At 53.5% G+C, this 445443-nt stretch overlaps 125 protein-coding genes across 125 annotated transcripts; 56 read left to right on the forward strand and 69 right to left on the reverse strand.

Annotated features, from left to right (window-relative positions):
• Positions 1-3942: 3942 nt before the first annotated feature.
• TRIREDRAFT_47635 (stress response regulator) lies at positions 3943-6215 on the forward strand (the record flags this gene model as incomplete). Its single annotated transcript, XM_006964813.1, has 7 exons — positions 3943-4002; positions 4077-4093; positions 4150-4222; positions 4290-4430; positions 4542-5414; positions 5518-5716; positions 5775-6215. 7 exons carry the CDS (start codon positions 3943-3945, stop codon positions 6179-6181), a joined length of 1770 nt encoding a protein of 589 aa, XP_006964875.1. The 3' UTR covers positions 6182-6215.
• Positions 6216-9651: 3436 nt separating this feature from the next.
• TRIREDRAFT_121573 (DNA primase, small subunit) lies at positions 9652-11201 on the forward strand (the record flags this gene model as incomplete). The annotated part of the gene is made up of 4 exons (XM_006964862.1): positions 9652-9704; positions 9796-9981; positions 10046-10492; positions 10551-11201. The coding sequence occupies 4 exons, from the start codon at positions 9652-9654 to the stop codon at positions 11179-11181; spliced, it is 1317 nt and encodes a 438-aa protein (XP_006964924.1). The 3' UTR covers positions 11182-11201.
• Positions 11202-11342: 141 nt separating this feature from the next.
• Positions 11343-12521, reverse strand: TRIREDRAFT_60855 (uncharacterized protein; the record flags this gene model as incomplete). The annotated part of the gene is made up of 1 exon (XM_006965022.1): positions 11343-12521. The coding sequence occupies one exon, from the start codon at positions 12519-12521 to the stop codon at positions 11343-11345; it is 1179 nt and encodes a 392-aa protein (XP_006965084.1).
• Positions 12522-13165: 644 nt separating this feature from the next.
• On the forward strand, positions 13166-14019 carry TRIREDRAFT_106834 (uncharacterized protein; the record flags this gene model as incomplete). Its single annotated transcript, XM_006964863.1, has 4 exons — positions 13166-13334; positions 13448-13567; positions 13645-13833; positions 13916-14019. 4 exons carry the CDS (start codon positions 13166-13168, stop codon positions 14017-14019), a joined length of 582 nt encoding a protein of 193 aa, XP_006964925.1.
• Positions 14020-14782: 763 nt separating this feature from the next.
• TRIREDRAFT_61042 (DNA mismatch repair protein) lies at positions 14783-17625 on the reverse strand (the record flags this gene model as incomplete). Its single annotated transcript, XM_006965023.1, has 2 exons — positions 14783-17416; positions 17491-17625. Coding segments are annotated over 2 exons (2769 nt in total), but the record flags the coding sequence as incomplete, so codon positions are not given.
• Positions 17626-18521: 896 nt separating this feature from the next.
• TRIREDRAFT_61222 (uncharacterized protein) lies at positions 18522-19347 on the forward strand (the record flags this gene model as incomplete). The annotated part of the gene is made up of 2 exons (XM_006964864.1): positions 18522-18645; positions 18701-19347. The coding sequence occupies 2 exons, from the start codon at positions 18522-18524 to the stop codon at positions 19345-19347; spliced, it is 771 nt and encodes a 256-aa protein (XP_006964926.1).
• A 50-nt stretch (positions 19348-19397) lies between these two features.
• On the reverse strand, positions 19398-21341 carry TRIREDRAFT_61066 (GMC oxidoreductase; the record flags this gene model as incomplete). Its single annotated transcript, XM_006965024.1, has 3 exons — positions 19398-20236; positions 20306-20874; positions 20953-21341. The coding sequence occupies 3 exons, from the start codon at positions 21339-21341 to the stop codon at positions 19398-19400; spliced, it is 1797 nt and encodes a 598-aa protein (XP_006965086.1).
• An 834-nt stretch (positions 21342-22175) lies between these two features.
• TRIREDRAFT_77473 (DNA photolyase) lies at positions 22176-24120 on the forward strand (the record flags this gene model as incomplete). The annotated part of the gene is made up of 2 exons (XM_006964865.1): positions 22176-22345; positions 22404-24120. The coding sequence occupies 2 exons, from the start codon at positions 22176-22178 to the stop codon at positions 24118-24120; spliced, it is 1887 nt and encodes a 628-aa protein (XP_006964927.1).
• Positions 24121-24351: 231 nt separating this feature from the next.
• On the reverse strand, positions 24352-27039 carry TRIREDRAFT_60791 (uncharacterized protein; the record flags this gene model as incomplete). Its single annotated transcript, XM_006965025.1, has 11 exons — positions 24352-24484; positions 24550-24791; positions 24855-24945; positions 24990-25071; positions 25142-25251; positions 25306-26150; positions 26203-26265; positions 26315-26369; positions 26421-26529; positions 26596-26650; positions 26707-27039. The coding sequence occupies 11 exons, from the start codon at positions 27037-27039 to the stop codon at positions 24352-24354; spliced, it is 2118 nt and encodes a 705-aa protein (XP_006965087.1).
• Positions 27040-31031: 3992 nt separating this feature from the next.
• Positions 31032-31597, forward strand: TRIREDRAFT_77476 (uncharacterized protein). The gene has a single exon (XM_006964866.1). It carries the CDS (start codon positions 31047-31049, stop codon positions 31428-31430), a length of 384 nt encoding a protein of 127 aa, XP_006964928.1. The 5' UTR covers positions 31032-31046; the 3' UTR covers positions 31431-31597.
• Positions 31598-34070: 2473 nt separating this feature from the next.
• Positions 34071-36464, reverse strand: TRIREDRAFT_77478 (kinesin-like protein; the record flags this gene model as incomplete). Its single annotated transcript, XM_006965026.1, has 3 exons — positions 34071-34832; positions 34998-36154; positions 36254-36464. 3 exons carry the CDS (start codon positions 36462-36464, stop codon positions 34071-34073), a joined length of 2130 nt encoding a protein of 709 aa, XP_006965088.1.
• A 517-nt stretch (positions 36465-36981) lies between these two features.
• Positions 36982-38248, forward strand: TRIREDRAFT_61122 (uncharacterized protein; the record flags this gene model as incomplete). Its single annotated transcript, XM_006964867.1, has 3 exons — positions 36982-37150; positions 37219-37337; positions 37406-38248. The coding sequence occupies 3 exons, from the start codon at positions 36982-36984 to the stop codon at positions 38246-38248; spliced, it is 1131 nt and encodes a 376-aa protein (XP_006964929.1).
• A 1222-nt stretch (positions 38249-39470) lies between these two features.
• TRIREDRAFT_60889 (uncharacterized protein) lies at positions 39471-40903 on the forward strand (the record flags this gene model as incomplete). Its single annotated transcript, XM_006964868.1, has 2 exons — positions 39471-39854; positions 39902-40903. The coding sequence occupies 2 exons, from the start codon at positions 39471-39473 to the stop codon at positions 40901-40903; spliced, it is 1386 nt and encodes a 461-aa protein (XP_006964930.1).
• A 1950-nt stretch (positions 40904-42853) lies between these two features.
• Positions 42854-44076, forward strand: TRIREDRAFT_121579 (uncharacterized protein). The gene has a single exon (XM_006964869.1). It carries the CDS (start codon positions 42941-42943, stop codon positions 43817-43819), a length of 879 nt encoding a protein of 292 aa, XP_006964931.1. The 5' UTR covers positions 42854-42940; the 3' UTR covers positions 43820-44076.
• Positions 44077-44169: 93 nt separating this feature from the next.
• On the reverse strand, positions 44170-47202 carry TRIREDRAFT_77481 (uncharacterized protein). Its single transcript, XM_006965027.1, has 3 exons — positions 45352-47202; positions 45086-45290; positions 44170-45023 (listed from the first exon to the last, which is right to left on the reverse strand). Exons 1-3 carry the CDS (start codon positions 46891-46893, stop codon positions 44332-44334), a joined length of 2439 nt encoding a protein of 812 aa, XP_006965089.1. The 5' UTR covers positions 46894-47202; the 3' UTR covers positions 44170-44331.
• A 2609-nt stretch (positions 47203-49811) lies between these two features.
• TRIREDRAFT_60773 (uncharacterized protein) lies at positions 49812-50473 on the forward strand (the record flags this gene model as incomplete). The annotated part of the gene is made up of 3 exons (XM_006964870.1): positions 49812-50000; positions 50108-50248; positions 50327-50473. 3 exons carry the CDS (start codon positions 49812-49814, stop codon positions 50471-50473), a joined length of 477 nt encoding a protein of 158 aa, XP_006964932.1.
• Positions 50474-51007: 534 nt separating this feature from the next.
• On the forward strand, positions 51008-53234 carry TRIREDRAFT_77485 (uncharacterized protein). Its single transcript, XM_006964871.1, has 4 exons — positions 51008-51102; positions 51200-51366; positions 51513-51834; positions 51974-53234. The coding sequence occupies exons 1-4, from the start codon at positions 51057-51059 to the stop codon at positions 53107-53109; spliced, it is 1671 nt and encodes a 556-aa protein (XP_006964933.1). The 5' UTR covers positions 51008-51056; the 3' UTR covers positions 53110-53234.
• Positions 53235-54870: 1636 nt separating this feature from the next.
• TRIREDRAFT_61081 (uncharacterized protein) lies at positions 54871-55932 on the reverse strand (the record flags this gene model as incomplete). The annotated part of the gene is made up of 1 exon (XM_006965028.1): positions 54871-55932. A coding segment is annotated over one exon (1062 nt), but the record flags the coding sequence as incomplete, so codon positions are not given.
• A 2056-nt stretch (positions 55933-57988) lies between these two features.
• TRIREDRAFT_121582 (uncharacterized protein) lies at positions 57989-59645 on the reverse strand. The gene is made up of 3 exons (XM_006965029.1): positions 59607-59645; positions 58563-59508; positions 57989-58498 (listed from the first exon to the last, which is right to left on the reverse strand). The coding sequence occupies exons 1-3, from the start codon at positions 59635-59637 to the stop codon at positions 58051-58053; spliced, it is 1425 nt and encodes a 474-aa protein (XP_006965091.1). The 5' UTR covers positions 59638-59645; the 3' UTR covers positions 57989-58050.
• Positions 59646-60173: 528 nt separating this feature from the next.
• On the reverse strand, positions 60174-62152 carry TRIREDRAFT_60796 (uncharacterized protein; the record flags this gene model as incomplete). The annotated part of the gene is made up of 2 exons (XM_006965030.1): positions 60174-61120; positions 61279-62152. Coding segments are annotated over 2 exons (1821 nt in total), but the record flags the coding sequence as incomplete, so codon positions are not given.
• Positions 62153-65983: 3831 nt separating this feature from the next.
• Positions 65984-67805, forward strand: TRIREDRAFT_121584 (uncharacterized protein; the record flags this gene model as incomplete). Its single annotated transcript, XM_006964872.1, has 1 exon — positions 65984-67805. One exon carries the CDS (start codon positions 65984-65986, stop codon positions 67472-67474), a length of 1491 nt encoding a protein of 496 aa, XP_006964934.1. The 3' UTR covers positions 67475-67805.
• A 4781-nt stretch (positions 67806-72586) lies between these two features.
• TRIREDRAFT_22191 (uncharacterized protein) lies at positions 72587-74672 on the forward strand. The gene is made up of 6 exons (XM_006964775.1): positions 72587-72673; positions 72734-72828; positions 72894-72915; positions 72994-73230; positions 73300-74299; positions 74374-74672. The coding sequence occupies exons 1-6, from the start codon at positions 72632-72634 to the stop codon at positions 74616-74618; spliced, it is 1641 nt and encodes a 546-aa protein (XP_006964837.1). The 5' UTR covers positions 72587-72631; the 3' UTR covers positions 74619-74672.
• A 286-nt stretch (positions 74673-74958) lies between these two features.
• On the forward strand, positions 74959-76319 carry TRIREDRAFT_60780 (uncharacterized protein; the record flags this gene model as incomplete). The annotated part of the gene is made up of 2 exons (XM_006964873.1): positions 74959-75075; positions 75192-76319. 2 exons carry the CDS (start codon positions 74959-74961, stop codon positions 76317-76319), a joined length of 1245 nt encoding a protein of 414 aa, XP_006964935.1.
• Positions 76320-76540: 221 nt separating this feature from the next.
• TRIREDRAFT_77495 (uncharacterized protein) lies at positions 76541-77840 on the reverse strand. The gene is made up of 2 exons (XM_006965031.1): positions 77628-77840; positions 76541-77344 (listed from the first exon to the last, which is right to left on the reverse strand). Exons 1-2 carry the CDS (start codon positions 77789-77791, stop codon positions 76810-76812), a joined length of 699 nt encoding a protein of 232 aa, XP_006965093.1. The 5' UTR covers positions 77792-77840; the 3' UTR covers positions 76541-76809.
• Positions 77841-78311: 471 nt separating this feature from the next.
• On the forward strand, positions 78312-81079 carry TRIREDRAFT_60873 (uncharacterized protein; the record flags this gene model as incomplete). The annotated part of the gene is made up of 3 exons (XM_006964874.1): positions 78312-78959; positions 79013-79375; positions 79445-81079. 3 exons carry the CDS (start codon positions 78312-78314, stop codon positions 81077-81079), a joined length of 2646 nt encoding a protein of 881 aa, XP_006964936.1.
• Positions 81080-82393: 1314 nt separating this feature from the next.
• Positions 82394-84982, forward strand: TRIREDRAFT_121588 (adaptor protein (AP-1) complex beta-adaptin large subunit; the record flags this gene model as incomplete). The annotated part of the gene is made up of 5 exons (XM_006964875.1): positions 82394-82623; positions 82728-83365; positions 83444-84012; positions 84064-84240; positions 84295-84982. 5 exons carry the CDS (start codon positions 82394-82396, stop codon positions 84886-84888), a joined length of 2208 nt encoding a protein of 735 aa, XP_006964937.1. The 3' UTR covers positions 84889-84982.
• Positions 84983-85414: 432 nt separating this feature from the next.
• Positions 85415-85903, reverse strand: TRIREDRAFT_61190 (uncharacterized protein; the record flags this gene model as incomplete). Its single annotated transcript, XM_006965032.1, has 2 exons — positions 85415-85671; positions 85819-85903. 2 exons carry the CDS (start codon positions 85901-85903, stop codon positions 85415-85417), a joined length of 342 nt encoding a protein of 113 aa, XP_006965094.1.
• A 686-nt stretch (positions 85904-86589) lies between these two features.
• Positions 86590-87707, forward strand: TRIREDRAFT_47670 (uncharacterized protein). Its single transcript, XM_006964814.1, has 3 exons — positions 86590-86630; positions 86728-86897; positions 86980-87707. The coding sequence occupies exons 1-3, from the start codon at positions 86620-86622 to the stop codon at positions 87645-87647; spliced, it is 849 nt and encodes a 282-aa protein (XP_006964876.1). The 5' UTR covers positions 86590-86619; the 3' UTR covers positions 87648-87707.
• Positions 87708-87710: 3 nt separating this feature from the next.
• On the reverse strand, positions 87711-88759 carry TRIREDRAFT_77505 (uncharacterized protein; the record flags this gene model as incomplete). Its single annotated transcript, XM_006965033.1, has 2 exons — positions 87711-88160; positions 88256-88759. The coding sequence occupies 2 exons, from the start codon at positions 88757-88759 to the stop codon at positions 87711-87713; spliced, it is 954 nt and encodes a 317-aa protein (XP_006965095.1).
• A 417-nt stretch (positions 88760-89176) lies between these two features.
• Positions 89177-89833, forward strand: TRIREDRAFT_32543 (uncharacterized protein; the record flags this gene model as incomplete). The annotated part of the gene is made up of 2 exons (XM_006964795.1): positions 89177-89519; positions 89559-89833. Coding segments are annotated over 2 exons (618 nt in total), but the record flags the coding sequence as incomplete, so codon positions are not given.
• A 302-nt stretch (positions 89834-90135) lies between these two features.
• TRIREDRAFT_3707 (uncharacterized protein) lies at positions 90136-94466 on the reverse strand (the record flags this gene model as incomplete). Its single annotated transcript, XM_006964749.1, has 2 exons — positions 90136-94282; positions 94351-94466. 2 exons carry the CDS (start codon positions 94464-94466, stop codon positions 90136-90138), a joined length of 4263 nt encoding a protein of 1420 aa, XP_006964811.1.
• Positions 94467-96419: 1953 nt separating this feature from the next.
• TRIREDRAFT_26160 (uncharacterized protein) lies at positions 96420-98730 on the forward strand (the record flags this gene model as incomplete). The annotated part of the gene is made up of 11 exons (XM_006964785.1): positions 96420-96705; positions 96775-97071; positions 97128-97221; positions 97277-97508; positions 97566-97782; positions 97838-97870; positions 97913-97984; positions 98040-98216; positions 98267-98283; positions 98411-98475; positions 98535-98730. Coding segments are annotated over 11 exons (1686 nt in total), but the record flags the coding sequence as incomplete, so codon positions are not given.
• Positions 98731-99810: 1080 nt separating this feature from the next.
• On the forward strand, positions 99811-102143 carry TRIREDRAFT_77506 (glycoside hydrolase family 5; the record flags this gene model as incomplete). The annotated part of the gene is made up of 2 exons (XM_006964876.1): positions 99811-101978; positions 102063-102143. Exons 1-2 carry the CDS (start codon positions 99831-99833, stop codon positions 102141-102143), a joined length of 2229 nt encoding a protein of 742 aa, XP_006964938.1. The 5' UTR covers positions 99811-99830.
• Positions 102144-102778: 635 nt separating this feature from the next.
• TRIREDRAFT_61227 (uncharacterized protein) lies at positions 102779-104885 on the forward strand (the record flags this gene model as incomplete). The annotated part of the gene is made up of 7 exons (XM_006964877.1): positions 102779-102886; positions 102951-103036; positions 103102-103404; positions 103473-103683; positions 103747-103935; positions 104019-104255; positions 104370-104885. The coding sequence occupies 7 exons, from the start codon at positions 102779-102781 to the stop codon at positions 104883-104885; spliced, it is 1650 nt and encodes a 549-aa protein (XP_006964939.1).
• Positions 104886-107596: 2711 nt separating this feature from the next.
• On the forward strand, positions 107597-109653 carry TRIREDRAFT_121593 (uncharacterized protein; the record flags this gene model as incomplete). Its single annotated transcript, XM_006964878.1, has 2 exons — positions 107597-108961; positions 109018-109653. 2 exons carry the CDS (start codon positions 107597-107599, stop codon positions 109549-109551), a joined length of 1899 nt encoding a protein of 632 aa, XP_006964940.1. The 3' UTR covers positions 109552-109653.
• Positions 109654-110456: 803 nt separating this feature from the next.
• Positions 110457-111620, forward strand: TRIREDRAFT_106868 (uncharacterized protein; the record flags this gene model as incomplete). Its single annotated transcript, XM_006964879.1, has 3 exons — positions 110457-110687; positions 110757-111151; positions 111236-111620. The coding sequence occupies 3 exons, from the start codon at positions 110457-110459 to the stop codon at positions 111618-111620; spliced, it is 1011 nt and encodes a 336-aa protein (XP_006964941.1).
• Positions 111621-111806: 186 nt separating this feature from the next.
• Positions 111807-115941, reverse strand: TRIREDRAFT_106869 (uncharacterized protein; the record flags this gene model as incomplete). The annotated part of the gene is made up of 3 exons (XM_006965034.1): positions 111807-111993; positions 112113-114052; positions 114118-115941. 3 exons carry the CDS (start codon positions 115939-115941, stop codon positions 111807-111809), a joined length of 3951 nt encoding a protein of 1316 aa, XP_006965096.1.
• A 2740-nt stretch (positions 115942-118681) lies between these two features.
• TRIREDRAFT_60825 (uncharacterized protein) lies at positions 118682-120356 on the forward strand (the record flags this gene model as incomplete). Its single annotated transcript, XM_006964880.1, has 3 exons — positions 118682-119786; positions 119858-120121; positions 120199-120356. The coding sequence occupies 3 exons, from the start codon at positions 118682-118684 to the stop codon at positions 120354-120356; spliced, it is 1527 nt and encodes a 508-aa protein (XP_006964942.1).
• Positions 120357-120612: 256 nt separating this feature from the next.
• On the reverse strand, positions 120613-121556 carry TRIREDRAFT_121594 (uncharacterized protein; the record flags this gene model as incomplete). The annotated part of the gene is made up of 1 exon (XM_006965035.1): positions 120613-121556. The coding sequence occupies exon 1, from the start codon at positions 121510-121512 to the stop codon at positions 120613-120615; it is 900 nt and encodes a 299-aa protein (XP_006965097.1). The 5' UTR covers positions 121513-121556.
• A 2712-nt stretch (positions 121557-124268) lies between these two features.
• On the forward strand, positions 124269-125017 carry TRIREDRAFT_61219 (uncharacterized protein; the record flags this gene model as incomplete). Its single annotated transcript, XM_006964881.1, has 3 exons — positions 124269-124301; positions 124378-124800; positions 124862-125017. 3 exons carry the CDS (start codon positions 124269-124271, stop codon positions 125015-125017), a joined length of 612 nt encoding a protein of 203 aa, XP_006964943.1.
• Positions 125018-125307: 290 nt separating this feature from the next.
• TRIREDRAFT_60698 (uncharacterized protein) lies at positions 125308-126066 on the reverse strand (the record flags this gene model as incomplete). Its single annotated transcript, XM_006965036.1, has 2 exons — positions 125308-125956; positions 126002-126066. Coding segments are annotated over 2 exons (714 nt in total), but the record flags the coding sequence as incomplete, so codon positions are not given.
• A 738-nt stretch (positions 126067-126804) lies between these two features.
• On the forward strand, positions 126805-128790 carry TRIREDRAFT_106874 (uncharacterized protein; the record flags this gene model as incomplete). The annotated part of the gene is made up of 2 exons (XM_006964882.1): positions 126805-128596; positions 128663-128790. 2 exons carry the CDS (start codon positions 126805-126807, stop codon positions 128788-128790), a joined length of 1920 nt encoding a protein of 639 aa, XP_006964944.1.
• Positions 128791-129056: 266 nt separating this feature from the next.
• Positions 129057-129540, reverse strand: TRIREDRAFT_60743 (uncharacterized protein; the record flags this gene model as incomplete). Its single annotated transcript, XM_006965037.1, has 3 exons — positions 129057-129218; positions 129320-129388; positions 129493-129540. The coding sequence occupies 3 exons, from the start codon at positions 129538-129540 to the stop codon at positions 129057-129059; spliced, it is 279 nt and encodes a 92-aa protein (XP_006965099.1).
• A 1714-nt stretch (positions 129541-131254) lies between these two features.
• Positions 131255-132675, forward strand: TRIREDRAFT_77512 (uncharacterized protein; the record flags this gene model as incomplete). Its single annotated transcript, XM_006964883.1, has 1 exon — positions 131255-132675. The coding sequence occupies exon 1, from the start codon at positions 131299-131301 to the stop codon at positions 132673-132675; it is 1377 nt and encodes a 458-aa protein (XP_006964945.1). The 5' UTR covers positions 131255-131298.
• Positions 132676-132855: 180 nt separating this feature from the next.
• Positions 132856-134746, reverse strand: TRIREDRAFT_106877 (uncharacterized protein; the record flags this gene model as incomplete). The annotated part of the gene is made up of 1 exon (XM_006965038.1): positions 132856-134746. A coding segment is annotated over one exon (1891 nt), but the record flags the coding sequence as incomplete, so codon positions are not given.
• A 629-nt stretch (positions 134747-135375) lies between these two features.
• TRIREDRAFT_121597 (uncharacterized protein) lies at positions 135376-136229 on the reverse strand (the record flags this gene model as incomplete). Its single annotated transcript, XM_006965039.1, has 1 exon — positions 135376-136229. The coding sequence occupies one exon, from the start codon at positions 136227-136229 to the stop codon at positions 135492-135494; it is 738 nt and encodes a 245-aa protein (XP_006965101.1). The 3' UTR covers positions 135376-135491.
• Positions 136230-141698: 5469 nt separating this feature from the next.
• On the forward strand, positions 141699-142497 carry TRIREDRAFT_106879 (uncharacterized protein; the record flags this gene model as incomplete). The annotated part of the gene is made up of 3 exons (XM_006964884.1): positions 141699-142007; positions 142075-142203; positions 142273-142497. 3 exons carry the CDS (start codon positions 141699-141701, stop codon positions 142495-142497), a joined length of 663 nt encoding a protein of 220 aa, XP_006964946.1.
• Positions 142498-147361: 4864 nt separating this feature from the next.
• Positions 147362-149399, forward strand: TRIREDRAFT_77513 (uncharacterized protein; the record flags this gene model as incomplete). Its single annotated transcript, XM_006964885.1, has 2 exons — positions 147362-149089; positions 149172-149399. The coding sequence occupies 2 exons, from the start codon at positions 147362-147364 to the stop codon at positions 149397-149399; spliced, it is 1956 nt and encodes a 651-aa protein (XP_006964947.1).
• Positions 149400-150546: 1147 nt separating this feature from the next.
• cel1b (glycoside hydrolase family 1) lies at positions 150547-152277 on the reverse strand (the record flags this gene model as incomplete). Its single annotated transcript, XM_006964776.1, has 4 exons — positions 150547-150683; positions 150814-151310; positions 151374-151660; positions 151744-152277. 4 exons carry the CDS (start codon positions 152275-152277, stop codon positions 150547-150549), a joined length of 1455 nt encoding a protein of 484 aa, XP_006964838.1.
• A 1236-nt stretch (positions 152278-153513) lies between these two features.
• Positions 153514-155332, forward strand: TRIREDRAFT_77517 (uncharacterized protein; the record flags this gene model as incomplete). Its single annotated transcript, XM_006964886.1, has 2 exons — positions 153514-153666; positions 153738-155332. 2 exons carry the CDS (start codon positions 153514-153516, stop codon positions 155148-155150), a joined length of 1566 nt encoding a protein of 521 aa, XP_006964948.1. The 3' UTR covers positions 155151-155332.
• A 1834-nt stretch (positions 155333-157166) lies between these two features.
• TRIREDRAFT_60945 (uncharacterized protein) lies at positions 157167-159087 on the forward strand (the record flags this gene model as incomplete). Its single annotated transcript, XM_006964887.1, has 5 exons — positions 157167-157590; positions 157667-157913; positions 157989-158195; positions 158258-158640; positions 158705-159087. The coding sequence occupies 5 exons, from the start codon at positions 157167-157169 to the stop codon at positions 159085-159087; spliced, it is 1644 nt and encodes a 547-aa protein (XP_006964949.1).
• Positions 159088-159635: 548 nt separating this feature from the next.
• TRIREDRAFT_106885 (uncharacterized protein) lies at positions 159636-160844 on the forward strand (the record flags this gene model as incomplete). The annotated part of the gene is made up of 1 exon (XM_006964888.1): positions 159636-160844. The coding sequence occupies one exon, from the start codon at positions 159636-159638 to the stop codon at positions 160842-160844; it is 1209 nt and encodes a 402-aa protein (XP_006964950.1).
• Positions 160845-161221: 377 nt separating this feature from the next.
• Positions 161222-163974, forward strand: TRIREDRAFT_121602 (N-terminal binuclear Zn cluster-containing/DNA binding domain-containing protein; the record flags this gene model as incomplete). Its single annotated transcript, XM_006964889.1, has 7 exons — positions 161222-161442; positions 161522-162397; positions 162466-162532; positions 162607-162793; positions 162916-163102; positions 163254-163358; positions 163429-163974. Coding segments are annotated over exons 1-7 (2151 nt in total), but the record flags the coding sequence as incomplete, so codon positions are not given.
• A 192-nt stretch (positions 163975-164166) lies between these two features.
• TRIREDRAFT_61374 (uncharacterized protein) lies at positions 164167-165791 on the reverse strand (the record flags this gene model as incomplete). The annotated part of the gene is made up of 3 exons (XM_006965040.1): positions 164167-165425; positions 165519-165581; positions 165647-165791. The coding sequence occupies 3 exons, from the start codon at positions 165789-165791 to the stop codon at positions 164167-164169; spliced, it is 1467 nt and encodes a 488-aa protein (XP_006965102.1).
• A 2939-nt stretch (positions 165792-168730) lies between these two features.
• TRIREDRAFT_3716 (uncharacterized protein) lies at positions 168731-169495 on the forward strand (the record flags this gene model as incomplete). Its single annotated transcript, XM_006964750.1, has 3 exons — positions 168731-168892; positions 168974-169131; positions 169429-169495. The coding sequence occupies 3 exons, from the start codon at positions 168731-168733 to the stop codon at positions 169493-169495; spliced, it is 387 nt and encodes a 128-aa protein (XP_006964812.1).
• Positions 169496-169868: 373 nt separating this feature from the next.
• On the reverse strand, positions 169869-170864 carry TRIREDRAFT_3717 (uncharacterized protein; the record flags this gene model as incomplete). The annotated part of the gene is made up of 1 exon (XM_006964751.1): positions 169869-170864. The coding sequence occupies one exon, from the start codon at positions 170862-170864 to the stop codon at positions 169869-169871; it is 996 nt and encodes a 331-aa protein (XP_006964813.1).
• Positions 170865-172175: 1311 nt separating this feature from the next.
• TRIREDRAFT_3718 (uncharacterized protein) lies at positions 172176-173959 on the reverse strand (the record flags this gene model as incomplete). The annotated part of the gene is made up of 3 exons (XM_006964752.1): positions 172176-173300; positions 173423-173557; positions 173765-173959. 3 exons carry the CDS (start codon positions 173957-173959, stop codon positions 172176-172178), a joined length of 1455 nt encoding a protein of 484 aa, XP_006964814.1.
• An 842-nt stretch (positions 173960-174801) lies between these two features.
• Positions 174802-176814, reverse strand: TRIREDRAFT_61278 (uncharacterized protein; the record flags this gene model as incomplete). The annotated part of the gene is made up of 6 exons (XM_006965041.1): positions 174802-175090; positions 175334-175619; positions 175681-175860; positions 175928-176346; positions 176473-176513; positions 176572-176814. 6 exons carry the CDS (start codon positions 176812-176814, stop codon positions 174802-174804), a joined length of 1458 nt encoding a protein of 485 aa, XP_006965103.1.
• A 1254-nt stretch (positions 176815-178068) lies between these two features.
• Positions 178069-180262, reverse strand: TRIREDRAFT_61322 (uncharacterized protein; the record flags this gene model as incomplete). The annotated part of the gene is made up of 3 exons (XM_006965042.1): positions 178069-178356; positions 178418-179135; positions 179229-180262. Coding segments are annotated over 3 exons (2040 nt in total), but the record flags the coding sequence as incomplete, so codon positions are not given.
• A 783-nt stretch (positions 180263-181045) lies between these two features.
• Positions 181046-182274, reverse strand: TRIREDRAFT_3719 (uncharacterized protein; the record flags this gene model as incomplete). Its single annotated transcript, XM_006964753.1, has 3 exons — positions 181046-181141; positions 181216-181563; positions 181678-182274. The coding sequence occupies 3 exons, from the start codon at positions 182272-182274 to the stop codon at positions 181046-181048; spliced, it is 1041 nt and encodes a 346-aa protein (XP_006964815.1).
• A 2289-nt stretch (positions 182275-184563) lies between these two features.
• TRIREDRAFT_61284 (uncharacterized protein) lies at positions 184564-185621 on the forward strand (the record flags this gene model as incomplete). The annotated part of the gene is made up of 2 exons (XM_006964890.1): positions 184564-185283; positions 185382-185621. Coding segments are annotated over 2 exons (960 nt in total), but the record flags the coding sequence as incomplete, so codon positions are not given.
• Positions 185622-186900: 1279 nt separating this feature from the next.
• On the forward strand, positions 186901-187941 carry TRIREDRAFT_106895 (uncharacterized protein; the record flags this gene model as incomplete). Its single annotated transcript, XM_006964891.1, has 2 exons — positions 186901-187017; positions 187564-187941. The coding sequence occupies 2 exons, from the start codon at positions 186901-186903 to the stop codon at positions 187939-187941; spliced, it is 495 nt and encodes a 164-aa protein (XP_006964953.1).
• A 504-nt stretch (positions 187942-188445) lies between these two features.
• Positions 188446-189625, reverse strand: TRIREDRAFT_121605 (uncharacterized protein; the record flags this gene model as incomplete). Its single annotated transcript, XM_006965043.1, has 1 exon — positions 188446-189625. A coding segment is annotated over one exon (345 nt), but the record flags the coding sequence as incomplete, so codon positions are not given.
• Positions 189626-190800: 1175 nt separating this feature from the next.
• On the forward strand, positions 190801-192313 carry TRIREDRAFT_106897 (uncharacterized protein; the record flags this gene model as incomplete). Its single annotated transcript, XM_006964892.1, has 8 exons — positions 190801-190846; positions 191010-191078; positions 191341-191467; positions 191831-191851; positions 192045-192053; positions 192107-192120; positions 192256-192272; positions 192305-192313. The coding sequence occupies 8 exons, from the start codon at positions 190801-190803 to the stop codon at positions 192311-192313; spliced, it is 312 nt and encodes a 103-aa protein (XP_006964954.1).
• A 9696-nt stretch (positions 192314-202009) lies between these two features.
• On the reverse strand, positions 202010-203974 carry TRIREDRAFT_121606 (uncharacterized protein; the record flags this gene model as incomplete). Its single annotated transcript, XM_006965044.1, has 3 exons — positions 203674-203974; positions 202341-203601; positions 202010-202278 (listed from the first exon to the last, which is right to left on the reverse strand). The coding sequence occupies exons 1-3, from the start codon at positions 203842-203844 to the stop codon at positions 202010-202012; spliced, it is 1701 nt and encodes a 566-aa protein (XP_006965106.1). The 5' UTR covers positions 203845-203974.
• A 1009-nt stretch (positions 203975-204983) lies between these two features.
• On the reverse strand, positions 204984-205463 carry TRIREDRAFT_22201 (uncharacterized protein; the record flags this gene model as incomplete). Its single annotated transcript, XM_006964777.1, has 3 exons — positions 204984-205063; positions 205138-205335; positions 205403-205463. The coding sequence occupies 3 exons, from the start codon at positions 205461-205463 to the stop codon at positions 204984-204986; spliced, it is 339 nt and encodes a 112-aa protein (XP_006964839.1).
• A 186-nt stretch (positions 205464-205649) lies between these two features.
• TRIREDRAFT_106900 (uncharacterized protein) lies at positions 205650-205970 on the reverse strand (the record flags this gene model as incomplete). The annotated part of the gene is made up of 1 exon (XM_006965045.1): positions 205650-205970. A coding segment is annotated over one exon (321 nt), but the record flags the coding sequence as incomplete, so codon positions are not given.
• A 1978-nt stretch (positions 205971-207948) lies between these two features.
• Positions 207949-209664, forward strand: TRIREDRAFT_121608 (uncharacterized protein; the record flags this gene model as incomplete). Its single annotated transcript, XM_006964893.1, has 3 exons — positions 207949-208034; positions 208148-208275; positions 208373-209664. 3 exons carry the CDS (start codon positions 207949-207951, stop codon positions 209662-209664), a joined length of 1506 nt encoding a protein of 501 aa, XP_006964955.1.
• Positions 209665-210080: 416 nt separating this feature from the next.
• On the reverse strand, positions 210081-212489 carry TRIREDRAFT_60981 (uncharacterized protein; the record flags this gene model as incomplete). Its single annotated transcript, XM_006965046.1, has 4 exons — positions 210081-210811; positions 210879-211165; positions 211244-211845; positions 211980-212489. The coding sequence occupies 4 exons, from the start codon at positions 212487-212489 to the stop codon at positions 210081-210083; spliced, it is 2130 nt and encodes a 709-aa protein (XP_006965108.1).
• Positions 212490-215060: 2571 nt separating this feature from the next.
• Positions 215061-215861, reverse strand: TRIREDRAFT_61229 (uncharacterized protein; the record flags this gene model as incomplete). The annotated part of the gene is made up of 1 exon (XM_006965047.1): positions 215061-215861. The coding sequence occupies one exon, from the start codon at positions 215859-215861 to the stop codon at positions 215061-215063; it is 801 nt and encodes a 266-aa protein (XP_006965109.1).
• Positions 215862-216363: 502 nt separating this feature from the next.
• TRIREDRAFT_121610 (phosphatidylinositol 3-kinase-like protein) lies at positions 216364-224175 on the forward strand (the record flags this gene model as incomplete). The annotated part of the gene is made up of 5 exons (XM_006964894.1): positions 216364-216612; positions 216698-216765; positions 216828-219049; positions 219148-223644; positions 223732-224175. Exons 1-5 carry the CDS (start codon positions 216548-216550, stop codon positions 224173-224175), a joined length of 7296 nt encoding a protein of 2431 aa, XP_006964956.1. The 5' UTR covers positions 216364-216547.
• Positions 224176-227042: 2867 nt separating this feature from the next.
• Positions 227043-227765, reverse strand: TRIREDRAFT_32293 (uncharacterized protein; the record flags this gene model as incomplete). Its single annotated transcript, XM_006964794.2, has 1 exon — positions 227043-227765. A coding segment is annotated over one exon (723 nt), but the record flags the coding sequence as incomplete, so codon positions are not given.
• Positions 227766-230418: 2653 nt separating this feature from the next.
• Positions 230419-232379, reverse strand: TRIREDRAFT_77539 (uncharacterized protein; the record flags this gene model as incomplete). The annotated part of the gene is made up of 3 exons (XM_006965048.1): positions 230419-231071; positions 231204-232148; positions 232289-232379. The coding sequence occupies 3 exons, from the start codon at positions 232377-232379 to the stop codon at positions 230419-230421; spliced, it is 1689 nt and encodes a 562-aa protein (XP_006965110.1).
• A 601-nt stretch (positions 232380-232980) lies between these two features.
• TRIREDRAFT_30478 (uncharacterized protein) lies at positions 232981-234054 on the forward strand (the record flags this gene model as incomplete). The annotated part of the gene is made up of 1 exon (XM_006964792.2): positions 232981-234054. A coding segment is annotated over one exon (1074 nt), but the record flags the coding sequence as incomplete, so codon positions are not given.
• Positions 234055-234549: 495 nt separating this feature from the next.
• TRIREDRAFT_60951 (uncharacterized protein) lies at positions 234550-237146 on the reverse strand (the record flags this gene model as incomplete). Its single annotated transcript, XM_006965049.1, has 3 exons — positions 234550-234690; positions 234751-236712; positions 236769-237146. 3 exons carry the CDS (start codon positions 237144-237146, stop codon positions 234550-234552), a joined length of 2481 nt encoding a protein of 826 aa, XP_006965111.1.
• Positions 237147-243897: 6751 nt separating this feature from the next.
• On the forward strand, positions 243898-245858 carry TRIREDRAFT_60887 (uncharacterized protein; the record flags this gene model as incomplete). Its single annotated transcript, XM_006964895.1, has 5 exons — positions 243898-244229; positions 244294-244575; positions 244648-245131; positions 245520-245558; positions 245643-245858. 5 exons carry the CDS (start codon positions 243898-243900, stop codon positions 245856-245858), a joined length of 1353 nt encoding a protein of 450 aa, XP_006964957.1.
• Positions 245859-246745: 887 nt separating this feature from the next.
• TRIREDRAFT_77541 (actin-like protein) lies at positions 246746-248233 on the reverse strand (the record flags this gene model as incomplete). The annotated part of the gene is made up of 2 exons (XM_006965050.1): positions 246746-247707; positions 247786-248233. 2 exons carry the CDS (start codon positions 248231-248233, stop codon positions 246746-246748), a joined length of 1410 nt encoding a protein of 469 aa, XP_006965112.1.
• A 1119-nt stretch (positions 248234-249352) lies between these two features.
• Positions 249353-252072, reverse strand: TRIREDRAFT_60751 (non-ribosomal peptide synthetase; the record flags this gene model as incomplete). The annotated part of the gene is made up of 2 exons (XM_006965051.1): positions 249353-251677; positions 251770-252072. Coding segments are annotated over 2 exons (2628 nt in total), but the record flags the coding sequence as incomplete, so codon positions are not given.
• A 1711-nt stretch (positions 252073-253783) lies between these two features.
• Positions 253784-255892, forward strand: TRIREDRAFT_73344 (uncharacterized protein; the record flags this gene model as incomplete). Its single annotated transcript, XM_006964896.2, has 5 exons — positions 253784-253993; positions 254067-255262; positions 255332-255434; positions 255502-255546; positions 255815-255892. 5 exons carry the CDS (start codon positions 253784-253786, stop codon positions 255890-255892), a joined length of 1632 nt encoding a protein of 543 aa, XP_006964958.1.
• A 327-nt stretch (positions 255893-256219) lies between these two features.
• On the forward strand, positions 256220-257213 carry TRIREDRAFT_60638 (uncharacterized protein; the record flags this gene model as incomplete). Its single annotated transcript, XM_006964897.1, has 3 exons — positions 256220-256382; positions 256465-256764; positions 256924-257213. The coding sequence occupies 3 exons, from the start codon at positions 256220-256222 to the stop codon at positions 257211-257213; spliced, it is 753 nt and encodes a 250-aa protein (XP_006964959.1).
• A 175-nt stretch (positions 257214-257388) lies between these two features.
• Positions 257389-258802, reverse strand: TRIREDRAFT_38749 (uncharacterized protein; the record flags this gene model as incomplete). Its single annotated transcript, XM_006964802.1, has 2 exons — positions 257389-258277; positions 258420-258802. Coding segments are annotated over 2 exons (1272 nt in total), but the record flags the coding sequence as incomplete, so codon positions are not given.
• Positions 258803-259859: 1057 nt separating this feature from the next.
• On the reverse strand, positions 259860-261029 carry TRIREDRAFT_60890 (uncharacterized protein; the record flags this gene model as incomplete). Its single annotated transcript, XM_006965052.1, has 1 exon — positions 259860-261029. One exon carries the CDS (start codon positions 261027-261029, stop codon positions 259860-259862), a length of 1170 nt encoding a protein of 389 aa, XP_006965114.1.
• A 3013-nt stretch (positions 261030-264042) lies between these two features.
• TRIREDRAFT_60784 (uncharacterized protein) lies at positions 264043-265857 on the reverse strand (the record flags this gene model as incomplete). The annotated part of the gene is made up of 2 exons (XM_006965053.1): positions 264043-265483; positions 265583-265857. The coding sequence occupies 2 exons, from the start codon at positions 265855-265857 to the stop codon at positions 264043-264045; spliced, it is 1716 nt and encodes a 571-aa protein (XP_006965115.1).
• A 5998-nt stretch (positions 265858-271855) lies between these two features.
• TRIREDRAFT_61354 (uncharacterized protein) lies at positions 271856-273344 on the forward strand (the record flags this gene model as incomplete). The annotated part of the gene is made up of 8 exons (XM_006964898.1): positions 271856-272003; positions 272103-272128; positions 272233-272269; positions 272337-272407; positions 272481-272503; positions 272572-272728; positions 272825-272925; positions 273032-273344. Coding segments are annotated over 8 exons (876 nt in total), but the record flags the coding sequence as incomplete, so codon positions are not given.
• A 1012-nt stretch (positions 273345-274356) lies between these two features.
• On the reverse strand, positions 274357-276614 carry TRIREDRAFT_47710 (uncharacterized protein). Its single transcript, XM_006964815.1, has 2 exons — positions 275970-276614; positions 274357-275898 (listed from the first exon to the last, which is right to left on the reverse strand). The coding sequence occupies exons 1-2, from the start codon at positions 276462-276464 to the stop codon at positions 274729-274731; spliced, it is 1665 nt and encodes a 554-aa protein (XP_006964877.1). The 5' UTR covers positions 276465-276614; the 3' UTR covers positions 274357-274728.
• Positions 276615-285297: 8683 nt separating this feature from the next.
• TRIREDRAFT_29142 (uncharacterized protein) lies at positions 285298-286407 on the reverse strand (the record flags this gene model as incomplete). The annotated part of the gene is made up of 1 exon (XM_006964790.1): positions 285298-286407. A coding segment is annotated over one exon (1110 nt), but the record flags the coding sequence as incomplete, so codon positions are not given.
• A 1580-nt stretch (positions 286408-287987) lies between these two features.
• Positions 287988-289738, forward strand: TRIREDRAFT_77547 (glycosyltransferase family 1; the record flags this gene model as incomplete). Its single annotated transcript, XM_006964899.1, has 3 exons — positions 287988-288648; positions 288724-289344; positions 289462-289738. The coding sequence occupies exons 1-3, from the start codon at positions 288008-288010 to the stop codon at positions 289736-289738; spliced, it is 1539 nt and encodes a 512-aa protein (XP_006964961.1). The 5' UTR covers positions 287988-288007.
• A 2271-nt stretch (positions 289739-292009) lies between these two features.
• TRIREDRAFT_35777 (uncharacterized protein) lies at positions 292010-294430 on the forward strand (the record flags this gene model as incomplete). The annotated part of the gene is made up of 5 exons (XM_006964799.1): positions 292010-292111; positions 292183-292599; positions 292670-292769; positions 292828-293390; positions 293447-294430. Coding segments are annotated over 5 exons (2166 nt in total), but the record flags the coding sequence as incomplete, so codon positions are not given.
• A 6510-nt stretch (positions 294431-300940) lies between these two features.
• Positions 300941-301594, reverse strand: TRIREDRAFT_41149 (uncharacterized protein; the record flags this gene model as incomplete). The annotated part of the gene is made up of 1 exon (XM_006964805.1): positions 300941-301594. A coding segment is annotated over one exon (654 nt), but the record flags the coding sequence as incomplete, so codon positions are not given.
• A 1616-nt stretch (positions 301595-303210) lies between these two features.
• TRIREDRAFT_77552 (uncharacterized protein) lies at positions 303211-305172 on the forward strand. Its single transcript, XM_006964900.1, has 4 exons — positions 303211-303762; positions 303835-304067; positions 304123-304701; positions 304757-305172. Exons 1-4 carry the CDS (start codon positions 303242-303244, stop codon positions 305155-305157), a joined length of 1734 nt encoding a protein of 577 aa, XP_006964962.1. The 5' UTR covers positions 303211-303241; the 3' UTR covers positions 305158-305172.
• A 3131-nt stretch (positions 305173-308303) lies between these two features.
• TRIREDRAFT_106928 (uncharacterized protein) lies at positions 308304-311453 on the forward strand (the record flags this gene model as incomplete). The annotated part of the gene is made up of 1 exon (XM_006964901.1): positions 308304-311453. The coding sequence occupies one exon, from the start codon at positions 308304-308306 to the stop codon at positions 311451-311453; it is 3150 nt and encodes a 1049-aa protein (XP_006964963.1).
• Positions 311454-311846: 393 nt separating this feature from the next.
• On the reverse strand, positions 311847-313578 carry nmt1 (thiamine biosynthesis transporter). The gene is made up of 5 exons (XM_006965054.1): positions 313484-313578; positions 313172-313227; positions 313010-313112; positions 312886-312954; positions 311847-312827 (listed from the first exon to the last, which is right to left on the reverse strand). Exons 2-5 carry the CDS (start codon positions 313204-313206, stop codon positions 312006-312008), a joined length of 1029 nt encoding a protein of 342 aa, XP_006965116.1. The 5' UTR covers positions 313207-313227; positions 313484-313578; the 3' UTR covers positions 311847-312005.
• Positions 313579-314421: 843 nt separating this feature from the next.
• Positions 314422-316115, reverse strand: TRIREDRAFT_60752 (uncharacterized protein; the record flags this gene model as incomplete). Its single annotated transcript, XM_006965055.1, has 2 exons — positions 314422-315566; positions 315635-316115. The coding sequence occupies 2 exons, from the start codon at positions 316113-316115 to the stop codon at positions 314422-314424; spliced, it is 1626 nt and encodes a 541-aa protein (XP_006965117.1).
• Positions 316116-317435: 1320 nt separating this feature from the next.
• On the reverse strand, positions 317436-318841 carry TRIREDRAFT_77557 (glycosyltransferase; the record flags this gene model as incomplete). The annotated part of the gene is made up of 1 exon (XM_006965056.1): positions 317436-318841. Exon 1 carries the CDS (start codon positions 318705-318707, stop codon positions 317436-317438), a length of 1272 nt encoding a protein of 423 aa, XP_006965118.1. The 5' UTR covers positions 318708-318841.
• Positions 318842-322610: 3769 nt separating this feature from the next.
• TRIREDRAFT_22210 (uncharacterized protein) lies at positions 322611-324044 on the forward strand (the record flags this gene model as incomplete). The annotated part of the gene is made up of 3 exons (XM_006964778.1): positions 322611-323316; positions 323379-323660; positions 323734-324044. The coding sequence occupies exons 1-3, from the start codon at positions 322650-322652 to the stop codon at positions 324042-324044; spliced, it is 1260 nt and encodes a 419-aa protein (XP_006964840.1). The 5' UTR covers positions 322611-322649.
• Positions 324045-324636: 592 nt separating this feature from the next.
• Positions 324637-326073, forward strand: TRIREDRAFT_61055 (uncharacterized protein; the record flags this gene model as incomplete). Its single annotated transcript, XM_006964902.1, has 2 exons — positions 324637-324957; positions 325042-326073. 2 exons carry the CDS (start codon positions 324637-324639, stop codon positions 326071-326073), a joined length of 1353 nt encoding a protein of 450 aa, XP_006964964.1.
• Positions 326074-328701: 2628 nt separating this feature from the next.
• TRIREDRAFT_106936 (uncharacterized protein) lies at positions 328702-331204 on the forward strand (the record flags this gene model as incomplete). Its single annotated transcript, XM_006964903.1, has 6 exons — positions 328702-329165; positions 329238-329537; positions 329595-329824; positions 329882-329946; positions 330003-330124; positions 330184-331204. The coding sequence occupies 6 exons, from the start codon at positions 328702-328704 to the stop codon at positions 331202-331204; spliced, it is 2202 nt and encodes a 733-aa protein (XP_006964965.1).
• Positions 331205-331525: 321 nt separating this feature from the next.
• On the reverse strand, positions 331526-334102 carry TRIREDRAFT_60635 (glycoside hydrolase family 92; the record flags this gene model as incomplete). Its single annotated transcript, XM_006965057.1, has 3 exons — positions 331526-332093; positions 332144-332242; positions 332310-334102. 3 exons carry the CDS (start codon positions 334100-334102, stop codon positions 331526-331528), a joined length of 2460 nt encoding a protein of 819 aa, XP_006965119.1.
• Positions 334103-335350: 1248 nt separating this feature from the next.
• Positions 335351-337106, reverse strand: TRIREDRAFT_61114 (amino acid transporter; the record flags this gene model as incomplete). Its single annotated transcript, XM_006965058.1, has 5 exons — positions 335351-335730; positions 335795-335941; positions 336020-336268; positions 336329-336888; positions 336943-337106. Coding segments are annotated over 5 exons (1500 nt in total), but the record flags the coding sequence as incomplete, so codon positions are not given.
• A 9263-nt stretch (positions 337107-346369) lies between these two features.
• TRIREDRAFT_106939 (uncharacterized protein) lies at positions 346370-348624 on the reverse strand (the record flags this gene model as incomplete). The annotated part of the gene is made up of 3 exons (XM_006965059.1): positions 346370-348048; positions 348193-348471; positions 348531-348624. The coding sequence occupies 3 exons, from the start codon at positions 348622-348624 to the stop codon at positions 346370-346372; spliced, it is 2052 nt and encodes a 683-aa protein (XP_006965121.1).
• A 1073-nt stretch (positions 348625-349697) lies between these two features.
• Positions 349698-351267, reverse strand: TRIREDRAFT_60665 (uncharacterized protein; the record flags this gene model as incomplete). The annotated part of the gene is made up of 2 exons (XM_006965060.1): positions 349698-351086; positions 351181-351267. Coding segments are annotated over 2 exons (1476 nt in total), but the record flags the coding sequence as incomplete, so codon positions are not given.
• Positions 351268-351799: 532 nt separating this feature from the next.
• Positions 351800-352977, reverse strand: TRIREDRAFT_60739 (uncharacterized protein; the record flags this gene model as incomplete). Its single annotated transcript, XM_006965061.1, has 4 exons — positions 351800-352088; positions 352168-352484; positions 352550-352832; positions 352895-352977. The coding sequence occupies 4 exons, from the start codon at positions 352975-352977 to the stop codon at positions 351800-351802; spliced, it is 972 nt and encodes a 323-aa protein (XP_006965123.1).
• Positions 352978-354061: 1084 nt separating this feature from the next.
• TRIREDRAFT_60835 (NAD-dependent aldehyde dehydrogenase) lies at positions 354062-355767 on the reverse strand (the record flags this gene model as incomplete). Its single annotated transcript, XM_006965062.1, has 3 exons — positions 354062-355508; positions 355589-355630; positions 355706-355767. 3 exons carry the CDS (start codon positions 355765-355767, stop codon positions 354062-354064), a joined length of 1551 nt encoding a protein of 516 aa, XP_006965124.1.
• Positions 355768-356401: 634 nt separating this feature from the next.
• Positions 356402-358070, reverse strand: TRIREDRAFT_61293 (uncharacterized protein; the record flags this gene model as incomplete). Its single annotated transcript, XM_006965063.1, has 2 exons — positions 356402-357781; positions 357849-358070. The coding sequence occupies 2 exons, from the start codon at positions 358068-358070 to the stop codon at positions 356402-356404; spliced, it is 1602 nt and encodes a 533-aa protein (XP_006965125.1).
• Positions 358071-359683: 1613 nt separating this feature from the next.
• On the reverse strand, positions 359684-361345 carry TRIREDRAFT_3739 (glycoside hydrolase family 43; the record flags this gene model as incomplete). Its single annotated transcript, XM_006964754.1, has 1 exon — positions 359684-361345. One exon carries the CDS (start codon positions 361343-361345, stop codon positions 359684-359686), a length of 1662 nt encoding a protein of 553 aa, XP_006964816.1.
• Positions 361346-362022: 677 nt separating this feature from the next.
• TRIREDRAFT_60987 (uncharacterized protein) lies at positions 362023-366856 on the reverse strand (the record flags this gene model as incomplete). The annotated part of the gene is made up of 14 exons (XM_006965064.1): positions 362023-362680; positions 362738-362818; positions 362887-363505; positions 363570-363634; positions 363696-363746; positions 363797-363868; positions 363921-364119; positions 364187-364417; positions 364473-364635; positions 364695-365389; positions 365461-365694; positions 365763-366042; positions 366118-366313; positions 366417-366856. Coding segments are annotated over 14 exons (3984 nt in total), but the record flags the coding sequence as incomplete, so codon positions are not given.
• Positions 366857-368071: 1215 nt separating this feature from the next.
• TRIREDRAFT_47733 (uncharacterized protein) lies at positions 368072-368979 on the reverse strand (the record flags this gene model as incomplete). Its single annotated transcript, XM_006964816.1, has 1 exon — positions 368072-368979. A coding segment is annotated over exon 1 (603 nt), but the record flags the coding sequence as incomplete, so codon positions are not given.
• Positions 368980-369952: 973 nt separating this feature from the next.
• Positions 369953-370394, reverse strand: TRIREDRAFT_106947 (uncharacterized protein; the record flags this gene model as incomplete). Its single annotated transcript, XM_006965065.1, has 2 exons — positions 369953-370270; positions 370317-370394. The coding sequence occupies 2 exons, from the start codon at positions 370392-370394 to the stop codon at positions 369953-369955; spliced, it is 396 nt and encodes a 131-aa protein (XP_006965127.1).
• Positions 370395-371203: 809 nt separating this feature from the next.
• TRIREDRAFT_3741 (uncharacterized protein) lies at positions 371204-371614 on the reverse strand (the record flags this gene model as incomplete). Its single annotated transcript, XM_006964755.1, has 1 exon — positions 371204-371614. The coding sequence occupies one exon, from the start codon at positions 371612-371614 to the stop codon at positions 371204-371206; it is 411 nt and encodes a 136-aa protein (XP_006964817.1).
• A 921-nt stretch (positions 371615-372535) lies between these two features.
• Positions 372536-373325, forward strand: TRIREDRAFT_61382 (integral Golgi membrane transport protein; the record flags this gene model as incomplete). Its single annotated transcript, XM_006964904.1, has 2 exons — positions 372536-372786; positions 372902-373325. The coding sequence occupies 2 exons, from the start codon at positions 372536-372538 to the stop codon at positions 373323-373325; spliced, it is 675 nt and encodes a 224-aa protein (XP_006964966.1).
• A 1305-nt stretch (positions 373326-374630) lies between these two features.
• Positions 374631-375741, reverse strand: TRIREDRAFT_106951 (uncharacterized protein; the record flags this gene model as incomplete). The annotated part of the gene is made up of 1 exon (XM_006965066.1): positions 374631-375741. A coding segment is annotated over one exon (1111 nt), but the record flags the coding sequence as incomplete, so codon positions are not given.
• Positions 375742-378738: 2997 nt separating this feature from the next.
• On the reverse strand, positions 378739-378903 carry TRIREDRAFT_34402 (uncharacterized protein; the record flags this gene model as incomplete). The annotated part of the gene is made up of 1 exon (XM_006964797.1): positions 378739-378903. A coding segment is annotated over one exon (165 nt), but the record flags the coding sequence as incomplete, so codon positions are not given.
• Positions 378904-383477: 4574 nt separating this feature from the next.
• TRIREDRAFT_77570 (uncharacterized protein) lies at positions 383478-386738 on the forward strand (the record flags this gene model as incomplete). Its single annotated transcript, XM_006964905.1, has 3 exons — positions 383478-384860; positions 384916-386574; positions 386652-386738. The coding sequence occupies 3 exons, from the start codon at positions 383478-383480 to the stop codon at positions 386736-386738; spliced, it is 3129 nt and encodes a 1042-aa protein (XP_006964967.1).
• Positions 386739-390893: 4155 nt separating this feature from the next.
• TRIREDRAFT_60756 (uncharacterized protein) lies at positions 390894-391913 on the reverse strand (the record flags this gene model as incomplete). Its single annotated transcript, XM_006965067.1, has 1 exon — positions 390894-391913. The coding sequence occupies one exon, from the start codon at positions 391911-391913 to the stop codon at positions 390894-390896; it is 1020 nt and encodes a 339-aa protein (XP_006965129.1).
• Positions 391914-395016: 3103 nt separating this feature from the next.
• Positions 395017-396830, forward strand: TRIREDRAFT_61239 (uncharacterized protein; the record flags this gene model as incomplete). The annotated part of the gene is made up of 4 exons (XM_006964906.1): positions 395017-395297; positions 395359-395422; positions 395567-395629; positions 395685-396830. The coding sequence occupies 4 exons, from the start codon at positions 395017-395019 to the stop codon at positions 396828-396830; spliced, it is 1554 nt and encodes a 517-aa protein (XP_006964968.1).
• Positions 396831-410803: 13973 nt separating this feature from the next.
• TRIREDRAFT_61223 (uncharacterized protein) lies at positions 410804-412183 on the forward strand (the record flags this gene model as incomplete). Its single annotated transcript, XM_006964907.1, has 1 exon — positions 410804-412183. One exon carries the CDS (start codon positions 410804-410806, stop codon positions 412181-412183), a length of 1380 nt encoding a protein of 459 aa, XP_006964969.1.
• A 2462-nt stretch (positions 412184-414645) lies between these two features.
• Positions 414646-416433, reverse strand: TRIREDRAFT_106958 (uncharacterized protein; the record flags this gene model as incomplete). Its single annotated transcript, XM_006965068.1, has 2 exons — positions 414646-416008; positions 416111-416433. The coding sequence occupies 2 exons, from the start codon at positions 416431-416433 to the stop codon at positions 414646-414648; spliced, it is 1686 nt and encodes a 561-aa protein (XP_006965130.1).
• Positions 416434-416626: 193 nt separating this feature from the next.
• Positions 416627-417508, reverse strand: TRIREDRAFT_32027 (uncharacterized protein; the record flags this gene model as incomplete). The annotated part of the gene is made up of 2 exons (XM_006964793.1): positions 416627-417008; positions 417123-417508. Coding segments are annotated over 2 exons (768 nt in total), but the record flags the coding sequence as incomplete, so codon positions are not given.
• Positions 417509-417863: 355 nt separating this feature from the next.
• On the reverse strand, positions 417864-419224 carry TRIREDRAFT_106960 (uncharacterized protein; the record flags this gene model as incomplete). Its single annotated transcript, XM_006965069.1, has 5 exons — positions 417864-417981; positions 418048-418069; positions 418204-418459; positions 418512-418557; positions 418818-419224. The coding sequence occupies 5 exons, from the start codon at positions 419222-419224 to the stop codon at positions 417864-417866; spliced, it is 849 nt and encodes a 282-aa protein (XP_006965131.1).
• Positions 419225-420802: 1578 nt separating this feature from the next.
• On the forward strand, positions 420803-423838 carry TRIREDRAFT_61000 (uncharacterized protein; the record flags this gene model as incomplete). The annotated part of the gene is made up of 2 exons (XM_006964908.1): positions 420803-420948; positions 421096-423838. 2 exons carry the CDS (start codon positions 420803-420805, stop codon positions 423836-423838), a joined length of 2889 nt encoding a protein of 962 aa, XP_006964970.1.
• A 723-nt stretch (positions 423839-424561) lies between these two features.
• On the reverse strand, positions 424562-426339 carry TRIREDRAFT_106962 (uncharacterized protein; the record flags this gene model as incomplete). Its single annotated transcript, XM_006965070.1, has 3 exons — positions 424562-426019; positions 426099-426177; positions 426296-426339. The coding sequence occupies 3 exons, from the start codon at positions 426337-426339 to the stop codon at positions 424562-424564; spliced, it is 1581 nt and encodes a 526-aa protein (XP_006965132.1).
• Positions 426340-427556: 1217 nt separating this feature from the next.
• On the reverse strand, positions 427557-429682 carry TRIREDRAFT_121629 (uncharacterized protein). Its single transcript, XM_006965071.1, has 3 exons — positions 429444-429682; positions 428338-429354; positions 427557-428193 (listed from the first exon to the last, which is right to left on the reverse strand). The coding sequence occupies exons 1-3, from the start codon at positions 429556-429558 to the stop codon at positions 427700-427702; spliced, it is 1626 nt and encodes a 541-aa protein (XP_006965133.1). The 5' UTR covers positions 429559-429682; the 3' UTR covers positions 427557-427699.
• Positions 429683-431243: 1561 nt separating this feature from the next.
• On the reverse strand, positions 431244-432635 carry TRIREDRAFT_61039 (Rad27p/FEN-1 endonuclease-like protein; the record flags this gene model as incomplete). The annotated part of the gene is made up of 3 exons (XM_006965072.1): positions 431244-431765; positions 431864-432430; positions 432537-432635. The coding sequence occupies 3 exons, from the start codon at positions 432633-432635 to the stop codon at positions 431244-431246; spliced, it is 1188 nt and encodes a 395-aa protein (XP_006965134.1).
• A 1201-nt stretch (positions 432636-433836) lies between these two features.
• On the reverse strand, positions 433837-436133 carry TRIREDRAFT_121630 (uncharacterized protein; the record flags this gene model as incomplete). The annotated part of the gene is made up of 2 exons (XM_006965073.1): positions 433837-436003; positions 436078-436133. 2 exons carry the CDS (start codon positions 436131-436133, stop codon positions 433873-433875), a joined length of 2187 nt encoding a protein of 728 aa, XP_006965135.1. The 3' UTR covers positions 433837-433872.
• A 1606-nt stretch (positions 436134-437739) lies between these two features.
• TRIREDRAFT_77577 (uncharacterized protein) lies at positions 437740-439255 on the reverse strand (the record flags this gene model as incomplete). The annotated part of the gene is made up of 1 exon (XM_006965074.1): positions 437740-439255. Exon 1 carries the CDS (start codon positions 438670-438672, stop codon positions 437740-437742), a length of 933 nt encoding a protein of 310 aa, XP_006965136.1. The 5' UTR covers positions 438673-439255.
• Positions 439256-445443: the final 6188 nt, after the last annotated feature.

Consider the following 445443-nt stretch of genomic DNA (forward strand, 5'->3'; position numbering starts at 1 on the left):
ACTACCAACATCTGACGTTACCTTGTCATTTTGAGCCCGAAAGACGTGCATTGCTGGTAACCTAGTACGAGTACAGTGCTGATCTGCATTATGCGGGGGAGAAAGGATTCGGCAGAGGAGCGTCAAAGTCAGATTCCAATCGGGTCTCAGCTACCTAATTATAGGACGAGAAAATGGGAGAGAGTCTGCAAAATACCATGTTCAGGATGAAAAGGAGCACAACAAGGAGTAGGTATTCTCCGTCCATCTCGGCAGGTAAGACAGCCCGGACTAGGAGCTGAGACTCAACGGGATCCTGTTCCGACTGACATCGGGGTCAAGGTATGGCAAGGCAATAGTACTACTGTTCCTTTTTGCTGCTCGTATGATAACCATGAGAGTGAGACATGGAATTCCTCCCTTGCGTCTTCTCGCTCCATTTCCAGCAAGGCACAATGCAGACACAGCCCGCATGCCACTCAACCGTCTCTGCCCGTGTAGGTGAAGGCCCAGCTTCTGTGTCTCATGACTGATTCACGTATTTTTAGAGACTCCTCATCACAGTCCCGATGATATCTATAGGTACCTACGTTCATACCTACCTCTTTGTACGCGCACATAGAACCCAAGCCTCGAGAACACCCCCGTTCGCACTCGCACAAAGCAGAGAATGATCCCTGAGAGGCAATCTTGCGGAAAGCCGGTCCGGCTGAGCCTAACTCGAATCCCACCCTGACGGATGCTGGACCCGATCAGCTCTGGTAGTAGTATCAGAAGAAGAAGAAGAAGAAGAAGAAGAAGGGAAGATGTAGCGGTACCGAAGACGGGGATGGCCTGCCACGACATGCATGTACTCCTACCTACCTACTTGGCGCATATGCTTACAGACCTGAGCTGCAAGGGAGAAAATCCCACCTTCTTGTGTGTTTTTTTTTACTCTTTTGCCCAGATTGGTTTTCAGCTTCTCCTGTCTATACTATTTTCTCATGTCTGCAGCTTATTGCATTGGCCAGATATCCATCCACCCCCTCGTCCCTTGCTTCGTCGTGCTCTAGACCGCGTACCGACGCGACGGAGCCCAATAACATCTCGACCCTGAGGCGGCAGAAGAACACCGAGAGGCGGAGCCGTGCTGCAGCCCCATCTCAAAGCACAAATGCGGGCGAGTGCCGCCAGAATTCACGGACTGCTGCTGCTGCTGCTGCTGCTGCTGCTGCTGCTGCTGCAAGGGAGATGTGACGGGACCTCGAACAGTCGAGATGAGGAGCTCTCTCCAATAGTATGCCACTGGGATGACAGCTTGCAAAATGTGCTAATTGCAGCGGGCTCGTCCTGAGGATTCTATTCGTCGCCTGATGTTGAGTTTGAGCTGCCTCTGGCGCTGCGTGACAAAGGCGCGAGGGTCTCGACTTTAGTAAATCGGCCTGTGAAGAGCAACAAGAAAGAAAGAGGGAAAAAAAAAAAAAAAAAAAAAAAAAAAAAAAAAAAGAAAAATGTTGTTGCCCAGCAGAGTCCCGTCTGCCGTGTTTTCTTAGGCTAGGTACCTTTAGCTCCTTCTCCCACATGGTATGCGAGGGATCAATGTTGTCGTGGGCATCTTGTCTTATTAGCAACGCAGAACGACAGCTCTATAGAGAGTAAAGAAATTGATAGTATCTCAAGCACTCGACATCCATAGTTGCTTAACGCGATAGGTGTTCAAAGAGCCCGGAACCCAAAGAAAAAAAAGGAAAAAAAAAAAAAAAATAGGCAAAGAGGACAAGGACCCATGACAGAGCCCCTTGTACTTGCATGCATGGATCAAAATACAAGCTTTTTGGCCCCCCCCTAGCTTAGCACCAGAAGTTGAAGGCAGATGGTAGCAAAGAGGGCGAAAATCAACACCGCCGCCTATCCCATACAAACTACCTAGGTACTAGACCGGGAGTGGCTGTTTAGCAGAAGACTCTACTCTTTCTACTCTCCACTACTGGTGTTGCTATATCAGTCTACCTAGTCTTAGGACAAGCTGCTAGTACTATTATAATCTTGCTGTAAATGAACTAGAGAAGCAATATCAAACGGGGTTCAGAACCTGTATGTATGTCTAATAAACTTGAGGTGCTGGATAACCACTCCCTGGATATAGCTATACTGGCTGACCGGCGGTGTTGTCTCTCACCCTGTTGGGCATCTCCTCAATACCTTAGGTATCATGTATTAATAGGAACCTGGAATCTACTACCTTATACAGGGAGCAATACTCGCATGGCATTGTCCAGGTGGCTGAGCTGTCAAGATTGAGGGGCAACATTGATAACAAGTCAAGGTACGATACAGCTCCATCATCGATGGTATATGCAACACACTCGCGGACATCTCTTGGAGCGGCTGCCTTGCCTCCATGTTCTCAAGGGTTACCTCGCACTTGCATTGAATGCTTCCCGACTGAGGACGCCGACTACAAGCAGCGCTGAGTTTATATCGGACATGACCCTTTTCCATAGCTGTGAATAGAAAAGTAGGTAATAGCTGCACTCGTAGTCCGCGAACCACACGCTCGTACCTACTTTACACGTACCTCAACCGCCCTCCGTGTGAACCAGCAATGCGCCACACGGCTCTAGCGCCCAGCGATCCAAGGACTGGCCCCTTCCAAGATCCCCCTAGGAAGAAACCGAGGCTTGGAAGGGCAAGGCCGTCCATGTACCGTGCACTAGGTACAGTAGGGGAGCGCCACGCGGATCTGGGCTAAACACAAGACGGCAACGAGCAGCAAAAATCTGGCAAGAAACCAGATTGCCATGTTGGCTCCCCTTTGCTAACTTGCTAGCATGCCCATACCATCTCGTCCTTGTCTCGGGGTGGTTCTTCTCATTATTCTCCCCCCTTCTTGTGGATACGCTTGTGAATTTTTTTTTCTTCTGGAATGATTCTGGTAGTGAGGCAAAGACGGGGTTCGTCAAGATGGCACCCTGCTTTCAGCGTTCCAGAATGGTAGTCGAGTGTGTTTTTTGTTGGGCCATGATTGATTCGTGTTCCAAGTTTTCCTTCCTTTTTTCCGTTTCTCTCTGCTTTCCCCCCTCTTGCCTATACCCTCTCATTGGACAGGCTCAATTGGATGGGTGATTCGACAAGCCTCGTCTGCTTCCCCTGCCCGCATGAATAGCCGCATGAAGGATTGAGGTGACCTTGACCTGGTGTATCGATACCTCAGCCCGAGTCCATCGCCCTCATCCGCGAGTACAGGTACCCCAAACCCCCAACCAGCTCGGGTCGCCTGCAGCTTCAGTGCTTCAGTGCGTCTTCTGCAGCGCCCAGCCCCTCTGAACCACCCACCTGATCTTCCCTGGCGCCCACTAACAGCGCTGTACCTACCGACCAGACCTTAGTCGAGGCCCACCCGCTCTCCCATCTTCGGACCATCCATTCGTCCATCCAGAGACGGAGCTGGGCTAAATCGTCCAAACCTCGATCCAGCCTTTCGACGAGATTCGCTCGCATCTGCCCTTCTCGCTCGCCCTGTCCCCGTCCTTTGAAAGCGCCCAGGTTCCCCCAGCGCTCCCTCGCCAGACTCTCTGCGACATCTTTTGCCCGGCTTGCAGACAGATTGGCTGCCCGTGCTCCTGCCAACCCGGCGCACTGCCTCCGTGTCCGGGGCGCCTTTTCGACTTGCGCTTCTGCCGTCGCTCCGGTCCGCTCAGCCAGGCCAGGCCAGCCTAAGCCCGGCTGCCACCACACAATCACCTACTCCCAATCGACACAGATCGAGGCAATCAGCGAATATCGACGGAGACGGAGATTGAGGACGGCCAAGTACAGGGGAGGGGGCATCTTGTCGACGCCCATTTCCGAGCGAGGTCCTGCTGCCTCTGCGACTGCGGCTCGTCGCCTCTGGGCCGCGGCTGAGCCTCGATTGGAGGCGCGTCGCTTCCTCGCATAGTTTCCTCTTCATCTCCCTCCCGACTCCCAGATTGGCCCAAAATGTCTGGCACGGAGGCTTCCGCTGCTCAAGGCGGCGGGGGAAACAATGCCAGCGAATTCGTGAGTAGGACCGCTCTCTGCTCTCTGCTTCAACTACGTCTTACACTCAAGTGCTGATCCAACCATGATGTCAGGTCCGCAAGCTGTTCCGGTAACTGACGATGCGAACCCCAAACGCTCTACAAATGGAACTAACAGTTGCCGTAGCATGCTGGAAGACCCATCGCATCAGGACGTGGCTCGATGGGGGAAAGACGGCGACTCGTTTGTCGTCGTCGAGGTGAGCATTCATGACTGCTGCCACTGTGTTATAGGAGCACTTGCATTGACCCTCAATCTCCAACCAGGGCGAAAAGTTTACCAGGTCCATCCTACCAAAGCATTTCAAGCACAGTAACATGTCCAGCTTCATTCGACAGCTGAACAAGTATGATTTTCACAAAGTGAAGCCATCCGGCGATGGCGATTCCACCTCTCCCAACGGCAACGTAAGTCTGCTTGGCATATGTAGTCTCTCTGAATTGGAGAGCAAGCCATGGCCGTTTGCTTTTTTCTCTGTCGTGGGGCGCGTGAGCTGATGGTCGGGACTTGACGTGCAGGTCCTAGAGTTCAAACATCCCTACTTTCGCGTCGATAGCAAAGATGACCTGGACAACATCCGCCGAAAAGCGCCTGCCACGCGGAAGCCTCAGGTCGCAGAGGACTTCACGACGAGCCAGCATGTCAGCGTCATCTCCGAGCAGCTGACGGCCACACAGCAGCAAGTGCAGCAGCTGCAAGAGCTGTTTGCCGACGTTTCGCAGACTAACAGGCTCCTCGTCAACGAGGTCCTCACCCTGCAGAAAATGCTGAATGCCCAGAAGCAGGCGCAGCACGAGATGCTCAACTACCTCTCTCCTTACAACCATAGCCGGAACAGCGGGATGATGGGCCACTCGATGAACTCGAATGGTGGCATGTCGACCTCGGACGGAGACGAAGCTGTGCCGGAGCTCAGAAGGGCGCGAGAGCTGCTATCCAGTGTCGCGCCCGACACCGTAGCCGATCGTGAGCTTGAGCGCCTGCACGACATTTACGAATCCCCTGCCGACTCGGCAACCATGGTAACGCCCGTATCGATGCCCATGATGCATGACCCCATGAATGATATAAGCCGATATCCCGTATATCCTGTAGGGCAGACCGTCGGCATCGACCCTTTCCACTCGGATCACATCAACAAGATCCCGTACGCCATGCCGAACGAGGGCAGTTCGGGCTCCCTGGACCACCACCACCAGCAGCAGCACACGGCGCAACCGGGAGCACCCAACCAGATGAATAGCGCGTCTGGCCCTGCGGAATCGATGGACAAGCCTGCGTCCTTGTGGGGACCCAAGAAGCCAGTTGTGTTCCTCGTAGAAGACGACGGGACGTGCGCCAAGATTGGCATCAAGTTCCTCAAATCCATGGGCTGTGAAGTCGAACATGCCGTAAGTAGACCGAATCCCCAGCAGAGGAATAGAACGTGGGGACGCTGCGCAGCGTGTGGTCCGCGTTGCATATCAGTCGGGTGTTAGCGGCTAACAACTGCAGATTAACGGAGTGGAAGCCTACAACAGGATCAACGCTGTTGGTCGCGATCACTTTGACCTCATCTTCATGGACATCATCATGCCTAGGTTAGACGGTGTGTCGGCTACCATGTATATCCGCCAGCATTGCCCGACCACGCCCATTATCGCGATGACATCGAATATTCGACCGGACGAGGTGAATGGTTATTTCGAGCACGGTAAGGCATTCGGATATGTGGCGTGTAATCGTTGGGTTCTGAGCTGACCGTCACGCAGGGATGAATGGAGTGTTGGCCAAGCCGTTCACAAAGGAGGGCATGCTCAAGTCTGTCAAAACAAACTTGCAACATCTGTTGAAGAACCCACCCAACCAGTCGGACAACGGGCATGGATCGGGATTTCTCATGAATGTTCCCTACCTGAGCACGACGGGCAATCCCATCAAGTTCGAGTCGCCAACTCCACCCACAGGAGCCAGTGGTTCGAACTGGCCATCAGGCCACATGTCGCAGAACGGAGTTGACCAGGGCTTTGGACTCATGGACGGGAGCAGTCAGTACAACATGACGCAGAGTAGAGGCGCGTACTCGACGATGGATGCTTCCTCGGGCCGTTTATCCGATCACGATAGCCCGCCGGAGAAGCGCCAGCGCCTGAACAACTCGCAACGAAATTATGGTTGATGCCAAGGCTGACGACCATTCTTGTGCATAGAAGTGCTTGTTGGATGGCCGTCTTGTTCTTCCTTGAATTTTTCTTACCTTTTACCGCTTCTCCGGTTCTAGTCTTCCAATTTTCTCTTTTCTTTCGGTTCCAGGTTTCCGTTGTCGGATTTTTGGCTCATTCATTGCATGAAAATCTTGTCACGCGGCGTTATGAGTTGTCGTAAAGCAAAGGGAGGGTTTTTCTACCCCACGTCCGTTCTTGAAGACGGGTCTCATCTGTTGACTTGGGATTTCTGGTTGGAAGGATGATTTCGCATACGGGCTGGATATCTGTCGGGGCAATATATGGCCAATTCCGGAAAGAATAGGAAACACTTCTGTCTTGTCTTGTTTTGAAACAAACGAATATCAGAGTGGACACGAGGTATGCTTGGGAGGACATGGGTTCATGAAAATCGGCTGGAAGTATCAGTGTCCCTCCTGTGGTGAAGCGGTGCCAAGGGCTATCGTAGTCGTGGAGCATGGAAAGCCCGAATTGGCGACTGTCTATGACTCGGAGCCAGTTAATGATAAGATTGTCCGCATGCAAAATATCTCCCGGAAGCTTACTTTTTCGAGATGCCATCGTTGGCTATTTGAGAGGTGAAGTCCCCAAGTGCGACCGGAAGAGACCAAGCTGAAGCAGCCATGGGGAACGAGATCCATTATAATGATCAGTGAGGTCGCCGCAATAACGAAATCAGGTGCGGAGAATCGCGGGCTCAAAGGGTCGGTATGACAAACCGGAGGCCGTCCAAGCTTTTTAAAGACTGGTAATCAAGCAGCCAACCTTCTTCCTCTGCACCGGCTCTTTCTGTCCGTACCCCCTGTTGTGTGGGAGAATGGTATGGACCGAGCGAGATCCGATGTGCACATCTTCAGTAGCGACGTCACTTGACAGACGAGAGAAGCCGGGGGAAGAGTAGAGGACGTCGAATTGAGCTGGGGTTGAGCGAGGTCTCGTTTAGCGCGGCGGAGCAGCATGTCCGGGAGGGCTGTCTAACAAGTAGGATGTATGTAGGTAGTTTATGCGGAACCCACGATGTAAGATGGAGCGGGCACCGACGTCACCTATGGGAGTATAGGGATGCATGAGACAAGGGAAGAGGGCTGGTAGAATGGCGGAAGAAAAGAAAATATAGGCAGGTACCTTAGAAGTGTAGGTAGAAGAAGAAGAGTAAGGTACCTTATCTTAGGGGAAGAAGAATGGGTGAGATGGGAAGACATTGAGGGAGAAAAGAGGAAAGAGAAGGGAGAAGAGAGAAGCGAAGGGCCAAGGAACAGCTCATGCCTTTTGGGGGCAACGAGGTTTATTTGGTACCTGTCTGTAGCCGTTGGATCCGTCCATGGGGTCCCCGATGATGCATGCCGCGGCCTGAGAGCGGTTCTATCGGGGTCTGGACCGCGAGGGAAACAATGGAGATGGGGAAAGAGATTCTGAGCGCTTTCCCGGAGGGCAATTGGATGCTGTTTGCTATCAAATTTTGGGAAGGCGGGGAGGAGGGAGTTGATGACGGTAATTGTTTGCTCTCTCCTTGCAGTGGAACTTGCATTAATGGGTGTTTGCAGTGGCTTTTCCGTCCTGTGCGGCTGTAAGACGTAGGTAATACCCATCCATGTAAGATAAAGCGTACCTCTATGGGAGAGGATCATGATTTGGTAAGATTGATGCAGTTGACAGTTCGACTGTTCTGGGAGATGGATTGTCAATGGGATTTATGTGGCAATTTGATCAGCCGATCTGGAAAAATCAAAATGAAACAAGGAAAGAGAGAGAGAGGATAGAAGAAACGGAAGGAGAAAGCTGTGCCTTCACAACTGTATTGTTTGCTGGCAGGCACCAATGTGAAATCTATCAGGGTGCTTGCTTTCGCACTATTGCTGCCGCATGCTGCTAATGTACTATTACGACAGGTGCTACACTACTAGGTAATTTTGAACAGCAGGAATCAGCCTGCATGTGCCTACTACCTAGCAGCCGGAGGGGGGTTTTTGGTGACCGTGACAGACTCGTAACGTCTAATGTAAGCGCTTTATCAGTGATTTTTTCCCTTATTCATTGACTTTTGCCCTTACAGAAGGGCTTACAGATGCTGTATAGGTCACCAAAAACCACCCTTGGGCTGCTAGGTAGTAGGTAAGGTACGTGTATTTAGTCAGAGCCAAGGGGGCGAGCTCTTGGTCCATCCGAATCGCGAAAGCGATGCAGCAATCAATGCCGTGGCATGGCAATCTGATGCCAAAAGCCAGCCAGTCTGAGCTTTGCGTTGAAGCTACTAACCTGACCTCGCCTAAGTGAACTGGGTGTTACTGTTACTGCTACTGTACGAAGCAGAGACTGCGCCTTGTCAGTCAGCCATGACCAGACGGCGGAAAGGCGTGTAAGTGATACAGTCGGGAGGCGGGTTTGGGGCTGGTAGCACTGACACGAGCGATACGAGGACATTCTTTCTTTTCCTTGTTTCTTTGTGTTTAGATCAACCGTTACTCTGTTCGTTGACGATGAAGAGACAAAAGTGCTACGCAGCCAATAAACTCGATAGCTGACCGGCTCGATACACACGACTGGCTATTGGATGGCAATACGGACAGATTATCTCAGTGGAGAGGGTGATGACAGATGGACTGCTTGCCAAGAGGAATAGTTTGCGACTTGGAACTTTCTAGGCCCTGTATTCTGCGTTTGTCGATGCATGAAGCCGGGAGGAGGATCCTTACCGGGTTGGGTGGCGGGCTTTGCGGTGCGTCTGATTCGGAGACAATCCAAGGATTATTGCCAGCTGAGATGGGCGCGGCATGAGATTGGAACCGGAGAGTTTGTACGAGTAATATATTGCTTTGATTGTGGTGTTGCGATAGAGGCGGTTTCTGTGTATCGGGGCAAAGAGGCACTACCATGGAAATAGTCGGAGACGTGAAGTTGCTATTTTGGTGTCCGAGGCTGGACGCTGGTTGGCGAGAACAGGCGGAGCCGGAGGAGCTTCAGTGCCGCTGCAAAGCTCGGTTGAGCTGAGACCGTTTGAAGTGCTTGGGCGTACCGTCCGACACGGTATCTGCACGGTACACCCGCTGCAGCTGTCAGAGTGGCATTTTCACTTTACGCGTCGAGACGCGTTTCCCGATTTCGTGCCAGCATCTCCCCGCGCAAGTCCAGGGCACTCATCGTGTGCCAAATCCAGGCGCCAAATCAGCCAGTATCCAAGCAATTGGACTCAAATCCTTTCTTTGAAGCGAAATACAGGGAAGACGACGACCGATGCCGCATTCCCTTTCACCCACAAAGGACGAGCAAATGGACGGCGAGGCGGAAGTCCCCAGCAACGCTGCTCCAGCAGACACAGCCGCAGCCGTGGAGGATGTCGACATCGACATGAACGAGGTCGAGGCGCCTTCTGCGGGCCAGGCCGAGCAATCAAAAAAGGAGATCAAGCTCGACGAGCTTTTCGCAGATGACGACTCCGACGACGAGTTTCCGAGCTCAGTACCCGTTAAGCGCGAGGCTGTGAGCTCACCGGCTCGGGCAGCATCCCCTTCGTATGTGCTCGCCTTTGTGTGATCGAGGCTGTCTAAGCTGACCTTGTGTGCGTGCTCAGAGCCATGCCAGCTTCGGATCCAGAGGTCATGCGCAGCTTTTACCAGCGGCTCTTCCCTTGGCGACAGCTCTTCCAATGGCTGAACCACAGCCCAACGCCGTCGAATGACTTTGGCAATCGCGAATTTGCCTTTACTTTGCAAAACGACGCATATTTGCGTTACCAGTCCTTTGCAACAGCCGATCTGTAAGCCGGACCCTGGTCAAGCACAAAGTCGTCAAGGAATGGCCAATTACTGACGATGCGTTAGGCTACGGAAAGACGTCCTCCGTCTTATGCCCTCCCGTTTCGAAATCGGCCCCGTTTACACGACGAACCCTCGAGACCGCAAGACGCTGCGCAACTCATCTGCCTTTAAGCCGCTGTCGAAAGAGCTGTGCTTTGATATCGATTTGACCGACTACGACGACATCCGAACGTGCTGCGACAAGGCCACAATCTGCAACAAGTGCTGGCAGTTCATGACCATGGCCATCAAGGTCGTTGATGTGGCATTGCGAGATGACTTTGGCTTCAAACACATCATGTGGGTGTACTCTGGACGAAGAGGAGCCCACGCCTGGGTATGCGACAAGAAGGCTCGGTCGTTGGACGACCAGAAGCGCAGGGCTATCGCGAATTATCTGGAAGTGATCAGGGGCGGCTCTCAGAGTGGCAAAAAGGTCAATGTTAAGAGGCCGCTGCACCCTCACCTCAGGTACGTGGAAATTGTTTTGACTCAGCATGTTGTGGCGAGCTGCTCACAAGGGTTTCAGCCGGAGTCTCGATATTCTCAAGACGCACTTCCAGGAGGACGTACTGGCCGTCCAGGATCCTTGGGCAACGGATGAACAAGCCCAGAAGCTGCTGCAACTTCTTCCCGACCGCAATCTCAACGAATCATTACGCCGCAAGTGGGAGGCCGCTCCTGGGCGGTCATCGACATCCAAATGGGCTGACATTGACGCCGTTGCCAAGACCGGTGCAAGCAAGCATCTGGACTCGAAAGCACTACTCGAAGCCAAGCAGGACATTGTACTGGAATACACCTATCCTCGCCTCGATATCGAAGTCAGCAAGAAGCTGAACCATTTGCTCAAGAGCCCCTTTGTCGTGCATCCAGGCACAGGGCGCGTCTGTGTGCCCATTGATACCAAGGCCTTGGAAGACTTTGACCCTCTTGGCGTGCCCACGGTACAGAGCTTGCTTGCGGAAATCGATAGCTGGAAGGGCGCAGAGGACGGTGAAGATGGTGACGACAAATCCCACGTCAAGATTGCGGACTGGGAAAAGACCAGCCTCAAGCCGTATGTCGAGCAATTCCGGTCATTTGTGTCCGGGATTCTCAAGGACGAAGGGACGGCAAGAGTGAAGAGAGAGCGAGAGGATGATTCAATGGAATTCTGAAAAGCGTGTCATGAGGGAGAATCAGGGTTCCGTTGGTGACGCACAGGGCCATCAAACGGAATTGCATATAAAGGGGAGTATATATATTTTCTGCAACAGGCATTGGGTATGGATCTTGCTTGGTATTACTCCTGACGCTGCATGCAGCCGGTTCGCCTTTTCTATGATGTCTCTTCTACCTGTTCGGCTTTGTTTGCATCTCCAACATCTGTCGCTGCCTCTGCTTGGGGGGGATCTTGTGCTTTACTTTCTGACGCCTCGGCCTCTCCGGCCTCCTTTTCCTCTTCATCCTGCTCCTCCTCCTCGGCCTCACTCGCCTCGGCTTCACCTTCGCCAGCATCTTCGCCAGCCTCCTCGCCTCTCAACCGGCCGCCCTTCCTCTTCGGAATGACGCTCAAGAAAGCCTGCCCCCAGTCGCCGCACTCCAGCCACTTGAGCATAATCTCCACAACGTGGTTCGTCGCTAGGACCTGCCGGCTCTGCATCACCATGAACTGGCCAATTGGCAGCTTGGCCGTTCGAATGCCCTTTTCCCGCGCGCGACGATAGCAGAGGCCCTTTTCGCGATTCTTGTCGACCAGCCCGCCAACAATGTAGCATGTGTTGGGTTCTAACCGCTCAAGCGTGTACGGAGAGTCTGAAGACAGATACACAACGTCCTTGTTGGCCTCATCCAGAGGAGGCTCGGGATCGGGAAGAGGGAAAGGATCAGTCTCGTCACGCGTCCACGCCGGCTTTTCGTCGAGACTGCGCTGCAGCGACTCAATCATCTCGCCTCCACTCCCATCAGCGGCATTCATCTTCTCGCGAACCTTGGCCGCACAACTCAAGAAGTCGCCGTCATCAAACCAGATGCCCTTCCACTTCTTATGCTGCGCACCCAGCACCTCGTTGAATCTCTTGGCAATCCCCTTGTTGAAGCCCGCGACCCAGAGATGCGCGCGGTACCGCGCCTGCTTGTTGTCCGAGTACGCGCGCGTGACCTGGCTCGACAGCGACACGCGCTCCTTGTCCATCATATACTCCTCAAAGTCGCAGTCAATGACGATGCCCACGGGGACGAGCGTCGACGGCGTCTTCTTCTTCTGCAGGTCCTGGGGGTCGACGCCCTGGGCGATGAGGGCGGCGCGCTCCGAGCGGGCGCGCGTCTTGCGCTCGTGGCGCTTCTCCTTGCGGCGCTTGCGGCGGTCATCCTTGCCGGCTTCCCATTCTTCCTGCTTGCGGAGGCGCTTGAGGGCGTTTTTGGACATGGGCGGATTTGCTGGGGCTGTTGTGGGCGCGCTGGAGGAGGTGATGGTGGTGGTGGTGGCTATCTGCGCCTCTTCTTGGGGAGTGCCCATTGGTTCTGAGGGAGGTTGTTGCGCTTCTGCTTCCAGGGAGCTCATTTTCTTGCGGATTCGGTGATGTTGTGAGGTTATGGACGTGTTTCCAGATGAGCTCTTGTAGCAAGAGTATACGAGAAGACTAGAGGCCTCGGATTGGAGCTTCGCGAATCTGAACTTGACTGCTGCTGGTCTTGTTCGTGTGAGAACAAGCTGAGGGATTCTCATGCAGTGACGAGTCACAGAAGCTTTGTAGACGCGATATCTGAAAGTTTCAGAGTGTAGAGGGACAATCGATCAGACAAGAGAAATTATCGGCATTCACAATGGGCCAAGGAGTGCCTTTAGCCGTCTTATATCGTCAAAAATTTGACATCTTATACAACTTTTGGTATGAAGCAATCTTTTGCACCTCCAGCCTCTTGGTGGGTTGGTGGGGCCTTGAAAGTATCTACGTACCGATAATGCGGGACATTGCCCGCCAGCAACTCCCGTCCAATCAGACCAGCCCAATTGATGACACCAGTCCAATCACGTGATACGTATCCCGGAGGCATCAAGGCCGCAAGAATAGTGTCAAAACAAGCTCCTCCTCCTTCTTCCCAGTTCCCATCACCAACCCCGGCGAGCCACCCAAGCCCGCAATTCCCGCACGAACCGCCATGGCGAAGCCGTACGTGCCGCACGACGTCCTCGACGAGACGGCCAAGACCTCGCTGGTCGGCCTGGGCAGCGGCTTCTTCATCGCCGCCATCCAGAATGCCCTGTCCAAGCGCAATGTGGGCGCCATGAGCGTCTTTACGCGGGGAGCTCCCATTATCGGCATCTGCGGTATGGCTTGAATATTTCTCTTGTCCCAATTGGGCTGGAACCGCCCTCTTTGGAGGGCGGTGATGATGGGGACTCGTGTGTTCTTTAGCTGACGGTGGGTTTGTGTTGTCTAGCTGCTGGTCCCGGTGCCTATGCTTTCTTCTCCCGAACGATGATGAACCTGCGTGAGAAGGAGGATGCTTGGGCCGCTGCCTTTGGAGGATTCATGTGCGGTAGTGTCCTCGGACTTCCCTGTAAGGGATCCCCTTCTGAACTTCTATCCGGTTCTCGGCAATAGCGGACGTTAACCTCTTCTCTTGCTCTTACACAGTCAAGCGCATGCCCATTGTGATGGCCCTTGGTGCCTTTGTCGGTACCGCTCAGGGCCTGTTCCACGTTGCTGGTGGACGCCTGGACAGCTTCTACAAGGAGGAGGATGAGTTTGAGCGCAGAGAGACGGTCCGACGGACGACCCGGTTGCCCGTTGAGCAGACAGTTGCCGAGATTGGCGAGGGACGAGGTAAGTTTTGCACTTGTTTGAGGTCCCTTATAGTTCAAGCTATGGGATCTCTGCTTCTCAGCGAGCTAACACTGCGACACAGGCATTCGTCCTCCTGGCTACGAGGAGCGGAGACGACAGCTGATTAAGGAAAAGTACGGCTTCGAGGTCAACCCCGTGAGCGCCACTGTTGAGGGCAGCCAGTGAATCACGGGGAAGAGTTCCGAGAAGAAAGAATGAAAAAAAGTATCAAAAGTCAAAGAATCAAAACCAGCCAGCTGCCAACGATTTGAGGTGAGTCCACGGCAGCTTGTACATATATTTTTTTTGCATCTCGTTCCAGTGCGGAAGAGATGCGGTGCTAGATAATCGGATTTTTCGTTTCTGTTGTTCGTTCCATTTGTTGCGTCTGCGTCACAACCACCGTTGCTGTCTGCATGTGGCTTGACGAGATGTTCTCATGAAAAGGTACGTTTCTCTTTTCCTTTCTATCTAAATCCCTATTTATTCTGCGTTTTGAATTATTATCCATTTCCATGATGAAATCTCTTCAGAGGCTGTTTATGATATCGATGATTAATTATCACCATATCTACATTGTTATTGTCTGATGGAATCTCTCTTATACATCTCTTTTTCATTCATCTGCTACTTGTCCCGAATAGCAGGCTGACATATCAGATCGACAGGCTCTGGAAATCAACAACAAGTTCACCCAAAGTAGACTCGACGAGGCTTGCATTTTTCCAATTCAGATATAGGCATATTTTCATGCTATGTACCCATGTTTCTGATGTATATCCCGTACCATGAACAATGAAAGGGTTCGTGCCCAATAAATACCGTCATTCCCAACTCCAGACGCTGTTAAATGCGAGACCACTACACTAAATGTCGTTTCTTTCTTTGTTTAAGCAAAGATATCGCTTTTGATTGCTTGCTCCCGTATCGTGTCCCATATGAGTCCCCTTCAGAGCGCCTTGACAGATTGAAAGAACGGATTGGCAAGCAGCTTCTCATCCGCGGCCACCAACTCCTTCAGCTTGGCCACCTGCTCCTCCTTGCTCACAAGCCCCCCGTTCCTCACCGCGTCCTTCCACTCGACGAGCACCTTCTTGAGCATGGCGCTCCCCTGCTCGACGTCCTCGGTGCTGTAGCTCACGCCGAGGTCCTCGTGCTTGGTCGTAAAGTCCTCGAGCTCGTCCGCCTTGCGCTTGGCCATGCGGACGACCTTGTCCGGGAAGCGCACGAGCTCGGCGACGTGGATGCCGAAGCTCTGGTCGCAGATGCCGGGCTCGACCTTGTACAGCAGCGTCACCTCGCGCTTGGCGTTGACGTCGTCGCCGCCGCTGTTGGTGCCGCTGATGTGCGCCGTGACGTGCATGTTCTTGACCTGCGGGTACTGGTCGGCCAGGGCGGTGAGCTCGTGGAAGTGCGTTGCGAACATGGCGAAGCAGCCAATTTCCTTGACAATGTGCTCGGATATGGCCCAGGCCAGGCCGAAGCCGTCGTAGGTCGAGGTGCCGCGGCCGAGCTCGTCGATGATGATGAGCGACTCGGCCGTGGCGGACTTGAGGATGTTGGCCGTTTCGAGCATCTCCGCCATGAAGGTCGAGACGCCCTTGAGCTGCGAATCCGAAGCGCCGACGCGGGCGAGGATGGAGTCAAAGATGGTGAGCTCGGCCTCGGAGCAGGGCACGAAAGAGCCGACCTGGGCCATGAGGGCAATGACGCCCGCTTGGCGAATGTAGGTCGATTTGCCGCCCATGTTGGGTCCGGTGATGATGAGGAACGAGGACTTGTCCCGCGTGAGCTCCACGTCGTTGGTGATGAACTGGACGTCGTCCTGGAGCTCCATGCAGGGGTGGCGAGCCGCGGTGAGCTTGGTCTGGCCTTCACCGCGGGGATGAATCTTGGGTCGGACGTAGGCTTCAGGGGCGTGCACCGCGGCGTGGGAGAGCGAGACGATGACGTCTAGGTGAGCCAGCACGCCGGCAAGGCGCTCCAGGACTGGGCAATACGAGGACGCTACCTGGACGACCTCGTTCACCAGGCTGCTCTGGGTGCGGTTGTAGTTCTGCGAGAGCTGGTCGTGCTCACGGCGGTAGGCCTGCAGCTGCTTTGTGGTAAAGTAGACGCCGTTCTTCTGGGTTGAGCATTCCAGATACTTTGACTTGCCACGGATGCAGCCAGCCTCTTGCCGTGTCAGACGCATGCACACACCATGAACCTTGTGATTTGCTTCGAGAAAGATCTTCTTGTCGGCCTCTTGGTCGAGGTCGCGTGCGGCGTTGTTGAACTCTTGCCTGATATCGCGATCGAGCTGATCAAGCTTCTTACGGATGATTCGCAAGCTCTGATCGTACTCTGGCTTGATGATGTACTCGTGCCGGTCCAGGGCATCGAGGTCCACGGTCTGCTCCACCATCTCCTGGAGTTTGCCGAGACTATCGGACAGCTCGCGGAGCTTGTTGGTGTAAGCATCGTCCAGGGGATCTTTATACGCCTCGTCCATGACTCCCTCCAAGGTGCCGATGAAGCCCGGCAGGCGGATGACAACCTGATAGGCGCGGACGACATCCTCCAGGTTGGCTTTACCGCGTTGGAACTTCTTCGACAGGCGGTACAGGTCGGGGACAGATCTTAGGTGCTCTTCCTGCATGGTCTGCCGAAGCTCGGTGTCGGTGAAGAAAGCCTCAACGAGCTGTTGCCTCTTTTCAATCTCATCCTTGCTCATCAACGGCTGCTTCAGCCACTGCGCCAAAAGACGGCTGCCCACGGGGGTCTTGCAGTGGTTGAGCACGCCGTAGATGCTCATCGTCTTGGAGCCGTCTCGCGGGCCCGGCATGAGATTGAGGGCTTTGAGAGCGGCAGCGTCGAGCTTCATGTAGTGAGCCAAGTCGTGCTGATAGAGCTGATATTGGCCAAAGTTGGAGGCATCCTGTAGGGCGCCGATGTACTTGATCAGGCATGCTGCCGAGCCCATGGCCAGCTTAAGGTCCGTCTGGGGCAGCATGGCAACTGACTTTTCGTCCTTCAACAGGCGAGCCAGGTCTTGTTCGATATCCTTGATGCCAAAGTCACCAGCAGGGCGCTCGGCCAGAGCGACACCACAGTTGTTGATGATTTGTCTAATCTTTGCCAATTCAGGGTCCTTTTCCTTCTCTCTGTCGCCCTTCTCGTACTGAATAAGGCACTCTCGGACACCCAGCTGGATGATGAGAGACTCCAGGTTCGAGTAGAGGTCATTGTCGAGGAACTCACTGACACCAAGCTCTCGAACGCTGGCGTCAGCAAAGCAGACACCGACGGCCCGTGCCTCGGAAGCCTTTGCGGATATCTTGATAGCCATGATCATGGGTGCCGAGTCGATCTGGCCACCAAGCTCGTCTTCCACATCTTGCAGGTTTCCCGGGGATGCCTGCTTGACGCACTTCCAATTCATGCGACCGCTCGGACTCTGCCAGATCTCGACTCTCTTGCCCAGCTTGAAGAGGGCCTCGCGGAGGAACTGCCGAAAGACGGTGGTGGATATCGTGACGGAGGGGAGACCCGTGTGGTCATTCTTGCCGAGTTGTCGGACAACGGACGTCGTTTTGTAGACCTGGATGCGTTGGGTTGCGTTAGAAGAGGCGCGAACTGGTCAGGGCAGGTTGACGAGAACGACGGATGTCGTACTGTTTTGGCAATGAACATGGCATCGCTTCCGTGGGCGGTGTACCAGTCGCCTCTGTCGAATATCCGCACGGCATCGTCGCCGATGTCTGGGAGAGACTTGAAGAAGCGGATGAAGCCGCCCTCGTCGTCGACCTGTGCTCAATGTCAGCTTTGGAACTCGGCCCAGCTTGGATCCAGACATGCCTTGAGCTCGGGTCTTGAGGCCATGATGTGTGAGTGATGGAGGATGATCCGTAAAGAGACAGTTCCAAACCCTCTTTTTTCTCTAGCCGAAAGGACAAGAGTAACCAGAGTCGAATCAAGTCATGGAGGCGCTGCGGATGAAAGCCTGCAAAATTCCCTGTCGCGTGTCTTGGAGGGGAGACGCGTCTAAATGCTGCAATCAATTAAAAAGCCCAAGTCGAGGTGACGCGAAGTGCGGGATTAGGTAATCGCCTCTTGCCTCGGTCAAGGACCAGCTCCAGGTGAAGCATCTGCTGTTGCTCTCGAACATGCATCAGCTGGTTTGTGCCATCCTTTTCGGCTGTCAGTGTTGGCATATTCTTTCTAGCAGTGCTGCTAGGTATATGCTATCGTCCGGTGTATAAATATCGGTCAATTCGCTCTGCGTGGGTTCTCGAATCTGCGCAATTCTGGAAAGCTGCTGCCACCACATCCCAAGCGTCACACAGCTCGACTGCACCCTGATGACCAGGTGAACTACCGGGATACGTATACCGATTGCTCGTTACTCGATCATTCAACATGGATAATCATGTGGCTGCAAATGTGCTTGGAACAGCGGGTGCTGTAAGTGTCCCTCTCACGCCTTACTACCTAGACTGAGACATTCATCAGAGAATCAAGGGTCTATCTCGGAACTGAGCTAAGGATGTGGTCAATAATAGGTCTGCTGGTCTGTACAGGTAGAGAGCCATTCGATATCCCGTGAAGAAATGGATCAGACCTCCATACTAACGCAAAGACAGCTTATCCCCCAGATCATCATCAACTACCGTCGCCATGACACCACCGGCCTGCAGCCCTCGATGATGATGCTGTGGGCTTGTGCAGGTGTTCCGCTTGGGGTGTACAACATCACCAAGAACTTCAACGTTGCCCTGCGCATCCAGCCCCAGATTCTGACGTTTCTGAGCCTGGTTACCTGGGCTCAGTGTCGCTATTACGACAAGGCAAGCCCATGGCCCCATTACCTATTCTTGTTATCAAGCCATGACATCAATCACTAACACGGGGCTCAAACAACAGAAGTGGCCCGTTTCTCGCTGTCTTTTGGTAGCCACTCCCATCGCTCTTCTCATGGCCGCTACACAGGCTGCCCTCATCTTTGCTCTCCGAGCAGCTCATTCCTCGCATCTCACGTGGCCGGACACCCTCATGGCAGTTCTCTCAGCTGCTCTCCTCGCTGCTGGCGTGCTCAGACACTACTGGGATATCTACGTCCATCGATCAGTCCGCGGGATCTCATTCATCTTCGTGGGAATCGATGCCGGCGGCGATCTATTCTCCCTCATCTCAGTCTTCTTCCAGCCGGAACTGGACGTCCTCGGCATGGTGATATACGGGACTGAGTTGGTCCTCTGGATAGGCGTGTTCGCTTGTGGCGGATATTTCAACCTTCTCCCCTGGATCAAGCAGCATTTCGAGACGCCATCGCAATCAGAGCTTCACGAGGGTCGCAGTTCCCATGAGTTATCTGCAAATCCCAGTTCCAGGTCACCCCGCGCCATCTCCCTTCGGAACATTCCGTCGTCCACGTCCGTCTTCAGAACGCCCTCAAGTGAGTTGGCGGTTGCACGAGCTAGAACTGGCTTTCATGACACCGCAGATGAGAGCGTCACAGTATCACCGAGATGAGCCGAATATTGCCGCCACTTCTTGTGCGCTGTATGCTAAGCAGATTTGTATCACTGCTGCCTGGCTGCATCCTGAAGAATCATATCGGCCGCCTTCTCCGCAATGGCATACACCGTCGCCTGTATATGCGCTCCTATTTGCAGCGGCATGATGCTGGCATCTACTACTCGCAGGCTCTCGACGCCAAGAACCTTCAGCCTCTCATCTACGACTCCTCCTCGAACTCCCGCGTGGCCGCCCAAGGCGCATGTGCCAACAGCATGCATCGCCATACCGGTGTGGTCAACGATCCATTTCCTCATGGCTTCGTCGTCACCATAAAAGCTGGCCGGGGGGTGAACAAGTTGTTTCACAATGCTGCTCATATGTGGCGCAAGGAGGATCTCCCGAGCAAAGCGGGTTGACTCCAACATGACCTCGAGGTCGAGTTCGCCCGTGGGCCCCTGATAAAACCCGGGATCGATGACTGGATCCTCCCTCTGAGAGGGGGCTGGCTGAATGTGAACTGAGCCAACGGAGAAAGAATACTGCAGAATCTGGTACAGCGTGGCGAGTTTCCTTCCACTCTCCGCCAAGCGCCCAGCGCCGAGCTTGAAGATGTATTCTATCTGACCACGTTTATCGGTGCATCTCAGGCGCTCCTCTAGGATGGCCTTCTTCTCTGCAGAGAATTCGGTCAAGGCTTGGACTCGAGAACACAACTTGTCCAACGTATCTTGCGGAATGTATCTGGCAAGAGGCACAAAGGCATAGTGTCCAAAAACGTGGGCAAGGCTGCCGGTTTTGTCCCGGGCAAACTGTTCACGAGCTGCAGCCGCAAAATCTGCGTCAAGGAAGAGATCGTCGCTGTTCTCAAGCCCTGGATCATGTTCCACGATGGCATGGATTGCTGTGTATCTACATTAGCACGACAACCCTGATTGATCTGCCGACTGGTAGAGTGGAAACAGGCACGTACCCTTGTGCTCCTGCAAGTTTTCTCCCACCATAGGACTTTCGACTTTGACGGCAATGCCGGCGCGAGACAGAATCTCAGGGTTGCCTACGCCGGAAAGCTCTAGGATCTGCGGAGACTTGATAGTTCCAGCGGATAGGATGACTTCCCGCGATGCTGAGACGACGTATTCCTGGTTTCCGTGTATGAATCGGACTCCAGAGGCTACATATCCATCGCTGGTCTTGTCGAGAACAATGTCCTGGACTGTGGCCTGGGTCATTATGTGAAGGTCGGACCCGGCCAAGGCGCAGTAGTTGGTGGCAAAGGACCGGGTCATTGTGCGCGGATCAATGTTGTTGATGTTTGTCCACACCCCGGCAATCGATCCAGCGGCATGAGCCGAGTTTGTCTTGACGCCTAGCGAGTTGAGCGTGTTGGACCAGAGGCGATGTCTCGGTGGGATATGAGTAGTATATGAGATGTGGATGGGGCCCGAATAGCCAAAGGAGTCGGGATCGTATCGAATGTCCTCTTCGGCTTGAACAGCAGGGCTAGGCGGGTGGAACGTTTCTGACTTTTTGAAATAAGGTCTATGAGGCAGAGGGTCCCAAGATGGAACCAAGATCAATATCCTCCGTCACCGCAACTCAAGTTCAAGAAGGGCTTACAGCAAGTCATCCCATCCCCATCCAGGGTTGCCCAGCACCTCCCACGCATCATAATCCTCTCTGCTGGCTCGGCACCAAGTCATGAAGTTGATGGCGCTTGATCCTCCAAGGGCCTTTCCCCGCGGGCACATGAGCGTCTTCCCTCCAACTTCAGCCAGTGGTGCCGATCTGAACTTCCAGTCGATCTCGCTACCCAACGACTTCCCGAAATAGCCGGGGATATCGACGTCTTCGCGGCCATTTACCGGTCCTCCAGCCTCGATGACTCCAACAGTGAACCGTCCGTCTTGGGCTAGACGAGATGCGACAACCAGGCCAGCGGTTCCGCCTCCGATGACGAGGAAGTCAAAGGACTGGCGGGTGAAGTCTTCGATGGAGACGATTTGCATGTTGGTAGGGAGTCTGATGGACTACGAATGGGAGTATGAATGCGAATGAGATGTAAATGGTATTGCTTGTCGATTCTCAATGCATCATTCTCAAAGTACGACTTATATACATGTTGTTGCGACTTAGTGCTGACTTGGACACAGCAACAGATCAATAGTCTGGTCCAATATCACGGACTTTGGGCCAAGACGCAGCAGCAATCAAACTAAGTCCGTACCGTGTCCCGTACCAAACGTTCATATATCCGGCCGTTAGCCAAAGGTTCCAAAAGAGATCCCCCTTCTCATCTGCTAGGCTGTGATCATTACGCAGATGTCTCACTACGGCATTGCGAGCTCAGTCGATGATTGGCTTGTAGACGCAGACTCGAAGATCCAGTGAGGTTGGATCTTACAAGCTTCAACTTTAAAATTGCTAGCTAGCGATTGGGTTGGTTGAGAAGCTTGTCAGACACACTTGCAGCTGATTGACGGTCTCTCGGTAGTTGAGCTGGGCTGTTCCTATCAGAAACTGCGGTTGCTTAACCTCGCACCGCATATTGACGACTTTTGATGGCTTCCTTCAGCTTTACTGCGTGAAAAGGTTCAGATGTTGGTCTTTTGCAGCTTCACACTCACCCACGTCTCCCTTACATCAATACAGCCTCATTCGCCCGATCGAGACTTTTCAGCCTCCTCCATAGCATCGCGCTCGGAACACAATCATGACATCATGGACAACGCCTCAACAAAGTCACTCCTCATCAGGACTCTTATATATAAATCGACATGAGATGATCATTTCACAATACTATTGTACCAGCTTGATACCTTACATACAAGACTTCCAGCGCAATGACCAAGCCGCGTGTGATTTACTGGTTCAGGACAGACCTTCGTCTGCACGACTCTCCCGCCCTTCAAGCGGCGCTGGATCTCGAACCCGAGGCTCTTTGGCCAATCTGGACATGGGATCCTCATTATGTGTACAAAGCCAGAGTGGGAGTCAATCGGTTCCAATTTCTGTACGGCTCCCTCGGACGAACTCATGAGACCAGTCAACTGACATCCCAATGTTAACAGGCTGGACTGTCAAAACGACCTCTCGCAGTCAATCACGAAGCTGAACAAGAAATCCAAGCTCTTCGTTCTGCGTGAAGGACCGCAAACACTCTTTCCCAAGCTCTTCGAAGCCTGGAAGCCCACTCATCTGGTGTTTGAAAAGGACACGGACACATACGCCCGAACCAGAGACGAGGCCGTCGTCAAAGCAGCCAAAGAAGCAGGCGTCGAGGTCATCACCCGCTCCGGCCGCACCCTCTGGGACAGCGACGAAATCGTCGCGCACCACGACGGGAAGCCCACCATGACCATCGCCGCGCTGCAGGCCGCAGGGAAGAAGATTGGCCCGGTCGCGAAGCCGATCCCGGCGCCCAAGAGTCTGCCCGATCCGGGAGACATGCCCGTGGATTTCGAGCAGCATCGTCCGGACCCGAAGCCCGACATCAACGAAAGCCACAAGACGAGGGAAGACACGGCGTACAAGCACATTTCCGGCCCCAACGGCGACTTCGCCATCGAGACGCTCGAGGAGCTCGGCTTCGCGCCCGCCACGACGCCCATCCGCGGCGGCGAGACGCTCGCTCTTGAGCGCCTCGACGAGCTCATCAAGGACAAGACGTACATTGCGACCTTCAAGAAGCCAAAGACCAGCCCCGCGCAGTTCGACCCGCCGGCCACGACGCTGCTCTCCCCCTTCTTCCACTTTGGCGCCCTCTCCGTCCGCCTCTTCTACCACCGCGTCCAAGAGGTCATCGACTCCTTCGGCCCGGGCGCCTCCTCGCCCCCGGAGAGCCTCATCGGCCAGGTCCTCTTCCGCGACATGTACTTCGCCGCCCAGGCCGCCCTCGGCGCGTCCTTTGCCCAGACGGCCACCAACCCCTACTGCCGCTTCGTCCCCTGGCACCTCCCCTCCAAGCGCGACCCGCACACGGGCCTCACCACGGGCGACCACCACATCGACAGCGACCAGGCCGAGACCTGGTTCCGCCGCTGGAAGGCCGGCACAACCGGCTTCCCCTGGATCGACGCCCTCATGCGCCAGCTCCGCCACGACGGCTGGATCCACCACCTCGGCCGCCACAGCGTCGCCTGCTTCCTCACCCGCGGCGGCTGCTACGTCGACTGGGAGCGCGGCGCAGAGGTCTTTGAGGAGCTCCTCCTCGACCACGAGCCCGCCTGCAACATTGGCAACTGGCAGTGGCTCTCCTGCGTTGCCTTCTTCGCCCAGTACTACCGCGTCTACAGCCCCGTCTCCTTTGGCCAGAAGTGGGATCGCGACGGCGCCCTCATCCGCCGCTGGGTCCCCGAGCTGCGCAACGTAAAGCCAAAGTACATCTACGAGCCCTGGAAGATGCCGCTGCCCGACCAAAAGGCCGCCGGCGTCAGGATCACCGGCGACGGGCTCGAGGAGCAGCACGACGAGGGCACTTATCCGAAGCCCATGTTTGACTTTTCCGAGCGCCGAGGCATCTGTATCGGCGCCATGAAGAACGCATATTCCGTGGGACTTCATGGCAACGATGAACAGGTGCTGGACGGCAGCTGGCGAAGCTTGTTCCCGTCTCCACATGAGGCCGAGGTCATGGGAGAGTACGAAAGCGACTTTGGCGAAAATGCGGATAACAATGAAGACGGAGATCACATAGAGAAACAGAACGGAGAAGGTGCTGGACACAAGCGCGGCGCAGAGACAAACGGGGTCAAAGCCAAGTCTAAGAAGCAGAAGACACAAGAATAGCCTGGCTTCAGAGTATAACATGTAATTAGAGAACACTCGAAGATATTAGACAAGGACATGTTCATTCACCATCATTATCTTGCCAGGCTTGTTAAAAAGATGGTCCAAGTTTACCTACAATCCATTACCTCCGCAGAAATAGGCTTAACCTCTCTCAACGTCTTCCAAAGATGGCCCAAAAATGACTATGTAACATCTAGTCAGTGACAAATCGGCTGTCTCATTGCCATATCAACCTCGATGTATGGTGGCATTCGTGCCGTTATATGGCAAGACTTGAATGTTTCGAACAGGCATGCGCATAATGTCCCAGTGATCCGAGATGTTTGGATTGCCGTAGGGGCGCAAAGCCGCAAATCGCAGGCTGCATCACTCGAGTTAGTTGACCCAGGATTCTCAGAGGCTCATTCATCTGGATGTAAGTCTCACGTGTAATTGCCTGGCGCAATATGGCTTCCGTTCGCCAGCTTGCCAAACCACCAATGCTTCGCATAGCCACGGGGAACTCTCATCATGGGAAATGCCGCCGTTTGCTCCTTGTCCATGCGGCTTGGATCGTAATACCAAAAGGTATCGGCATCTCGCATCGTGGCCGCCGCACCAACGTAGCCTGATACCCCGACAATGGGAGGATACTCCCAATGGGGCTCAGTCCAATATGCAGTGTATATCTAGGAAAAATTGATCAGCATAGGCCAATCGCCAAGGTCAAGGCATACAGAGGGAATACTGACATCCCAACGGAGGTGGAAACATGGATAATCGAGGCGTGCAGACAATTCCATGAAATCGAACCGGTTTCTGTCTGCATTGAATGACCAGCTGCTTCACGTTAGATAGATTAACTATGCCGGCCCAGGCTCACTCACGTCCAGTTGCCGCCCCAGTCTGTGATGAAAGGGTCGCCCAAGAACATGGTATCAAACGCCTTCTCTGTATCGTATGCGGCCCCTGCGAAGTGCAAAATGCATCAATTAAGCTGAGATATCCATTTCATATTGATAACCGGGTCTGGACATACCTCCATAGGGAATTGAGAGATCTTCACCGTTGCTCCCTCTTATCCAAACTTTACCACCGAACAGTGGGAGGTAATCATCATTAACAGTTTGAGGAAGTCCAAAGAAGAACCTATCAAGTTATTAGCCAAATAAGCGTGCCGACTTAGCCAAGGGACAATATTACTCGACTTCTCGCGTCTCCCCTGGTGCCAGTGCAACATCCTCGGGCAACTTGACCGGCGGTACAATGTGCATTGGCTCCAGGTTGTAGGCGGTTTTGATACCGTAGTGAGGATCCAAGATCTCCACTCCAGCTTGGGGTTCAATCTCGAAAGAATACACGGCTGTTCGATTGCCTGCATTCGTGATGTTGGCAGTCCATTTCGGCCGAAACTGAATGGAATCCGACAAAGAGAAAGGCTCGAAATATAACTGAGTGGTATAGTCCAGAACCTTGAGAGCATTCACCAGGCCAGTCCCAACCTGAAAGGGAGGCGCTCTGAATTCGAAGTTGATGTTGTCGGCAGCCCACCCAAGACTGACTCCGCTGGAAACAATGCGGTTGGCAAGCATTTTTGCAAATCCGGGGCCATGGAATTCCCGACCGCCATGCTTTGAGATGTAAAGAGCAGCAATTCCTGCGATATACGGCGCGGCCATGGACGTTCCGCTCATCAAGTCGTAGTCGTTGTCCAGCACGGTGCTGATGATGTCAAAGCCTGGGGCACCAACATCAGGTTTGAGGAGCAACTCGTTGGTAGGCCCCCATGACGTGAAAATGGCGGGAATGGGTGCCGCGGTGGGATCGGACGTGCTAATACTTGGGTCCCCCGTAACGTTGATGGCAGCTATAGACAAGACATTGTGGCCGTTGGCGCCGCTGCTTGAGTAGAATGGCCCAGTGTTGCCTTCATTGCCCGCTGAGATGGTAACAACAACGCCCTTGTCGGCGATTCTGCTCGCAACCAGAGCCCAGGGGTCGTCGGCAAATCCGTCAGGTCTACCAATGCTGGCCGTAATGACGTCGGCCTGTTACGCTTGTTAGGTTACAGGACGTTAAGGGAAGTACACGAATGCTCACTCCAGCGCCATATGCATCGCAAAATGCCTGAATGAGCACGTCCTCGTCTGTGTCCCAGGGGTCCTAGATCCGTATCAGCAGATATGCTTTCCTGAGTGTACGGTAGCCTTACATCTGCAAACACCTTGAACGAAAGAAGTCGAGCGTCAGGAGCAACTCCAATAAGCCTACAGCAGATTAGTGCCGAAGGAGGAAGGGATACAACTTCGGTATATTACCATTCATTCTCTGCAGCAATGATCCCAGCAACATGGGTTCCATGGCCATGAAAGTCCATCGGATCCTGATCCGGGTCCTTGGGGAACCGCTTCTCATTGTGAGAGTTCCCTTCGATTCCATGTCAGCTGTCACGCCACAACTCCCCATGGTTAGGGCCGGACTTACAATCAGTACCAACGAGATCATAGCCTCCAGCAATCTTGCAGCCTGGACCAAAGCAGCCGCCAAGCTAGAGAGAAAACTTAGCATCAAGGGATCGGTATATCGTGAAGAAAGACCACTGACCGCTCGGTGCGTATAGTCAATGCCGGTATCGATAATGGCAATAGTCGCGCCTTTGCCCCGAATGCCTTGAGTATGGAGTTGGTCGACGCCGGTCCATTGATGCACAGAGTAATTGTGGCTCTTGAAGTCCAGTGCAGCCTTGACTCGTCGAATACCAGACGCCATTGGGACAGTCTTCATGGGCCAAACATTGGCCACGCCGTGGACTCTGCTGAGCGTGTCGACGTTGTCAATGTCAGTCTCGACGACAACTCCATTGAAAATGTCACCGCAGTCGAACTGCCTGAAGTACGTGCTATTGGCCGAAGCTGGCGAAGAAAATTGGCGTGTCATATAACCAATGCTGCTCTGTAATCACCCGAGTCAATGAAAGCAATTGAAGTCCAGGTATCACGAAAACGTACTCTCTCAACCTCGACGATGTACCTGTTCGTCGCGGCATTGACATTCTTCGCAGGTGTATCTGTCCCTCTTTTCTGCCCGGAGTGTAGCGAGAGGACACCTCTGACGACAAGGCCGAGGCTCCAGACAATGGAAGCCCGCATCGTGGATTGAGGCACTCGTCCAAACCGGAGCCTCTGAGATGGAGTCAGTGCAGATTGTCGACTCGGTGTAAGTTCGATGGGCACGAGTGTTCAACGTCCCTCCGCGGACGACCTCCAGAATGTCTGATCCAGTCTCGAGAGCGTCGAGTGTCGAGTGAGCTCAGAATCTGAGGGGGTCACGAGAGCGTTGCAAAGAGCACACAAGGCGCACATAGCCACCGTCACGAGGTCCCTTTTCAATCCCTCCCCATGAGCGATCTCGGCATCTCGAGTATAAGCATGAGCGACAAACTTTCGTTTAGTCGAGGCGACTCGGGAGCTGTGATCTCGTCCTTCCTCACGGGTTACGACATGCTACCTATCCGTACTTGTATTGCAGGATACCTACTGTTGTATGAAGTAGGTAGGGGATATTGTTTTCCACCTTAGGTAGGTACCTAAGCGATGGAAGCCCGGATAGAAAGCTGCCGGGTTCGTAGGGTAGGCACATTGCAACAGCTGCGCTTTCCCGCAGCGATAGGATGGGACGATCACGTCACATAAGGCACCTACCCAGGAGCACTTGCCAATGCCCATTCAGAAAGACGTCATATGGAGGTCCGCTCCTTCCTTGCTGTGCATCTGAAACGCGAATACCGGATTACGGACAACTGATAGGTGATAACGGATAACGGCAAGATACAGATGTTGCCTCCCATCTGCCGAGACATTGTGAAGGAGCATCACCGCTCACGGAGCAGAGGCTGTGATGCACGATGCTGCCGTCGAATTCAACGTACCAGGAACAGTCGAGATGCCGAATCCGCACAAACAAGCAGACAGCAGTCAGAGGCCGAGTCAGCATCGACTATCAGAGAGCATCTATCTATCGCGTGGGTTTGCGTCGATCTTTCATCTCACGGCACAAGGAACCTGAACCCTCAAGTCTCAAGCCCGACAGGCAACGCAGATCTCTCCCTACATGACCTGTGTCGTGCTGCACATCAGCTCCATTCCACTGCCTGTGAGGCGACCACAGTCATCTCAGGCATGGCATTGATCTTCCATCCAGGTAGTTGTACAATACACGCAAGAATGGACGAGCAATGGGTCGCGACCTGAACAAGCTCTGAGTTAACATGAGAATTAAAGATTCGAACTATTGACGTGACTCCACACCCGTGCGCCATTCAGAGTGTGCCTGTGCCACGGAAAAGTGGTGCTTGTGAGGCGCGCAGATGGTTGGGAGATGAGGATCGTTGGAGCATCTGTGCTCGGGAGCTTCCGACAAGGCGGCGAACATTCGCTAGATGGCATCCGGATTGACCAATCCTGACGGAGGAGACCTTGTTGCAGCAAACACGAGGCACTTGCAACTCCAGAGTGGCTCGGCGCAAGAAGCTGCTCCGCACACAGCAATGACATTGTGTCATTGCAATGTTGACGGCATCAGCTCTTCATGCCATCAGGCCCTTCATCTGAAGCATGAGGCCGCTATGAAGACAGGGGGCCAGGGTGAGGTTCCTAGCCTCCCCAAAACCGTCAAGATCGCGCCTCGCTTCTGGAAGGAATCCACGTGGGAGCTGGTGCTAGGAACCCATGCATGTCACCTGCGAGTCCTGACTTGCCCGCGACCCAAAAAGGGGAGATTGAACCGGACGTCGCAAATCGAGGCCTCCCCAGGAAGGAAAAGAGTGTGTCCGTGGCCATTCATCTGCTCGACTGCGACTACTGAGGAGAGGACTTTGTGAGTTGTTTGAAGAAGACTTCACGTTGGGAGATTGATGAATTTGCGCTATTCCAGCACTACAGAAATAAGAGGCGTCCGCCATGCAGCTTCAAGACGCTACCGCAAGTAGCCCGATCAGCTAATATCAGGTACGAGTCCATTTACTTACGCTTGAGCCTCTGGAAGAGACAGGGTTGTGGAAATACGAGTACGGTCTCGTGGCGCTGCTGGTCATATGTAGCTCTGGGAGCTTGAGTGGGTGAGTGTTCAGATACTGTTTCTTGGTACGTGCGTGTGGACATGCAGCTCGCTCCGTACTCCGGCGCCCGATGATGATGATGATGATGATGGTAATGAGTAGACAGTTCAACTATTCATCCATGACGGCGGAAGGGCAACCAAGCGCAGTTGTCTAGCACCGTCAAGCACCGGTGCGACCAATTTCGATGGCTTGTCTGCCAATATCGCTTAATAACGCTGCTGGTCTCGAGACACTTGCCCGATCCTGGCCAGGACTGAGGCATCGGAGCCGGCCATTATTGGCGCATCCACCTCCAGAGGACAGCGACTCCAATCACCCACAACGGCGCGATGTGGCCGCGGCACTCGGGCCATGATGGAGCCCCTGCGCTAGAGAGCCCGCAATACGGAGCGAGGCGTTTCACCAGGGGAAGACAAGAGACAAGAGGCAAACGAGCGCCGAAGACACACAGAGAGGCCTTATCGGAGTTTCAGGGCATCGCGTTGGACGGAGCTCCAGGTACTGTATTTCCAGCTTCATCTTACCGACCTACCTACTGGAGGCACCCAAATTACTAACACGATATACCTTGCTGTGTTCGAGATACGAGTATCGGCCACTGACTGGAAGTGCAGTCGCAATCACCCCTCCACAGCAGCTAGCATCACAGGACGCCTTTTCTCGACATTTGCCTCCTCCTTTTCCTGACGCTCCAACACTGGCACTATTCGCTCAAGCGCCCACATCGCACGGCGTTCATCCGCCTAGTCCTGCATAAGGGTGCATGCCCTCGGCCTTGTTCCTCCAAGGCACATCTGCTAGACACGCCAACAGCTCCAGTAAATGGACGCCTTTTCACGGCGACGTGGGATCCCCTGCGGCTCATTCAGGCCGCTGGAGACGAAGTGCCTTAGCGCCGCTGGCGCCCGGGTATCGATACCTGCTTCCCGTCTGCCAACCGCTCGCGCTGCCCATTGCCCCAACGGTCTTCGTCCGTACCTGATACTGCTTGCTGCTGATGGGCCCCTGACCCCCAGCCTTTTTGGTGGCGTTGCGTTGCAGCGTTGCCATGCGTCTCTGGGTCTGCCGGGTACTCAGTACGCGTGCTCGCACAGGTCAGGAACAGGCCCGGAGTAGCTGCACTTTGCTCCAGTCCCAGGGCCTCTCGATAAACCGCTCCTGCGGTACGGGCGTTGTCCACCACCAGAAGTCATCTCCGCTTATAAACCTCGTACCTCATACCTCGTACCTGCTGATCCATATACTCTGGGGCCTTCCCCCCGGCCCGCCTAGGTATGCCAGGATCTTTGCAAAAGACCTTCCTCTCTCCTCTTCTTCTCTGCAGTTCAACTTGAACTTCTTCTCATCCCATCTCTTTTTTTTTAAACCTCTCTATTCCTCATCCAGCAACAGGCCCCCTGTAGCTGCAGCTTCCCAACCTCTTGTCACTCTTTCTATTTCGCTTCTACCTCCCACATTGTCTCCAACTGTACTAATACACGGGCGTTCCCAATCGAGTCCCCTGCCAGACGTACCATTTCCCTCTTTTCCCTCTTACCTTTTTCCCTTCTTACCTTGAGGCTGCTTCTGTCCTGACGTTCCTCCTCCTACCAACATCACCTGATTCTAACGCACAATTTCTTGTCTCCGGAAACAATTGGAACACCATTTCTGGAGAGCTTCCATCTGACAAACCCTAACGCCGCCTTCTTACATCTGCACCAACGCGAAACGAGCAACAAAGAGACAACCGCATTAAGATCGATATACGCCTCGGCTGCCAACAGCAAACCACCGCCAACAAACAATCATCTCCCCTCTCGGTTACATACGTCGTGACGCAAACATGGGCCAGAGCATCTTTGAGCGTATCCAGGCCAAGCTGGAGCTCTTCCGCCTTGAGCAACGCTACACCCGTCGCCGTAACCGTCGATCCACCTTCGTGTCCAATGCCGTCTATGTCGACGGCGAGTACGTCTACCAGACTCCCAACAGCACTGGCTCCTCGGCAGAGTCCAGCGCATCTCGCAACGACGCACTGCATGGGGACCGTGCCTCGCCTATTCCTCGGTCTCCCTCGTACTCCACGACGCCCGAGCCCCAGACTCCCACCATGGAGACGTTGCCTGAGCGCAAGAAGCTGAACCGCTTCAGCTCAATGCCCGGCTTTGGAGGATCTCGAGTAGACCAGCAGAGGACAGTCCAGCGCCGAACGAGCATGATTCGGTAAAGCGCCTCCAAATGGCCCTACAAGCATAAGAAACCGAAAAAAAAGCCAGTTTTGTTCATTTTGGATGGTGTACGGTTTGGATTACAAGACGACGGGAAGCGGATGATACCATATCGGGGAGCTGCTCTTGGTTACGACCTTACCACGGCAACCCGACCTACATGTACGGAACTACACCGCGCGTCGTTCTCACGACTTTGAAAGGAGCATACTCTTGTCTCACGCTCGTTCTTTTCCCGAAGCTCTTCTCCTGCTTCACCCTGGCGTGCCAGTGGTCTAACCGCGGGCGTTGCTGTCTGCCCGGAAAGATTCCCGGGGCGCCACTTCATTGCTACGCTTGAGCATCTTCTATTTTCCCTTTGACACATTTTATCTACTCGTTTTTAGTTTACGGAGCTGGGCGCAGCACATGTCATGCCTGCTATGACTCTATGGGTTGAACATATATTTCCTCAATACAGTCTTGTACATAGACGCCAGAATCATGAGATGCATTGCTTTTTCAAGAGCGTTGGCCTGCCTGCCTGCCTGCCTGCTTGTGTCAGACTGACTACCTCTACCCTCGGTGAAACCTGTGTTTCTCGCCTCTCACCTCTTTGAAACAGCAACGGCTCTTCCGGGCCTGCAACGGTGCGCATGTTCACATGATGACTCAGTTTCAATGCGAATGTGTTTATTTTTAATCCGGATGTTCCGTGCCCAGAGCCTCTCGTATAAGCCAGATCTATTACTGGAAATTCCCTCTCCCCCACTCGCGATCATTATTACTGTGCATACTTAGGTACTCGCAGGAAACAGGTAAGACGATGGATGGATGGCAAAAATACAGCAATCATCGCCGGCGTCTCTTGATGTTCCCCATACAATTGGTCGGATAACTGAAGCCGCTGCGTCATGCGCGTTACGTATGTGCCGCTGCCACCTCGTGCGCGCAATGACATGGGAGCCAGTAGCCGCCCAGCGCCATTCAAGCCCGTTCTTACACCGAAAAAGGTGCGTTTTGGGGGGATCTCATAAGTGGGAATAGCAGGAAAAGCCCTTCGGAAACGAGGATTTGGCTGTTGTGCTTGGCTTTGTTTGGACGCCACATGATCCGACACCCACACAGACACATACATGCACATGCATACACGGGCAACTCGTAATACTTAGTTGGCTTAATAGGTAACATATAATAGGATAAGTTCCTAGGAACGAACATACGGATACAGTAGAGATGGAAGACGATGGAAGTGGGGTGATTGGGCGGTTTGTGTTGTTTATCGGAGGATGATCCGATTTAGCCGCCCTTTGGATGTCGGACATGCAGAGAGGATGGATGATTCGGGTTGAAACGCCCGGATGTGTGTGTGTGTGTGGGTGGGTGAGGGAGCGCCATGTTTGAGAGGGAGTGTGTTGGGAGGGGAATGATTGGATCTGATGCCGTGTGAAGACCAGCTGAGACTGGCATATATGCTAGATACGAAAAAAATGTTGAGTTGTGAGTTCTGACAGCCAAAAATGGGGGACAGAAATAAAAGGGCAAAAAATGGCAAAAAAAGATGGTGCCCCTGCCAGGAATCGAACCTGGATCTACAGTGAACCGTGTGATCCACAAACTGTTGTACTGACCGTTATACTACAGAAGCTCTTAGATAAGCTGATGGGAGATTGTGGATGCAATTGAGATACATAAGGGCTTGATCTACCTACGCTAACCTTGATGCATGCTTTTCTTTTCTTTGTCTCTGTGAAGCTAAAGTAACATGTACGGCAGCCCGTCATGTGGAAGATTTGCATCAATGTAGAGCCCGATAATTCAGGTGTATATTATGTCTTTTTCGTGAGCTTTTGCTGAAATTTCTTTTCTTTACTGTATTTAGGTGCTATGAAGTTGAGGTCTATGCCTTTAGTCTTTGATCTAGAAGTGGGCATCACCTTGTGCAGATGAATCTCAAGAATTTAACAAATGTCATCATTCTGAACAGCAAAACTAGACTCGGCACTGCTTCGTACACATCTGTGTTATCTACCTACTCTATATGACGAAACCTAGATCAATACCTAGTGCCTGCACCAAACCTGATCGAGGTCAACAAAGGCAAAAACCAAAACCAAAACCAAAACCAAAACCAAAATGACTGCTCAATCTTCCACAATCACGCATATGTATCTAAAGCCCAGCAAGACAGGACAACAGAGCAAAACACTGTTCCAAGACCCAATACCACAGACTGCGATTTTATCAAAGCGAGATTAAGAGTCAGTGACGCCACACCACCAGTCACACACAAGTAGAGAAAGGCGTCACCGTCATGACCCAACATAATAGTACCTAAGACAAGACAGACAACGCGAGAAACAGAGGCAAGGCAACAATTGAGGATACTAGATGCTGCATGACAAGCCATGCAAGGAGAGGAATCAATTGTTGAATGTTTCGCTCGCTCTAGATGCGTCTCCAGGCCAAGGAGCAACGTATATGAAAGCGCAGATATGCGCGTCCTCGCCCAGACAAAGAAAACAATTCCAAACGCCATTCAATGCTTGTGCGGCCGCTCTCTTCAGGCAGTCGCCCGAGATCTGGTATCCAAGTGCATGGAAACACATGCACACCCTTTATACAAAAGGAATAGGAAAAAAAAAACGACGTCCACGGTTCTATGCCTCCGCTACCAGTCCCTCGTATGCTCGGTCCACGATTCGCCCACCCATGCCGGGAATCGTCCGCAGCTGGGAGAGCTTCTCAATCTCGCCACCGCCCTCGCTGTTCGCATGCTCCAGATAATTAACCAGGTCTTGTGCCTTCTTCACGCCGAATCCTACGAGGCCCCGGATCTGGGTCGCATCACGCGAGTTGACCACGTCGAGGAGTTTCTGCGTACGCGGTGTGTTGTCGTCATCGTCGTCCTCCGCAAGAATCGTCTGGGGCGCTCTCCTAGCCTTGAGCTTGGTCGCCTTGATCTTGGGCGTAGGAGCCTCGCATTCTTCCTCGCCATCAGCCTCGGCATCATCGAGGCCTGCATCGCTGACAGTCTTGCGCCTCGGCTTACGCTCCCTCTTTCTCTCTTTCCTCTCGGGGGATGTGCCCCCTGATGCTTCCAAGCGTGCTTTGAGGCGTTCAATCTTGCCCAGCAGCTTTGGCTGGTTCGGGAAATATGGCAGGGCCATCTCATAGGCTTTGAGAGCGGCAAAGAGATCCCCCCGCTCCTTGTGATGCCTTGCTGCCAGCAGATGCCGCAAGCCCTCGGCCTTGGCGTCCTCCCTCCATTCTTCGTTTTCGATCCGTCGCTCCAGCGCTTCTAGCCGTCTCTGGACTGCATCACTGGCTTCGGGTGAAGATTGGGTCCGCCGAATCGATTCCTCGGCTGCCTCTCTTGCAGCTAGTATCTCGCTGACTTTCTTCTCCACCAGGGCTTCAATCTCTGCCGCTGTCACGGTAATTGCATTTTGCGATGTCGCTGGGATCAGCGAGTGCCTCGATGGCTTCGTGGCTTCTGATGATTGCGGTGACTGTGGGGGTTGTTTTGCTTGCGGCAGTGAAGTCCGATGTCTCTTGGTAGCGTCTGGTTGTGGAAGCTGCGTTACTTGCGGCGCTGAAGCCTGTTGTTGAAGGATTGGCCGAGCGAGCTTGCTGGGCCGAGAAGCAGTCTCGTGATGGTCGGATGATCGCTTCAGCGAAGAGCGCCGGGTCTGGGAGGATGAGCGAGGCTGGCCGGCGCCTATGGAAGGGCGCGCAATGGCAGACGCCTTGGCTCCGTCAGTGTACACGCTGAACGCCTTGACGGGCTTGGCTGCGTCGGCTGCCTTTGCCGCAGCGTTTCCGCTGGCGGCAATCTGAGTGTTCACGGCATTGGCCAGAGGCTTCAACGGCTGCCGCTGTGCAGCTTGAGCCGAGTTCGTCCTAGGAACCTGCTTGAACACAACCTCATTCTCAATTTCGCGAACTTCAATGCGCTTGGCTCGAGAGCTGACGTTCAAACTGCTGAGGGTGTCGAGGTGGTAGTTGCGAAGCGGTGACAAGTTGAGAATCATCACCGTGATGCCGTTGTTCTGGCCCAGCGATAGGATTCGAGTCATCTTGGACTCTCGGTACGGTATCCTTTTAGCACCTTGGGAGATGGCGTCGATGCACTGGCTGAGCACAAACAGGCTCTTGTTGATAGCCGCCGACTCCACCATGCGTTCCTTGCCGTTGTCTGTCCGGCGATTGTCCTCTGAGCCGGCGAGATCGATGGCGGATGCCGTGCTTTCGCGAACCATGTTGCCGGTTGTCTGGGTTAGCTTCACCCGCAAGATGGCGTGGCTCCGACTGCTGTGAGCGTTGAGCTTGGTGGCCGCCGTTACGCGGTTATTGTTGGCCTCGATGTACAGCTTCTCAAAGTCCTTGAGGTCCTCGCAAGCCCGCTCGGTCAAGCCTACAACAACCGTCTTTCCGTTGGCCTCTGCTCGGAGGGGCAGCCCCGTAGGCGTCCGCTTCTCGGGAGGTTCCATCAGGTCGTACACCTTGTCGTTGTAGATCTCATAGTAGGACAGCGCCACGTCCACCGTCGTTTCTCCGTCCGTCTCCTTCATGATCTTCTTTCCTCGGCGGAAGATGCCGCTCAGCAGTCGCGGGATGACACCTCGTTCGGCCAGCTTCATGCCTCCTCGCATCGTGTGCGTCTTTCCCGTGCCCGTGACTCCATAGGCGAAGATGGTAACGTCGAGGCCCTGAAACAGTGACTTGATATGCGGTGCCACTGCTCAGGTTAACACAACTAGTCCCGTACGACGCGTTAGGTGCGGAGAATGGCGGAGAAGAAGTCAAGACAAAGGGGACGAGAATAAAAGACGGTTCCCACCTTCAGCAGTAAAGAGCGTCTCTTGCGTCGTCTCTGAGCCGTAGACGCCATTGAAGGTGAATGAAAACTCTTCGGCCTCGTTGCGCGGGTTCGGGATCTTGACAATGGTTGGCGGCTTGTCGGGCTCGACGCTGTCGGTGCGGACAATGATGTCCTTCTCCAGCTCCTGGGCCAGCAGAGGCCGCAGCCTGGCGACGACGCGAACCGACATTGGCGGTCAATTGAGGATCAGGGCGAAGACGAGCAAGAGGCAGCAGCTGCCGTCGACTGGCGATGGGAATTTGGGGCTCCTAGGCCTGCTTAGTGAGCATCCGGTCGATGTTCGTCCTCGGGGCGTGAGATTGGATTTTAATTAATCGATATTTGGCGTGCTGTCTCACGGGGCTGGGCTGGGGGGAAGCGCAAGCAAGGGTTGGCTCGAGAGGTCTGGAGCACGGGGAGGACGGATCGGTACATGCAGGGGGCTTGAGGGGAATCTCCGTGTAAAAGGTACCTTTTGTGTCTTGTGAGCGTCCAAGCGTTGGCACGGCAACGAGCACGTGCAGCCAGCGAATAGCCGGGAAAGACCGCAGAGAAAGAGCCTTCCTGACGCAGTTGGAAGTTTACGGCGAGAATTGCCGGGATTTTAGCGTCCAGACAGATTGAAACTTCAAGCTCACCTGCACCAAAACTCGATCGAAGCTCGAAGCTCGCTGGACAGGCTCGCCAGAGCTCGACAAACCGGCGCAATGACAGGCCCTTCGCCGCTGCTTCGGACGGCGCGCGTCCTGCGCAGCCAGAGACCGGCGCAGTTTGTCTGCTGGCAGTGCCGCAGCATCCAGATCAGCGCAACGCCCAGCACGACGACCGGCGCGGCAGATGCTTTTGGCGCAATCGACAGCCTGAGGGACACGGCCGGTACGAGGAGCTCGTTCTGTTGGGCACGATGAGTGAATGCTTGGGCTGACAGGCTGGTGACGGGACAGATGCCCGATTCGAAGTCATTGGCTCGCCGTATTCGCTACTCTCGGTCTCATTATCCGCATCACAGCGGCTCTATACACGGCGTGGGACGCTGGTTGCCGTGGCGGGGAACCCAGACAATGTGAGAGAGCGCTGACGATGTAACGACAGCCATAGAACTGGAATGTTAATCTGTGGTGGCTTTTGCAGGCACAATCGACCCTTTCACTACTAAACCCTCTCTCGCGGGCACCGTTTGGCGTGCCGTTCATCTACCAGCGCATCTCAGCCACCTCGCCGATCACGGCGCTCATCTCGACCAAGTCCCCCACCACGACGTTTACGATCCTACACCTGGACGGCACGACGGACTGGATGGTGACCCAGCGCAATGCTCTGCTGGCTTGGACGGGCCACACGCTGTCTCTCTCGTCGCGGATCCGGAGGAGGCTCTCGATGGCGCATTGGGGCAGCACATTCGTCACTGGGCGTGGGCTGGTCGCTCTCTCAGCGCCTGGGCAGATCTACCAACTGCATCTCTCCGAGGGCGAAGAGTTTGTCGCCCATCCCGGTAGCGTCGTCGCCTACTCTGTGACGAAACACCAGCCGTTGCCGTTCCGCTTCAAGAGCTCCAGCCTACGACTCCAGATCCCGTCCCTCACGTCCTGGATCCCCGAAACAGAGTTCATGACAAAGGTCCGGGAGTCGCAAGTCTACAAATACCTTGCTCGGACCCTCTACACCATCCGGACAATGACTCGCCGGACCATCTGGGGTGACCGACTGTTTCTGCATTTCAAGGGCCCGAGCACCATCATCATGTCCAGCCGAGGCGTGCGCGTGGTCGACAGTCTCACCAACGAGCAGGTCAACGAGATCGCCGACGCACAAGCCGGAACATTGGCATCTGCGCTGGAACTGGCCAACAAGCCCCAAGACGCACAGCCTGTGCCAGCTGATGAGGTTGCTCCGGGTATCGTCGTGGAACCAACAAGCAAGGATGGAAAAGTAACATTTGAAGATAAGAAGAAGTTGAAAGAGTTTATCCAATGATGTAAAATCAGGATGTCCGAAAGGAAAAAGGATGTCATGGATAGAGAAGAAGAAAGACAAAAAAACTGCCTGCGAATCAAGCAAGCGTGATGTATATTATCTGAGTCGACGAAGCTACGCGGATTATCAACCCCCGTAAGACTCACACTAGAATTCTGGCTGCGGAAAGCGGCATTCGGGGATTTTTCAATGGGCTTCGAGAGGTTGCGACTGCGGACCTTGTCGCGGTCCATGCATTTGGTGAGACAGTCGGTCTGACGACGGGCTTGAATTTTGGGTCCTTGCTTTGGCCGTGATGCCGAATAGTCTCTTACACAGGTGCTAGTGGAAATCTCGAGATCCTGAAGCAGCAGAAGCGAATCCATGATGAAGGCTGAATTGGGGCTCAGCTACCATCATCAGCCCTGATGGTACCTAGGTATATGAACGATGACCCAAGGAGGGGGGAGCGTTGATGAGTAGCAACAATTCAAGCATCATCTCTCGTTCATCGTCACGACGTTGGTGAAGCCGTTGCAGTAGTACATCTTTACTCCAGAGTCCGTGCCCATACAGAACTTGCCTAGTATCTTGTTCCGCTCCCACCTATCACGTCAAATCCCTCGCCTTCATCTGAGCCGTGCTCTCAGCTCGTGGCATAAAGGGGACTGACAATGGAGCAGCAATTTCTATTGTAGACAAAACGACCCGCGTATTGTCGTTGCAGGAGCACGGTTTTCTTTTCGTCGTTTCTTTTTTATTCCTTCTTCGTTGCACCTTTTCCGATGCTGTTGGGCGCGCCAGCTGGACTAACACGGGGAAGTCTCATTGTAGTATATTGGAGTCGACGGATAACGCGAAACGTTCGGATGATGGTTGGAGGAGAGAGAAGACAACGGCTTCATCGGACGATGCCGATTGTTAGTCCAGGTACGGGCGAGATTCAGGGGTGGGTACTTTCGATTGTGTGATTGTCGAATCGACGGATGCTGGAAGTCCTTCCGCGGGAGGAGGAGGAGGTCATTGAGCCGAGTGTTGTCAGTGTTGGTGATGGACGTCAGAGGATGTCACAGAGTGCTGATATACCGCCGGGCTCTTCGTAATTTGGTTCGCCCTCGATTGTATATGCCATCGAGTCTGCTCCGTCGGCCATATCCCCCCCCTTTTCTCTCTCTATGGGAGATCAGAGTAGAGCAGAGCAGTTCTTCAGCATCACCACATGACGGCCATCACACAACACACAATGCCGTCCTCCATCTCATCGACTTCCACAGTCGGGGTAAACGACTTTCTCGAATCCAAGGAAGACCTCGTCTTCTACCCCGACGAAGGCAAAACCTCGACCGAATCAACAAGAGACAAGAACACCTCGCTCCGGATCATCGACGTCGAAGCAGGTGAAAAGACTGCCCCTGCTCCCGCAGACGATTACCCCGATGGAGGACTGGAAGCCTGGCTCGCTGTGCTGGGGGGATGGTGTGCCATGTTTTGCACTTTTGGAATGATTAACTGCGTGGGTGTCTTTGAGCAGTATTATGTGAATGGGCCGTTGAAGCAGTATGATGAGAGTGCCGTGAGCTGGATTCCCTCGGTGCTCGTCTTTTTGATGATCTTTTGCGGTTCAATCGTAAGTACAAAAACTCATCTCTCAAGGCCGGACTGACAGTATTTCAGTTTGGCCTCTTATACGACAACTACGGACCGCGCTGGCTCCTCATCGGAGGCTCCATCACCTACATCTTCGGCCTCACAATGATCTCCCTTTCCAGGGAATACTACCAATTCTTCCTCGCCCAGTCCATCCTCTCGTCCATTGGCTCCAGCGCCGTCTTCAACGCCTGCATGTCCTCCATCGTCAGCTGGTTCCTCAAGAACCGCGCCGCCGCGTACGGCATCATGACCTCGGGCTCCTCCGTCGGGGGCGTCGTCCTGCCCATCATGATGAACAAGCTGATTCTCAGAATCGGGTTCCCCTGGATGATGCGCACCGTGGCGCTGATCTTTTCCGTGCTCTTGGCCGTATCGTGTTTGACGGTCAAGTCGAGGCTGCCGCCGCGTCCGCGCAGGTTCGTGCTCGGGGAGTATGTGAACAATCTCAAGGACGGCCGGTTGATGGCTACCGCCGTTGCGGCGTTCTTCTTCGTCATGGGCATGTTTCTGCCCTTCAACTATGTGGTCCTCCAGGCTCAACAGGCGGGCTTCTCGCCGGCTCTGATGCCGTACCTGCTGCCCGTCCTCAACGCCGCAGGGACCCTGGGACGCATCGTGCCGGGCCTTGCAGCGGATAGGATCGGCAGGTTCAACGTCGTGGTTATTATTACTTTCTTATCATCAGTCTTCTGCTTGGCCGTCTGGCTTCCCGTGAAGAACATGGCGGGCATCATCAGCTTCGTCGCCCTATTTGGCTTCTCCTCCGGGGGCGTCATATCTCTCGGGCCGACGCTCGTTGCCCAGATCTCGGATATGAGCCAGATTGGCACGAGAGTTGGGACGGTGTTTGCGTTGCAGTCGTTTGGGGCACTGGTAGGCAGTCCGATTGGCGGTGCCATTGTGGCTGCTCAGCGTGGTGAGTATGTGGGTTTGCAGGTGTTTTGCGGTTGTGCCATGATGATGGGATGCTTGACGTTTCTGCTGGCGAGGGCCATGCAGGCTGGCTTGAGATTGGTCAAGGTTTGATTTGATGAGTTTGATGAGCTCAGGAACAATGATGATGATGATGATGGATGGATTGGCATTTTGCCAGTGGCAAGGTTGGCATTTTCTATATATGAGGCGTTGGAAGCGGTGGATTTTATACTTTGGACGTATGTGAACATTGTTTATCTAGGTAGGTACCAGTATTCTTTTATATGCTATAGATTTGGTAGACAGAGATCTCTTCAATGTATTTTCTGAAATATTGCTTGATTGGGACATTCTCGTGTCGTCAGCTCTCCTCTCCAAAGCCAAGTTGTCAGGTACCAACACATACTGCGTGTCCCGAAGATATACTACACAGAAACGTCTCTCCGCTGCAGAATTGATATCTGGTATGTCCAAGTTTCTCAAGTGAGAAGGTTCTGTACTGCTTCTCCCAGAATTTCCCCAGGCAGCCATCGTGATGGCATTCTGATGAAGGTACATCTCCAATTCGTGTAATATATATTGTTGTACCTGTATTTTTACTCCGAAGCTCGTTCCTCCCCGAGTCCATTGTTGGGCGAATGAACCTCCTTGTGCATGTGTACTGTGGATTTCTGAGCGGGAAGGTGACAGCGGCCAGTTGCTCTTGCTGCCGTCTCTACGGAAACTTTCTTCTCCTTCAGGTATAAATCCATTCACAACTCTCTCCCATTCTTCATTTCTTCCTCTTCAAGCCCCTCCTCTTCTTCCATGACATCAAGCCTGATGAGAGCACAATCTACTCCATACTGTGAAGCCGTGAAGCCGGGCCTGCCCATATCAACCACTCTTCTCAAGACGAGTCAAACGCTCTTCTCCAAGCTGCAAATCAACCTCTCGCCTCCTGTGCCTCCCCAGCAACAACAATGGTCTTCGCCATGGACCAGATCGCCAACGTCGCGGTTCCGCTTGTAGCACTTCTCTATCCTGTGCTACCACCACGCGCAGCCCACCTCTAGGGAACGTTTGTCCGAAGGATGCATCTGCGTCGGCATGGGTTGACGAGAAGTGAGGACAGCGATGTACCGAGGTCTGCGATAAAGGAGAAAGGCCAACGGGTTGTGAATCATTGATGGGAATTATTCAACTCTACAGCAGATCCATGGATCAATAAGGTAAAAACATACTGGTTCACCTGTCCTTTTCCTGTTCGTCTCCTGACGCTCTTCTCTGACACATCATGACATGTAGTTGCACACAACGCCGCTCCAACAAGCTGCGACGTGCAGGGATCCGACTCTGTGGAGCATGTCGGGTGGCGGCACACACAGGCCAGCCAGAGGGGTTCTTGGGAGGCTGATTGATGGCTTGGCGTGCATCCATACTGCCGGGGCGGGATGAGATAGTATGCACATACTATGAGGCGAGTCTCTCCATGGCCTCACTTGACCTCAGTCCGTCTTGTCAGCTAACAGGTCGCATAGTTGGAGATGAAATTTGCATAGAGCTATAATACGACTAAAATGCTTCCATCTTGAACTCTGCCATCAACGAGACTCATGGCAAACGGACGCCTTTGATCCATCCCGTACATATAACCCACACATACTCATACGGAGTGCCCGCCATCATCCCGAATACACCGCCACATCTCGACAGAGCAAATGGAGGGGGCCTCTCCCTCGGGGCTGCTTGTCGATCATTTATTTGCTGGGAATCTCGGGCCAAGCCAGTCGGGTCGAATCTGGACATGAGAATCGCATGGTGCTCCTTGCAGCAGAAGGGGCTGCATTCCTGCCGCCTCCCGATGCCGCAACATCATAGGCCGCCAATCCCCCATTTGCGGGCATACGTGGCAATGTGATATTGGGGGCTGTGTTCCCCGTGCTATAAGCCACTCTTGTCAACGCAGGGGAGTGGAGATGGATGGGCCAGCTATTAGTACTACTGGAGCTTGCTCGTGTAGCACGACATATAAGTGTCGTTCGCCTTACAAAAGCTCGCCTCGTCCCGCCTCTGGTTTTCTAGAACTCGACAACTCAAACGTCAATCTTCCTCGTTCTTTCATCACGAACAGTCCTTTCGACTCTATAACCACTCCTCGAACTCATCATGAGCGGCTACGGCTACCAGGGAGGCGACTATGGTCACCAGGGCGGTGACTACGGCCAGCACAACAACCAATATCCTCCTCAACACAACCAGCAGTACCCCCCTCAACACAACGACCAGTACCCTCCTCAGCACAATAACCAGTACCCTCCCCAGCAGGGCCATCAGTATCCCCCTCAGCAGGGCCATCAGTATCCCCCTCAGCAGGGCCACGCCGGCGGCTCCGCCAGTGCCTACTACGAGGGCGCCTCGACCGAGCAGCAGCAGTACCACACGCTATACCAGCAGCCGCCGCCGCCATACCCCAGCGACGGCCCGGGCTACGGCGCCGCGCCGCAGGAGGGCGAGCGAGGCCTGATGGGTGCCCTGGCCGGAGGTGCGGCGGGAGCCTTTGGCGGTGCCAAGCTGGGCGGCCAGGCGACGGGCCACGCGAAGACGAGCGGCGTCGTCGGTGCCATTGTCGGCGCGATTGCCGGGTCGAAGCTGCAGGACGGCGTGTCTGACTGGCGGCACGAGCGCAAGGAGGAGAAGCACGAGGCGCACATGTACGAGGAGGAGCACAAGAAGGACAAGAAGCACAAGAAGGAGAAGAAGCACAAGGACGAGCATCGCAGCCGCTCCCGCTCTAGCAGCAGCAGCAGCTCCAGCAGCTCCAGCAGCGGCTCGTCCAAGCACCATCACCGCCGTCACTCGCGCTCGCGGTCTGGATCCAGGTCGCGCGGCCACGGCGGCACGGTCACCGTGCAGGCTGGCGATACGCTGCGGGGCATTGCGGCGCGGTATGGGACTTCGTTTGAGGAGATTGCGAGGCATAACGGGATCCAGAACCCGGACATGATTTACCCGGGGCAGGTCCTGCGGGTTCCTGGGTGGCACTGAGTGATTGGCATGTCGGGGGGAAGAAGATTAGAGGAGATGAGGTAACATGGCATGGATGATTACGACAGAGACGAGATTGAATGGAAAGATATCCCAACGGGAATAAATACACGATCTAGATTCTAGGTGCCGACTTGTCAGTGCGTTTCTGATTGCAAGGACCGCTCAAGCAACAGGAAAACCATGGGTAAGGAATCATGCCAAGGCAAGTCGGGGTTTACAGGTCATTGATTCCTATACGAGCAGATTCGTCTTTCAGTATCTTGGTCAAAGAAAGATACGCTGTCCAGATTGTGTTTCATCATCCCATACAAACAATTAAATCAATCCTGATAGTGACGATCCAAGTTGAGACAAACCGAGAACATCCACTTTGAAAATACCAGTATGTATCAAAATGGCACGACCACCGCCATTAGTAGGTCTAAGAAGATATATAAACATTTGTCATTCTTGAAACTCCGTCTTATCCATTTTCTTTCCCACGCCCACTGGCCTCTCTCTCTCTCTCTCTATTTGTGCTTGTTCCACAGACCATCGCGCTTCCACGTCCACTTTGTCAAATACTCTGGATCCATGCCCTTCTCAAACGCCTCGTTTCGGGCTTCAATCTGGGCATTCAGCATGGCCTGGCGAGCAGCCGCGCCCTTGTTGTGCAGATGCGGCATGCGGTCAATGGCATCAATGGCCAGGCTGAAACGATCCGTCTGGTTGCGAATGGCCAGCTCCAGAGGCGTGTCGATGTTGCCCTTTTCCTTGTAGCCGCGGACGTGGATGTTCTGGCTTCCCGGCCGCTTGTACGTCAGGCGGTGCACCATCCAGGGGTAGCTGTGGAAGTTGAAGATGATGGGCGTGTCTGCCGTGAACAGGCTGATCCACTCGTTGTCGCTGAGGCCGTGGGGGTGCTCGCTTGGGTGGATCAGCTTGAACAGGTCCACGACGTTGACGTAGCGGATCTTGAGCTCTGGGAAGTGCTGGAGCAGCAGGTCAATGGCTGCCAGTGTCTCGTGAGTGCTAATGTCACCGCACGAAGCCATGACGAGATCGGGCTCCTGTCCGATGTCGGTGCAGAACCTTGGCCAGATGCCGATGCCCTTTGTGCAGTGAGCCACGGCGGCGTCCATGTCGAGGTACTGAAGGTGCTCCTGCTTATCAGACACGACGACGTTGACGTAATTCGAGGACCGGAGACAGTGGTCCATGACTACATGAGACGTTAGTTAGCATTGAATTCACCTTTACGAGGGAGGTGAAAGGCATGCTTACCAGAAAGCAGGCAGTTTCCATCGGGAGGAAGGTAGATGCGGACAACTTCTGGGCTCTTGTTGGCAACAACATCCAGGAACCCGGGGTCTTGGTGAGTGAAGCCGTTGTGGTCTTGTCTCCAGACGACGGATGTCAAGAGAATGTTGAGAGAGGCGACCCTGACACGCCATTCCACCTCGAAACACTTTTCCAACCACTTGCAGTGCTGTGAAATGCGTTAGTGGTAAATCACATGTGAAGACTGTGATGGTTGCTACTAAACTCACCTGGTTGACCATGGAGTCGATGATGTGGATAAAGGGTTCGTAACTGTTCAGCAAGCCGTGACGGCCACTGAGAATGTAGCCCTCCAGCCATCCCTCACAGGTGTGCTCTGAAAGCATTTCCATAACCCGGCCGGCTGGGGCAAGGTTGCCGCCGTTCTCGTCCTCCTCAAAGTACTCGCCCATCCAAACCTTCTTGCCCGCTTGGTACACAGCAGACAGTTTGTTTGACTCTGTCTCGTCGGGGCCAAAGAGGCGGAAGTTGTGGGGGTTTGCAGCAACAACATCTCGCAGGAAAACTCCCAGCTTCTGCATGCTAGCATCCATGACAGCGCCAGGGTGCTCAACGGCAACACCGTACTTCTTGAAGTCGGGCATCTGCAGGGGCTTTCTGAGGATACCGCCGTTGGTGACGGGATTGGCACTCATGCGGCGGTTGCCTGTCGGGGGCAGCGAGGTCAAGGAGGCAATGGGCTTTCCGCTCTCGTCAAAGAGCCTGTCGGGCTCGTAGCTGCGCATCCAGTTCTCGAGGAGTTTGAGGTGCTCGGGGTTTGTGGAAGGGTCGGTGATGGGGACCTGATGCGCTCTCCAGAAGCCTCCGAGGTAGTTGCCGTCCACCTTGCGGGGCGCAGTCCAGCCCTTTGGCGTTCGCAGGACGATCATAGGCCACAATGGCCGGACGGCCTTTCCGGTCTCGCGGGCCTCTTTCTGGTAGCGCCTGATTTCGTTGACGCAGTGCTCGAGGGTGGCAGCCATGGCCTGGTGCATGGTGTCGATGTCATCTCCCTCGACAAAGTAAGGAGTCCATCCATAGCCGTGGAAGAGGGCCTTGAGCTCCTCGTGCGAGACTCTGGCCAGGATCGTGGGGTTGTTGATCTTGTATCCGTTGAGATGAAGCACGGGAAGAACAGCGCCGTCGGTGATGGGGTTGAGGAACTTGTTGCTGTGCCAAGCAGTGGCCAGGGGTCCGGTTTCTGCCTCACCATCACCCACCATGGTCAAGGCGATGAGGTTGGGGTAGTCATAGACAGAGCCAAAGGCATGTGAAAGGGAGTATCCCAGCTCCCCTCCTTCGTGGATGGAGCCTGGAGTTTCGGGGGTTGCGTGAGATCCAACACCGCCGGGGAAAGAAAAGTACTTGAAGAATCGTTGGAGACCCTGGACATCCTGTGACTTGTCGGGGTAGACTTCTGAGTAGACGCCCTCGAGGTAGGATTGCGAAAGGACGGCCGGAGCACCGTGGCCGGGGCCGGAGACGAAGTAGGCATCCAAATCGTACTTCTTGATGAGACGGTTGAAGTGCATATATGTGAAGATTTGGCCGGGAGCGGAACCAAAGTGGCCGAGCAGACGAGCCTTCAAGTGCTCCTTCTTGAGGGGCTCGCGAAGGAGGGGGTTCTCCCTCAGGTAGATCATGCCCAAGGCCAGGTAGCAGCTGGCCTTGAAGTAGTCATTGTACTGCTTGATCTCGTCGTCGGACAGGGGATTGCCCTTGATTGTTGAGCGGGCCACGCCGAACGCCCGAATGGACTGGACGTCGGCCATTGCTGTATGGGTAGGTTGAAGGAACGGAAAAAAGTTGTGTATAGCAAGATGGGAGTTGTCCTGGGACACAAGGGCAAAGAGTATCACCGATACGAACTTCGTGCCTCTTCCGTTTATATATAAAAGACCGAGCGGAGGCTAAGCTGACAGCGTCCGCCGACGCGGAAGTTGTCAAAGGCCGGAGCTAGGAGGATCTGCAGACAATGCGATGGCTTCACACCTGCGTGAAGCCCTTGGTGGATGCTCCGACTGCCGTCTTAGAGTAAGACTGACGAGGCTCTTTTGCCCGAAGTCGACGAAGCTTGCGGCGAAGCGACAGGCAGGCAGAGACGGATTCAGCCTAGCTGTCGGCAAAACGAAGACGGCAAGGGCACGATGAAGCCAGCAAAGACGGCGTGCAGAGAGAGAAGAGGGTCGATGGTGATATCAGGCGATGTTGCCATCGAACGAGAGCTCGCCAGGGATCAATGCAGGCTGCAGACAAGAAGCCAGAGCCGGGGCCGGACCCGACCCGACCCTCTGAGTCTGAAGGAACGCGGCATCTCGGAATCCATGACGTCCTGCGGGATCCTGCGAGATTGGCGACGCTGATTCGACGGGACGCGGGCTGGATAGAGTTCTGGTGCGCGGACGAGGTTGGCTGATGCTGCAGCTGGGCGCACCCTCGCATCACCGTCTGGCGTGATCCGTACGTCACCCCTCGGACCACCGCGCCCAGAAAAGGCCCGCGAGCGCGCCAGAAGCTGCAGCTTGCAGCGCCCTAGCACAGCTGCTACTGTAGGTGACCAGCGGCGGGGGCGGGGCTTGGGACAGCTGGAGGCGAGGGCTTACAGGGGGGGGTTTTGACTAGGTAGGTAGAGGTTGCTGATGCTTCGCTAGCATGTGGCAGGCCGGTCGAGGTGTGAATCTGTTAGGGTGGCATCGGCGATGGCCACCACCGTCAATCTATAGTAGCAACTGCAAGTGTTTGGCAAACAATATAGTCTGGACACCACGATACGAAGGGGTACGCAGTAATAGCATACCGTTTAACCGGCTCAATTCACATGTGAAGCCGGCCCGGTGGCAGCTGCTACTAGTATTACCTACCCAGGAGCTAGTATCCTCTTGACAGCTTCGCCAATACGAGCAGCCCATCAAGTGCCTCAGCATCGCCAGCGAAACAGAGGCGGCCTCCGTTGCACGTTACATCCAGATCACCCTTGATGTTGGCTGACACCAAACAGTCACTACAGTACTACAGACAGAATTCCACTCGAATCCTCCAAGCCGAGGCCGGCGACGCCACACCCAAGCCGCCAAGGAGGTGTAGCTTCAAGATAGGTAGGTAGGCATTCCTGTCCCAGAGCTGTCGCGGACTATCTCTGTGTTACCTACCTAGACTATAGTAAAAAGACAAAAAGGCAAATGCTAGCTTTCATATCTCTCCCCGTTCCCACTGCTAACTCCTGCGTGGCGTCTCTGTTGCTTCCAAGCCTTTTTTCCCCCCCAATCCAATTGTCCTCTCACAGAGACGCTGGCTCATCGTGTTTCGCTCATTTGTCCACGGCTTGTCCAACCGGCCGCGGGCAGACGCACAGATGCTACACAAATGCTACTTCCTGACGTAACGATGCTCATCACGAGGACAGCTGCCTGTGCCATGGCAAAACTCACCATTCGAGGGGGGGAAGCTTGATAAAGGCTTGATAGGGGCGATATAAGGCCCCCTCCCTCACTCTTCTGTTTCATTTCTGACGATGGTCATCGATTGTTTCTCTCAAACAGCCACGTTTTGACGCATTCGCAACAAGCCACCAATTCGATCGGAAAAGTATCCAGCGAGGGACAGAAAGCGCACGCATACTATCTACCTACCTATCTAGTATCCAGTTCGTGCCTTGTCTTGAAAGCATCAATCACTGGCAATTTCGCCGAGCGCAAAGATGCCGCAGCATCGGCCAGAGACGCCACAGCCAGAGTCGCCTCGTCCCAGCGAGCCCGACACCACCGAGGGCGACGGCACTGCGGATTACTGAGGAGGGGGGCATATCAAGCCAAATTCTTGGATGACGGCGCCGATGCTCGGGATGCGATTGATGACAATGAGTGAGTTTAGGCTGAACGTATAGCCGGCTTCGACTTTTGCTGATTGCAAAATAGATGGTGGTGGAACGATCTCTGAGTGACAATAGCATACTCTCACAGACGATGTACTGATGAACGGCGATGGCGATGAAGCCATCCATGGGTCTCTTTTCTTCCTACTCTACTGCCGACGATACGATGCGCCGACCGACCTGTTCGAAGCAGGATGCGCTTGTGGCGATTTTGTCCAGAATGAACAAGCAATGGAATTGAGCAAGCGATGTATTATTATTGAATTTGATTCTTAGATTAAGCAATTCAAATTAATTCGAACCGTCTTCTTGGCGTACTCTTCTACGTTTTGTGATTGAGCTGGCGAGGGCTGTTTGATTCAACCAGTGCAGGGTAATTAATTATGTGCTGGACAACGGGCAAGGAGACGAAACGTCCATCAAGCTCGGCAATGACACACAAGGTCCGTTGTTTCCAATGTCAATGTATGTTTTGAAGGATCAGGTTGATATTGATATCCGTCGCGATCCATATTATTGTTATTTTACTACCATTTTTCTCTCGGAGATTGTCGAGTAGACTCCCAACATCATCCCAGCTTGTCGCGAGCGAGGCTGTACAAAGTACCTCAAGACGTCATCGCTCAACGTGCACCTTCGGAGCTCGGCATCTCAGCTCTGGTATATGCCAACGCTGAGCATTGCGATAACTCGGGCTTCTTCAACCCCAGCGTCCAGCGCTTGAACTTATCCTGAAACTGCCTTAAACGGACTGCCTCGATTCATATCATTCTGGACAAGTCAAGCCCTCGCTTTCCAGCGAATAATACATCCAACAAGATGGACCCCTCCGTGCAGCAGCCGTCAGACAGCCAAGCTGCCGGAGTACCGCAAGGCCTCACGCCGGAACTCGTCGCATTTGCCAGCCAAATGTACGACTCGGCTAGAAAGGGAGACATCGCAGTGTTTGAACAAGCACTTCCAGCCGGCCTGCCTCCCAATCTGACTAACGAAAAGGGAGACACTTTGGTGAGGCTAAACCAAGAAAGCATCAATTGCCAGACGCCGCCCCTCCCCCCCTTTGATATCTCTCTACTTGTGCCTCCTCGACTTACACACGTCTGTTTGGTTTCAAGCTCATGCTCGCCGCATATCACGGACACGCAGATCTCGTCAGGCTGCTGATACAGCACGGCGCCGACTCGAATCGGCTCAACGATAGAGGGCAGAGTCCTCTTGCTGGGGCCGTGTTTAAGAAGGAGGATGCCGTTATTGAGGTGTGTGTGCATTTTCCACCTCTTCCCCCTCAACATAAACCAATATGCTGTTTTACTGACACGAAAATTATGTATAAGGCCCTTTTAGAAGGCGGTGCAGACCCCGAGTACGGCAGCCCGACGGCCATGGAGTGCGTCTCCATGTTTAAGCAGGAAGACGCTTGGAAGGCCAAGTTTGAAGCTGCACCCGGGAGAGGAAAGGCACAACCGCCGCGTCCACAGTAAAGTTGCTCAAACTGTCTTTTTTATCAACGTACCTATGTACCTAATTCTAATAGCTAGTGCTGTGTGTGATATATATTGGTGGCGAATGCTCAGTGCTGCAATGTTGAAGCTAGTATCTTATCTGATGCATCCTTGTTGATACCCAAACTCCCAGCTGCTGCATTATTACACTTGAACGTTAATCATCCATGGTCAGTGTAAATTCAGGCATTCAACGTCCTGTCCATGGCGGGGTTGTAGACGCTTCTAGTGCCCGCCCCAAAGGGGTTGGAGGGGCTCAATGCCATGGAAGTTCTACAGTTGCTATAACACCTGTAGTCAACCACTGAAAAGTCCCTGAGAACCTAAGCCAGGTGGTCCGTGCGTCCCCAAGCCCATCGTCAAGGCTGCAACAATTTTCCGGAGCTCCAACAAGCAGCTTCGCAGGCCCGACGAAAAGACGTCCGCCGCTGCCCCCCCCCTTTTACAATCCGCTCCCAAGCAAACAGCCACCACCGTTTCAGCCTCGCTCTCGTCGGAAGCGATCTCTCTTTTCCTCATTCTCTTGGGCCCCTGATTTTCACACGCAACAGACACCGCCAAGATGTCGTTTGGAGGCCAGACCCCGACCATCATCGTCCTGAAAGAAGGTCCGATATTTTACCCCTCCGCCCACCGCTGCCAACTCGTGATAATCGAGACAAGAAGCTGACCGAGAGCATCTTTGCAACCTTTCTCTTTTTTCAGGCACCGACACCTCGCAGGGCAAAGGCCAGATCGTCTCCAACATCAATGCCTGTCTGGCCGTCCAGGCCACCATCAAGTCGACGCTGGGCCCCTATGGCGGCGACCTGCTGATGGTCGACCAGAATGGCAAGCAGACGATTACAAATGACGGCGCGACGGTCATGAAGGTACGGACGAGAAACCATCACACCACTGATATCCAGAAACACACATACACACACACACATACCTCATACCTCATACATCTACACCTCTTTCTACCACCTACACATGACAGAAGAGACATGCCAACTAAACATGCCATCGATGACAGCTCCTCGACATCGTCCACCCCGCCGCCCGCATCCTCGTCGACATCGCACGGTCACAAGACGCAGAGGTCGGCGACGGCACCACCTCCGTCGTCGTCCTCGCCGGAGAGATCCTCAAGGAGGTCAAGGAGCACGTCGAACAGGGTGTCAGCTCACAGATCATCATCAAGGGCCTGAGGAGGGCGGTCCAGATGGCCGTCAACAAGATCAAGGAGATTGCCGTCAGCACCGAGGACGGCAGCCAGCGCGATACCCTGAGCAAGCTCGCCGCCACCGCCATGACGAGCAAGCTGATTAAGCGAAACACTGAGTTCTTCACAAAGAGTAGGGACTGACTACCTCCTCCCCCATTCTCCCCCCCGAGGCTATACATGACCCGTGGATGATGGAATACCAGATGGGGATGGATGATGACAAGTGTTTCATAACAAGAAAAAAAAAGCTAACAATCGTGTGTTCGCAGTGGTGGTTGACGCCGTCCTATCCCTCGACCAAGACGATCTCAACGAGAAATTGATTGGCATCAAGAAGATCCCCGGCGGCTCCCTGACCGAGTCACGCTTCGTCAACGGCGTCGCCTTCAAGAAGACGTTTGCCTACGCCGGATTCGAGCAGCAGCCCAAGTCGTTCCAGAAGCCCAAGATTGTGTGCCTCAACGTCGAGCTGGAGCTCAAGGCGGAAAAGGACAACGCCGAGGTCCGCGTCGAGCAGGTGTCGAAATACCAGGCCATTGTCGACGCCGAGTGGCAGATCATCTACCAGAAGCTCGAGGCCATCTCCAAGACGGGCGCCAAGGTGGTGCTCAGCAAGCTGCCCATTGGCGACCTGGCCACGCAGTACTTTGCCGACCGCGACGTCTTCTGCGCCGGCCGCGTCGCCTCCGAGGACATGGAGCGCGTCACCCAGGCCACCGGCGCCGTCGTCCAGTCGACGTGCTCCGACATCTTGCCCGAGCACCTCGGCACCTGCGAGCACTTTGAGGAGCGCCAGATCGGCGGCGAGCGCTACAACTTCTTCGAGGGCTGCCCCGAGGCCAAGACGTGCACCCTGGTGCTGCGCGGCGGCGCCGAGCAGTTCATCGCCGAGGTCGAGCGGTCGCTGCACGACGCCATCATGATCGTCAAGCGCGCCGTCAAGAACAAGACCATTGTCGGCGGCGGCGGCGCCGTCGAGATGGAGGTCTCGGCCTACCTGCACCAGTTCGCCGACAAGAACATCCCGCACAAGCAGCAGGCCATCATCAAGTCCTTTGCAAAGGCCCTCGAGATCATCCCGCGCCAGCTGTGCGACAACGCCGGCTTCGACGCCACCGACATTCTCAACAAGCTCCGCGTCGAGCACCGCAAGGGCAACACCTGGGCCGGCGTCGACTTCGCCAACGAGGGCACCGCCGACATGCTCGAGCGCTTCGTCTGGGAGCCCGCCCTCATCAAGGTCAACGCCCTCCAGGCCGCCACCGAGGCCGCCTGCCTCATCCTCGGCGTCGACGAGACCATCCGGAACGAGGAGAGCGCCCAGCCCCAGGCGCCGGGGCAGCTCCCGCCCGGAGCGGCGCAGAGGGCGCTCAGAGGCAGAGGACGGGGCATGCCTCGACGGTAGATTAGGGGAAAGGGGGAATGGAATTGAATAAGGTGGGTTGAGCGGGGAAGGAGGGGGGATTGAAGCATTTGACAAAACCAAAAGAATCAAGGAAGAAAAATGAATTGGGAGGTTTTGAGGATCTGTAAGATACCTAGAAATGGCCTCTGCTATCTACTAGAGAACTTGACATGAACTTTTTTTTCCGACGACTCTGATTGCATCGCCATGTAGTTTCAGGGGCTACTTTTCATTTCCAGATAAACCTTTGTGGCCAAAATCAAGAGATGGTAGTGTGCGTCTGATACAGCACGGTCTTCATGTATAAAGAGGAATGTAATTTTTTTTTTTTTTGTTTCTTTTTGATTGCTTGCAATGTGACAAAATCTATATGGCCAAGTCTATCAATCAATTCCCTCCTCCTAGAATCCCCGCGTTCGCACCAAACTACATCAGAATAAGTATATACAACGCGCACAACTTTCATTTCATTTCATCGCATCGCCATGATAATTCAATGCCATCGTCATCCATCATCATCGTCATCGTTTCAACTCGCTCCCAACACTCCCTTGTAAAACAGGTTCGACAGTCGTTTTTGAATTCTTTTTTTTTTTTGCCAACTCCGAAAGCAAACGACAAACTCCCCCAACTCTCAGCGATGCAATATGAGTCGATAAAAAGTAACACTTACCCCAGAAACAGCAAGCTGAAATTGCAAAGAACAAGATGCGAGTTATGACTTGGAATTGGGGAAGAGACGGACAATGAGACAGGGGCTTAGCCAGCAGGACCGCCAAAGTTGACGTCGTACATCCCCCTACCATCTCTGTGTCCTATCCTCCTCATCACCTGCGGTCCCCCGCCGAGCCCATCGACCATGGCATCCTCATCCATGATGTGATCAGCCTGTCCGACGACAGCGTCATCGTCGTCGTCGACGGCATCATGTTCAATGAGCATCTCCAAATCCGTATCCACAGACGGCGCAACGGAGTCATCAGGTTGCGTGGGAACATCTTCCGTGGCGCTAAGTAAAGCCTGGAAATCAGAATGAGGATGGTAATGCTCAAAGGCCATGTCATGATGCGCCTGCGGGTGATGAGGATGGTGATTTATAATCTGCGGGTCGATAGGCTGATAGACGTGCGCCTCGTGCTGGTTCGGCTGGTCCTGCAGCATGGGGTTGTGGTGGTGGTGCGGCGCATGGTGGACGCCCGGGTGGTGAAGCGGAGACTGCTGCTGCTGCTGTTGCTGTTGCTGTTGTTGCTGCTGCTGCTGATGATGGTGATGCAGTGCCGCCTGCAGGTGGTGATGATGGTGGTGCGCTTCGGGGGGCAGGCCGTGGTGGTGATGCTGCTGCTGCTGCTGAGGGTGTTGCGGCTGCTGCGGGTGATGATGCAGCACCTGCGCGGGCTGAAACGTCTGCGATGGCGGGATGACAGAGATGTCGCTCGGGTTGGCGTACGCGCCGGGACTCGGGCTCGAGCTCGGCGACAGGGATAGCATAGACTCGTGGCTCTGCAGCGCCAGGATCCGGCCCGTGGTCCCCATGCTCGGCGGCATCGTGTGGTTCCGGGGCGGGCCGTTGCTCGGCAGGATGGGCGTTGGCGTGGGCGTCGTTGTCGCCACAGGGGTAGCGGCGGTCATCATCGAAACCGGCACCGGAGCCGGAGCCGGCGTTGGCGCCGACGAAGGAGAGGAAGAAGCAGTGGTGGTTGTGGCGGCGGCGGCGGCAGCAGCAACAGCGGAAGACGACGCACCGGCTGCCGCCTTCTTGGTGCCACCCGGATTGGGCGTCTTGCCGAGTTCCTTGCACTCGGGACAGGCGCGTATGACGTCGCTGACGGTCTCCTTGATGCGGCTCCAGTGGTACTTCTCGGCGATGGTGGCCGTGGTCTTGTTGATGCCGCCGTGATGCATAACGTGGACGCTGCGCGCAATCTCGTACTGCCGCTGCGGGTCCGAGATGACCTCCTTATCCTTGAGCATGAGCTTGTCGCCATCGAGCAGCTTGTAGTGCGTGGCGGCGCTACGCAGGCGGCTCTTCTCGGCGCGGTCGGCGCCGTTGGGGTACTTGCCGTACTTGAGGTAGTACTTGATCTTGTCGAAGCGCTCCTCAATCACCAGCTCCTCCGCTATCTCCTCGCCGCCGGGGGCCAGGTCGCGGCCATAGATGATTGCGTCGATGAAGCGGCCCGGGTAGCTCTTGAGGCTGCCGCAGCCCTTGACGCGGCCGATGCGCTTGAAGCCCAGGGCGTCCCAGATTTTGCACGACGCTACGTTGGTCTCGTAGACGAGGTTGAAGACGCTGTACGTATAGCCCAGCCGCGGCGCCCAGTCAATGTAGGCCTCGCCCATCAACCGGCCGGCGCCGCGGTTGCGGGACGCGTCGGTGACAAGGAAGCCGCCGTTGCAGACGTGGCTGCTGCGGCCCGGGTAGTTGGGTCGGATGTAGAAGCTGCCCAGGCACTCCTTGGCCCAGTCGGCGCCATCAGGCACCTTGTCGGCGCTCTCAATGTGCCCCAGCAGCATGACGGCGCCAAAGTTCTGGAACCAGAAGTCGGCAAAGGCGTCGGTGGTAAAGGCGTCCATCAAGGGGTACGTGTCGCCGCCGTCAATCTCCTTGTTGATCTGCGCGCACAGGTACGCCGCCAGCGATGCGGGCACCTGGTGCCGCGACGCCAGCGGCACAATCGTCGCCACCGTCTGCCGGTCTCTTAGTGTCACCCGACGAGGCACGATGTCCGGCGGCAGCACCGGGTTGTTCGGGTCCGGGAACGGAGGCTGGCCGGAGACCCGATGGATTGTGGGGCCGGTCGGGTCATCGACGGCGGCCGGCATCGTTTTCGGGAAGGCTGAGCCGGATGATGGTGACCGACGGGTTTAAAAAGAGAGAGGGAGCAGTAGCGTGTGCGTCGGCCTTATTTTAGGATATAAGGGAAAAAAGGGGGGTGGAGAGAAAAGAAAAGCTGTTGGTCACCCAGAGATGCTCTGTGCATTTGCCCGGATTTGATAATCAGCCACGAGGCCCGCTGAAACAACTCCAAAAAGCCCGTCGAGGGAATCGTGGCCCTCTTTCACCACCATGGGCTACGTCATTTGAAGCGAGGGGGGGACGAGACGAAGGTGGGAAATGGAGAAGAAGAGAAGAGGAAGTTGGGGCGAAGGGGGGGAGGGAAAAAGGGGACCAATTGGGGATGAGGTGGTGTGGAATAGATCATTGTCGCCGGGCAAAAGGGGGGATCAGAAGAGAAGGACGAATGAAGTGAAGAAAAAGCACATACCATGGAGGTTCAGGTGGCCGAGGATGCCTTGAAGGAACGACACCCTCCAAAACGGGAAACAATCCGGAAATATTCCTCTGCAGCAGGCAAGACAGAAACGCCAAACCGAACAAATCAACTGCAGGAAACCAGTACCTAATCTCCCCCGATAGACTGGCCCAGCCAAAGTGCCGTGCAGACAAGCAACCCCCCTACAGGCTGCAGGGCGGGAAGACAAAGGAAAGCGCAGAAAGGTGAGGTAAGGTAGGGTAACCTTGAAGGAGAGAAGAAAAGGCGGCTAGGGGTTTTTTTCGTGGTCCTGTCAGAAAGTGACGTCCCGCCAGCGCATCTGTAGCGCGGCAAAGGGGGAGAAAAATATGCAGCCCCAGCAACAGGTCCCAAAAAAAAGAATGAGGAATAAAAAAAATAAACCAAAGAAAAAAAAGAAAACCGAACAAAAGAGCAAAAGATTCAGTCTCCTTCAGCTCAGATCTGCCTCTTCTGCGTTCTTGCCTCGTCTTCAGCTTCTTCCTCCCGTTGCCGTCATACCCCCAAGAAGCTTAATGAAATTTGCCGATAAGGAGCTTCCCAATAGGCTGCTCGATTCTCTGAAGTGGCGGCTTCAGCTTCCTGTGTGCGTCTCTCGCTATTTTTTTGCGCCTGGGTTCGGTTGGTAGCAAAAAAAAGGTCTTCGTGCTGAAAAGTTCGTCGTGCGACGTTCTGCTCGGACCAAAAGAGGTTCTTAAGCGGGAGGCGCTTTGCTGGTGTGGCGTGACTTTTGGCGAGACTTGAGGTTTGCGTTGTGTGTGGGCGGGTAAAAAGGTATTCGTCGGTACCTTGTCATGGGCATTCGGAAGGACGGTTTCTCCGCTGCTTCGAGTGCCGCGCTTGGCCAAATGCCTTGGGCTTGTAGGTTAAGCTGGCGAGCAGATGTGAGAAAAAGAAGGGGCACAACTTGAGTGAACGGAGACAAAAAGAAGGGTGAAATGAAAGAGTTCTTACCAAGTCTCCAGATGGATGGAATGGTGTTTCTATGCTCATACTCAATCGCATTATGGATGCAATGTCCTCGACTGCTTGTTCCGGGCTTGACTGATAACGACGACTGGCAATGACAGCCGAGATGTAGAAGAGCAACATCACCGCAAGTCGGAAACACCTCCTGATCAGATCCATAAAGGACCAGTTGTAACGCCGTCGATATTCCGGAGAGTGACAAATAGGCAGGTCGGAAGCCAGGTAGACGCATATATTGGGTTTGAAGCTGCGGAAGATGATGCGTAACAGGATCGGAGGAGCAGGATGCAGAGAGAGATGGCCAAAGATGAGATGATGATACAAGACCAAAGAGATCATTGCGCAAATGATAGTGCGATGGAGAGACAGAAAAGGTAGAGGATGAAAAGAAAGAAGAAGGGAAGATGGAGAATGTAGGAGAGCAATTGATAGCGAGGCGATTCCCGGATTTGGGGAAACAACCTATGGGCTGCACCTGCCAACCGCCAAGCGTACTGGCCGACCGCAAGCACCTGTCCAGCAGCCTTGCGGTACCTTCCCGAATAGCATTCTTCTCATTCCATCATGCATATACATCTATTATACAGGTTCATATGACGCCTCTCTTCCCCGTTTCCCATCATCTAGTACTTTATACTACCTAGTTGCACTTATATGCCTCCAGATAGGTGTAGGTATCCTATGAACTTCCCTTCACGGCCTTCTCAATCTCAGCAGCGCTCTCCTGCACACCCCTCAGCTGCGCCTCGATGCTGCCCAGCATCACACCCATCGTCCACTCCGACGACGCCGCCTGCTCCGCCGACGCCTCTGGCTCTGCCGCGACTGTCTGGCCCAACATGTTGACCAGGTCGTCTTCGGAAACCTCCTGCTGCTGCTCCCCCAGATACTGAGACCTCAGCAGCTTCATCTCTTCATCGGTGAAGCCCTGGATGTTGGACTGCATCTGGCCCATGACCTCCTTTCGCTTGGTGACGGCGGCCTGGACTTCCTTCCTCATGTGGCGGCTGAGCTCTGGTGAGGTCTCCCATGAGATTTCGCCTCTAGCGGCATCTTGGAGCCGTCGCTTCTGACCAGCTTCTCCGGCTCGACCAAGGACTCCCGCAACCAGAGCCATTGAACGAAGACTATGGTGACGTTGGCGTAAGCAAGTGAATCCGACAGCAATAGGATCCGGGATCAATAACTCACCTGTCGTCGTTTGCTGGAATCGTGTACGTAACCCATGATGGATCGGCGTTTGTATCAATCACTCCAATCGTAGGAATGTTCTTCAACCCGCACTCATACAGCAGCGTGTAGTTCTCCAGCGGGTTAAGGCACACCACCAGGTCAGGCATCAGCGGCCTCGCCGTCCCCTTGAACATGTCGAACCCGTCAAGCTCCCTGTCCAAATGGTCCACCACCCTCGTGCCCTGCATCCTCAGAATGACATCTCGATTTGTGATTGCGCCAGGGGTCCACTTGGTAAACAGGTGGTACGCACCCGCCAGCTCAGATGCCTTGGTGACAATCTCCATCTGCCCCTTCCGGGTGCCGACAAAGAGAATGATGCCACCCCGATACGCCACCTCCTCGACGACCCTCGCCGCCCGTCGCAGATGCGCCGCCGTCGTCTCCAGCGAGATGATGTGAATCCCCTGCCTCACACCGTAGATATACCGCGAGTTGGCCGGGTTCCATAGCGACGTGTTGTGCCCCATGTGCGTCTGCGACGCCATCAGCAGCTCCAGCGTAATATCCTCCGGCCGCGGCGGGTTGCTGATAATCTCCGTGGGCACGTAGCGCTTCTCGACGTCCGAGCCAAGGCTTCTCGTGTTGCGCTGAATCCGCAGGAATTCGGCATACTGCTGCGCGGGCGTCAGGGTTTGGCTGCCCTTCTGGTGAGGCCTTGTCCATGCGACGCCGTGGTGCTCCTGCGACGAGTTGGCTCCGAGCGTCATGATGACTTCCTCGACAATCTTCTGCTTCTTCTTCGCCGAAGAGACAATCTTGAGTGGTGCGGGGGCGGCCTGCGGAGACGGCCATGCCTGGGACTGTCCATTCGAGGTCGTAGCCGCTGCTGTCGTCGTCTTCAGGTCGGTCGAGAGTTGCCGCAGAGCGGCTCTGGGCAGAGGAGATGAGAGTGCGCGGCGGCCTAGGAAGAACTCATGAGCATACATTTTCCCGCGCCCCTCACATCCCTCTGTCTTGGTTCTATCGTCCTTGACTCCCTCGGACCTCAATTGGACTTACCATGCCGCACAGCAGCGCTCTGGACATTCATGACGGCTCGAATCGTTGCGCTGCTGCTGCCGTCCGACCTTCAATGCTCTGCCGGCGTCCAAAATTTGGATCACGCCGCTATCAATGAAACCTCCACGGCGGCGCACATTTTCCGGTTCCGCTCCGGGTTTTGCTGTGGTACTCGTAATACCGTATGTACCTAGGTATTCCTCTATGAGCTGCTACTACTAACCCCACCAACCCGCCATGAAACTGCCCACCAACGCAATTAACCCCACGTCGTGGCTTGTGATTTACACGCCCATTTTGCATCGCCAATTCTTCCATATCAGGGCGCCAGGAAGCATAGAATCATGACACTGATGATGCACAAATACTCAATCTGGCATTTCATCAACAATGACGTACTAAAGAAAGAAATACAGCAATAAAAACGAATAGAGAGAAAGGGAAAACCCTGATTCTATGACGATCTGTCTCTGGTCGAGAAGTCTACAGTTACCAATGCCAACCAACTTTTCTTCATAAGGTCATCATGAAACAAAACCCCACTCAAAGGGGATACATTGCTTTCTTTTACCGGCTAGTCGCTCTGGCAATAGTAAAAACACCAATAATAACCACCGCAAGGGTGACAATGGCTCCGGGCAGCAGCAGGTCGTTGGGCACGCCGGCAATGAGCTGTTCCTGGTGGACAACCGTCCTCGACCTCCGCGTCCGGCGCGCAGGCCGCTCCTCCTCCTCCTCAGATTCCTCTTCTTCGCTCTCGGACTCTTCCTCCTCATAGGTGGTCCTCCGTCGCTCGCGAAGACCGGTAGATGACGAAGCGGGAGTGGGTAGGGCGTCCACTGACGGCGTGGTGGGTGGCTTCTCCGAGTCGTGAACGAAGAGGTCGACCTTTTCGAGATGCGCCTGGCGGGCCAGGAGGATGGCCTCGAGGAGATCGTTGTCCGTGGTGATGGACACGGTGTCACCCTCGTTGTCCATGTAGCTGAGGGCAAAGCCACCGCCTTCAATCCTGCCCTCGTAAACCTCCGGCATGCCTCCGATGCTCTCCACCTCGTGTCCCAGCTTGGATGCGACGGCATGCACAAACGCCTCGATGCCCTGCGAGGCAACCACTTGTAGCCGGTGCACACGTCCCGAAGGCGCTTTGAACTTGAAGGCGAACGGAACATCGGCAGTCGTCACGTCGGGAGCAACGGACCGAGGGGGCGAGTCCATTCCTATATGGGATGCGGAATCGTTGGGCGCGACGCTGTCTCCAAGACGGTTCGCCTCGGGCGACATCATACGAGACCCGAGATGGTGGTGGTGGTGGCTGTGGCTGCCGTCGCCAGACAGCATCGACTCCGTCTCGTGGTCGATGGAGAGCCAGAACTTGTTCCACGCCGGACCCTCACCGTTGTCGCTCGACATGGTGTTGATTTGCTCCAGCGTGGCATAAGTCAGCTTGAGCACGTCCACCATGCCCACAATCTCGCCGCCGTCGTTCATGACGGGAAGGTTGAGATAATGGCCATCTGAAACATGGTTGTTAGGCACACGCTTGAACATGATTTTGCGGTTCCTGGGCACGGAAAGGGAAAATACGAAAACAAAATGCAAGCCATGAAGAAGGGCTAGGATGAGAGCACTGAATCTGAGGCCGGATTGGGGAGAAGCTTGTAGAAATGCTTACCATGCATCTTTCGCAGGGCGGCCTGAATGGTCATGTCCATTGGGGCAAAATCGGGGTGAGGGGTCATGACACGCACGACGCTGCAATTGGCCGGGTCGAGGCCTGGAGCAATGACACGGAGAACGACGTCCTTGCTGGTAAAAATGCCCGTAATGGCGCCCTGGTCCTGCACCAGCACCGCCGTGGTGTGGTTCTCCTTCATCATGGCCGCAGCCTCCTTGACCGAGGTCCGGACGCTGACCGTCGTCGGTGGGATGCCGTTCAAGACAGACTCGAGGGTGGGCCCCGACATTTTGGACCGGAGAGCCTCGACGTACTGGATAATCTGCTGCGGCTGGCTGGCGCCCAGCTCCGACTGCACGCCCTCGAGGGCGTCGTACAGCTTCCGCGAGGACGAGTATGCGCGCTCCAGCTTCTCCATGGCGTCGTAGAAGCACTTTGTAATGTCCAGCACACCCGAGATGTCCTGGTTCTCGTCCATGACGGGCAGGTGGCGGAAGCCCTTGCGGACCATCAGGTCCAGCGCATCCGTCGCGCTGGTGTCGGTCCGGGCACAGAGGGGGTTCTTGGTCATGATCTCGGCGATGGTGACGTTGGCGGCCTTGAGCCCGGCGCCAACCACGCGGAAGGCGAGATCCTTGGCCGTGAAGATGCCGGCAATGCGGTCCTCGTCGTCGGTGACCAGCACGCAGTCCTCCCTCTTCGCAGCCATCAGCTGAGCGGCCTCGGAAACGGTGGTGGCCGGCTTGATCTGGAGGGCCTGGCTCGGCTTGAGGGCAAGCACAGTCCCGGGAGGGGCCCTGCGAATCTGTCGTGACCGGCCCGTGAGAGTCTTCTTCTTGGAGAGATCGTTCTCCATTTTCCTGCGAATCGCCTACATGATGCGCGCGTTAGCTAGGAGAACGCCCAACTGCGACCGACGGGTTGTTGAGCAGCTCTTCTCCCCCCCTCCCCTCCCCTCCACCTTCTTCCCATCTCTCCACAAGGCTCGAGGGCAAAGCTACAGCAGAGACGGCTCAACGTACCTCATCGCGCTTGGACTGCTTCTGCCTGCTCGCGCTCAGACTGGCCGAGCTCTGCTCGCTGGGCTGCTGGGGCTCGAGGACGGGACGAGGGATGCCGGACGTTGCGATGGCCGGGCCGGCATTGTTGAACGGGGTGGTGCTCCGAGGCTGGTTCCGGCTCGGGGCGTTCCCTCTGGAGGCGTTTACCATCGACATGGCTGCGGTCCGCGACTCGGCGTCAATGAGATTGCTGGCGAAAGAGAACCAAGAAAACAAGGGTGCGTCGTCGTCGTCGTCGTCGCTGGACAGAGAAAGCAATAGAAAAAAAAGAAGGCGAAAACGGACTTGGATTTCCCTGGAAGCAGATTTTCCCGAGTCAGGCAGAGAGCAGCCAATGACAGGCGAGGGAGGGATTTTCAAGGGTGACGAAATGAAGTCGAAAGGTCGGGCGGTCACCAGATATCGAGCCCTGGCCAGGCCGTTGACCCCTGCACCCTTGAAGTGCTATTTTTTTGGGGCATTTCCTACTGGCTCAGGCAGCAGGACGAACCACCTCAGGTGCAGGCGACCTACCTGTAGGTAGTCTTGACCGTTTGGGTTGGCGCGCCCGGTGACTCGTGCTGGCCAGCAGCGCAGCTTACAGGCGGCTTTGGGGGGTCTGTAGCGCCTGTAGCGCCCGAAGCAGGCCGCCGTCAATGGGCAACCTCAATGGAACCCGGAAACTCCCATCGTGGGCCACTGCATGTGGAGGAGGGACTTGGTGCACGAGCACGCGCAGCAGTAGGCCGGCCTACATGTAGGCAGTGCTGCAGGTGCTCAACAACATGGAAGCTGCTCAGGGAGGTCGGATCGGCTGTAGGAGGATGGAGTCGCCGTAGATGAGTCTACCTGTTGCTTGGAGACTGCGCATCTGTACCTAGGTGTTCAGTACCTTGCATACCTAGGTAAGGTATGCTTTACAGATCGTGCGAGTGATCTGCCAGGTTCCTCAAGTTATCTCCTACCTATGACCCTGCGTGCCAACAGATGCAGAGAGCACCTCACACCACCTCACACCAGCTCACTCCAATCTTGCTCTAAGCTTTCACACTCTCTAGTAAAACGACTACCTTACATAAGGAAGAAATAGGTTGTTACCTGGCAATCCACAGACTTGGGATGAACAGTTGCCCCCATGATCAACAGGTACACTAGGTGGATATACGTCAAGCACGTGTTTCGTAGCACCAGACGTAGATACCATATTGCAGCAGCTCATCAGAGAGACGACGGTTGCTCATCGTCATCAGAATGTGGGACTTGAATACTACTACTATCCGATCAAACCAAGGCAACAGACCGCATGATGCCGTGCCTCGTCATGTGAGTCCAGTGTGTTGCGTACATGCATGATTCATGTTGCCTCTCAGCTCCCGCAACTCATGATACTATTAGCACAACTACTACTACTATAATAATACCTTAGCCAGCTTACATATCTTATGCGAGCTCTGTCAATCACAAGTTGCCTGATGCGTCCCGCCGCGAGTTCTTGGAACCCATGTCGACTTGCTGCCTCGCGAATGAGATACATCATTTCCCGAATCCTGAGAAGCACGCACTTTAAACCAGCTTGAAAAGCCTTGTGGAGTCCACTCATGCCTTCTTTTTCTTCGGTGACGATGTCATGCCTCAAGCTTCTCGAGCTAGACCTTGCTCCGGGACCAGGATACTCCATATTTTCTCATGCAGCTCGATGCAGCAACATGGGAGCCATCAATGCTTGACATGTCGCAGCAGCAGCGGCAGTAGCAGTAGCAGTAGCACTCTTGACTTAGTATCTGCAATTTGTACCTATGCCTGTAGTGCTACTACAAGCATGATTGTTCACGCTGCCAACTTACAGTACATGTTGGTGACCAAGAGTGGACAAGCCCTCAAGAACTGTGACTGCATGCGCACTCCCTTCTCCCTCTCATATCTCCACCACCACCACTACTACTACAATCTCGCACATGTAGCAAGCAAGCAACATAGCAAGCAGTCCCATGAGCCGGCGGCAGTGGCTTCACAGTGGCGTGTTCCAGCCATGCAGCCACTCGCTCCCGTCCCGCGCGGCATGGCTTTTGCCTTTGCTACGGATGTTTTCTGCGCCATATCCCCCAACCAACGACATCCAATCCCTCCAATTAATCTAGTCAAAAGTCGTCCATTGTCTGTTGACAGCTTCAAACCAGCCGCCAAGACAAACCGCTCAGCCCTCCTACTGGCCCCCCGTCAACACGCATCATCATGTTTACAAATTTTCCCGCTCTCTCTCTCTCTCTCTCTTCTCACTCTCCCTACCCATGTCCCTTCGACTGAGCACCGCCCACTTAGATTGTTAGGCGCTTCCTCTGACCATGTTATTTATTTTTTCTGTTATTGTGCTGATAATCAGCTCTCCCCCCCCCCCCCCCCCCCCCCCCCCCCCCCGAGACGAAATTACTCGCCGGGCAATTTCCGCTTTTGGACACATCACACACCTTTTTGACCGTATGGTGACGTCGATAAATATTACTAGAAGGAGCAGTAGTCGCGGTAGATGTTTATGACAAGGGGGGGGGGGAGAGAGAGCAGCAGGGGATGGAAGATCCAATCGCTGCCGAATCTGCGTTGCCATGGCGCGCGCGTCAGCTGCAATCTAGTCGTTGCAGGGCCTTGTTCTTCACGTACTGTAGTAGTAGGTCGAAAACAATAAGCTGTTGCATGTTTTTATTATTATCGCCGATAGAGAACGGAGACGCCGGGGTGTGTCGGATACCTAGGTAGGTAGTCAATTGTCCTGAGGCAATAGTGTCGTCTAGTAGGTACAGTAGGCGGCTACCTTTGCATCTGATACGTTCGGCGAGAAGGGAAACAACAGCGCAGAGGGCTCTTGGGGCTCTCTTCTTCACGGGGGAAAACAATTGGCTGACAGAGTGCTGGCGTCCTTCGTCCGTGTGCAGCTGCTTCAAGGGATGCATTGGCAGAAGAAACACAGACGCAGACACTCTACCTGCCTAGTGTAGGTGAGGGTGAGATATCAATCTCGGAGTGAGACATGGTTTCACTCAGTTGTCCTGCCAAGGGTGTCAATCCGTCTCGCGTTGCCCTACGAATACTAGTACTATGCCACAAGTGCTGCCTCAGCATGCACGGCGCTCAGTGAGCATGCGGATATGCTGATCTGCAGTGTGGTGTTGATCGCTTCATTAGAGTACATAACGTCTTCATCACATGCCTCACCTCGAGAACCCGGGTTTGGCTAGGAGCTTGTACATACATATGAACGTGCTTGTACAGAGTGCATCGAGAGCTCCGCAAGCTTCGGCAGCATCAGCATGCGAAGCCAGTAGCAGGCCGACAGCTCATCCGTCCTCACGGGCAATGCCCAATTGCGGATCTCTCCCAGAACCAGCACCCTCTTTGTTCCTGGCCGCCGTCTCGAGACATCGCCCGGGGCTGTTTTAAGCTGCCACATCAAGGCCGATAGGCGCGGGCTTATTAGTGGGACGTTTGCGCGCAGGTCCGTTGCCCTGGCGACCACATCCATCCCCAGACATGGGCTCCTGGACCATTACTGCAGCTCGGCCGGCCCTTGGAAACTTGGATCCGGAAATTCCCAATTCAATCCCCAATCCATTCTTCACCCAGCTTCGCCGTCTGTCAAGTCAATAGAGCAGCATCTCGCCTCTGGTATCATGTTTGATGAAGCGCGCCAGCAAGCCGAGCCGAGCCTCTCAGCTGCTGCCGGCACATCCTGCCCCAGCGCCTTTGCAAGCGACAAGCCCTTGAGCGCCGTACCCATGCAGACATCGCCCTATATGAACATGAGCAGCATGAAGTATGAATCAGCTAAGTTACCGGGGCGCATTGAGAGTGTTACTGCTGATGATTGGATGCTTCACCCAATGACAAAGCTAGAAGGACCGCAGATGAGGTCGCCCGCTGCCAGCGGCGGATATGCGGCTCAGTCGTCGCAACCTCGGCTTCAGCACGGCTACGGCGCGCAGGATTCTCCTGCCGATCGCCCTCATCGCCATCGCCGCACCGAGTCTGCAGCCAGCATTGCCAGCGCGGCCAGCATCGCCGATATCAACATCGATGAGACGCGAACCGAGACGGGCGTCACAGTCGAGGAGATTGCGCAGTATATCCAGGGACCCGAGACGACAGACGGCAAATGGACCTGCCTGTTTGAGGACTGCGGAAAGCAGTTTGGACGCAAAGAAAACATCAAGTCCCATGTCCAGACCCATCTCAACGACCGCCAGTACCAGTGCCCGGCCTGCATGAAGTGCTTTGTACGGCAGCACGACCTCAAGAGGCACGCCAAGATTCACACCGGCATCAAGCCATACCCTTGCGACTGCGGCAACAAATTCGCGCGGCATGATGCCCTCACAAGACATCGCCAACGCGGCATGTGCGTGGGCGCCTTTGACGGCATCGTGAGGAAGACGGTGAAGCGCGGGCGACCCAAGAAGAACCGCCCAGAGATGGACGCGCGTCTCGAGAAATCGTCCAGGACCAGGAAGAAGAACATGTCCATCAGCTCCATCTCTTCCTTTTCAGGCTATTCGGACATCTCCAACACCAACTCCCCGAACTATGAGCTCGACGTGCTGAACGAGGTGCTGGATGTGGAAATCGACGGCGAAACCGAGCCGCTGCGCTCAATCTCATCGGCGCCGATGCCCAGTCTGCCCAATCAAACAGTCAACGGCAGCCTCAGCAACCCCAGCAACCCCAGCAACCACAACATTGTCGCATCTCCCTCGGAAGCCAGCGTCAGCTCATATGTGTCTCCGGAAGCAATCATGGACAGGGCCTCACATCCTTCTTCTCCTGGCAAGAGCACACCGGGCCACTACAACACGCCGCCCGGCCTCTCTCAGTCATCGTCATCGCCGCCGTCCTCGCACTTCTTCGAGCTGGATCCAGCCACATCGACAGCGACAGAGGACGTTGTCAGTTACTCTTCCGGCGGCGTGATGATGAACATGTCGACCATGGCCGCCCCCCTGCCCTTGAGCATCGGCGAGCAGGAGGACGATCTACTGCGCCAGTTCACCAACGATGACAGCTTCATTCCGCTGGATCGCGACCAGAGCCTGATGATGATGCCCAAATTCGACGAGTTCAATGGTGTAGCCGTCGGCATGCTCAACGACAACGGCTACTTCTTCTGATGGGATAGCGCATGCGTCAGAGTCTTTTGCGCTGGCGACTCAATTCGAATTTGTCTTATACCTGCCGAATCGACTTTACGATGACGCCTTAATATGGAACCGGGTCTATTGATCGGGATAATGTTTCTTTCTTTTGTCATTTTTCCTTGGGTTATAGGACTTCTGTTGGACATCTCCTCGGCCTCGGACTGTTGTGTACATCACAGCAAGGCCATGGTGGAAACCTGCTGTCAGTTTCTTGTACAATACGGGGAGGAAAGGGATTGGGGATAAAAGGGATCGATTGTTGTTTATTCTTTCATTTGTCTGGAAATGCAGTCATGTTACAAACGCCTTTGATGTTTGGAAACGAGCCTCGCCGACGGGCATCCCACACCGGACCCGGCCTGGCAGTTTATTGTTGTTTCGGAGTTTCGAGGATATCGCCTGGACGCACTGAAGTACGAATGAGAGCCGGATATTGATGGAATGCCATTGCTTTGCCTGCTGCCTGTGATGTTTCGTCTACGCCGTCAAGCCTCAGTGCCGCCGTTTGGTATGAAACAAAGGGTATGAAACGTCTGATCGGCCGGTATTGCGAGAAGAGCTTTGGACAAGATATGCGCAGATCTGGATGTGACATGCGTGCGCTGGGACGTGGTCATGATGTTGTACCGTCGTGGTGAGTAAATTGAGAGTAGGTATTGATGTTTGGTCCAAGTCTTTCCCCCTCCCTCTCGTGTGGCTTGCCCTGATTTTTCTGCCGGCGGTGTGATGAAAGTGACGTCTTGCAACATGGCAGGCGCGGCCCTTTTTGAGCCGCTGCCTTCATCACGCAACTTGATCTCTGTTCCCTCAACAACTAAGTTTCTCCTCCTCATCCATAGGCAGGTATGTTTCGTTCTTCTGTCTACCTTATCCATTTCGCAGACATCACCAAACAACATTTGTCGTGGCCGTTGGCACTGCGAACTGTCCAGCTGCTCTGCACCGCACTTTGTATTCGTCTTCAGCTCAAGTATACCCCTATTCAGTCCATTCGATACGCCTCGTCAAGTGGAAATGCTGACCCCGACTGTCCTGCACCGATTCCGCTGGTTCCATGCCTTTGGAAACGCACCTGCGATCAACTTGGCTCGAAGCATTCCTCATGGCCAGGATGCCAGCGTCTTGTCACTTGGCTGTGGTGATTTGAGCAGCATTCTGTATACCTCCTACGTCCAGCAAGGGCTGCGTGAGTTTCCTCTGTCTTTACATGGCAAATGCGCGCCGGCTGATGATGCCTTCCTGTTTCAGCTGGTAGGAAGCTCGACTTCACATGCTGCAATGACGATGAAAATATCACCGGTGAGTCCTATCAACATCGGGCCATTCAGGCCGTATAGACTCCAGGTCGCTGATACCGGCCGCTCGTTAGCACGAAATCTGGTCATCTTGACCATGATATTGGCTGGAGAAGAAGGCGCCTCTTATCAAGCACTATGGGACGTGTATTACCACATGTATTTGGATGAACAGACGACAGAGCTCGTCATCCGCCATGTCCGGACCATGATTCCCATGCTGGAATCGCTTGAAACCTTCAATAATGGCCTATATGGGTCTATCATGCAGATCTGCGATGAAGATACCCTGTGTGATGTCCGAAGGGTTCTTCAGCGCATCCTCGACGCAGCACATGAAGAAAGCAGAGACGATCAAGCAATCAAACTGGCAAGGATGCTGAAGAGACGGGCATAGGAGCCTTCTCTTGATCTAGCGGCCGTACGAGCAGCTTCGCCCCTTGCTTTGGCCCGCTCGTGTGCAGGGCCTCCGCATTCCCACGACTATTGGAACGGAGTGATCGCGATGATCAACGGAAAAGACCACAGAACGCCAAACCCTCTGTTAGATGGCCTAGTTTCCGACTGGAAGATTCTTCATAGCGGGAGTGATCCCGTACTCAGCTTCCATCTCGCCTCTGCGTTTACCAGTCTGACCGCAAACTCTCCTCTGAGGCACGATGAGGATGACGAGGAACACAGAGTCGTGGCAGCTGCACGGTCCCAATTCATTGCATGGACTCGCGCTTTTAGGGGCGTAAAAGACGGCATGTGTGTCCGCTTCGTCGTTTCGGACCCATTCGCACTCAGTCATACCCTCCAGTATGCTGGTGCGACTGGCCAGCTGTCGGCAAATTGGTACAGACGTCAATGGGACTCGAAAGTCCTCCGCTTGGACGAGGCATTATATGGACAAGATGGTAGTGCGCCGACCAGCTTTGACGCCATCAACACGTCCAACTTGTCGGAAGACTTTGGACTCCTCAATGTCCTTTTATCCGCGGGGCCATTGCTCAAGGCAAAACCCTGGGCAACCTTGTTGACCGAGGATCATGTGGAAAACCACAGCCCCGAGAAGCATCGTCTCAGAGAGCCATTGCACGGCTCATCATCCACAATGTCTCTTTTGCTGGGTCTCGTACCCTTACAATGCTGGACGAATGCGCAAGCGGACTCACCCCTCCGCGAAATGGTTACTCTAACAGTCCCCCCTCAGCTAGCCCCGTCCCGGTTTCCCGTTTGCTTGTCATGGAAACGCGATGACCAGCTTGGGGACTACAACGTGGAGCGATCTCAGATACATATGAACGGTAAAGAGGTCATCGAATTGTTGTTTCGGATGTATCTTGACATGTTTGAAGCCGAGACGGAGAAAGGTCTCGCCAGCCAGTCCAAAAACAAGCCTCAAAACCAGCCTTGTTTCCATCGCGGAAGCTTTATGGCCATGCTAAAACTCATACAGAGTCGAGTCAAGACTGACTGGAATGCAGTGATTGACGGCCTGCTGAGGAGGATAGAGGTGGAACGAACTCTGTCTATGGCTGGAAGGCAGGCACAGGATCTCCGTTTGCAGCTTGCGCTTTTCAACATCCGTACCTCTATTGGGGTGACGGGTGTATTGAAGGTGCCCAATACTGGTCTCCTAAGTCGATGGAAACATGTCCCGCCCGAGGTCGCCATCACTCTGGTAGTGCCTCGAGATGCACTCCGCGATTTCTTCCCCGAACCACACCCGACATGGCCCGTTCCGACCGTGGTAGGTACGCTGAAGTCTAGCAGCATCATATCAAAAAGGAGATGCAACGTCTTTGACGATGTTCACATTGTGTTTGGTCGAGTGACGGCAATAGGCAACCTTGCTTCAGGAGATGCCAGCGTTCGCATAGAACAAGATGAACTCTGCTGGTCGGGAACATCGCCCTTGGTAGCCACCTTCTTGGTGCCAACATCTGCGTTGGCTGGACAGCCCGTGACAGACGTGGTTGGACTGGATTTGAGTACGGCTTCTCCAAATACCACGTTCTTCACCGAAATGCTAGGCATGTGTCATCGAACGATGTACGAAACCACCGTGTCAAACACCACGAGCGTTTTCATAACTAAATTGATGCCTGGAACCACTGCACACAAGGTAACGAGTGGTGGGGTGAGGCCATTGAGAGACGAGGTAACCGGAGTGGACAATGAGGCCCGGATGAAATTGATGGCCGAGCTTGGCTCAGACAAGAGAGATATTACAACTTTGAGCGCGCTCATCCAGGTGTCCTCCGAGAGCTTCAAGAACGATTCGCAGAACAAGCCACCTTTTGAACTGTATCAGAACAACCCCTTCTCTATCAGCGTCATCATAGGAAAGCAGAAGTTCATCTGCCCGTTCAGATACCCAGTGCCTCTGTCGAGCATTGCCAGCAAGACTGGCTTGAGTGGCGTCGGCCGCACGTCTGTATACATCAAGGTGGTTGCCCCTCTGGTAGATCCGAGGCAAAGCAGCGTCCTGAAAGATTGGCTTTCGCTTACCACGATCACTCCTGGCGGTCTCCCTGTTGCTGTTAACATGCCGCACCTCAGTCTCGATGCTCTTCCTGTTATTGAACTGAGCCAACCTCAGCGCCTGGCATGGTTGACGACGCTGACGTCCCTGCAGTGGCCTCGACACGACCAAAGGGAATCTACGGAAGACGTGCGTGCCAAATTCAAAGGTACCCTGTCCGCCATGTTTAAGGCGTGCTCTGGCACACTGAAAAGCCAGGCAGGCATGTTTTCACTCAATGGACGGCGACGCGGAGATATTCAGGCCTTGATCTTGGTGTCGGCCTTGCGGTTGGATGGAGACACTGCATCGGTGGTGTTGGATGCCGCCATCTTACCGCTTACATCTCGTTATTTGGCATCTGGTGACTCTGATGATTTCCTGAAGGGATTGGAATTGCTGGACCCCTTAACGCTGCAAGTGGATGACGAAGAGATGGCTCTTTAGAAGAAGACTATCCCGTCCTTCATCGAGCGATGCCGCACTTGGAATCATCTTCCGAGCTGTGAGTACACGAAGCAAGAGGCCACTGTACCACTATGCCTTGAGCCAGGACAGTCGTGGTTCTGCTCATGCGGTAATGGTCGGATGCCGGATGACTTTATCGCGGTGCCCTTATGGAAGTTGGCCGCAAAGCACGCGGTACGGATTGCAATCAGCCCCGTGTACTGTGCTCCCCTTTTCGAACCGGCTGCCAATGTGGAATTGGAGACGAGCGATTCAGTCAGGATGGCATAATGACGAGATGGTAATCGCGCACAGAAGGCTTAGCTGGTCGGCTACAACAGTGAATATTTTGTTAGGCTTATGCTTGAGGTGTCTTGGTTTGTGTGCTTGAGTGTCTAATACTGAGGTATGGAGGAAAAGGGGGCGGATGACGGGGGGCAGTCGAGGTGGTACAGATGTTTGGTGGGGAACTGGTTGGAATCGAGCATCAGCCGTGAAAGCTACTCCAGGCACCCAATATCCAAGTTTTACTGATCCTGAAGCTCAATGCGAAATCTTTGCTATTCTCTGTAATTCAGGCATGAAGGCTGCTCTTGCGCAGGGGCCCATTGTGTGTACGGTAGAGGTAGGTAGGTAGGTTAGGTACTACTAGGTAGTAGATTGTGAAGGTCGAGGCACTGAGGGGAGTACGTACCTTTCTGACACAGCATCCCCCTCCACACCGCCTTTGTGCAGCGCGGCAGAAAAAAGAACCCAGCCCACCTCTTCTGACTGCGGGTCGGCGCCAGGCAGAGGGAAGCTTGTCGAAAGCACGACACTTGCCCGACACGAAGCCCACGAGATTGATAATCGACCCGGCAAGCTCAGAGCCATCACAGAATGTCAGCGGCACAACTTCTCAACCCAAAGGCCGAGTCCCGAGTGCGTCTCCCTGCTGTCCGTCGGTCCTGCGTGAGCTGTTGGCGTCTAACCGGGTAACAGAGGAGGGGTGAAGCTCTGAGGGTCAACATCAGTGCCGGCGAGGGCCTGCAAGATGTGCTCAAGTCCAACCTCGGCCCGCGAGGCACGATCAAGATGTAAGGACAGGATGGAAAGCTGCATGAGTGTATCTTGCGAGTGCTAATCAACTGGCAATGTCCAGGCTCGTCGACGGCGCGGGACAGGTACGCGAATGCCCAACCATGTACCCCTCAATGGCCGGAACCCCCTATTTCTAACCACACCTCCCTCGCTCGACACAGATCAAACTGACCAAGGACGGAAACGTGCTGCTGAGGGAAATGCAAATCCAAAACCCGACCGCTGTCATGATTGCCCGAGCGGCGACTGCGCAGGACGACATCTGCGGCGACGGCACGACGTCGGTGGTGCTGCTGGTGGGCGAGCTGTTGAAGCAGGCAGACCGATACATCTCGGAGGGACTGCACCCACGCATCATCACCGACGGCTTCGAGATTGCCAAGGCTGAGGCTCTCAAGGTAATAATAGGACAAGGCTCCTTGGATGCATGTGCTTGCCTTGGCTGACTATCCCCCCTTTGCTATTAGTTCCTCGACTCCTTCAAGCTGGCCAAGGAGGTCGATCGCGAACTGCTGCTCAACGTTGCCCGAACATCCCTCGCCACGAAGCTCAACCCCACACTGGCTGCGAAGCTGACCCCCGATATCGTCGATGCCGTGCTGTCCATCTACCAGGCCCCGGCCAAGCCCGACCTGCACATGGTGGAGATTATGAAGATGCAGCATCGCACTGCCTCAGACACGCAGCTCATTCGAGGACTGGCGTTGGACCACGGCGCCAGGCATCCCGACATGCCCAAGCGACTGGAGAACTGCTACATCCTGACAATGAACGTCAGCTTGGAGTACGAGAAGACGGAGATCAACTCTGGCTTCTTCTACTCCAGCGCCGAGCAGCGAGACAAGCTTGTCGAGAGTGAGCGCCGGTTCATTGATGCCAAGCTCAAGAAGATTGTGGAGCTGAAGAAGCAGGTGTGCGGTGACGACGGCAAGAAGAGCTTCGTCATCATCAACCAGAAGGGCATCGATCCTCTTTCCCTCGACGTCCTGGCCAAGAACGGCATCCTGGCGCTGCGGAGAGCGAAGCGGAGGAACATGGAGAGACTGCAGCTCATCTGCGGCGGCACTGCCCAGAACACCGTGGACGATCTGACGCCCGAGGTCCTCGGCTGGGCCGGCCTTGTCTACGAGCAGACTCTGGGCGAGGAGAAGTACACCTTCATCGAGGAGGTCAAGGACCCCAAGTCTGTCACCATCTTGATCAAGGGACCCAACCAGCACACCATTGCCCAGGTCACGGATGCCGTCCGAGATGGCCTGAGGAGTGTCTACAACATGATTGTCGACAAGAGTGTTGTCCCTGGCGCCGGTGCTTTCCAGGTTGCTTGCGCTGCCCACCTCAAGAGCGATGCCTTTGCGAAGACTGTCAAGGGCAAGGCCAAGTGGGGCGTGGAGGCGTTTGCTGACGCCCTGCTCATTATTCCCAAGACCCTTGCTGCCAATGCTGGTCACGATGTTCAGGATGCTCGTAAGTTTTGCACTAAGAAGAAGAAGAAGACCTTTCGTTGGAGATGCATAGGTAGCTAACACAAGACAACACAGTTGCCGCCCTGCAAGACGAGCACGCTGAAGGCCAGACTGTTGGTCTGAACCTGGAGACCGGAGAGCCGATGGATCCCGAGCTGGAGGGTGTCTTTGACTCCTTCAGGGTGCTGAGAAACTGCATTGCCTCAAGCTCAGGCATTGCGTCCAACCTGCTGCTCTGCGACGAGCTGCTCAAGGCTCGACAGATGGGCAGAGCTGCTGGGCCGGGCCCGGGCATGGACGGCCCTGAGGATCACATGTAAATACGTGAATCTGTTGTTTAGACTTGTAGTAGACAAAAATCATTCCGCAACATGCTCAGACATTGGACTGACAGCTTTCTACCTAATTCTGCATATCAATTTTACCATCTACCGTGTCTTGTAACGACAGCCTGGTCCGTGATAGGTAAGTAGGTATGCAAGATATACAGGTAGTACGTAGGTAGTGAATGCGGTGGATGATGCTTGGACCCGTCAAGGGACCAGCCGATAAGCCCCGCAGCCAAAAATATTATCTCTCCCACCTACTTACAAAAAAAATCTTGACCCCACCATCGACGACTTACATACAGCAATCTCTCAACCCATCACTTTTGCGACAATGGCCGACTACGCCTCAGACTCGTCAGACGGCGAATTTACAGAGACAAATGTCCTTCTGGGATATGCCTCTAAGGAGGCCGAAGAGGACACGATAAGCAAACTGGGAGGCACTCCGGTAAGTCAACTTATCGCCCTTTGTGCTCTTCAATGTATTCTTCACGGGCGATGATTTGCGCCTCGAAGACTCCTGAGAACATGGTATGCTAATTTCGTGCTTGATGATGCTTGTAGGACTGGCTCGACGCAGACAAACCTCCCTCGGCGGCGCTGGCGAGATGCAAAGTCTGCAAAGACCTCATGGCGCTGCTCCTGCAGCTCAACGGCGAGCTCCCCGAGAAATTCCCCTCCCACGAGCGGCGGCTGTACGTGTTCGCCTGCCGCAGGGCGACGTGCCGGAGAAAGGCTGGCAGCGTTCGCGCGCTGCGAGGCGTGAGGGCGTGGAAAGACAGTGCTGAGACGACGACTGAGGGCGAGAAGAAGCAGAAGAAGCCTGAGGCGAAGAGCGAGCCGGAGGAGAAGAAGAAGAAGGAGGAGGATGGACCTGGTCTTGGGGAGTCGCTGTTTGGGGCGAAGCCTTTGGGACAAGCAGGCGGGAACCCGTTTTCGAGCGGCGCGAATCCTTTCAGTTCGGGGTCGAGCAATCCTTTCAGCACCTCTTCGTCCAACCCATTCTCGAGCCAGCCTGCCAAGCCTGCTGCCCCAGCTGAGAAGCCCGCTGCTACTTCTGCCTCGGCAGCTTCAGCGAGCCTGTCCAAGACATTTGCCGAAACACTTGCCCTCAACACTACGCCCGCGGGCCCTCCTCCTCCTCCCGAGCCGTGGCCCGAAAAGTCGGCTCAGCCAACTCCTTACCCGACACTCTACCTCGCCGACGCCGACTACGAGACGCTGGATCCCACATCGACCACCAAGCTGCCAGCCAACGTGACCATTGCCGACGCGGACGCCCCGGAACCCTCCGCGCTCGACCGCGAGGCCTTTGAATCCGCAATGGACGCCACCTTCCAGAAGTTCGCCGACAGAATGGCCCAGAACCCGGAGCAGTGCATCCGCTACGAGTTTGGCGGCAGCCCGTTGCTGTACTCCAAGTCGGACGAGGTGGGCGAGCTGCTGACGAAGCGGACGATGCCCGGGTGCCCGAATTGCGGCGGCCGGAGGACGTTTGAGGTGCAGCTCACGCCGAACGCGATTACGGAGCTCGAGGAAGGGGATTTGAGCCTGGACGGGATGGAGTGGGGGACGATTATCGTGGGGGTTTGCGAGAGGGATTGTTTGCCGAGGCATGTGGGTGTTGAGGAGGCGGGTTATCTGGAGGAGTGGGCGGGTGTGCAGTGGGAGGAGCTGTCCAAGGGCAAATAATGATGGAATGGTGAGGATTGGGTAGCCCCCGACGAAGTTTTTATGATAACAAAAAGCCTGCATTATCGCGAATAGAACATGATGATTGATATGCTCATATGTACGATGGGAATAGAACATGATAGATGAGACGTTCATATGTACGATGAGTCCTGAGCTACCTATATAGTCGTATATATCGGACTGAAACCTGCATCGCTTTCCTCCAAAACGAACAGTTTCAAAGGGTTCATTTTATTCCTATTAAACGCCTGAGCTTTTTTTCGGGGCCCCCGCACCCAATGCCAGTAAATCTTTTGAAAGAAAATTTCATTCCGCATCACGGGGTTTTCCGTCGACATTATCCATCTTGTCAAAAGAGCTCTGCTCCCTGTATAAGCAAATACTTTGGTGAATCAACGCCTTCCCCCTTCATGACTCTATCGTTTGTCATGTTGTTCGTTTCATGTCTACCCTCTCTCTCTCTCTCGTGTTCCTTGTAAGCAACCCTTTATACAGTCTCTTCCCACGCCCGTCGGATCACTCGCGCAAACTGATCGACGTTGACATCCTCGCGAATCTCCGACTTCTTGGCCTCGTTATCCGGGTTCGAGGGGATCTTGACAGTGCCGTCATCCTCAATCGTCCAGCCGGCAACCTCGGTGATGAACTTGCGCGTCTTGTCCTCGTTGACGCCGAGCCAGGAAACGAGGTGGCTGAGCTGGATCTCGCGGAAGGCCTGGGCGACGAGCGAGGCGATGCGCTCGCGGACGAGGTCCTCGAAGCCAGAGATGTCGGCGATGAGGTCGGCGCAGAGGTCGTCGCCGTCGAGGTCGGCCCAGAAGTCGGCGTACTGGGCGCCCTGGAGCTGGGAGTTGAGGGAGCGCAGCTTGGTGATTGCCTCGTGGAGCTCGCCGGAGGAGGCGGCGGACGGGTTGATGAGGTGCAGGGCGAGGGTGAACTGGGACGAGGGGAAGTTGGTCATGGCCTTGACGAGGATGTTGGTGACGACTTCGTCCTTCATGCGGTCGGGGTTGAGCTGGTAGCTAGAGTTTTTGGCGCAAGTTGCTTGATTAGCACTGCTGTGGTTTGGATGCGCTGAATATATGAGGATATGGCAAAGGAAAGCAGAATGATTTGTCTTTCGTTCTTTTTCTTTTCAGACACCACTAAAGTTGACTTCAAGCGACAAGGGCTGTTTAGACCCCCGTCTCAGGTAATAGGAAACGTTTACAAAAACGGTCATCATATAGGTAACAAGAACGCGGCACCACCAAAGACACAGGGGTATTTTCTCCCCCGAGATATTCCCCGAACAAGTCCACTCACAGCTTCAACAGCGTCCGGTTCGCATTGCAGTCGCTAAACTTCTGCTCGCACTGCTCCTGCAGGTAGGTCTCGAGGGTGCCGACGGCCTCGGGGTTGTAGCGCTCGAGGCCATTGATCACGGCGGTGATGTAGTCGGGCCGTTCCGCGGGGTCTTCGCCGTTCATCTTGGTGCTGTGGTGTATATTTGAGGAAGAAGAGGAAATAAGGAGGAGGAGGAGGAGGAGAAGGAAGAGAGAGAGAAAGAAAAAGGTATTGTTGGGCCTGGTGTGATTGAGAGGGGGAATGAATAGTTTGGACGTTTGAAGTTCGAGATGGTGGGGCTGAAGGGGAAAGATTTCGCATAATTGCGGGTTGCTGGTTGTGCGGCATTGAGGGGCCCAAAGGGGCTTAGCGCAGGACAGACGACGGGGTCTGGGAGGCTTGAGGCGCGGTCACGTGCGCTCGTGTTGGAGTGCGTCATGGACGACGTGAGGAATGAGTCCGGAGCACTGACAGCTGCACTATTGCTTGGATATGACGCGTTTTCCCGGCAATCATGGGATGAAGTTGCTTCTCAGATGATGGTTTTGTCCTTATGAGCCGTTCTTCTTGACGCTGATAAGTGGGAGATGCCCTAGAGGATGCTTGCTTGCTGGAGAATGATACGAATGACATACATATACGGCACATACCTAGGTAGACATCATGTCGAGTCCGGCCAAGGCGAGGAAGCTCAACAGTGGCAAGAAGCAGCCGGCAGCTCAGTCCAAGGGACTTGAGTACTTCTTTTCCAAGCAGAAACAGCCCGAATCGCCAAATCCATCAACTGGCGAGGATGGCGCGCCGAGCAGCTCTTCCGCTCTGCTCTCAGACGAGGAACTGGCACGCAAGCTACAGGCAGAATGGAATCAAGAGGTAGCAAGTCACCGCCAGACTCCCTCTGAAGGCCAAAGCTCAACGCCCAAGGACTCAGACGTCGGAGCCATCTCAAAGACGGAAGACGGCGACTCCACGCCTGCTTCTGTCAGCAACCCGGAGCCACCAACTGCCGATGCAGCTCTGAGGAAGCAAGACAACAGGAAGACGCTGTCTCTGCAATCTACCGGGATGGTTGATGACGCAGTCACAAACTCCATTCCTCTTGACGAGTCTCCTCTCACCTTTGAACCGTCAAAGTACGTAAAACTACTACAAGAGTGCTGGGCTGCCGAAAAGGGCGACGCTACATATGCTCTCCTTACCAGATGCTTTGTCCTTGTTAGCGCAACGACAAGCCGCATCAAGATTGTTGATACCCTTGTGAACTGCCTGCGAATCTTGATCGAAGGCGATCCCTCTAGCCTCTTACCAGCGGTACGTGCTCGACATCACCACTAGGTAGTATCCCGCAGTGCTCATCATCCTAGGTCTGGCTTGCCACAAACTCCATATCGCCTCCATACATTTCCATGGAGCTTGGGCTCGGTGGCTCTGCCATATCCAAGGCACTTCGCCAAGTCTGCGGCCTTGATAACCGGTCTCTCAAGGCCATCTATGACAAGTACGGGGACCCGGGCGATGTTGCTTTCGAAGCCAAGAAGAAACAGAGCTTCACGTTGAGAAAACCAAAGCCGCTCACCATCAAGGGTGTCTATCAGGCCTTGGTTAAGATTGCCACTACACATGGGCAGGGAAGTGGCGAGGCCAAGCAGCGGATCGTCGATCGGCTATTGCAAGATGCGCGAGGAGGAGAGGAAAGCCGGTTTATTGTTCGAACGGTCTCGCAATATGTGTGTTGAAATCAACCCTTCCTCTCCCCCGCTTTTGGTAACTGACCTCACAACTAATGCTATATTTAGCTTCGCATTGGTGCCGTGAAGACTACTATGCTTATCGCGTTGTCAAGGGCGTTCCTGCTGTCCAAGGCCCCTGGCTCTGAATACAGCACAAAGGATGTCGGGGAACTGCGTAAGCTGAAGAAGGAAGAGTTGGCAGACGTATGGGGCAAGGCGGAAGAGATTGTCAAAGCCAGCTTTGCGAGACACCCCAACTACAACGACCTCATCCCTGCACTCCTCGAGATTGGGGTATGCGAGGAGCTGCTTCTGCGATGCGGCTTGACTCTCCACATTCCACTGCGTCCCATGTTGGGGAGCATAACCAGAGACCTCTCAGAGATGCTGACGAAGCTCCAGGGGAGAGACTTTGCATGCGAGTTCAAGTATGACGGGCAGCGCGCACAAGTCCACTGCGACGACAAAGGCAAAGTGTCCATCTTCTCCAGACATTTGGAGCTCATGACGGAAAAGTACCCCGACCTGGTGGACCTTGTGCCCAAGATTAGAGGAGAGGGCATCGGAAGCTTCATCATGGAGGGAGAAGTGGTGGCTCTTGATCGAGAGACGGGCGAGCTGAAGAATTTCCAGACATTGACGAATCGTGCGCGAAAGGATGTGGCGATTGGAGACATCAAAATCGACGTGTGTCTTTTCGCGTTTGACCTCATGTACCTCAACGGGCAATCTCTCTTGAACCGACCCTTTCGAGAACGGCGAGAGCTTCTTCGATCGCTCTTCACCGAGGTGCCGCATCACTTTACCTGGGTCAAGAGCCTGGATGCTACGTCTGGAGACTCCGAAGCAGTTCTTGACTTCTTCAAGTCGGCGTTGGAGAACAAATGCGAAGGCATCATGGTAAAGATCTTGGACAACATACCCGACCCACCTTTGGCGGAGGCGGCGGAGGGCGATGTTGAGCAGCCGCAGCCCCTGGAAGACACGGAGAAACTGTCACTACCAAAGACTCGATCAAAGGGCAAGGCGAAGCCGAAAACTTCTGCAAAGGCCGACGGTGAAGAGAAAGCAACAAAATCTCGAAGGAAGCCGCTCTTAGCGACTTACGAACCAGATAAGCGGCTTGATTCCTGGCTCAAGGTGAAGAAGGACTATAACTCGAGTTTCGACACATTGGACATGATTCCCGTTGCTGGATGGCATGGGCAGGGCCGAAAGGCCAAGTGGTGGTCTCCCATCCTGATGGCGGTGCGGAACGAGGAAAGCGGTATGCTCGAGGTGGTGTGCAAATGCATCTCGGGCTTTACAGACTCATTCTACAAGGCGAACAAGGCGTTTTATGACGACGGCGAAGAGAGCGGAGAGCCCAAAAACACCAAGCTGCAGAAGCCGAGTTTTATAGAATACCACGGTCCGGCTCCGGATGTTTGGTTCGAGCCGCAGGAGGTGTGGGAAATGGCGTTTGCGGACATTACGCTCAGCCCGGTGTATACGGCTGCCATTGGGCTTGTGAGCGACGAGCGAGGCCTGAGTTTGCGGTTTCCGCGGTTTTTGAAGAAGAGAGACGACAAGAGCATTGAAGAAGCCAGTACGAATGAGTTTCTTGCTAATCTATGGAGGAAGCAGGAAGCTAAGGCGGCGTCAACGGCAAAGGATGAGGTTGAGGTGGAGGATGCTGCAGATGTTGAGGAAGAGGATTGAATCCAGATAGATATAGCGGTTTTCATGAGTCGTAATGATAGTGATAAGGCCGGCTTGAGCAATAGTCTTGAATCAACTTGTGGTTATATGCCATGATGCTTCATTTCCTAGCATTCAGTCTTTGTGCAATCAGGCTAAAGACGGCCACGGAACCCATGAAGAGAACAGCATGATAGAACTGGCATCGATCAGATACAACCCATTGAGCAATGGCTTGTGAGGGTACATACGGCTTTTCGGGAGATGTTCCTCTCTTCATCTTCTGTCCGGGCCTCGATGAACAGCCTCCTGAGGTTGGGAAAGCTTGCCTGCGACATGTTGACTTAGCAGACAAGAAGCGCTCGTAGAACCATTGCTTGATGATTGCTGTTTGGCGTGGGATAGATTACCATGTCGGCGCAACAAAAGGAGGGAAGAGTAGAGAGAAGGCTTAGAGGCGTGGAGAGGTGAGAAGAATAAGAAGAGGCGAGCTAAAGAATTAAGTTTATGGCGTCGTCGATGGCTGTGGTTTTTGGCCTGGAGAAAGAGGAGGTCCGTGCGGGTGGGATTGGAGTGGCTTTGGTCCTGTTTCTGAATGGAGTTGATGAGTGGCGTTTTTCAGTGTCCTCTATATGACGATTGTGATATAGTTGGACGTGATGGCTGGGAACTGTTGATATCGTGTGAGTCGGAGGTTGGATGACTAAGTGCAGAAAGTGAGGCTCGTGAAGGTCCTAAAATGGAAGCGCTGCAGGTGGATGTGGATCGTGCTCTATGTGTGATACTATACCTACTTGACTTGCTCTTTAGCAATGAGTATTGCATTGAATCTATACTGAGAGAACAGGCAGCATCTTGCGAGTTCTATGAGGTGTCTGATAAAAAAACAATACATTACTTATAGACATACCACTGCCGACAACTTCATCTCCATATCCTCTGTTCCGTCTAACTGATTCGCTCGCTGTTGGATGATGACTCAGCGTCGGTTGGCCTACGGTACATGTAGGGAGGCTGTCGAGCAACCAAACCCGCCTGCTAAGCTCATGCCTGGCCTGTACTGTATGAATCCGCAACATAAGCTGCAACTCTTCAACCCCTCGACAGCCTGACTCGCCATTCCAGAGGCCACGACACGCAGCCGTTGCTGGAGGCTCTGCCGCTAGCGATTTCCTCGACAGCCTCTGCTATTCCTTCTCGGCTGTCCTTCCAACACCGCTGTTGTCGACTACACTCGCAGACGCCTTCGAACACCCGAGACAGCGTCACCCCCAGACACGGGACCAACACCTTCGTGCCCCTCCTCCTCCTCCTCCTCCCACCAACTCCTCGACGATGGCGGTGAATCGCATCCGGGGCGCCTTTGCCGCGCCTCGGAAGGGAGAGACATTCGAGCTGCGGGCCGGCCTGGTGTCGCAGTATGCCTACGAGCGGAAGGAGTCCATCCAGAAGACCATCATGGCCATGACGCTGGGCAAGGACGTGTCCGCCCTGTTCCCAGACGTCTTGAAGAACATTGCCACGTCCGACCTGGACCAGAAGAAGCTGGTCTACCTCTACCTCATGTATGTGGCTGCAGACAATGGCCGACCATGATCACACACACGGAGCGAAGGACGAGATACTGCCTGACGTGGCGATGCGGTGCTAACGTGGAGTGTGACCCCAGGAACTACGCAAAGACACACCCAGACCTCTGCATTCTCGCCGTCAACACGTTCGTGCAAGACTCGGAAGACCCGAACCCGCTGGTGCGAGCGCTGGCCATCCGCACAATGGGCTGCATCCGGGTGGACAAGATGGTCGACTACATGGAGGAGCCGCTGCGGAAGACGCTGCGGGACGAGTCGCCGTACGTGCGCAAGACGGCCGCCATCTGCGTGGCCAAGCTGTTCGACCTGAACCCGGCCATGTGCATCGAGAACGGCTTCATCGAGACGCTGCAGGAGATGATTGGCGACCCGAACCCCATGGTGGTCGCAAACTCGGTCCAGGCGCTGGCCGAGATTAGCGAGACGGCGCCCGAGACGCGGGCGCTGCTGGTGACGCCCCCGGTGCTCAAGAAGCTGCTTATGGCCATGAACGAATGCACCGAATGGGGTAGAATCACCATTCTGACCGTGCTGGCAGACTACGCTGCCACCGACGTCAAGGAGTCGGAGCACATCTGCGAGAGGGTCATTCCGCAGTTCCAGCACGTCAACCCTAGCGTGGTCCTGGCTGCTGTCAAGGTGGTCTTTATTCATATGAAGTCGATTAACCCGGAGCTCGTGCGGTCATATCTTAAGAAGATGGCGCCTCCACTCGGTGCGTTCCGATCATGTCCCCGATTTGACATCTGAGAAGACATGACGTGACTATGCTAACACTGCAGCTTGTATACAGTCACACTGGTTGCTTCTGCCCCCGAGGTCCAATACGTCGCTCTCAGAAACATTGATCTGCTCCTTCAAGCCAAGCCCGACATCCTGAGCAAAGAGTTAAGAGTCTTCTTTTGCAAATACAACGACCCGCCGTACGTCAAGATGCAAAAGCTGGAAATCATGGTCAGGATAGCAAACGAAAAGAACTACGAGCAGCTCCTGTCTGAGCTCAAGGAATACGCCCTGGAAGTGGACATGGACTTTGTGCGCCGAGCCATCAAGGCCATCGGCCAGGTGGCCATCAAGATTGAGGAGGCCAGTGGCAAGTGCGTGCAGGCGCTGGAAGATCTTCTCGCTACCAAGGTCAACTACGTGGTGCAAGAGGTTGTCGTGGTCATCAAAGATATCCTGCGAAAGTACCCCGGTTACGAGGGCGTGATCCCCTCGCTCTGCAACTACATTGACGAGCTCGACGAGGCCAATGCTCGTGGATCCCTCATCTGGATTGTGGGAGAGTACGCCGAGAAGATTAGCAACGCTGAGGAGATTCTGGAGGGTTTTGTAGACACCTTTTTGGAGGAGTTCACTCAGGTATGTGGAGAGCTGTGGAAAAGTCGGGGATTTTGGCTAATCGAACTGCAGACACAACTCCAGATCCTTACAGCTGTTGTTAAGCTGTTTTTGAAGAAGCCGAGTGGCGCGCAGGGCCTGGTTCAGAAGGTGCTGCAGGAGGCAACAACCAACAACGACAACCCCGATATCCGCGACAGAGCATACGTCTACTGGCGATTGTTATCGGGAGATTTGGAGGTGGCCAAGGTAGGAGTCGTTGGCGTCCTTTGATGAGAGCTGCGCATACTGACGGATCTCAAGAACATTGTCCTGTCACAGAAGCCGACCATTTCAACAACAATGACAAGCCTGCCGACTGCGCTACTGGAGCAGCTGCTGTCGGAGCTGTCAACTCTGGCGTCGGTATACCACAAGCCCCCGGAAGCCTTTGTCGGCAAGGGCCGGTTCGGTGCCGACGAGATCCAGCGAGCCGCCATCCAGGAGCAGCGCCAGAACGCCGCGGAAAACCCCATCGCCGCATCCGTGGCTGCCGCCGCCGCCAATGGCTCCTCGTCGGTCTCGCAAAACAACATTGAGAACCTGCTGGACATTGACTTTGACGGCGCAGCACCGGCCTCTCAGGAGCAGAACAGCGCGGCGGGAACACCTGACCGGGTGTCGAGCCCGGCCACGGGTGGCATGGCCGACATGATGAGCATGTTTGATGCGCCTCCGGCTGGCAGCTCTGGAGGTGCTCCGTCCGGCGGCATGAACGACTTGATGAACGGATTTGAGGGGCTCAACTTTGGGGCCACGAGTACAAATCAGCCGTTGCCGGCGGCGATGCAGCTGCACAATGCGCAAGGCGGCTCTCAGCCGAAGAAGGATAGCGATGATCTTTTGGGTTTGTTGTAAATGTTGGAGGAGCGTATATGCATGCAAGCAGCAAGCCAGAAGGGGAGAAGAATCGACAAGAGAGACTGGAGGAGGAGGCAAGGGAGGGGGGGGGTTCTTGGGAGGCTGGAAAATATAGTTAATAAGTGATGCATAGGTATTTGATGTCCTGTGAGATATATACATGTTATGAAGATATAATTTGAGTTGTCTATACCCTTTTAGACTTTTTTCGAGTTGATGCCAGCAGCATCGGCTTCGGCTCGTAAGCGTTTCCACTCGTCGTATCTCTTTTGTTTGATATCCGTCTTGGCACGCCTTGCGGTGTGGTTCTTGTCTCTGCGTCCGGTTTGTTTGCATATCGTCCCTTGGCCACTCCAAACCCAGCCCCAATCCCGCCCAAACTCGGTCTTCTCCTCTTTGTCCCCTGCCCGAGATGGTTCTTGCTCCTCTCTTCTGTCTGTGTATCACCACCCACTGACCTCAGCAACTCCCCCCCCGGGGAGGTTATGTTGTATCATCAAGCCAATTGTTTTTGCTTTGTTTTTTACCCCCTCGTCCCCTCAACGTGCCCCTCCACGGTGCCCTCCATCGACGGGCCGACGGCATCGGCGCCGCCCGCCGGCGTGCTGCCGCCGCCTTCGGCCTCCCACTCCTGCGGCGTCTGGCATTTTGCGGTCCAGGCGTGGATGGCGGCGATTTCGTCCTTGAGGGCCGTGTTGACGAGGCGGTGCCGCTTGAGGGCCTTGAGGTCTTGGAACTGGGGGGATACGATGAGGGCTGTGAAGGCTTGGCCGCAGCCTCCTGTTTGACCCGGGAAGAAAACACACATAGGTTAGCGACTTTTGGAGGAGGAGTGTGTGCGTTGAGAGAGGAAGGGGGGGGGGGGGGTTTGTAGAGGGAGTGATTTGGTTTTGGGAGGAGGAGTTGTGGATAATGAGGGCGGTTTACCGGACATGTCTGTGACTTGGACGTGGATTGCGCCGAGGCGCTGGGTGATTGCCTCGCGGAGGGAGGCTTCCGTTATTGAAGCCATTTGAATGGTGGCTATACAGAGGTGCTCTCTGTTTGTTTAGGAGCCCTGTGTAAGAGAAGACGGGCGGGTTTCGCAAGAAGTAGTATGACAAATGTGATGTTAAAAGAATGATGGAAGGTCGATCTGATTGATTGATTGATTGATTGATTAGATAGATCGTGGGGGCGGGACACACACACACACAGTGCTTAATCACACAGTTTTGGTGCGTGTGTATGCACGGTATGAGCTCATTGGGGGAATGGGGATTGGTGGAGAGGTTGGAAGAAGAAGAAGAAAGCTTGGCTTTTAGCTTGAGGCTGAACTGCATAACTCAGATCAAGATCGAACTTATCTACTACTTTATTTTACCATCAGTTTGATTCTGTATAAGGTAGTTGACCAATCTGCTTTTGTCTGCGTTTTGCCCTAGGCAGATTGACATGCTACTGGCAAGACGTCTGCTAGATAGAGGTCTTCTTCTTCCGTCGGCACGCAGAGCAGCAGCAGCAGCAGCAGCAGCAGCGTCTTTGCGTCCTGGGTCTTCGCGCCCGATTCGCGGTCCTCCTCCCCTCCCTCTTCGCCCTCCATCGCGACAGGGCATTTCTACGACGAGCCAACGGCTCAGCGACGACGACAAGAGCACCAGCGATATGGCTGAATACCTGGATGGCGTGGGCGCTTGGGGCGCGTGGCAGGTCGAGCCGTCCAAGTTTACGCAGCTCGTCGTCGACTCTATGCGGTCGCTGTACGTTGTTGTGCCCTTCACTCGCTCGCATCTTGGGCGCAAGCATCACACATCGATTGCTTTCGATTCTGGCTGACTAAAGTCTTGCGAAATACAGTTACCCTGAAGAACTCGCCGATCGGAAATGGGACAATGTCGGACTGCTCGTTGGCAATTCCGAGAGCGACGCCAAGAAGCTGCAGCCAGTCGTCATGGTGACAAACGACCTCACCTTTCAGGTCGCCGTCGATGCCATCGGCCAGGGCGTCAGTGTCATTGTCAGCTACCGTGGGTGATTTATTCATTGGCACACATCTTACACCTCCTCATCGCTTGCATTCTGACCATGTCGTCCCACCCCTTTTTCCAGATCCCTTCATCTTCTCCGGCTTCAAGTCCGTGACAAACGACGACCCCCAGCAAGCCACGCTCCTGCAGCTGGCCAAGGCCGGCATCGCCGTCTACTGCCCGCACACAGCCGTCGACGCGGCTCCCGAGGGCCTCAACACATGGCTCGCCAACATCGTCGCAGGCCCGCACAAGAACACCCAGTCGGTCGCCATCCCGTGCGCCTCGGCTCCTGAATCCCACTCGCCGGCCGGTTACGGCACCATCGGGCGCTTCACCAACGGCGCTGCCGTGCCGTTGGCCGAGATCATCAAGCGATTAGCTCTCAAGCTGGGCGGGCTGAAACACATCATGATCGCCTCTCCCGTGGGCGCCGACATCAGGACCACAATGGTGCGCAGCTTTGGTGTCTGCGCGGGAAGCGGGTATGACGTTCTCAAGTCGGCCGACGTGGACCTGCTCGTCACGGGCGAGACGAGCCATCACTCTGCCCTGAGGGCCATCCAGCAGGGCAGGACGCTTATCCAAGTGTTCCACAGCAACTCGGAGAGAGGCTACCTGCGAGAGGTGCTGAGGCCCAGTCTGGAGAAGCTGCTCAGGGAGGCCCAGCCGGACGCAGAGGTGATTTTGAGCGAGTACGACTCCGATCCGTTTAAGATACTGGACGTGAGTACCTTGCAGGAGGACTGAGGGCGATACGCGGCCTCAGGCGGACGCCGACTCGTTGCATATATACGAACGGGGCCGGGGCGGTCATTGCTTCATGGCATGCGGTGTCGGTGAGGCCAATGCGCCGTATCGCCCGTTCCTCGCGGCTTCAGGTGCCGGTGACCTGCTTCGCGTCAGGGCAATGGCTGCGTCGCCTTGGTCGATGCACGCCTGCACGTCGTCTCCGCCCAGTCCCTTTTGTTTCCAGACCTCCAGCAGCTTCCTGGGCATCTCCCACTGTCTCCTCGCCTCTTCATATCTCCCCTCCTTGACAAGAGCCTGCAGCCGCTCCGGTGTCGCCAGCACCTCAATTGCCAGCTGCCTGGTGCGTTGGCGTCGCTGTTGCGCTTCCCGGGCTTTGCCCTCGTCTGAATCTGGAGCGGGAACTGATTTCCGCAAAGACTCCTGTATGGCGGAAGCCTGGCTGTAGATGTGCGCAATGGCCGGATCGAGCGTCGTGGCCATGGGGTTCAAGGGGTCCATATTTGCTCGCATCTAGAGAGAGAGAAAAAAATCAAAGAGAGCATCACGATTAGCAGCTGTAAACCATTCGTGTCACCGATTCCAGGCACGTGTCAGAGCTTCCCTACTTTGCGAATCGTCTCCGTCGCGGTAATGAGCTTGCTGTAGTTGTCGTACACAAGGGCCTTCTTCTCCGCATCCAGAGCTCTGACTTCGCCCAGCACCCTCGTATACAGCTTCAGCAGCTCCTGCAAGCTGCTCTCCGCCACAATCTTTTGTAGGTAGTCATCGAGGTTGAAGTCCGGCGCGTCAATCTCGCTCGCGGGGACCTCTGAGTCGGGCACCTCGACGATGCGCGGCGTCGATGGCGTCGAGGCGGACGTGGCGGCGGCGGCGGCGCGGAGGTTGTAGTATTCGCGGAGAGCGGCGCGGTTGTTGGAGCGCTTGGAGGAGCCTGTTGTTGTTGCTGCTGCTGTTGCTGATGTTGTTGAGGGCTGGGAGGCGGAGAGCACGGGGGAGGTGACTGCGGAGCGGGAGACGTCGAACGAGGGCCGGGCGGAGGATGTCGGTGTGCCGGAGGGGGTGCGGCGGAGGGGCGCGGGGGGGTTGCGGGGGGAGGAGATGGTGGACATGGTGATGGGTTGTGGTGATGGGTTGAGGATGGGAGGATGAGGGTTGGAGATGGGGAGGGTGTAATGAGATGGTGACAGCTTGAGATATGGGGCTGGGCTGAGCTGACAGCCTTGTGAGGTGAGGCTACAGGGGGCCTGGGGGGGTTTCGGAGCTGCGGCCGCTAAATTACAGTGCCCCTGGTCCCCTGAGCTTATCGCTGTTTATCGCCAGTAGTGGGCAGGCTACAGTACGTCATTTCTGCCGACAAGATTGAAGAAAAGAGAGCTCGATACAAGCTTCAACTTCAACGTCAGATGAAATCGCCAGCACAAATGGACCTCATATCCCAACTCCGCCACTCCATCCTCTCCCTCTCCCTCCCTCCGCCTTCCCAAACCCTCCTGACAACCCTCACGACATCCCGCTCGCCGCCTCCCCCGATCCAGTCCCTCGTCGCCACGGCAAAGGCCCGCCTGCTCGCCTCCGACCTGACGAGCACGTCCCTCGTCGACTCTTCTTCTATAGCGACGTTTCCGCCCGACATTGATTCGGCAAACGTGGCGGAGACGAAACTGACGCAGAACATTCACGTGCAGGTCTTGGATGTGGAGAATCTGAGTGCGAGTCGGTGGGAGCAGGTTGAGGAGCTGGAGGCCATTGAGAGGGGGGAGAGGACGAGGGGGAGGCAGGTGATACGGGTTACGGCTGAGGAGGAGGAGGATGAGTCTAATGAGGCTGATGGCTCTTCTACTACGACACAAGCTTCTTCTTCCACTACTCGTGCTGCTACTGCTGCTGCTACTGGTGGTGGTGGAGGAGGTGGTGGTGGTAGCGGGACGTCTTCGGGGGGAGCCAACGCCGTTCATCGATTGGTCCTGCAGGATAGACGGGGGAAACGAGTGTACGCGGTCGAGCTGAAGCGCATCAATGGCATTGCGGTTGGCAAGACGCTCATCGGGGAGAAGATGATGCTGAGGGCGGGCGCGGTGGTGGCCCGGGGCACGGTGCTGCTGGCGCCGGAGACGTGTGTGTTGCTGGGGGGCAAGGTAGATGCGTGGCATGAGGCTTGGGCCGAGGGGAGGCTGGCGAGGTTGAGGGAGAGTGTGGGCGCGGACCGGCCGAGGTGATTGATGGTGGTTCTGGGGGTGAGTTTGTGAGGTGTGTCGTGATACCCCCCCTTTTTGCGTTGGCATTTTCATGTGTGTACTTTAGTTGTCTTTTCGTTGTATTCTACCTAGACGTCCCGATACACTCTTCGTCATGGAATAGAGAGACGGACACGGTAAGTCTTTTGTATGCTCGTAACATTTCTTTGATATCTCTTTATCATCGTCAGTGACCTCCTCCGTCTCCATACACAGGTCATGAAGTCTTTCTCAACATATCTATCCTACCCTCACATGCCCTCAACGCTAATTTCCAAAGCACTCCAACCAGCTCCCTCCCAAGGAGCCAAGAATGCCGCTCTCTGCGCATCCGCAACTCTGCCCGTGCCGGCATACGCCTTGGCCAAGTCATGCGCTTCCAGCGTCCCCCGCGGCGGAATGCCCCTGGCCGCCACCATGAGCGACACCTCGGCCGGATAGTCGCCGTCTTCTCCCGCTGTTTCAGCAAGGGATGACCAGCCGTGTGGGAGGTAAGGATAGAGCATAATGTCCGTCTGCACCTGCGAAATCATGTCCTGCTGTGTCTTGCCTTCGCCGAGGGCGGCCACGGCTCGCAGGACTTGGCCGATGCGGGACTGCTCTTTGGCCGTCACCTTGTCGTTTGTTCGCAGCCCTTGGAGCTCTTCGACTACGGCTTCCAGGCTTGCCTCGTCCTGGTCCAACAGGGCGATGACGCCCAGGAGCAGCACGCTCTGTACGTGATCGGGCTGCTTCTCAATGACCTCAAACAGGGCATTGCGCGCCCGTTCTCTTGCGGCTTCGGTGCCCTGGGCCCATAGGACCTGAGCGAGCAAGCATGTCGCGTCAGGATTGTTGTCGGACTCTTCCAACGCTGACTCGAAGCACTTCTCTGCATCGTCATACGCCTTGAGATAGTACTGCGCAAGCCCAACGGTCAAGTGCGCCGACAGCCGGGCCTTCTTGCGCTGGTCACTCGTCAGCTCGCTCTCGCTCTCGTCGCCGCTCAATCCTAGCGCCATCTCGCCGCACTCGACGGCCTGCTCGTACGATCCAGAGGCGAGGTATGCCCGCGCAAGGTCTGTCCGAGCCAGCGTGAACCTGGCGAGGTCATCAGCGGACTCGGTCTTTTCGTAGTTGGCCTCGAGCTTCTCGCAAATCCTCTCCAGAGTGGCGACGGCGCGGGAACTTTCGCCCGTGCGCTCTTGCAGGAGGGTTCCGAGGTGCACAAAGGTCAAATCATCGGGCCGCAGGCTCTGCACCTGGTTCACGGCAAAGAGCGGCTGGATCAGCGACGCCACGTTCAGATTGAGCGGTGCCGTCAAGATGTGATCAAAAAGCGAAGACGAGTAATGACGGCGTGCAGGCAGCGATGACGATTCCGAAATCTCCATGGCGTGTGTAAAGAGGCTCCTGGCCTCCTTGGCCTCGCCGAGCAAGAGTGCCACAAAGCCCTGGCCGAGCCAGGCATGCGCATAATCCGGGTCGTTTGACTGGGCCCTCGTAAAGGCTTCGTTGGCGAGCTTCAAGTCTCCTGACAGCAATGCCAATGTCCCCAAGTTCGTCCAAGTCACTGGACTACGCTCGTTCAAGTGCAGACTTCTGACAAAGGCGTGCTGGGCAATGGCAGGGTTGATTTCGCTCGTCACCACTCCTAGGGAGTTCCAGAAATCCGCATTGCTGGCCTCTAGTTCAATGGATCGCTTGAAAGCTCTTACAGCAGCCCTTAGGTAGGGGCTCGGCTTCTTCCGTAGCTGTGATGGCAGGCATGTATGAGCCCGATATTCGGCCCATCCCAGGTTATAGTACGCAACGGCCTGTGCGTGAATATCGCCGCTCGATACGTGGATGGCCTGCTTGTAGCTCAAGATCGTTGCGTGTATGCATGCCGCAATCTCAAGGCTGAAATGCTCGTTTGTCTCGACTTTTTGATAGACGACATCGGTGCCAACCTTGTCAACATTGGCGAGGATATCAAAAGCCTCTTGTGGCCGAGACTCCAGCAGCGGCTTGATGGAGTCGAGAGGAAAGTCTGCCGTTCGGCTCTGAACCGTACTGAATATAGAGCAAGCCTCGGCGATGCTCTTCCAGAAGTTGAAGGTTTCCAGAACGCTGCCACTTCTCTTTGTGGCAAAGTCAATGGCATCCATGGCTAGATGAACCGCCTTCCCAAACAGGCCTCTATCCACGCTCGTGACGGCATTGTCCACCATAGTCTGCATCAACGCGAGAATCACTCCTTCCTCTTCGGCATGGGTCTCCAGAACCGTCTGATAGAGTGTGATAGCCTCATCAAACTCGCCCAGTTCCCGCTTGATGTTAGCAAGCATGTAGTTGGTAAACCAAGTGTCTGCAGACACGTCCACCTTGGACTCCTCCTCCAACTTCTTGGCATTGAGGATGGCCTTGGTCGCTGCAATGTAGCGTCCAGAGCTGTGGTAGCTCTCGCCGAGTCCAACCCAGGAGTGGTAGTCATTCGGGGAGATTCTGAGGGCGGCTTGAAACGACACAATGGACCTGTGGAAGTCTTGCTTGTTCAGTTCCGCAACACCAAGGGCCGCAAATGGCCAGCTGATACCCTTCCGCTTAGACCCCGGCGGAGGCTTCACCTTGCCCGAGTCGATGATGCGCTGAGCAACCAGCTCCACTCGATCCCAGTCGCCATCGTCTGCAAAGGAGCGGGCCAACCGTTCGGCCGCAGTCACTTCCGACGACGACAGCTCCAGAGCTTTTGTGAAGCACCGCCTCGACCGCTTCTTGTCCGATGCGTAGTCGGCGTAGAAGATGCCCAGGCTGGTGTACGTCGGGGCATGGTTCAGCGAGTTGTTCAGCGCCTTGAGCCAGTAAGCATAGGCACACTCGCCCTTCTTCCGCTTCCGAGACTGGCGGTCCGTCTCCAGGTTCCAGATGCACATTCCGATGCGGTACTGGGTGTCGGCCAACAGCTCTTTGGCCGCTTCCCCTTGCTTTTCCAACGGCTCCACACACTCCTGCAACTCTCCTAGAGCGGTTTGCCAATCTCCCCTAAGCGCCTTGACCCAGGCAGCCTCGGATTTGACACGCAGATTTGAACGGTCTCGGGCCAATGCGCGCGTGAGGAAGTCAATCGCCTCTTCGTAGTCCTCCTCCTCCTCAAAGATCAGGCCTACGCCAATCATGGCAGGCGTTGACGTTGCATCATGCTCCAAAACTTTGTCAAACAGACGTTTGGCCTCTTGGTGGTGTCTCGGTGACTGATAGTAGATGAGCGCGGTCGCAAGAGAGATGGAATACGCATCTTCCGTGTTCTGGTATGACATGCCAATCCTTTGCTTTTCCTTGGCAAGGAAAGGCATGGCCTTGCGCATCAACTCCACCGTGGACTCGTACTCCCCGGATCGCAGTAAGTATTCCCCCACGAGTCTGTAGCCAAAGACGGATTCCGAGGTTGAGATGCCGTCAGTCATCATGATTAGCCGATCTTCCTCGGTCAGGGGGACCACAAAGGTTGGCGCGCCACCGTCCTCCTCGTCGCTATCCTCCGATGTCTCATTATCGGGGGAGGCGGCCGTTTTGGGTTCTGGCGGCGGTGATGGGAAAGGAGAAAAGTGGCTTGTCAAAAACCCGGTGATGATCTTGTACAAATCGGTTTCCGGGAAGAAGCTGCAGTAGTTCCTCAGCAGATCCACGTCGTAGTCACGAATCTCCTTCTTATCCTGCCAGTTGATGGCAATTTCCCAGGCCAATCGGAAGGGGTGCTTGATGATGACCATGTCGTTCGCCAATCCGAGAACCTTTTGCTGTTCAGCTGTCTTTTGCGGCCCCGCAGGCGCCACGGCGACATGGTCGTAGCAGTACTGGATCAACTTTTCCTCGTAGTTTCTCCTCGCATCATCGTCAGTCGTCCAGTTGATGAGTTGCCGGTAAAAGTGCTCTAGGTTGCTCTTTTGGTAGACCTCGCGCTTCACCTCCAGGGTGACGTCGGTCAACGTTGCGCCCAGCCTCGTCCGCCGCTCTCCAATGAGCGTGTTGATGGTCTTCTTCTCATACGCCTCGAGGATGAGAACGATGCTTTCGTACGTCTTGGCGGGGTGCGGGAAGCGGCCCTCGAGTATCGGAAACAAGGGGCTCTCAGGGAGCCTGATGCGCAAGGCATCGGCGTACTGTAACTGATCTCCATGGGCTCGGGCAAAGTCGACAAACTTGTCAACAACATCTTGGCACTTGTACATGTCTTCCGCCTTGTGAAAGACTTGGGCCAGGCTGACCGCGGCTCGGTGATACTCCTGCAGCTTCTTGGCACCTTGCTTCTCATACAGCTTGATGAGGCCCTGCCAAGCCGGTGCGTCTTCAGGACGCAGCTTGGCTGCTGCTTCGTAGATGGCCTCAGCCTCATCCAGTTTGTTCTTCTGATCCAACGCGAAACCCAGGAAGATATGCCTGCAACACCAGGTCAGCTTTCTGCACATGACGAGTTGCACCTGAGATGCATCCAACAACCAACATACGCCTGGTAATGCTTAGGGTCCTTTTTCAACAACTCCCGGGCTTTCTGAATGGCATCATCATAGTTCTTCTCGCGCACGGCATCATTGATGCTTTTGAGAGCTGCCTTGGTAGACATGCTGCCTGATGCCCCGGGGAAACCCTACAGCGAGAGGGAGCGTGCGGAGAGCACCGTAAACGTCGAAGGTAGAACAGAATGGAGGAGGAAAACGCTCTGGGAAAGGATTCTATGTCATGATAGACTGAGCCCTCTTTCATCAGCAGACAAGATACCTTATCTTGAAGCAAGGCTGACGTATCTGGTGGATCTCGAGCGAATGACTGGTGATGGACGATGCGGGCCTGAGCTTCAGTGAGGCAAGCGACCCATGAGCTGTGCTAGCAGTCAACGCGCTGGGCCGAAGATTTTCCGAGTACTGAGGACTCGCAGATGACGCCAAAGACTCAACTTGAAAGTCACCATGAATCAACACCTCATTTTCAGCTACTATTCGCACAATCGTCCAACGGCTTCGCGAGATCTGTCGATCTAATATGATCCATAGTCTTCAACGAGATGTCAATCTACATAATTGGGCAAATTGCGTTTTGAGAAGAGGCTGCTGACGGGGCAGCAGTTCAGATGCCGGAACAGCAAAGACCCCTCCTAGCAGGATCGCCAGCAGCAGCGTCAATGACGAAGGAAACAACATGAGGACCACAGCTGTCAAAATGCAAACTGTTTGGGTTTCTCATGCAACGAGCCACTCAAAAGACGTCGGGGCACCTTTCATGTCGATGAACAACTCCTAACAAAAGACAGCAGACGGCGCGTGATGCTTTCATCCTCCACGCCCTCTCGGCGCTACTACAGAGACAACAACTGTCTCCATGGACTACGAGCAGAACTGTTGCCACCCAGACAACACGAGAGCAACGTGTTACCGGATTCGGCAGCTCGTCGTGACAGATCAACTAGCCAGGGCCAACCGTTGCTCTACCACGTCTCGATGACATTCGATAAGTGGGCTGCACAAACAACGTAAAGCAGACAAACGATTACATGTAACATGCGGGTGACTTGCCTCGTGGTCATCCTGGTGCAAATCCCCAACCTCTAGAGGTTCTTCCTATTGCTTCGACTAACAGTCCATGGTCCTCGTGGTCCGCCAATGAAATGAGATTCATGGCGAGTCTGAAGGCTGTCCATTTACACAACCATCACACTTCATGGTCCCAGGCCCGAAGGCGTCTGCACAATCTCAGAGGGAGAGCACTGGGACACTCCAGCTTTCGTCCAAGCTCGGTACTCTTTTTTCCCCCCAACCAACAAAGCTTTACCCCAGTTTCATTCCACAGTCCAAGTGCCGCAGCCTCGTCTCTTCTATGTCGTTCTTTGAACAAGCTTCTTCTTCCACGGACAGCCACAGCCTGACCGGATACTGAAGCATCGAATTGCATCAGACCTGGACTCGAACAGCCCATTGTCCCTTTTTCCTTGGCAGTGACCTTTGTACATAGACATCACAATTCTTTTTTCTTTCTTCCCTCTATAAAAATAGAATCGTGAAATATCGGTGCCTGGCATCGCGAGCATGCGGCAATGCTTCGTACGGCAACTGTAATCAAACCACGATCAGTCAAGAATGTGATGCTGAGATAGGGATCCCTCTTCCGACGCCTCTCTATGCATACGAGTAGATATGTGATGCATCAAACAGGCGGTGTTGAGGCTGTTAGGAATGCAGCCATATGAGGCGCCCGGTATACATGGTGCCTCGAGCGTCTCGCAGTTGCCGGCACTTTTGCCCGCTATATGGACTGATGCGCAGTTTTTCCTTTTTTTAATGGTATAATATCGTCTATGTCGGCTTCATAATTTCTTTTTCTTTCTTACAAACCATTGATGACCATTTCTTATCCCTGGCCTTGGTGATGGCTTCAACAGGACGGATAACGCGGACGTCAACCCGCAACGAGGCTCACAGCCGCGGCAGACGGGCCAACGGCAATGGCAATGTCGTCATTGAAAACGCTCTAGGTATGATTGCAAGCAAAGTGAGTGAGAGATGGGCAGAAGCTGACGGAACCAGCACACCTTACGGATGAAGAACTGGAAAGGGATGTTCAGTCCTTTGTCGAGAATCACCTGCCGTCTGTCAGATACGAGGATCTCCTGCGTGCTGCTCGAGTTGCAAAAGACATTCGTGTATATGATGAAGTTGCAAGACAGAAAGGGTACAACTTTGAGTCCACTCTGCCGGTGCAACTGACGAAAGAAGAGAAATATGCCTTGCGTCGAGAGAGAGATGTCCCCTTTAGTGAGAAGGGCATGCGGATTGTCATTCTCACGGTTTCCATTGCCGCCTTGTTGCAAGGTAAGATGCTTACATACAATCTCTTCCACCCTCTCTCCGTCTAATTCTGACACTCTTCACTCGTAACAGGCTTTGTTCAGTCCTCCTTCAACGGCGCTTCGCTGTATAGAGAGGAATGGGGGCTTCGCCGGGATCTCGGACCCGATGACACGAGCGCCGACAACTGGAAGCTCGGGGCTGCCAACGCAGCGCCCTTCTTCTTTGCCGCGCTCATCGGATGTCCCCTTGCGCTGCCCATCAATTACTGGTTTGGCAGACGGGGCGGCATCTGTGTTGCTGCGCTCCTGATCTTCGCCAGTTCCTTGGGTGCGGCATATGCAAGGACGTGGTATCATCTACTCGGGATTCGGGCTATTAATGGCGTCGGTATGTCTTGACAACAGATGCATCTTCTTCATGGACAAAACGCTGATTTGGTGTAGGAATGGGCATCAAGGCCGTCAGCACGCCGATTCTTGCCGGAGAGACTGCTGTTGGGTTTTGGCGAGGCTCTGCCATCCTGGCCTGGCAATTGTGGTACGTGATATTCGTCGGCCTCTTACTGATGTGGTTCAGTAACTTACGATGAAAGGGTGGCATTTGGCATCATGCTTGGCTTCGCCTTCAACCTCGTCTTTACAAAGGCGCAGTCGAGCTTGACAACGCTCTCCCTCATCAACGCCGCACCGATGGTCCCCAGCTTCTTCCTCTTCATGATCACACTGTTCCTCTGTCCAGAGTCACCGCGATATCATCTTACAAGAGGCCCCAACTACAATGTCCAAAAGGCCTTCATCAGTATGGTGAAGCTTCGAAACACAGAGGTGCGTCGTCCCTTTTGTTATCACTGAACAGGTCACTTACAGCTAACATGATGATAGTTGCAAGCATTGCGAGACATGTACCTCATCTACAAGTCGCTCGAACAGGAATCAATGGCCTTGGGTAACCTGGACGCGCATGCGTTTCGATCACCGGGGTTTGTGTGGGTTATCCGGGACTTTTTCAGACAGTACGCGCAGCTGTTTCAACAGAGGCGTCTGTATAACGCTGTCATTTCAACGTCAACCGTCAATCTGGCCCAGCAACTCTGCGGAAGTAAGTCAACCCTTCTAACACATCTTCTGTATGACACCTCCTGACACTCTTGCAGTTAATGTTCTCGCGTTCTATTCGGGTAAGCCCGGTATCAACACGGAGTAACAGGTCCTGAGCTCATGGAATCTAGGATACCTCTTCAACGGCGCCGGCAGTGATGTGCACTCCAAAGTCATTCCAATGGCATACAGTCTGGGCTTCGGTAAGTATACCCTCTGTCTTCGCTGTTCCTTGACAAGGTACTAACCGCTCGACAGGCGCCATCAACTTTCTGTGTGCCCTGCCAGCTGTGAGGAGCATCGACACACTGGGTCGGCGAAAATGGCTGTTGGCCACTCTGCCATTCATGGCGCTCTTCATGTTTGGTGCCGCCCTGGCCTTTACGATCGAGCCCCGAAATATCAGAGTCGGTGTTGCTGCCTTTTTCCTTTTCAGTGAGTGAAGCGTCCAATTGTTTCCTCATGAGAAACCGTCTGACACCCAGCCAGTCTTTGCTGCCGTGTACTCGCCCGGCCTGGGGCCGATTCCCTTTACGCTTGCGTCAGAAAGCTTTCCTCTGTCTCATAGAGAAGCGGTAGGTCATCCATGACAAGCCTTCAGTCTCTTGCTAGTCTAACGGCGTTGTCAGGGCACCGCTTGGGCTATTTCAATCAACCTGGGCTTTGCCGGCCTCTTGTCCATCGTCTTTCCAAGGTATGACTGTATCCGATGCTCCCAACATCATCGGCTGCCCCTGGCTAACAACTGCAAAGCATCAACTCGGGCCTCACAGAAACCGGCGCCCTGGGCCTCTTCTCCGGCCTCAACGTCGTCGCTCTAGTCATGGTCTTCCTGCTTGTGGAGGAGACAAAGCGTCGCACCCTCGAAGAGCTGGACCACATCTTCGCCGTGTCCAAGAGGAAGTTTATGCGCTTCCAGCTGTTTGAGTATCTGCCATGGCTGGTCCGATACTACATCTTTGGAAGCAAGAAGCCTCGGCCGGAGCTGTATGAGGATCTCATCTGGGGTCCATCAGAAGGCGAAGACCTTGCCACGTTCAGAGCGGTTGATCTGGTTGGATATTACAGTGAGCCGTCTGTTCCGGAGCCGGTGGAACTGGCACACTCTCGCTCCCGAGATGTTCCTCAGGCCGGGGATCAGTATGGATCAGTTCGATCCAAAGAGCTGGGGGCTAAAGTCGCAGCAGACCCCGGCGATGATTCGGAGATGCAGGCGACAAACAATGACGGGCCGGTGAGTATCCGTTACTGAAGTGAGATTTGTATGATGAAGGAATGAGCGTGATGGGAAACGATTCGATTTTGACAGATGTGAGACATGGCCTCTGCCACACGTATAATGGTAATAGCAGACTGGGAGTAGTAGGTGAAGGTAATGGATGGTAGGTAATACGTGGGTTTGGTTGGGCTTCTTGTTTGAGCTTTGTATAATATCGTAATTGGGATATGGAGGCTGTCGTTCTTGATCGTTACATGTACCTTGTCATCATTATCAGCTACCCTGCATTTTTAGGAATGACGAATTCGCCGCAGATGATGGATCCCGATCGTCTGAGACAAACCTGACTTCAAATGTGGTGATGTTACGGCCTGGGTTAATGTTGATGTTTACATCTGCTCACACGAGGTCCCTTGATCCTCCGAAATTCCGGCATACCACATACATACTTTCGTATTCGCACTCGCTGTCGCCACCCGGATCTGCCGAGTTTGGAGAAATCGGGGAAACGAACGAGATCAAGGAGTGAGATCGAGTCAAGCGTCTCCCGCTGTGGGGAAACAGCCCAGGTGCACCGCTTAGCCGGCTTCAGGTGCTGAGACCGCTGTCCGCCAGAGGAGTCGGGCGCTGAAACCGCTGAACTGGTGACATCCATGCATCCATCTCTCAGCTGGAGGTAGTCGGTCAGGTAGTAGCGAGACGGACCATCTGCATTGATCCTCCGTCATCACTCCTCTACCCTCCTCCCCCTTCCATCTCCTGGCCGCATACTTGACCGAGACGGTTCAATCAGCCCCCATCCAGCTCGGTTCTGCTGCCAGGCGAGAAGCATGGCGTCCTTCCGCCTCACCATCGAAGACGGCCAGTTCCGCGATGCCCACGGCCGCCAGGTCGTTCTTCGCGGCATCAACGTCGCCGGAGACACGAAGCTGCCCAGCGAACCCAACCAGCCCTCGCACGTCGGTGACGACTTCTTCGACGGCGACAATGTGACGTTTCACCAGCGGCCGTTCACCAAGGAAGACGCCCCGATTCACTTTGCGAGGATCAAGCGGTTCGGTTTCAACACGATTCGATATCTGTTTACATGGGAGGCTCTGGAAGCAGCTGGGCCGGGCATCTACGATGAGGAATACATCCAGCACACCATCGAGGTCCTGAGGATTGCCAAGTCGTATGGCTTCTATGTCTTCATGGATCCTCACCAGGACGTCTGGTCCAGGTTCACCGGCGGTTCTGGAGCTCCGATGTGGACGATCTATGCCTGTGGGCTGAATCCCCAGAGCTTTGCTGCCACCGAGGCGGCCATCGTGCACAACACATACCCCGATCCCGACAACTTCCCCAAGATGATCTGGTCGACCAACTACTACCGACTCGCTGCGGGCACCATCTTCACTTTCTTCTTTGCCGGCAGGGATTTTGCCCCGAAATGCATCATCGACGGCGTCAATATCCAGGATTACCTGCAGGACCACTTCATCAACGCCTGTGCCCATCTAGCGAAGCGCATCCACGAGGCGGGGGATCTCGAAAACGAAGTCGTCATTGGCTGGGAGAGCATGAACGAGCCAAACAGAGGCATGACTGGCTATGCTGACCTGACCGTCATCCCCAAGGAACACCCTCTCAAGAAGGGCACGTGCCCCACCATGTGGCAGACGTTCCTCACAGGCATGGGCCGAGCTTGCGAGATTGATACCTGGGAAATGGGTGGTCTCGGCCCCTACAAGACAGGGACGAAGCTTGTGGACCCCCACGGCGAGATTGCTTGGCTGCCTGAAGACTACGACGACTCGAGGTATGGGTGGAAGCGCGATGCTGGGTGGAAGCTGGGCGAATGTGTCTGGGCCCAACACGGCGTGTGGGACATCGCAACAGATACCCTCTTGAAGAAGGATTACTTTGCAAAGAACCCCAACACTGGCAAGAAGATTGACTATCCAGAGTTCACAAACACCTACTTTATGGACTTTTGGAGGAAGACGATCAAGGCTTGCCGCAGCCACCATAAGGATTGCATCATGCTTATGCAGTATCCGACCCTGGAGCTCCCGCCCCAGATTAAGGGCACAGAAGACGATGACCCAAAGCTGGCCTTTACGCCTCACTTCTACGACGGCATTACCCTCATGACGAAGCATTGGAACAGCACTTGGAACGTCGACGTCGTCGGCGTGCTGCGCGGCAAGTACTGGCACCCTGCTTTTGCCATTCGAGTCGGCGAGACGGCTATTCGAAACTGCTTGCGGGATCAGCTGGCAACCCTCCGACAAGAAGGCCTTGATAGGATGGGCAATCATCCTTGCCTGATGACAGAGTTTGGCATCCCATATGACATGGATGACAAGAAAGCATACAAGACGGGAGACTATTCGAGCCAGTCTGCAGCACTGGATGCCAACTATTTTGCGGCGGAGGGATCAGGCATGGAAGGGTACTGTCTATGGGTGTACTCCACAACCAACGATCACGAGAGGGGGGACCAGTGGAACGGGGAGGATTTATCCATCATCTCGGTGGATGATAAGCTCCCCGAGACGTCAGCCATCATGAGTGAGCCTGCGTTGGACCAATCAACGACGAGTCTCGTGAAGAACGGCACCACTGTCGCTACTGCGGAAGCTCTGGATGATGCAGGCGTCAACCCTGGAAATCTACAGCGCACACTCACGAACCCATCCATCAGCTCTGCCCCCTCTGACAAGGACCCCGAGCTGGCGAATACCCCGGGCTACCGTGCCGCAGAGGCCTTTATTCGCCCAACACCAACAGTTGTGGCGGGGAAACTTGTCTCTTCGGGCTTTGATCTACGTAAATGCACGTTTAACATCAAGGTTTCAGCCCCCCAAGCAGCAGCTGACGATACACCGACGGTCATATTCCTTCCAGAGTACCACTTTCCGAAGTCAGAGTGTGAGGTTACCGTTTCGGATGGCAGATGGGAGATTAGCCTCGATAACAGCGAGGGAACACTCGTCCAGATCCTACGCTGGTGGCATCCCGAGGGAGAACAGACACTGACAGCCAAAGGCGTGGTACGAAAGTACAATCTCCCCGAGGGCACATCTGACGAAGCAGGCTACTTGGAGCAGTGCCAGGCAGGATACGGCCTGAACATGGGAAGCTGCTGTGTCATGTGAATTCTGTTGATGACCGGCTGTCGAAGCGACGAATTTCGTGAACGCATTGAGTTTGTGGCGCACATTATCAGACACGTTGGGCAGGCGTGCATGACAAGGAGTTAGGGTTTCTTTTCTGTTTGTTCTGATTCATGTCCGTCTGGCCGGGTTGCATACATGGCCCTGGGTATCGTACCTAGGCATGTTAGCACGACGAGGATCCACGCATGTCTAGGTAGGCATACAGGACTATTTCATCCATTACCTATTCATATCATATCAGCCGTCTATCATTGGGCTTGGGATGAGCGGATCGGCGACAGGACTGACGAATGATGAGAGGTCCAAAGCAAATCCCCTCTGGTCTGGTCTGGGATTATTCGATCCAAGCGCTGACACAAACGCTAGCTTCCGATCCGTGTTGACGTGCATAGAGTGAGGCGATATCCAACATGCACCTTGATGGACCATTCCTGGCCACCTTGATGGCCTCGGATCGGATGCCTTGGTGACATTGTGCCGTTCGTGACTTTGTGAAGTGCCTATAAAATGGAATTTTGAGAGTGTGCAAACTTTTTCTAAATCACAAACTTCATTTTGTTGATTTCTGTGTCATTAAGTTGCTTTTCAACCTCAAAAAGGGCTGCTTCATCACAATGGCACCACTAAGACGAACAACAAGGTCGAAGGCCAAGAAGGCAAACAAGACGAACATCTTGGTGCCGTCTAAGCCGGTGCCCGTGACGCTCTTGTCCGGCTTCCTCGTGAGTTTGCTGTCCTTTTATCCCTGTTCTGGTTGGTTTGTCCTGACTGAGGTTGGGAATACAGGGTTCAGGCAAGACGACTCTGTTGCAGCACATCCTGCGAAGTAACCATGGACTTCGCATTGCCGTTGTGGTGAATGACATTGGAGCGTATGTATTTGTTGATTCTTCCACTGCTGTTGAAGTATGAGGACAGTTGTACTGAGGTTCTGTAGCATCAATGTCGATGCCTCTCTCATCAAGCAGACCCATCAACTTACAAAGACGAATGAAAAAGTCATTGCGCTGCAAAATGGATGCATCTGCTGCACCCTCAGAGGAGATCTGCTCGAGGAGCTCGTGCGGATCTCCCAGCTCCAGCAGTTTGACTACATCATCATCGAGAGCAGCGGCATCAGCGAGCCGGAGCAGGTTGCCGAGACGTTTGATGCGCGCCTTGCGGATCAGATGAGTCTCATGACTGAAGGCGATGGCATGGCTGGCCTTGACGAAGACATGGTCAAGGTCTTGATGAAACTGTAAGCTTCAAATGACGTTGTCGCTGCTATTTTTGGGTGCTCAAATCAAGGGGCTAACTCTTGTGTAGGAAAAAGGCTGGCGGGCTGCAGAAGTTTGCTCGCCTAGATACGACGGTCACGGTCATTGATGCCTTTACGATGATGCATGACTTCGATACCGTGGATCTGCTGTCTGCTCGGAGGGACGATGTTACCCCCGAGGATGAGCGGACGGTCTCGGATCTCATGGTTGACCAGATTGAGTTTGCGGATGTGATTATCCTCAACAAGATTGACATGGTAAGTTGACTTGAGTGGATAGGTATTGACTGAGTAGAGGCTAACGGCTGGTGATAAATCAAGGTCAATGACGAGACCAAGACTCGAGTGATTGACCTTGTCAAGAAGCTGAACCACCGGGCCAAGATCCTTGAGGCCAAGTACAGCAAGGTGGACGTCAAGGAGCTGGTTAACACGGGGCTTTTTGACCTCGAAAGGGCGCAGTCTGGGTATGGCTGGTTGCAGGACTTGCATGCCATGACTGTGCGAGAGGTATGTGCCTTCTACATCTTATCTACCCTCACGACGTAAAAGCTATGGCGTGGCAAAGGCTGACAAAGGTCTTGTGAATACAGGTGAATGGCCGCAATGTGGTGACTCCCAAGCCGGAGACGGAGGAGTACAACGTGCAGAACTTTATCTATTCTCGACTGCGGCCTTTTCATCCCAAACGGCTCTGGGCACTCATCTATGACAAGTTTATCTTGCAAATGGAACAGCCTGATGAGGATGATGACGATGGAGAAGAAGATGAAGAAGAAGAAGATGGAGAAGAGGATGCTGAAATGGTCGACTACCCAGACGTCGAAAGTGTTGGCTCGTCCGCAGGAGACAAGACCAGCGCATCGTCCCCTGCTCATCCCCCCTCGACTCCCGCAACCGCGGCGTCTCCCAATCATGAAGACGACAAAGTAGAAGAAGACGAGGACATGGAGGAGGACGGCATGACGCCGCCCGAAAACGACGTGATCCTGGCCAACAAGCGCGCCCACCCGACCTTTGCGCGGCTCTTCCGCTCCAAGGGCGAAATCTTCATGGCGACGCGCCCCCACCGCTGCGGCGAGTGGTCTCAGGCCGGCGCGATGCTGACCCTCACCGGCGGCCGGTCCTGGTTCTGCACGCTGCAGCCGGAGGAGTACACGACGGGCAACGAGGAGGTGGACAAGATGGTGAAGCACGACATTGCCAAGGGCGGCGAGTGGGGGGACCGGCGGCAGGAACTGGTGTTCATCGGGGAGGGGCTTGATCACAAGGCGCTCGAGGGCTTGCTTGATGAGTGTCTGCTCACGGATGAGGAGTATGAGGCTTGGAAGGGGGTGATGAGGAAGGAAGGGTTGAAGGAGGAGGAGAGGAGGGAGTTGCTGGAGGAGTTGTTTGAGGATGGGTTTCCCGATTGGCCGGGGGATGATGAGGAGGATGGGCATGAGGGACATGGTCATTGATTTGTGCTTTGAATGGTGTTGATTTGTGTGTGTAGCATAAAAGTTTAGAGGGGATGAGTTATGACGATGCTAAATTCATCGATTTGAGCCACAGTTTGCTTGATGCGTTTGCTTCGAGTGTCATTGATGATCGAGACTCTTGCTGTTTGACTCATGCATGCAGGTTCCCACCGATTGCTTGATACTCTTGGGGGAGCGTGTTCTGCCTCTCTAGTGGTTGCTTGATAACTTGGTTGTCACTCGATATTCTTGGGTGTTTCTATAAATGCACTGTTTGTTCAACTTCTTGATGTTCTCATTCATCGTCTCGGTGTCTGCCTGTCATGATAGTGTTTGCTCACGAGTTTTGGTGTTTGCCCGATATTCTTGGGTGTTTGACTCCTGAAATAGGACCTCTATTGAGTTGCCACAACACAAGACAAACCAGACACATTCTACAAAAGACTCGGCCTCGAGTACGTAGTGCTCTGGATATATAAGACTCGGAAATCCTCCTTCAAATGAGTCTCTTCTCTCTTCATCCTCACCCACACAACAAGCAATACAGTCTCCTCTTCTCACTACCAAACCGCAACCATCAAGTCGTTTTGTTTCTTCTCTCGACAACTTTCGAACAAAGATTCAACTCAGCACTGCAACGTTTGCAAAACAAAGCAACACTCGTCTTCACCATGGCTGGCATCATCACCGGAACTGCAACCAACGAGGCCTCGTGCCCTGGAACATGGTGTGGCTGTGGTCGCCGCAGGCCCTCGATCATGGAGCCTCTCGTCGATCAGGCGGCCTCGTGCAGTTATTGCGGCTGCGGCTGCGGCCGATAAGTCCTCTACGACAATGGCATTGTCGCACAGGTATGAATAGCATCAGAGTTTCTCCCCTCTGGAGAGCTGTCGTTGCAGGACTGTTGAGTCGCTGATTGTTTGAGATTATTATACAGATATTTCTCTGGCTCTTGGGTTCTAGCAAGAGCATCATGTCATTCAACAATTGATTGAGGCATCCAATCAACATGACGATGCATTTCGATATATTTTTCACAAATCATTCGGCAATTACAATGCCTCTCTCTTTTCATTCTGCTGGGGATACCTACTGCCTACCTACCTGCCGCAGGACATCACGACAATTCAGCTTGAGTCGGGTAGTAGCTCGTATCACGATTTCACAATAAACATCTTATTTGACACTCAAAAACATTTGATCTTGCCTTGACCTTGTGCATGACGTGTAACGGTGAAATAATACCCGCATTATCTGCGTGTGAGGCCCGACCTACCTATGATATCCATACCATTGCCAATATATGCAGCCCCTGCGAAAAAAACTTCCCCGGATCTGTCAGCTGCGGTAATATGGAGCTTGGGAGCTTGTTCTGCGTTGTCGACAAAGGGAGGACTGGGGATCCCTGTGCAGGTGAAAAGTCTCCTTGGAGTGCCCCGTATACCTGACTTTGGATCTGTTATAACAACCTGTGGTCTATGAGCTTCTTGTGATGTGATATAATATAATAGCACTGCCTCGCCAGCTCAATTATGGAGAGCTGCAAGACATCGAGTTGAGTGACATTTACAGCTACCGGCTTCATGTACATCAGGTACGGAGAATCAGGCACCGCTGCAGACGTCAAGACAAGGTACAGGTACAGGTACTGACCCGTGGAGGGCATTTCTGAATCTGGAGCAGGTCCGAAGTATCCAGTACCCCTTTTGGCTGCGTCATCCCACCGCAGATCAAGTAGCGGCTACGACCAAACTCCCACCGGATTTGCATGTGAAATCCAGCAACCCGGAGTCTCACGTGGCCAGACGCCGTCATCTGTTCTGCCAGCAGGTGCCCTGCCCTCGGCTCCTGCCAGAACAGCATCAACAACTGGGGGGGATGAATGCAGCCAGCTGACCCTTTTTTTTAATTCTATTATGTGTTAATCATCGCCAACTCCAATTCTTCCTTCTCTTCTGCTTCCTCTTCTTCTTGCTTCTCTCTCTCTTCTCGAAGCCATTTCCCGCTCTTGTTTCTGGCGCAGCTTCATGTGAATCCAACAAGCAAAAGTCGCCTATTTGCAGCCTAAAGCCCTGCGGCTCAACCAATGACGTTTTGGGCTGGCGGAGACGACGGAACCGAACCGCTGCCTTAGATGGCTGCCATTGTGAGTTGCTTCCCCTGGTTCATGTTTGCGCATTGCTTCTGCTTTGATACCCCGTATCCCGTGTGTTTGCTTTGCGCTCTCCCTGCGAGTCTTCAGCTTGATCATCCTTTGCTGCCCACGTCCATCACACCTTGAACACACGCGACCATCTGATAGCGTTTTCCATTGCGCGTTTGCCGGTTTCGAGAACAAGGACGACGACGCCCTGCTATTGGATCGACGTTGCCCGCAAGCGCACACAGGGCTTGGGGCTTGGTAGGGTGATGTCATGTAGACACGCACCTCGGCCCTGCGTTGGCTCGTCGTCGTGCTCGTCTCTCGTCAGCCTTTCCCCGACGCCACGATCCGAGCTCAGGCCAGATGCCTCCGTCTCGTTACGTCGTCCATCTACCGCTGTTGCTCCTGCACACACAACTCTGCCATCACCCCCTTGACCGGCCCGCGTGCTAGTGCTTGCGCTGGCTGTTGATGCGCCGCCTGCAGCGACATCTCTGCTGACCATCTGCCCTCCGCGGCGCGCCTCGAACCGCAGGATCTTCCGTGGATCTCACAGCTCGGCCGGCCAATGTCTTCCCGCGACGACTCGTCCCTCGGCGCGTCGCCGCCAGCCTTCGACTCGAGCACGACGCTCGGCGCTGCTCCTCCCCCGACTTACGCCGCCTTCTCCCCCGTCACGCTCTCGGCCACGACGCCCTCGAGGAACAGTCGTCGATCGACCGTCCTTGTTCACCAGAAGAGCCCGCTGCTCCTTGCCACCCCTCCCCAGATCACGCGCGCGCTCGCATATAGCCATCCTTTCCTACTCCCCCTCAATACCTTTGTCGGGCTGCTCACATGGAGCACGGGCGACCCCTGGCAGAGCTTCCTCCTGCTGTGCTCCTTTTGGGCCATCGTCCTCTATGGCGACGTGGTGCTCATGCGAGCCGGCCCCATCGTCGTCTCCATGGGGCTAATAGCGGGCATGTACGGACGGCGATATAGTCCCTTGAGCAGCAGTGGTTGGACGGAGCCTGCACAAGTAACGAAAGATGCTGCCTCCTCCAAGAAGGCTGCGGCCAATGGGGGCGCCAGTCTGCAGGAGACGCCCAACGGGAAGCAGTCTGGCCACGCCCGGGCCAAGTCTGAAATCACAAGCACCAAACACCAGAAGACACTGGACGAAATCGTCGATACCCTCAAGGAGTTTACCGGCAGATGTAACGTTCTCATGGATCCTCTTCTCGAGATGACCGACTTTCTGAGCACCCAGCGAACTCCGACTAGCGCAACGACGAGACCAGCACTCACAGCCATGTTTATGCGGCTTCTCATCATGACGCCCTTTTGGATTGTCCTGACCATGTCACCGTTTAGGATCATTACGACTCGACGGGTTGTGCTACTGGCAGGAACAATCATGCTAACATGGCATGCGAGGGTGATGCGGGTTACGAGGACCATCATCTGGAGGAGCAAAGCCGTCCGCAAGCTTGCTTCGGCCATTACCGGTCTCCATTTCGATAGCCCGCCCAAGTCGCATCCTCCCAGGGAGGAGACGGATGTAAATGAATCGCAGATGAGCAAGGCGTCTTTCTTGGGCTCCTCTAGCTTGCAAGTGAATCGACGACGAAACGGAGCCGCTAACGGCGGTAAGAGCGCCGGTGTCAAGTTTACTTTCATCATCTACGAGAACCAGCGACGGTGGATCGGCCTGGGGTGGACGTCCAACCTCTTTGCATACGAACGGCCTGCATGGACAGACGAGCACAACAATCCGGTGCCACCGCGAGATGAGTTTGAGCTCCCCGAAGTCGAGGATGGAAGCCGGATGAGGTGGCGATGGGTTGAGGGAAGCCGATGGCGGGTGGATGGCGTACCGGAGCCCGAGGATGGCACGGTAGATTACGACGGCCCCGAGGGCAAGAATGGATGGATATACTATGACAACAAGGTAATTGACCCTCTCCTGACTTGACGCTTAGCCGCGAGCTAATACGGATCTATCAGTGGCAAAATGGTCGTCGGGGACTTGACGGCTGGGGCCGGTGGACGCGGCGCAGGAAATGGTATCGCGATGCCGAACTGGTGGAGGTGGACGAGTCTCAGCTTGCTCACGAGCTGGACGCGACCGAGTCTACTCCTACGCCGCACACAACATCATACTCGACCGCCAACGAGAAGATGCGGGCCGAACCCCCGGATCCCACACCAGACGAGGACCAAGACCAGGTCTCGGATGCCTTGAGCGCCAAGGCCGCAGATGACACGGCCTCTCTGCATTCGACGTCGTCACGATTCTGGCCGACGCTGAGGAGGCGAACTACTGACCGTTCCGGGGATAGTCTCCGCCTGGACAGTCAACGACAAGAGAAGCGACGAAGCGGCAGCCAGAGGCCGAGGAGAACGAGCGACGTGGCTAGCGACATTGCCGGAGAGGACGACAGTTCACTCAACCTTGCCGTCGCGCTTGAGCTGCAGAAGCAGGGCAAAGAGGGCGGAGAGTGGGGGATTGGAGATGAAGCACGCATGAGTCTGGAGTGATTTGGAAGCAAGTTTTCGGGGCTGCCCTCGCATTCACTTGTGGCATGCCTGCCTCGACCATGGCTGGAGTATTCGTCTTGAAATTTCTTGTAACAACACCATATATTATCGTAGTATGTAGCATTGATTAGCAAGTTGATTGGCATTGGCGGGAGTCATGGTGGGCATTGGGATATATCATGAATTATTATTGCTGTATAAAGATGGCCATGCTATAGCGCTTTGCAGTTGGATGTTGCTGAGGGGGTTGCAGCGAGAGAAGACTTGCCCTGTGCTGAAGGACCATAGGGGCAAGTTGGTGATGCGTCACCTCGAGCCAGCTGGCAGTCGAAATCTACAGCTGGCGCGGGAGTCCCATGCCTTGACCAAACGGAATCCGTTTGCACCGCTGCGATTTTTCACCTTTGTTCTCATTCTCTTCTTCTCCATACAACATCACTCTCTTTTCTTTTTCTTCTTCCCCCCCAACAAATACTTCCCTTTGCGTTCCAAGAAGAGATTTGTTCTTCAGTCAGCTCGTCTTCCTGTCGGGTCTCGCCCCCCTGCATCGAATAGCTCTCGTTCAACTCTAGCCATATACGCGATCAGAGGCCTGAAAAAGGAGAGGCTTTCACAGCGTGAATGCGAGATTAGGTGTCCCGATGAACAAAGACATGCCTCAACTCTCGGACATTGAAGAAGGTTCCTCGAGCAGCAGCAGCACCATCGAAGCAGACGAGGACCAGTCTCGACAAAGGACAAGGGGCAATGACGAACAAGAAGAAGTTGCCAGAAGACTAAATTCCCAGCGTCCTTCTCCAGGAGACCGCACTCTTCTTCATTCCATTGGAAAGGCCCAGGGCCTCAAACTACGTCAAGCTTCTCATGTCCAGCAGGTTGAGCATCAAAGTGTACCGGCTTCAACAATGACTGTCTTTTCGCCTGCTCTGCCACCACCACCACCACCACCACTGTCTTCATCATCACCATCGGCATCTTCGTCGTCGTCCTCGCGAACGATTACGCCGCCGCATACTTCCCTTCCAAACCATCGCGTGTCGTCGTCGGGAACGGTGCAGATTGTTTCTCCTGGAGCGGCGTCCTCTGTGGCGGCGGTGTTTCCTTCTGGGGGCTGGTCGTCGCCTCTGGGGAGGATGGTGAGTGAGGGGACGGTCGGTTCGGAGACGTCTTCGACGGCGAATGTTACTGCGTATTATGATTACCAGGCTCAGCAGCGACAGAGGCAGAATTATCAGCAGTATGTCCTTGGGGGAGGAGGAGGACGAGGAGGACGAGGAGGGGGTGCTCCGGTTGCGGGGGGAGGAGGGATGCCGTTTTGGTGGATGGATGGGTCGACGGCGGATTTGCCTCGACATGGTGATGGGGATGGAGTTGGGGGAGCTGGCGAGAGGGCGGGTTTGATGCTGGGTGGTGGTGGTGCTGCTGCTGCTGTAGGGGGAGAGATTCAGCGGAGTGATGCGAGGTGGCTTGTTCATGCGGTTGTGCATGGGGTTGTGCTGGCGATGCAGAGCGGTGTTGCGGCGGGTGTGTTGACGGTGTTTGCGTGGATGGGCATGTGGATGGACGACGATGGCGGCTTCGGCGGTGCTTCTGGTGGAATGTGAGTGACGACGACGACTCTTGTGATATGCCCTTTGTTGAGATTTACTCGGATGCTGATGAAGTATTACCTTGCCTACCTTAGACTACGCAGCATGCCCTCCCTGACGACAACCTCCGTCCTCATCCTCTGCTTCACCACCCTCGCCTTTCACGAAATCCATCTCCTCTCTCCGGTCGTGCTGCTCTATCTGCAAGCGGCTATCCTTGCACTCGCCACCGTTGCCGCGACGAGCATGTGGATGAAGTGCGTTCAGGAGGAGAACGGCATGGTCAAGTGCGTCTTGATGAGCTGCGGGATGTTGCTTTGGGTGACGTGTGGGATTGCGTTTCTCAGGGCGGCGGTGGTGTGGAAGGTGACGAGCTTGGGCGAGGCTGAAGGCGAAGGCGAAGGTGGAGGTGGAGGGGAGGAGGGAGAGGGGAGTGGCGAGGAGGTTCAGGGGTATGCGACTTTTTTTCCGGGGAGGTGAATCTGGATGATGGGGGGGACAGATATACCCAGTTGCAGAGACTATTCAGAGCAGCATTGACTCGTCTGGATGAAGAAACAGTAGCATTTCCAGAGCAGTTCTCAAGGGCGACATTAAACCACTAGCAAACAGCAACACGAGGCCATGCTTGTCCATCCTTGGCCCCCCCCCCCCCCTTTTTATACTTCAGTACTCGGGAAACACTTCTCCCATCTTGAGCCCCAAGTTATCTTCATTAGCAAGCCTCCTCATCACATCCGCCAAGTCATCGCAGTACCCGTCGACCTGCTCCGCGTTCAGCTGCGCCGTGTCCCACGAAGCGATGAACAGGAGATTCTCCCTATCCACCATAAAGGCGCTCCAAAACAGTCCACTATAGAACAACACAAGGGGCATATGTCAGTTCCGTTTTCACCATCATCAAGCTCATAAGAAGGAAAAAAAAACCTGGAGGGATATATATCAAAAGCTCACCAATCTGGCCAGTCATACCGAGCCACAGGCTCCAGACTCTCGTAATCGCTGCGGAACCCCCTCGACGCAGCAACGCCCATGCTCACGTCCCACACAAACGACTGCCTGAAAGACGCATCCATGGCGACGCTGCCCTCCTCGCGGAGCTCCTGCACGACCTTTTCCCAGGAAACGTGCTCGTGCCTGCGGATCTGCTCTTGCTCACGCACCATGCGCTGCATCAGGTCCTCGAGCGTCTCCTCGCGGTTGGCTTCGTACATGTTGAGGATCCATTCGACGGTAGGCCCGTCGATGCTCATGGCCGGCTGGAGGGCATCAGACACCCAGTCGGGCACAAACGGCCACGAGCGAGCGCTTTCCCACGAGTTGAAGATGGCGACGGGGGACTTTGTCTGGAGGACGTTGAAGAGGATGAGGGCGCACTTTGTGAAGAGGACCGGCTCGAGGCGGTATACCTCGCGGAGCTTGGCCAGGGCGGGCAAGCGGACGATTCGGCTGCGGCGAGGGAAGCGGAACTCCTCTGCCCTGTCTTGCCAGTCCCCGTCCCATATCTGGTCCCTGACGGCGTCACGCTCGGCCGTGAAGAAGGAGCCTGCGTCGCTTGCAATCATCATCCCTGGGGAGAGCTGCCTCGGCCAGAGCGCGGCCTTGTAGCGAGAAATGCCTCGCAGTCGCTGGACGTGGAACGAGACGGCCCTCTGCGCCGGCAGGCTGTCCTGATACTCGGAGAACAAGTCTGCAAAGAGGCGGTACGACGTCTGCAGAGGGATGATGGTGTCGTTGTCGTGGATCAGGCGGTCCAGGTCCCGATGCCAGGGCAGGAGAGTCAAGGCGTCGGCGATCGAGTGGCTGTACGTCAGGCTGAGGAGCTTCTGCCCCGTCTCCTTGACCTTGACGATGACGGCGCCGAACATGTACACGAGCGAGTGGCTCTCGGCGGAACTGTCCTCGTAAATGTCCCTCGCCTGCTCCTCGGTTGCGGCCTCGGCTTCGCGGACCAGCTTCTGGAAGAAGACCTGGCTGTGCCGCACGACGATATGGTAGAGCGCCCCCTGAGTTCCCAGGAGGACGGTTCGGAGAAGGGGTCTGAATGCGAGCCATTGGAACAGGCCGTCGTATATCTGCGCGATGGAGGCGTCGTGGATGCGGAAGACGACTCTGATCCGGTAGGATTGGGGTCGTTGGCCGACGATGGTGCGGTACATGGAGCCCCTGACGGGGATGACATCTTGGATGTCGGATCCATCCAGGCCGACCCTTGCGGCTTGTTCTCGGGCGGCCGAGAGTATCTCGTCAGCAGAGGTGTTTGAGAAGCTCGGGTATTGCTGTTGACGCTGTCTCGAGTCGAAGAAGCGGTCCCGTGGATAGACAGAATTCAAGTCATCGTCTGCTCTCGGATGGAATTGCGGGATGCTCTCCCTCCTGCTCATTTCCGCGTCTGCCCCAGGGCGCGAGGAGTCTCTCGTAGCCAACAGTCGAGCCTGGGCCTCAATCGTAGCACACCGGCTCAGGTCCTGGAGATAGAGGCGCTTCCCTAGCCCTCGAAGGATGGCATCGCAGTACCGAAGCAGCGTGATGCTGTCGGCCAGCGAGAAGAAGTCGTCTGCCTTGCCGGGACGGACTCCCACCAGCTGGTCCCATATTTCCCCCAGCTGCTCTTCCAGCAGCAAGAGTTGGTCTCTCCTGTTGCGAATCGGAGACGTCTTGGCTTGGTCTGATGTTTGTCTCTTTTTGGTGACAATGTCGGCGAGCATTGCCCTCTTGGGCTTTCCGATGGCAGTGGTTGGGACGCTGTCGAGGCCCAGATCTTCGAGGGTGTAGACGGCATCGAGTGCGTAGTGAGGGCCCAGCAGCCTTGATCTCGCCATGATGCTTGACTTGGATGCTTTTTGCGTGAGCTTGACCACGGCGACTGGGATCTGGCCTGCAATCTCGTCCGGCACTCCCACGACAAATGCCTGATATCCGCCTATTAGACTGGGAGTCACCTCGACGCATTTCGAGGAAAGGAGACAACTCTTACCTGTAAAAGGCCTGGAATGTCTGATAGAGCAGACTCAATCTTCAGGGGGTCAATGTTTTCTCCTCCCCGGATAATCAGGTCGTTGTATCGCCCAAGGATATAGACAACCCCCTTTTCATCTATCATGGCCTGGTCCCCCGTTCTCAACCACCGTCCGGCCTCATCATCGTAAAACCTGCCATCATCACCATCACCATCCTCATCCTCATCCTCATCCTCACCAAAGTAGTTGCGTATCACCGAAGTCCCCGAGATGTGCAGCTCTCCCACCTCCATCCTCCTAAGCACCTCCCGACTCCCCCAGCGACAAACCCGCACCGCCGCCCCCGGCAGCACCTTTCCCACGCCCGCATGATACCCATCCACCAGCATCTCATCCCGCCTCGACCAGCTCACAATGGGCGCCCCCTCGCTCATCCCATACGCCTGAATGGCGTCCCGAGCCCCCAACCCCCCTTCCCTACAGAGCCGGATGTGCTCCGCCCCAATCATGGTCCCCGAGACGGACACAATCGACAGGCTCAGCGCGCCGGGGCTCGGAAACGCCGCGTGGGACAGCAGCGCCCTGACGAGCGTGGGCGTGGCCGACATGACGGTGCACTTCTCGTCGACCAGGGCCCTGAGCGTGGCGTCGATGTGGAAGGACGGCGAGGCGAAGACGACGACGCCGCCGTGGCGCCAGGCCCGCAGCGCGTTGTTGATGGCGAAGACGTGGCACACGGGCGTGTGAACCAGCCAGCGGTCGACAAAGTCCGGGTCGGCGTTGGCGTCGTAGTTGCTCGTCTGAGACACCAGGTTGCGGTTCGTGTGCGGGCATCCCTTGGGGCGGCCGGTGGTGCCGCTGGTGAAGACGACGAGGGCGGGACGGTCGTGGGCGTGGTTGTCACTGCCGCTGTTGCTGCCGCTGGCCCGGGGCGGTCCTTGTTGATCGTCGGTTGTGTCTGTGTCTGTGTATGTGTCTGTGTCACCCTGAGCCTCCTCCTCCTCCACCTCCTTCTCCTTCTCCTCCTCCTTCTTCTCCTCCTCCTCCTTCAGGTCCAGCCCCTGAGAAGGCGAGATCGACGCATCTCCACCCCCGTCCATGAGCTGCCCAAAGCTGATCCAGCCCTCGACCGCCCCCTGGCCGCAGAAGACGCGCAGAAGAGGCCGTGGAAGCTCGAGCCCGGCAAGGTCCGCGTCCAGACGCAGCGCGGCCTCGGCATCCTGGACGACCAGCACCCGCGGCGCCGCGGCCTCGAGCATCAGCGGCACGTCGTCGTCCGTGACACGAGGATCCAGGGGTATGAAGACGGCCCCGATCCTGACGCAGGCCCAGAGCAAAAAGCCCCATTCCGCGCAGTTCCAGAGCACGGCGGCGACGTGCATGCCGCGGTGCCCAGCAGCAGGCCCTTGCTTGCTGTTGTTGTTGTTGTTGTTTCCAGGACCAGGACCAGGACCAGGCCCTTGCTGGGTGTTGACGACGCCCCCCAGCATCTTCTCCAGATTGTCAGCCAGCCGCTCAGCGCCGCGCCGGAGGTTTCCGTACGAGCATCTGAGACATTCCGATCCCGCAGTCGAGGTGGAGGGTACAGATGCAGATGCAGGTGCGGGTACATCGTCGTCGCCGTCGCCGTCGTCGTCGTCCTCCTCCTCCTTCTTCTCCTTGTCGTCTTCCAATACGAGGATGGCGTCTGCAGGCTGCCAGAGCGAGACGATGGCTTCTCGGTCGGGGTGGGCGGCGGCAGAGGCTGCAAAGAGGTCCCATAGATTCTGATCGAGGTCCGTAAGGGGGTCCCCGTGGATCTCTGCAAGAGCGGTGGCTGCTTTGTCTTCTTGAGGGGCCATCTTGTCTCTTTCTGAGTTGTTGTAAATCTTGATCCTGTCACTGTGCTTCTCAACCTCGAGGGTTCTTCTTAGTCTCAGTGGTAAGAACTCTGATTGTTGAAAAGGGGTAAGAAAATAATCAGTCCTCAGTGCTTTTAGTAAGAAACACCGATGGGAGCAACAAGATGTTATAGTCCGGCATGAGGCTCTTCTTCATCCGACGCCGAGTATATAAATCATGCTCCTGTGACCTCGCCTCGTGTTCTCCAGCATATCACATCACGTCTCTTCCCCCCTATCTCCCGCATCTTTCTCTCACTAAACACAGCCCAGCACAGCGCCTTCTAAGCCCCGTCATCCACCCATCGCTCACCCCGGTTCCGTAGAACAAAACTCATCTTCCTTCAAGCCATTTTCTTGTGCGCCAAAACAACACACACGCACACACGCACGACACGCGAAGCCCAAGTTTCACATCATCCCAGTTGTCCTGCAGGCCTAAAGCACGTCCGATCACCCGTGCAGCTGTTGGTTGAAACCCAGTCGTTTCCCTCCTCCTTGTGTCACCAAAACGACCCAGCGTCCCTCCCCAATAACGTGGCCAGGAAAACGCCACCTCGCCCTGCCAGCGAGCCAGATAGAAGGAAACTCCATTTCTCTGGTTCGTGTCTTGTCACACCATCAATATTGCTCTGTGTGTGTGAGAGAGAGAGAGAGTTAGAGAGAGTTATCCGACAGGCGGCGTACACGTATGTTTCCCCCCATCCAAGACATAGGACTCGGATCCAAAACACGGCGTGCTGCTGAATCTCTCACGGGAAGCCGGATAGGGGCACAGGGGGACAAGGGGGGATACGGCATTGCTTCGCACAAGGTAGGAAATAAGCTCTCGAGCAGCATCAGGAATTTGTTGGTCCGGAGTTACACACATCTAAGACGTTGTCTGAGACCTTTGGAGGCCCATCTGAAAGGCACAAAGAGTCTAGACGGACGATGCTGACGTGCTTTGCCGCTCGATGGCAAAGTCATTGTTCGCTTGGTGTCCAATCTATTTCATTGGATAACCGTCACTGCCAGGATCTTCCATGCAAGTCGTCGTCGCCCGGCTTGCTTGCCTTTTGGTGTGTGTGTGTGTGTGTGTGTGTGCTCGGACGCGACGACTTCAAAGAGACTCATGACATCAATAAAGGTTGCGCCAGGTATCTTCGGTATTAGCAACATGGTCACTTGAACAGGCCTCAGGGAGGAGCCAAGAGAATTCGTCCACTCTCTCTCCAGTCAATCAGGATCAAGGGGACCAAGAGGCTCCCTCCACACATCTTGACCACGTTGGTCGGCTGAGAACATGCGCCGTGTCACTTCCTCCTTTCGTCATCGTCCACCTTCTTCAGGAGCAGTGACATGGAAGCCACGAGAACACGTCGGGCAGAGTAACGAAACCCATTCCACGCCAAATCCTTGGATCCCTTTGATCTGCGAATACGACGTGTGTGCCATGTCATTGAGAAAGCCGCCAGCCCAGATTCAGCTGGTCCCAAGGCCGCTGTCTCGAGTGCTTGCATATCCGCAATGCCCTCCAAGCATGAGTTACTCAAGAATGCCGTTGCCCATTGGCTCGAGGCGTGCTGCAGCTAACCCTCGCCGGCGCGGTATTTCCCGGTCAGGAAAGGGGAAAGGGGCCTCTTGTTTTCTTTGCCCAAAGCGTGTCGGATGTCTGCCTTTGTCCTCTCCTCCACACAATTCAATGTTTCTGCGTCGGGGCTACGCCAAGAAGGCACTTGTCCGATCGGCGGTTGAGCCATCGTAGAAGCACGATCCTGTACGGTTGCGAGACATACAGCTGTCAGCGTTGCTTCCCATCCTATGTAAGATGCTGGAGGCAGCAGGGCATGTGGGCGTGTTGGTGTGTGACCGCATGTTGCCAAGGGGAGGCCGCGGTGAAGGATGGAGAGAATCACCATGGCCTCGACCATCCTCGAGCACGTTCATGATCTACAGAAAAGCCGATTCGTCACTTAACAGAGTCTTTACCTCCTGAGAAGAAGGAGAAGAAGGAGAAGCAGAAGCAGAAGAACTCCATCACGAGACTGGCCAAAAGCTCATCAGGAGAAAGCGTCTCTCTCCTGTGATGCCAAAAGTTCTATTATTATACGCTCCCTTCGTAATCAGAAACCAACAGCCAACCCTCTTCCAGTCAATGAGAGCTTCCATCAGGCCCCGGCCGCTGCGCCCAAGAGTTGCACAGCAGAGAAGAGGAACACAAAGGAGCAGAAACTATCGATATTATTCGGTCCTATGGAAGCAAGGCATGTTAAATAGATTGACCCTGTGAAACGCCCTCCCCCCCCTTGCCCAGAAGTGATGTGACGTTCATGAAATGGCTTTATGGCAGGCCCCCCCCTGCCCTCCCTCTGCCTTGGATCTGGCATTGTCTTGTCCGCATGATGCGAGGCGTGTGCCGCCCATAGGTCGGCCTGTACGTATTCGTTTCCATGCATCCTCATGCAGAATTGCGTGTACCTGCAGGCATGAGGCATGTATATATGCCAGACAGTCAAATCAGTCAATGACCTGGACGTGTCACCAGGCGTCCCCCTGACCTGGAGAACTGGGGAGGCTTCATTGGGCTGGGCGATGGAATAAGAGTTGTCATGGCTTTTCTCTCTCCTTGCTGTTGATACCTATTCTGAAACTTCCCCTGCCATAGCAAATCTGATACCATTTACTCCCTTTGTCAATGACCGTGGGCAGCTTATGAGCCATGTCTCCTACTGTTGAGAGCCAATACTTGATACTCTACTTCGTCATTCCTCTTCTCCCCATCTCTTACATACTTTGCAGTATATACTCCCAAGTCCAACAGTACCGCGTTTCACGCACAAGGGGGTGCAAGGATGCCCAATCCAAGGCCCCCGTCAAGGACCCCTTTATCGGACTCGATTTCATATGGGACTGCCTGTTTGCAAAGCCCGTCGAAAAGTATCTCGATTCGACATACAGAACCTTTCAGCAACTGGGCAATACATATATCTGCAGACGATGGACATGGGAGGCCGTGTACACGTGCGACAGCCGCAACATCAAGCACGTCCTCGCCACGGGCTTTGACGACTTCAAGCTCCCCCGTCTGCGAGTCAACGCCATGACGGGTATGCTAGGAAGCGGCATCTTTACGCTCAACGGACACTCGTGGTCTCACGCTCGCGGCGTCCTGCGGCCGTGCTTTGCGAAGCAGAACAAGGAGTCCATTGTCGCCATGCTGGAGAGGCACTTCCAGGCTCTGCTCGGGAGAATCCCAACAGAAGCCGGGACGACCATCGACCTGCAGCCGCTCTTCTTCTGGCTTACCATGGACTTTGCGACGGACTTCCTCATGGGCCACTCCACGCATGTGCTCAATCGAGCCTCGAGCCATGCCAAAGAGAAGCAGTTTGTCAATGACTACTTGACGTGCTCGACGGAGATTGTGCGCAAGATGCAGCTCGGTCCGCTCCAAATGTTCTCCATCAACTTTGCCGCCATGAGAGCGCGGAGTCGTGTCTTTCAGTACATTGACAACTTCATCAGCGCATCTCTGGACAGCGGAAAGGGGGACGACGAGTCCTTGAACACGGCCTGCAATGTGCTTCAGGGGCTCGCAGCCGTGGCAACGGATCGGAAGCAGCTCCGCGACCAAATCCTCCACATCTTGGTTGCGAGCCGCGATACGACGGCTTGCTTGCTGAGTAACTTGTTCTTTGTCCTGGCGAGAAAGCCACACATTTACAACAAGTTGAGGCGAGAGGTTACTTCCATTGCGGGGGTTGAGCCCGCGACAAGCATGCAGCTGAACAACATGGAGTATCTGAAATGGTGTGTCCAGGAGTGTAAGTCAACCTCTGCAACTTCAACCGTTTATTTGATCTGTTCTTGTTCTCTGATTGACCCCTAAACAAAGCGTTGCGACTCCATCCCGTAATCCCGACAAATGCTCGCGAGGCCTCCAAAGACACCGTCCTCCCATATGGCGGCGGCGAAGACGGGAACTCGCCTCTCCTCATCAAGAAGGGCAACCTCGTCATGTACAACATATACGCCATGCACCGCGACGCTCACGTCTTCGGCCCCGATCCCGAAGAGTTCGTGCCCGAGAGGTGGAACGGGTTGAGACCGGGTTGGGGGTATCTGCCCTTCAATGGCGGACCGAGAATCTGTATTGGCCGTAAGCAAGTCCCCAAATCCTAGACCTGTTTGTTAGGTAGAGGACTTTGAATACGTACTGACTCTTCCCGCTTATAGAGAAGTTTGCTCTCTTGGAGACGCATTATCTGGTGTCGAGGATGGTGCAGACGTTTGAGACGATGAGGGCGAGTGACGACGATGCGGAGTGGGTTGAGCTTTATGCTCTGGCGACGACGTGTAAAGATGGAGTGCATGTCAGTCTTACAAGGGCTTAGGAGGTGTTGGCGATGTCGTGACTTCTTCTTCTCCTGCTACTAGGGAATCACGGCGTTTACTTTACTCATATTGTAATACTGAATAAGAAATTAAAGTTGATTGAGATCCTTGTCTAGTCTCAACACGTATGAGTATATAACCAGCCATAGAACCAGACATTTTTAGGGTATCAAGATAGATCAGTGGTAATCAAATACCCAGTCCAATGAACGCCGTCCGTATATCCAAATCATCATACAATACCATACCCCAGTCTCAATAAGTCATCATCCTAAACAACCAAGCAGCATCAACCCGGAGATTCGATAAGAGTCTATTCCGTAGCCGAACCTCGACCTCAAGCACACGCTCCACATCGCCCGAGGCCGCAGGATCAACCTTGGCCCACAGGACCAGCGTCTGCTCTTTGCCGCCGCTGCGTCTACTATCCAGGAAGATATACCGGGGCAGTCTAGTCGCTCCTTTATAGGCCGTCCACTTCATCCGAACAGACCACATGTTGTCGTCCGAGCGCAGCTTCTGAAAGTGTTCGGCCTTGAAGCCGTCAGACCACAGCGCTCCCTGCGGCAGGCCACCGAGTTCGGCGCAGAAGACGCGTCTGGCATCCCACGACAAGGAGCTCCAGCAGAGCTTGGCGAAGACGCACTGCTTCTCCATGAGCAGCAGCGCCGCGTCCAGCTGCGCCAACATGTCGTCGTGGCGCTTGGCGACTTTCCAGGCGACACCCTCCCACTTGTCCGCGACGGCGACGGCGTCCTTCCAGGGCTCAAGTCTTATTCTTGACTCCTGGACCTTGAGCGCGAGCATGTCGATGGCTGTCTGCTCAGCCTCGCCCGCCAGACCCGCCATCAGGTCCTGCAGCTCCTTGGATGCAGTGACGGTGTCCATGAGGGCACGCTGGTTGCCCTCCCGGGTCGCCTCCACCACCTCGCTGCGGAGTTGTTCGAGACCCTTGAGTCCGCAGTCAAACTGTTCTTCAAGGGTCTCGCAGTCGTCAAAGTCCCAGACGAGGGACTGGTCACTGAAGACCTCGATTTGGTTGGGGGACAGGAAATTCTGGATCCTGTCCCTGGTCGTGCCGCCCGCCCCGATGACTGGGGCATCCGTGGTGGCGGCAGAAGCGTTCGCGTCCGTGTCCATCTTTATGGTGTCCATTGTCGAGTGTATATATATATGTATATATAGATATTGATATCAGACATGAATATCAAGGTCGTAGGTTGCTCAACAATGGTTGAAGTAGGAAATGATGGAGACGGATGTGTAGGAATTGAATGGGCTGAGAGATGGAAGGGGGAGAAGGGGGCTTTATATAGCAATGGGGGAAGCTTTCCTGGGCAGACCACTCTTTGCTGAAGAACCTTACATACACGGGGATCTATATTTAAGTCTTTCGCTCAACACTCAACAAACTGAAGCTTAAAATAAGGCTGACTGGTTTCATGAGCTTCCACGAAGCTTATTTGGAGCCTGTGCGGCGAGTACGATAAGGACACACAAAGGGTGGCGCGGTCCAACAATCTCATCTGCAGAGATTGTTGCCAGAGTCTATAAAGGAGCGTAAATGGGAGTGAGGTGAGTGTTCTTCCACCGCTGTGAAAGGTACGATGTACATTTTTAAGCAGGGTTCAAATGACAGTGATGCTCAGTCTCCGAGCCTATTGCAGAGAACTGGCGATGATTCTCGAACTTGTAAAGTCTGTTAAGTTCTCTCCTCAATCCAAGATTGCTTTGAGATGGCGTAAATATTGTTGGGATTAAGACTCGAGGCCCATCGACAAGAAAGGAGTAGACAGGACGAACAAGGTTGAAGACAAGGTTGAGGCCGGGTTTGGGCCGGCAAACGCGCCTCCTTGCCGCACTATACCTATGGGACATCCTTGCCTCTGAGGTTGTATTCGTGTATTCTATAGCTCTCTGGAGTGATAAACTGCCATGGCGATGAGACCCTTGAACCCTGATCCGTCCATTCTCGACTGTTCCTGCGGACGAGGGTCAGGGATATCGAGGAGGAATCTGTACTGGCATTTTACGTCCGGGTCTGTAGTTGGCCCTTGGGATTGTTTTTGCGCGAGAAAAGGGGCGTTTACCATAAGCTATCTTGTTCAATACTTGTAGGGTTTTGCTTCATGGCTTGCGAAGGCTAACTGAAATGTGACCGAGTAGGTGGTATTTCAATTGAGTTTGTTGGGTGCAGATACTCATCTTCCCTGACGAGACTCAACTGCTGGTTGTTGGCAATAAGTGTGCTGATATGGCGGGTATCTGGGCTGAATCGCCTGGTTAATTGGGCTTGATCTGAGAGAGTTGTAGCAAGTTACCTCTACCTTCTCCTTTGTTCCTTACTTGACATTTCTGCTCTTCTTGTGCCAATGATTGTTTGGTTGAGGCTGAACAACTATGGGGGATATTCTAGTATTCGCTTGTTGTCCTGTACGCAGTCTTCAATACACTTACAAGGTTTGCCCTCATGCCAACCCTTGGTATTTTCCTGCGACTGGTCAGGTTTTAATCAGGCGAGGACACGCATCACAGCATCTATCCCACTTTCTCATACTCATATACTGTACCACATTGAGGTAGTTTCATATATCTAGGAAACTTCAAAGGTGGATGTCGTAAATTGAAATCATACACTCTCGTCCTTATGCTACTTATAAGTCATGATTATCGATCTTCAGATGTAAGTCATTGCTTTAAACAAGGCTAGCCAAGTAAATTAATCAGAGAGCCCGGCAGTCAAACGATTTTATTTGATTATTGTTCGTTGAATGGCAATATTCACTACCCAAACCACTTTACCAAGTGGTTCGCAGAAAAACAGGGAACAAAGCAAATATGAGCCTACATGAAAAACCAACAATGCGCACACAAGTCCGACGTTGACCACCACCCTCTACACCTAAACGATGCTCGTATTAGCATAATGTATGCGTATAATTACTCTGCACTCCCGTCATCTTTGCAAAGTGCCTGCTTAGATAGGTACCCATTTTATGGCAGCGAACGTATGGATGAAGCTATTCCCATTAAAGACGAAGCTGTCAGTGATGCTCGACCTCGGCAAAGCAAAGACGGCCATTCTGGAATCGGCTAGATCGCAAGGTACTTGAGGTTGTGATTGAGTCACGCCTCAGCTTTGTTCCTTGGATGGATTCTGCCTACAGCCCGGGATGTACTTTGCTTGTCTCAGAAGTACTTAGATAGGTAGTTCATGAGGCTCTGTTCACAACAATCAAGCCTATCGTATCGTATCGTATCGTATCGTATCGTATCGTATCTCGGTAGGCATCTGGTGACATTGTATACGATTTCCATGTTAACCATCGTATGACCAACGGCGACGTGTGTGTCTAAGATACAGACTCGTCAGTACTTCACTGCTCTCACGATCCAGGCAGAGCCGATTTAGAGATCATCGTCTAACCGAAAAGAGTATGCCTGATGCGCCCTTGCTCTATAAGTGAGACGTGAAGCTGTTCGTTTAATCACAGACAATGACGCAGCATCAGTGGTGGGGGAAGAGGCGCTTATTTGGGCTGACCCAGAAAAAAAAAAAAAAAAAAAAAAAGGTTTCGAGCCATCGGAAGCCGCCGAGAGAGAGTGAGAAGGTGCAAAGAGGAATTGTGTGTGCGTGTGTGTGTGAGCGAGAGACGGGACTTATTTTGCGCTTCCTCCTCTTTTCTTTCTATTCCCTTCTTCTTCTCCTCTTCTCTTCCTCTTGGGCATTCTGCGCATCATCTCGAGCTCCCGTGGTCGCCGACCTCGTCAACAGCATCTCTTTTACTTGTCATTCTTACACCATTCCAACGTTACAAGCCATTTCTTTACAGCTATTCCTTCGTGATACCCCTCGTTAAAGTCGAAACCAAGACGACACAAAAAAAATCTCTATTCAAAACTCAGTCAAGATGGTTGAGAAGCTCTACGTTACCTACAACGACGTACGCCGCATCTTCCACACACACACACACGGGCAACAAGTCCACCCCCCCAAGTCACTAACACCAGCAAATCCAGGTCCACAAGCTGTGCCAGCAGGCCGCGACCAAGATCCTCGATGAGTTCAAGCCGCAGCTCATAATCGCCATCGGCGGCGGCGGCTACGTGCCCGCGCGCATCCTCCGCTCGTTCCTCAAGCAGCCCGGCTCGCCCAACATCCCCATCCAGGCCATCGGCCTCTCGCTGTACGAGTCCCTGGGCGGCGACAGCCAGGTCGAGGAGATTGGCACAAAGGTCACCCGCACCCAGTGGCTCGACCTCAGCGCCCTGGGCGAGATGGCGAACCTGGTCGGCAAGCGCGTGCTCATTGTCGACGAGGTCGACGACACCCGGACGACGCTCGAGTACGCCGTCAAGGAGCTTGAGAAGGACGTCGAGCTTGCGCGCCAGAGGCTGGGTCCCGATGCGCCCAAGGCCGAGTTTAGCATCTTTGTTCTCCACGTATGTCCATGACCTCTGTTCTCTCCTGGAAAAGCGACGGTTTTGCTGACTCTGTATCCAGAACAAGGACAAGCCCAAGAAGGGCCAGCTGCCCGAGGACATGATCAAGAACCGCTACCTGGCTGCCGTCACCTGCGGCGACGAATGGATCAACTACCCCTGGGAGGCCATTGACATTGACGAGCACGACCGCCTTGCCGCCCAGAAGAAGTTGTAATGCTCGCACCACCTTGTCATTTAAGCCTGCAAATCTGTAAAAGCTAGAACTAGAAGAGGAAAAAAAAAAACAATGTAATGAAAACATGACAAATCATACAAACACAAACTACCATTGATATCTCCTCGCCCTGTTCTAAATCTGTTCTCTGCCGTCTATTGTAATGCTACAAAATGGAGTCTATATAATCTGATGCCTTATCAGGGAAGTGCTCGATTCTGGCAGTACGCTGCTGCTCCCAAAACGCCACCCGTGGAGCTCTATATCGAATTTTATTCTTTCATCAGGTCTCAACCGCCCATTGTCCCTTCTCTCTGGTGCCGCTCCTTTAACCGCTTCTCCTGCTTCATGAACTCGCGGATGCCAACGGGGACCTTCTTCAACGCCTCCTCGTCCCACAAATCTTTCGAAATGTTGGCCGTCCAAGCCGTCTCCGACCCGCCTCCGTCAGCATCCATGGTGCCGCTCCTAGCCCTCAGCCTCGCATTCGCCTCAGCCTTCTTCGCCGTCCACTCCTCGAGGTCCTCCCTGTAGCGATCCCACACGCAGTTGACGCACCCGCTCATGCAGCAGTTGTCGGGCTCTTCCGGGCGCGGAGGTATCAGCACGCCGGCAACGTATGTGGATTTCGCCTTCTTGAGGGCAAGGCGGTCGGCTTCTTCGGCGGGACCGAGGAGGCGGGAGCCGAAGATGACGCGGGCTCTTGATTCGGGGGATGTCGACGGCGGCTGTTGCGTGGAAAAGGTCTTTGCGGGACTTTTGTCTTGGGCTTTCTTTTGATCGGCTGGGCTGGGGCTGGGGCTGTGGCTGGATGTCTTCTTTGGCGGTTTGGCAGGCGTGTAGGCGGTGGGGTGGTCGTGGATTGTTTCGTAGTAGGATCCTAGGGGTGTTTTTTGCGGCCACTGGTCGTCTTGAGGTGTTGTTGTTGTGGAGGTAGATCTGGTGAGGCTGGCGAAACATCGTCGACAGCAGTTTGCCTGTGACAGAGCTGTGCTGCGCCGCACGGGGCCTAGCCGCGATATGGCGTTCCTTGAGAGCGACATTGCGATTTCTTGTTTCTGTTTAGCTGCTTGGAAGATTCATGATGCGAAAGAATGCGATGCGATGCGATGCGCAAGGGCGATTTATGATAGTATACAAGTAATAGGTGCACAGAAGCGCGCGCGGAAAGAGATCGGATGAACGAGGAACTGGCCCGGAATTCGCACTTCGGCTTCGCAAGAGCTTTTGTGGGGTGGCAAGTCGGACGTCATCGGCGAAACCGGCAGTTCAGACGAGAAGGAAGCTCTCAGCTGCACGTGATGGTTTCTTGACTTTGACCTCAACTTCAGCTCGCAAGTCTGTGGTATTTTCAGGAGAAGTAAATAGATGGAAACATGCACGGGTAAATCTAAAAGAATTTCAAATAAGAGATATCACTTGACGCAATGAATCTACAACCATTGAAGCACTGACTGAGAGCCCTCCATGTTGTTCCCGTCCTTCACTGTCTAGGACATACATAGTACTACTACTAGGTAGTACTTATGCGCCGCATCCAAAGTGCTACCGCCTACCGCTTTGGTCCAAGCCCGCCTTGTCTAGCTGCAGCTTGCTGTGACGCGCTCCGTTCGGTCTCAAAACACCAAAATCACACATCCCGCACCGTCAAAGCTGTCCATCCTCAGCAGTCGCCAATCCTGCACAGCTCCCGTGTCTCTTTTTCTTACGTTCCGTTATTGTCGCAGTATAGTTTCCTTTTTTTCCGGATGGTTTCCCCGTACAAATCTCTCTGAGATTTTTCCACAATGGACGGGCCCGCGTCAAAGAGACGCCGGGTCTCGCCTCGCACTTCCTCCATGAACATTGGCAGCTCCAGCAGCGACGACGCGATACTGTCGTCCCAGCACTCTCCCATTCCTGCAGCGAGTCGCCCTCCCAAATCCAGGCAGACGAGGGCTGGAGGAGCGCGCAGCCAGCCGCATTCGCTAGACGAAGAACAATCTGCGCCGCCGCCAACGACCGACGGATCAGCACGAGAAGCTGTCGACGAAGCTACCGACGCGCCTACAGCAGCAGCGAATGCGTCGGCGCGAGGGAACGATGAGGCTGCGCAGAGCCTTGGGTCACTGCCATCGTCGGGACCAGCCGAGGGGAGCTCGGTTGGGTTGCCCATTAGATCGCCTTTCAAGCCGAGGCCACGACCTTTACCCCCGCCCGCGCCCGAAGGAGACGACGAGGCAGATTCGTTCTTGGGGAGGAGACAGCGGAGATCGCCAAATACTGGCCGGCCCATCGCCTTCCCAGAACCTGAGCTGCCGCCTTCTGTCCCCGATTCCGCCTCCTTCAAGCCCCCGAAAGGCATACACAGCAGTCCATCGCGATGGAGAGACAAACCGAGGCCGAAGAAAAGCTCGCCTTTGAAGCCGTCAAATGCAAGCCAGCCTCCCAGAAAGCCCGGCAGCAAACCCGTACTGCCAATGCATAGCTTTACGCTTCCTCCCGGGGAGACCGATAGCCCCTCGGAAGAGCGTCCTCTGCACGATAAGGCCCACCCGGCTCGACAAGTCAGCGCGTTTGACCCGAATGGAGCCAAGAAGAAGCAAATTGAGGCTCTCGACGAAGAAATTGCAAGGTTGAAGCAGGACCTGCAGATAGTTAGCAAGGAGAACGATCGGATACGGCTGATGCAGTCATCCGGCCGCATCCTGAGCTTTGCAGATGAAGAAGAGGTGTTCGACGTGGTGCGGCGGCACCTCATCGAGTCAGAGGCAAAACCCCTGCCGCCACCATCGCAGCAGTTGTTGAAAGCGGCATTAAATCCCTCGGCCCTGTTACCATTTGGAAGGACAATGCCGGTCGTCGCCACGACAGACGATCAGGTCAACGTCGCAGACATCAAGTCTCACCATCCCGTAAAGATGACGGCAGAAGAAGAGTTGCCATACCTACAACTGTTTAGCCCATTTGAGGTCACTTCAACAATGGCCGTCTTGCATGCGGATGGAGACCAACCCCTACGACAGCGACGTGTCATGACTTTCCGATCAAAAGATGCACCGGGGCTCTTCACATCCAAGGTTGAGATGATGGTCAATGCCACTAATTCGAGCATCATGGAGCTCAAGATACAATCGCTGGAGCCCGCGGCCAGGACCGAGCTGGGGCCGTTCGTCACCAGAATATGCGAGGGCGACTGCAACAGGAGCATGCAGCGCAACATAGGCATTCTGTCATGGGCTATGGGAGAATGGTACCAGTCGGCAGTTCACAGAGCGCAGCTCTGGTCCAAGCTGGACCGGGAGCTGGCTTCCAAGGGCGAGTTCTTGCAGGCCGTCGCGGAGGCGCGGAGAAAAAAGCCATTGCGAAGGACGGCCGAGGAGATGGAAGGTGAAACGAAGAAGCAGCTGGCTCCCGCCTTGTCGTTCAAGAAGGCTGAGCTGGTTCACTTCATGGGCCAGCAAGCTTTCGAGTTCAACATACCCTCCAAAACAGGGTCGGAGGCGACGTCGTCTGTTCGGCTGGAGTGGAAGATTGACTTTGATTGGATTGGGGAGGCACAGAACAAGGTGACTGTCATGATTGGTGTTCCGGGAAAGTGTAAGTACTGCCGGTGTAGCCCCCTTTTCTACCTCGGAATGTGATGCTAACAGGATCTGCGTACAGGGCGCAAGGCTGACCAGCGCGGCGTGCTGGGAAAGCTTCCGAAGCTGTTCGAAGATCTTGTAGAGGGAGGGCAGGACCCGTCTCTCGCTGTCAAGACGATTGTAGCGTTGGTTGTAGGAGAACAGTAACTGGGCATCGCTGCTACGTCCCATGTCAAGGGAGGCTCTTGTGCTGGCCTCAGCGAAACATACATCACCTCAATCCAAACCAGGCGCTTGACTTGGTGCTACAATCCATTATCAAGGGCCAGAATTCAATCGTAGATGCGAACAAGCGACACAAAGACTACGTGTATTGATCCCACAGTGATATTGCACACCATTATTTTTTCCATGCTGTTTTTTGTCCCTCTCCCAATTGCGCCACGGTATAGATCACCTCCGCCACGAAACATCTAGTCCACGTCAACGCCCAGCTTACTCAGATCGACCTTGGCCATTTCAATCTCCGCCATCAGCTCCTTGTGCGCATCCGGAACATCGTTGAACGTGAAGACGCCCCAGCCGAGGCGGAAGAGCAGGAACGCGCCGAAGGAGATGAGAGCCCAAAAGGGAAGCTGTAGATTTTGTTTTGCGCTCGGTCAGTCTGCCGTATCGCGCTGAAGAAAGGGCCACCCCTCAAGGCGGCAGTTATGAAGGGAAGAGGATTAGAACGTACGACTGGGACGATTTCTTGCTGGACGAGGGGAGGAAGAGGGATGAGCTCTAGGAAGAGAGCAAAGTAGAGCTGTATTGAATCATCGAGCGATTAGCGACGTCTTGTTCTCATGCGATTGCGGCCGGTAGCCATGACATGTGCAAGATATGGCGAGATGGGATGGGTTTTCGTACGGAAGAGACCAAGAGGCCAATGGAAATTGTCTGTTGCGCGCGCGTCATGCTGACGGAGTTGTATTTCGAGGGATCGTATTGAAGGAGAGAATGTGTGTGTAGATGACTTGAGATGTGTATTTAAAAGAAAAAAGGAGCGTGGTGTTGCGTATCGCACAGATTTGGTCGTGAGGGCCTGGAGTTGCAGTTGCAAGTTTGGAAGGTTTCCGCGATCTTTAACCAGCCAGGTGGCGCCTCAAGCAGCTGAGTTTAGTAGTAGTAGTAGCTTTATCAGGGGAGAGAGAGGCTGTGGCAACGCGTTTGCGTGTGTGTGTGTGTGGCATTGGGAGGGGGTGACTAAGCAGAGGGGACGGGCAAGTGTGGACGTTTATGATGGGAAGCTGCGATGATGATGGATTGATTTCTCCACTTTTGTTTGTGTGTGTGTGTGTGCGCTCTTGCCCGGACTGCGACTTGAACTTGGACTTGTTTCCATCACGGTACTGATTTTATAAGGTATCAGACATCATTTCTCCACGATGCCATCTTACCCAGGTAGGCGTGAGCTTGGGCATTTTTTCTATGGATTGACACTCGCATCTTGCGGAACGATGCCGCTCTTGATGCTCTACCGAGGATGACATGGGTCACGCACTGGTCGTACAGCTCAAGCAAGCAGGCAGATACTAGTATCAGTTTGCCCTTCACTGACCCCGAACCGCAGAGATGCTTCCATCCAGGACAGTCATTCCGCAGCCCGGCTTCATCAAGCCCAACAAGGATCAACAAAGATCAAGAACGCCGACGCATATCCTCGAGTGAAAGTCGCTTCAGCCAACACCTCGCCCGTGCTAACAGCACCATGAAGCTCCCGCCGGTGACCCTGGTCTTCAGCTATCCTCTCGCAGGCGTGGCGTCCAGTCACGGCTCCCTTCGGTGATGGCCCGCATCAGTGCAGGTTCCATCCGAGATGAGATTGGCCCTCGGGAGCGGGTTCGCCTGGCAAGCTGGCCGCTGGCTGATGGGCAATTGGCCTCTCCACGGCCGTCCTAATCGCCGGTCCGTCCATCCAAGGCCCGGGCGCTAATGCAAGCTTTTGCGAGGTGCCGGCCGGTTGGTGATGCTCTGCTCTGCGGGCTACTGGTTCGTGCTGCTGTTGCTACTGCTTCAACTCCTTCTCTGTACTTTATGCCACAAGTACGCGTGCTTGTGCGAGAGGAGCCGCAGCATCAGGGTAGCACTGCTGTCCGGTGCCAACCTGCGCGGGCATGGGCCTTTGCATTGATGAGGCAAGGAGCTGCCCCCTTGTGAGACAGCTTGATTCCCGATACGGCGTACAGACCAATTGACGGCAGACGACGGCGGGGGGAGTGTCTCACTCTGCAGCTCACAATTCGCTGAACAAATTGACCTGCGGCAGAGGCAAACCCATTTCGACATCCGATGCTTGCTCCTGAGATGAGCGTGCAGACTTAGCGGCTGCTGCATGGATGAGCTGGCACCGCGAGCAAGCAATGAGCACGAAGCATTTGCTATTCGTGATCGGTAGAGCGTGGCCAAGCAGTGAATGTCTCACTACAGATCCAGGTAGCCCAACCAGCCAATGCTACGCTTCATCGGCGGACGACATCGGGATCACTACATTAGTACTTGTTTGTCCATGTATTACGTCCATTTGACTTACAAGGAGCAGCCGGACGACGCCTCCCTGACTTTGTTTTCCCTCTCTTCGTCCTCATCTTCCCATACTCTGCTCCTTGACCTACTACTATATTTACACCTCACTGCTTCTCACACACGCACTCTTCATATATCGCCTTATTCATCATGACGACCCCGATTCCAAAGCCGCCTGGCGTCCCCCTGCTTGGCAACATCTTTGACGTGAAGCCCGGCAACACATGGGACTCATTACGCAAGCTCGCAGAAAAGTACGGCGAAATCTTTCAGATTAAAGTCCTTGGCCAAACCATTGTCTTCGTTGCCAGCGCAGCCCTGGCCGAGGAGCTCTGCGATGAGAAGCGATTCCGCAAGTATGTCGGCGGGCCCGTTGTCGAGATCCGCGCGGCAGTCCACGACTCGCTCTTCACTGCATATGATCACGAGCCAAGCTGGGGCGTTGCTCACCGAATCATCTATCCCAAGCTCAGCCCCGAAGCTATGAAGCTCCACTTTGGAGAAATGCGGGATCTGGCGACGGAGCTGTTCAACACCTGGAGAGGCCTCGGTGACAAGAATACCATTTCGCCCTTGGAGCAGCTCAACAGACTCAATCTCGAGGCCACCACCTATGTCTTGTATGGCAAGCGGCTCAATACACTCATCGGCCCTCCCCACCCGGAGCTTCAGGCAATGGAAGACTCGACTTCTGAGGCGATGAAGCGCCCTACCCGGCCAGGCGTGCTCAACTCGCTGTTGTACGGCCGCAAGTTCAAGTCGTCCATCAAGGTCATGAGAGACTATGCCGCAGATCTGGTCAAGTACCGCCAGGAGAACCCGACAGACAGGCAGGATGTATTGGCCGCCATAATGAACACGCCCGACCCTGAGACAGGCAAGAAGTTGACTGACTCACAAGTCATTGACGAGATTGTCACAATGCCCATTGGCAGCAGCACGGCGCCTTGCTTGCTAGTGTGGGCAATCTATTTCCTTCTGAAGAACCCGGAGACGATTGTCAAGGCCCGCGAAGAGCTGGACCGGGTTCTCGGCGACCGAGAATTTGAGCTGGAGCACCTGGAGCAACTAGAGTACGTCCAAGGGATTGTGCGCGAGTCGCTCCGCCTGTCCTCCGCGGCGCCAGGATTCAACATTGAGCCGCTGCCCAAGGAGGGCGACAAGAGCCCCGTGCTGCTGGGTGGAGGCAAGTACCAGGTCGCTCACAACCAGGCCATGATCATTGTTCTGCACGGCGTGAACCGGGATCCAGCCGTGTTCGACGACCCGCTGGCATTCAAGCCCGAGCGCATGGTTGGCGAGGCCTTTGAGAACCTGCCTGCTGCAGCCAAGAAGTGGTTCGGGAATGGCAAGAGAGTGTGTATCGGCAGATACTATGCTCTGCAGTGGAGCCTGGTGGTGCTGGCCAAGATGATTCGGGAGTTTGATTTCGAGATGGCGGATCCAGAGTATGAGCTGGCGCTGGATGGATGGTTCAACATTCGGCCGATTGACTTTTACGTCAAGGTGAAGCCAAGGGCGACTTAGGTGGAGAGATGTGTGTCTGGAAATTTACTTCACGTCGTTTTCCTCATGGCGAGATGATGGTATGTAATAAGGGCGATAGTTTGGTTTCGGCCTGAAATGGAATACTATCGCTTTGCTTTGACTGATATATAGATTCTGTGCTCCATCTCCTCCGCCTTCTTCAGGTCGACACACTCTTACCTGCACGCACGGGGATCGCCTTGAAGGGATCCAGCCCCTTCCTCAGCACCGTGATCAGCTCCTGCAACCTCCCATCCACCCTCTCATCTAACTTGGCACACGCCTCCTCCGGCGTCATCTTTCCGTGCTCGCACATGCCCTCCACAAAGTCGACAATCTTCTTGCGCACACCGACGTAGTTGCTGGCGTACTTGATGTCGCCCACACTCCCCGTGCGCCAACACGTGCCGTACTCCTTTTCCAGGCTCTCGATGCAGCGGAACGGCTTGCCAGTGCCGACGATGCCGCCGCCGTCGCCGTCGACCTTGTACTCGTTCCAGACGGACAGGACGGTGCGGCCCCTGCGGCGGAAGGTGAATTTGCCGGCGTACTGGGGGCCCGAGTTGGTGCGCTTGAGGGTGGTGCGGCGAGGGGTTGAGTAGCGGGGTTTGGAGGAGGGGGCTGCTGGTGATGGTGATGCTGCTGTTGTTTCTGGTGGTGTTGGTCGTGACGGTGGTGGTTGTTGTGACGCCGGAGATGTTGTTGCTGCTGTTTCTCTGGGTGTCCTTGGTCTTGTTGTCCTTTTTGGTGTTGACGATGATTGACCTGTTTGTTTCGTCATTCCTGCGGAACGCGATCCCTTTGTGGATTCGGTCCTCCGGACACCCCTTGAAGTAGGCGAAGCCGAGCCCTCTGGAGCCCAGGACGCGCCCGAGGCCGTGCTCAGGGATGAAGATTCAGACGAACACGATGGCGAACCAGGCATGTACTCGGCGTCCTCCACGTCCACATCTTTATCTGAGCCTGAATCCGAATCCAAATCCGGCTCGACATGTGCTCGCCGCGGAGGACTCTCCATTTGCGGCGGCGGCGACGCAATGCCATGTTGTCGACGAAGCAAGGCCCTAAGCCGCGGTGCGCCGTCAAGTATCCTGAGGCCCTCATCATCATCGTCATCGTCGTCGTCGTCATCCCCATCGTTATTGTGAGCTCTACCATCTCCCGTCCCACTGCCACCACTGCCTTGCTGAGGGGCAGTCTCTTCGTCCGAGCGTGGCCTCGGAAACCCCGGCTTGGCAGGCCTGTCTGCGCTTTGTTGTCGAAGGGCCAAGGGCGCTGTCGTGCCGGGCCTCCTCCTTCTTCTGGCAACCCCCAGGCCGGTGCTTCGTATGGGCTGTCTTTCGCCGATGGGGGTGGGGGGAACGTCCATGTTGAGAGGGCTTGTCGCTGCCACGGCTTCGTCGCCACCTCTTTCTTCCATGACTTCGTCTTCACCTTCACCTACACCTACACCATCATCACCCTCTCCCTTCCACAACCTCCCCATCACACTTCCCAACAACCCCTCATGCACATCCAACCTCTCCCCCACCCTCTCCAACCCTTCCAGCCTCTCCATCAAAAACCTCATCTCCGCTCTAAGGTCATTCACGCTCGAAGCATATTGCTCATGCATGTTCACAAACACAGCCATCACCTCCCTCGGGACACACTCAAGCCACTTTGCCACCACATCAGATCCACCACCACCACCAACCCTCCTCCTCCTCCTGCTGCTATTTTTCCCCTTAACCTTGTCACTTTCAGGCTTCTTGATCCCGCTGGGACTACTCTTCTTCTTCTTCATCATCTTGGGTATAGGGCCGTTTCCTCGGAGGGTAGACGGAATTTGGTTTCTAGCCGGTCCGGTGCGTAGACGGGGTCCTTGAGGACGGGATGATGCCGTGCCGCCGCTGGGTGGAGCCGCGTCTCGAGGAACTCGTTTCGGGGCCGGACGCGGAGAGCCGGTCTGGAAGGCGGACGGATCCGGTCGGTGTCTATGAGTGATCACTGGGGGGCTCGAGGAGTTTGGAGTGCCTTGGGGATATGTGTCGGTGAGCTGATGAGCTCTTTGCTTCTGTGGTTGGCCCATGGCTGCAATGTGCCATTGCTTGTATATCGTTCAAAGGAAATGTCGCATCGTAGTGGACGGGCGGCTGGTTGCGCATTCCAACATCTTAGAGTTTCCGCATCCTTTTCCATGAGGGACACAACATCTATTTAGCTTCATTGGACGATACCGATTCATGTTGGATTCGAAATGAAATGTGCTTTGATTGCTTCCTATCTAAAGCCGGAATTGAGCAACAAAGAGCCGGGCTTGAGTTGACATCACGGACCTCTCGCAGGCCCCTCGCCGCCCCGGTCCTTTTGTTGCATTCCAGTCTCAAGGGCCATGCTCCTTTATTCTATCCACCAGCTCTATGGTATAATGGTCATTCATCTCATCCACATCGTTGGGCGCCGCACTGTTCAACCTGGTCGAGTGCAACCAGTCCCTCCGCTCAAGAAAGGGTATGCCCAAAACATGAAAGAAAAGGGGGGAGACGAAGGGCTCAAGGGAAAAGCCTCGAATCAATCTTCATACTCCCCGTGTCTCTGCGAGTTTAAAACAAAGTAAGGTGTAAAAGGCAAGAAAATGCAATCGCTCTCCTGGTATATGCGCATGCTTGGTATCTCATCTCGTGCAGACCCACACGAGAACCTGAAAGACGGTGAAGGAAAAAGAAAATAAAAAAGCAATCGGGTATATAACGCCGAGTAAATGTAATGATGTGTTGCGCCGGAATGCAGATGAAGAAAATGATCCAAAATGGGGTATCAGAAGATGAGAATGGCTAAACGGCAACGCTTTTGCGGTGGATGCGGATGGAGAACCGGCTCTTGCGCGACGAAGAGGTGTTGCAGGTAGACACACACTTCTCCTCCGGTTCGTCCTCCAGGTCTAGCCTGTAACGACGAACACTGCCGGTGTCATCGTCAAAGGCAACGTGCCTGTTCTTGCCGGCAAAGCAATCTGGGAGAAGATTCTTTCGGATCCAGCCCTTGACACCCTTGCCTGCAGCATCAATGGCGGCGTACTCCAGTCGACGGGTTCGGTCACTGGTCCAGTAATGTGTCGTCTGGGGCGGCACAAAGACATTCTGGGCTTCCTGGCTTGTTTCCGTGACTTCGGCAAGTTCAGGGGCCTGGAACGGGTAGTATACCGTTGGAAAAGTGGCATCGACAGTCCGCGGCAGGTACGAGATGGATGTTTGAGTGGTGGCGGGCCGGCGGATCGGGGGGCGCATACGGGCTCGCAGAGACTGAGCTGATGCGGTGCCGTACTTGGACATTCCCGACATACGCCGTGACAAAGGCTTGGGCCGAATGTAAGTCGCCGACGTACGTGGCGAGGAAGCATGCGACTCGTAACCAGAATCCTTTCGCTGAACCCTGACAATCGTGGGAGACTGCTCTCTCGGGGACCTAGGAGACCGAACGGGCTGGCGTCCGCGTGAGGTGGGAGAAGGCGAAGAAAGAGGGTCTTTCCAGCTGCGTTGGGAGGTTATGGATGTCCTTCGTGAGGAAGCCATGTTGGTAGAGACTCGACACGGTTGCGTCCAGCGCGATGTAAGTGATGGGTATGTTGGACAGTACCCATACAAGTGATCAACAGAAGTTGGTTTTGAAGGGAGTCGTCACGGCCAGCTCGAAGACGCCAAGCTATCAAAGGATGGAGTATTCTGGAGGTAAGATATCGACTGTATCCAGATAGGATGAAGAAAGTATTTATCTGCAAGGCGGGAGAATAGGTCACCAGCAAGTCATGGACTTGTATATGCGCTCGTGAGATTACGAGCGGCTCCAAATATCAAAAGACGAAAATGATGTGTGGTCTGGGTTACCGGCCGCAAGGAACCACACAGGAGGACCGTCAGGCAAGAGTTATAAAACACAGCTCTCGCGGAGGCGCCCGTTTCTCTCGAATCGAAGAGGGCGACAAGCGGGATTGCGACTGGCGACGGCAGAGACTTCGATTGGTCCGGTTTATGGCGTCCGATGCAGGGCCCACGCCAGGCGGGGACAAGAGAGAAAAAATAAAAAAGCCAAGGGGCATTCAGTAGGGATCCGCTGCTGGTGAGCCGATCCTTGCCCGAGTATATGCAGGGCCGGGGATGGTTGAAGCCGGCTGTGGAGTTTGGGGCCGACGGGGTCGAATCACCAGTCAGCGGTGAGCAGCAGCTTGCACGACCACGGCAGCAGGGGTCGGTTGGCGATGACGAGATTCCGACTGATTTGATGGGCGACTATCTTTCTGCCATGTACAGTACTGTGATGTGTTGCCTATGGGCGGCAACGTATTTCGCTCCCTCCTGTGTCTTCTCTTGTTCTCGTCTCCTTCAGCGAGAACAGCGGCGATGGACTACAGACGAACGCCTACAGGCGGTTGAGGCCCGAGAAAACCGGCTTATCAGAAGAGAGCAAAGGTTCCTGGTGAGTCAACCCAGCGTCGTCAAGAGGGCGTCGATGTGCTTGTTGAGAAAGCAACCAGTCTCGTAATGAGTATTAGACGGCTGTGGTCAAGGGCGCTCTGTGCAGAGACGGCGTCGCGTGGCTAATCGCCTGGACCCAAAACCCAATGTCCAGGATGGTTTGGCGGTTGGCAAGGGCCCATCGCCAGGCAGCGGAAGCTGAGGTCCAGTCCGTTAAATAGGTGCCAAGTGGAGAGCTGCGCAGGCTCCTCTCGCTTCTTGGTCCCTCTTGAACGCTTAAACCACCAACAGAGTGGGTTGACGACGAGGATTGGCAAGGGGCTACAAGGGCGCTATTGCAGAGCCAAGTCCGACAAGGACCTTCTGCAGAGCGTCTTGCGTCGCCAATGGGGGGACGATAGGTGGATGATATAACACTTGCAGGTCGTACTGGGTGCGGATCAGGTATGATGATGCACGTATCTGCAAGAGCAGGTCAAGCTGTCGAATGGCAGAATCACAGCCGAGGGATTATCAGTGAAAGATGTCGAAGCCGTGCATGTGCCCGCCAGTGCAAACAGAGTACCAGTAACCTGTCATGTGCACGGATCAGCATCGCGAGATCGTCATGACATCGCCTGCGTCCAAGTTTAGGTGGTCCATACTGAAAGTGCATACCTTGGCCATTTGGTCTGTCCAAGGCCCAGCCTGTGCACATGCCACCCTCGCCAGCAAATCACGGCACAGTCTTGCGCTTTTGCGGTCGGTTCTGCGTGGCTTTTCGGGCGTTCGACCGACGAGAGCGTTCCAAACGTGCCGCTGTCTGTTCTTGGTACCTTGCTTGCTGCAGGCCAGGTGGAGGCTGTGCAACACCATGCCAGGATGCAGACGCACTGATAGGCTGCAGCCTTCTCTTACAGGAAGGGACTCGCACATATGCAGACGCAGTGTGTGCAGCATTTGCAAAAGCTTGTCGGTAGCGTCGAGAGGGAGGGGGTCATGCGCAGCGAGCCACAAGCAGGGCGAGTCAAGACAGAATGTGGTCGGCTACAGCGTCATGGTTGGACGGCGGCATCCGATGTCGCTGGAGGTGACGCCTCGCCAGCGTCGCCATTGGCCACGGGTAAAAAGAAGGTTGCGGGATTGAACTTGGCTTCTGGTGATCATCAGGCTGCTTTTCTTCTAGCCCAGCGCTGTGGCGGCTTCTGTAGCCGTAGCCGATGGTGGCCACGAGGGAACTGAAGCAGGTTGAGGGAACAAGACCACCACCATTATCTCCGGGGGGGCGAGAGGAGTGGGTGTCTCGAACGGGACAAAATTCGGCTCTTGGAGGTGCGCTGAAACTTGGAAGCGTCTGGATTGGGTTCTGTGCTCTGGTTTGGCATTGCGCATGTTGTCTGGCGGGCAGCGCTGGGTGCGAGGCCTTCTGTTACGATACATAGCAAGCAATAATACTTACCTTGGATGAACGTGCCAGAGCTGTCTTCTCAGCCGTGCCAGCATCATGAGGCAGAGGCGCCTCAGCTGAGAATGCTAGACTGTGCACGGAGCAGCCGTTAGTGCGCGCTTGTCTTGTACTTTGTTTAGATTGAAGCTCGAGAATCACACGCATCAGGCACAATTACAAGGAGCAGACGGACGAGACAAAAGAACCAGCACGAGCCAGCCGATCGATTTTTCACATGCCATGAGAAACAGCGACAGTCACAGTTTCCTTCCCGGATGGTCTCAGGCACAGCAACTCGCATTGCAGCTCTTGCCATTGGCGCCAGCAGGTGCAACAGCAGGTGCAACAGCTGCAGTTGCACAAGTGACAGCCCAACATCCAAAGGCAAGCGAGAGGCAAGCTGGACAGACCTCGTGACTGCCACAGCAGGAAGCGGTGAAACTGAGACAAGCAGCAGCCACGCCCAACCAGGATGGTCTCGGCCACGATGGTGCCTTCTTCGCTCTCTCACCCGCTCCTTCTTTGTTGTTCTGTCTCCTCTCATTGTCTCCAGGCTGCATTCTGAGGAAGGCGCGGGGTGATACTGTACGAGTACGATACGTCGGTATAAGATTGCATGTGAAAGTGCAATTGCATACATGTACATTGGTCCTCATTCGGGCTTCTCCGTACGGGGCAGAAGATGGAAGTTGGGGTTTGACAACAGACTGACCACATGCAGTATTTTCCGCGAACAACTCCAACCTGACTTCATGGACACACTCGTCATGAACAATTCTGTTTCCCGGCGACTGAGTCAGTGGTCCCTGTACTGGCCCTAGAGCTTCTGCCAAGCTGCCAACCGCGTGCGCTCCCTACAAGCAAGCTGCAGTGCCTGCCAGGCAATGTATCTTCGCACCTAATCATGGCGCCAGGGTACTTCCGCTTTCTCTTCCTCCACCTCCTGCGACCTGGATGACTTGCCTTGCCTAGGGACGCTTTTCCCCTGGCCTTGCTTGAACCTTGCATCATCCAGCCCCGGACCAGAACATGGGACAAGGGCACAAAAAACGCTGCCGGAGCAGGAGCAGGAGCAGGAGCAGGGTTCCCTCAGCGTCCCATCATGCAAGGGACGAGCGCGACGCCAGCTTCCCTGTGGCCTTGATCATTGGCATCCGCTGGCAATCTCGTCAAGCAAGATCCCCAATTCTAGGGGCCCAATTTCCTCCTATCCAGAACATTCGGTCGGCCTTCTAGACGAAATGCAATCGAGCGGAAAGGAGCCAGAGGATTGGGACGGTCAATCGCAATCGCAATCTTCTCCTTGCCCAGCAGGTGTAAGATGGCGTGCCGCTCCCGGCGGGGGTTCTCGTTCGCTACCAAACTCCAATAGACAGTCCCGGTCACGGCCAGAGGGCGACATGGACAAGCATCGCGTATCCTGCCTAGACGAGTGCTAGCACCATGCACAATCAATCGCAGGCTCGGCTTCAGTCCCGATTGTTCCGCAAGAGGCCTCTGGAAAGTTTTTGACTCGGCAATTACCTGCTGGAGCTGCCGTCGTTGTTCTCTCTGCAACGAGTACGGAGTGCAGCTATCCTCTTCGAACCCTTGGTATTGGATCCGCGCGGTCCGGCGGCTCACGCCGCTTGCGCTGCTGGCCAATTGCTTTCCCCAGATTCCTTTGGCTCCAATGGACAGCGGCTGCTAAGACTAACTCATTGGCGCCTCTAAGCGCCTTTGGACGTCTTTTCTTCGAAGCATTCTAGACGCCTTGTATTCAGTGCCTGGACAGGTTCGGCGCCAATCCGGCTACTCGTGCCTTCGGACATGGGGGGGGACGAAACCAACTGTGCTTCCCTGTCAGATCCCCATGGCAGTCAACCAGGGGGCGTTATTTCGGCATGTTCTGATTCTGTTGAGCCCCTCTTCACGTCGTGCAGAATTTGATGCCTGTCATTATCTGCGGGTCTCCCGACTCCTTCATCTTTTCTTTTCGCGGGGGATGGGAGAAAGGGGGCTTCCACGGAGGATCATCCGAGGATCGAGATCTACTCTGCGTGGGCTGCCGCTCTCGAGCTTCTACGACGCTGAGAGGAGCCCGAACCTGCTGAAGTTCATCACAACATTGTCTGCCGTGGTCGACGCCTATTAAGAAGGAGATAGGTAGCATGACGGTTGACGTTGTATGCCAGAAGCTTCAGATGTCACTCCAACGACCACATTTTCCATCAATCCAGAGAAAGGATGTGTATTCCTGGCCTCTGTGAATATGTGGTCCTGTAAAGAGGCTCTATTCGCTTCCTTTCGGTGGAAAGGTCGGCCTGAGAGACCGCGGCAGACGCAACACAAATCTTGATCTGGCCCAGATCCTCTTAATCGAGGCTGGATTCTCACGAGCCCGATTTCATCATTGAGCCTCTCAAATTGATGATAGATACTGCATATAACAATGCAAGGAGCTTTCACTCACCGCCGCCGCATCAAAACTGACAGAAAACAATGTTTCAGAGCGGGAGTTGCCGCTCTTTCGACTCTCCCTCAAGGAGAAGGGAAGATATTGCGGTCATTTGGGCGGGCCGCAACATGAAACCAACAACATTCCAGATGGCTTCGGATGGCCTCGGATGGCCTAAGACACGATGGAATGGAAACAAATGGCACCATGACGCTATGTGAAGTGTTATTGGCTATTCGCCTACCCAGGGAGTATTCATGATCTAGAGCCAGCTAAAATTAGGCAATAGAGTCTCAAGCTCGTTAGAGACTCTCCGGTTTATGTCAAATGTGAAGCTAGCTTTGAGCCAAGTAGCAACCATGGAACGAGTCTCGCAGTCTCCAGACTTTGCCTGTCGATTAGTACTGCCGTCAAGTAGGTGTTGAAGCCATTAGCCGTTGCTCTCCTCGGAGCACCCCCTTTGTGTCTTGGAAACGTCAGTCTATAGGAATGGACCGCCATACCGAATGTCTCAACGCAGAGTCTCTGAGTCCGAGGATATGGCTGTGGCGGTCTATCGTCACCATGGGCACTGTATCCCTTGAGCCTCACACGACGCAGTTCAGTGGGATATAAAAGACAAGTCAAGATCCATACCGACATTCTCGTCTCGTCAGGCCCGGTTCATATCTCTCAATTCTCACAATTCCATCCCCGAGCCGTCAAGATGCAGTTCAAGCTTCTCTCCGTCTTCGCCGCCGCTCTGACGGTCCAGAGCGCCTATGGCATGTCCTCGTCTCAGCAAGGCAAGGCCATTCAGCAGAGCGAGCAGAGCCAGCAGGTTCACCAGCTCGAGCAGCTTGCCCAAGACATCCAGACTCAGCAGGCAGCGGAGATTCACCAGCTCGACATTGGCGGTGCTGGCCTCAACGCTACCGCCGTCACAGCCACGCTGAACAGCGTCAGCGATGCGCTCGCCGTTGCTGGAAACTCCGTCAGCAACATCACTTCCACCACTCTTGCTCAGCAATTCCCCGTAAGTTTACTCTGGCGGCCGCGCGTAGTACTAGTAGTAGAGCAATACTGATGAAATGAGCCTCCAGAACATAGTCAACACCCTGAGCACTTTGGCTGGTAGCCTCGTTACCAACGCTGGCAACCTCGTCACCACCCCCGTCACATCGACCTTTAACCAGACCGACCAGCTCAACATTTACAACACCTTCATCAACGTGCGTATCTCTTGACTTGGCATACCCAATAGAAAGCCGTCAAAGAATCCCTCTGACAGTCATATACAGCTCACCAAGGCCAACGATCAATTCATCAAGACCTTCCTCGGCCCCACCGGCATTGTTAGCAACTCCCTCCTCCGCGGCCCCATCGGCATCGTTCTCAACCTGATTGAGCGGACCATTGTGAACCTGGCCGGTGCTACCATTGCCCGTATCCCGGCTTATGCCGATCAGGCCCAGGCCCAACTGAGCAACATCCACGCCGACCTGGCCCTGACCATCAGGACCTAAGCTTCTACTTGTCTTACCATCTGGCAATTGGGGGAGTAAAGCTACGCATGAATAGTATCGTGGAGAATTTGGGTGGTCGGGAGCAGGAAATGCCCCTGGTTGAGACGTGATGAAGAGATGTGTGGTTGGATCGAACTTTGCCAGCAGATCTCTTTTGTCATTATCCGAGATAGGGTCATGTCACCTATGAATGAACCACGTTTGAATGCACAAAAAAAAAAGGAGAATTGGATCGATAAAGAAACAGAAATCCTGCGAAAAAGAAACAAAAAAGAAACTGCCCACTATCAGAGTCGAACTGATCACCTTGTCATGTCAAGTAGTTTACTAGTGACACGCTATACCGCTTAGCCAAGCGGGCTTCTAGATGAGAATCAGGGCCGCTATACAGGACTATACAGCTTTTGTCATGTCTCCACAATGAACATTCTCCATCTCTCCCGTCTTTGATGCCCTAGACGAAGTATAAGAGACGTTGAATGGAAGCTCACCATCACTCTGTCTAGGTAGGTATCTACCTCTCTTTCTTGCCTTTTTCATTGGCGTAGCTGGATCATGGATCACTGTACCACGCCAAGACATATACATGTAGTCAGACATGTCATGTATTACACCCCATCTCGACAAATTAAGAGAGATATGAAAATTCACAAAGAGATTCGATATAAGCGGGAATGTCCCAAGTACTAGGTAATTGACGTGACATATTGATAGAGCGAGAAGACTCAGGGCGTTGGCTGTCTCTAGGCATATAGGTAAGTGTTTACATGTACTCACGGTTCGAGCCTGCGCTTTACGGACTGCTTGAGCGGCAGTTCATAGAAATGTGCCGGGGTAACATTCCGTTAAATACTCTCAGAAGATTGTATTACAGAAATTGTCTTGAGATGAAAGCAACCATGCTGGAGACAAGACGCGAGTGGCCGAGTTTCATGGTTCTGCTAGGGATGCGGCTGTTGCTGTTTTGTGGTCGCGATGGGTGTCTGGCCATGATTGGGGATGAGTGCTACCCTGTAAACGACCAACCCCCTTGGTAATGCATCCTAATTTACGCGCATTCAAAGGAAGATCTGGCCTCAAGCTACCCGCTTGATTACAGTGACCAAGAAGCAGGAGATGTCCAACCAGAATGTGGTAATCGTGCTGGTTCTGAGCAATTCGACTACTGTAAGTCAGGGGATTGGACGTCTGGGAAAAATCACACCTCTGCAGATTTACAACACGGCTCATGTCTTCACGCTGATTGGCAATATGATCCTACAAGTCACCCGCAGTGTATCACTGCAGGCAAGAACGCGCCTTCACGCTCTTGCACAATCTGTGTTTGCAGATGCCATCTGTTTCCATCTCGTTGGTCGCATGTTTTCACTGTGCCACCAAGCCGTCGAGGTGGGCAAACCTGCTTCATGCAAACATATCAAACGTTCGTTGTTCGTCAAATTCAACTCGGCAGGTCGTACGAGACTAGCCGAGAGTCTCAGTGGGAAGAGGAGCATTCTCGGCAAATAAGTCGGAGAATACATGCTTGCCATGTGCGAAAGCGAACGTACAGCGCTCGTCAACAGCGGACTTGGCGAGAAAAGGTATGATGCTCCCACAATGTCGAGATGTGTTTTGCTTCGTTTCTCAGTCGAGAGTAGTGTTCAATGAGGGCAGCTCTTTATTGCGCTGCGCGCGCCATGTGCCGCGGGTTCTCGAGGAAAAAGTGCTCCGCGACCAGGAAACTTCCTAGAAGGTAACCGGTGAAAGCAAGCTTGTAACGACTCACAATGTTCATCTTGTGATACGGCATGCCAGGACCCGTGAGTAGCTGTGCGACGATACTCGACACCCTACCCACAAATAGAGTAGCACTCCCGTTTGCTGTATGTCTTCGTCACAGTGTCATCCCTCTTGTGCAGGTAAATAGCAATTGGCGTACGAGTACCTAGGTATTACTGGTAGTAAGCGTATACATATGTTGACAGTGACCGTGGAGCTGCTCCGCTCTCCGCTCCCGGGGTATTGAGTCTTCCCCAGACTGCTGATCGCTCGGCATCTCGATGTGGACAATTGCTGAGGAGTCGGCTGTCTTGAAGACTGCGGAGGCCCATCATGACCTGCTCGATCGAGTATAGGTGCCGTTGGAGAGACTCGGAGAGGATAGGTGTGGGTATCCGCCAAAAACACAGCTGAGCAAAAGAGCTGGTCGACTCGCGTCTGGAATCATCTAAATCAGGACCGCACAGCTGCTTCTGCTCTCACTCGTGACTCAAGGCTCGAAACCCCGCGAGACTAGCATCTGAGCCATTGCAGCGGATATTCTCCTCCCGCTCCTCTCGCAATATCGAAGACGGTATGCTGACAGGGGCGAGTTCGAGTGGGGGGCGAGGGTATGCGGTAGGACAGAAGGTCGCGTGGGTGCAGCCAACGAACCATGGACGAGACGAATGCTCGCATCCATGTCGACTGCCTCGTTACTATGACCTTCTATGTACGTTTTCTGCGCCTCGGGCTCCGTAGTCCATGTAACCGTGTGCGTCCCTCGACCGCGAAAGGTGACGAGAGGCGAATCCTGGATCTTGTGGCACAGTTTGAGCAAGAGATAACTTGGACTTACTGCCTGGCTTTCGTACGTTCTCCGGACCTCCATGATGTCGTGGCGTCTCTGACACACGCCAAACACGCTGCTCTTGGCCGTTTTCATTCACCAGGTATGTATTATCGGAGTTGCTGAGATCATCGCATCGCAGAGGCAATCGAGTGGCGAAAGCCGCAAGGAGGTGCCGGCGCTGGTTTTATTCGCAGCCAAAGTCGCAGCGCCGGCTATTGACGACGATGGCGAGGAGCCGAGACAGCCACAGCCGGCGGCTGGAGTCGAAGCGAACTGCTGGCCTCTCCCTGAGCCTCCATTGGCTTCGTCATGGCTGTCCATCAACGTTCTCAGGCTATATTCTCGTGCTGGCCCTCGCATTCAGGACCTCGGCTGGCGTTGGTCCATGGGCCGATGTGACACGACACATGCAGCTTCACCAATATTATCCAGCTTCTCAATATGAGTCCCTCGAGCACACTGACGGTTGAAAATCTCATATCGAGCATCAAAAGCTAGGGACCTACCCGTCTGAGGTCGCATCCTGCGATGGGTTCCATCCCATGTCCATAGCCGCCAGGTACCAGCAGATAGCGCCCGCAGCCACGCGTGGTGAGCCGACTACCGCAGGGTACACGGCGCGCGGACAGGGTTGCCATGCAAACCCCGCATTCGCATGTCGAGGAAATTGCCCATTAGGAAGCTATTGCGGCCATTAGCAGGGCGGGCGATGGATGGTCGGATGGATGGGAAAAAGGGAAAAGGGAAAGGCGAGGTGGGAGAAGGGGAAAAGGGGAAAAGGGGGTCGAGAGCGCCTTGTGATTCGACTGGTGAGTGGTGATTGATGAATGAGTCGCTGCGGCAGAGTCGGTCATGGTTCATGAGGGCTGGTTCTCGAACGCAAGACTCGCCTGAGCGCAGCGCCTGGGATCCGTCTGCGTCCGTGAGGGCAGCGCGATGAAGCGTAGCATTGCATCCAGCCCGTCCCCCGTTCCGACCCCATGCCCGTTTCCCCAGGCTTTTCTGGGGGGGAGGCTAGTGGCAGCCGCGGAGGTTTTCTTTCCATCCCATACCTAAGGTAAGGTCTGGTAGAAAGATGGATGGAATGAGTGTAGGTACGAGTACGGCACAGGATGGGATGGCCTCGCAGCCTTGCCTTAGCTAATCGGCCGAGCCCCATGCGGAGAAACGGCTCCTCCTGCTCCCCCAGAGAAATAAAAGTGGAGGGGCCAAACAGACAACAAAAATGCAAGCCTCTGCCCACTTTTCCTCCCTGTATTTGACCGTTGATAAATCCCCGTCTCGCCTCGAGCCTCCGGAAGACGCGACTCTGCCTGCGTTTCTCCGATCCCCAAGGCCACGGGCACAGGCACAGGCACAGGCCCTTACAGCGATCGGCAGCCCCCAGAGCCATGGCCACAGCGGCCGCGGCAGCAGCTGGCGGCGCGGCGGTTGCTGCGGGTGCAGACACAGGTGCGTTGAGTCCCGTCCCGTCCGCTCGCGTTCCCTCCCAGCTGCCAGCCCGCGTGGGTGGCACTGGAACGCAGTGCAGCGCAATCAGTGCAGTGCGGCCCCCCCAACTAACGCTGCCCCCCGTGGCTCCTCGGCCACACAGGCGCTGCAGGCTCCAGCTCTACAGGCCCTCCAGGCCTTCCAGGGCTTCCAGGCACCCGGACAGGCTCCGTGGCGATGGGCTCAGCAGCTCCGGCCCAGGGCTCTGTAGCTGCAGCTGCAGGCGGCCCTCCAGCTGCTGGCGCTGGCGCTGGCGCTGTCCACGCCCTCACCACCTCGCCCGAGTCTGCCTCGGCCTCGCAGCCCGGCTCGCCAACCGCCTCAACCACGCCGCCGCAGAACTCACTCGTGTCGGCTGCAACCTCGTTCCACCACCATCCCAGAGGCCGTCTGGTGAGCAGAGCCTGCGACCGCTGCCGCCGGCGCAAGGCCAAGGTCAGTCTAGCCCCTTTGCTGTTGCTTGCATCTCTGTTGTCATTGCTCCTCCTCCTGCTGCTGCTGATGCTGCTGCTCCTCCTCCTCCTCCTCCTCCCCGTCTCCTGGTCCCTGGTCCCTGCTCTTCATATGTCCTTACTGCCCGTGTCTCCTCTCCCCGTTCCCGTTCCCCCTCCTCCCGTCCTCTTCTCCTGCGTGTCTGTCATGCGTACAAAGCATACATACAATACATCAGCATACATGGCAAGCGTTGTGTTGTGTTGAGAGTTGTGTGTATTGTATTGCACTGCCTTCACAACTCGTTCATACTGCTGCAGCCTCACCCCAACACCGACCTCGTCTTCCATGCTGCGCTACTCCCCCGTCTTACACCTGGATACTCTCTCCTTGCCACCACTGACCAATGCTCTTCCCCGCCCAAAGTGCGAGTACCTCAGCGCTGTCGATAGCTGCACGCACTGCCGCGATGCCCACGTGCAGTGCACTTTCGACCTGCCCCTGGCGCGACGCGGCCCCAAAGCGAGGAAGAAGAGCGACCAGCCCGGCCAGCCGCCTCCTGATCCGAGCTCGCTCTCCACCGCGGCTCGACCCGGCCAGATGCCGCCGCCGCTGACCTTCTCCGGCCCCGCAGTAGCCGCGCTGCAGCCCTTCGCCTCGTCGTCGCTGTCGCCCGACGCGGCCTGGGAGCCCGTCGAGCCGCTCAGCATTGACAACGGCCTGCCCCGGCAGCCGCTGGGCGACCTGCCCGGCCTCTCCACCATCCAGAACATCTCGACGCGCCAGCGATGGATACACCTGGCCAACGCCATGACGCTGCGCAACACGACGCTAGAGCGCGTCTCGAAGCGATGTATCGACCTCTTCTTCGACTACCTCTACCCCCTCACCCCCCTGGTGTACGAGCCGGCCCTCCGGGACGTGCTCGCATACATCTTCTCCCAGCCCTTGCCTGGCGTCAACCAACCATCGCCGCTGTCACAGCTCACGCCAGACCCGACCACCGGCACCACCCCCCTCAACGCTGCCGAGTCGTGGGCCGGCTTTGGCCAGCCCAGCGGCTCGCGAACCGTCGGCAGCAGGCTGGCTCCCTGGGCCGACTCGACCTTCACCCTGGTCACGGCCGTCTGCGCAGAGGCAGCATTCATGCTACCCAAGGACATTTTCCCCGAAGGAGAATCCGTCTCTGAGATCTTGCTCGAAGCCTCTCGGGACTGCCTGCACCAGCACCTCGAGGCCGACCTGGAGAATCCGACGGCCAACTCGATTGCCATTCGCTACTTCCACTCCAACTGCCTCCACGCTGCGGGGAAGCCCAAGTACTCGTGGCACATATTTGGCGAGGCCATCCGCCTGGCGCAGGTCATGCAGCTGCACGAGGAGGCTGCCCTCGAGGGGCTCGTCCCCATCGAGGCAGAGTTCCGCCGTCGCTGCTTTTGGATCCTGTACTTGGGCGACAAGTCAGCCGCTATACTCAACAATCGGCCCATCACCATCCACAAGTACTGCTTCGACGCCGGCATCACCACGCTATACCCGTCGGGTATCGAGGACGAGTTCCTGAGCACGGCGTCCGAGCCGCCCCGGAAGAGCTTCATATCCGGCTTCAACGCAAATGTGCGGCTCTGGCAGTCCGCGGCTGATTTGCTGCTGGAAATCCGCGTGCTGCAAGATCAGATGATGCAGCACTTTCGAGGGACCATGCCCCCGAACCATGTGCTGCCCTCCGCCGACAGGCAGCATCTCGATTCTCTCTATGTCCGCTTCATCACCTGCTTGGACGATCTCCCGCCGTACCTCCAGTCGTGCACTCTGGCGATGGCAGCGATGGCAGAAGGCAACGGGTCTGCCGAGTCCAAGCAGTACGTGATACAGTGCATCAACCTGCAGGTGACGTTTCACTGTCTGCGCATGGTAATTACGCAGAAATTCGAAGACCTCTCTTATTTTGCTCCTGGCGTTGAGCAGGCTGATCTCAGAAAGTCGGAGATTGTGCGAGACATGCTGAGGGTGATGAACGAGGCGCCCTTTTGGGGCCTGCAGGCCAATGGCGAGCCAAACGTGAGTCGTTTCCTTGTCTCTTCTCTTTTCTGCACACCCTTTTCTTCGACGACCCCCCCTCTCTCTTTATATCCCTGCGGATATGTATATCATCAAGCCTCGGCACTTGTTGCTAATCTGTCCTGATTATGTTGTCTGGATGCTGCAGGTTGAAAAGATTCGCCTTATCGGAGCTAGTTTGCTGGCCATCATCCATCGCAACCAGGATTCACCCTTGGCTACGCGAGCCAGGAGCGACTTTTCCGTGCTTTTGGATATTCTCACGCGGCTGGACTCGAAGGCGTCGGACCAACTGAGGAATACGTCCACTACCGTTGTTGGCTAAATGTGTGTTGGAACAACAAAAAATGTCAAAGTCGGTGTAAATATGGCCAGGATCTTTGTGTTATTCCCCCTTCAGCGTTGCTGGGTATTTCCCCTTTGTTTACTCTTTTCTGTTTTTTCCAGCACTTGTTTTTCCAGCAGTGGGGGGAACAAAAGGCGTTTCTTTCCCCTATGCCAGGGGTTGTCCGATTTAGCATTTGAGTGTACATCTTCCCTACATTACTAGGTACTTAATGAGCTTATGGAGATCTCCCGTCATTCCGGATATTCATCACGTTGGTGTATATATCCGTGGTTGGCTTTGAAACCTGGAGTTGGGTTGCAATGCAGTGACGCCTTTTGCGAAGGACCAAAATAAGCGAAGGATGAAGTCTGAATAGGATACGAACTGGCTACCTATGGGTGAGCATGAAATGAAGCGGTCGGGGAAATGGCGGAGAAACGCTCGACGTAACGCTGTTGGTTTTCTCCGTTTCGTGCAATGTTGCTCGCATAACCTACCTTGTTTCTATTCTTATATATAGGCTTGAATCGAAGGTCCGAGTGTATATATATATATATGCTTGAATATTGAAGTGTGAGTAAGGTATATACTTAGGTATATGCTTGACTCGAATGTGTGAGTGAGTGTTGGTATATTGTCTTTCTTAAGGAAAGTCATATGTAAGTATGTATGAATAACATGTTTTAAAAAAGCGTATATACAGGTAAGACGATGAGACTCTCTGTGGCCTCTTCGCCTGGTAGTGAATGGCTGATGTAGATAACATAGCAATGTGAACATGAGGCTAAACATGGGGCTTTGATGCCGTTGATGGCTGGCTTGCTTGCTTGCTTGCGTGCTTGCTTGCTTGAACTTGTGCTAGTATCTGTTGCCAATGAGCGAAGGGCCAGATAGGTACACATAGACAGGCAGACAGACAGACAGAAAGAGACAAAAAAAAAAAAGGCAAGTAAACAGACGCATAAGACGTGATAAGAGGCAGAATTCGACAGAGAGGGGCCAAGGGCAAGGAGCATGGGGTCATGAGAAGAAGCGGGGGGTATAGAGGGAATATGAGAGGTAGAGAGAGAGGGACAAGGGGAGGGAGGGAAAAAGAGAGAGGAAGATGCATAGAGGCTGAATGCAAGAAGAAATTTCCCTTTCTTTATGCCGCCACTTTAACCCTCTGCCGGGCCGCAAACATGTCCTTGAGGACCAGGGCAGACTTCTTGGGCGTGCGCTTGAGGGTGGTGTAGTCTGTGAACGTGACGCCGAATCTGGGTCCGTAGCCATCTGACCATTCTAGTTTGGTGGGAAAAAAAAATGTAAGGTTAGTTTTGAGGTTGTATTAGGCGAAAAGAGAGGGTCCGGGGTCTGAGAGAACGGGTTGCCAGAGAAGGGAGGGGAGAGTGAGAGCTTATGGATGACTTACCCAAGTTATCGAGCAACGCCCACGCAAAGTACCCCTTGACGACGACGCCGTCCTGGGTAATGGCCTTGGAAATCGAGTCCAAGTGCGAGTCAAAGTAGCGGATGCGGAAGGGGTCGTTGACGGCCTCCTCGCACGTCATGTTCTCCTCTCCAGGGCACGGGCATCCGTTCTCGGTGATGTAGATGGGCTTGCCGTACAGGCCGTACACCCGGGCGAGATGCTTCCGGAACATGTCCGGGCAGGAGCGCAGCCAGGCGAGGCCGCTCTCCTCGCCAACGGGGCTGCCGTCCTTATTCTCCTGGTGCTCATGGATGGCGCCGAGATAGTCCGTCTCGGGGACGGGACCGTCTAGGTGGCGCGCGAACTGGGATGTGTAGTAATTCATGCCGTAGAAGTCGGTCTCTCCGGCATTGAGGATGGCAAAGTCCGCGGGAGTGAGGGCTGGAAGCCTCTCGCCCAGCTGCTTCTTCATGCTCTCTGGATAGTCCTTCTTCAAGCTATTGGGGCATGAGTGTCAGTTTCAGTTACAGTTCAGATCCGGCCGTGAATGGCAGACTCACAAGATGGGATTGGCAAACCAGCCAATGTGAAATTCCATCCGTCGCTCAGCAGCCTCCTTGTCCCGAGGCTCATTGCTGTCCCAGGGCTCATAGTAGTCGCCGTTGAGCGAGATGCCGATCTGGCCCTTTTGCGAGGGGCGAAAGTCCCTGCTGTAGACGGCCACGGCGCGGGCATGGCTCATGATCTGGGCCTTTCCAGCGAGCCACGGCTCAGTGGCAGTGTTGCCCTCGGTGGAGTGCTTGTTAATGCTGCTCCTGCCCGGGGCGTTGCTGCCGGTGGCATATCCCTGGACTTGGATTAGTATCATGGTGTACTCGAGAGTGAGATGAAGAAGGGTTGCCGGAGACGAAGCACTGCTAAAAGACTCACATAGATGGCCTGAATCCAGGGTTCGTTGATGGTGATCCAGTTCTGGACTCGGTCCCCAAAACGTTCAAAGCACAACCTCGCATACCGCTCAAAGTCCAGCTGGACCTCTTCCACGTTGAGCCAGCCTCCATAGCGATCGTGAAGCGCCTGAGGCAGATCCCAGTGGTACAAAGTCACCCAAGGCGTGATACCCCGCCTCAACAGGGCGTCAATCAGTTTGCTGTAAAACTCAATTCCCTCCTCGTTGACGGGATCCAGCCTGCCGCCGAGGGGAATGATCCGCGACCACGACAAGGAGAAGCGGTAGGCCTTTGCGCCGTACTTGGTCAAGAGATCAAAGTCCTCATCGTAGCGGTGGTAGTGATCGCAAGCCACATCGCCGTTGGCGCCGTTGGTGCGCGATGGCTCCAGGTGGCAGTACGTGTCCCAGATGGACGGGCCGCGGCCACCTTCTTTGACGGCGCCTTCGATCTGGTAGGCGGCCGTTGCGAAGCCCCATTCAAAGTCGTTGGGCAGAGCTAGCGACTCGGGCATTTTGAGCTATCTGGGTTGATTTCTCTGTACTGCTGCTGCTGCTGCTGGTTGCGACCTGGCTGATCCCTCTCCTTTTCTCGTCAAGCTGACAGAGTTTGCTGGAGGTGCGTACAGAGTACGAAGTATGTGTCCTGCCTCGCCCAGGGACGGTAGGAATCAGGGATAATAGCTCAACTCAGGCTAATCAGGCACAGGTGACAACAGCCCGTTCTCGAAACGGACCGACCCCGATGAGGCTCTCTCGTCGTGCCAGGGGGAACGGCTTTATACCCACACGTGAGAGCCCAGGCGGTTGCCTTGGTCCTCGCCTCTCGCTGCTTGTCTCTCCGCCTGCTTGTCTCCTCCGCTCATTGCCGTGTGGAGCCCATTTACTCCGTCGAGAAACGGTTCGAGTCGTGGGGACTGTACGTAAGGAGGAGTCGACAAGTTGCTGGATGGATCCTCGTCCCTTGTGGTCTCTGGTCCCGCTCATCCGTCAACTGTGCGCCTGTTCCCTGCCCAGACATGCATCTTGCGCCTACCTTATCTCGAGGTGCTTCAGAGCCAATCCGCCCTCCCCAGAGATGCAGCAGATTCGCCCCCAGGGTCCCCGATACCCCGTGGCCGTGATACGGGGAGCCCTAATGGGGAAATAAGGACGGGCGTCGTGCGCCATCGAGAAGCCGGCGAGGATCCGTGATTGGCTGCGCGTGCTTAGCCGGCGTCTGTCGAATTATCCGCCCTTCTTCGAAGCCTCGCAGCTGGTAGCGCTGGCCGCTGATTTCTCCGATTCGCCGGCTGAGATCAAAAATTCGATCGGTTGCCCCCCCGTGGGGAAGAGGACGCCCCCTGGTTGCCTGGCTGCGCGATTACCTAATTTCTGTTGCATGCCTAGCCTGATCTCAATCTCCAGGTACGTGTGTACTTGAGCTGTCGATCGTCTTGATCCGTGATGCCTTCAAGATGCTCGAGATATGCGATGAAATGATGGATTTGATTCTGTTGTTGAAGTTGTTTGAACAAATGGCGACCGTCCACTGCTGGCCTGTGGCTGCTGCGCCCTGACCGAGAATGGATTGCCCAGTGACTAAGCAACCGCCGACCGGCGCAATTTTTTTGCGCTCGGTGAACCTTCTTTTGCGTGCGTGGCGTGACAAGCAGCAGATGAGCTGAAGAAGGGCCCTTGATGCGTTCCAAACTCTGGCCCTCTACAACTCCTGTCGCAGCTCCTGGAAGAGGCGATTCCGACAATGTACGATGGCTCCCTCTGCGGCGCGCACAGCTGACGGCATCTCGTCGCCAATCGAGCTGGCGCGGGTACCCCCGTTTTGGCGGCGCAAGAATGGCATCCTGCTGTACTTTCTGCTCACGTCTTCGCTGCTTGCCAGCGCTGCGTTGGGAATTGACGGGGTGAGTCTTGTTTTGTGATTGGTCTTGATCTTCATACGCATAACCAGGCTAACGGGCAGCAACAACTGTAGTCGATGACCAATGGCATGCAAGTTCTCCCGACGTGGCAGGACCAGTTCGGACACCCCCAAGGCGCAACCCTTGGCTTCTTCGGCGCATCGAGTGCCATTGGCGGCGTGATTCCCTTTATATTCCTCGGCTGGATCAGCGACAGATGCGGCCGCCGCGTCCCGACCGCCCTGGGCTCGGTTGTCATCATCGCCGGCGTCCTGATCGAGTTCTTTGCCACCTCGCTGGCCATGTATATCGGAGGCAAGATTGTGCTTGGGGTTGGGTCCTCGCTGATTCAGATGGGCGCGCCGGTTCTGGTGACGGAGCTGAGCCATCCCAAGGAGCGCGTGCAAATCACCACGTTTTACAATACGTCCATTGTGCTAGGATACGTGATTGGCGCATGGGCGACCTATGGATGCTTTCGCATCCCTGGATCATGGTCATGGAAACTACCGACGCTTATCCAAATCATCCCTTCGGCGTATCAGCTCAGCCTCATATTCTTCTGTCCCGAATCGCCTCGGTGGCTCATTGCCAAGGGCCGGATGAGAGAAGCGCGCGAGATATTGGTCAAATATCATGGCGAATGCGATCCAAACTCCGAAATCGTCAACCTTGAATGCCTCGAGATTCGGCAGGTCCTCGCAAAGGAAGCGGGCCAGAACATGACTTGGGTGGACTTTTTCTCATCGATACCAAATCTCAAGAGGATATCTCTCTGCTTTGCCACGGCCGTCTTCAGCCAAAGCTCGGGTAACCTGCTCGTGTCAAACTATCTCACGCAAATCCTCAAAGACACCGGCGTCAAGTCCGAAAAGGACATAACCCTCGTCAACGGCATGGTGACGCTCTGGCAGTACATGGTGGCGCTCGCCGTCACGGCCTGCATCAACAAGTTTCGACGGCGCACCTTCTTCCTCATCGGCTCTGGAGGTGTTTCGCTCACATTCATTGCCTGGACGATTGGCGCTCAGCAATATCTCCAGCACGGTTCTCTCGCTGCTGGCCGGCTCGTCCTCGCCTGCATCTTCATCTTCCAGGCCTTTTACACAATGGCCTGGACCAACTTGGTGGTGACCTATCCACTGGAGCTGGTCACGTATCAGATGCGGGCCAAGACGTGGGCCTTTGTCCTGCTGACCGTGCAGGTGGCCACCATTTTTGGCAACTATGTGAACCCGATTGCGCTGCAAAACATTGGGTGGAAGTTTTACATTTACTATTGCATCTGGGTGGCGTTCATCTTTGTCATTGTGTACTTTTTCTTCGTCGAGACGTCGGGGCCGACGCTGGAGGAGCTGGCGTATCTGTTTGACGGGAAAGAGAGGAAGAAGCAGCTTACCATCGAGATCCAGCAACGAGACGACGAAGAGCTTCGCACGCAAACCGAGTCCCTAGGAGCAAAGTCGGTTTCCGGTTCATCTGTATAACGAAATGACAGACTGGGGCCGCCGGTCTGCATATTGAGGATGAGCAAGATGTTGATACTACATATGTATATAGAATGGGCTTATAGACGGGGCATGGCGTTGACTTGAATTCGGACAAATGGACATAGAATACCTAGATACCTCGGTCATTCGACTTGATTAATACACTTCTGGAATACCTCACTCCATAATAATAGAAGCCCAGAAGAAGCAATCCAATGCCGGTGGACTTATTAGGTAACTCTCCCCGGAGCTTGTCTCGTCTCACTAACAGGGGTAAAACAGGCAGCAGCCGATCAACCCTCGCCATCTCCACCAGGAGAATTAGGTGAAGAGAAGGCTCTGGACGAGAGGGTCAAGCGAGTAAGGTGGACAGAGAGGATTCAACCACGTTCAGGAACAACAAGAAAAATGGCTCAAACGTGGCACGAACCGGTTCTTTGGCTCCGTGACAATGGAAGAAGGATGCAAGTCGCCCAAGACGGACAGCCGGACCGCGATCCGCTTCAAGGAATTGATTGACTCGCTGGGTTGGTTCTAGTTGGACCGGGTGCCGTGACGGACTCCCGAAATGTGACGCTATTCCAAGGTGCGAAGTACTACTCCAGCGTTCGGGCTAGAACCGGCACTTTCTGCAGCAAAATTTTCCATGCATGGGGGTCACACCTCTTGTGTCTCTGTGTGCCTTTGGCACGGATACTAAATCACTAGCATTGGCACGGTTTTGGTGATCATATTTTCTCCGTGTGCTTCATCTGCCGTTGAGCTAGGGAGAAGTAGTCCGGGAGATGAAGTGGAGATGAAATTTTGTCGAGAGGTGCGAATGATATCATGGGTGTTTTCAGCTACGAGTGTCATGATTCAGGATCGGGCCTTTGGAGAAGAGAGTGAGGAGACTGGGGCTTTGTATGGGGTATGGGGTACTGGCTGTATGTAGTAGTACTAGTAGTATTACCCCGTCCTTGTTGATGGCCATCTGAGGAAGGGCCACGACGACGACGACGACGACAATAAGTCGTGCATGATGAGGGTGAGATATTTCGAGGTTGATGCGAATGATATTGCTGTTGTATCTTCTAGAAGCAAGTGGCGTCTGGGCTAGGCCTGAGAGGGTGTTATTGCAGATAAGGAGCTCGTGGTGATGGTGTGGTCCGGCTGGTGTTGGCCCTTTATAAGGCCGAGCGACAGCTACGCCATTAACAAATCACAGCCTCTCAAGCATGAGGAATCCCTGCGACTTCGGCAGCCAGGATGTCATAAACGAGGACAAAACTCGCCGGACAACCAAGTCCGCTTATGAGCAACTTTCGGAGCAAGTTCACATTGTTGAAGACTGGTACAGTACTTGTATGCAATACCTGGAATGGCATGACGGCGGCGGTCGTCTCCCCATCTGAAAAGACTTGATGTGGGAAGTACTTGTAGTACGCGGAATTGCCCCGACCCCTCCAACTTTGATCGACATGGGGAGAGACATTTTCTTCTTCTTTTGCCCCTCCACTGCTCCATTCCGATGGGCATGAACGGTTGGGGGAGACGAGGAGAAGCTTCTGCGTTATGCTCACTGGCCCATGGGGTCTGCCCGTCATGGTGGTATTTGGCTGAAAGCGGAGGCAATGTGGGACGTGTAAGTGGCCTTTGTTTGCGGCGATGATACTGTACGGACGCCGGGGCATTTTCATATGGAGATATAGATATATGTATATATATATAGGACACAGTCTCGGCGTGTGTGTGAGAGACCTTGTGATGGGATTGGCGGTTTGTGTTCCCTTGTAATGCATATCGGGCATCTGTGCTCCTCAAGGCTGTGTCTCACTTGTCGGAGGAAACCCTTTTCTCTTCTCATCCACCACACTGAGAAGTTGTACATGGTCTAATAAAAACAACGACGACGACGACGACGACGACGACAACAACAACAACAACAACAACAACAACACCAACACCACCAACAACAATCACAGCAACACCAACAATAACAACACCGTCACCATGTCAGACGACGGCAAGGAAATGACCGAGACCAAGTCTCGCATAGACCCTTCCTCCCCCGACGCCGCCTCCGTCGACGCCCTCATCGCCTCCATGGAGGACGAGCTCGCGGCCGCGGGCGGTCTCGAGACGGGCTTCTTCCAGGTGCAGTTCAGCGACCCCCGGCACTTTACGTGGCTGCTCGTCGCCTTTGCCAGCATGGGCGGCCTGCTCTCGGGCCTGGACCAGAGCCTGATCTCGGGCGCAAACCTGTTCTTGCCAAAGGACCTGCACTTGAGCGCCAGGCAGAACAGCCTTGTCAACGCGGGCATGCCGCTGGGGGCCGTCGGGGGCGCGTTGCTGCTGTCGCCGGCGAATGAGTACGGGGGGAGGAAGTGGGCGATTCTTCTGTCGATTCTGCTGTACACTGTGGGTGCTGCGCTGGAAGCAGGATCCATCAACTTTGGTAATATGCTGTCCTATATACGTGCGGCTTATTTGTGCTGGGAACCAAAAAGTCTGCTAACATTTGATGGCTCTAGGGATGATTGTCTCTGGGCGTGTTATTCTCGGTCTTGGTGTTGGGCTGGAGGGCGGCACGGTCCCGGTCTACGTGGCTGAGACGGTCGAGCGTCGAATTCGAGGCAACCTCGTCTCGCTGTATCAGTTCAACATTGCGCTTGGAGAAGTCCTCGGGTATGCCGTGGCAGCCATCTTCCTCAAGGTCCCCGGCAACTGGCGCTACATCCTGGGCTCATCGCTGTTGTTCTCGACCATCATGTTTGCTGGGTAAGCCTACATACCTACACCTGCTTCCAATGTAAGACTTTCATGTGATAAAACTAATAATGCCCCTTCGAACAGCATGCTGTTTCTGCCTGAAAGCCCTCGGTGGCTCATGCACAAGAACAGAAGACTGGACTCGTACAAAGTCTGGAAGCGCATCCGCGGCACAGAGTCTCCCGAGTCCCGAGAAGAGTTCTACATCATGGCCAACTCCGTGCAGCACGAGAACGTTGCCGTTACCGAAGGGGCAAAGAACCAGCGTTTCCCCTGGATGGATTTCTTCACGTAAGTGGTGGCAACTTTGCGTCTTTCCTGCGTGCTCCATCGCTAACACGAGAGAAAAAAAGCGTCCCTCGTGCCCGTCGAGCTCTCGTCTACGCCAACATCATGATCCTCCTTGGACAGCTGACGGGTGTCAATGCCATCATGTACTACATGTCCGTGCTGATGAACCAGATTGGCTTTGACGACGAAAAGGCCACTTACATGTCCCTTGTCGGAGGCGGATCCCTGCTCATCGGCACGATCCCAGCCATTTTCCTCATGGAAACCTGTGGCAGACGGTTTTGGGCCATTACGATGCTTCCGGGCTTCTTCATTGGCTTGATAATGATTGGAGTGGCTTATCTGATTCCCCCGGAGAGCAACTTGCCCGCGGCAGAGGGTCTGTATCTCAGCGGCCTCATCGTCTACATGATGTTCTTTGGGTCCTATGCCTGTTTAACATGGGGTATGTCGCACTATCCCACCATTCATTTGTTACGCTCGCTGGCTTACTGACGCTTTCTTTCCAGTTGTCCCATCAGAAGTATATCCCACCTATCTCCGCAGCTACGGCATGACCACGTCCGACGCCCTCCTCTTCCTCGCCTCCTTCATCGTCACGTACAACTTCACCGCCATGGAAGACGCCATGACGCGCACCGGCCTGACGCTCGGCTTCTACGGCGGCATCGCCTTTGTCGGCGAGATATACCAGATCTTGTTCATGCCCGAGACCAAGGACAAGACGCTCGAGGAAATCGACGCCGTGTTTTCACGGCCGACTGGGGACATTGTGCGGGAGAATTGGGCTGGCGTGAAGGAGACGGTGGCGGATCTGTGTAGTGGGCGGTTCAAGAAGGTGTTTGAGGGGCAGATGCAGAGGAGGAAGAGTCTTGCTGAGCCCATTGCTTGATGATGGACCAGCTGGTGGGTAGGAGGATGGGGGGTGTTGTTTGTGCCTGTGTGCTCGAGATGATGTCAGTACGATAGGTTTGGGCATGAATCAAATTGAACAACCTTGACAATTGCTTGACTGAATATGACCATTGTGAGAGTTGTATGAGTTGACGCTTTGATAGATATCAATTCATCTATATCTACATGTACCTACTACGTATACGCGCTTGATTTGACGTCACAGTCCATTCGGCTATATGGGACATCTCGACTCCACCAGAAGCTGTCCAATTAACCGAGAATCAACACCATGACCATCTCGAGATGTTGTGACGATGCATGTCCTGGCTGAATCAACAATATATTCAAGTCAATCTTCGCTACGACAGGAGCGTTCCAAGAAGGAAGATACATATACCAGATAGTGTTAGATTTACACAAACTCACGCCATGTCTCGTCTTCTCAACCGCCAGCCATGGCAGCCAACCGCTTCTTATAAGCGAATATGCCACATAATGGCATCAGGTCACAGAAGCTTCTCCTGCAGCGCACATCGCCGCATCATGGACACGACAGGCTTCACCGAAACCCAGCTCACCGTCCGCCAAGCCGTCAGCCAAGTCTGCTCCCGCTTCCCCAACACCTACTGGCAACGCCTCGACCAAGACGAGCAAGACCCGGCAGACTTCCACGCGGCCCTCGCCCGCGACGGCTGGCTGGGCATCGCCCTCCCGGAATCCCTCGGCGGCTCCGGCCTGGGCATCTCCGAGGCGACCGTCATGATGCAGACGATTGCCGAGTCAGGGGCCGGCATGGCGGGCGCGCAGGCCGTCCACGCAAACGTCTACGCCACGCAACCGCTGGCCAAGTTCGGCACGCAGGAGCAGCTGCGGGAGACGATCCCGGGCATCATCTCGGGGCGGTGGCGGACGTGCTTCGGGGTCACGGAGCCAAACGCCGGGCTGGACACGCTGCGGCTGGCGACGACGGCGAGGCGCGAGGGCGACGAGTATGTCGTCTCGGGGCAGAAGATTTGGACGACGTGTGGCCAGGTGGCGTCCAAGATGATGCTGCTGGCGCGGACGACGGCGTACGAGGAGGCGCAGAGGCCGAGTCAGGGGCTGAGCTTGTTCTGCATCGACTTGGATCGCTCGCAGCCGGGGCTGGCGATGCGCAAGATCCGCAAGATGGGCGGCCGGGCGGTGGATGCCAACGAGGTCTTCTTTGACGGCTACCGCATCCCCTCCAGCGCGCTCATTGGCGAGGAGGGCAGAGGCTTCGAGATTGTGCTGCACGGCATGAACGCCGAGCGATGCCTCCTGGCCGGCGAGGCTCTGGGGCTGGGCTACGCGGCCCTCGCCAGAGCGGCATCGTACGCCCGCGAGAGGATCGTCTTCCAGCGGCCCATTGGCATGAACCAGGGCGTCGCGCACCCCCTGGCCGACGCCTACATGCACCTTGAGGCAGCCAAGCTGGCGACGTACCACGCGGCGAGGCTCTACGACGACGGCGCCAGCAAGACGGACGTTGGCGGCATCACGCAAAAGGCCATTGGCGTGGCAGCCAACAGCGCAAAGTATCTCGCGGCCGAGGCGGCGTTTGCGGCGTGCGAGAGGGCTGTTTTGACGCATGGGGGGATGGGATATGCGGCCGAGTACGACGTCGAGAGGTGGTTCAGGGAGTGTCTGGTGCCGCGGATTGCACCGGTGAGCAGGGAGATGATCTTGAACTACGTGGGAGAGAAGGCGCTGGGGCTGCCAAAGAGTTACTGAGTTGAGGTTGAAGATGCTTGTGATGACATATGGTGAGAGTTCAATTGCAAGTGAGGGAGGTGGTGCTGTAGACGAGTCGATGGCTTATAAGTGAGTCGATGAACATGATGAGAATTGCAGATGCACCTGAACTGCTAAGCTCTCAACTATAATAAGTACCATCAATCCTCAAAAATGAACAATCTGATGATAGAGGATGGATAAAATAGAAGTAGAGATGAGGCACTCAAAGGGCGTCCTCATGTCATAATCAATGCTGCAGCAATCGAAGCCGGAGGCAAAGCCCCCCCACCACATGTCCGTAGTCCGAACCGGAGCCTCTTTGTTTGTCATCTCAGCATCAACACCATCTCAGCACCAGATTTGGTCTTTCAAGCCCTCCGAGTTCTCAGCATCGTGTCGTCTCGCCGCAAATGAAGGCGTCCAAAACAGCATCGCCAGCGCCAGGCGACGGCGACGGCAAGAAGTCGCGGGCCAAGCACGCCTGTCGCGAGTGCAACACGCGCCGAGTTCGCTGCGACGTCATGGAGAAGCAGCCGTGCTCCAACTGCCGAGCCGCCGGGGCGAGCTGCCAGGTGCTGCCGTCGCGCAGGGGGCGGTAAGAACTGTTGTGATGATCGTAAGACTCATTAACTGAATATGAATGAGGCTGACCCGGCCGGTCTCTTGTCCTCTAGATACCCTCGCAGGTCCCGGCGGCTGCTGCAGCAGGTGCGCAGTGAGAGCGTCACGCAGGCCTCGAGCGACACCGGCCAGTCCACGCCGCTCGACTCCGTCTCTCACGCAACTGCGGTATCATCTCACCAGATGGCCTCGTCGGACACGCAGGACCAAGTGCCGGACCACCAGCCAGGCCATCTCCCGGCTGCCTCTTCCCCGTCCTCTCCCACCCCCACGGCCACCCCCGGAACCCGCTTCTTCGGCGAGTCCAGCTTCCTCACCCTCGTTCCCGGCGAGGACGAGGGCACCTCTACCCAGTCCAACGCCCCAGGCGACAGCGGCAGAAACAGCCAAAAGCCGCGATTCACGTTTCCCATGCCGCCAACGCCCCAGTCAACCTCACAGACGGCCCAAGGCGGCACCCACGGCCTCAGCACCGGCCTGATGCGCTACCTCGCCGACGAAGGCGCCCTGACGCTGCCCGACCTCGAGAGCTGCCTGCCCGCGCTGCAGGCGTACTTTGCCTGGTTCCATCCCAGCTACCCCATCCTCGACCGGGCGCAGATCGCCCGCCGCCTGGCCTCGGCCACGTCCTTCTCCAGCGTCGACATGTCGCGGATGCTGCTGCAGGCGATGCTCCTGATTGGGGCGACATACTGCGACGCGGCGACGATCCGGGCCATGGGCTTCCAGGACCGGTCGCAGGCCAAGACGGCGTTTTACACGCGCGCGCGGCTGCTGTTCCATGCCGACTGGGAAAAGGACGAGACGGTGCTCATCCAGTCGCTGTTTCTCATGAGCTTCTGGAGGGGCGCGCCGGCGGATGTGCGCGATGTGCGGTATTGGCTGGGGGTGGTGATTACGCTTGCCGAGTCGTATGGCTTGCATCGCTCGTGCGTCTCCTGTTTCTTTGAATCTCGTGGCGGTGGTGGTGGCTGTGATGTTGACGTTGTGTTCCCAGGTCTCGATCCATGTCCAAGGATTCGTATACAGCTTGCATGAGACGGAGAATATGGTGGTCCATTTATGTAAGTGCCGTCTCTTCTTGATGCACTTTGCTGCCCGGTATTCATTTAGACTCACAAAAACTCCGTCAATGTAGGTGAGAGAACGACAGGCATCTGCATCTCTAGGCCTTCCCAGCAGAATCAGAGACGAAGACTGCGACATTGAACCTCTTACGCCGATGGACCTGGAGTCGGAAGCAAGCCCCGTCGACTCGTCGTTTGGCTCGTGCCAACCAGAGCACGTCACATATGCAATCAAGATGGTGGAAATTGCCAAGCTACGTAAGATATTCACATGTCTACTTGAATCTCCACCCTCTTCCGAATTCTGTCACTTATCCCCTCCCCCTTTCCGATGTAGTATATCTTCGCTGCTGTTTGGTACTCGTTGACATTTGTATTAGTCGGCAGGATCATCGACCTCCACTTCGTCCCAGGCCACGCCTCCCTCAAATCAACCTCCTCAGACACTGTCCACGACCTCAACGCCTCTCTCGAAGCCTGGATGGCCAGCCTCCCCGAAGACATGAAGTACTCTCCAGATCACGGCACGGATTCCGTCTGGGCGTGTCTCCTCCACCTCGCATACAAGTAAGCGTCCAGCCCTTGAATTACTCTACTAATTTCCCGAGAGAAGAAACAATTTCCTCACTTGCATGTCCTTTGACTAATTACAACACCAAAACTCAAACATGTGAACGAGCACATAAAGCCATCTCAAAATCTTGATACACAGGAATAGCTTCCTCCGGCTCGAATCTACCACTCCAGGGTCCCAGGTCGTGATCAAGGCCGCGTGCCGCATCAGCCGCATCGCCGAAGACATGTCGACGCAAGGGACCCTCCGGTACGGACAAATGCATCTGTAGGCTTGGACCTCTTTCTCTTTCGCTCATAGTCTTCTGACAAAGGAACAGTATCACGAGCATCTTCTCCGCGCTCTGCATCCACACCATCACCATCCGCCGCGGCTCAGGGCTCACCAGACGCCTCGCCGAACACCGCGCCGAGACGTGTCTCCTCTGCCTAAAAGAGGTGCAAAAGTACTGGCGCATCAATATCAATGTTCTGGACTTCTTCCTGCAGTATCTAGACCGCTCCATCGCCGCGCGATTGCACGGCATGCAGTCCGATGCTCCGCCTCCTCCGAGCCGAGGAGCCGGAAGAGAAGCAAAAGCAAACGACGCGAAATCCAATACCGTAGTTGACGCAGTCCCTTTGGACGCTAATTCAAGCTCCATGTCATATCCTCGCGTCGAATATGACGCGGCAGCGGCACCAGCACTGGACCTCTCCATTCCCAATCTCGGGCCGGGACATTATCTTGCGCAGGAAGAGTTTCGAGAGCAGTACCTCGGCCTTGTTAGTCAGGGTGACGACGTGCTGGGTGATTGGGACCTGTTACTGCAGGGCGAGGACTTTTCGCAGACAGGGAGTGGATTCAATGTGTTGGAAAGGTCATTGTAAGTCTTTGAATGATTGAAGATTTTGAGATTCATCATCCAGTTAGGTACATTACTCGCTACTCTCGATATACAGGTTATAGATTTCAAATAAAAGATTCATCATACTCGTCTCAGGCTGCCCAAATAGAGGCAATTCAACAAAACATTGAAAACACAAGAACAAAAAACAAAAAGCCAAAAAAAAAAACTCTACAAGAACCACCTAAACTCAGGGGAGCTAGGACCGTCCCTCAGACGCGAAGTAGGAATATCCCGAGGATCAATCTTGACTCCCGAGCGACGATCACGCCTCCTGTTGTCCCAAATCATAAACGTGCCCATGCACAACGTGATCAGGGCGCCCGCCGCGCCAAAGCAGGCAGTCGTGATAAGCGCAGGCTCGTATCGGGGCGCGTCCTGGGTGCGGAAGATGTTGCTCGACACGAGGCCCATGACGTTGGCCAGGGGCACGCCGACGGAGGTGAGAGTGATACGGCGGCCCTCGTGGGCAATGTTGTTGTTGTACCAGGTGGAGAGCAGGACGGAGGGCGCCGAGGTGCCCCAGCACATCATAAAGGTGGCAAAGTAAGCGACGTGCAGCTGCTTGGTGACGTCGTCGATGGCGGCGTAGATGATGAAGCCGGTGAAGGTGAAGACGTAGCCGAGGACGATGAAGGGGAAGCGCAGGCGGGTGTAGTCGGAGCAGAAGGCGAGGACGAGCAGCATGACGGCGCCGGTGACGTTGGGGGCGACGGTGTAGAGGTTGGTCTTGACGGTCGAGTACTGCAGGCGGGCGATGATCTGGGGCAGGAACAGCGAGACGGACTGGATGGGGACGCCGAGGCAGATTTCGATGAGCAGGAAGCCGTAGGCCCAGGGGTAGGTGAAGATCTTGAGGGCGTCGCGGAAGTTGAACTTTTCGGCCACGTCGGACGACGAGTCGACCTGGATGCGGTGGAAGGCCAGGGAGCGCTCGTCCTCGGTGAGGAACTTTGCCTCGGAGGCGCTGCGCGGGAGGTAAAAGTAGGCGAAGATGGCAAAGAGAAAGGTGACGCCGCCCTCGATGATGAAGAGGTAGCGCCAGACAAAGATCCTGCTGCTCTTGATGTGGAAGACGCCAAAGGCGAGGAGGCCCGAGAAGGCGTTTGCAATGTTGGACGCGGCGTAGAAGATGGCCAGGCGGCGGGCCAGCTCGCCGCGGCGGTAAAAGGTGGTGAGGTAGTAGATGACGGTCGGGAAGAAGGCGGACTCGGCCATGCCGAGGAACCAGCGGACGGCGAAGATGCCGCTGAAGTTTTGCGTGGCGGCGGTGCAGAGCGTCATGGTGCCAAAGGTGAGCATCATGAGCGGCAGGGCGCGCGAGGCGCCGAACTTTTTGGCCAGCATGGCAAAGGGGGGCGCGAAGACGACATAGGGGACGAAGAAGATGGAGATGACGAGGTTGTACTGGTTGGACTTGAAGTGGAGGTCTGTGGTTTTTTTTGTGTTTGTTTAGAATGGAGATGTTCTGCTGATGATGGTCGCAATAGGGGGGAGAGAAAGAGAGGGAGGGGGCAACATACCGTCGCTGAGGCCCTTTGTCTGGGCGTTACCTAGGTTTCCCTTGTCGAGGGCGTTGAAGAGGTCTATAGATCAACTTGTCAGAAGCTGGTTCTGTGTGACTTTTGTCAACACGTAACAAGTGACTTACACATGATGGCCAGCACGGGCAGGATGCGAATGTCAAACTTGAAGCACAAGGCTCGCTCGGCGGGATGGTCGACGACACGCGCCGTCTCCTCCACGAAGCCCTCCTTCTGGCTCTCGATCTTGTCGAGGTGGTCGTTGGTGCCCATGTCCTTGGACACGCCGCTGTCGACGATTTGAGGAGCAGCCATGGCGACGACCTGCGTGTGCTTTCACTTGCACAAGTGATAGAGGCGAGAAAAAGCAAAAAGGGGGGGGGGGGGGGGGGGGGAAGCGAGGTCGAGGTGCGTTGGATGAAAGTTGGGGGAAAGCCAGCTGGAAGTCCTTTTATATACCAAGGTCAGAGCTTTGTCTTGGCTCGATGCACACCGACCTGCCAGGCTAAGTAAAGAGTCGTGCCGTATCGGTTGGGACACACCCAGAGGCTGATGTGGCTGACAGGCAAGGCAACCCAGAAGAAATGATAATGTTGGCAGCAGCAGCAGCAGCAGCAGCCCCAGGATCCTCGGGAGACAGGCGACGGGTTTCCCTGGTAGATGGGACACGAGGCAAGCAGGGGGGGGCGGTGTTTGCTGGAGGGGGGAAAAGGAGGGAAGCTGCCGCTTCTTATGACGGGGGAGGAAATGTAACTCTGGATACTAGCAAAGACGAAGCAGATGCAGCTGGTTAGTTATACGTGTTTCTCGCTTGATGTAAAGATAGGTAGGTAGGTAGATAGATAGGCGATCCGTCCAGCCGGTCATCAGGGGTGGAGATGGAAAGAAGGGAAACCAACGGCCCATTCCAGCCGCGTTGAGGAAGTGACCTCTTCTCTGCATATGCCCTCTTGAAAGAGAGAGTGAGAGAGAGAATCCCAAGTGACCCCCCTTCACCACACGGCCCCCCAACCAAACAAACGGAATTCTCGAACAACACGACTTACAATAGAAGTAGAACCTCCGTCGAACTAGTAGTCCAGAGACCCGGACTAGACAAGCCTCGGAGAAGTGGAAAAGATTGGGCCACCGGCCAAAGTTTCTTTACAGATCTGAACGAAACGAAAGCCAAAAATGGTTGCGTCGCGCGTATGTGTGTGTGTGTGTGTGTGTGTGTATGCGTGTGACTGCCTCGTCCCCCAAAACAGCCCAGACAAGAGCCAGGCGAGGCACAGGAACCAGGCAAAAGACAACAAGCCGGGATCCCTTGTATCCACCGACCCAACCCCCCCAAATCTCTTATCTCTCTTGTTCCTTGCTCACTCTCACACGCTGTTCTTGCGCTTCTGAGATCCACGCCCACGCAAGGCCGATGATGCGCGCAGCAACAGGAAGGAAAACGATGCTATCTCTCTCTCTCTAATCTATCTTTGATAGCCATATCAGAGAACGATGGATGACACGGTTATCACCTGGTTCTCTTCGAAATGACTCGCGAAAAGAGACGAAAACAGAAAGACAAGAATGACAGCCAGCGGAACGGGCCCCCCCTCCCCCAGAAAAACCGGCGAGATCCTTTCCGTGGGGAAGAGACGACGCAAAAGCGCCCCCCCCAGAGTTCAAAAACCTGGAGAAGTGACCCAGCTTACCCCACACTTTTGTCTGTCTGTCCCTCTCTGCCTTTTCTTGTCTGTCATTTGCGGTTCCCCGAGTCAAGTGCGTGTGAGCGAGCGAAGTGCAAATGCTTTGACTAACTGTGACACACATGGAGAGGCGGGAGAAGGGGGAGGAGGGAGGGTCCAAGCGTCAGAGGCAAACAATCAATCCTGGCAGCAGCCTCGAGCGATCCATTCCGGACTTTTTGGTCGGTGGGGAAGAAAGGGAAGAGGGGGTTGGCTATCCGAAGCGGACCTGATTAGACGAAGAAACTGATACTACATGAAAGACCGTTTGCGTGGGAGCCAAGGTGAGGCTGGTATCACGAGTTGCTCCGTGTATCCGGATTGATTGACGCCTTCACTTTGAATACTATCTTGATTGTAATATCTGCTTCATTTTGATACGAGTTGCTATCGTCTTCATGATGGGCTATCTTGTGCAATCAGTGGAGCTTTCAATGGGGGTCTTGATACACACACACTCTCTCTCTCTGTTGTCGTCTCTATCATCATTGTCAATCCCCCCTCGCCCGCCACAGAACGCCCATTCTCGGCCAAATACAACCAATCTACCCGCCATTCAGTGGGGGAACAAACAGCATGGGTTCTCTCCCAACTCAGCGCCCGATATTCCGTAGTACTTCTGATACGAGGAAAGGATGGAGTGTACGGATAGACAGGAAGCATATCGCCGTAGACGGGGGTCAAGCGCGTTCAAAAGCCAACAGCGGGCTCGCAGCCATCGGAAACTCCCTGCTCTTTCGTCCTAGTTCTGGGGGGGGCGACGAACCGAATTCGATTGGCGTGGCGCTTGGGGGGGGGCCAGAGACGGAGGGTATGTATCAGTTGCTGGTTGGGGGTCAGGGAGGGGGTCAGATGAGGGGAAAGGGAATGGAGGGGGGGGAGAGGGAGGATGGCGATGGCGATGGAGAGCTGGGAGCTTTAGCTCTAGCTTCTTCTCTGTCTGTAAGCTTGTGTTGTCACGAACTGAGCTCAGGCGTTCTGTGGTGGAATGTCACCGCTTTCTAGAAGATGGACAAGGCTTATATGGAGATATTCATGAAGAAAAGACGCTTACGGTGTTGGCCTTGTCCTCCTCTCTCAGACGAGGAGCTTATTATACCCATCGTCTCTCCCGCTGCTGACCAGCATGAACTGACTCCGCTCAAGCCAAGCTACCCGACGTCACTAACAATAACGAATTCCGTACATACATAGCCCGCAGCATGAGATCCATAAGGTAGTGCATACTAGCAGCATCAGTTCGAGTGACAAACAGTTATGGAGCTCCAGACGCAGCCAGTAGTAAGTAGTAAGAGTGGAAAATTGGGAATCATAGCTTGAATCCCGTGAAGAGTACTAGTATGAGCTTCTGCCTTCTCCGCACGTGAACCTTGTAGTCCGTTGAATCCCGACCTTCTTTTCTTTCTCCCCCTTCCATCTCTGACACCTCTCTCTCTCTCTTCGATTCTTTCTCTTTCTCATCAACACTATCAGCCATCAGCTCAAGGCAAAATGTCCGGAAAAGAAGCCGTCCTCACCTCCAACGCCCCCAAGCCGCTGCCCGGCATCTACAGCCAGGCCATCAAGGCCAATGGCATGGTCTTTGTCTCGGGCGCCGTGCCCATGGATCCCGTCACCATGCAGCTCATTGACGGCGACATTCAGGCTCACACGGTCAGTTCTCTATCTCCCTCTCTCTCCTTCTCCTCTCCTCACTCGTTTTATAGAGCAAAAATGACTGATTTTTCCCAACAGCACCAATGCATCAAGAACCTCTCCGCCATCCTCGAGGCCGCCGGCTCCAGCCTGGAAAAGGTCGTCAAGGTCAACGTCTTCCTGGCCGACATGGGCGACTTTGCCAAGATGAACGAGGTGTACAGCACGTACTGGGGCGATGTCAAGCCCTGCCGGACGTGAGTTTTCTCTTTTTTTTTTTCCTTTCCTTATTTCCCCCCCTTCGATTCCTACATCTCTCACACTTCCAATTTCTTCTCTTCTCTCTCGATTGACGAGACTTTGTTGCCTATTTACCCCTCCATGTTGGGGAAAAAGGGCGCCCCGCCATCGGATGCAATGCGACCTTTGTGGTGGGGGTCCGAGAGAGAGAGGGTGCAGAGAGGGCTGTGTGTTTGATTCAAGGACAACGATAGAGCCAGACTATTTTTACTGGGTGAAGACAAAGATCCAAGGCTGACAGTGTGGTTGAACAGATGCGTGGCTGTCAAGACGCTGCCCCTGAACACCGACGTCGAGATTGAGTGCACTGCTGTCCTGTAGAGGGGCAAGAACATGAATATGTAGATTAAAACATAAGGCACAACGGGGATAAAAAAAGATTAACAAATGAATATAGACCAATGTATATGAACTTGAGCTTCCGTATCTTAGTTGATTCCTTCAGTGACCTGCTGTATAACCAAGTGATGATGTGTGCTACAACACCCGCCCTCTCATAGACCGAAAAGTTCCGTGTAAGTGAACATGACGGCTCAGGTCTCAAGTCAAGCAAGCCCACTCGAGTAAATGCTGCCGTCGAACAAAATCATATATTCTTCATGGTTCCCGTATATATACGCCTCGTTGTAATGCATTCCAGATGCCAACCAGTTCAGTCCATCACCATCCTCCCTCCCCTCCCCTCCCCATCTACCTACGCAACATCAGCCAGCGACTCCTCAACCTCCATCATCTCCCTCATGCCCTCCTGAATCCCCTTGACCTTGACCTCGTCCGGCCTCGGCAAGGGCCTCCTCGCCCACCCGCCGTACCCAAAGAACGCCTGCATCGCCGCCTTGACGCCCACGACGCCCGTCTGGATCGCCACCCAGTCGCCCGCCGCCAGCACGGCCTGCAGCTCCGCCGCCTCCTTGGCCTTGTCGCTGCCAGCCTCGGCAAGCTGCCACAGCCTGACGTTGGCCCGCGGCGAGACATTCGCCAGCCCGCCAATGACGCCCGCCGCGCCGCTCGTGTGCGCCGACAGGGTAAAGTCCGCGCTGCCGGCGAAGCAGACGAAGCTCTCTCCGGACTTGCGCACGGCGGCGGCCACGCGGCCCAGCTTGCCCGTGTTGCCGCAGGTGAACTTGCAGCCGACAATGTTGGCGTGGCGGCTCAGCCGGACCAGCACGTCCGAGTTGATGTCGATGCCGGGCGTCGCGCCCGGGTAGTTGTAGATGATGACGGGCACCGGCGAGGCGTCCGCCACGGCCGTGAAGAAGCCCTCGACCGTCGTCGCCGCGTCAAAGAGGCCCGCGTAGTAGCTCGGCGGCAGCACCAGCGCGTAGTCGCCCCCGTTGGCGGCCGCCTGGCGACACAGGCTGACGGCCTCGACGACGGACTGCGCGCCGCAGCCGACAATGAGCGGCATGGCCGCGAAGCCCGCGGCGTCGAGGGCGGCGCGCGTCGCCTTGGTGATGGCGTTGCGCTCGTCGTGCAGCAGGTGCGCGGCCTCGCCGTTGGAGCCCTGCACGGCGAGCCCGGCAACGCCCGCTTTGGCCAGGCGGACGGCGTGCCGCGAGACCGTCTTGACGTCCAGCTCGTCCGTCTCGGGGTCGAAAAAGGCCACCGTCGGGACGTAGATGCCGCGGGCTAGGGGGCGAGAGGGACGCTCGCCGGGGGCGGCGGCCTCGGTGTAGGCTGAGGGAGACATGGTGTTGATGGTGATTTGTTATAGCAAACGGCCTTGTCTGGGCGTCGTCAAGTTGGGTGAAGATGAAGATGAAGATGCAGAGAAAAGTACAGCAAGGTAAGACTGTCAAGCCTCAAAGTCAAAAAGAGAAGGACAACTGCAGACTGTCTCACAGAGCAAGGCCTCCAACAAGCACACGAAGTCACTCACTCAAGAATGAAACAAGAGACACGGAGGAAGAGATAACGAGAGAGAAATGAGAAAAAAAGAGAAAAAGGAAAAAGGAGAAAAGGAACCAGAGGCAAGATGGCCACGCCCGGAACCTACATTAGCAAAGTCATCCTCGCCTCCATGACCCCATGGCTGTGCTACGTCTCTTTACCGAGGCGTCTCCAAATTCGAAAATGCTAGTACTAGGTTCTGAACGACAATGTCGTGCTCCACGGGGACGAAAAGAAAACATTGAGCCCCCCGGAGAGAAACGCAAGAGGGGAAAAGGGTCAGAGGACAAGAAGGAAGAGCGGGACCCCCACGCTCCCCATAGTTTGTGATCCATGACCGGACGATCTGCTGATGCAAGTAAACAAGTATGGAGTAAGAATATGCAGTGTCACCTTCAGAAGGGTGAGAGAGGAGGCACGGCAAAGGAAATCCCCCAGGATTAGTCCGGGCATTCGCCGTCTTTTCCCCTTGTTCACTCCCCCAGGGATGCTCCTCTTTGATTCTACAGTATGCCGCTTTCACAACTAGTCCAAGCTTGATACCTCGTTTTCTCTCCCTTCTTATGGTCTGGGTGATTGTTCCGCTCGAATCAAAAGAGGAGCGCCACACTGGAGCTTCCCCGTCTTTTGGGGGGGTCCGAAGGAGTGTGGGGGATTCCGCCAGACTCCACCGAGTTGTTGTCGTGAGCGTGAGCGTATGTAAGAGTACAGTACAGTAATGGACAGACGGAGGTTTTCTGAATCCCGTACCTGCAGCTTGCAGACTGACTCGGACAGTCGGACGGGATTTATTCATCAGCTTCTTTTTTTGTCAGTACTACTCGCATACATAATGTTATGCTTGTTCAGTATCATATATAGTACTCGCAAGGCATACAGAAACAGGCCAGAACCTCCCCCCCCCCCCCCACCCTTGTTCACAGTCGGGGGGGGTCTCGCCTACCGAGCTCTCTCAACTTTGTTCAACTCCAGACTTGGGACATGACTCCATAACATCGAGACATAGCATCAGAGCCTCCATCAAGCTCTCAGAGAAAGCATCAAGCCTATTCAGTGAAATCATCAACACAATAATACATCCCGCACCAACAACAACATCATCCCATCATCATCACCACCCCCTGGCCTTGACCCAAACATCAACAACCTCATCCTCCCTCCCCTCCAGATCCTCATCCACCACAAAATACCACCCAAAGTGACTGCTCGTAATGCACGCGTGATTCGGCCACAGCCTCACCCTCTGTCCCGCCTGCAGCCTGTCCCCCTGAGGCCCCAGCTCCGTCCTCCTCTTGCCCCCAGCCCACGTCAATATCCCGTGCTCCTGCGCAAACCTGCCCACCGTCCAGCCCTCAAAGTCCTCCACGTCCCCCTCCGGCATCCTCGCCCCTTGCCCCCCTCTCCCCCACGGCGTCACCACCGCCATGCCGTCGTACGCCTTGCAAAACTCCCTCCCCAGCGCCAGCCCGCCCGCCCCGACGAGCGCCTCGTCCGTCCCGTGGGCGCCCCGGCCGGGATACACCCCGTGCACCTCGGCCACCACCGTCAGCGCAATGTCGCGCCACGACAGCCGCGACGCCGCCGTGCTGTGCGCCGCCAGCTGCTGCAGGTCCAGCGTCGGGTACACGCCCGCGTGGATCTCGACCGCGTGGCCCTTGTCCTTGACCGCGCCCAGCAGCGCCGCCAGCTCCGTCGCCGCCTGCCGGAGCTCCGGCGGTCCGGCCTCCTCCTCCTCCTCCTCCTCCTTACCGGCCCCCACCAGGTTCTGCACCGCCAGCGCCGTGGGAGACGCTCCCGCAGAGACGACCAGCGTCGGCAGCGCGACGCCGCCCTTGTCCTTGGCCAGAACCACGAGCCTCTCGGCGCCGCTGAGCATGGCCTCAATCTCCGCCTTGAGCATCCTCACCGCCGCAACCCGGCTGTCGCCCCCGTACGAGTGCCCGGCATGCGAGTACAGGCCCGAGAGCACCACCTGGCCTGCCTGGTGCGCCTCCAGCGCCGCCTCGGCCACCTCGACGAACCGCTCGCTGCTCTCGACGACGCCCGCGCGCTTCCCGCCCATGTCAATCTTGATGTGCGCCAGCGGCTTCACGCCCGAGGCCCTCTGCAGCTCCGCCGCGGCCGCCAGCTGCGCCGGGTCGTCGAGCAGCACCGAGATGCTGCCCTCGCCGAGCACCTTGGCGATGGCCGCAAGGCGAGGGACGGCGCCTTGTGAGATGGGCAGGCCATACACAATCTATTTAGAAAGGACGCGTGTCAGCCCTCTTTTTCCGTAATCTTTGCCCCTTACCTGCTTTTTGTGTTTCCAAAGTCGACGTTCTGTGAGAGAAACATATAAGAGGGTAGGTAGGTACTCACGTTGACCTGCCTCCCCTTGCTCTTGTACTCCTCCAACAGGGGCAGAATAAACTCGGCCTCGGAAAGCGTCGAAACAATCAAGTTCGCCGGCCTGCTCACATCCTCACCAACTTGCAGCCTCGTCAACTCGATAGTCTATGTCAATCCATTAGCCCTCATCAATCCATTAGCCTCCAACATTTCCATATTGTCCCTCCCCTTCTAACCACAACCCGCAACAGAGTAGAGACCATCTCTGTTTCTTTCCTCCCTTACAGATATGAACACCATACACAAGTAAAGAAAACTCCTGTTCCATGACAAAAAAGAAGAAAGAAGAAGAAAAGAAAAAAAAAAACTCACCTTGTGCGTCTTGACATGCGCCCTCCACCCCAACCCCAACGTCCCAACCGCCTCCAGCATCCTCCCGCAATTGCGCCTCGCAGCAGCGACATTCAGCACCGCCCCCGGCGTCGGCACCTCCCGGAGCGACTTGCCCACAAACTCCTTGGCCAGCGCCTCCTTGGGCGACGGCGGGTAAAAGGTGAGCGACGACATTCTTTTTTGTGTCCCTCCTGCAGTTGCTTTTTTCTTCAAGGGGAAACAAGCTGTGTTGAAAGAAACACCAACTCTCTGGAATACCAAGGTAGCTCCTCTCAAATTGTAAGTAAGGTAAGGTAGGTAGGTATTCACACAGCAAGGACTTGTGAATATAATTCAAGAGAAGAAAAAGAAAAATCAAAGGGGAAGGAATGCCAAGTGACAAAGCTGTTGTCAACGTCACAATGCCCTGAAGACCAGATACGATACTTGTAAATGATAGTCGAGAAACAATGTAAAATAGAGGAATCGTGCCGCAGCTTCTTGCGACATCGGATAGCTGCGGTTCACCTCACCCAAGTCTCTCTCCTCGCCCACGTTGCCCCTCATTCTCCATCTTGTGCTGCTAGCTTCAGGCTGCTGCTTATTACACGCCGAGATAACCAAAAGTCTCAACTCTCCCCCACGGAGCAAAGGTGGCTCTCGTCCACTAAAGACAGCATGAGGAGAACTGTCCCGTAATCAGTGGGGGTCTGCGTCTCACACGAATAAACTCACTCACACTCAGTCAGACTCACTTCAACCCTCAGAATGGCTTGTACAGCTTAATACACGATGCCTCTCTCAGCCTACACACTGTCTTTGTACAGAGTATTGCAATAGACTCAATGCAGATGCCGAATTAGTCGCCCCTTGTTGCCTACCCCAATCATGCATGGCTCCTTTGATATGATTCCAAGCCTGGCGACCAGCACTTCCTTTATGCACAATCTCATCACGAACCCAAAGATAGCACAAATCCTGTTACGCCGAGTGGCCAATGAGCCCTCATGCCATCGAGCAGTCCGAGAGGCATGGCCTCATGATGGAGATGAATCAGGATGGCCAGCTTGTCGAGACGCCCATTCACTCAGTTCAATCTCATCCCCTGGCCCCCCGGCAGCGCCATCAGTCCCGTTCAAATTCCGTCGACGCTCGATTCGTGCCACCAGCAAGTCAAAAATGCGTTGCCCAGAGACAGGCTGCCATGCCCGGCGGCCCGAAAGGAAGACGTGATTCATCTCTTCCAGCGTGTATCCCTTGGTCTCGTGGACGGCATAGAAGACGTACAGCAACACAATCCAGTTCACTAGGCAATGATTAGTTGTGCTGCAGTAGAGTCCTTTTCAAACAACAGATCACCTACGGGAGCCGAATATGATAAACGTCCAGCCGCTACAAGTCCTCGAGTCAGCATATCTAATCCCACGTTGACACAGAATGGCGGACAAGAAGCGGGCGGGGGCGAGAGGCGAGAGATGCCAAGGTCAGTGACCATGCCTACCCAACAGCCCGCACTGTCAATCTCGACATGTCAGTCGTCGCGCCTCACAGCAACATCAGACGGACAACTTGCCTAGGCTCGGCAACCCCCAGGCCATGACAGCATTGCATGTCCAGTACGCGGCCATACAAAAGCTGAATCCTCTCGTCCGAAGCCAACCCGGGAATATCTCTGCAGGGTACACCCAGGCGATTGGGCCCCAAGACACCGCATACGTGATTATAAACAGATAGCAGAAGAGTATCACGCCAAGTGAAGGGCCATGATAGCTCTTGATGACCCAGGGGACATAAGTCATGTTCAGCCCATTGTCATCTTTGGCCGCCTCCTCAATCCGCTTCGATTGGAAAAATCCTGTCGACAAGTCAGCCGGCATTCTCTGTGTTTTGTAGTCGAGCAGAAGGCAAATAGTCACCCATGCCGCAAAGGCTAATGATCATAGCGAGGCAGCCAAGCTTCAGCATCAACCGCCGACCCCAGAAGTCTAGCAAACTCATAGCCAGCAGAGTAATGGAGATGTAGAGAACATATTGAAGGCCAACAACTAGATCCACCGAGTCAAATCCAGCTCCAGCCGTGGGAAGCATAATCGTATCTACAAACCATCAGCTGAGCTCGGCGCCACCACGGTTTCGATCCAACGAGCCTCGGGGCAGACAGACGCAGGACCAGGTGCACGCCACACAGCTGGCTCCATGCGGCGACCAGCATGCCCAGCACGAGTCTTGCTCGCACCCTCCGCGTCAGCAGTTCTCCGGACGGATGCGGCACTTGCGGTTGGCTCAGGATATCGCCTTGCAGCTCCTGAATATGCGCCAGGACGCGGGCATCTTCTCCATCTCCAGATGCGTGCAAGTCGGCCAGCAGACTCTTTGCCTCGGGCCAGCGACCCTCTGCGGCAAGCTGGCGCGGGCTTGGGGGGACAAGGTCGCAAAGGAGCAGCAGCATAAAGCCGGGCACCATCTGCACAGCAAACGAGCACCGAAGGAGATTAACGACAATGACACGCATCTCCGAATCGGATTGTGAGGCGCTGTATCGCATGCGGTCTGACTCCGACACTCCAGCCATCTGGCCTACACTCTGCTATATGAAGCCAATGGCAATGCCGAGGGACAGAATGCTGCCATGAAAGAGACGCCCTCTGCGTCAGCATCTCCTTGTCGAGGGGGCGACAATCATCGACAGCATCGAAGTGTATGCGTACCTGGCAAACTTGCCTCGACTCGACCGTCCGGCAATCTCAGCCTGTCCCGAAATTCAGCAACCTCAACTCTCAATACCAGAGCCAAGTGAACATACTCACCAAGTACGGCGGCACAACGGCGCTGATGATTCCAGCCGCGAGCCCGCAAATCAGCCTCCCGGAGCGCACCACCCCAATGCTCGGCGCGATCATCTGGACCAGGCTCCCCAATATCCACAGAAGAGTCGCATATGCCGTCACCAGCCGCGGCTGTGCCATGTCAACCAACGTCCACGACAGGAGCGCTCCCATAACGGAGCCGGTGGGCATCATGGCGGTCGTGAGCTCTCGCGCAAAGGGCATGAGCTGGCCCCAATCGTCGGAGAAGGCCATGACATCGAGCTTGCCGGACATTGACGACAGGTTGAGGCCGATGATGATGCCGCCTGCGCGATTGCCCTGTCAGAGGAGCAGAAGAAGAAGAAGAAGAAGCAGACGAAGAAGGACGGTGATGCAGATGGTAATTCGTGAGGACGTAGCTTGGAGATGGATTGGGACAACTCACTCAAGGCCCCAACAACCGATATAGCCGATCCTGATCGGATATGGTCATGACGGTTAGAGCAGAGGCCAAACATCATGATGATGATGATGATGATGATGATGATGATGGGATCGGCAATGAAGCTACCAAATGATTAAAGTTACATGTATCCAGATATACGCACGGGGAGAAGCTGCTGCTGCCAAGATGACTATGGAGAGAAGAAGAAGAAGAACTGCTGACGATGTCTTTGTGTCTTTATCATAAGTCTACCTAGATGAGGCGCACGTGATAAACACCATACTTGAGGCAGCCTCGATCGCAGCACAAGGAAAGAACAACTTTGTCCAGCTTCAAGCCGTTGCCCAGGAGATGCCAAAGAATTCGAACAAACTCCTCGCTGCTGCCAATGCCGTTCAAGACAGCGGATTCAGCATCGACAGTCCTCTCCGCAGCTCTGCATATAGCAGCCCTGCAGTGAGAAAAAGAAGCGACCAGCATCACGTTTTCCATCGAGCACCATCAACTCCGGCCGCAAAGCTGCAGGAAAGCCGCCATCAATGACAGCCGTAGAGAAGAAACGCTCGAAAACTGATCTTTCAAGTCTCTGCATCGTAGTCAGCGTCGCCTCCCCAAGTCTGCATGTCACTGTGCGATGCGTTAGTCAAACAGCGTGGTTGATATATCGATCTATTCCGTCGAATAGCGCAAAGAGATAGTCTCAAATAGTCGCAATCCTGAGGGTTCATTAGCCGGCAACCTCCAACTCCCCTGACCGAGTCCCGAAAGAAGAAGAAAAGAAAAAAGCAAGAGTATTCCGTATGAACACATCTTCTCACCACAGGGTCTACTTCCCAAGCATGTTACAGAAAAATGGTCAGAAGAAGAGATAAAAGCGACAAGAAAACAAACAACAAGTCTTTGGTCCTCCGCCCAGTCCCTCCCAAGGTGTGAAAAGGCATGATTCAGACATGCCTCCATGATAGCCAATGCGCGCATTCGTAACAAAGGGTATCCGAAAAACGCCAAGTGCTTCATTAGTCGTTCATCAAAGGGCCACACAAGGATGGCAGCTAGCGGCGGCGACCTCGGGTTTGCCGCTCATGAATGAGTTGGAGATAGGCTCGTTGCTTTCTGAACGAAGAGTAGTCGCCTGCGAAAAGTCCCTCTAGAATGTTGCCGCACGAAGGATCCTTGGCAACCTGATACATCCGAGACTTCAAATTTTCGAATGCCTTGTCGAAGGAACGCTGGACGACCGCCATATTGGACGAAGAGCCGGCAATATCGTTTGTAGGGTTGTTGGGATCGATGATGGAGAGGCGTTCCTTGTTTCTGTAGACAAAAGACTCTACCGAGTTCTGCGACGGGGTTTAGTAAAAGGGGTGTGCACATGGGTGCTATATGCTGGTGAAGCCTTACCTTGGGGATGTAGCCAACGGGGTTGACAAGGGAAATTGCATTCGTCCTGTAGCTAAAGTCGCGGCCGTACAGCCTGAGAAACTCGAGGAGCATCTCGCCAAGATGGTGCTCCGGGACGAGTGAACCGCTCTGAACCTCGGGCATGAGCTGAAGCATGCTGACGACTAGGCAGATGACGGTGAAGCCGCCCAAGCCTCCGTTGACGGGCTCGTTCAGACCGCGCATGAGCAGGTAATGCTTGATGACGGTGACGAGCGCAGGCATTGCTGGGTATTCCTTCTTCCAGCGCTGGAACGTCTCAACCGCCCTGACTCCGCCAAGGTTCTCAAAGGACACGTCCACTCGCAGCCCCGTAGCCTTGTCGACGTACTTGACCAGTGGGATTCGGGCGTGGGCAATAACCTCGATCGAATCGAAATTGGCGATGCGCTGAGACGTGAGGAGCTTGCGAAACTTGTACAGCCAGTTCTTGGCGCTGAGGTACGTGGCATCGCCGCCCTTCATGAAGCTCTCCGAGCATACCACCACGTCCATGTCGGCGGTTGGCAGATAGAGGCCGGAGACAAAAGAGCCAAACGGGAAAAGCTGGGCGTTGGCAAAGTTTCGACCATCCCTCTTCAAGGCCAGTCGCAGGTTTTCCACCAGCTTGCCGCGGATCTTCTCCTCAAAGTCACGGGGCTTGACAAACTCGTAGAAGTCAACAATCTCCTTGTGCAACCTGACGCTGTGTGGTTAGCATGCGCTATGCATGGTCCTTCCCCTCCCCCACCAAAGACAACAAAAACGAGAGGGAAACCCGACGGCTTCTTACCGAAAAGCCATATCCGTGGTCGCAGAATGGTCGGTGGTGGCCCATGGGCAGGGCTCCTCGCCGTCCTTGACTTCCCACTCGGGGACGATGTGCCCTCTCGACGGCCCCATGTTGCCCTTGTTCAGCTTGTAGTCGGGCGGTTCGATGATTTCGTCGTCAAAAGTTCGCTTGCGGGAGCCTAGGGGACCAGAAGTATCGCGAGCGTCCTGAGAGCCTTGGGGTGCGGCGGGCTTGGGCGGTAGAGAGTGCGTATTAATACCTGCAGCCCAAGGTCTGCTGTTCGATGCAGAGGCAGAGGCAGAGGCAGAGGCAGATGTTGGGGGAGGCGGCGGCAGTGGTGGTAGTTTGCCCAAAACTTTACTGGCAAGCTCAACTTTATCAGGCGGCGGGGGTGGTGGCTGCGGCGCCGCAGCAGCCTTGTTCTCGTCCTTTCCCTGCTGGCTCTGGGCGTCTTCGTCGTCGCTAAAGTCAAAAGAGAGGAAATCCTCAGCCTCCGTGGGCGCGGCCGGCTTGGCTGCGTTGTCTTCCAGCCTAGCCTTGCGGATGAGCTTCACCACGTCGCGCTTCTTGCGGGTGGTCTCGTCCGGGCAGGGAAGCGCCGTGTACGGGTCTGGGTTGGACCACTTGGGAGCTGCGTCGCCAGACTCGTCGGTGGCCGCAGCGGTGCGCGTCCTCTTTTTCGCGGGTTCTTCCGTCTCCGACGATGACGAAATGTCCATCTCCCGCTCGTCGTCGTCCGACAGCTCGTCCAGGTCGCGGTACTTGGCACCCTCGCCGTTGTACAGGCTCTCTTCCGGCAGGTTAGTGGCATTGCCGGCTATCAGGGCGCGCTCCGAGTGATGGGGCGGTGGCTGCCAGCGCGGCCTGCCCCCCCTTCGGAAGCCGCCATCTCCCCTGCCGCCTCGTCCGTCTCGCCTTTGGCCCCGTGGGTACGGCGGCTGGCCGGCAGGTGCGGAGTTGGCAATGCCAGCTGGCTTCTGTACGCGAAACGTAAAGTCGCCCTGGGGGACATTTGGGCGATACGAATCGCCGCCGCCTGCGCGGTCGTCGCCGTACGGCCGTGAGCGCGCCTCTGGCCGCCGGTCGCCCGGCCTGTCACCATTGCGCCTGTTGTAGGAGTCGTGATAGGGCCTGTCGCGCGGCTGCGAGAATCGCGGGGGTGAGCGTCGGGGAGCATGGCGATTCCTGTCATTGCCGTAGCTGTTTTGCGAGCGGTCCTCGTTCCGCCGCTGTGGCTTGTTGCGCACCATGTCTGCGCGCCGCGATTCGCCTGTTCAGGACGGCAGCAGTTGAGGCTCCTTGAAGCCGCCGTAATCACGCGACGGAATGGAGATGCGGAACGTTGCACTCCTTGACCAGATCGAGGGGCGTTGATGAGGTATTGACGCGATATGAAGTCGGGCTGCCGGGTTAAAATGTGGTTGCACTTATCGCTTATCGGACGTAGATTTTAGCGATAAAGACGCCCGCTACTTGCATATGATCCACATCCTATTCCACAACTTGAGTCTAACGAGGCTTATAAAGCTTCAGGTGCTATAGAAATCAATGTCTTTAATCTCACAATCCACGGTCCAAAAGGGATGGGACTGAAATCACTTCTGCATCGGTTGTCAGTTGGTGTTTTTGAGCGTTTGAGGGTGTGTGTATAGGGGCGTCTTGTTATGCCAATAAAAATTGAGTACAAAGTTGAGGACTGTGTGAATAAAGTCCACCACCAGCAAGACCTAGTATGCTCTTGGACTGGTGGGCACAACATTAATTCCTCAAGCAAAAGACTAGGAAAACTCAAAGAAAGAAGAGTTGTCTATTTATATTTACTGAGAATTCCCGTGTAGGCGAGCTAGAATTGCTACCCAGTCCTGCTTCCTTGCCCACTCTTCCCATGTTGTCATCGGGCAGTCGATGCCAGCCTAGAATCACCGTCAGTGTAAGTTATAAGCCCTTTAACACAGACGGAACATAGTGAGGAATCAACTAGACAAACCTTTCTGATATCCTCTGCTTGCAAGAGTTTCATGCCACCGTCATAGCCAGGATGTGAAGTATACAGAAACATGTCGGTGATTTCCCCTCCCAGCTGTGGCTCTCCACAGGCCGCAATCATCTCCTCAGGTGAAACCTGCCTGTAACTCGCCGGGATGCCAGTGATCTTGCTCCATGTCTCGATAGTCTCGGGCCAGGTGCAATTTGTCCCGGCGGCCATGTAGGACTTTCCGGGGGGCATCTGCCAGACGGCATATGTGAACGATCCCATGTCGTCGACCGGAGCAAGCTGGGGGACTACTTTTGTAGGATCTGTAGCGAATGCCATTTCGACTCGGCCGTCGGGAAGCTTTCCATCAGGGTTAGATTGAGATTGTGGAGGAAATGACGAAAGATTTATGATTGTTTATCAGAAATCCATGAAGTGAGGAAGAGAAAGACGAGATCTCATCGGACGACTTACTTTACCAAAATACGAATTAGGCAGGATATTGAAGCTTGTGTAAAAGAACCCCGTATGAATGCACGACATCTTGGCCGCCAGCTCAGGATAGTGCTCCTCGACATAGGCCGGGAAAACGTCCGCCTTGGAGTCAAAGTGATACAGCTCCTTGAACTTGCCGCCACTGCACTTCCCCGCGTGGCTCAGCGTCGAAACGAGGAAGCCGTTTACATCAAGCGAGTCCACGACCTTGGCCGCGGCATCGGCAATGTTCTTGCCATGGCGATACTCGGTCTCGTAGGCAAAGCGACGGTACGAGATGCCCTTGGCCTCGGCTTGCTTGCGGCATTCTGGGTGGAAAAAGGGCTCCCAGTAATCGGTGACGCTGAAGATGACGTTTGCTCCGGCAAAGGCCCGGTCCAGGCTGGCCGGGTCGTCGAGGTTGGCCTGGACCACCTCGGCGCCGCGAGAGACGAGTTCCTGGGCTCTGGGAGAGGTGGGATTGCGGGTGAGGCCGCGGACACGGAAGCCGGCTGCGAGGAATCGGCGGGCCACGGAGCCGCCCTGGTTTCCGGTGGCTCCAACGACGCAAATCAGCTTCTCTCCTTGGGAGCCCATTGTTGCTGTTTGTAAAGGCTGAGTGGCCGACGAGCTGCAGTCCGACGGGTGAAGAGTGCTCGCGGAGGCTTTGTCGTCTGGCGTTGAATTCCCGGGAGGCGCTCAATCTAGAAACTTGCTTTGTCTCCACTGCAGAGACGAAAGAAAAGAAATAAATGGGAACAAGTCAAAGATGGGAATTCATTCACACGGCAGAGGAACCTCGCGGGCCCAGCATCGCTTGGATTAATATCCAGGCCCGTAGCCCCTCACCAGCTCCCCCAGCCGTCCCAAAACCCTTGCGACGGTCAACTTTGATCAATCAATAGTCATCATAGTAGCAGGCACTAGATTTGACAAGGCCCAAGCAGTCGAAGCGTCATCAGCTGCAGAAAAGGGAAACATGGTATTACTACCAGCAAATGATGGTGCTGTTGAAACTCTCTGTAATCACACAGGTGTAGGCCCGGCCAACTGGACAAAAGGGGAATAAGAGCGACAAAGACCTTGAGAGCAGCACAATGGCAAAGCCTCTGCTTATTCCAGGCTACAAGAGCAAAGAAGAAACAAGGGAATGGAGCCCGCGGAAGCATTTGTTCCTAGCCGGTCATGTCTGACGAGTAGTACTATTAGTAGTACCAAGCAGCTAGACGACAGTCATGCATGTTCCTCCTAAGGTATGGGGCACTTGACAGAGGCGAATCGGTCCCAAATCTCGCGTGGTCCCCGTCCCAGTACCATGGACCAGTTCCTCCCCAAGCGACGGCTAAACAGACCGCATGCAGGAAAGGCAGCCGGGTCAAGAGGTCAAGGGGGGGGCCGCTGAAGAAATCGTGTGGAGACGGCCGAGATGAACTGCATGGCCCAGTCGGCCTATCACGAGCCTCAATCACGGTCCTGGCAGCCCACTTGCATTCTTTGGTCGGCGAGCCAAAAGTTTTGTGAGCAGTGGCGTGAGGGCGGGATGCGACGGCGAGGAGAGAGGGCGATGGATGAGCCCGTGCTTGGGGGGGCTTGAGATGCTTGTGAGTCGTTGAGAGGTGATATTAGATGTTGAAGATGTTGGCCAGATCCCGGTACTACTTGTATGTATTACAGTGAATGCCTGTCTTGATAGACCCGAACAGCAACGGTAACGACTTGCAGATTCAAGGGCTGACGCGTCGCAGAGGGAGAGCCGGCCGGATATACGGGATGCGCCGGGTCCGGAAACTCTTCAATGTTTCTTTGTAGCAATACGTGAATCAGTGTAAGAAATGATAATGACCGACGATGAGGAGCGCACACGACATTGACCCTCTGGAGCAATGTAGGTCCCTTGAAACATGAAGCCACATCATCGGCACAGCACGGACGAAGTCCAACCCTTAATAGCAGTAACAATGGAAAGACGTCTATTATGAGCACACCAAAAACATAACGCCATCAGACACCTCATGACCGGATATACAAAAAAAACGCCCATCAGATTCTTTTTCAAACAGATGCGCCGCTTGCTAGCTCGCATATGTCTTAGTCCTCCCGAGGCCGAAAAGGCCCGGAGCTGTAAGCTTCGCCCTCTCCCGCAAGCGGCTCCCCGCCCCCAACCTTGGACTCTTTTTCTTTCTTCCAGGCACGCTCGTGTCCACGAGAGGATTCAAGACTTTAAGTTTTCTCGCGGTCGCAGGAAGGGGAGAAGGAGAGTCCAACTGAAGTATACGAATCGGTAGCGAGCTCTGGTCCATCAGCCGCCGGATTTGCGCGCGCATCGCGAACAGAGGAGGAGCGTTTGCGACTACACCCAAACGAAACGAAGACAAAATCAAGGGGCGCAATTAACGAGCCCAGATCAAAGGCGTCAGCTCTCCCGCGTTCGTTCGAAACCATGGCATCGCCCGTAGCAAGGGGCAAGTCGCCGTCCACTTCGCCCAGGGCCAAGGAGCAGTCGGCGTCGGCGTCCGGGTCGCCGCGGCATTCGCCATCCCAGTCTGCCGGGGCTGCGACTCCGCTGGCCGGGCTGGTGGCTGGCGATGCAGACAATCCGGTGCCCGTCCAAGTCGATGTGAGTGTCTGTCACGAGGATCCGAGATGCCGCGAGCGAGCATCTGTCGATGTCTACCTACATGTGCAAACCGGCGTGTAGTGCGTTTGGTGTAACCCGGGACTGTCATGGAGTCGGAGGTCCTAGTAGTAGACCGGAGGCGGCGAGACAGCGGATGAAGCAGCAGAGACGACGATGCCTTGGCAAGATGTATATGAACCATCACGTCGATACAGTCGCTTACTGAAACCCCGGGGGCCCAGACCGATGCGTATCCCGACGACCCGGCCGACGTCGACTCGACATACGGCTCCGACCAGGACTCGGCCTACACCGGCTCCATCACGTCCTCCATCTACAACTACCAGTACGAGAACGGGCGCCGCTACCACGCCTACCGCGAGGGCCAGTACGTGCTGCCCAACGACACGCAGGAACAGGAGCGCCTCGACCTGCAGCACCACATCTGGCGCCTCCTCATCGGCGGCCGCCTGTACACGGCGCCGCTCCCGCCGCCCGACAGCGACGCGGCGGCGCTGCGCATCCTCGACCTCGGCACGGGCACGGGCATCTGGGCCATCGACATGGCCGACGAGTTCCCGTCGGCGTCCGTCTTCGGCGTCGACCTGTCGCCGATCCAGCCCGAGTGGGTGCCCAACAACTGCCGCTTCCACGTCGACGACTACGAGGACGAGTGGACGTACCAGGAGGACGAGAGGTTTGACTACATCCACGGGCGCGCGCTCAGCGGCACGTCGGCGGACTGGCCGCGCTTCTACCGCCAGGTCATGAACAACCTGAAGCCGGGGGGCTGGCTCGAGATGCAGGAGTACGACGCGTGGATCTTCAGCGACGACGATAGCTGCGACCGCGCGCCGTGGACCATGGAGTGGGTTGACAAGCTGGATGCCGCGAGCAGGCTGTACGGGAAGCAGATCAACGTGGCGCGATATCAGAAGCAGTGGATCATGGATGCCGGGTTTGAGGATGTCGAGGAGAGGGTATACAGGGTGCGTTCTACTACTACTACACTCTTCCCCCAAGTCCCAGACACACACACCAAAGGCAACAGCAAAGCAAAGAGCTAACATTTCGTTCCTGTTGCAAGATACCCATCGGCCCATGGGCAAAAGACCCCACGCTCAAGGAGCTCGGCAAGTTTGAGCTGACGCACATGCAAATGTCGGTCGACTCGCACACGCCCGCGCTCTTCACGCGGGTGCTCAACTACTCCAAGGACCAGGCCGACGTGCTGATGGAGGGCGTCAAGCGGGAGTTTCGCAGCCGCGACCTGCGGCTGATTACCTCGTACCGGTTCATCATTGGGAGGAAGCCTCTGAATGCGTAGGTAAGGTACTAGGGGTTTTTTTTTCTATGATTGTAATGCAATGGCATGTATGAAAGCGAGGATTGACGAGTATAATGGAACTGTATGTACAAAAGAAATGATGGGGGGGTTTGGCCTTTTGTGTTTTCAAAGCGTATCATGGGTAGGACACATAAGAATACGGGTTGTTTTTAGTTTTCAATGAGGATAGTCATGTTTTTTTTTTTTTTTTTCTTGCAATTGTATGATCAGTATGAGGTGTTACGACGGCGCAATGGCATGAGCTGAACATGGTGGTGAAGCTGTCGACAATTACACGTCACATCTCATCTACATACAGTCGACGCGGCCTCAACACCTGATACACTCGAGGTCTCAGGTATCACTACCCCAGAGCCGAGCTCGTAAACCTACGTCGATACAAGCCTTAGATCAAGGCACACGGATATCAACTGTTTGTTTGCCCATCACTCCTCACAACAACACAGAGTCCCCTGTCTCGGAGAACAAGGGGCAGCAGAGAGAGAGTGCCTTGTCTCTAGGGTTGGTGAGGTGCGAGAGGTCATCTGCAGGCTTTGCATTAGCCGTCAGCACGCGCGAGGCGGCCTGTGAGATTGAATGCTGGCTGACTTGGAGTGGGTGTCTGGGCTGAGTCGGGGTGTGGGATGAGATGGTGTTGGTGTTGTCGACCCATAGACTGCAGCTGAGATGGATGGAGTGATGCTTCAAGTGACGAGGGAGTCAATGTCGAACCATGCACGTACAAACTCAAGCCATCAAGTCACTTGCAGCAGTCAAGAGTACAGGCAACGATAACACCAGCACGAACCAACTTCCCACCAAAGCACAAACATAAACACAGCATAGCACAGCCCCTGGTGGCGTCCACGAGGCTGCGCCCCAGCTGAAAGCACGACTCCAACCATCCATCATCACCTTACCGTGGGTCAAGCGTGTATACAGCTTAACCTACATCAATCTTACCACCTCCAAAACACAGCCCAAGTCAACCACTTCCCGCTCACCGACCCCATCCGCGCCTTGTAGGGCTCAATGCGGCTGACCAGAGACGGGGGAGGAATCCACGGCTATGTACTGAGAATCGCTTCTAGTGCCAGGCGCCGGTTCCTCATCCATCCATTTGATTTCAACCTGTGCTTCTTTGCTCCTTGCCCAGGCTGACAGACCGCCCTACAAACAAAGCAACCCAGAAATAGCTCATCTCTTCTTCTAAAACCAAGATTCGTCAATCAGCTTCGAGTAAGAGTACCCCGACACACGCAGGGAACAGCACCGCAAGATGAAGTCCACCGGGTCCTCGCAGCGCGCAGCAGAAATCACCAGCGCCATGCTCAGCGTGCCAGGCTACGCTGACGACACGATGCTCTTCATGATGCGGTACGGGTCAACGGCACGAGTACGTATGTCTCTTTTCATGTCTCGTTTCTTTTCACACCACAATTTCCCCCGTTATATTTCACTCTTCGTCTCTTCTTTCTCTTTCTTTCTTTCTTTCTTTCTTCCTTGCCGTTATTCATGAAATATCTCCCTCACCTGGTCCCTCCAACAAATGCAAGACGGGCAAAGACACTTGACCTGACGCTTCTATTCTGACATGTCGGGCTCGTTTTCTGCCGCTTTCAGGGCTGGATGGATGTTGATTGCTGTGCATATGGTGATGGTCATGCCACTTCATGTTGCCTTGAAGTCGTAAACAGACTCGGCTACGTGCACAAGATCGGTCCCCTCTTTCTTCTACATCCAGTTCCAACATGTGATGTAAAATATCCTAACCGTCCATTACAAGGTTCTGCCAATCCCGCATTGGCCTCCCTCGCACAACCCAGCAGACCCCATCATCGTCATTCGCCTTCCCCCCCAAAAGGCATCAAGCGATGGCCTCCCCCGTATCGTTAATCTCCCGTGTAACATCTCCCCATAAAGCACAGCATCGTAGAAATAGACTGATGAGGCCCGCCCCGGCAAACAGGAGACGCTTCGCAAAGTAGACTGGGACGAGTTCCAAGTCCGCCTGTCGGCCCTCAACAAGCACTGGTTCGCCAGCAGGAGCAGCCAACACACCGCCGATGGCGAGACGATTTGTACGGCAGCTGAAGATGGCACCACCACTACTACCACTACCTCTACTATCTCTGTTGCCGCTGCTGCCGATCTCGGCGTCGAAGCTCAAGCCCAAGAGGCCAGTAGCATCAAGGCCGCCGAGCTCAGGACCCGGACGCTGGAGCTGGTCCAGGACTTTCCGTCGCTGGTGCGCGATTTTGACAAGTTTGTCGACTGTACACGGATCACAGCGATGCGGTATGGCAAAGGGCCTCAATAGCGGTAGGACATCTATAGATTCATCATCTTCAAACCAAGAAACAAGGAAACACAAAATGAATTAAAGGCGGTAAAATAAACCCTTAATCAATGTGTCATTCAGACGAGCAAGATGCGGAGTAGGACGCTTCCAACGAGATATACAATAGTAATGTTACCGTGTGCACCTTCTGCCAAAGACTACAGAATGAAAGAAAGGAACGAGCTTATCAAGGGAAAAGATGGTGCGAGATTGCTTCCAGCTCTCAGCCGCTGCGTTCGTTCAATCGAGACGCACGTTGAACTAAGGGGTCATCAGCATCGCAATCATCTCACACCCCCCTTGTCCTACCGTCATGCCATGGATACAACAGCAGCTAGGTATTATCACAAGTGATCAGATTCCAGCTCCTTCCACTCAAGACGTAGCAGAACAAAAAAGAGAAGCACTGATAACAGCAACACGCGCGGTCACACTTTGCTTCGTTTCACACCAAAGTAGAAGAAACCGGTTTTGTTTAAAGGGAATTGTCTTGTTGCATTTGGAAATTACTATTATCTGGGTGAACGAAAATTCTCGGCGGATCCAAAAGGAAAAAAAATATCCCAACCACCTGTGCCATCTCTTCCCTAAAAATGACTGCAAAAACAGTCCAGTCAGAAACTTGAATTTCGTATCACATCTTGCCAGCGCATCACACAATAAAAGTCCAAAAAGGAACAAAGGTTGTAAAAAGAGAAAAAAAGAGCACATAATTATTTCCATATCCAATAGAATAAAGTAGAGAAAAACGCCATCTTTCCCGTTGGCGAAAACATCTCTAGATGTTCGCACTTTATGCAGAAGTCGAGAAGGCAAAAAAAATTAAGAAAGAAAGGGTAAAGAGAAGAAGGTCGCGAGAAAAGAAGCAAAGCAAAAATGCACCAAAATAAGTTTGCCGCGCCAAATCCCTTTCCTTTCCCGCCGAAGCCAGTCCGTTTGGTATAATTGAGTTGTCGAAAAAAAAAAGGAACCCCGGTTCATGGTTGCTTTTGCGGCCCCGGACAGTCCGGCTCCGGGAAGGGAAAGACGAGAGATCTGGGTTGGGAGTGTTTGATTGACTCGAAGAAAAGAAGCGATAGGTATATCCTTTATCCCATTTGCTGTGGTCGTAATAAAGCACGAAAAAAAAGTACCGCTCTTCTCTCTTCCTCCCAAGACTTCTAATGCCGGCAAACTAAATTGACCTTCTTTTCCCCCTCCATCCCCATCCCGTCCAGATCCATGATATATTCTTTTCCTCCGGTCCCCTCCCCAAGAAGTCGGTAAGGAGCTTCACAGGAAGCCTAGCAAACTTGAGCTAGACATCCCCGAAAGCCCCTCAAATTATCAGGGAAGAGAGAGAAAGGTTTCGAATAAAAAAAAGTTGAAGTTGCTTAGAGGCTGGCAGCGAGGACGGCAGCAGCACCGACACCGAGGAGGATGTTCTGGGACAGGGAGTTGGCACCGCTGGTAGGGGCGGTGGTGGGAGCACCGGTGTGGGTGACGCTGGTGCCGTTGGTGGGAGAGGCAGAGCCGCCGGTCTGGGCCATGGCGGAGGCAGCGAAGATAGCGACAACAGCGGCGGCACGCATTTTGATGGTTTTTGGTGGTTTGTTTTGGGGGTGGTGGTTTGGTTGTTTGGTTGGGGTTGAGAGGTTGAAGTTTGGAAGTTTGAACGAGTGTAGACTTCAGTTGGATAGTGCGTGGGTTGATGGGAAAAGAAAAAAGAAGAAGAGAAAGAGGCTCCAGCTGACAACGAACGTCGGGCTCGCTTTATATCTCGGGGCTGCTGGGGGATGGGCCGGGGGGGGGGGAGGGATGGGATGATAGCGAGAGAGAGAGAGAGACAGAGACAGAGAGAACTGGCCCATGCCATGCCATGCCATGGCCATGGGCAGCAGAAGCGGCGAGCGAGGGAAAAAGGAGCCCACCCACACACCCACCAAGGCTCATGCAAACGCGCACGCCCCTGTCTATCCTGCCCATCCTGAGAGCAACCCACCCTGCCCACCGCACCCCTGACGAAGCAGGGGTTCAGGGGATTGGCCGCCCGCTGGGCATTGGCTCCATGACTTGTTCCCAAGCAGATCACCGCCTTAGTCATGTTGCTTTGCCGCTTGCTGTTGCTGCTGCTGCTGCTGCTGCTTCAGTCTGCTTCTGGTCATACAGTACATATTGTAGGTACTGAGTCTGCTGCTGTGCTGGAGGCTGGTTATCGCGTCATGTCGCCACCTTGCCCGTTGCGGCTGTGTGGTGTGTGAGTGAGTTGAGTGTGTGCTACCCGAGCTTGGTATCGTCGTTTGTCACTCTGCCCAAGGGAGTACTTTGACGAGACTCGCCAGCAAAGATACGGCGACGGTAGCGTCTACAGTACCTGGGCCGGTACAGTACTCGTGCATTCCAATCCGCAAGCAACGGCGAGCATTGCTGGTCTCGTCCGTTTGCCGGGGGGCTACGCTTAAGCATCCATGGGTCCCTCATGTTCCCTCGTTGCCACTGCGAGCGAGCGAATTTGATTCGAAAAGGCAATACTAATGATACAAGCCAACGGCACCGAGCATGAGGTGCAAAACGTCGTACTGTAGTACTATCCGTACAAATTGCATGCTCATTGACGCTGGCTGGATATTACTTGTACATGCAGCATAGCCTCCCCCCCATGTCATGTCATACTACTGTACTACTGCCGCATCCAACCATTTTGAGTCGATATATATAGAACAAAGGGCAGATTACAGTACTGCAACTGCACGGCTTGTGCCAGCACCTGAGCCCGCCTCGTCGAGCACCTACCGCTAGCGGCATGTACGGTAAGCACTTTTAATTACCGGACGGGCAGATTCAAAGTCAAGTTCAATAATGATGATGCTTTTGGCAGACAAATGTCGGAGCCGGAGGTTGATGCGTAGGTACCTACAGTATGTACTCGGTATGGATGTACAAGTATGTAGCTGTAGTTGTTAGTAGTACTTCGGAGCGCAAGTGCCCGTCTCGTCCATGCGCCAGCAGTAATAATACCGAGCGGCACAGTAAATGCTATGCTGGGAGTCTTACGCAAGCCTCTTGAGGAAAGCCGGCCGGAAGCCCCGACCAGTTCCTGTTTGCCTTTTCCGTCACTGTGTCTGGTGCTGCTATTAGTATGTGCTTTAGTATTTCCGTAGGAAAAGTAATTTCATGCTCTGAGATGGTAACATTGCATGCCTGGATGCTCTTGTTGTTATTGTTGTTGTTGTGCCGGCCCCGGCTGAATGAATGAATTCCTCTTGCGGCGGCATTCCAATGCTACCTACATCTGTACACCACCTCCCAAGACGTAGGTACTCGTAATAGTACTAGTACCTTTTTGTCCTTTGTATCGACTTGGAAGGTCACTGAAGCTGAAAGAAGCAATCGATATAGTAGGTGTGGGAGGGGCCCGTGAATCGACTGGAAGCCAGAAGAAATTCATTGTTTCTCTTTGGTGCGTGGCGCATCAAGATTTGGTCTGCACTCCTACGCGGGAGGACGGAGATGTCGATATTGATAGGTAAGGTACCGAAGCGATGGCCATCATGTAGGAACAAAGCACGGGAGGCAGATTGGCCTTGGTATTACTCTTTAGGTCATAATTCAACTCGCTTAGCTTTCCAGTAAGACTCCTAATTATAATATATTTAACTAGTAAATTTTACAGATTAGTATATCTTATACCTTAAGCCCCCTAGCATTAAGTCTAGACTAGATTAGGATATAGTTTAGTCTTCTTATCTTACTGCCTTTAGCTTAATTTTAACTTTAATTAATGCCTTCTTATTATCTTTACTTATAAATACCTTAATTTATAAAGTAAAACACTTATTTTTAAAGTTACTATAAGCTAAATATTAGCTATTATATTATTATAAGTTAGGTTAATAGCTAGCTTAGTTAGGTAGTTAAATAAATATACCCTCTTTTTCCTCTCCTTACTTTTTAAGGCTTATTAGGCTAGCCTTATAAATTTATTAAAAAAACAGTACTTATAAGAAGGCCTTTTAACTTTACTTTTATAGCTAGTTTAGTGCTTTTTAAGGCATTCCTAAGTATTTAAAAGTATAAAAAATAAGTACTAGTATTTAAAAAAGTTTTAAAAGGTATTTATAATAGTTAAAAAGATATTAAGGACTATATATAACTTTAAGACTAGGAAGCTATTAATAAGTAAGTAAAATAAGAATTTTATTATTTAGCAGTATAGCTTATTAAGGCATTAGGTTATTATAAATAAGCTTTTTATTAGTAATAAGATTAACCTTAATAAATAGCAGGAGATTTTCTTAAATAAGCTGCTAGTAGGCCTAAATATTATAAAAGTAAGTAATAAGGCTGCCTTTATTATAAATAGCTAAAATAATAACCTAGGAGGTACTGTTATTTATAAACCTTTTAATAATAAAGAGGAGGGTTTAACTTAGCTTATTACTAGTAATAAAGCTGCTAGTAATCTTATAGTATTTTTAAATAATAGTAATAAAAATAACCTTAACTAGCTAATACTATTACTACTACTATTAATATTACTATAGTTAACTTTACTAGTATTAATACTACTACTACTATTAATGCTGCTATTATTATTAATACTGCAGCTATTAATACTGCTAGCAGTTATAGCTATTTTATTATAAATGCCTTTATTAATACTATTAGCAGCTTTTTAAGCTAATAGTATAGTAGTAAAAAAAAGAAAGAAAGTAGTATAAATTAATAAAATAGCTAATAGCTTTTATAAGCTAGCTTTTATAATAATAATATATAATTTATTATAGTAAATAAACTATTATATTACTTATAATTAATAGGCTATTAAAGCAGAAGACTTTAAAAAAGCTATTTAAAATTACTTTCTTTTTATAAAGGAATAGGGGATGCTTTTTATTACTTATTTAGTTTATTAAATTTATAAAAATCTGCTAAATTTATTAATATAAAATATAATACTATTTAAAAAGGTAAAGGATATATAGCTAATAATTAATTTCTTTAAGGATTCTTAATATTTTTATATATAATTATAAATAGCTTTAAAATATAATACTTAGTTATAAATTATTAATTTCTTAGTAAAATATATTTACTTAGCCTATACTTTTACTTTATAATACTAACTTAAACTAGCTTTAGCTTTAAATGCCTACCTTAACCTTTTTTTTATCCTTATTATTATTATTATTACTGTTATTATTACTATAGCTTTTATTACTTTTATTACTATTACTATTAGTATCCTCCTTATTATACTTATTTAAATATTATTAATAATACCTCTAGGCTTAAAGAGTAATATATTCTTTTAAATCTGCAGCCTTTAATAGTAAAATAACTATATTAGCATATTTTAAAATAAAATTTATAATATTTTATTTAAAGTTAGTAAGGATAAGCTTCTTTTCCTTATAGTACTGCTTTAATATCCTCCCTTTAAGCTTAATAAAGTTAAATAAGCCTATTACTATATATATAATATAAATTTAATTAAGGAATTTATATTTAGCAGTATTATAATATATAATCTTCTACTTTTACTTATACTAGTTAAAGATATACTTAATAATAATTCTTTTTTAAGCATGCTATAAGTTATATAATTCTTTTTTATTTTATAGCTGCTATATTACTATTCCCTAGTTTTATAAATAATAATATATATTATAATTATAAGGTATTATAATACCTTACTGCAGTTTAAAGCTAGTATTACTAAAATAAAATTATCTTTTTAAAATTAAGAATAATAAAGTTAATATATAATATAAAAGAGTTAAGTTATTAATAAATCCTTTAGTACTAGCTAGGATATAATAAAATAGGCTATTAAAAGTAATAGTAATAAAAATATTTTATATAATATTATTCTTTCTTAATTAAAATCTTTACTACTTTACTATTAGAATATAAGCTAGAATTAATATTTTATTAATAGCCTTAATTATACTATTAAATACTATAAATTTAGTATTAAGCTTAATAATTAGTAATAAATATATTAATTTTAGCTAATAAATAAAGTTATTATATAACTACTATATAAAATCTTTTAATTTATAAAAGACTTATAATATAATTACTTAGCTTATTTAAAATTATAATACTGTATTTTTTTATAGCTTACTATATATATAAATTTATAAAAATACTATAACCTTTTACTTAAGTAACTGCTGCTAGTTTTTATAAGTAGTAATATTAATATTAAGCTACTAGCAGAGGTTTAAAAATATAGCTTTTATTATATAAAAGAGGGTAATAAACTATAAATTTAGTAAGGCTATAAGCTATATATAGTATTTCTTTAAGGCTATAAAGGTAGCCTGTATATATATACTACTATTATTATTAATAGCAGCTAGCCTTACCTCCTTAGCTAGCAGAATGCTAAGTAAGTTAATAGACTTAACTATTAATATAATATATATTAATAAGAAAATAGCTATATTAAGGTTATTCCTAGCCCTCTAATAGTTAATAATAGCATTTAATACTAACTAAGTTATACTTATTATATTACCTATAATTAAATTTATAATAGTATAAAGCTTAAATTAGTATATAAAAAATTAAAAGGATAGTCTATATATTATTTAACTAGAAATATAAATAGATTTTTTTTATATAGTTTATTAAATAAATTTAGTAAAATTAAACTTAATCTTTTAGTAACTATGCCTTTTATAAAAAATTATGCAGCCCCTGCTAGTATAGTATATTATTAACTAGGATCTTATAGGGATATTACAGGTTAAGGTATTTTCTACTGCTCTTATACTGCAAATCCCTACTAATTTAAGTAAGGTGTACCTTTTTATGCAATTAGGTCAGGAGCTGGACAGTCTGTAAGATGAGTTGAATCACAACCTTACCATGCTTTTAATACCGAAGCCGTTATGTACCTACGGAAACGGAAGATTGACGCGAGAACGATTTTTGAGACAGGCATGATGCCAGCAGACTATCGTATGTTGTGCTTTGCAACCCGAGCAAGTGCTGTGGACGCAACCCATCGGGATCTCTTGTCTCTCATCTGCTGTTTCTGTCTGTCTGTCTGTCTGTCTGCTGCACGATGACCGAGGGCAGCAGCCAGCGTCCTGGACCGGATTGGGTGCGTCATCATGGTATTCCCCGTGCTGTTTATTTTTCGTGCGATAACAGCGCCTGCGACGAAAACAAACCGAGCACCTCATGATCTCTAGATACCCAGACTCACAAGACTTCGAAGAGGGCCCAAGGTACTCGCGCTGTACAGGGTACATCCCAAGATACATGCACCAACAGCCGACCTTGCATGGCACAACCACCATCACACACCACACACACCACATCACACACCACCACCACCACCACCACCACAAAAAAAGATAGCCTTATCTCTGCTCTTCTGCTTTCGTCCTGGCGCTATCTCTGGGCGTCGACCATCTCGTCGACCTGCTTATCCGCCCCTGGCTCAGCTCAGTCCTAGTCCAGTTCGCTCGCATCCAGCTTTGTTGCATCTACTACTGCTACGACAACCACCAACTCCCACCGCTTTCATCAATTCATGTAGTATGTAGTAGTATTATGCATTATGGCCATCACCAGATAAACAACAAACCCGCAAAAAAACAAGAAGCTTCCCACAGCGGGCGGGAGCAGCTGAGCAAAAAAGCCACCCGTCTGTCCGCCTTCAGGTCCCCCCAAGTCCAAGTCAAGCCACTTCCGATCAGCAAAGACAGCAGAGCCCACTCACGCTTTTTCTGCTCCACCACTGCGACATTGATGGTATATTTCCGCCTGTTTCTGTTGTTTTTCACACCTTTTTTTTTCTCTCTCTTTCTTGGTCGTCTGGCACACATCCTAACCCGCAAACCCCGGCCTCCTTCTGGATCTTTTTATGGGGAGGGTGTGGCATACGCGTCATCAGGCAGACGGATTATGAGAAACGAGCCACAGCTTTGCTCGCAAGCGAAGGAGACGGCGTCTAGGTAGTAGCCAAGATACTACTACCTTGATAATACCTTACCTAGTAGGTACCTAGGAACTTAGATAGCCACCTCAAGTGGTAGCACTCGATAAACTCGCACAGAAAAAGACGCCATTCGCAAAACAAAACAAAAACTTGGAACAGCACGGCGACGAAAAAAGAAAAGACGAAGGAGAAAAAAAAAAAAAGGGACGAAAAAGCGGGCGGCTGGAGTGGAACCCAGTACATTCCACAGCTCTCTCTCTGTGTGTGTGTCTCTCTCTCTCTGTACCTAAGGTACCTAGTACTCTGGTCACCGATTCGATACATACCAGGTACCTTAGATACCTACTGTATGCTCGTGGCTGGTGCGCTGATAACGATTGGGCCCTGGCAATGGCGTGACTGGACCCGATGCCTTGTCTGTTGTGTTTCCTTTGCCTTCTGTTCTGCTCTCTGTTATTGAGTATGATGAAGCACGGGCGTAACGGTGATACAAGCAGAGTAGGTAGGTACTTCCGAAGCACGGCATCAACCAGAGCAAGCATCAAATGTGCTAGGTACTCTCCCGTCGCGCTCGTCACATCGCTACGGCGGCATTGCAACCCCGTTGTGCAGCATTGTAACATGTCATGTCGTCTACCTACATACATGTACATGTCGCGCCTCGCTCGTATTGGTATCATGACGGCGGCTTTGGATGAATGTGACACTTGTCAGTCATGACTTGCACTTGACTTGTCTTGTTTTCTTTTGCTCGTCATGCTGTCCGTCCACCTGTTGTTCTTCTTCTTCTTTGGTTAGATGTCTTGCCTGGTCTCTCTTCTCCATTTCCCGCACCCCCGTCTTTGGCCCCGTCGTCTCGTCTCTCTCCCCGGCTTGCCGTTTGTTACTGCTGTGGAAGTGGTGAGGTAGACAAGGTATCGAGGTAGTATCAAGGTACATAGGCAGTGTCCCGGATGCTCATCGTCATTCGCCCAATTCCCTTGAAACACAACACGCACCTCCCCTTTCGCCGTCATTTTCTCTGCTCTTCTCTTCTTCTCTAGAACAGCACAGGTGGGTGGGGGTGTGCGTATCGATCAAGGAAAGAAAAAAAGAAAGAAGAGACGAGGGCAAGGCAAGGCAAGGCAAGGCAAGGCAAAAAAGCAAAAAAAGACGCAAGATTAGCAGTGGAGCCAAGCTCCGTCCCGGTGGATCGCCCTCAAAACCGCGTGCGTGCGTCTGCCGATCGAGGATGGGAAGCAAGAGGGAAAAAAGCTTGGCCTGTTGCTTGTTCGCTATAGTACTACTAACACGCTTGTCTCTGATCCCTCACACTGGGCGGCTTGCTGTCGCTTGGGAGGGGGGGGGAAGCTGGGATTGGCGATGGGCCTTTGATGGGGGGGGGGGGATTTGATGATATGGGGATGATACTATGGGGAGGAAGCTTGGAGGAGCTACATACATACGGACAGATACTGTATGTGATTGATAGTAATACCGGGGACGAGAAATAACTAGACGTGTTGCTTTCTGTGTGACGCGGGCGGCATCTGGATGACTACCTTTAGGGAGGTAGGCACATACATACACAGTAAATTGAGGCAGATGAGATGAGTTCAGGATGCAGCACAGTACCGCAGTAAGCATTGTTGGATCCAGGGATTCGCCGTCGTTTCCCCTGAACGCCGGTAGATCTCTCAATCATGCCGGCACACCAAACAGGTATCCTCTACATACTGCGTACTGTGCACCTCACAATCTCGAGCTGTGCAGGATGCTCCTGGGCTCCAATCAATTGTGACAAGTCAAAGCAAGACTGAAAATCGCCGAAAGTGCCAATCTGCCATGAACCACCGTCGCCGTTCTCACAGCACACCCCAAGATATCAAATATCAAATACTAGTATTACTGTAAGGTATGCGGCCAACAGCGAGCGGCAAACACGACTCAGCCAGCGTGTGTGCCCCGGCAATTGTGTGTGTGAAACGCTGCCGAACCGGCCACAACGGGACAACATGGAAATAGGGGAGGAGGAGGTTGGGGTTGGAGGGAGATTTTGGGAGATCGGCAGGGCACTGCATCGGAAACATGCATCTTTCTTTTTCCTCATTTTCCCTTTGTTTCTGCTTTTGGTGGCAGTGACATATCGACTGGACCTGGGGCATACGCAAGCAGACCAGACGATCAAACGGTTCTGATACGGAAGCGATAGTAGTTTGGCCGTGTAGACAGTGGGAAGACCTCACTGTACATGAGCAGGACTCAGTCTATGTGTTGTACCTGTGTGTATGTAGGTACGGAGTATGCGTGGCAATTCTCCGAGAGATCACCAGTCCTGTTCCGCGCCACCCGGCAATGCAAGGTACGACAGAGAGCGTTTGAGGTGGCTGTTGATCAGCCCGGTGATGTCAAGGGCGGGCTTCTATTTTCAGGAACCAAAAGCGGCGTGTGTACTATTGGGCGAAAGCGTTACTAGTACGAGTATCACACAGCCTGCAACGAGATCTGCGCGGGAGAAGAAGAAGAAAAGGAGAGTGGCAAAACTCATGCATGCAGGCAGGCACATTAACGTTTTCGCTGTAACGACAGTAATATTCGTACGAGGTGAAGGGCGCCCGCGTCGTGTGTGTGTGTGTGTGTGTGTGTGTGTGACGCGTAAATTGCAGGAGAAACAGTGAGGATGATTGTACCGCGACGGACGGATTGCCTGATCCGACAAAGATTCATGGTTGATTGTGGATTTGGATTTGGATGGGTCATGGATGCAAAGGGCAATGATGGAAAGTTGCAGGTGGAAATGCTGGAAATAGATACGAAGTTTGAGATAGATGATATTCTATTGGATTCGAGGACTCGTATGTATGTATGTATGTACATGTATGCCGGATAGGGCTCTTCAGCTGGAGGCAAGGAGGTCTGTGAGTCGTGCCTCGTTTCTTTCTCCTTGTCGTGATTCCTCCTCACAAAAGAGTGAAGCAAGCGACTCCTTCCAAGAACTTCCATCGGATCGAGATCCCCCAGTCTCTTCTGCGTACCTTCTTCTCCCGCGTCAAACAAGGCATCCACCAGCCTCAGCCTCAGCCTCAGCCTCGGCTTCAGCTCCCATCTCCATCCATCTCCATCTTTCCAGCTCCATCCTCAAACGTCTCAGCCGCTAAATCTGCTCGCCCTCTCTCTCTCTCTCTCTCTCACCTTCACCGTGACCGTCGTCCACCGTCCACCGTCCGCCTCAAAGACGGGGGATTGAACCCACCGCGGAAACAACACAACGCACTGGACGCTCCCCCCCTTGGACGGAACCCCCAAAACGCACGGCCATGGCGCCCACACCAAGCCGCCATTTGCCGTCAGTCAAACAAGGCTCCGTCCGGCTTCCCTGAAATCGACCTGAGATCCAGCCATCCAAAACATCTTGTCGACCTATAGGATCAATCGAACGGCCAAAGCCCCTGGATCGTCCTCGAGCTGATGCAGGTACTACCGCACATACATACAGGCATCCACGTTTCTGTCGACTTTGACCTGTAAGATTTGCTTTTGCCACTCATGCACTTCAACTGATTGAAATTCATGAATTCGTTCAAGCGTGTTCTTCCATGTCTTCCGGCTCCCGTAGAAGCCGGCAGACGGCTAACCCAACCCCCCCCCCCTCCCCAGCTCCCTTGGTTCTCCAGTTCTAATCTCGGTTGTCCGTCTTGGCTTTTGTGGTGCCGTTGCGAGTGCTCCGTAATTTGCCCTTGTCTCGACCGTTGCTTTTGTAGTATGTAGTTTCTCTCCATCCAATCTTGCCATCCAACCATGGAAGCCATCATGGCATGTTCCCACAACGTTCACGTTCTAGCCCTCCTTGAAGCGTATTCCAAACGTTGCCCCCCCCCCCCCCCTTATCGTTACGACGAGCAAAGCAGTTGGGGTCTACGGCTGTAACAATCAAATAACAAACTTCTGCTTCCTTTATTTTCCCTGACCGTTCCATTCCGTTACTTCTTTCTGGGCCCTCCCCTGGCTGTCCCTATACCTTGCCTCAATACTTCCATTCTACTAGTAGCCGAAAAAAAGATTCTGGAATCTGGAACATTTCGCTCCAGTTTTCGCTTTCGCTTCCCAACTCCACCTTTGGTTCTCCTTGCCTTGCTCCCTTTTCTCCATGTTTTCCTTCTTTTTTTTTTCGCGGCTTCGCTTCAATAATAATCTGGGCAGCGGTGTGCAATCCGTGGGGAGGGGAGGATCAAAGCTCCCTTTTTTTTCTTCTCTCTCTCTCTTTCTCCCCCGTCTTTTGTTGGCATTGTGAACCATTTTGAAAAGAATCGGGTCTCTTCTGCTGATCCCGTTTGGCGATGCAGACTGCATGCAGGGACGGCTTCGATAGGAGACTTTTCTTCCTCTCAATCTCTTACCGCCTCATCTACTCACTTGATTATCTTCCACACACAAGTCATTCGCCATCAAATCCCCCCCTGAACGATCCAATCGCCACCACTCAACCCCCTTGAACTGCCCGCCCATCAAGCGAGCGAGCGAGCGAGACAGACAGGCTGGCTCCGAAGCTCCAGTCCTCCCACAAGGCTGTCCACCGCCAAGGCCCAAGGCGGTCAAACCTCCCCACGAACAGCAATCTCAATCCCCACGCCTCTCTTTCTCTCTCTCCCACTTTTTTGCAAGCGGTCAAGCCAAACCACAACACAACACATCATCATCATCATCACCCTTCGTCTTATCCGATCCTCCCTGCCTGCAATGATTGGTACTAGTAGTACTACTACTCCAGCTTTCAGTTTTGGGCCACACATCTCGGATTTTGCGCTCCCGTCGATGGAGGGGGGGGAGCCTCAAGCCCCTTTCCATTCATCTCCGTTCCAAGGTACCCAAGTCTGATCCATCGCCCAGAAGTAGAATGACATGGGCGCATCGTGGGCGAGATCCAAGATCTCGAAAGCGAATCTTCAAAGTTCAGGTCCCCCAAGCCCAGCGCGACACCAATGCCAAGTCCTTCTTTCACCCCCGTCATGGCTTTCTGTATAGCAAGACAGGGTAAGTAAGGTAGGGCAGGCAAGATTTCAGTCATCTCGCCCCGTAGTTCATTCGCAGCTTCGTAGCTTTGTAGCTTTGTAGCAGCAGCAGCAAAAGGGCCTATACACGTTTTGTCCTCTGCTGGTGTGTGGTCCCTCTAGTTGCGTATCGTACCTAAATGATACAGCCAATCCCAGTTTCGACGGCCGGTTGGAAAGAGACAAGTCTCGATTTGAGGCTTGCTATCGTGTGACCTTGCATGTGAATTGTAGATAAGGCATCTGCAGGTAGGTCATTCCCAGTATCATAAGATACTGTCATGAGGTCTGCCAGTCGATCGATCTCTTCAAAAGCTCAACCCTACTGCATGTCTTTCAAATTTGATCCTGCCAAGACACGAATACAGGATCATGACTTGCAAGAGTCTGTTGGAAATAGAGAGAGAGAGGGAGAGAAAAAAAAAAAGGTCACGAACCTTCGTTTGATCGAAAAGCGCTGAATCCTGTCTGACAATCATCTGCACGCATCTCGATCTGTCTACATACCTGTGTAGGGAGATATTCAGGAACCACCCTACAGCCTTTCACATAACCTACATCCAGCATCGAGTCTCAGAGAAAGAACCAGCAATATTATTACTATATGAGAAGCCCCTTCCTCAGACAGTGAACAGAGAAATCAAGTGAAGAAAAAAAAAAAGCAAAAGTGGCAGCACCAACGCCTAACAAAACGCAATGGTCATGACTGCAGCTATACAATGCAAAACATCTATATATAAGTTCGTGACTTGAAATTCCACCACGTCACTATGCCATATAGAGACAGGGAAAAGCCTCCAGCCGTCAAAGTGGTTCTTACCCTCGAAAACACATCTCTGCGGGTGGGTGAGACGATGAGGGGAACCAAACGCATGTAAAAGAAAAACCTCCCTTCGTATAGAGTGACTCTTGTGAGAGTCCTATCGCTCCTTGTGGGATCTTGCGAATACTGAATCGCAGGCCATATAGCTTCAAGCTGATGCCAAATATCGTCTCAAATGCCCTTCACGCTCTTTCTTTTTTTTTGTTGTTGTTGTGAGTTTTGTGTCTGTTGTTGTCTGTTCACAGCAGAGGCCGATGTTTAGTGGGCGCCATTCGCCTCGCCGTTGGTAGCGGGAACGTCCTCGGCCAGGCCAATGAGAACGGAGTACTGTCCACCAGCGCCGGCACCGATAATCTTCTTGTCTCTCGTGGCAGTGTTGTCGATCAGGGTAGGGACGTGGATGTCGTCGATGGTGCCCTGGCCGGTCTGGTAGTTGCTCGAAAAGCCCCAGGAGTAGGCCTTGCCGTCCTTGCTAATGGCAAAGCTGTTGTCGGTACCGGCGGCAACGGCAACAATGCCAGAGAGCTCTAGAAAGATGGTTAGTATCTGTGCATAGTTAAAGTCAACAAAGTAGAGGGGAACAACGTACTTTCGTGCTTGGTGGGCTTGACCAGGATTCGAGCAGCGCCTCGCTCGTCGCGGATGACATACTCCTCGTCCACCTTGTCAATCTCCTCGAGCTCGAAGCCAACCTGGTAGCCATCGACACGGCCCCAAGTAAAGAGGTCTCCCTTGTCGGTGCAGGCCAGAGAGTGGTGAATGCCACCCTCGATGCTGGTGACGGTGTGGTCGGCGAGGAAGCTGATCTTGACGGGCTTGAGAATGACGGCATCGTCCTCGCCGGCGTTGCTCTCGACTCCAATCTCGCCAAAGTTGTTCAGGCCCCAGCCCCAGACGGCGCCGTCCTTGTCGATGGCGAAGCTGTGGTATGAGCCGCAGGCAATCTTGGCAATCTTGCCTCGGGGCAGGCCGACGCCCTGAGGGACGAGAGACGACATCTTGTTGCGCTCGATGATGCGGCGGCCGAGCTGGTTCTGCTGGCCGCAGCCCCAGGCGACGACGTTGCCCTTGTGGTCGAGGGCGAGGATGTGGTTGGCGCCGGAGGCGAGAGCCTTGATGTTCTTGAGGCCGGCAATGAGCGCGGGCCGCGTCTGCACTCTGACGTTCTCCGTGAAGCCCAGAATGCCGTCGCTGGAGCGGAAAGTGCCCCATCCATACACACGTCCGTCTTCCGTAAGCGCAAAGGAGGCGCTGTCACTGGCAACGACCTGGACGAACTTGGTGCCGGGCGCAAAGTTGTCCTCGGAGAGGGCAATGGGCGTGCTTTCCTTGGGGTTGATGCCGGTGTCGTCCTCATCCTCGGAGTCGGAGTCGTCAGCCTTGTCGGCATCGCGAAGTCCGCCCTCCCAGGTCGTGTCGCGACCCAGAGCGCCCTGGTCGTTGACGCCCCAGGTGAGGATCTTGTTGTCGCGGGTGAGGGCGACGGCGTGCATGCCGCCGCAAGCAATCTGCACAACGCCGACGGTCTTGGCCGACAGGTTCTCGTTGAGTCGAGGGCGCTTCACATCGATGGGCTTCTTGCCGCCGACGCGCTTGCTGCCCAGTCCAAGCTCGCCCGAGGTGCCCTCGCCGAAGACATAAATGTCCAGAACCTGGGTGGGAGCGTCGTTGATCTTCTTGCCAATCTCGGGGTAGGCCGACTTCTTGACCTTTGGGACGGCGGCGGCACGAGGCGCCTTTTCCGTCTTGCTCTTCTTGGGCTGGGGCTCCTCCACGACAACGTCCTGCTCGTTCTCGCTCTCCGTCTCTGAAGCCTTTCGCTTGTTGGTGGCGACGCCGTTCGTCTCGGGCTTGTCGTCCTCGGTCTTGTCGTCGACCTTGTCGTCAGTCTTGTTGTCCTTGTCGGCGGGTTTCGCGTCCACCTTGGCCGGTTTCTGCTCCTTCTTGACGGCCTTGGCGGCCTTGGCTGTTGTCGCCTTGGAGGCGGCGGCGGCGGTCTTTGAAGTCGCCTTTGCGCCAGTCTTGGTCGCGGCGGGCTTTTTGGCGTCGGAAGCCGCCTTGGAGGCAGCGGCCTTTGCTGCTTTGGGAGGCATCGCGACGCGCTGCTTGTCTGTGGCTGGTGGTGGTGGTGGTGTTGTTGCTTGATAAGCGAAGGGGGCAGGAAATGACGGGGGCGGGACGCTGCTGAAAAGCCGCGCAGTGAGTGACCAGGAGGCTTCAATTGCAGCGCCAGAAGCTGTGCGAAGCTGCAGAAACGAACAGGGCAAGTGATGATGAAGGAGGCAAAGAAGCGCAGGCTGCTCGATGGCCTGTGGGATGGCAGTTACAGTGTCTTATAGCAGCGGCTCACATCAATGGCAGGACGCGACAAGGTGAGATTTTTTGCCCAGCCCTGGTGGGTGGCACAGAGAAGTGGCCCCACACAAGGTAGGAACTCTCCCACAGCTCTTGCCCAAAGCGGATGACCGCCTTTGGTTTGTCCGGCAGTAAATCTGGCTGCAGCCAATCAGCGGCGCGTCCGGAGTCTTGCGCGGGCGGTGAATCGCAGCCCGACGTCAACACTCAGCCAGCAAGGGACACGATTGTGCTGACAGATGAATGAGATTTGGTTCAGAAGCTTCTCACTTTGTGCTCACGAGCGACTCATCGGGTTGGGCCTCTTCCCAATTGAGAATACGTAGCACGATCACTTGGTCATTGTTATTATTGTTGTTGTTTCTGCATCTTGTTATTGATGGATGTGATTGATCTTTGATCTGATTGTCTATTGCTACAAGAAAGGAAACCACATGATTCGTACACCGCAGCATCCAGCGCCTCAGACGGAACGTGGTGCCACCAAAACGCCCTTCCCAGGATTATCAGTCGAGTGTGCCATGACGATATGCAGCACAGCAACAACAACAACAATGGCACAGCCCAAGCCCGAAATAGCCCGTGTGCCCGCAGATTAGGCGACGGCCGACCTGCCAATCTCCTTGTCATGTCAAGCACGAAGCGGGCAGTTCTCCCGTGCCTAAATGCTGCGTAAGATGCATGCAACCCCATATATTGCTGCAAAAAAGGCCTGCAGCCAAATCAAGAACCAGCAGTAGTCCTGCATTCCAGTAACCCGCCCTGAACGCCGCCCTTGACCCGAGTCTCGCATGAATTAAAGAGTAAAAAAGAAAGAATGACCATGCAGGATGCTATGAGTGTCTAGCAGTGCACTTCGAGGTATTAGACTGTCCTCTTATTTGGAGTAGTTGGTAAAGTCGACCTCGTTGGCAGGGTTGTAGCCGCCATCTGCAGCCTTTTCGCAGGTACACGCAGCTTCACACGGCCCCAAAGTCAGCATACAGCTCACAAGAGACATCCGAACCCAACCTCACAAGCATGTCACTCACTGGCTGGTCGAGCGCCGCACTGGCAGGTCGAGCCTGAAACGGGCGCGTTCTCGGTCGCGGCCCGGTCGCAGGTGCACTGGCCGGCGGGACGAGCGCGGCACGAGCAGCGCGGGCCATCGACGGCATTCTCGGAGGAGGCGCTGGCGCAGGTGCAGTGAAGGGCGGATTGCTTGCCGCACGAGCAGGTGGCCTTTTGGGCTGTTGTGCTGTTAGTTTGGCGAGTTGACATGAGAAAAGGGTTGAATTTGAGGTTGCTAGGGCTTACCACAGGCGCATTCGGCGTCGGTGCCCTTGCGGCAGCAGGTGGAGGCCTTGGCTGTAGTCATTTTTGGTGGTGTTGATTTTGTCTGTGTGTGTGTTGTGTGTGTGTGATGAGAATGAGGGAGGAGTTGGTGATTGCTGAGGAAGCTGAAGATGATTCCTGGACTGCGAATTGATGGAGATGCTTGGTTAATGCCTTTCTAGGTAGAACCATTCAGCCAACCTGGGACGGACAATGACCTCTTTTGTACCTGAAGCTCATCCCAATTCAGCCTCGCCGCATCTGGCGGATGACACTCGCCTTGGGTCAGATTGCGTCGATGCTGATTGGCTCGCAGACCGCGGTGTGGCAGCTGACCAATCAGCGCCGCGACATTTCCAAGCAGGTGGCCACAGCCTTGAATATGGGCCTCCGCCATCAGACTATCGGGCGTGGATCGATGCTGCAAATCATTCGTTTTCATTGAGTCGTGGATTGATAGCTCGCACATGATTTGCCTGCTGGTGTTTTTGCGGCGTCGGGATTGGATGAGTTGTGGTGTGGCGAGTCCGGAGTCTGCAAGACGTTCCATGGTGAGATGCGGAAGCTACATGTACCTTACCCTGAAGAAGGGCCCTTTGCATCTGGTGCATGAACTGATGCAGAACATGGCTGCTAGCTGATTTGGATTGCGAGCTACTATTGTAGTTTGTTTAGATGGGCTGAATTATGATTGGTCTTTGCGGTTTGACACACAGCTGTTGTTAATCCAAGGTAGTACAACTAGACCAGGTTAACACATGTATTATTGGGTGATGTTCTTCGCCTTGTCGTGTGTCAAACACGTAGGTCAGATTGGCATAATCGAGAGGCATCTTTTATCTCACTCGGAAATTAAGCTCCCAGGCTAAAGTACTCCTACCTGTCATTCTACCTCTAAAGGGTATGTAGGTACCTGTGCGCACTGCTGATTGGGGTGTTATAAAGTGAGAGCAGTTGTCGTATACTACTATGTACTATCGTCTCGTGTATGCGTAGGGCTGGCCTATTTCTTCTACCCCATACCAAGACGGGTAGGGACACATCAATGGTATTACAATACTTCTAAATGTGTTCAGCAGAACATCATATGCCTTGTCTCACCAACTCCCATGCCATCATCAAATAATGTCTCCATAGTGCTGAACCTTTTCCGTCAGCGCGATACATGTAATCAATATCTTCCACTTTAGCTTATCGTGATGCCAACCCGCAAGGGTCACATCGCCGATGAGGGGATTCAAGCCTGCTAGCAGGCATCCGTCTCTCGCCATGCATCCGGACAAGGATATGCTGCTGAAACTGGTGACGCTACTCCGCCCAGGGTCGTATATCGCTGCTATTACAGGCCTCTACCAACATACATATACATTTGCTTGCGTCTGGGTTATCATTATTCCCATCTCCATTAGCCATGATACGTTGTCCTTCATGCCCAGAACCTGTGGTTGTAGTATCAACGAATCGACGTCGAATTTGACATACCTGGGCCTCGCATGACCCTGCATCCCGCGTAAGCCCGGAAGCCATCCGCCGTCTTCATTGACCCTCCGCGACGCGTCCATAGTACTGAACACGGAGCATGGCCGGCCTTGCTTTGGAATTACAAACGTCGAAACCTTCGCAATCTCCAACCCCGCCTCGGACTGTGTGCACATGTAGGCAATTGCTCCTCGTTCGCCAAGCCAGTGATGGCTCAATAGTAGTCTACTCTCCAGATCAAATGCTCGCCCCCCCTGGCCATCCGCCCCCCAATCTCCATCTCCCATGTCATACTCTTGTTTCTCTTAGTTTGGAAGAAACCTGGGGAAAACATGCCCTGATTCGTCGCGGGCCGTCTTAGCAGCGACTTTATCCGCCTTAGGCTTCGGTGGTTGAGCACGGCAATGGGGATCGATGCGGAGGGAGATGCGGAGATGGCGCACGCTACTCAAGTCTTCTAGCTGCCTATCCTTGTCTTTCGATCTAATGCTCTTTAGAGATTGATACCGAGAGGATGCTTGACAGCCGCGTCCCAGTACCGAACTTTGCGGAATCGTGAGTGGTGATTCTCTGTAGTGGATGGGTTCTAGATGCAGGGAAAGGTGTTGTTGGCCCAGCTCATAGCGGCTATTCCTCCTTTTGGGTTGCATTTCCAAGCCGTCTTCATGAAAACATACATACTGTCCTATGCAAGAACCAGCTAACCACCACCCCCCCCTGCCTGGCTTACATGGAATAGGAGGCGTAGAGCAGCAGAATGAGAGCTGCCATGTCACATCCCGGGAGAATTACGCTCTCTTGGCTGAGCGAAGCAGAACCGATCTGCATGTTACTCTGGATTTGATGCAGATACAGCTTCTATGCAGTTAGTTGGGTCATACTAGTGCAATTTTTCTCTTATAAGTGTCGGAGTTCCTTCGCTCGTGAGATTTTTTCCCTCCATCCCTCACACGCGGAAGGGAGCTCTCTTCAACTCATTTCAACCTCAATGTTGTAGACTTCGCAAGGACCAAGCAGATGGGATTGTCTTACTCAGAATGATTGTCAAGATGGCCCCCGAAACCAAGACCAAGGCCGAAATGATGACGCGGGACGTCCACCAGGCAGCGGAAAAGGGCCAAGCCGCTACTGATCAGTGAGAAGCGGTTCTAAACTCCTCGACAAGAGGCTCGCAGACTCTATATGAGTCGAATGGGCCACATGGTCAACTTTGACAGATTGCTAATCAGTTTGAATGATGCGTTAAAGATACGGCGAAGCCCTCGTCGCCTACGACCCCGTTGCCGAACGCAAGCTGCGGTTGAAAATCGACCTCTTCATCGTCCCAACCGTGTCGCTGCTCTATCTCTTTTGCTTCATCGACCGCTCCAACATTGGTAAAATGCTCTCTCTCTCGTATTTCATATCAAATCAGATCTTCATCAAGACAAAACATGGCCTCTGACGAAACCCTTCACAATTGTCATCCCGCAGGCAATGCCAAAATCGCCGGCCTCGCAAGCGACCTCCACCTCCAGGGCAACGACTACAACGCCATCATCTCCATCTTCTTCATCTCCTACATCGTCTTTGAGATCCCCGCCACGCTGGCCTGCAAGGCCGTCGGCCCCGGCTGGTTCCTGCCCCTGACCACCATCCTCTTCGGCGCCTGCTCCATCGCCACGGCCTACGTCAACACCATGAGCCAGGCCGCGGGCGTGCGCTTCCTGCTCGGCATCTTCGAGGCCGGCATGATGCCCGGAACGGCGTACTACCTCTCCCGCTGGTACCGCCGCTCGGAGCTCGCCTTCCGCCTGTCGCTGTACATTGTCATGTCCCCCCTCGCCGGCGCCTTCGGGGGCCTCCTGGCCTCGGCCATCCTCAAGCTCGACCACGTCGGCGGCGTGCGCTCCTGGCGCATGATCTTCGTCGTCGAGGGCATCATCACCATCGGCCTCGGCATCGTCGGCTTCTTCACCCTCACCGACCGCCCCGAGACCGCGCGCTGGCTGTCCCAGGCCGAAAGGGACCTCGCCGTCGCCCGCGTCAAGTCCGAGCGCGTCGGCGTCACCTCGTTCCTCGACAGCATGGACAGCACCAAGATCCGCCGCGGCATCCTCAACCCCGTCACCCTCAGCACCGCCTTCATCTTCCTCCTCAACAACATCACCGTCCAGGGGCTCGCCTTCTTCGCGCCCACCATCGTCGCCACCCTCTTCAGGGGCACCACCACCGTCCACCAGCAGCTGCTCACCGTGCCGCCCTACGTCGTCGGCGCCTTCTTCACAGTGTTTCTCCCGCTGCTCAGCTGGCGCCTCGACAGGCGGCAAATCTTCATCATCGCCTCCGCCCCCATGGTCATGGTCGGATACGCAATGTTCCTCGGCACCACGGAGCCAAAGGTCCGCTACGGCGCGACCTTTCTCATCGCCTCCTCGGCTTTCTCCTTTGGCGCCCTGACAAACGCTCAAGTTGCTGCAAACGTCGTTGGCGATACTGCGCGCAGCGCGGCCATTGCGACCAATGTCATGGCTGCGAACATTGGGGGGCTGATCAGCTCCTGGGCTTTCCTCCCGTTTGACGCCCCGAACTATCACATTGGAAACGGGCTCAACCTGGCTACGTCTGGGACCATTCTGGTGTTGAGCACGGTGACGCTGTTGTGGATGAAGCGCGACAACAAGAAGAGGGGGAGCAAGGATGTTGATGCTGAGTTGAGAGGCTTGACGCAGGAGCAGGTTGAGGCCTTGGACTGGAAGCATCCGGCTTTCCAGTGGAGGTATTAGATGCGTTGATAAAGACTTTGGATAAGTTAGGCTTGACATCTGTATCTGTAGTTGAAGATGTAAATGACATGGATTTGTACGATAATGATCATCAAGTGAAGAGGAGATACAGTCTAAAGTCCCTGTGAAGTTGTAGCGAGCCAGACACATTCACCCCATTGCCCCTCTCCAGCTTCGCAACGCTACGATGCAGTTCCTTGCCTTGGTTCCAAGCAGCATGGTAGCAGGGCTGCAACTGAGCAGAGAAAAATATCAAGCCAGTAGAATGCTTCATTTCAACTTATGCAAGATATTAATTAGCTACTTATATATGTAGTCTGCTTGTGCGAGTAAATGCAAATGGCTAATAGTACAGTTATTGATACAAGTCGTCAGATGCCGGTTGATGTATGAATCATCAGTAAATCAAGGATGCATCAGTTCAGCCCCCCGCCAAAGCCGTGGAATCGATCGCCCAAGCCCTGAAACGACTGATAATACCCTTCGTCCCAGTTCCCCAAGTCTCCATGTGGTGTGAGCTCCCCGGGGGCATAGAAGTGGTCCGTCATCGGAAAGCTGTTGCCAATGTCTCCATCATTGGGGTCCGCCACGTTGTTGTTCCAGGACTGGACAGCTACAGGGTTCATCGAGCCGCTGACGCCCATCGGAGGCATAAACGACATGTGACTTGAGAAGCTATGGTCCATCATTGCCACTGCCGACGGCGTAGGCAGTGCCGGGGGATCGAGGGCCAGGTTGCTCCCGCGCCTTCGGATATCCTCCTTGATAACGGTCCGCACATTGTCTCGAGGGCCGCTGAGGGCAGAGTTTCTGATGCTGTTGCTTTCCTCCGAGCACTCGTCACTCATCATGACCACCCCAGAATCGGGGCGGGGGAGTATATCTCTCCCCTTTCGAGGTACCATGGTCTGGAAGTTCTGTGCTCGAGGTGGCTCGCTTCTCTTGTTGCTGCGATTCGCGTAGGGCATGCTCTGAGCGGCGCCGATGCATCGTTCCACGGCCTCTATGAAGCACTGATGGAACTTGGTTGTCAGCGTCTCCAGCGTCTGAGGATTCGAAATCTTGTCGCGCAGCGAAGAATGCAAGGCCTCGAACGAGGACATGTAGTAATTGGAGAGCTCAAAGTGCTCAATGACGGGCGTAAAATCTGCAAGCCGACGTTAGCGTGTGTTTGCACGTTCCCAAGGCTCTTCACCGAGGGCTTGACAACTTACGGTATTGATGGATCTGGTGGTCCTCATCGTCTGGAAAGAGAATGTTCCAAATCTCCTTCCACTGTGCCTCGGGAGAAGCGCCGCTGACCCTTTTGCGAGACAACAGCTTGATCGAGGTAGTTCCGTCCACGCCAGACTCGGGATCGTGGTCCAGAATGTCGCACATCATCTCCTTAGGCAGGCGCTGGTGATCGCGAAGCTCTTTGCGGGTGTGGAAATCGCGGTTGCATCTGTCGCAAACGAACGCGGACGGGTCATCTCGTTTGTGCTGTTTGACAATGTGCTGCCTGCGCGGAAAGTGTCAGCATCGTTTGATAGGCATATGAGCTGCGTATGCGAGAGAATTATCGAGTGATTTTGCGTACCTCAGCTCAGCAAACTTGGGAAAGTATGTCATGGCACAGCTATGGTGGTCCCTGACATTGAAACGCGAAGGGTTCCTCTTTCTATAAGGACAGCTCAGGCGCAGATTCTCCTCATCCTTGGGGTTCGGTCGCATTTTCTTGGAAGGATTGTACCCCAGGCCCTCGCCGTCGCTGAATTCGCCTTCATCCTCATCCCCTCGGCCTTGCTTCTTTCTCTTGCCTCCGGACTGAGAGTCGCCAGCGCCGCTACCGCCCTGAGACGGCGTCGATGAGCTGCTTGAGGTCGACATGGCTTGCGTCATATCGGCGTCTGACGGTGCAGTCCAGAAACAGCTGCCCACATCGCCGACAAACTTGCAAACCAAGCTTCGCACCGCCGGGGTCACCTTGGACGCCTCCTCTTGAAGATCGATTCCAAATACCAGTTGCAGAGTATAGTCGAGAATGGCCTCAGTGTCCTGAAAGGAAACGTCATCTGATGCAGATGATGCCGTGTCCCACCTGGACGAGGTAGAGGTTTCAAGAGTAGCCGTCTCTAGCTGGGGCCACTCGTGAGAGTCTTCGGGTGTCGGACTCTCCTCTTCCTCCTTGATGGGAGAGACCTTTGATGAGCTGACGGCACAAGTCAATAATCATGAGCTCATGAGCTGCCTCTACAGATCTTCTGTGCTTGCCTTGTAGACTGCTTGAGGCAGTCGCCCTCGCCTACAGGAACAGGAGTGACTGGCGTGGCGACGTGAATCTCCCCTAGCTTCGCGCTGAGGTCTGGGTATCCTGCAAAAGCGAAGGCGTCGTCATCGTCATTGACGTGAGTTGAACAAGATCCCGTGGAGGATCGGTGCCGATGAAATACCCGGCTGGAGGGGCGCGAAGCGTCGGCAGGGTAGCCGCAGAAGATGTCGCTGAGATCGCTGGCGTAACTCGTGCTGATGGGGCTGGCCAGCGTCGAGTGCGAGTAGGTAGTGGCAGAGTCGGGCACGTTTGCAGACGAGATGCTGCTCCTCGTCGATGCCGTTCTTGAGCGCAGGCGAAATGTATTCGGCGGAAAGTGTAGGCTCTCAGGGAAGTGTTTCCGTTGGCCAAAGGTGACGGAGAGACTTTGGCTCTCGTTTCCGGACTGAGTTGCGGCCAAGGGCTTGTCGCTGAGCGAGTCTTTGATTCGCGAATCCCGCTGCAAATGTAACGGTATGTGGTTGACAGTGATGCCTGGTCTGCGATCTCCCTGTTCGATTGGGGTTTCGGCCATGGAGTGAGCCGCCGAGAAGCTGGCTCTTCGTAGTGTCATGAAGTGCTAAGGACGGTAATTTGTTGTTATACAAGGGCAATTTTGGCTTGCGGAAAGCACCAGACTCTGTCCAAGTGTCAGTGTTTTGCTCACGGCGCCATAATGAAAGACGATGATGGACGAATAAGGCAGACAGCAGAAAAGGGAAATAAACAAAAAGAAGAGGTAAGAAAAATAAACCAACTTACATGCAGATCAGAAGTTTATGCGTACTCAAAGGAAAGAAAGAGAAGAGAATAGAGAAATGAAAGAGAGGCTGCCTCTCCAGAACGCCTTGTCGTCGATAGGTGCGACATGCCTAATACTATATCGGCGGCCCTCGTCCGTCTTTGTATCGCGACATCGCGGCGCTGGGAATGCCTCGCGGACCGCTAAAGTCCCCAACCTGGATGCCTTCGCCAGGCCCCAGTCTGCAGTCCTGGACGATTGCCTACTGGCTCTAGTGTCTTGCATTGGACCATGCCTTTGCCCAGCCGGGGCATGCGACGGCATCCTTCGTGGGGACGAGCCACGGAGCTGCGCCTCTGATTCGCTCATGGTGACGGCTGTTGCATGGGGAGCACTGCTGACCCAGGCAGAGACGATCTGGCAAGGCAGCCCTATGGTTCGCATCTTGACAGACGCCAGTCAGTGGCCGAGTCCTGGGTCATCGATCTTGTTGGGGCCCTCCTGATGGGGCGTCGCAGTCCAGGGATGCCTCTGGCTGGGCAGCCAAACGCGGCAAGAGGGAACCGGACAAGAACGGCCTAGAAGGCCAGAAGAGCACCTCATCTCGTCGTGTGGAGGAGGCTGCTGGGGGGGTCTTGGCCGGTAAGCGCCAGCTGATCGCTGTCCGTCATCGTCCCATTGTTTCGATGGCTCCCCTGGGAAGGATGCGCCGTAATCTCTGATCCAGCGGGACGGCGCGCATTAGCTGAGCGCGTACGGAGGCAGGACGGATGGAGTGCGTGCTCATCGCAATTTCGAGTCGCCGCTGTTATGGTTGCTGCTGATGATGATGGTGGAAGAACGATAACAGTTGAAGTCTTGATAATGGCCAGACGGGGCAGATGAGGAGGGATGAAAATAGAAATAGCGTGGGACAAGTCGAGAGCTCCTGCCTTGTCGGTGACTGATGGCGGCTGCCGTGGACTTGCTCTCCATTTTGATGCCCTGTTTATCTGGCATCTCTTTTGGTTCCTGTCTTCTTGTTGGCTCATGGAGACGAACGGGAGAATCACGGAGGCCTTGGATGGGCCTTGATTTTCAGGCCTTGAGACTCTGCTGTCTGTTGCCTTGGGCTCAACTTTGCGCAGGTAGATGCGGGTATCATGGCTTGTAAGCTCCAGCTTCAGGTTGCTTTGCAGAGGTACTGGAGGTCGGTAGCGGCTAAGACAATATCAATTCAACTTCCAGCATGTTCAGTATAAAGAGATGAAAGGGACTTGTTATCGAGCAAGAGATGTATATTGCGACGCAGCTAGTTAAACCGAGATAGAATCATAATATCGACACAATCACGGCATTCTCGAGTTGTCAAGTCTTCGAGATAGAACAGTTCACAACTCCATCTCACAACCACTCAACCATGAGCTCTCAGCAGCCGACCAACCAGACCCAGCACAACGGCACCACGCACTCAGCTGGACCCGGAGCCTCAAGCCGCTCCCCCTCCAGGTGAGTCTATGCCCCTACAGCCGCTAGCCACCGCTAGCTCCCGGGGCTCCATCCCCCCCAAGCATTCACTGGCAACCGCATAAACTCGGCTACGTCCGCTAACGCACGCCATTGATCGTCCGCAGCACAGCCATGCTCTCCAGGTTTCTCTACGACAGGACAGGCGTCCCAGATCGCCTGGTGGCGCGATCGTACAATGCGGCGACTCCAGGCCCGGGATTTGAGGGCGATGCAGCTGAGCTGGAGCGGTACATGTCGCAGAGTTCCGCTGGTGTACAAGGCAGCGGGTCGACAGCCAGGCGGGCGTGAGGTCGGGACGAACGAGCCGGGGACGGATACGAAGCATAGATAGCTATATTTGTACGATAAGATGCATGCAGATACGGGATGGATGTCGATTTCTTGTAAAATCAGAATGTTTCATTATTTGGTAGCAACTAGTTTGTACACATATTGACGATTGATACCTAGGCTTCGGTTTTGAGCGTCCAATGTCATGACACGCTGGCTGGCCAGCGCTCTTGAAGGATGCAGACTAAGGCAGGGTGCTTCGGGCTCGTGCTGCTTGGGTTGGCTATCAGACGGGCGCATTCTTGAGTTTGCTGGGCTCCTTGCTATTCTTGGATGCACTCTAGCATGTACAATGGGTTCTAGAATCACTTGAGCCTCAACTTCTGTTATCTCTGCGAGTGACGTGTGGGCAAGCTGGTGGCTAGCCTACCAACACTCACCAAGGGACTCGACTCGAGCATCAAGGCCACAACTATAGTACCTAAGTAGTCTGAAAGAAAAGGGGTATCATTCATTCATCAATCTCTATGGTATGTAATGCGACAAGGTCTAACAGATCCGTCCAAGTAGTCCGCTACCAACTACTCACGAAACCGCCTGGGCTAGCTTTCTGCGCTTGTTCCTTTCGTCTTGCTCTGCTAGTACTCGAGCCGTCAACGTCGCCGCCATCGAGTTGTTGATACCTTTGATCCTCGCGTCGGGTTCTTTCTTCGCGCGGCTGGCATCGCTCTTCTTGGCCTTTTCGTCCTTCTTCTCTGCGCTTCCCTCCTCCTCCTCTGCCGCCTCTCCGGCCTTCCGCTTCTTCTTCTTCTCCGACTTGCCCTTCTTGAGCGTATGAGTCAGGCCGTTTGCCTGCAAGTCTTCTATGCGCTTCTGCAACCTGTCTAGTTCTTTCTCAGCAGTTGGCAGGATAGAAATCACATTCTCCTGGGTGAAGGCTTCTCCACACTCTGGGCAGGCCTCTGCTTTGATCTCTGTAATGGCAACCTCTGCAAATACGTGGCCACACGGCACCAGATAGACGGCCTTTGTCGCCGGTCCCATCTCCTTCATGGATATCGGGCAAGCCCATTTGTCGCCAGTCTTGGAAAACTTGAGCTTCACCACATCGCGCAGCGAGCGGATGCCCAGGGCTGCCGGGGTCACTTCGTTGGGGTCATCGGAGGGCATCAGTCCGTTGAGGATGGCTTCGTAGTTGTATAATCGCCCCCGCCAGTCCGAAACGACAGAATCAAAGTCGAGCGGCGTGTCGCTGAGGGCGCAGTGAGCCCACGCATGGGCGAGAGACTCGAGGGCTGTCGCCTTCATTTCTGAGACTGTAGGGGCACGCGCCGCGTTCTTGACGAGCTCGCGGCGCTTGGGGATGGAGCCGCCGTCGTTACCCATGGCTGCTGGCCGTGACGATTGTATGCGATGAATCAGGTTTCGGGATCAGGTCTGTGTGCTGAATCGTCGCTTGCGGTGGCGGCAATTGGAAACGATGTTTAGAAATGCGTTTGCTTGTGGCGGAACTCGGAAGAAAGGCTGTGATTGGGACTGAAGAGGTGCCTTGAGCTAGCCGTGCAGGTGAGATGCTAGCGGCCCACCTCTGCCGTTATCGATAGCACTTTCCGAGCCTCATGTGCCAGCTCCGTGCTAGCACCCAGTCTCACAAACTGTAGAATTCCCCCACACGCTCCCCGCAGCATACAGTGCCTGTATAGTGCCGGCAAACGCGCAGTGATTCAATCCTCCAAGCTCTGAAGCTAACGGGCCTTTCCTTGTCCTACCCAACCTTCATTAATCCGACAAGGCAGCTTGTCGGGGGCATCATGACAACGTGACCTTGGGTTGCCAGCGAGGCATTCCTTTCGTTTGTGTCACAACCCTCTATCGTTATCCCCCCCCACGGCGACCCTCTACGAATCTTTTATCTCCTTCGCAGCAGCGACGTCTATCGCGCGTCATTCCGTTTCCTGAGTGCGCTTTTGATTGCGCTCTCGACCTCGACCTCGTAGTCGCCCCTCTGCGGACTCCAGCGCTGGTGCGGTACATGCGGTGCTTCTGTTGAAGCTCCAGCCGACTCGGGGACGATGGCGCAGGCACAGCAGGTCGCCCTTGAGCGACTCGACTACATCACGAGGGGATTGCGGTCAAGGTGAGGGCCCGCACGATGGAGGGGGATGCTTTGCCCATGGTGGTTGATGGAAGAATGACGCCGCTGACCAGATGCCCGCCCCCAGAGCCAACGATGACGTGCGCAAACGAGCCGCAATCCAACTTCGAGAGCTGGTGACTGTGTGCCACCGAGGTAAGGCCGTGTCGAGCCCCTTCTCCGACGTCTCCAGAGCCGTCCCATTAACCGCCGTGCAGACCTCAGCCCCGAGCAGTTCCTCACCTTCTACAACAACGTCAACAACAAGATCACCCAGCTCATCACACATGGCAGCGACTCTGCGGAGAGGCTGGGCGGCATCTATGCCCTGGACGCCCTCGTCGACTTCGAGGGCGTCGACGTGGCGGCAAAGTACACCCGATTCACTCAGAACCTTAAAACCATCCTCCGTGGCAAGGACACCATGCCTATGCGGCATGCTGCGATTGCTTTAGGGAAACTTTGCCGCCCAGGAGGGGCCATGATCTCAGAGCTGGTCGATTCCGAGGTGAATACCGCGCTCGAGTGGCTGCAGAACGACCGAGTCGAGGAGCGTCGATACAGCGCCGTGCTCGTCCTGCGTGAGCTCGCGCGGAATGCCCCTACCCTCATGTATCAGTATATCCCAACCATTTTCGACTGGATCTGGGTTGGCCTTCGCGATCAGAGGCAGCTCATCCGTGAAACCTCTGCTGAGACCGTCAGCGCCTGCTTCCGCATCATTCGCGAGCGAGACCAGGAGATGAAGCAGATATGGATGAGCAAGATCTACAACGAGGCGAGACAGGGTCTCAAAGTCAACACGGTCGAGTCAATCCACGCCTCATTGCTTGTGTTGAAGGAGCTCCTGGAACAGGGAGGCATGTTCATGCAGGAGCATTACCAGGAGGCTTGCGAGATCGTCTTCAAGCACAAGGATCACCGCGATCCGGTCACGCGAAAGACGGTGGTGCTGCTGATACCGGACCTGGCTAGCTACTCACCAGCCGACTTCGCCCAGTCATGGCTCCACAAGTTCATGGTCTATCTTTCTGGCATGTTGAAGAAGGACAAGGAGCGCAATGATGCTTTCCTCGCCATCGGAAACATCGCAAACTCCGTCAAGAGCGCCATTGCCCCTTATCTGGACGGCGTTCTCATCTACGTGAGAGAAGGCCTCAGCGTGCAGTCTCGCAAGAGGGGCTCCGTGGATCCGGTCTTTGACTGCATCAGCCGCCTTGCCGTCGCCGTCGGCCAGACGCTCAGCAAATACATGGAAGCCCTTCTTGACCCCATCTTTGCCTGCGACTTGACGCCCAAATTGACGCAAGCCTTGGTCGACATGGCGTTCTATATCCCTCCCGTCAAGCCCATTATCCAGGAGAGGCTACTGGACATGCTGAGCATCGTCCTTTGTGGCGAACCCTTCAAGCCTCTCGGCGCGCCCCAGCCAAACACTCTGACCGCGGTGCCCACAATCACCAAAGACGCCAAAGATCCGCAAGCATATGAAAACCGCAAGACGGAGATCAAGCTTGCCTTGAACACTCTGGGGAGCTTCGACTTCTCCGGCCACGTTCTCAACGAGTTTGTCCGAGACGTCGCTATCAAGTACGTTGAGGACGAAGATCCGGAAATTCGAGAGGCCGCGGCTCTCACTTGCTGTCAGCTCTACGTTCGGGATCCGATTGTCAACCAGACTAGTTATCATGCGCTGCAGGTCGTTGGAGACGTGATCGAAAAGCTGCTCACCGTGGGAATTTCCGACCCGGAGCCAAACATTCGGCGAACGGTGCTAGCCGCTCTCGACGAACGATTCGATCGTCACCTGGCCAAGGCGGAAAACATTCGGATCCTGTTCTTCGCGCTCAACGACGAGGTCTTCTCCATCAGAGAGGTAGCGATTTCAATCATCGGTCGCCTTGCGAGATACAACCCGGCATATGTTATTCCGTCCCTGCGCAAGACCCTCATCCAGATGCTTACCGAACTCGAGTTCTCCGATGTGGCCCGGAATAAGGAGGAGAGCGCTAAGCTCCTGAGCCTCTTGGTTCAAAACGCACAGTCGCTCATCAAGCCATATGTCGAGCCGATGATCTCCGTTCTTCTCCCCAAGGCCAGTGACCCTAGCCCAACGGTCGCTGCCACCATCCTAAAGGCCATCGGAGAGCTGGCTACTGTCGGCGGCGAGGATATGCTGCCATACAAAGATCGTCTGATGCCGCTCGTTATCGATGCTCTGCAAGATCAAAGCTCAAACATCAAGCGAGAGGCGGCCCTCCACTCCCTAGGCCAGCTGGCGAGCAATTCAGGATATGTCATTCAACCATACTTAGAGTATCCCCAATTGTTGGAAATTCTACAAGCCATCATTAGGACAGAAGATCAGAGAGGGCCCTTGCGCCAAGAGACCATCAAGCTGATGGGTATCTTGGGTGCGCTGGATCCGTACAAACATCAGGTGAGCACAGCGGGCCCCTTTCTCCCTACATAACCACCCCCTTTCCCAAAGAGCATCTAGAGAAGAACGTTGAGTTGGCTAATTGCAGGATGCAGCAGGTCGAGGAAAAGACGCCCGATTCGCAACGACGCTCAGAGTCTAACCAGTTGACGGATATATCGTTGATGATGACTGGATTGACCCCGTCTAACAAGGAGTATTTCCCGACCGTTGTCATCAACGCGCTCCTCCAAATTCTCAAGGACCACTCCCTGGCGCAACATCATGCTGCAGTCATCGAGGCGATTATGAACATCTTTCGAACTCTGGGATTGGAATGCGTGTCGTTCTTGGATAGAATCGTCCCTGCATTTCTACTTGTCATTCGATCGTGCCCTCCTACACGCTTAGAGTCATACTTTAACCAGCTTGCGACGTTGGTCAGCATTGTACGACAGCACATCCGGAACTACCTCCCTGAAATCGTGGACATACTACAGGAATACTGGCACAAGTCCGGCTCATTGCAGACTACGATCCTTTCCCTGGTCGAGGCCATCTCTCGATCTCTCGAGGGCGAGTTCAAGATCTACCTGGCTTCACTCCTCCCTCTGATGCTTGGAGTACTGGACAAGGATGTGTCCACAAAGCGAACACCCTCTGAGAAGGTATTGCACGCATTTCTGGTCTTTGGAGCGAGTGCGGAAGAATACATGCACCTCATCATTCCCGTGATTGTCAGGACCTTTGAAAAGCAGGGACAGCCAACCTTTATCAGGAAGCAAGCGATCGACACCATTGGCAAGATATCCCGCCAGGTGAACCTGAACGATTTTGCGGCCAAGATTATCCATCCTCTGACGAGAGTGCTTGATATGGGAGAGCCGACGTTGAGGCTGGCTGCACTCGATACCCTCTGCGCCCTGGTGCAGCAGCTTGGAAGGGACTATATCCATTTTATGGGAACTGTGAATAAGGTCATCAACCAGCACCAGATCCAACATCAGAACTATGATCTCCTTGTCAGCAAGCTGCAGAAAGGAGAAGTTCTGCCGCAGGACTTGACATCAGACGCACGACTGTTGGACATTGGAGATGAGACGCCCTTTGCGGATCTGGGCACGAAGAAGCTGGAGATGAACGCAATTCACCTCAAGGCTGCCTGGGACACCAAGGGGAAGTCAACAAAGGAGGATTGGCAGGAGTGGCTACGACGCTTCAGCACTACGCTTCTCACGGAGTCGCCCAACCACGCCCTGAGAGCGTGCGCCAGCCTCGCGAGCGTGTACCTGCCTTTGGCCCGAGAGCTCTTCAACTCGGCGTTTGTCTCATGTTGGAGCGAGTTGTATGAGCAATTCCAGGACGAGTTGATACAGAATATCGAGAGCGCCATCAAGTCGGAAAATGTCCCGCCGGATTTGCTGGGCCTCTTGCTCAACCTGGCCGAGTTCATGGAGCACGACGACAAGGCACTGCCCATCGACATCAGAGTTCTGGGCAGAGAGGCTGCTCGCTGTCACGCCTACGCAAAGGCCCTGCACTACAAGGAGTTGGAATTCTTGCAGGACCAGAGCAGTGGTGCTGTTGAAGCCCTGATTGTTATCAACAACCAGCTGCAGCAGTCGGACGCCGCCATTGGTATTCTGCGGAAAGCTCAACTGTACAAGGAAGGCATCCAGCTGCGCGAGACGTGGTTCGAGAAGCTCGAGCGGTGGGAGGAAGCCTTGGCGTCGTACAACAAGCGCGAGAAGGAGGTGCCTGCTGACCAGCCCATCCCCATTGATATTGTCATGGGCAAGATGCGCTGTCTCCACGCCTTGGGTGAGTGGGACGCGCTCGCCAGCTTGACCGGCAGCACATGGGCGAACTCGGCCCCTGAAGTGCAAAGAATGATTGCGCCGCTCGCCACGGCGGCCGCTTGGGGTCTCGGAAAGTGGGATTCGATGGATAACTACCTCTCGTCCCTTAAGAGATACTCTCCGGATCGATCATTCTTTGGCGCCATCCTCGCCCTGCATCGCAATCAGTTTAGGGAGGCTATTGCCTGCATCGAGCAGGCTCGAGAGGGCTTGGATACCGAACTCAGTGCTCTCGTCAGCGAATCGTACAACCGAGCGTACCAGGTCGTCGTCAGAGTGCAGATGCTTGCCGAGCTGGAAGAGTTGATTGTGTACAAGCAGTGTGACGAGAGGAAGCAGGCCACCATGCGCAAGACCTGGGAGACCCGACTGGAAGGCTGCCAACGCAACGTGGAGGTCTGGCAGCGCATGCTGCGGCTGCGTGCCCTGGTGATCTCTCCCGCAGAGAACATTCGCATGTGGATCAAGTTCGCCAACCTCTGTCGCAAGTCGGGCCGCATGGGACTGGCCGAGAAGTCGCTGAAGCAGCTTATTGGCTCTGATGCACCGCTTGAAGCCTTGATTCCGTACTGGAACGACACTAAGGGTGACAGGCAAGCAGCGGCAGCACCACGCAACGTCCCGCCCGCCCAGGTCATTTACGGCATGCTCAAGTACCAATGGGAGCTTGGCCAGCAGCCAAGCATGAAGGCCTCCGGGACCGCCGAGAGGACTCTGTACTGCCTGCAGCGCTTCACCAACGACTCGGCCCATCGTCTCGACGTCGCAAAGGCTCACCTCACTGCTCAAGCGGGAAGCGAAGTGAACTTGCCGCTCGAGTACGGCTTCCAGAATTCAGTCGATCCATCCGTCATGAGCCCACAAACCCAGCGCGCCTTGGTCGACCAGACGGTGCTGCTGGCCAAGTGCTACTTGCGGCAGGGCGAGTGGCAGATTGCTCTCAACAAGGACGACTGGCAATACACCAAGATCCAGGACATTCTGTCCTCGTACTCGCAGGCCACCAAGTACAACCCCCGCTGGTACAAGGCCTGGCACGCCTGGGCGCTTGCCAACTTTGAGATTGTTCAGACCTTGGCCGCTAGAGGCGAAGGGCAACTCACAAGGGCTGACCAGTCGATGATTATCGAGCACGTCGTGCCGGCTATCCAGGGCTTCTTCAAGTCCATCGCGCTATCCGCCGGCAGCTCGCTCCAAGACACGCTGCGTCTGTTGACGCTGTGGTTCACGCACGGAGGCAACTCGGACGTGAACACGGCTGTGACGGAGGGCTTCGCCAACGTCAGCATCGACACTTGGCTGGAGGTGATACCTCAACTCATTGCTAGAATCAATCAGCCAAACAAGCGTGTGCAGCAGTCGGTACACAATCTCCTGGCCGACGTGGGTCGGGCGCACCCGCAGGCGTTGGTCTATCCACTCACCGTCGCCATGAAGTCGTGGCAGAACAGTCGACGGTCGAGGTCGGCGGCGCAAATCATGGACAGCATGCGCCAGCACAGCGCCAACCTCGTCGCCCAGGCAGATACGGTCAGCCATGAGCTCATTCGAGTGGCGGTGCTGTGGCACGAGCTCTGGCACGAGGGTCTGGAGGAGGCCTCGCGCCTGTACTTTGGCGATCACAACATCGAGGGCATGTTTGCGGCACTGGAGCCGCTGCACGAACAGCTGGAGAGAGGGCCGGAGACCCTTCGGGAGATATCATTCGCGCAGGCCTTTGGGCGCGACCTCAAAGAGGCGCAAGACTGGTGCCACCAGTACGAGACGAGCAGAGATGTCAATGACCTGAACCAAGCCTGGGATCTGTATTATCAAGTGTTTCGCCGAATCACCAGGCAGCTGCCTCAGGTCACAAGCCTTGAGCTTACATACTGCTCTCCTAAGCTGCTGAACGCCAGGGACCTCGATCTAGCCGTTCCGGGAACATACAGGAGTGGGCAGCCCATCGTGAGGATAATGTCCTTCGATTCGACCTTTACTGTCATCAACTCGAAGCAGAGGCCGAGAAAGCTTAACATTAACGGCAGCGATGGCGTCTCGTACGCCTTTTTGCTCAAGGGCCACGAGGATATCCGGCAGGACGAGCGCGTGATGCAGCTGTTTGGCCTTTGCAACACGCTGCTGGCAAACGACTCGGAGTGCTACAAGCGGCACCTCAACATCCAGCGCTACCCTGCCATTCCGCTGTCGCAGAACTCGGGATTGCTGGGCTGGGTCCCGAACAGTGACACTTTGCACGTGCTCATCCGAGAGTACCGCGAAAGCCGCAAGATCCTGCTCAACATTGAACATCGGATCATGCTGCAGATGGCGCCCGACTACGACAACCTCACGCTCATGCAAAAGGTGGAGGTGTTTGGGTATGCCCTGGACAACACCACCGGGCAGGACCTTTACCGAGTCTTGTGGCTCAAGTCCAAGTCATCCGAGGCCTGGCTGGAGCGGCGGACAAACTACACCCGCTCCTTGGGCGTCATGTCCATGGTCGGCTACATCCTGGGTCTGGGAGATCGCCACCCTTCGAATCTGATGCTGGACCGCGTGACCGGCAAGATCATTCACATTGACTTTGGCGACTGCTTCGAGGTTGCCACGAAGCGCGAAAAATATCCCGAGAGGGTGCCTTTCCGACTGACTCGCATGTTGACGTATGCTATGGAGGTTAGCAACATCGAGGGAAGTTTCAGAATCACATGCGAGCACGTCATGAGGGTGTTGCGAGACAACAAGGAGAGCGTCATGGCTGTGTTGGAAGCGGTAAGTGAAACCACAGCGGTTTACCTCTCATAAAAAAAAAAAAGAAAAAAAAAAAAGGGGGCCCCTGGCTAATCATCTTTTTTACAGTTCATTCACGACCCTCTGCTCACCTGGAGACTTACCAATGCGGCCTCTCCAACTGGCCCCAACTTCCGTTCTGAACGCGAAGTGGCGCTGGCCGGTCCGCACGCCATGCGAGCGCGACGCCAGTCCATCCTGGACGCCGACGTGGCTCCTTCTGAACTCATGGCAAACGTCGAGGCTTCAGCGCCCCCCATGGCTAGGAACAGGGCCCGCACGAACAGCTCGGCGGTTCCAGAAGGCGCGCAGGCCAACGGCGCGGAGGAGAGAGAGAGCCAAAACGCCAGGGCGATTGAGGTGCTCGACCGAGTATCTCAGAAGCTTACGGGACGCGACTTCAAGCCTAATGAGGAACTAGACGTCATCAACCAGGTGAACAAGCTCATCATTGAGGCTACCAAGTTGGAGAATCTGTGTCAACACTATATTGGATGGTGTAGCTTCTGGTAGTCCAAAGGACGCAGCCAAGGTGGGAGGGATGGGAACTGAGTGGAAACGGATAGCGAGCATGGATTTTGATCCATTGTTGGTGCCAGCGTGTGCCTTGTCGTCGTCTGAGCAGGGCAGGGCTTCAACATGAGGGTTCGGGGGATTTGAGGGGAATATTTGGACAGCGGGATCAACGAGGGCGCACACGGCTGCGCCTCGTCTTCTTCTTCTTGCTTGAGCATGACGGGAGTTTGGAAGGAGGATAGTGCTTTTGGCTATGGCAGTTTGGGCCGGCCTGGGGTTATAATTGTAATCGTCATGAGCGAGCAGGGTATTTTTTTTTTGTTTTCTTTTCGCTATGAGTCTTGAATGCAGTTGCTTCTATCCGCTATCACTCTGTGTGAGTTAGGGTTCACTTGAGGACTATGGCAGCGAAGGTCATTGCATTGTCTGCTAGAAGGTGAGCGAGTTTTCTCTCCTTGATGCTTCTTGACTAGGTTGTTCACAGCAGGTAAGCATGAGCATATCTTCTCCGCCTTTGATTTCTCCTCGACACCCAACGAGGAGGTATTGAATGTTACGGGTGTAGCGTGGTCCAGGGGTTCACACCCGAGCTACGAAGCCACGTTACATTCTACGTATAAAACCGTCCCGCAACCGGCAATCATCGGACAGTAGAATTCGTGATTCGAAGCTCTTGGTTTTTTCAACTACTAGCATGATCAAAGTAGTGAGAGTATCAAATTCGAATTCACACTTGATGTATGCGTAATTGGTAAGCAGCCCTATGGAATTAGCTTACGGAGTAAGCAAGGCGGGAAATATCCATATCCAACAAGGGGCACTGCTCGCTTGAAGTTTGTTTTTGTTTCTGACGCTGGGATTTGATTGGGCACGGGAGTTGTCTGTTTTGAAGCTTTCTGTGCCCGGTCAGATCTTGCAGGGTTTCCTGTTGCCCGTTTCGGCTGTGCTGAGGTATGAGATTTTAACTTTTCCTTTTGCTCTTTTTGCGCCTTTGCTTATGCTCTGTTCCGTATCCTGCCTCAACGAGAGACTTGGTAATGGTTATGGTCAAGCCCCTGATCATTGTCTTTCTGAACCAAAGGTTGTCACATCTGTTCGTCATCGAGAGAGTGAGGGCCGCTGTTATCCGCGTCTCAAGAGCTGTGCATTTATTTTCACCAGGCACCAGAAGGAGCGGAGAGACTCCTCTATAACGCTTGGCAGGTTTTATTAAATCAGACAGAAGCGATAAGCAACCTACATATTATGGGGCATGGTAAAAGAGAGACGGCACGGGAAGGAAAAAATGTCATTGTGATAAGCGTGAGCGGGAAGTATGTTTTGTTGGGAACGAGTTGACCTCCCTGATTTGGGCTTGTGGGATGGAGTTGGTATGAAAGCTACGAAGATTATATTCTTCACCTTTCCTGGATCATGTGGGATTCGTGATTGAAAGGGTCTTTTGGTTAGGCGGTTGGGAAGTAATTGATGATGGCTTACTAGGTACGATTGTAGAAGTCCCGAGGCAGAGAGAGGCAAGACGGCGGGTTCAGGGGACGTGGGCTTTTGAATGGGTTACTGTGATAAGCAGTGTCTTGTTACGGTGTTATTACTTGCACAGTCTCTGTGACTTTGTTTCGCGAGGTTTTTTTTGTACATGTGAATGAACAGAAAGCCACAAGAGCTCCAGACAGAGGAGGGCACGGATTGGCAGCATGTCTCCAGCGGCGTTTCTTACATCAGACGGGATATATGCTCACCATCATGACAAACAGTGACATTCACATCATCATCATCATCCTTTCCAAAAGAATGAATGAGAAGAACGGTGAAGGAAAATAAGCAAAAAAGGTCCACCAGCCGTGTTCGAAAGTCCACTGACGCAACACTGCCCCGTGACGGGAGGATGCTGCAAGGGAGGGTTGGACGGAAAGGAGTTGCGGCGCGGATTGATACTTTTATAGGTAATACAAGGTATTGGGGTAACTTTGATTTTGATTTTTTTGACAGACTAGATGGGATGGATAACACGGTTATTGGCGGGAATGTATGTATTATGTTTCGTATTTTTTTAACTGGGGTATAGATTGTCTGGGTATGTTAACGGACGCATGTCCAGGTGTGTTCTGGGCTTTGATAACAGCAGTGGACGACATGTTCACTTTCCATCACTAGGATCTGAAGAATCTATTTTACCTTTTAACAGAAAAGAAGAGTAGTCCTGGAGATTCGAAAGGGCTTGACACATGACAATGTTCAACGGACGACGGAAAATTTAGCAAAGGGCGGTTTCAGAGCTGAAATGTCGGGCTGCATGGGAGGACCCCGGACCCCGCCCCTATGCATTTCAGCTTTTGGCAGCGGGAAGCTAAGGGCATGAGAGAAGAAAAAGGGAGTCTTGCTCCGAGAGAGAGGCTGTTTTCATTGGACTGCTACAAAGTGGTTGGGCATGAATCTAGGGTGATTGGTGCGGTGTGTGTGTGTTTTGGGAGTAGGGTGGTTATTGTCAAGGGGGGGGGAGAGGAAGAGAAGTTAGGCTGTCAGACTGATATTTGCACTTTTTTTTTGTGTTACGGTGATGCTTATTTCTTGATATTGTATATGCCATTAATTACTAAATGTTTTTTGCTTGTAGGACTGGCAGAGTCAATTCTAAGAAGAGGTATCAAAAACTTTCCATGTATCGTGTCTCCCCAACCAAACGCCACCGGTTGCTTCCTATCAAAGCAGTATGCATGTCGTCTTTTCCCCCCATGTTGAATGTATGTATGTGCTGGTCCAATTAAAAAAAAAAAAAAAAAAAAATAAACCCTAGCATATCCTCTCCTCTGTAAAGCAGCAAATCATCATGCTCGAGCATCTCCCCCAAGATAAACCAGCTTTCATCATGACGAAGCCCTGATAGGTCTCCTCGCGGTAAACACCATCGTCCTCCCAATAATCTGCACATCCACCTCTCCGAAATTCCTCCTCAGCCCCTCCTCAAACACGGCCCTCGTGTCCTTCCAATTATCAAAGATGCCCTTTGAATTGTAAATCGTCATCAGCCGTCTCGCCAGCCAGTTCATCGGCCTCTCCTCCCCCAAGATGGTCGTCCCGACCAGGACGCCTTCATCGGCAACATACTCCCTCAACAGGTCAAACACGCGGTTCTTGCTCTCTGGCGGGCCCGCTAGACAATGCAGTAGATAGAAGACGCTGATGGAATCAAACTTCTCCTCGCTGGGGGGCAGCGCTGGGAGGAGAGTCGCGGGGTCGGTGACGTCGGCGACGACGGAGCGGATTTTGACGGCGGGCTGGGCGGCGGCGATGCGGGCGGCGGCGAGGTCGAGCGTGTGGGGGTTGAGGTCGAGGAGGACGATTTCGCGGCAGGGCGTCGTCGTCGTCGTCGTCTTGTCGTTGGTGCTGGTGTTGTTGGTGCTGGAGGACTTGAGGGCGTGGGCGGGATAGTAGCCCGTGCCGACGCCGACGTCGAGATGCCGGCGGCCGAGGGAGGACTGGAACAGGGGCAGCTGGACGGCCGTGGTGGAGCAGTGCCAGGCGTACGAGTTGGAGATGCTGAGGACGACGAGGTCGTAGAGCTTGAGGAGGAAGGGGGTGTATGTGGAGGAGCCGGCGTTTTGGGCTGGGGGGGTTGCTGCTGCTGCTGCTGCTTTGTCCATGGTGTTTGTGATGATGAGAGCAGTGATGATTTATAGTGGAAAGGGGGCTTATGACGGAGAAAAGGAGATGAGATGGAGTGGCCGAGTTTGTGAAAGAAAGAAGAGTAAGAGCGTTGTCTTATATGGAGACTGATATGCCTTGTTGGCAAAGGACAGTGGCAGAAGCCAACATATGAACAAGGCCCGGTTTGGTATTAATGTTAGGCCCGAAGAGTCTGTGCTTTTTCAAGAGTTGGTCGCAAGATACCAACAAAAAGGACTTGAATCAGCGAAAGACGCCCGTCTGACCGCAGCCTCGGGATCCCGTTTCGGCCAGGGTAGTGAGGTAAGGGCAAACTCAAAGGAAGGCAAAAGAGGCGTAAGAAGTAGACAGGGCCCCGAAAGATGTGACGGGATCAGAGGGCTGTCAAGTCAGAATCAGATAAGGCTGTTATGATGGTGCCGCCCCAACGGAAACGAGGTAAGACGTGATGGATGGGTCAGATGTAAGAGAGATTGTGGGCTCGTCTGAGCATGTCCGTCTTTGTACTGTCCGTCTGTCTGTCTGTCTCTCTCTCTCTCTCTCTCTCTCTCTCTCTGTGTGTGTGTGTGTGTGTGTGTGTGTGTGTGTGGTGACACGGCCAAGTTGAGCTGATGGAGATGAGAGTCGATAAGAGTTGGAGACTGGGGCGACAGGGGGGGGGATGATTGTGTGTATGGTTTGCGTGTGTGTATGTGTATGTGTGAGAGAGTGAGAGAGAAGGAGTCCCATCTGGCGGGCATCTCGGGAGATGCTGGGCCGCTAGGGATGGGTTGTTGCTTGTCAGTCTGGTCCACACGGCATGTCAGTCAGTCTCTCTGCTAAATCGGATCGTTGCCGTTTGTGTCCATATTGGAGCTCCATATTGGAGCTTCTAGACTTTTATGCAAACCTCCGTACATACCCCGTATAGACATGAGTTGTAGGTATGTAGTCGTAGTCTGCAGTAGTAGTTGTATTACTCCCTACTTTCCTACTCCCTGACAACCTGAACAGAGCAGTTTCCGGTCAAGGCAACTCTATCAAACAAACTGCTTTTAGATAGAGTATGTGATATAGCTATTATTTGATCTCCAAAAAGGAGAATTAGAAAATGAAAATATCAGAAAAATAGAAGATCAAAAGGGAAAAAAAAAAGAAAGGAAAAGGTGAAGGAGAAAAGAAAAAAAAAGCGGCCGGAGCCAACCATGTAATCGCCGACCGACACGGAGCCGAAAGGGATTAAAAATTAAAAAAAAAGCCAATGTGACCTAATCAGGCAGGATTCTGCGCGACAACGCGCGGAATCTTGCATCGGCCTTCCAATGCGGTCAAGCTCTGTTTTTCTATTCAACCTTTCTCCAACCCTTTCTTCCCCCTTCTCTCCATCACAGACTAACACTCCAACTAGCATCACTCACTATATCCTTCTCCCTATAGCCGTCCATGCTAAGACAGCTAGTATGTATATCTCTTCTATTGTTTCTTCAGAAGGGGGACGCCAATCTCGGACACTAACACCTGGACCGAATAAATCCGGAGCAAGTGTTCCCAAGGGCATCAAAAATGTCAAGACTTTAGAAAATTAAAAAAGTTCCTCGACTCCGTTGCCAAGCTCACACTTGTTAGTGAGAAAATGCATAATAAACAGGAGCTTCACCTACCTATCTTTTTTTCAGCTTTGCGCCGCTTGCAGCTCCATGGACCAGTCGGCTTGTGCCTGGGCGTCACTGGTGGCTTGACCTTTTCTTCTCCATCTACTATTTTATATTGAGCAAGCTACTACTCTATGGAGCGGCGGCTTTGCTATCAAAAGTGGTCTGGTTTGTTTTGGAGTCGTGGCCTTTCTTTTTTTTTTTTCCCGCTTGGGGGGGTCTGAAGAACCGAGGTTGTTTGAACAATCTCTCAGCTCTCACTTGTCACTTGTCAACAGACTTACAGTACTACCTTACTCTCTCCTTACCTACCCAGGCTGATCTGTCTGTGCATCCATGTCGTGCCAATTGCCCGAAAAGAACACTCACATAAACCGTAATCCGTCCGTCGGTACCGTCAATGTAACAACACCATGTCATGCCAGCATACGCACGCTTGCACGGGCGTCAATGAGCAGAGGTCATCCATCACCCCGTGTCACCGCTTGCAACTTTGAGGTCCCCCCCCTTCTCAACCTCCTTTCTTCTCAACCTTCTTTCTTCTCACATGCAGCCGTGGCAGCCAGATCGACGTCGAAGAGGAACGTGACACGTCTGATTCTTCTTCTTGGAAAACCCCAAGCACCGGCAGCCAGTCACTTGTACCTACTATGGGCCTCACAGTCTCCCAGTAACGCCCTCGTAGACGAGCACCCCTTCAAATAGCAAAACCTCAGACGCTCGTCATCCCTCTCCACGGCACTCAGCATCAAACATCTTGGGATCCCTTCGCCATAGGTAACCTCTTTTGTTCTTTGCTCTATAGTTTCCATACTCCGTAAATAGTAAGTCGCCCGCAACCGACGCGTCATCGCAAACTGCTCCCCCCCCAATCTCATCTGTAGCACTCCGTCTCAGCCACCTTTGCCAAGCGCTGTGATACACTCCCACTCCTTTCCCCCCTGCCTCACAGCTCGTCCTTACCCGAGTCCTTGGGAGCAGCGGGCTCCTCGTCCTCGCACGCCGCCGGGGTTCCCACCTCCATCTTGTACACGCACTTCTCCGCCTCCGTCACCCTCCAAATCTCCTCCTTCTCCGCGCACCCGAGCCAGACGTTGGTCTTGCGCTGGGGGCCGTTCCAGCACGTCTGCCCGTTCTCGTACCGCAGCACCATCCGCGGCCCGCTGCCGAGGCTCTTGCCGTCGACCCTCTCGTCCTCGTCCGCCATGGCAATCTCGATGCGCTCAAAGTTGCCCATATTGGTCGCCGCGTGGCCCTTTTTGGACTTTTGCATCGTCTTGTCCAGCCAGCACAGCTCGTACGTGTACTCGCCGGCGTCAATCTCGGCGCACTTGCCCTTGAGGGACCGGAAGATGCCAGACGGTCCGTAGTCCTTGTCGAGGTCCGTCTTCTCCTGCTGGAGCTCCCTCTCCTTGTTGCCGAGCTCCTGGTCGGCTGCCTCGACCGCCTCCCTGGCAGCCCTGGCGGCGCTGGATTCCGACCCGGTCTTGGCCTCGTCGGCAATCATGCCATTGTCCATCAGCCACTTGCGAATGACCCGAATCTTGTCGTGAATGACGCCGCGGATGAACGGGGGGATGTAGGCGTCAAAGTTGTAAACTAAGATGAAAACACATCAAGTCAGCAGGCAGCCAAAACACACAGAGGTGCAATACACCATGAAGAAAAAAAAGAAAAAGGAGAAAAAGCGACAGCAGAGCGACAATTGAGATATAAGCTGATTGTGCTTACGAATGTCAGTGTCATCATGGAGCTCGTCAAAGGCCTTCCAGTTGACCCCGTTGGTCTCGTCGTCCTCCTTGAGGATCTCGCGAATGTCCGACTCGAGGAACTCCAACTGGTCGGCCGACGCCTCGCGCGCCGCGTAGTCTTCGTACGCCTGGACCGCAGCCTTGACTCCTTCATCCTTGATGTCCGGGTTGTGGCCGTCCTTGAGCTGCTTGAGGATCGCCTCGAGCTCGTCCCTCTTGCCGCGCAGCACCTCGCGGTCCTCCGTCACCAGCCGGAGAGCCTCACGCAGCTCCTCCACGCGCTCCTTGGCGAGGCCGACGAGCACGCCGAGCTTGCCGCCGGCGCCGCCTTCACTCTTGACTAGCTTACCTTGCTCTTCGCTCTGCACCTGGTCGTATTTGCGCTGCAGCTCCTCCTTCTGGGCCGAGAGGTCCTTAATGTCCTTTTCCAGCGCCGTGATGCGAGCCTCAGCCAGCCGAAGTAGCCCCTTGGCCTCCTTGATCATCTCCTGCTTCTTGACAATCGCCCTGGCCACGTTCTTCTTCCGCTCGTCTGCCAGCCGCCGGTGCTCCTTCCCAATCGGCCCACAGCGGTTCTCGCACTTGATGCCGGTGGGATGGTTGTGCTCGTCCGTGCCATCACAGCAGACGTCGTAGTCACACACGCCGTCGTTGACGTAGGAAAAGGGAATGTAGGCCCCGATGTGGCCCTTGTTCTGGCACCAGAAGCCGGGCAGGGAGCGGGTGGCATTGGTGGTGCCCGAGGGGCTGCCAATCAGGGGCTGCTCGGGGGAGAGAGGGTCGATGAAGGCGCAGGCCGCGGTGCCGGGCTCGTCGGAGCCGTCGGGGCAGTCGCAGGTGTTGTCGTTGACGCGGTCCCAGGGGATGGTGATGGAGGGGTTGGCGATGCAGGTGAAGGAGTCCTTGTTCTGGTAGTAGGAGACGACTGTTGGGGATTTGGGGTTAGCGGTTGGACATGTGAACGCCAATTGGCATCAATTGGAGCTGAAAGAGGCTCTCAGGAACAGTCTGGCTGGGCTGGAGCCTCCCGACTGCCGTGATGTCGTCCGGATAGCATCAACTCACACTCTGGCCCGACTCCGCGCGGCACGCTGCCAGCAGCAGCCACAGTCCAGCACACGGCGCCCAGCAGCGCCAATGACGCCGGACGCTGCATCTTGAATGGGGAAAAAAGCAGCAAAAGAAAAGAATAACAAACAAAGTGCCCAAAAGCAGCAGTCGAGAGGAGGATTGGCTGATGACCCTGAGAGTGGCTTGAAGAAGCCCAAGCCAAAGCTGTCCCCAAGAGGTACAAGTAGTAGTAGACAAAGTGGCAGCTGTCTGTCCCTCTTGCTCCTTCCCCCCCCCACTGAGCCTGGCCCGGGTGGAGCACCAAGGATGGCAGCTTGACTGCTGGCCGGCAGAACACCGGCAATACTACCAGCTTCATAGAGAAAAACCCCCACAGCGCGGGGTTGCAGAGATGCGATAGTGAACCCCTCCACGTTATATAAAAAAAGAAGGAAAAAAAAAAAAAAAGTTGGCGATACAGAGTATTAAATCCAGCCTCAACACCACCAACCTCACCACTTTGACGCAATCTTTCATCACTTCAGCACAACATGGCCCCTGAAGCCGCGGCTCTCGAGAGCCTCGAGTCTCTCGTCCAGACCGCCTGCGCCCTCCTCAAGCAGCTCCAAGACGTCCTCGCCTCCATCCGCAACAACAACAACCCCCAAGCCTCCTCAACACCAACAGCAACCTCGTCCGTATCAACTCCCCCCCTCGACGCCCTCGCCCTCGCCCGCGACTCCGCGACCCTCATCCGCGCCCACGCCACCAAAGTCTCCCTCCTCCTCATCAACGAGCCCTTCACCCCCAGCGCAATCTCCTCCGTCCTGCGCGAACTCATCGCCGGGCCCATCCCAGGCCTCGTCGCCTCCGTGCAGGCCTGCGACCCCAACGGCTACACTCTGGTCTTCCGCAACGAGCTCGCGTGGTGGTGCCAGCGCGTGCTGGCCGAGCTGGCCGAGCTCTTGCAGAGGATACCCAAGGATGGCAAAGTGCTGAAGAAGGAGAAGGAAGGGTTTGGTGGTGGTGGTGGCGCCGCGGGGGGAGGAGGCTCGGGAAAGGGGAGTATTGCGTCGACGGGAGTGCTCTGGGCTGCGTGCGACAAGGTCGTCGGGCTGGCGAACGGGGGCGTGGGAGGCTTCTTTGTGGACAAGATGGGGGAGTGGAAGGATACGCTTAGCGATATCATGGAGGAGATGAAGGAATGGGGCGACGAGGAGCCCGATGAGGACGACGATGACGATGACGATGAAGAGGAAGACGACGATGGTGGTGTCAGTGATCTCGCAGACCAGGTCGGCTCAACACACATCTCCACCCAATCCATGCTCGACAACCTCATGAACTCCCACCGCACCATCCCCGCCACAGACCCAGACCGCATCCGCCCACGCCTCGAATCCTCCCTCCGCCGTCTGCGCCTCGTCATCCTCCTCTACCAAGCCATCACCAAGCGCCGCATGAAGAAACTCCCTCCCTTTCCTCCTCCTCCTCCTCCTCCTCCTCCCCAAAGCACCAACAAGGACAACATTGCAGAAAGCGACAAGGTCCCCCGCAGACTAGATGAACTATCCGCCCTGCTGCAGAAATTGCCCGATCGATTCGGCGACCTGGCATGTGCCTTTTACGAGCTGCGGCCCGGGGAAATCGACGAGGCCATGGACCAGTGCTTCTTGGATGCGTTTGCCGTCAGCGAGTTGTTGGCTCAGGCGTGGGATGGCAAGAGGGATGAGTTTACCGAGTGGACCGACAAGTTTCGGACGGAGATTAAGAAGGCGTAAAAAAAAAAAAAGCATAGAAGCGTTTATCAAGGTGTGAAGCATGGCAACATTTGAACCAGGCGTGAAGCACAGCAACGTTTGAACCAGGCGTGAATGTATAGGAGCATTCTGAATAGACAAATCTTCTGGACATGCGACATAGAAGCTCATATGACCACGACTCTCAATCGTGTTAGTGCCAACGTGACATTCTTAAAAGAAAAACAAAAGGGGGAAAAGAAGCTTCGTCTTCTTCATCTTGTGATGCCATTGTATTCATAGCAAACATCATCAGCCGCTGAATCCATCCGCTGCACACTATATACCTACGCTGCACCTAAAGCAAACTGCCAGCTTCCAGAACCAGCCCAATCCATTCACACACAAAAAGGCCATTTACTTCATGATAGAGCAAAGAAAAGAAGGACAAGAAAACTCCCATGCCCCCCTGCCGTAACACGCCAGCCCGCCATGGCGGCATCATCAGCATCTACCCTGCACGTCGCCTCTCCCCATTCAATGCGTGGCCTGAGTGGTTTCGTGCGCCAACACGTGAGATTCTCCGAGTCGCTTATCCTCAGCCCCGCCATCTTCCACAGTTGGCGTCTCGGGGGTAATCGTCAGCTCGGGCGTGTCGAGAAAGGGGGGCAGCACCGTCTGGGACGTAGTTTCGGCAGCAGTCGAGGCCGACTCGTTGCTCAAGCCCGACGTTTCCACCCTGAGAGTCCTCTCTACGTGCTCAGCGCTCGTCTCTTCCTCCTTCTCCTCCTCCGGCACCTGAGAAAGCGGCCGGACTGAGCCATCACCCACGTCTCCTTGCTGCATGGAAGAGCCATCATCCAGGTTGACGCCGACAATCTCGGCCAGGCTGCGAAAGTTGAACATGGGCTCGCTCTCCGTCTCGCCGTCGCCGCTTTCACTGCGGCCACCCATGCTCTGTCGCTTGGCCGCCGCGTCCGAGTCGCCAGCCCCCTGCCCGCGAAGGCTGCCTGATGGACTGTCCGCCCCCGACGAGCCAAGGGACGATGCGTTGCTCATATGCCGCAGGTGAGAGCCTCCTCGGCTGCTCGAGGCAGCAATGGGCAGCGACCCCGTCGAGGACGTCTCTGATGCACCTGGCTGGGGCCCGCGATCGACTCCTTTGCCCTTGTCGCCGCTGCTCTCTGCCTTGCTCCCCTCTGCTCTGCTACCGTCAGCCTTGTGCTCTGGGGCATCCACCAGCTTGGATGATGATGACGAGCTCCCCGGCAACGTCAGCTCCAGTCGCAGGTTGCTGGCTGCGCTATTGCCTCGCTTGCGGCCCAGGCCCAAGGAGAGACTACTTCCGCTGGCTCCGCTGACGCCGCCCCCATAGGGATCTTTGCCTTGCTTCTTGAGCGCTTTGCGCTCCGCCTTTTCGCGCTCCTTTTCGCGCTTCTTGGCTTCCTTCTGGAGGTTCTTCTCCACCTTGCGCTTTCGCTCCTCCTCAGCCGCGAGTGACAGCCGTACCGCTTCCATGAACATCATATCCTCAAGTTCGTCCATTCGAGTTCGACGGCCGACGTCTGGGTTCCGGCCCGAACGCGCCTCGTTGGGCTCATGGCCCTCCGCCGTATCGGTTGCCCCGCCGCTGTGTCCTCCGCCAGGGGTGTTGGTGCCGCCGCTGTTCGTCCCGGCATTCCTTCTGCCGAACCTACTCGTGCGTATCCTAGACCGAGACTCGTTGCCCCCAATCAAAAAGGCGGCAGTGTGGAGGGCAGTCGCCGCGGCGGCACGTCGTGCTTGGTGAGCGCGCGCTGTGGCCAGCTTGGTCGCCCAGTCCGGCCGGATGCGGTCCGTGGTGATGACATTGGGTGCGTTGACCGACAAACTATGTGCTCGTCTCCGCCCCGTTGTCGCGGGCGCCGGCGTCAAGGTAGAGTTGAGAGAGCTCTGAGAAGACATGGCGGTGTTTGAAGCCAGGTTAGAAGCAGCAAAGGCCAATCCGCGTCGAAAAGGTGGTGGCTCGTACGTGACGCCAAACTCGGGTTGTTGGCAGTACGGGCATGCGGAAGGTTCCGATATAAGCATCTCCGGGGGGTCCTCGGCCGTGAGACCTTGATTCGGATCTCGTGCCTGGCCGTCGGGGTGGTGCTCAGGAAGATGGGGGTCGGCTCGCTTGATCTGCACAAAGCATTCACTGCATATCGGCTGGTCACAGCACCTGGTGTGGTTGAGGTACGGGGGATAGGTCAAAAAACAGATGGGGCATTCGGTGGCGTCCTTGTACAGATACACCTCGAGCGGCTGGCCGTTGACGAATGGGTCGTGGGGGAGATTGATCTCCCTGGGCGTCAAGTCGGTCGAGGACGCATTGCGGGAGCCCACACTCAAGGCAGCCGCCAACGCCCTCGCCCTGGGCTTGATGGAGCCCTTGGAAGGCCCGGCCGTGGATGGCGATGGCAGAGCGGAGCCACTGCCTGATCCGCTACGATCGGAGGCAGTCGAGAGAGTCCTAGGTCCCATCTCCACCGTCAGGCTATTGAGATTCTGCGTAGGGAGAGAGTCGGGCGGCGGCGGCCGGGGCAGCAGAGCGGGATCTGGAGGAGCATCGGCCGCCGGGATGGGCAGGCCACGAGCGGCCGCGATAAGCTGATGCTCGGCCCAGCTGGGGGACCAGTCCTGGAGGCCACGCCAGAAGGGGGCCAGCTTTCGCTCGATCTAGCTGCAAGTCAGAACGGCTCCTCTGCAGTCAGTCAATAACAGCGTCAACGCACCTGCAGCTGTCGAACAACCGCCTTGTTGAAGTCCTCAGTCCCGACGTAGACGCCCATGGTGACGAGGTAGCCTCCATCAACGTGCTCTTCCCGTATGCTTCGCTCGCGGTCCTGGGCTCGCTGAATTCGCTCCCGCTCCAGCCTCCGAGCTTCGCGTTCCTGCTTGGTCTCACGATGCTCAAACGGAGCATCCGCATTCTCCCTGCTTCTAGAGGCAGAACTGCCCATACTCAGAAAGCTGCGCTCCGTCCTGCCCATCTGGAAGCGCGGATCTGCCAAAATGCCGCGGGCAATATGCGAGTCGAAGCGCCGGTCCCGGCCATCGTTGTGGCCCTCGGGACGGTCGGGGCGAGATTCTCTTGTGTTGTTGTTACCCATTGTGATGATGCTGAGATTCGCAACGCAGTAAAGACGGACTCTAGAAGAATAGAAAGAAAGATAGAAATGGATGGACGAATATCAATAATGTTGAGCGAGAGGGGACACAGGTAGAGAGTAGGTAGTGACACAACGGCCGGCTGGCTGGTCGAGATGCGAGCCAGCACTGCCTGGAGTTGAGCAACGTCTTAATCAGACCTGGTGCGCCTTGGTCCCTATTCTCGAGAGTCGAGAGTCTTTGCACCAAGTACGGCACTCGTCACTGGGCAACACAAACAGCAACAGCTAGAGACGAGCGTCTCGGCTTCCTTGCGATCCGCCGGACACGATGCGAGCTCGACTCAGCGGGGCGCGGCTTCAGACTGCAGCAGACGAGGGCAGAAGTCGCATAGTGGTGTCCGCGACTGAGTTTTCGACGGCAGCCAGTGCCTTTCGGTGCGGCTGATTCAGGGATCAACTGTCCAGGCGCTGTCGTTCGTTGCTCGGCGACTCGACGATGGCGGGTGGCGAACAAGATGGAGCAGCTGGCCAGGCAGAGGGAGGGAGGACGTGCAGCTCCAGCTCCAGCTCAATCCAGACCGTCTGCTGTAAGGTATGTACAAGCGCCGGGTGGCCAGTCGTTGGCTGCGGTCGCAGAGGCACAGGCAGGGAGAAGAGAGGCGGATGGAAGAGGGAAAAGGAAAGGCGATGCGATGCGATGCGATGCGCTGCACTGCGACAGTCTGGCGTTTGCTGGTTTCGTTTCCAGAGGCTGGTTGAAAGCGGGACAACTCAACCTACCTAGGCAAACGACTGATACGATAGCGGCCAGTGCGGGCAGAATCCAGAAGCAGCATCTCCCCCACCTTTTGCCAGCCCTGGAGAGAGAGCATTTGATGGAATAGATACTTTACTAAGGTAGTACTATGGGGGAGCTCCGGCTTGGTTGGCGGGCCGGCCACTCGCACGCAACAAGTACCTCCGCCAGGCGAGGTACAAGGAGCTGAGCCAGCACCCGTTGACTGACTGACTTGGCTTTACATGATGACTCTTCGAGATTGTGCATTCAAATTTGCATTCATGTGTAAATTGTTAGTCATTAGGTATCTACATATCTATACGACTTCTTGCTAAACAACATCAGTTTATTTAGACGGATTAGCCGTCATGTGTCTCCAGGATGCGGGTTGATGCTCTTGAACCACCTGGCAATCCCCTGTAACTCGAGTCCCCACATCCTCCTCCGTAGCAGCCACAGCGGCTCAGGGCGGCTGGAGTGCGGGCAGAGACCACCAGACCGCGAGTGCTGGGATGGATTGATCCGTCAATACAGCGGCGGAGTGCCCCAAGGCGGACTGATGTCGCCTCAACTGAACAGCAACCATGCAATCCATCCTCTCAACTGATCCAGTCAAACACTTGGCCTCAGATACAAACGAATAATCCATCATTATCAGACGATAAACTCTCCCTCGGGGTCTTCATCATCTGGACCTCCAGAATACATAACTACCTACAGAAGTCATTCCAGCGATCCAGTCAGCAGACAAAGTATCGCATAGCCTCGGGGTACCTTCGGGACGGCCGGACTCCCGTCCAACTCGTACGCGTACGTTCTAAGCCCTCCCAGCTTGTGAACCAGCCAAACAGAAGCACAGCAGCTCCAGAGAAATCAAGCTTCGTGATGACGGGCTTGCCCGTTCTCCTTGGGTAGTATTTACTACTAGGTGAGGGTAGTATGGATGTTCAAAGGCTGGCTTTATTGCTTACATGTACCTGAGCGTAAAATCCAAATACTACACCCGACGAAATTGCGTATAGACCATGACAGTGCAAGCAACTCACTGTACATTCCAAGTTTCAATTGGATTTTGTAGACAGAATTCGGCCTTTTCATGTCTTAGAGCTGACTCCTCTCGTTGACTTTAGGTTACGAGGCACGCACTAACCGTCCAAAGACTCCCGGAACCGGCCACTTGCAGTATCACTATCGTGCTTTGTTTCCATACACATGGAATTAAAGGAAGAGGTCAAAGGCCGTTAGCCAACAATCCTTCGCTTGCCGACATGTACGCGCCGTGAATGTAGCGGTGTGGCTTGCAGATGTTCATAGGATCCAAAACCTGTCAGCATGCCTTGTCTTTTTGTTTCAAAGGAGTCGATACCTCGGTATTTCACCGTGATTCTGTAGACGCTCAAGAAGCACTGTGTATACTTGAGTTGTAGTCGTTCATGATGAGATCATTGATCGGCACGCCGGCGAGTCAACGTCATCAGCGCGCATGTGATAGAATTGCGTCTCGGCTCCGATCCCGCCGTGCAAAACATCCAGTCGTGCATTTAGCCGGTCAAGGGTGGTTCGGTTGGGACAACTCCAAGATACCTGTATTCGCACTCGTATGTATGTTTTTCCCCAAATAGCAGGGCAATGTGATCACTACGCTTCCGCCAAATAAGCTACTGTAATTCCAGCGCAAATCTATATGCTATCTAAGATACTAGGTAGTTGGTGCCGTTGATGCGTCTAAAGTAACAATGCCCCCGGGGTATCTCGACTAAACAAACACCATGCCCATACAATACGAACCAACTCCTTTCCAATGCTCTTCTATATGAGTCTCCATCATCTTGCCCAATCTACCTTCTAGGCGCCCATGCTTGCAGCCAATCCCTCATCTTATCCACATTGGCCTTTTCAAACTCAGCAGCAGCAACGCACCATTCTAGATCCCAACCCTTCTCGGCCGCCACCAGCTCCGCCAGCTTGCGGCTCTTCTGGCTCGTCTCATCAACACAAAAGTAGCATGGCTGCGAGGCATCAAGCGCCCCGCCAAGGAACGGCTTGACAAGAGGCAGCGCTGCCGCGGCAGATGACCCCTTGGCTTCGAGGCCAAGGTTTGCCCGTCCAGTCTTGCACCATTCGTTGGCGCAATGCGGCTTCCCACATCCCGCCATCAGCTGGCTGAGATATCGCCTCTCGATTCTCCGCCGCAGGGCTTTGCCATCAGGGTCATGCATGCTGACATACAGAGGCCCGAAGCACAATGCGCAGAGGCCAATGTCGTTGCCTGGAGGCTTGACTGGAGAGCCCGCCGTGCCAATCTGGCCTTTGGCGCCGACGCCGTACAGCGTCCTCCCGCAGTTGACGTTCCGGCAGACCAAGGGCTTGGCCCGGCTCACCTTGTCGAGTTCATGGTGTTTGAGATGCGTTTCCATGTCTCGCAAACGGATAATCTTGTCGCACAGATGGCACTCTGTCGTACGAGCCCCGTCTGCCAATTCGTGAGCTGTCATTCCCGAGAGAACCACCTCTGGCGACGGGTTGAAGGGATCGCCTTCCTGGGGAACTTCGAGATGACAAAAGCGGCAGAGGATAATCTTCCCCGGGCACACGCTGGTGCGGTGGCGGGCGAGATCTGGCAGCGAGTTGGTGGAAAACTCACAGCCCGGACATCCGCGGTCGGTGTGAAACACATCGTCGTGTTTGGCCTTGCCAAAGGGCGAATCTCCGTGCGCCTCATCGTGATCGCAGTGCCAGTGAGCTTCGTACTCGGGCGAGCCTTTTTTAAAAACCGACTTGCACATGGGACAGATGATATTGTTCCTCAGGCAAAAGTTTTGGTGCAGGACCATCGTTCGCTTCGGAACCCACTGTAAGCAATTCGTACATTGCTCTTCGTCTGAGGAATGCTCTTCCTGGTCGAGCTGCATAGCCTCGTCTGCTGATTTCCCCTTGAAAGACGCCGCCTTTGCTCGGATGGTGTAAGTGTAGGCAGTCGAGGTTGCCGGTGCCTTGCCAGAGTTAGGAGCCTGGTAGGCATGAACGGATATAAGTAGGCTCTCAGCATCTTCAAGTTCGACATTAGTCGGCGATATCGTGATGGACTTGACGCCGTCCTGAGCAGGCGCAAAATTTCCAAAGACGTGGACCGAGTCTCGTGGCAATGCCCTCTGCTGGCGCGATCTCGGTGTGACAAAGAGGTCCAGGCTGTCCGCTTCCGAGATGCCGCTGAGAGTAATGACCAATTCTTGCGATCGATCCCAGGAGGGAAGCGTGTAGTCCACGTACTGGCCAGGCATGACTTGCCCTTCGGCGTCTTTCCAGATACTCAACTCGCCGCCCTGAGAGCTGCCAGAAGCCGAGCCCGCTTGACCTTGGGCCATGATCTGGCGCAGAGTTTCTCGGGCTTGCTCTTCGTTGAGGGCTTCGATATCAACCTCCAGATCCGTATCAATAACACAGATGCCATCATCATCAGGCGCAAACTTGTCCACCAGTAGCTTGAACTGCTCTCCTTGTGACCCCTGGACAGGGATGACCGTGTTCTTGGTCAAGGTCGTAAAGTTTTGCCGGAGCTGTCGCTCAAGCAGTGGCTTCCAATCGTCGGGATTATAACCAGCCTCGAGGGGTCGCAACCGCACATACGTTCCTTTGTGGAGCTCTACGGCATGCACTGTAATCCGGCTGCTCGCGGCGCCCGCACTTTGGCTTGCTAGGCTGTCGGGATCCTCAACGTCTATCACATCGGGGGCCGCTGAAAGGCAATCGTTGGGCCCGATGGCAAGAGCCTCGAGGAGCAGCGAACTCAGGCCAATGGTACCCTCTGGGGCAGAAAACTCTCTGATGCCGGCGTAGACAACATTGTGGTTCTTTGGGTTGACGAGTCGAAATATCAAGGGATTGGGCAGCTGCTGCGTCTCCTGTCCGTATGAGTGGCTCGTCCGATAGCTGGAGTCAAAGTAATTGTAGCTGCCGTTGGTAGACGCTGTGGTTCGTGAAGACGAAGCTGAGAGCAGCTGCTGGAGCGCGGAAGGGGGCAGAATGATTTTGTCGCCTGGGAGCCTGCTGCAAGCGGGATCAGAGGGAGGGAGGATGGCAAAGGTGTCGGACCAGCGAAGGGGGGTTGGCTCGTCCATGATGCCGGTATGCTTTTGTAGGTATGTATGTATGAGACGCTCAAGCTCAGAAGATGGTTGGTTATAGGAAAAGATGGTGATTTATAGCTTCAAGTTGTTGTAGTGTCAACGGAAGAGAGGCAGCCAAAGAGGCACAATTGCACCGGAACTGACAAGGAGTGCAAAGAGGTTCCATTTCTAGGTAGGTGACTGTCGCAATATCAAAATGCAGACATGCCTGATTACCTACACGGTTTGGTATGAAGGCGACAGCAGCAAGACGCGGCCAGAATCGCCTCGAGGGGCAATTGCGATAAGTCAGCATTTCCGTCCATTTCTATGGAGCTCTGGAGCTGGGTCGCGCACGTGCGAGATCACGTGATACACAACATTCTGCGTTGACACCTTCCTTCTTCCAAACTTGGCCGCTTGATACGAATACTATACCTACCTACCAAGTGTCAGATGGATCAAGCATCATCCGGACGGCCATTGAACTCGTCACCATCAATACCACTAAACTACTATTGAAAAGAATCACGGGGTGTGTTATTCTGTCCTTTGCCCGCTGCTGACTAACACGCCTGAAAGACGAACCGCTGAAGTGATGCCGCAGGGCCCCGCAAACAAGCCAGCCATCGTGCGACCAAACCGCCGTCTCTCCCCCACGCCCAGGATCTTGCGCATCAAGTCTAGGCGATGGACGGCAGGGCCCCGGTGCATGCAGATCCTGGAGATGGAACGAAAGTGGCAGTATAATTAGTGACCTTGTCGAGGATGGGATGGTGCTTGCAGTCTGCCGCAGTCGAAGCGGTTGGATACCGAAGAGCGAAAGGACTTTGAGTAGTCATCGCAGAGGCATCTCACGGCGACAACATGCTCCTCCTTGGTTCTTCAAAGGAGCTCCCCCGCAGCACATTCAAGTGCGAGGATGGCTGTTGGTGGTGTTGGCTGTGCTTTGCATACCACCAGCAAAGGGAGGGGGAGGGCTGAGAAACTGTGGGGTAAGCATCTACTATGTCGAGGGCGAAGACACAGAGAGGTCTGCAGGTGCTTGTGTTTGTCTTGACTTGACGGCTCCTGGAAGTCAAGGTGCGCTAATCGTTGTCCGCTCTGATTCGTCTCCCAAGATCCCGCCAGATGATGCCAACCTGCCAGATGGGGGCAGCTCCCGCAATGATGAGCCAGGTTGTCAGGCTTCGAGAGACGTTACATACCTACAGTACGGGCGTGCTACGCAAGGTGCGATACATAAACGCATTACGTCTTGGCCGCCCATTCGCCACCAACAGTCCATCCATCCCAGCCGATGATCCTTATCCGCCCAAATCGTTACGAAATCGTTCAATGCTCACCCGGTAGGAGGTTGCTTCGGTGCTTCGGCGCTTCTCCCCTTCGGCTCACCTCACTTCACCTGGTTTGGCCTGGCTCGGTCCCGGTCGACGCAGCCGCCGCTGGCGCTGCTGGCAAGCCTCCCACCAACAGCTCACGTACATACGCTGGACGGTACGGCCTGCCGGTGAAGGCCCCCCATCTTGCTCTGCGGCACACCCCCAATCTGCCGTGCGTTTGGATTGGCCACCATGGCTTGATAAGGAGGACGCCATGGTTGTAGCTGTGAGATTGCCCTGTCTTAGCCAAGAGCCTTAGCCAAGAGCCACAGCCCAGGCGCCGACAAGGTCTCTCTCTTGCTGTATAAGCTTCGGCCACGCCTCACACCATCCTTGCACCAACCTCGCGCAGTGAACAACGAAACCATTCAGGACCAAAGCGTGCAAAGCATTCTATCGTGTAATTTTGAGGTTGCCTTGCTCACTTGCGACGAATCTCCATCGCCCGCAAAGATCCGGTTCCTCTCAGGTCTCGGTGGCCTGACATGAGCTTAGCTAGTACCATCAACGACCCAACGCGATTCGAGATACGGATACTGTCACCATTGGGACCAGACGATTCAGGCACTACCCTCTACGATACTATTCACAATTCGCTCGTCTTGAGACACGTAGTATCCTATCTGCCCATATCGAGTATCGTGAGCCTTGCTGCTACGAGCCGAGCTTTCCGAACTCTCATCCTAGAGACCCCCGGCGTCTTTCGCCATCTTGCCCTCTCTCACATCAAGGCGGTCCAGTTTGAGATTGCCAAGATCGATCATGGAGGCGAGATCTGGCGCAACGTGCAGCTAGATGAAAACCTCACCGAAGATGAGTGAGTGCACGACCACTTCCCCTTGCCACTCCATGTCATGCGTTGCTAAGCTCCATTCCCGCAGCTTCTACTCCGGCCCGTTGAGGGGCATCTTCTCAACGCTTCGGCGACAGAACATCCTGCAGAACGTCCAGACGCTGGTCCTCGACGGCCTCTCCGTCACTTCGGAGCTCTGTCATGAGATTATCAATGACGCCAGCTTCAACGTCCGCATCCTGTCCATCCGCGAAGTCAAGAATTTGAATCACGGCAAGCTTCGCCAAACGCTTCAGTATGCCTGTCGCCCTACTCGGCGGGCGGGTTCTCCCAAGCTCCAGGCACTGTACGTCTTCGGCACCAGGGACATGTTGACTTCCGAACTGCAGTCCAATCCATCCAGGATGTCCATCAGCGCAGGATGGAACAAGAGGAGCCAGAGTGCTCTGGCATCCTCGCTGCAGCACCAAGGCGACGTCTGGTGGCACCACAAGGGCCGCATCCTCCCTCGACCTGTTACTCAAGATTGGGCCAGCTGCATGCTGGCCTGCCAGGGCATCATTGCCTTCGACGCCGTCCTCTGCCACGGGCCACGCCACCGCAACTCGCCGGCCTACACGGGCGGATCGGATCTCGACAGCGCTCCGGCCGTAGCCACCTACTCTCTCGCCGGATGCGAGGGCTGCCACGACGCACCAGAAGGCGTCACTCGTCCAGACAGCAGAAACGTGGCCAGCCTACCACTGTTGGCCCCGCTGCCTATCCTTTCTTCCTCCCTCCGCGCTGCGACCAAGCCCAGAGATCCATGTAGCTCCTTTGTGCCTAGGTGTTTGGACTGCATCCGCGAGCGATATTGCCTCAGTTGCGACAGGTGGTGGTGCGAGTCGTGCTATCAGCTCCCCGGCCAGAGCTCAGGGATCACCATTGTCGACGACGACACGGTCGACAGCCTCGGCGATCTGGATCTCGCGACTCCGACGATGAAACTCAAGGTACGAAACGGTTTCTGTCCCTTGTGCTCCCGCGTCTCATCCCAAAAGGAAACGGACAAAGGCAGTTGAAGAAAGAGGGGGATTTTGAGAAACAGAGCAAGAGGAGGAGGATGACGCAAGAATCCTGCGACAGAACGAGCCGGTGATGGATTGGAGCAGCCGATCAGGCCAGTCTCGAAGACAGACCTCTCGAATTTGTACGCAGCGTTTGTTCCCCTGCCCCACCCCGATGATGCTACGACTGCAGAAACGGAGGCATCATTGTCATTGAATTGCGTTATCTTGACGGGAAGAGTAGTCTTGCTAACTGTTCCCATCGCAGTCACTGTTGTCCAAGAGCTGCTGGGAATGCGGTAGCAACGTGAGCATTCCCCCCTGCTTCACCCATAAACCCTTCTTTTACAAAAGAGAGAGCTGCTAAACAGGAAAAACCATGATGCTGCAGTGCGAAACTTGTATCAACAGTACCCAGCGAGTGTGCAAGAAGTGCTGCGCAGGATATTGCCTCATTCACAATGAAGGATGTTCGGTGAACCATGTAAGCTGCCCAGCCACCACTTTAGGAGGAGAGTCACGGAGTCAGCTAACACGACGACCAAAGTGCGATTGTACGGTGCCCCATTCTTGGGAAGCGTTGAATAACAATCCTACTGTAGAGTAATTGCTAACCATTGACGCAGGGTGCGTGTCTCGCGGACGAGGTCTGGGCCGTCTCTGAGCGACACGACTCGCTTTGGCTCCCGGTCTCTCTCCTCTCTCTGCTAATGCCTCCATATCTGAATGGAAACTCTCCCCTAACCCTCTGGGCACACAATGCTCAGCTTATGACGGCGTTTGGAGTATCGAGCGTGTCCTTTTTTTTTTCTCTCCCTCGCGTACAAGCGAAATCTGTCCGTATAGCTTAGAATTTGATGACGACGGACTCTGTTTCTTTCAGGATACACCTAGCCCTGGGTTTTCGGGCATCAGATCAGACCATTCCAAATGACACTTTCCCCTCTTGCTTGCATATGTCCTCTGTTCTCATGGCAATGCCCTCATTGGCCTCGCTTGCCTGCTGCAGTGCTGCCTTGTCGGTACACACGGCAACGCGTCGCAGCCTGACATTGGACAAACTTGCTCGGCCACGTCGTGTGGTTTCCCTCCGAGACAAGTAGGCTTGGCGAAGGTGACCACGTAGACTGCTTCACGACCGGAAGCCTGCAGCTTGCGTACCCATATGCATGCCGAGTTACCTCAATGTGGTCTGTCGGAAGTTGGGTATCTGTCACATTGGCAGACGTCCCTCGTGTTGTCGCATGTGAAAAAAAAAAAAAAAAAAAACGCCAGCTCATTCCAACTCATGCCCAAGGGGCAAGACTTTGCTGTGTAGCCATTCTCTTGGCACCTCGCAAGATGCAGCAGCCACATGTCCTCTCGTGTGCCCAGAAACGCCTCTTATCTCACGTCGCTGCGAGCTTGTTCCTACTACTAGTAGTATGAAGAACCGTAAACAGGCCAAGGCATCAGAAACACTTGCAGTGTTGCCAAGTAATTTCTCCCTTGGGTTCAAGTCAGGAGACCCGTAGCAAATCTGCGCGCTATCCACGCACTGCCATGCTCTTCGTACTCCTGCTTCGTGACAACCACCTTTTCGATGTTCGCATGGTTCGCCATGTTGGCCGCGCCGTACCACGTATTCGTAATGGGATCCGCAGGCCGCGCGACGCGCACGATGCAGTCGTCGGGCACGAGCTGCACGAGCTCCCTCTGCAGCCGCTGGATGAAGCCGTCGAACAGGGAGGTGCCGCCGACGACGACAATGTTGGCGAGGAGGCCCGGCCAGAGGCCGACAGGCAGCTCGTGCAGCGACTGCTGGATGGCGTCTGCGAGGCCGGGCTGGCGCATGCCGACGTCTGAGGGGCGGAAGATGAGTTCCGGGACGGCGAAGCGCTCGTTGCGCAGCGTCAGGACGTCTTCTTCCGCGCCCACGCCGCCGCCGCCGCCGCCGCCGCCCGCTGCTGCTGCTGCTGCAGCGAGCTTCTTCGCCTTGGTGTGCCGCGCGGGATCGTAGTCGCGCAGGATGCCCTTGTGCCGCGTGTGGAAGTCGGGCAGCACGTAGTCCTTGACGATGCCGCCCGCTCCCGAGAGGTAGTCGTCGCGCCTTTTGTTGTTGCTGTCGTCGCCGCCCCTGGTGCCCTTCCACGTGCGCTCGAGGTCGGCCTTGAAGTCGGCCGAGACGTAGCACGCGGCCTCCTTCATCTCGTTGACAATGTACAGGTCGTTGCGCATGTCGAAGTGGCGCAGGGAGATGAGGCGCGCCATGTAGTTTGTGAGGAACTTGCCGCCGATGTCGATGCGGCGTATGGCCGAGTGTAGGGGGCGGCCGCCGAGGAGGGGCGTGACGGTGGTGTGGGAGAAGCCGGCGTCGACGACGAGCATGATTTCCGCGGGGACGTTTGCGGCGGTGGGAGCGTCTTTGGGGGTGCGGAAGAGGCTTTGCAGGTCGTGGTAGGCGTTGAATGTCGGGCCTGGGCAGGGTCCTTGGTCAGTATATATACATGTAGGGACTGTGTTTCGGTGTTGTTGGCTCTTCGGTTCCGACATACCGATTCCTCTGTAGTAGCTCGAGAAGCCGTACTCCTCAAAGACAATCTGGTCGCAGTTGGTCTGCAGGACGGGCAGCGCGTTGGGCTGCTCCGTGAGGATCAGCCGCGTGTCGCCGGGGTCGCACTTCAGCGGTCCTGCTTTGCCGCCATCGCCAAACAGCTCCTGGTCCCAAATCTCCTTCTGCGCCTCCCAGTTGACGAGGTAGCCCTTCTCGACGGGCCGCCGGAACTGGATCTCGCTCAGGTCGCGGCAGCGCTCGAGCTCGGAGGCGACGTAGATCTTCTTGGAGCGGTCGCGCGCGAGGCAGTTGGGGATCACGCGCGGCTCGGGGACGGCGCCGTCGCGGACGAGGCCGGCCTTGAGCGTCCAGGCGCCGTTGTCGAGGACGAGCGTCGTTTGCGGGCGGGAGGGGGCTGCTGCGGCCTTTTGTTTGCGACCGCCGGCCATGAGAGGAGGAGGAGGAGGAGAAGAGAAGAAGATAGGAGGAGAAGAAGGAGGAGGAGAGAGGAGGTGGACGTTTGCGAACAGGTCGGGGCCGGAGATCGGAGGGCGCTGGTTGTGGGTTGGAGGTGCGAAAAGCGGCGGCCGGGGAAGTGGAGGACCTCGGATCAAGATGGGCGAGCTGCCGGAGCTGCAGAGGAGCCTACCCTGGAGCCGCGTTGTGTGTGGCCAGGTGCCATGTTTTTTTCCACGGTGTTCAAGAAATGGCATGATTTACGGGAATTTTCTTAATTGATGCTACATATACTATTCAACACTCATTTTAACGAATGACTATACATCAGCAAAGTAACACAGGAAATTACGTGCTGAAGGTCAACGCTGAAAGAATATATATATACCTAGGCATTGATTCCCAGAACCCCCCTTTGCTCCAGATCACAACGAAGCAACTACACCAAAAGGTCGAGTCCCATCTCCCTCCCACAGCTCTCTAAACAACTTCGCAAAAGTCTCCGAAAAAGATTCCATCTCTCCATCAGTAACTATGTTGCTGTCATAGCGAACATCCACATTCAACTGGCCCCGAACAACTGTGCACCGGAATATCATGGGCAGTCCCTCCGTCTCCTCCAGCTTCAGCTCCTCCTTTCCACGCCCAAACAAGCCATGGCCATCCCCGTTGACCAGAAAGGCCTCGTTCTCTATCATTAGCACATTACGCAGCTCCAAGGGAGGTGCAAGAGGCAGAAGGCGCGGCAAGGGGAAGCTTTCGAATCGCATCCTATCCACGAGCGACCTTTGCGCCTCGAGAACAACTTCGCGGCACGGTTTTTCGCGGGGCAGCTCCAACCTGGTTGGAATGGTGACGAGAGTCGGCCCTGCTACGCGATCTATGCCTTGTAGGCTTGCGTTTCGTCCGCCGAGGGATTCCAGGAAGAGGACGGAGCTGGGATGGTCTGCGGAATAGTGTGAAAGTGAGGCGGCATAGGCGACGCGGATCACATTTGCCATGATGGCGGGCTGGAGATCTTCAGAGTCACGAAGCTGTGCTTGTCGGGAGGCAACTTCTATCGTCTTCAACAGTCTGCTCATGTGCGGTGATGGCATCTCCTGGGGAGGCAGCAAGACGGGAAACCTGGTCCATGACGCTTGGTGAAGATATCTCTCCCAAAACGCCTCTCCGTCCTCTAGTTCCTTGTCGTCGGGTCCTTTTAGGTAGCGGTTGAATGGAGTAAAGGGGGCTGGTTGGAGGCCGTGGTAGAAGTCCTGGATGGTTTGAAGCAGCATGGGCAGAGAGTAGCCGTCATAGATGGCATGATGAATCGTCCAGACAAATACTGGGGCGGAACTGTCATGGTGAAGAATAGCATAGCGACTCAACGGCGCACCGAGGCCCATGGGAGTCTTGAGATCCTGGCTCAGGTACGCTTCCAATGTGTCACTGGAATCGACCACCTCGATGGGATGGAACCTGACAATGGCCTGAAATAGCTTCTTGTCTCTGGTGGCGAAAACTCGCGCTCGAAGGAGGTCAACCGCTTGCACGACAGAGCTGAGGGCCGCGCGGAATCTGACGAGGTCCACGTCGTCGGGGAGTTGAAAGTGATAGTGGTCTATCCACGCGTCTGGCTTCACCAAAGTCTTGCCGTACCACCGCATTTGACTGATTGTCATGGGAAGAACGTCCTCGATCTCCTCGACGGGCAGTCTGCATATGGCGGCTGCTGTTGCGCGGAGTTCCTGCGCACGATCCCCCAGCAATCCAAACGGCTGGATGTCGTCGTCATGCTTGGCAGCGGCTGAGTTGATTGCCATCCGGGCTTGCTCGCTCAGCACTGGATTTGACAGGACGGTGGCTGATGTGAGCGAGATGCCGCGGCTGCGAGCCGCTGCAATCAGTTTGATGCTGGTGACCGAGTCGCCGCCGAGCTGAATGAAGTTGTCATCGGGCCTGATGCTTTCCGGCGTCATGTTGAGGGCAAATGCCCATAGCTCTCGCAGAGTTGACTCGTCAGCAGTCAAAGCCCGGGATTCGCCGCTGGATCGATCCAGCCTTCTGAGTCGTTGCATCTCCTTGGAGCTTAGGGCTGTTATAAGCTGTCGCAAGACGTTGCGGTCTGTCTTGTGGGAGCTGGTCAGGGGGATGAATGATACCGGCACATAGAGGGTTGGGATCATTGGCTTTGGGAGCACTTTCTCCAGCTTTGAGATAATCTCGAGAGATCTCTCCAACGTGGCTTCGGCTAGGTCCCAGAGGATTTCTGAACGCTCGCCGTCTGACACTTTTACCGAGTCACTGAGGAAGGCCACAATAGCACCTCCGTTCTGAAAGTGCGGACCCTCAGCAGCTTTATCAACGCAGCACTTGGATCCCGCAGGCAGAGTGTGGGAAAGCCGTGCTTCGATCTCAACGAGCTCAAAGCGTTGACCCTGCATCTTGATCTGGGTATCCTTGCGGCCAACAAAGACAATGTCGCCGTTGTCCGTCTGGCGAACCAAGTCGCCCGTCTTGAAGACGAGACGGGTGTCCGTGCCAATCGACATGTCCACAAAGGAGGCTGAGGTTTTTGCCTGGTCATTTAAGTAGCCCCTTGCGAGAGTGTTTCCTTCAATGACCAGCTCGCCGATCTCGCCCCTGGGAACCAACTCGTTGTGGTTGTCTTCCTTGACAATCCACAGGTTGCAGCCCGTCGGACGCCCAATCAGCCCGGATGGGACTGATTGAGTTCCGATATCGAGCTTCGCGCCTGCAGCTTGTATCGAAGCTTCAGTCGGACCATACGCAATGTAGACTTTGACGTGACGATTCCACAGCTGCACCAAGTCACTCGGGACAGCCTCGCCCCCCGTAACGAGCATCCTGACACCAGGCATTGCAGTGGGGTCCAACAGCTTGGCGTAAGAAGGCGTCAACATGAGTGTGTTGACGCCAGTCTCATTGACGAACTCCTGGATCCTGCCGTAACGATCTTCCTCCGCCGGCACGCAGACGCAGCCGCCGAAGACGAGGGTCGTGAATATCTCCATGACGGACATGTCGAAGGCGTACGAGGCGAATTGCAGGACGCGCGAGCTGGGGCTGAGCTCTTGGTCGGCGCCGTATGCGACGGCGCTGGTGAGCCAGGCTGCGTGTTCGATCATGACGCCCTTGGGGCGGCCGGTGCTGCCTGAGGTGAAGATTGTGTACATTAAGTTACTAGGAGATATGCCTGGTGCAGCGGTGAAGGTAGTGCTGGAGCCGGAAAACACGTCGTTGGATAGTTTGATGGCGGGAATGTCGATGAGGCCGTTGAAGCGTGCGGCTTGTTTGGTAGAGAGGAGCAGAATGGGGGCGTTCGTGTCCTCGATGTTCTCCAACAGTCTTTGTGTTGGGTGGGATACGTCCAGAGCAGTGAATGCGCATCCAGACTTGAGAATCGCAAGCATGGCAACGATGGTAATGGCAGACTGTGAAGCTTGTTAGTATTGCTTAGAATTTCTCTTTCTCATTGGCGTCGTTCGGGAAATAGGGGGTATCCAGCAATTGACGAATGTCTGACCTTTTCATGAATGATTGGTACGATAGAGCCTGGGCTTACACCTGAAGACGATATCTGTGTGGCCAGCCGCGAAGAGCTCTCGTCGAGTTCTTTGTAGGTGAGACTCATGGCTGGTGAGGCAACAGCCGTAGCTGCGGGCTGTTTGAGGACTTGATTTCCAATGACATCTTGAACCAATTTGTTTACCCGCGGTGGAGGTAGTGGTAGGTTTCTGGCTGTAGTTTGTAGGACGGGTGTTGCTGGATTGTCAAGATGAAGCTTAGAGGGTGCCAATGAGTGGCCTGGCGTTATGGGGTTGTCCATCTCGTGGTTGATCAATTATCTCGTAGTTGATCAGTCATTCCGTAGTTGATTGATTATTGATCCCCAATGCAATATCAATCCAAAGCCCTAGCCAGCGTCTCAGTGACTGTCAAGATCGAGTCTCAAATCGCTTATCAAGTCGTTGATGATAAGTCATCCAAGGCAGACACTTCCATCTCGATTATGAGGACTTGCAGCAAAGGAGATATGCACCAACAGAAGCACAGAAGCAGTACGTCACCGGTCCCGATCCTATAGGGCTAGATATGCTCCTCTACGATTCTCGGTCTGTTATTGATGGTTTGCGGGCGTTCCTTCGGACTAACGTTCCTGGATTGAAATCCCTGATGGAATCCTTCTGATCCAGCTGGCCTATAGTGGAGGGGATGGTTGGTATGAGGATATAAAAAATGCAGCTATTCTGGCTTGATGTAGGATCGACACTTGTTAGGTAGTGAATGGAAGCCTAGAGGAACTTTCGGTCTGTTCCTTTGGCTTATAGTCCCCCTTTGACTTATAGCCTGCGTCAGCAATGCGGCTTGATGGCGACTTATTTCCAGAGCAGCATAGAGGTAATCAGGTGATTATTGAGTGCTTATATGAGGAATGCATGAATATGAAAACTGACGACTCGTCTCTGACTTGACGTATATCTGATTACCAAGCCATGTTGCATGCATTCAATATGGTGGTTAAGCATGAACTCCCATAGCAAATCATCATGCATTCTACATTCTTATCAGGCTAATTGCACATAAGCACAAACAATAAAAAGATCAACATTCAATAACAAGCCAGGAGAAATAGACTGCAGAGTCGCATTTCATAATCATGTGAAAAAAGACTCGGCTTGCCCAGCCCGTGACCGGCCAACTCCTCGGGTACGAAGCCGAAGCCTTTACCCGCACTCGGAGTGCTGAGCCGCAGAAACTCTTTGCTAGTGCTGGATCAGGAAGGATCAAGTCACCGGTATGTCTGTCTGATGGTGTGAGACTGGACGGCAATCGGCTGTGTGAGATGGGTAGGGCTGGACGGCGATAGGCTAGGCCTTGCTGCGGCCGGATCATGGGCCTTGAATTGGGGTAAGGTGTACGAAATCCGATCCTACCGATCCCACTGCTGTCAGCTCCTAGATCCCACGGCCTTTACTGCGGGGAACCAAAGTAGCAAAGTGAATCCTGTGAGACGTGGGATATAGAAGGCATGGTGGGCTACAGTCCTGATTGGCGAGGGTGTTTCGGAGGCATTGACATGTGAACTCAGCTGCTGGTCCATGCCTCTGCTCCTTTCCAGGACTCGAGCCCAGAAAGTACTTGATGGCAGCATATGTGTGCTTCTAAACTAGTTACGATTCAGGATTTGAGGGCCAAAAAACAATGGTTTGATTCTCTTTTGTCAGCGTCATAAGACCTATACATAGAGTCTCAAGGGGAGGGGGGCAGCTTCAGTGAGGATGGTGATCCTTCATGGGAGTGATTCTGTCATGAACCATTCAGATCTGCCTCGTAGCTCCGAGCATGTCCGATAACAGGGTGCCATGAATGGATTGCCATCTATGCGCGTAAGAGCAGTTGCATGAGGTTGAGAGGAATGAGGTCATTCAGCGGGAAAGCTGTAGTAGAAGTATGATATACAATAAATATCCCCTGATCTTGGCAGAGATCTGAATCCAAGACCAAAACAAAAGACTCTACACTCATTGAACATCATAATGGCTACTGTCCAAGCTCTTCTCCCCTGGCTGGCCGTTGTCAGTCTTGTTGGCGGCATCTACTACGTATGGTATCGCGTATTCTCCTATCAAGGAATCCCAAAGAGCCTGGCTTTCGCCAACTCGGATGGCTCCTTTTTCTCCCGCGGCCGGGCCTCTCTAGGCTCTGTCTTTGAAGTCAACTCTCTTCTATGGGCTGGCCACCGAGACGTAGGAGAGACCCCATTGTTTTTTTCTAACCCGTATCCTCCGCACGAGCAAAGACTGACATGATGATCAACAGCACTCCAAGAAGGGACGCCCTTATATCCTCCCTGACATCTTCACGGGCCACCAAGTCATCCTACCCCCAGAGAACCTCCAATGGTTGATGAAGCAGCCAGCAACCGTCCTCAGCCAAAGAGAAAGCAACAACGAGTTCCTCGCTGCCAAGCACACATTTCTCAATTGCGTTGCCGCCGACGACAACGAATGGGTCTTTGTAGTCAACCTCATCAAAGACATAACCAAAGAGCTCAACAACAAGACCAACGATGTCATTGAAGAGATTCAAGCTGCCCTGGATGACCTCTGGGGCAACGACACCACCAACTGGAAGCAAGTTGAGCTCCTGGATGTCTGCCTGGAGCTCATGAGTCGTATCGTCAGCCGCATGTATGTCGGACTCCCGCTTTGTCGAGACCAGACATATCTTTCCAGTTCAACGCACTTTGCAAAGTTCATTCTTGTGGAGGCGCTTCTGGCACAGCTGACGCCGAAGCCGCTTCGGCCGCTGCTGGGTCCTCTTTTGGCGCAGTATGACTGGATGCAGTTCAAGCGCATGGACAAATGCGTGAATCCCATCATCAGGGAGCGCGCAAGGCGGTTCGGTAGGATGGAAGATGGCGAGAACAAGGATCCTGATCAGCCTAGTGATCTCCTGTCTCGCCTGATGCAAGAAGCGTACCGTCGCAACGACGACCCCTGCAGGTCGCAGAGTCACAGCAGCAAGCTCTTGGCCATTCTCAACTGGGCGGCCATCCAGGTCCAGGGCATCACGCTTGAGAATGCTCTGATTGATATCGCCCATGCCCCTCAGAGCGTCGAGATCCAGGACAAGCTGCGAGAGGAAGCACTCGCTGCTGACGCCGCCGACCCTGCTGTGCGCTGGACTCGCGCAGAGGTTGCAAAGCTGCCGAGGATGGACAGCGTCATGACGGAGAGCCTTCGCCTCTGGGGCTTCGCGCACGGCATCATCAAGGTCGTCGTTGCTAAAGAGGGCGTTGATCTACCCACGGGAGAGCACATTCCGTACGGGGCAAAGATTGGAATCGGCAGCTACGGCTTGCATCACGATGCGGAGGTTTATCCAGGAGAGTCACCTTTTACGTTTGATCCGTTCCGGTTCTTGGATGACAAGGCCGAGGCGCAGACGACGGGGCTGAAGTTTGCGGCTACGAGTGACACGTATCTCGCCTTTAGTCACGGCAGATATGCCTGGTGAGTGGGATTTTTTCTGAGGTCGTTTGATGAATGGATGGATGAGGATAATTTTGCTGATTTAGACAGTGCTGGGCGGTTTTTTGCGAATCATCTGCTCAAGCTGTTGTTGTCGCAGATTGTGATGCGGTACGACATTAAGCATGACACGGAGCCTCGGCCTCAGAACCCTGTGAGTTACACGCATCTTGCTTTCTACGATTTCGGCTTGAGTGTAAGTTGACAAGGATGTGGTATAGTGGTTCAGCTACGTCTCGCCGCCACCAATTGGCTACAAGCTGTCTGTAAGGAGGAGGAAGCAGTAAAGGAGAAGGGAGTTATAGTTGAGGGCTTCAACTAGTCTACTGATTTCTTTTTCGAATTTGCATCAAGATAGAGTAAACGGACTATATGAGCATCTATGAAGCATATGCTTCTTCAAGTCAAAGAAGGGATGTGAGATGAAAGAAGAATTTACTCTTACACCATAAGCATTGGATATGAAATCCGTTATAGCTGCATGCATCATCAGCGTACTCTTGATAGCTAGATGGGGAACTTTGAACTTTGTAGGCATCAGCTACGTTGATTTTGATTCTGCACCTCGCTCAAAGAGAATACGCTACCTCAGTGCCACAGAAGGATGGATGAAGTGACATAAGAAAAACCATGTTGAGATAGCCCCCATAAAGAGCACACCTCCTCGCCTTTCAGCCTCACGCTCCCCTCCAGAAGGATCACAACCTGGTTTCAAGCATCCTACGACCAAAGCACTAGAAACGCATGCAACCCTGTGGCGCGAAGAAAGTTGTCATCGAGCCAATACCATCCCCCGTCTACGTCGCCGAACACGTATTTAAGCGGTCCATCGCTCTCTGCTGCCTGAAGGATCCAAACGGGCCGTCGCTCCTCGTACAACACCCTCTCAGGCAAGCACACAACGACAACGCCCTCTGCTCGGCTGAAAGAGAAAAAATCATGGGTGGTGTACCATCCGTTCCTACAGACCCAGACAAGTCTCTGCAAGTCATTGGCGCCGGCTTCGCTCGTACCGGAACAGTTTCCATGGCCCTGGCCCTCGAAAAGATCCTCGACGGTCCAGTCTGTCATGGAGGCACACAACTTCTCGGCCGCGAAGATGGTAAAGACTCCCTTTCTCTATCCTCTTATTTTATCTAAGCCAGACTCTATCTTACATGTATGAAAAAAAAAAAAAAAAAAAGACTACGTGCAGAAATGGCTCGCCGTCTACGCCGCCAAGAACGACAGGTCAAAGCGCCTCGCCGCCCTTCGTGAGGTAACGCGAGGCTTCCTCGCCATCACAGATACCCCAGGCACGCACTTCATCGAGGAGCTGTGCGAGATCTATCCCGATGCCATAGTCATTGGGTGGAAGCGCGATCCGGAGAAGTGGTGGAAGAGCATGGAGCAGATGATCAAGCATGCGATGCCGGGGTGGCTGCGGTGGTATTTGATTATCATGCCCGGGTGGCGGTGGTTCCCTGTTATCATGAGGGAGATGAGTAAGAGGTGAGTGAGGGTGAAGTGTTTGCCTTATGGTGATTTGTTGGCTAACGTTGGATATACTATAGAGGGAGAGAGATGTTGATGGAGGATGGATATGATAAAGGACCAGGGCCTGGTAAGTCTCTCTCATCAACACACTCTGTGAGACATCGAAGAAGAAGAGTTGGCTCAAATGAGAAATTTAGGCATCCTCGAGCATTACTACAGCAAAGTAGAACAAGCCGTCCCGGAGAACCGCATGCACTGGGTCGAACTCAGCGATGGATGGGAGCCCTTGTGCAAGATCCTGGACAAACCTGTTCCGGACTGTCCGTTTCCGAGGGCGAATGATTCCAAGGCAGTGGAGGAGACTGCTCGGCATGTTTTCAAGAAGACGGCAATGGCTTGGCTGGGAATCTTGGGAGTATTAGTAGCTGCTTGTACGCTATTGTGGTATATATACTGACGTGTATATCGACATGGGTAAAGGGGGTTGATATCATGCTCTGTCCGAAAACCTTGAGATATATACCCCGAATCGTCGTTAAAGCTAACGATTTAATGCACATATATCCACGTAATGCTTATCCAAGCCGCCTTACACACACTGGCATCCCATCCTTGGGATGCTGAACCGTCTGACCACACCCGTACAGCCTCTCCCCCCCAACCATCTCCCTCTTCACCATCCCTCCCCGCTTCTCATCCCACTCGTCCCACGCCTCGCGAACGTCAAAGTCCCTACACACCAGCGCAGCCACCAGCTTAATCTCCACCATGGCAAGTTCCTGTCCAATGCAGTTCCTCGGACCCATGGAAAAGGGCCTCCAGGCGTCCTTATTGGGATGCAAGGGATCGCCCAGAGGGGCCATCCAGCGCTCTGGGAGAAACTTGTTTGCGCGCGGCCAGACGGACTCGTCGAGTTGAATGACGGAGGGGACGTCGTGGATGGCGGTGCCTTCTGTCGGATACCGCGTGCTCGAGCCGGGGAGGGTGAGGAAGAAGTCCCTTTCGCCTTGGCGGACGGTGGATGCGAGGGGGTAGAAGCGCAGCGTTTCTTTGACGACGCCGTTGGTGTATGCCAGGTTGTTGAGAAGCTGAGGCGACTCTCGTAGCAGGCTGGCAGCTTGGCTGGGATCTGTTCCCAGGACGTCGTCAAGCTCTGCGCGAAGCTTGGATAGACAGCCTGGATTATCCTGCAGCAACTTGAACATCCAGCAGATCGTCGAAGATGTGGTATCATGCCCAGCAAACAAGAACAACTTCAAGTTTGCCAGAATGGCCTCGATATCTCGCTTGTCAGGCGCTGCACCGCCCGTTTCCGCGAGAGTGCGGCTCAGAGCAATGTTTAGGATTGTCTTTTTGTTGTTCTCGGTGTTTGTATCTGCGAGACGGTCAGGAGGTTTGTTGATGGCGTGTTGGACATGGCCTATGAGGGCTTTGCGGAGGGCTCCGTTGTTGCGCGCTCGGGTGAGAGAGTCCCAGGGCCAGCGCTTGATGCCGAGGATGTGGTTGAGGCCGAGGACTTTGCTCATGAGGCGGATTTGGCTGATGAGGGCTTGTTTTAGGGGGCTGCCCTGGGGGTTTGTCTGTTCGTGGAGGCGTTCATCCCTATACGCTGTCTTAGTACATGATGTCCAGCACGAGTTATTGTTGAGAGGGATTCAAGTACATGGTTGCTCGGAGAATCACGTCAAAGGTGAGATTTGTTGTGCGTTCCTCCAGCTGGAACACATCTCCCCACTGCCCTTGCGGCCCAGCCATGCCCGCCAACAACTCCCTAAACACAACAATCTCATCAATGAGCTCAGGGATAAGCATTGTGATGTTCCGTGGGCTGAAGCTCGGGTTGAACCGCGACCGCCAAACCTTGGACTGCTTCCCGTCAGCAGAAGTCATGTCGAGGTTGTCCGTCAAGGGCTCTAGAAAGGTGCGTGTGATGCGATGCTTGGGCAGACTTCTGATCTGGGTGAATTGCGCCGAGAGACTGCCGTCAAAGACCATCATCATGAGATCTGGGAATACGGGCCAGATGTCGAGATAGAGGACTGGTGGAGGATGATGATGATGAAGGTCTGGGATCCAGGTCGGACAGTTGTCGACGAGCCATTTCATGATGATGCCGAAGTGGACGTCTTCGGGGTGGTGTTTGCGGAACTGGAGGAGGATGGGGATATGGCCGAAGAGGAGGGAATGAGGGAGGGTGGGCTTTAGAATGGTTAGTAGTTTGTTGTGAGAGTCTTTGGTTGGGTGTGAGATCTGTGTACAATGCCTTGGGCTTGGAGTTGTCGGACATGTCTCCTGACTTTGTAGCCGCTGTAGAGAAACCTGATGATGGTGATGGCTGCTATGATGATGAGACCGCGTATAAGCGTCTGCAGCTGCCGGGTCACGAAGATGTCCATAGCTGCTTTGCCCAAGAGGTTCACTTCGCTTTGTCCTTGTAAGTGGTAAAGTCTCGAACGCCGCACTCTGTCAATCGGCTTGAGAGACATATCCGTGAGGATTTCAATAACTGCCAGGGCCTGAGCTGAGCTGAGCCCTCACAAGCACATCTTGCGTGAGCAGACCGAGGGTCCGCATGATGATGCTTTGGAGCTGCGTCTCCCATCATGCCCCAAGTATGTATAGCCGGAGGATCGGAGGATTGGAGGATGGCCATCCTTGTACTGCAGCTTACACAGGCAGGCTACCTAAGCAGCTGCAATCCTACGTTATGCTACTCGACCATGCATGTGAGACGGTAGCAGCGGTGGTACGAGGGCATCAGTAGTGAAATGGACGCGATACAAGCATATATTCCGCCAGAGTGAAGCGAATATTGACGAGAGTCTCGACTTATCCGTAGCTTTTTGATGCAATGATCAATGATGCCCATGCTTATGCTGGTCCATGGGCGCTTGTTGGTGTATCACATGCTGCCCGTAGCCACTTCAGCTTCGACCATCGTGTAAGTGAACGTCATGAATGCCAACACAGCCCAATCTTCAGTCCATCACCACTCAACTTCACAAATACATGTAGCCAAGTAAACGTAAGGTATGTACCGTCGAATTTATACAGTTAGGAATAAACAAAGGCATGCTAATCTAATGACATTAGGCGTCGCGCATCATAACTTGGAAACCACCTCTGCTGCTGTTGAAGGAACCAGCCCCCATCTCTCCGCCACCTCGTCATTCGGAATCTGTCCAGGCGTCGCCCTGGCATTGACAAACGTCTCGCCGCCGCTCTCCCACGCATAGTCCTTCCATGAGCCCAGACTAGGCCACATCTTGTCCTCGACCAGCCTCGCAATCTTATCGCTCTTGTCCGTCGCCGTCTCGTCCTCGGTGCCGATGACGGGCCCGATGACGCTCCGCCACAGATGCCACGTCTCGTCGAGCTCGGCAATGGCCGTGACGCCCATGACGCTGGCGCCGATGCGAGGCCCGGCCCCGACGTAGGCCGTGGTGCCAAAGTCGCTGCCGGCGCGGGCCCAGTTCTCGAGCGCCCAGCGGATGGCGACGCCCTCGAGGTGCTCGCCGTTGTCCTTTGCAATCTGCGACAGCGTGGCGCAGGCCCTGCGCAGCTCGGGCGGCGAGGGGTGCCACGAGGCCATGGGCCCGTTGTCGACGCCGCGGGTGGTGAGCAGGCCCATGTTGAGGATGCTGGCATTGAGCAGGCACTCGACCCTGGCGGCGCGGAAGCGCTGCAGGAAGTCGGGGCGCCCCAGGCGGCCGTTTTGCAGGCAGAAGTTGCCGTACGACAGGACGGCGTCGAGCGGCTCGCCCGTCTCGCGCAGCACCGCCTCGGCCAGCGCGGCCAGCGTCTCGACGGGATACCCGCTGATGCCGACGTAGCGGATCAGGCCCTGGTCGCGCAGGCGGCGCAGCTCCCGCACGGCCTGCAGCACCTCGGCGGGCGTCACAAACTCGACGTCGTGCATGTACACCAGGTCCAGGTAGCGCGTGCCCAGGCGCTCGAGGCTGCGGCAGACGCTGTAGCGCACCCAGGCGGGCGAGTAGTCGAACTCGTCGGCCTTGATGCGGCCGGCCTTTGTGACGAGGAAGTATCCCTCGCGCGGCGGCGGCGGCGTCACGAGGCGCAGGGCCTGGCCCAGCAGCACCTCGGAGGGCCCGTAGTAGGGCGACGTGTCGAAGGCGGTGATGCCGTGCTCGAGGGCTCTGCGGACGATGTCGACGTAGGGCATGCGCGACGGGTCGGGGTGGTACTGGTGGTTGAAGGTGGCCGTCCCCAGCAGCAGCGGAGGCAGCACCTGCGATAGCGGTGGTGAGGCCATCGTTGCTTGCTTGCTTGCTGTTGTTTGGTGATCCTTTTTGCTGTTTGTTCCTATGACGAGACGAGATGGGATGAGACGAGACACGGCCGGGAGAGGGTTTGTTTCGGCTTCGGCTTCAGGGGCGGCGGAGGAGAGGCATGGCGGAGTTGTCTGTGGACGTTGTTTTGCAGCCGGACAGGGTGGTGAAGAGGGTTAGGTAGGTAGTTTAAGTATCGGGTGCTGGTTGGTGTTTTTGGTTCGATATCGAGCTGGCGCTTTGCTCGGCTTATCTGAGACGGAGAAACCGGGGACCTTTTTTTTTTTTTCTTTGCTTTCTCTTTGGTCACGCTAAAATAACCCGATCGAGCCAAGGACCCTGGAACCCCTAATAAATCCCGATCAGCAGCCAAAGATGCGCAAAGAACCATCGGGAGGGCGTGGCGATAGAGTCCGGGTTTCGCTTCGCCTGTTCGATCAACTATCATCTACCTAGTATTTCAGTTCAAAGAAGCAGAGTGGAAGGATCCGATCACAGTGAGATTGGACGCATGGATTCATCGGGAGTAATTTCTGCGTCAAAATTCCCGTCGTGTATATATAAGGTAGGTACTATATATGTAGCCCTTGACGACAAGGTACTACTAGGTAATTCCCGTCGTCTGTTTACCTGTCGAGCCCATTATATCAGCTTCGGGTATTATGATACTTGACGGAAGCAGCGGGAATTCAACAGATGAGGAACATGGATACGAAATGGCATCCGTTTATCAATGAATTCTATGCGACAGCTGTGCATCGTACATGGCGGCTCTCTTCCAGCATCCGTCGTCTATTTGCAGTTGCACGCATGGTACAACTGGATAAGGCGGCAGACGAGCAGTACCTGTAACATGCCAATCTATCCTACTTGGTCATGCAGACTCGCAGAGCCACGAGACAGACATGACCGTCCTTTGACAAGCGACTCCGGGAATTGCTGCCGATCGCCATGATGCCTCACAGCCCGCTAATCACACAAGCGCCCTAACCGAAGCCGCTTCCCGATCTAATGCATGACGTGCGCTTATGTGCGTATGATTGATACATGGAATCAATGTCCACAGCTATCTCGAGGTATCTAGGATTACCAACGATTTGCGTTGCTTCGTTTCAAGGTTTCGCATATATATAAAATTGCGAACACGAGAAACAGTTTGAATGATAGCGGGGGCTGAGTTGGCGGTTGAGTCATGTCTCCTTTGATGCCATCGCAAACATGATCGTCACGGCACGAGCTGTCAGACAGACGAGTCAATGCAGTGGATCTAAACCAGATTGGCAGAAATTTCCTATATAGGCAAGCAACTACTAGGTATCTAAGCTCAAGGAATGGAGATGCGGGGCACTCGATCGTTTCGAAGGACCTGAGCCTGAAGCAAGCCAATGGTAGTAGTAGAATCACCTATAGACGTGGTGATACTTCCACTCATGATGCTCGGAGAAGTCAATCAAAGATCCCCAGAGTTAGTTAGCAAGCAAAGCCTCTGTGCCCTTCAGGAAAGCTCCCCCTTCACATCGATCCTGTCCAGCTCCCCCGTAGAGACACCTGCCCGCGCAATGCTTCACAAAGGAGACGGTACGATCACCGTTGCAGCGGAAGAGATCCCACAGGGAATCTTGATCTGATCGTCCAACAGCAGTCTCGGCATTCTTCTCTCGGCATTCTTCAAATTCTTGATCAAAGGAGCTGGCATCTGGATGAATGTTCGCAAGCTATGCAATTGAACATGAAAATGCACACGAAACTCACCACGATGCACGATTGTAGAGCCACATCAAAAGCCCAGACCGCAACTCCACTGAGCAACGGCCATGTTGGCCAGGTTGTATGCAATAGGAACAAAGGTGAGCTTAATTTTGAGAGTGGTCAAAGTAGGAATGAGGTTGAAGAACAGTTTTATCTTCGATGTTTTCTGGTGGTTGTCGGGCTGAACCTGTTCAACCTTCCATCATGTAAAACTAGGACTCTCACCGAGTTTACATACGTCGACCCTTCTCTCGTGTGGTCAGCATATGTGAGGTATCATAAATATTTGGAAAGAGAAGAACATACGATGAGAGTTCTAGATGGGCGAGAATTCGTATCTGGATCAACCTAGATTAACGAAAATGTGAATCTAGGACGATAAATTACACGATAGTGCCTGCTCAGACGTGTTGCAACGCTGCGTCACCAGGCCAGAATTGCAGCTGCATCCTTCAAACGCCTTCAAGCGCCAAGATCTGGTTCAAAACAATCGATCTGCGGCAACTTTCCGTATTGTCGGTAGCCAATAGTGTTGGCACCATCTCAGCTGAGACAGTCCATGGTGCAACGTATCACGAATGTCACTATTCCCCAAAGACGACTCCCTTGCTTCAATTGCTCCTCCACCGTAAAACACAAAGAGACCGTCCTACCATTCTTCACTACCTGAAATAATCACTCGTCACTGCTTCACGCTGTGGAACAAAGGCCTGAGGTCCGTATCAGGCCATGCAGGCTCTCCTGTACACGATTTTGCATGCCGTGGCTTCGACTTCATGAAGCTATGAAAAAAAAAGACAGCTCTGTGCACCATTTTGTCCAATCGATCCTTCTGGACCTGCGATGCATAGCAGATAGAGGGGTTCAAGGCGGCACCGAAAGCGGTACAAAGCGTTGATACAGCATTTGCCTTGTTGTTGACTGACCAAGACTCGAGTCAAATCGTTCTCTCCCAGCATCGAGAGGCGTCACTTTACATATACCTTACATAAGGCACCAATAGAACAACATCAACTCACCAGCTCACAAAAAGGCAACATCGATTGAACCTGTGGAGTCTCAGACTTGTTTCACCTGGGCCGTGCCTTCCTCCATCGTGGCCGTCACAAGACATGGCTTATCTAAGCCACTTTTGCTTCTTCCTCTCGTCTTGAATCATCCTCCATTTGCTTCCATCTCTACCACTCAATTACATGTATCGAGCTTGATACCTAGGTAATCTACAACTTCATACCCAACGCATCACCGTCATGACTGAGTTCTGCACATTCGGCCATCCTCCGCAACCGTCCAGGCCTCGCTGCCCACTCCAGCCCTCGCATACAGCAGGCCATCGGGGTCGTACTTGTGCTTGATCTTGAGCAGCTGCGGGTAGTTTGCCCCAAAGAAGGTCTCCTGGAAGTCGGGCTGCTGGAAGTCGGCCTCGTTCATGTACGCGCCGGCGCCGGGCGTGGCCGCTTCGATGACGGGCTGGACGACGTTTGTGATGGTGTCCTGGGTGGCAAGCATGTCCTGGAAGGGCACCTGGAAGCTGTACGGCAGCGTCAGCGACGCCTCCACGATGGACGACCGCCACTGCGGAAGCACGGCATTGGCGTTGTCGCCGCCAAAGTGAGACACGTTGAGCCCCACGCCGATGAACGTCACCCCGAGCTCGACCAGCTTCTGCGCCGTCGGAGAGAAGCTCGGCAGTACGGACCGGGGAATCAGTCGGCCTCCAAACAGATCCGTGCCGACCTGGATGTTACCCGCTGGAAAAGGTCCCCAGTAGTTCTGGAAGTGGTCAAAGTAGCTGGAAAACTGCGTAAACGTCGGCTTCAGGTCGACGTTGAGCGTGGCCAGGGCGTCGATAAAGGGCTTCAGGATCGCTTCCGTCTCAGCCTGCGTCTTGCCGTACGCCGTCAAGGCCGGCACCTGGAAGAAACCCTGGCCGAAGAAGTAGATGACCATGACGCCCGAGTCTACTATGGCCGGCAGTGCGGCATGGAAGGCATCAATGATGGCATACAGCGTCTCGGAGCCCAGCGAGGTCGTGTCAATGGAGAACTTTGCGCCGCCGACAATGGCATCTGGATGAGCTTGGAAAACCACGGAGACGACAACGCCATAGTTGCCACCACCACCGCCGCTCAATGCCCAGTACAGATCGCTGTTCTGAGTCCGAGTGGCCGTCACGAGCGTTCCGTTAGGAGTCACAACGTCATATGACAGCGCGTTGTCCGCTGCGAGGCCGAAGTTCGTGCTGAGAGCCGAGTGGCCACCGCCTTGAACGTATCCTCCTGCAATTCCAACGCTGGGGCACTCGCCCGTCACGACGATCAATCCCGCCTCGTGTGCTGCCTCGAGAGCCTCGAAGCCCTGGATACCGGCCCCGATCTTGAGCGCCTTGCCAGTGTAGTACTGGTCCTTCCAGTCCAGAACCTCGGTATCCTTGAGATGATGGGTCCACACGGAGAGGGCGCCCGCACCGGTCGAACGACCGTTGTAGTCGTGTCCGGTGTTGCGGATGACAAACCGGATGTTGCGCTGCGCCGCGAACTTGAGCGTTGCCGAGACATGAGCAGCCGTCGACACATTGACGGCATAGCGGACATAGTTGCCGAGAGTGCAAGGCGAGTCCGGCGGCTGGAACGGGTCGCAGCTCGCGTTGGCAAACAGAGGCGCCATGACCGAAGAGGACGAGTCGAAGCTGATACAATTCCATATTAGACCAAGCCTGTGTGTGCCTGGGGGAATCTGGAGCAAGTGAAGGACGAGAATGAGCATGTCATGCAGCACGATAACTTACTGGATCGGCGGAAATAGCCAATTGTCCTGCAAGAACTGGCATTCCGTCGCATTGTAGGATTCGCCGTGGCATGGTGATCCTAGGGGAACCGTCGCGATCAAACGCCCGTCCACCGTCTTGTTGAAGGCGGCCCAGTCGCTAGAACTAGGCCAGCATGCATCGCCGGGGAAGCATTTGCACGACGTGGCTGTGGACGAAGCTGCGGGCGCAGAATTGGCGACGCCTGCAAGGCTTGCAAAGGCCAGGAGTGCAGATCCCAGATGGCTACGGTGCATCTTGAACGTCCAGCGATGCTCCTTGCGGCGAACGAGGAAAGGCTGAAAGACAAGAGTCGACGAGGTTGAGCTACGAAGCACGTATCCGCCGAGATGCGCGGATCTGCGGACTCTTTATCGAGCTTCTGCCACGTTTCACGGGGCCCTCGATCTTGCCGTTTGCATATACACATCTCGGCACCCCTCATTCCGATTGAACGAGCCTGTTGCTCGTTACGGCGGCCTCAGGCGATCTATGAGCTGCTACTACTACTGCGATGCTGGGGTCTCAATCAACCGATGTCGATGCGCGGCGCTCATAACCCACGTCGCCAAGTCCGCGGTCGTACCAAGCTGAAGCGTTTGCTCTGTGCAGTTGCTCGCTTGCACCCAAGGGCCCCCTCTTCCAGGGCCGACTGGGGGCGGCAGAACGGCCGCAAATCTCGGAACTCGAGACAGCGTGACCCGAGTCACCCGGCCGGAGGCGGCATCATGGGCCAGGCCAAAGGACAAGGAGCTCAGGCTTGACGAGAGGAAAGAGAAATCAAGGGCTGAAGAGGCTGGGAATCGTGGCATATTAGTAGCGCGCGGTGCCGTATGTCTCCTTCAAATGCTTCCCTTCGATGTGGCAAAGCCTCTGCCGGACCTGCATGGCATCGATGAAAGCTCAGATGTTGTATTTGGGGGGCAATCTAGTTTTACCTCCATCCCATGACCGGCATTTGGTGCTGCCGATGCTACCATCAGCCAGGCAAAATCTCCGGCTTTGCGTCGAGTCGAGTCTGGACCACGATCTTGAATGTGTCCGCAAAGGGCTGTCTTCGCTCTTCGCTCTTCGCCTTCACCGTCGCTTTCAAGCTATGGTTCAGGATGCTGCGCGGGCCGAAGCCATCAGCACTATCTCGCATATATCCTACTAGGGGGGTCTCAAAAACGACCACAATCCCCGTGATAGCTCCACTATCACAGGGGGGTTATTAATTTGCAAAAGGTCCGTTAATTTGCAAAAAAAAAAAGATACTTAGCTTTTAGTGCTAATGCCACATAAATAGAGGTATCTATGTTTATTTGCATATCTCTTTTATTTTTAAACGCCATCCTATAAAAGTTGTAATAATGCGTAACACTGTGCGTAACACTATCGCCTTAAACGCGCTATCCTCTACAATTGTAATAACAGCCATATGCAAGCTATATCTTATTTTTACTATAACTTTATTAAACCTTTATTATTTTTTATTATTTTTATAGTAATATTATCTTTAAAGCCTTACTAACCTGCTAAAGATTGTTAGATTAATCTAGATATAAATTTGCCTATATTTACGCGCTATAATGTTAAAACCTTAAAGTAATGCACTATTGCAGCAGCTAAGTTATATTAAGAAGGCCATTATTTTATAATTACTAAAGCAGCTAATGCCCTTTAAGTCTTATATTTAAGACTATACAGTTAGCTTTATAGCGCTTATCCACAGTCTTTAAATAGCAGTAACTATATATTACTATAGATTAAAGAAGAGCGCAAGATCCTTATCTAGGCCTATTGCTAAATAACTTAAGGATATTATATATAACTCTACGCTTTATAGCATTATGCTAATACTATCCTTATAGCTAGAAGTAAGATAATAAAGGTCTTGCAGTCCTAGGCTAAAAGATTTATATAGCAGTTAAAGAAAGACTTCTATATTTATAAGTTAATATCTTATAATGCTAAATGCAAGGCTATATAAGATTAAGGCGCTATTAAGTCTTTTTTCTGTGCCTAGAAGAATTTTCTAATATAATATAAGGTAAGGAAGAAGTATATATAGAATTTTAATAAGACTGGCTTTATAGTAGGGTATTTCCTTACTAGAATACTCCTCTAGACTTTTATTTTAATTAATAACCTGACCTTAACTAATTCTTATAATACTATTTTTATTACTGCTGTTAAGGCAATCTTAGCTAAGGGCAAGATAATCCCTTTATTTATTATCCTTCTTAAGGTCTAGCTGCTTAAGAAATAGTTCTAGAATAGCTTTAAAAGTAGTACAGTTCTTACTATAAGTCTAAAAGGCTATATCTTTAATATTATAGCTATAGAATGGCTTTATTACTTTAAGAGATATATATAACTAGATAATCTTAGGGAAATGCAAGTTCTTTTTATAAATAGCTGCAAGAGTTATTTTATAAGTAAATTTATTTATTATATATAGTAATATAATATTAAGCTCTTCCCCTTACCTCTATATCTTATATACTATTTTTAACCCCTTAATATTAGTGTTTTCTAGTCTTATAAACACTAGTATTAAGAGATCCTATATTATAAAGTTACTAATAGCTTTATTAACTTTAGTAAGACTAACTTTCTTTATTATTTTTAGGAGATGTAGGAGTAAATATTTAAAAAGTATATAATCCTTAGTGCTTAGGAGAAAACAGGACTATTCCTATATAATCCTGTAATTATCCTTAATTAACTTTAAGATGCTCTTTCTTCTTTAACTAGGAATGTTAAAGAGAGTGATATTGCCGGCTATATTAATCCTAACAGCACCTTAGACTTGTTATAGCTATTATTATTATTATTGTTAGGAAGCTTAGCCTTTAGCTAACCTTTAATGTAAAAGCAGAAAAAAATAATATTATAGACGCCAGCATAATTATAATTTAAATAGCAGATAGCTTTAACACTGTAACTTTATATTTATATAATAAATTAGTATTATAATTATATTTAATATTATATTAAGGCGTTTATAATCTTAAAAGTTTTACTAATGCTATTAGTATTGCATGTTTTTAAGAAAAGAAGAAAAGCCTTATACACTCTTGCCTTAAATAGCATTACGGCTATAGCTAAGATAAGGAGTCTAAAGGTAAAGAGCATTAGGAGATTAAGTCTATTTTAAGGGACATTAATTATAGTAAAATATAGCCTAATTACTATTAATAAGGCCAGAATTTAGCTTGCTAAAGATAACTATAATAGATAAGCAGTATAAGAAGAAGAGGAGGCGCAGCTATATAATAAAGAAGCTTATAATAAGATTTTATATCTTTATTATTAGCTAAGGAAGATTAGGGCTATCCTCTAGGCTAATATTATAGCTATATACCTTACTAATAATATCTTCTTTTACTTAGGCGACTTACTAGTATTAGAGAGGTAGTCTAAGTTAGACTATTATGCCCTCCTTAATAATAACAGATAGCTCTATAGCTTCTATTATCTTTATTGCAAGCTTTAAAACAAGGGCTATCTTCCTGTTAACTAGAAGCTGCTAGTGCTATTCCCTTAGGCTATAGAATATAATAAGGAGATTATTAAGGAAGCGATTAATTTTATTATATTTAATATTAAGAGATAGGCAATTAATTAGAAGGAGATATTATATAAAGCTGATGGCATTAAAATAATAAATAAATGCAGCTTAAATAGCCTAGCCAGCGTATTCTAAGCTATTAAAGTTAAAGGCAGCGATGCGTTTAAGGGTGGCGATAAGGTTAAGGGCGGTGATAAGGTTAAAAGCGTTAACAAGCTTGTATAGGCCTTAGGCATAGAGCGTATTAGTGTTTTTTTTTTATTATGATAAATACACTTGCGTTAAATTATTATAATAATATTGAATTTATTTATTTAAAATGAGATACCTCTTTTTATATAGGATTTGCACTCTATACTATATATCTTTTTTTTTATAAATTAACAGACCTTTTGCAAATTAATAACCCCCCTATAATAGTGGAGCTATCACGGGGATTGTGGTCGTTTTTAAGACCCCCCTAGTAGTGCCTGTTTCCTGCTCCCCGTTAAGAATCCTGGTGGTATTGACCGGATGTCGTCTTGTCGCATTTGGCAGGGATTCACGAGCTGGAGGCATGAGGGCCAGAACTCTCCTGCATAAAGACAAGGGGGCCGTCCAGGGACGCGGAGTCCGGGTCTCGCTGCCGCGCCGGTCTGGATGCTACACAGCGACATCATGAGGGCCGCGTTACGCAATTGGCTGTCTGTTGGGCCATCAGATGTTTCTTTGAACAGAAGTTCGTGCATCGTTGTGTCGCGAGTCTCTGCCTTACATCGGTGCAGTGTTTCACACCAGCCATGTCTACCTCGGGGGATCTGCCCTCGGCGGGTTCCTATCCTCCCGCGGCCGAGTCTAGATTTCAGGCTACAGCTGCCGGCTTTTGGACGTGGAGGTCCGTGTGCCGGGACCATAGGCGAAAGACGGGCAGGGATTATTCCACAAAAGTCGTCAATGGCCTTCGGCCGAGGCCAAACGACTGAGACGGGCGAAGGAAGCATTAGGACCAACGGCCTCGTCCATGCCGCGGACCAATTAGGCCGCTTGACATGCAACTGGTGAGGACACCCATACTGCAGCTGCGCAGCCTGCAGCGGTCATGTCCACGTTCAGCTCCCAGGGTATCAACAATGGCGCCCTTTCCCCTCCACTGGACGAGGCCGTGCCTCATGTTGACTGGCATCATGGGGATGCAGATCAAATGTCACAAAGATCATCTGGGACACAATTCACCTCTGCTGTAGCAACTACTATGGCAGAAATGGCCATCCCTTGTTGGCATGAAATACAGCGGTTCGAACGACGTGACTGGTCTCTGCATCGAGCTGCACATTGAACAGAAGCCAGTCATCTCCGGATGCTACATGCTTGAACCGGCATGCCACCTGCTAACCACCTGCTAACTAGGGCAGGCCCTGGTAGTATAACCGTCATTTCAATGCCCTCGGGTTGGTGGAACTTTTGCCAAGAGTGGAAGAGTGGCCTTTTGGGAGGAACAACGACGGGTGAGTTGCAGTATTCGAGTGTGGAAGTGGGTAGCAGGAGGAAAAAGAAAAGACGGGGAAAAAAACCACAATAGCTGATCAATTGCTGATGAGTCTGTAACGCTAGGTCCGACGGTTCTCAACGGCGGTGACTTCCAGCCCGGCTACTCACTTGAGACCTCGAGAGCTGAATGACAGGCGAGACGAGCCATGTCCGCACATGTGCTAAAGACACTTCAGCCTTTCTATTCCTGTCCATTCTAACGTCGCAGTGCTAAACACAAAACGACCAGCCTTGAGTGCCCTGACGCCTGTCAATGCAGCATGGAAACTCCGACTACCGTGTGTTTGTATTAGTAAAGGTAGTAGTCTCACTAGTCCTCGCACTTGTCGTATTCAACATGAGTGGGCGGCATTTTCTCCCAACGAGGCAGCCTGACGGCCACATGAACAGGGTAGATACCTCCCAAGAAAGGGAGGCAAGGGGCGGAGATTTCCAGCGCCTTGGGCAATGGCAGACATGGCGTGCGGCATTTGACAGGCTTGATGTCCCTCCTCGTTGGGTCCGGCAGTCGGCATAGCCTTGTCTGTCATGCTTTGACCCTCTTCTTCGTTCTTTTTTCCGTCTTTGGGCTTGCAAACTGGGGTGAGGGAGGTGCCATAACAGCGGCCATTGGATAGGTCATGCTTATTCTGCATTCCTTGACTCTTTTCGTTGGTCTTTCTCTTTTGCAAGCCCCTTACTTGTTGCTTTAAGCTTGTTTAGCTGCAAGCCATCTTTTCCTCTTCGTCCAGGAACAGAGGTCTCGATCGCAGAGAGATCATGGAGTCTCTGTCTTGCTGCTAACGATCCGTGACAAAGGCGCGTTTCATAACCTATGACAGTTTCTGCCTACGTTTCTCAGCTGGGGAAGAGGCATATATGAGTGTAATACTCCGAGGACCCCTATTACGCGTAGGATATACGAGTTCCACACCCCTCTCACCCACTGTGAGAAACCAACACTCGCAACTCTCCTCCCTGTTTCAGCAGCAGACCGTCTGCATATGGAATTACCAAGCTTCTCTTTCCTACTTTGTTACCCTTTTCAGCCCTCTACCTTTCATTGTATCCACGCTATGTGAAAACCCAAAGGTATCCCGCCTTATTCTCCCATCCACTTACTCTGAGCATCTTCCCGCCTTGTTCCTCCTTCTTGGAGCACGTCGACTTGAGCGCGAGAGGCAGAGAGAGCAATGGCGTGGGCGTACAACACGCCCGACGGCACGCCAAACAATGGACCGACCATTGCTGCCGTTGCTCTGAGCGTGACGAGCTTGGCTTTCATCGCGCTCTGCTTGAGGATGTACGTGCGGACGAGGATTGCAAAAGCCGTTGGTCTAGGTACGTAAATGGAATGGAGGGTGGGCGAGACCCTGGCGATTGTCATCGAAGGACCTTGAACTGTTTGGATGGGATGGAAACTGATTGATGAAAGGACAGACGACTGGCTGATTATTGCGAGCTGGGTATGTTGTCGCTAAACGGTTGACTTTCTACTACGCTCGGGGAGTTTCGACATGGTCTTCGTTGTTCCGAAGTTGTTTGCTGACTTGATGAGCGTTGTGTGTAGATTGGAGCCTGTGGTTACACTTTGGCAACCGTCGTCCGTACGCTTAATCTCCTCGATGATGCCATGTAGACGAGAACCGACTGCTGATTTCATATATACGACAGAGACGAAATGGGGGCTTGGGCTGATTGAGCTGGACTCAATGCCAGACGAAAACGTCCTCAACTTTGGAAAAGTAACTCAACTCCTCCCTCTTTGCCTCTTCTCTCATCGTCTTCACCGACTAATTCGTTCGGTTGGTTTCTAAGACGCAATATATCGGGGCACCGTTGTAAGTCGATTTTTGTCTCTGCCCTCCCCCCGTACTACTCTTGACTCACATTCTTTGATGATCTCTAGTTACGTTCTCGGCATCTGGGGCTTCAAGACTAGCCTTCTCGTATCATATGTCCGGTTGGTTCCTGGCACATATCGACTGATACCTATTTCGATTGCCGTGATTGTTACCATGGCGCATATCGCATTTTTGCTCGTCTTTCTCTTTCTGTGCATCCCGGTACGGCCCCTCTGAGATACTTCTCTTTAAAGTCTTTTTTTTTCCTCCTCTCTTCATTTCTGCGGTAGGAGAGTGTACTGATGACCTGCAATATAGGTCGAGAAGCAATGGGAGCCTCTCATCCCCGGACACTGCGCCGACGCTGTCCCCTTCTACCTAACATTCTCCTCTCTCACCATCATCTTCGACGTAACGACGTACGCTTATCACTCCCTGCCATTCCTCAAACGATACACGCTCAATCTCTAACTCCCGCAACATACGCTTCAGCAATTGTGTAACTAACATTCTTGAACCCACCAGGCTCATCCTCCCCTTCCCCGTCCTCCTCAAGCTCCAGATGAAGATCCGCCGCAAAGTCGCCCTCCTATGCCTCTTCGCCCTCGGCCTATTTGTGACGATTGTCCAAATCATCCGCATCCAGACGATCCGCAACCTGGAAAACTACCTCGACTCCGCCGAAGCAATCAAGTGGTCCATTGTCGAGACCGCGGTCGGCATCATCATTGCGTGCGTCCCCACGCTCGCGCCGCTCATCACATACTTTTCCGAAAAGACGCGCAACAGCGGAGGAGGAGGAGCAGGAGGAGACGGGACCAGTACCAGCGGGATCGGAAAGTCGAGTGGGGGGAATTCGTCGAGGTTGGGCGGTGGTGGTGGTGGTGGTGGTGGTGGTGGCGGTGAGGGACCGTATGCGCTGCAGTCGTGGAGGGCGGCCAAGAAGAGTGGGATGAGGCCTCTAGGGAGCAGCGGGGACGAGGAGAATGATGGGGAGAAGAGCACGGAGAATATCCTTCGGGGGCCGGTTGCGTCGTCTTTAAGTGAGGGGAGTGTGATGAGTGAGGCGGGAGGAGGGTCGAGAGGGGGATGATGGTAGCGGGTGAGAGCAAAGAATTCATGGTTGGTTGTGTGTGTATGAGGATTCATTTGTGGTGTTTTTTCTTTTTCTTTTCTTTTTCTTTTCAGGAGGTCAGTCATGTCTATATGAATAAAGATAGATACCCCGGTCACGGATACATGCTTGAACACGAGGCCAAAAGGCCAGACAACATCTACTCTGCTCCATGTCCATAAAGTCGCCATGTCGGGAATCATGAGCCCTTGTTGAAACTCAAAGCACGCCCGAATCAAGACATCATTCAAAAGGATCAAGCCGTGCCAGAACTCGTCCCACCCAGACCCATTCATCCAAGCACCCAACCCTTGCACATCCCTCAAGCAAACAAGAACCCACGCCTCCAATACCCTCAAAAACATCCCCCCTATTCGCAAACTGAAATCATCATGACAAAAACCAACCCATCGAATAAACACCCAGTCTTCAAACACACACCGCCAATCAAGAGAAAAAAACATTAGATAACATCCCAAAACACCCCATAATAGAACTCAGTCTCACACGTTGTTTAAACATTCCTCTTTCCCAACAACAAAGCTGGCTTGCCTAGATTCAGCACTACTCCTGATAGTATGACCAGCAACGCCCGCGTGCCAATGATTGGTCAAGTCTCGCCAGATGCCATGAGTCCCTAACACCAATCTCACTTCAGCTGACCGATCAGATCCATCACCGAACTGACAGTCAAGACAATGACAAGACAAAGAAAAGAGACAGAAAAGGAGATATTGATCAAACAAGTGATCTTATTAAAAGTATAGATAGAAAAGTGCAGCTATCAAAGGGTTCGGAAGAACAACCTTGGAAGCGCAAAAGAAGAGCAGTTTCTTTTTTCTTTGGAAAGTTGTTCGCATTTGTAGCTAGTGTATGTCCACATCTACCGCATTACAAAAACGTCTTCACGTCGTCAGATACATCTCGACGGACACACTCCGTAGTGGCCCTGGGTATGATTTCGTCAAAAAGCTGCAGAAGCTAGCCATTACCTGCAGCCGCCCACCCCACCGCGTTATAAAGGAAAAAGCTTTGATAAAACAAAAGGAGAAACAAAAAAGGCAAGAAAGAAACATCTCAAGCATCCATCCGGAAGCAGGAGAGTCCTTTAGACCTCGGCGGTAGGCTTCTCAATGTACTCACCAGTGCCCATCTGAGCGGCAAAGGTGGTGGTGGGCTTCCACTTGGAGGAGGTGCGGGGGCTGGACTCCTCCATCATCTTGTCGACCTGCTCGAGAGACAGGCCCTTGGTCTCGGGGATGAGGAAGTAAGAGTAGACGAAGGCGCAGGTGCAGAGGCCGCCCCAGATGAAGAAGACGGACGACTTCAGGTTGCCCTTGTCAGTGCCGACCATGTAGGGGGTGATGACGGAGATGATGGTGTTCCACAGCCAGTTGGAGGCGGTGGACAGAGCGACACCACGAGATCGGATGGGCAGAGGGAAGATTTCACCAATGACGATCCAGGCACCGGGACCCCAGGTGGAGGCGAAGAAGAAGATGAAGATGGCGATGAAGGCGATCTGGGCGTTGACAGCGGGGATGTTGTCGGCCAGAGCAGCGTCGGGGTTGCTGGGGTCGGGGTGGGTCTTGTTGAAGCCGACGGTGACACCAATGATGGCTACGAGGAACTGGCAGATGAGCATACCGAAGGCACCCGCGATGAGGATGGTACGACGGCCGAATCGCTCAACGGTCCAGAAGGACAGGGGAGTAGAGCAGACGTTGACCAGGGAGAAGATGAGGGAGATGAGGAACGAGTTCTTGATGGCGCCGGTGGACTGGAGGAAGGGAGTGGAGTAGTAGAAGATGAAGTTGACACCGGTCCACTGCTGCATCATCTGGAGAGAGGTACCGAGGATGGTTCGTCGCAGGTTGGACTTGCCGGTCCACAGAGAGCCCTTGAAGCAGTTGGCCCAAGAGCCGAACCAGGTGGTGGAGGGGATCAGAGCACGCTCGTACTCCTCGTTGGCGATAATCTCAGCAAGCTCGTTCTGGACATACTCGGAGTCCTCAGGCTGGCCACGGACGCGAGACAGAGAGTTGATAGCCTTCTGGATCTCGCCCTTCTTGACGAAGTAACGGGGGGAGTCGGGGAGGAAGAGCAGACCGCCACCGAGGATCAGGGCCCAGGGGAACTGGAGGGCAATGGGGATGCGGTAGGCACCGGTGTTGGTGAAGTCCTTGGTGCCGTAGACGACGCAGGAGGCGAGCAGGATACCGATGGTGATGCAGAACTGGTAGCCGGCGACGAGGGCACCACGAACCTTGCGGGGGCACTGTTTGAGGAACAGCGTGTTAGCGAGGGAAATGCCAGTGATGGTGGGAGGGTCATTGCTCGTCAACTTACAATCTCAGACATGTACAGAATGACAATGGCGGACTCGAAGCCGACACCGAGACCGGCAATCAGACGACCGGCAACGATGGGACCCAGAGCGTGGTTTGGAGCAGTGATCATCTGGACAACGACACCGAGCATGTAGATGACACAGCCAATGATGACGGTCCACTTGCGGCCAATCCAGTCGGAAACGTCACCGGCGATGAGGGCACCGAAGAAGGTACCGCAGGAGAGAATGGAGGTGATGAGGGAGGTGTGGCTGTCGCTGAGCTTGGTGGCGTTGATGCCCTCAACGGCCTTGTAGAAGATGGCAGAGCCGTTGACGCCGTTGATGTAACCGGAGTCGTAGCCGAAGAAGATACCACCGAACGAGGCAAAGGCACACATCAGGTAGGCCTTCCAGGTGATGGGAGCCTCGATGTGCTCGACATCCTGGGTGGTATGGATGCCGATGGACTGCTTGCGGCCCTCTGGGGCGTCTGCGACGTGGACGTCGGCCATGGCTGCGGTCGACGCTGGGCTTGTCTTTTTTTGTTCAGGGGGACTCTTGTTGACTTGACGCGTGGGAGTGAAGATGCTGGCTGGGGATGGCAGGAAGAAAGACGAGACCCGGGCCGAGTGAACGGAACGACTCTTTGTTGCGTGAGACAGAGACCGACGAGGCGAGACAGGAGAAGGAGCAGAGGGGGGCGGGAGGCAGGCCGGCCTTTTTATTGTCGTGACGCCGGGACCAGCGAGCGAGTCCGTCCGTCCGTCCAGGCAGAGCGCAGAGCAGGAGGAGCCAGAGTCAGCCGGAGGAGCGAGCGTCGAGCCATTGGAGCGTCGCCCATCGACCAAGCCCAGATCAGACCAGGCCAGGCCAGACCAGAGCACGCCCAGAAGCTCTCCATGGGCCATTTGTGGAGAGACGCCGTCGATTCGGCTTGGGGAAGCTGGTTGCTCGCACGCCCCTCCCCGGCTGGGCGAGGAGGACCGGGGGGGAGGGAGGGCGTGGACTGGGCGGTACCACACGAGGGACGCAAGGCAGGCCCTTGTGCGAAGTACCTCTCGTCTGTCGTTGGTCCTCCCATCAGAGTCGCAGTGGCAGCAGTACTGTAGGTAACACGCACAATAACACACACCGGCGAGCAGATGCAAAATTGGTGGCTCGTGTTCCTGGCAGAGGGACGAGGTTGCAAGTGGAGAGACGATGCGCGGATTGGTGGAGGCGCTGGAGTGGCGCTCGGCCTCACCCACTTGCCCCCGCCTGCCTGGGGTGCGAGGTACCGCTACAGGCCTCGAGTATTCTCCTAGCCCGTCGCCGCATCCCGCCTAGCGGTTTGGCCAGCGGTCGGGTCTGGCCTAGCGCTCGGCGCGCTGGAAGCTGTGCTATAGCGGTGCTAGTAGTAGGGCCTCACAGGGGCACCAGACCGCTAGCAGAGCGCACTCAGGCCCAGAGCCGGTGCTGTAGCGGACTGGGCGAGCGAGTGGCTTGCGGGCTGGTACCGGTACACGCCGGCAAGAGATTGAGGTGCGCCTGTGCTCGACGCTTACTGGCAAATTTTTGCAGTGGCAATGCGCGTATCTCGTGCAGTTCCGCCATAGCCACCCGTCGATCGATTCACGCACCCGCGGCTTTCTCCGTGCGCTGCCTCGCGAGCTATTGGGCTTTGCTGTAATTAGACGTTCTGGACCTGTTCATGCCGTGATCACGCGCGCAGGCGGCAGTTGGGGCCAGCAAGCTGCGAGGCAGCCGGCAACAGCGACAGCGGCGTGAGAGTCTGGTGGTGACTCAGTGGAGGATTATTCTTGGTACCGAAGGTAGGTACCTTATTCCTAGGTCGTCAAAGTGAGCACACTCAGGTCAAGGTCAGGGCACGAAGCAGCGAGAAGAGAACAGCTCGCTTGTATGTACCGGTACTTGGCGCTAGTAGTAGCAGCTGCAGGCAGAACAGGACAGGGGCCAACAGAACTGAACAGCAACCTAAACTGCACCAACAACCGACGAGCTGAGCCACAGGCACACACTGACTGGCAAGGAACGACTCAATCGCCCTCTGAAAAAGGGGCCCGGGGTGGGTGTGGCGCGCACGCGAGCGCAGGCATTAGGATGTGGCTCCCGACCGGGGTCAGGGCTAGGGGCCGCCAAAGGAGATTGAGGGGGGGCCCCTGGCCGCTCCAGCTGCTGTGCCAGTCGTCCAACTCACCTGCAAACTGCTCACAATGGCCTGCTGTGCGCTGCCCCAAGACGCGTCTGGGGAAGCCCGCATGGGGATTTGCGGGGCCCGGAGGCTGATGAGCTACGAAGTAACGCCGACGCAGCCCAAAGAGCGCCGGCGCCGCTGATTGGGCCGGTGCGAGGACCCCTAGCCAGACGAGGCAGAGAAGCGCCGAGAAGGGCCGGTTGGTCCCTCGTTTGCGGGCATCCGCTGGCGGTGGTCGTGTGGTGAGAAGAGGGCGAATTGACTTTGCTGGCTGCTCGCCATGACACATGATGTCCCGCGCTGGTCAGGACCTTCCATGTTCCTTGGCCCCAGCATCAGGATTGGTGGCTTGACGTGGAATTGGAGAGCGCCCAAAACACCAATGGCCGGATCTCACGATGCCATCGCCAGCCTCGATCCAAACTCACATGCCAATATGTACAGGTGGAGCCACAGCTCGGGCACTAGCATCGGTGGCTCTTGCACTTTTTCCTGTGCATGCAACCACCAAGCAACCCAAGGTACTCGTACTTGCCTACCAACCTTACCTACCTAGGTACCTATGTACCTAGAAGGCTAGGCTCCGTGATGGAAGGCGTCATGGAACTTCTGTCCACATCCGTCTGAGGTGGTTGCTTTTGCGTGCACTTTGCCTGTGGCCGTTGGTCCTTCCATTTGGACGATGCTACGCTGCACTCGCTCTTTCCCTGCGATTTCAGCAAGTGCTACCTGTATGCACCTGTCTAGCTAGAAATCCCGGATTAGCTAATCCAGCGTCAAGGTGCAATCCCATTGTCTTGAGCCTCCTGTCGATCATGCTACTGCTACTGCTACTGCTACTGCTACCTTTGACGGGGTAACCGGCAACATGATTCCAGACATCATACTACATACTATCGTGTCACGTTAGGGAGAAGACAAACCGAGGCAAGTTGGGGTATCGAAAGCAGTCCTCGTGAGAAACAGCCGGAAACTCAAAAAAATACAAGCTCCGCAACCATTCACCAACAGCTCCCCCAAACTGACCGACCGGTCACTGGATAATACGGCATCAAACGACTCCCAAGAGCAGCCAACCGTCACTCCATCACGGCCATACAACGAACGACATACGAGCGGCATGCATGACACGACGGTGACAGTCAGAGCCGGTGGCCAAGTTCACAGAATTGGTCCGTTTCGGCGCCTTTCGCCGCTGCCCCGTACGCCTCCCTGGCACCCGACTCTGTTTTCCCCATGGGCCTCGTGCTGACAACCCGGCTTGGGTCGTGGGGGAGCGACCAGGGGCTGCGAAAGCTGGAGAATGACCGCCGGCGCTGCCTCCCAAAGGGCATTTTTCGGTCATACTCAGCGGCGCTATTCCACCTTGTTTCCTCCTCTCCATGGGGTCTGTCGTGTTGTCTTTTTTCGGGGTGGATGGGAGGGGCGTCGCTGTTCAGCCCCCAGTGGCAGCCCTTCTCCAACGGCCGGCTTCAGTCTTTCCGCTCGCTGCCCTCTGAGCTGTGTCTAATTGACCGAGCACGGGGCGGCTTGGCGGTCATTTGCGCATCGTGCAAATCTGCAATCCGGGGGCAGTCTCCGGACTCTGGCTTCTGCTAGCAGCCTGTGGAAGTGCTGCCCAGTTGCTCTGGGGGCACCGACGAGGGCGCCCGGTCAATGACAACCATTTCCAGCGACCATACGGGGACGGCTCAAGTCACGCGCCCAAGGCCGTCGCCGTTCGCGTGCTGCTTGTCGTCTTTCTCCTTCTCTTGTCCGGATCGCATCACGTCACGGGCGCCTCTTCGGCCGTTTGCCGGGTTCGCTAGTGCTGGTCCTTGCTGTTGGTAAGGATCTGGAGATGGGTGGACATGGCTTAGCATCGTATGGCAGGACTACGCCTGCAGCATGGACTCCCAGACATCGCCAAAACGGCGTCGTCATTCAATCTGGGCGCCCGTGGTTGGACTCGATCGGATCATGCCTCGCCACATGCCGCCTGGTCCGCGCGTGCGAGATATTGCCTGCTGATACTTCACACCATTGCTTGATTTCAATCGTCGCACACCGGCTGCACACGGTTGGACTCACAATGTGACAGGTTGCCGGCCCACGCCAAGATCTGCCCATGAGCGAGGCTGAAGACGGGATGCTACTGCATCTCGCGACGAGAGACGTCTGAGCTAATGCTGGAAGTCGACTCGGATCTCCTTGGCCGAAACGTAGATGGGACCAAGGTTACGAGTCACACAATTACTTGTGTTCAGGGCGTTTCATGACTTCATTCTCTCGTCTGGCGTGAAGCCGCAACCCTTCAGCTCGTCCTGGACTTGGGACAGCAGCGCGAGACATCTGCACGATAGCCTTTTCGGTCTTATTACCCATCATCTGACGAGAGATTGATCGATTTGCTTGCCTCAACGGCGACCAACAGCCCCGAGTTCTTTGCCTCGCTGACCTGCCGCCGTTGCCACTACTACAAACAATCGCTTCGGGCCAACATACAAATCCAAGCACACCTAACCCTGAGCTATGCCACATTGTCGCTCAGCTGCTTGTCATCGACTCTCTCGCCTGACTGACTAACAAAGACTTACCACAGGGCGAACCCAGAGGCTCGGGCACACCCCATGGAACCCTCCGGTACGCTAGCAATCCTCACCATGCACGTCTCCGGACCGAACACACTCCACAGGGTACGCCAACAATGCGGAGCTCGTCTCGAAATTTCAGGTCATGTCAGCAACATTATTATTACGGACAGCCAAGGAAGAGGATCGAGCAATGATCTTGTCCATGCCCACGACGTGCTCTGCGTTGTCGCTGCTCTAGGGAAGATTTCCGGGGCAGGGCCATTTCCGGCCGAGAAGCAAGAATCAACAGCCGCGTCGCCTTGCCATGCCGGGTGCGCTGATTGGGCAGCATCTAGTAATACCTATGGATCGGTTCGCACCGAGGCAGACATTGGCTGACTGGCCGACACATGCCGGGCCTGTTTCCAGACCAAGGCCGAGGCGCTAGATCGAGACCGAACGCTGCCCCGTATCTGCTCATCTGATTAAAGTACGGGGGACAAGGGGACGATGGGGCACAGAAGGGGTGAGGAAAAATTTTTGGGTTCCCTCGTCACGGGACCAGTATTCCATGACACGGTAGTCAGGGGGGCAGGTGAGGCACAGAGTTTTCAGCCGGTGGGAGCGTACCTCGTATACAGCGCTTTGCACTTGGACAGAAATCGCCATCCAGCCAGCAGATCCGGCTCAGCAGCCGAAGCACAGGATCGAGCGCTGGCTCCCCTTCCCTTGTTCTTTGGCTGCTCGCTGGTGATGAAGTTCGTCCATGATCGTAGCCCCATGGCGATTTACCGCGTGGCAATGTGGCTTGCCGTTAGCTGCATCCGGAGAAAGACTTGGCTTTCCATGGTGCTACTAGTATCAACATACAGCCGTCTATAGCAGAAGCACCAGGACGAGGTTGTCACGAAGGGCCGCAGTGGCAGTCTCGACGCACAAAGGAACGGAGCTCGTACGAGCACCTACAAGCATCGGTGCCAGAAACGCAGGAGCAAGGCCGTCTGTCATGAGTCGGTCATGAGTCTGTCATGACTCTTCCCAGGCATGGAGGCAGGCAAGCAAGCTGGCATTCCGGCTCAAACATCAACCGTGCCTTTAAAGCAACTGACTTGTACAGAAGCCGCCGAAGGACCTGATCACCATCTTTGCTCGTCGTTCGCAACCGTTCTATCATAATGCTAGTAGTATGCCTCCTTCGCCGCCGTCGCCGTCCCTGTACTGTACGTTGTACCTGCTGGTATTACTAGTATGCAGTATCCGCCGAAGCTGCTATACGATGGGGAAAAGACCGAGCACCGGCAGCAGCTCGCGGAGTGCCCTCGGCCATACTTGTATGTATATACGTACCGTTTACGATGTGCTCCGTCTCCCAACGCACAGCAAAGGGGAGTCCCACTCTGATCCCAACCCCATGGGCAGAAGAAGACGAGGGAGAAGAAAAGAAGCGGCCCGACGAGCAACCAGGTAAGCGTCCGCAGAGGGACCTCGCAGAGAAGGATGCTGAATGGCCGAGACGCCCCGAGCATGGCGGTTCCGTCCTCTCAGTTGTGTTCTGTCTGCCATAGCTGCTTCAAGCCAAATATTGGTTCGCGTTGAGCCAACCTCGAAAGGAGAAGCGCGAAGAAGGATCGCGATAGTAGCTATTCTTTGACGGGACAGCGGATGGTGGAGCGTTGCTGCTTGGCCTTGATCGGGGGTGGCCACCCGAGGCTGCATCGCCAGATGTTGGTGTCCCTGAAAGTACCACCACCCATCTCACATACCAGCTTGCTGTTGCGCCGAAGGCTGCAAGCAATCCTGGGCCGTTTGGCCTGCATGTTTGTCGGGAAGACGACGACCAGGTCAGCCCGTTCTGTTGGCCCGGTCCCGAACTCCCAGCAAAGCTGTTGTGTCCGCGGCGGCTTCTCTCTCACGTCTCGCAGCCCAATCTCCCAGTCCTGCGCTATGCATGCGCCGCAAAAGAGCTGCAGCAACGTACCTATGAGAGCACGTATGTACCGTCCAACGCAAACATGTTGCTTGGTGAGGTACTTCGTACAGGCATGGATTCCTTTGCTCGGCCAGCCAAATCCACGCACACCATCAGTCACGTTGCTGTTCCGACCCAAAACTTGCGCGGATGTGACACAAATTGCATGGTGAATTTAGCTATCTCTACAGGCTGAAGGACATGAGGTCTCTGCGTACTGCCTGATGAGATGATAACCCGTTGCCTCCCGTAACAGCCTGATCTACTGCGTTCTTGAGCAGGTGGTTTAACAGAGCAGTCTCTGTTGCATATATTGATTCGTATGAGCGCATATCACCTTTTATGCTCCGGAAGAATACCTCGCCATCAGTTGAACAAAGTTCCGGCATGGTACTCGGGCCCTTCATCAAAGGTATGTCAGGTATGATGTTAAGGATCAACAAGATACGACAACTACGTACTCGTACCATTATCAAGACTTCGTGTAGCAGCGGAAGCTTGTCGACGAATAGAAAGCCTCTTTGATCTACCCTTATGCAGTAACATGAACAAGCTGACAGGCCTCACGACAAGCGACACACACGTTACGGAGAAAAAAGATGCCAGACACGCAAGGTAGCAGTTGCAGAGCCGGGGTGAGGGTTACACCTCTTTCACCTACTCATCAACGTGCTGCGGTGAAATTCTACTCTCTTTACCCTTGCCACTTCAGATGCCTTGATACTTACCCTCAGTGTTATACCATACCTGTATTACGGGAGGGAGGGAGGGAAGACGTACTCCCACCCCCCCTCCTCCCCTCCCCTCCCCCAGTCAACCCCCAATGCTACCTACCTCACACTTGACATGTATGTACACATACCAAGTTTGGTAGTATATGACCGACCTGAAGGAATTCGGATGAGAAGCCGCTTTCTGGGATCTGCAGGCTTGGGTTTCATTGATTCTGGAGACTTGGTGCTAAAACTGCATGTGCAAGTCGCAGGTTCCCATTCGCGGTGCTCCTTTGATTGAAGGTGCAAGTGTGTGTGTTTGTGTGTGTGTGCCAATAATATGCGGCAAGCGGCCTAGTGAGCCCGGCGGTTCTATTGGCCCCCTTGCTTTGTAGTGGTAGTAGGGGCATGATGCACGAATGTTTTATATTGGCCAGTGTTCAACCAGGGACTTTTTTGATGGTTGCTTGCTTAGTAGGTACGGGATACATGTGATTATAAGGTAGGTCGTCTCTGAGGAGACTGGTTGAGGGGAGGCGGTGGGAGGGACCCTGAGTGTCGATCGTTCATTTGGGGTTTTGGCCAGTGGGATGGGGGAGTTTAGGTCTTGACATGTGAGTTTGGGATGAGTGGCATGTGCTTGTGTCAAGTCATTGGTAGGTTTGGGGATGAGGATTGACGGTGGGTGAGGGACGAGGGATTGTCGGTGATGGTTGGATGGAGGGGATAGGTAGTCAATCGATCCGACTATTTTGGAGGCGGGTTTGTTACTATATCTGTCTTTGCTTTCCAGGTTTGGGGGGTGGAAGACTAATAGTAAGATTGATGGCCATGTTAAAGGTGTCTGTCTGTCCGCTTGTCTGGGTACCTGGGTAGGTAGGGAGCCACTAATCAGGCTAGAAAAGCGACTGGACCAGATGGATGTACATGTGTGAGATTGAAGGCTGTGAGATAAGTAGGTATGGATGGCTGGTCAATGTTCATCTGCATTGCATACGTATGTTGGGGGAATCCACGCCTTGAGATTGTGGCTATTTCTGGGAAAATGGGCGGCATGCATCCGCGCGGTCAAACCGTCGGGAGGGTACCTATATTACGCCTATCTTGCTTGCGATATTGGATTCTTAAGGTGGTACATACCTTACCTTACGGAGTATTACTGCATGGATGTACGGATACTACCTGAGGTGCCTCAGATGAAAGACGCCGTGCGTATGCGTGCGTGTGTGTGTGTGTGACAACTCCAAATTTACGTGGCCTTTTGGGTTGTGCGGAACGGAACGCGCGGGAGCGTATCCTACGTAAGGTATGTATGTATGCGTGTACTTCCATGGCGAATTTTGCGGGAAGCAGAGGGCGGGGGAAATGGGTGAAAGATGGATGTGAGATGCCAGGGTTAGGAAAAGAAGAATTTGGTTAAGATGATGTTTGGTTCGGAACGGTATTGTACTCTGTAAGCTGTGGTCTAAAATGGGGATATGTGCTAGGCATCATCTTATTTGGCGAAGAATGAAAGCTATCATGTTATACTTCTCTATCACTTGGGAAGCCAGGAATATTGTCTGAATTACCTAGTATGTAGTACCTAAGATGCCTAGAGTAGTAAATAGCTTACAGAATACTGTAAGGTATGTCATCTGTTACTCATATGTGCTAAGGTAGTCTTGCTAGATGCTTGGAGCACTATATACACATCGATTACATCGCAGAGTTCATGGTGGTCTTGGGTATCTACTGATAACTAGGTCAAGATACTATAAAGCCGCTCTGATCAGTGACTCTATAGTCTAACCCTGTGGCTCCTTAGCTGTGCTCCACCTCTTCTTGGCTGGGGCTTGTTTCGGGACCAAAGTATCTGGAGTCGCTGTGCCCTCCTCCACGGCTTGTGATGCAATGCCGACTTGCGATAACGCCAGGTAGCCTCTCAACGCCTTGAGAGGGGCCAGTCGGTGCAGAAAGCGCCGGGACTTCGAGGTCTATTTTCAACGGAAGCTGATCAATAGCCGAGGAAATCCTCCTCAAGTGATTAGGCATCCAAATATCGTAAATATTCTTGATAAATCGATATGCTGTCCACCTCTCCTTTCCGTCAAGGACAGTGAAATCGAAGCTATGAATCTGATGGCGGTGGTACTTTGTATCATTTCCCTCAATAACCGGATAATGCCCGTAAATCCTCACTGAGCAACCATCATGCGAGACTGAGAACGCAAGGATTTGCCGGTGGACCTCGTCCTGCCGCTTCACAAGGCGGAGAAGCTCAACAATACCTCGTGCTGCAAGAGTCATGCTGTGGGCGTTCTGGCGGTCTGCAAATTCCAGTGCTGCGGCGTTGGACGTTACCTCGCAGCTAAGAAAGGGGAAATACATGTAGTATGTGGCCATAAAGAAGGAAACATCATCATTCAGATATTCGCCAATGAATGGCGCCAACTTCTCAAGCTGGGACTCAGTGAAAGCTTCTCGGCGGAATCCAACAGAGTAATCGGGTTGTGGCCGAATGCCAATCAAGGGAATGGAACTGTTCCATCCCTCATTGATGCTCTCGACCAAACACCCAAGGCCAGTGGAACCGCAGATGGCAAGTTCTTCTGCCGAAGGGACGATCAACGGTGTGATAAATCGCAACACTCTCGCCTCGTTCCGATTATCCACACTTGCGCAGACTGAATGGAATAGATCGTCTTGGAATAGCGACACGGTTGGGAGCGTTTGCTCGGAAGTGAGTAGAGTCATGCAGGCAGCTTTACTCTCGATGGCGATGCCCTTGTCGGACTCGGTCATGAAACTGCCCTTGGTTGCAAGCAGCGTTCTATACCGTGGGTCTCGATGGTAGGCACGCTTGTGCTCGCGCGGGCTTTGGTCGCTTGGAGTTGTGGAAGAGGAAGAATGGGCTCGCTTACGCCCGCTGAGGGTCGACAAGGTTGGCTGTCTTGCAAAAGAGCGCTCCGTACTGGGCTCGAAGAGATGGCTTGGCCAGCGCCCTTGTCTTCTCCAGCACTCTATTGGATCGTCGGAAAGAGTGTCGGCTGGGGCGTCGTCGTGCGTGGCGGCATCCCCGGACGTCCCAGAAACACTATCGCATGTGTCTTTGAGGGGTCGCTTTTGGCTTTTGCCTTGGCTGGGGGTTTCCATCGTCCGACGTCGCTTGCTCAGGAGAGAAGGGACTTGGTCTGCTCGTTGTCAGTCAAGGCCTGCCAGCACTTCAGTATACATGCCCTTCTCATCTGAAGTGCGCCCTCTCTTGGCAGCTACTACCTGAGCTCGAGCTGGGACCACGGCGACGATCTGATGGAGGCTCAAGAGAGGCGGATGGATTTATACGGCGATCGAGCGTCGCGATGGGCGTCGAGCTGCGCGTAAACGGGTCTCCCACGGCAGGGAACAGCCAGCAGTCCGCGATAGTCAAGCATCACGCGCGCGCCAACGTCATGACAATCGCCCTGTGTTAGTATTCGGGTTATCGCGGCGCATCGGAGAAAGCAGAAGCTGAAGCAGAAGCATGGAGCAGAAGCATGGAGCTGGGGTTTGTTGTTGGTTATGGCCCATGCTTAAGCTCGATCCTTTCCGCGCCACAACTCTTGTGACATATCTGCGGCTTAGTCACCTATAAGGGTACATGTAATGTAGTTACCAACTGGAACCTCCTGCACCTACCAATCCACATCAAAGCTTGGCTATCCATTGTATTACAAAAAGATCTATTTGTAACAGAAGAATAGGATCGTTTCTACGTTCTGCTACTAGAGTGATGATGTTTTACAGATATAGGGGGAATTGATACCCTACAAACTTGTCATGCCACAGAGAAGGCTCTAGACTCTCATCACAAACCCAGTTCATAGGGTAGCTCGAATCACAGCACGACCCATTCGGCTTCAACATGAATAGAGGCAATCTAGGTAACACGAGCAGAAGGCTTAGGGCAACCGTTGCCGACAGCCGAAGGATATAAGGTAACCTAATAGCTCAACTCGCCGTTGTGACTCCCAACGCGTAGCTCTTACACACAGGAACGTTTCTCTAGGGCCAGTTGAGCTGATGATTCTTGAAGATTACTTTATTAGTAGACAGGCGCCGTCGTGCAGTCATCACAACGCCAAACTACGCGTTTGCTAACACGAGAAACATTTGCAACACGAGCTAGAGTCACTGGACGACGAGCTAGTTTCTGATGGCGAGGAACCAGCTGGAGAGAGGGACGCTTGTTTCGGGTCACTTCTGGGCGAAAGACCGGATGCCTGATCTTACTCAAGAATGAGCTGAGACTTAGGGAAGCTGTGGGGTTTGCTCGTCATCGTGCAACTTACTCGCGTCCTCACTCTCCTTATGTGACTAGCCAGATGGATTTTAGCAGTTTTTGAAAACACGCGAATGTCGCTGATAATAGATGTAAGACTGGATACAATTCTCGCGACTCGGCCCCGCTGAATCCTTCAGGATGCCGTTGAGCTGGCGGAATAGGGGATGCAATGATAAGATATACCGCTGGTCCTTGAGTACGAGCACTTGTATTAATAGGAGAGCGTGCCTCCCGCTACTTGTTGCTTCAGATCGAAGTTCCAATCTCTGCATTGATGTGATGCATAGCTGTTAACGACGGTGATATCACGGCGCCTTGTTGGATATGTTTCGGCGAGCTTTGCTTATTCTCGCCGTCCTCGGCGCACTCGTTGCCGTCTTTCTGGCCAGACAGTCGACACAGGAAGACGAACTTCTCATCAGTGGCCGCAACAATACAGTCCTCTTCCTTACCGACAGCCACCATGGGATGTGCAACGCGCATCTCGCGACGGTTTCGGCGCTGATCGAATACCATCCGTCTCTCGAGGTGCACTACGCCTCCTTCTCGGGCATCGCATCGGACATTGAGCGCATCACAGAGATTGCCAAGGCAAAGAACCCGCAAGCCAAGATCCACTGGCGCCAGCTCGATGGGCCGAGCCTCGTGGACGAACTGAACGCCGCAGGGGGTGCGCAAAAGATTATATCTCCGCCGGGCCCGTCCGGGCTCAAGGTGTTTGCCGAAATGGTTCCCTCTGTCATGGCAGCGTGGTCCAACGAGGCTCACCTGAGCCTGTACCATCAGACGGCGGACCTGATTCGCAAGATTGATCCGGCCGTCGTGGTGCTGGATTCGATGTTCCGGCCGGCGATTGATGCCGCGGTGAATCTAAACCGGACTCGAGTTTATATCACGCCCAATGCCTTGACGGAACTTTTGGCTGGTGTGCAGCCCAAGGGAGCCATCTTCTGGAAGTATCCTGGGTGAGTGTGTCGGATGATCTCAGGGGGGCCATCGCTCATTGTATCAGGAGAGACTGACCACCCTTGCCACTCAAGAACTGCTTCGGGGCTTCCTTTCCCAGTCCCCTGGAAAGAGATCCCGAGTAACATCTACCAGCAAGTGTACTTTATCACCAAGTACCTGACCTCGCCGGTCATCAGGAACAAGCGCTCCTGGCTTCAGCAGCACGGCATTCCGCGCGCCGTGAATCTCTTTGAGATGTTCCGGCAGGACGTGCCGTGGATCACCATGAGCTATCCCGAGGCTGGCTACCCAATCGAAGTGATCCCGGACAACTTTCACATCGCTGGTCCGCTGGTGTTGGATGTTGCTCCGGCCGAGACGCAGAGTGCCGAGCTGGCCGCCTGGATCAAACAGGCGCCCACGATTCTCGTCAATCTGGGGAGTGGGTTCCAATACGACGAGTCGAGAGCTGTTGTCATGGCCGAAGCCATTGCCCGTGTTCTTGATGCCTCGGATGCTCAGGTTCTGTGGAAGATGCGGAAGTTGGGTGAGTACGGCGACGCCTTTCGGGAGCCGCTGAGCAAGTATGTCGAGGCTGGGAGGCTACGGCTGGAGTCGTGGCTCGACGTAGATCCGACGTCTTTGTTCAAGACGGGACATATCGCGGTGTCGGTGCATCATGGAGGTGCCAACTGCTTCTACGAGGCAATCATGTGAGTTTGGCTTCCTATGTTCTTTTCCGTTTCCGCCACCCTCTTCCCCCCCAGGATGATACCCTGCGCCATCGCCATCAAGATTCCCCGATCATGAGCTGCTGACACGACAAACAGCGCTGGCATCCCGAGCGTCGTTCTCCCGCTCTGGGCAGACCTCTACAACTACGCACAGACGGCCGAGTATCTGGGCGTGGGCATCTGGCCCAACAAGACGCTGGCGCCGGACTGGGACGCGGCGGGCCTGGCCGAGGCATTCCTGGAGGTGCTGAGCGGCAACCGGAGCGTGACCATGCGGGAGAATGCCAAGGCTCTTGCGCGTAGGGGCGAGCAATATGGGGGCCGGAAGCTGGCTGCTGAACTGATTGCTGAGATGGCAGCAAAAGGGCGATGATGGGTGTTGTTTGTGTGATGGATTGAGAAGACGCCGGCGTACAGGATACAGGTCGCGAGGATTTTAGAGGCGCTTGAAAAGGACAACTGGAAACTGAGGGCTCGATCTTGTCTTGATGCCCCAAGTTTGGAGTACAATGCGGAGGCTTGGTGGATGGGTCAGCTTGTAAGTGGACGGGGCCAGGCGAGATGAGAAGCGTGTGTGGGGTAACATTGAGGAGGCTTTTGGGGTAGTAGAGGCATCTACATCTGCTGATAATGGCGGGACGAATAGATTGATTGCTATTTCACAGTTGGGGAGGATGAAGACTGGCGGGCGGCTGTTGCGTAACGATGAGGAGAAACGGGCGCCTTTCAGCTGCGGCTGGGGGACGGTGGCGTCTTGATGGGGTGCACTACGATGAAGTATACTCGGTGTAGAGATGGATAAATGTATTGTGCGTGGCTATATGTATGGCTCTATCTCAAGCTGTGATTCTGTGTTTATTCCTTGCCCTTGGGTTGTGATCTGTCGGATTAAAAAACCTGAGTTCTGATGTTGTTGTAAGCAGAAACAGCGGTGGAGGATGGAATGACTTCACCCAACTCATTGATTATGTTGGCAGATGAAATCGAATCCTGAGCAGATAGATGCATGTCTCGCATGTTCCTGGATAGCGTTGCATTTGCCACACTCTCCAACAATTAACCTCTTGCGAAACATCGGGCCCGCGTGTGTCTCAATCTCTCAGACGAACGACGACGAATGAATGTCACTTGGGTTCCACGACGGGTTGATGCTTGTCCGGAGCTTGCATGAAGTAGCGGGCAGCCAAGAGGAGCTGGCGACAACCAAGAGAACCGGGGCCTCTCTCTCCAGGTTTCGGGATACTGTGTGGAGGCGATTCGTGTACTTGAAGCACGGTCCTGGGATGTTCATCCAACCAGGCGTGATTCCATGGCCCTTTGGATGGCTGGCCTGTACGAGCTTGGGGGCAGAATTCACAAGGCGAAGAAAAGGAAGGCTTCTTTGTCTATGGGAGTTCGAAAGATGGCTTCCATGGGGAAGGAAGAAAGAGGGAATATGGCGCGATAGCATGGATGTCATGGGTTGTGTACGATTCAGCGCGGTTGTTGGTTGCAACTGTTGCTTCACGGCTGTCAATCTAGTAGTGGCATTGTCAATGTGACAAGATTGCGCTCTTCCCATGCCTGTGACGATATGCACGAATCCTTTTTGGGGGCCAATAGATAACCAGTCGAGGCGTGTCTTACGACCAGCTCGCTGCCCGGTTCAAGCTCCGGAGCATGCCCAATTGCCTACGGCTCGCAGGATGCCAGGGTATCACGAGCAGGAATGCCAATACCATTAGCACGATTGTAACTGCCTGTGGCGTGTCATAAGAGGGAAAGCTGCTCTGGTGCCATGGCCTCGGGCTCGACAATGCGCTTACACGACGGAGGCGGCTGCTGTGTTAGCCTTTTACTGTTCGTGGTTCTCACAACGTCCCTCATGAATCAAATCTGTTTAAATAGTACGGCTCGCCTGTCATTCATATCTTGTTTCAATCCAAACAATCCAACATACCTATGAAGCTATGACATCTTGATCTGCGCTGTCTCAGAACCAAGACATTCAGGCTGGATGCATCTCACCTCACTCACTCACTCTCCTCACCTGAAAGCAGACAAGACACAACCCTTGAAAGTACTGCTTCCCCAGGACACAGTGCGCACTCGGCCATCACATGGCAGCACCAGGACCATCCAAAAAGCCATCTCCAGGTCTGCCGTGGCGCTAAGCATCGTCCACGGATCCCGAAGCCTCCACCAAACTGCCTCGTTTCTGGCTCGTGCTCGTGCCCGCCCTGTCAACTGATCAGCGGGTGGTCTAGTGAACAGAATAGCGGAGAGGACCCTTGTGGACAGCATTCGAGAGTTCGAGGTGCTGCTAAACCGCCCAGGTTTGTCCGTTTGAGCGTCATCATTTAGTCGCCGACGCCAGCCTCGAGCCTTCTCTCCGCCTTTTCTCTTTCTCTCTTCATCATCCTCTCCTCTCTGCTTGAGAAGGATTGGAATTCATCTCAGTTATCTAATTTTGTCTTTACCCATCTGAGAGGCTTACAGCGGCGATATCATCGAAGTCGTCTGTTGGCCCACGCTCCGCAGGCCGTTTGCGCTGCCGTGGGAGCTTCATCGAGGCGACTCGCTTCGACTTTGCGTGTTTTTGAAAGCTTTGGTCTAAGATAATCTTCTCACGATGGCGACTGCAACAACGTCGTCGGCCGTGCCCACCTCGACCGCCGTCCGGGTTGCGCCGCAGGGCGGTATCTTGGAGGGGGCAAACCCGTCTGAATACGACCCTAAGAACCCTCTCACCATCTTCATCATCCAGGTCAGTCAATCATGGCCCCCATTGACCGTTGTCGTTACCTATGCTGTGGTGACCAACACAAGCGCATATAGGTCGGCCTCATCGTCATCATCTGCCACATCCTGCATTGGCCTCTGTCCAAGATCCGCCAGCCCCGAGTCATTGCCGAAGTCATTGGAGGCATCATCCTGGGACCCTCGGTGATGGGCCACATCCCCGGATTCAGAGAGGCCATCTTCCCCGCTGCCTCGATTCCCAACCTGACTCTTGTCGCCAACATCGGTCTGGTCCTCTACTTGTTCATGATTGGTCTTGAGACCGATGTTCGATTTCTCCTCAGCAACTGGCGCGTCGCCACCTCGGTCGCCTTTGCTGGTCTGGCCTTGCCATTTGGCGTTGGCTGCGGTCTCGCCTGGGGCATATACAACGCCTTCCGCGACGATCCCGGCATCAAGCCCATCGACTTTAGCACCTACATGCTGTTCGTCGGCATCGCGGTCGCTATTACTGTATGCATTGTTCCGACAAGTCCACTTCGCACACTGTCCATCTCGTGAATCTGACCTTTGCAATCTCTAGGCTTTCCCAGTGCTCTGCCGTATCCTGACCGAACTCAAGCTGCTCGATACGCCAGTTGGTGTCATTACTCTGTCAGCGGGCGTTGCCAACGACGTCGTAGGTGAGTATTGGCTTGTTTATTTTCCGTTATTGGATGGCTCTTAATATGTTTCTTCTAGGATGGATTCTGCTGGCTCTCTGCGTCGCCCTGGTCAATGCCGGGCAGGGCATCACGGCGCTTTGGATCCTGCTGGTGGCCATTGGCTACATCATCCTCCTTGTCCTTGTCGTCAAGCCTGTCTTGCGATTTGTGCTGCGGAAAACCAACAATATCGAGAATGGCCCTTCGCAGAGCTCCATTGCCCTGATTCTCCTCATCGCCCTCACCTCTGCCTTCTTCACCGGAATCATTGGGATCCATCCCATCTTTGGAGGTTTTGTTGTCGGCTTGATTATTCCGCGTGAGCATGGCTTCAACATTCGCGTCATCGAGAAGATGGAGGATCTCGTCGGTTCCATCTTCCTGCCCCTCTACTTTACCCTCTCCGGTCTCAGCACCAACCTGGGCCTTCTCAACAACGGAACGGCCTGGGGCTATGTGTTTGCTACTACCATCGTTGCCCTCACCACCAAGATCATTGGTGCATCTGTAGCGGCTCGACTGAATGGCCTGGTCTGGAGAGAGTCTTTCTCCATTGGAGTCTTGATGAGTTGCAAGGGTCTCGTGGAGCTCATTGTGCTGGTGAGTTGATGAAGAAGGGAACCTTTGGCAATCACAGCTGTACTGACGTGTGCTAGAATATCGGTCTGCAAGCGAAAATCTTGAGCGTCAGGACGTTTACCATCTTCGTCGTCATGGCCCTTCTCACCACCTTCTTGACGACCCCAGCCGTCTCCTTTCTCTACCCCCCTTGGTATCAGAAGAAGATTGCTGCTTGGAAGCGTGGGGAGATTGACTGGGACACTGGTGCTCCTATCACCCAAGTGACCGTCACTCCTGGAACAGACACATCTACTCAGAGAGTCCGGCGGCTGCTTGTTTACCTTAGACTGGACAACATGCCTGCGCTGCTCAACCTTCTTTCGCTGTTTGGAAGTTCTCATGCGGCAGAGACGCCAAGCGGAACGTCGGAGGGAGGCTCCAAGAGGAGCTATGAAGACGTAGTCAAGGGGCCGGTCCGAGCTCACGGTCTTCGACTCCTCGAACTGACGGATCGCGATTCGTCCGTCATGACAGTCGCTCAGGTCGACGAGTACACCAGACACGACCCCGTCGTGAACATCTTCCGCAGCGTCGGCCAGCTCCACAACATTGCAGCGTCCGGCGAGGTCGCCATCATGCCCGAGGATCGCTTTGCCGATGCCCTCGTTTCGCGCTCTTCCAACATGGGATCGGATCTCCTCCTCATGCCCTGGACCGAGACTGGCAGCATGGGAGATGCGCAGATAATATCATCCGCAGATGTTGAAGATAGGCTTGCGTCCAACTATCTGTCGTTTGTCAAGTCTGTCCTCCGCTCCATCGATCACAATGTCGGCATCTTCTTCACACGCAGCCGAGACGATGTCAAGACGGGCAAGAAGGAGGGCCAGGAGCAAGCAAGGCTTCGCCGGCAATACTCGTATGACGTTTCTCGGCGCGAGTTCCCGACTGCGCCCCTGGTGCCTCGCACTCACAACATCTTCTTCGTCTACTTTGGAGGCCGCGACGACAACTTTGCCCTTCGGTTGGTTCTCCAGCTGCTCGAGCGCGAGCGCGTGACTGCGACCATCATCAACGTCTCCCAGCTTGGCGAGAAGTCTGCGTCAGCCGGCGAGAACATCTTCGATGCCGTCATGGCCGAGATTCCAAAGAGCATGTCTACTCGTATCAAGGTCGAGAAGCTCTCCGTCGCCCCTACAGTGGAGGAGCTGCTCAACCTCGCCAACGCCGCTCCCACCGCCAACGAGTCAGACGTTGCGAACCCAACCTTGGTGGTGCTGAGCCGCGGCGGAAGCATCAAGCTGGACGAAGGCAAGCTGGCGAATAGGCCGAGGGAGGACGTTCAGGGCTGTCTGGGTACTCTTGCTGCTCACTTTGTCGCCAGCGGCGTGATGACAGATTTGCTGGTTGTGCAGGCCAAGTTGGATGCTGCTGCTTCGTCATGATGGTCATGATGTCTCGTTATGCAATGCTTCGGAATTTTGTCTATTTGTATAGCTGCAAATATGGGTCTGCACACCTGATATTATACCCTTATGAGTTGATGACATGACAATACTACTTTCTTGTTCTCGTTTGACCTGATGGTTCCTTTTAGTAGCAATTGATTCGTACGGTGACCTTGGTATGTAGATGAAGCCCAATGTACAAAGTGACGAATTCGGAGGTGTTCACCTCCATCTGTTGCTTCGTATGATTGCAGTCGGACTCCTTGCCTCTGCTGAGAGATGGCGTTTTATCCGGTCTCAGTTCAAATTCTGTTTCAAAGGGAGCATGGGACGGTCGTATAGATAGGCCAGAACTGAGCCGCGTATTAAGGGATTCGGAGGAATCTATTCCTGCAAATCCTCTTGGAAGATGTTGAATATCCTACTTACTTAGGTGGTTAAGTCTTGTTTACTTAGGAAAGCTTACAGCTATGGAAATGACTCTAGATATGAGAAGAAGTGAATACAAAGAAGACGGCCAAGACTTCATAGCTAGCTCTCCAACAGTGACAGCTGGGGCTGACTGATGGCCCTTGACTTCATAGTCAAACTACAATGACTCTCTCCCGCCCAGGTGCAATGCCGCCATCCCCCTTGGCTGAGGTTTGGATGGATTCCTTAATGAATACATTGGTTGAAGTCGGCCGTTGCGCATGGAGTTCGATATCATATAGCCTGGAACTTTGCAGCACTGACACAGACGCAACGGAGAAGACATTTCGCCCTGAAGAGCTGAGCGTGCCTTTGGCTAGAGCCATTGTACGAATCTATGAAGTAGGGCTGGCCGTTACGGTCAATGTTTGTATAAGGGTTCGTCCGGGTTTTGAATTTCTTTCGATCTTCGAATCAGGGATCGGCCGAAAAAGGGACGTTTGAATAAGGTTGTCTCTTGAGCTATATCCTGTAGAAATGTCAGCAGAGAGAGAAAAGAATGGTTGCCTTGTGCTTCTATAGACACAAGCTTTCTTTTTGCCTGTGACACCAAGTTGCCTTAACCTCTGTTCGAACCGTAGTCCTAGTTGCCCGAGGTTTGGTGGTGAGGGAGGAATAGGACTGTTGACAAGGACGTCTTGAAACGCATCTCGAAGGCAGGTAATGGACTATCTGTGATCTTGATGTGTATAGGGGGTTGGTGGAATGCCAACTGTTGATTTCCCAATTTCGACACGGTTTTGAGGGGGAGGCACTTCTCTGGATGGCAAATAGTCTGAAAGGGCTTTTTGTTGGCTTGGTCTGGAGCTGTGCACTCCCAAGACATGGGCCTGCCCCTGACCTCGTGAAAGGAATGTGTTGTTGTTCTGTTCGCAAACGAGACAATCAAAGACGGCCCTTTTCTTTTTCTTCTTTTTTTTTCTCTTTTTTTTTAAAGAGGACAATGGAAAATCAGCATCGAGTGGGAGTTTTGCCAAAGGCAAGAGACGAGCAAACATTGAATTTGACAAAGTACGGTGACTCAGAATGAAGAAGGAGACTCATCTTTGCCGCTCTACGCCCCCAAGCGGATGGGCTTCTGGTATGATTGTGTGCAGACAGGTTGGATGGAGATACGGTGAAGGAAAAGCCAGGGCCCTACCCCCCCTGAGACGTCTGGACAGGACACGCCTCGAACGGGATTGATGCTAGAATGAGAGATAAGGGCCAAACGGTTAACGCGCTTGGGAGGAAATCTTGTGCCTATTTGTGTAGGGCATACGTTGGGATAAAGAACAAACGCTCCATCTAATACTTCTGTGAATTGGAAAAGGGGGGGCAATGGGGGATGAGAGGTAGCAGCTACAGAACTCCCCAGCATGGAGCAGCATTTGATTCTGCTCGTTTCTTTCTGGCAGAAGAGCGGATATTCAAGGAACTACCATTTTAGGAAGTAAATCATCATCACATGCGGTGCGGCCATTATGCCAAGTCTGGAATCGACGGCATTGATATTACTCGCCGTGTCATACCACGGCGTTGGATCCATCCGAGGCCTAGACATGTCGAGGGAGTGAGAGAAACGGATTGATTCATAACACGTCAAGACGAGAGGTGTGTGGGAAGCTGAATAGTTTTTCGTCTCCTTCTTTTGGTCGAAGCTGCGTCGAGGCGTAAGGGGGCCATCCTGGGTGGGCGCGATAGTTAGCCCTGGTGTTTGTCCTGTCATAACAGAGAGGAAGTATCGTGGATGAACCATCTGCTCGGTGTATCTATGAGCGATATACGTCCAGGGCACTTGTGGCTTGCTGAGCTGGGAATTCCCGTCTCCAGTTCCCATTAGGATATTATTGTATTCTTTTTCGAATTTTTTTTTCTCTTAAGGCACGGCACTAAACGCGGAACAGGGAGCCGGGAGTATGGGGATCGGCAGAGGAGGTGAGCAGGTTGCTAAATGCATAATTACGGAGTGTGTGATTGGCGAGAAGGAGAAAGCGGTCGTCAGGGTCTTTTTGCATTAGTTCCACATGCAGTAAGTTGCGACAAAGCGACAGAAAAAGACGTAGGAACGCGGGCTCTCGTTGAGGCTCTCGCATTATTGAAAGAGGGGGGAGACCGGGCTCGATGCGAGTAGGCGGGCAGTCGGTCATCCTACGTCACAGGGTGCTGCTTATTCGCTTGTTTGGTTTTGGCTGAGGAGGCCTCCCTCTCTCTGACATCCGTGTGAGCATGAGTGTAGGTAGTATGAGGCATTTGGATTTGGGGCCGGGGCAGGGCTGTGCTGGCCGGTTTCTGTGTGCTTTGTTGCGGTGAAGGGGCCTTTCGCTGTTTGGGGTTTACCGTGTCTAGACCGGTCGATGTGCTGCCATTGACGGGAACGAGCAGCTGGCGCTGGTGTATGTAAGTCGGGCAAAGTGGTGGGCTGGTGGACTGGTGGATTGAACAAGATTGTTACTCCATGTCTTTGCTTTGGCAGTGTCTGTCTATGGTCATTCTATACGTGTAAGTGATTTGATGGACTTGATTCTCATAGACAAGTCTCTAAGTTGGCTCTTTGCATGTGGTCTTACTCCAGGGCCTTATCAGTATCGAGCAATAGGTACCCTTTGATGCTACGGTGTATACATGTACGTAGGTAGGTTGAATGCGAGCATTCTGTGTTGTGTAGGCATGTAAGGCATTGCTTCAAACAGTGTATGACTGCTACCACTTGCTATCCTGCATGCTGACCGCTTGATATGATAATACGGAACGACATACAAAGGACACACAAACAGCTGCAAAAGAGGTAGAACCAGAGAACACCTGCTCTGGGGGCCCAGCCGGTGGAAGCTTGCCCGCTGTTTGCAGCTCTTACGCCATGCCCGTCAGCGAACCCCCCCAGCTCGTACCCGCGACTTTGGCGAGCCCATCAGGGCCAGTGCCGACTCGAGGGAGTCCGCACTGTCTGGACCATTACGCACGAGGCTGGAGCACTGTAGCGTATAATTGCATATTCTTGCATCTTCCTGCATAGGTACGCCTGCAGCAGAACCCATGACGGCTCCTCGTCCCTTGTCGAACCGGATCGCTGCCCACGCCTCGCCTCATGTGGCATGGCAAGCAATGTTGCCTCCCCATACTTTGCCATGAGCTTATCACAAAGCGAGGCCTTGGCATCTAGGAACACGCCCACGCCCCCTTGAAGCGAGCTGCCTCTGGCCTCCTCCCTCTGTCTCACCTCCCCGCCTTCAGTCTCTTGGAGGATTCACGTCCGAGTATGAGCGGCACTCTGAACTCTTCTCAGTGTACGCCAACATAAGAAATCACGAGTTTCTTGAAGCCCGGACGCTTCGATCATAAGTCAAAAGGGTCAGTGAGAGAGAGGAACTTGCTACTACTATTCACAGGTATCCGATCTCAGGGCACAACCTCCCAGCCCTAAACACCTAAAAGCGGGCTCGGCAGCGAGGCCATTTAGTGGCCGCTAACTGCGTCCCTTGATCTGGGTAGTGCTGCCCTCTTGGCCTATCACAGGCATCGTTGACCAGCAAGGGCGACAAATGCAGCAACAGGAGATTGACGGAGGGTCCCGAGTGAAATGCTTGGCATCGTGGCTGTTTGTCTGCGTGTGTTGTGTGTGTGTGTGTGTGTGTTTGTGTGTGTGTGAAGGCAGAAATTCATAAAAGCCTATATCAAATACGAAGAACGGCTCGTCGAGCTGCTTCTGTTGCTCTGGTTTCGAATTCACCATGGGCAAGCTGTCAAGTGTGTTTATGTCTGTTGTAGAGTCGCTACACTGGAGATGATCTCTGGATTATACAACAGCTCAATCTCTTGCCCTTCTCCCCTCCTCTCCTCGAAACCGATGGGCTAACATGAATTGCCCTCAGCTCGTCATGTCATCATAGCAAATTCAGCAGCCACGCGGCCATGCCAGTCGCGCCGACAGACCAAGACCTAGTCAGCCTCGAACACACCCTCAGCTAGGGCAACCAGAAAATGTCCCTCAGCCTACGGAATACTCTCAGGGCATACCTTACGATAGCAGCGCCAACGCCAATGTTCTAGCGCTCGAACAACAGGCCCGTTCTGGGTTGCGCCACTTGTCAAAGTTTTCCTTCTGCTGTCCTATCCGTTACAATGGAATTCCGTCTTGACGCATAGCTACCTGGACCGGCTGAGCCAGCATCTACCAAGATGACCACGGCAACCAGCGGCATTATAAGTCATGGATATTGCTCCTGTCAACGCTTAGACGGTCGAACCTGAGGCATTCAACAAGAGCACGAAATTAGGCCAGATGGGGCGCGGCGAGGGAATATTTTACCGTGACCATTCGGTCGCCGCGCCGACAGCCGTCGTGGAAACAGTGGGAAACGATTCCTTTATGTGCGGGGATACGGGGAACGGTTTGGCTCGAAGTGAGATTGGGAAATCCGCTTCGGATCTTTGACCAAGATGTCTCTAGTGGGACTCGAGCTGTTCTGTATGTACTTTACCGAGTGCTACGTGATACTATTCGAGGAGGCATCGGGGGTGAAACCAGTGGTGAAGCCCCTTCTTCAGACCTTCCTTCTTCAATTTCGACTCTGCGCTTCAGTAATTTGTCTATGGTAGCAATCTTGTTGAAAGTGCTAGTAAAACCGGGCTCTGATCATTCGAGATGATTGTCCACGGCCGCTTGCACCACAATCGGTCTCAACAGATGGAATGCATGAGCTGAATGCCTGTCTAATGCCCAAGACTTATCACAGCCAGTCTCTTCCTACCGCCCAAGGTTGCCCTGATCGATAGAAATTTGATGTATGGAAAGAAAGAGACTTGGAAAGTTCATCAGCTCATCATGCACGGGATAGTCACCGTCGATAGTGCCATTTCGAGTGAGAGATGGCTGTGGATACCGCCAGACCAGCTCTCTCAAGACGGAATGCACGTGGGCGAGCTATTAGTTTTACCGGAGCCCCAGATGGAGAATGACTGGCAAAAGATCCGTCCTCTTTGACGCCCGCAGCCTTGGCCGGAAGTTTGATCTGGCGATTCGATATTGTGGCTGCCGTTGTTCTCCCACGTGCTGAAGCTCTGGATTGGCTTTGGCTGTAATGCCGACTCGATTCTCGCCACCATCAAGCCTCTTTGGAAACAGATTCTTCCAGCCAAAGACCTTTTGACGACCCCAATAAGCGCAGAACCTGTCTAGAATTCGAACAAAGGAGAAGGAAAGGAAGAGATAGAAAAGAACAGAAGGCCGGGAATGTGCCGGATATATCGGCTTGGTCCTCAAGATGGCCATCGGCATGTGGCTGCTCCCATCGCCAAGTGATTCTGGCTGCTCCCATCGCCAAGTGTCTTGGCCGCCGTAGCTCAGCCATCCTGCCATTGTGTCGCATGCCCAATTGCCCATTGCTTGGTCAATGAGTGGTGCATCGTGCTATACGGGTTTAACAGACGTCTTCCTTAGTGCTGATGATAATTTCCGCCTGGAGGAACGGGGATGTGCACTGAAGCCTGATGACGGTGTATGAGCGGTATCTGTAGATGAACACCTCTGTCTAAAAACCGTGTCACCAGAGTACTTTGTTGGATTCAGAGCGCAAATGCCATGATGTTATCATTATGATTAAATCTATAGGAACTGATACTGCTATGTTACAAGATGCGTGAGCAAAACCCGCTCTATTTCGGGGTCCCCTGGTGGTTCAATGCTTGTCTCAACGCCTTGGCGGCCTTTTGCTGGCGCCTCTTGAAGGGTCGAAGAAACATGTCGGGCAGCGGATGCGTGCTGTTTGGGTGGTTTGGGTCGAACTCGACGCTGGCGTCTGGGCCAAACGCACGAAAGGTCGTCTGAACCGCGAAGTGAAGGAGATCAGAGCCAACGCCTTTGCCTCGGTATCGCAGCTTGGTGGTCCAGGCGCGGATGATGCCTCGACCAGCTTTGCTGGCCTGAGCGCCGCCCTTGTTCTTCTTTCTGTGAAGCTCGTCTCCCTCCAGCCTCAACACCACGACGCCAATGACATCGTCGCCGTAGACTGCGGCAATGACGGTGTCCTCCTTGCCATCAGGGCCGGTGATAAAGTCCCTCCATCGGAACGACTCCGCCCGCTGGATATACCCCGAGGTGTAGAAGCGAACAAACGACAGGTAAACGATGACGACGCCGGAAAGCATCGTCATGACGGTCCCGTATCCGGCGTGCTGGTACTGGTGATATGTGCCGGCGCACATGGCGAGCAGGCCTGCGAAACAGAGCGGGTGGAAGATGATGGCGGCCGAGGCGGTTTGGCGCTGCTGCGCGATGCTGTCGGCGACGAGGCGCAGCGCCTCCTGCTTCTCGCCGTCGTCCGTGACGACTCTGTACGAGAGCGGCGGCAGGCCATCCGGGGCCTCTTTAGAGGTGTTTGCGTCGTTGTTTGGCTTGGCTGCCATGGTTTGGGTTTGCGTGGTGAGTGACATTGAAACTGAGGCTCAGTCGTGAGGACCTGACAGAGGGGAAAGGGAAAAAAAAAAATGTACACAGATTGACCCCTCGGTTGTGCTACTACCTTAGTGCTGAGATTGCTTGGAATGATTCGAGAATTACGGCACAAGGTGAGACTGATCTCTCTGTTTTTCACCCCTTGTTACGCAGCGTGAAATCAGACAAAAACGGAGGACAGGAAAAACTCAGACTCAGACTCAAAGGTAAAAATCAACCTTGAAAATAAAGCTGCTCACTGCAGCCAGGGGACCGGCGCATGGCTGACAGGACTTTGCGTGGATATGGAACTGATCAGCAGCCTGCACGAGGAATATTGCCCATGTGGCTCTATCAGGGCAGTGGGTTTCCACGCCGTCTTTGCAGCTGAATCGCAGGCAGGATTCCGCAGACACTCGATGCGAGCACGTGGACAATGCAGGCATCGTGCGTGGAGGAGGCTTCGAGTGAGGCTTCGGCGACGGCTGGGAGGGTTAGCCAGAGTGGACAAGGGGGGGCGAGCAGGCGAATAGTGGCTTGAAGACGGATCGGATCCGGGGCCTCATCGGTGTCCCAAACGGGCAACCGACCGGGTCCGCCCGCCTCAGGGTCAGTCTCGGTCTCGAAACTAGACAGGCCACGGGCTCAGATGGCCGAGGGGACAGGACGGAAGGGCGCTGTCACGATGCTCAGCTACACGTCGTTGAGGGCAGTTGGGACGTCTTGGCTCTGTTGCAGAACGTGCCGTGATAGCCAGGACCCATGATGGCGTTGGACGTCCCCCAGAATCCAGCTGAAGAACATTTGACGGCGGCCGGAGGAGATTCTAAGCATGCCATATCTGTTGCATGCAGATGCCGGGGTGGAGCGACCCAAACCCCCCGTATCAGATGGCTTACACGACACAACGTGCTGGGCCTGCCGCTCGCCATTGGTCGATCCTCCACAACCACCACCACGACATCGCCCATGCTCTGGCCTCTTCTTCATCAACAACCCGACAAGCATCTGCAGCCAATGGACAGGCCCAGATAGCGTCGGAGTGCCTAATCCTCTGCGTTCTGCCCTGTCCTTGCATCTCCGTCTGAGGCTGCACTCGCGTCTGCGATTATCGGTTTGGCCCGCTCGCGGAGGCACGACTGCGAGCCACTAATGTGTGAGGAACTGGTGCTATATTGGCCCCTTCGGTCGACTGGGCTGGGTAAAGGCTCCGAGGACTCGGGCCATGATGGGTCAAGTTTGCCTGAAGATGATTAAATTGATTCTGCTCGGGTGCCAGACTTGAATCATGACGGTCCCTGCTACTGTTGTATATAACTCCCTTGGGGCCTGTCGATAACAATATCTTGGCTTTCTTCTTTCATCTTTCCTCTGTTGTCTTGTTTTTCAACCACAGGCGCTCAAGACTCCCTTGTCTTTTCAATCTACTCTCCCCATTGGAGGAGGATTGATATTGAGCTTGTGTTGTTGTTGTTGTTGTTGTCTCTCTTTAACCCCGTTACTTCTTCTCTTCTTTACAATCAAGCCAAACAGTTTACAATCCCCCAAGGCCTTTCACAATGGCCTTCGGAAAGACATCTGGAGGCAACAGCGCCTACCACAACTACAACAATGACTTCCTCCACGTCCAGGATCTCAACGAGCGCCGCCGCCTGGCCCTCGCCGAGATCGACAAGGCCCCCTTCGGCTGGTACCACGTCCGCGCCGTCGTCGTTGCCGGTGTCGGCTTCTTCACGGACTCGTACGACATCTTCACGGCCTCCATGTTGACCATCATGCTGGGCATCGTCTTCTACCAGGGCAAGGGCACCATGCCCACCTCGTCCGACAGCGCCATCAAGCTCGCCACCTCCGCCGGCACCGTCATTGGCCAGGTTGGCTTCGGTATCGCGGCCGATCTGGTCGGTCGTAAGCGCATGTACGGTCTCGAACTGATTGTCATCATCTTTGCGACCATCGGCCAGGCTCTGACCAGCGGCTCGCCTGCCTGCGATGTCATTGGCCTCATCATCTTCTGGCGTGTGATTATGGGTATTGGTATCGGTGGTGATTATCCCCTTTCTTCCATCATCACTTCCGAGTAAGTCTTTGATCTCCAGTTCAAGCGTTTCAAGAGAGAGAAAATGATTTTGCTGATCTGATCTCACGATAGGTTTGCCTCTACCAAGTGGCGTGGTGCCATGATGAGCGCAGTCTTTGCCATGCAGGGTCTCGGCCAGCTCACTGCTGCCCTTGTCATGCTCTTCGTCACTCTCGGCTTCAAGGGATCATTGTCCTCTGCCGCCTCTATTGCCGAGTGCAGCGGTGTCTGCCAGCTCGCCGTCGACAAGATGTGGCGCACTCTGATCGGCTTCGGTGCTGTTCCCGCCTGCATTGCCCTCTACTGTGAGTGAATCATCATGTTGAAGAGGATCGGTGGTTTTCTAACTCTCCTTTGTAGACCGTCTGACCATCCCCGAAACCCCTCGCTACACTTTCGATATCGCCCGTGACGTCGAGCAGGCCGGCGACGACGTCAAGGCTTACATGACCGGCAAGCGCGAGGGCCACCCCGACGAGATCGCCCGCATCACCGCCGCCAAGGCTGCCCAGGAGTCTCTCCAGGTCCCCCGTGCCAGCTTGAGCGACTTCTTCCACCACTACGGCAAGCTCAAGAACTTCCTCCTCCTCTTCGGTACCGCTGGCTCATGGTTCTGCCTCGATGTCGCCTTCTACGGCCTCTCCCTGAACAACGGCACCATTCTCAATGTCATTGGCTACTCCACCAAGGGCGTCGACGATGTCTACGGTTACCTGTACAACACCGCCGTTGGAAACATCATCATCGTCCTCGCCGGCGCCGTTCCTGGATACTGGGTTTCCGTTGCCACTATTGACATCCTCGGCCGCAAGACGATCCAGTTTGGTGGCTTTGCCATCCTGACCGTCCTCTTCATCGTCATGGGTTTCGCCTACAACCACATCAGCCCCAACGGCCTCCTTGCCATCTACGTCCTTGCTCAGTTCTTCTTCAACTTTGGTAAGCATTCATAACAGTTCGATATCATATACTACCATAAGCTAACATGTTACAGGCCCCAACACCACCACCTTCGTCGTCCCCGGTGAGGTCTTCCCCACGCGTTACCGTTCCACTTCCCACGGTATCTCCGCCGCCTCCGGCAAGATCGGCTCCATCATCGGCCAGGGCGCCATCGCCACCCTCCGCACCCGCGGCGCCACCAAGGACAACGCCGCCCCATGGATGGACCACGTGCTGGAGATTTACGCCCTGTTCATGCTGCTCGGCTGCTTCACCACCATCTTCATCCCCGAGACCGCCCGCAAGACGCTCGAGGAGCTCAGTGGCGAGGACGACTACGCTGCTCACCACCACGACGAGGAGGTGTCCCACGGCCCTGGCGTCGACTCCGAGGTTATTACCAAGATCTCTGCCGATGGCGATGCTCCCAGGTCTCCTTCAGCTCAGGCGTAAAGCGGAGGTGGAGCGGAAGCGTCATGGGGGGAAGATGGATGGAAGGGGGAGGGTCATGTTTACATTTGCAATCTAAGCTCACAAAAAAACGCCCATGTGCATATGAAGGGCCTGGTGTTCTTATTGATGTTAGATACCACTCGCTATATATGCCCGGCACGCGCTACAGTCTACAACAGTTCTAAAAGGAAAAAAAGAAGAAGAAGAGGGGACAGAAATACCCAGTGTATGTCCATAGTTGAAATATATACTTATTTAATACGACCTAGTCATTCATTCCTTTCTCATAAATTCTTCCTCTTGCTTCCTCTTGGCTAGTGGGATGTCTCTACCGCAAAGGGTTTGATCTGTGTTGTTTGCTTTGTAGATGTTTCTTTTCTCTATTTTTTGAGTCTCTGTGCCTTGGCCGTCAGCCCAATAGAAAGGCTCGGAAGATGCCGAACAGGTGTGCGGCAGCCTTCTCCACTTCAAGCCGGCCGGGGTCTTCGAATGGGGTTACGATGCCAAGGGTGTTTTGCGTGCATTTGATGCATCTGAGGATTTTGGGTGGATCGGATGGGGATGGGTTGGGTTGTTTCATCTGCTTTCTACGAGTACTGTACGGTGACTCCCTGGTTTGTTGTGGAGAGAACTGTCTCGAGGGTGATTGGCAGCAGTGTATGTATGACGAGATGTAGACTGCGAGACGATTGTTCTTGCGCTGAGATGTTCGTTTGGAAGGCCTCGTTTCTGGTTTCATCCAATCATAGGAATAACATCGTGAAAGAGGAAGATTGACGAACCTCTTTTATTATGGGAGTGTAATGAGGGATAATCTCATGAGAATGACCATAGTGCAGCATGAGCAGGTTGATTTACTAATGAGTGCGTATATGTGTAATGAGTGGCATATATCTCCTAACAAGGATGAGTTCGGCAAGCACAGGATATTGGACAATTGTTCACACACGGGCTCAAATTCGAGAGACAAAGATCAATCTATATGTATAGGTATATATATAGAGAGAGAAGGAACAAAGAGAAGAGATGTCGCATTACGGGTTACCTTATTAATGGCCTGAGGCCCCGTGTTCATGAGTTGATAGATCACACAGACATTTCGCATGGCAAGCTAGAAAATCATTGGAATGGGCATTTTCAACCCAAAGAAATAATGCCGTACTGTAAATGCTTCAAAATGGAGGTAATCGGTGCGAAAAGACGGGGTTCAGGTTATAGTAGTCGCAGAATGTGTAAGTGAAGAGAGGAGACGGATTAGTATGGGAGATGCGGCATTTATCTCATGTTTACAGAGCCAATCTTCCGCATCAGACTGTTAGAATGCCTTTTGGATGATGACAAACACGGTGAAAGTGTGATAGAATAAGTCATATGTAAGCGAAGTGAAGGAAGAGTAGAGCAAGAGAGGGAGAGAAATGGAGGTGGGAGGCCTTCTGACCTCTTAACCGCAGAACGGGAGAATGGCAAAACGAGGCATCTGCATATTGCATACGGCGGGGCCTTTGCCCTTGTAGTGAGGTTACACGCGGGTTGCCAGAATGGGGTGACACTTGACAGACGGACAGATAGAGGCACGGCTTCGGGGAGTTAATACACGGAGCATCTGGCTAGCTAGAGACGGACAGGAAAGGCTGAGGGAATAAGAGTTGAACGAATGAAAACTTTTCTGCTCTTTTACTTTGTAATGCCTCTCTTCTGACCTTGACTGAAACTGTCATATTCGCTGCGTTCTGGATTCTTCACCTGGGCTGAAGGCACTTTTCGCAAGCTTCACGCCCCCCGAAGCGATCCTTGATGCGGTAAGCCCATGTCCCGCCGTGATGCAATAGCGGAGGGCAAGAGAAGGGACAAGAACAGGCTCGCCTTCTCGCCAGGGGAGGGCCCAAGAGCTGTCGAAATTCCCTCATACAATTGCATATCCACTCCAGCCCGTGTCCAATCGCGGGTAGCGGGGGCTTGACAGCAAAGAGGCGCACTGTATGATGGCGGTGGCAGCGCTTGTACCTTGTACGGAGGAGTTGTATCTCCTCATTCTATCTGCCCGTGATGGTACGTGTTATTGCAGGACATTGGTTGTGAGATCCAGTTTAGTCAATGCTTGTCAGAAGGATGGAGCACTGGAATAAGGTAGCTGTATACAGGTCGAGATGTAGAGCCACATTAGCTGCCTCGTACAGGCTCCCCCCCCTTTTCTCTTGCTGAGGCCATCCCAGATCAGGATGATAGTTTTCACTTTTTTTTTTCTTTTCTTGGTTTCACGCCTCAGATTCTCATCCCTTGGGAGTTATGTATACCCTCTTGCTAGCTGATTTCAGTAAGCTGGGCGGCAAACACAAACCGACGGGGAATAGAAATTTGGCCATTGTGTTGTGCCTTCTGTATGCGGGAAATATTCTATAGACGTCTTCCTTGCCTTTTGAACACGCCCCCTTCCCCCTATTCTCAGCCAGTCTCCGGGCGTGGGCGAGGACATGGCACCCATACGCCATACGTACAGATGCAATACATGGCAAGCATCCTTGTGTCTGCACGAGATGCCAGGTATCGCAGGTGTACCGTGGCCGTCGGTTGTTGATAGGTCAAGTTGTAGGCTGGCAGAGAGATATCACAGCCCTGCCCCAGCCCTTGGTGCGAGCAGATGGCGACGAGGGCCAGAAGGGTATAGCAGCCGACGCCCTCGTCTGGTTTGATGGCAAGAAGACTCAAAGTCTATCGTAGTTGGCTTAGGCCCAGAGTGATTGGGATTGTGTTTACTTGCTTGCATAAAGCCTCTTGCTTCTCGCTGCTTGTTTGATTCTTTACCTCCTTTCTTCCATCGGCTTCTTCGTTGCGAAAGAACTTGTTGTTGAAAAGACATCTGGCTTGGTATAAACTTAATTGTCTCTTTCTACTGCTCTCTTTTGTAACAGAAAGGGCTCTGAAAAATCAAAGATTTGTTGAATATCATCATTCAAGCCTTCTTATATCTTGTTGATCCCATTCCCCCTTTCACCATGTCTGAAAACATGACGCCCGAGTCCGACGAAAAAGAGCCCAACGTCGACCTCCGCATCACTTTCGACGATGCTTCTCATCCTGCAGACGCTGCCGGTCGCAGCAACGCCTTCGACCGCGACCAACCTCGCTCAGCGTTCCGCAAGAGGTCCATGAGCCGTGGCTCGGCCAGCAGTCGCCGCGAGCGGGCTGCTGCTTCGCCATACTCGGGGGTCCAGATTGAATATCGCACCTTGTCCATCCACGTCTCCGAGTCCCGCAACGTCGATTCTGATAACCTGGCCGATGCCAAGGCGCCCCGGAAGGAGAACAAGGAGGAATACTTTTCCAACTTGACCTTTCACGAGCTCCAGGTGGACCAGCTCTGCCAGCAGCTCAACGTCTCCCAAGACGACGGCCTGTCGAGGAGTGCCGCCGAGCTGAGGCTCCAGCGCGATGGCAGGAACACGCTTCCTCATCCCAAGACAAACTACCTCCGCAAGATCCTCACGTACGTCTTTGGCGGCTTCTGCTCCGTCCTGTGGGTGGGCGTCGTCATCTTCTTCATCTGCTGGCGGCCCCTGAGCAACCCGCCCTCGCCGACGAATCTGGCTCTTGCTATTCTTGTCATCATTGTCATTGTGCTTCAGGCAAGCTTTTCCGCTTTTCAGGATTGGTCCACCTCGCGTACTATGAAGTCCATTACCGATCTGTTGCCTTCTGAGGCGTTGGTGCTTCGTGACGGCCAGCTGATGAAGCTGCGTGCCACCGAGCTCGTGAGCGGCGACGTTGTCCATCTAAATATCGGCAACAAGGTGCCCGCGGACATGCGCATCATCAGCCATTCCGGCGACCTCCGCTTCGACCGGGCCGTCTTGACTGGAGAGTCGGATGAGATCGAGGCCTCGGTCGACCAGACGGATGAAAACTTCCTCGAGAGCCGCAACATTGCTCTCATGGGCACCCTCGTCGTCAACGGCAGCGGAGTGGGCGTCGTCGTCCTCACCGGCCCTCGCTCCGTCATGGGCCGGATCGCGACTGCTACTGCCACTGCCAAGGAACGGCCCACGCTGATCCAGAGAGAGATCACGCGCTTCGTGTACATCATTGTCGCGCTGACTCTTGTCCTCGCTCTCCTCATCCTGTTTACATGGCTTGGGTGGCTGCGCAAAGATCACCCCGGCTACATGAACGTCGTGGCCATGCTCAACAACGTCATGGGCTGTGTCGTCGCCTTCATCCCCGAGGGCATGCCTGTCGCTGTTGCGCTGACTCTCATGATGGTCGCGAGACGCATGAAGGCGGCGAATGTCCTGCCCAAGGGCCTCGCCACGGTTGAGACTCTGGGCTGTGTCAATGTCATTTGCTCTGATAAGACGGGTACCCTGACGCAGAATCAGATGCACGTCAACTCTGTTGCCTTTGTCGACGAGCCCATTGCCATTCAGGACATCTACAACAGTCTCTCTGGCGACCAGGTTGATGCCGGCGTGAAGAAGCTTCATCAGGCAGCTACTCTGTGCAACGACGCCACCTTTGAGCCGTCCACGCTTCATCTACCTGTCGCCTCGCGCACCATTCAAGGCAACGCTACCGACGGCGCTGTTCTTCGATTCTCCGCGGCAGCTCCTTCAAACAAGGAGAAAGCAGAACAGCCGACCAAAGTCTTCCAGATCCCCTTCAACTCCAAGAACAAGTGGATGCTCACCATGTACAAGAGTCCCTCCGAGTGTCAGGGCCTCAACGAGTTCCAGGTCTTTGTCAAGGGAGCCCCTGACGTCCTCCTGCCTACCTGCTCAGCCTACTGGTCGCGCAAATCCAACTGCGTCATGCCTCTGGACGCTGAGGCAAAGGCTGCTTTCAAGCAATACCAAGACAAGCTTTCCAAGAACGCCGAGCGCGTCATTGTACTCTGCATGAAAAACATGGTTTGCCAGGAGGCCGTAGGCACCAATGCCTTCAGCGACGAAGTCACCAGCCGCGCCACGGAGGATCTCATCGTCGTCGGCATCCTGGGCATCACCGATCCTCCTCGCCCTGAGACGCTGGACACCGTCAGAGAGTGTCGTCGTGCGGGAACGCGGTTCTTCATGGTCACTGGCGACTACGGCCTGACTGCCGCCGCCATCGCCCGCAACGTCGGCATCTTCACCTGCGAGCGCGACCCCGACACCATCGCCATCGTGCAAGCCAACAACGACGCCGACGCAGTGAAGAAGCTCAACAGTGCTCGCATCGCAGGAGAGTGTCGCAGCCTCCTTCTCGAGGGCCATAGTTTGGGGAGTCTCTCCGACGACGACTGGAGCATCGTGTGCGAGTATCAGGAGATTGTCTTTGCGCGGACGACGCCGGAGCAGAAGCTGCGCATTGTGGAGGAGTTCCGCAAGAGAGACAACGTCGTGGCCGTGACTGGCGACGGAGTGAATGATGCGCCGGCTCTGCGTGCTGCAGATGTCGGCGTTGCCATTGTGTCCGGGAGCGACGTTGCCATTGAGGCGGCTGACCTCGTCTTGATGGATCGCTTTGATAGCATCATCGATGCGATCCGTCTTGGCCGACTCGTTTTCCAGAACTTGCAAAAGGTCATTGCGTACCTTCTTCCCGCCGGTAGCTGGTCGGAGATCTGGCCCGTCCTCGTCAATGTCTTCTTTGGCGTTCCCCTGCCTCTAAGCTCGTTCCTCATGATCATCATCTGCGTCTTCACCGATCTGTTCCTGTCCCTCTCGCTCATCATGGAAAAGGAAGAGTTTGACCTCCTGTCGCTGCCTCCTCGGAACCACAAAAAGGACCACCTCATCAACTTCAAGATCTACGCCCAGGCATATCTCTTCACTGGCACGGCTGAGACTATCTGCGCTCACTCCATGTTCTTCTTGTACATGTGGAAGAAGGCAGGCATCCCCGTGCACGAGCTCTTCTTCCTCTTCGAGGGCTACTCCGAGGGCTTCCACGGTTACACCCAGGAGCAGCTCAACCACTTCAACTACACTGGCCAGTGCGTCTACTTTGTCACTCTCGTCATCCTCCAATGGGGCAACATCCTGTCTGTGCGGAATCGTCGCCTGAGCATTGTCCAGGCCGATCCGTTCACCGAGAAGAGACGCAACCCTTGGCTTTTGCTTAGCATGATGATCAGTCTTGCCATTGCAATCTTCGTCACTGAGGTTCCGGGCATTCATAGCTTGTTCTTGACGGCGCCGGTGCCTATCGAGTTTTGGTTGATTCCTATTCCCCTGGCGTTGGGCATTTTGATGCTGGATGAGGTGCGGAAGTTGATTGTCCGGTTGTTTCCTAATGGACCTGTTGCGAAGATTGCATGGTAGTTTGGTTGATTTGGAAGTGATGGTTGGGAGGTAGGAATGATAACGGCGATGTTATGTTGCGGGTTGGAAGGGAGTGGAGGAAAATTGTATTACGATGCTACGTATAAGTAGATGAGTTACGGTCAAATGCAGGTTGAAATGTAGAATGATCCTGAATGATTCAGTGTCAAAGCATGCCAATGCTGAGCTCGAGGGAAACCGCCTCCTATTGCATGTGCTCTGAGCTGTCCTTCCTCTTGGTAGGCAGCACATGCACTCTGTACCTACGGTGGTGAGGTTTTGGCATCGTAGGGACTTGCGATCCTATGGCCTTTGCAGGTAGGTCTCATACGGCTTGATGATGATACACGGAACATGCGAGCAATCATTGTCCGGCATCGATTTTCTTTTTTTCATTTCTGTTACTGGCAAAGATATATAGCTAATGAGCGACTAGGCGCAATGAGCGTGGTGATGCCAGATCGGCAGGCTGCTTCGGCAATGAGTGAAGACGGCAGACTGCATACACTCACTGGGTCAAATGACTCGTGGGCATATATATAGGACTTGAGCTTAAGCCTTGATTACGGCTGGGAGACGGCGGAAGCCTCCTCGGCAGGCAACGTCGCACTGCAGCTCAACCATGCGCTTCTGGTCACCAGTAGGGTCTTGAGAGTCGGCCTCGAGCTCCCAGCTAAGGAACTCGTTGGTGTAGTTGGCCTTGAACTGCTCATCCAACACTCCCAATCTCTGTCCGTACTTGGTCACCTTGTTCCAGTCGCGCTGAACATTCTTCAGGTCCTTGGAAAAGTAGGCAAAGCTGCGCTCAAACATCTTGCGGTTGAGTTCAGTGCCCATGACGGGCTTGAAGTCGACGTACTCGGCCCAGGCCTTGTTGGGATCGGCCAGCACAAAGTCCGTGGCCTTCTTCACGGCGCGGAGGAAAGCGCGGACTTTCTCGGGGTTCTTCTCGATGAAGGACTCGTTGCCGATGTAGAGGATGGTGCAGAAGCAGCAGCAGCCCAGCTCGGCGAGCTCGTCGATGCGCAGCATCTGCACGTCCGTCTTGGGACGGCCCTGCTTGTCGAGCCACTCCTCGAGCTCGACCATCTGGACGTTCTCCAGGCCGATGCCGGCGTCGATTTCGCCGTTGATGATGGCCTTGGAGACGTTCATGCCGCAGCGGACGGCAGTGTAGTCCTCAGGGGTGAGGCCGTAGTGGGAGGTGAGCTCGTCGATCTGGATCTTGCCGAACTCGCCCACGTAGCCGATGCGCTTGCCCTTGAGGGAGCGGAAGTCGGTGGTGATGCCGGACTCCTTGAGGTAGATGACGCCGGTGAACGGCTCATCGAGCAGACTGCCAATGGACACGACTGGGAAGCCACGGGCCTTGGCCTAAGGTCATTGCGCGTGAGTAATGTGCGCCTATAGAAAATGAAGACATCATTCTTACAGCAAGGGTGTGAATCATGGCTTTGAAGCCGAGGTCCACCTTGCCGGATCCGATGATCTCGGTGACATCCTGTGAAGATGGGTGAGTTTATGGTTTAAGAAAGTCTTGGGCCACGGTTACACACGCTAGGGTCGTTGGGCTCCAGAAGAGCAACCTTGATGCCCTCATCCTTGAAATATCCCTTCGCCTGGGCGAGGTATACGGGGGCGTGGTACGGGGTGGCGTGCCTGTCTTTGTGTTAACCCTGCTGAGCACTTAGCCAAATAGACGAGGATAAAAGTCTGACCAGTTGGCCAAGAACGTGATCTTATCCGTCGACATGTTGGAGGATCGAGCAAAAAGCTACGTGGGTTAGTCTGCACACTGTTGATTGGGGAAGCAGGGGGGGAAGCCCAAGAAGCAGATCCTTTCGCTGGTATTATCCAGATCAAGTTCGCCGGTATTTCTCAGATCAACCTGCTCTATCATGCTGCGTCTCGTGTCCAACACCCAGCCTGAAAGCTCATGGGTCGACGACCAAGAGCGAGTGTATTTATGGATAGAGAAGCAGCACAATAGGTCAGGTCGAACACCCGGATGCTTGCTCAGTCTACTTTACCTCGATGACTGGATAGTTCCATTGCGACAAGTGACATGGCTCCTCGGAGGCAAGCCTCGTACCGGAATTGTTTTTTTCTTTGAGATTGGGTCGTTTCTGTGGTGAAGACTAAGGAGAATCTGTGAACAGAAGAGGAATGAGTTGTGAGAGGGAAGAGAAGAGAGGAAGAGAGATTTGAGGACCGGGAGCTCAGGATGTCAAAAGCTTTACTTACCCCTCAATCTCACGGTGGGTATTAATTATGTCATGGCCCGGGTCAGATATCGCGCATGTTATCTGGATGTTCGATATGCCCGTCAATATCCGGGCGTGAACATACGATGGGATGGGTGAAGAAATGACAGGTAGATTGTACTTGAGAGGACAGGAATGTAGAATCCCGGTAAACGTGATGATTGTTGACTGGTAGATGCCAGGAGTTACTATGGAAGCTTCTGCTCAGGTGGGACGAGGCTGATATAACAACAGCCTCACGATCACGATCTTTGCTGCAGCGGAAAAGTAATAACGATTGATTCCCCTTCCAAAGTCTAGATAGAGGGTTCAACAGCCTATCACATATCAGGCTTCATTGATCGTTCATCTAAGCTGTTGTGATGTCTAAAGCCAGATGCATGCGTCTTGATGGCACGGCTTTAGTGATACCGTGAAACATGTACGACCCTCATCAAAAGCACATCTGCCGTGTACAGAATACTTTGATCGCCTTTCACCAGTGCCTAAAGTAACGTAGTAGTTGTGTATCGAGCGAGGGCTTAGCATTAACCAATAGGAACAAACAGCGATGACAGCTCTCATCAAACTGGATAGCTAGGGTGGAGAAAGGCCCTCCGGTATTAGTGTTGAAAATCACATCTGTTATCAATCCATTGAAAGCCGGCGTAACTCATATCATTCATCATTACTGTAGGCCTCAGCCAAAGTCGCCTACATATTGTCTACAGCGGCAGCGATATTGCATCGGCGACTGCAGGCACAGTCGTTCCTATGCCTGCCAACGTGATGTTTGGGCAAGCATGATCGAATTGCGACGGAGACACAAACTGAGGCTCTGGAGAGTTGTCCTGGCCCAGAAGGATCAACGAGGCAGCATCCGGGTCAAACTGGGGCCATCCAATGCTGCCAAGTCCCGATGTCGGGTTGTTGCTAAACGAAAACCAAGCATGCTGCATCAGCTTCGTCAGGCTCCTCTGATCCGCAGTCGTGGGCAGTCCGCTGACGTCTGCTGACGCCCCAAACACCATGTGCAGATCGACGCCGTGATAGGCGCCGCTGGTCGGATAGAGGCGAGTGTTGTCCCAGTCGGCCATGTAGCGATACGCCCAGGCCGGAACTCCGTGATCGCGGCGAGCACCGGCTTGGTGGGACACGGGGCAGGTGAAGGACTCGAGCAGAAAAGACGCGACCTGGTCGGCAGTCGGTATCACACCAGAGGGAAACGCCGGGATGCGATAGTAACCGTCTTCGTCGTTGTTGTTTCCCAACAGGAGCGGCACCTTTGCAAAGCTGCCTGAGCTGGTCAGCTTGAGATAGTCGGAGAAGACGAGGTCCTCATCCGGCATCGGGTAGAACGCTGGTATCGATCGCAGAACGCTGCTGCTCGGCGTGGGCTTGATGCCTGCTGCAGCCGCCTTGATGGCCTGCCAGTCGGCCTTGCGCATGCAAGCCATGGCATCGCCAGCAGAAGAGCAGTTGACAGCAGCCACAACAGTCTTCCAGTTCCTTTCAGAAACGCCAGCGGCATTCACTGGGAAGCTGAAAACATTGCCCGAGTGCGCAATGACGCCGTGGACGATCGGATCCTCCTGGTATGCATACGCCCAGTAGTCGACGGCAACTCCTCCGGCAGACTGGCCAGAGATGGTGATTTTGTTGGCATCACCGCCGAAGTGCTTGATGTTGTCGCGGACCCATTCGACAGCTGCTCGCTGATCGCGGAGACCGAGGTTTTGCGTCTCGCCAGGGGCTCCCGGAAAGCCAAAGACGTTGAGCCTATAGTTGACTGTGACGACGATGATGTCCTCTGCGTCGGCAAAGTATTTGCCAGAGTAGAAAGGGCTGTCTGTGTTTCCAATGGTGAACCCTGCTCTTTATTGTCAGACCTCACGACATTGACTCCTCGACGAATTGAAGGGGGGCTCTGTTGCTCACTGCCTCCGTAGAAAAAGACCAAGACGGGCTTCTCCGACGCCAATGACGTCTGCGTCGTCTTGGCCCAGATGTTGAGAGTGAGACAGTCTTCGCTCTGGGGGGTTCCCGCCGCAGAGGCGAAATAGTTGACAATCCGCTGCGCCTGGGGCGTAAACCCGGGGTAGTCGACGAGCTTCGACGGCGTCAAGGGACAATCGGCGCCGAACTTTGCAGCTATGTAGGGCTTCTGTGACTGGATCTTTTCAGGCGGCGCAAAACGAAGGTCGCCGACTGGCGGCTGCGCGAACGGAATGCCCAAGTATTCCAGCACGCAGGCCGAGTTGGACGCCGGATGACCCGTGATGGGGCCGTTTGTCGTGGAGATGGTGAGGAATCGGCTCGCCTCACAGCTCGGAGTCGATACGTCCACGGGAGAAGAAGCTGAAGAAAAGGCAGCGCCTAGAATGAGGGCTACATTACTGATCGTGGGGAGGAGAAGCATGGTGGGACGTGAAGGCGAGACTGCTGGAGATGTGGTGAGACGCCGGATTTCGACAGCATGGTGTTCGACTGCAACACGGCAGATATATTTATATATCCGTCTTTTTGGTGGTACTCAAACGAGCGTTGCCAATACTAACGTTGCCTTTTGTTTGGATTTGATCCTTGCGCAATTGCACGTCGCCTGCATATGCGAACCCCATATGGATTGCCACCAGCCGACGAAAACCTCAAGAGGCTCGCATCGCCCCCCGGTTCAGCAAGAACGCCGCCAATTGAACATCTACATTCACACATGCAAGCAACAGGGCTTGGGTTTTCTCAGGCAATCGCGGAATTCCATCTCAAGATGTGACCGAACAGAAACACTGCTATGGATTTCTGCGGGAAGACGCGGGAGTACTTCACCAACCAGGGACAAGTGTAAGAGCCTGTTTGCAAGGATGAGAATGAGTATTAGCCAAATTTTCTCTAAACATATTAGGGCAGATCCCCCTCCAAAGGTTGCTGTGTGACGTGATTCAACCAATGTAAAGTCAAGAGGGTGTTCACCTATGATTGCTACGAAAAAAGCTGATCTGGCTTATAGCTCAGAATGGAGATTCGGATGCGTGCCTTTCGATGTTCGCCTTGATACCATGTTCTGTCTGGCGGAGTATTAAAGAGCGAGAGAGCTGCTGGTCTTCTCTACTGAGGCGCTGTTTTACAGCTGTTCAACCTGCCCAGATAGGCTGTGTAGTCGCTGGCTGTTGTCTCATTCCCAGAAAGAGGTCCCGTCTTGAAACTGTTCCACAGCGTTGGAAACGATGCAATGGTCGTATGGCCCCTATCTAGCCCACCTCCAGGTATAGGCAAGGTAGTATATATCTTTTTCCTTTCTTTAGCCCTCTGTTCGTGGAATATGAAGACAAACAATGGTTCATTCAGACTCAGACCTGTCCGAGCTGGTATACTCGTCATCAGAGCATAACTGAGTCGTCGAGAAGCGATTCGTACTTGACCTGCGCTCCCGTCATATGGATGTGCAAAACTGAGGTCGCTCGTCAGTTGGCGGGGGGTTGATGAATTGAGGCCATGTAGTTCTAGTCTTATGCTGGTGCAAACAATACGCGTAGGGATTCGGCAAACCCTTGCTGTACTCGTTTCTTGTACGACGCATCACGATTTCCGAACTACACAGCAGCTGTGAGACAGCCTCTCGCCCGACTCCTCCCTCGCGTCCTTAACACCAAGAGGGACTGAACCAGTCGCAATCAGAATGTTTTGGTATGGAACGAAGTCACAAGGTGGTATATAACGTACGTAGGGTATATGTCGCAGTCTAAGCTGAGTAAAATCTTTCAAAACTGAAATTCCACGTCGACTTGATGGCGCCTCCTTTCGCCGACGACCCTCTCGCTCCGATATGCTGCAAAACACTTGGCACGACCGCCCACTTGCCCAATCCAAAATCATCTGCCGTCTTCTCGATAGTCGAGTCCGCAGGCAGATCAAATGGAGATTCCAATAATCTCTCTTTCAACAAGGGCAGATGCCGATTTGGTATCACCAAGCCCTGGCTGCAACAGCCGTATCGCGGCATCTCCAACACCCCGGTCGGCAATGGACTGACTGTCAACCGACCAGCCATGAATCCGAGTCCAATGAACAGTGGCACCCATATCATCAGTATGTTTGCCATCAAGAGCTTTGCGTGTTTAGATGCTCGTTCCTTGTGAGAGGGCGATGCCATCTGGTGGAGGTAGCGGAGTGCAAGCATGAGACCGAGCACGGCTACGTATATAAGAGCAATGTTCCGTGAGTATATACCCCATTCTTCAGAGTTCCATCCCATATACGTCTCCGTGTAGAAGAGTCGAATGTAAAGCCAATCTTGGCGTTTGGCAACCGCTCGCTCGTTCACCAGAGGCGTTGCTGCCTGGAGTCGCTCGAACCAGTCCCTCGCGGCTATAACATCGTCTTCAACGAGAATAAAGTAGTCCGCCTCCTGTCGACGGCACGTCTCAGAAAGAACAGCATAGTCGCGTCTCACTCGTTCGTCTCTGGCCGCTAATTCGAAGTGTCGTGGTATCGTCTGGTAACCATTCTCGGACACCAAATCCTCTGGCGTGTCTTCATGGACAATGACTGTGTCGGCAATGGCATGGAGCCAGTCCTGGCCAAAAGCCAAGTTCTCCGTCGCATCGTCATCGGACAAGAGAACGACAATGTGAATGAGTTCTCGCTGTTCGGGCGTTAAGGTATCAACGAGGGATGCCGCTGTTCTCGGGAAGAATTGCGCCCTCTCTCTCTGCAGAGTTGGGATGCCGATACAATAAGATGGGGCGGCACGTCGGACGCTTGCTGTTACCCCTTTTGTTATTCGGTCGTGGTGTGAGTCTCGTGAGGCGAGGAAGTCGTCGGCTTCCTGCTCTCTAACGGCAGAGTAGAATGGTTCGTAGGCGGCATCAGAGCGAAAGAAGTACGACGACGGGTCATAGTATGTCGTTACTTGACAGTACCGGATCGCAATCAGCCATATCAAGAAGAGGACGAAGTTGAGGACGCGGAGATCGGTAGCGTGCCGCAATAACGAAGAAGTCGGTTTACTCATGAGGACATTCTCTTGTCACAACCTCTCCAACATGAACGAGAACGGCAATGCAGTTTGTCTAAGAGGGAGGGAACTGTGTTCGGAATGACGCTCTTCAGGCGCGAGTAGCCTACTAATATGAAAGAGAACCCGCAGGGATCTTCATCTTGCTTCAGCCATTCGTACCAACTCCACGTTACGCCGGGACAGTCTCCTAGAAAGAACAGTCACTTGTGCTTTCGGACAGCCTCGATCCTCAAACAATGACCGACGAAGACAACGGGTAATAATAAGCGCTAGTTGGTGGGAAAACCGCTGTATCCATGTCCTAACAGTCTTGATGAGGCGCAGAGCCCCCCCGTATTGCAATGCCATGCCATGTATCATGCGCCTCCAGCTTTCGGGCATCTGACGTAGACGGGGTGTCGATCCAGTCCAGCCGTGGTGCCACCCGGAGCCTCGTTATTCGCTCGCCCCAAGATTACCTACATGAGGAGGACTCGTCACCTCTGGCTAGCTACATGTATGTACATTCAGACACGCTCTTAGCAGAACTTGTTATGAGAACAGCCCGCATTAGTGTGCGCATAAGGGTTGTGGGATCTGGGCAGTTGCTCATAGCCACCTGGGGAGAGAGGGGCGATACGAAGTACGAGATGGTGTCGTCTTGCACAGCCCTTTCATGCAAGTGGCTCCGGCTTCAAAAACAACGTGCTGACGGTTCTGGCGCCCGGAAGCGCAAAAGAAAGAGAATTAAAGTTGTGACGGTCACCCAAAGTTCACAATTCCTCTCAGGGGCGGGACTGTTACCAGTGGGCTCAGGAGACATGTCGATCTGGTACCTGTCCGCTGATGCTACTTCATTCGACTTCAGCAGGACATGTAATGTTTGTGAGGTCAAAGTCTGGATCGTCAAAGACTAGCTAACTAGCCTTTGACGAAACTTAACGTCTCCAGTAATACCGAGAAGCAAAACAGGGGCAACTCCTCGTTCTGCGTTCTGGGCCACAATAAACTCTCCACGCTGCATGATTCCGGCTAGTTTCTACGCCCTTTGCGGGCCTAATTCAGGGGAAGTGTGAAGTTTAAAGTGCGTGACTTTGCGTAATACCAGAGACGACGCGGTTTGAAAGCTCCAGCATCTCGGGATCTTCACAGTGGATACCGCAGTCATTAGTTGATGGTCCACGATCTGCATTGGCTTCGATACCCGGCTCTTCGACCTCTTGGCCTCTTGGCTCTTCAAGGTGAAGTTATTTCCGCGTGAAGAGATGGGAACAGCTCTCTTCAGTCTGTGAGTTGACAAGCTGAAGAACCTTCCTCGTGGCCAGTGGCTTGTTGATGGACAAATGCCAAAACAACCCATTGATCAATAACCCCCCCTCTCAGAAATTACCTAATTAATAGCTCGGGGAGTCTTGCAGGTTCGAGACATCCAGACCCCAAACACATGTTCTAGCATTTGATCCCACCGGCTATAACGGCTCCTGATGAACAGGGAATATTCAGCCCTGAGGATTCGAGCCACGCCAAGCCACTTGGCACCAGTGTTTCCGACAACGTAAGACGGATAAATAATCTCGATTCGGACAGATCAGAAACGTCCATGTTTTCGACCCAACTTGAACGCAGACAACAGAGCGCAGCAGTATAGCTAACGACTGCTTCTCTATCGCAGATGCACGAGGATGTGCCTGAAAGCTGAGTGAAAGATGCTGAGCAGTTACGAATTGGGTCCTGCACCGGTCGACTGGGCAACTGCCGGATCCGAGACACTTCCAAAGAGGAAATTCTCTCTCTGAGAATGTGTGCATTGCGAAGATTGATGCTATTCTGCAGGGGGCTTAGGGGAGCAAATACACTACACTACGGATGTGAGAGCACAATATTACAGTCAAAAGGGACAGAGCATCTCGGTAACTGAGAAGACGCGTCTACTAAAGACTGGGAAACGAGTAGTAATAGTAACGCGTCAGGAGCAGTTGAGAGTTCCTAAATCTCCCAACGGACATGCGGCACCGCCTTGGTTAGTATGGAGACAGGCCAATTAGCTCTGCATAAGCTCCTGGCTTCTCTCTGTAGTGTCGTTAGCATCACCTACTTTATTATTGGACTCGAGAGTCTGAGGACTGAGCATACATTTACCGAGGAGAGCAGCTAGTGAACTGGCAACTACCTAGGCTGATGTTCTGCGTATTTACTCAAGTAAGGTGCCTCAATCTCTGGAGTAATTCTTCCCAGAAAATGCCAAATTACATGGACGTGCAACGGGGAATTCAGGCATCACAGAATTCGGATCTGATCCTGACCAGCTTACGCGTACATACTCTTGCATTTCCAGGTTGATGAGCTGACATATGGGGCGGCTTTAGTCATGTTGTCGGTGATCTGTAGTATGCTTGAATCGTCGTGTTCGATAATCCAGCGGGACACTGTGTGTTGGCCATCCAAGGGGAAGACTGATCATAGGTACCTTAGGTATGGAATGGTCCATAGCCCAGCGGGTTCGATCATGATTCAGCAAGTTGGGGAGTGGGAATCTTGAGGCATAGGTGTATAATTGCTTCAGCAGGGTCAATGTGTAAAGATCGGTGATAATCAGCATCAAATTGCGCATTCTGATGTCCCATTGCAAAGTAGGTAGTCTAGTGCACACGGGGCTTCAAAGCGCATTGGACCTCAAAGTCTTCAGGATAACTGGCCATTGAATATGTGATGGCTGCAAGCCGTCGAACGTTGAGCTTTTGGTCCATCCATCAAACAAGATGTGGCTTCCTCGGTCACAGCTTCGGGTTCACGCGGAGAACACTCTAGAACACGAGCAGCATCATAGCCCGATGCGCCGATCAGCTTCCTGTTGTGCCAGTAGCTGCAGGAAAGATCTTTTGGTACGAGACTGGCTGAGACATGCTTAAACGGAACTTTCGAAGGGCTTAATGTATGCTGTCAACACCTGGTTGGCTGCTTTTTGCCCGCGTCGCCGTACCGTTACATCGGTGCCACCTTGAGCGGAGGCGAAGAGCTCAAGACCTCCTGCACAGTCCTCTGGGGAAGAAGGTCTGCAAATTCGGATTGATGATGAAGCAGAATTTTTCAAGAATAGATGATCAGCTCGAGGACAGACAACATTATAAAGAGATTATTCCTGTCGCTCTGATCGCTTTGGTACGATGGAGGATCGAGAAGATCCTTATAAAACGTCGAGTTCCTCACTCCTCCGGATCTCGTTCGGCAGTGGCGTCACATCACCAACCACTTCGCTGGTATGTACTGAACTACTAATACATACCGCTGCCCAAAAGTCCCATCTATCGAAAGAAACAGCGACTCTCGTTTCGGCAGGTCAATCAGACTTCAATGCCGTTTCCCATAAAGCCCAACCCCTCTCTCTTATCGCCACTCACGGAACAGCAACTCTCTTCGGCAGCTCCCTCCAACTGGGTAGACGCAGCATTTCGAGCCATAAATCAAGCGATTCCAGATCCAATATGGATCTGCGTGATGCCGGTTGCCCTTGACGTGATCCGATTAGCGGGCGGTTGGAGGGGACGTTTGATCGTCGACGGCTTTCGACCTTGAAACGGCTTCAGAATAAACAAAGTCCCCCGGTAGCCTGGCTTGTTTGCTGCTCTTCGGCTTCCTGATGTTGCACTGCTCTCGTCTAAACCGCTGGATCATTGGCGGGGGAGCGGCCTTCTTCCATCTGATAACCACTTAGATGCCTTCTTCTCGGCTACCACCTTCTAATCGTGGCAAAGATGCAAGTCCCATCGGCATTCAATACCAATAGCATTCATTGCAGTCCGCATTGATGAGACAGAACGATCGACTAGGTATATAATATGCGACATAAACCTCCTCCCTTACATAGGTACCTAGGACAGGAAAGCTGTCTCCCGCTGGCTGCAAAGTGCTATCAGACAACAGAACAGGTCCTCGCCAGCATCGTTAGCATCATCCATCATGAAGTGCCTCGCTCTGCTATCGGCCTTTCTTGCATCGGCATCAGCTGCCGCTGTTCAGCCTCACCGAGTCTCCTACAATGGATACAAGGTCTTCCGAGTGTCTGTCGAGGAGAGCAACATTGGCCGCATCAACGATGTCGTGGACAGGCTGAACCTCCAGACCTGGAAGCCAGCCAAGAAGGCAGGGTCCTTCGCAGACATCGTAGTCCACCCCGACCAGCTCGAGGCTTTCCAACAGGAGACGCAAGACTTGAAGCCCGTCGTCATGCACGAAGATCTTGGCCTCTCTATCGAAGCTGAGTCTTCTTCCCAGAACTTTGCTATCAATGCCGTCAACAGCACGTGGTTCAACTCCTACCACGCCTATGCAGACCATCTGCAGTGGCTCCGAGATCTTTCTGCTCAGTTCCCCAACACCTCCGAGATTGTCACCTCTGGCAACTCGCTAAACGGAAATCCCATTACCGGCATTCACTTTTGGGGCAGCTCCGGTAAGGGCAAGAAGCCTGCCGTCATCCTGCACGGAACGGTTCACGCCAGAGAATGGATCACGACGTTGGTTGTCGAGTATTTCGCCTACACGCTGCTCACGAGCACTGATGCTACGACCAAGGGCCTTCTGGACAAATATGACTTTTACTTCTTCCCCGTGGTCAACGTAGACGGTAAGCCACTGCTGGTCTTTGCCCTCGATATGAAAGTCTTCACCGCTGACTTGCTGCTCTAGGATTCCTGTATACCCAGAGCACCGATCGCTTGTGGCGAAAGAACCGTCAGACCAACTCTGGCAGCTCGTGCATCGGTCGCGACATCAACCGCAACTGGAACTATATGTGGAATGTCCCTGGAGGCGCCTCTACCAACCCCTGTGCCGAGGACTACAAAGGCGCTGCTGCGGGCGATTCCGTCGAGTTCAAGGCCCTCTCTGCCTTTATTCAGAAGATCAAGACGGCCCAAGGTGTCAAGCTCTACATTGACTACCACTCCTACTCTCAACTCTTCATGACTCGTAAGTGCTGTCCCAATGATGCATTCTATTGCCTGACGCTGCAGCTACTGTATATGCTCACACATGCTTGTAGCGTATGGATATTCTTGCACTGCCGTCGCGCCGAACAACAGTGAGCTGCAGTCACTCGCCAAGGGCGCCGTTGCTGCCATTCGTGCAGTCCACGGCACCTCTTTTGATTACGGCCCGATCTGCTCGACTATCTATCAAGCCACCGGCTCCAGCGTTGACTATGTGAGCGACGTGATCAAGGCGGATTACACCTTTACGTCTGAGCTCCGAGACACGGGTCGATATGGCTTTGTCCTCCCTGCAGACCAGATTCTGCCGAGCGGCGAGGAGGCATACGCAGGCTTCAAGTACTTGTTGCAGAACATGAAGTGAGCAACTGAGAGTGCCGGGTGAGCTGCTGCACAGCAAGAAGAGAATAAGAGACTTCTCGTTGTTTGACTTTCCTTGTTCATCGCAATTCATCTCTACAGATATCGTGCGGTTATCCACTTTGTGCATTCCAGTATCGTTATCCTTGCCGCCGAAAAGCTTCATAACTCATGGATGAGCCAATCTCGCCGTCTGTACCTAGACATACTGTAATACCCAGTCCACCAGTCCGCATACCTATGTAGCTGCTCTCTTCTCTTGCTCTCATCCAGCGTCTCACTGAAACTGGAGATGCTGATCATTCGTCCCCTCAACTTGTGGAACCATTGATGGCCAGCATTGAGATACCTCGGAAGCTTAGGCTCACTGCTGGGAGTTCAAGTCCCCCTCCTCCGTAGCCGAACCTCGGTCCCCGCATTCTTCGATGCCCCAAGCCAGATGACGAAACATAAGAGTAGGTGGTTGAAGCATAATACAGACTATAGTCTTATTTGATCTGTTCTTATTGTAAGCTTAATTCCCGCCTTCTTTTCAGTCGTCTGTAAATTGCAATTGCTCTTAATCATTCAACATTGTCTGCCGTTGGCGCGTTACCATGGCTGGCCGGCTCTCGATTGCGATAGCACTGCTTGCCGTGCTATTCGGCTATGTGTACAACGCCTACGTGCAACGCTTCATCCAAGTGTCTGGCATGTTTCGAGAGCCTGGGAGCACTGAACTGGCTCCCGGAGATTTTGTGGTAATCAATGGCACGATAGGCTGTGAGGACTTGCATTTCCATGAGCCAAGCGGCCTCATCTTCACTGCTTGCGAAGATGATGTCGCCAGTCGTCGAAAATGGTTTCCTCCAATTGAACATTTTGCCAATCCGTCGACGGAAAGGATGAGAGGAAAGCTTGAAGTTATTGATCCCAAGGTAAGAGTGCTGGTGCCTAGACACAAAACAAAGTGCCGGGCGTGCTCTATATCGATCGTGCGATGAGTTGACGCTCTGAGGTAGACGTTCAGAGCAAAGGTCCTAGAGCTCGAAGGCTTCAGCGGCCCCTTTGTAACCCATGGCATCGACGTGATTGATGATCCGGAGAAGCCCCAAGGCGAGGCGGTTTACATATTTGCCGTCAACCACAAGCCCAATCCGGAGCACTATGGTGAGAATGGCAACGCAAAGGCGCCCAAGTCGCATTCGGTGGTAGAGCTCTTCCACCATGTTCTCGGCTCCGACAAGGCACGATATGTCCGCACAATATGGCACCCCCTCATTGTCACGCCGAACGACATCTTTGCCGAGTCCCCAACGTCCTTTTTCGTGACGAATGACCACTATTACACGGATGGGCTGCTACGGAACATCGAGACCGCGCTGCCCTTGGCCAGGTGGACCAACGTACTCCACGTCAGGCTCGAGAACCTGGGGTCGGCTGGGGATGAAGGTGGTGACAGCGCAGGCGTCCATGCGTCGATTGCGCTGGAGAAGCTGCATAACCTGAACGGGATGGGCCATGCAAGAGGTAGCGACGAGGTACTGGTAACGTCGTGCGGCAGCGGGCTAGTACACGTGGGCGAAATCAGGGGGGAGGCCGATGATACTGGCAACAAGGTCATCCGGGTGAAGGAGTCGATTGAGTTTGCGTCGCCCGTCGACAATCCGAGTTACTTTAGGGATCCATATGCGAACAGTACGTTTGATGCCAGCGGCATTGTTTCCTCTGGACCGACGAGAGGGATCGATTTCTTTGAGAGTAAGGGCAAGGAGGTCGTTCTGGATCCCAACATGGTTTGGAAGGCCACTCCCAGGTCCGGCAAAAGAGAAACAGATGGACAAGGTGAGCGGGATGGCTCTAGTATAACCGGCGGTGGAAAGGACTGGGAGGTCAGTTTAATCTTTCAGGACGATGGGCGGAGACTCCGAACTTCTAGTGCTTCCGTTTTGGTGGCCATTGATCCTAGCGAAGAGGGAGGCAGACGCCGGGCGTGGCTGTTTGTGACGGGCTATCAGGCTTCAAGCGTCATTGCTGTCAAGGTTGATCTGTAATAAAGCGAGTTATCGGGATGGCTTTGTCTTTCATTGCCATTTCGTCTCTCTCTCGATCCCTTCGCTCTCGCGACGCCAACGGTGATGAAAGACAAGCGTCAGACGCCAGTCTCCTCTTCCAGTCTCCTTCTGTAGAGTACGTCACACCAGATCGTGTTGGACAGATGCTGCAATATACAGACATTCATGGAGTATCCTGTCGTGACACCTAAACCCTGGATGCCATGAGATTGAGCTGCATGCGATGCTTATTCTTTCATCGGGGTTTGTATGCATTCGGACTGCCAGATACAGCACCAGCATCTACAATAAGCGAAAAGCATGATCGATAAGACGGAGGCAGCGGCTCCACGAGTGGAAACTTGTTGCTGTTGATGTTATAAGCTGCTACTTAATATAGCAGCGTTGCATTGTCTTCTAATGAGATCTATGCATGGACGAGCAAGACGAGGTGGCAAGGATAGATATCTTCGTCGGCTGGATCCATGATTCCGCCCCCGAGTGGCCTGTCGAGCGTTGCTCTATCAAGAAGGAGCAATGATAGTACCATCTTTAGACGTGTATATTAAAGTCCGCCAGCGATACGAAGTAGATACGAGATGCTATCGTCAATGTGTCGCCCAGAACCAATGCCAGATAGCCCAACACAGCAAACGGTCATGACAGACGGCGGTATCCCCGAATCGCCGAGCAGCAACCATACGGTGACACCCTCCACTAAGAAGAAGTCTATCGATCTGCGGCATTTGGAGACCCCCCTCATGCGTGGCAGTTACATGTAGTCTACCTTATTTGAAAGGGCAGAAATATGAGTGGATGGCTAAACTGCCGCCGCGTCGTGAAACCCCCCCTCGTCAGGAAAGACTTTGCGCCTGGTCTTTTGCCGGGCCAAAACAAGCTTCACAATGGTCATTAAGCGTAGCATCATGGCAAGGATGGTAAAGCATCAGTCGAGGCCTGCCGCCGACATTGAACCGGCAGTTTGACGCTGGCCCAACGACTGCTGACCATCATCAAGCTACCTATCTAGGCTAATGTGACTTGGAGTGATGAGATTGGCAGCTCGTTCACTTGCCCTTGGGATGTTCATATGGACCATCAGTTCGGCTGGGAGAAAGTAAAACTGTCTGCAAATGTGACAGTGCCTCCTCCTCCAGGAATTTCTCCATCTCTCTCACTTCTCCCGATCGTTCCTGGGCAATGGCTTCCCCCAGCGACGCCCGCAGCCAACCGCCACGGCTTTCGGCTCAATAGGAACTTTTCCATATCCTCTCAGCGGACCCAAACAGACAAAACAAAAGGGCATCTTTGTTGGGTCGACTGATTATAAATGGCGTGCTTCTGAGGGCAGCAAAGCTCGAGGCATTTAGTGGCCTCTTCTTGTGGGTTCGCCCACGGAAACATGAACCTTTTCAAACCCCCCCTAACTCCCCTACCACCCCTACCCTCTCACGTAAAGACCCGAACCAAGTCCCGGCAGACCAATCAAAAGAGGAAACTGGAGCGAAAACAGGAGTTCTCGAGATACAAGATACTTTGGTGACGGGCGGTGGCTTGCGAAAAAATTTTATCTGATCATCTTATCAATCCATCTAATCTCTAAGCGGGCATCGTCACTCCACCATCCCTGGCTTTATTTGCAGTTCTACCCACTTAGTTGCCTTAGGTCGTGGCAGTAGACAGGCCAACTCGGCGCTCTCACGTTTTTCGTACCGTTCGTGGGTCGTGGGAGACCCAGAGATTGATGCTTCGGCGAGAGAGAGAGAGAGAGAGAGACAGGACTCATCTGTGGCCTCCCTTTGACTCCTTGGACTTTTGCGTTCGAACCTCAGCACGGTTCACAGTTACATTGCATTTCCGCCCTCTCTTCTTTTAATTTGTCTTTATCGGTCCTTGGTTAATATCGACGGACTCACGTATAATTCAGCTTGGGGAGGTGTGTCGATTGACTTCCTCGTACACTACACACGAGAGACGCACCTTATGCCTGCTTAGGCTCATCAGCATTACATGAAGCATCCCTCCCCCCCTTCTCCACACCCCGACTGGGAACCGCAGGCTCCGCAGACCCGTTTCACGCATGATTGGGAAGCTGTCAAGGGCATTTCATATCTGACAATCCCACAAATGTTTCCATTTTGGCTGTTGAGAGATCTGAAGCTAGAACAAAACCCCTACACTTTCCAGCCCAGCCCTAGAACAATGTTGTCCCGAATGCCGACTCCGAGGTCTCTGCCGGCTTGGCTTTGTGACGTTGAGTCGTGATAACACGGTTAGCACGCCCGAGATGTGGACTTTTTCTCTTTCCCACGAGAAAAGGTAGTCTTCCGCAGCAGGCCGACTGGCTGGGCCGTCTGATATATGATTCTTTGTGGGGAGATGGACTGCAGAAACAGGAACCATGGCCACGCTATTGCCATCCTCGGATGACGGCCGATGGACTCTCCTACCATGAGCCAACGGTGTGGATACACTTTGCTTTGCTGAATCTTGGTAATGAAGGCCTGGAACTCGCCGGGCGTACTCTATATATCATCAACTCGCCGAGTCCTCGCTCTGCTGTTCCGGCTTGTCAGGCTCCTCCCAAAGCACCGTAGGCTGCTCCCAACGAGGCTCCAAGATAACAAGATGTTGTCACGGCTCTCCTACCTCGTGTGCCTCCTCTTCGTTGCTTGTGCCCATGCGGCCAAGCCCCTGGGCCTCGAAGTCTGCGGAGCTTCTTGCTACTACACCCTCGCCAAGATAAAGTTCGCCTCCGACAATGTAACTGAGCAGACGCTCTGCACTCATCCTCTGCGGATTACCTCGACCTACTTGTGTCTGTGGGAGCACTGCGAGGAAAAGGACCTCGCGCCGGGCATCAACTGGTGGGCTGGCGCGTGCAAGAAGTCCTCTAAGCTGGTCAACCTCAAGGAATATGAGAGCACAGTCGCCAATGTGACGCAGGAGTACATTGACAGCCTCCCTACCGTTGAGCAGACACAAAAGACAGTGGTGGACGTTGTCTCGATGCCCTCGGAGGCCAACTGGAACATTGCCCATCGGACTGTCAACACTTACTACACCAATATTGTATACCACCAGAAGCTCCGGTAAGTGGCCTGACAGAACGCCACCCTCTTCCTCGTAATGCTTCCCCTTTCTAACGAGACAACCTTGGATAGATGGATTCCGTACGGCTACTGGGGACTGGTGCTGGGTCTGGCCACAATCAGCCACCTTTATGCACTTCTCCCGGTGAAGCGTTCCAGTCAGCCCGTACGAAAGACCGATGCGGGAGCCAAAGTAAAAGGCTGGTTCCACCGCAACCTCATGATGGCCCCTACTTTCTCATATCACCATCATCAGCCCCTGGGATGGTTCACTATCCCTCTCCGTCTGCAATCTCTGGTCATCGCTGGCTACGTTATCACCACGATCTTTATGCTGGCATTCCACTACCCTGTCTTTGAACATAACATTTAGTAAGCGGCGACTAACCCTTTGGCTGTTTGGAGATGATGTTCTAACCTCAATGCCAGCTACAAGACAATCACGGGACAGGTCTGCCGAATCCTCGCCGACAGACTCGGCATCTTCATGACCGCTGAGCTCCCGTTCATTTTCCTCTTCAGCGGAAGAGCCAACATTCTCATCTACGCCACTGGATGGAGCTACAGGACATTCAGCCTCTTTCACCGCTGGCTTGCCCTGACTCTGGTCGTGGAGGGCATCATACACGGCGTAGTGTTTTCGGCCTACTACGTCAATGGTAAGCGCTCCCTTGCCGGCAGCACCAACCAGACATGTATGCTAACATCAGGAAAAGAACAAGGATGGGAAGGCTACCACGAAGAGCTAAAGGACGACTTGGTATTTCGCTACGGCATTACTGTAAGCCATACCCTGATGAATATATTACAAAGTACAAAAGACTTACGCAGAAACAGATGCTCGTCGCACTAGGCCTCTCGTCCCTGTTTGCTTTTGCCCCTCTGCGCAACAGAGTCTATGAGTTCTTCAAGGCAACTCACGTTGCGTTCGCAGCCGTCTTCCTTGCTTGCCTGTACTAGTAAGTAGACAAAAGTCTGATCTGTCAGGCATCTTTGTCCGTCTACTAACATATCTCAGCCACGTCAAAGACCAGTTCAAGGGTGTCTACCTCGTCTGGGTATGGGCTTGCGTCGGCCTCTGGGCCGGCGACCACTTCCTCCGCATTCTGCGAGTCCTGGCCATGAATTACAAGACGCTTCTCGGCAAGGGTTCTCTCGCATTGGCCAGCTACAGCGAAGAGACGGGCATAATTCGTCTTCAGGTCAAGCCCTCAATCAACTGCAGCCGCCAGACGCCCGGAACCTACTACTTCGTGTACCTCCCCGGCATGCACTTCTGGGAGTCTCACCCCTTTACACTGGCCGGACGATCGAAGCAACTCGACGACAGTCCCGCTTACGGCAGCAGCAGCGACCAGCCTAGCGAGAAGAAGACCGGTGCTCAGTCTCCTCGAGTGACGGAGCTGGCGTCCGAGTCGGGCGACAGCTACATGACCTTCATGATCCGTCCTCGCGATGGAATGACCCGAAGGCTGCGAGACAAGCTGGTCAGCAAGAGCGAATCCGGCCCTCTTCGTGTGCGTGTCCTGCTCGAAGGCCCATATGGCACGCCTGCTCGCCTCGACCACTTTGACGATGTCCTGTTCATTGCTGGCGGTAGCGGAATCACCACCGTGCTTCCCTATCTCCGCATGTTTTTTGAAGACCAGAAGCAATCCCAGACTCCTCCCCCAAACGTCCGCCTGGTTTGGGTTGTTCGACACGAGGGCTTCGTCCGAGACGTCCTTGCCAACGACCTCCGCGCCATTGAAGGAGCATCGAAGCTGAACATGGAGTTCTACATCACTTCGGAAGGCTCATCCAGCTCTACGCCCAAGACGGAAGAAGCTGGAAACAGCGTTCCCGACCAGCGATTCAAGAAGATGCGGCCTGACATTCACACTACGGTGGACGACTTTGTGACTCAGTCGCAGGGCAAGACGGCCGTTTTTGTCTGCGGTCCGGCGGAGATTGCCGACACGACGAGGCAAGCTGTCATTAGGCAGACGAAGAAGGTTCACATTGATGTTGAGCTGTTTGAGGAAATGTTTGTCTGGTAAAATGTATGTTATGTAGGGGGATCTCAAGCGGAATCTGGCGTCCGGTTTCTTTTGCGAGGCGTAAAAGTATTTTTGGAGGATATACTCTCTCTGTAATTGGAATTGTTACATGCATTTGCAATGCTGCTGAAAAATACAATTTTCTCAGAAGAAGCTGGGAGTCCTTTATCGGGTCGGTATGTCCTCTCTTTCATCGAGTTGAAATGCAATGTTGGCTTCATCGGAGCTGCAGTCACAATCTCCGATCCTAAAGCGGTATTGCGTATGAGTTAATAGTATTTGTTGAAGTGACAACTTCCATTGTTTTCCACTGCAAGCATCTTAACTAAACATCATTCCCAAGATGCCACCGTCAAAGCGCGGCACATACGATCTCTTCGCTGGAGCAGTGGTATGAGCCTCACTGCTACTATTGTAAGGACTCAAACTCGGCGGCAGATCCTCCACCTGTGTACCCCAAGAGCTCTCCTTATCCCCAAGAGTCAGCACGAGCTCCTTTCCTTCCGTGAAGAAGCTGTGATCGATCCAGTTCTTAGTATAAGGCTTTCCATCCAAAGTAGCCTCTTGGATATACACATTCTTGTAAGTAGGATCAAAGTTGACATTGCGAATCGTTGCAGTCTTGCCCGTAACGGGACTTTTGATGCTGACGCTCTCGAAGAAGGGCGGGATGATTAGATAGACGTCTTGGCCGGGGTTGGGAAACAAGCCCATCATGGAAAAGGCAACGAAGCTGCCCATGGCGCCGCTGTCATCGTTGCCCGGCAAGCCAGCTGGTGTAGGGGCGAAGTACTTGGGGATGTAGAAGTGGCTGCGCTCGGCGGACAAGGCTGGTCGCCCGGCATAATGGTACTGGAACACAGTGAGGAAGCTCGGTTCGTTGCCGATACTAGAGTATGGTCAGTTGCACGTCAAAGAGCAGCACTGATGAAGACTCACTATGTAATCTGTTGATCGTGCATGTACGAGAGGCGGTCAACGAATGAATCAGGACCGCCATAGAGGTCGAGCAGGCTAGCCTGGTCGTGCGGAACAAAGCTATGAAGAGACTGAGTCAGTACGATGACCAAGTATGAGAGATAAATGGCAATATTGCTGAACTTACAAGCCATACTCCCAGGTGCTGCTCTCAAAGGTCTCAGCCCCAGAGTTCTGAAGCGAGCAGATGCTCTTGGAATCCAGATTGCTGCACATCAACGGATCCTGCGTAAACCACGTCTCATTTAAAAACTTGGCCTGGAAGAACCCCTTGAAACCAGTATCAGTTCCGTTCGAGAAGAAAGACGTCTGGTCAGCCTTGAACAGATTCCGCCAGTTGCCGCTGGACTCGATGTATTTCTCCTGGTCTTCCTTCTTGCCCAGTCCTCCCGCAATCTGGGAAATGGCAAAGTCATTGTAGCTGTACTCGAGAGTCCGACTGATACTGCGGGTCATGGTTCCAAAGCCCTTGTAGTCAAAGTCTTGGACGGGCACATAGCCCAGTCTCTTCCACGAGTCTATGCCTCCTCTGCCGCTGGTGGACCACGCATAGGGCTCGACTTGAGCGTCTTTGACGACAGCCTCGTAGCCCTTTTCCCAGTCGATGCCGTCTTTGAGGCCCTTGAGGTAGGCATCTGCCAACACATTGTCTGCGTTTGAGCCTCCCTGCGTGTATCCCGGACAGAGGCTCATGCGGCAGTCGGGCAGCCAGCCGGTATGTTTATAAATCGAGATCAGGGACCGAATCTGCTCCGTAAGAGTTGTCGGATCCAGAATTGTCAAGAACGGCATCTGTGATCGAAACAAGTCCCAGATACAGTAGAACGAGTCATAGTACGGCTCGCCATCGTCCCAGAGAGGATTCTCGCCTGTGTAGTTCTGCGGATTGACCATGGTGCGGTAGATGCCCGAGTAAAACGACTTAATGTAGTCGTCGCCGACGCCTTCGCCCGCCTCGATAGTGATTGGAGAAAGCTTCTCTCGCCAGACATCGGCGGCTTCGCTGGCGTACTTGTCGACATCCCACTCTGTAATCTCCTTCTCTGCATTGGAACATGCCTGGGCACTGCTGATGAAGCTGATGCCTGTCCGAGCATAGATGGGCTCTTGGGCGCTGGCAAAGCGGATAAACGCACCACCTGGCAACGGGTAGCCATTGATAGAGCGTGAAATGGTCAAGTCCTTGACGTCGGCACTTGCACGCGAGTTGACAAAGATGCCATTGTCATAGATGTCTGCACCAGCAAAGTCGGTGCAAAAGTACAGCTTATACGTGCCGGTACCGAAACTGGGAACAAACACAGCATTGCCGGTAAAGCGGCCTGTATCTCCGTCGACACTCACGGTGCCATTATCTTGCCGCGAGTTTGACAGATCCGTCAGATCCTGCAGGATAAGCGGCTTGTCATCAGGGCCCGCGTCGGGAAACGTAAACTTGAACAGCGCCGCATGCTGCGAGGTTGTCATCTCGACCTTTGCCCCGCTGTTGAGCGTGATGCCAAAGTAGCCCGGCTTCGCAACGACGCTCTCGTTGGAGAAGGCGCCGAACTTGACGCGGTCATTCTTTGGGAACGAACACCCGTCCACTTCGCCGCCGGGGCACGAGGTGTACGGGAACAGCGGAAAGTTGCCCAGAGACGGCGAGCCTCCAGTGCCGGAGTCGTGCATGACGCTGAAGCCGGTGACGGACGAGCCGTCCAGCGTGAAGCCGCCCTGGTTGCTGCCGCTGTTGGTATCGGCTACGGCCTTGGCCATGCCATACGGGAGAGTGGCTCCGGGGAAGACATTGCCGCCGTTGCTGCTGCCGATGAGCAGGTCGACGTATGTCAAGGGGTCAAAGGAAGCGGCTTGGACTGTTGTGGTGGCAGCCAGCCCGTAGACTAGACTTGCTGCCTTGACGGCTCCGTTGAGCTTTGCCATACTACTCTCACAGCCTCTTGTTCTTTGAAAAGAAGCAGACTACTCAGCACCACGAAGGGTGCTATCACGGCTCCATATGTATCCCACTGTCTCTCATCGACGCCCACAAGCCCCCCCCCCCCCCCCAGATCACTCTGCATTTCTCTCATTTCCCTGCGTTACATCGTCTGCGTCTGATCACAAGAGCTCATCAGCCGTTGGGTCAACAATCCGATAGAGGCTACATTCCGGACGTCACGTTCCGCACCAGCATTCAATGCCTTGAGACACGTCGCCATTGGTTGTGATGAGCATGTCTCGGACTAGGAGGGGGAAGTGCATTGCCGAATTTGCACAATGCCGGTTCATTCTGCGTACCCCTGAAGAGGTGGCTGCAACCCTCCTCTAGGGCGTCTGCTACAGGTTTTTCCTCCTCTACCTCTAAGAACAAATAAATGAAGGTGGTTCCGTGATTGGCGGTATGCACCAGAGATCTCGTAGATCTAGATCTATGGGTATCATGAGACGTTTGTCAACCTCATACGAAGCCTCACACACTGTTATATGAGAACCTCCCGTCTTCAGGATACAGAAACCGTTGACTTCTAGTGGCATAACCTGAAGAACGGCTATTAGCGTCCATGCAGAGTGACAGTAACGTACGGGAACATATCGTATGTGGTGAGAGGATTCTATGGACATGGTGGAGTTCTTGTCCTCCAAAAACTCTCCGCTTCTTCCTTTGGCGATAACGAACTGCCTGATTCATCTCAAGCGCCGTGAAACGATCGGAACGCGGAGTATCGCATGAGGAAGCGGGGGAAGTTCTATAACCAGGCTTCTGTGTGAGTCGAGTCACATGCTGTGCAAAGGTAACATTTCTTATCATGACCGGGAATAGTCTCAATAGTATTTGGAGAGAGTTGGAGATGTCAGGGTAACACCCGACTCTATCTCCTTGCTCCTCAATCCGTGCTAAGGACTGAAAAGAGTAATGTCATGAAGATCTTCTTAGTGATTGGCAACGTCGTATTCTCAACCCCGCCTCACATACTGACATCCATGCAGGCACCTTTGTGGTGTTCATACCAGACGTCATCAGAGGGATGGTTGACGTTCCGCCTGTATACACTGTTTTCTCAGACGGTTTACAGATTCGGACTCGTTCGAAGCCTCACGTTGTGTTGGAGTCGGATAGCAATAAGCAACTTGTATTGCATTGATTCATTGTCCTCGACTGGTCCCACGATGGAGGCCTCGTCAGCTACATTAAGATCCAAGATCATACTTGGTCCCCTGAAGAGCCCTGGCCGGCCCATTGCCGAGATTAACCTCAGCCAGATCCGTAAAGCCATACGGCTTTCCGGTCCGCCATAAGTAAGTCCGGAAGCCAAAGATGGCCAAGGCGACCACTGGCAGCGTCACATAGGACGCGAAGAAGCTCGATACCGAGAATTTGTGGATGAAGGCCTGAAATCCATTGAAGAACAGGATAATGGTAAAGGCAAAGATGCAGATCCACGCCATGTATGGCTGGAACCATCCCCGGAGATCGAGATTCTTTCTGTCAATGCCCTGAATCTGAAGGGCGCGATGAAACCTGACGAAGCAGACGCAGATGGAGATCCATGCGATCAAGCTACTAAGGGCTACAGATGCAACTGTCAGACAGTTTCTCCTTTCGGAATGAAGGATACACAAAGAGTAACTTACCCGACAGGTTGGAGAGCCAGATGAAGGCTTGGGCTGACCCGTTGGAGACTGAGAGAAAAGCCAGCAGTCCAAAGCAGAAAGAGACGACAACGCCATAAAAGGGCGTGCCAAAGCGGCTCGTCTTGAGGAAGCACCTGGGCATAGATCCTAAGCAAAGAACGTTAGAATTTTGTCAATACTTAATGGTATTGTAGCATTGTGTAGGAATGGCAACGGCCTTCTTACTTTGACGAGACAGAGCCAACAAGGTCCTGGCTACAGCAAAGATGTTCTCATTACAAGATGAGAGCGCAGACGTCATGACCACGGCGTTTATCACGCTCGGAAGGGCCTTGACACCAGTCTGCTGGCAGATGACCACAAATGGCGATGAAGCAGCAGTTGCGCCACCTTTGGAGACGGCAGCAATGAGGTCTTTGGAGCTTTGGCTGACGTTGAGCGAGATCATCAAGACAGTAAGGAGGTACAGACCGACTATACAACGAACAGGTCAATATCACGGCCCTGACCAATGCAGGAGTTTCATCAACTTACCAATGCGATAAAAGACTGTTCGAACAGCCCGCCTCATCGTCTTTCGAGGGTTGTGCGCCTCTCCGGCCAGCACACTAATACCCTCAATACCACCAAACGCAAAGGCAGCTTGGGTGAGGACCTTCCAGAATCCGAGGAACCGCGCGAGCGAGACTGGCGACAGGCTGGCGAATGTGTCGTTGAAAGGCTCTTCCCTCCAATAGCGGCCACCCGTGTACACGCCATTGATGCCCCCGACATCAGCTATCAAGCCGAACAGGATGAGGGCAACAAGCATCAGGACCTTGACGCAGGCAAACACAAACTCGACCTCGCCAAAGTACTTGACGCCGAGGAGATTGATGCCGATGCTGAGGACCAGAAAGGCCGCAATGTATGCTGAGACGTGACTTGAGGCATCATCCCAGTAGCTGATCATGACGGCCGCGGCGGTTATTTCTGAGGGGATGGCCAGGCCGGTCTGGAGGATGTAGTTGATGCCCATGGCGAAACCTGCTTCGGGGGCGATGTACTTGTTGCCCATTTCGATGAAGCCGCCAATGTTGGGTGCAAAGACAGTCCTTTCACATCGTATCATCAGTATCAAGCCAGGTAAGGGGCAGTTTCAAACTTACATCTCGCCCAGGCAGTACATCATCATGCCCACCAGACATCCAACGATTGCATAGCCGAGGAAGAAACCCACAGGACCGCCATTCACCAAGGCAGCACCAGATCCAAGAAAGAGACCCGTGCCAATAGTACCAGCAACAGCAATCATGGACACTTGGCGAGGTTTCTAGGGCATGGGACTTTGAATCAGCCGTATCCTCTGTTGCCTCACTGGGCACCCATCGACTTACAAGGTCACGCTTCGTGCCAAACTCTCCCTTGTGAGTGTTTTCGGCCTCATTCTGGACATTCGGGTCTGCATAATCCTCAAGCACGCCGCTCGCTACTCCGGCACGGAACGAAGACACGGACTGCAGACCTCCATCGTCCTTTTCGTTGAACTCTTGCTGGCCCATGGTGACGGCCTTTATGGGAGATTAGATATGCCCAGGGTCCGTCTCGGTTTCTCCGCAGTTTCGAATCGTCAACCAATACTCAGTTCGGTATGCCGTCTCTTACTGACGCAAAGACAGACAAAAGGGCGTCTTTCGAGGGAAGAAGGTCAGAATGGCACACCACCTCGGTGTGATAGCCAAGGAGCCAAGCAACCGTAATTGGTTCCAAGGAAAACTGCTATCGCAGGGTTGCACTCGGAAGCAGGCAACTCGGCATGATTCCTATTCCTTTTATCATGTCTTGCGTACGCGGTCAATCAATCTCTACAGAGAATCGACCCTCGCAAACCTACGGTGGGGGGTCGAATTGTGTCGGGAGAGCCCAGCAGGCGGGACTTGGCCGATGGCCGAGCCGCGGATAACATGGCAATAACTGACGAGCTGAGATGTCGGATTTCTCCCCAAGTTTCTGGGCTTATCGCCCAAGCTGCGGGGAAGAGCAAGACTGATGAACAATGGCGAGAAACTCTTCGGTCTGGTTTCGTGGGGGGCCTCTTTAGCCTAGTGTAACGTTCAGGAGCGCCTGAAGGCGACTAGCGCCTTTAGATTGTATGCTTAGGAACATGAATACAGAGCCCTAGAATGTAGGCAAATGTATTTAGCTAGCTATAATAGTATTTTTCCTTTTTCTTCCTCTTTTTAATATAAGGCTATTTAAATAATCCTATTTTTAGCCCTAAATTATTACAGTTATAAGCCTAGGTGGTATAGGAGTACCTTATTAGTAACTTCTTATGCGCCCTTTATACTGTTTTATTATATTTATACGCTTATTTTCCTTAAATCTTATAATAGAATTAACTAAAGATTTCTTAGCTATGCTATTAGTATTAGTTAAGCTTATAGTATAACTAGATTAGTTAGATTAGATTAAAATACTTAAGTCTTTTACTTAAGTATATAGGATTTAAGAGAAGATTAATCTTAAGCTTTTATTAGCTGCTAGTAATAACTTTATAATTAATAAAGTTCCTTTATAAGAAGATATAAAGTAAAAGCTAGTAGCTGCTTTAAGTAAAGATAATCTGCTTTTAAAGCTTTAGAAGATAACAGCTATATATTATGCCTAGCTCCTTAAATTCTAATTTAAATAATTAAATGCTTTTAATTTAAAAAAGAAGAATAATACTATGCGCTTTTAAATTATTAAGACTGTTAGTAGAGGAATTTATTAAGCCTTTAAGGATACTCTTAAAAAGAATAATAAAGGAGAGATTAATAAATATAAAGTTATTATAACCTATAAGCTTTTAAAAGATCTTAAAAAGATAATCACTCTTAGTAACTTAAGCATTTTTAAGGCTATATAAAAGAGCTACTAAGCAGTGCTAAATAAGGCCTATGCCTTAAGAATAGACCCTTAAGCTTAGTTTAATTATTAGTTTAAGGCAGTAGTAAGGGCATCTTAACTGCAGATTTTAAAGATTTAAAGTAATATAGCTATTATTAATTTCTTAAGTATAGTATTAGTTAGGTTTACCTTAACCTAGGTAATATAAGCCTTAAATAAGCTTATAATCTTAAAAATAACTAAAATATCTTCTATCTCTTCCTTATACTAATATAAAGCTATATTTTATATAATTATAAAATATTAACTAGTAAGGAAAAGGAATAAGATATATCTTATATTAGCTAGAAGATTAAATGCTTTTAAAGGTGCAGTTAAGGGCAGATTAAGTAGTAAAAGGCAAGGTTTATCTTTTAAGAAATATCCTTATAAGGATAAGAGAGAGGAAGGTTATATATAGCTACTTAAGTAATACTAGAAGCTAAAATATGCCTTAACTAGGAAGAAGAATCCTAAAATATATAGTATACCTTTTAAGGCCTATATTAAGATTATTTATAATTACTACTAATTAGACATCTAGAAGGAGTTATACTTAAAGAATCTTTTCTAAGTGCAGGATTATAGCAGTAATAGCCTTAAGCTAACTAAATCTATACTTAATAAACTAATTATAGCGCTTATTAACCTTATTAGCTTTCTTAATTTAGAAAGCAGACTAGGGATATATACTATATTTAAAAATAGCATCTATCTGCTTTTATAAAGCACCCTGCTAAATTCTTATAGCGCTCTTTATTTAGTTAATAATATTAACTTACTTAAAAAAGGAATATTTATTTTTAATATAAGCAGAGACTTTATAAAAGCAGGCACTATATAATTCTTTATATTTAGTAAGGGTATAAGGGTTATTAAGGGAGCACTAAAAGGAGAGGATAGAAATTTAAAAATAGATCTTATACTTAAAGATATTATTATTATTAAAGGCTTTTATATTAATATAGTCTTAAAAGCTTGCTTATGTTAATTAGGAGCTTAGTACTTAGGTTATAATTACTTACTATGCTTTAGAGAGCCTGCTAATTAAATAGTATTAGCTAAGCTTATATATAAGCATAATTTACTATTCCTTTAATATAACCCTATTTCCCCTTCTTATATAAGCATACAGCTTACTAAAGCTATATATAATAAAGCATTAAATTAAGGCATTTATAATATAATAAGAAGAAGAAGACTATTAAGAGATCTACCTTTTTTAAGATCTGACTTTAAATATTTATAGTATTTATAATTAGGCTATTTAGGACTAGCTGCCTTTAAGGTAATAGTATATTATATAAGGAATATATAAATTAATAGAATTAAGTAGCTAGACTATAAATTTTATACTTTAGCTAAAGCTAAGTAAGTGATTTTAAGAAGATTATTAAAGAGACGCTTACTAAGACCCTTTTAATAACTTTATTAAGATCTTTAAAATTATAATCTAGGTTTTAATAAAAGCAATTAGCTCCTTTTAATTAAAGATAAATATAGCAGATAGATATATATACAGCTGCTGCTTAATAAGGAGTAACTTATAATTTTTTATACTTTTTTTAACTTTATTAGCTATATAAAAAGATAATATAAACTTAATGTTATTATCTTATAGCAGGATAATAAAAAAGCTATAATTATAATCTAAGGCAAGTCTTTATTTTAAAAGGAAGTAAAGTATTATAGCCTTATTCTTAAATTAGCACCTCCTTACACTTATAAGCTAAATAAGGGTAAAAAGTATACTAATAAAAAGATAATAGTTAAATCTATTAAGATAATCTCTGCAGCTAATTTACTAATAAACCTTTAGCCTAAGAGTATAGCAGCAGCTGTATATTTATATAATATAAGCCTATCTTAAGCTAATAAGATGCTTAGTTTAATAGATTGCCTTAAACATTAGTTTAGGGATTTTGCTTTTTTAAAAATTTATTATTATAAAGCAGACTTAAGGCTAGACTAAAGCAGGATCTATATATATAGCTGCTATGCCTATATATTAAATAAAGAATATAAGGTAAATAAGAATAAGAAATTATTTAAAATAAGCCCTAGAGGTCTAATTAGATATCTTATTAGCTATTCTGCTTTTAATATATATTACATTTAGATTCCTTAACTTAGCAGGGTCTTAAAGATTAAAAATGTTATATTTAATAAGACTATATTCTTTAAACTGCAGGAGCTGCTAGCTCTTAAGCTCTTTAATAAGCAGCTAAATAAGCTGTTTAATAATATCCTAGAAAAGGAAGATATTAATATCTTAATACTGCTGTTAAGCCTTTATCTTTATAACTTAGAGGAACCTGCTAAGCAGCTTATAATATATATAAGCTAGGGGGTAGAGAAGGAAGTATAGGAAATCCCTTAAATTATAATAAAAGGACCTGCTGCTATAAATAAGAAAGCCTTTATACTTATAAGGCTAAATATACTTTATAACACTTTAAAGAGAGAGCTAGATTATGCCTTAATGCTAAAGCAGGAGTATGCTTTTAAGCGCTTAGCTAGTATATAGGATATAAGTAGCTAAGTAAAGGATTAACTATAAATGCTAATAAAAAGTTAGCCCCTTAAAGGAGTTATAGCTAAAGAACCTTAAATACTAGAATTTAATAAAGATAAGCAGATCTAGTAGTAATTATAAGCTTTAAAAGAAGCTAAGGAAGCTGCTAAATTTATAAAGGGATTTATAATAGCAGAGAGTAGTATTAATAATAGTAAAGATAAAGTTTTACTTTAGGAAGAAGTTTAACCTTTTACTCTGCTATATAAAAGCATATAGCTTTATAAAGAATAACTCTTAAAGGCAGTTAATAACTATTCCCTTAATTAAAAAAGAAGGACTAGATATAATAAAGTTAGGGATAGGATTTATATTATTATTATAGGCTTCTTTAAATTACTATTAGATAGGATATAGCTTAATAAGATTAGCCTGTCTAATATAAATATAAAGATTACTAAAACTGTTTTTATAATACTTAGTAAAGCAGCTAAGTAAAAGAGTGCTTATAAAATAAGAGCGGCATTAAGCAGGCTATGCATTTACTTTAATAACTTAGCTAAGCTACTAAATAGCTAGAGAGAGATATAAAAGCATTTATTAAAGGAGAAGTTTAAGGAAGCTATAAGAGTTAAGATTTAAGCATTATAATTTAAGGGAATATAAAAAGAGATCCTAATTAATAAAGTAAAAATAATACTATTATTAATAAGATAGGTATTTATTTATAAGTTTAACTAAGATAGCTATTTTAATTACTATAAGGTAAGACTTATAGTAAGGGGGGATTTATAAAACTAATTTATAATTAAGAGTATATATGCTACTATACTTATAGTATATTTATTTTATATACTAATTACTTTAGCTGTAAGATTTAAGCTTAAAATTAAGCAGTATAATATTAAAAATGCGTTTATTAATGCATCCTAGGATAAAGATAGCCTCCTTATTATAATATAAATACTAGAGGGATTTTATAAAGCTAACACCTATCTAAAGCTTAAAAAAGCTTTATATAGTTTTAAGGATTTACTAAAGTTATAGTTTAATAAGTTCTTTTTAACTCTAATAAATCTAGGGATAAAAGCATGCCTTAAAGAGCTATGCCTTTTTTATATACTAAATAGGAAGGTGTTTATAGAATTTTATATAGATAATATCCTTACTGCCTACTATAAGAAAGATAAAGCTTATTTCCTTAAAATTAAGCGCTAGATTAAGGCTAAGTATAAGTTATATAAAAGGGGAGATGCTAAATAGTTCTTAAGGATTAAGATTATTAGGAATTGCATAAAGTGTTTAATCTATCTGTTTTATAATATATATTTTAAGAAAGTTATATAATAATTTAATTTTATAAAAGGAGACTAGAATCTAGAGATTCCTATTCTTATAAAGGAATATAAGAAAAACCTAGAGATAGCTATACTTTAAAAGATTAAGCTATATTAAAGAAAGATTAGCTTTACGCTTTATAGCATAATTATAATCTAACTAGACATTATATTTATAGTATTAATACTATCTTATTTCCTTATAAATCTATTAAAAGAATATGCAGATACTACTAACTAGCTTATCTACTATCTTTATATTAAGAGACACCTTGCTATTTAATATAAGGGTAGTAGGAGAATAAAGGTCTTAAATACCTTAAGTAATACTTTATTTAGTAATAATTTAAAGACTAGGAAGTTATTATAAGGATATCTTATTTTCCTATTTAATAGCATTATCCTTTAAAATATAACTTAGTAAGCCATTATTAGTATAAGTATAATAAAAGCTAAGTTAATTATATTAAGTTAAATAGTAAGAGAGACTATTACCTTATAGCACTTTTTTAGGTAAATTAAATTTAACCTTAAGGTTAACTAGAATATTAACTATAATAATTAGTAAACCATTTGCCTTATAATTAATCTAAGCGCAAGAATTAATATATGCCTTTACTATATAAATATCTAGAATATATAGTTAAGGCAGGAATATAAGCATAGCTTTATAAATATTATTTATATACCTATTAATAAGATGCTAGCTAATAGACTTATAAAGGCTTTGCCTTATTAGCGTTTTAAGTATTTTATAAAGCTTTTAAAGCTATATAACCTTAATAAGAAAGGAGCAGGCAATTTATAAAAGATATAAGGAATAAAGTAGCAGAGTAGGCTAGTAAAAATAATATATAAAGTTAATTTAAATAAAATAAAAACATTAATAGACTAGGCTTTTAGCAACTAGCGCTTACTTATAAAAAATATACTTAGCTATAGTCTTCTAGGCCTTCTTAGCCTTTATCTTCTTATCCTTTACCTTAGTTAAATCTAGCGCTATATTCTTATTATTTAATATCTTAAAAAGGAGGTGCAGGGCTGCGTAATAAGTATTAAAAGTCTGCTAGTTTATTAGCATTTAAGTATATAATTTAGGAGGAAAAGAGATATACCTTTCTATCTAACTTTTTAGCAGTATGCTTTATTTATTAAATAAATAGTACTAATATAAGATAACTATATATATGCAGTTAGTAGATTATATAATTAAATAAAAGGAATTAAGCTTATTATAAGGGATAATAATATAACCTAGCTATATATAGCATATAGCGCTAAAAGCAGCTGCTAGCATTAATATAATAAGAATAGTTAGGCCTTTAGCCTGCTAACAGGGCCTAGATATAATTTTTATAAACAGGATCTTATTAAGCTAGGGGTATAGGATTAGTAAAAGGACCTGCAGCTGCGCAGGGTTTTAAAGTTATTATTATTTTCTTCTTTATTTAAAAATAACAGATTAGTATAATAAGATTAGATAAAAGAGATAAGATAAGATAAATAATACTAGCAGGCTGCTTGCCTTTAGATTTAGCAGAGGGCTTAAGGGCAGCAGTCTTTTTAAAAGGCATAGCAGTAGTAATAATAATAATAATAATAATAATAATTAAAGAAGAAGGAAGTAAAAATAAAGGATTAAAAGCTTATTTATTTATTCTAGAGCTTTTTTTAAATAGCTTTACTTTATAAGTATAAGGGCTAATTATTCCTTTATTATTTACTGCACTATGCTTTATAAATAAAGCTTTTATTTACTTTTCCTTAATAATATAACTTTATATATTCTACTGCTATTTTTAATATAAAGGAGCTTATAAATAGTGGCCTAAGCATAGGCTTTAATAATAAGGTTATTAAAGGAATGAAAATATTAAGGATTTTATTATTTAGTTAAAGGGAATGCGTTTATAATACTTCCTTTAACTAGGGGGTGTGTAATATTCAGGAGCGCTTAAAGGCAACTAGCGCCTTTAGATTATATGCTTAGGAATATAAATATAAAGCCCTAGAATGTGGGTAAATGTATTTAGCTAGCTATAACAGTATTTTTCCTTTTTCTTCCTCTTTCTAATATAAGGCTATTTAAATAATCTTATTTTTGGCCCCAAATCGTCACACCTAGACAATGGAGAGATGGTTGCCCGATCTTGGAGGTTTGGGGGGAATAGGCGGGGGGACCTTCTTTTGATGCCTTTTCCTCCCCCGCATTCTGAAGCTTGCTCTGTGGGGTCAAAGGAGATATTTAGGGTTGATGGCTCGTAGATGCCGATAGCCAGGTATTGTAAGAACGGAATGGTTGTCTCGCATGGCTGACGATGTTGTCGTGAGACTCTTCAGGTCCGTGAGGGAACAGAGGCGCTTAGGAGAAAATCCCCCACGTATCGAGTGATGACAAGCTATTCCTCCAACACACTGGCCTTTGGAATACGGCGGTTTGCAATCTTCGTCGCACAGTGTCGTCACGGCCAATGGCTTGAAAGCGGACAAAGGAGCCAGCGTCGAAGCCGTCGCGCAATGGTTCAACGGCGACTAAACTCGCGGAGAAGCTGGCTCTTCCTCATAGGCTGCCGCCCTCGCGCCGTCCGATATCCATGCTGACGGCTCGTGAGTCCAAGTTCTTGTCGCTAGCGAGGCTATGTGGAGCGTCGTCTGCGTACTATCAAGAGTAGAGATAGTAGATTGCTCGCGCGTACCACCTTGCCGGTTCGAAGTATGCCGTCTATACGACGGCCAAGCACCTGTCATTGTGTCACTCTCAGATTATATGTAGATGCCCAATGCCGGATAAGGCATGTCATGCAGCATACTGCTCTAGCTTCTACGTCAAATCTCCCAAGTCATGAGCTCCAAGTAACAGTTGGCTTCAGCTGATAGTGGTGTTTTGAAGCAAACTACTTCATGATAACCCAAACTCATCAGCCTCTCTTCCATCCTCAGTAATGGTCGAACCAATGACCATATCCAACCGCCCATGAGTGTGCTTACACGGAACAACCGAGCCGTCATAGTCTCTGCACCACGTGCTGAAACGCCATGTTGCCTGTTTCTAGAAGCCCAAAAACATGCAGGCCAGTATCTGTTATGTCATAGCTTCCACTCCCGGTGTGGCCACATCTCCTCACTAGGGATGCGCCACTGAAGCAGAGACGATGCGGAGGCTGGGTTATGAGACCCCCACCGAACTGCTTCACCGTTCTGAATCTGGATCTACATTGAGCTGAGGTGATTCAGACAGGCAGTTGGATGCCGATAGAAGCGGGATACGCAGATTGTCCACGTGTTGCCATGCCAGATCTCCAAGCACTGGCAAATGACTATACGTCGTCGAAATTATACGCTCGAGATCTGTGGGTAAATGGGGGGCTAGATCCCGTTTCAACCACCCTATTGGTGTTCCCTCCAACGTCTCTCTCATCAGCGCATATTGATCCATGGGTAAACTGCTTCACCCTGCTCTGGTATGAGGGAATGCTGTCGCCCCATCGAGCTTCCTCCACCCAGTAGCACAAAGTCCAGCTTATGAGGGAAGCCAGTTACCGTGGATCTGGGCGTAGCTTCTATTGCTCTACATCAGACCAGGTTTGGAAACCGCCAGGGATGTGATACTTGAACATAAATATCTTATTACCAGACTGGCGACAAGATATTGTGTGAATTCTTGCGGCGGCTGCACGAATACTGTCACTGCATTTGGGAGGATGCAAGAATCAAGGACACACTCAACCCCCCTCCCTCCCCTTTCCTCCCTTTTCTCGGGCCACCCTTTTTGGAACAACTGCTCCTCTAGTCTACCATGACTTTCCATCGCATCTATTTATTAAGCTCTTTGACAGCTTCGTCGTAGGCTTCTATTATAGGGTTGTAAAGCTCAGCCGGATCCCCTCCAGGAGTTCCGAAGTGTAGCCTTGCCGTATTCCCAAATAGAGCTGTCCTGATTCGTAAACAGAGGGGTTTGACGACGTCGAAGACTGAAGGGAACTCGTCCATGATCGCTTCAAGCCTATTGACGGTCATGTCGCCTTCCTTGGCGGCTGCAATATACTTGAAGCTGCCAATCTCCCACCTCCGCAACAGACTTTCCTTGGGCGGCTTCTCGTCACCGGCTAAGCCATTGTGCCATGACTGCCGCGCACACATCCATAGCAGGACGTAGAAGAACGACTCCAAATCGTGACGATAGGTGTGATCTGCCGTGCGCAGTACCTCCACAGCCATGAACTGCATCGTCCCGGTCTGATGGCGCGCCCCATTAGGGCCACTGTCCTTTTCTTTTGCCAGATCAAGATCGATGAGCATGCCTTTGAACCCATCGGCCACCTCTGGTTCGGTGATGATGATGTTGTTTGACGAGATATCGCGGTGCAGAATGTTGCCGGTTGTGTAAAGAGATTGATGAGCCTTGATTGCATCTCGCATCGACTCCAACAACTCCTTGACGGTTCCGAAGTCGCTGATGACGCGCCCAGCAGGGGAGACGACGAGACAGGAATAGATACTATTCTCCCAAAGATCCTCGCCGGAGGTATAAAGGCTCGGCTTAGATCTGCCTCCCAGGGATGCTCTGTTGGATCCGGTCAGGGTTGGTTTCTGGCTGCTAGACCGCCGCCTCTTGGATTCAGATGTGTTTTCGGGCGTGTGACCAGAGGACGACTTGCGCTTGGTGCCTGATGTACTGGCGCCTGCTGCGGTAGAAGGCAAATCTTCAAAGTGAAGAACTTCTTCCCTGAACCGATGAGGTTTTGAAAACTCCAAGCCTTCTCGTAGCGATGCAATGGTGGTAATTCGACGATGCGCCACTACCCTGGCCACTCCTCTGACACCTCGTTCTTCTGCTCGTTTCAGCTGTTCAACCTCCAGCTTCCGCTTGTCGGACGCCCACGAAAACTTGGCAACGTGACCTCCCCGGGTTCTATAGCACGTCGTACCGCGGCACACGATGGCTCGCTGCCTGACCATCGCCTTGTCGAGCCTGATCCTCTTCTCTCCGCCATTTGCATCGTCCAACGTAAGATAGCGATGCCCGCCTACCCGCTCCATGAATGTGTCCAAGCCCATGGCCTCGTCGTCCATCGTTGCGTACCCGACAAGGGTCCGCGCAAACTTATCTGGCTCATCGTGGATGTCAAACGGCCCCGAACTATAGGGACCGGAACGATCAAAGACCCAGACCTCCATCATGGAGGCGCAGAGTGAGAAGGCGTGGACGAACCGACGTGTGGGCTGATCAGCGAAAACATCTCTCACGTAGCGCGTAAGCTGGAGGAGATCAGCTTTGAACCTGCTCCTGTCATATGTCTTCCTTTGTTCGCCAACGACAAGGGCATTCTTGCACTCGAAAATGTCCGACTCCGTGGCAGGCGCTTGAAAGAAGATATCCATCCGGCCTTTCCGTTCCTTAAAATGGTTGGCAGATCTGGTCGTATGGAGTTTGTAAGGCGCATCGGCCAAGTAACGGCCCTCGAGTGTCTTGAGCCAGTTCCAAACCGGCCCTTCGTCGGCAGCAACAGGGAAGTCGGTCCATTAGCTGCCATTGTGTGATGCCATCAGGGCCTTGAGCATCGATTTCTGCTCCTGGCGCCATCCTTCGGGGTTGAAGATTTTTTCCCAGAACCCGCCAACGTTCCGAAAGGTACAATCCTTGATCTCGTAGAACAGCTCTGCTTCAACGATGTCGCGCGTTTCGCTATCGGCAAGTCGGCTCGAGCTGCTCTTTATCGGAGTGCCTCTGAACGTCGGGGCGATGCTCGACGGGGGGGGAGTCGCGGCGCTGAGGTTTCCAAAGGTGGTAAAGACAGCTTCCCACACGTCCACGTCGCTCTTTTTGTCAACGACGCAGCGAATGAGGGTGCGGAAATGGGCAGACCTCACAGAGCCTCCCCGGAAGAGTAGGAGTACAGAGAACAGCCTGCCAGCTACGTGACCACTGCCATCAGGAGCCTGGAGGTTGTAGGCAGCCGTCGATCCAACTAACGCGGAGAGAAGGGCGGCAATGACTTCCTGCCCTGGGCCATCGCCCTCGTTGGCAGTTGTGCAATGACTTTCGCGTGCTTCTCAGTCAGGCCCATTTCTGCAAGGTCAAGTGAGCCATGGTTGATGGCAAGGGAATGTCCAATGTTGGGTTGAGGGCGAGAGCGGGAGGAGGTGGATATTGGTGGTTGAAGGAGCAACGTAAACAGAGGAAGTCCATCTGTTGAGACCTGGCCCATGCAAGGGTGCGATAATGGACACCGCCGTCTGTTGTACACAAAATAAGGTAGGGTACCAAAGACAGGGAGTGAGTGGCTGTCTATAGCAGAAGATCGATTCTACTCTCACTCGCTGCTACTATCGCTATATCAGGCTACCTTACTCTAAGGATAAGCGACGATCTTGATCTTATAGATCGATACATAAAAGAAAGCCAAGTTTGTAGATTGAGATGAAAAAAAATATTACAGATAGATATATACAAACTCTCAACCTGCGTTTAGAGCCTGTATGCCCCAACTTCTATGCCACTCTATCCCTGTATCTACCTACGTATGTATAGTGGCTAATCAGCGGCGTCTTCTTCCACCCTGGTTACCAGGCAAACCATCTTGTGTCTGCTCGAGGACGGCATCGATGAACCTGTGCTCGAATGTCATCTGCCTCGCCATCCGTTGACGTCAAGATCTGGTTGTCATATCCTTTGCTCTTTACACGCACAACTTGTCTACGCGGTTGTCAGTTGGTACCTACATGTACCTTAGTCTTGTCACTATGGTAGAATTTTCCTCCAGTCCATCTCATACCTTCCATTATTTGGGACCTAGGGTCACCGATTCCTCCTCGCCCCGATATGGGAGAATGACTGGTGTGTCCCATATCAAAGTTCCTTCAGATATCATGAGAAATTGGATTTTCTCTGAAGGCATTCCCAAGGGATAGGGTTCAACTTCCTGAATGCAGAGTCAAACTGCACAATCTTCGAGTCCCACTGCCCATCACCCTTGTATCGCCGGCCAAACAAGGTCGCCTTTCCATTCGTATAGTCGGGCAGCGCCACGTTGACATTGTTCAGTCGCCGGGACGCCGGGACGACGGGCAAAGCATCCGCTGCCGCCGCATCTGGCAAGTTGCAGCTCGGCACAATGTCCCATCCGTCATACAAGCCTTCTTCTTCGATTTCAATGAGAGCGTAGCCCATGTTGATGACTGTGAAGCCGTCCCAGGCGCCTTCACGATGCGGGACATCTCTCAAGAGATCGAGAACCATCCTCCGGAGATTCGGCTGACGGCACTTTGCCAGTGCATAGTAGAGCGGCGGTATGAAGCCCATGTCGATGGTGAAGTTGATGTCCGGCTTGGTATAGCCTCGTACCCCGTACATATTCCTGATTGCTGTGCGCATCATGTCCCATAGATTGCAAGACTGCTTGATCAGCAGCGAAAAGTCCGGCAGATACTGGTCATATATCATCTCGTCCGTCCCGCGCAAAGCGGTAGCTGCCATGATCCTCGTCATGGTGTGGTAGAGAAGCAACATCGGCGTGGCAAACTTGCTGCGAATGTCGGCTTCGGTGAGTAATGCCTCGCGGCTCGCGTCCAGCGCACGAAGCCAGTGCATCAGCGCCGCCTCGAGACGCCCCTGGTTCTCGTATAGCAGCTCCGGGATGGGCTTCTGTTCTAGAACTAGACGACTGGCTTGCTCTCCAAGGACGTGCGAACCGTTGATGAGAGTATCCAAATGTTTACGCGCTTCTCGAAGGGACGAAAATGATAAAGGTATGTCGTATGTCTTTGACATGTCCGAATTTTCGCCCACAAACAGCAGATACGAAGAGACGTGGCCAAACAGCGCAATCTGCACGTTGAGCCGCGAGAATACTTCGACCAGGGTATCCTCGACCGATGCTGCGTGTGATCGTAGGATAATGTCGCCGTCAGAGGCAATAATGCCATCACGCCTCTGGATCTCGCGGAGGATGCGGAGACCGCTGCTGAGATGCGCATGCCCTGCTTTGAATCCCCCCCTAAGCAGCTCAATGCAGACAAATAGCATGCAAGTAATGAGGCACACCCGCAACGCCTCCTTATCAGAACGCTTCAAGCTCTGTCGTAAATGTCGAATCGCCTCGTTGTACTCAGTCAACGAAATGCGCTCCTCATTCTTATGTGCGGCCCCCAACGCCGTGACAGCATGCAAGACAGCCGGCTCCTGCTCACTCGCCTGCAGCACCAACGAGTCCCAGAAGCCGGATTCAAAGAGGCCGGGAAGCTTAGTGGTGGTATATCTCCGAAAGTACTCAAACCCGAGGCTTGCGGGCTGGCCGGCGATGCAGCGCCTCTGCGACATGACGACACCCGTCTGCAGGGTCTGCGTCGGCTTGCCACGGAGTGGAGGGGAAGAAGAAGAAGACGAAGAAGAAGAAGAAGCAAATGAGACTTTGCTGGAGCTACCGTCGGCTTTGTTGCCGCCGCCCCAGATGCCGTAGCCGTCGCAGACGCGGCCGGTTGAGAGGCATCGTTGGCACGCCGGTCGTCCCTCGTCACATTTGACTCGCCGCTTTCTGCTCCATATGGATTAGTGACTTGTAAAGCAATCTATCCATACTCTCATTCTATATTCATCACATCGCATTGGACAACTCGATACACACATACTTGCAAGTCTGGCACCCCGTCTTGACCCTCCGGCGCCCGGTCTTGGTTGGGAGGTGCTGTGAGATGATGTCAGGGTTCGCCATCTTACCACTGGACCATCCGAGAGATATAGAGTCACAGATCTGCAAGTGGAAGCATTTCAAGATGAGACCTAACGAAGACGCAGTTCATCGTTGGAGATGAACGAGTGTGAAGTGGCATATGGTGCTCCCCCCGATATCCCGACTCTCATCTGGTGTGGGACCGCCATCCCGGCTTACTCGTGGAGACAATCCCGGATCGAGTTTGATGGAGCGCCAAGTGCTTCTAAAAGGGTCATTGGCTTGCTCGGAAAGTCTGGATAGTGATTGGCTGGAGGCGGATGGAGCAGGGACCGTGTCAACTCGACTCAGGGGACAGTACAAGGAGAGGAGGACCCGGCCCGTCAACATGACTCTGATCACACAGAAGACCATATCCAGGTATAACCTTGTGATGTGTTATATAAAGATTTGTTTGTCCAAATTTATCAATTAGTTCATTATATCATCTAATAAGGCTATCATCCCTCCTCACTGCGAAGATCTGCTTCCATACCCCCCCCCCCCCCCCCCCCTCCCCATCTCCTTCAACAACTCACTGCTGTCCAAGCAACCCCTTGGCCCCAAGCTCCGTCTCAGTCCACTGCCACAGCTTCTCCGCTAGGCTCTCGTCGCGCGCAAGCTCGCTCGGCGTCCCAATCTTTGCATACGGCACGACATACGCCCCCGAATTCGCCCCCTTGAAGTCGTTGCTGGCAATGGCAAACAGCGAGGACCACGCGCCCTTCTCCTGCTTGTCCAGAACTCCAAGACAGCGCATGATGGGCGTCGCAGCTCGCAGGATGGCTCCAGGCGCAGCCCCCGTAGCTTGCTTGTTCAGATCGCTGGCCTTCCGGGTTAGCTTTCGATTGCGCCTCCATTACAACTAACTGAGAGCCAGCGTCTTTTTTTTTTCAAACTTACGTGTCGATATGGCCCGGATGCACCGCTGCGAACCAGATTGCTCCGTTGCCAGCTCCGACCGAAGCAGGGCCGTATCTCTTATTCAGCTGCACCGTATGCAAGATGTTGGCGAGCTTGCTCTGGCCGTATCTCATCATGGCAGACTCCTTCTCCAGCCCCGTGTCGTCGAACCGGATTCCGCCTGGCGGTGGGAACGCCGCGTGGCCGTCCGACGTAACGTTGACCAGGCGGACAGTTCCCTCGGGGCTTGACTGGGCGGTGGACTGAAGAAGAGGAAGAAGATGATGCGTGAGCAGCCAATGCGACAAGTAGTTGGTCTGCGTTGTGTCAATTCCCTCTGCTCTTGTTTTTTCAAGCTTGAAGTTGATGGATGCAAACCCACCTGGAATTGAGACTCATAGCCATCCGTCGTCAGAGAATAGGGCACGCCCATGATGCCGGCATTGTTGATGAGCCCATGCAACGCAGGCTCTTCAGCGCGCAACCTGTTCGCCGCAGCAATGACGCTCTGGAAGCTGGACAGGTCGAGCTCGAGGAAGTGAATGTCGGCGGACGAGTGCTTTTCCTGAATCTCGTGGATGGCAGCCAGCGCCTTGCCCTTGCTTCGAGCGCCCATGTACACTTTGGCGCCGCGGGTCGCCAACCCGATCACAGTCTGCTTTCCACTGGCATTCTTGTGTGAGTCTTGACAATTCATGAGAAAGTTGGGGTTAGCATGTCGACTTACATGCCAGCGTTACCTCCAGTCACGAGGTACACTCGCCCTTGGAGGCTGGGGATGGAATCGGGGGAGAACTTGGATGAAGGCATTCTCAGACTTTACAAGTAATGGCTCAATGGTTCAGGAAGAGGTGCGAATGGGGGTCTGTGATGGATTGAATCTTTCGGTTGACTCTCTTCTTCTTTCATTGTCAGTTGTCTATAGACTTCTCATACTTATATATGTTCCAATCTCCCTCTCTCGACCAGGAACAAGCATTCCAGCAAAGGGCCCCAAACACGCCGCTGCCATCGTTTGAGCCAGTTTGTCCGCTCCGCCTGATTCAACAGCCCTACCTCTCCGCATCCAACACAACCAGCCTCACGATCGCGACAACAAACCGAGGAAACGACAAAGTCGCCAACGCATCCTGCTGACTATCACGCTGCAGGTGACTAAGATCTGACTTCCTCGTGCTCGCCAGGCACTCTGGCTGGTTCTTTTCTTATTTCTCCGCAAGCCCGCCAAATCAGCTGCCAGGCTGACACTCGACTTCCAAATGGATATAGGCGGCCGCTTCACCTCGCAAAGTCCGACGGGATCTGCCGCTGACTATCGCGCTGCGCCTCAGCGGATATGATGCCGCCCAAAATGTCCGCCTATTTACGTAGACTATCTGCTTCTTATTTGTACGTTTGTTTAGGATAGTCTTGTGCTATTGGCAGGAGAGGGGGGTTAATTATCCTGCAAGTACGAAAGTAGTAATGACCATTGTCCTATTCGAGGAGATACAGTTAAGCATCGACTCTGCAATAGGTTGCTGACGGCTTCACAACCTCTTCCTCTTCTAGCATAACAGATGGCCCCTGCAACTCGGCTTACCTGACCAGAGTTGGAGCCAGAGCGTCACTTGCTGAAACTCGCAACAGACGGTACTTAACCAAAGGTTTTACTTAGTGACAGACTCGCATGCCCGTCAGCACTGATCTTCGTACTGTACAATGGGTTCATTGACATGTTGCGTTCTGATAGGACGCGTCCTGTTGTCGAAAGTTGCATCGCCACCCCATAAAACACAGCTTGGGTGGTAATCACGAGATGCTGTTGATATGCTAGCAGGTAGAACCCAGAGGTCATCGATTCTTCAGTATGTTACAAGTAAGCTCACTGAAACTGCATCAAAGACTCTCCGTTTCATCCATAGCGCACTTGAACATCGTCTTCTCGAAACCAGTCGTCTGCCACAGCCTCATCACTGGAAGCATAATTGACAATGATGCTCTTCGTTGTCGTATACGCATAATAAGCCTCAACACCATTCTCACTCCCCACCCCGCTGGCATTCGAAGCTCCTCCCCACGGGCTGCTCGGGTCGTTCCGGTGGTGCGTATTGACCCAGACAATGCCCGACTCAATCTGTTCAGAGACTCTGAAAGCCTGACTCAAGTCGTCAGTCCACAGCGCCGCTCCCAGAGCGAATTCACTATCGTTGGCCAGCTCGAGGGCTTCTTGTTCGCTTTCGAATTCAACCAGCACAATCACAGGTCCAAAAGCTTCTTCGCGCCAGATCTTGGTCTTTGTGATGTCGCACAACGAACTCGAGCCTAGAATAGTCGGAGGAAAGAAATAGCCCTTGGAAAGGTCGATATCGTCGAGCGCCGACCTGCCAGACAGCCTCTTGCCGCCACAAAGGACCCTTGCACCGTTCGCAACGGCATCTTCCACGAGATTCACAACGTTGCCGAGCTGCTTGGATGAGATGAGCGGACCCATGGAGGACTTTGAGTTCATAGGCGAGCCCATCCGCCGTGTGATGGACTCGGCCTTGCGGACGAGCTTCTCTTCCACAGCCGGCAAGATGCTCTTGTGGACGATGATGCGGGTCGCTGCGACACATGTCTGGCCGCTTGCAATGAACGACCCAAAGGCAACTCCATTGACGGCAAGGTCAACGTTTGCCTTTTCGAATACAACCAGGGGCGCCTTTCCCCCCAATTCTGCAGTAAACCGCGCCAGGTTGTTGCCAACAACGGAGCCGATTGCTCTTCCGGCAACAGTCCCCCCGGTCACGTCGACTTTGCGCACAAGGGCATGGCTCACAAGAGACCGTCCAGTTGTAGATCCGAAGCCTACCACAACGTTGAAGACGCCATCCGGAAGCCCTGCCTCTTTCAGGATCGGTCCCAGCAACAAGCTGGTCAGCGGTGTGAGCTCGCTGGGCTTCAAGACGACGCTGTTCCCTGCCGCCAAAGCGGGGGCAAGCTTCTTGACTGCAATCAGTAGCGGGTGATTGAAAGGCGTGATCTGGACGACGACGCCGAGCGGAACCCGTTCCAGCCAGTTGTGCAGCTTCCCCGTCGTTGGAAGGACGGGACGCTCCTCGGTGCGGAGGACGGCGGCGTAGTAGCGGAACCAGCGGACCAGCGACGGGACTTGGGCCTGCATCTCTCGGATTGCGCGGCCCGTCTGCTCGACCTCGGCCTTGATCAGGGTAGGGAGGTTTGAGGTGAGGAGCTCGGCGGCTTTATCTAGCACGTCGGCCCTGGCATGGCGAGGTGATTTTGACCAGACGCCAGACTTGAAGACACGATGAGCCAGTTGGATCGTATCGTCGACGTCTTGAGCTGACGCGGAGTGGCATCTGCAAGTGAACGGCAAGTTAGAGCACGACTCTGGGATTCAGAACGCGCAGCCCATGAATGATAAGGGAGGGATCCCTACTCTGCAATTGTTTCCGCTGTAGCTGGATTCTCAACGGCAAAGCTGCAATACAGTGAGCCTATGTCTCGTTCAACTCATACAGATACATGCAAGGTATGGATAGGAACCCTGACTTACAGCTCACCAGTGCCGGCCACTCTCTCACCCCCAACCCACATCATCAGAGCCTCTTCCCCCATCATCCTTTAGAAGCAACTTGTGAGTGTGAATTTGAAAGTCCCAAAAGCAGATGTTTCTACATGCGCACAAGTATTGCCGCATAGAAAAAGAAGATTGACACAACTAGGTAGGTACATGTAGTTGAGAGCTTATCAAGATACTGCAGCCAGCGTGCGGGGAGAATCCCGGTATCAGCCATCACGTGTCGTCATTGCGCAGTCTGTCTTGTCAGACTCCAGGAGAATCGCGATAATCAGCCAGTCTTTTCATTCAGTAGCACTTTTTCAAACAGAAAGACTGTCGGCCCCATTATACAGATGCCGGGCATCAATGACCCCGGCGTGATTCTGTACACTGAATAGGCACTTACATGTAGACTTGAAGCCGGCTTCAGATCGCATACGCCTAATTACCTCAGTACAGGTATGCATCAGCCATCACAATCAAAGTCAGTCCATCAGATCAATGTAAGAAACTCGTCAATGATTTCACCTTGGAGCTTGGTTGACGTTCAGCTATATACCAATGTCCGACGTTGTACCCAGAGTCAATTCATTAACAGCTAATATAGACACAAGCTTATCCCCCGTCAGAAGCAATACCCAATATATCTTCTCCACGCAAAACCAACTGATGCAGCCTGCATCATTCTGTTCACATCGTCAAGGCAACGCCGTTCCTCGTCCAAAAGTCGCACCGCTGCCTCAAGCCCGAGTCAACCGGAATCATCTCCGCCTTGCCTCCCGTCTGAAACGTGAGTCGACTCTGCGCTCCCTCCCCCCATTTCTTCCACTGGGGATACCTGCTGCCATCATAGGCGTTCCTCCCATTAGGATCGTAGTACTTGATAAAGTTGAGCCAGTAGTGCTGCATCGTGGGCGAAGCAGCCGCATTGACCTGCCCATCCTGGTAACTCGCCGGCGCATCGTCGACATAGTCCGCGCCCCAGAGGGCGTTGAGCTCGACCGTGTGAGGAACGCCCAGCCCAGAGGCCATCTGCTCGGGGTCCTCGACGTTCCATCGATAGACCCAGGCGTCCTTGCCGTGCTTCGCCACGACAGAGCTGATGTACATGCCGGGACACATGTAGCGCGCCTCCTGGTATACATTGCTAGCATGTCGCCAGTAGCAGCCAACAGCAGGGCAGCTCGTGTTGGGGTTGGGATACAGCTCGTTGATCTCGCCGAGCATCTCCAGCGTGAGCACGGGATACTGGTCCAGCACGTAGCCGTTGCTCTCCTGAAGCGTGGCGGTGTCCTTGGGAGCAAACTTGGTCCCTCCGTTGCTGTCGTCGCCGTAGACGGTGGGCACCCTGATGAATTTGCCCTGCTGAAAGACTCTGTACGTGTAGTCCTGCACGAACTCGTTGTCGAGGGTAGGCAGCCACATGTAGTTGGGCGGCTTCGACGCCCCTGGGAGAGGGATGTTGAAGTTGCTCGTCTGAAGCTCTACCGCCGTTTTCTTGCGCATGCAAGCGAGGCTGTCTTTCCCAACGCAGCCCACACGCGTTGCAAACTGGGTGTACATGTATTGCGACTGAGCCACCGAAAGAGTCGTTGCAAATGAGGGAGACTCGGCGATTGCAGCATGGAACAGACCTCGATTGGTGCCGTTATTGGCTGTAAGGTGATATGTCACACTCGCTGCACCAGCACTGCTTCCTCCGAGAGTAATGTGGTTAGGGTCGCCTCCAAACTGGGAAATGTGCTTCTGCACCCATTCAAGCACCTTGCGCTGGTCGCGGAGGCCATTGTTGGGCACAATCTTATCACTGTCCGTCATGAAGCCGTAAGGGCCAACGCGGTAGTTGAGGCTCACAACCACAATGTCGTAGCCACTGTTGATGATGAGGCCGGAGGCATTGGTGTTGGGGTTCGAGTTGAGGTTGAAACCACCGCCCTGGATGTAGAGGAAGACGGGGAGCTTGGAGTGCACCGTGGCCTTTGTCGGGGCTTGCACATCTAAGAACAGGCAGTCTTCCGACGTCGACTTGTCGGTAGGCGAACGACCCGTCCCAAGGCAGTACTTCCCATGCTATAGGTAGGTATCAAGACTGTAAGTCACACAAGCAAACATCAACTAGAGCTGGCACAACACTGACAATGGTCGCATCTTGTACGCCTGGCGTACGGAGAGGCTCTTGAGGAGGCGCAAAACGCAGCTCACCCAGCGGCGGTGCAGCGTACCGAATGCCCAGCCATTGACTCACGCCATTCGGGAGTGCCTGTCCCTTGTAGATGGAGTATCCAACGTCCACAGTGTCTTGGACAGCTCCCACTACTGACAACAGCAGTGCGGGCACAAGAAGGCTTTGTGCCAACATTTTTTTTTGATTAACTGAGAGTTGCGTGGTTTGAAGTTCACCTTCAACGTTCGACTTCCAGTGTGATGCCACCCCATTATATACGAGTACTATGTGTGTATGCGTGGCCGGTTAGACTTTCTACGCAACCCGGATCCGGATCATGCCCTGGTGTCGACCGCTCATATGGGGGGAGGGTCACCCATCGGCCGAGTGCGCCTCCCGATGTAAATCTCCTGCATCTCCTCGTTCGCATTCTCTCGGATCTTGAGCGAACCGCTCCATATACGCGGTAAGACGTTGGTCGTATGTAGTAACAAGGCCGATCTAAGTGTTTGCGGGGAACAGCCAAGATCTCGCTTTTGTGGGGGAGAGATGATCCAAAGCGCGGGGAAGCTTCACAGAGGGACATGGTTTGCGGATGAAGTCGGAGAAGCCCAGGACATGAAAGACAAGAGAACCTCGAGTAAGCCCACCCATAAGGAGGACACTCGCCTCGATCCATAGGAACAACCCGGAGAGAGAGACAACTCCGATCCTTCAGCCTGAAACAGCACAAAAAAGGCCGCCGGCTTTCGGCATCCTCCAACTCGGTGACCCGCTGCCATCACCCATCTCTTGTTCAGTGGAGACGAATCGCGAATTTGTCTACTTTGTCTCTCATGAAATAACAGCGAGCATTGCCCCATTAGGCAGCTCCTCACTTGCCGCTCCCTCAAATGCCGTAAGTTGGCCGGGGGGTTCACGAAGCGAGTCCGGGACTGCGGGTGACTTGAGACATGGCTCGCTGATTTGCCGGTGTGCTGAAGGATAGACCCTCGAGTTTGGTAAATATGTTTGTCTTCCAAGTAAGCACAGATATAGGAAAAGCGGGTGTGATAATGGACACTGCGGTATTCGCATGTTGGGGGGACGGCGGATCATGGCCGAGTATTACCGCTTTGCACTGACACGTCGCGTCAGACGCACCCAACTGAGACGTGCATGCATGGTAATAAGGCCTGGGCATACATGGAGGCTTGATCTGAATCTAGAAAGCAAAGGTGAAAGCGTATGCTGCCCAGCCGCGTTTGGGGCATAAGAAGACGGCTGGTTACAGATTGCTGAATGGGCTTGAACTGCTGTCAGCATGCCAGTTGCAATCGATCCAAGAGTTTCGGCGATCTAGTAACTGGTCAAATATATGCATAGTACTCCCTTCTCGCTACTCACTGATTGACGAGGTCTGTCTGAATTACGAGGACTATTCGACTGCTGAGATATCAAGGTACAAGTCACAAGAAAGCTCATTGATATCCCCGGGATAGATTGATGGATCTCTGGAGAGCATCATGTTTACGACCAGGAAGGCATCATTAGTACGCCAATCCCAAATTCAAACATTGAAATTTCGGAGAAAGAAGCCGTCCCAGATACCACTGTCTGAGTTACAGCTTCAGCATCCTCTACAGTAGCATCAGCCTCAGCTAGCCTTCATCCCCATCAAGCCTCGTCCTGACACATATGGCCCCTTGTAGTATGACAGATGTCGTATGACAGATGTCGTATAATCACCAGCCTTCAGATCTCGTTTACAAACAGCGAGGGGTCGTTCCAAACCAGACTCACACCTCACCACCAATCCTTCAACCTCCTCAAACCCTCTGAATCCCCTCCATCGACACACTATACCGATCCGTCGAATCATGCGCAGGCCGATACACAAAGTAATCAAACACAGCCCTCTTCTCCGTCCCATTCACATCCGAGCAAGCAACCCCAACAAAAGACCCCGTGAAGCTCCCGTGCGCCTGATGCCCACCACACTCATCCGACACAATCGACGCGTCCAGCACCGGCCCAATCCTCTGCAGCTCCTCCTGCTCTTCGCCCCCCTCCGCGACAAGAGCATAATAGAACTGCAGCCTTTCACCTCGGATCGTGGCCGCGAGCTTGACTCTTCCCTGCTGCGGGATGCGCACGTAACATGCATTCGCTCCGACATCCTCGAGTTTCCCGTTAGGCCACGACGCCTCGGACCGCAGGATCTGGACCTCGCGCCGGCCGTCGGAATGCGCCGACACGGCAAGGTAGAAGAAGTTGTATCGAGAGTAGTACAGCGTCAGGCCGGCGAACTGACGCTCGTCCTCGGGCGAAAAGTCAATAACCGTTTCGGCGTCAAACGAAAAGTGCGTCTGTCTCCGCGCAACAAGGGACTGCTCGAACCATGATCCAATCGACTCTCTTCCAGTAAGCACCAGCTTGCCGTCTTCAATCGCAAACAGCCTCTCCGGCTCAGGCGTCCGCAGCCATTGAAAGTCCTTGTGAAGGCCATCGTGGAATTCATATCGCTTCTCCTTCCAGTACGCCTCCTCGTCCCGCACTCCCGGCACTTCAACGTCCAGCGACGGAACCGGGCCGTTCTTTACGTACAGCCAGTCATCCTCTCCCCAGTAAGCCTCTTGCAGAGCCGTCTCTCGTCCCAAGACACATCTCCGCTTCTGCCCGATCGGCCGTCCGGCAAGGTGCACCAGATACGTCTTCCCGTCCGCTGTCTCCACGATATCCGCGTGTCCAGCTCGCTGCAGTGCCGCAAACGGATGATCTTTCGAGGTCAAGATGTGCTGCTGCGGGTGAAGCTCATAAGGACCCCATATGCTTCGAGACCGTGCAAGCGTCGCAGCATGAGTATACCCCGTGCCTCCCTCAGCAGTCAGGAGGTAGTACCATCCATTCCTCTTATACAAATGAGGTCCCTCCACGAGGCCGAGTTCCGAGCCGTGGAAAACAACCTTGCGAGTTCCGACGAGCTTGCCCTGCGCCGGATCAAATTCCTGCAGAGCAATGCCCGCAAATGTCCTCGGCCGCGCTCGATGATCCTGAACCATGTTGACCAACCACTTGCGCCCATCATCGTCGTGGAAGAGCGACGGATCGAACCCGGACGAGTTTGCGTAGACGGGGTCAGACCAGGGGCCCTCGATCCTCGGCGCAGTGACAATGTAGTTGTGCGTGTCCTTGAACGAGCCGTCCTTGCGCTTCACGTCCGTGTACACGAGCCAGAACTTGTCGCCGTCGTGCGTCAGGCACGGCGCCCACACGCCGCAGCTGTCTGGCTCTCCTCGCAGATCAAGCTGGCTGCGGCGGCTCAGGGGACGGACCGCAAGCTCCCAGTTGGCCAGGTCCGTGGAGTGGTGAATCTGGACCCCTGGATACCATTCAAAGGTCGAGGTGGCAATGTAGTAGTCCGAGCCGACTCTTACAATTGAAGGGTCGGCATTGAACCCCGGCAGAATGGGATTGCGAATAAGTGGCATGGTGAAGAGACGCCCAATATCACTCGGCCTGGCGATCTTGCTTCTAAACCTCTTGGTAACTGGATCGCTTGTTTTCCCACTCGGACTTTCCCACTCAGACTTTCCCGCTCAGTTCCATGGAACGTTAAATCTGCATCTTTTACTTCCTCTTTCTCAATGCCTCTGCGAAATCGGCACTCACTCATGAGGAGAACCAATTCTCCAACTTAGCCGTGTGGAGAAGCCGCTTTGCAATCAGGCTGATTGTTGCACAGCACACAAAACTCCGCATTGGATCGGGCTTAAGAGGCGATGCCAATACAGAAATAACTGCGCCAAAGGCTCTTGAACGACGAGAGAAGCCGGCTTGGTGAGGCTTGCATTCGTCCGCGAATCCTACCAGTGATCCCTGAGTAAGAGGTGTAGTTAGACGCTATCTACATTCAGTCCTCGTAGCACCTTTGGCCACAAGATTTTAAGCTTATCCTGAAGTCCCTTTACTCCATTTTGCTGGCTTGGGAACTTCCGTTTCCGGGTTGGCTTATACGAGTATCACGACAACCTATACGCCTCCATATGCCATGGTAACACCACCAGAAATACTATTGACGTACAGACTTCGCATCTACCGCTTACCACCAAGCAACATCCAGCAAAGGCAAAGGAGAAAAAAAAAGAAGAAGAAAACAAATCATCCATCACTTCCTGCTCACCAATTCAATAACCTCCTCATAGCTCCCCACCTTGGGAACCCTCCCATCCTCCACCCAAGCAACCCTATCCTGCTCCGGCCTCCACCTCCCCAACACAACAGCCAGTCTATGCGCCACAATCACAGCCGTATATCCCTCCCTTACAAACTCGCGGTCCAAAACACCATAGATAAAGTCCTCCGTCTCCGAATCCAGCGACGACGTAGCCTCATCCAGCAGGAGAATCGGCCTCGGCACATCAGCCCCGGGATGGTCCGACTCCGCAGCCAGAGCATGCTTGCGAACAATGGCACGAGCCACGGCGAGCAGCTGGCTCTGTCCCGCTGACAGGGCGGGCAACGCGGAGAGTTCGCTGTTCAAGACGTCTGCTGCTGCCGTGTGGTTGCTTTTGCTCGAGAGCAAGGGCCAGATGGCGACCTTTTGCAGGGCCTCTTCGAGGACTTGATCCGACACAACGGAATGAGGATCCAGGTTGAATCGCAGCGTGGCCTGCGGTATCAAGAACGGTTCCTGGGTAATGGTGATGAAGCATTTCTGCCGCACGACGGACCGGGGAGTACGAAGCAGGTCTTGTCCGTCCACCTTGAGCACGCCGGTGCTATCGATCAAGCGCAACAAAGCAGCAACGATTGTGCTTTTCCCGCTAAATTGAACTGTCAGCGATCAAGTAAGAGAATCCCGAATCTTGTAGGCTACTTACCTGCCAGTTCGGCCGCAAATGACGAGCCTCTGGCCAGCCTTGATGTCGATGTTGACATCGTGCAAAATTTGATGCTCAGGACTGCTCCTGTCAGTTTCCTGTACACTACATTCTGCAAGACGGCGCATCAACTACAGCAAAAAACTCACCTATATCCCGCATCGAGATGGGCTATTTGTGCTTCTCCCTTGGTAGGCCACCCAGCATACGTCACGAGGTCCTCCTCAGGTCGATCCTCCTTGGGTGTGAACCTCTCCACGTTCCGAAGTCGCGCAATCGCACCAAGCGACACCTCCAGAGACGCCCATGACTCTACCAACCTCACCAGCGTCGCGTTCGCAGCCAAAATGAGGTTGAGTGCAGCGCCAATGTCGCCTCCCGTCGTCGTTCCTCTCCATCTCACAGCCAGAACAATGAGCCCGATTGCAATGCCATTGACGATCAAGTTGAGCACCAGACTGAGCCACCGCTGGACGCACATGAGCGTGTACCTCGGACGGAGGGCCCAGTTGAGCGCCTCAATGTTCTTCTCTTCGGCCGCAGGAGACCAGCCAAAGGACCGTATCGTGACGACGCCTTCAGCCGTTTCCAAGAACCACTGGTAGAGTGAGGACTGGTACTCTAGTTCGAGGACTCGCAGCTGGCGGGAAGTTCGAAGGTAGATTCTCTGGACAAGATAGACGGCAACGGCGCAGATGGGCAAGCAGACGGTGAGCCATCTCTGGATATTTAGGATGAGCACAAGCTGGAACAGCATTTTGAAGATTTCTACAACACCACGGCCCCGGGTATTAGCAATAAGGCATACACGAATGGATATCGCATCTCTTACGAGTAGAAACCGTTATAAGGGCAAAGGGGAGCTGCCTGTCCACATAGGATATATCTTGACTAAATCTAAGGTAATGCTGAGTTAGTTAGACTACCTCGGGAGGAAGGGTCATTCTCGCTCTCGTACCTGTTCAAGATGACGCCAATATCTGTAGAAGTGAAGAACAAAAGGGGTGCACTGAGACAAAGTTAGTATATATAACAATCGAGGAGCGGCGCTGGCCATACCCGAAGATTGTTCGAAGCAGAGACTTGTGCAGCAAAGCGCCAGATCTCGGGGCTATCCTTATGCTTGTACTCCTGGACACCGTCAGTACTCGTAGAAGCCCTACGCTCCCAGCCCGAGACTTACCACGTGCTACCATTCGTTGCCACCCAAGCTAGAACAGCCAGCGCGATGTAACCAGCCATGTAATAAGACGACTTGTCTGGAGGCCCTTCCGTCCACCACTTTAACAGGTACTGCGGGAAGAACATGCCGAAGGAGTACGATGCCGAGCATATGTTTAGCAAAATCACGTTGCTGGCACCAGCAGACTTGAGGTAATACGCTATACACGCCATCAGCAGCAAGTTTCGTCAAGCTTTTTGGTGTAGAGGATGTCAACTGGAACTCACAATACAGAGAAAAGTCCCCCGTCTTTCGATACAGGTCCTCCTCAGCGTCCGCGGTCGACTGCGACTTTCCCTTCGCAATCTTTGTGGCAGGCTCTGGCCGCTTTTCCGCTTGTGCAAAGGTGAATTTCGTGAGTTCGGATACGGAAGATTTGAGCTCGTCCCATGACCCTCGAGTGGCAATACGACCCTTGTCGAGGACCAAGATCTCGTCGGCGACGTGGAAGTGCTGGGCTTCGAGGCCGTTAGTCTCGGACGATCTCTCAGAAGCAATAGATTATCAACTGACCAGAATTCGTGACTAGAAAGACGGCAGTGTTGTTCTTTTTGAACCAGCCATTTGGCCCAAGTAGATTATCCACCACAGTATTCTCGGTGTTGCCGTCCAGAGCACTGAACGGATCATCCAACACCACAATGTCGTGGAGGGAGTACACCAAGCGCGCGAGGGCCTGTGAAACAGCGTCAGTCATTTTACCATCAGTAAAAAGAAGGACGTCTTCATCTTTACCAGTCGCTGCCTTTGGCCTCCTGAAAGATTAATCCCCCGACTGCCAACAACAGTCTCATCGCCCTCAGGAAACCCCGCCAAATCATGCTCAAGACAACAGGCGTGGATAGCAGCATTATATCTCTCCTCATCAATGGCCGTCGAAAATCCACCCACAATCTGCTTGACTTTGCCCGTCGGCAGCCAGGCCTGCTGATCGCAATACCCAATTGACGCAGAAGAAACCGTAACGGCGCCCTCAGACGGCGAGATCTCGCCCAGTATCACCTTGGCAAGTGTCGATTTGCCGCTTCCCACGGGACCGGAGCAGGTGGTTACAGATCCCCGAAGCAGCACCAAGTTGACATTGTGCAAAAGAGGATCCTTTGTTGTTGGGGAGACGACAGTCACGCCGTCAAGGCGCACAGCAGCCTCTGCCGAATGGGCTCTGGGTGCGTCTGAGGACGGGCCTGTAACACGGCGCTCGTCTGTACGTGGCGGCTCAAGCAGATACGCTTGGATCCTCTCAAAGTTGGCCGAAGTTGCCACGGCATTGGGCACAATCGTCATGATCATGTTTGCGGGCTCCGTCACCAGCGCCAGGATGGCAACAGTCGTAAACGCAGTGCTGACATTCAGCTGGGAGCCTTGAAGGCGAGCAACAGCAGCATAGACCACAATGGTGGCCACAGGCGCAAAGATTCCAAGTGCGTTCGCTATTCAAGGAGGGTCAGCATTACAGTACAAGACAAGCAGGGCAGGGTGATGTAGAAATTCCGGAGCCTACCGCTTGCGTTGTACACCGCATTCATGAAGCGGACATTCTTTGAAGCCTTGATCTCATCTTCCCGAAGCTGATCGATATAGCTCATGATTGCTCCCGATACTCCCAGAGCCTTGACGCTCTTCATCGATCCGAGGATCGAGCTCAGAACGGAAATCCGCCGCTGAGTGGCCATGTTCCAGCCCTTTTGTCGCACACGGATGTTTTGCGCCACGTAACGGCTCACCTGCGAGCAAACTACATATCGACGGCTGCCATTAGAAGACCGTTGCCCTCAAGGCATGTCATACCGCAGGCCAACTTACAGACGATGATGATGAAAGGTAGCGGAGCAAGCCACTTCACCTGTCGAACCAAAAGAACTACGCCAAGGACGAGCTCAAACAGCTTGGCCCAGGCTTCGTGAACCATTCTTCCCGCTTCGACCGCGCCGTCCACGTCTGTGCTGATGATGGTGATTACTTTGCCCGTCTCGGCGGCATGCGAGCCAATGTTCAGCGCCTTGTTGTAGATCAACGTCGTGAGAGACGCACGCGTCATCAGTTCAAGCCTATTGGTGAGGTGGAAATATCTGGCGTGCGAGAACTACATGTGGCCATCATTCGTCAATGTCCGGACTCTACAACACACAAGGCAGGTATCTTGTTCAAAGATGCTCACAGTCTGGCCCAGGTAGACAAAGGCCGCCGCCACGACCAGCCAATATCCCGCGCTGGCATCGTCTCCCTTGGTGTATCCTTGGACGAAGCGAACAGCCTGTTCAATGAGGATCGGCTGGCTGCATCTGAATATGACCAGGCCCAGCCGTGGCAAGGTGGCAGCGAAGAAGGGCCTTGCAAGGCACCGTAGCAAGACGCTGAGCAGCGTCAAGATGGATTCTGACTTTGTTGCTACAGCAGGTCAGAATCTATACAGTTCTTGTGCTCCCAAACTTGGTGCCACTGCCACCCAGTCAAGACTTACATCTATTCTCCCAAGTCCTCAGAATCTTCCGTCGCAGATCCTCCGCCTCCAGCTCACTGTCGAGAGGCGGCAGATGGCTCCCTCGAAGAATACTCCGGTTGCCTCGACTCAGCAGCCCATTGAGCCACCAGAACAGCACTGAGCCAATCAAGCCAGCCGTTTCCTCGGGAGACATATTGCTGTATTCCGATCTCAGGATGCGCGTCTTCTCATGGGATTCGAGGACCAATATCGCAACCCGAGACGCAGCCTCGGCCACCAGAAACGCATGGCTTCTGCCGCCGCTGCGAACCCTGGAGAAGCCGGGGTACGTCAGTGCAAACGTGTCAAAGACAATGGTGAGCAAGAGATAGAGCACGATGAGACTCGAGGGACGGATGGAACGCTTGTGCTCGGCAGTTGACAGCCAGACCAAGCCGACGGACGCCACCAACGCTGCACTGCGCGATGCAATGTCCAGCCAGTCTGTGCGACCTTGTGAAAGTGCCAGCGCCAAATCAGAGAGAAGAATCGCGGGCAGAAGCAACGCTACGAGCTGTTGTTGTTTGTGAGCTCAAACATCAGCGTTGCAACAACAACAACGAGGAACGCGTCGCGCGGGATGACGATGCACATACGGATTTGGTCACAACGAGCCAGTTCGGCTCTACCTTGATCTTCTCATGGCGGAGAGCCCACAGGCGATATGAGCCGAGGAGAATGAATGCGAGCGAAATCGCCGAGGTCAGCGAGAGGAACACGGACTCGTCACCATGCGATGCCATTGTGTCTCATGCTTTCATGGCGAGCCGTACCAAGTGTGTGTACCTGCAGATGCGTCTTGAAGCGTGTCGCGGGCAGAGGCCGTCTATATCATGGTACATACATACACGTTCCTAAGGTAGGTTCGTCATATTGCTGTGTGTCGTATGTATGCGCTTATCCAGGATGCATCAAGCGCTCTGGCTGCGGGCTATCTCACAAAAGTGCATGTGCAGACGCGACATTGATGATGTTCCAACCTCTTGCAACCCGATTCAACCACACATACTAGACTAGGTAGGTATCTACTGTAAGCCGCAGCGCAGCCAACTTGCACTAGGTATTGCGTGCTGTTGGACCGTGTGTCAAGAGGATCGCCTTGTCTGGCAATACGAGGCTGCAGCGCCTATAACCGACCCTTGAATGGTTTCGTTTATGCACAATCTAAGCCCTATCGGTGCTGTCACTCTGAGATGCCTTATCAAATGTAACCGTTGTGTTGACGTTGGGCCTTGAATAGGTGCTCGAACGTGTGTCTGGTTTCCATCAACTGGAGGTTTTCGGCAATCTCCCCCGTGTCAGCGTCACGGTCACATTTACTATGAATAGGTAGGTAGGTAGTACATAGACGCACATGGCAGCAACAGGGAATCTATGTCAACGGAGTGAACAGGGATCGAGGGAGGTGTGCAGAGAGAGAGAGTTGAACTCATTGTTCATGTTTGTATTGACGAGGGTATCAATAGTACCGTTTTTTGTTCTAGCACACACCAACGCCGGCAGCTGCAACAACACCTGAGTGGAAGAAGAAGACGGTTGTTGAAGAAGAATAAGTAAGAAGAAGAAGAAGAAGAAGAAGAAGAGCAGTCGTCATCTGCACAACGCAAATCGCCTCAGCAGCTCAGTTGAGTCCAAACGCCTCCTTCGCCCTGTTCCAGTACGTCAGACGGTCATCCGTAACCGCCGCTCCAACACACTGCATGTACTTTGTAAATCCATCATCGACATTCGCCCAAAAGGCCGCCTGGACCGTCTTTTCGCAGTACGTCTTGTAGTACCAGGCGCCGCTGGCAAAGTTGAACTCGTCGGGCTGGACCAGGGCCAGGATCTTGTTGAGGTCGGCGTCGGCCAGGCCGTCGACGGTGGTGAACTGGGCCACCTGGGCCTTGAGGCTGGGGATGCTCAGCGCGTACGCCAGGTTGAACTGCGCCATCTGCATGTTGGCGGTGCCCTGGCCGGCGCGGCCGGGCGACACGTTGTGCTTGTACTTGAACTCGACCGACTCAAAGGCCATCAGGGACACGATGGCGGCCATCTCGGGCGTCGTGTAGATGCCGTAGTCGGACATGCTCTTGGCGATAAAGGGCGCCGCCTGCTCGGCCGTGCGGCACTCGCTCGAGTCGGCGCACGACGTGGCCGTGGGCGCGATCTTCTGGACGATGGCGACGGCGGGCAGCTGGGCGGCGGCCAGGGAGGCGAGGCCCAGGACGACGGAAGCAGTTGAGAAGTGCATGATGGAAAGGGAGTAGGTTGTTGTTGTTGGGATGGGTTGTGTGGGAGGATCGAGTGAGTGAGTGAGTTGCGTATGTGCTTGGATGCGAGAGTATATAAGGTATATAAGGTATATGCGTTTTGTCTGGTCGGTAAATGTGCGTGAATGCAACGGGCAGATTCTCTTCCGGAAGAGAGCGCAACAGAGGACACCAGGTCTTCTTTAGTGGAAGAAATCAAAGGCTGTTCAGAAAGTAGAACAATGAAAGGAGAGGCAGGTCAAGAACGCGGCAACTAAGGAGTGATGCGGTGCCAGCCAGCGACGCAGGAAACCAAGGAATGAACGGATAGATGAAGAAGAACCGTGCTTGTCAGAAGGGAAATCATGAGGGAGGCCATCGTCAAGTCAGACCCAGTCCCTTTTGTATATTATTTGCTCCCTCCTCAATTCACCAGCCGGCCATTACATACATACAATAGAAACGAGGGGGCCGTGAATCATGCCCGCCAGGGGGGAGGGGGGTGGGTGGTTAGGCGAGCCACATGGGCAGGGCAGGCGAACAAAATCGGCCTCCAAACGACGAGCTTGGACGGACGTCGGCACTGATTGGGCGGCCAAACCCGCAAAACCGCACCCAACAGCAATCTTGCGCATCTCTTTTGCGCCCCCTGGCCAACCAAAAGCGCTCACAGGCACCATTTCACGATCGGCTTCTCCCCCCCAAGCTGCTTGGCCGCTTGCCCACTTTGACGCGCCGCTAGAGATTGGCTCCCTTTTGCCGGGAAACACATGGACAGGGGGTAGGCCGGGCAGCGTCCAATCGCAGTCGAGAAGCGCAGAGGGAAGAGTCTCTTGAAACATGCAGAGCTGAGCTGTGAAACGCCAGGAGGGCGCTAATATGGCAAAGAAGACTGGCCATGCAAGGGACGTTGAATGTGTATGTGCATGCGCAGAGAGAGGGGGGGCAAATCAAGGGGGGGGGGGGGAAAGGGTCGTGATAGTTGCACACAAAATCACCAAGAGCTGCAGTCACTCGGGAAGCACGTCGTATCAACAACTCTGGCGGCTGAGCCTGGAGCGGTGGAGGCGGAAATTTGATTCGGCTTCATCTCTGGTAATTTATTAGCAATATAGCGTGCCTCGGCAGCCGTCTGCGGAGGAGTTTGCAGCTCGGTGTTGCACTCAAGTTCAATGACAGACGAGGCTCGCACGCGGTGATGGAGGGCTCACGCAAAGCTGACGGGCAAGCATCCACGCCCGCTCTGTTTCGTTTCGTTCTTTTGCCACCCGACAGTGGCACTATCGTGTGAAAAGCATTCTGTTACGCAGTGCTCGTAGGCTGACAGCCGGATATGTACTGGAGAGCCTCATGCGCCCACTGATCATAATCGCCCCCAGCATCTGCAAAAGACCCCATCCGCTCGTCTCTGCCTGCTGCAGCTTTGGGGGCCTCTGCCCGGCGTTCACACATTTCATCTGACTGGTGATGTCTTGTATCTGCCAGGCCACGGCCGTGTGCGTGTCATACAGTTGAAGCTTGATGGACTTTATCCTCTGTGATTCTTCACCGTCGTGCTTCGCTTTCCCAGCAGATGGAGAGATGACGATCGACACCCGCTGTCATGCGAGAATATAATATGGCATCTACAGGCTCATTACATACTACATACACCATCGGGACGCATGAGATGTCATATACGACATACCCCAGTTCCATCGATTGGTCCCCTTGTGAGGCCATCTTGGCGACCCTGATGAAGAGCCGACGAGCCGTAAAGGCTCAACTCAGCTGGCCAAACAGCCAAGACGTGCGTCGAGACCAAGTCAGGAGCTGGGCCTGGCCTTGGAGCTCGATTTGCGGCTGCTGACTCATGCTTTTTTGCAAATATCACATCTACGAGACAGGTCAGGCTTGCTGGCGGCTAGGTATTGACAGTCGACTGAATCTGGACTCCTCGGCGACTTGGAAGTAATACTCAGAGCCTTGAACACTTCCAACCCTTCGAAGCCGTCTACTATTTGCTGCGCATGATCCAGCACAGAAAACATATACCATCTTAGACACCCAGATCTGGCATCACAAAGCAAATGGGCGAATGGTTTAGTGGTATAATTTTCCCTTAGCATGGCGCAGCCTCCGAGTTGCCACACGCTTGGGAAAGGTCCAGGGTTCGATTCCCTGTTCGTCCATATGTGATTCTCTTTTTGATCTTTTTTGCTATCCACTCCCATATGATCTCAACAACTGCTTGAAAGAGCTTGAGTCTTTTGTGTTATTGACATGTAGAGTGTACAGCGAGACAGTTATAGAGAGCGTCGAACCACCAGCAACTTGATTCAAACAAGAGTCCAATGCAAATGAAGAAGAGGAGGGTGAGTCCATGTCCGATAACACCCATATACATAATATACACTTGTTGTACAGGTACACATCGGCATCTATATCAAACACGTCAAACAAACTCCATATGCCACCTGTTCCCAGCCCTCTCACGAGCCCCCTAACCCTCACTCACCATAACCACCCAGAGTCCTCCGTCCAACGCGCATTCACCTCCCCCTCTTCCGATCCAGCATCTCCTGAATATCCCCCTTGCCCTTGCCCTTCTCCCCCGCGCCGCCCTCGGGCGCAAAGCTCGTCGCAACCTCCATCTCGACGGCGCCCTGCCTGCGCAGCTCCTCCAGCCTCCTCTTCTTCTGCACGTCCGCCACGCGCCACTGCTTAAAGTACTTGACCCAGGCGGCGGCGCAGTCGCGCTCAAAGTCGGCCGACTGCTGCGGGCACGCCTTGGCCGCCGCCGAGGCGTCCTTGTTGGCGTCGACGATGTTGTGCGCGTCCAGGCACGCAAAGTAGGCGTCCCGCGCGGCCCAGCAGACGGTGCGCTCCTGGCGGTTGGGGATGGCGGTGCCGCTGCGGATGGCGTCGGCGCGGGTGTCTCCGGAGAATGGCCACCAGCCCATGTTTGCCTCGGTATGTGGATGTGTTTAGATGAAGGTGTGCGGATGAGTGATACAGAAAAGATGTCGATATCCGGCAATGGCCCTTCCCGGTGATTGGATATATCGAGCTTTGATGCTGCTGCAGCACACTTGTTGTTCGGGGTGTGAGGGGCAGAGAGGGTATATCGATCAGTCCCGAGGGTGGCCGCGGGTCAATTCCTCTTCCTCAAGTAGTTGTCCAACAATGGAAGCTCTTCAATCACTCGTCAGTGACTTCTGGCTGAAGTGATCAGTCTTTATATGTGAGGCCCAAAGGTGTGCAATGTCGAGAGCTGCGTGAAAACCAGTACAGTATGAAGAGCAAACACATCATGAGAGCCGCACCTACAAATGGAAGTATGACGACGAAAAGGCCGGCAGAATCCGGCGGGCGGTCAGGCGCAACAACGTCCGATGCGGCCTAGCGCAGCATTGCCATCTGCCTGCAGCCAAGCTGTCACCTGGACCAGCGAATCATCATATCTCACCTACCTATCCGCGATATATAGGTAACTATCACCAATCTACTACTCCTTCTCACCAAATCCGCCCCATCGCCGGCGTCAGCAGCTGCGTCTGCCTCTCGATTCGCGCCAACCTGCAGATGCTTCTCGTCACGGTTCTGCATCGCTTTCATAATCAGCCGCAATCCCGACATCATCCCTCTCCGTCCGCGACAACCACCATGGACTAGAAACCAGCGATCCCCCCCGAACCGAACCGATGCATCACGCAAACCCTTGCGCGCCTCATCCCATCCAATCCGCATCTCCAGTCACCCACAGATAGACCTCTTGCTCGACCATCACCCTTCACAACAACCACCTCTCTCCTCCCGACCTCCCAAAGCACCGCTCTCTCTCCTCCCCCCCAGGCAAATCTCCTCCGCCAGAAACACGCACAATGGCTCGTCGCCGCAGACCCCCTCGCGCCGGCGCCCTCTCCGAACTGCAGCCTCTCAAAATCGCCGCCCAGATCGCCACGCTACAAGCCCTCTACTACCTCGCCGCCCTCGTCCTCTTTCTCTTCACCACTCTCGTCGCCGGCATGCCCTTTAGCTTCGACCTCATCTTCACATGGGACCGCGTACGCGGCGACACGACGCAAGGATGGCTCATGGCCTTTGTATGGCTCCTCGACGGAGGCTTCTGCATGTACGTCCAGAGAACAAAACCTCTTCCCCCCTATTTTCTAGTTCTTTCTCGCGTTTCAGAAAGTCGCAACACAGTTCTCCAGCTAACTAGGGCCGTGCTTCTTCACAAATTCAAGGTCCGTCGCCATCGTCATCCTCATCGCGCGCAGCAAACTCGTCCCCGACTTCGCCCTCACCATCCACTTCCTCCACCTCCTCCTCACGACCCTCTACACGCGCTCCCTCCCCCGCAACTCCATGTGGTGGCTCACCATGGCCGCCTCCTCCGCCGCCGCCGTCGGCCTCGGCATGTGGGGGTGCCGCTACCGCGAGCTCCAGCCCGTCTTCTTCCTCGGCGGCAGGATCCTCGGCTCCGGCACGTCGTCGGGCGGCGCCGGCTCCTCCTCCTCTTCTTCCTCCTCCAACAACAACAATAGGAGCCCAGCCGCCGGAGGAGGACAAGGAGCTGGGGGCTCGCTGCCTCCCGACCTAGAGGATGGCATGGGCGGGTCGAGTTCCGCGGGGGAGTATGAGATGAGCAGGCTCAAGACTTTGACATAAGAGCACGTTTCAGAATCGGCAATGAAGTATCTTATATATATATAGACGGGTTCGAGATCAAGACGGGTAAATTCGTGATTTACCTCCGACATGTATAATATCTTGTGTCCAAGGCGTGCATTTTTCCGGCGTTTACTGGGCCCATCCATAGACAACATAACCATTATTCAAGACCGTGGCACATGAGGGATCATATCGCACTCGAGTTCACGAAGAAAGCCAAATATGGAGCAGAATGGCCTCCACTCTTCCAGACCACGGAAAAATTGCGAGTTTGTGTGGATGGAGTTCTAGAGCAGGGAGAGTACGGTAAAGGTAGGGACATCAATCATGATACATGTCTTCTGAAGCGAAGCAACTCGTAGATACTACATGTATTAGGCCTGCTACTACACTACAAATCAATTTACACAACATATCAGCGACGCTACCCATACCTATCCCTACCTACCTATACACCAAACGAATAGAAAGTTGTAACAAGATAATAAAAGACAATCAAACCTCTCTTTTCAGCATACCCAAGCTTCGCAGACTAACAACTAACGCGAACAGCGAAGAAAAAGAACGCCTCCCATATAATATATACAGCCAACTCCCATAAAGGACGTTTGTTCAAACACTGCCTCTCGCCCACATCTCAACTCCCCTCTAATGCTATATCTCCTTCTGGTATCATCTTGTACAGCTCAGCTTCCGACACTCCATATTTTTCCAATAGTGTATACACGAGCTCGTTACCGTGTCAGCTCATTTTCCCCCGCAGAGCATCCACCTCCCTCTGCAGCGACTCGAGATCGGCCAAAATGTCCACAGTCTGACCGGTGTACTGCGCATCCCCCAGATCCCCAGACTCGTCTGCAGAGGACCTCGGTTTCCGGGCAGAGTCCAGGCTCGCCCGCGCAGACCGTCCCTCAGCACTACTCTGACTGCTGCCCCTGATTCTCGCAGGCGGGGGAGGGGGCGCCACCACATCTCGCGGCTTGATCTCCCCCAGGACCCGTCGGTGAGAGGACTCCAGGCCGTATAAGCTCTGAGGTCGGCGAGTGGAAGGATTGCGAGTTGGGGGCGGAGGAGGCGCCATGGGTCTGGATGTCGATTCCGACGATGTCCTCGGCGTGTCTACGTCGGGAGGGTGAATATGGGTAGATGAGTGCGAAGTGGCTGGTTGTCTCGATCCCGAAGTCGTCCTCCGGGGCGGCGGAGGCGCGGGCGCATTGGCGCTATGTCGAACACTGTTGGATCTGGACGAGATTGAGTCCATTGATGAGCGTGGAGGCGGGTCGTTGTCCTGCACATCCGTACTGGTTGTTTTGGCCTCGCTCCGCGGCTGCCTCCTCGGCGGCGGGACTGGGACAGGCTTCTTGACACTGCTTGTCGGGGGCGAGACGGGGGTGTCGATATGATCCGGGCTGGCTGTGAGGGCGGACGGATGGGTGTCCATCTCACCAACTTCGTCCGACACCGAGGCCGAGGAGCTGCTGCTGGTCGAGCTTCCGCTGCTGGCTGAGGTCTCTCTAGACAGCGACGGCCGTGACGGTTCAATGTGGTGGCCAACCGGTTCGGCCGGTTTCTCCTTGGGGCTGGTGACGGCACTCGCGGTACCGGTGGGGCTCTGCGCAGGCACGGGCTTAATCACCTTGCCGTGCCGCGAGCTCGGGGGAGGCGGGGGAGCCTTCTTCTCCTTGTGAGTAGACGCAGTCGTCGAGGCCTCCCGTGCCGGCGGAGGCATAGATACAGGCCTTGGGCGGTCCGCAGGTTCATGTTCGAACGAGTCCGTTGGGAGTGGAGAGCTGGGCGGGCTCGCCGCCCCCGTCATCAGCAGCCGCTTAAACGAATCCACGTTGAGTGACCGCCTCGCTGATTGCGCCTCCTTGAGCACCTCGCCCTCCTCTCTCGCGTCTTCTCTGGAATTCTTGAAATCCGCAGTCTCGTGCGACTTCTTCTTGCTAAACGGATTGGCCACCACATTCACCGGCCTCTGCGTCTCCACAGCCGTCAACGGCGGCAGAACCGGCGGAACAGCCGGTTGAGAGAGGGGGTCAGCAGCAGCAGCAGTGGCAGCAGCAGAAGCATCGTCCCAGTCGTTGTCAACATTGTTGAAGGGATCCTGCTCCGAGGCATACGCCGGGGCGGTGGCCGCCGAGCCAAAGTAGCTGTTGGTCCATTCCGGCGACTCGGGGGTCCGCGGAGGCGGCGACAGCACGCGGACCTTCTTGACGACCTTTGCCTTGTTTGCGTCGACGGCTGGGTTCTGCGCGGCCGCGGGGGGCACGTTCTCGTCGCGGAAGGTCGTCGTCGGCGGCGGCGGCGGCGGGAACAGCTGGGCGGCGTCTATGGAGGAGGGGATCGGGGAGAAGCGGTTCCCGGGGTGCTGCGTCGCACTCTTGCGGAACGGATTCGATGACGAGGCCATCGTGGCGGTTGCGTGGGGGAGAGTGAAGGGGCCACTGGTCCGTTCGAGCAGATGGCTGTGTTGTTCTCCCGCGTGTGCCGTCGTTATGTTTTGAGCGTGATCGACTTGGTTTGTGGATGGTAGGGTGTGAGTCGGTCCTCTGATTCCCTTCGGTCACGACAGGAAGACAGAGGGCCGGTCCGCCATCTTCCAGCGCCAACGCAAAGACAGAAGGGAACCCTTTGGGAAAACAAAAAGTCCGAGCTTCCTTCTTCTTGACAGACCGACGAAGCAAAAAAGCAGGTACAAGTAATAGCTTCTTAAGGTAGGACCTTGCCTGGCTCAAAACAATCGGCGTGTGGCCAGGGAGCCAAGCAGACGGGCCATGAAAAGAAGCCGGAGTTGCGTCTCTTTCGGAAGAATCGGTTAGACTGGCTTTCCTCCCCTGTGAAGGAGGCCAGGGAACATTGGAAGCTACAGGAAGGTACGCCGAGGGAGGTGCTGCAGCTACAAGCCGCCCTCACTGAGGGGAGCCCCGGGCCGCGTTAGGGAGATACCTGCTCAGGCTGCCGTCTTTCACACGTCACAGCCACGGCTGGCATGTACCGCCCCATCGCAGCCCTGCCAACATGTCACAGGTGCCTCGGGGGGCGCGCACGGGCCAGGCTGCTGTCGTCGGCTGGTACCGTGCGTGTTCCCAGCTACAGGAGGTAAGGTAAGGTACATGTACCTTTGTGCACATAAGGAACACGGCGATGGCGGGATGCGCTGACGAGATTCGCTGACGGGGAGCCGCAAAGTCTGGCGACCCGGCAGAAGCATCAATTAGGGGAGCAATAGCACGGCCTTGAATTGAGTGAGTGCGTCACAAGGTACGAGATGGAAGGATGGAGATGTGAAGATGTGAAGACGGCAGGCCAGGGTTATACAGCAGCTGAGCTGATATGGGTACCTTAGGTAGAGCTGGTACAGGTATATTATGGTAGGTACCTGCTTGGTCCCGCATTCTGGCTGATGAAGACGGGTTTTGATAACTGCATGCTGCTGCTATAACGCTATGAGTACATAGGTAGGTAGGATACACAGGTAGTCTACTTTATCCTACTATCACTGCCTCTTTCCTATCAGCCTCTGTTAATACCTAGGTACCTACTATTCAGTAGACATAGTAGGCACTATAGATAAACCATTATACTACTACGTTTCGGCTCTGTCTGGATAGCCACTCCCGACGATTACCTCTGTATCCAGCGCCGATGCTGTGCTGCGTCTACCTACGTGGCAGCCCCCCCAGCCGCAGGAACACGACAGCTCCCAGCCAGGGCATCAACCGGAAATAGTCCCACCTCGTGGACGGTAAGACGCCACGGAAGCTTTGGGGGAGGGGGGAAAGAAACTGGGGGAGTCAAAGTTGGCGGCCCTTGCTTGCATGTACAAGACATGCCCTCCGCTTGGTATGTCCCCAGCGCCAGCCGCATGTACACGTATACATTCGTACAGACATGCAAAGCCTCATCCCTCCCACCGGAAACCCTTTGCGGCTTAACGTCATGGTGACCACCCAAGACGAAAGAGGCTGAGCGCACGCCAACTTGGGGTTAAGCTGTTGGTTGTTTTTTTCTCCTTCTACAGGACAGCCAGCACATAAGTGAACATTTGGGACTCGGACAAAGCTAGGATGAATAACGAGTGATGAGCATGAGAAGGGAATTCGTCAGTGTGTCTCACCAGAACCATTTGTCTTGTCAAAGAGTATGTAATTCCTTATGATGAATTTGGTGTTTACGTCATACATCAATGATACATATTAGTAGCGCCATTCTGTAACGGCTCGAAACACGCGCTGAAGAATCGCACAATCAGGACAACAAAGCGCCTTTGCTGTCATTGAGAGAGAGCCGTGATGTCGAAGTCGCGCTTCATCAGGATGAAATTCAAGCCAATCTCATAGGTAGCAAAAAAATTACCTGCGACAGCAAGATTTGATCACAGCGCGTCATCATAGAGTGAGAAATAAAATGTACAAGTCTATTCTTTCGATAAAACCATTTACACGTATCCATACCTCTCCTGAGAAAAACAATTCGAGTCGCACACACACACACACAAACTCCACCAGGCACTCTCTCCCGCTTTTTTGAGAGGGGGTGATTTTCCTCGACATCCACCCACCAGAGACCCCGAATTTGCGCAAAATTCTCACGGCAGAAAGCAGGACACTGACAGGCGGTAGTCATTAGAAAGACAATAAGTGATCCGCCCCCCCACCGGGAGACTCATTCCAGGAAAGTCACATATATAGTGCGATAATGCAGTGCCCAGCGCGTCCCGAGTGGTGCGCGTCGTATCAAAACAAAACATCATTCCTGCGCACCGCCAAAACAGCAATCAAACAGTCCCGAGCCAAACCCAGGCTCTCCGTTGCCCGACCCGTAGTGATAATTTGCAACCCCAAAAACGCCGTGCCACATTTCGTCAAGGATACAAGAAGTTGAAAAGGAAAAGCTGCTTTTCGCTCACGCCTCGGCAAGGTCAAGTTACGCCTTGGCGGTGGCAGCGGCAGCGGCGGGCGCAGCAGCGGCCTTCTCCTTCTTGGGGGCAGCGGCCTTCTTCGGCGCAGCCTTCTTAGTGGCAGCGGGCTTCGTGGTCTTGGCAACACGGCCGGTCTTTGTCTTGGTCAGAGCCGTCTCAGACTTCTCGGGCTGAACAAGGGGGGAGAGGAGTTAGAACAGGAAGAGGAAGGATGGAGAGTCGTAAGAGCAAAGGGGGGCGGGGTCGTCAGCGCGGACGTGATAAACATACCTTGGTGGCAGTCTCCTTGGCCTTCTTGGGGGCAGCGGCCTTCTTGGGAGCGGCAGCCTTCTTGGTGGTGGTGGCGGCGCCCTCCTTCTTCTCCTTCTTTTCCTTCTTCTCGCCCTCCTTGGCCTTCTTGGGGGCGGCGGCCTTCTTGGTGGTGGCCTTCTTAGCAGTGGCGTCCTTCTCCTTCTTGGGAGCGGCAGGCTTCTTGGGCTCGGGCTTCTTCTTGGCCAGCTTGGTGCCGCCAGAGGGGCCCTTGGGCTGGGCAAAGATGCCCTTCTCAACACCGGCCTTGAGGGCCTTGTTGAAGAGAGAGTCGAACATGTTGTCCGACACGTTCAAGGTGTTGTTGGCCTTGACATACTTCTTCAGAGACTGACGGCTATTGAGGGCCACGTTAGCTACTTGTACTGCGCTGCCCAATGGTTGGGCTGCATGGGCCGTAACGCTTACCTGGAACCATTGCGATCCTTGAGCTGTTGGTAGCGAAAGGAAAAACGGAGCAAGTCAGTTTATACTCAAATCATCTGCGTGTTCGCACAGTTGGGGAGAGAGACGGGTGGGACGGGGACGGGGACGGGAGGGGGGGCATTACGCGACGTGGAATGGCGTGATGGTGAAGAGATGGCGGTGGGAGCGATTACGGGACAACAAGAGGACAGTGGGAGGAGAGGGGACAGCGAAAGAGGCAGAGGGGACGGGCCGTGAGAAAAGGGTAGCAGTGAGAGGGGGAAGAGGACAGCAGTAAGGGAGAGGGAAGAGAGAAGGGGGGGGCGCAGGCGGAAATTGAGCGAGCGCAAACAGATGCGCTGGTGCCACAGAGGGCTGCCCACATACATTGACAATGGCATCCGTAATCATGTCCTGCAGTCGGCCTCGCATTAGCACGTCTCCAATCACGCAGCCGGTGATAACGCATCCAAGCGTCCGGCACACAACAAAAAGGGTCGAGCAGAGCAGCCGGAACGAACCTGGTAGCTGGCGTGGGCAGCGCCGGACTTGGCCTTGGGGGCAGCGCCTTCGGTCTTCTTGGGAGGCATGGCGACGGAGTTGCGGAGGGACGATGGGACGTGTTCAAACGTGATTGCAAGAGGCGGCAGAGGAGCGGCGAGGATGGAGTTATGCGCGACAACGGAGACGGGCGACGATTTGGCAGAGCAGCGATGAGGGATCGAGGGCAGAGGCGAGGCTCAGGTCGGGCGCGTGGGAGGGCGATGGGGCTTGTTTATATACGGGGCGGGGGCAGCGCCGCAATCAGTAACAGCGCTGGCAGATGGAGGCGTGCAGAGCTAGGTAGGTTGCTGAGCGCTGGAGAAGTACATGTAGCAGCGCCGCAGAGCAGATGAGAGCGCACGCACGGGCTAGTACAGTAAGGTAGAGCAGCCAGCCCAGAGCTTCCATCCATCCACCTCCTCCAGGAGAGCTTGAGGGGTCCAGCGCTGAGCTCCAGCGGTTCCGTCCCCTGGACCGCTAGCGGCGCTCGAGGGTGGTCTGTGTTGGCCATGTACCCTGTACTCGCTGCTGCGCGAGCATGCGGCCACGGGTCGCGGTACATGGCACCGACATTGTGTGCCGCACCCGCCCGCTAGCGCCCTCATGGGTGGCTTGCCAGTGGCCAGACGTGCCAGACCGGCGCCGTCAACCACACCTTGCGCGCGTACCGGTACAAGCCCCTCTTTCTCCCCGGCCGGGAAGCGATCCTGCGCCAGCCCCAATCTGCGCAAGAGCCGAGGCGCCGCCACAGCGTTTTCTTTTGTTTTTGTCTTCTTCCGTTGTGTCATGGATGTTGTTGCTTGTTGGGCTTTGTCTACCCTACCCTATACCCGCGTGGTGGACGGGAGCTGTGGTGTCGCAATTCCCGTGTTTGTGCGGCTGCTTGATGGATTTCAGACTTGAATACACACTTCCTGAATTAATTGGACGATTCGAAAAGAAACAAGTCTTTTCTTCCGTGATGTGTGCTCTCTGTTGAGGCCCAACCATATTACTCTGCAGCAGACAAGTCAGAACACGAAGGCAGAACCCAACTGCGAAGCCAGCCCAAACACACAGACTGCAGAACAAAAAGAAGACACGCCAGAAGCGCCCTTTCCCCCCCCCGCTACAGCAGCCCCGGTATCAAGTACCTTGCGCTGCCCATGCAATGCCATCAATCCCATGCATGTCCAGCTCGCAAAGTACCGGTACCTCCGGGCTCTGCCTGTCTGCCACGCTAGCCCGGGCCCCACCGGCCCTTGTCGTGCGTCCACTCAACGCAGAAAAGTAAAAATCGACGCCAGTTCGGCTGCGAAAATAAATCCCTTGCCTCGTGACCAATTTTCTGATTGGCCAGCGCCAACATCACCTCGTCTGCCGTGTACCTCGACGCTCTGATCTGGCTGCCTCGACCGCTCCCCCCCGACTTTGGACATGCCAGATTCCTCGACAGCTCTGCTCTTCTCTCTCTGCTTCTCGCCCTTTTCGCCCTCCCCTTTTCTTTTCTTGTTTAGTCTCGACTGTGAGTCATTTTTTGGCAAGCCTGGATTCGTGTCTGTTTTCTTTTCTGCCGTCATGCCATGTTTTGACGTCAGATGCCGTGCGGCCGTAGCGGTGACTGTTTTGTAAGACTTGCTGGATGGCGGGTCATCGCCAGCGTTTACGTGGTTCGCTCTCGATGGTCGAGGCTGTCGTTGCTCGCCCATGGTCGTCGTCGCATTCTGAATTGCGCGGCAGCGACCCCCGTTCGCCGTGCTGTGAATGGATGCATTTGATTGTCTGTTTCTCGGGCTTTTCGCTGAACCTATTTTTACTCGGGCGCCGCTACGCCTTGGTGCGATTATTGCTGTTCGCAGCCAAAGTCACTTTTTTTTCGGTGTTGGGCGAGGTGTCGCCCTTGGAGCTCACGACCCAGCCCGTGAAGCTATCCAGACATTGCCGTCGCAACGCTTCTCAGCCGCCTTTCACCGCAACCACCACTGAAATGGGACACTTATTGACATTTTTCGCAAGATGGATTATTTGCGAATTGATTGCAACTCATTTTGTAATTCTAGCTCGCTGCTGCGATGAGTTATCGTGATTCTAAGACTGCCCGCTGCCGGAGTGGCGGATGGTCATGCGACCGGCCGTCTGTCATCGTCTCACCGTCGCCACGCTCGGAGCTCAACCTCCCGCTGTTTCTGGACCTGTTTCCTTTGCCGAATTGCGGCAGTTGGCATCTCGCCAAACTCGAGCCTTTCCTCCGTTCTCCCTGATCTCGAACGGTCCTCTGCTGCCCTTTCTTTTCGCCGCTCGTAGCTCGGATCGTTGCACCCATCATGTCACCATGCGCACCTCAGGCTCCAATGACTACCTGGTAGTCTGGACGAGAGTCTACCAACGCATATCGACACAGACTACGTAGTTGGGACCTAGATTTCACAGCTATTCCATGGTCTTGTGTTCGAAGCTCTCTCTTAACCTGTTCAATGATTGTTTTTTGCTTGAGTTTGCGGTAATCTCTCGCGGGGCGCGACGCCGTCATCACCTCTCCTGCCCCCGCACTTTGACTCGACCACAACAACACAGACATGCGGCCCAACCAGCTGGACTGACTGTGCCCAACCCAGACAACTCTCTGGAAGCGTCATCTTCGCTTTCAATATCCCATAGACTGTTGATATTCTAGGCACCCACGCAGGTTTTTGCATTGGCTCAGATACAGTCTTACACGCCGAGCAGCCCAATGCGCTGACGCGCTCACCAGCGACCTCTTGCGTCCTACAGTTCATCATGTAGCAGTAAGCAGAGGCGGCAGCAAGCTTTGTACAAAGCAGTCACTGCAGATTGATTGCCAGCAGTCATTTCGACATAGACAACTGTCATTTCTGTTCCATGCAAGCCATGGAGAGTGGCCTGGTGCGGTGCCTGTTATCGAATGACAACTCATTAAATGCCCGACTCGTGTCGTGCCAGATGACCGTGGCGCTACCCCTAGGTAGCGAAGCAAGGCACGCCAATCCCATCACCAGAGTACCTGAGAAATGACAGGTCTGCACCCGATTCCTTCTCCTGGAAGGGAATCTTTTTATCTATCTCCAAAATGCAAAGGAGGGGATGAGGTACACGGGCAGAGTTGAGCTGCAAAGGTGCAAGGAGTTCATTGGATGACGCCCTGTACAGTTCATACGTACGTGCTTATCATGCAACATGACCCAACTGACAGCGGATTGGCCCGACATGCCCTGCCGAATACATGTGCATCTCTGGAGAGTGAAAGGGCAGTTCTCCTGCAAAACATTTCACCTCCGGCAATTATCCAGGGCGGCTGGAGACGAACAAGCTGTGCATGCCTTCAACCTGGGCCTCCTCCTTTTCCGGGTCTGATATATTGATCCCATATACTAGTACACAGACCCTCCCGCCTGACCGTCCCCATCTTTCGACTTACACGGAATGGCTGGACACTCCGCGCATGTGACGGTGCACGTGCTGCCAAGAGCCCGATAGAAGGCACAGCAACGCTTAGCTGCATGTGGGGAGGCCTTGTCAACATGTGCCACGATAAGGTAAAAGGACCCGATAAGCATGTCGATAGCTCAGAGCCGGGCTAAGCCAATCACGGCCAAGCGCGCATCGACGCTTCTGAAGCCACGATTGTGGAAAGTCGAAGCACCGCGAAAAGGCCACCGAGGCACAGCACCAGCACCAGCACCAGCACCAGCACCAGCTCCAGGCCCTTGACAGCCTCACCTTGTCTCCCCTGTGCTTGCCTGGCGCTTCTCTGCAGCTCCTGTACCGGATCATGGAAGCGGTGCTGAGCATGTCCATCCCTACCAGTCGCTGACCTTGTTTTTTCTGTTTCCTTTCCCGTCTTGGTTTTCCTGCGAGAAGAAGACCCCTCATTGTCAGCCTCCAACAACCCGGCTGTCTGATATCGCCATCTCGAGCCTCATCCCGCGTCCTCTCCTGCGAGAGCCTCCTCGCACCGACCCGAGCCATCAATGGACTACACGCAGTATCACGCCCTGGGCCACGGCGAGGTCCTCGACCCCAACGACCCCAACAAGACGTCCGCTCCAGCGGCTCCCCAGTTCCAGCCCCCCTCCTCGCCCTACGTGCCACCGGGCTCCCCTTACGGCGCTCCCCCGTACCATGGCGGCCACCAAGCTCCTCCCATGGCAATGCCGCCTCCGTCGACGCCCGGCTACGGCCCGCCGCAGGGCCAGAGCTTCCCCGGGTCTCCGATGCCGTCGCAGGATGCTGGCCTTGCCGCGCAGTTTGGCGGGATGAGCCTGGGTGCGGATGCGGGAGGCGCCGCCGCGAGGAAGAAGAAGAAGGACAGGCACGCGTACCACAGCGTGGAGCCGACGGGCTCGTCGCAGGCCTTCAATGGCCTGCCGCCGGGGACGCCCGCCGAGCAGTTCCTCAACGTCAACAACCCGCAGGGCATCCCGGCGCTGGGAGGGCAGTTTGGAAGCCCTCTGGCCAGCCCCATGGGCACGCCTCACATGGCCAATCCGGGCCAGTTCCCGGCGCCAACCTCTCCCTTCACCCCCTCGGCCCCTGTGTCGCCGGCCGAGTTCGCATCCAGGTTTGGCTCTCCCGACGCTGCCACGTCAATAGGCTCGGCTGGCCCCAGCCAGGTGTCGCCAGACGACATGCCCAGCATACCCGCCTCGAGGGACGCCATCCAGGAGCACTTTTTTAAGAACGTTTACCCGACCTTCGAGCGCCATGTGCCCCCTCCTGCGACGGTTTCCTTTGTTGCCTTCGACCAAGGCAATGCCTCTCCCAAATTCACCCGACTCACCCTCAACAACATCCCAACCACAGCCGAGGGCCTCCATGCGACGGGCTTGCCCCTGGGCATGCTCATCCAGCCTCTGGCCCCACTTCAAGCGGGAGAGGCCGAGATTCCCGTTCTCGACTTTGGCGACGCCGGCCCGCCTCGATGTCGAAGATGCCGGGCTTATATCAACCCCTTCATGATGTTCCGATCGGGCGGCAACAAGTTCGTGTGCAACCTCTGCTCGTACCCCAACGAAACGCCGCCCGAGTACTTTTGCGCCGTCAGCCCACAGGGAGTGCGCCTAGATCGAGACCAGCGGCCGGAGCTTCACCGCGGTACCGTCGAGTTCGTCGTCCCCAAGGAGTACTGGACCCGAGAGCCCGTCGGCCTCCGCTGGCTGTTTGTCATCGACGTCACGCAGGAATCCTATAACAAGGGCTTCATGGAGACATTCTGCGAGGGCATCCTCGCGGCCCTCTACGGCGGCAACGACGAGGAGAATGATGAAGATGGCGAGCCAAAGCGAAGGATACCCAAGGGAGCCAAGGTTGGGTTCATCACGTACGACAAGGACATTCACTTTTACAACATCAACGTGAGTTCACGAGCACTGGGAACAAGAATGAGATGGCCCGCTAACATTAAGACAGCCTCATCTGGATCAAGCGCACATGATGATCATGCCCGACCTCGAAGACCCATTCCTCCCCCTCGGCGAGGGCCTCTTTGTCGACCCGTACGAGTCAAAGGCCATCATCACCTCTCTCCTCACCCGCCTCCCCGAGATGTTCTCCACCATCAAAAACCCCGAGCCCGCTCTGCTTGCCACGCTCAATGCCGCCGTGGCTGCGCTGGAGGCAACGGGAGGTAAAGTCGTGTGCTCGTGCTCGACCTTGCCTACCTGGGGCCCTGGCCGACTGTTCATGCGCGACGACGGCAACCATCCCGGTGGCGAGCTGGACAAGAAGCTGTATACGACGGAACACCCCGCGTGGAAGAAGGTCTCGGAGAAGATGGCTTCGTCCGGCATTGGTGTCGACTTCTTCCTTGCTGCGCCCTCCGGCGGCTACCTGGACATTGCGACGATAGGCCATGTCGCCGCCACGACTGGTGGAGAGACGTTCTACTACCCCAACTTCATCGCCCCGCGAGACGGTGCCCGGCTGTCAATGGAGATTACGCACGCCATCACGAGGGAAACGGGCTTCCAGGCGCTGATGAAGGTCCGCTGCTCGACCGGGCTGCAGGTGGCGGCGTACCACGGCAACTTTGTCCAGCACACCTTTGGGGCAGACCTGGAGATTGGCGTCATTGACGCGGACAAGGCGCTCGGCGTGTCGTTTAGCCACGACGGTAAACTGGATCCCAAGCTGGACGCCCACTTCCAGACGGCTCTCCTGTACACGACCGCGTCCGGACAGCGACGCGTGCGATGTTCCAACGTGATTGCCAGCGTCAGCGACACCTCCAAGGAGTCCAACACCAAGGAGCTGGCCATTCGGCAGTGCCTCAAGTTTGTCGACCAGGACGCGGTTGTGGGTATCTTTGCAAAAGAAGCCAGCACCAAGCTCGCCACGACATCGGCCAATCTCCAGGATGTGCGAAACTGGCTGACGGAGCGAACAATCGACATCATGGCCTACTACAAGAAGCACTCTGCCAATCAGTTCCCTCCGAGCCAGCTGGTCATGCCCGAACGGCTGAAGGAGTTCTGCATGTACATGCTAGGCATGTTGAAATGCAGAGCTTTCAAGGGCGGTATCGAGAACTCGGATCGCAGAGTGCACGAGCTGCGCATGGTCCGCAGCATGGGCCCGCTGGAGCTTAGCCTGTATCTGTACCCCCGGATGATTGCTCTGCACAACCTCCAGCCCGAAGAGGGCTTTGCCGACCCCGAAACAGGCCACCTCAAGATGCCCCCGTCCGTGCGGACGTCCTTTTCACGGGTCGAGCCGGGTGGCGTCTACCTGGTGGACAACGGACAGCAGTGCTTGCTGTGGTTTCACGCCCAGACGTCGCCCAACCTCATCACCGACCTGTTTGGCGAGGGCCACGACTCGCTCAAGGGGCTGGATCCGTACACGTCCACGCTGCCGGTGCTGGAGACGCATCTCAGCGCACAGGTCCGCAACATTATTGAGTTCCTCAAAAGCATGAGGGGATCCAAGGGCATGACGATACAGCTGGCGCGGCAGGGGATTGACGGCGCCGAGTACGAGTTTGCGCGGATGTTGGTGGAGGATCGCAACAATGAGGCGAAGAGCTACGTTGACTGGCTTGTTCACATTCACAGAGGAGTTCAGCTGGAGGTATGTTCCCCCGCCTCCCCCCTTTTCCCCCTTGCGTCGTCGTCAGGAGATGATGAGAATGCTAATTCGTCCTATAGTTGAGCGGACAACGAAAGAAGGAAGGCGATGGAGAGGCTACCGCCGTAATGGCCAACTTTGCAGGACTGAGACCGGCCTATTGGTAGGTTGCTGAACCCAACTCCTTTAAGGGTGGCGGCACAGAGACGGAATGAGATTCGCCTTTTGTTCGAATGGGGCGTCAATGGCAGAGGAGGAGAAAAAAGAGAGAGAAACGCATGGAAAATTAGATGATATCGTGGGAGGCGCTGCAGCATTGTTTGTGTAACCAACTACCTAGGCATGTATGTATTGCATATTGCATTGATAACCCTGACGCTGTACTTATCACTATATGTTTGACTGCGGACTACATTGCTTCCATCACAAGTGGCTTGAACAATCAAATCAGTCAGAGCTTAGAAACGTAGAGTCTTGAACAAGACGAGGTAAGATACGAGGTAAAGAGCCGATGGTGTTTACATGAAACAAAGATGGCGACTTTTTTGTATCTGAATCCTCAGCTAGGTATTCAAGGCGAAGGGCGGGACAATCACACCACACTTGCCTAGGTATGGATTTACTCCTTTTCGAAGAACAGAGTGACCTTGTTCTCAATGTCTCACGTAAATAAGGAGGTGAGATCCATGGTCGATGGTAACGTAACGTACAAATGGGGAAGAAACTCTCTTGTTTAATCTCTATAACTCGCATATCCTCAATCTTCCTCAATATTTTCGTTCTATCTTATCGCTCGTTTTGAGACATGGATCCTGGCCGTCTTGCCACCCAATGGCACAAGTTGGCTTATGAGAAGAGAAAAAAGAGACATTGACTGATGACTTGGCTGCTGTCTTGAATGCAACCCAGTTTCTTCCACTCCTCAAGGGCAAACGAAAAAAAAAAAAAAAAAAAAAACACTCTTTACCTCTTGCTTCGTCCACGAACATATGTCATTTCCTAGCTCATATGCCAAAACAAGTCGAAAGGACTCAATCCTATCTGTCAAAGTCCGCGATTCCTCCAGTAACACCACATACGAAGCCTTTTCCCCCTCTCCCTCCTCCTCCTCCTCCTCCTCGTCGTCTGTCACCAAGTCTCTTCCCCCATCCCGCCCTTCATTTCTATGTATGATATGCGCAAGCAATCGCGCCTCAACGACGATGCAAGGCGCATTTTCGGCTCATGAAAAAAGTCGCTCAATGCGCTGTACTGTAGCAACCTGATGCGAGATCCCTCCCAAACCCCTAGTCTTTCACACCCTTGTACTCGCCTGTCAATGGGTGATGGGGGCCGACCCGGAAACACACGGCCAGCTGAGCCTTGGAGGTATGAAGTAGTAGTATGGAGCGCAAGTTGGACGGGGACTGGGTGTGATTAAGACGACATGTCATGCTAATTCCAAGTCTGTCTGTCAGCAAGTCGGCAACCGTACATACCGTCCATCGACCCATTTCACTCATACCTACATACGCCACACTACACTCACTCTGTCTCGTCTGATACTGTATGCTTTTGATGACACAAAGAGACACTACTACAAGCAGAACGACAATGGAAAGGCAGCTCCTTTTCCCCCAACAGCATGGGCCTCTCCGCACAACACGATGCCCATGCATCATGCATGCACGCCATCCTGTCCCAAGGTAACAAACAAAGTCACCGAACTGTGTGGAAATCTCACTGCGTGAGCTCCTCCGCCCGGCTACCTAATCATGAACAGGGGCGTCCAACGCTGCTTGGCTTACGAGCGAACTCGCAAACCCCATCCTCTTCTCCCTCAGAAGCGCGCGCCAAAGATTGCACTTCCAGCGAAGCTAATCTGTGAGCCAACGCAAGGCCGTTACGATTCTCTCATCACGGCCAAGTCTTCCTTTTCCTTCCATTCCCATGCCTTCTCTTTCAAAAAAGAAAAAAAGGGGGGGGGGGGGACAAAAGGGAAGCAACTATTAGAGGCTCACGACATAATCGGGCAATGCAATTGCCGGTGGCAGTGCCCGGCAGGACACAGCATGACATGTCAACAAAGAACCTTGTCATCCGGGAATGATGCAGACCTGGCGCCATACACAACAGCACGAACACGCTTCCACCGTGGCAGGCATGTGTTTCCTCGTACTTGTACTGGTGCCAATGGGCACGCCAGGCAAAAAAAAAAAAAAAAAGTGAGCAAGACGGGCTGCCAATGCGGCCGCAGGCTTGAGGCCAGAGAGCAAGCCCCAGCTCTCCGGGCCGCCCTGGACAGTATGGCCCAGGTACTAGGACCTGTAGGTAGTATTAGAGGATGCATTTCCCCGTGCTTCCCCAACGGCCGCAGCCGTTGACACTCGGAGCCACAGTTCCGATGGGGAGAGGCGAGTTCCGCGATCCCTGCTAGGGCAAGCATGGGGAGTCCAACCAGGTGAGAGAGAGAGGGTGAGAGGAGAAGGGTGTGTGTGTGTGTGTGTAAGTTCGCATATAGAAGCGCGGAGCGGGCTCCGAATAAGCTGGCTGGATGCTTGCTTTGCCTTCTTGTGTGGTGATAACAAGTCAGGACCAAGAGCAGCATCACAGGGGGAAATTGTAGAGAGGGCTTGACACGAAGAGGAGGGGAGGATTGCTTCTCACGACGAGTGATTCCGCATCATTGGCCGGCGCCATCTTGCCTGTGTGTTCACACGCAGACCAAGGATCGAGGTCGGAGCTGATACAGACGATTCCCCTCCTACGGAGGATCGCGAGCCGGGCCAGGCACTCTGCTGCCAAATTCTCCGTCCCCCCATCCATCTGATGAGTGGCGACTCCGCATCCCAGCGGCGTTCCCCGTCAGGCCAATGTGGTCGATGACGGAGAGAGAGAGAGAGACACACACACACATGGTCCTTGTATCTCCTCCTGCAGCCACTTGCGGCGTTCTGAGTCAAAGCAAACGGCCGTTACCAACGGCCTTTCTTTAGCCTCTACCTTGAGGGTACGACCTCCTCGGTGATGGAACCATTTGCAGATCGTGTCAGCCGCGTATCAACAGGGAGCCATGGAGCCTTCACCCAGCCCGGCCCCGTCCTCACCGGTCTTAGCCATCAGCCGGTCTGGTCTGACACATGCAAGGGACTCCGGCAGGTTACATAGTCGGGTTCTAATAATAAGCAAGAGCTTGTGCCGCAGGATCGGGAGGAAATCCTGATGGCCTGATTGTGGACTGCATGTGCGTGTATGCGTGTGTGTGCTGCGTGTCTCGTCCACGACCCGTCTTGCTCGATCTCTACAGCTCAGCAGCAGTCGACAGTGACAGGCTAACCCGGGCCTTGCCCAGTCTGTCTCCATCTGGGGGGAAATGGAGGCTTGCTGGGTTGCCAACACCCACGCAAGCACTTCTTGTTCTGCGCTTACTTGGAAACAGCAGTGGTTCGCGCCCCCTGTCCGAACAGCATCGCCGGATTCTCGAACCCTCGCCCAGCGAATATCAGACATTCGTGTGGGGCCTGGCGAAGGTGTGATGTTAGCTGTCTGTCTCTTTTGTCATCGAGTGATGGAACTAATATGCTGATGGCCGAAAGAGTCTGATATGAATCAAGCGCATCTTCGATTCGGAGGGGTAACGAGACAAAGTTGCAAAGCCACTCCTAACTCATCCCGGGCCACACCGCGCCCTAGCAGGCAGATGGAAAAAAAGACGATAGAAAGAAAAGAACGGAAACCTCCCTCCTAGGGAGCTTGACAGCAAGCCCACCACCTCTAGATTGCACTAGCAGCAGCCAATCATACACATGGGATGACTCTATGCAGCATGGGAAGGCGAAAAAAGAAGACATGAACCAGACCCGACAAACTGACCTTGTCCCCAATGATACTCATATGTGATGTCCCTAGCAGTCTAGCCCGTCCATCCAAGCCCGTTCAGACGAACCAGCCTCCATGTACATACCTCCCAGACATTGACACCCTTCTACATTCACAGGAACAAGAAACCCCCCAAAAAGATTGCAGAAAAACGATTCGCACCCAAAATCAAGGCAAGACGTAGAACACCGCCCATACGAGTAGAAAACAGTGAATAAGCCTCTCTTTCCCCTCACCCGCCTCCTGATGAGCCCATTGAGGGATCAATCTCGAAGCTCGAACAGGAGCGAAAAGTAAAATGAGTCGGCGGCAAAGATGTCTGTCTAAGCGTTCGAGACGAAGTCAAGCCATCCCCGTGTTTGGTTCTGCCGTAGGCTGTTCCACCCCCCCCCGTAGCCTGTCCGTGGGTGGCCATTGTGACTCACATGACACAAGCAATGTAATGTTTTGTATTGAAGTAAAAATCACGAGGTGATCATGTCGAGCCCGTATCGGGGGTCTGGCCGGCACAGGACGCGCTCAATCTCCGCGGTGTCAAAGACGCCCTCAAAAATGTCCATGTCGGTAGGGCCGGTGCCACCGGAGCCGAGGGGCAACTTTGCCTTTGACACGCCGCTGCTTTTTCGGTCCTTCTTGAGCATCTCCTCTTGGATCAGGCGAGTTGTGCTCTGTGCGGGGTCTTCAAAGACGAAGATGACATAGGAGAATTGTCCGCGGAGATGAGGGTCGAAGAGGAGAATGTCCCGCCAGATCTCGGCGAGCTCCCGCGGCGGGTTGCGGTAGCCGTTGCCGAGGCCAAAGTCGCCAATCACGACACGGTCATAGCTGTTGTAGAGGCAGATGAGAAGGGCGCCGCGGATCTTTTCTCGAATCATGTCCCTTTCCGCCGAAAAGGAGTACTTGGTGCCGTTCTCCGTGAGCTTTGGCCACCGCGTAGGCGGAACGGAGACGACTGGCAGGTCGTACCAGCGGTCGAGTGGCTCGTAGCGCTCGTGAGGCCCTCGCGAGACAACGACTGAGTCCGAGAGAATGCCCCCGGCAGACGGGATGGGATAATTGGACGTCTCTCCCATCGTCGGCCACGGCGTGCTCAGTGTGGCTGAGAGGTTGCTTCGCCGGCAGAGCTTCTCCTCGTAGCCGGAGCAGCCAGTTTCCCAGTCTCCCCCGGGACGACGGTCGTTGGCGGCGCAGATGAAGGGAATCCGGACTCTCGGCCCGCCTGCCGCCTCGCTGGTCTCAGTCTCCATGGCGGCATAGTAAATGGCCCTCATGACGGGATCGCCGTATTCGACTCGAAACATGGGGGGACGAGTGCTCGGCTTCCGGCGTGGGACATCAAGCTGTGCCGCGGGCTGCCGGTAGAGAACGGAATAGGGAGGGAACATCTCCGAATAGTTTGCTTTCACGAGAGGTATAAAGTTCCTCTTGGTGTCGGCCGCCACATCGGACGGCCTTACCTTGCTGGACCTAGAGGTTGGAGCCATACTCATGAGTTTCTGATGACCTGTTGAGCAGTGAGGAGAGGAATGAGGCTGTCGAGGGATGATGAGCGGCGTGACTGAAGAAACTATCGAAAGAGATTAATCGAAGGAGAAGCGCGGATCTTATATCAGAGATGGAGGCGGCACTGCTTGTTTTGAATCCCGAGAAGCGAAACCAGTCAGCAGGGCGAGTGAAGTGCGTTTATATCATTGTCTCGGCCTGATATAAATTGCTGTTTCTGTTTCTGTCTCTTCTGTCTCTCGTCCTGTCTCTGGTTTCCTTATCGTCTTCTTCCTCTTCCTGTTCTTCTCAAGACGAGTTACCAATCAGGCAGTCATTCAGAAGCGAAGGCTCATTGAGAGTGTGAAGCGAGATGGAGGGATTGCCATGAATTGTACGACCCAATATGTCGAGAATCTGAACCACATGTTTGGGACAAGAGCCAACGGCAGGCGAGCAGGCAGGGCCAGAAGTAGCAAGCAAGAGGCTAGCGATCTTTTAACTTGCAAATAGTAAGAGTGTCAAGCATCGCTTGACAGACTACTAGTAACCACCAAAGGGGCGCTAGATGATGTCTCGCCGGCAAGACAGGAATACATACCGGGACCCACGAGGGCGCCGGCAGCCAAGTTGGCGGGACATGCTGGTACATCGATGGGGCGCCCATGACTGGATAGCAGGTGCTTGAATTCGCGTGCTGCAAGATCTCAGAGGCAGGTCGAGAGCCCGGACCAAGAGCCAGAGAGGCATGGTTCGCGGACCGTTTGCCCCCCTCCCCGTGGGCCTTCTCAGACACGGCGGCTCAGGATTTATGGACCATGCCGATTTCTGGCTTCAGACTGGGAGCGGAACTGCCCTGGTGCGCGAGCTGAGACTGGCCTGCTCATTGCTCTTTGGGCTTCGGTGGACGCGCTGGGGAACGGCAGACAGGAGAGCACATGCAAGCAGAGTACAGCGTGCTCGTGAGCGTTGCTTCTGGCATGGGCCGGAGTATTGTTGCGGACGCATGCGCATAAGATCTGTGACACCTCATCTCGCCCTGTTGAACCTGGCAAGGATCCAAACTAGTCTGTGTCGGCACAGGACATGGTCCAGGGGGGATGGGGGCCGTTCGAGGGCTCTTGGGTCTGCCTGTATTGAGTGTGAGTGGATGTGTGTGTGTGTGTGTACTCTCCAAGTATTGCACAGGCGGGTGGTGGGCAGATCTCTCCAGGGGCGGTACCACCAACGATCAGTGTATACACGAGATAGACGGATAGGCCTTGCTGGTTGAGTGTGTGTGTGTGCTTGAGCTGGGATTGTCCCAGCACCCTCGACGGTGGAGGCGGGAAGCGGCTGTGACTTGGCAGCCTAGAGCTATCGATCCATGCCTGGTCGCAGCCATTGCCCAATCCCCTAAGACTGGCTGGGATGAGGTCTCAAGGGTTGACGACGATGCCCGCAAGTCGAGCAACAAGGGCTTCGAGCTGAGACATCAGATGCTCTCTGGTTGGACAGCCGTTAGCCGGGCGACTTCACCATGTACTTGTACATCCAGGCACCCAGAGTATCCATAACCCGTTCTCGCGACATGTCTTCTGCCATATCAAGCAGGACTCAGCGTGATATTATGACGAGGAGAGAACAAGGCCATCCGGCGGCGGTGGGTGCGGGTGGAACATGAGGCTTCTGCTGCGGCCATTCAGAGCAGAGGTCCATGAGTTAGTGACGACCAATGCCGCGGAAGAGGAGAGAAGGGAGACGAGGAGGGTGCGGTCCGAGGCAGCATCTGAGAGGCCCGAGGGAGATGCATGACGATGCGGCAGGCGATCGTGTGAGCGGGCGAGGCGCGGCCACGGGTGTGAGTGCGAGTGGAACAAGCAGGTATCTGTGTGAGAATCTGTGGGTGAGCGAGTACAGCAAGTGAGCAGGTGAGGGTGGCAGTGAGGTATTGTCCGTGATTCGTTCGTGATAGTAGCCTGTTGGTCTTTGCGTGGGAGAGAAACGAAAGAGACGAGCAAGTCGATGGCAACTTGGAGGTACCTCCTTGTAGTCAGCAGTCGACTTTGTGGCCAGTCCCAAACAGTCGGTTCAGGAAAGAGCTACTACCTAGTAGTAGGTAACTGCCGCTACCTTTGACATTCCGTATAGACGAGGTACCTCGAGGATTAAGGTGAAGTACCTTACTCACTAGGAGTACCTAGGCCACGAACGAAGCATCAACTGAAGGCCAGAAGCAGCCACCAACTGTTATCCGTGGATGGCAGTACAAGTATGTACCTAATAGGTCAAAATGGTGCCATGCACGATGCCTGCAACGCCTATATTCATGGCTGCAGGGAGCAAAGATGTTACTTAGTACCTTAGTGGTATTACCCAGCCCTCTGGACTCTTTTCCATGCCTTAACCGCTGAGCTGCTTGACGGCCCCTGTTCTAGCGCTGCCGTCCCGTTGCATTGGCCCAAGGTACCTACATGTAACCAGATTGACGGGCCTCACTGCCAAATTTCACCAGGATAGTGACGCTGCAACCTTGGAACATCAGAGAAACCACTAACAGACATGTTCGAATTCTCTACTATCATGACAGTTTGATTCAATGCATCCCTGGAAGATAGGTGGGTAGGCACAAGGCAGAAGACTGTACAGACGCAGACGGGACTCTGGAATCATTGCTTCGTACCTTAGGTACCGGTACTGGTACTTGCTCCCTGCCTCTGTGCTACCTCCCCAGTTCGCCAACTCCAGGTGCCGCAAGCCACAGTCACACAAGGCGCCTTCACCGCCTTGGCCCGCAGCCAACGGCGCGACAGTTTTTCCTTTTTTTGCCGGACCCCTGCTCACAGCTCTTCCTCTTCGTGCTGGTAGTAGGTAGTAGATCCAGCAATAACAGCTTCAGCAAACAGAAGAAGGAGGAAAAAGAAAGACTGCAACCAACCTCGATCTGATCCTACGCGCAAGACGGGATATGCCAATCACGGGCCTCTGATTCGAGACATCTAGTCAGTCGCTTGCCCGCCTGCCTCTTCCCTGCCGACGACAGGACCCAAAGCACCAGGGATCAAGCACATCTCTCACGTCATGAGACGCACCTGAGCAAGCGAGAAGCCTCTGAGCAAGCCCATCATGTCTCATCCGCTCCGCCTGCTGGCTCGACAACACCGGCGCTGGCCTCTGCCAGCAGCCCGGCGAAGCTATTCCGTGCGCGTCCCTGGCGACGGCAGCAGCGACGTCACGACCGTGGCCGATCTGAAGGAATGGCAGCCGGGTCGCCTTGTCTCGGATGTCCAGGTCTGCGGCTGGGTGCGATCAGTGCGCAAGAGCGCCAGCGTGCGCTTCGTTGACATCACCGACGGCTCGTCCATGAGGCCCGTCCAGGCCGTCGTCGACAAGAGCCTGGCCGCCGAGTACGTCAGCCCTCGTCCCGGCATCCTGGCGAGCACCAGCTGACAGACAGGCCCGTGGTAGCATCCGCCCAGGCGCCGCCGTTCGCCTCACCGGGGTCTGGCACAGTAGCTTCCCTAGATCCAGCGTAGAGCCTCAACAAGGCAACCCTGCCCGTAGCCCGGCCGCTCACCAGCCGGGTCTGGACGATGCCACGCCTCGCGTCCAGTCCAGCCCTCCTCCGGCCCAGGAGCGAGAAGCTGCTGATGCTCCTGGGGCTGGTTCTGGCCAGGTCCCAGCTACGGCTGAGCTACGGGTTAACGAGGTGGAAATCCTCGGCGCATCTAACCCTCAGGTAAGGCCATACTGAGCTATTCTGCAAGTGAATAACGGGTCTGACTATCCTCAAGACGTATCCTATTCAGAACAAGTACCAGACGCCAGAGAGCCTGAGGGCTATATCACATCTCCGTCCGCGAACTCCCCTCAACTCAACCCTGCTCCGGCTGAGGTCAGACGCCATGGCCCTCGTGAGCCAGTTCTTCTTCCAAGAAAAGTTCCAGCAAACACACCCCCCCATCATCACCTCGTCGGACTGCGAGGGTGCTGGGGAGGCATTTACCGTCAAGAGCGGCTCACCGTCCGAGTTCTTCAGAGACCCAAAGTACCTCACTGTCTCATCACAGCTCCATCTGGAGGCTCTAGCCCAGGCGCTGGGCAATGTCTGGACTCTATCGCCCACGTTTCGAGCCGAGCAGAGTGACACCTCTCGGCATCTGAGCGAGTTCTATATGCTCGAGGCTGAAATGAGCTTCGTTCAAGACATGGATGAGGTCATGGATCTCGCCCAGAGAATGCTGGCCTCGCTCGCCAGCGGACTCAGGCTGCGAAGCGCCGCACAGGAGCTCGAGAAGCATCGACTCGACTCTAGAGATCCTGCCGAACGCCTGGCATTCGAAGATCTTGTAGATCTCAAGGAGCTGCAGCAGCGCTGGAGGGGTCTTATGGCACCAACCCGATGGCCTCGAGTGACTTACACAGAGGCCATTGAGATCCTCGAACCCGTGGCCCACAAGTTCGAGCACAAGCCCGTCTGGGGCTCGGGGCTCCAGTCGGAGCATGAAAAGTACCTTGCCGAAAAGATCGGATACGACGAAGCGAGCGACGCGTTTCTGCCCATCTTTGTCACGCACTACCCGCGGGAGATCAAGGCCTTCTACATGCTCCAGTCCGAGTCGCCGCCGGCTCAGGGGCCGACTGTCGACTGCTTCGACCTCCTGGTGCCCAATCTCGGAGAGCTTGCGGGCGGCTCCATGAGGGAGCACCGGCTTGCCCAGCTCGAAGACAACATGCGTCTGCACGGGTTGGAGGTCCCGACGCAGCGGAAGGCCAGATCCAGCGACATGGGGTGGTACCTGGATCTGAGACGCTGGGGCTGTCCTCCCCATGGAGGCTTCGGTCTTGGTTTTGACCGCCTGCTGAGCTATCTTACTGGTGTGCCCAACGTCCGCGACGTGGTGCCGTTCCCGCGCCATTTTGAGCGCTGCGATTGCTAAATGCGGCTCTCCCCTCGACCTCTGAGCGGTTGTTGCATCAGCCATGCCCCTCCCCCCCCCCGGGTCACTCAGACAGGATATTGCCCCGACGTCTCGGGAGCGTGGCGTGGCCAGCAAACAGCCTGTCGTGCTCGTCAACGCCTGCCTACCTCGGACTGTTTCAATTCAGGCCAAGCCTGCTCGCACGACAGCAGCAAACGGCGATCTGCGTCAGGGGACCGATTGCATGACGCAGCGCCACGCCGTGCCTGCGTTACACTGCGGATCCCGATCTTGAGGTTAAAGACGAGAAGGCTTGCGGGAAGCCGCATGTGCCAATACCATCTGCTGCTCCCCTTGTCAGTCTCTTGTCCCCTTTTCTACACCTTGTCTCTATATATACTCCCACATGTATTGCATGTACACCAACGCTTCTACTCTTGTACCTCACACGCGAGGCGGGGAGGCCGACACCGCCTCTTTGAGAGCTGATGCCCCCATAGCGATTGGGTCCGTCTCAGCGAGGCGGGATCCAGTCCACACATGGGGAAATTAGATCTTGTGCGACTTGTCCATCTGCGACAGTGGACGCGATTCTGCGGGAAAGCGATGAGGCGTACTTTGTTCACTTTTCTTTCCCCTTCTCGTCGTCTTCTGTTCTTGGCCATGTATATGGACGCCTTGGATAGGTTTGCACAGGTTGCTCCGTTCCGGTCTTTCTCTCAGGGAGGGACAAAGACTCGCATGGTGACGCTGCAGGAACGCATCTAGCCGTGCTGTTTTGGACTCGGAGATCTGTGCTGTGCTGGTTTCCGTTTGCAACTATTCCTCCATCGAGACGATGCGTGGACGGAAGCGGCAGGGGGATGCCGCAGACTTGTATTATATGGATGGCCATGTTGGGTAGTTGTTGCGTACCTAGATGAGAAGGCCCGTTTTGGGATGCGGAATAGAAAATACCCCTTTCATGTATGTATTCATAGCGATGTGAGTGACGGAATCACGTGTGGTGAGTCTCTCCGGTTGAGTGTGCCGAAAGCGAAGCTCCAGTATACATGTCTTCTTCCGTGCAATAAGGCGCGCACAGTAACACCTTTTCGTAAAAATGGTCAAGAGAGCGAGGCACTGTTGCGGCAGTATGATTTGGGGGGGCCATCATCTTACCTCCCAAGGCCTGTTGACGAACGCATGGGCGTGATTCGAGCCTTGCCAAATTCTGTCGACTTCATTCTTTGTCGACTTCGATCTTGCGGACCTTTTGGGACACATATGTATTCTACTGCTCTCATAACAGCTACATATTTCCTGGCCAATCTCGTAAGATGAAGTCGTGGTCAAAGGGTAATAAGCGGCCGGGCAGACTCAGCAAAGAGCACAATACAGATGGGTGTGACCTACCAGACAATTTCATGCCAAATAACACCAAACTTGGAAAATATCAGGGCGTCTGCTCTCAGTGTATCTAGTCGCGCAAGTCACCGATCTTCGCAGAAGAAAAAGCGGTGTTGAGAAGACTGGCCTTTGAGACCCTTCGGCCCAACCAGAGCAGAAACCTCTTCGACTCAGCTTGTCGACTCCGCTTCTCAACTTCAGATCTCTATGCCTGGCATAGGATGCCATCGATTAGTGAAGCCGTAACTATACACACTATCGCTGCTTTTAGACAAACAATGAGGTTGCTTCTTTCCACCTTGTAGTCTAAATATACACGGATGTTCTTGTGCCCTTAACCCGTCCAACAAAGTCTTCTTCATGCGTGCCATGATCCCTACTGCCACTGCTGGCTGCATAAACGGAGCTGTCGCAATGAGAAGATCGGTAGACTCGCTTCATGTGCTTGGCTCCTAGTGTTTGTATAAATCCCTGGCACTGGAGATGAAGTGGGTTGGGCAAAACGTAGAGTCGTGTTCTTCGAAGTCTTGGGTTTCGCCCATCTTCCACCTCACCTCCTCACCGTGTCATACTCATCATCCCCAATAACCTTCTACATACTCTCTGAGTTTCAATTTTTCCAACACGCGAATGATTTGCGCATATACTCCTGCGTGCAGTCAGTCTCAGCCTAGCTTGATTCTTTTCCATCTGCTCCAGCCAGGGTTTGTTCGTTGACTCTCTTCTCTCCCATCTTGAGTCTCCTCATCATCAAGCATCTCATTCGGCACACCACCAACATTCGAAATCCCGACAGCTGTGCAAGTTACTGTTAGCAGTATCTGCTGCCCAGATTGCCATCGACCGTCTTTCGTGCGACACATCGACTCTGGGTGGTCGAGGGACTTGCTCTCACGGAAATGAGGAAATGACAAAGATGGGACGGTGAGGGAAGACGAAGAGACATGGATCCACAGGGCTTGACGGCTTCAAGGGAAGGTATGACGTTAAGCAGCAATCAGCCCCGTTCAGTTATTCTGTCTCGTCTCTTCTTCCTCCGACGCTTGTCCAACTCGGCTTCCTGTACCAAGCATGACGCAGAGATTCTTGTGGCTCTTTTAAACAACTTTGGAACGGCTTCCTGGTCCTGATATACAGCTAGCATCGAACAAGAATATGAAAAAATTATCAATTGCGGGTGCGTTTCGTCGGTGATGAGCACATGGTGCGAGTAGGAACTGCTGAACTTCAGCTTGCCGCACTCATTCTGGCGGAAAGTTCATGATCTAGCAGGGAAGCCGAGCGAGAGAAGAGTAGCATGAGCTCAGGGCATGAGCTCAAAGACACATAACAGACCAGGTTTAAACTTAGAGCTCAGTTGTCTGCCGTATATCATCGGAACAAGCCTGTGGCATACATCACTCTGATTATCCCAAGACGCCGAATTTCATTTCGAGATGAATAAGGGACAGATCTAATTGAGCACGCGCTTTGTGTGCCGTATCGTCATTCATGTGTATAAGAGCTTCCCCCATGGGCAACAGCAATCCGATCAAGAACAGTCGCGCCGACGAGGTATCCATTCACCCTGTGAGCCGCACCTCTCATAGGAGCGCTATGTAGCATTCTAGATACACAGCTAGAGGGTGGAATGCAGTCTCAAGAGTAAGGTTAGAAAGATATGTACTTACCAAGACTAGAAGAGAACCATTTGCAGCAGAGAAGAGGTAGCGATATCCCCGTTCAGGTCCAGTAGTAGCAGCATATCAAGCTAACCAAGCTCGAATAGCAGGTAGGTATATACCGATAAAATCTCGGTTCCGTCAGACTTCGGCTACTACATATATAGCGCAAACAGTCTCGACCCTCGACTGGATGAGCGCATTACCTCACGAGTCATCACGACCGCATATGTGAAGCTGCTATATCCAAGCCACTCTCTGTCGTGGCTTGCTTCTCATCCAACAAGCCACGCTGCAATGCTACCTTTCTTGATGCCTACGCTTTTGTGACAGATTGATGGCAATTCGAAATGTTGGGCTTTCTAAGGGAATTGTTGTTGGCTATGATATGCTTCCGACGTCCACGCCGTCTACATCACCCAAAGCGAAGAAGGTCGGCGTGTGTGAATAAACAAGTAACGTACTCCGCAGACTTGTATGGACGAGCAATGTGCTAAAAAGGTACACGTGCAAGGAAAAACAAAAAGAATAGAAAAGCGACATGTACCTATGCTCCTGACAAGAAAGACGAAACAACGTTATGTGACCAACGCCGTATAGACATGGAGCAACCTCACTTCAGCTTGCGCTCCGTCGTTTATCAATCCGCATGTGACAGGTCGAACGCTCTAGCCGAATAGACTTCCAGATAGTCAGCCGTCGCCGCAAAACAAAGGAGGAAGAAGTAAAGCAAACCCAAACGAAGAAAGGAAGAAACCCCGTCGAATCCGAGATACGCATTGTCTTGGCAGCGATAGGATTAAAGGTAAGGTTGCGCCATTGCCCGCCAATGACGCGTGAGGAAGCTTTATTTGCAACTTTGAGAATGCCAGTAGTTTCAGTACTACCCGCTCGTAGTGCTGCTTATGAGATATGTATATCGACGGGATTGGAGAAACGAGGCGGCGAGTGACCAATCAATCGGACTATCAGAGCCAAGCTTCTTGCCTTGTGGTGTATTCATCACGAGCCTTGATGGTAAGGTAGATAGATACGAGAGACCAGAGATTTCGGAGATGACCTCGTTTCGTACCCCGATGCGGCGAGAGACGCCAGAAGATGCGTCAGCCAGTTTCTCGAGGCTCTTTGCACTCCTGTGCTACCTTCGTCGCTATGGCCAGTCTTGCGGCGTTTGGAGGCGAGAGTGACCCGAGAAATGCCCTTTGCCAAATTTCCGAGTCTATGATACACCTCCTTTCCGGCAACACGAAGCCCACCGACTTTGTGCGAAGCGAGTGGACTCGTTAATGCTCCTGTCCTCCGCACTTCACCGGGATCTTGACAAGAGTCTTTTCACTCTCCCCTGAGCTTTGAACGAAATTCAATGCACGCGCATCCTTTCCACAGTCTTCCCTTTTCGAGAAAAAGCCTTCTTTTTCTCTGATAAAGTGCAGTGAAGAGAGATGTGCCATCAAATAAGCTTGATGCAGTTCCATCTCGCCAAACAAGTCCCATAACACGAAATCTCGTCTCTGAGTTGGCTGCCTCCTGCTTACCCTGCAACTATGATAATAAATACTTCTCACCTAAAATCGCCATCCGTCGGCAGCCCCATGTTCGTGCCCGCCGGTCTGGATAAGCATATCTGGAACCAAGCCGCACAACAAGCCCCTCGAGTCGACAAAGTACACACGCCCACGGTATTCAGCTGCTATTCACCACAAGGCGTCTGATTCGGCCATGTAGCTGCAAGCACCAGAGGATTACAGGTCGATATGTGTGCGAGATTTGCAGCTCCAGGCATCCGCACGATAGCATTCCAAATAATGTAGGTTCCGCCGCTTCGGGCTTTGTTCTGCCTCACCACCTCTCAGACAAGCAACATCAACAAGTGAACTCGTAATACCCACTGGCCAAGGTAAGGTATTTACTAGCAGGCGAAGGGGGGGGGCAGCAAGCCCTGGCAGGCCAATAGATTTAACCTTATGCCAAACAAGAGGAGGCCGGCGTTGGGACTACGAGGGCGAGTCGTCACTAGCGATTGCTTCTTGCGCTTCGCAGGCCGGATATTCGGATGCTGCAGAGTGCGTCTATTACTAGTGAGAGCGACTACTAGGGCGATGCCTTGCCTTGCACACTGTGCGTCTCCGAGCGGGCCAAACTGGGGTTCTATCCAGTCGCCAGTCATCCAGTCATCAGTATTCACACATTTAGTCGTCCACTTGTTCTCTATTCTCACCAGCACTCCAAGCACTCTGACCCAGCCCCGGAGCAGCGATGATGTGTCAAGCATCTCGAGAAGCATCCGGAAATGAACCGCTGCATCGCTCTCCGGATTCCGTCGTGAAGACATACTAAAGCACCACAATCAATCAAACAAAGAAAGCGCAGGATCAGCATTGGCACTGGTCAATGCCACGAGACGCCCTTGCCAGATTTTGACTCGCGACTCCACACCCCTCCCTGGGAGCCAAGTCGGCAAGCACGGCATCTTAGATCCACGCCAAGTGCTGCAAGCGTCTCCACCAGGCGAACAGGCTACAGGGGGGAGATTCCCACTCTTTCGAGGAGGAATGTGCGAACGGGATAGATGCTAGCTGAGACTTTGTTGCTTCTTGCCGGTTGGGGTGGAAGTGGGAAGATGGGCACAAGATATTGAGAAGAGAAGGCGCGTTGCTGCAAAGTCGCGCAATGCAACAATTGGCACATGCACATCTCTTCGCATATAACGACGCATGCGCAAAGAGGCAAGTTTGAGATTGTAGGTACAGAAAGCAAGGAGAGAAAAAGAAAAGGGGGCATAGGATACTTGTAGAAGTGCTTACAGACACGCCCCCCCTCCTCATTTGGCAACATTGGACGATAGCTGCCGCGCCAAGCATAGTGGCTGACAACGCTTAAATTCATGCTTAAACGCGCGAGCTTGGCTCTCTGTGTGGGCCAAACCTCTCACGAGAAGAATGAAGACGGAACAAGACTTTTTTAATTTTCCCCGGCCGACTTTGCCGTAGTGTCCCCATCGGAATCTGGCGTCAAACCAATAGGAGGAAATGGTTTGGTCGTGTTCGTGTGTGCGAGCCACATGCGATACCAATTTTGGCTGCTCGTACAGTACATTGTCCCACCGTGTGCCGGAGGCCCTTTTGATGGTCGGAATAGAGTCATTTGAAATGGTGACTTGTCTTTGGTCACAAGCAGAGAAAGAAGATGAGGATCTGATTTCGTCATGGAATGGATCAACGACGGCATTCTTCGCTGGCATGGCTTATTGGATATCATTACCTGAGTAGGTAGGTAGCTAAAGGAAGTAGTATATGGCTGCTGCGACAAGGACAAGACAATTGAAGCAAAGTACTACACGTTTCGAACTGAGCATTCACAAGTCCTACTGATGCAGAGATGAGCGCAGACGCGGGCAAAGCGAATCGTGGCCTCATCTCTCGGCGACATGAGCAATCGGGAAGGTCATCAATCTTCTCGCCTCGCCCCTGCCGAGTCCTGCCCGTCGAAGCAGGCCCCCCGAGTTCCATTTCTGAAACCGTGACTGTGGGATGAGAAGCGATGTCGAAGCCGATTACCCGGACGGCAGGGCGATCAAAAAGTCTAGACTAGCAAGGCGATGGTCAACTGAGCAGCAAAGTGTTAGCACTAGTACTGTAGATGGGTAAGCAGCTTATCAGCACTTGTCGATGCCCCAAGCCGCACTGTGTGCGTCGTTGGATTAGGACCCCGTCAGCTTCTGCCCACGTGAGAATAAGCTCTTTTGCGCGGGATGCCTCGTTCTCGTCGCGTTTCCGTCCCTGAATCTCCGTCACTTAATTGAACGACAACTGAGCATAAAACAACTGCCCGTGTTGCAGTATCATTCTTCCCCCCTTTTGTGTCTTTTCTCTCTCTCTTTTCTTTTTCTCTTAATTCCCCTTCCCAACCCCTCTCTCCTGATCGTGTCGCATCAATATCCAGCCTTGCCTGCCGCCCCAAGCCAAGAGCCGAAACCGTGTCTCAGCACCCATCCCAAGGCTCTTGGTGGCCGCCGGAGCCGGCTCGGCGTCCTGCTGACGACGTCATAACGGGGCTGCAGAAAGGGCAGGAAGGGCACTGTGGCTGCTTCTTTTCCTCGCCAGTAGGTACAAAGAGCGCCGTACCTCCTAACCTACCTTACCTGCACAGGCCCTCGGTATCCCTCTAGGCCCATTCCGGCCAAGGAGGGGGGGAGGGGGGGCGTGTGCGAGTGACAGCCCCCGGGACAAGGCTGGCCGACTCAACCGAATCTCGCGCCTCGCTGACGAAGTTCTTTGGACGGCGTATCTGTCGTCACGTCATTCGCCGGTACAAGTACATGCATGCGTCGGTTCAGCCGGGAGGACTCACGCAGTAACTGCTACATGCATGTACCAGACGAAACCCGATGGGATGGATAAGCATGTTTTTTCTAATATGCCCTCCTCCTCTCTCCAAAAAAGCAAGACCTGCGTCAACGGGTAAAACAACACTTTGAGCATCTAGATGTTCTACTATCCCTTGGAGAGAATCAGTGCCGTGTTACATGACTTGTGCGGATTGCGGATTTCCTCGTCGGGCCTAGTGCAAGGCATGCTTATCCGCGAACCTCGCAGGATCGGCACGACGCATCGCCCATCATGTTGGGCGTACAAAGCCATTCTCCAGCAGAAAAGCTCCGTCCTGCCTCTCCATACGAGTACCTCCTAGGCAGGTAGGTATGAATCTACCTAAGTAGGCGCCGTTGGATCGTAATATCACCTGTATCAGCGGCAGAAAGCAGAAGAAGAGGCAATATGGAAACGTGGCCCATGCCTCCTGGATATCGGCACCGCTGTGCATGTCCAAAAACAGCCCGCACGGCAAATGCGTCCCGAATGCTGCCTCGCATGTTCCGGATATGGAGCACGGCGACCGTCTAGGTGGTACGACCCAAGGGCCAGAATCGAGGCGGCTTCGGCCACAACTTCTACAACGGGATGGCTGCGCAGCTCCCCAGGCGATAGACTTGGAAGAAACCAGGTCCAGGGCTGTCCGTTTCGACAGGCAACACGCGCAAAAAGGCAATCTGGAAACGCGGGAAAATTGCCCTCATATCGTGGGGAGCCGCAGGGAGATGCCGCTACGACTACAAGGACAGGTGCTGAAGCCCTTTGAGGGGGAGCCGAGATGCCGTCTAAAGGTCCTCCTTCCTTGTACGGCTGACGCTGATGATTAGCCGTTCACATACCTGGTATAGTATTGCTGGGGGGGATGTTGATGTTCCCTGGCTCAATCTGTGCCTAGCGTGGCCTAATCTACAAGACCTAATCTGGACGGATTGAGCTTGTGTGATGAGGCGTGTTTGAAGCCCTCGGGGGGGAATTGTTTGTGGACAGGGGAGTTGCATTGAAGGTTGTGTTGTGTAGACTTTTGCTGAGTGGTGAGCAAGCGCGGCGGTGATACGTGAAAATGGCATCGTCATCGACTCCTACTCCTGACCGGCCACCAGAGATTGCTATACTAATTATAACAGAGCGACGCCTCATCCCTGATTGCGACTCTTATCACCAGAATCGGCTTCTTTTTCAATGATTGTCTCACATTTGACTCTCCTATAATATTATACGAGCCGCTGGGCCTCGTCATGCACCCCGTATTTGGATTAAACGGCACGAAAACAAGCTTTATTTCGTTCAAGACAAAAAGAGACAGGGGGCGTAAGAGAGACGGAGAGGAAGAGAGCGATTGTGTAAGAGAGAGTCTTACGTCTGCATTCGTCGGGAATTCGGCGACTGATGCGCCGATCCGGAGCAAAGCCAGTCGAACAAGCTTTTTTTTTCTTCTTGGTGGTGGCTACTACATGTATCCGGCATCCCAACTTGGCTATCCAGCATGCTGAGTTTGTACATACAGAGTCCACACGCCGGTAGAAGTCTTTCAGCTGGTTTGTCTAGGTATATATCCTTACTCAATGCTCATACTGAGATGAGAGGAATGTACATGGCAAATAGTAGCAGAGAGCAGAACCTCTCAAGCAGTATTGACAGCAGCAGCAGCAGCAGCAGCAGCAGCAGCAGCAGCAGCAGCAGCAGTAATCAAGATGTTAATTGAACGGGATGCTAGATAGATCGCCACTCCTTTTCTCTCTTTTCTTCTCTTCCCATACCTACCGGGAGGACATTGCTCGGCGATTGGAATGTAGTGGCTTAGAAGGAAGAGAAAATAAGAAAGGAAGCAATCATCTGGCAGCGTCAGCGGGACCTAGTATTTCACCGGCGGGGGAATGATACAACGGAACCCAAAATAGATGGGGAAATCTTAAATAAAAACACAATAGCAATGAGTGAGAAATATTATACCTTGGGATCAAGGTTGTCGGATGGAATCTCAAAGGGAACGGCAAGATTCCACAGCAGAGCAAATCACAGTCGTTGCGCAAAAGACCGCCCCCCACCTTCATCGGCAGCCACGGCACCTCTTGGAGGAGTCGAGCCTCCATCCAAGCCCCGGCTGGGAGACGCGACGGCCTTTTTCTCTCTCTCTCTCTCTCTCTCTTTTTTTTCTCTCTTTAGCGCCTAGAGAATGAGGCCAGATAGCCGCTTCATCCGCGCCAGTTACCTGCCAATCGCAGGATTCTCTGCAGCCAGCCTGGAGCATAGTAACTAACAACCGCCGGAAGGAGCGCCGATAGATTCCTCCATATTGTGAACAGTAGTCTATCTGCTAAGCTTGTTGGGACGAGTTGCAAGGGCACAAGCAGTCGCACGCGCGGCCGGATTCAGCCATCGAGTTTTACGCTTCCGAGCTTCTGTTATCTAGTACAACAAGCACGCAATGCGTTCTGGCGACCCGATTCGATTTGCTCCTGGCCGGAAGCTTATTATACTCTCGCTTGGCAGGGCATATCGCCGATATACTACTCGTACAAGCGCTACAACAACAACAACAACAGACGCTGCATGCATGTGAAGAAACGCCATAGTAGGCGCTCGTACAGGATTCCGTATCCATCAGATGCCAATGCCGTCAAAGCCTCAACCAACACGTAAAACCGTGGGTCGTTAAAGGCCCCCCCTCGTGCCGACTTACCCAGACGATGGACTCGTCTCGGCGATTCGTTTCCTAGGGGGTGTGTGTGTATCTTAATTCTTTTACTATCTCGTTATGTTCATCCTAAGGGGAGAGAGCGCAGAGAGGGAAAGAAATGATTCGCAATGCCAAATGGACTTTTTAGTAGTAAGAACAAAAAATGCCCCAATCCCCGCTATGATAGCAGAGAGCAAGCCAGAAAGGCGCGCGGATCAGCGGGCAAAACGACACAGCAGAAGGGCCAAAGGAGCAGGAGGGGAGAAAGAGAGAAAGAGAGGCAAAAAAAAGGGAGGGGCGTGAGTGCAGCAAAGGAACGATAGTAGTCAACTTAACAAGCACCGGACTTGCAGGTTGGCTCTTGGTCTTGAGAGGACAGACTGGCAGGGAGTGCCCATGTCGACAACTGGCGCTATGCAGTCAGTGGCGGCGGGCTAAGCCTTTTCGTCAGCGAGTATTGAAAATAAGCTTAGGAGGAGATTCCATGACCTTAATATGTCGTTGCGTCGGCACAAGGTGGACGTCCAGTCCATACCAGAGGCGGTCTTATTTGCGGAAGCCCTGTAGAAACGCCGGTCTGTTGGTTACGCAGCCAAGACGATGATGAGCGTTTGTGGGTGGATCTGGCAGCAGCAGTAGTAGTAGTATCCGCGTCTGCAGTACTGTACATACAGTGTCATGTCGTCTTTTTCAGCTCGGTCCTGCTCTACTACCTACCTTATTCTTGTTTGTATGTACTCGATACGGAGCGCTCGTGTTAGTGGAAAGTCAGATTTCGAAATGTCCTGGAGAATGCAAGGGCTATTACTACAGTACCTACGTACACGTCCTCGCGCCACGCGGGTATGCGTCATGGCCACGGCCGGCCGTCTAGTCGAACAGCCTCAGCTTCCATGCTTGCCGGTGGCAGAAATTGATACCGACGGTGGCCTCTCTGTTGTCCTCAAATCTGCTCGTAATACTAGTATCTCCGAGTAAAAAGGAGGGGGATCATGGGGATCCAACGGCAAGACGAGCGAGAAAGACACGAGTCATCCACCTGACGGCTGGACTTTTTGAGCAAGCAGGGCTGATGAAGCGAACGAGAAGAAAATGACAGAATGTGGTGCCCTCTCTCTCCTCTCTCTCTCTCTCTTTAGTATTAGGGTTGGGGACTTACCTGCCTGTGTGTCTTGGCCTGGGCGATGCAACTCCGTGCCTTATTCCCGGGCGCCCACGCCGATTCCGTCCACCCCACACGGACAGCCAAGCAAGGATCGGTTCTTCTTGGCTGCGAATGCTGGAGATGAAATTGGCCTTTTGTTTCCCTCTGCAGATGCCGTCTTTTCCACTGGAGCAAGGGAGCCCGTTCCGTCGACGACCGGGCTCTGCATGACGCGGTTGGCCAGTACTCTATTACTGTCACCGCGTATCCGTACAAGGAATGGAGATGCCAGGGAAAGGCCGTTTCATCGTCGGCGGGCGGATTCGAGCTGGATGACACGATGTGAGATGAGATGCCATCTCCCGTCTCCCATGTTGATCCCTTTGTGAGGTGGTATTCTTCGCTAGTCTATGCGTTGATGCTTTTTGGCTTCCCATCTCGCTTGGTCCGGCTCTTCCACCGGCAGGCATGTAAAGAAGAATGCATCCCGCCCCTTGAGGCAGAGGCACGGCAGGGCATTGGCTCGTTAACAAGCCGCATGCGTGGCCTCTTGGTAATACAAAACTCGCGCTCAAACCCCGTGCAACAGGCATAGCGACTCGAACATGAAGCCCGGAGTACTGTACTGTATCTCACCTAGGTAGGTCGGCGGCAGACCATGGCAGAGCAACTTGGCCGCCACGTAATGAATCGAATCGGGGCCAAAGAGGCAGAAACGGCGCTCGGCACACGGCTGGGAGGCCAGCACGGCAGGTGAGCTGCCGCTTGGGATACCATCTGGAGCTGAGGCCATTGGTGATGTCTGAGTAGGCTAGTACATGTATGGTGTTTGGTATAGTCCATAGTACCTTTCATGCACAAGCATTTATATGCGTATTGGTGAGGTCAAGGAGAGGACGGTAGCTGCAGTTATATTACTCGTATTGCAGTTGTGCTTTTGGTAACCTTTGGTTGAGTTTCTCGCCTTGCCAGATCAACGCCGCTCATCACCGTCTTTCTTCTCCTTGGTCCGCCTGTCCTTCCCACGGCTCTCATCCACCATGCCATCGCCGTCCTCCCGCTGCCGTTTTGTCGAGGTGCCGGTCTTCCAGGCGCTCCAGCGGCCATCGCCAAAGGGCCACCACTAAAAGCCCCCCCCAAGCTCAGCGCCCTTCCACCTGAGACCGCCCGCTAAGTGCACCCCTCCCCCCCTGTCGCCACAACCCCACACGTCCCTGCGTCAAACGAGCCGATTTATCCATCCATGACCACACCCTGTTGACTTGGCTCGCCCCAACCTTAATTCTCCCTCCTCTCCTCCATCTTTCCCTCTGCTTTTGCTCTTTTTTTACCTTTTGGCTTTGCGGCTTATTACCAAGGCAGAAGCGTTAGTTTCAACCTTGTTCTGCGTGCAAAGATTCCCTCTGTCGCGATCCGGCTATCCCCCCCCCGAAATCGAAACGGCCTCGAAACTATCGACATCCGCGGCGCAACAAGGGGAGAAAGACAAAGGCCGGGTCTCTCTGTACATAATATATCTGGCAACCCGACCTCGTCTGAACTTTTCCTCTTTCCACCCTCCCATTTCCTCCCATTTCCCGTTTGATCTCGATTCCTTGGCGCCACTACGTTTCTGTGCCTGCTTCTGTACATACAACGCTCTCCTATAGGTAAGCCGGGTTCTGCTTGTCACTCCATCGCCTGCCTTTTCCTGCCATCCTTTGCGACGACATCCGCGTGCCTCCATGGCACTGGTGATTTTGTTTCCCGAGGCTGCCTGCATGGATCTAGTGTTCCCATGCTGAGGCGTTGCTGTGCTCCCTTTTGTGCTGTGGTGGATTCCGCCTCTTATTGCCTCTCCTTTGCCTTTGCCTCTGCTGGTGGACGAGCTGTGCGAGCATGAGGGGGGGAGAAACGAAGCCAGACGAGACAGAGAGACGAAAGTCAAGAGAAGAGAGAAGAAGGAAAAAAAAAAGTTTACAGGGGGCGCACTCCGGGAAGCTGGCGTATGAAGATGCGGGTTAGGTGCAACAACCGCCTCCAGAAGTTGCCGGAAACAGCCCATGGGTTTTGGCCACGATGGAACCGCAAACGCATGCATCCTTTTGGGCGTTGCAAGTTGCTCCGTCCTGCAAATCGCCGAGCGGCATCGCCCACAAAGTCAAACGACGAGAGGACCAGTTGCGGCTGCCTTGCCACGGGTATCGAAGAGGAGAGGGTTTCAACGTCTCTGAAGCAACTCGCCCTTTCACCACGCAATGTGCTACTCCGCCTGTGCTGCCGGGTCTGCCAGCTCGTACTGAGTTGGAGAGAAGATGGATGCACACGCAAGAGAGATGGTTGAGAATGTGTACAAATGATACAGATATGCCCTCTTCTGTCTGATGCATCGTTCTTGGCACTCGACTTTTTCTCATCCCCTCCACTCCCATCTGCAAAGCACGCACCCTATATGCGCTTCTATATTTCGGACTGCAACCTTCTTGGCGCATTCAACTGACACATATTATCCGTAGTTGGCACTGCAAACTACTCCTCTATTAGTCGTCATTTTGCTGCTCCATCTCACAGCAGTCATATCACGCCTCCTTGATCACCAGAGGTGTCCCCTTGCTCCCTTGGGTCAACGAGAGATCGCTGCAGACCTGCGTGTCTGGGTGATCCTGGCCCCCCCCCCCCCTTTCCAACAACTCCCGTCCCCAAAATAACACCCAGTCCGTTGAATCGGACCATTGCACATGTACAAACCGGAATCAATAGCATCCGACAAGATGGAGACGTACCACGGCTATGTACGGACTCCAGCTGATGCCATCAAACTGTTCGAAGCCTGTCGGCTAGGCCATCTGCCTCGGGTCCAGAGGCGACTCTCTGAAAAGGAGAGGCAGTCTATCAGATCCGGCTCAGTCTTTGTGTGGGACGAGCGCGAAGCAGGCATGCGGCGATGGACGGACGGCAAGTCTTGGAGTGCTAGCAGAGTGTCGGGCAGCTTCCTGACGTACCGCGAAATGGAGGGCAAGCGAGGAGGCGGCTTTGGAGGAAGCAGACGGGGCAACGGCAAGACGCCCGAATCTGGGCGCGGTAGCGACGAGGACCATGACGACGGCGAGCCGGAAGGATACCGATACAAGGCCGACGGCCTTATGAAGCAGTCGTTCAGCATCACCACGTCGACCGGCCAGCACCTCCACCTCATCTCGTACTACTCTCGGCCTCAGCCGGGGCAGCCCGAGCTGCCTCAGCCGACCAACGATCCGATGCTGCGATCCATCATCCCGATGAAGGGCATGTACCCGGAGTCCAGCATGGGCGAGACGAACCAGACGCCTGCACTGACGAGGGCGCCGATGCTGCAGCAGCCGCCTTACATGATTGCTCCTCAGCATCAGCACCACCACCCTCCTCACCCGGCGCATCATCAACCGCCGTTTGCGAGCCATTACCAGCCCGGGTATGGCTGGCCTCCGTCGCCAGTCGCGACCCCTCCGTACAGCCATTACACCTATAGCCATCCTCCTCCCGTCCACCATCTGCCTCATCCGTATGCCCCCCAAGGTCCGCCGCCGCCTCACCACGGCTATGCACCGCCTCCGCCTCCTCCGCCGCATCACTACCAACAACATGGCGCGCCTAGTCCCTACGACCGGCCTTCATTACCGCCTCTGCAAAACACGCCAAAGCCGGCCCCTCTGCCTCCGTACCATGGCCCGCAGCATTCCCAAGGACCGACGCCGCCCCGTGGCCACGAGTCTCCCCACCAGCCAACCTTGCAGGCTGCCGCGCAAGCCGCCATGGGCGATTCACGGACCCCGCCCGAGAAGAAGCCTCAGGGGCCTCTTCCAGCTCTGGGGACTGTTGCCAACGGGCCTCTTGTCTCTGCCCACAGCGGACTGCACACTCCTCCCACACGGACGCTGAGCCCGAGTCCGCCTCAAAGTTCCCATGTGGAGACGCATACTAGCACCAGCACCAGCAACAAAGCAAGCCTGTCCGCGCTGCTGCACCCCACGACGTCTTCCTCCACAGAGGCCGGTGCAAACGGCAGCGCTCACAGCAGCCCAAGGACGGCCAGTATCACCATGGCTGAAAAGGGAGGCGCCAGCGAAGACGCGCGAGCCCTGCGGATGCTTGACCGCAAGTTTTGCATCTAGGCGGGCGAGCGTGGGTTAAAACTTGAGTGTTTTTTTTTTCTTCGTCACTGTTTCTGTCCGTATAGAATCGCTCCAAGGTCTGGCGGAGGGGAGGGGCTGTACATGTCACGACTTCATCCCTCTATTATCAATTTTTCCTTTGTTTGTTCACTGAAATGCATTGCTCTGGCGTCTGGATGAGCATCGGAATGGGCCCAGACGAGGCCCATGTGTTCTATTACTGCTTGCTACAACTCTGAAGGTGTTCCTGTCTTGTGTGTGTTTGTGTGTATCTGGAAATAGGTTGGCGGAACAAGGGGCACCCCAACCCGTTGGTTTTGGCGAAGATGGGGACGACTTGACTCTTTTTCCTCATTGTATCTTTCTCTCTACATAGGTATGTGATGTATATCATTGTCAGCGTGATGGAGGGGCAGTAATAGCAGATCCTCCATTTTCATGAACAGTCATTCACTGTTTTGCATGTGAAAATGTTTTGTGTTGTATAATAATGAGCTAAGGTATACTGGCTTGAAAAAGCATAAAACCTGAAAGACAGTAGGTACCTTGGGTAATAAGGTACAATAAAGGAAGTTTGTAGTTATGGTTGAGTGACATCAGAGATGCGACGGATGTCGTAATCTAATCTGCTCATTCAGACATTTAACATGCTTCAACCATCATCGAGAAAACAATTCTGATGAGCAAAAGAAAGCTTGCCTTTTACGCAGAAAAACTACTAACTAGTAATAAGGCAGCAGGATCATGCCAGAATGCGCCAAGTTGACGTTACTTTTCCCACGTCCTTGACAACCCTTCCTTCCTACGGGAACCACAAACGCGAAAAAGGCTTTACCTAGGTATCTATCTATCTATTATTCAATGTCCTCGTCACCTCTCACATCCCGCGAACAACAACCGCCTTCGCGTAGATGGATGCAAAAATAGACCTTCGTCATTCATACGAGAGAACAAGGTACTGCAATACTATTAGCATTTCAACTACCAGGTGCCTTACGAATCGGCAACAAAAAGGGGGGGGAGGAGGGCCGCGTCATCCTCCCTTTCTCCCCCACGATGACTTGACTTTTGTTATCGAGAATAACGAAATTGAAAAATTCCTATTCCCCATTGAGACTGGTGACTTAGAGGTTGTTGGTGGCCGGACCCGGCAAGAAGATGCCGAGTCTGCGAGAAGTTGTAACACGGGGAGAGAATGATGGAGTACTAGGAGAAAGAGGGGGGGGGGGGTTTTAATCTACCTTGCATGTGAGTTAGTAGTGCTACCTTAAGTAGGAACGTCTACGAGTAATTCCAGTACTACTGCTAGTAGTATGCACATGAATGAGCGCGCGGGGGCGGGGATGAGCCGCAAGGTAAGGTGGAATGAATATTAAGAACAAGGACAGCGGGAAGGAAAGGATCAGATGCGAGGGAGTTGCGGGCGGGCGCTACTAAGCATATCTTACCTGTGTTAGGCATGTAAGGTAAGATGGATACATAAGTAGTAAGAGGTCATGGATGGAGGAGGATGATGCGTGTGGCTGCTCGTGGTTGGAAGCTGGGGAGAGAGTTGAGGAGATAAGCTTATGAGGCGTGGGGAGGACCTGGCCGTGTTTGGGCAAGGTTTAAGTGTCTTTTGCTGCTATTGTACTCGTCATGGCCGTCACTTGAGGCACCTCATTCGACAAGACCCCAGAAGACTTGACATCTAAAAATAAATAAATCACAACACCTCTCTTGTTGTCTAGTAGGTAGCAAGCTATAAGCAGAAGATAAGAGGTAATGTTGACCAGATCCAAGCTGTTAAGCAAAAAACCAAAAAAAGAAACCGCCTCATATCTCAATCGAATGACTTGGATAGTATAGGAAAAGCCCGATGCGGGGGTCGAACCCGCAACCTTGAGATTGCATCAGAACGTGTTCTCGATTAAGAGTCTCACGCTCTACCGATTGAGCTAACCGGGCTAGGAATGGTTTCGTTTTGAACCAATCACAGGTCACCGATTGAGCTCGAGGCGGCTTGTTGATACGACGAGTGGAATTTTACTCTATAGCCTATTGGCCAAGAGCTGGATTCCCTGCACTTCATTGGGTGGGAGTCTCGTGCTCTACGGAAAGAACCTGTTGCAGCTTCTTGATCGCTCTTTGCTCCCGAACCTCAACCGATATACTGTCAGTGCGCAAGGCGACTTCTGACATGACTGGAGTCGGGCACTCTCTGTATTGCTGAATATGGTCATGTTGAGATTGTCGACGTGGTTTCTGAGGAGTAAAGTATGAATCTGACATATTCTGAATTCGTTACTTGACAGGCTGCCCAAATGATTCCAAAACAAACTACCAGTGTTCGTATATACCTAGACAAACCTCTAGAGACCGCAGCAAAAGAGCATCTGCGAGAGAGCAGTCAGTTTGCTGCCCCTCGACCACAAGTGCAGCTGTTGCGATCGTTTCCCCTCCTACGAAAGAACAGGGCAATTCTAAGCCAGAAAGCAGTGCACAGATCCATCTGCCGTGGGCGTTGGAAGCTCAACCACAGCCGAAGCCGTCAAGGCAAGCCCCTCGCCGTCCCGCACCCTCGGCAGACACACCATGCTGCGCGTGAACACCAGGCGAGCATCGTCATCGCATCCCTTTGGCGGCTCGTCAAACTCGAGCGCCGGGAACCTGGCCTCCCCCCGTTGCCGCGCCTGTTCCACCTCCCACAGCTCCCGCACGTGGGCCTTCCACTCTGGCGAAGGGTCCCTCTCCATGTCGTCCTCGTCCTCGATGGAGGCGTAAAACATGCGGGACGTGACGGTCACCCTGGCGTCGGGGTTCAGCTCCTTCAGCCGCGCCTCGAGGGCCTGGCGCTCCGGGGGTGAAAGCTGGCGCAGGGCTCTGCATCGGTCCTGGTCAAAGTCGTAGAGGTAGAGGACCTGAAAGGTGCCGAATGAGGAGTGAGAGGCCTTGAAGCCATGATAGCTGCGCGCGTCGTGGTCGGATTCCTCGACGTGTTGCCGCACCAGCAGTCGGTTCTTGGCGAGGGCGGGCAGTCTGTCGAATATGGCCCCGTTGAGCGTTCGCGCTCTGGTCTTGTCGGAGAAGACGTGGAAGAGGTCCTTGTGGTAATCCGGGTCGGTAAAGTATCTCGGGGTGGGTTCCGATACGGACTGAAGCCATCTCTGTTCGTCACCGTCTGTGGTCTGGGGAAGTTCAATGTTTTCAAACATCATGCTGGGGAGGCTTACGGGAATCTCGCCTGTGAGTAAGCCCACGTCTGCGACTGTAAAGCGGCTCTCGGCCTGGTGATGGTGCACGATGACATGGTTGCGAGCAGAGCTTCCGGGTATTGCTATTGCGTCGTGGTTGTTTCCATACTCAAAGTTTTCGTGATGGTGAAACAACCGGCCAGGATTCTGCTCTGAAGGCACAATCGAGATGGACCGCAGCACGGCATACGGCTTGTCGTAGCAGGGATCGATGTGGCCGCCGAGGGCAAGGTACGAAGACGTGGCGAACTGGATGTTCCCCCTATGCTTTGAGAAGACGGTCAGAAGGCAGTGATGGGGAGAGCAGGCAAGTGGTCTTGGAGCCCATGTTCTTACACATTGAGGTGCGCGTTCGTCTTGGGGTATCTCAACCCTTCTCACGTCTTCTGTCTCAATGTCCCAGATCATGACATGTGTTGAAGTTCCGAGGCAGTTGGTGAATGGCTTCTGAATGCATGTGCCAGTGCGTACACAGAGGGCGACGGATGCGCCGTAAATGGCAATGTCCCCATCGACAGCCTCTGCTGCCACAGTCTTTTCTCTATTGACGCTGCCACTCCAGTCGTGAGTGCGTAGTATCAACTTGCCCAGGCTGGAAACAGGGAATTAGTATGTATAGAACGGCTATCGACAGGCTGCCGAAACGGCCACCAAGGCATATATATATACATCTATGTACATGTATGTTGCATACCTTTGCCTGAGCTCTGCAGTGACGAACCCCTCTCTGTTGCTCAGCAGCCTTGATCTCGTGGCATGGAACGGCAGCTCTGCAATCTTCCTAAACTCGACTGTATCGCCATCCCCTTTCAAGCCGTCCTTGATATCGGCCAAGTACACTGTAGACGGGGACAAGGCGTCTGTTGTCGATGGCAGGCTCACCATGATCTGATCGTCCATGACACTCCATTGCGCGTGATACGAGTTCATCTGCGACAAGCCTGGAGGACGGCGCAGGTCGAGGACTCGCCGAGGCCGGCCGCTGAGCCAGCGCATGCGCACCGCTTCGTCCTCCATCAATCAAATGAGTGCGTAAGGTATCGTCACAGACGGCTTCCAAGATGTGAGCAGGTTGAGGTTGACGATGATTTATAGATCTTATTGCTTATTAGGGACCCCTGCCTAGCGCAGTCTAGCTGGGCGTTGGTTGAAACTCGGGTCCAGTCCTTTTTCACCTTCATCAAGCATCGGCTCGATATAAGTTTGCCTGCAGAAAGCGAACAAAGTCGTCCACGCCCTGTGGCTCATTGATCCAATGCCCCCCATCCTCATATTCGTGCCAATCTACGCTGATACCGAGCTGGCTCAACAAATCTCTCATGCGGGCGCCATTGGCAATGGGGACGACCTCGTCATCTTGACAGTGCTCGAGAAGGACTGGCGTCGAGATGAGCTGGGCATTCCGTGACGGCTTCTCCTGTTGCTGGCCATCGCTACTGGCGTAGAGTTTCTGCATGTGTTGAAGTTGGTCGAGGCCTTGCTTGGCCATGCTCAGCTTACATGTAGCTTTGTCGGCGAGCGGCAGCCAACTGCAGAAGCCACAGAGACCAGCAAACCCTCCGCTGCCGTCGGCGAAGAATGTCGCCAGTGCGCTATTTGGAGGGCGACATTGAGGGTCAGTTAATCAACAGGAGTATCAGAACGGAGAAGGAGGAAGGAGGAAAACAAGAAGAACAAGAAGAAGAAGAACAAAAGAGGTATCTTACGTTGCAAAACCTTGGCTGATGCCGCCCAAAAAGATGCTCTTCCTTGGCACAAGCAACTCCTCCACCTTGACCAGCTCTCTGATGGAGGCAACGCTGGAGAGCAAGCCCGGGACTTGCAAGTCGGGGCGCTCCTCGGCGTTTTCAACACTCCACATGTCGAACCACTGCGACATGTCCACGCCGAAGCGCTCAGAGGGGAGGGATGTCGCTTGTGGGAACACCCACCGAACCATGGGGAAAAGAGCCGGCAGCGTCCGGTCTGCTGGGGGGGTTTCTGCCTCTGGTTTTGAGGCATCGCAGTCTGAGGCCTCGCACTCGAAGAATTCAGAGGCGAACTCTTGGGCTTGGCTATCGCGACCGTGGAGCAGGATCACGGTGTGTGTGTGTGCGTGGCCGGCAGAGGGCCCGATGATGAAGGGGGCGGACATTTCTGCTCAGAAGTGTGCAAAGCTGGGGATTGGGGATATCGGTGACTTTAACATGAGAACGTTGAATTCATGTCAGAGTTGAAAGTCGAACTGAAAATTAAAGGGGAAAGATGACGCTATTTATATGGCCGGCTTTCTCTGAATCGTTTCTCTTTATGGATGGTTTTCGAATTCTTTATCCTGATTTGGCTCCCAACATCTGACCCTTGCCTACCTACCTAGTAGGTTACTTTGGGGCTTCAAGCCCGGAAAGTCGAAGAATTGTAATTTGACTGCCAACCTTTGGCCTTTGAGTAAGAGTGGGAGCATCAGTCTAGGTACTAGTATGTGGCACGTCCACAACTTCCTTTGCGTTCTCTGGGCGTCGACTTCTGTGCAGGAAACCATTGCCGGTACTATAATACTTCATGTCAAAGGCTTCAACACTTGCTCTATTACTACATGTAAAGTACTTTAAACTACCCTTGTGTAAAACGCATGACCAAACAACTACGAACAGTTCCAACTTTGAGGCGAAAACTGCATGATAACAATAGTAGTAGCGATATTGACAAACTTCCTGCATCATGCAATTAGGCTACCGCTGTCATGGACCGTTTTTTTCTTTTTTGAGTGTCTTCGAACGTCGTCCCGTTGGTACAGCCTCCATATACTTATAGGCTGAGTATAAAAGTCGAGGGATTCTCGTACATGTAGCGTCATCCATTTCCATGACTCGTTGTCAAGCAAGGGGACCTCGGCCCCAAGGTGTTGCCATGCGTGAACGACAGTTCGCTCGGAGGAGGCCTCAACCACGAAGTCCGTCTCGCAGTAGGAGCAAGAGCCAGTTTTGCGTTGTCCGGTCCTGAAAGCAGCATGTATCGCGAGCTCAAGGCCTCCACGGGGCGTCTGGAGCATTCGAGCCCTGGTCTAATCTCAAATTTGCTAAGCAGCGAACAATACCAAATGGTTGCATACCTACATGAAGCCATCCCATAGTCTTTGGAGATACGTCTTTGATGGATTTCCTGTACACCCAGACAGCTTTCATAAGTAGTCGTCCGTCAACGATCTTTGGTTGGTTGAAAAAAGACGTCGCCGCGGATCTCGCTGCTTATGGACCATTTCCCTGGCGCAATTTCCCCGTAGCATGGCTGCATCAGACTGTCGAGGTGTGCTTTAAAGTCTCTTAGGGAGAACAGGTCCGCCGTCGCCCTGCTCTTGCAGGAGGCGGGTATATTTCAAGGCGAGTTGTGCATGTCGATAGAAAAGTCGCTATCTTCCGAACCAGTAAAAGTAGTCCGACGGGGGCTCTGGCTTGTGACGGCAGTGGAACTTGCGCTGGGATGATGGAATATCATCCTTGTCAATGGTATGGATGTTCAAACACCAATAGCAGGCCAAGAGTTTGGGTTGACGGTAGGCCAAGGTATGAATGAATCGTGAGCGCTGATCAATGTCGAGCTGACCGGATGAGAGAGGGTGCCGGCTATTCTCACATCCTTTGTAGTTGTCGATGAAAATGATCCGCAGCGAAGAGCAGGTCTGTACAAGGATGATGCGTTCGTATTCAGAGAGGTACTCAGAGATGAGCAGAATCATCTCGATGGGGAGCTGAAGGATCGCGCATCTTGGGTTCTGCTCGGTCCTTCGGAATACGAGGCGACGAAGCAACTGACGTATCATGAGACTCATGATGATGATCGTTTTGAGATGAAAAGATGGAGACGAAAGCAATGAGAGCAATTATTGATAAGTGTATCATATCTCTTATGAGAAGCGAGGGAATCACGAGGTGCTGCAGAGAGGAGGACTGAGGGAACAGGGGGGCGGGGGGCATTGTGTGATTATGTACATGTACCTTGAGTGGTTGCGTTTACACCAATCTGTAGGTTTGTTTATACGTTTTGCCAAAATTAATCGCCACAAGAAGCTGGAATGAAGTTCAGAGCGGGCTGTCTACATATGACCTAAGGTAGTAGGGGGTTTTGGTGGCTTGTCCAAAGTCCCAGCTCTAAAGTATTGTCGTCAACAGAATTTACAGAGTGGCATCATTGGGGATAAAGGGGGGGCATTCGAGCTTCACTGCTACTGAAAGATTTCAAGGTCATCAGCCTTGATACAGGAGATTGTCAATATCGTTTATCCTCTCTGGTTGACAGCTTGTTGGGCGAAAATTTGGATAAACCAGATCATGAAGAGTCTTCACCGGACCACACCCTTTGGCTTGTCCGACGCCTCCCACTTGACTCTCAGCAGCCATTGCACTACTACAGTCTTCGAACTCAAATGGCAGGTAAGGCGAGACAACTCGTGGAGGAAGGGGCCCAAGCAATCTGTCTTTGAGCTTCTAAATCATCTACCTGTTATCCAGCATACCAACCAAGCACCTCCAGTCGGCTTAGGCACAACAGCCAAGCAACAGCAGGTTTTATCTTATAATTAAGATTAATTTTTATGATATGTCTTTCAACCGTAAGTACTGTCAAGCAGGAGAAAGCAACTAGCAAGCCACCAATCACCAACACATGTCAGTGCTGGTCATGTGGCTGATGTCGCAACGGCCGTCTGAACTTTAGCTGGCACTCAAGGCAAACGAAGAAGCTGGACGTAAACGAACCAGCAGCCAAGGTGGTGTAGGGAGCAAAGAGACGATGGTGTCTGAGTATATACATGAGCGTGCTTCGACCCTCTCGTTCTCTTGCTTACCTATATTCATCATGCCTTCTATCATGTTCATAGCTACGCTGATCGTCATTAACGCCACCGGCCAGCCTCGTGTAGCTCTCTCACTAGAGGTATACGATAATGCTCAGCGTACTTGAAAATAGCAGCAGCAGCAGCAGCAGCAAATGAACGGAGTTTCTGAGATCTTCAGTAGCCAGTCTGGGGCTCTATATCCTGCTGTTTCGCCTACGTCTGCATTATAAGTACCTAGGTAGACTGAAGGTATTCACACACCCAAAAGCGGAAAGCTCCCCTTCCAGCCGGTTTTAACCCGCCAATCGGGGAACAAAGTATGCCCGGTCCCGCATCGAACTCCAACCCATGTCCCAGCATGTCTCTTCCAATCCAGCAACCAAGAATTACATGCAGCATGGCGACGCGATCCGCCCACCAGACTCGCCCAGCATTTCCGTCGATATCGGCATTTGACTGCGAGACATCTTTCTCGATCTCTTGAACCTCAATCCTAAAGAACGACGACAAGTCATGCTGTAGGAGAGACTCGCCCGCAAGCATTGCCGTCGCGGCAGCAGATAATCGACAACCATGTTCACCTTCTGCCCGCTCCAGGGCGCTCTGTCGGAGTCGCTCGCGTCGCAATCGCTCTTGGAGCTCGATGGAGGTGTCAAGGTGCTGGTTGATTTAGGCTGGGACGAGACCTTCAGCAGCGACAAGCTCGAGGAGCTGGAGAAGTAGGTACAAACCAAGCTGGACGATGTCTGTCCGAATGGAGGATGGCAAGGTGGAGGATATCGAGCATCACGCGACGCTCGTTGAGCAAAGGCAAATGCAGGCAAAGCACAAACGGCAGAGCTAACACAGGCTCTCTCTACGTCTAGACAGGTTCCCACACTCTCTCTCATTCTCCTCACCCACGCCACCGTCTCGCATCTGGCCGCATATGCCCACTGCTGCAAGAACATTGCTCTCTTCACCCGCATCCCCGTCTATGCGACTCGCCCCGTCATCGACCTCGGCCGAACTCTCACCCAGGACCTCTACTCCTCCACTCCCGCGGCAGCCACCACCATCCGCCAGAGCTCGCTGTCCGAGACAGCATACGCTTACTCTCAGACCGCCACGACTGCGCAAAACCTCCTTCTACAATCCCCCACGCCCGAAGAGATTGCGCGATACTTTTCTCTCATCCAGCCGCTGAAATACTCGCAGCCACATCAACCACTGTCTTCACCCTTCTCTCCCCCGCTCAATGGCCTAACCATCACGGCCTACAACTCTGGCCACACCCTCGGTGGCACGATATGGCACATTCAACACGGGCTGGAGTCCATTGTGTACGCGGTAGACTGGAACCAAGCTCGTGAGAATGTCTTTGCGGGAGCTGCTTGGCTTGGCGGCGCTGGAGGCGGCGGCGCAGAAGTCATCGAGCAGCTTCGCAAGCCCACCGCCTTGATTTGCAGCTCTCGCGGCGCAGACAGAACTGCGCAGGCAGGTGGTCGCGCGAAGCGAGACGAACACCTCCTCGAAATGATAAAGACGTGCGTCAGCCGTGGCGGCACGGTACTCATTCCCGTAGACTCGAGCGCCAGAGTTCTAGAGATTTCATATCTTCTCGAGCATGCCTGGCGCACGGATGCTGCGAACAGAGACGGCGTGCTCAAGTACTCGAAGCTGTATTTAGCCGGCCGCAACGTCTCAAGCACCATGAGGTATGCGCGCAGTATGCTCGAGTGGATGGACAACAACATTGTCCAGGAATTTGAGGCATTCGCCGAGGGTCAGCGAAAGGTCAATGGAGGCAGCGAGAAGAAAGAAGGAGCGCCGTTCGACTTCAAGTACTTGCGACTGCTGGAGCGAAAAGCCCAAATTATAAAGCTTCTCAGCCAGAATATTGAAAACGGAGAGACCCATGGGCGTGTGATTCTAGCCAGTGACATCACCATGGAATGGGGCTTTTCTAAGGACTTGGTCAAGGGTTTGGCCAGAGATTCTCGAAACCTGGTCATATTAACAGAGCGGCCGAGCTTAGCCAGGGAAGATTCCCCTTCAATCTCAAGAACATTATGGGAATGGTGGAAAGAGAGGAGAGATGGCGTCTCTACGGAGCACGCCAGCACTGGTGACACCCTAGAGATGGTTTACGGGGGCGGCCGGGAACTCGAGGTTCGCGAAGCCGTCCGTGAACCTCTAGAAGGAGACGATCTTGCCATTTATCAACAGTGGTTAGCGACGCAGAGACAGCTGCAGGCAACTCAACAGGCCGGCGGAGCAGGCGTGCTGGAAGCAGCTGCCGACGTCGTCGATGATGCATCATCCGAGTCATCGTCCGACTCGGAAGACGAGGGTGAGCAGCAGGGCAAGGCCCTCAACGTGTCTGCTACCATGGGCCAGGCAGGACGCAAGAACGTGGTTCTCAAAGACGAGGACTTGGGCATCAATATCTTGATCAAGAAGAAGAACGTGTACGATTTTGACACACGCGGCAAAAGGGGTCGGGAACGCTCGTTTCCAATGGCCATCCGACGGAAGAGGACCGATGACTTTGGCGAGCTGATTCGCCCAGAAGACTATCTACGGGCAGAGGAGAAGGAAGACGACGCAGTGGACGGTGCTCAGGTCGCTACAGAGGACGACAAGCTCGGCAAGAAGCGCAAGTGGGACGACGTCGCTAAGCAGGCAGCCGGTGCCAACAAGCGGCCCAACATGAACCGAACGGCCACGGCTGACGATGCCGAAGCCTTGGAACTGGCCGACGGCGCTGCTACGGATGAGCTGGACACGGTCGAGGATGCCGAACCGGAGGAACCCACTGGCCCGTGCAGGCTGGCGTACAAGACGGAAACGGTGACGGTGAACCTGCGGGTCGCCATGATCGACTTTAGCGGACTGCACGACAAGCGAAGTCTCAACATGCTGATCCCCCTGATACAGCCGCGCAAGCTGATTCTCGTGGCGGGCACTCGGGAAGAGACGACGGCTCTCGCAGCGGACTGCCGGGCCGCGCTGGCGTCGGACGGAGACCGCTCCGTCGACGTCTTCACGCCCGAGGTCGGCACCTGGGTAGACGCCAGCATGGACACAAACGCCTGGGTCGTGAAGCTGGCCGACCCTCTGGTGAAGAAGCTCAAGTGGCAGAACGTCCGCGGCCTGGGCATCGTCACCATCACGGGCCAGCTGCTCGCCTCGGCCCTCGCCCACCAGGCAACAGGCTCGGAGCAGGCTCACGACCACGACGACGTCGCCAACAAGAGGCAGAAGACGGAGCCGGCGTCGACGTCCACCGCCGTCGCGCTCACCAACGCCGCCGACACGGCCGCGATGCCCACGCTGGACGTGCTGCCCGCCAACCTCATCTCGGCGGCCCGCTCGGCCGCCCAGTCCCTGCACGTCGGCGACCTGAGGCTCGCGGACCTCCGCCGCGCCATGCAGGGGGCCGGCCACGCGGCCGAGTTCCGCGGCGAGGGCACCCTCGTTGTCGATGGCTCCGTGGCCGTTCGCAAGACGGCCGAGGGGCACATTGACGTGGAGAGCGTGGGGCTGCCGCTCGGCGGCAAGAGGAGCACGCTGTACGAGGTCAAGAGAGCCATCTACGAGAACCTGGCCGTCGTAGCTGGTGCGTAAAGGGGAAGGGGGGTTGGCGGAAGCAGGGACGATAAGCAAGCCCATATATCCTCTTTATCTAGATGATTTCTGGTCAGGACAGAAGACTTGTATGTTTTTGACTCGGAATAAGGCGCAATATATAGTGGCCATGTTTAGCAAGTACAGTCTTGAAACCCTTCTACAGGGCTATAAGGTATGGAATGGGTTAAAGGGTAACGGAGAGTAGACCATATGTACAATCAAGAGAGAAGCGATTAAGCATCTCAGCGTTACGGCTCAAAATATCCCCTGCTGAAAAATCGTGACTTTTATATTACAACTAATAGAACTACCTACCTATACTCTCTCTTACTATGGTATACTATTACTACCTGTTATGTTAATTCTACTACCACTACCATCTCTACTACTGGTTTCTATTTCTACTATTAGTACTATGTCTACTCTTGACTATTATGATGTTTATTTCTACTTTCTATTTCTGCTCTACTATCATCATCAGTTTCATTACTACTACAGTCCATAAGAGTGTCACATAAAGCGTGGTCAAGGTTGCAAATTTGGGAGGGAAACTGTTAGTATTGTCTTGCCTAGTCAATGAGTCCTATCAACTAAGCTTGTGCAGTTCCTCCCCCAATTTTTTTTTATTATTTTCCGAGTTTTTTATCCCTTCAACTTCGACAACCACCACACCCCTTTCACAACCTCCTGAAGAGCAAGGGTCTTTTCTGATTTTGTAGGCTAAGAGGGGGGATCCCGCGGTGGCTGGCCACGGCCTCGACCACCACCGTTGCTGGCGTTGTTGTTGCCCCCTCCACGGCCCCGGTATCCACGGCCACGGCCGCCTCGGCCCCGGCTTCCGTTGTTGTATTGGGAGTTAGCATTCTGCTGACCATTCTGAGGCTGCCAGTTTCCTTGGGCCTGCTGCGGCTGCTGATGCTGATTATGAGCTGTCTGGGTTAGGGCGGGGACCTGGGCCGGGAACGACTGCGATGGAGGCAAAGCACCCTTGGGAACATTGGAGATGGGCCGAGGAATCGATTCAGGGTTTTCGTAGACGTAGAGGCTCTTGTCGATGCTCGCGGGGATGGGCTGAATCTCGGTGCCGAGATCCCTTTCGATGTTGTAGAGGTTGAAGCGGTCGTCCCAGTTGATCAGATTGATGGCCAGACCAAGGTGACCAAATCGACCAGACCGACCGATTCGGTGGAGATAGGTTTCGGCATTCTTGGGGAAGTCAAAGTTGATGACAACGTTGACGGCCTGGATGTCAATGCCTCGGGTGAGAAGATCTGAGCAGACGAGATTCCGGCAGACGCCGTTGCGGAAGTCGTGGAAGACGCGATTTCGGGCATGCTGCTGCATCCTAGCATGGCTGTAAAAGCATGAGTAGCCGAGTTCTGTAATCTTCTTGGCCAGCAGCTCGACCCGGTTGGTCGAGTTGCAAAAGATGATGGACTGGTTGATCTGCAGCTTGGAGAAGAGCGTGTTCAAGCAGTGGACCTTCTGCTTTTCTTCGACAAAGGCGTAGTATTGGGTGATACCCCGCAGGGTGAGTTCGTCCATGAGGTTGATTTCGTAAGGGCTGGTCATGTTCTTGTCGGAAAAGTCCTTGACCGAGAGGGGGAAGGTGGCGGAGAAGAGCATGACCTGTCGGTCCTTGGGGTGGAATTGGAGCAACTGCTCAATGACGGGCGTGAACTCGACGGAGAGGAGCTTGTCGGCCTCGTCCATGATGAACATGGGGCATTCGCTAAGATCGGCAACGTTCTTTCCTGCGAGATCGAGAATTCTGCCGGGAGTGCCGACCACGATATGGACGGGCTCCTGAAGACGGAGAATGTCATCTCGAAGGCCAGTACCACCAGTTGTGACCATGACGTTGACGCCGAGGTGCTTGCCCAACGTCTTGCAGACTTGTGACGTCTGCATCGCCAGCTCGCGTGTGGGGACGAGGATGAGGCATTGGATCTTTGAGATTTTAGGGTTGATGCGTTCGAGGGCAGGGATGACAAAAGCTGCGGTCTTGCCCGTGCCGTTCTTGGCTCTAGCCAAAATGTCCCGACCCGTTAATGCTACCGGGATGGCTTCTTCCTGGATGGGTGACGGCTTTTCGAACCCTGCCTCGAAGATTCCCATGAGCAGGTCTCGTTTCAAGGCAAAGTTCTCGAACTCGAGACCCTTGGTCTTTGTAACATCCTATATGCAGCAAAGCATCAGCCACCCCCGTCGAGTCAAAGCGGCGACTTGTCGGGACAGAGATGGGACAAGAACAAACCTCCGTCTGTTGTCTGGTATCCTTGGCGGGAATGTTGAGGTTTTGTTTCCAGTCTTCATTTCGCGGAGGAACGCCATCGCTAGCATCGGGCAACAGAATCAGCAAACAAAGTCATTAATACAGCGGCCGAAAGGCATGCTTCTTGCGCGGATAGGAGGTTGGGGGGGCAGAGGGACGTTGGTAGGCACAAGTCGTACCTCAGGTGGGAGGATTGCAATTGGTCTGCTAGTCGGTCGGCCATTCTTGGATGGTTCGCGATGCAGAGTCCACAGGGAGTTGGAAAGAGTCAGTCAAACAAGAGGAAAGCCGCAGAGCGCTGGAACGGAGACGCAAACTGATGGGCGGTTTGCGATGTCGGTGTCGTGTCTGTGTCGAGGAGAACGGGGGGGGAGAGAAAAAGAGAGAGAGAGAGAGGAGACAGACACAGAGTCAGAGGCAGAGGCAGAGTCAGAGTCAGAGGCAGAGGTAGAGGCAGAAGCAGAGAGATAGAGAGAGAGAGGAAGAGAGAGGTGGCGAGGGGCAAAGAGAAGTCGGGAGGAATCGTGATGGTCGTCTTGGGGGGCGATGGGAAAGAGAGAGTTGGTGAGGAAAGAAGCCCAAACGGCAGAATGAAGTTGCAACTCGTCGCACTTCAATCTCAGCCGACGCCGTTCTGGTGGGGGTCACGTGCCGGCGGGGCTGTCTGTGTGCTGCCTGTGCCTGTGGTTTGTTGTTTGGGGGGGACGATGGCTGAGGCTCAAACTCACTCACTCACCAGTTGCAGCGCCACACTTATAGTATAGTATCTGGGTATAGTAGCAAGGGGGCAGTAAGGCTATGAGGTTCGCATGTTTGAAGGAGATGCAACAAAGAGTGCAGATGTGTGGTTTGGGTTTGTTTTTACTACATGTAGGTACATGTAGGTAGGTAGCTGTTGATCTGCTGTCTCTAGGTACTACCTGTACCTACTTACCTTAGTAGAAGAGAGCCACAGGAGCTAGTAGTAGCTGCGGTTACATGTTGCTTGCCCTGTCAAGCTGGTCGTTCCGTCCCTAGATGATATAGGGGAGGAGGAAGGCTCCAATCCAGTGTCTCTACTAGAGAAAGTAAAAGGGAATGGCATGGAATAGCCGAGATTAGCAGCTACCTATAGAAGGGAATAGCGATAGTAGAAAAAATAGAGGTAGTAGAAGAGATGGCAGTAGTAGAAGAAATCTACCTAAGACGATTTCAGAGGGAATGGCAAGAAAACACCCTGACTACTTGATTACTTGCGCATAAGGCTTTACCATGAAAGTATCATCTTACTAAATGCTTAGGTAAAGAAGAAAAAAGGACTGTCTGTACAGCTATAAGAGATATCGCCACAGGCATCATTAAACAACAAGGCCTGCGATAATGCAGTATGCTCTAGCAAACATACATCATCCGAATCTCCTTGGCAACGGTCCTATACAGACACCAGCAAGGGCAGGAAAGTTTTCAAGGCTCAATCATGGACTTGCAACCTAAAGGTAGCAGCAATTGAGGCCAAGGCTGAAGCATCACAAATTATCTCGTTCAATCTATGATTCGTGCCAGTATGACCAACAAAAACGCAAACTCATATACTACCAATATCATCACAGCTTCATCCCCATGGCCTTGGCAACCCTCAAGCTCTGCCTCATGCTCAGATCCAGCATAATCTCCTCGGAGCCGCCCGGGATCGCATACGCCCTCACGTCCCTGTACAGCCTCTCGACCTTGCCCCCCTGGCCGCCGCGCGAGTACGACAGGCCGCCAAAGATCTGGCTGGCCTCGCGCGCGCAAAACTCAAAGGTAATGGTCGACTGCGCCTTGAGGCCGGCAATGGGCCCGCCCAGCCGCAGCATCGCCTCCGTCTCGCCCATCTTCTCGCACTGGTAGACGAGGCTCTCGAGCCAGCTGTACGACGCCTCAATCTGCCGCGCCATGTGCGCCAGCTTCATCCGGATCACCGGGTGCTCAATCAGCTTCTTGCCAAAGGTGCGCCGCTTGTTGGCGTACTTGACCGACTCCTCGTAGCAGACGCGGGCGAAGCGGATCGACTGGATGATGATGCCCATGCGCTCGTGGTTAAAGTTGGTCATGATGACTAGGAAGAAGAAGAAGAAGCATACTTTGTTAGCCCGTCTGTCTCTCCCTCTCTCTCTCTCTCTTCCTCTCTCTCTCTCTTTCCATCTCAGGAGATCAAACCCCCCCCCCCCCCCCCCCTCCCCTGATGTTCGTTGGGACTTACCTCGGAAGCCCTGGTTCTGCTTGCCAAGCAAATTCTCAACCGGCACCTTGACGTCCTCAAAGGTAATGTACGTGGTGCCCGACGACCACACGCCCTGGCAGTCCATGCGGCGCGTGGTGACGCCCGGCCCGCGCTCAATCAGCAGCAGCGAGACGCCGTTCATGCCGGGCCCGCCCGTGCGCACGGCGGTGGTGAAGTAGTCGGCCCAGATGCCGTTGGTGATCCACTTCTTCTCGCCGTTGACGATGAAGTGCTTGCCGTCGTCGCTCAGCTTGGCCTCGCACGTCAGGTTGGCCACGTCGGAGCCGGCGTCGGGCTCCGTGATGGCCAGGCAGATGCGCTTCTCGCCGCGCAGGATCCCCGGCGCGATGCGGTCCTTGAGCGCCTGTGAGCCGAACTTGAAGACGGGCGGCCCGCCGATGCCGAAGCCGCCAATGAGGTTCCAGACCAGGCCGCCCGAGCCCGTCCGCGACAGCTCGTCGGTGATGATCATCTCGTGGAACAGGTCCCACTGCTCGGGCGGCACCGACTTGATGCCCGCCGGCACGTACTCGGTCGGGTACTTGATGCCCAGCAGGCCGGCCAGGTAGCCGCGGCGGCCCATCTCCTGGTAGATCTCCTCGGGCACCCGCTTGGCCTCGTCCCACTCCGTCACGTACGGCTCGATGTCGCTCTCGATCCACTGGCGCAGCTCGGCGCGCAGGGCCACGTGCGACTCGTTGAAGTACGGCGAGTGGTAGTTCTGGTACCAGCTGGGGTCCGCAAAGGGGATCTGGTCGCCAAAGGCCTCCAGAGGCTCCGACTCGGCCTCGCTGCTGCTGCTAGAGGCCTTCTTGACGACGGCCTTGGGAGCCGGCGCGGCAGCCGGCGCCGGCTTGGGCTCCTCCTTGGGCTTGGTGTCGAGCGAGCCGACCTGCAGCTTGGCCTTGTACTTCTTGAGGATGCCCTCGTTGTGGTATTTCCAAAACTGCTTGGAGGCATCCTTGCCGGCGACGCGCTGCAGGATCTTCTTGCCGCCTATACATGGCAATCCAACGGTTAGCTCTCACAGTTCGTTCGCGCCAACCCGAGGTACAGTTGAGGGAAGATGTGTTGTATGCGCGCACCAGGGTGGTCGTCCTGAAACTTGGTCAGGTCGTAGACGTCGCCGTCAATGGTGATGTACAAGCTATCGGGCTTGTTATGCGACGCAACGTCGCCAGCCGTGAAGATCTTGGCCATGGCTGGTGGGTGGTGGTGAATGGGGTACTTTGGGTATCAAACTGGCCGAATCCCCCAGAAAATGCAACTCAGGGAGATGTCACTAAAAAAAAAGAGAGAGAGAGATAATGGGGGTTGAAGAGACAAGACGAGACGAGTTGAAGAAGCAAGAGAGAAGCCGGAAGGGAGAGAGAAAGTGACGACGAGACACTGCGTCCGTGGCCCCCCCCATAAATCCCCATCGGCAAATCCTCAATCACATGCTCGGCCTCGAAGGGAAGGGAATTGCTGGGCTCGGGAAGTCGCTCCATCGTGCGAGCTGCCAAAACATGTGGCTTCTACTATTATTACTGAATTAGTATTATTTTCAGCTTATTTTCAGCTACACATGTGCTACCTAGCCACTGAAACGGATAGTCTACAGGTACCTTGGTAATCAGGTAAGGTAATTCTGGTACCTATAGAAGACACCTTGCTGGTCTTTTTTGTTCATATCCGTCTTCCCCAAAGCTGCAAGCTACGTATAGTAAAAGTAAAGGTCCGCCTCCTTCATTCCCCCACACAAAAAGGGGGACCGGCAAACCATCCCCAAACTCCACAGAATGCTACCTACCTACTGTGCCGACCAAGAAGCAAACGAGCCTATCCCAGCCCGCCGAATGCTAATGCACCCAGACAAAAGACGCCATTTTAAAGCCCACCTCGTTAATCCCCTCGATTCATCTTGTGTATTATTGCCTGATGGCAAGCAGCCTTTCTCGTCCTGACACTGTACCGACTAAACAGCCAACCGTCTGCATCCTGTCCTATCATGTGTTTTGAATGAAACCAAACCGCCGCCCCCCCCCCCAAGAATTTGGAAAGAGAGAAAAAAAAGAACAGCATGTGAAGAAAAAAATCGCTGATGTCATGCCGACCCCCCCGGCGTCACTGCCGCGGAAACACACCACCAGAAAAAAGATGCCGAGGCACAACATCCACAGCCCCCGCCCTCCGTCTCCCTTCAATCTATCCCTACCAAGGTACCTTACTATTACGCCCCATTGCTCAGGGTCTCTCTCGTACTTACATGCACACACACTGACGCAGTAGTGTCTTGACATTCTTTCTTTGCATACAGAGTCAGACGCGTAGCTGTAACCATCAAGGAGGTCGTACATGTATGGAGTAGTGTGTATTAACAGCCCAGATGCTGGCTTGAGAAAGCGCCGTTCCTGGCAGGGAGGCGCAAACTGCACAAGATCTCCAAACAGACGGCTCTAGCTGAGTAGTAGCATCGTGTAAAGATTCACGACAGTATGACTATTCATCCCATTCAGCTATTTGTTCAATCGCAAAGCTCAGTAGAGCGTAGGTACCAATGCTCGCCATGGAACTTGTCCTACCTAAACATGGAGGCATATCACATTACTCCTCGAATATCTCGTCAATCTTTCACAGCGTGGTTTTCTCCGTAGAGCATTTCCAGTGTGTCTCGATATCGTGCCAAGTTAAACCGTCATATTCCCCTTTTTCCTCACGCCAAAAACTCCATCCATGATGCCTCAAAAAGCAAGCCGAACCATGTACATGTGCCACCCCCCCGAATGTGCAGGCCAATGTCAATAATACCATGCCCTCGACGTTTCCCAACCCCCGAGTAAGATTGATTCTTCAAATGCACATCCCCAAATCGTTGCCCTTTCTTGCCCGCAGACAATGCCAAATCATGCACCGCCGCGAGGCTTCGCCTTGGCCGCAGCCTTCTCCTTCTTCTCCTGCTTGAGCTTCTTCTTCTTCTCCTCGTTCTTCTCCTCCAGCTTGCGCTTGTGCGCAACCTTTTCCGCCTCCGTCTTGGGCACGGGCTTGAAGAAGCCCTCCAGACGCGCCTGCTGCGAGTTCTTCAGATTCTTCTCCAGTCGCGCGCCTCCGCTGCGGACGCGGTCCTCGGAGAAGCCCTTCTCGGTGACGAGAAACTGCACCAGTCCGTCAATGTCGGGCTTGTCCCATTTGAAGTCGCAGAGCGGGTCGTCCGCCGGACGCACGTCTGGGTGGAAGAAGAGCTCCCGCGCGTCCTTGTAAGGCCAGTCCTCCGGCAGGGTGTACTTCTTCTTGGGGTCCTTCTCGATCGCCTCGACAACCTTTTCCAGAGTGCCGTGTTCTCGGATCAGCTTCAGCGCAGTCGTAGGCCCGACCTTGGGGATAGGGTCGAGATAGTCGCAGCCGAGCAGAATGCAGAGGTCGACAAACTATGAGAAGAAGGCAGTGTTAGAATCCTCATGAGCATCATCATCATCCTGATCGACTATGAACTCCCCCTCTCCATCCAGCCAACCTGTCTACTTACCTGTTCACGCTCCATATTCAGCCCCTCCAGGACCTTGTCCAGTCGAATCTCCTGGATCGGCTCCTTGCGCTGCTCGCTAAACGTAAGATGGCGCAGCAGAATGGGCGTGTTGAAGCACAGCGTGTCCATGTCCTCGCTCGCAGCAGCGTACACCTTGCCGGCCCTCGCCAGCACCGCGCACTGCGCCTCGGCCTCGGTCGGCGCGATGATGTACGGGATGCCCATGAGCTTGAGCAGGCGCTGGCACTCGGCGTTGTGCTCCCGCGTGACCCGGACCGTCCGCCGGGAGAACTTCTCGACGTCCTCGGCCGTGCCCGTCTCCTTTGCCTCCTCCAGCCCCTCGGTGGCCTCCTGCTTGCGCTGGAAGCGCTTCGCCAGCTCGCCCGACTTGAGCTTGGGCGGCGCGCCGTCAAAGACGTAGAGCGGCTTGATGCCGTTGTCCACCATGCGCAGCGTGCGGTAGAACATGCCCATCAGGTGCGACGTCGTCTCGCCGCTGTCGTTCATGAGCTGCTGGCCGTCGGAGCGCACGGCGATCAGGAAGCTGTAGATGCTCATGGAGGCGTCCTAGGATGAAAGCTCGTTAGCGATGACGCCCTCCTCCCTCCCCCAACCTCCAAACGTTCAATGAAATGGAAGCTCTGCCGCGACTTGGGAGGTCAGGAAGACGCACAATGGCAACCTTGCGCCCAAACTGGTTCTTGATCTCGCCCTCCTTGATGGCGTCCGGCGCCTCCTCCTTGACAATCTGAAACAGCTGCTTGATACCCATGGCTGCGACAGCGACGACGCTACGCCCAGCTCTCCACACGAATCAACTGACGGAAGAGGAAATGAAAAGGTGGAAAGCTTCGCTATAACTCGAGAAATCGATACACACGAGGATTGTGCAGGTTCTGGTTCCGCAGGCGAGGTCGTGTGGCTGCCTGGGGGGGTTATGGAGCAAAGAGAAGAGAAGCAAGAGGTGGCTTGAGCAACTGCTTGAATGACGCGCCGCAAGAAAAAAGTGAATGACGCGTCCCTTCGCGAAGTTCCAGCTGGGATGTTAAGTGGTTTCCACTTTTCTCAACGCAGCGCGTCACTTCAAGGATTTTTTTTGTATGGGCAACACCAACAAATTCCTGAGCAACAGCTGTCACAGATACAAGCAGGATGAACATTTGATGAAGTACTACCTGCTACCTAAAGAGTAGTAGATGCACAAGAGACATACCTTAGTAGGTAGGTACAATAGCTTCATTTTGGAGTGAGCCTAGCCACCTGTATTCTCTATTGGGTATCCTCATGTACCTATTTGCAGGTAATTCATAGTCGGTAAAAGTCCACCATTTAACAGTTCTCGACTCGACCAATATCAAACATCTAGACAATATCGTCTAAATACCAATCATCACACACTCAGTAATACACATTCAGCATCAAAAAAATGTCTCGACAGTCACCACCCCCTGGCCAAGGTAACACGCCCCCCGCCATCTTCAACCACCAGCGAACCCCTCGAGGCGAGCAATGCCCGGCCTCAAGAAGCCGCCAGCAGTGAGCGGACAGCAGATAGCAGGGCACAACTCAGGCCAGGAAAGCAAATGGTCATTTGATACACTTCCCTCTTCCTCTCCCGCCCGTGTAGATGCCATCGAGTGAATATGTTGATCTACCGCTCGGAATACAGAGCAGTCAAGGATGAGTCTCGCCTTGCGCTCCACCTTGCCGTGCGGAAAGTTTGCGGCGTCCTTGATCAGGAGCACCTCTTGCAATGTCACAAGCATGGGAGGGGGGACACATGCACCGCGAGATTGACTGACCGACCTCAGATCTGATAGTTCTGAGCGGAACTCGTAGCCAGGCACAAGCCACATGCCTCTCGGTTCCTGAGTCCTGTATTAGTCCGGAAGGGGTATCGTACACTGCGTCATCCTGGCGCCTTTCATGATTGTCTCTTGGCAATGCCGCTGGTATTCCTGTGCTCATCAGTCACCTGAAGTTGTCTATAAGCAAAGAAGAAAGAAAAATCAGTCCTCCTCGAACAACACCTTCTTCCTGCCGCTGCCTCTGTAGTCTTCCAAGTTATTCAAAGCTTGGTCAATCTCCATGATGTCGAGCATCTCCGCCTCCACGTCTCGAGTCGTCAGGTCCGCCGTGACGTCTGCCGCGGCGCTCAGGGTATCGGCAAATCCAAACCCGGCGCGCGACCGAGTCGTTGGCGTCGGTGCATCCTCCATCTTATCCCCAGCTCCATTCCCGTTCCCAATTTCGTTCCCATCGTGTTCATCTTTGGGAGACGGCTTCAGCCTCAGCGTTCCGGGCTTGACGGTGCTCAGGTTGAAAGACAGGCTCGCCGACCTGTCCTGCTTCCCATGAACAATGATGGCTTCTTTGTCGGTCCGCGAAAACAGGCGCTTCCTGCGGCTAGCAACAACATCGCCAATCTTCCTTCCCGGCCCGTCCTCCCCCTCGCGCACGATGACGATCCTCGACTCTCCGCGTATCAGGATGTCCACTGGGAGGCCGCCGTCATCAGGAACATCCTCATCGTTCTTTGACGAGTCCGGAATGAGGCCAACTCCGCAACATCGCTCCCCAAGAAGCCCTGTGGTGAGATCGACCAGCTTGAGCATCCTGGTGGGTTGGGCACCGCTGAACAGGTTGACCCCGCCACCGGATCCTCGTCGAAGCTGTGAGTCCCAGAAGCGCAGCACGCCCGGGATGACGCAGACATGCTCCAGACCCCCTATCCATAACGCCAGGCTTTCGTCCTGGAGTGCCTTGCCGGGGGTGTAAGGATGGCCTATCACTTTCACGCCACCGTGTACCGCAAATAACCGATCGACACCGGGGGTGCCAGTCAGGGATGCCGCGGCCTGTTTGCGGGTATGCGGCGTCATGGGCGCAAATTCACCGGCATGCTTGTCCTTCTGCTGAGTCGCGACGCTGCGGAGGGAGCCAGTTCCCTCAACGTATCCTGAGACGCTGAAGGCGGTCAATGCGGCCCCCTGGACACCCGACTTCAATTTGTTGGACAGCGCAGCTCCCGACTGCAGCGGCTTCGCGCCTTCAATGTCCCAGATACCCCACATGCCGTCCGCCAACAGAGCAAAGACTGCCCGGCCGTGTGCTATCCAAGCGGCGTCCAATATCGGTTTGCGTGAGGAGGATGTTTTAGCAAATGGCTGATACAGAGAGAGGAGCCACGAGCCTTGGGAGGGAAAGGGGCCCCGGGCATCTGGTTCTGGGACCAGCACAGACTGCGCAAAGTCATATATCCTTACGGCATGTGGCGATGACACCGCAAGGAGCTGGGTGGTATTTGTCGGATTGAACGAGATGCTCGTGAGAGGAGCGGGCAAATACTCGCTCTGGAAGGGCTCCACGGGCCGCTGCGAAGGCGGCTTACTGTCGAGTGCAATCTCCCACAGATGTAAAGCACCCGAAGCCTGCCTCGAGAATGCGGCCACCACTGCTCTGGGTGCCCTGCCCGACGAGTCGGCGGATTTTGGGGTGACCATGGTGATGGCCAGCCCCTCGCTGTGTTTGGTCTGGCCGCCAAGGAGGGTCAGCGATTCGCCCCAGGCACCGGAGCCTGCCTTTCCGGCCAACAGATTCGCTCTCAGCTCTGGTCGTGCTTTGCTTTCGGGCGATGGCGGCGTCAGAGGCAGCGTGACAAGAAAGGCGTCGTTTGTGGCGCAAGACACTGCAAACACCATCTTCTCAGCCAAGATCGGCTCGCCATTGGAGCCCGCCTCGGCTGCAGAGCACGGTACCAGGGGCATCACGGCGACCTTGAGCACAGCCGTTCCGAATGCCAAGTCTAGTGTTTGAACGATCTCGGGGTATGGGGTCTTTTCAACCGTGTCTTCGAATTCGGGTTTGTCGACGTAGCCCTGGGGAGCTTGTGCCTTGGCCGGCTCGTCGTCATCAGAATCAATAATCATGACCACATCATCGGCCGCCCCGTTTCTCTGCTCCTTCTTGTTCGTCTGCTGCTGCTGCTGCGGCGGCGCCTCCTTGAGAGGCTTGAACCGCCGACCACCTCGCCAGACCAAGGTGATGCCGTTGTCGTGTCCATAGATTAGGATGGTAGCTCCTTGAGGAGACTGGATGGGGTATGTTTGGACATCGTTTACCCGACGCGACAGGTTGTAGCTGCAGCCAAAGATTCTGATTAGCTTCAGCGATGCAAGCGCCGGGGGGGCGAGCATCCCAGCTTGCACACTCACGTAAACTGCGTGTTCTGCGCTGTGCGACGAATTCTAGGCGTGGTAGTCGGGCCCATGGCGAAAAGGAATCAATAGCTGCCACGCACCCTCGGGTGAGAGAGCAAAGCTGCGCAAGAGCTCTGATCGCTCGAGCTCAAGTATCCTTGTCGAGCGTTCGTGGTTGCAGAAAGAGGGCGAGAAGAGGTGCAATGGATGTCGAAATGGGCGTTTTGTGTATGGGCAGCTTTCCTTGACGCGACATGATGAGCAGCAGGTGAAGCTTTGAAAGTGTTCGACATCACGTGATATGCTGCTGTTGACGGCGATTGCGATTAGCCTCGCCGCTTCTTGGTGTGAAGAGTGCCTGCCATCTGCTTGAGGTTGGTAAGGCTTTCGTGAGTTATGGCTTCATCAAAATCACCTATCAACTAAATCCCTCAAGACTCAGCTGCTAAGCACATTCAAGAAGGAGGTGAGTTTGCAGCAATTGTCGCTACCTACCTACATGTAGTATATATGCCGGTAAAGTCGTGGCCTTCGGTGAAGCGTCCGCCCTCAAAACGTACCCAGAGAATATACCCAAGGTACCTACAGATAGACAAACACCCACACGCAAAAACTCTAGGCAGCGGGAATCATCTCACGTTCCACCTAGGTTCTATTAAAGCTGAATTACCTATGTACCTAGTAGTGAGAAGAGAGCGACCTTGGGGTATTACAGCCAGCCGCAAGTCTCTCCACGGCCATGTCGACCGAGAACGAGCATCGTCAAGACTCTACAGCCGTTATACACGGAGGTAAGGTAGGTAGCTTTACATAGCACTCGCAAACTACAATGGAGAATCTTGTTTACCTCAGCTTCGACATGACGTGCTTGGTTACTATGCGCAATTCCCTACATACACAATCCCGCCCAAGATCCATCGCCCGAAAAGAAATAGGAAGTAAACAACACAGGTAGCAACCATATTTTATTCCTCTTGTAGCTCCCTCGCCGGCTCTCCCCGTCTTTCTCCCTCGATACCATCCCCCAGCCTTTATCCCTCACATACATACACCCGAAGCGTCGATCATGCGAACGACTCGGCTAATGCCGTTTTCCCCCACGCCAAAACAGGTTTATACACAGGTAGCTCTCCTGCAAATGGGAATTGCAAACTGGAATGAAAAAGAAAGAAAGAGAAGAAGATGAAGAGGAAGAAAAAGGAAAAAAGAAACACGCCAATCTGGATAGGCAAAGCGTGCTGTCAGATAGCCTTGCAGCTTTCCCCCTTTCTTCATGGTAAAGCTGTGAAGGTGAGGACCCGATGTCGGTTGCACCCCTCGCTCTCTAATCGCCAAAATTAAATTGTAAAGGTTTCAATCGGACACGTAAGGAGTGGACGGCGTAGGGAAGCCGGGGTATGATGTCGAAGATGGCCAAACTCATTCATTTCCCACCGTATCAAAAAAGTCTATCCCTACGCCCAGAAGTAAGAGAGTCGAAAAGAAACGAAGTCAAAACGCCGCTAGGCCATCGGGCCCGGGGGTCAACCAAATGGACATGAGCTACCATCCCGATAACGCCGTAAATGCCCATGATTGAAGGAGATTGTTGTAAGTTGAGTAAAGGCAAATTCGCTCGTCGTTAAGTGGATATGTGGCCATTTGCTCATGCGTTGGTAACCTGTCAAAGAGATTAGCTTAGTCCGGGCAAATGCTTACAAACGAGGCGCTAGGCAAGCAACGACATACCCTCAGGATGCGGCGAGAGTAATCTTCATTGTCCGCAATGCTGCCATCACTGAGCCTGCGGTGGGCCATGATGGGGTCGAGGCGAGAGTCGGTCATCGAAATGCTACCGCTAGTAGAAGGCGGCTTGGAGCCGTTGATGAAGGCATTGACGGCAGCATTCCGGCGATGCTCTTCCTCGATTTCGGCGTTTCGTCTCCGTCTCAGGGTGAAGAAGGCAGCTCCGAGAAGACCACCGAGGACGACGACGCCCACGACGGTTCCCGCGGCGATGCCGGCAACATTTGTCTTCTTCTTGGATCCTCCGTCTGCAGAGGTTGGCTCCGCAGACGCACTGGCAATGCCCGAAGAGCCAGCAGCGGCTGATGACTTTTCAGCGTCTGTAGACGTCGAGGTCGACGAGGGCGATGTGGTTGTCGACTTGGGGGGCTCGTAGTAGTCAGGGTTGATGTTGACGCCAGTGTTGAAGACAGAAAAGTAGCCCGGCTGACCGATCTGACCACAGGCCTCCTTGGGATACGCAGGGCAAGGAAAGGAGCATTTGGAGTCCTCGACCTGGTCGCCCTGAGGGGGGTAGACCATTCCGCAAAAGCATTCATCGCCCTGCAGTCCCGAGACAGGCATTTCCTTGGACTTGCAGTAATCGTTACACGAACCAGACGAAACGGTCGTGCTCTTGACTGCGGTGGCATGCGTCATGTTTCCCTTGGAGCTCCAACAGCCCTGCGATCGGTAGGCGTTCGGCACTGGCGGTTGTGATGGCAGCTGGATGTTGGCTCGGATAACGTGGCTCACTTCGTGAGCTCTGACGGCAGTTGCGCCAAGGGCCGTGTAGACTTGGGCGGCGGCCACCAAGGCGCCAGAAAGAAGTGTTGACGACTTCATGTTGAGGTAGCGAGCGTATGGAGAAGAAGGAAAATGTCGAAAGAAATCGTCGATTCAGGGGAGGGGGGGGGGGAAGAAAACAACAGGCCAACAAAGCGGAGGCTGCGGCTTGGACGCTGACTTGAAACGAGCAAAGGCAAATGAAAGGCTAAGAAAAGGTTCAAGCTGGCTCCGCCGGGGAGTCTCTTGCGTTTTCTTTGGTGGTCAAGGGATAAAGAAGAGAGACGAGAATGTCGGCAAAAGGAAGAAAAGAGTCGTTCGGTTTGGCGCTGCGTCTAGTCGGCTCTTTTGCAAGGCGATTCTGCGTGCTCTAAGAAGGGAGATGTCCGAGTTCGATGGCCAGCTTCGGTGGAATCTTCGCGGGAGTTGTTTTGTTGGAGGTGAACGGCGACGAACGAGGCCGGGACTGCTAAACGAGAGGCTCGACGAGACGCCGGTCGGATGGGAAAAGAGCTTTTTTTTTTTCTCTCTCAAGATGCCTGAGCAAGGCCCGACAGCATCTGACTGCTTTGGACCCGATGGGCTTCGAGAGACGCTGAAGGAAATCGGTGTCGTGCGTCGGGAAGAAGGAGGGACTGGAACGAGCGTCCTGAAGGCGTGACTTGTTTTGTTGAAAGGGAGAGGAGACGAGAAGGAGAAACGACAGATTTGGGGGGGGGCAGGACTGGGGGGGTGGCCGGTTGGAGCGAGAAGAGGCAGAGGCAGCGAGAGGCAGTGGAGCGAGGAGCGAGGCAGCAGGAGGTACCGGACAAGGTCGCACAGCGAAGCAGAGGGACGGGGTACGTACCTGTACTGCGGGATCAGGGAGCTGGGATTAGGGCAGTTGGTGTGGTTAAGGGGAAATTAGTGTGTGCTGGCTGCTGCGGTTGTGGCCCAGGGACGAGAGCCTAAGGTGCTTGTGGCAGCTGCACGGCGTCAGGTAAGGTAAGGTACCTACAGGCGCAGGTACCGGTACCGCGCCGGGCTGGGATGCGAAGCGGTGCGACAGCGTTGGGCTACGGGCACTGGCAACGGGCTGGAAGGCGCAGGTACGAGGATGTACCCCTCGCGCGATGCGATTGCAGCCTGGTAGCGGTACCTCGGGTTCGTCGTGAGAGGTGAGATCAACATGCGGTGGATGGCATGCATGAGTCTGTATTGATTGGCCGCCGATGCCTTGCTCTGCCTTGCCTGGCATCCGCTCACCCACGACTCGTCCACGGGCATCCAATGTCTGTTCACTCGTAGTATTGGAAATCTGGTTGCCCGTGCTATGAAGTGTCGCTAGGTCCTAGTTGTACAATACCTTATGTACAGAGCTAGTATGAGATGCGCTGCCAGACATTCGGAGAGCCAAGTTGAGCCATGAACGCCTAACATCAAGATTATTACTCCGGGACGTTCGCTGGCACACAAGGTACAAGTACATGGCAGATCGGACCCGTCGCCTCCAGTGCTGCCGCACACGGTACCGCAGTACATGCGAGTACCCCGTTCATGTGGGTGAGCAGCTCCATCGACACACAGCAGCGATGCCTGTCTGCTGCTCTTCGTTCCTGGACTTGGCGCGAGAAGCTCCTCCAGCCCCTGGCTAAAAACTCTGGTGCGTCGCCCCCTGGTCCGTTTGCGCCACCCGACCAATGGCGGCCGCCATGCTGGAATGCTGCAGGCCGATTGGGGCTGGGCGAGCGCGTCGACAGCCCGCCAGCCATGCCGCTCCCAGGCTAGGCCTGCAGGGTCCCAAGACAGAGAGTGAGAGCAGAGCAGAGCAGAGCAGATGTGCAGGACGGAGAGTCAGACAGACGGGCAGCGAGCGAGAGGGAGGGAGGGAAAAAACTTCATGAACCGCCAAGGTAGCTAAAGTACCTGAGGTACGCTAAGGTACAGCCTGAAGCAATGTACCTCTGGTACAGTACCTAAGGTACAGTACGGAACTGTACAAGCAACTGCAGGTTCCAAGTTGGTGCCAAGCTGGGAGGACAAGGGACGCGTGGAGCTCTGCAGCGCCAGAGGTAGCAGGTACGGGGGCTGTGTCTGCGCCGTGATAGCGCTGCAGCGCCAGATGCGTGCATGAGCCCTAACGGCGTCCCTGAGTTGGGCCAGCAGGCGGCGTCGCGAGTACCTGGCCGAGCTCCTGCAGACGGCGTCCGAGTGGCGTTCCGTCCCATTTCCCATCTCCACCTCAATCAAAGAGCTCGTCCACACAATGCGACCCTCCATCAGCCAGACATTCCAAGAATAAACAGACGCCCTGATCACGAGCAGGTACAAGTGCCGCAGCGAGCAGCTCGCCGGCCAGCTGCCGCGCCTGCGTGTGATGCCGGAAGACGCGGCCAAGCTGTCCGTCACATTCATCCGTCCACCTATTAGTACTGCCTGCTACAGCACATGTACGAGTACTGTCCTGTACACATGCACCGCATCTGCGTCATGTCGAGTCGCGCGACACCACCGGCCAAAGGCGAATGGAGAGGGGGTCTCGCCCGTTATCGCGCACCGTCTAGACCCTACAGAGCCCTCCAACGGCCGCTCGCCCTCGACACGACTGGACAGGAATGGACAGGGGCACGGCTGGACGCATGACTGATAGTACAACTATTAGAAAGAGAGGCCACAAAAGTCGGCTGCTGATGCGTCGTCGTGCGACCACTGCAGAGGCCACAGGTCCGCGCTGCGCCTAGCGAGGGGAAAAAAAGGAACTGGCACAGTCCCGTTGGGCTCCATCGTGCCAGGAGACGCAGCGCGTTTCAAGTCGCGTCATTAATAACTTTTTTTTTTATCCAGTCCATGTCCTCGCCTGTCCCGAGTGTGCATAACTAGAACTCGGCGAGTAGTCGTCGTACGGTATTACATGTACTGTAATACAGTATGAGGTAGGTATGTGCCTCGCGCCGGCATCCAGTCTGCCGCACGGAACTGGCGTCGTCGATGGCTGTCAAGCTGAGACAAGAGGGACCCTCCTGTGTGCCAACTTGCGACGACGATAAGCTCCTCGGACGCTTCAAGTCGTCGCCTATCCGTGCCGGGTTGGTAGGGTCCCGCTGCACATCACCGTGGCGAGGCGAGCATCGAGATGTTTGCCCCGGGACTGGGCCAGACTGCCGGCGCCGTGATTGGAGATGGGAGGTCTTGTCTCTTGCTCGGCGTCCAGACACGTGTTTGTCTCCGCTAGATTAACCTGCGGCGTCCGTCGATGGCGTCCGGTTCTTGATCATCTTCTTCTTCTCGAACGATCTAAGCTTTCAATCCTTTGCCGGACAACAATGCTCCTCTGCTGGGGAGTCCGTGGCTGCGGGTCCTCTATCCCCGGGTCGGTACTCCCGCAAGGATGGCCTTCTGTTCGCCAAAATCATGGACAGTCTCTTTCTCTCGCCGCGTCTTACGCAGCAGTAACAGTGGCTTACTACTACTAGGTAGTCGAGGCAGTAGTAATTGCAGGACGGAGTGCATTGGCAACCAGCCAACCAGCCCAAGATGCAAGGATGGAGGTGTCTGTACGAAATAGTGCGTCTCGGATGGAGAGCGGTGGCACGGCACGCAAAACCTGTTTCTTAGCCCTCGCCGCGTTGAGTTGGACTTGAACGAGGTACGTCCTTGCACGTTATGCACGAGACCTGAGCGATTAATTGGTGGCTCTTCTGGCCACCGAGTTCCAAGTATCCTTGTTCCTGGTATCTCGCACGAGCTGCAGAGTGCAGAGTAAGCTGCCTGGAACCTGGCTGTTCCTGGCCTGCTAGAAGAGGCAGTTCGGTGACTTGCGGCAGCAGAGCTCACAGCTCGCCTTTTCCGAACGCCGTCCATCTGCCTCACCGTGATGTGCTCGTACTGTACTCTCTCATGTTTATCTTACACACCTTGCTGCTTGTTTAGATAAGGTTTGCCCTCTGCTCCGTGCCCAGTCTGATCTCCTCAAGGAACTGCAGGCACAGAGCCATGTTTCGCAAAGTTGCCATTAGGTCGAAGCAATGTCCGCTGACAAGATGCTCTCCAGGCCAACCTCGCCACCACCTACTGTAAAGGGGCGAGGAAATGCCATTGCTTTCCATTGTTGGCTCCCGTTCTCCGTGGTGACGCCCCGGGGCTTCCGTGACAAGGTTCACATCCGCCACCGGTGAATAGTCGAGGCTTAGCAGTTGACTGACCGAACTTAGCGATTGGGAGCAGAACCTTTACCGGTCGACGTTGGTCATGGGTCACATTGAGGACCGAGGCTCCGGTCATGTACATGAGTTCAGAGAGACTTGCTAGGCATGTACTACCTACCTAGGTAGTATATGACTGGAGTGAAAGTGGCATATCAACTACTGATGACGGAAAGCTGCCTGCTCTTTGAGCTGCCCTTATGAATGCTACTGCCTTTCCGATGTCATGTCCTATACGAGACGATAACGCTTGCGGCGGTCTTTAAGGTGATGTCGCGGACAGGGTGATGTTGTGTAATACCTAGGCGAGAGTCTGGAGAATTAGAATCGGTCGGCTTGCCTTCAGAACTACTCGACGTGCCCAAAAACGTCTGATTCTTGGAACAACATATCCATCGTACGACATGGATTGCCTCTATATTCCGAGTATCCTAGATTAGCACACTTGATCTACATCAAGGGCTTCCCCGTAATGCAGAGAGACGAGCGTGAACAGCCCTCTATATATTTCCGGCTTCTTTTTATGTATACCTGAACTGGCTATCTTACCTAGATAGGTATCTATGTTTGGACGGCCTGATCTATCTTTTGTCGCATGAAGGCTTCAGTCCGAGAAGCTTTGCACTTGATCCCATGCTACCAGAAGGCTTATATTCTACTTCTCCCAATACTCAACTCCAGTGTCCGAGACGCTAGGGTAAAGCAATCCCAACGATAGGACAGTCATCATCGCAATTGATAGGTTATTTTGTGATGTTAGTTGCAAGCGTTCCATCTGCTTTACGTACGACCTGTGTGTCCCTACCCTTGAGACTAACAGCCCAGCCTACCTACTAGTAGCTATTCAACGGCGATTCTTTCAGTATATTAGCATGTATGTTCAGCATATTTTACTGGCCAAAATACTGAAGGCCTTTTATGACGGATCGTATCCTGTTACTGTGTTGTATGCTCTCCGTATCCCGATGGAGTGATGGACAGGAAAATCCATGACGGATTTCGCACTGAAATTGAAGCACCACTCGACATCTGTACATGATCATACTAGTACATATATCGTCAAACTTGCTCATCCCCTTCTGGATCTCTCTGGTAGACATCACATTGCGCTTAGTGCAACATACAGCACGCCTGGGTCAACGGCGCAGATGTTCAACACCCAAAGTTCCCCAATCTCGAACAGTATCCAGCCATAAATCTTCAGAGTAATGATAAGCAACTCCTCTCGATAGTCTCGATGCACTCTTGAAAGCAGTGCTTCTATGCTATATGACGAAGCATGGCTCTTTCAGGAGCAGAGCCGTAGGTCTTTCACAGGCAGTATAAGGTATGTAGGCTTACCTACCTATTCGTCAATGAAGTCTATTATATAGGTATGTCGCTGAACAACACTAACGCGCCGTCTTGAACGTTTAAAAAAAAAAACAAGCATCTCAGTGATCACCATGTGCTTAATTCACCCTTGAGAACGGCCAAAACGGCGTCCGAACCTTGCTTTCCACTATTAAGGTATTCAGCATGATACGGTGAGCGTCGTTTTACCACATTCATGATCCCTGCCATCCGTTTTCAATGCGAGGACCGCTACTTCGAGGTAATACTACGCGTACCCGTACTCTTGAAACAGCTCAAATACAAGTCCCGGCTCTTGCCAGCATCCGATTCATCACAGGGGCAGTCGTTTGATCGGTGAGTAGAAATACTCGCGCTTGAGCGATTACACGGTTCTTTGATGCATTCAAGGACACGGTCTTCCGGGTGAGTCGTTGACGCAGGCAGATCTTGGCTGCCACGATCGTGTGCAAGGGAGAGTGCTGTGTGAGAGGTCCAAAGAGATTCTATAGGTACCTTAGGTAGGGACCTTACCAGCTTACTGTAGGTACCTCAGGTCAACCACCGAGGACCAGCCTTTGACCGCCATTGCTCCCGTTCGTGCCGGCAGAGTTGGGTCTGGATACGCCGTCTTCATACCTATCCAGCTCTCACCATGCAGGGTTTCCATCTGTTTGAAGCATCCATTCGCAGCGCGCGAGACCGCTACTGCTTCGTGACTATACAGTACATGTAATACCAACAGGAGTCGAGGATACGAGTACTAAGTACCACCTATTAATCTGCTGCTCGTGCCTCGTCCGCATTGAAAGCGAGGTAAGGTAGGCAGAACCGCTGACCCGTCCCCCATCAGGTGATGATACAACAGGGTAGTACTGCGGTGACCTCGAGATAAAGTACACCTCGTGCTCTGGACGCCGGCAACGGTACCCCAATCCGAGGTCCAAATCTGCTCGCGCGGCCTGAGGCAGAGACACCACCGTTTGTTGATCTCGGTTGCCCCATCAGCCAGCCAGCGCACCTCAGTTAGGCTCGGACCTGGGCAAAAGTTGGGGTAACAAAGGCCGGCGGCCAAAGCACCCAAGTACCTCTGCCCGCCATTGCGGGTGCAGAGGTGACTTCCGCGGGCCATCACGGTGGCGCCCCTTGCAGGGAGTGGTGCGTCATCGGCTCGTCAGCACGGCCAATAGACGCAACCGGCGGCCCTGCTTTCAATGTTGACTGCCCCAGGCCGAGTCCAGTGACCACCCGATAGCACCATCGCAGCCACCCCAAATGCGACCTGCACCGCGCTGGCCAGGGCCCTTCGGGGCGCCTG

This window comes from Trichoderma reesei (genome assembly GCF_000167675.1).
Source record: "Trichoderma reesei QM6a unplaced genomic scaffold TRIREscaffold_8, whole genome shotgun sequence".
NCBI lineage: Eukaryota > Fungi > Ascomycota > Sordariomycetes > Hypocreales > Hypocreaceae > Trichoderma > Trichoderma reesei.

What these genes read in the sequence shown, in the direction of transcription:
- TRIREDRAFT_47710 (XM_006964815.1), bottom strand. Translation starts at nt 276,464, where the DNA reads ATGGCCGACGTCCACGTCGCAGACGCCCCAGAGGGCCGCAAGCAGTCC. An exon ending in TTCTGTACATGTCTGAGATT is followed by an intron (nt 275,899 to 275,969) that starts GTAAGTTGACGA and finishes TTCCTCAAACAG; the next exon opens with TGCCCCCGCAAGGTTCGTGG.
- TRIREDRAFT_47670 (XM_006964814.1), top strand. An exon ending in CAGTGTCATTGTCAGCTACC is followed by an intron (nt 86,898 to 86,979) that starts GTGGGTGATTTA and finishes CCCTTTTTCCAG; the next exon opens with ATCCCTTCATCTTCTCCGGC.
- TRIREDRAFT_77485 (XM_006964871.1), top strand. Translation starts at nt 51,057, where the DNA reads ATGTCGTTTGGAGGCCAGACCCCGACCATCATCGTCCTGAAAGAAG. An exon ending in CATCATCGTCCTGAAAGAAG is followed by an intron (nt 51,103 to 51,199) that starts GTCCGATATTTT and finishes CTCTTTTTTCAG; the next exon opens with GCACCGACACCTCGCAGGGC. An exon ending in ACGGCGCGACGGTCATGAAG is followed by an intron (nt 51,367 to 51,512) that starts GTACGGACGAGA and finishes CATCGATGACAG; the next exon opens with CTCCTCGACATCGTCCACCC.
- TRIREDRAFT_77476 (XM_006964866.1), top strand. Translation starts at nt 31,047, where the DNA reads ATGGGCCAGAGCATCTTTGAGCGTATCCAGGCCAAGCTGGAGCTCTTC.
- TRIREDRAFT_77552 (XM_006964900.1), top strand. Translation starts at nt 303,242, where the DNA reads ATGGCCTTCGGAAAGACATCTGGAGGCAACAGCGCCTACCACAACTAC. An exon ending in CGCCTGCATTGCCCTCTACT is followed by an intron (nt 304,068 to 304,122) that starts GTGAGTGAATCA and finishes TCTCCTTTGTAG; the next exon opens with ACCGTCTGACCATCCCCGAA. An exon ending in TCAGTTCTTCTTCAACTTTG is followed by an intron (nt 304,702 to 304,756) that starts GTAAGCATTCAT and finishes AACATGTTACAG; the next exon opens with GCCCCAACACCACCACCTTC.
- TRIREDRAFT_22191 (XM_006964775.1), top strand. Translation starts at nt 72,632, where the DNA reads ATGTCAGCGGCACAACTTCTCAACCCAAAGGCCGAGTCCCGA. An exon ending in ACCCAAAGGCCGAGTCCCGA is followed by an intron (nt 72,674 to 72,733) that starts GTGCGTCTCCCT and finishes ACCGGGTAACAG; the next exon opens with AGGAGGGGTGAAGCTCTGAG. An exon ending in CCGCGAGGCACGATCAAGAT is followed by an intron (nt 72,829 to 72,893) that starts GTAAGGACAGGA and finishes GGCAATGTCCAG; the next exon opens with GCTCGTCGACGGCGCGGGAC.
- TRIREDRAFT_121582 (XM_006965029.1), bottom strand. Translation starts at nt 59,637, where the DNA reads ATGAATGTCCAGAGCGCTGCTGTGCGGCATG. An exon ending in GAGCGCTGCTGTGCGGCATG is followed by an intron (nt 59,509 to 59,606) that starts GTAAGTCCAATT and finishes AGTTCTTCCTAG; the next exon opens with GCCGCCGCGCACTCTCATCT. An exon ending in ATTCCAGCAAACGACGACAG is followed by an intron (nt 58,499 to 58,562) that starts GTGAGTTATTGA and finishes ACGTCACCATAG; the next exon opens with TCTTCGTTCAATGGCTCTGG.
- TRIREDRAFT_121629 (XM_006965071.1), bottom strand. Translation starts at nt 429,558, where the DNA reads ATGGCCAAGATCTTCACGGCTGGCGACGTTGCGTCGCATAACAAGCCC. An exon ending in GTTTCAGGACGACCACCCTG is followed by an intron (nt 429,355 to 429,443) that starts GTGCGCGCATAC and finishes TGCCATGTATAG; the next exon opens with GCGGCAAGAAGATCCTGCAG. An exon ending in GCAGAACCAGGGCTTCCGAG is followed by an intron (nt 428,194 to 428,337) that starts GTAAGTCCCAAC and finishes TCTTCTTCCTAG; the next exon opens with TCATCATGACCAACTTTAAC.
- nmt1 (XM_006965054.1), bottom strand. Translation starts at nt 313,206, where the DNA reads ATGTCGACGGATAAGATCACGTTCTTGGCCAACTG. An exon ending in TGGAGCCCAACGACCCTAGC is followed by an intron (nt 312,955 to 313,009) that starts GTGTGTAACCGT and finishes CCATCTTCACAG; the next exon opens with GATGTCACCGAGATCATCGG. An exon ending in CCATGATTCACACCCTTGCT is followed by an intron (nt 312,828 to 312,885) that starts GTAAGAATGATG and finishes CAATGACCTTAG; the next exon opens with GCCAAGGCCCGTGGCTTCCC.
- TRIREDRAFT_77495 (XM_006965031.1), bottom strand. Translation starts at nt 77,791, where the DNA reads ATGAACGGCGAAGACCCCGCGGAACGGCCCGACTACATCACCGCCGTG. An exon ending in AACCGGACGCTGTTGAAGCT is followed by an intron (nt 77,345 to 77,627) that starts GTGAGTGGACTT and finishes CAAAAACTCTAG; the next exon opens with CTACCAGCTCAACCCCGACC.
- TRIREDRAFT_77481 (XM_006965027.1), bottom strand. Translation starts at nt 46,893, where the DNA reads ATGGCCGACGTCCAGTCCATTCGGGCGTTCGGCGTGGCCCGCTCAACA. An exon ending in TCGACTCCATGGTCAACCAG is followed by an intron (nt 45,291 to 45,351) that starts GTGAGTTTAGTA and finishes CGCATTTCACAG; the next exon opens with CACTGCAAGTGGTTGGAAAA. An exon ending in TGGAAACTGCCTGCTTTCTG is followed by an intron (nt 45,024 to 45,085) that starts GTAAGCATGCCT and finishes CGTCTCATGTAG; the next exon opens with TCATGGACCACTGTCTCCGG.
- TRIREDRAFT_121579 (XM_006964869.1), top strand. Translation starts at nt 42,941, where the DNA reads ATGAGCGGCTACGGCTACCAGGGAGGCGACTATGGTCACCAGGGCGGT.